Genomic DNA, 412,922 nt, shown 5'->3' on the forward strand with positions numbered 1-412,922 from the left:
TGGTTAGGAGGTGATCAGGCTGGCAGGCAGAAGTGGTTAGGGGCAATCAGGCAGGCAGGCAGGCGAGCAGTTGGGAGCCAGCAGTCCTGGATTGTGAGAGGGATACCAGATTGGAGAGGGTAAGGGCTAAGGGACACCCCCCCCCCCCCTGTACGAATTTTGTGCACCGGGCTTCTAGTTTATAATAATTTGGTCACTGGACCATCCTGGAGAAGAAAGGCCCTAGCACTTGGAGGTCCATAAACAGTCCTATATTGCACTGACAACATATCCTATGGAGGGGTATTTTCCAAGCTAAAATATAAGTAGCGCCACTAACAATAACAGTAGGCTCCAGGGCTCTGCTGCACAGGTGCTATTTCCATACTTGTAAGTCTGGGACTTTCTCTGGGGAAGAGGCTGGTCAGATTTATCGCTGTAACCCAAGCACGTGTTATGTGCTCAAGGCTGATGGAAAATGGTTGGAACAATTCAGGCGTTCGAGGGACTTCTGGAAAAGCGGCATGCCTGAAAAGTGAGTTTTCTGGATTCCAATTATTTTGAGGCAAAGGCAAATTTTGCCCTTCCACTGAGCTCCAGATTTCTTCCCTCCCAAGGCCCTTGAAAACACCTTAGAAGGGTGACAAATCGTACATGAGACCACAGAGTGGCTGCTATTCACTGGTGAGACCTCACTGTTATATACCCTTTGTCCCTCTGTGGACCCCTGTCAGTCCCAGGCTTCAGCTGCCAGGTGAAGCCCTGATCCTGAGCTGCAGGAAGGGGCGGAACTGAAAAGCCGCGGAACCCGAGGCCAAAGCGCGGCGCCGGCGGAGGGAGAAGTTGGGGGACCGGCAGGCCTAGTTCCCGGGCAGCGGTGGTGGCGGCGGCGGCGGCGGCGCGGGAATGGAACCCCTGCGGGTGCTGGAGCTGTACAGCGGCGTGGGGGGCATGCACCAGGCGCTAAGAGGTGAGAGCGCACACAGCGCCTCCATTCCCTCTGGGCGCTGCTCGGAGCTCTGGCTGCAGCGAGGGGCGGAGCGGCGAGTCGCCGGGGGCGGGGACGGCGGGGCGGGGGGACTCGGTTGTCCTGGAAACAGCGCCTGCGGGCTGCCGCCTCCCGCTGCTCTATGGAGACTCTCTTCTTCCTGTCCCGAACCTCAGAGAGCTCAGTTCCTGGGTCCTGATCCTCAAGGCTAGGCTATGAGTCACACTGAAGGGCGGGAGGGGCGAGCCCCGGCCAGTGCCGATCTCAGGCCCTAGGGTGGCAGCGCCGAGCGGAGTGGGAAGAGGGTCTCGCCCAGGAAGTCCCCGGGGGAGGGGAGGTCGCTGGTCTGGTCGGGTCTCCCTGGTGACCCCGGGCTCTAAGGGATCACTGCCGTCCACGGTAGAAATGGTGAACCCTGAGAGCTGGTCGCTTCCGATCACTGAGAAGAAACATCCTTCGTGGTGCATCACGTCCAGGTGCATTTAGGCGCGAGAGGGGTTGAGTTCAAACTCAGTTGCTGTGTGACTTTGGGCTAGTTCTTGACCATTTTTGAACCTGTTTCCTGGTTTTAAAATGTGAAAATTCTTTCAGAGAAGGATTAATGTGAGGAGTGAAGGCAGGAAGCATACAGTTTAATAATGCCTGGTAGATTGTAGCCACTCAAAATATTATCAATTACTATTAGCACTATAGCTTTTATGTACCTCTTCCAGTTTGACGTTTTAAAATTCTTCGGTGCTAAGTTGGAACTGAAAAGTTTACTTTTGGTTATTTTCACTCAAAAAAGATGGATTGAGCAAGCCCCTGTTCTGTGCCAGGAACTGTGCTAGGCACTGGAGACACAGAGTGACAAATAGACCTTTTGCATGTTTATACTTAAGTTACCAAGACAACCACAAAACTGAAACTTCCCTGCTTCCTTTTTTAGTACCAAGGGTAACAAGAGACCGAATTAAGATACAGACAATGTGTAATGAGTTGAGCATGTAAGTTTTCTGAAAATATGTATTGAGCTTTGATTTTAGACTAGATTATTGTTGTTTTTATTACCAATTATTTGCTAGCTCTCCCCTGTTCAGTTATCATATCAAAACTTACCAGCATGAAAACAAAACTCCAGTACTATTTGCTTCCTTAGTTAATTTCCCCTTAGATCTTGAAACGTGATTTTAAATGTTGTTTAAAACTTTACCACGCGCTATCGTTCAGCCACTCCTTAAGTGTTGGATATTGCAAGTATAAATGTGCTAGTTATATCCTGGGGCATAAATCCTGATTTTCTCTTTAAGCATGTTTTCTAAAAGTTGAATTAATTCATTCACCAATAAAAGACTGATTTTGTGCCAGTTACTAAGTCAAAAATTATGAGAATGTTTTTAAGGCTTTTGATAATAATAACTAATTGCTTTTCAGAGGTTTATGAACTACACAGTCTTAACTACATAGTCTTAAGGATTTGTATTATCCAGTTTTAACTTTCGCTAATTTGATAGGGGCAATTTCATAATTTTAATTTTTTGTTGTTAATGAAACAGTTACATATTTTCTCTCCTGTCAGCCAATGCAACCTGAATTTGTACACATATTTATTTCTATTATCACTGCCACCACTGTGAATCTAAGCTATACTTTCTCTTATTTAAAATATTAATTTCCCAACTGCCCCCCTGCTTCCACTCTGCTTTCTCACTCCATCCTTTCTCCACATAGTAACAGAATGATCTTTTTGCACAGTAAACTGGATCATGTCACTTCCTTGCTTAACTGGCTTCCATTTGAGGTTAGAATCACAGTCCCATATTCTTACTAGGCCTGTGACATCTGGCTTCTGTCTGCCTCTGGTTGGTTCTCTTTTTCAGGTACACTCGTCTTCTTTATCTATATTCCTCAAACCCTCATGTTCCTGCTACATTCTGGCCTTTGCTATAGTCTCTACCACAGTGCTTTAACCCCAGACTTTTCCAAAGCAGATGCATTTCATTTTTCATGTCTTGGTTCGTATGTGGCCTCTTCAGAGTAGCTTTCCTTGGCTGACCCTGTGATCCACAGAGCCTTCCTGCTGCCTCTTTGCTGAATTAATGTTATTTAATATGAGGTTACTTGACTATTTCAGCTGTATTCTTCCATCATTTATAATGAAAATGTTTATAAATCTAATTTTGGATTTTCTCATAGGGAAAATGATTGGGGGTTGACTTTTATTCTAGTTGTTTTATATTTGGACACATACATACTGTGTGTGTGTGTGTGTGTGTGTGTGTGTGTGTGTGTAGTTTGACTTAGAAAAAGGTTGGGAAGGTGCACATTATCCTATTGCCAATATTAACTCCTTGAGAGTGGATTAGGGATGATGGTCTCCTTGCTACCAGTAAACACACCAAGAACATCTGAGCCTCAGGGCCATTGTACTTGCTGTTTCCTCTGTCTGGAATGCTGTCCCTAGATAGCCACAGGACTAGTCCCTTGTCTTTGTTTTATTTTTTTACTTTATTTTTATTGTTGACATTATTACAGATGTCCCCATTTCCCTCCCCCTCCTTTACCCACCTCTACCCAGACCCTGCCCTCCTTCCTCTGTCCATCACCACACTGTTGTCTGTGTCCATGGGTTACACACATATGTTCTTTGGCTAATCCCTTCACCTTTCATCCAGTCCACCCTCCCTCTCTCCTCTGACAGCTCTCAGTCTGTTCCATGTATTCATGCCTCTGTTTCTATTTAGTTCATCCGTTTATTTTGTTCATTAGATCCCACATATAAGTCTTAATCTGACTGGCTTATTTCACTTAGCATAATTATCTCCATGTCCATCCATGCTGTCACAAAAGGTAAGATTTTCTTCTTTTTTATGGCCATGGAGTTTTCCATTGTTGTCTTCAGTATCATCTTCTCAGACCACTATAGAAAACTGCAGTCTCTTCCCATTCTGCCTATCCCCCTTATTCTTTTATTTTCCTCTTAGCACATATTGCTGCCTATTATACTATGTATTTTACTTGTTTATGTTTTTAATCAACTGCCTCCCCTTCTAAAATGTAAGCTCCTTGAGAGTGGAGATATTTTTGTTTGTATTTTTGTGGGATTTGTTTATTTCCCATGTTGTTCGCTGCTATATTCTTGGCACCTAGAGTAGTGATTGTTGCATAGTGGATGCTCAACAAACACTTGTTGAATGAGTACATTAGTTATAGAGCAGGGACATTTTAAAAGTTGATGATATTGTCAACTTATATTTTAAAGGGATATATCCAATAAACTGTTACCATAAATATGCTAAAATAACATTTAAACTGACATAATTTATTAGGTGAAATTATTTTAAATTTTTGATTACTAGTGAAGTTGAGTATTTAAAAATGCCATTTTACATTTATATTCTTTTTGTCTTATATGATACATTTAGAAAGGGAACCTTGGTACACCGCTGATGGGAATGCAGACCAGTGCAGCCACTGTGGAAAACAGTATGGAGTTTCCTCAAAAAATTAAAAATGGAACTCCCATTTGACCCAATGATCTCATTTCTAGAAATGTATCTTAAGAAACCTGAAACACCAATCAGAAAGAATATATGCACCTCTATGTTCATAGCAGCACAATTTGCAATAGCTAAGATCTGGAAACAGCCCAAGTGCCCATGGGTTAGTTGGATAAAAAAAGCTGTGGTACATTTACACAATAGGATTCTATACAGCAGTAAAAAAGAAGGAATTCTTACCATTTGCAACAGCATGGATGAACCTGGAGACTATTATGCTAAATGAAATAAGCCAGTCAGAGAAAGACATGTATCACACGATCTCACTCACATGTGGAATCTAATGACCAAAATAGATCTAGAGACATAGAAGCATGAAACAGACTGACGAATTTCAGAGGGAAGGCAGGGTCGAGGTGGGGTGGGAAGAGAATAACTGGGGAACTTATATGCATATGTGCATGAGCCCATGGACACAGACAATAGTGTGGTGAAGGCCTGGGAGGGACGGGTGTGGGGTAGAGGGAGTCAATGGGGAAAAAACAAACAAACGAGACATCTGTAATACTTTCAGCAATAAAGATAAATTAAAAAACAATAAATTGGGAAATATTGAAAACACATTTATTCACTCAGCATGTTATTATTGAGTGGTTTCTATGTTAGTTACTGTGCTAGGGATGCAGCATTAACAGGACAACCATGTTCTTTTCATCCAGAGATTATGGTTTACTGGGAAATACTGATGCTATACAGATAAAGAAGGAATTTAAAAATAAAAATCACATATGATGCTCATGTAGGAATAAACCTGTTGAGGACTTAGACTATATCTTTTCAATATTAATTCTACATATACACATGAATATTACAATAAATTATAGCTTTCTGTTTTCACTTGGAATATCTTGAATTTTTTTCAAAGCCAGAAGTGTAACATCTTCTAGTCTTTGTCTCTGACCTCTCCATCCCTCATTACGTCTACTTCTCTGACTTTAATCCTTGTCCATCCTTCTTGTGATTACATTGTGCCTATCTGTGTAACCCAGGATAATCTCTTTTTAGGATCCTTAATCATATCTGCAAAGCCCCTATTGTCGTGTAAGTTCTGCCTACCACACCTAAGGATATGTGCCCAAATATAGACTTGTAAGTCTAAAAAATGTGGTACTTGAATCCTCCCAGCACCGCATCACAATTATAACTAAAAAGCAGAGCAACTATTATTCAGACCCGTCTGAAATCTAGCTGAATGGAAGTTCTACAACTAAGATATAAAGAAGAAGCCATGCCCTAGCCAGTTTGGCTCAGTGAATAGAGCATCAGCCTTTGGACTGAAGGGTCCCAGGTTCATTTCCGGTCAAGGGCATATGTTTGGGTTGCAGGCTTGATCCCCATTAGGGGTTGTGCAGGAGGCAGCCCATCAATGATTCTTTCTTATCATTGATGTTTCTCTTTCTCCCTCTCTCTTCCTCTCTAAAATCAATAAAAATATTTTTTAAAAAAGAAGAAGAAGAAGAAGAAGAAGCCACATTGAGACTGGTAGGAGGGGCAGAGACTTGGAATGGCCTAGTCCCACATCCACATATATTGGATAAAAATTAGGAGGGATGTCGGCTGCAGAGGTCCTCCCTGAGAAGCAAGTGGTCCCAGCCCCACACCAGGCCCAGGATTCCAGTGCCAGGAAGATAGGTCCCCATAACTTCTGGCTGTAAAAACCAGCAGGAAGTGTGGCTGAATGAGTTGGAGGGCAGCAGGAAGCCCAGGCAGTTTCTCTTAAAGGGCCCGCACATGGACCTACTCGGGCTCCTTCTCATCTCCAGCAATAAAGCAGCAGTTCAAAAGGCATCAGGGACATACAAGTAGGAACTGAATTGTCTGACATCAGGGCGAGAGCTGGTGAAGAGGGGGACAGCTTTCTGCCAGACAGAGTGCTGGCAGAGCCCATGGTTCCATTTTGAGACCCCCTGAACCCAAAGAGCTGACAGATGGTCACCACATCTGAGTCTCCATCAACCTGGCTATCACTGTTCATCCTGCCCTGGGGATTCCTTCAGGCCTTGCCCCACCCACCTTGTGGGCCCAACCAAACTGTTTCTGTTATCTTTTTCATATGAATGGCCTGACTGGGCTCATGTTTCAGACTTTTCTAAAATCTCTCAAACAAGCAGCATCTGGCCTAATCGTGTCTGTACCTCTGCTACATGATCCCAGTTCTGGCACTAGCAGCAGCTGGCCTTGGTTCATGGCTTGGCCTCACCTGGGCACATCCAAGCTCCACACAAATAGCCATATGTAGATTACTTTGTAGCACATGCCAGGTGGCTCTGGGCAAAACACAGGCAGTGGCTGACCTTGGCTTGCACCTCCGGGGAGACCCCAGAGCCAGCACACCCAGTGGACAGCTTCAGACCATGTGGAAGCACAACGCAATCACCTCCATAAGCAACACACTCAAGGGGAAGGCTCAGTGGGCACCAGAGCCCCACTGAAGTAAGTCCTGTTCCATGGGGTAGGCTCCTGCACAGCTGATCCTCCACAGTGATAGGTGGTCCCAGCTAGTCCCTGCAGCCAATAGCCTGGAGGTAACTCCCTCTCAATGTTGTGCCAACAGCATTCAAGGCTCAACTACAACCGGAGGGTGTACACAGGCCACATGGTGGGGGGTAGCGTCACACCTAGAGTGCCCAGTTCTCCTGGAATGATTGGGGATTCTGTGCCACTGGACGCTATGGAACACTTACTATGTAAGGCCACTCTACCAAGCCTGGGAGACATAGCAGCTCTATCTAATACATAGAAACAAGCACAGGGAGGCTACCAAAATGGGAAGACAAAGAAACATGGCCTAAATGAAAGAACAAAAAAACTCAAGAAAAAAATAAACAAAATGGAAACAAGCAATCTGTTAGTGCAGAATTCAAAACACTGGTTATAAGGATGCTCATTGAACTTAGTGAGATCTTGAACAGCATAAAAAAAGACATGGAAATCATAAAAAAAAAGAAAGGCCAGTCAGAAATGAAAGCTACACAAACAAATGAATGATTTATAGGGAATTAAGAGTAGAATAGACAAAGCTGAGAATCAGATCAGCAATTTGGGATATAAGGAATCAAAACCCATGTAATCAGAACAGGAAAAAGAAGAAAAAAAAATTTTTTAAATGATACCCTGCCCACTTAGCTCAGCTGGTTAGAGCATCATTCTGATATGCTAAAGTTTTGGCCTCAATCAACCTATGAATGCACAAATAAGTGGAACAACAAATCAGTGCTTCTCTGCCCCTCTCCCTCTCCCTTCCTTTCTCCAAAATCAATCAAATTTTAAATAATGAGTATAGCATAAGGAACCTCTGGGAAAACTTCAATCATACCAAAATTTGCATCATGGGGGTACTGGAAAGAGAAGAAACACAGCAAGAAATTGAAAACCTATTTGAAAAAATGACAGAATACTTCCGTAACCTGGTGAAGAAAATGGACGTACAAGTTCAGGAAGTGCAGAGAGTTCAAAACAAATGAACCCAGAGGCCCACACCAGGACACATCATAAATAAAATGCAAAAGGTCAAAGACAGAGAATCTTAAAAGCTGCAAGAGAAAAGCAGTTAGTTACCTACAAGGGAGCTTCCATAAGACTCAGTTGATTTCTTAACAAAACTTTGCAGGCCTGAAGGGAGTGGCAAGAAATATTCAAAGTAATGAATAGTAAAGACTTACTGCTAAGAATACTCTACCCAGCAAACCTCTCATTTAGAATTGAGGGTCAGATAGAGATTCACAAAAAAAAAAGCTAAAGGAGTTCATCACTACCAAACCAGTATTATATGAAATGTTAAAGGGTCGTCTTTAAGAAAAAAAGACAAAAAATATGAATAATAAAATGACAATAAATACGTTTCTATCAAGCATTGACTCTAAAAAACAAAATAAACTAATAAGCAGAATAGAAACGGACTCATAGACTCAGAGAACATTTTGACAGTTGCCAATGGGAGGGGGTTTGGGGGATGGGTGAAAAAGGTGAAGGGATAAAGAAGTACATATTGGCCCTAACTGGTTTGGCTCAGTTGATAGAGCATCAGCCTGCAGACTCAAGGGTCCCAGGTTCGATTCCGGTCAAGGGCATGTACCTTGGTTGCGGGCACATCCCCGGTGGGGGGTGTGCAGGAGGCAGCTGATTGATGTTTCTCTCTCACCAATGTTTCTAACTCCCTCTCCCTTCAATAAAATAAATAAATAAATAAATAAATATATATATATATATATATATATATATATATATATATATATATATATATGAAGTACAAATTGGTATAGAATAGTCACAAGAATGTAAAGTACAGCATGGGGAATCCTATATAATAAAGAGGTGATATGCAAATTGACCATCCGTCATGCCATCATAAGATGGCTGCGCCCACAACAGAGGCAGGTTTCCCGTAACACAAGATGGCTGCGCCCACAGAGGATGCAGGGTTCTTGTAACGAGCCGTAACAAGCGATCAGCAGGGACCTGAGGCTGCATGGCAGGGGACCTGAGGCTGTGCCCCCTGCCCGGTGGGGCTTGATGGGGAACCTCAGGCCAGGCCTCTGCCCTGGCGTTGGGCCGGGGGACTTTAGGCCACGCCCCCCGCCCCAGACTGGGGAACCTGAAGCCGTGTTCCTCGCCCCAGCGCCGGGCTGGGGGACTTCAGACTGTGCCCCCTGCCCCAGTGCCGGGCCAGGGGACCTGAGGGTGCGCTGGGGGATCTGAGGCTGCGCCCCCCACCCAGCACCAGGCCAGGGTATCTGAGGCTGTGCCTCCTGCCCAGTGGGGCTTGATGGGGGACCTGAGGCTGTGCCCCCTCACCCGGCGGGGCTTGATGGGAGACCTGAGGCTGTGTCCCCTGCCTAGCGCCGGGCTTGACGAGGGTGGGGCTGGCCGGGTCTGGCTCTTGCGCAATTTCGAGGTGCACGTGGGTGGGTGGGGACTGGACTCTGGGTCCCGTGGCGTGCCCCAGACTCTGACAGGAGGAATATTTTCATATACATTTTACTAATTTTCTTTCATCTCTGACACTTCTATTATAAAGACAGAGCAAATAGCAATATTAAAATATTTCCTCTAATTAATTCCCATTTAATGTGCATGAATTTCATGCACCGGACCACTTGTCTATATGTATAAAAGCGTAAGCGACCCTTACAACTGAACGACCGGAATGACCAGTTGACCAGTCACTATGATGCTCACTGACCACCAGGGGGCAGATCCTCAATGCAGGAGCTGCCCCCTGGTGGTCAGTGCACTCCCATAGCCTGTGTCTAGCAAACCTTCCCACCCCCCATTCGACAGGCCCTGTCCGGCCAGGCCCCAATTGGGACTGGGTGAGATATCCCCGATAGGCCCTGATTGCAGGCCAGGCCTAGGGACCCCCCCTGTGCATGAATTTCGGGCACTGGACCTCTAGTATAGTCAATAATATTCTAATAATCATGGTGTCAGATGAGTACGAGATTTAGCATTTATTGGGGTAATCACATAGTACGTTATATAATGTCTAACTGCTGGGGTGTACACCTGAAACTAATCCTATATAATAAAACCCCAATATGAAAATCCACCAAACAGCGGAATGATCCATTGCTATGATGTGCACTGACCACCAGGGGGCAGAAGCTCAATGCAGGAGCTGCCCCTGGGTGGTCAGTGCTCTCTCATAGTGGGAGCACTGCTCAGCCAGAAGCCAGGCTTACGGCTGGTGAGTGCAGTGACGGTGGTGGGAGCCTCTCCCACCTCCGTGGCAGCACTAAGGAGCAGTGAGGCAAGCGCTAAGGAGCAGCGAGGCAAGCAGTAAGGAGCAGCAAGCAGGCGGGCGGTAAGGAGCGAGGGGTCCCCGACTGCAAGAGGGATTTTGGACTATGAGAGGGCGAAGTCCGGGCTGAGGGACCCTCCCTGCCCAATGCATGAATTTCATGCATCGGGCCTCTAGCATAGTATATCAAGAAATTGAAAAGTAAAAAATGATTAAAATTGGTAAGTGCAAAGCAACTTTTTAGGCTTTAGATACATACTGCCAAAGTACTCTTTAAAACACTGACTCCTCAATTGATGGCCCCATTTACCTGCAGTGAGACTTCCTTTCACACTCAGCCCTTTCTAGCATGTGATATTTTTAAAAGTCTTTGTACTTTATATGTTAATTATCATTTTAAATTTTTTATTTTTGAGTTTCCTGTAATTGAAGTATCTATTTTAATTGTTTTATATGTTATTTTTTTGAGTGATTGGCCAGCAGAAATGTAAGAGCTTTAAATACATTTATAATGTAATCCTCGGAAAACCATATGAATAGGTACTTTATTATCTCTATTTTACAGGTAAAGACACTGAGACATAATGATGTCAAGTAAATTGCATAAGCTACACAGTTGGAAATGGTGGTGCTAAATTCAAACACAGGCAGAGAAATAGCTAGATAACTAGATATTCATATCCTAAATCTTCCTCTTCAGGACATAGGAATATATTTTCTCTCTCTATCTCAATAAAAGATCTCTGTAGTGTGTGCCTCTGACAGCCTTGATTTAAAAAATCATAGGTAATATTTTTAAATTCTACATGGACAAGGTTTGCAGAGAAATATTTAGGCGTTTTACACATGCTTTCATAGAACTGAGGGTGGAGAGTTTGGGGCTATCTGAACCACTTTTACCAATAGTGAGTTAAGATCTCAAAAGAAAATCTGGGACTACTGGCAAAGCAGAAAACAATGTCCATTCGTCTTGTATTCTGAGTACCTAGAAGTATGCCCAGGACATGATAGGTACTATCATAAATACTAACTGCCTGACAATATCACTATTGCTGCTGGATTTAAGATATTTGTAAGATAAATAGAATTTATCTTAATTTTGTTCCCAAGGTAAAAATTTGACCTAAATGTCAATCTACTTAAAAATGAACTTTTCAGTAGTCATAGATAATCACATAAGTACAAGCTTATTAAAGTTTATTTAAGCTAGTCCTGTTCTCAGGATTAGGACAGTGAAGAGTGTAATTAACAGTAATTAGGAGTTGATTTTAGAAATCAAATTCACTCATACTCATGCATCAATTCAGTCAACAGAAGGTTACTGAGGACCTGTGGGTACCAGTTATGGCAGTTTCTGATTGCTGCAAGTGCCCAGATGCATGAGACACGGCCTGAGCTCTATCAGATAGCATAGTCTAGTGAGAGAGACAGTGTCCTGGTATAAATGCAAAACTTTCCTCCTGAGAGTTTCTTGGAGGAGTCATGCCTGAGCTGAATGAATCCTGAGGAACCAATAAGAATGATCCAGTATAAGAGAGCTGGTGTTAGTGGATGGGCAGCATAGGATAGGTCTTGTAATTATATGCAGCGATACTAGGTTTGAGAAATTATGGTCCATTTGGGGCATGATAAGTAGTTTGCTATTACCCAAGGGAAAAGTGTATGTGTATGAGTGTGGCAAGTGTGAATTAGAAGAGAATGTGGGGATGGTCAAGGGATAATGTTGAGAGAGAATGCTGTATGAGTACACAGGGTCCAGATTACGCTAAGAACTTCGGATTTTAACAGCAAGGTGTTTGGTGAAGTACTAGACTTGTAAGCAGTAAACGATTTGGCTAGATTCCAGAAAGAATCCTGGAGAACCCCATGAGTGTAAATTTACTGATGTGAGTTCAGAAAAAGAGCATTTGAAGCTTTCATATTTTTAAAAAAGTTGACCTATGTGTATTTAATAAATAAAATGTCCACATAGAACACTGATCATCTCACTTTGTAAGGTCTCTAAAATAAGAAACAAAAACAAATAAAGGTTTATTTTCCCTTTAAACAAAATGGAATTTTAAAATAAACAATCTCATATCACTTTCTAAGTGATTTTATCTTAAAAGTTATTAAAACTTGATGTAAGGAGTGATTTCTTAATTTTAGGACAATAAATTATTTTAAACAACAAACACCTTTTGTAAAAAGAGCTGTAGAGTAGTAATCATTCAAAGAGCTGTGAAATAAAAGTCTGAAAAATCAAAGAAATTAAGGTTTATTTTATTATTAGTAATCATTATCAACATTTAGAAAACTTAGCACAATCTTACATTAAATAAACAACTCAAAGATCTAATATGAATGACATTAATAGCAATACCAATATTAATAACTACACCATGTCATACTCAAAATCTCAGAAGCAAAAGTGTTGGAATTTTGGCACAATGATAATCAACCTCACATATTTTCTCTCCTCAGTAATCTCTTGCTAAATAATTTTGCATGGCCAGACTTATTTAGGTTATTTTTATCATAACATTGGCTATTAGAAAGAGATAGAACAGCTATCACTAAAGAAGCTCTGTTTTCCCTTTGGAATGCTGCTGCTTTGATTGTTACCAAACAATCCTATCTAATAAAAGAGTAATATGCAAATTGACCGTACCTCCGCTACACCCACCAGCCAATTAGGAGTGAGTATGCAAATTAACCCAACCAAGATGGCTATGGCCACGGAGAGAGCAGGAGGCTTGAATTGCCCCCAGCAATGGAGGAAGCCAAGCTTTCCGCCTGCTCTGGCCTGCCTTGGCCTCCGCTCAAGGCTACAAAGTTTCAATTATAGAAGATAAATAAATCCCAGATACCAGGGCCGCTGATTGGGTCGCCGGGGGGCGTGGCCGGCCTGCAAACCACCACAGGTCACTCTACCAGGCCGCGCCATGCCCCAAGGGACCCCCCCATCCTGATCTGGGACACCCTTCAGGGCAAACCAGCTGGCCCCACCCATGCACCAGGCCTCTATCCTATCTAATCCTATCTAATAAAAGAATACTACGCAGCCGAAACCGGTTTGGCTCAGTGGATAGAGCATCAGCCTGCAGACTGAAGGGTCCCAGGTTCGATTCCGGTCATGGGCATGTACCTTGGTTGCGGGCACATCCCCAGTGGGGGGTGTGCAGGAGGCAGCTGATCTATGTTTCTCTCTCATCGATGTTTCTAACTCTCTATCCCTCTCCCTTCCTCTCTGTAAGAAATCAATAAAATATATTAAAAAAAAAAAAGAATACTATGCAAATTGACCAGCACTCCAACACACAAGATGGCTGCCCCCATGTGGTCAAAGATGATTGCCCCCATGTGGACATAAGATGGCTACCACAAGATGGCCAGCAGGGGAGGGCAGTTGGGAGGGACCAGATCTGCAAGGGAGGGCGGTTGTGGGCTATCAGGCCTGCAGGGGAGGGCAGTTGGGAGGGGCCTGCAAGGGAGGGCAGTTGGGGGCGATCAAGCCTGCAGAGGAGGGCAGTTAGGGGTGACCAGACTGGCAGGGGAACAGTTAGGCATCAATCAGGCTGGCATGGAGTGGTTAGGGGGTGATCAGGCTGGCAGGCAGAAGCGGTTAGGGGCAATCAGGAAGGCAGGCAGGTGAGCAGTTGGGAGCCAGCAGTCTTGGATTGTAAGAGGGATACCAGATTGGAAAGGGTGCAGGCTGGGCTGAGGGACACCCCCTCCCCCCCCGCACAAGTTTCGTGCACCGAACCTCTAGTTAAAAGATAAAAAGAAAAGTTTTTCCTTTAGGTAATGCTGATCTCTTGGGATTCAAATTTAGTCTATTTTCTCTTAGTGTTTTATAGTAGAGATTGGAACCATCTAGTTACTGTGTTTTGTGAAGATCTCTTCTTATGTCACTCTAAAATATTTCAGAATATTTTTCCTGAAATTTGTCATCCAGATAAACAGTTCTAACTTAAGTTTTCTCACTGTATAATTTCTTAGCTTTAATAAAATAATAATTATTATTTTGCCTATCTATCTATATAAAACCCTAATATGCAAATAGACCAAATGGCAGAACAACCAAACAACTGAACAACTGGTTGCTATGACATGTACTGACCACCAGGGGGCACACGTGGAACGTGGCGGGCATTGGCTGTGGCAGGATGGTGGAGCAGGTGAGCGGGGGCACCAGACCAAGGTGGGGCGCCGGTCGCTGTCATCAGGGTGAGCTTCTGGTGGTTACTGAAAATTCTTTGCTCCTACATGCCACGGTCCTGCCCAGTGCTCGCACCTGCTGCCGTCGCCAGTCCTGCTCGCACCCGCTGCCAGTGCCGGAGCCACTGCTCATACCCGGTGCTGACCCCGATTGCTGGGTGCCATCAGTGGGTGCGAGTGGCAGCTGCCAGCCCTGATCGCCCTTCAGGGCTTCTCCACCTCTCCCTGCTGCTGAGGGGCATTTGGGGCTGGCAGCTGCCTCTCGCACCTGCTGCTGGCGCCGGCCCCAATTGCTCTGCGCCATCAGCGGGTGAGAATGGGGCCGGTGCCATCAGCGTGTGGGAGGAGCGGCAGCGGGAGTGGGGCTGCCGGCAGAAAGGGGACCGAGGGCCACGGCGATAGGGGCTGGGCGGGGGCGTGGAGGGTGGGCTGAGACCTGCCCCTGTGCCCACTGCAGCCTTGAGGCCCACAGTTCCTTTCAAGGTGCACAAACTTGTGCACTGGGCCCCTAGTTTAATCTATAATATTCCAGTTAGAAGTCAGGCAATGAGAAGTCAGGCAATGAATAGAAATTTTAATAATTATTGAAAATCTACTATATACTAGGTGTTTTACATATTTCATTTACTTTTTATAGCAGCTCTTTGTGGGAACTGCTATTACCGTATTTTTCCGTGTATAAGATGCCCCCATGTATAAGATGCCCCCCACTTTTCCAACCCAAAATTAAGAAATCAATATTTTAAACATAAAACAGAAAACATTTTTATTTAGTAACTAGAGGCCTGATGCACAAAATTCATGCATTGGTAGGCCTTCCTTCCCCCAGCTGCCGGCTTCATGGCCCCGCCCCCCGCCCACACCCCTCTTGGCCTGGCACTGCCCACGTCTGCTGCCACACCCTCCTGGTTCCGCAGAGCCCCCTGATTAATCGTCCCATAGAGGGTGGCCTGGGCCTCCCTCTGCGGGGCAATCATGGGGCAATGGCAGGGCCCCCTGACCAGTCGTATTGCACCAGCCTTGGCTGGCCTGGTGCCAGTGCGTGTCATAGTGTGGTCGTCCAGACGGTCATTCTGCTGTTCGGCCGTTCGGTTGATTTGCATATTACGCTTTTATTAGTATAGATTACTGCAGGTAATGTTTGCATACTAGTACTATGATATTATGCAGCATATCACTTTATTCAGCCTCTGTTGCATCACTGTTCTCTTCTTCATCACTATTAGTTCCAGACAAATCAATTTCTTCAACTTCTATTGTATCACTGCTGTCTTCTGAGTCACTGTCTATATATGTGAGATCATCCTCATAAACTGGTGGCATTTTCTGAGCTAACTTGGTTCATGTTCTCATGGCCAACTCTTCTCTCCTCATGAATTTGAAGCACTATTTTGCCTTTCATGTAATATCAACAATGTTCATTCACTTGCAAACATTCTTGACTGAGATTGAATAAGCTTGCTTGACACACACAAGCCACTCTGGTGCTGCTCCATAATCCAAGTCTGCTCCAAGTTTGCCAATTTTGTTGGTTTTCCTCTTAAGGCCTTCTTTTTTTGGCATCTTAAGGAGTTGTTCTTCCTGTTTTCTCCACTGTCTGATCATACACTCAGTGGGAGGAAGTCCAAATTGTCTCTCTGCAGCTCTATTTCCATGCTCTTTTGCATAGCTGATCACATTCAGTTTGAATTTTGCAGAGTAAGACAATCGCTTACCGGTATTCGTCTTTTTATTTTTTTGACATCTTTATGGGCTCACAAGGCTCCGGTCCCTGTTGCATCTGCACACACTTCATCTCCACCTCCAATTACGGCATCAGCTGACATCAGTAACAATGAGGCTTGTGATTGGAGGGAGCCTGTTTGACAAGGTATAGGCAGCTATGCACCCGTGCTGCTCCCTCTTCGGCTGACTTCCTTGTATAAGATGCCTCTTGATTTTTAGTCTAACGATTTTAGAAAAAAACAGCATCTTATACACGGAAAAATACTGTATGTCCACTTCATTGATAAGGAAATTGAGGCTTAGGGGCTACGTAACTAATAAGTGTCAGATCCAGAATTTGAACTTGAGTTCTCTGACTCCATAGGCTGTCATGGCATGATACCCACTCTATATAAGGCTTCCTATGCAGGACAACTGATGAAAGCAATACCAATGAGTATAGAGAGAGCTGTGCTGCCCAGTATGGTAGCCACAACCATATGTAGCTATTGAGATTTAAAGTAATTAAAATTAAATTAAATTAAAAATTCAGTTCCTTAGTTGCACTAGCCACATTTTAAGCACTTAGTAATCACATGTGGCTAGTGCAGGGGTGGGCAAACTTTTTGACTCGAGGGCCACAATGGGTTCTTAAACTGGACCGGAGGGCCGGAACAAAAGCATGGATGGAGTGTTTGTGTAAACTAATATAAATTCAAAGTAAAGGAGCAGAGGGGAGAGCAAGAGAACCGGATAGAACAGCCGGATCCAGCCCGCGGGCCGTAGTTTGCCCAAGGCTGGGCTAGTGACTACCATATTGGACAGCACAGATACAGAACATTTTCATCATTACAGTTCATCACTGATGAACAAAGCTGTTCTAGAGTTTCAAGTTAACTCTAATTTCAACTGCCTATTAAACTTTCCTTTAGGAACCAGATTATGTCCCTGGAAACTGAGGCTTCCTGCATGCCCAAGGCTAAAGGTGATGCAGGGTTGTGCAGGATTGTGTGGCTTCTACCAAACTGCTTTTTTTTCTTGCTTTTTTTCTGCACAGGGAAGCTTAAGGTATGGTAAGAAAGTGAAAGCAAGGGAGGGAAATAGAAAGAGAGAAATAGGGAAAGCAGTAGCTGTATTAACTACCTTAATATGCCAACATCATTTTAAAGTGGACTTTTCTAGAGACTTACTGGAAAAATTTCTTACAGCTTAATTTATTTTCTCAAGGTCCTCTTCAAGATTCATTTCCTCCTCTTCTCTTTATATTATCTGGCATAGCATCTTTATTTTCCTTTCCAAGTGAACTCCCTCAATGTGCCTTTTTTTAAACATTAATTTAGCACCTCACTTCCCCATGTCTGGTCTGTACACAAATCTCAAACAGTTCCATCCACTTTCTGATTGATGGACTGTTATATTTAGTCAGATCTATGTAGCAATGATCTAAAAGCAGGAGTGGGGACCTAGCTGGTGTGGCTCAGTGGGTAGAACTTTGGTCTGGGGACTGAAGGGTCCTGGCTTTGATTTCGGTCAAGGGCACATGCCCGGGTTGTAGGGCTTGATCCCCAGTAATGGGTGTGTTGGAGGCAGCAAATCAGTGCTTCTCTCTCATTGATGTTTCTATCTCTCCCTCTCCCTTCATCTCTGAAATCAATAAAAATATATTTAAAAATAATAAAACAATAAAAGCAGGGGTGGGGAAAGGCCATTTGAATATTTATAACATAATTTGTGGGCCATACAAAATTATCAACTTAAAAATTAGCCTGCTATATTTGGTCAAGCATTTAATTAACTCACCCCTAATACCTTGGCAGGGCCAGACCAAATGCTTTTGAGGGCCTTATATGGCCCACGGGCCGGATGTTCCCCACCCCTGAGTATGTCTTAACCCAAAGTAAATTGGTTTTGGTTGACTACTAGTTAAACTTCTAAGGATTAAAAAAACTATTTTTAAACTTATTTTTCATTTTATTTTACAGAAATAATTTGTGATTTTTGAAATGCAAAAATATTCAAAACAAAACAAGAAATGTACTTTGCTATTAGTGATAAAATGTTTGGCAATGATTTTAAATTTAGAATCCTTGCAGGTCTTGTTTTGCTTAGTACTTTTATTCTTAATGAAGCTATTACTTTAAATGAAAGGAATCAGACATTGGATGTATTCAACTGATCTTCCATTTCACTAGATGTCAGTGTTAACATACCTGATTAGATATCTCAGGTGTGCTTTTAAGGAGGTAATTCAAATAATTACTCACCTATATGAGATGTAGATCAGAAAATAAATTATAAAGAAAGAAAATAAATGTACTTTTTCACTACTACTAAGCAGTGGCTCTTCCCCACAACTTTTCCAGAAAGAGTGATCAGAAAAAGAAGGAACATTATTGCTATTTAAATGCTGTGTGTGTGTGTGTGTGTGTGTGTGTGTGTGTGTGTGTGTGTGTGTGTGATTCTTGCTTGCTTAAATAATTGTATTAACCAACTCCAGGCACTTTCAGTTTGTTGCATATATTGCAAATTACATCTTTTATTTAGCAAAACAATTAAATTGTTCAGTGAAGTTTACATAATTCTGAGCTCTTACAATGGTTAGTAGTAGCTTAGTCCCTGACCTGAATTATAATAGGTGATTTTGCAAAGTGATCCTTATATACTAATTTTTTTATTGTTTAAAAGCCTTTTTTATTTATGTTTTAAGATCTCTCTGATGCTTTTGACAAAGATACAGTTTATATCTTTATTTTATATTATGGCAAGTAATTAGTTATTTAATTTACACTCAATTGGGGGCAGCCACCTGTGATATTACTAACAGGAATTCAAAGTTTTCTGTGACCTATATACAAGGCAGCAGGGTACCTAGGAGATAATTGGACCTAATCAAGTGTCTTGAGCCCAGTAGATATTTAGTATATATTTACTTAAGAGACATACATGCCCTTTTTTCTCTCTGGCATCATTTCCTCTAGGCCTCAGTGTATGGTTGTGATTTCTAAATGTGTGAGCCTTCTCTATTGCCCCATCTTGTATTTTATGTCTAGACAAAATTCGTGCAAGAGTAGGCCTTCCTTCCCCTGGCTGCCGGCACCGGCTTCCCTCTGGCACCCGGGACCCAGGCTTTCTTCCCAGCCCCACTTCCTTTGGAAGGTCATCAGGTCTAATTAGCATATTACACTTTTATTATTATAGATTATTATTATAGATGCCTACTTCATGAACCCTAGCTCCTCACATCCTATTTTTTTTATACTTGGGCTATCTAAGCTATTAACAGCAAATGGGTATTAAAGAAATGGCTATTTGAAGCTATATGTACTTTTGTAATATTTTCTCTGATGGTTTTTCTAAGAGGTCTCAGATACTTTTATTTTTAAAACTCTTCAATTTTTCCCTTGACTTGGAACAGGGTAAACACGTAGTATGTTTTGGGGAAGAAGGGCATAGAGGATGGTAATTGAAAAATATAACAGCAGCTACTCTTACATAGTTCAAATTTTGATTGCCATTTAAAGACTATGACAGAATTTTCTGAATCTGAAAGCATTTTCAACATGCTTTTCTTTAGCAGCAAGACAGTTGAAGGTATGCCCTTGTAATTATTTTCCTTACTCTTCTTATATTCTCTCCCATTCTGTTCAGATTTTTAATATTTGGTCTGGGAACTTTTTACATTTGGATGCCAATTAATTGCTCATCTCATTTAAAAGCTTACCTAAATCTTAAATGGGTGAATTTTGTGTCATGTGAGTTATATCTCAATCAGCCTATTACTTAAAAATAAAAACAAAAACAAAACCAAACAAAAACTTACCTAAAAGCATTTTCAGTGGTATTGGGGAGCAGCTTTGTATTGATGATAGAAGGTGAGGAACAAATAATAGTTATTTATCTAAGGTTCCAAGTGATATGGCTTTTAAGAATATATTTCTGTTTCCTATTTTTGGTTTAACTTAGGAAAACCTTCTACTTAACTCATAAATATATATCTTAATGGAGGGTGGAAAGCAAATAGAAGAGATAATGACTAAAACATTTAAATCTTATTTTTAGCTTTGGAATGCTGTTAGAGAGATGAACCAGAGGTACTACATATTCCACTTCATATCTGGGCTGGTCGTCAGTTGATAATCTGAAATTCAACTAGATCAGTGATTTTCAACCCTTTTCATATCATGGCACACAGAAACTAATTACTAACATTCTGCAGCACACCAAAAAATATATTTTTTGCTGATCTGACAAAAAAAATAGGTATAATTTTGATTCATTCACACTGGGCAGCTATTGTGTTAATTGTTGTCAGTTTTTTACTTGACAATCTAAGGGAAAAGAATCAGTGCCCCTGACTAAATAGCCAGGTATTGCATGTTTTAAAAATTCTTGTGGCACAGTGGTTGAAAATCACTGAACTAGATAATTGTAGAAGTGAGGAAATGTACTACATTTCATTATTTTGACTTCTCTGTAATGAAAAAATCGATGTTTAGGACTTTACATTTTAAGATATTCCATTTCTCATTACAGAAAGCGGTATACCTGCACATGTGGTGGCTGCCATTGATGTAAACGATGTTGCTAATGAAGTATACAAGTATAATTTTCCTCAAACACAGTTACTAGCCAAGACAATTGAAGTGAGTAGCTATTATTATTGTTTTAATAAGCATATTGCAAGGAGAATGTGATTGAAAAACACTGCAAGATACTATTATCTTAATTCAATGATAAGTTATCCTAATAAAAGAGTAATATGCAGATTGAGCATCACTCCAATACACAAGATGGCTGCCCCCATGTGGTCAAAGATCCTGCCCCCATGTGGACACAAGATGGCCAGCAAGGGAGGGCAGTTGGGAGGGACCAGGCCTGCAAGGGAGGGCAGTTGGGGGTGATCAAGCCTGCAGGGGAGGGCAGTTAGGGGTGACCAAGCCAGCAGAGGAGGGAAGTTGGGGGCAACCAGGCCTGCAGGGAAAGGCAGTTGGGAGGGACCCAGGCCTACAGGGGAGGGCAGTTAGGGGTGACCAGGCCTGCAGGGGAGGGCAGTTAGGGGAAAACAGGCTGGCAGGGGAGCAGTTAGGCATCAATCAGGCTGGCAGGGGCGTGGTTAGGGGGTGATCAAGCTGGCAGGCAGAAGCAGTTAGGGGCAATCAGGAAGGCAGGCAGGCGAGCAGTTGGGAGCCATCAGTCCTGGATTGTGAGAGGGATGTCCGACTGCCCGTTTAGGCCCGATCCCTGTGGGATCGGGCCTAAACGGGCAGTCGGACATCTCTCGAGGAGTCCCAGATTGGAGAGGGTGCAGGCTGGGCTGAGGGACACCCTCCTCCCCTGTGCACGAATTTCGTGCACCGGGCCTCTAGTCCTATATAATAAAGCCCAGCAACGGAACGGTGGAACGACCAGAACGGACCATTCGACCAGACACTCAACGCAGGAGCTGCCCCCTGGTGGTCAGTGCACAGCGCTTCCACAGTGAGCTGATCCCCGCAGGCTGCCCCCTACCAGTGCACGAATTACAGCACTAAAAGCTGGCGGTTACTAAGCACTGTCCTTGTGCCAGGCGAAGGCCGTGTACTCTCCATGGAATCTCAGATAATCCCAGAATCCACCTCACAGGGTTGATCTAAGGGTTTCTATTCATAGCTTTAAGAATGGAATGAGATCATCAGCTTTTAAGTAATTGAGGGAAAACACACACTGCTCCTTTTTCATTCTCTTCGTCCCGCCTTCTTGCCAGAAAAGGAACAACTGGTTCCCTCGGACCTGCCCTGAGCGCTGTGCCGAGAGCTCACCGGCCCTTGACTCCAATTGAGTCTGCCTTCCAATGGTCTTTACACCTAACGCTGCTGCCTGAGAATCTTACTCAACCCGTATCACTGACTGGGCACCCGCCGTGTCCTAGGCATGCCTGGGTGCTCACAGAGCAGCAGGGAGCCAGCCACCCTGTCCTACTGAGTGTGCGTTCCGCCAGGACAAGACGGGGGTGTGGGGAGGAAACAGTCTCGGACAGACATGAGGTGCAGCCGTTAGAGGGCATGGGCACCATGAAAACTTGGGAATGAAGCCACATAGGGGCTCTGTGAGGGAGGGACAAAGGGAGGCTCACTGAGGGAAAGTGGACAGATGGAGGAGAGCCAGGCAGACGCCTGGAGAAGGGCATTGGACAGGGGAGACAGCCCATGGAGCGGCAATAGGACAAGCAAGAGGCCAAATGGAAGGGGGTCGAGGCTGGGTCGGGGGGCACATCCTGCAGAGATTGAGGGCCTGTGAGAATCTGGTGTACCTTGAGTGCAGGGGGAGGTGCTGGGGCTGTAGGTGCAGATCCACTGGCTTCTGTGTCAGGAGCAGACTGAAGGGGAAGAGGAAGCAGGGAGACAGCAGGAGGCGACAGCACCCTCCCCGAGGACGATGTGGAAACAATGAAAACTATGGCAGAGGAGGTGGTGGCTTTGGGGTGTGCTGGAGGGAAGCCAGAGCATGAAGAAGCCAGAGTGTGGGGGGGGAGGAGGGAGGAGACCCCATGATCAACTTGGCCTCTGGGAAGGCAGGGTCTCCGGCAGCTGCTGGCAGGGGGCCTGGGGTCAGATCCCATCTGTCTTGAGGGTCTTACTGTAAAACCCAGACCTTAGTTTGAGCTCCACATGAGGGACGTGGAATGTTCATGACCAGCCTCCCACCCTAACATCCAGGAGGCGGGTCATTCCTGTCTGGCCTCCCTAATCCCTCCACATTCCCCTCCCCCCCCCCCCCCCCCCCCGCCGCCCGCCGCAAGCTTTCTTCAGTGATGACATATATTTATTGGAAATAAACACATGGTTTTATTTTGGATACAACAAACAACAAAACAGAATGTACAGTATTATGGAAAGCACACATTGAAAACTAGAAAAATGAAGGCCTCTTGTGGACACACAGATCAGCTGTGCTCGGAACCCGGGTCACGTGTGACATAAAAGTGCTCAGGGTCCAATGCAAAGGGCTTGCCCAGGTGGTCTGACTCCAAATTCCAACTCCAGTTTCTAGGACAGAGTGGATCCGGCACCACAGAACAGAAAAACTGAGACCAGGGCCTAAGGCAATGCTTGCAGTGCTACTGGAGAAAGAAAGGCTCCTGAGACACTGGGACAGGGCGATCAGCATCCAGATCACTGCCTCTACTCCCACCAGGGTCTTTGGTGCTCCCAGCTCTGCCCCTCCCTCCCCCTCCCATGCCCCTCCCAGGTGAACCGCAGATGGCCCTTCCCATCCTCCGCCCTCCTCAGCTCCGATGGCAGGTAGGGAGGGTGGGAATCATGCAGGAAATCTGAGGGCCTCAAGGAAGTGCTGCTTGAAGAGCCAGAGACAGTGTCCACCCGCCCCCCTGGCTGAACCAATTAACACAGAGGCCTTATGAGTGTGTGTTTAGAGCCAGTCTTCCCCACCCCCCCACCCCGCCCCTCATCCCCCAGGCTCTGTCACTTGGCTGTTTTGGGCAAGTCGACCTCTGGAGTGTTGATTCTCTCTCCTTTAAAGTGAGAACAAGAGCCTGGAGGGCATGGCTCAGTGGTTGAACGTGGACCTATGACTCAGGAGGTCAAGGTTTGACTCCCTGTCAGGACACATGTCCAGGTTGTGGTCTTGATCCCCAGTGGGGTGTGCAGGAGGCAGCCAATTCATGATTCTCTCTCATCATTGATGTTTCCATCTCACCCTCTCCTTTCCTCTCTAAAATTAATGGAAGATATCTATACTAATAAAAGGGTAATATGCAAATTGGACAGGACGCCCTCATGCAACGACGGAACAGCAGGCTATGTAGGGCGACCAGGCCAGCAGCGGGGGACAGTGAGGGGCGACCAAACGACTGAACAGCAGGCTGCATGGGGCTGCCCAGGCTGGCGCAGGTGAGGGCAGTGAGGGGCAACCAGGCTGGCAGGGGGAGGCAGTTACGGGTGATCAGGCCAGCAGGCAGAGGAGGTTAGAGGTGATCAGGATGGCAGGGGGGCGGGTAGTTAGGGGCGAACAGGCAGGCAGGCAGAGGCCGTTAGGGGCGATCAGGCAGGCAGGCAGGTGAGCAGTTAGTTGCCTGTGGTCCCGGATTGTGAGAGAGATGTCCAACTGCTGGGTTAGGCCCGATCCCGAAGATTGGGCCTAAACTGGCAGTCGGACATCCCCTGAGGGGTCCCAGATTGGAGAGGGTGCAGGCTGGGCTGAGGGGACCCACCTACGTGCACAAATTTTGTGCACCGGGCCTCTAGTCCTCTATAATAAAAACCTAATATGCAAATTGTCCCCTTGACCAGGAGTTCGACCAGGGGGTGGCGTGGAACATGGCGGGCGTCGGTAACAAGGCACTGGCAGTGGGCTGCAATGGAGGTGCTGGCAGCCCCAATGGACTTCTGGGTGAGCAGGGCCATAGCTGCCGGGACCGCAGGGGCTGGTTGGGCTCACCGTGGGTTCGTGCAGGAGCCGTTCTGCCGAAGACAGCTGGGAGAGAGCGTTCTATCTGTGTGACTTCCATGTGGCTTCCATGCGGTGCTGCTGGGTGGCCCAGAGGCCCATGCTGTGCCCCGGCCCTCAGCGTCCGGCCACGCTTACTGCATCTCTGTGTGGGGACTCAGGCGCTGTGACTCAGGCAGAGGGGGTACGTGGGGTCCCGGGGGCCCAGGTGCTGTCCTGGGCCCAGAGGTCAGCTGGGACCTGCGCTTCCACGCCAGACACTCGTGCTTCGATCGCTAGCCAGGCCGAGGGACCACATCCTTGCACGAATTTTGTGCACTGAGCCTCTAGTGTATAAATGAAAAGGTTTAGGAGAACGGAATTAATGATTGATAGTTTATCAAAAGATAACATGCTGTTTTTGCCTTATTTTTTTTTTAATTTCTAGTTTGATAGAGATAGAGAGAGAGAGAGAGAGAGAGAGAGAGAGACCAGTATTTTAGTCTCTGAAAGAATTGAAATTTAAGAAGATGCTTGACTTCTAAATGCTTGATCTGCAATTATATTAAACTTTGCTTGATTCTATTGTGTTTGTATCATATTACATTCTCACAATGTTTAAGTCTTTCAGTTGTTTAACATTTTATTAACACTTGATATTATCAGTCTTTTAAATTTTAGCCACTCTATGAGCATAGTGATATTGTGATTTTTTTTGTGGTATTTTGAGTTTAATTTGCATTTTTCTGATGCTGAACAATATTGAGTATATTTTCATATGCTTATTGGCCATTTCTATGTTTTCTGTGATGAAATTTCTTGCCCAATTTTTATTTTTTGGTATGCTTGTGTTATCATTTCATTTTAAGAGTTATTTCAGTTTTCTGAATTCAAGTTGTTTATTAGAAATATGTATAACAAATATTTTCTCCAGTTTTGTAATTCATGTTTTAATTTCCTTAATTGAGTTCATCAAAGTGCAAAAGTTATTTATTACCTTATTCTTTTATGGGACACTTCTTATGTCCTAAGAAATCATTGTTTACCCCATTTCCCTCTGTTTTCTTTTGGTCTACTTTTCCTATATTAATATAGCCACTTCTGCTTTCTTATGATTAATATTTGTGTGTATATGTTTTAATTTTATCCTATTTATGTCCTTATATTGAAATTAGATTTATTGTAGACAACATACAGTTCACTTGATTTTTTACTTATTCTGAGAATCTCTGCCTTTTAATTAGATTGTTTATACCATTTGCTTTTAGTCTTGTTGTTAATATTGTTGGGCTTGATTCTATCTTGTCATTTGTTTTCTATTTTTCCAATCTTTTACTTTAATCACTAGAGGCCTGGTGTACCACATTTCTTGCACTCAGGTGGAGGGGATCCCTCAGCCTGGCCTGTGCCCTTTTGCAGTCCGGGAATGTCCGCCAGCCGGCTTAGGCCCCATCACCCTGGGAATCGGGTGTAAGCCAGTAGTCAGACATCCCTCTTGCAGTCTAGGGCTCTTGCAGTCCGGGACTCCTCCTTACTGCCTACCTGCAGCGGAGGTGGGAGAGGCTCCTGCCACTGCGGCTGCACTCACCAGCCATGAGACCAGCTTCTGGTTGAGCAGTGCTCCCCTTGTTGGAGCGCACTGACCACCAGAGCACAGCTCCTGTGTTGAGCGTCTGCCCCCTGGTGGTCAGTGCACATCATAGCTACCGGTCGTTCTGCCAGTCGTTCTGCCATTCGGTCGATTTGCATATTAGGGTTTTAATATAGGATTTTACCCTCTTTTTCTGCCTTCCTTTTGATTTTTTAATATTTCATTATTCTCCACTCTTGGCTTATTAAGTATATCTTATTATATCTGTTTTATTTTCTTAGTGGCTCTTCTAGGGTTTAAAATATGCATCTTTAATTTATGTGAGCCTACCTTTAAATATCAGTATAATAGTTCATGTAAAATTACAACAGTGTACTTTCATTTCCCCTTCCTGTCTATTTTGCTATTATTGTTGTGCATTTTACTGCTACATATGTTATGAATCCAGAAATACATTGTTATTGTTTTTTGGATTAAGTAGTCAAATATTTATTAAAAGGTTTAAAAAAGACAGGAAATATTTTATATTTACCTGTGTATTTACTATTTTCTGCACTTTTTATTTTATTTTTTAAATTAAAGTTTTCTTGTGATACAGGTTTTTGTGCTCCCCCCCCCCCCCCCTTAAAAAACCTCCATGAGAATCTCCTGTCATGTACATTTGGCTGATGACAAATGATCTCATCTCTTTTTGAGTAGTAAAGTATTTTATATGTCTCCATTGTGAAATATAATTTTCATTGGCTACTTGGTTGCATTCATTTTTCAGACATTTTCATAGCATTCTGTGAATTAAAAAATATCAGCACTTTTCATTGTTATCTGGTTTACATTAATTTCTGACTAAAAGTCAGAAATCTTTTCATTTCTCCTAATGCACTGTTTATTTATCTGGCTAAAATTAAGAATTTTGCTTTAATCACTTGTTTCATGAATATTATTTTGATACTAGAGGCCCGGTGCATGAAATTCATGCATGGGGGAGGGGTTCCCTCAGCCCAGCCTGCACCCTCTCCAATCGGGGACCCCTTGGGGGATGTCCGACTGCCGGGGGATGTCCCTGTGGGATCGGGCCTAAACCAGCAGTTGGACATCTTTCTCGCAATTGAGGACTGCTGGCTCCTAACTGCTCCCCTGCTGGCCTGATTGCCCCCAACTGCCCTCCCCTGCTGACCTGGTCACCCCCAACTGCCTTCCCCTGCCAGCCTGGTCACCCCCAACAGCCCTCCCCTTCCGGCCTGGTCACCCCCAATGGCCTTCCACTGCCGGCCTGATCTCACTCCCAACGGCCCTGCCCTGCGGGCCTGGTCACCTCCAACTGCCCTCCCCTGCTGGCCTGGTCGCCCCCAACTGCCCTCCCCTGCCGGCCTGATCTTGTCCCCAACTGCCCTCCCCTGCCAGCCTGGTCACCCCCAACTGCCCTCCCCTGCCGGCCTGTTCTTGCCCCAAACTGCCCTCTCCTGCTGGCCTCATGGCCCCTAACTGCCTCTGCCTCAGCACCCATCACTATGGCTTTGTCCAGAAGGAAGTCGGATGTCTGGAAGATGGCCGGTCAATCTGGTCTAATTAGCATATTACCCTTTTATTAGTTTAGATAGATTATATAGGATGGGATTGCTTAAATGGGGGTGAAAAGCCTTTTTCAGCAGGAGATGCTCTTGGCAAACAAAAATACATAATCCTTATTTCTGGACTGATAGCCAGCCATATACAATATACTGTCAAACTGGCTATTAAAAAATTGAACCACTTTCTTACTCCTTACACCAAACAGCTGTTGCCCTTAAAACCCCTCCTCAGCCCCCACATTAGGTTCTGCCTTCGCAGTTCACCCAAATTAGGTTCTGATTGGTCAGTTTCTATGCCAGTCAGCGTCAAAAGCTCTGTCCCCTAGGCAGCCATTGGTTCCTCACAGTTCACCCAGATTTGGTCCTGATTGGTCAGTTTCTATGCCAGTCAGCGTCTCCGGGCCTATCTCCGGGCCTGATCCGCAGCCTCAATGGCAGCTGCTGATCAGGCCTTACCTATCTCTCTCTCTCTACAGGCCTCTCCAGCAGCCGCAGCAGCTGGGGATCAGGCCCTGCCTCTCTCTTCAGGCCTCTCTCTTGGCCTGATCTGCAGCCACCATGGCAGCAGCAAGGTCATTAGGCCTCTGGCCCGGCCCCAGGCCAGAGGCTAATGAACTTGCCATGCCCGCCTCACCCCACCCAACCCCCGCTGCCCCACCAGCCCGCCTGTCACCAGCCTTGCTGTGATAGGAACCTGTGGGCCGTGGGGGAGGGACCTAGAGGTGCTACATGCACTTCCTGGTGACTGGTCGTCCATCTGGTCATTTAGGTTATGACAGCCCTGGCCTTTTATAATGTAGATGCTTTTGTATATTTTTCTTTACTCATACTGCTTGGACCTTATTGTGCTTTTCTTGTTTCTTTTTTCATCAAATTTGGGAAGGTTTTGGCCATTATAACTTCAAATATTTTCTCTGTCCCCTATCTTCACTTACCTCCGATTTTATGTGTGTGTGTGTGTGTGTGTGTGTGTGTATGTGTATACACACACACACACATATATACTAGATGCACATATCCTATATAATAAAAGGGTAATATGCAAGTTGACCCTAACAGTGGGACAACTGGGAACTACCGGTTGCTATGGCATGCACTTAACACCAGGGGACAGACGCTCCATGCAGGAGCTGTCCCCTGATGGTCAGTGCATTCCCACAGGGGGAGCTTTACTCAGCCACAAGCCGGGCTGACGGCTGCGAGCACGCAGCAGCGATGGTGGGAGCCTCTCCAGCCTCTGCAGCAGCGCTAAGGATGTCCGACTTCGGCTTAGGGCTCCAGGGCTGCCAGAGGGATGTCTGACTGCCAGGTTAGGCCCGCTTTCCCAGGGAGCAGGCCTAAGGCAGCAGGTGAACATCCCCTGAGGGGTCCTGGACTGCGAAAGGGTGCAGGCTGGGCTGAGGGACCCCCTCCCCCCCGCCCCGAGTGCATAAATTTAATGCACTGGGCCTCTAATATATGTGTGTGTGTGTGTGTGTGTGTGTGTGTGTGTGTGTGTGTGTGTGTGTGTGTATGTGTGTATATATATGTATGTATATATACACACATATATACTAGTATATATTTGTATCATTCTACTGAAAGACCGCTATATTGCTGTATATTCAGGGTTTTGTGTGTTTTATTTATTTATTTATTTTTAATATATTTTATTGATTTTTTACAGAGAGGAAGGGAGAGGGATAGAGAGTTAGAAACATCGATGAGTGAGAAACATCGATCAGCTGCCTCCTGCACACTCCCTACTGGGGATGTGCCCGCAACCAAGGTACATGCCCTTGACCGGAATCGAACCCGGGACCCTTCAGTCCGCAGGCTGACGCTCTATCCACTGAGCCAAACCGGTCAGGGCGGTGTGTTTTATTTTTCATTGTGTAATTTTTCATTTCAGTTATTTTCTTTTTCATTTTTAGAAGTTTCAATTCTTTTTCATATTTTCAATTTGTCTCCTCATGTTTTTGTTTTCCTTTATGTCTTTGAACAAATTGATAATATTTGTTAATGACTGTTGTAAAATCTTAGCTAATTTCATCATCTCTTTCATTTTTGGGTCTGTTTCTATTGATAGATTCCACCTCATATCTGAAAAGGGATAGAAAGTTAATGGAGAACTTAAGAGTAATGAGAGGCTTTAGGGATTTTAAGTTATAGAACAATATATACTCATCATTTGAACATTTGCTTTATGAAAGGCATTCAACTTCTCAAGGGAAGTCGAATATGACTAAGATATAGTCTTTGCCTTGAAGAACTTACTATTTAGAGCAGAATTTGGATTTGTAAGTCATTTTCTTTGGATGACTGATTGAATGTGGCATAGAAAATAGATTTCTACTCCAAAACTTTATTTATTTTCCTAATAAAAATAAGAAGAAAAAAGAGAGGATGGAAAATCATTACTAATTAAAATAGGATTTAGCCATAAGCTACAACAAAAAACTATGAAAAATAGTGTCAATGCAGTGGAGTTGGGACAAAATTGAATGACGATAGCAAAATTGCATGCAAACCTCTACATAGTTTGTGCAAAATTAAAAAGGAAAGAATGGCAAGGGAGAAGACAAAATATATTCAGTGATTGTTTGTTCAAAGTCAGAAGAGACATTTAAAAATATAGATAACTAGGCTGAAAGGGTCATTGCAGCCTCTGCATGTTTCCTGCCTGCCCTGAATGTGAGAACATGGATCAGGGCCAGAGGCATGCTCTTAGGTTAAAGGACACTGCAGGTTCTTCCTGGGGACAGTGTGGTTGTTCTGAATAGAGCTGCCACAGTTTCACCTATCTTTTAGCAAAGTCCTAGATTCACAAAACCTTCATTAAAAAATGAATAATAATTAGAAAGGAACCAGTTGGAGGCTATACTAAGATAGTATGTTTTAAATGAGGCAAGGAACATATAAAAAGCAGAATATACAACAGAAAAATTATGTTAAGAAACAATAAAATTTCAAACACGTCTCCAGGAGCTTGAAGCATTACAATAAAACATGATACCTTCAAAACAAGAACTCAAACATATATAACAGCTCCAAAAGCAATAAGACAATAAATAGTAGGAATTGAAAAGTATCAGTGGTATCTAAAAAACAAAATAGGAGAAAAATGAAATAATTATAGAAATAAAAGTCATATCAGAGTAGAGAAAAGAATGGAGCTTGAGAAAAATAAAGCAAAATAAATGGAAAAGAATACAGATCAGAATGTTGCAGAATAAATAATAACTACTAAAGACAAAAGCAATCCATAATAAATGTAATTAGTGCCTCTAAAGATGATAAAACAAATGGCACAAAAATATTAACAGAAATAGATGAAAAAATTCCTAAGACAAAAACCTACAGCAATTCAAAACCTACAGTACCCTTAGCACTTTGTTGAAAGAAAAAAAAAAAATGAGTCAGTCACTTAATCTAAGCAAGAGATGAATCAAAGTAGAAAACCCAGGAATGAAGCTGCCTTGTTAGGAAAGAAATTATGGTTAGAAATCAGGGTGAATATGTAAACTGTTGTAGTATAGAAATAATAATATAATTGGAGTAGAAAAGGAAAATGAGACTCAAAAACTATGTCTATTGTTTGAAAGGTAGATGAAGCTATAGATTCTTAGGACAATATTTAATGTTGTTGTAAAGACCTCAGCTGAGCTGGGAAAGACAACTCAGCTGTTAGAGGTTCGATAGCTAATAAACGCAACATGGCAAAATGAGTGAAGCCTTAATCCCACACTGTGTTGATAAAAGCAAGTCTGAAAAAGCAAAGAATATGCAAACACCCCCTGTTTTATTTCCCCATGTACTAGCACATTGGTAGAGTTGGTGGATCAGCACAGATTTGGGGGCCAGCCCACTGTTGAGGGAGCCCTTTAGTGTTGTGGAAGGTCGGGGGTGGGAGGGTTAGGCTAGGTGTGGAAAGTGCTGTTAGTCAAAGTGGGGAGAAGTATTTTCAAGATTTTTCCCTCCTGTAAGGTTTTGGCAGAAATGGATGGCACCTGAAGAGGACCTCTGCCCAAGGTCTCAGATAAAGACACCTAGGAATACAACTATGTGAAGAGCGTGACTAGCCAAGAGGTCCAAGACTTTGACTGCAATCTCCCTCTTAGACTAAGATGCATTGGCCATGCACCAGTTCTGGAGTATTAGGACAGCTTACCCAGTGAAGCCTTTTCCTGCTGGGCACAGCCTTTGTAATTGCCTATATCTGAGCCTGAAAAAATCACATATAGGTTTTTAACCAGGTGCAGATTCCTCAGTTATAAAGATAACTAGTAATAAAATTAGAATCTGTAATTTATTTAGTCACTACTATATAAACTATATGTGAGCAGAAACCGTGCTTGTATGTTCATTTTTGTATTCCCATGCCTATTACAATGCCTGGTAGATACTCTGAAATATTAGTGAATTAATTGATGAACATTGTTTAATGAACATCATATTGTACCTAAAAAGTGGGCAAACACCAGGCAATTGGCAACTAAGGACAACAGGAGTTTCAGAATTAATATTAGAAAATATGGACTTTAAGGCAAAAAGCATTTAAGAGTCTTTGAAAGTTACTTCATAATGATGACTATTGCAATCCTTAAGAAAGGTTTCATTCTCATGTGTATTCATGTACAAAATAACATCAGAGTTCATAGGGCAGGAAATGGTAAGAAATACCCACTCAGTGAATTTTATTGAATATCTACTATATGCCACAAAATAGGGAAACCATTATTTTATGAATATAAACTCAGTAATTCTGAGTAAAATATAAATAACTACATCTGAAGCACATTAAAAGAATAATATAGCATAACCAAAATGGATTTTGTTTTGGGACTACAAAAGTAGTTTAATATATAGAAATTCTATTAATATTAATCAACATGTTAATAATTAGAGCAAAGCTATATGTTATAAAACATTTGACAAATCCAGTATCTTTCTGAACATTTTTAATCTCTCAGTAAATTAGAACAAATGAATAATACCACAAAATATATAGGACACTTACTGGTTTTATGTGCGCACATGCACATGTCTATATTTGTGTTTAAACACATACACATACATCCTATCTAATAAAAGAGTAATATGCAAATTAACCATCACTCTGCTATACCCACCAGCCATGCCCACCAGCCAATCAGGAGGGAACATGCAAATAAACCCAACCAAGATGGCTGCAGCCACAGAGACCAGGAGTGAGGCTTGGGTTTCCCCAGCAATGGAGGAAGCCAAGCTTTCTGCCTGCCCTTGGTGGCCCAGGCCTCCACTCAATGCTACAAAGTTTCAATTATAGAAGATAAATAATTCCCAACAGAAATGGCAGCAGCCACGGAGCTGGAGAGAGCAGGAGGCTAGGGTTGCCCCTGGCGATGGAGGAAGCCAAGCTTCTTCAGCCCTGGCCTGCTTTGGCCTCCACTTAAGGCTACAAAGTTTCAATTATAGAAGATACATAAATCCCAACAGAAATGGCTGCCAACACGGAGCAAGCAGAAGGCTTGGCTCCACTCCGGGCTACAAAGCTTCAATTGTAGAAGATAAATCCCAGATTCCAGGGCCTCTGCTTGGGTCGCCGGGGGGCATGGCCAGCCTGCAAACCACCACAGGCCCCTCGCCCAGGCTGCCCCATGACCCAAGGGAACCCCCACCCTGATCCAGGACATGCTTCAGGGCAAATCAGCTGGCCCCCACCCGTGCACCAGGCCTCTATCCTATCTAATAAAAGAGTAATGCAGATTGACCATCACTCCAACACAAGATGGCTGCCCCCATGTAGACACAAGATGCCCACCACAAGATGGCCAGCAGGGGAGGGCAGTTGGGAAGGACCAGGCCTGCAAGGGAGGGCAGTTGGGGGCGATCAAGCCTGCTGGGGAGGGCAGTTAGGGGTGACCCAGCTGGCAGAGGAGGGAAGTTGGGGGTGACTGGGTCTGCAGGGAAGGGCAGTTGGCCCAGGCCTGCAGGGGAGAGCAGTTGGGGGGTACCAGGCCTGCAGGGGAGGACAGGTAGGGGTGACCAGGCCTGCAGGGAAGGACAGTTAGGGGTGACCAGGCCTGCAGGGGAGGGCAATTAGGGGTGACCAGGCCTTCAGGGGAAGGCAGTTAGGGGAAAACAGGCTGGCAGGGGAACAGTCAGGCATCAATCAGGCTGGCAGGGGATTGGTTAGGGGGTGATCAGGCTGGCAGGCAGAAGCGGTTAGGGGCAATCAGGAAGGCAGGCAGGCGAGCAGTTGGAAGCCAGCAGTCCTGGATTGTGAGAGGGGTCCCAGATTGGAGAGGGTGCAGGCTGGGCTGAGGGACAACCCCCCCCCAATGCATGAATTTTTTGCACCGGGCCTCTAGTATATACATATTTCTAAATCCAGTCACATGTTAAATGGTAAATCTTCAAAAAAGCATTCTCTTTAAAATAATAAAAAAGAGAAGGATTTGCACTATTATTTAATATTGTTTTAGATATTATCTAATGCACTCACACAAAAGAAATCCTATATAATAAAGAGCTAATATGCAAATGGTTGTCACACCCTCACGCTGTCACACTGTAATGGCTCAGATACTCAACACTGGAGAGAGAGGAATGGGGACCAGCCAGGCACAAATGAGCTTGTGAGAGAGGAATGGGACCAGCCAGGCTGCGGCCCTGGAGAGGGACAAGCCGCCCGCCCTGTGGTCCCGGGCGCCAGTGGCTGCGCCTGCACCTGTGGCCCGAGAGAGGGATAAGCTGCATGGCCCGTGGTCCCGGGTGCCAGTGCCTGTGGCTGCAGCCCAGGAGAAGCCACCCACCTATGGTCCCCTGAGGCTGCGGCCAGCCCAGGCAAAGCTGGCCCTGGTCCTGGGTGCCTGCGGCCGGACAGAGTGGGGGAACCCAGGTCCCGGATGTCTGCGACCTGCTGGAGGAGGGAATTCTGGGTCCCAGGTGCGGGACGAGGCAGAGGTGGTTAGGGGTGATCAAGCTAGCAGGGGAGCAGTTAGGGGCAATTAGGCAGGCAGGCAGACGTGGTTAGGGGTGATCAGGCCAGCTAGGGAGCAGTTAGGGGCGATTAGGCAGGCAGGCAGAGGTGGTTAGGGGTGATCAGGCAGGCAGAGTGGTTAGGGGCGATCAGGCAGGCAGGCAGGTGAGCAGTTAGGAGCCAGCAGTTCCGGATTGCGAGAGGCAGTCGGACATCCCCCGAGGGGTCCTGGATTGGAGAGGGTGCAGGCCAAGCTGAGAGAGAGACCCCCCCCCCCCCACCCAATACATGAATGTCGTGCACCGGCCCTCTAGTAGTATATAAATGCTAAGGAGGATTCCAAAGAATAATTGTATATGCTTGGAAAACACAAAATGTATTGTGCTAAAAATAGCACAGGAGCTATTAGTATATTTAATAGTAAGTAAAAATAGTATGAGGAACAATTGTTGCACTTAATGAGGAGGCTGAGTAGAGAAAGACAAGTGCCATATGATTTCACTTATGTGTGGAATCTAATGAACAAAATAAACTAACAGCGTGAAAACAGACTCATGGATATAGAGAAGAAACTGACATCTGTCAGAGGGGAGGGGTTTTGGGCCTAGATGAGGAGGATGAAGGGATTAAGCAATGGACAAAAAAAAGGAAGACTCATAACATAGACAACAGTATGGTGATTGCCAGAGGGGAGCAGGGGTGTGGGGGAGGTAGAAGAAGGTAAAGGGGGGATAACTCATGATGGAAGAAGACTTGAGGTGATAAACAAACTACAATATACAGATGATGAATTGTAGAGTTGAATACCTGAAACTTCTATCATTTTATTAACCAATGTCACCTTAATAAATGCAATAAATAAATAGGCTGTTTACAAAGATATGATAGCCAGCAACTTACTATATGTAAGCAAAGTACCTTAGAAAATATAATATAATAAAGTTTCTATTTATAGTAACAACATAAGAGTTATAAACACCAAAAAATAAACTTTACAGGAAGACTGCATGACCCACATGGGAATAAAAGAGATTTGAAAAACGGAAACACATTGTGGTATTGAATAGGATGACAATATCATACAAATTTTAGTTAGATTAACTATACATTCACTAAAATTGTCAAAAATTGTTTTCTAATCTACAAAGTTCTCCCTAATGTTTAAATTAAGTATAAGAATAGCCAGGAAATTCTGAGAAAAGGAGGAATAAAGAAAGTAGGGGGACAAATAAAACTGCTCATCCTCATGTGATAAACATTGTTACCACACTGAGTTCATCTACTAATGTTCTATGAAAGCAAATATGTTTTTATTTACTTGTATGGCCAGGTTATGAAAAAAGAATAGATTTCCATTAGCTCTAAAATGTCAAATTAGAGCCCTGGCTGGGTGGCTCCGCTGATTGGAGTGTTGTCCCATACACCAAAGGGTTACAGGTAGGATTCCTGGTCAGGGCACATACCTATGTTTCAGTTTCAATCCCTGGTCAGCATATGGGAGGCAAGAGATCGATGTTTCTCTTTCACCTCAGTGTTTCTTTTTTTTTTTTCAAATCAATAAAAACATCCTCGGGTGAGGATTTAAAAATAAAAAGTCAAATTACAGTTGGCCCTTGAACAACATGAGAAGCAGAGGCACCGACCCCTGTGCATCAAAAATCCATGTTCAACCTTTTTTTTTCCCTCCTATACTCCCCCATTCAATCTTGGCTGCCCCAATCAGACAGACAGAAAGTGCAATGACCCCTTTTTCTTGCATCTGCACTGGAACCTTAGCAGCAGAGAGTAATTGCTCCAGGTCTGTCAAATAGATGCATCACATACAACTTTTGACCCTCTGAAAAATTCAAGTGTCCCTCAGTAACTGTGGGGGATTAGTTCCAGGCCCTCATGGTTTACCAAAATTTGCAGATGCTTAAGTGCCCTATATAAAATGATGTAGATCAGCAATTTTCAACTGGTGTGATAGGTACACGGTGTGCTGCAAGAACTTTTAAATATGCAATACCTGACTATTTAGTCAGGAGCACTGACCTCTTTTTCCTTAGATTGTCAAATTTTAAAAATGACAACAGCCAACACAGTAGCTGCCTGGTATGAATGAGTTGAAATTTTATCTATTTTTTTTTGTCAGATCAGCAAAAACTATATTTTTGGGTGGTTGCAGAATTTTAGTAATTAGTTTACATGTACCATGAGAGATGAAAAAGGTTGAAAATCGCTGTCGTAGATCACTGCATATGGTCAGCCCTCCACATCTGTGGACTCCCATCTATAATTTGGAAATAGTACAGGTATTTCTTTTAAAAAATTCATGAATAAGTGGACCCATGCAGTTCATACCCATGTTGTTCAAGGGTTAACTGTATTAAAAATAATTTGTGTATTTCCATTACTTGAATCCCAACACATTGATTGACCTAGAATACCAGGTTAAATAAAGTTGTGAAAAGTGTGAGCGATTATTTTTTGTATAACTGCTCTATCATTTGGATTGCAATATAAAAAAATCACTGGTGGCTGGTGTGGGTCAGTGGTTAGAGCAGGGGGTGGGCAAACTTTTTGACTCGAGGGCCACAATGGGTTCTTAAACTGGACCGGAGGGCCGGAACAAAAGCATGGATGGAGTGTTTGTGTGAACTAATATAAATTCAAGTAAAGGAGCGGAGGGGAGAGCAAGAGAACCGGATAGAACAGCCGGATCCGGCCCACGGGCCGTAGTTTGCCCAAGGCTGGGTTAGAGTGTCAGCTGTGAGCACCGAAAGGTCACAGGTTCAATTCCCCATCAAGTGCATATACCTGGGTTGCAGGTTCGATCCCTGGCCCCAGTCAAGGCACATGCTAGAGGCAACCAATCACTGTGTCTCTCTCATATCGATGTTTCTCTCTCTCTCTCTCCCCATCCCTCCTTTTCACTCTCTCTAAAAAAATCAATGGAAAAAATACCCTCTGTTGTGGATTAATTAAAAAAAAATCACTACATATTTTCAAGATTCCTTTAAAATTGTAATTTTTCATGCCTAGCTGTATTGGAGATATTAACTCTGTTTATTTCCTCTAGATTCTAGACATGGGATATTCCTGATGTAAAAGATTATTGTTTTATTTTTACTTCAGTTTTAAGAATTTCATTTCAATCCATATTTCAGTTGTGAAATCTGTGAGTTGCTTGTCACATGGCCCTGTGCTGGCGCCATTATCTTGAGTGTGACGTGCCGTCTGCTTGTATTGCCTTGCCTTGCCTCATGTTTTCTGACAGACTGGTCATTGTATGATTTTCAGAGTTTCTTCAGCGTTCGTATTTAATTTCGATTTCATTTTACACATATATCCTGAACTACTTAAAAGCCTGAGATTAAATATGATGTACACGTACATTTAAACTTTTAATACAATAGAGACAACTAATGTGTTCCCCTGGTTAACTCAGTCTTTACAGAACTAAGATAAAGTTTTTCTTGCTTTATTTATATACTTAAACTTCTTAGAAATGTCTCATCATTAGGAATGTTGTGTTTCTAGGCTTGTCGCTTTAAATTTCTGGTTAAGAGTGCACACTAAGAGGGCTTCATGAGTGGCAAACCCATGGACTTATGCTTCTCTATATTTATCTTCTGCTATACAAAACAGGAGAAAAATAACACATTTCCCAACTATTTAGTCTAGTACGGATTATTTCGGTTAATCTTAGCACAAAATGTATTGTGCTAAAAATAGCACAGGATATCTACAACCTTTTGAAGTTCTTTGCTTACATACAACTATAAAGCAATATAATATGGTGCATAATTGAAAAATGGGATCTTTTTCCATTTGGTGGTTTATTAACAGAGTTATACATGAAAGGGATGGCTACTGGTCAGTACATCACATTTCCTAAAATAAAAAAATATTGTTAGAGAGGTGTTTAAAAATTTCTTAGACCCTAGGCTGAAAATCATTAGTTATATAATTCTCCATGTTTGACTCTGGAAAATACAACAATGTTACCTTGAGGTGCTGTGGATCTGGGAAAGGAGTGTGACAGCTCTGCTTTCGCTGGCTATGGGACTTGGGGACAGTCACTTAATTTTTCATAACTTTGGTTCCATCACAAGATTCCTTTGGAAAATTAGTCTAACTGAAGTTGATTTGAAAAGTATTGTGTTATATAAACTTTTAAGTATTGTAAATAAAACTATTAACTGGTATAATTTTTGATATATTTAGTTATAATTAGCATTTTTCTCCTTTCCTGTTCTACCCATTTTTTTTTTTTACATTCCTCCCCAATTGTTCTTTCTTTAGGGAATTACATTAGAAGAGTTTGACAGATTATCTTTCAATATGATTTTAATGAGCCCTCCCTGTCAGCCGTTCACAAGGTATGTATAATAAATATTTCTCTGTTGAGAAAGAGTACTTTTGAAGAACCTATTAAATCATACCATAGTTTTGAGCATGGACACTTTGAAGTCTATCAGCTGTATTTTCATAGTTTTGAATTTTTTATAAATAATTCCTTTTATCTACTCACCCTATATAAGGCTAATATGCAAATTGTCCCCTCGATTGGGAGTTTGGGAGTTCAACCGGAAGTTCAACCAGGGGGTGGGGTCAGCCTGCCAACTGCCCACGGCCCCTCCCACTGGCCAGCCTGCTCTAGTTTATTTATAATTTAGTATTAATTATGAAGGAAATAGCAATTACTGCCACATGAGAAAAGTAATTTGGTCAGTGGTAGATATACAGTGACTATGACAGGTCTCTTCTATACCTACTGAGAAGATATAATCATGCACCGCTTAACTATGGGGATACATTCTGAGAAAAGTGTAGTTAGTCAATTTCATCATTGTGCAAACATCATAGGGTGCACCTACACAAACTTAGACAGTATTGCTACTACACAACTAGACTACATGGCATAGCCTATTGCTCCCAGCCTACAAACCTGTACAGCATATTGCCATATAGAATTGAATACTGTAGGCAATTGTAACACAATGGTAAGTGTTTATATATCCAAACATAGAAAAGGTACAGTAAAAATATGGTATAAAAGATGAAAAATGGTACACCTGTGGGTATTTACCATGAATGGAACTTGCAGGACAGAAAGTTGCTCTGGGTAAGTCAGTAAGTAAATGTGAGTGAATGTGAAGACCTAGGACATTACTGTACACTACTGTAGGCTTTATACACACTGTACACTTAGGCTACACTGAACTTATGAAACAACATGAGCTTAAATCAAACAAGACAAAACGCTGCAATCAAAGACATGGCAAAAATTATATATATAAAACCCTAATATGCAAATTGACCGAACGGCAGAACAACCAAACAACTGAACAACTGGCCACTATGGCGTGCACTGACCACCAGGGGGTGCGCGCAGAACATGGCAGGCATCAGCAGCAGGTGGCAGAGCATGGAACATGGTGGGTGTCGGCCACAGTGGGATAGTGGAGCAGTGGGGCGCCAGACCAAGTCGGGGCGCCGGTCACAGTCATCAGGGCGAGCCTCTGGTGGTTACTGAAAATTCTTTGCACCCGTGTGCTGCGGTCCCAGTGCTCGCACCTGCTGCCAGCGCCAGAGCCACCACTCACACCCAGCACTGGCCCCGATCGCTCGGCACTGTCAGTGGGTGCAAGCGGCGGCTGCCAGTCTCAATCGCCCCTCAGGGCTTCTCCACCTCCCCTGCTCCTGAGGGGCGATCGGGGCTGGCATCTGCCTCTCACACCCACTGCCGGTGCCCGGCACAGGTCCTGATTGCTTGGCGCCATCAGCGGGTGTGAGTGGCGGCTGCCAGTCCCTATTGCCGCTGAGGGCTTCTCCACCTCCCCCTATTCCAGAGAGGTGATTGAGGCAGCAGCCACCGCTCACACCCGCTGCTGGCACCGGCCCCAATCGCTCTGCGCCATCAGCAGGTGCAAGTGGGGCTGGTGCCATCAGTATGTGGGAGTGGTGGTGGCGGGAGTGGGGCTGCCGGCAGAAAGGGGACTGGGACCTGTGGCAGGAGGGGCTGGGTTGGGGTGTGGAGGATGGGCCGAGACCCGCCCCTATGCCCACCACAGCCCCATGGCCCACAGTTCCTTTCAAGGTGCACAAATTTGTGCACTGGGCCCCTAGTATCTACACTAATAAAAGAGTAAGATGCAAATTGACCGTACCTTCGTGACACCCACCAGCCAATCAGAAGTGAGTTTGCAAATTAACCCAACAAAGATGGCGGGTTAATTTGCATACGCAGGTGCCAAGCTGCACCACCCCAGCCACTCCGGGCCTCTGGGCAGCGTGGAAAGGCAGAAAGGTGGCTCCGGGCCGGAGCGAAAAGGCGGCTCCGGCCAGAACAAAGGCGGTGCCGGCAGCCAGGGGAAGGAAGGCCCATTCTTGCATGAATCTTCGTGCATCGAGTCTCTAGTATACATGTAAGTCTGTTGCCAGTGTAACCTGGCATACTGTTTTATAGCAAACTTATTTTAGTAAGTAAAATGAGTACACCCTAAAATAATGATAAAAAATATAGTATAGTAAATACATAAACCATTATTTAACCAACATAGTCGATTATTATCATTATCAAGTATTGTGTACTATACATAATTATATGTGCTGTACTTTCATAGGACGGCAGCACAGTAGGTTTGTTTATGTCAGTATTACCACAAATATGTGTGTAATGCATTGCACTGCATATGGTGTTATGATGGCTCCAGTGTTTCTAGGTGAAGGTAATTTTTCAGCTCCATTATATAGTCTTATGCTGCTGGCAGCAGTAATTGACTCTGTAGTACTGTCATCAGTTAGAATGCTGAAAGGAAAGGGCAGAATGAGAGGAACCAAGGTTTCTGAGTAGTCTATTCAAGTGCACTCTAATTTACCATCGAGCCTCAAGTTTACTGATGGTTTGGGCCCTGCTGTCAGGTATGAAAGAGGAAACTGACACATGATATTCAGTTACTTATGTAAGACTATGAAGCTGGTAAGTAGTAAGGTCCTCTCTTTCTACACCTGAGGCCCAATCCAAGTCTTTCTTTCTGTTTGATAATTTAAATCTTTTTAAAAAAAGTTTTAAATTATGCCCTAACGGGTTTGGCTCAGTGGATGGAGCGTCGGCCTGCGGACTGAAGGTTCCCAGGTTCGATTCCGGTCAAGGGCATGTACCTTGCTTGTGGGCACATCCCCAGTGGGGGTGTGCAGGAGGCAGCTGATCGATGTTTCTCTTTCATCAATGTTTCTAACTCTCTATCCCTCTCCCTTCCTTTCTGTAAAAATCAATAAAATATATATTTAGAAAAAAAAGTTTTTAATTATAATTGACATTCAATATTATTTTGCACTTGAGGCCCGGTGCACGAAATTAGTGCACGGAGGGGGGGGTGTCCCTCAGCCCAGCCTGCACCCTCTCTAATCTGGGACCCCTCAAGGGATGTCTGACTGCCTGTTTAGGCCCAATCTTGTTGGGATCAGGCCTAAACAGGCAGTCGGACATCCCTCTCACAATCCAGAACTGCTGGCTCCCAACTGCTTGCCTGCCTGCCTGCCTGATTGTCCCTAACGGCTTCTGCCTGCCAGCCTGATCATCCCCTAACCCAGCCTTGGGCAAACTACGGCCCGCGGGCCGGATCCGGCTGTTCTATCCGGTTCTCTTGCTCTCCCCTCCGCTCCTTTACTTTGAATTTATATTAGTTCACACAAACACTCCATCCATGCTTTTGTTCCAGCCCTCTGGTCCAGTTTAAGAACCCATTGTGGCCCTCGAGTCAAAAAGTTTGCCCACCCCTGCCCTAATCACTCCCCTGCCAGCCTGATTGATGCCTAACAGCTCCCCTGCTGGCCCGATTGCCCCTAACTGCCCTCCTCTGCTGGCCTGGTCACCCCTAACTGTCCTTCCCTGCAGACCTGGTTGCCCCCAACTGCCCTCCCCTGCTGGCCCAGTCACCCCTAATTGCCCTCCCTTGCCAGCCTGGTTGCCCCTAACTGCCCTTCCCTGCCAGCCTGTTCACCCCCAATGGCCCCCCCCCCACCAGGCCTGTTCCTCCCCAACTGCCCTCCCCTGCAGGGCTGGTCCCCCCCAACTGTCCTCCCCTGCAGGCCTGGTCCCCCCCCAACTGCCCTCTCCTGCAGGCCTGGGTCCCCCTCAACTGCCCTCCCCTGTAGGCCTGGTCCCCCCAACTGCTCTCTGCTGGCCCAGTCACCCCTAACTGCTCTCCCCTGCACGCCTGATTGCTCCAGCTGCCCTCTCCTGCAGGCCTGGTCCCCCCGCAACAGCCCTCCCCTCCAAGCCTGGTCCCCCCGCAACAGCCCTCCCCTGCAGGCCTGGTTCCCCCCAACTGCCCTCCTCTGCCAGCCTGGTCACCCCTAACTGCCCTCCCCTGCAGGCCTGGTCCCCCCCAACTGCTCTCCTCTGCCAACCCGGTCACCCCTAACTGCTCTCCTCTGGAGGCCTGATTGCCCCCAACTGCCCTCTCCTGCAGGCCTAGGTCCCCTGCAACTGCCTTCCCCTGCTGCTCTCCCCTGCAGGCCTGGTTTCCCCCAACAGGCTTCCCCTGCAGGCCTGGTCTCCCCCAACTGCCCTCCCCTGTAGGCCTGGTTTCCCCCAACTGCCTTCCCCTGCAAGCCTGGTCCCCCCAACTGCCCTCCCCTGCTGGCCTGGTCTCCCCCAACTGCCCTCCCCTGTAGGCCTGGTTTCCCCCAACAGCCTTCCCCTGCAGGCCTGGTCTCCCCCAACTGCCCTCCCCTGTAGGCCTGGTTTCCCCCAACTGCCTTCCCCTGCAAGCCTGGTCCCCCCAACTGCCCTCCCCTGCTGGCCTGATCGCCCACAACTGCCCTCCCCTGGTGGCCATCTTGTGTCCACATGGCGAGTTATCTTTGACCACATGGGGTGGCCATCTTGTGTTAGAGTGATGGTCAATTTGCATATTACCTCTTTATTATATAGGACTAGAGGCCCTGTGCACGAAATTCATGCACTGGTCGAGAGGGTTCCCTCATCTTGGCCTGTGCCCTCTCGCAGTCCGTGACCTCTTGGGGGATGTCCGCCTGCTGGTTTTCTTCTGACTACCTTTAAGATGTTCTCTGCCTCTGTTATTTTTTTTTTTTTTGTAGTTTCCCTCTAATGCACCCAGGTATTAATTTTCTTTCTACTCCCTGGGGATCAGGCCTAAGCCGGCAGTCTGACATCCCTCTCGCAGTCCAGGACCCCTCACTCCTTACCTCTCGCCTGCTTGCTGCTTCTTACCACATGGCTCGCTGCTCCTTAGTGCTGCCACGGAGGCGGGAGAGGCTCCCACCACCACCATTGCGCTTGCCAGCCATGAGCTCGACTTCTGGCTGAGTGGCACTCCCGCTGTGGGAATGCACTGACCACCAGGGGGCAGCTCCTGTGTTGAACGTCTGCCCCCTGGTGGTCAGTGTGCATCATAGCGACCAGTTATTCTGGTCATTCCGCCGTAACGGTCACTTAGGCTTTTATTGTGTAGATTAGTTTCAGGTGTATAGCATAATGCTCAGATAATTATATTGAATCTTATTTGTAAGAAATAACTGCTAGTCCAACTACTGCCTGTGTATGTGATGTTTTGATCTTATTAGTGTAACCAAGTTACAACTCCTGCTAATAGAATCAAGCCTTTAGCTTAACTTCCTCCTTTTAACATTGGACGAGATTGTTTTAGATTGTACTACTCTGATCTGCTTAGATGGTGATAAGTCATCAATGCCATCAGCTCTTTGCTGCCTTCCTACCCAACCAGCTCATTCATTGGAACTTTTGTTGTCTCATCTGGACAGACCAAAAGGTGCCATCAGCAATTGTGTGTGTGTATCTTTCCCAATCCAAGCTATATTAGGAGAGTAATTGATTTTATTCTTCATTGACTTTTTTTTTCTTCTCTGTCTCATGTAAGTTGTTTGGCATTTTGTTCTGTAAACATAAATTTTAAGTTTGTTTATTAGATAGGCAAGGCTTTTTTAAAAAAATGAATAAGTGCATTTTGTCCTCTGTGCAACACAGATGATCATATTTATTGTGAAGACCAATTAATTTTAATGCACTTGGTTGTGACTTTTTAAAAGAGATTTGATATCTTTATATAACATTTTGATAAACTTACTTGTGCTTTCTCAATCCCTTTAGAATTGGTCTGCAAGGTGATGTGACTGATCCAAGGACGAATAGCTTCTTATATATTCTGGATATTCTCCCAAGGTAAAAACCTTAGATTCCTGTACAAGCTTACCTTGAATTTAAAACTGTGGATATGGCAGAATGTGATGTTGGACATTTTACAGATATTAGCAGTTTATACATGCTGCCTGCAGATACTGTGCATGTCATTTATCTTCTTCTGTCATGAATAATAAGATAACTGCAAATGTTTGCTGATTCCACAGTTGCCATTTTAGTGAGTGACAGGGAATTACAGCCTAATAGCTAAATTCTGTTGCCTCTGCTCATAGTATTAATGCAGATGAAGTGTATGTTAGCGAATGCTGTTGTCCATGCCCTGGAAGCCTGTGCTAGACCTGTGTAAATGGCAGCCTTTGAGTTGTATCAGAGACTCTGTGTGAACCCATGTTTTGAGATAAACTCAATGGAAATTAACATTTTAAATGTTAACTTTATCAGGTATGCCATGATTATGGGGAAAATGAATAAAATATGAGTTGTCTTCATCCCTTATGAAATCCTATCTAATAAAAGAGTAATATGCAAATTAACTGTACCTCCTCTACACTCACAAGCCACGTACACCAGCCAATCTGGAGCGAGTATGCAAATTAACCCTAACAAGATGGCTGCGGCCACGGAGCGAGCAGGAGGTTTGGGTTGCGATCAAGGAAGCCAAGCTTTCCACCTGCCCTGGCCTGCCCTGGCCTCCACTCAAGGCTACAAAGTTTCAATTATAGAAGATGAATAAATCCCAGATACCAGGGCCTCCAATTGGATCGCCGGAGGGCGTAGCCGGCCTGCAAACTACCACAGGCCCCTCTCCCAGGCTGCCCCACGCTCCAAGGGAACCCCCACCCTGATCTGGGACACCCTTCAGGGCAAACCAGCCGGCCCCCACCCGTGCATCAGGCCTCTATCCTATCTAATAAAAGAGTAATATGCAAATTGACCGTCACTCCAATACACAAGATGGCTGCCCCCATATGGACACAAGATGGCCACCACAAGATGGCCAGCAGGGGAGAGCAGTTGGGAGGGACCAGGCCTGCAAGGGAGGGCAGTTGTGGGCAATCAGGCCTGCAAGGGAGGGCAGTTGGCGGCAATCAAGCCTGCAGGGGAGGGCAGTTGGGAGGCACCAGGCCGGCAGAGAAGGGAAGTTGGGGGTGACAGGGCTTGCAGGGAAGGGCAGTTGGGGGGGACCCAGGCCTGCGGGGGAGAGCAGTTGGGGGGATCAGGCCTGCAGGGGAGGGCAGTTAGGGGTGACCAGGCTGGCAGGGGAGCAGTTAGGCATCAATCAGGCTGGCAGGGGATTGGTTAGGGGGTGATCAGGCTGGCAGGCAGAAGCGGTTAGGGGCAATCAGGAAGGCAGGCAGGCGAGCAGTTGGGAGCCAGCAGTCCTGGATTGTGAGAGGGATACCAGATTGGAGAGGGTACAGGCTGGGCTGAGAGACACAGACACCCCCGTGCACGAATTTCGTGCACCGGGCCTCTAGTTCTTTTATAAAAAACAAGAGTTCAGAAAATTGCTTACCTCATATTTCCCACAAATAAGGAATTTCTTTATTTTGTCCTTTTTAACAATGAGGTTTTTGGAATTCTATTGGTTTTGTTTTTATTTTATTTTTTTTAGGTTACAAACATTACCGAAGTATATTCTTTTAGAAAATGTTAAAGGTTTTGAAGTATCTTCTGCAAGGTAAAACATGTATTTGTCTTGTGTTCATCTTAGCTGTTGTGAAATAAAGATCTTAAAAATAAACATGTACATTCTGACATTTTATATGTTATATATTTTATTCATTAATATTGATTTTGAAAAGCATCACAGAGTTAAGTTAAACTGATTCTCTCCCATTCTGATGTTTGAAATTTTCCAGAATGAGCAATTATTTTAATAAGATTGGTATTTCTCAATTTTAGCTGCTTATATTGGTGCTTAGTTCTTTAGAAGTAGAAATGTTTTCAGTAAGAATTGGCCCTTAAGATCCATCCATGTTGTCATAAATGGCAGTATTTTATCTTTTCTTATGGTTGAGTAGTGTTACATTGTATATGTATACCATATCTTTTTTATCCAATCATTTGTTGAAGAATCTTTAGAATATCATGTTTAGTAAAGTAAGTCAGACATAAAAAGTTTAGAACCATATGATTTCACTCATATGTGGAATATAAAAAAAGTAATAATGAACAAATAAGAAAAACAAGCAAATAAGAACTCATAGTCACGGACAACAGTATGATTGGTGGTTACTGAAGGGAAGGGAGGTGTGGGGGAGTAATAAAGGGTAAAGGGGGTCAAATATATGGTGACAGAAGGATACTTGACTTTAGGTGATGGGTACACAATGCAACATACCGATCATGTATCATGGAATTGTATACTTGAAACCTGTATAATTTTATTAACTCATGTCACCGCAATAAATTTAATTTAAAAAGAAAAAAAAAAAAGAATTGGTCCTGTGGACAGGCTTTTTCTGTCATATAGTGAGACAGAGGAAGCAAGCCATGTATTGGGGCCCTTTCAGATGGTAGCCCAGCTGGAGAGAAAGCATGCACACTTTTTATTTAGCTGCTGTCTTTAGCAGTATTCTCCCATCTGACTTACTACAGATAGTTCCATTTCCCATAGCAAATTTAGCATCAGTAGATTAGCAGTTCTATCTCTCATCAGTTTGGATAAATTATCTGATAGCTGTATTTATTTAAAATAGAAATTATCATCTTTTTTTGAGAAATGTAATTTCTCAAGTACTGCACTTAATGAAGACCTAGGATCATTCTCCTTCTAAACAACTTGAGTGGAGGAACAGTTTTCAGTTAAAATGAAATTTTATGTATAATATTTTATATAAGATCCCAACTTTAAGGTGAAAGCATTTCATTTTTATTTTCCTTTATTTTTGTCTTTTCAGAGACCTGTTAATAAAAACAATAGAAAATTGCGGCTTTCAGTACCAAGAATTTCTATTATCGCCAACCTCTGTAGGTACCACAATTATAAACTCATATAAATTTTCTCAAAGGGAATTTGAATTAGTAAGAAGAATAGATCTATTTGGATAATATTATAGGTAAATCTTAAAATTACTTCAGACATGGGTTTTATTTTCTAAAGAATATTGTATGGCTTATATATTCATTTATACTTATTTTATGAAAAATATATAACTTGAGGCTCATAGAGAATATATTTTTCTTTCTACACAGAAAAAATAAAGTGTGTTTTGAAATTATGTGCCATATGGTATTTCCAAAATGGGTGTGCTGTAGTTTAATAATGCTTCAGAATAATCCAAAATAGAAAAAATGAACATATCATAATATTTTAATTACTTTTATTGGGACATTTCATTAATATGCAAACAGTGCTTCTATTTTATGGGTAAGAAATTTATTATAAGAATTTGGTACATCTTTGATATTATAATTATCATTGTCTACTTTTCTTTTGTCTTTCTGTTTGTTAGCCTATTATCATCTTTTTCTGTTTTACAGTTCTTTGCCCTGAAATTAAAAGAAAACCCATTTCAAAAATTAGATGTCCATGTTTTTGTTTTCATTTTTTGTTGTTCTTATTGAACTTAAGTGTATCCTAAGATTACAAAGCAAGTACATTAAAAAATTCTTATCATTCACAATGACGTCTCTTTGGACCAGTGTTTATAGTCAGCTACTTCATAGTCAACCCAAATAGCAAGGGGAAAAAAAATAGATGCTGTAGATAATAAGGGGATTATAAACTTTATCCATCTTACTCCTTTCAGTCTGCTCATTTATTCAATAAATCTTTATTGAATGAACACTTACTTTGCATGTGGAACTGTTCTTCAGGAACTGTATAAACTAATTTACACTTTAAACCTAAAAGGAAATTAACACTAATAAAAAAAATTAGATGTTCCACTGTGAAAATTGAAAATGTATCTGATCTCTAATTTTAATATTTATTGCCTTTTAACTTTAAAATTTAGTGAATTCTTTTTTTAATAAAATGAGGTAACAAATACCCAAGAATAACTATATTTTAGTTACTATATTATCAATAATGAATGTAAAAATGTATATATAACTTCTTACCTGGAAAATATAAAATTAAAGTGACTCATAGACATATGATTTATCAGATTCAATCTTTATTTAATTCAAAATAAAGGTACAAAGCAGCCGTTTAAAGGGTTTAAGGATTTGTGCAAAGTAGTCTTCCACAACTCAGTAACAGAATTTTTTATGGCAGAGGCTAAATGTATACCTGTATGAGTTTCTTTGCTAGGTGCTAACAGTTGATAGAGATCTCTTTCATTTCCAGCTTGGCATTCCAAATTCAAGGCTACGGTATTTCCTTATTGCAAAGCTTCAGTCAGAGCCATTACCTTTTCAAGCCCCTGGTCAGGTATTATTATGGTTGTTGTTATCATCATTATTATATCTATATCTATATCTATATCTATATCTATATCTATATCTATATCTATCTATATCTATCGATCTATCTATATATATATGTGTATATATATATATATATATATATATAGTAAATATATTCAGTCTGCTCATTTATTTCAAGAACTGCTTTGTAGAGGCTTCTATATATCTTATTGCGTCTATAATATAGACCATGCATAGGTCTATCCCCTAGGCCTTTTCTTCTCCTGGTGCCACATTTATTGCCTTAAACAAAACAAAAATTTTCTTTCATCATTAGAAAAAAAAAATGAGGTAAAAATTTAAAAAATTACCATTAGTGCAGTTACCCTCTTTTTCCCTCAACAAAATCCATTGGTTCTGTTTACGTTGAAGTCAATGCTATTTAGCTTTAATTGATTAAAATGTAGTAATGAGTAGTACAAACTAGAATAAAATGCTTAGTTGCTATAGATAGAACATCTAATTATGCAAGTAGTTATACATCCTTCTCTCAGCAATTGGTCTGAATAATAGAGTTTCAGTGGTTCAGTGAAGCTCTCCATAACTATCACAGATGAGAACTTAAAAGTCATGTCCTGCTAACAGGGGGTCAATAGTGTCATTTTAATCCCCTGCAATACAGTACCAATATATCTCCCTTCCCATAGTGGGCAATTCCAAAAAGAATGTACAAAGCATCTTAACAAAGACTTCATTAAAAATTCCTGGAACTTTTTTTGTTTTACAAAATAGGACATTATACATGGTTACCTGTTTTGCAGGAACAAGTTTTTCCTATGGGACTCAGGAGTAGAAATAACCTTTCAGGGTGAAAAGTGCTTTTCTTTTTTTAATTACTAGTTTTCCTTTAGATCATGGGTATGTTCCAGTTTTTCTTCTTTGATGAAGGAGATGGCAAACTTGAATCCAAAGTACATTTTCTAGAAATGTTAATGTTGCTTCTAAACTTTTTTCACAGATATGATGCTCTGCATTTATTCAACATACTTCCTGTTACTTTGTTGAATATTTTAATTAATAAATACACAAAGCAACAACTCCATGAAATGAATAATCTGCAGTCAGATGATACTATACCTATATGAAGAATAACTTGTGATAACTCGTATAAATACAAATAAACCACAGTTTTTGTCTTTCAAATGACAACTTTATAAAGGCTAAAATAATTTTTGCATAATGTTGACTGGACATTATTAATTTCTTTTATTTTTAATAAAGCTTTGGACAATATGTATATTTTTGTTTAATGCCAGGTACTGATGGAGTTTCCCAAAATGGAATCTGAACATCCTCAACAACATGCAATAGATGCAGTAAATAAAATTGAAGGGAAGAAAATTGAACCAAATGTTTGCTTTGATAGCAGCAGACATTGTTCAGGAAAAGAAGCCATTCTTTTTAAGCTTGAAACTGCAGAGGAAATTGACCGGAAGCATCAACAGGACAGTGATCTCTCTGTACAAATGCTAAAAGATTTTCTTGAAGATGATATTGACATGAATCAGTACTTTTTACCACCAAAGTCATTGCTGCGATATGCTCTTTTGTTAGACATTGTTAAGCCCACTTGCAGAAGGTCCATGTGCTTTACAAAAGGGTAGGTTTTAAAGAGAGACTATTCATGGAATATCCAAAATAACCAGGTTTTTATACTTGTTGTCTCTTTTAGTTCTTCTCAAAACAAGGAGCATTTTATAAAATGTTTCTGCTAGAATTTTTTTCCCACCCTTAATTGCCTGCTTTCATGTTCCAATAGAATACATGAGTGAAAATTCCTTCTGGCAGAACAGTATGTACACAACCCATAAAAGTGTTCATAAAAGACAATGCCATTTGTTTGGTGACTTCCATGGGAGCTTAAAACATGGTTTATATACGGGGTAAATTACTAATTTTTTTTAGCACCTTTCATTTTATGCCACATCAGACCTCAAAAGTTTGTTTTCTCTCATGATCAATATATAAGAAGAAATTAAATTTTAGTATCAAAATACAAAATTGAATCATCTGGCTCATGTTAGAGTACATTTTAAATTTTATTCCGTTTTTTAAATAATAATAAATTCTCCTAGTTCAAATTACAAAAGGCACTGAGATTTTAAGACTCCCTGCTACTCTGTGTCTTGGCCATTCAGTTTTCCTCACTACATGTAACCAGTGATTTCAATTTACTGTCTAATCTTCCAGAGGTATTATGTGTGAAGGTGCATTTAAATACACATGTATATTTTGCTCCATCCTTTAAGAAGTGGTAACATATTATATCTATTTTTATGTATGTGCCCTTTTTTTTGCACAATATAAATTGGATATTATTGCATATAAGTACATAAAGGACTTTTCTTTCTCATGGTATGGGTATATCATAATTTCTTTTACTGGTTACCTTTGGGTTATTTCTTGAATGTTAATATATTTTTCACCAATATTTTAAAACCTAAAAAGAAGGTAAAATTTAGGTCTTTCCAGAAAATGTGAAAGATCCCTGATTCAGCTTTGTTAATGCTATTCAACTTCCTTTGATACATAGTCTTCTCTTTTTACTTACTAGCTAGCTATCTTGCACAAGACACTATATTCATGATATAATCATACCAGATTCATTCTTATTTTATCATACTTTGCCCCTGTACTTCCAGGAGTACAGGTTTATTGCTTTTCATTACCTTAAAAGACTTCACTCAGCTGTTGTCTATTTCCAAGTCCAATAGGTTCTTTTTAGGATTCTAATAAAATAAGACATCAATTTTATAATAAAAAACAGCCTTGAATTTTTTTGTAGCTATAAAAATGATATAAAAGAAGCCTTACTGTAAAAGTCTATTTTAGTGTGGATAATACAAATATGCATATATAATATGTGAGAAAACAATTTGAGAACAATTTTTCCCTGCTGTGACTTTCTTTAATTTATACTTTAAATTGACCTATTAGGAAAAATAATAATGATAATATGTTGAACAACCAGCTTGGCAATGATCTTAGGGGAAAAAATATTACTAATACCTTGCAGTAGTCTCATTGTTGTATGAAAAGAGTAAAAACGTACTGTGTTACAGTAAGAGGCAGGTGCATATTGAGTGGGCCCATGTTCGTCATGATACTGGAGAGTAGGACCTTGTGTTTATGAGAAGAAATGATGGTCTGGCATTATAAAAAAAGAGCAGCAATTTATTTTTACCTGCCTAACATTTGGTTTAAAGTAGAAGGGATATAAATTTGAATAGTATTTAGATATAAAATTGGAACAAGTTCATATTTATAAGTGATGAACATTTTAAAAATGATAATACAAAGAAATAGCAATTGATAATACATAATTCAAAATAGTATTTACACAACTCAAAAAACTGCCCAATTTAGTGTCTGAGAAGCTTAAATAAAACGACCTTATACCCCTCATCCAGTTATTTTTAAATCATTAAGCCTATGTATATGGTGATATCAAAATATTACAGAAGGATAGAATTATGTAGATTGATTAATTTATTCAGGAAATATTTAAGAAATTTTGCATTAACAAATACATTAGATAATATTTGTGTTAATTTTTCAGTTATGGGAGGTACATAGAAGGGACAGGATCTGTGTTACAGACTGCAGAGGATGTGCAGGTACTATGTATGCTTTAGAACTTAATTATTTGAAAATTATTTTAAATAAAATTATTTTTAATACTTAAAATTTGAGAATGTCAAAATAATTTTACATGTTCTATTGGAAATGGACATATATTATTCATGTTTATATTCAGATATAGTAATTCTCTACTAAAGAAAATTTTCTTGCTGCATAAGTTTATGTAAAAAGAATATTTTGTTTTTATTTTCTTTTTCTTTTTACCTTCTGTATTTTTTATTCCACAAAGAGTAAATTGACATTCAGTTGCAACAATTAATTTCTCTAAAATTATGTACGAATATCTTAAAATTGGGACTTCTTTTGGAGCACATACTATGACTTTTAGGGAAAGAAGTCTATGTTTTAGCAAAGCATTTTACTAATATTTCAATTATAAACTCTTTATGGTATCACGGTTGAATATAAGCTTGATATTTTGCAAATTTTATACTTCTGATTACATTTGAAATGAAATCACATTATCTTCTTTTATAATGATTTAAACTCACTATTAATAAGATCCACCCATGTCAAAATCCTATCAGAGGCAACTGAATGTCTGTATTTGAGAAATCATATTTATTAAATATATTTTATTATTTTAAGAAAATGTTATGAAATTGATAATAAACAGTAAACATTTTAATGATGTATCTGTTAAACGTTATAAAATTGACCTCATTGATTGATCAAGTTTTTTTGATATTTCCCTCTATTTTTTGTTATATTGTCTTTTATTATTTATATTCTTATTTAATTTTGAGGAATCAAAAATGACAGATACATTGCAAGTATCCTGATCTGTTGAACATTGAGCTTTTGTTCATTTTCGAAGTTTATATTGCCATTGATGAGCCAATTATGTAGTTTATTGAAGAGACATTTTGCCCTGTGCTGTCATGTGTTACAGCAGACATTCCATCGTTTTTAAATTATCTCACAAAAGGTGATCTTATCTTTTTTTTTTTGTTAGCAGAAAGAACTTATTATTTATTTTATTGTTTAAGGTATTACAAATAGTAGTACATATGTCTTCTTTTTTTCTTCCCCATTGACCCCCCCCCCGGCCTCCCCTACCCCCCACCCCCAGCACTTGCCTTCACCCCTCCCAACCCCCTTGCCCCAGTGACTTGTGTCTATTGGTTGTGCTTATATGCATGCATACAAGTCCTTTGGTTGATCTCTCCCCCCCCAACCCCTACAACCCTCCCCTGCCTTCCTGCTGTAGTTTGACAGTCTGTCCTAACAAATCTAATTGCAGTCTCCTTTATCAGTTATCTTGGGGCTTTTCTTACAGGTTGAGAATATCTACAAATCTCTTAACAATTTGTCACAAGAAGAAAAGATAACAAAATTGTTAATGCTTAAACTTCGATATTTCACTCCTAAAGAAATTGCAAATCTCCTTGGATTTCCTCCAGAGTTTGGTATGTGGGATACACGCAAATCTCAGCTTTTGTTTATTAAAGATCCCCAAATTCATTAGGGACTCATATGTGTATTTTATGAAGAAATCTTTGCTTAGACAGATGGATGTAAGAAACCTTATTTCTTTCCTGATTGTGCAATTATTGACATTTTTCTTTCCTCGCCTTTCACGTTCATTTATAGCCTGCCTCAGACCAGTCCCTTTAAACTTGTGTCCCTCCCCCTTCACTCCAGTTATGGTCCTGAGTGATTTTCAGGGACAGGGAGCCAAATCAGCAATTTCCCGCCTCCTTCATGGATGGATGTTAATAGTATCTTTCTCCAGCTTATTTTCTTGCTCCCAGAGGTCCTGTTTTAATAATAACCCAACATTAGATTGTGTGAAAAAATGCCTAGAATTGTCTTTTTTATGAAGAAATTAAAAGGTTGACGAATTTATTATTTTTTCATTTGAAGATGCATTCTTATCACTCATGCGTTTATGTCCTTTCCTACAAAGTTTAAGTGGAGAAAAGAGAAGGTAGAGAAGCAGTCAGAAGGAGCTGTCCTGATGGAAAGAAAGGGTGACTCAGGACACAGGTGCCAGAACCTATGAAAATTAGGGGATCTGATGCAGGGAATCTCAGGAACAAAACCAAGATAGATACAGCTGTAGAGGAAGACAAAGTCCTAACTCTTTTCACAGTCTGGGAATTCTGGGGGCTGTTGCTATTAAGAGATGGGGACACATTGCCTTTGCTTCTTAGAGCAGCCCTGTCTCTTCCTGGTCCCTCTTCCTGTGCTCTGCCCTGTATGGATGGCATGTCTTAGGCTGTGGCACCTGTGCTCTGCCCTGTATGGATGGCATGTCTTAGGCTGTGGCACCTGTGCTCTGCCCTGTATGGATGGCATGTCTTAGGCTGGGGTGGCTGTGCTCCCAGTACCTGGCTCACAAGAAGGGGGAAGACAGACCTCCTTAATGTGCTTCCAGGGCTATACCAGGAGGGAATGTGTTTTTGATAACTCTGAAGTTTGCAGAAAAGCCAAATAGCTAAATCCAATATTATTATAATAGTAATACAGTACTATTCTTGAAGCACATAATGGGCTAAACAGATCATGTTTTAAATTCTAAATAATGGATTTACAGATGAAGTTTTAGAGCACATCCTTTTGTGCAGAGTAACAAACTGCTAATACAATTTGACTACCCTCTTGGTAATTGATTTTCTGAGCATAGTCACAGCAACCAGGTTTATTTTGTAGTCTGCTTTTTTCTTGGTGATCTCATTCAGTCACAATATCCTGGGGAGTGTTATTTAAGAAAAACATAGACTTTCCTTGTCTTAGTTTATGTCACAAAATGAATGAGAACATCATAAAACAAACAAAGAGCTGAGAGTTAAACTCAAGAATTTAATTCCCAGTCTGCTTTCCTTGTTATTATTTTTTCTTTTTCTTTTTTTACAATGAACAATCAAAGATATTTTCAACAGTACTAAAGGGAGAAAAGATATTTATTATGTAATAACAAATAATTTCTATTTTATTTGAGAGCTTTTTCAAATAATACTCATCAGTTTCATAATATTGAAACTAAGCATGTACCCCAGAGTCTGATTGAGTTTGAATCCTAGCTCTACCTTAACTACTCTCTGCCTTAGTTTACACATCTGTAAAATGGGGATAATTGTAGCACCAAATTCATAGGGTTGTTGTGACAAGTAAGTTAGTACATGTAAAATGTTTACACCCTGACACATAATATAAAATTTAAGTGTAAGTCTTTATTTTGTAAATCATAAACATTTATTTGGTTTTATAGCCTTTACTTTGTAAAGATTTTTTTCACTATTTAAAAATTTTAGATGGGTAAAATTAGATTTTTTCGTAGCTCTCTGAAAATATATGTATAGGACACATAAAAAAAAGCCTTTTTCATTGGTTAACCTTTTTTCAAATATGTGATCTGTTTGTATAGTCAGACTTGCCCTGATGTCACCACTGAGCAGCACTCTGACAGAACTATCCTTCCCATGCGCTTTTGACTTTATTGACTCTAGATCCAAAATGGGCACTGTGTGAGCTGCCGGTCCTCTGGCAATGATGGATGTGCATTGACTTTTCCATACATTTGTCCTGGTTCTCTTTGTGACTGGTGGCATGCATTTGTGAGAGAGCAGGCTTTGGAAGAGAGGAACACTCATCTACACTTACTGAAGGAAAGCTGCTAACTTGACCTCATTCTATTCTTTTTTTTTTTTTTTTTTTTTTGGTCTATGAGCATTATTATTATTTTTAATGTATCTAAGTTTAAAAGACACCTTTTAAAAATTATGTAACCTTTCCATAAGCTAGCTTAGATTTTAATATCCTATATTTAGAGATAAAATATACAGACATATATAATTTTTACAAATCTGACTTGTTCTCAAATTTATATTGCAAAAGATCGTCCTTACAATATTTTAAAAGTCTGTTTGTAAGTATATTTGTACCTCTGAATACTTTGAACTTATAATTTTTGAGATGACTAATATGCTTGCCTAAGACATATTATCTTTATAATAGCAAATATCTTTATTATCATGCTCAATTGCAAATATAGTTTTACTAAGGCAATCACTGTTATTTTATTGTAGTAAATATAATGTCAAGTGTTGATGAAGCAACTTTACCCTAATCAGCTCTACCTACCTTTTGGTCCTCACAAGTATATGAAATGCTGCTATTCTTTTTTTTTTTTTTTTTTAAGTATTTTCTATTGATTTTTTTGTATAATTTTAAAAAAATTTATTTTTATTGTTGAAAATTTTTTTTCTTTTTCTTTTTTTCTTTTTCCCATGGACCCACTCCACTCCACACTGGCACCTCCCAGGCCTTCACCATTGGCTATGCATATATGCATATAAGTTCTCTGGTTAATCTCTAACCTCTACTCCCCACCCTGCCTTCCTTCATTTTATTATCTACTTGCTTTTCTTTTATATAATTGCTATGCCAAAGGATACTGAATGTGAATTTCTAACATTGTAACTAACATGCTCTACACTCTGAGGCATATATAATCTTTTATGTTGATACTCACAAGGCTTTGTTCCAGCAAATGTAGTATCCGTGGGCCATTTTGTTTTGAAAAAGAATGTAGCAAATAGAAGTTCACTATGAGAAAGTAAATTTGTGGAAGCACAATATAAAAAAACAACTGTGAGGAACTTGTATCCTAAATATATATAAAGAACTCTTACAACTCAACTATAAAAAGAAAAATAATCAAATTTTAAAATGGGCAAAGGATTTGAATAGACATTTCTCTGAAGAAGATAGACAAATGAACAATAAGCGCATGAAAAGATGTTCAACATCATTAGTTATGAGGGAAATGTAAATCAAAACTATAATAAATACCATTTCACAAAAAGTCATTAACAGTGCTGAAAAAGATGTGGAGAAATCGGATCACTTGTATATTGCTGATGGGAATATCAAATGGCACAGCCACTTTAGAAAAACAGTCTGACACTTTCTCAGATGTTACACATAGAATTTTTGTTTGACCCAGCAATTTCTCCCCTACAGGTATCCAAGAGAAGGAAAAATAAATGTCCATGCAAAAACGTATACTTAATGTTCATAACAGCTTTATTCATAATAATTAAAAAGTAGAAAAAAACCAAACTGCTATCAATAAATGAATGGATAAATAAAATGTAGTATATCCATACAATAGAATGTTACTTGGCTATAGAAGGGGAATGAAGTATTGTTACATTCTGTAACATAAATGAACCTTGAAAACATTATGCTTAGTGAAAGAAGCCAGACACAAAAGCAGCATATTGTATGGTTCCATTTATATGAAACTAGAGGCCCATGTGGCCTGTGCGGCCTGTGCACTCTCGCAGTCTGGGACCCCTTGCTCCTTACCGCCTGCCTGCTCACTGGTCCTTATTCCTTGGCTTGCTGCTCCTTAGCGCTGACGCTGAGGCGAGAGAGGCTCCTGCCACCGCCACTGCGCTCGCCAGCCGTGAGCCTGGCTTCTGGTTGAGCAGCGCTCCCCCTGTGGGAGCGCAATGACCACCAGGGGCAGCTCCTGCATTGGGCATCTGCCCCCTGGTGGTCAGTGTGCATCATAGCAACTGGTCGTTCCGCTGTAATGGTCGCTCAAGCTTTTATCATATAGATGTTCAGAACTGGCAAATCCACAGAGACAGAACGTAGATTACTGGTTGAGGGGCAGGTAGGGGGAATGGTGAGTGACCACTAATGGGTACTAGCTTTTTATAAAATTGAGGTGTAATTGACATATAATATTATGTCAGTTTCAGGTGTACAGCAGTGATTGGCTATTTATATACATTGTGAAATGGTCAGCACAATAAGTCTAGTTAACATCTTTCACCATACATAGTTATAATTTTTTTGTGTGATGATGACTTTTAAGATCTACCCTCTTAGCAGCTTTCAAATATGGAATACAGTATTATTTACTACTAGAGGCCCGGTGCACGAAATTCATGCACAGGTAGGGTCCCTAGGCCTGGCCGGCGATCAGGACTGATTGGGGCCTTCTGGCTGCCAGCCAGGGCCTTCCTTCATTCCATGCCACCCCCTGGTGGTCAGTACACATCATAGCGAGAGATCGAACTCCCGGTTTCCCGATCAAACTCCCAAGGGGACACTTTGCATATTAGCCTTTTTTACCTTTTGTACCTTTTGATCCCCTTCACTCATTTTGCCCCCCTCCATCACCAATCTGTTCTCTGTATCTATGAGCTTTTTTGTTGGTTTTCTTGCTTGGTTTGTTTTTAGATTCCACATATGAGTAAGATCATATGGTCTTTCTCTGTCTGACCTCATTTAGCATAATGCCCTCTCTATCCATGTTGTTGCAGATGGTGAGATGTCATTCTTTGTTTATGGCTCATAGTATTCTGTCATATATACTGTATATACGGCATTTTCTTTTCTATTCATTTATTGATGGACACTTAGGTTATTTCCATACCTTGGTTACAGTAAATAATGCTGTAGTGGGTATGTAAGTGTGTATATCTTTTCTAATTAGTGTTTTTATTTTTATTGGGTAAATATCCAGAAGTGAAACTACTGAATCATATGGTAGTTCTATTTTTTAATTTTTTGAGAAGCCTCCATACATTTTCCATGGTGGCTTAACCAGTTCGTAGTCCCATCAACAGTGTATATCCTTGCCAACACTTTATAGTACTTGTCTTTTTGATGATCACCATTCTAACAGGTGCGAAGTAATATCTTACTGTAGTGTTGATTTTTCCTTGATGCTTAGTGATGTTGGGCTTGCTTTTATGAGACAGTTGGCTATCTGTATGTCTTCTTTAGAAAAATGTCTATTCAGCTGCCGATTTTTAATTGAATTGCTTGTTTTTTATTTTTATTTTTTGTTTTTTGCTATTGAGTTATTTTAGTTCTTTATATATTTTGGATATTAACCCTTTATCAGATATCTAGTTTACAAGTATTTAATATTTTCTCCCATTCAGTAGGTTGGTTTTTTGCTTTTTTTAAATCATCACCCAAGGGTATTTTTCCATTGATTTTTAGAGAGAATGAATGGAAGGGAGAGAAGAAGGAGGAAGGGAAAAAGGGAGGAAGGGAGTGGAAGAGAAAGAGAGAGAGAGAGATCCTTGTGAGAGAGACACATTGACTGATTGCCTCCCGCACATGCCCCAACTGGGGGCCAGGGATCAAGCCAGCAATTGGGGTCTATAGGCAAATGCTCTAACCACTGCACAACCATCCAGAGCTGGCTTTTTGTTTTGTTGATGATTTTTTTTTTCTGTGTAGAAGCTTTTTAGTTGTAGTCTTACTTGTTTATTTTTGCCTTTGCTTTTGGAGTTATATACAAAAATACCATATGCAAGACCTATGTCAAGGAGCTTACCACCTATGTTTTCTTCTAGGAGTTTGATGGTTTCAAGTCTATGTTCAAGATTAAAGGCTTAAATTTGAGTTAATTTTTGTGCACAATGTAAAATAGTCTATTTTCATTCTTTTGCATGTGACTATCCAAATTTTTCAACACTGGTAATTGAAAACACTATCCTTTCCCCATTTTATATTCTTGCCTCCTTTGTCGTAAATTAATAGGCCATATATGCATGGGTTTATTTCTGGGTGCTGTATTCTGTTCCACTGATCAGTAACTCTGTTTTTATACCAAGACCATACTGTTTTGATTACTATATGTTCCTAATATAGTTTGAAATAAGGGAGTGTGATGCTTCCAGCTTTGTTCTTTCTCAGAATTGTTTTTGCTATTTGGGTATTTTGTGATTCCAAATAAATTTTAGGATTGTATGTTCTATTTCTGTGAGAATAGTCATGGGGATTATATTAGGTATTGCATTGGATCTGTAGATTGCTTTAAGTAATATGGACATTTTAATAATATTGGTTCTTCTAATCCATGAGTACATGATATCTTTACATTTATTTCTGTCTTCTTCAATTTCTTTCATCAGTGTGTCATAGTTTGTAGCATACAGCTCTTTCACCTCCTTGGTGAATTTATTCCTAAGTATTGTGTTCTTTTTGATGCAGTTACTAGTATAAATTGGGTTGTTTTCTTAATTTCTCCTTCTGATCGTTCATTATTAGTGTATAAGCAACACAACAGATTTTTGTAAGTTAATTTTGTATCTGCAACTTTTCTGAATTTGTTTATTCTAACCATTTTTTAGTTGAGTAGTTAGGGTTTTCGTATACAATGTCACATCATCTACAAATAGTGATTGTGTTACTTCTTTTCCAATTTGGATGCCTTTTATTTCTTTTTCTTGCATAATTGTTCTGATGAGAACTTCCAATACTCTGTAGACTAAAAGTGGTGAGAATGGACATTCTTGTCTTGTTGTTGATCTTAGAGGAAAATTTTCAGCTTTTCACCATTTAGTATGATGTTAGCTATGGGTTGGCTTTCTTTTTCAGATGATTAAAATGTTCTGGAATTGCCCTGGCCAGTGTTCTCAGTGGTTAGAGCATCTGCCCATGCATGGAAAGGTCGAGGGTTCATTTCCAGTCAAGGGCATGCACCTAAGTTTCAGGATCAATCCCCAGCCCTGGCTGAGGCTCAGTTGGGAGGCAACTCATCTATGTGTCTCTCTCATATCAATGTTTTCTCTCCCCCTCCCCCCCCCCCGAATCTTTCTCTCTCTCCCCCTTCCTGCTTTCCACTCTCTCTAAAAATCAATAGAAAAAATATCCTCAGGTAAGATTAACAACAACAAAATGTTCTAGAATTATAATGGAGATGTATGCAAAAGTTGTGACTATACTAAAAACCATTGAATTGTACACTTTAAAAGGGTGACCTTTATAGAATGTGAATTGTATCTTCAAAAACATGTTATTAAATAAAACACTGTGAAATAATGGTAGCCACTGTTTTTCCTAAAGTACACTAATATACAAGTATCTAGGAGTACTGTGGATGTTATATGTATATGTGTGTGTGCACAACTCATAGTATGATATGGGATATGACAACATCACATTGTGTACACAAGGTACTCTTACATACTGTTTTTAGGTCTAAATCTCTAAATTCTCATTTGTTAATTGAACTTTGTGGAGACCTTAGGGACTTATTTATGTAAATGACCACTGTGCTCTTACTAAAGGATATATCCTTTTATCTCTGCAGTTATTATTACAAATGATTGTATTACAAATTGTTATCTCTCTTTTCTAGGATTTCCTGAGAATATAACAGTGAAACAGCGTTATCGACTACTTGGAAATAGTCTCAACGTACATGTAGTAGCTAAACTAATCAAACTACTATACGGATAATCTTAAATGACTTTGAAAGATGGTCACAGTATTCCTTCATATCCAGACGGTAATTCTGAAATTCTAGTTTAATTAATTTCGACAAAATTTAACTAAATTATCTTAATCTCTCATAACAAATTTGAATGTATCACAAAAATGCCAATTTGTTTCCTTACATTTATATTACTATCTTTTGTAAAGTGAAATTATTGTTATTCTTTAGGTGAATATATTTTCATATGAAGTCATTAAATATATATATAATATTTTTTATAATATGGTATTAAATAACTTTAGGAACATTAGAATTTTAATGTTTTCACCAATCCTATATAATAAAGAGGTAATTTGCAAATTGACCATCATACTCTCGCACAAGATGGCCAACCCCATGTGGTCACAAGATGACCACCACAAGATGGCCAGCAAGGGAGGGCACTTGTGGGCGATCAGGCCAGCAGGGGAGGGCAGTTAGGGGCGACCAGTCCAGCAGGGGAGAGCAGTTGGGGACGACCAGACTGGGCAGGGGAGGGCAGTTGGGGGCAACTGGGCTGCAGGGGAGGGCAGTTAGGGTGACCAGGCCTGCAGGGGAGGGCAGTTAGGGGTAATGGGCCAGCAGGGGAGGGCAGTTGGGGGTGACCAGGCAATCAGGCTGGCAGAGGAGCAGTTAGGCTGGCAGGGGAGTGGTTAGGGGGTGATCAGGCTGGCAGGCAGAAGTGGTTAGGGACAATCAGGCAGGCAGGCAGGCAAGCAGTTGGGAGCCAGCAGTCCCAGATTGTAAGAGGGATGTCCGACTGCCAGTTTAACCGGCAGTCGGACATCCCCTGAGGGGTCCCAGATTGGAGAGGGTGCAGGCTGGGCTGAGGGCCGCCCCCCTCCAGTGCACGAATTTCATGCACCGGACCTCTAGTATTTTATAAAGAGACATAATAAGCATATTGTAATAAATCTGAGAAGTTGTATTTTTTTTGTTAATTAAAGAAGTTGTTTTATGAATCTTGTCATTTTACTTTTTTGTTAGATGATTATTTTTAATTCTAAAATAATGATTCTAATTCTAGCCTGTTTCAAGTATTGAATGTTTTACTTAACTTAATCCCTTAAACATTCCTTTGTTTTACTTAAATGCTTATAATATTTTAAACCAAATTATCATCATTCATCTTATACAACAGTCTGAAGAAAGTGTCAGAAAAAATAATTTTAAATTCTTGATTGCCTTTTTATCAGGAAGCCACAGAATTTGGAGGTGCACATTACCTTTAATTCTACCTCCATCTGAAAGGTTAAACTCATTCCTTCGTCATTTGTGCATATTTCCCTTCAGTTTGCTGTTAGTAGAGCTTACCTGTGTCTTTGCTCTCCGCTTCTTGTTGTATGTTGATTTTGTCATCACATTCTAAGAAATGTAGCATGACATTAAGATTTTAGTTGAGTGTTGACCTATGAACCAGGGGGTCATGGTTCAATTCCCTTTCAGGGTACATGCCCAGTTTGTAGGCTCGATCCCAGTGTGGGGTGTGCAGGAGGCAGCCAATCAATGATTCCCTCTCATCATTGATGTTTCTCTCTCCTTCTCCCTTCCTCTCTGAAATCAATAAGAATATATTTAAAAAACAATTTTAGGGAGGAAACTCTGCCCTTTGACCCCATTCCTTATAACTATTCTGTGAATTAACTTTAATAACTTTTAATGTTCTCTGTTTCTACCTTTGCAGTAGACTTCTTGGAATTAGGGTTTCTAATCAGTTTAAGTCTTGCATCAGAAATCCTGTGGTTTTTATTTCAGTGGTAAAATCAAGTGAAAATGGATTAAAAAAATGAAAAGAAATATGAACAGAAATTTTATCATAAAATTTTAATTCATATTATTATCCTGAAAAAAATAAACACAATCGTTTGATGTGGAGAAATTGGAACCCTGTATGTTGCTGGTGAGAATGTGAAATGGTACAGCCACTGTAGAAAATAGATGATGATTTCTTTAAAAAATATAAACAGAATTATCATATGATCTAGCAATTCCACTTTTGAGTATTACCCACAAATATTCAAAGTGGGGACTTGGTCTGATATTTGTACACCAATTTTCATAGCAGCATTATTCACAATAGCTAAAAAGTGGAAACAACCAAAGTGCCCATCATCAAATGAATGGAGAAACAAAATATGGTGTATACCTATAATGGAATATTATTCAGACCTGAAAAGGAAATTCTGATACAACATGGATGAACCCTGAAGACATTATGCTTAGTGAAATAAACCAGACACAAAAGGGCAAATTTTGTATGATTCCACTTACATGAAGTATGTAAAAGAATCCAGTTCTTAGTGATAGAAAGTAGGCTAGAGGCTACCAGGGTTTGACACCTTCTGCAAGGGGAGTGGTGTTGCAAGGCTGCAGAGTTTTGTTTGCTGTGGTGAGAAAGCTCTGGAGATGGGTGATGGTGATAGTTACACAACAATGTGAATGTAATTAATACCACTGAACTGTATACTTAAAAATCATTAAAATGGAAAATTTTATGTCATGTACATTTTACCACAAAAAACCCAACAGTCATTCCTTCTCACCATTTTTTTTTAGAAGAACTCACATAAACATGGATATAGGGCAATTATAGGCCAATGCAAATACACATGTGGGCAAAAGTAGATTTACAATTGTTAGTACACAAAACACAGAGTTTATATTTATATTATAATAAAGCTATTGTAATAATCATAATATGCATGTCTTTTCCATATGAACAACTTTAAACCTACTTTGGCTCACCCCTGTATATACCAAGTATTGCTTTCTTCTACATTTTATATATGTGTTTAAAGACATACCTTGCTACAAATTTCATAAATTTTAGTATACAACAATTTGAAATTACTTTGGCACACTTTTACTAGTTCTCTTCACTTTTTTATTTTTTACCAATGAAAAAGTTCAGAGTGTTTCTATAATTATGCTATAATAGTAGGGTTCTATGCTCCACTGAGCAATGTTACACAAATTAAGTGTTGGGTTACAGTGCCCTAATTATAAACACATAAAAGCTCTATGGAAACATTCCTTTGCAAACTGGAAGGTAGACTACAGCTTGGTGAGATAATTTAAATTATTGAAGTATATTCATGGGTAGATGATGATTCTTGCCCTTAATTCATAATTGAAAATATATAGTAGCAAGCATAAGACTCACACCTTAATTTATGTATATTTACATGCATGATTAATTTAGAAATGTCATTTTATTGAATGCCCACTATATACTATTGGTAATATGCATAACTTGCCCAGGAAATTTCTGATATTTGGATTTATATATTTATTCAATATTTTAGAAAATATAACCTTCTTTTAAAAAGAATTATATGTAATTAAATCTGTGTCATTTCTAACATGATTTTTCATTCTCCTGTTTGCATCACTTGTATTCTTTTAAATGGGTTGCCAAATAACTTTAAGGTATTTATTAACCTGCTTCATGTTTTCAGTAGGTTTTTCAGACCCAAAAATGATAAATAAGAAATAATCAAATGACTTAATACAAACAAAATGAGTCATATTAGAAAATTATTTTGAAGAGGAGATTGGGTAGTCATCATAGGAGAAAGAGCCAGAGCTTGATAATCTTTAATGAGGGGGTCTCATATAGGTTTTTTAACTTTTAAAATTCATTTCAGAGAGAGGAAGGGAGAGGGAGAGGATAGAAATATCAGTGATGAGAGAGAATCATTGATTGGCTGCCTCCGGCACACTCCCTACTGGAGACTGAGCCTGCAACCCAAGCATGTACCCTGACTGATAATTGAACCATAACTTCCTGGTTCTTAAGTCAATGCTCAAGCACTGAGCCACACCAGCCGGGCACATATAGGTTTTTTATTTTATTTTTATTTTTTTTCTTTATTGATTAAGGTATTACATATCTTAAGTGTGGCCTTATCCCCCCCCCCCCCCCCGCCACACTCATGCCCTCACCCCCCTGGTGTCTGTGTCCATTGGTTAGGCTTATATGCATGCATACAAGTCCTTTGGTTGATCTCTTTCCCTTACCTCTGCCCTCCCCTACCTTCCCTCTGAGGTTTGATGGTCTGATCAATGCTTCTCTGTCTCTGTATCTGTTTTTGTTCATAAGTTTATGTTGTTCATTATATTCCACAAATGAGTGAGATCATGTGATATTTATCTTTCTCTGACGGACTTATTTTGCTTAACATAATGCTCTCCAGTTCCATCCATGCTGTTGCAAATGGTAAGAATTCCTTCTTTTTTACTGCAGCATAGTATTTCATTGTGTAGATGTACCATAGTTTTTTTAATCCACTCATCTGCTGATGGGCATTTAGGCTGTTTCCAAATCTTAGCTATGGTAAATTGTGCTGCTATGAACATATGGGTTCATATATCCTTTCTGATTGGTGTTTCTAGTTTCTTGGGATATATTCCTAGAAGTGGGATCACTGGGTCAAATGGGAGCTCCATTTTTAGTTTTTTGAGGAAACTCCATACTGTTCTCCATAATGGCTGTACCAGTCTGCATTCCCACCAGCAGTACAAGAGGGTTCCTTTTTTTCCCGCATCCTCCCCAGCACTTCGTTTGTTAATTTGTTGATGATAGCCATTCTGACAGGTGTGAGATGGTACTGCATTGTCGTTTTGATTTGCATCTCTCAGATGATTAGTGACTTAGCATGTTTTTATATGTCGCTTGGTCTTTCTTATGTCCTCTTTCCAAAAGTATCTATTTAGGTCCATTGCCCGTTTTTGATTGGGCTATTTATCTTTCTTTTGTTAAGTTGACATATAGGTTTTTATTAATTTGTTTGGTGTCAATATACTTTCACCTTATCAGGAAACTTCATTATTGTTTCTTCTCCCTCGTAAATATTCAAACTCACCATCTCAATCATTCCTAGCATTTCCTGTGTTCAAGTCTCTTCTATATTAAAAACAATGACAGCAGGTAGAAACCTCCCTAGATTCTTGTCTTCTTTCATCGCTTCCCTTTCATAGTCAAACCTCTTAGAAAGGTAATCTATAACTTATCTCCACTTCTTAATCTCTCCTCTAACTCTTCCACTGCTCCAATATACCTTTGGCCTTGGTCAAACTGCCAAAAGAGCATTTACTATCATGATCAAGGATCTATGTGTGCCTGAGTTTTTCAGTCCTTATCTTCCCTGACTTAACAACAGTCTAAACTCTCTTTCTTGATACAGGTTCTCCCTTTGTCTAACATGGCATTGCGTTCATTTTTTTAAATTAAAGTATAGTTGACATTCAATATTATATTGGTTTCAAGTGTACAACATAGTGATTCAACATTTATAAATCCTAATCCTTAGTGTTAGGCAGTAGAGCCAAAAGACAGATGGGAAGATGTGAGTCACCCTGAGGGATCACCCTGAGGGACCCCCTTCAGAGCACCCTGAACATTGTGTTCTGGCTAATAAGTCAGATCTGCACAGTGGGCACTGCCCTGTGCCTTAAAGAGTGAGAAAATATCTCTATCAACCAACTTGCTCTTTCTCATAGGATAGAGCCTTTTGAAAAGTCAAAAAACAGTGTTTGAAATTGTGAAAGTTGAGGGACTACCTAGCACTTTAAAAAATAATCAGAGTAGTGGGTAGGATTCCTTCACAAAAATCACAATCTGTCTTCTGCTCCAATTTCAACCTCGTTCAGGTCAGAAGTTATTAAATCGAAGGCTTCTGAGGATAGAGAAATGAAGCTTGAGAACAAATTAAAGTGGTTTAATTCTAGTCATCGCAGTACAGAATAAAGAAGAGAATAGACTGACAGCTGTCAGAGGGAGGGAACTTGGGGGGCTGGGTGAAAAAGGTGAAGGAATAGCAAAAAGAGAAAAACAAAAACAGAACAGTGTGGTGGTTGCCAGAAGGTAGGGGGAGAGGGGAAGGTAGTAGTAAAGGGTAAAACAGGGATAAATGGTGAAGGAAGGAGACTTTGACTTTGGGTGGTGAACACACCATGCAATACACAGATGATATAGAATTTTACACTTGAAACCTATATCATTTTATCAACCAATGTCACCCCAATAAGTTCAATAAAAATAAAAAAAAAATTAAAAACAGCTACTATGTCAGCCAACCGTAAGCACATACTAATGGGCGTGGTCTGCAGGCCAGCTGTTGTGTCTGCACCCAAAGTAAAATAGTTCTGGTTGTTCTTTTTGTTTTGATAACTTCATTATTAAAACCAAAATTTAGAATCAAGGGTTTCCCAAATAAGCCAAGATAACACAATAAGGATCGGATTTTAAACCCATAGAGACAAAGTAGTTAAAAATGTATTTTCCTGAGTTGATTATGTTATTGCAAAGGTTAACTTTTCATAATTTGGTCTTCAGCTTGGAACTATGACTATTTAAGGCTACCAGTTATAAACTCACTAATAACTTTGGACTTTGAAATTGAGTGAGGGTCAGATGGTCTCAGCAGTTTTTTCGTAGTCTGTGATTGAACTCATTATGTAATTTTTCAAGATAGCCTTTGAACCTTCCTGTACTTAGAACTGTCTTCCTCTCAACTTCTAATGTCAAAGTGTACTGCATACAACTACCAGGTCAACTTCTTAACATGCATTTTTTTATCCACCTCGAATCTAGCCTCTTCTTCCTTCATTCATCATACTCACCAAGATATCTAGTTATGCCCATAATATTTCACTTTATTAGAAGGCAGTAAGAATTCTAAACATGTTCTTCAAATTCATTCTGTACCAGTGAACCTGTCTGCACCCTTCTCTTTCTCCTGTCATTCCTTCACTTTGCTACTAAAAATTTAAAACGTCAGGTTTTAAAAAATTTATTTCCGTAGCCACCCTGTCTCTTTCTGTCTTTAGGACTTCTAAGAACATCTTGCAATAAGATACTTGTACTCTTGCCGAAACCAGTTTGGCTCAGTGGATAGAGCGTCGGCCTGCGGACTGAAGGGTCCCAGGTTCGATTCCGGTCAAGGGCACGTACCTTGGTTGCGGGCACATCCCCAGTAGGAGGTGTGCAGGAGGCAGCTGATCGATGTTTCTCTCTCATCGATGTTTCTAACTCTCTATCCCTCTCTCTCTTCCTCTCTGTAAAAAATCAATAAAATATATTTAAAAAAATAAAAATAAATAAAAAAAAGATACTTGTACTCTTCAAAAATTTTATGAAACCATGACCCAAAAATTACATTACTATTTTTGTCTTGATTTGTGAGATTATTCCTTTTTAAGTTTATTTTTTCAATAAATATGAGCATGTGCAAATAACTTTGACTTCTTACTCCCCAAGTTCTCAAATAAATTATTTTATACTTGCCATAGGTAAATATGGGTTCTGAGTCTTATTTTCAGTTATATCCAACACTTACAGTTCTCCCTCAAGTATACCATATTTGACTCCTAAAGCTTTCAAAATCTTATTTAAAAAAATATATATATAAATCTAGATAGAAATTTTCACAAAAACTAAAACATAGTAAGTTATTTTTTTCATAGAACTCTTCTTTATAGCCTTAGGTAGTCCTTATTTCTCTTCTTGAACATACTATGGTTTCATTGTTTACTTCAAGCATTTGCCCAGTATTTTGTTTGCATCTTTATATCTATTCATATCAGAGAAGATTTAAATTATAAGGCTGTAAATAGGGAACATGTTTATTTAGCCAAGTCAGCTCTATAATTAGATGAGATCACAATCTAAAGTCTAAAGACACAGAGAGAGAGATCGCAGAGGTTTGGAGCTGAACTCTTAACTATTGCTAAAGATTCAGTCCTCAGGATTCATGTCCAAGCTATTTTTCTCAGAGATCTCACTTTTTCCTACAACGTCTACCAGTTTGCCCAGGACACCCAGATGACTCCAGATCAGATATTTTGCCTACGCCCTATTCTAAAATTTCCATGTAAGAAGACTTTTAACTTGAATATCTTCCTGTCACATCAAATTTAGTATATTTGAAAACAGATCAGTTGTTCTCCATTATAACATCAGTTCTATTCATGACCAACTTTAATATTTCTCTTTATGGTACTGCTTCTCTCCCAGTCTCCTAAGTTCAAACCCCTCCAGCCAAGATCATCTTCACCTTCTTTCTCCTCTATTTCTTTCCATTTATAAGCTTCTGTTAATAAAATATCCTTTCCAAGAAGGTTTTTCCTGAACAATTGTTTATTTTAGGAAAACAGCAAAAGTCATTTTAAAAATCTGAAAATATACCTCTATGTTTGCAACCAGATTTGTATGCTTGGCTAAACATGTGGACATTTAACAGATTTCAGCCTTCTGAATTTAATCTATCATGGATATAATTTTTACTAAAATAGTTATTTTGCTCACTTAGCTAATTCCTTACACAAATACAGTTACATTTTTACACACACACAAATGATTGAAAATACCTAGTGGAATGTGGTATTTCTTGTGCAGTATATATATATGCTGAGTGGGCTATGTGAGAGCCCATCCTATGATGAATAGACAATAAGCTGGATAGTGGCTATGATTTGAATTGGCTTTAAATAAAAATATTCCATGTTTTAGAGAATGTAAACTTCCTGGAAAGCAGAGATTTAAGTTATTTTTCAGTGCTGCCTTTTCAGTGATTACAATACCTGGCTCATAGTCACAATAAATATTTGTTAAATAAGTGAATATATTTACCATATGGATTGACATAAAAGCTGCATAAAGTCATCACACCGTGAAGTTTAAACTGCTTTTAAGTCATTCCCCTGAAAACTATTTAATTTGTGTTATTGCCACTTTGTCCACACATAGAGGAAGAGCCAAATTTACTCAAGTTTGAAAGGTGATTTAAACAATAATTCTAGGATAGTACTTGCACCTTGGCTTTAGGGAAAGTTGTGGCAGATAGAAAAATTTTTAAATGTTGTATTCTGACTTCTTGTCTGGACAAGAGCACAGACTCATTTCTTCTTATTCCTGATAAAGATAATTGTAGTAGGTAGGTAGATAAGAGCAGAGTAGGGACCATAGACCACATGCAGAGGGTCACAGGGTGGAGAGCCCCTGGTGCTTAGCAATGGACAAAACTACAAGCTCTTGCACCACCACTCCCTTAAGCATTGATCCCTGAAGATGACATCTAGGCTTCAGTTGTGTTTCAGCTCCAGACCCAGAGAAGCAGCAAGATCAGATGGAGCAGTGCCATGGCTGACATCAGGACCAGCTGAAGTGACTAATGATCCCCTCCCCTGGCGTTGGCCAATTAGTGGAGACCACGATCCTGAGAGGCACACCTGGAAAGCTGATGAATATTGTATTGAGATCCTTCCCTGGGACCTCCAGATAAAAGCCTTTAAGACAGGGACCCCAGGCAAATGTACTCTCTCTTTTTCCCGAGCATGCCCACACCTTTCCTCCCTCTTTCATCTCTCAAGGCAAGCCTCCCCCTCCTTTTCTTCCCCCCGCTGTAACTAATTTCCTGAACACATTTCTTCTATTACTTTGTTCCACCTCTGTGACTTTCTAAATAAACTTATTCTTATAATTTAAGTCTTGACTCTAAATTCTTTCTTAGCCAGAATTCAAGTACCAAGGTTGTTGAACCGAGCTCTAACACCTGGTGCTATTTCGCTGCCAACATAATGATCATTTCTGAAAAGTACAATTATAAGTTAATGCAAGAGGCATCAGAAAGAGAACCCTGAAAGATGGGAAGAGGAAAACAAACTGGCTAAGTACTCCTAGGACTGGAGGGGGAACATTGTTGCAGCATGGGTATCTTAGGACCTCTAACCCAACAAAATAAGGTAACCCAGGCTTGGTGTTTGTTCCCCACCCCCAACCTAGCAACATAAAGGAGCCCAGAATGGCTCATTCCCACCCCAGATGGAACTGGAGTCCTGTCGATAAAACCAGGTAAGTCTGATACCACCAGCGAGGGCGGTATATAGAAATCCCCACTGACAAGTATCCAAGGGAAGCATTCTACTTCCCTGCCAGGACTGAGACTTCTCTCTTGCTGAGAGATTTGGGCAGCCAGAGGGCACCAACAAGGAGGATCCCACCACAAAAGTGCCTGATCCAGGAAGCCTTTTCATCCATGGGCAGGAGGCTCCCTTCCCCAACCTAGAGGCACAGGTGACCTGGCCTAGAGTAGCACCATCAAGGACCATTGGGAGCCCTAGCAGCGCCAGAAAAACTGAGCAGACCAAAATAACTTCGCAAAGGCACTGACAATGAACTGTTACTGGAATCACACGCCAAAAGGTAGGCCTGAAGCTGCATGCTAAACATAAACACACTGCCTGCTAAAATAAAAGATTAATATAGGATGCAGAGACTCCTAATGTAATAGACAAAATATCCAGGATACAATTTTAAAATCACTTGTTATACCGAGAACCAAAAAAATCACAACTTGAGCCCTAGCTGGGTTGCCTCAGTGGATAAAGCATTGGCCTGTGGACTAAAGGGTCCCAGCTTTGATTCAAGTGCTTAAAGAAAAGAACTGTTAACTGCAAATTCTGTATTAGTCCAACTATTCTTCAGAAATAAAGGGTAAATAATGATATTCTCAAATGAAGCAAAACTAAAAGCATTTGTTATTAGCAATCCTATCCACAAAGAATGGCTAATGGAAGTTCTTAAAAAATGAAATGATAAGACATCGTGGAGTATCAGGAAGGAAGACAATAATGGAAAGAGCAGAAATATGGATACATACAAAAAACTATGCTTCTTATTAATTTTATAAATCACATTTGATTATTGAAACAAGAATTATAGCATCTGATGCTCAAGACAATAATATTTAAAAGTGGGGAAGGTAAGGGGGCCTAAATAGAAGTGAGATTTCATTTCACTCAAAGTGTTAAAATGCTGAGACCAGTTAACTGAGAAATCATGTATGTATATTGTAATGCTCAGAGCAACCACTGCAAAAAATATACAAAGAAGTACAGGCAAAACCACTATAAATAAATCAAGATGGAATACTAAAAGTATTCACATAACCTGTAGGAAGGCTAGAAAAGGAATACAGAAGAGTAAGAAGCAGAAAACAAATGATTAAATGTCACACAAGCTCTACCATGTCAACAATTATCTTAAATATAATTGGTCAAAATACACTAATTAGAATACAGAGATTAGCAGAGTGAATTAAAAACATTTAATTATGTGTCATTTATAAGAAACTTCAAATAAAATGATGTAGGTAGGCTGAAAGTAAAAGGCTGGTAAAAATAAGACCCACAAAGGGAATCTGCTTAATGATATGTCAAAATGACAAGAAGTTATAGGAATGAAGATAAAAACTGGGAGCAGATTAAACATTCTGCAATTAGACTATGGTGAAGCCAATCAATAAAACATTATGCAATGATGCAGCCACTTTGAAAAATGGGCAGTTCTTCAAAAAGTTGAGTCACCATATGAACCAGCAATTCTACTGCTGGGTATATACTGAAGAGAACTGAAAACATATATATACACACAAACTTGTACACCCATGTTCATAGGAGCATTACCCATAATAGCCTAAAGTGGAAAAGGCTATTATGTTTATCAATTGATGAATGCATAAACAAAATGAGTACATCCATACAATGGATTCATCATAAAAAGGAATGAAATAGTGATACTTGCTATAATGGGTGAACCTTGAAAGCATTACGCTAAGTGAAAGAAGCCAGATACAAAAGAACACATACAATTTCATTTTATGTGAACTGTCCAGAATAGGCAAGGCAGATTAGTGATTTCCAGGGAAGAGGAAAGAGGGGAATTCAGAAAAGTACAGGATTTCTTTTTGGGATGATGAAAATGTTATGGAACTAGATTGTGGTGACGATGGTACAAATCTGAATATACTAAAAAAGCATTTAATTGTACACTTAAATAGGGTGAACTTTATAGTATACTAGAGGCCCGATGCACGAAGATTCGTGCAAGAATGGGCCTTCCTTCCCCTGGCTGCCAGCATTGCCTTCGCTCTGGCCAGAGCTGCCTTTCCACCTTTGCTCCGGCCCAGAGCTGCCTTTCTGCCTTCCCATGATGCCCAGAGGCCTGGAGCAGCTGGGGCGGTGCAGAACGCCTGCGTCATCGCCATGGCAATGATGCAAGCGTCCTGCCCCGCCCCTGGCCGCTCGGCACCTGTGTGTGAAAATTAACCCACCATCTTTGTTGGGTTAATTTGCATACTCACTCCTGGTTGGCTGGTGGGTGTCACAAAGGTATGGTCAATTTGCATCTTTCTCTTTTTTTAGTGTAGATGAATTGTATCTGTCTGTCTCTGTCTTTCTGCTTGTATCTCCATGTGTCTGCATGCATATAAGACCTTGTACAACTTTTTACAGTTATTGTTAAGGAGACCAGGTAGTGACATTGAATTAGGCTCAGGTGAAATAAAACAAAGAAGAGAGGAAGGGACACAGTTTTGTCCATGTGTATTCTGTGATTATAACTCTGAAATTATTCATCTAAAAATAGATTGGAATAAAATAATAGGAATTATGTTAGTGTAATTGAATTTTAAGTCTCCCTGTTTATGTTTTGCAAATTCAATGTAGTATAGTTACATTACTTTTATAATTAAAAACATTTTTTTATTCAAAGTCAATACTCTCTACCATAGAGTCTGATCATTGTAAACTAGCTTTCAAGTCACTAGTTCATTTGCATTCTGATGCCTTGTAATGCAGTCTCCTCCACAGACTTTTTTCCTCCAGGACAGTCTCTTCAGTGCCTGCCTCAGATGATGACAAATTGTGGGTATCTAATATATAATTGTCCAGTTAACCTGACTTAAATATATGTATGCTGAGTACTATAACAGAATCATTATGGTCTTCCATGACTTGTTGGAATAATTCTATCAGTCAACCTAAACAAGAATTGCACATTACTAGTAGATGTTAAAGGAAAAGTATTTAATACTAGAATTGTGTAGAACTCCTAGGGGATTGTTTATGTCTGCTCTAAACATAGTCTAGGAATTGTTGACAAAGCCTGATTTAGCAGTACTTCTGTAATAAATATAGCCCAAGCCACTGTAAAAGAAAACTTACAAAAGGAAAAAGGTTTTGGTTTTTATAGATCTTAGAATAATGGCACTGAAAAGCTGAGAGGTGAGGTCATCTCATCCTTCTTCCTGCCCTTGATGGCAACACCTTATATCTTCCCACGGATCTGTGTGGCACTTCAATGGACAAATCCCCTGGGAGTGGTGGCCCTTTGTAAAGCATCAGCCTTGTTAAATCACTCCTCCCATCATAAATCACATCAATGGAGCAAAGCCTCCCATCACCAGATAAAGATGCCTCTGTACTGCTTCCATTTGTATCCTTCCAATTAAAAACGCAGGAGGCAGAGTTCTATAGTGCCAAGTATCCCTAAACTCTTCTTTCTCCCTTCCCCTCAGTGGTGACACACCTACCTCACTGGCTCTCTTCCTCTCATCAAACCCAAAACACATTGTGATAAAAATTCATTTCCCTCTTTTCAAAAGATCCGATTCAATATAAGTTGCAATTGTTTACCACCACAATCCTACCATCAATCATATTGAAGTGTTAATGCAATTTTTCATTTCCTTTCATCCTAGTATGAATGGTGTCTAAATCTCTCACTTTATTGCCTTGTTCAGGGAATTGTAGGAGTCACCATGTAGAAAACTTATTTTGTTCTTTTTAGGTTACCTTGGAAAGGGATGCCAGGAACCAGGAACATTTACCCACATTAACTCACACTTGGATTAATGCAGTGGAAGTGCTGAAATTCTGGTGACCAGAGCTATTGGAGGTAGAACAAGCTGTGTTTGTTTCCACGCTGGCTTTTGGAGCCATTGATCCTCGCAATTTCTATTTCCTCTGCTCTGTGTCTTATCCCTAGCCAGTCTCTGTCTCACAAGACCTCCCAGTACATATTTTGTTTTCTACTATAAGTTTTGGGGCACAGGAAATGGAGTCGGAGACCAAGACAAGTTAAAAGAGGAAGTTTATTCTGCACTAATGAGCGAGATTCAATATGAAAGAGGGTAGAAAAATCAGGATTAGAGGAGAAGGAGGACCCAGCTGGGCTGTCTCGCAGGGGAGAACAGCAACACGTGCAGAGGTGAACATGCCTTTTGAGAGGAGGAACAGGAAGGGGTGGGGCCCAGGGAGGAATGGGAAGGGGTGGGGCCCAGGGCACTCAGCACGCACTGATTGGTGGTTCAATGTCTCAGGAATGTCCCGGTGGCAGACGCAGGTTACGTCATATTCCGCCTACCAGTTGGGGGAAGGGAGGAGCTATCATTCCAGGCTTTTGGTGATATTAAAAAAAAATTGAGAGTCCGGGCAAGGCCAGGGGGTGAAGGTTCGTTTTCCGTAGCTACTTCCTGCTGAGAGGGGGCATCGTCAGGGGCGTCTACCCAGGGTCTCAAGGATTCTGGTGACATAGGTGTCTCTAGGTTCTGAATTCAAGGCCAGATCTCTCCCACCTTCTGGTTGGTGAATGCCTGCATTCTGTTCTGCAAAAAACTAGTGAAACAGCGCATGAGACGGGGGCCAAAGAGCAAAATTAAAGGAATAGATACCAGTGGGCCTAATGATGGGAGGAGCCATGGGGTAAGTGAGCGAAAAACAGGGAGTGTTTTCCATGCAGGACGAGGGGTGCAGCAGCATGATCTCCCCAAGGGACTGGTTGGTGAAGTCTCGAGAGCGATCCTGTTGAGTCTCTTGGGAGGTAAAAGCTGGTCCTGAGGCTGCCACAGCATCGCTTGTCTGGTTTTGCTGCTTTTCTGGGCCTGGAGCTGAAATACAGCCTGTGGGTAAGGTTCTTGAGGAGGACTGAGTACCCTGGCTGGAGGGCTGGTCCCCGGGAGTCTTGGTCGACTGGTTCTGGCCTGTGCAGAAACCTGTCAGCGTGTTCCTGGAGCAGTTGCCTGAGTAAGGGCAGGTATGGAAGATAAGTAGCCAGGAGAGGAGGGTCAGTAGGGAGACAATGGTTGAGCAAGTAGGATCTCCCATATAGGAGTTCAAAAGGGCTTAAGAAGGTGGGGATTCCAGTCTGGGCCACGGGCAGGAGGTACGTCCAGGAGATGCGAATTTCTAGAGAGAGTTTAGTTAGATGGTTTTTAAGGAGGCCGTTGATCCTCTAGATCTTACCCAATGATTGTGGGCGGTAGGGTATGTGCAGTTTAGTTAAGTCAGGATTAGAGGGAGGAAAATCTGAGAGTCCCGCCCGAGGTTGAGTGAGGGCCTCGACAACCTCAGGACAGGAGTGCATTGCCACAGGTTAGGTGGAGGCAGCGGGAAGGATAGTGGCCGGGTTCAGGGCTGGGGACTGAGTTTGGGAGATGTCAGAACTCTTGAGGAACAGGAGATGGAGTTCCTGCATGCGAGAGGGGGCAAGGAGAGATAAGGATTGGTGGGACAGAAGATCCTGTAGCCTATGGGTGGAGAAGACCTGTAAGGGTTGCTGGAGGCAGATCTTCTGGGCCTCCTTGGTGAGAGCGGCGGCTGCAGCCAGACCCCGGAGGCAGGGCTGCCATCCCCGAACCATGGAATCAAGCTGTCTGGACAGGTAGGCTACGGGGGTGAAGGCTGGCCCTAGGGGCTGGGTGAGGACCCCCATAGCTAGCTATTCCCTGTTTCTCATCAGTAAATAGTTGGAAAGGCCTAGAGATGTCTGGGAGAGAGAGAGAGGGAGATGCCAGAAGGGTATCCCAGAGCTTAGAAAAAGCCTGGCGAATGAGGGAGGGTGAGGAGAGGGGGCCTACTGGTGTTTCTTTAGCGGCCTGGTATAGGGGCTTAGCTAGGAGAGCAAAGTTTGGGATCCAATGGTGGAAGAATCCTACCAGCCCTAGAAAGGACAAGATCTGTTCCGCAGAAGTTGGAGGCTGTAGGTCTTGTATTGCTTGCGTTTTGTCAACTGTCAGTCCTCGGGAATTGGGCGTCAGACAGATCCCCAAGTAAGTGACGGTGGGGGCCGACAGTTGTGCCTTGGCAGGGGACACATGGTATCCTTTGTTCCCTAGAAAGTTGAGGAGGCCAGCTGTATGCCTCTGAGACATGTCCAGGGAGGGGCTGCAGAGAAGGAGATCATGTACATACTGGAGAAGAGTGCTGGGTTCTAATGTCGGAGGTCTCTGGGTAAGGCCTGGCCAAACAGATGAGGACTGTCTCTGAACCCCTGGGCAGGACCGTCCAGGTGAGTTGGCGGGATACCTGCTCGTCTAGGTCCTCCCAAGTAAATGCAAACAGATGGTAAGAGTCTGGGTCCTTTTACAATTCTTGTCAACAGTTAACTTTAGAACTTCTTTCTTTCTTTCAACTTACCTTCCATTAAATATTTCTTTAGCTGCTTGAATTTTAAAACTGCCACTTTTTTCCTAGAGATAAAGATCTAAGTTTCTGATAAGCCTGTGCCAGCAAGAAAGTTGTTTTTTAGGAAGGGTGGAGTGGGGGAGGGGGCGGGGTGAGAAGGCACTGAGGCCAGAGCAGTTTTCAGAGCATTAAAGGGTGATTTGCTGTCAATACCCATGACCAAGATCATGGAAGGGAAAAGTGACCCTGAAAAAAAGGGCAGGACAGAGAAGGTATCGACCAGGAAGGAGACTGGCTTACCCGCCACCTTGAGCGTTACCTGGGCTCGGCGAGGGTGATGGGGGTCGTCAAGTCTGGGCATCTTCAGTCTTTGGCCAGTCCCAGCAGGGCCATCGGCGGGTCATGGCCTGGAAGGGCGGCCCCTCTATGCTGAGACGCAGAGGGCCCGTCACTTTTCCAGGGGCAGTCATTTTTCCAGTGGCCACTTTGACCGCATGCCGAGCAGGGCTTGGTTGGAGCCTGGGGCCGGGGACACTCCTTTGCCCAGTGGCCTTCATTTCCACACTTGAAGCATCCTCCAGGTGGCGTTCGTCCTCTCGTTGCCCCCCAACCACACACGGTCCTCTTGAGACCCTGCGTGGCTGCCATCAGCCTCAGAGCTGCAACCAAGGCTTGGGTTTGCAGGTTCACCTTCTGTCAAAGGTGGGCTTCCCGATCCAACTCTGCCTGCTCCTCAAAGGCATTAAAAACCTTAAAGGCCATATTCACTAGATCTCGGACCAGGATCTGAGAAGGCATTAGCGAGGGGGTGGCAGAGCAGGTGGCGGGCCGTGGGCTGGAAGAGGAGGAGGAGCACGGCCACACCAGGCCGGGCCCGCGGGGGCGGGCTGTGGGAGGTCTCAGTAACTTTATTCAAAGAGAGGGGTTGGACTCTGCTGTTTCAAGATGGCAGCCCCCATGGGAGCGGCAAGCCATGTGGCCAGAGAGGCATGGGCCTTGCTGTTTCAAGATGGCGGCCCCCATGGGAACAGCAAGCCATGTGGCCCACACGGCGGCTGCTCACAATACACAAGGGAAGAGCAAACCAAAATTTCTACAGACAAACAGAAATCTCACTTAGCTGTTTGGAGTGGCCGGCGGGGCAGTGGGCGGGCGGCTTTTGCGCTGCATGGCGGCCTCTGCTCTGCCTGCGGACTGAGGTGGCGATAGTGGCTCCTGCAGCGGCGGCTGCCGGCCAGGAAAGGGGCAGCTGCGGCGAAGGAGGAGGAGGAGGAAGAGAGGGAGCAGAAGGCGGGGCAGCGGGAGCGGGAGAGGTGGAGATGAAAGATCAGCTGGGTCGAAAGAGTCAGAAGACAGAAGGGGGCTGAGGACTGGTTTAAGAGGGTGAAGAAGACTTTGCGAGGAGGATCGGATGAGTGGAACATGCGGAGTAAAGCGAGGGGCGGGAGTGAAGGCCACTTCCCGGTTTGCTGGCAGAAATTACTAAAGTCAGTGAGGATGTTAAAATCAAAAATCCCATTTTCGGGCCATCTGCACCCATTCCAATTCATACTGAGGCCATGCCACGTTACAGAAGTAAATGAGGCATTTAGGATGCAGATCCTGGGACAGACCTAGCTTAGCCAGATTGGTGAGGAGACACCCTAGAGGTGTGCTAGGATCTGGTGTAGATTTTTTTTCTTTGTTACCCATGTCTAATACCTGGGGTCAGTAGCTGGGGCTAAAGGACCAGCATCGCAGTCGTTCAGCCAAGGCTACAGATGAAGGGACCCGAGGGACGGCAGGGACATCTCCACTACCTCCCGGGGTCCGGGAACCACTTCTTGGAAGGGGGTCCGGAAACGGAGGCCAAAAGGCTGGAGAACCAAGGGGCGACAGGAATGTCTCCGCTGCCTCCCACAGTTCAGAACCCCTCCTGGAGGGGCCCGGAGGGCTATGCCCAGAAGGCAATCTCTGACACGGGCCGCGGTTTATGGACAGAGATGCCGGAAAAACGACCGCCAGGAATCAGCACAGGCTGGGACTTACAGCTGACACTGCCGAGCCGGGGAGGTGGGGGAGAGGCAGGAAGATCCTGAGTCACGAGGAGAGGGGGGCATCCCGGACCGTGAACGGTCAGATGGAATGCTTGCCCCTCCTGGGTTTCAGCACCAAATGTAAGGTTCGAGGTGCAGGAAACGGAGTTGGAGACCAAGACAAGTTAAAAGAGGAAGTTTATTCCGCACTAACGAGAGAGGTTCAATACGAAAGAGGGTAGAAAAACCAGGATTAGAGGAGAAGGAGGACCCAGCTGGGCTGTATTGCAGGGGAGAACAGCAACACGTGCAGAGGTGAACACCCTTTTGAGGGGAGGAACGGGAAGGGGTGAGGCCCAGGGAGGAATGGGAAGGGGTGGGGCCCAGGGCACTCAGCACGCGCTGATTGGTGGTTCAGTGTCTCAGGACTATCCCGGCAGCAGACGCAGGTTACGTCATACTCTGCCGACCAGTTGGTGGAAAGGAAAGGAGGATCTATCATCTACAACTTGAGTAGATACACTGTGTGTGCGTGCGTGTGTGTGTGTGTGTGTGTGTGTGTGTGTGTGTGTATGTGTAACATGTGCCATTAGCACACCCATGGTCCTTATCTAAAGACCTATTTCCCTATTACAGTTCTTCCTCTGGATGTAAATTTTCTGATTATATTCTCTTGTTTATTTTTATATTTTAGAAAAATGTCTGAAAAAAAAAGGCAGAAAAGTCCTCCAAATCCTCAATAATGTGTAACAGTCTACCTTCTCAGGAAAATCTCTGCCAAACCTGAATTATTCAAATGATAATGACTAACTCATCATTCCTTTTCATTATACTCAAGGATAATTGCAATCAGTGCAATAATAAGCATGGAGAACAAATACCCGGATTATGTTCCCTGAGTCAAGACCACACTGCATTCAAAGAGATCAGTTCATCATAGTAGTGGATCTGGTAATTTCCTAGAAGGTAATGCATTTCCCATGAGTCAGAAAATGAGGAGTTTTACTAGTAAACTTACATGAACTTCCATAATTATTTGGTGCAATGCTTCATGGAAAATAAGTAGAAAACTGGAGCAATATTGTATTGCCCAGAAATTTTATAGAAAATCACAAAACTGGCATATGTAAATACACTATTTAAACAATGTTATGTCCCTGAAATAGAGAATGAATTATCATAAGGTTAAAAGAGAATATTATATTCACAAATGCTTTTATTAATACTAAAAACACAGATTAATTCTACAGTGTTTTGTTTTAAACTGATATGAAGATGAAAAGAGACTAAAGAAAGCACCAAAGCCAGAGTGAAACTGTGGAATGAGGCAGGAGCTGAAATATAGGGTATGGGAATCTTGCCATTCTTCCTCCCAAATATCTCTCTCCATTTCAACCCTCTCTCCTCATTCTCATAACTGCCACGCTGATCCAGCACTCCAGGTAAATTCCGCAGGCTTACCAGAAATATCACTAAGGATTATTTCACTTGAGATATATGAGCAGTACCCTATTTTCAACCTACCACTTAAGGCCCATAATCAATTTAAACAGGAATTTTTAGGGGTAAAAAAGACAGGCTTAGGAAATTTTAGAAATTAAGGGGACCATGGAAGAAGCACAGGGCTGCAGAGGGGAACGGAATATGGAACTGAAAAGCTGCAACAGGTACATTTCCATAGAACAAGGGAGCTAGAAACAGCAGAAGGTCTATATTTACAAAATAAAGGGAAGGAAGCCCTTCAGCCAGAAGAAGAAAAAACCCCAAAGGGAATAGGAAAACAATAAGGAAGGAGGGGAGGAAAACCTTATGTGTGACATGTGAGGTTTGACCTTTGAGCTCAGAAGTTACTATAGTAACCAGTCCAAGGGAATAGTGATATCAATAGTGATATCAGAGGGGATATCAAGGCCAGGATCTACAGCCTTTATAAGCCATAGGGAAAAGGAACTCAGTGGGACTCTCTCCCGCCTCCCCACATGGGAGTCTGTTTTGTGAGATTCTTTTCCCTTCCCCACGTGGGAGTCTGTACTTGTTCTTCAATAAAATTTCCACCTTTGCTATTCCATCTTCTGTTCGTGGTTTCATTCTTCAACTCCAATGACAAAGAATCCAGGGAACCATCCTGCCCAGGGGAACACTGCACGTTCCAGTCCAAAAAATCCCGCTTCACAATCACTTTTCTCCAAAATGACCTCCGGGACTTACAGAACCACTGTGTCAGTAGTCTGCCCAAACTGGGTTTAGGATCTCATTTTCAGTTTGATACATGCTGTTTTCCTAACAGTGTATTGGTATATATTTTGTGCAATGTTGTCACTCCCATCTTGATAATGTTGCTTTATTACAGCTTTCTAGATTTATACAGATGCCTTTATTGCAAACCAGAGAAGGTCATGACCTTTATTTCTTTTGAATTTCCCTCATTGTTGTGGGTGTCATGTCTGCAATAAATGCTTAGTAAGACTAAGAAACAATGGAATTTGGATGAATCTAGTAAAAATTAAAAACAAACTTTGCTATATATAATAGTTATAGAAATTATATTAATATAGTAATGGAATACTCTAAGAATTTGGAGAAAAGATTAAAAACAAAGGGCTAAATAAAGTCTTCACATTGAGCAATAAAATTTCCAGGAAACTTTCCTCATCCAGGTAGAAAACTGAAGGATTTTTTTTATCTGAACAAAATAAATATGCCCAGGGGGAGAAAATACCTTAAAAATTGACATTTGGAGTTCTCCAATGAAATTGCCTGATTGACAGTCAGTCACCCCATGATAAAGCCTACTAGTTATTAACATCAGCCATGCACAGAACATCATCCACTCTTTAGTGTCTTATTCTTAAATTTAAATGCACGCATAGGATCAATAGGAAGTGATGGAGTTGACTTTGAACCCAGATGAACTCCAGAGCCCATGTTCTTAATCCTTCAACTATATGGTCTTTCTTAGACATGACTTTAGCTGGAAAAATCTGCAATGTATTCCACTTTGTGTTCCTGTCATTTTGCAGCATGTGTAATACATAAAGGGCACATACAGAATATTTGTGGAATACATTCTGGGAATAGGAGCTTTTCTAGGTAATGAAGGACAGGATTTCAGGTCTTTAGAATGTTTACTTTGGGGGAAGGGAGAAGGGAGATTATTCACTTTCTAAAATTGAAGGTCATGGATTCTAAAACTATTTTAATCTGTTTGCTGAAGAAATTCCAAATAAGGCATGTAAACAGAATGGGTGAAAATGCTGCAGAAACAGCAATTGATTTTTATATTGCTTTCATGGAGTCATCATATGCAGGTGGTCTGACATGGAGAGCTGAATAGGTGAGTGGATGTAAAATTCCCTAATTCATCACCAATGATCAGTCAGACCTTGAAAGAGTATTTCTTTCTTTTCTTTCTTACATGAAGAACAATTAGGAATTGTATGCCTAGATTGGGAGCAGAGAAATTATCTTTTTTTGTTTGTTTAATAATAAACACAGCCCTAGGCGGTATGGCTAAATGGTTGGAGCCTTGTAGTTTCAGTTCCAGTCAATGGCATGTACCTTAGTTGTAGGCTTAATCCCCAGCCCCATTGGGGTGCATGCAGGATTGGGGTGCGTGCAGGAGGCAACCAATCGATGTGCCTCCCTCACACCGATGTTTCTCTCTGTCTCTTCTCTTCTCTCCCATTCTCTCTAAAAATCAATGAAAAAAAATAGATCTTCCAGTGAGGATGAACAACAAAGAATAATAAACACATCAGTAAAGAGGAAAATCCAGTAAAAGAGGAAGTTCTTCAGGAGATCATGCTGAAAACCTTTTCTATTTCACTAAAAGATTTGCTAGGTGCAGTGATCTTTAAAAAATATAATCCTGAACATAGCTATGTTCTGAGCTGAGAGAGTTAGAATTGTCCTGTGTTGGGAGATTCTAACGTATTCTGTTTTATCCTAAAGTTAACAAATAGTTTATAAGGTCAAGCTTTTCTCCCACCCCTAACCAAAGTTGTTCAGTTTTTAAAAAAACCTTGGACTGATATAACTTTAAAGAAATGTATTCAACTTGAAATGCCATTTTTTGTTATTACACTTACTTCTTAAAACAACAAAATAATAAAAAAAACTCATCACTTGACCCCAGTATCACCTCGCATAAACAACAACTTGCCAGCTATTTTTGTTGTTGAGGCTGAATAGAACAGGTGTAAAACAATCTTACATTTCTCTGTCATATTAAATTGCACCATGTTATTTAAGAGGGCAATTTTATATAGATGCTATCTAAAATTTACACAGACTATTTTCAAAAATTTTAAAACCTATGTGTCTTCATACAAAAGCACCCTTTATTTCTTAAGGAAGTTTCTATAGTAACCAACTCTTATCCCATCTTCTTAATTCCAGTTTCAAGTTTTAAAAAGTTATAAAGTATACATAACATAAAATTTCCATTTTATTAATTTTAAAAATTTAGTGGCATTACTTACATTCACACTGTTGTGCAACTGTTATAATTATTCATCTTTAGAACTTGTTTTCATTTTTCGAAAGTGAAATTCTATACCCATTAAACAATAACTCCCATTGTCCCCCCAGCCATAGAAAACACCATTTTACTTTCTGTCTCAATGATTTTGACTACTTTAGGTTCCTTTATAAGTGGAATCATAGAGTCTTTGTCTTTTTGTGTATGGCTCATTTTACTTAGCATAGTATCATCCATGTTGTAGCATGTTTAAGAATTTCCTCCCTTTCTAAAGCTGAATAATATTTCATTGTATGTATGTAACACATTTTGTTTTTCCATTTATATCTGTCAATGGTCACTTGGGTTGTTTCTACCTTGTAGCTACTGTGAATAATGCTGCTATGAACATGACTGTACAAATACAGTTTTGAGTCCCTGTTTTCAATTCTATTGGCTATATGCCCAGGCATTACTAGACTATATGGTAATTCTGTGTTTAATTTTTTGAGGAACCACCATACTGTTTTATAGTGGTTGCATCATTTTACCAACAGTGTTACAGAAGACCAAAGAAATACCAAGCACGCTTCCTAGAGAAAGGGAGGGACCCCGTTTATTAACACTAGTGGACTCTGGGAATAATTTCCAAATCAGAGTGAAGAAACGTGCAGAGAGCCTGTCTATATATATCCCGCTGGGGTCTTTGTCTTGAAGATATGGTCCCGCCCCCTTTCGTGGGATTACAGGAAGGCCCCCAGGTGTCAGGCCACATCCAATAGTCCGTCCTGGCACCAGCATAACAACCATCCCTGCCCAGGTAGTGCATTGTTCACAGTTCCCTGGCCTCTGCATTTAGATAACAAGTTCTGCAAGACGAGTTTCCTCCTCAACAGTGCACAAGGGTTTAATTTCTATACATCCTCACCAACAACTTGTTTTTTTTCTGTTTTTTTGACAGTGGCCATCCTAATGGGTGTAAAGTGGTATCTCATTGCGGTTTTGATTTGCATTTTTCTAATGATTAATGATGTCGAGCATCTTTTCATGTGCTTTTTGGCCATTTGTATATCTTCATTGGATTTACAAATTCCTTTGCCAATTTCTCAATAGGATTATTTGTTTTTTTTGTTGGCCAATTAGGAATTCTCCATATATTCTGAATATTAACCTCTTATCATATATACTAGAGGCCCGATACACAAAGATTTGTGCAAGAATGGGCCTTCCTTCCCCTGGCTGCCAGCACTGCCTTTGCTCCGGCCTGGAGCTGCCTTTCTGCCTTCGCTCTGGCCCGGAGCCACCTTTCGGCCTTCCCACGTTGCCCAGAGGCCCAGAGCAGCTGGGGCGGTGTGAATGCCTGTGCATGCAAATTAACCTTCCATCTTTGTTGTGTTAATTTACATACTCACTCCTGATTGGCTGGTGGGTGTCACGAAGGTATGGTCAATTTGCATATTTCTCTTTTATTAGTGTAGATGATTTGTAAATATCAGTTACCAGAGTGTGAGTTGCCTTTGCACTCTGTTGACGGTGTCCTTTGATACACAAGTTTTTCACTTTGAAGTAGTCCAATTTATTTATTTTTTGTTGCCTGTTCTTTCTTTCATATCCAAGAAATCATTGCCAAATCCAATGCCACGAATCTTTCCCCCTATGTGTTCTTCTAAGAATGTTGTAGTTTTAGCTCCTATATTTAGGTATTTGATTCATTTTGTGTTCATCCTTATGTGTGCTGAGGTGTAAGGGTCTTGCCTGTGGATATCATGCAAAAGTTTTCCCAGCACCATTCGTTAAAAGGTAGCTACTCCTTTTTTTAAAAAAATATATTTTTATTGTTTTCAGAGCGGAAGGGAGAGGGAGAGCGAGAGATAAAAATATCAATGATGAGAGAGAATCATTGATTGGCTGCCTCCTGCATGCCCCCCACCAGGGACGGACCCCACAACCTGGGCATGTGCCCTTGAGCAGAATCAAACCCAGGACCCTTCAGTCCACAGGCTGAAGCTCTATCCACTGAGCCAAACCGGCTGGGGCAAAAGGCAGTTACTTTTTAAGCAAGGATTGTTTTAGTGGGTGTTTCCAAAGCAGTGTGTTACCATTTCAAAGGTCAAATAGATAATGATTAAGTTGCACATCACTTAAAGGTTGAAGAGTACAGAAGAGCTAAGATCATTTACATCCCTCAGGAGGGGAAAAAAAAAGCAACAACAACCAACTTAGCCTTCTAGGGCAAAGAAGAAAGAATTAAAAAGTTGCAGGACATTCCAGAGGTCAAAGTACACCTGCCTGGTCTGCTTTCTCCAAACTTCCACACTCAGTTGGAGTGGCTTCCCTCTTACCCAACAACCTAAGAGGGTTGGCGAGGAACATGTCCTCATCTTTTCTTTGGAGTGTGGTCATTTTATTGACATTTGCAGAATCAGATGGTGAAACTGAACGACTTGAGTTGCAGAGGCAAAAAAGGATTGCTGACCTCCAACAGTAAGTAGATCCATGGATTATTTCTGCTGATAGACTAGGGTTGTTCCTCATCCATTTTCCCAAATAGCCAGATAAGCAAAGGAGTAATTTTTCTTGAGAAAAATAATGGTATTAAAAACAAATAGGAAAAAATATGTGGAATTATCTTCTACACAAATCATTTATTTATCATTTTGCAAATAAAGCAAGTAGGCAAAATGGAGATATTCTTGGAAATTTGCAGAGAAATAAATGGCATATGAACAGGAAGAATTTACTTGAGTTGACCAAAAGTGAAGTTATATGCAGTCTATAAATATTCAGTGAGAAACTTTATTTTTTGGATTTAAAAATTGTATGTTCTGCCCGGCCGGCATAGCTCAGTGGTTGAGCCTTGAGCTATGAATCAGGAGGTTACTGTTCAATTCTTGGTCAGGGCACATGTCTGGGTTGCAAGCTCAATCTCCAGTGTGGGGTGTGCAGGAGGCAACTGATCAATGATTCTGTCTCATCATTGATTTTTCTGTCTCTCTCTGAAATCAGTAAAGATGTATTTTAAAAAATTATATCCTAATTAATGATGCATTCTCTGGTTTGTATTATATAGGCCTCGAATGGCTACAGAGAGAGGAAATTTAGTGTTTCTTACTGGGTCTGCTCAAAACATTGAATTTAAAACTGGATCCCTGGGGAAAATTAAATTAAATGATGAAGACCTTGGTGAATGTTTACAACAGGTAATACATTGGAAATATATTGAAGTAATTTTGTATATCCATATATGGTATGGTCACTTAATTGAACAGTTATTTATTAATCTGTACCTTGAATCTTTAGCACAGGGGACATAATTGGAGGGGGCACAAGTCCGTGTAAAGAGCAATGCCCTCAGGTTAATGATGGGCAGAGGAGTACTGCTAGGGTTGTAGAGGCTTACGCACTCTAGTCCAGAGGCAATACTGGGGACTCCTCCATACGGGGAGCAAGGAAGGAGGGGCACCAGAGAAAGTAGAAGTGACAAGTTCACTTTTACCACAGAACAGAATTGGCCAATTTTTTTTCTTCTTCTTGAGTGTTTTCAGTGCTCCTTCTTAGCGGCATCATGCTGGAATGTCAGCCATGGTGTAGCAGCTGGCATTATTTAGAGCTCACTGTGGGCTAGCCACTGTGCTCTGCCCTTCATGTGCATTATCTCATCTAATCCGCACAGCTGCCCCATGAAGTTGGCTGATTATGACCCCATTCATAGGGGGGTAAAGGGACCCTGCAGCAGTTCCATCACTTGTCCGAGGGCACACACAGAATGGCTGAGTCAGGATTTGAAACCTGAACAGTCTGATTCCAAGCCAGGCCTTTTAACAAGCTCTCTAAACTGTAATTATGAGGGAAAACTGCAAATGGAAAATACTTTGTGAGATTGTTGCTGAAAACGGTAAATGGAATTATGCCATGGCTATTTTAGTCTGAAGTTTATTATACATGGCAGTGTTTTGGTTTTTATAATAATGGGCAAGATTTTAGTGCTTAAAATAAAATAATACTCAAATTTTAAAATTTTGTTCCTATAATGCATACAAACATTTTTCGCTCGCATTTTCTTCTTCCTCCTCTTTCCCTCCTTATCCTCCTCATTCTTTTTCTTCTTCATCTTCTTTTCAAAATTAGATCCAGAAAAACAAAGATGATATTACAGATTTAAAAAGGAGTGCAGTTGGTCTGCCTCAAAATATTTCTAGTCAAATCCATCAGCTTAATTCTAAGGTAAGTCTTGACATCTATACCATTAAAGCAAGTGGGGGTCTCCTCAATTCACCTTCATAAGCAACCATTTGGCAGGAGACATACCAACTTTGTGTCTTCTGTAGAAATTTGACATTGTAATTGTGGACATTTTGGTTAAATGACACAGCTCTAATAGAGGATGTGGATGTGATGTGGTGATGGGCAGAATGTTGGAAATACTATAGCAAGAATTTGTTGCATAAGTAGCCTTGCTCATGTTCTGATAACAACCTTCTTATTGGAGAAGTGGATGAATCCTTGTCATTTATTAAAATTCCCACAGTCATGTGTGCAAAGAAGCAATGAATCAATTCATCAGTGGGTTGTAGTTCTATTTAAAAAAAATCTATGTGATGAAAGAGAGTAGAAAGAAAAGGAAGCTTGGAGGGGAGAGGAATGATGAGGGTTATGGCACTAAAAGAAGAAACAGATAAAGTGAGTCCCCAAAAGAGGGCATTAGAAAGCATGTCAAGGGGATAACATTCTGTGTAAAATGCCTTTGAATCAGGTAACTTATGCTCTTTCCTCCCCACTTCTAGTTTGTGGATCTTGAGAGAAAAGTTCAAAGCTTACAGCAGGTAAGTCCCATAAGTACTACATATCTAACATCTTTTACTTAAACTAGAATCATTGATGAATCTAGTATTCTTATCTTAAGATGGATGGATGATTAATATCAAGGACTTTGATTTTTGCTATAGTTTAATTCTCATCATACTTCATGCGTCCCAGGATAGAGATGAGGAACTTGATTCTCAGAGAGATGAAGTGACTAGCGGCTAGCCCAAGGTCACTGGGCACGAGAGCATCGGAGCACTGAGGCCTCTGACTCACTCAGCAGTCCACGTGCTCTTCCTCTTCTGCCGTCACCCGTCAGTGGTGAGCTGGTGAGCTTAAGTGTGCTCTATCTGCTCAGCCACTGACCACCCAACTTGCTGATTCTGGCATCAAGGACTAAGTTTTGAAGGCAGTTTGTCCTCTCTAACATTAAATTAAGAAGTCTGAGGTGTATCACAAAATATTCCAAACTTCCTTAAAAGTAAGCTTGCTGGTAACTAAATTTGAACAATCCCTTAGGGCAAGCATGTCAAACTCACAGCCCACAGGCCATATGCCTCTTTTATTTAGCCCGTGTTAGCCTTTGAGTTTAACATGCTTGTCTTAGGGTATACCTTTCATTATTGTACAACAGGCTTATAAACTAGTCCTTGTCAGGTTTATTTTTAAATCCCTTTTGTAGTAGGCTGGTGTTTTTGAGAGTTTCATGGAAGTCATAACCTTCTACTCAAAGAAATGAACGGTGTCCCATATTTAAATTTCTAAATAAAAGGCAGCGGATTCCAGGTTAACAATCTTTGCCCTAATGTTCTTGATCTGTTTCGAGTATGCTTCAAATGATGTCTTCTGCTTTGGTGCTTCATATTTGGCAAACAAGTTTATTTATTCCTTTTCCTGACTTAGATAATAAGTTGTACGCTTAGCCTTGATCTTTTAAAGGAGTAACTAAATGAATGAAAATGAGCAATGAATCACACCTGTGGAGCAAGACCCAGCACTAGTTTTCAGTCTCATAGAGTGCTTCATTATTTCTACCAAACTTCTAGAACTGGATGCCATGATCAAATTAGCTCAGACTGTCCTTGTTACCCCTCAGGAAGAATTTTTAATGATGTTTGAATGTAAGTGCCTTTATGCCTTCAGATAGGGCAGGTGCTCTCCGGGCACGACAGTCTCCCCTGTTCCCTATTGTCTTCCTCCTGAGTGCTCAGTGATTCCATTTCCTGTTGGGTCCCCATAGGCTTATTTGTTTCTGTTCCCCAGACAAAGTTGCTTTTGTACATCAGGAAAACGTTTAAAGAGAATGTGGTTAACTTTCTCAATACTGTCCTTTGATGGACAGGGCAATTGTGGTACTGGCACAAAGATAGACAAATAGAATAATGGAAGAAAACACAGTCCAGAAAGAATATGACTTATGACAAAGGTGAAGCGAGAATGGGCTTTGCAATAAATGGTGCTGAGACATTTGGTTGGCTGTCCTCTGGCTCCCAGTTTCCTCTGTAGAATGAAAGCAACAGGCTTGATTTTCTTTGTGAGTTGCTGAATATTAAAAAGGAATATAGTGCATACTTTACTCCTATTGTCATTTTTTAAAACATAGAATTAGACTATGATTAGGTGAAATAAATAGCATACCTGTCCTTACCTAATCACTTGTCCTCTCTAAAGAAGTTTTCTCTGCCCCCACCTGCTCCCATCCATTACAAATCTTACAAGATTGGAACTGGTAACTGACGTATTCCCCAGGTTGTGTAGACAAAGGCAATCTGTTTGTGAATCGAGTTTGAAAGTAGTCATGTGAGCATGAGAGTGGAGGGTGTATCTAAGGGGGTCACATTGCAAACAAAGGGGCTTGGATGAAAAGAGTTCAGTCATCTTGACCTTTGGAGGAGGGGTGACAGCAAAAGATGATCCTATTTCAAATGCTTATCTGGAGGGACTAAAGATAACAGTAACAGCAAAAGAACCAGTATTTCCATTTCATTTTCTTAGCACAATAGGAATGCCCATTATTATTTCCACACCTGAAATCTTTATGCTTGTCTACCAACATATATTTCTCTGGTGAAAAATGCTTTCCCAAAGAATAGAGTGAGAATTATCTCACCTCATGCTTCATCCCATCCATGGTTAAATGCATGCAAATAGTGAAGGAACATGAAATAGGACCTATATGAAACATGTATTTTTTTCACAAGAGCATTGATTTGATGAAGAATTTAAGTAACTGATTTAACATCTGGAGGAAGACCTTCAGGGACTGGGATAAAATGTAGCTGTACATACACACCTGCACTGAGACAGGCCTTTTATTGATGCCAGCGGCAAGTACCACTCTCTCTCTGACCGTCCTGTCTTTGTTTCAGACAGTTGACAAAAAGGTTTGCAGCAGCAATCCCTGCCAAAACGGTGGAACCTGCCTCAGTCTTCATGATTCCTTTTTTTGTATCTGTCCTTCACAGTGGAAGGTGAGTCACTTGGTCTTTGGTTAAAAATGATGGTGAGTCAGCATCTGTGGTTTCCTTGGAGTCATTTAGACATATTTAATTTTCCATCCAAAGTTTCTAGGATTCTGTGGTCTTCTGAATCAGGATGAATTATACTATGTATGCCAAAATCCGAACAATGGCAAGCATGCATATATAACCCACTAAATGCTAAGCCATCTTAAAGAGGGGTTCGCTGGAGTGGATAACTACATGCAAGAGTATAATATTTCGGCTAACATTCATTTAAATGGTTTAGCATCAAATGTACTAAAGAAATCTGGCATAGCCATGTACATTTTCTTGTTCTTTCCTATTCATGGTGAAAATGTACCTGACATGCTTATTAAAATAAAATTGGTGAGTATTCCCAGGCACAGAGCCATAGTGAAATGAGAATTAGTTTGCATAGGATCCTTCTTGTGTGACTGGTGTTTTCCTATTAGGTGAAATCTGAGTTCTAGAGGAAGGATAACCAGAGATTAATATTAGTACTACTATTATTGTATTTGGCTTGACTGTCTTTACTGTCTCTGTGTAAATCCTTAAACATCTCATTGGAACATGGGCCCCAGATGCCTCTGTAACCTGTGGCACCTGACTTCCTTCTTTACACAAACACAGGGTCCTCTGTGCTCAGCAGATGTTAATGAATGTGAGATCTACGCAGGAACACCCTTCGGCTGCCAGAATGGAGCCACGTGTGTTAATACAGTAGGGAGCTACAGGTAACTGTTTCTTTTTCCTTTAAACAACAATCTTTTACTTTTCCTGCTCCTGGGTCCGTAGATTGGCCACGGTGCTTCAGTTTAGGTTTGGTCTGGGTGTCTTGTTATTGGCCTGGGGCCTGAGGAGCAGCAGCTCTGAGGAATGCCCTTCTCATGGCAGCGGTCAGGGGTCAAAAGTCCCCAGAGGGATGATCAGAAACATGTAAAGCCTCTTAAAGCTTTGGGTAAAACTATCACTTTTGCATATTTAAAAATACATATTGCCATGGCCGGTGTGCTCAGGAGGTTGGGCATCGTCCCATGCACCAGGAGCTTGTGAGATCAATTTCAGTCAAGGGCATTTGCCTGGGTTCCGGGCTCAATCCCCAGTGGGGGCTGTGCAGGAGGCAGCTGGTCAGTGTTTCTCTCTCTCTCTTCCTCTACCCTTCTTTCTCTAAAAAAGCCATTATATATATTACATCATATATATTAAGGTGTGTTTTTGAAGGATTAAAACATCCCATAGTTAAAAGCACCCAAGATTAACTATCTGTATTGGCAGCAAAATTAGGTGCTCCATGGGGGAATATGTGGCTCTATTTAAACTTTACACGCAACTATTTACTCAGAGCAAGAAAAGCTGTGCATCCTCAACTCTCACCCCACAGAAAATTCCTCTCACCCCTAGAAGCCCTGAGGAGCTGGAAGAGGGCCACTGTGGCTGGCATGGAGAGTACCGAGAACATGATGCAAGATGAGGCTGAGGGTTAGTAACACTCAGAGATCAAAGGAGCAGCCATCAAGAGCTTTACATAGAAGCAGGTGTAGATGAAAAAGGGATGCCCAGGAAAGTAACCTATCAGGGAGATCTGATCATAAATTCTTAAGTGGGCAGTTCATGGTGGGTAGTCAGGCACATAACTTCTTTAGTAAAAGGCTTATCTTTGCCTTAAGCAAGCCCTGTCCATTGTTTCTGTGCATCTAGGTTAACACACCTTTGAAATGTCCCCTTTAGAACCCTCCTTCTGAAACTTGACCACCTTCAGAACAGTGCATATCTTTAACTATTCTGTAATCCAAGTCGTGCCTTCCTTTCTCCCACCTTCATGCAATCTCCCTTAGGTTCTCTCCTTAATCTTAAATGCAAAAAAAAAGAAACTGAAAACTGTTATTGTTATGAGCTTTTTTTTCTCAGTCTGCTGAGATCTTGCTTCCAGGAATATCCTGATTTGAGTCAAATAAATTGTTATGAAAATTCTCCACAGGTTTGGTTATTCTTACATCATCAAGGGCTACCCCACCATAGCAATAGATTTAGTGAGGATGTCTTCATTCAAGTCCTATGCAACATGTTAACCATAATAAGAATCAGAGATTGAACTGAGGTTTTTTCAAATAGTTAACTCTTACTGACTTTCTTCAATTAGTTAGAAGGCCCCTCACGACAAATCATGAAGCCCCAATCTTCTGACTGACCCTGGCAAATGGCTTTTCTACAGCTCAGGCACCACCCTCGCCAGGAAAACTTCCCTTTCCTTGCTAAGCGTTAAGCATCACTCCACCTCCATGTTCCCATCAAACTCTAGGAAGACTGGCTGACACATTATCTTTATGAATAATTAAGTCCAAAAATTTATGGCAGATCAACCTCAAACTTATTTCTGTATGGTTTCTTAGAATCACTTTCTAAAATACATTATCTTTCTCCCTATATTGGTTGGTAGCTTGCACTCTGTGATTATTAAAAGATAAAGAAATTGGTTTTGTCGTGCATGAATACACTGGAGTGTAATCTCACCAGAGTGAAGAGCAATTATTTGCTCTCTTACTATCGTCTCTACTATCTTGTCCTTCAGTTCCCTCACAACGATATTCATTCTGTTCTTTACAGCAAAAATAAGTACAGTAATTTTGTTTTTTCTTTCCTGGTCATCTGTAAACACACTATATTATTTCAAAAAGCAGTCACGACCCTTCTCTTTTTCATTTAATTTATTCGTTTGTTCTTTTGATCTGATCTTAATTTTTTTTTTTCTCATTCTGAGTTATAAGCTTTAACTCATTGAAACTCCTGATAGATACATCAATGAGTTAACAATTGGTTCAAAACCAGAATTAACCACTGTTATGCCCAGATTTCGTGATTCCCAAAGACCACGAGGGAGCCGAGTCCGATGCAAAAGCAAAGAGCCTTTTAATCGAGCTAGCTCGAGCTCAGTCCCACACACACACACACACACACACACACACACACACACACACACACACACACACACCGGCGCAGCGGTGAGGTGGAGAGAGAGAGAGAGTCAGCCCCCAAAGGCGCTGATTTATAGGGGGCCTGGGAGAGGTAGGAGGGGTGAGGTAGTGTGGTCTCTGCTGATTGGTCGGGATCAGGTTGCACATGGGGCAGGGTGCGGCTTACCTTCCCCTTGCATTTCTATTGGCTAATCCAAAAGTGTGGGTTGGGCTCTTGAAGAGGTTCTAGGGCAGGAACCTGACTCCACGAGGTGGAGGACATAGAACAAAAGGAACATGGAGTCTCCCCGCCCTTTCATTCCCCCCTTGTCTTGAAACTTACAGGCCCAATCATGGGTCGGTTTGTATTTCTACTGGACAACATTCCTGGGTCACGAGGGTACACCACCCCAAATTCCCTGTACTGATAAAATCGGAGTCCCCAAGTCTTCCTTCCCCCTCCAGCATCAGGCAGGTCGAGCACGCTGTAGCTTGAGCTTGAGCGGGTTGCATTGATCTCAATCGATGCTCCATTTGGTGACGAAGTCTTCCTGGATCACAGATGGGTCCGCTGACCGGACGTGAGTGTGATGGACCCAGGTTGCGACGCCGTCTACCTTGAGAGCGGTGGGGGTCGTCAGCACCACGACATAGGGACCCTTCCATCGTGGCTCAAGGGTCTCCCGGCGGTGTCTCTTGACATAGACCCAGTCCCCGGGCTTATGCTGATGAGGAGTCGGGGCTGGGCCGGTCTCGTAGATAGCGCGGAGGCGTGGCCAAATGTCTTCGTGCGCCCTCTGGAGCCCTCTCAAGGAAAGAAACAGTTCTTGACTTTCAAATTCTGTAAGAAATTCGGCTTTAAGGTTAGGGATAATAGGGGGTGGCCGACCAAACATGATCTCATAAGGAGTAAAACCCAGGGTATAGGGAGAGTTCCTAACCCGGTAAAGGGCATATGGAAGGAGAGCCACCCAGTCCCCGCCAGTCTCCATGGTCAATTTGGTAAGGGTCTCTTTTAGAGTTCTATTCATCCTTTCTACTTGCCCTGAGCTTTGGGGCCTATAACCAATTTGCCCCAATGGCCTTGGCCACTGCCTGCGTTACCTGCGAGACAAAAGCTGGTCCATTGTCTGACCCTATCTCAGCGGGAAAACCATACCTGGGCAAGATGTCTTCTAGCAGCTTCTTAGCTACCGTCTGAGCTGTTTCATGCTTAGTTGGATATGCTTCTACCCATCCGGAGAAGGTATCTACAAATACTAAAAGATATTTATAGCCATACTTTCCTGGTTTAACCTCAGTGAAGTCGACCTCCCATTGTGCCCCAGGCTTGGTTCCTCGAACCCTGGTTCCTTTTTCACTCGGCCGGATTCTCGCATTTGTGAGTTAACAGGTCTTGCAAGCAGATACAACCTGCTCTATTTTAACGTCCTGCTGGTGGATCTTAATTCTGGCGTGTCGGATTAAGTCCTTTAATTTACGTGCCCCCAGGTGAGTGGACCGGTGCATGTGTTTTATCATGGAGACTCCAAGCTGGTCTGGCAGTATGAGCTCCCCTTGTGGTGTATACCACCACCCCTTCTCCTCCTTTGCTTGGGGAAGCTTCCTAATACGCTGTAACTCCTCCAGGGAATATCCTGGATGAACTGGCAGAACTGGGTCTCCTGGGTCTGGGAGCTGTAAGGCCATGGTGGGGATCGGAGAAATGGCTACTGCCTTGGCCTCCTGGTCAGCCCTGCGGTTTCCTCTTGCCACTGGGTTGTCAGCCTTCTGGTGTCCTTGGCAGTGTATGATGGCCAGTTTGGCAGGGAGCCATAAGGCTGAGAGTAAGTCGAGTATCTCCTGTTTATTCTTTATAGTCCGCCCCTCTGCTGTTAGTAGCCCTCTCTCTTGGTAGATTGCCCCATGAACATGAGCGGTGGCGAATGCATACCGGCTGTCTGTGTAGATGTTGAGCCGCTTTCCAGCTCCCAGTGTCAGGGCCTTGGTGAGGGCCACAAGCTCTGCTCTCTGGGCTGACGTCCCGGGGGGTAGAGCCTCTGCCCATACAGTGTCCGTTTCAGTGACTACAGCCGCACCCGCATACCTGCTCCCGTCCCGTACGAAGCTGCTTCCATCGGTGAACCAGGTGACGTCTGCATCTGGAAGGGGCTGGTCAGTCAGGTCCTTCCGGAGCCCATGCACTTGCTCTAGGATTCCTGCACAATCATGTAGGGGAGCATCTAGGTCTGGGTCGGGCAGCAAGGTGGCAGGGTTGAGGGCCGCACTGGGATGAAACCGTACTCTGGGAGGGTTGAGAAGGAGACTCTGATAGTGGGTTATACGTGCATTGCTCATCCATCTATCAGGAGGCTGCTTCAGGACTCCCTCAATGGCATGTGGGGTGGTGATCCAGACTTCCTGCCCCAGGGTCAGTTTGTCAGCGTCTTTGACTAAAAGCGCCGTTGCCGCAATAATCCTTAGGCACGGTGGCCAGCCGGCAGCTACAGGGTCTAACTTCTTGGACAAATAAGCCACCGGGCGGCTCCAGGGGCCTAGGGTCTGAGTTAGGACCCCTTTCGCTATTCCTTTGTGTTCATCTACAAAGAGATGGAAGGGCTTCGTGATGTCTGGCAGGCCCAGGGCCGGAGCACTTAGGAGGGCTTTCTTTAACTGCTTAAAGGCTGCCTTCTCTCTTTCAGTCCATTCAAAGGCCTTTCCCTCCTTGGTTGCCTCGTATAGGGGCCTGGCAATCTCTGCGAAACCCGGTATCCAGAGGCGGCAGTAGCCAGCCGATCCTAGGAATTCCCTTACTTCCCTTCGGGAGGTGGGGGATGGGATTTTCAAAACAGTCTCTTTTCTGGCATCTGACAGCCGCCGCTGTCCACCCTCCAGGATGTATCCCAGGTAACTCACCCTTTCTTTGCATATCTGAGCCTTCTTTGCAGAAGCCCGGTATCCAAGGGCCCCCAAGGAGGCCAGCAGGTCTCTTGTCCCCTCCTTGCAGTCCTCAGCTGTGTCTGCTGCAATCAGGATATCGTCCACATACTGAAGGAGAGTGAGGTTGGGGTGTGCTCTCCGGTACTCACCCAGGTCCTCATGCAGGGCCTCATCGAAGATGGTGGGCGAGTTCTTGAACCCCTGAGGCAACCGAGTCCACATCAGTTGTCCACTGTAACCCTCTTCCGGGTCATGCCATTCGAAAGCAAACAGGAATTGACTACGGGGAGCGAGCGGCAAACTGAAAAAGGCATCCTTCAAATCTAACACAGTATACCAGACACGGGAGGGTGCCAGAGAGCTTAAGAGAGTGTATGGGTTGGGGACCGTTGGATGTATGTCCATAACTCTTTTATTTACTTCTCGGAGGTCCTGTACCGGCCGGTAGTCATTCGTGTGGGGCTTCTTGACTGGCAGGAGGGGGGTGTTCCAGGCAGACTGGCAGGGGACCAGCACCCCTAGGCCCCTCAGTCTCCGAATGTGTGGCTGAATTCCCTTCCGGGCTTCCTGAGGCATGGGGTACTGTTTGATTCTCACAGGGCCTTCCCCTGGTTTTAACTCTACCAGGATTGGGGCCCTGTGGGCGGCGAGCCCCACTCCCCCTGTCTCCGCCCAAGCCGTGGGGAACTCCTGCAGCCATTCGTCTGTGCTGCCCTCTATTGGAGAGGCTTTTTGGTGAAACCGGTACTCATCCTCCAGCCTTATGGTCAGGACCTGAATGGGGTGGCCCTTGCCATCAGTAACCTGAGGCCCCCCTTGTCTGAAAGTTATCTGAGCTCCAATCTTAGTGAGCAAGTCTCGTCCTAACAGTGGGTAGGGGCATTCTGGAATTACCATAAAAGAGTGGGATACCCAGCCCGTCCCTAAATCCACCGTTCTTCGGGTAGTCCATGAATACTGGCTCATACCAGTTGCCCCTTGTACCCAAGACTTCTTATTTGTTAATTTTCCTTGAGGCGTACAGAGGACCGAGTGTTGCGCTCTGGTGTCAACAAGGAAGTCAATGGGGGTCCCCTCCACTTTAAGAGTTACCCTGGGCTCAGGGAGGGGATCCGAACCCCGACTCCCCTAGTCACTCAGTTCATCTAGCTCCAGGACCTTCACTCGATCTGCTTCGCCTCCCTTTTTGCTGGCCCTTCTCGGGCACTCTTGTTTCCAGTGCCCTATCTCCCTACAGTAAGCACACTGATCTTTCTGCAGCTTCCGCCTCCCGCCCCGGGCGGTCCCCTTACCGTCCTCCTGGTTGCCGGCCGAGTTGGCGGAGACGGCGGTTCCGTTCCTCGGAAGAGTCCGCGGTGGTGGCGAGCAGGATCTTAGCTAGGTCTCGGGTTTGTTTGCTGCTCGCAGCCGCCGCAGCGTGAGCCTGCCTTTCTTCCGGGGGCTCCCTGTTATTATACACCTTCTCGGCTACCTCCAGTAGGTCCTTTAAACTCTTCTCCCCCAGCCTATCTACTTTTTGCAGTTTCTTTTTAATATCCGCAGCCGATTGGTTTACAAAGCTTATGATCACAGCTGCCTTGTTTTCAGGAGCTTCTGGATTCATGGGGGTGTAGGTGCAGTATGCCTCCATGATCCGTTCTAAAAAGACAGCTGGAGACTCATCCCTTTCCTGCTGAACACTCCCTACCTTGGCCAAATTAGTTGGCTTTCTAGCAGCCATTCGGAGACCCCCCATTAGAGTCTGGCGGTAGACCCGGAGCCTCTCCTTACCTTCTGCCGTGTTGAAATCCCATTCAGGCCTAGTTAAGGGAAAAGAGACATCTATCTGGACCGGGTTGGTTGTTGGGTTCCCGTCCACGCCTGGAACCACTTTCCAGGCCTCATTGAGGATTCTTTCCCTCTCCTCAGTTGTGAACAGGACCTGTAAAAGCTGTTGGCAGTCATCCCACGTGGGCTGGTGGGTGAAAAGGACAGAATCTAACAGATCAATAAGCCCTGCTGGCTTCTCAGAGAACTTAGGATTCTGAGCCTTCCAGTTGTAAAGGTCACTAGTGGCAAAAGGCCAATAGTGATGGAGTTGATTGCCATCCGCATCTGGGGGCCCCGCGGCTCGTAAAGGTAGGGCTTTAATAGTGGAGTCAGGGGCTGTGACAGACAGTTCCCTCTGAGCCCTTTGTCTAGTAAGAGGCGGGCTTCCCACTGGAACCGCAGCTGCTTCCGGAACTCCGCCCCCAGACGCTCCCGGAACTCCGCCCCCAGACGCTCCCGGAACTCCGCCCCCAGACGCTCCCCTTTGCTTGGGAGCATCGCCCCCCTGTGAACTTCTAGGGGGCTGATATGAGGGAGGAAAGATTAGTTCCTCTTCAGTTCCCCCCTGAAAGACAGGGTAGAGGGGAGCTGAAGGCGGGATGAGGTCCTTCTTCTTCACCTTCTCCGTTTCCTGCAAAGCAAGTATGGGTTTCAGCTCCAGGGAGCGCGGGGACAGAAAGGGCTTAAGCCAGGAGGGTGGATCTTCCACGAGGTCCTGCCAAGTAATAATGTAAGGGAGTTGATCAGGATGTCCCTTCTTGGGCTGAGAGATGATGTCCCTCACCCGGTGGATGGTGGAGAGGTCGAAGGTCCCCTCCGGCGGCCACCCAACACTAAAAGTCGGCCATTCCCTAGAACAAAAAGTTTGCCACCGGCCCTTCCGGACCTCTACACTGAGGTTGCTAGCTCTTCCCTTAACCTCTTTGAAATGATCAACCATAATGCTTAAAGGAGTGGTTTGAGTCTGTCCCATGATGTCCGTCAACAGAGTCCACAAAACAAAACAGAAAAACACAGACACAGACAAACAAAGGGCCCTTTAGACAAGCTTTCCAATGCGAATCGTTGGAACAAAAACTGACAAAACCGAAAGTGCGGACAACGGCCTCACGCCGATCGGTGGGAGCGACCCACCACGTCCCAGAGGTTTGAGGGGAATACTCGTCCCTCCTGAAGGAGGATCAGGACGTCTCCCGATTCCTCCCGCCCGTGGTCCTCCGGTGCGTCCACCTAGACCGCTTCGGGCACTACCAGAGATTCAGAAATGAGCTCACACAAAGAAGAGACAAGGAACAGACAGACACCTACCGTGGCCAGTCAGACTCTCCGGATCGGGGGTCCCTTGAGGTTCTTGGGGATCCCGGACGAGCCCCCAAATGTTATGCCCAGATTTCGTGATTCCCAAAGACCACGAGGGAGCCGAGTCCGATGCAAAAGCAAAGAGCCTTTTAATCGAGCTAGCTCGAGCTCAGTCCCACACACACACACACACACACACCGGCGCAGCGGTGAGGTGGAGAGAGAGAGAGAGTCAGCCCCCAAAGGCGCTGATTTATAGGGGGCCTGGGAGAGGTAGGAGGGGTGAGGTAGTGTGGTCTCTGCTGATTGGTCGGGATCAGGTTGCACATGGGGCAGGGTGCGGCTTACCTTCCCCTTGCATTTCTATTGGCTAATCCAAAAGTGTGGGTTGGGCTCTTGAAGAGGTTCTAGGGCAGGAACCTGACTCCACGAGGTGGAGGACATAGAACAAAAGGAACATGGAGTCTCCCCGCCCTTTCACCACCTCTAACTTAAATTAAATATTGTGTTATTAAAGAGCTTTTGCTATCAGGATTTTGTTTCTCACTTATATGACCCTCCCCCATTGCTGCTTTTATAAACAATCAAGCTTGGGCTAGATCCAGAATGTGGGTCTAATCTTTCATTCTCTTGAAAGCATTATCTCCTGATATATGATTATGGGCATTTATCAAGGAGAATTGCCGCTTATAGACATTAGGTGGCAAATGTCCCAACTCTTAGCACTAATACTTTATTGCCTTCCTGATGTCTAGGAATGTCCTGGAAATTATATCTCACTCTGGTCTTCCTTTATCATCACTGTCTTCTAGGGTCTTGGCAAGGCAACAGAATATCAAGGTGTGCAAGTGGGATGAAATCCATAGACCAAGGCAAAATTGTTTTTTCCCCCAGCACAACTCTCCCCGCTTCGCCTGCAAATAGAAAAGAAAAACTTTGACACAACTATTTGCTGCATGCCAGGGGTGAAAATTCTTTGTCCAGATACAAACAAGGAGCAGGGGTAATGTTAGAGATTTCTTTCAGTTGAGAGCTACCTAAACAGCAGACTCAAACTTTTAAGAGCAATGCCGAATTCTTTCTTGCACCCATTATAAAAGAAAGCCCAAGACTTTTTGTGCTGACTCAGGAAATAATTCTGGTTTCTAATCTCTGCCCTTTAGGGATTTGCTGAAGGCTGAGAGCAGAACATTTAATTCTGGGTTCTTCTTTTTGATATGGGGATAGTTTATGAAGTCTTAGGAATTCCACTTCATTTTCTACAACATAAACACTCTAATTCAGGCATATAATAGAGACTTAAAAAAAAAAACATTTTTATTGATTTCAGAGAGGAAGAAAGTGGGGAGAGAGAGATAGAAACATCAATGATGAGAGAGAATCATTGATCAGCAGTTGCCTCCTGCACGCACCACACTGGGGATTGAGCCTGCAACCTTGGTATGTGCCCTGACAGGGAGTCAAACCATGACCTTCTGGTTCATAGTCGACACTCAACCACTGAGCCACAGTGGCTGGACATAAGAGAGATTTTTGAAGGAATGAAAGTTCATAGGAAAATGTGCAAGAGTGTAAGATTAAATTCTTGCTCTGTGGAGTCTATGTAAGGAAACAGCAATTACTTTGAGGCTTCCTTGAAGTCTATTAAGTGAGGTTAAATCCTTGTTAATCAGTAGCTTCTCTGAGGCTAGTAACCCCTTCGGGAAACTTCAGACATTTGCTAAAGTTAAATTTGAGAGGCTGTTGGATAATCTGGAGCTGCTGCTGCTGTTTGCTCTGGTTTGGGGGCCTCCTTCAGCCTCTAACTCTGGGAACCCAGTGACTTGGGGAGACAAAGGAGTCTTTATTTAAAGGGATTATAATTCCTATTTTGAAAGAGAAATCATTATGCAAATGCTAATTAATCAAAAGCCCTATTTCACAAGCAAGTTTCTGGTTAAAGTTATTTTTAGAGTTACTGAAAGCAGAGCAAGGAATACCATTCATTGTCTGTTTCTGCCTAGGAGGTCTTGTGACTCCAGGGCTTGCCCTCAACTGCTTCAGGCAGCTAACAGCTAATATTTTGACAGAATGCTGCTATTGCATCTTTGTTCTGAAGAATTGATTCTTATTATTCTCCTGTTTACTTGGATTAAGACAGCCCTAGGGGTCCAAATTTGCCATGCATGGGTGGTGTATATTATACACTTTAGGCTCAGATTGAGAAAGTTTCTAGGAAAAAAAAAAAGGTTGAGTTTGTTTTTTTTCCCCTTTATTTGTTTTCCTTTAGGAACACAAGGATGATTCACAGGTTTTATTTTATTTATCTCCATTCTTATCACTGGTGGATTTTAAAACGTGGCGAGCTTAAACCATGAAGATGGTCTAGTTTTAGCTCAGATAGTAGTTAGGTATTAAGCTCATTACCTCTTTCAGTTAGTCATTTACATTAACATTGAACCATGGACTCTAAAGCAAGTTAAACTATGACTATGAAAGTGCACTTGACCTCTTCCAATTGCCAATAGCACTTGCACTGTTTTTGAAGACTGAAAAACCTAGTCATTACAAAAGTGACTTCTGCAGGGAGGTTTATAATTCATTACTCTTTTTCTTTAAAGGCCATATCCAGATACTTAGAGAATACATTTTACATACAAACACTGTTACATTAAAAAGGCAAAAAGGGAAAGTCTTCAACTAACTTTAGCTTTCTGGATGTGGGAATGTGATCTAGAAAAAACAATGGGGCATCCTAGTTGATGTGGCTCAGTTAGTTGAGTGTCCTCTGTGCACTGAAAGGTTGCCTGTTTGATTCCCGGTGAGGGGTGTGCAGGATTCACGTTGATATTTCTCTCTCTCCCTCTATCTTCCTCTCTCTCTAAAAATCAATTTTAAAAATCTTAAAAAAAAGAGAGAGAGAGAGAGAAACAATCGTGCAGGCATAACACAGACGTAAGTTTCCGCGGGCAATGTGAACCTCACCCGTAAAATGGGATTAATAATACTTGTCTTTGAGGATCACAGCAAGGGAGTGGATAGTCTACTGGCTTTTTCCTCCCCACTTCTTTCTTATCATATCATGAAAGAAGTGCACTTTGTAGCTGTGTGGAGGAGAGTGTAGGATTAAAATGAATTCGTCTCCAAGTGATAAGAGCAAGGAGAGAGAGATAAAATAAGAGGATTCAACTGCAAGTCCATGAACCAAAATCTCTCAAATCTTAAGCCCTTGTCCAATAGTAGAGCTCTTAGTGATGAGATAAACACAATTTCCTGAGCACATCATGCAGGAAAATGCCTTTAGGTCCCAAGATGAAAATAGCGTTTATAGATTGGCACTATTATTTTATAAGAAACAGAAGCAGAGCAAGTTCTTACATTGTCTGAGATGAACAGTTAATAGGTATGGTCAGTCATGTCCCATGAGGTCCAGAACACTCAGATATTTCATTCATGATGGACTCAGAGAGCTAGTAATAGTTGATAAAAATTAAAAAAAAAACTTTTGGCAAGTGGTGGTGGTGATAAAATAAACTTTTTAACAAGGGAGCCACTTGGATCAAATCCTCAAATATGTATATGAGCTGGGCTGGCATGGCTCAGTGGTTGAGCATCAACCTATGAATCAAGAGGTCATGATTTGGTTCCTGGTCAGGGTACATGCCCGGATTGCAGACTCGGATCCCCAGTGTGGGGCATGCAGGAGGCAGCCAAGCAATGATTCTCTCTCATCATTGATGTTTCTATCTCTCTCTCTCCCTTGTCCTTCTTCTCTGAAACCAATAAAAATATATTTTAAAAAAGAAGAAATATGTACATGAACTTCAGACTATAGATTATAGAACTTCAGACTGTAATCTCTCTAAGAATCTAATTAAATTATCTTAAAGAATAGTCTTGTAAGGATGGGAGAAAGAAGAGGAAAGGGAAGAGACTATGAGTGGGAGAGTATGGACAGAGAAAAGGAAGTTAAATAACTTTTGGTAGGGAATGAATAATTGAATTTCTTTTTAAGTTTAATCATCTATTGCTACTAATCTATGACCTAATGTTAATGATAAAGGCAACCCTGGAGTGCTCAGAAATATGATTTCTTATTAGAACAACTTTTATACAATTATATATGTATATATACATTGGTATTGTAAATTGCACAGGATGTATGTGTACAAAAAAAAATTCACTTATTTGAAATTCTGATTTAACTGAGCATCCTGTAACTTTATGTGCTAGGTCTGTCAATGCTTCATGTGAGGGCCTAAATGGTACTCACCCTATTCTTACTCTCCATTTCTGGCCACGTTCATTGATATCTTCTTCCTAGGAATCCACTCAAAGGTGCCACCTCAGCAATTACTTCTGTGTTGTTCCATGGGGACACCAAGTTCTATGTCTGAGTGTGAGTCTTGTTGCTTCTCAAACAGCAAACTCTCCTTTCCCACAATCAGTCACAGGTTTGTCTTTATCCATAGACATTAGCTGAACTTGTACCTCAATGTGTGTTGTTAAAAGATCTTCTTTACCTGGTAGAGTGCCCCCTCGTCCAGGACCCTCAGAAACAAGTTCATGGTCCCTGGTTATGCAGCTCCTCTTGGTTCCTCACCTCTGACTCCTAGCCCCAGTGGTCAGTTTCCTCCATGAGGTCCAACGCTGTTCAAGTCAGGCAAACAGTGACCTCTGAGCCTGGCTCTCTGCTCCATCCACTATGCTCAGATATGTGTAAATAAGATTGGGCTTGGTGACTCCTCCACCCCTTCCACCTCCCCAGGGCCATTACCATACCTTCCACATTCCTTTTGAAGATGCACTGTAGATATTAAGCTAACTCAGCAATTTTATTTATTTATTTATTTTTAAATTTCTTTATTGATTAAAGTGTTACATATGTCCTTATTCCCCCATTACCCCCCACCCCCCTGCTCATGCCCTCACCCCCCTGTTGTCTGTGTCCATTGGTTAGGCCCATATGCATGCATACAAGTCCTTTGGTTGATCTCTCCCCCTTACCCTCACCATCCCCTACCTTCCCTCTGAGGTTTGATGGTCTGATTAATGTTTCTCTGTCTCTGGATCTGTTTTTGTTCATCAGTTTATGTTGTTCATTATATTCCATAAATGAGTGAGATCATGAGATATTTGTCTTTCTCTGACTGACTTATTTTGCTTAGCATAATGCTCTCCAGTTCCATCCATGCTGTTGCAAATGGTAGGAGTTGCTTCCTTTTTATAGCAGCATAGTATTCTATCGTGTAGATGTACCACAGTTTTTTAATCCACTCATCTGCTGATGGGCACTTAGGCTGTTTCCAAATCTTAGCTATGGTGAATTGTGCTGCTATGAACATAGGGGTGCATATATCCTTTCTGATTCGTGTTTCTAGTTTTTTGGGATACATTCCTAGAAGTGGGATCACTGGGTCAAATGGGAGTTCCATTTTTAGTTTTTTGAGGAAACGCCATACTGTTCTCCACTGTGGCTGCATCAGTCTGCATTCCCACCAGCATTGCACAAGGATTCCTTTTTCTCCGCATCCTTGCCAGCACTTGTCATTTGTTCATTTGTTGATGATAGCCATTCTGACAGGTGTGAGATGGTACCTCATTGTCGTTTTGATTTGCATCTCTCAGATAATTAGTGACTTTGAGCAGGTTTTCATATGCCTCTTGGCCTTCCTCTGTCTTCTTTCAAAAAGTATCAATTTAGGTCTATTGCCCATTTTTTGATTGGGTTGTTTATCTTCCTTTTGTTAAGTTGTATGAGTTCCCTGTAAATGTTGGAGATTAAACCCTTATCAGTGATAACATTGGCAAATATGTTCTCTCATGCAGTGGGCTTTCTTGTTGTTTTGTTGATGGTTTCTTTTGCTGTGAAAAAGCTTTTTATTTTGATGTAGTCCCATTTGTTTATTTTCTCTTTAGTTTCCATTGCCCTAGGAGCAGTATCAGTGAAGAAATTGCTTTGGCATATGTCTGAGATTTCTCTACCTGTGGATTCCTCTAGTATTTTTATGGTTTCTTGTCTTATATTTAAGTCCTTTATCCATTTTGAGTTAATTTTTGTGTATTTTGTAAGTTGGTGGTCTAGTTTCATTTTTTTGCATGTATCTGTCCAATTTTCCCAACACCATTTATTGAAGAGACTGTCTTGACTCCATTGTATGTTCTTGCCTCCTTTGTCAATTATTAATTGAGCATAGTGGTTTGGGTCAATTTCTGGATTCTCTATTCTATTCCATTGATCTATATGCCTGTTCTTGTGACAGTACCAGGCTGTTTTGAGAACAGTGGCTTTGTAATACAGCTTGAAATCTGGTATTGAGATCCCACCTACTTTGTTCTTCTTTCTCAGGATTGCTGCGGCTATTCGGGGTCTTTTTTTATTCCAGATGAATTTTTGGAAAGTTCTTTCTAGGTCTGCGAAATATGTCATTGGTATTTTAATGGGGAGTGCATTGAATCTATAGATTGCTTTGGGTAGTATGGACATTTTAATGATGTTGATTCTACCAATCCATGAACATGGTATATTCTTCCATCTGTTTATGTCTTCCTCTATCTCTTTTTTCAGTGTCTTGTAGTTTTCACATATAGGTCTTTTACCTCCTTAGTTAAGTTTATTCCTAGGTATCTTAATTTTTTGGTGTGATGGTAAATGGTATTGATTTTTTAGTCTCTCTTTCTGTAAGTTCATTATTGGTGTATAGAAATGCCATAGATTTCTTGGTGTTGATTTTGTATCCTGCTACATTGCCGAATTCATTTATTAAGTCTAATAATTTTTTGGTAAAATCTTTAGGGTTTTCTTATGTACAGTATCATGTCATCTGCAAATAAGGACAGTTTTACTTCTTTTCCAATTTGGATGCCTTTTAATATATTTTATTGATTTTTTACAGAGAGGAAGGGAGAGGGATAGAGAGTTAGAAACATCGATGAGAGAGAAACATCAATCAGCTGCCTCCTGCACACCCCCTACTGGGGACGTGCCCGCAACCAAGGTACATGCCCTTGACCGGAATCGAACCTGGGACCTTTCAGTCCGCAGGCTGATGCTCTATCCACTGAGCCAAACCGGTTTCGGCCAATTTGGATGCCTTTTAGTTCTTCTTCTTGTCTGATTGCAATGGCTAATACTTCCAGTACTATGTCGAACAGGAGTGGTGAGAGTGAGCATCCCTGTCTTGTTCCTGTTCTTAGGGGAAATGGTTTTAGTTTTTGCCCATTGAGTATGATGTTGGCTGTGTGTTTGTCATATATAGCTTTTATTATGTTGAGGTATGATCCTTCTATTTCCACCTGGCTGCTAACTCAGCAATTTTAAGAATTATACAAAGCTTAAAGAAAATTTAAAATAACTTTGCTTATTTGGTTATTGTTGAACTGAAATGTTCTTGTAACAAAGCATTGATCACCAGCTTAGGTGTTATGTAATAACTAGAGGCCTGGTGCATGAAATTCATGCACGGGTGGGGTCCCTAGGCCTGGCCAGCGATCAGGGCTGATCAGGTTCCCCGCCTCCTCCTTCCCTCACTGCCCATGCACCATCACTATGTTTTTCCCTGCCTCCCCTGCTCCTTCTTTCCTTGCTGCCCACATCCGCTGCCACCCACCCCTGATTCCCCATCCCAGCCTGGGGGCTTGGTCCCAATCAAGCAATTGGGGCCTACTGGTGGGGGGTGGGACCGGTAGGGTGGCTGACAGGCCCCACCAGCGATCAGGGCCTGCAGGCTGGGGGCTGCTCTTGCACTGAGCGTCTGCACCCTGGTGGTCAGTGCACATCATAGCGAACGGTTGTTCTGGTCATTCTGTCATAACGATTACTTAGGCCCAGTGCATGAAATTCATGCACAGGATGGGGTGTGGTTTGTCCCTCAGCCCAGCCTGCACCCTCTCCAATCTGGGACCCCTCAAGGGATGTCCAACTGCCCGTTTAAGCCTGATCCCACTGGGATCGGGCCTAAACGGGCAGTCGGACATCCCTCTTACAATCCAGGACTGCTGGCTCCCAACTGCTCGCCTGCCTGCCTTCCTGATTGCCCCTAACCGCTTCTACCTGCCAGCCTGATCACCCCCTAACCACTCCCCTGCCAGCCTGATTGATGCCTAACTGCTCCCCTGCCAGCCTGTTTGCCCCTAACTGCCCTCCCCTGCAGGCCTGGTCACCCCTAACTGCCCTCCCTGCAGGCTTGGTCCCGCCCCAACTGCTCTCCCCTGCAGGCCTGGGTCCCCCCCAACTGCCCTCCCCTGCAGGCCTGGTCACTCCTAACTGCCCTCCCCTGCAGGCCTAGTCCCTCCCAACTGCTCTCCCTGCAGGCCTGGGTCCCTCCCAACTGCCCTCCCCTGCAGGCCTGGCCGCCCCAACTTCCCTCCTCTGCCAGCTTGGTCACCCCTAACTGCCCTCCCCTGCTGGCCTGATCACCCCCAACTGCCCTCCCTTGCAGGCCTGGTCCCTCCCAACTGCCTTCCCCTGCTGGCCATCTTGTGGTGGCCATCTTGTGTCCACATGGGGGCAGGATCTTTGACCACATGGGGGCAGCCATCTTGTGTGTTGGAGTGATGGTCAATCTGCATCTGACTCATATATTAGATAGAATAGAGGCCTGGTGCACGGGTGGGGGCCTGCTGGTTTGCCCTGAAGGGTGTCCCGGATCAGGGTGGGGGTTCCTTTGGGGCATGGAGTGGCCTGGGCAAGGGGCCTGTGGTGGTTTGCAGGCCGGCCACGCCCCCTGGTGACCCAAGCGGAGGCCCTGGTATCTGGGGTTTATTTCTCTTCTACAATTGAAACTTTGTAGCCTGGAGCAGAGCCAAGCCTTCTGCTTGCTCTGTGGCGGTAGCCATTTCTGTTGGGATTTATGTATCTTCTATTATTAAAACTTTGTAGCCTTAAGCGAGGCCTGGGCTGGCCAGGGTGTGCGGAAAGCTTGGCTTCCTCCATTGCCGTGGGCAACCCTAGCCTCCTGCTCTTTCTAGCTCCGTGGCTGCCGCCATTTCTGTTGGGATTTATCTTCTATCATTGAAACTTTGTAGCCTTGAGTGGAGGCCTAAGCTGGCAAGGGCAGGCGGAAAGCTTGGCTTCCTCCATTGCTGGGGAAACCCAAGCTTCCCTCCTGCTCTCTGTGGCTGTAGCCATCTTGGTTGGGTTTATTTGCATATTTGCTTCTGATTGGCTGGTGGGTGTAGCAGAGTGATGGTTAATTTGCATATTACTCTTTTATTAGATAGGATATATATATATATATATATATATATATATATATATATATATATATGATTCCTTCTTGTGAATTAAAATGTGGCTATGAAAGAAATGTTACTATGTTAAGTGCATGTTATGGATAGAAGAAGTATTGCCCTTTGTAATAGAATAAGAATTATTATAGATGTGGATATCATGTTGCTTGTGGGGTTATGCAGTCCTAGAGAACATTCAGGAACTTTTCTGCTCAGTGGGTCACCTGGCTTATCAGTGGGTCCAGCTGGACAAACAAATGGACTTGAGATCTCTCCCTGGACCATCTTGAACAAACTCTTATAGATGTTCATCCTCTGAAAGGTTTGATGACGTGATAGCAGAAAAATGCACAGTGGCAGTCGTGCCCAGGTAGTAAGTCATGCCCTCTCCCACTAGTTGAGACGAAGACTCATTTGCTGATTGCACTACTTGAAGCAGAGCAGAGTGGTTTTCTCCCAAGACCTTACCCAGCAAATCTAGTTTGCAGGTCTATGCTTCCACATGAACATCATTGACCTGCAGTTGGAATTATTTTTTTATTGATGCTAAGAAAGAGGCACTCACCCTGACACAAGCCCTGACATTGTGCTCTGTATAACCAACAGTTGTCTCTGCTCACCTGAGACACATGGCCCCCAGTGTGCATCCAAATATGACGACTGTGTAGAAGGCTCCAAGGTGCTCTGTGTCCACGGCATCTGTGAGGATCAAGTCCGCATACAGGCTGGACAGGTGGGTCCTTTCGGACCGTGACTCCTTGGAGGGAGTCAGGGTCCTTAGTCTGTCATCCTGCATGACTGTGTACAGGCATGGCCCTGTGAGGCTGCAGAGGGGAAGCCACCTCCTGCCCTTAAGCAGGGCACAGGCGAGGAAGGGGATGAGAAGTGTCCATAAATAAGCAGAAAACTCAAACCAGAAGTTAAGATTTCATTATATAAATGACTAACATTTTTATTATTCCTTCATGACTCTCCCTGTGAGATATGACTTCCTTTTGGCCATGTGAGTTCCAACAGTGACAAGACATGGAAACACAAAAGGCCCCATCTTGACAGCAACATGCAGTTTTAAGGAGGCTGGATTCCTCTGGCCCCTATGACTGCTGCAGACTCTGAGCCCACTTCCCTGATGCCCTTGCTCTGGGTCCTGAAAACCTTTGCTCCTGACCCGCAGGGTTGCCCAGTGCCTGCCGCTTGGCCTTGCAGGAGACCTTCAGGTCTTTATTTTTACTTCTGTTTTTTCCTACTTACGTGATGGAAAATGGTTCCCTTCCAGTGATGGTGGATGGGAAGGAAGGAGAGACTTGCAAAAGGGAAACAAACAGAATTGATTTTCTGAGGTCTGTGCCCACATGGGTGTTTTTCCCTCTAAAAACATAGCAGGCTGAGTTGATTGACTTTAATTATATTGACTTACAGTTCTTGATTGTTGTTGCTCTTTCCCTGGCATCTTTGGGGGCAAATTATAGGTTTCCCTTACTCTGAAATAAAGATGTTTCTCTTTATGCGTGGTCTGGTCTAAATGCTTAATCATTGGGAGGAAAAAGAGAAGGCACTCAATTACCTAATGGAAATGAACATTAGGAGATAAACAGTTGGGGGCTTGGTGAGATTTTCAAAGGTTTTCCTGCTCATTTTGATTTTCTTTATTCACGCTCCTGTCCTTCTGTCAGCCCAAGTACAGCTGCATCTGCGATGCTGGTTGGACGTCCCCACAGAACAGCTCCGCCTGCACACTGGACAGAGATGAGTGCAACCTCTGGCCTAAGCCTTGTGCAGAACTTGTGCAGTGTTTCAACACTCCAGGCTCTTTCTATTGTGGGGCCTGTCCCACAGGTATGTGGGCATGTGTACGCCAGCCAGAGGCACTGTGCTGGGCTCTGCGTGCCAGCCAGGCATGGTACCCAAACCAATTTCCTTCTGCTGCCCAAGGATAAGAAGCCCGTTCTTAGGAGGTGTTCCAATCCCACTTCATGTCCTATTTCACTAACTCCTACTCCAGACCATCTTCCTGCTGTGATAGTTGAACAACAGAAATGGGAGGTTTGTCTCAAGCTGTGCTCGAGTCAAACATTGGGGGCAGGGTTAGCCATAGTTTGTGAGGTTAAACGTGTTATGTTGCCCTCAACTAACTAGACTTGAGACCAAAGGACGTGTGCTCTAGTTTTGATGTTTGTAAACTTGGGAAAATTACTGATGTCTTCTCTTGTCCAGTAGTTCTCATCTGAGTGTGGCATTAGAAGGTCCAGTGGCCTTGCTGTGAATAGGGATGTCCAGCTCCATCACAGACGTACAGGGACCAAATCTCCAGGGGAGGTCAAATGTGGAGTCATTAGAAACGTGGACTCTGGATCAGAGCGTGCCTGGGTTTGAGTCCAGCTTCATCCCTTATTGTATGGCATCATCATCATCCATATAATGATGATGTATGTCCACTTACTATGAACAAAGCACTGTGCTGGGTGCACTGGGAAGAATGCACCAGGTCTCAGAGAGTTTACAAGGCTGCACTCCATTGATGTTCTTAGAAAGTGGAGCACAAAGACAACATCATAATAGCAGCTATTCTTTTATAGAAATGTCATGAAGGCACTGTGCTAGGCAATTTTTAATTCTTGCAACTAACAAAAACGAGAATGCAAGCAATGAGTATTCTTCCCATTTTAAAATATAAGGACTTGAGGCTTAGCACAGGCGAGTAACTTACCCAAGATCACACAGCTTATAAGCACCAGTGTTCACACTGGGGCCCGCCTGACTCTGGATCTGAGCTGTGCTGCTGAAGACTGTTCTTCTGAGTCACCAAAGACCCCACCCCCCTATTGCCTTGTTTAGTGACTTTTGGTTTAGTGAATTCATTGCAAAAGGTTTGAGACATTCTTATAGTTTTGATCATTTGAATTCTGAGTAATAAAACTCATATTAATTGACTAAAACAGAAATGTTTAAAGTAAACTTAACATTCCTTTTCTGTCACCTCAGTCTCCTTCTGAGACCACTGTTACAATTTGTTCTTGCTCCTCTCCTACCTTTTCTTTCACTCTTACAAACACATAGACACATGTGCAGATTAAAAAATATATTTCCCCACATTGGGATCACATTCTACATATTATCCTAAAATTTTGTATTTTCACTCGTTCCTTTCTATATGTGTGTGCATGTTATTAAAAATAGTTTGTAGAGAGACCAACCAAAGGACTTGTATGCATGCATGTAAGCATAACCAATGGACACAGCCACCAGGGGGGTGAGGGTATGAGCGGGGGAGGAGGGTAATGGGGGGATAAGGACACATATGTAATACCAGTACCTTAATCAATAAAGAAAAAAATTAAAAAAATAGTTTGTAGAATTCAATGGAATAGATGAGTCATAATGTAATCAGCTATGCCCCTATTGACCACAGAGAGTTTTTTCCCCATTTAATGATGCTGCAATAGACATGTGCTTGCCTATTTCTTTATTTTATTCTTGCCTATTTCTCCATATACTGCCAGTTTTATCACTGTAGAATACATTTTAAGAAGTGGAATTGGTAGTCAAAAGGTATGTATTTTAAGAAATGCAACGAATACTGCTAGATCTCTTTCCAAACAGGTTTTCTTAATTTAACTTCTGACTAACAGCATATAAGTGTACTCCTATTTGCTGAATTTGATTCTAAAAATTTAAAACAATTTTTGCCAACCTGATAGGTAGAGTATATCTCATTTAAATCTATAGTTCCTTATAGCTAAGCAGGTTTTTATATGTTTTTGACTATTTGCTTTTCTTCTTTGTTGACTCATCTATAGAGCTAACTTTTCAAATCTCATTTTTCTAGGCTGGAAAGGAAATGGATATGTTTGCCAAGATATCAATGAATGTGAAATAAATAATGGCGGTTGTTCTGTGGCTCCACCTGTTGATTGTGTGAATACACCTGGGTCTTCCCACTGTCAGGCTTGTCCACCAGGTACTACACTAATTTTCTGATTCCATTACAGGCAAACTATACATTTAAAAACAGGATTTTTTCCTCCATTTTAAATATGACTTCTGTCCAAGGAGATAAACTGAACAGTCTGGAAACTTTTACTTAACTTTTGGATTCAGGGCACATTAGTACCAGCTGTATTATAAGAAAGAAGGGAAAAAATTTTGGATATCAAAGGACAACAAGCCTTTATTAAAAACTGAAATAGCTTACTGAGGTGATGCAGAATTTGAAAAAAATGTCTCCGTGAATCACAGACCTATAGCTCCATTGTTCCCACAAATAATTTATTTCTATAATGTATACATGAAGTATTTTAAATATTAAGTTTACTAAATAACAGGCCTGATGGTAGGCATGTAATACATGTTAGTTTTCTTTCTCTTCTGGAAAGGAGTCATTATTGCTATTCTCTAATCTAACTCGAGTTGCCATCCAGGAAGTTCAACGAGTTCTAAGGGATTAACTGCAACACTGTGTTTCATTAACAGAAAACAACAGTACTTTGGACTTCTAGAATAATTTAGCTCTAAGATCATCAAGTCATTGTAATTAAAAAGTGTCAACTTTTTTAGTGTCAGCACTAAGTGTACCTTTTTAATTTTTCATATACCTTTTTAATTTTTTTTCTTTTGTAATTAGGAAACAACCAAGAACATTGTTTATGAAACCAGGTTCCTAATTCTTGTTGTCCTTTTTCTTAATTATGGAATTTTGTTTATGACACTTTACATTTTCTGTTTGATGATAGAGGATCTCTGGTTGGTCTGTTCATGTTATTTGGTTTTCAGATTGGGAATCTTCTTCTTGAATAGTCTTAACGTTGTTTGTCGTGCCCCTGCTCTTGCTGTGATCAGGGTACCAGGGCGATGGAAGAGTGTGCACACTCATAGACGTCTGCTCAGTCAATAACGGAGGCTGCCACCCACAGGCGTCATGCTCCTCAGGCCCAGGTAATGACTTAGCTCTCCCTCTGCTTTTGGGTATTTTAATATAACCTTATAAAACAAATCAACTTTTTAAAATAAAAATTTTTTGATATTCAAACAAAAAATTAATCCATGTTACAAAACTGTACATTGGGATTTTAAAAAGTGCAGTAGACTGTGTTCTTTTATGATTGGTTCTAATTTAGCAATTATTTTTCAAGATAATTAAGTCAGCTACTTAAGTCATAATTGTATTCCAGCAAGCAGGAAGGAGAAAAGGAGGAAGGTGGACAGGTCTACTTCTTTTAAGGATAGTTTTATTTCTTTTTTTAAAAATATATTTTATTGATTTTTTTACAGAGAGGAAGGGATAGGGATACAGAGCTAGAAACATAGATCAGCTGCCTCCTGTACACCCCCTACTGGGGATGTGCCCGCAACCGAGGAATATGCCCTTGACTGAAATCGAACCCAGGACCCTCTATCCACTGAGCCAAACCGGTCAGGGCAGGATAGTTTTATTTCTGTGCTGTTGGCCAGGGCTGAATCTGGTGGCTAACTCTGGCTGCGAGGAAGGCTGAGATATGTAGTTTTTATTTCAGGTGCCCATACCCTCAATTAAAATAAAAAGTAAAGAATGGAAAAATGGAGCTAGGGAAAATACCAATAGCATCGGCAATGCTGTTTAAAAGAAGCTTAACTCTATAATTTTTTGAAATATATATTGCTAAACTTTCAGAAATGTTGAATCAATTTATATTCTCACCAACAGTGTATGAAAATATACATTTACCCCACCCTTAGCAACAATGAATACTATTGTTATTTTTCATTTTAGTCAATTTTATAGGCAAATTTTGCCTTCCTGTTATTTTAATTTTGACTAAATAAAAATTAAGATTTTGATTACTAATAATTAATAATTAATGCTTTTCACATAGTACTGGCCATTGTTTCTATTTGTCCATGTCCTTTGTTCATCACTTTCTTATTGATTTGTAAAATTTCATTATGGCCGAAACCGGTTTGGCTCAGTGGATAGAGCGTCGGCCTGTGGACTGAAGGGTCCCGGGTTCGATTCCGGTCAAGGGCATGTACCTTGGTTGCGGGCACATCCCCAGTGGGAGGTGTGCAGGAGGCAGCTGATCGATGTTTCTCTCTCATCGATATTTCTAGCTCTCTATCCCTCTACCTTCCTCTCTGTAAAATATCAATAAAATATATTTTTAAAAAAATTTCATTATATATTGACGATATTACCTCATTATCTGTCTTATATTTTACATGTATTTTTCTTGGCATGTTGTTTTTATTTTTTCATTTTGTGGTGGAATTTTCTATTTAGAAGTTTAAAAGTTTTATGTAGTCAAAATGGTAAAATATTTTCTTTTAAAATGTCCCCCCTTAGAATTTGTCCTTCCCTACCAAACAAACCTTTAAAAAATATTCAAGTACACGTTCTTTAATATTTTTATTTATTTTAAACATTAAGATCTTTGATCTTTTTAGGATTTATTCTTATCTATAGTATCAAATAGAGATCTACCTTGATATTTTTGTTCAAATGGGTGGCTGGCCCCAACTCCATTTATTGAATAATTTTGTCATATCTTTTGCTATTTCAACATATCACTTTTATTTTTACTAACATGTCATATATATGCACATATATAAAAGAATATGTATGTTATATATATACTTGTGATTATTAAAGAGGTTATTAATTAATTAATAGCATACTAAAGTGGTTAAGAGCATGAGTTCTAGAAAAAGACTACTGGGATTTTGATTTTCCCTTGACTCCACCATATTCTAGCTTTGTCTTCATCTATAAGTGGGGATAATAATAATACCCACTTGAGAGGATTAAGTGAGTCAATATCTGTACAATGCTTGCAATAGATACCATCATCATAAGAATATTTGTTTCTGCTGTCAACCCCCCCATGATGAGAAACTCCCCTTTTCCTTAGAATACTTCACCCTTGCGCACAACTCAGGACCATGACATACAGGTCAGTGTCATCGTATATAAAGTATTGATGACATGTATTACCTTCATTATTTTTAGGGTAAAAATAGGAAAATAAAGATTACAGTGTATTCTTCTTACACCTTGTCTTGCCTGCCCCTAGAGATCTGCACACTTGAGTTGGAGGATTTCTTGTCTAGACAACAGGGCCTGCGTTTTGTTACTGGGTCTGAGTTGAGCAGACCTGTACTTACACTTTCACTGTTATTTCTGAACAGGTTCCTTACCTTTCTGTACTTGTCTCCCGGGATATACTGGAAATGGTTTTGGCCCAAATGGATGTGTGCAACTCAGTAATATTTGCCTGAGTCGCCCGTGTTTAAATGGACAATGCATCGTGAGTTCTTTATTCTTCCTGAAGAGCTTGTACTTGAGAATAATTTTAGTTTCATATCTATGCAGTATGTTTTCTATGATTTATTACTTTTAAGATAATGATGAAACTTAAGATAAGGAACTGTCAATAACTCTGAGATGAAAGGTAAGTACTAATTTTAGTTCCCAGGAAAAACCAATGAGTTAATTTTTTTCAGTTAGTGATTTACAAAGAAGTAAAACAATGCCTGCAGTTTGATCCAGGTAGATGTAACTTATATTTAGCAATTACCATTTAAATGAATGAATGCAAGTTAGACCACTGGAAGCTGCTTATGACTCAGCATCTGCTGCATACATCATGTTGTTTCACTTTTCTTTATTATTTGGGTTCATTCGAGTTTATTGTCTATCCATTTGTTCTATGGCATTATGTTGTTTCTTTCCTTAGGACACAGTGTCTGGTTATCTTTGTAAGTGTGAATCGGGTTGGGCTGGTATCAACTGCACAGAAAACATCAATGAGTGTCTGAGCAACCCCTGTTTGAATGGGGGAACCTGTGTTGATGGCATTAATGCCTTCAGTTGTGAATGCACACGTTTCTGGACTGGATTTCTCTGCCACATTCCCCAGCAAGGTATGCTCAGCATTTCTTAAACCAAAGATGCTCACAGCTTAAATTTATCATCATTTAATGAGTCCTACTGCAGGTTCTTTCTTGTTTAATTGCTCCAATGCTTAGAACTAAGTGTTTCCTTGCAGAAATTGTACAGAATTGACAAGGTGAATCTATATCTTAATTTAAGCCAGAAGTGCCTTTTCCCCAAAGGAAAATTTTTCTGTTTGCATTATGTCCATTCTGAAAACAAAATATGCTCCGGTATTATAGTTTTCTAAGAATGGGTTTTCTCTAAGGCAGTCATTTAATTTCCCTAGAATATCCCACTTAATCATGTGACTCTCCTGCTCTAGAATACTATACTGGGTCCCCTATTGCCTGTTAAATAAATATTGGGACTGTTTTTCAATTCTCGTCTATAACTAGGGCTCATCCTATACCTACACTTTTCATTAGTTCTCTAAAAGGACTCCTTTCAAGACAGACATCTTTCCTTACCTGACCCCATGCACTGCCATACATATTTCTTTATTTTAGATAGTCCTCTCTCAAATCTTTCCAAATTCTTTCTTTGCTTCCCAACAAAATGCATGTCATATTCAACCTCCACCAGAAAACCTCTTATAACTTCTCCACCCCTCCCTTATTACTCCTTATTCTGGATCAGCATGTCTACCAAGGCTTCTCTGTGTGTTCAGGATGGTGGTAGACCCCATGAAGAAATAAAAAAGCATAAAATACTCTCAATACATGTAATCTGCTTATCTTCCAGTTGAGGAGACAAGACTAATACAAAATAGCAGAGAATAAACAAGAACTAAAGATAAGAACTAAATTGTGTGGGGCCAAGTCAAAGGTCACAAAGGTAGAATGAGAGGCAGTGAGCATACAAAGGACAGGGAAATTCATGGTGGAGATGAGGAGATGTAAACTAGACTTTGAACAAGAAGTGGGATTTGGGTGGATGCCCAAGGAAAAGGGGACAGGGACGAAGATGGGTAGGACTTTTACCTCTAATGTTAATTACTCAAACTTTTCTAAATGTTTCATCAGCAGGTTAGAGTTGCCTAGCCTCTTCCTCCACGGAGTCTCTGAAAAGCACAGTTCACTTTCTTTTCCTTTGTAGTCTGTGGAGGGTCCCTCTCAGGGGTGAACGGGAGCTTCAGCTATAAGAGCCCTGATGTTGGCTATGTTCATGACGTTAACTGCTTCTGGGTTGTCCGAACCGAAGAGAGAAAGGTAACTGTAGTGTCTCCTGTCTAATGTAGATTTTATTTATATATAGGCATATATATTACATAAAATGCATATAGTGATAATTTATTGATCATATATTGAGGATTTACTAAATGTTGGGTTTTGGGGTAGGCAATTTAAATGACTTTCTCTAACGTTACAGTAACTCTTTGAAATAAGGAATAATATCTTCATTTCATATTTGAGATAATGGAAACTAAGAGAAGCTAACTAATATTTTTAAAACACTCCATAGCTGGTAATTGGACTAGTCAGATTTCAGTCAAGTTTGTCTGTTTCCAAAGTCCATGTTTGCCCACTATGGATTATGCTCTACATGGGTTGGCCGACAACAAGTCATTGATTTGTAAAGGCATGTTCTTACTGAGACAGTCATGTTTGAAGATCATCACTCAATAATGTTGATTATTATATAAAAATGGGAACTTCTATTAAGATGATTTTCTTGCCAATATGGCCCAGTGGTTGAGCATTGACTTATGAGCCAGGAGTCACAGTTCCATTCCTGGTCAGGGCATATGCCTGGGTTGCAGACTTGATCCCCAGTAAGGGACATGCATGAGGGACATCAATGATTCTCTCTCATCATGGATGTTTCTATCTCTCTCTCCCTCTCCCTTCCTCTCTGAAATAAATAAAAATACATATATTGTTTAAAAAGATGATTTCCTTATTAGTGTTTTCTTTGGGCCACTGCATGTGCCAGTGTTTGATGCTAATTGTTCCACAGATTATATCATTAACTTTCATAACCCAAATGAATTACATATATATCCTCATTTTACACATAATGAAATGGAGCCTAGAACAGTTGAGAAATTTGTCCAGGGGCATGTGGTTTTAAATGGCATGCAGTCACTTGAACCCAGGCCATTCAACATCAATGACTCTGAACCTGAACCGCTGCAAGAACAATCTTCAAATTAAAATCTGAGCCTGAGGTGTTTAGTGCTTTTATCTCCAGTATTTATTATTCAACTTTTCCAAATACTTATTCTTCAACCAACTCATAAGCTCATTGAAATAAGGTTATACTTCTGAATAGAGAAGGTTTCCCTTAAAATCTCATTAACTTTCCAGCAATATTATTGAGGTCAGTGTATAAGGTCAGAAAACATTCCCTCCCCCCACTCTGGAAGAGGACCTGCTAACCCACAATAGAATAAACTCCAAAATCAATTTCCCAGTGAGTATTTGATATGGATTTCCTTCTTCCCATTTAGTTTTCATGAATTCTATTTCCTGACATTGAAAACATATTTTTTTCAAAAAAATTATTTTGTGAAAAATTTTGATATTTTTATTTTCAAACTGTAAGAAAATTTATGCTGCTTTCTTGATTATTGTGATTCTATATGTTTTTATCTCAGACACAATTTACATAAAGGAGTAGAAAATTATGTACGAATCATGGACAGTTATTTTATTTTTATTGAAATTGCTTCAAGGGAAAACATTATGTAATGTTAGGTAACAGATCTTAAAAATATCCTAGTATAGAATTTCAAAAATATCTTGATTTCCTTTTTCACTAGTTGAATACTGTTGTGGTTTTAGATTATAATAGAAATTAAATTCAACAGCCTTCTTTTGGTTGTTTGACTGTTTTAAGTGAGGTTGTCAATAAAAAAATATTTTATATATGATTAACTATATTACTATGTTTTTCTGTATATTCCAACATCTTAACTTGGAGACACTTTGTGTTTATTCTCTCCTACTTGTATGCTCAGAACTCTTCATATTCCCTTTGCCCATTCTCTGCTCTTATTACTCATCTCTTGTGATGTGCAACCATAAAGACTTGCCGACTTCATACATGCTGATACCATACCTACTCAGTCTATACCTGAGGTTTTCAGTGTGGGCTGGGCATCAGTATCTGGTTGAAAGTTTCAGAGATTCCTAAGAACATCTGTGAGTGAGCTATAGGCTATTTGGGTGATCAAGATATAAATTCTTGTGAATGGTGATATTAGTTAAACTTAATTTAAGGCAGATTTTTCAAATGTCTAATGTATTTTACTGATTTGGAAGCATTTGTTTAATGGACCTAACAGTTTTAATGAAATCTAGGCAAATATATTTCATTAATCCATGAATAACAACTCAAGGAATGTAAAGTTTCAGTTATGCTAGATAAATACATTTTAGAGATATGCTGTAGAGCATAGTGCCTATTGTTAACAATACAGTATTTTGCACTTCAAAATTTGTTAAGAGAATAGATTATGTACTTACCATAAAAAAATTTGAGAGAGAGAGAGGGAGGGAGAAGAAAGCTTTGGGAGGTGTTGGACATGTCTATTACATTGATTGTTGTAATGATATCACAGGTGTTTGCATATGTCCAAACTCATGAAATTTTACATTAAATATGTACAGTTCTTTGTGTATCAATTATACCTCAATAAAGTTGTGAAATTATGTAATTAACATTAAGATTTTGGCATAGTTGTTTATGTATGTGGGGGAAAAAAGATGGAATTTTACCTCACACCAAAAAAAAAAAAAAAAGAGAGATTTTTTGATGTATGTTGATATTAGTTGAAGTATCACAAGTCATTTAACAAATAGATTTTTCATATGTATTTCATTTAACAAATAGATTTTTCACAAATGGATAATTGTGAAATATTAGGTATATCTCTTAAAAGTGACTCACTGTAAATGCTTCCTAATTAGTGGGAGACAGACTCTAGAATTAACATGGAAATGAAGAATAATATCTTGTGACCTTTATATTTTTAGGTGCTGCGTATCACTTTCACCTTTTTCCAGTTAGAATCAGTGAGCAACTGTCCACATGAGTTTCTTCAGATTCACGATGGAGATTCCTCTGCAGCATTTCAGCTTGGAAGGTTCTGTGGCTCCAGCACCCCACATGAACTCCTCAGTAGTGACAATGCTCTCTACTTTCATTTCTATTCTGAACATTTAAGAAATGAGAGAGGCTTTACAATAAGATGGGAAACACAGCAACCAGGTAAGTGTAAATATGGAATACAATAAAGCAAAATCTTGAGGTTATTAATTTTTTAATCAATATTAATCTTTTTGATACATTAAATATTTGGAGACCCAGTGTTATATAATACTAGAGGCCTGATGCACGAATTCGTGCACCGGTAGGGTCCCTCGGCCTGGCCTGCGCCCTCTGGCAATCTAAGGGGGATGTTGGAGAACTGGTTTTGGCTCAATCCCCGCTGGCCAGGCCCAAGGACCCCACCGGTGCACAAATCCATGCACTGGGCCTCTAGTATGCATATAAGATCTTTGATTAATCTCTTCCTGCTCTCTCCCCTCCCCCCTTCCCTCTGAGATTCATCAATCTGTTCCATGTTTCCATGCCTGTGCGTTGAGTGTCTGCCTCCTGGTGGTCAGTGTGTGTCATAGCTACTGGTTGAATGGTCACTTAGGCTTTTATATATATATAGATTTTTATAATTACTTTTATATCAAATAAATCTACATGAATTTGTATTTGATTTTGTTTTCAGAGATCCATAAAATATGGATGAAATGGAAGAGTTTAAAAAACATTAGTCTAAATGAGTCCCTTCTGAAATTACTGAAATAATTTTTATAAGCTCAACTAGTAAATTATTGCAAAGATGTTAGTGAGGACACTGACCTCTCCTTCACTGAGTATTCCTTGTCTTATGACTATTTGATAATTTGTTATTGTTGTATTTTAGTTTTAATGGTATATTTAAAAAATTTACTGAGATTTTTTTCAACATACAAAAAAGTAGAAAAAACATTATACCAAAACTCCAATTCATTTAACAGTAAATCTGTAGAACTATTTCTGGAATTTCTCAGTTTTTCTACTGGTCTATTTATCTACCCTTGTGCTACATTGGCTGAGTTCCTGAAGCTTGAAGTCTGGTTGTGTAAATCCTTTAACTTTGTTCTTTTAAAATATGCTAGCTTCTTTACATTTCCATATAAATGTTAGCATCAATTTTCCCCAACAGTCTGTTGGGATTTTGTTGGCATTGCATTGGATCTATAATCATTTGGGAAAGTAATGACTTTTTAAAAATTCAGATACTATCAATTCATGAACTTGGATTATATATTTGTTTAGTTTTCTTTTAATTTGTCTTAGTAGTGATTTATGATTTCAGTGTTTACTTATTTCACATCTTTTGTTATTTCTTCCTAGATATTTGATATTTTATTATGTTAAATGACATTATTTTTCTAAGATTTCTTTTTCCATTTGTTGTTAGTATATTTGTATTTTCCTTATTATGAATGAGGTTGAATATCTTTTCATATATAATTTTAAAGGGTATTTGAATTTTTTCAGTGAACTCTATTTATATCACAATTTTTGTAGAATCTCTTCAGATATTAGGAATATTAATTTTTTATATTATATATTGCATTTTCCCAGTTTGTCACTAACATTTCACTCTGCTTATGACATTTTAATTTTTTTACCCATATGATAATGTTTTAAGTACTAAGTTTTGAAAAAGTCTTTTCCTCTGAGCAACTGTGACGTTTTCTCATTAGAAACAATGAGAATAATGTAACTTATTTGTTTCTCTTTTTGCCTCCGAGGCAAATGTTTTTGTCTGAATAACCTGCATAACTATGTAAATATATCTTGCATATCTGAAATGTCATCTTCATTTGTTATTTTCTAATTTTTATTTATGGCAGTAGAGATTTTTATTTAGTGGTTTTATTTTTTTATTTCGCAGTAGCACTTTTCATAAGCATTTTTCATAGGTTTTCTGTTAAATAAATGTGGATATTAATAAAGAAAAGATTCCTCCCGTCATTGATAAACAACTTTATAGGGCTGATGGGGTTTAGTGCAGATGATGAAGTGGGTGTCAGAAAGCCTGGCCCAGTCCTTCACTCACTCCATCCCTGGGCAAGTGGCTCAACCACTATAGATATTTGAATTTCTCTCTTTTAAAAAAAATATATTTTTATTGATTTCAAAGAGGAAGGGAGAGGGAGAGAGAGATAGAAATATCAATGATGAGAGAGAATCATTGATTGGCTGCCTCCTGCACGCCCCCTACGAGGTCGAGCCCGCAATCTGAGCATGTGGCCTTGACCAGAATTGAACTCGGGACCCTTCAGTCCACAGGCCAACACTCTATCCACTGAGCCAAACCAGCTAGGGTGGTATTTGATTTTCTTCACTTATAAAATTAATATTTAAATAAACTATATCATAATGCTAGGAAACCTCATGTGAAAATTATGTAGTGCTTACCTATTCTAATGTATAAAATGATCTGGTTTGTAGGAAGACATAGGAACTGACATAATTTCCAGAATTTGAAGAGTTAAAGTGAACCTATCAGCCTATTATTTGTCCCTCAGACAGTTAAGCACTGTGTTTTAAACCATATAGCACCATATGATGGTTGATAAGTGTAAAGCTCAATACATGGGTGATTTGTTTATTTATAAATTGGTACTTCTAGGTTTATAACTTTATCAAACTGGAAAACCAAAAGTCTTGTTTAATTTAAGGGGGTGTCTGAAACTACATATAGTTATTTAAATAAAACATGGCTTCTCACAGCAAGGACTATGGTAATTCTACATGAATTATAACTTGTACACAAATGTAAAGTTATTTTTTCTCCTTATTTTAGAATGTGGAGGTATACTGACTGGTACTTATGGTTCTATTAAGTCTCCGGGGTATCCTGGAAACTATCCCCCAGGAAGAGATTGTGTCTGGAGAGTTATAACCAGTCCTGGCCTTCTGATAACATTTGCTTTTGGGACCTTAAGTCTGGAGCACCATGATGATTGCAGCAAAGATTATCTTGAGGTAAACAATTGTATTTAGATAGAAGTTCTTATGATATAATTAGGACACAAGAAACTATAGTTTGGTGATGCCCGTGGATGACCACAATTTATTAGCAGTAGTTGGATGTGTTGTTCAAAAGGCAGCCAATGTCGAAGTCTTGCTAAGTCCTTATTATTAATTGTGCCAGATTGTTACTTCTTCTGAGTCCCAGTTGAATCTGGGAAAGAGACTGCCTTGCTTGCTCCTGTCATTTCCTAGAAGCCCAGTGCCCATGGGGATAGCAGAATTAACGAAATAATCACTAGGTGATGGCTGTCTTCTCCAATGCAGATTCCTATCTTCAGTTGTTTGTGGTAAACTGTTAAGGTATTTCACAATTTGACCATAGTGTTCCATGAAGAAATTTAATAGCCATTGTGTTGAAATGAAATGATAGAGGATGAGCCTTGCTGGAATAATATAGTCATTGGGAGGAACAGAGTCAGCCTGTGTCCCTCCTGTTTACCATTAGTAAAAGCTTAATATATGAAAAAAGAAAAGGCTATTATAGTCCAATGCAATATGCATGTAGGTACGTAAAAATATGTGCTCTCTACTGTAGACTGAAATATCATTGAGAAGATTCTGTTCTTATGTTGTTCCTGTCTTATCACCAAGTCTCAGTACCTCTTGCAGTAGTGATAAAATATAATATGCTTTTCCAAGTCCATTAGAGGAGAATGTAACACTATGGAATTATTCATAAAGGACTGAAGGGGGGGGGGGATGTCAAACAGGGATCTCCACAAGTTAAAGTCATTAGTAATTTAGCTGTTGTAATGGATTTTAAACCTTTGTAATGACTGGAAGATCTACCTACCTCTCCCTGGAAAATTTCATCAAGACAATCTTTTGAATATTGACATTAAAGCGAACTTTCTTGAAATTAGTTTTCAATAAATTCCATCAAATTAATATTGGAAGCATTTTTTTCACTTCTACATATTAATTCAGATATAAAGTTAATAGAAAGTATCAATCACTGACAATATTTAAATGTCTCTCATTTCTCAACAAGCAATAATATTTTTTGGAATGAATTAAATATAGAAATAAAGTCATGCTGCCCTATAACTTTGCTGACAATAGTAAAAGTAATTTAAATGGACAAAATTACATTGTGCCTAGATGAGAATTTCCTTTGATACCTTGGTGTTCTATGTAGTATAGAATTTGCAATTGGAATACATGATATTTAATAGGTTAAAAACCAACAATTAAAATGATTTAATTTCTAAGGCCACATAGTCCTTGTTATGCTACTTACTAGTAATCACTATTAAAGTTGCACTTTTTAAATTTCATTAATCCATCTTTCTGTTATGTCTAATCTGACTTTACTTCCTTTCCCCTTCTGATTCTCCCAGATACCTAAACCAAGCTGTAAGTTAACTGACACTGCTGGTATTCTTTCTCCTATTTTCTATGCATATATTTATTTCCTTTTTCTAGATTACTAGGGGCTCATAATTTCCAAACGAATAGGTAGGGAGAAAACCTAGGAAAGAAAACATTGAGATTAGTAACATCATGAGAAAAATTCAAAGTGTAAGTCCAGCTTCTGAATTGAAATTGAGACAGAAGAGAAGGCATCAGGGATAATGGGAGAAGGAGACTATCCTTTACTGATCCCCAAGCTTGTGTTAGCTATGTATGTGAATGGAGAGTGTTATGCTAAGGAAAATAAGCCAGTCAGAGAAAGACAAGTATCACATGATCTCACTCATATGTGGAATCTAATGAACAAAATAGATCCAGAGACATAGAAGCATGGAACAGACTGACAAATCTCTGAGGGAAGGCGGGGGTAACCGGGAGAGATTAACCAAAGAATTTGTATGTATATATGCATAACCCATGGACACAGAAAATAATGTGGGGAAGACCTGGGGTGAGGGCAGTGGTGGAGTCAATGGGGGAAAAAAAAGAGGGGGAAATCTGTAATACTTTCAACAATAAATGTAAATTAAAAATAAAATAAAATGCAAAAGGTTAAAACAAACAAAAATAAACAAAAACACCTCCCAGAGCCATTACTTTTAAATGATGGATTATCTGAAATTAATGTCTAAAATGATTTGGTTTGTTAGAATATGACCGTTAGAGCTTAGTGATTAGTTTTGTTGTGGTTTTAGATCCGAGATGGCCCTTTGAGTCAGGATCCTGTTCTTGGGAAATTCTGCACCACTCTGTCTGTCCCTCCACTCCAGACGACAGGTCCCTTTGCCAGAGTTCACTTTCATTCGGACGACCAGGTTAATGGCCAAGGCTTCTATATCACCTATGTAACATCACCTTGTAAGTAACCTGATAATTGGGAGCTTAATATGAGTGTGAAGGACATGTTATGCTTATAGCTGTTCGTTTGTTTTTTTTAGTGTGATACTGCAGATCACTTACTTTCTTAGACTAATAATATGTGTTTATAAACATTTCTGTCATAGTTCCAGAATTTTCTTTATCTTCCCAATGTTCTATTATTAATGCTACAATACCCCTCTGTTCCTAAATTATGGGGTCCATATCATGGTAACTATGTGTGAGGCACCTAAAATTAAATAATTTGCATTTGAGTTCCCTGGCTGTTATTCAGTTTTGTTATGAGATGTTATTCATGAAATGCAGTCTATCTTGAATTATGTCAGGTTTATAGCTAGTATGCCTTTAATTTGCATTGATACCTTAACACAAAGCAACAAGCCAACAAAAAAACGACTAAATGTTCTATGATTTTTATTTTAGGGCTGTAGAGGATTTTGTTCTTTTTAAATTATTATTGATTTCAGAGAGAGGAAGGGAAAGGGACAGAGGGATAGAAACATCAATGATGAGCTCACAACCTGGGCATGTGCCCTGACCGAGAATCGAACCATGACCTCCTGGTTCATGTGTCAATTATCAACCACTGAGCCACACTGGCTGGGCAAGGATTTTGTTCTTAACATACATCATTGTGCCTTGATGAGAATTCACAGGAAAAACATTGTTTAGGTCTCAATATCAGGAAACTAACAATGACCATCTTTTTACTGGTTCCCTTTCTCCATTTACTTTGGCTTCAGGCAGAGTGTGCAGCTGCCCTTCTGTAATTTCTGTGGGCCATCAATTTCTATGCCTATCAACCTTCCCTGTCCACATCTTGCTATTCTGTATTTATTATTCCTTTAATCTGAATCATTTTTCTAGTTACATATTTATGTTGTTACATGTATTTTATACACTGCCTCAGATCTTTTTGGAATGGAGGAGATTATAAATATATTTAAAAAGCAATTTGTAGAAGAGGATGTTAGGTTGGAATTTAGATCACACATCTATACATCTATTTCCTTAGGCACTACATGGTTGTCCCACAAACACACGTGAATTGGAAATCTCACAATCAGATGAGGTATATAAATATACTAGAAGCCCTGATGCACGAAATGCATGCAAGAGTAGGCCTTCCTTCCCCTGGCTGCTGGCACTGGCTTCCCTCTGGCACCCGGGACCCAGGCTTTCCTCGCAGCCCCGGCTTCATCCAGAAGGTTGTCCAGAAGGATGTCTGGTCTAATTAGCATATTATGCTTTTATTATTATAGATAAACCTGTGCAGGGTGAATAAAGTTGGTATGTGACTGCATGTATATGTGTAAGTTTTTGAAAATTGTATCTAATTCCTGGGAGCCAGAGGAATGGCCATCCACCTGACCTTTTCCTTCTTCTCCCTTTTCTTTAGCGGATCCACATTGTGGAGGGAACTACACAGACCCAGAGGGTCTTCTCTCCCTTGACTTGAATGGACCTTTCACTCAGAACAAACACTGCATCTATATCATACAGCAGCCCCTGGGAGAACAAATACAGGTCAACTTCACCCACGTGGAGCTGGAAGGCCAGAGTGGCTGTTCTCCCAGTTACATTGAGGTAATTTTTACCACTATGGCCTTAGATGATGTTTTTTTCAATGTTTTTCTGTTCCGTAGAGCTATTGTCTTCAAATGGTTGTTGTGTAACTGGACAATCAAGGGGTCCGGGCTGCCTGTCACTACTTCAGCCAAGAAGTAGTGACACGGTTGAATCATATATGAGGTTTATTTCAATAATGCCAGCAGTATGGGAGACCAGCAGGTCATCCACAAAAATCTGCTCTGCACCCCACCATAAACCAACAGCTTATATTGGGTAGAAGGACAAGATTATGTGGGGAAGTAGGAATTACAGGTCTGCACCCCACCATAAACCAACAGTTTATATTGGGTAGAAGGAAAAGATTATGTGGGGAAGTAGGAATTACAGGTCTGCACCCCACCATAAACCAATAGCTTATATTGGGTAGAAGGACAAGATTATGTGGGGAAGTAGGAATTACAGGTATGGGAAAGTGGGCATGGGATAATCATTACAGGTTACAGGTCATGCGGGCTGGGTGCCGGGGGAGTCACAGAGAGCGGGTGCCCCAGGACCAGATTACAGGTAATAGGGGATGGGGGTTGTAAAGAGCAGGAGCTTCTAGGACTAGGTGCCACGAGGTTGTAAATCTTTCCATAATGATAGGCAGTTCTCGGAAGGAGGACAGACTGCTTTCCGATGTTAGTTCCCATGTCCCAGTGCATACAACTCTCAGCGAGGTTAGTGTGCTTTCTCTAATCAGAAAAGAACAATCATGTTTATAGAGCATGATTAATCCTATATAATAAAGAGCTATTATGCTAATTAGACCAGACAGTGGAACGACCTTCCGGAACGACCAGTAGGTGGTGGGGGGGGGTGGTGCCAGGGCTGCAGCTGAGGCCTGAGGCAGCTGGGGCTGCGAGGCAGCTGGGGCTGCAAAGGCCTACTCTTGCACAAATTTTGTGCATTGGGCCTCTAGTATTTTTTATAATTATAGTTAATTTCTAATATTCTATTTCTGCCCCTAACAGTTGGGTCAGGAGCATCCAGATCACCCTGGAGAAAAGCAATTCAATACCCTATTTCAGGTGGCCTGAGTCAGAACCTCCAGGGGTAGGCCAGACACCTGCCTTTTAACAGACCCTCTAGGTCAGTGGTTGGCAAACTCATTAGTCAACAGAGCCAAATATCAACAGTACAACGATTGAAATTTCTTTTGAGAGCCAAATTTTTTAAACTTAAACTTCTTCTAATGCCACTTCTTCAAAATAGACTCGCCCAGGGCGTGGTATTTTGTGGAAGAGCCACACTCAAGGGGCCAAAGAGCCGCATGTGGCTCGTGAGCCACAGTTTGCTGACCACAGCTCTAGGTAATTCTGATGCAGGCTAGAGTCTGAGAACAGCTGCTTTAGAGCGTTTGGAAGAATTTGTCAAAAATAGATCTATGGATGGCGGAAACAGGAAATTGGTGATGAAATCGCAAAGGACAAAAATGAAAGCTGAAACTAAAAACTCATAAAAATGCTAAATTACAAGCTATTAAATTGAGCTCTAGTAACTAAGGTGACTGCAAATAAGTAGGAATGATAGGATTCACTATTGGGATACAGGTTTCAGAGATTCTCCAGGACAATTTCTATGTGAGGGGACTCCACCCAGAGAAGTAAAAGGATTTGCCCAGGTGAGCCAGGTAGTCAGTGGCAGAGAGTTAAGTTAAAGCATTGAAAACTCTTGTTATAAAGTTTATTTATTTTTTATTTTTTTATTTTTATTTTTTTAATATATTTTATTGATATTTTACAGAGAGGAAGTGAGAGGGATAGAGAGCTAGAAACATCGATGAGAGAGAAACATCGATCAGCTGCCTCCTGCACACCCCCAACTGGGGATGTGCCCGCAACCAAGGTACATGCCCTTGACCGGAATCGAACCCGGGACCCTTCAGTCCACAGCCCGACGCTCTATCCGCTGAGCCAAACCGGTTTCGGCTCTTGTTATAAAGTTTAGATTATTTTCTTCATTAGTTCTGCTTACTCTCCTTCAGAAAAACTTAATTCTGGTTAAGTGTGTGTAATAATTGTAAGAAGAATATCTGAAACAAAAAGGCAGTTTTCATTTTCCTGGCCTGGTATTTCTTTTGCTTAATTATTGGTCAAGCCACAAATTAAAGTGCTGAGCAAATGAACCAAAACATTTTTTGTTAAGCACAATCATTTTATGTAAACTCAGAGAGGCATTGACAATTCTGTTTGCATGTTAGACTAATTCAGTGTTCTAGGGAAAACCTGTATAACCTCTGCTCTCTTTCCTCCTTGACATGTAGAGAAAGAAAACGTAGGATTTTAGCAGCTAGATCTAGTACAGCTTTGTAGCTGGAGATGAAGAACTTAGCTTTGGTAAATTAAAAGAAAAACAATCAGAATGTGCTTGGTTCAATGCCTTGCACACCAGTGATTGGCTACTAAATGTTAACAGATGATGATTATGATGATGATGACAATGATGTGGAGGAGAAGGTGATATATTGAGTTTGCAATCATGTAAGAACACATTTCTATGTAAAACTAGACAAGTATTTCTGATTATAGAAAAGCAGTTTTTTAAAACAACATATAAAAGATAAGTTTATTGACAGATATATTAAAAGGGGCACTGTTTCATGAGGCATAAAAAGCTTTAAAATTTTAACTATGAAATCATGAAACATAATAATGAATAACAAAAGATAATAACCTAAGAAAATAATTTTTGGTCCCTGTGTAGCTTCTCTCATCTCTTATCCCTCACCATCTATTCATTCATTTCAAGTGGGACTGCATCCCCTTTCCTATGCACCCAGACTAACCCATAGCTGGTCTCCAGGATCATCTTTATTTTATACTAGAGGCCTGGTGCATGAACTTCATGCACAGTTAGGGCCCCTAGGCCTGGCCAGCGATCAGGGCCTATCAGGTTCCCCGCCTCCCTGCCTCCCCGCCTCCTCCTTCCCTCACTCCCACAGCACCCAACCACCACCGGTGGTCACCCCCACAGTGGTCAGCGCACATCATAGCGAGCAATCAAATTCCTGGTCTCCCGGTTGAACTCCTGAGGGAACACTTTGCATATTAGCCTTTTATATATATATAGATAAGGGGCATTTCAACCTGAAGCTCACTCTGCAAGAAGCCACATGTTAAACACTGCTGTGTGGTAGGATTCTATTTTCAGCTCTTGGTTGGGTCAAGCCCAATACCAGCATATTTGTCTTGTTTTGTATTAAAATTTAATACTAAATTAGATTTTTAAAATTATTACATAAAAACAAATATGGATATATAGCAGATAAAAAAAATGAACACATGCATTAAGATGGCTGTGGGACCTGATCCACTGCAGATGTTAAAGCTTAACATCTGGCGGGATGCTGGATTTCACTTTTAACATTTCAGAGAAACTGTGTTTTTTGGCCCGGTTAATTTTAGCTCTTACCATAGGCTAAAAATTATGGGTCACATGTTGTTATTGGGTTTCTGGGCATGCAACAATCAGTGTTTGCTGGATGAATAAGGCAATCAATGAGAAATCTGGGTCTGGTCCTCAGAGCACTAGAACATTGAATTGATCCTTGTCATTTCTTTGTATATGTGATGCGGTATAAAGACTGGATTTGGTGTGACACTGAAAGTGACTATGGCATGGCTTCACCTGACTTCTTAAGAAAAACTCTTCTTTAATACAAACCATGTTCAAACAGGAGTCATTTTTCTCCAGATGGTGCTATAATAACAAATAGTCAATAACAATAAGACAAATCAAAAACAGTAACAAACAAAAAATTCCTCTGGCTTAGAACAATGTTCATTTATTTATTCTTTGCTCATGTTAACATGTTGGTGTGGGGTCAATAGCAGGTCTTCTGATCTGTTCCCTGTCCCAGCAGCCCATGGGACCCAGGCTCTTGGTCTTGTGAGCGGGCAAGTAAGAGACTGTTGAATCATGTAGTAACTCCCAAAGCTTCTACTCAGAAATCGTACACCACTTCTGCTCACATTCTGCTAGCCCTATGGCCAAGCCCACAGCCAGCGGGAAGGATAAGTCTTTATTCGCCCTGGGGAAGCATTGCAAGTCACATGGCAGTGAGTGTAGGGAAATAATACAGTCTATTCCAGTGCACAAGCACAAAGGAGAGAGGGCTTTGAGGGGAATGGGGAGTTGCAAACTCATATGTCCTAGAATACTGAATGCAAGAAGTGCTACAAAAGCATTTGGGGTCACTTTAGAACGTTTAATGGATTTTATTTGAATGTCATTTTCAAAGAGGTTGTGGTTAAGATATTGCTATGTCTGGAATCCAGGGAGAATACAGGCTTTCAGAATTAATGAGGTTTCATTTTCACACAGAGAGAAACACAGCTAAAATCAATTGTGCCTCTAGGTTTAGGGCCCTCGAGCACGATAAGTTCCTCTGCAAACATTTGGACTGCAGCTGCCTTCTCCTTCCTAATGCCCTTGAATTTCATTAGTGGGGCCCAGGGGAAAGGCCCACTTTAGCTGGCTCTGATGCTATTTGGCTGTTTTTCTTCCTTCTTGTCATCTTCTTATGGGCAAAATAGAGAAAAGAGACTACAGTCTTAGCAGAAGCAAATGGAACCCTGGAGAATTAGAAAGCAGGAAGATATCTTACTCTGTGTTCATGCTTTCTGGTTTCTAAGAACTGCCCTATGTCTGCATCTCTAACAGATTTCTAGTTCAGTGTGTATTATAGCTGGGCAAAAATATTTTGTGTTTAGTTTGTCAGATAGAGTTCAATTTTACACTTTAATGAACTATCTTGCCCTGTCTTAAAATGAATGAATCAACAAGCATTTGTTAAATACCTGTTTACAAAGTTCTGTGTTTAGGTGCTAAAGGGGATACAGAAATTTTTCTTCTTTCAGAGAATTGCTATTTGATTAGAGAGGTATTTAGCATAACTTAATAACAGTATGCAAAAAATGTGTATTATAGCTCATAGAAAGGAACTGATTTGATGTAAATCAGTGGAGAGGTGTGTGATTTTTTAATGTCTCTGTAAGACTGTCATATGGCTGAGCCATAATTTACTTAATCACCCTCCTATTATGAGACATTTGGAATATTTTCAATTTTTGTTATCATAGAGTATACTTTGATGTGGATCCTTGTGTGTCTTTGCCTGTATCTTGAATGATTTCCTTATGATAGTGTGTTAGAGTGGAGTTACAGGGTCCCAAACTAGGACTATTTTGAAGACTCCTGATACATACTGTCAAATTATTTTCCAGAAGTTTATACTTTCACAGTTACAGAGGAGAGTAACTGTGTTACCATATCCCCTCCAGGTTTGAGTATCATACTTTCAAAATCTTCCCTGTACTGCCTGCTCCCCTCAGCCTGGGTAATCCTTTAAATCTCAGTCTAAAGGTTATCTCTGCTGAGTATTCCCTATTCCTCGTTAGGGGTTCAGAGTGTTTGGCTAAGTCCAACGTTCTCTACACTTTAAGACCTTTTCATATCACCTTTTCACTATTCTGAAATGAAGCCCATGGATGATAGAACTTCAATATACACATTTATATGAAACATTTTGGTTCATAGTATAATATTTAGGAGAAATAAACTTAAAAAAAGCCTGGCCAAGATGCACTTGAAGGCCAAGTGAAAGCAGTTAAGTTGCTAGCTCCCTGAGTCACTGTGAATGCTGGCATGGCTGGGGAGGTTAGTGACCAATTTTCTGAAATGGTGACTAACTCTTGGCAGATTTCCGGGGAAAAAAAGAAAGAACTTCTTTCGATTTACACTCTACTTGTCATCCTGGAAAATTCAGTGGGATTTTAACTGGGAAAAATATGTTGTGTTTAGTATGTCAGATAGAGCTCAATTTTACACTTAGCAGCGAACTGTCACTTACATGAATGTCACAGGGCATAGGAGAATTCTTGTTGTATGTGACTGTCTCTCACATTTCAGGATAGTTAGTATCTTTGGTCCCCAGCCATTACATGCCAATAGTGCCTCACCACCATTGTGTTAATAATGAAAACAAAAACGAAAAATGCCTTCACAGATGTCCAAGATTCTAACTGTGGGACCGACTGAGAACCATTGTGAAGTAATAATATAGTACCCTTCACTTTTCAGACATGACGTTCATGCTTTTTTTAAAAAAATGGGCTTGCTTGTGGTAAGTTCCTTGTGAACAGTGTCTCTCGTGTGGTGCTGTCCCCAGCATCAGGCGCTGGCATGTATTGATGCCTTGATAATGCTCATGGAGAGGATAAGCTAATATTTAGATGGCTAGGTCATCCAAAAGAATTCTATGTAAGGAGTAGCATGTATATCCATGGAAGAATTTCCGATTTTGGTGAGGAAGCTCTAGTGTCAAGAATAACAATAGTCTACATATTTTATTAGTAGGCATTTTGCTATGGAACTCACACTATTGTTTTATCTACTTACTTCAACAACTCTTTGAGCTAAGCTGAGACTTAGTGAGTTGTTCAAGCTTTTAAGTGAGGATATTTTTGACAGATTTGAACCCAGGTCTATATGACTCCATAGATGTTGCTCATGGCCATTACACCAAAGGATATTGACTATTGATTAAGCCAATTAACCTTTATTATATAATTTTTTTTTCTTTTGCTCCCAACTTTCTAAGAATTTTATTTCTAATAAATAGAAATGCTAACAAACTTTCTGACATCTATGGAAATATATGATTTATCTTATTGAACCTATTGATAAGCTTAATTTATAGTTTCTCATTTCAGATAATCATTTATTCTTTTTTTTTTAAAATATATTTTATTGATATTTCACAGAGAGGAAGGGAGAGGGATAGAGAGCTAGAAACATCGATGAGAGAGAAACATCGATCAGCTGCCTCCTGCACACCTCCCACTGAGGATGTGCCCGCAACCAAGGTACATGCCCTTGACCGGAATCGAACCCGGGACCTTTCAGTCCGCAGGCTGACGCTCTATCCACTGAGCCAAACCGGTTTCGGCAATCATTTATTCTTATATTTAATTTGGTATATAAGCCTAATGATGGAGTGAATTCATTTTTCTAGGACTGGATCTAGAATTTTTGTATTGATGTGAATAGGTGAGATCAATCCATAGTTTTCCTTTGTATTAATGTTGGGATTTGGTAAGATAGTTCTGAGAAAAGTTTGTTGGGAAATGTTCTATGTTTGAGGGTGTCTTAGAATAAATTATATATGGGAATTATCTGTTCCTTAAAAGTTTAAAATAACTTACCAAGCAGAGAATCTTCTGTGATAATGTTTTCAATTTTATCTGTGCCTTGTCTATTCAAATTTTATTTTTCTTTCTTGAGATAATTTTAGCAATTTATATTTTTTTCTGGAAATAACGATTTCAAAAATTCAACAATATTAACATAAAGTAATACATGGAATTATCATATTAAACAAATTCCTCAGTATATGTGCATTTATATCATGTTTGTCATTTTTTAAATCCTCACCTAAGAATATGTTTATTGATTTTAGAGAGACAGGATGGGAGAAAAAGAGAGAGAAAAAAACATTGATGTGAGGGAGAAACATTGATAAGTTGCCCCCCACACAGGCCCAGACTAGAAATTGAACCTGCAACCTTTTTCGTGTATGGGATGACGCTCCAACTGAGTCACCCGGCAGGGGCTCATCTTTGTCATGTTTAATTTTGTGTATTTGTACTTATTTTTTTATTTCATTTTTCTTTACTTTTATATTTATTGCCAAATATATGTCTTTTATCTTCCCACACCCTAACCTTCCTTGATAAACAGTTCATGAATATATTCATGAATTCCTTTTTTGTATTTTATTTATTAGACTAGAGGCCCAGTGCACGAAATTCGTGCATGGGGGTGTGTGTCCCTCAGCCCAGCCTGCACCCTCTCCAATCTGGGACCCCTTGAGGGATGTCCGACTGCCCGTTTAGGCCTGATCCAGTAGGACTGCTGGCTACCAACTGCTCACCTGCCTGCCTTCCTGATTGCCCCTAACTGCTTCTGCCTGCCAGCCTGATCATCCCCTAACCCAGCCGTGGGCAAACTACGGACCGCGGGCCAGATCCGGCTGTTCTATCCGGTTCTCTTGCTCTCCCCTCTGCTCCTTTACTTTGAATTTATATTAGTTCACACAAACACTCCATTCATGCTTTTATTCCGGCCCTCCGGTCCAGTTTAAGAACCCATTGTGGCCCTCGAGTCAAAAAGTTTGCCCACCCCTGCCCTAACCTCTCCCCTGCCAGCCTGATTGCCCCTAACTGCCCTCTCCTGCAGGGCTGGTCACCCCCAACTACCCTTCCCTGCAGAACCAGTCACCCCCAACTTCCCTCCTCTGCCAGCCTGGTCACCCCTAATTGCCCTCCCCTGCCAGCCTGGTCACCCCTAACTGCCCTCCTCTGCAGGCTTGATCACCCCCAACTGCCCTCCCTTGCAGGCCTGGTCCCTCCCAACTGCCCTCCCTTGCAGGCCTGGTCCCTCCCAACTGCCCTCCCTTGCTGGCCTGGTCTCCCCCAACTGCCCTCCTCTGCCGGCTTGATCACCCCCAACTGCCCTCCCTTGCAGGCCTGGTCCCTCCCAACTTCCCTCCCCTGCTGGCCATCTTGTGGTGGCCATCTTGTGTCCACATGGGGGCAGGATCTTTGACCACATGGGGGCACTCATCTTGTGTGTTGGAGTGATGGTCAATCTGCTTATTACTCTTTTATTAGATAGGATTTAAATAGTCCAAAACTGTACTTTCATTTTCTCTTTGACATTGTGGCAATTATTAGAAGAACATTTTTTTTTTTTTTTTTTTTTTGCTTATGAATCTGATGCTTTTGGATCCTTTTGGCTTAATATTTTATTAGTGTTATTTGATTGTGTGAATAATGGCCCACATACTACTTTCAAGTATAATATAAAAATGAAACCCAAATTCATTATTTTGAATCTGCCATCTTCTCATCTCCAAAGAATACCACCCTGCCAAGGTAATTTTGTCCATTAGAATTACAGATCTATTTTATTTTTCTGTTTAGGTTCGAGATGATGATACCTTACTTGGAAAAGTTTGTGGCAATGAAACCCTCTCTCACATTAAATCCATTACTAATAGTATCTGGATCAGGGTTATAATCGATGCTTCTGTTGTAAGAGCTGGTTTCAGAGCTGTTTATCAAGTGGGTAAGAAAACTTAAGCCTCAACTTTTAAATGTATAATTTCCTTGATTATAACATTTTAGTTTCTTGAAATAATTTTGTCATTTTATGTCCTTACACAGCAAGGAAAAAAAAAATCTAATAGTAATGTCACATTCAATTATATCCTTGCATATAATTAGAATTTACAATAAAATTGAGGGCAAAGGTCATTTCTCTCTGCACAAATACCACTATCATTTTCACACTTACAGCTTGTGGAGGTGAATTAACTGGAGAAGGGGTCATTCGTTCACCCTTTTATCCTAACGTGTATCCAGGAGAAAGGATCTGCAGGTGGACTATTCACCAACCCCAAAGCCAAGTAGTTCTTCTCAACTTCACTGGCTTTGAAATTGGAAGCTCTGCCCACTGTGATACAGATTATATTGAGGTAAGAGTAAAACACCTTTGAGTATTTATATTTGGTTGGATATTATTAAAATACTAGAGGCTCGGTGCATGAAAATTCATGCACTGGAGGGGGGTCCCTCAGCCCAGCCTGCCCCCTCTCACAGTCTGGGAGCCCTCAGGGGCGGGAGGCAACCTGGTGATTAGGGTAAGGTGATGCCCCTATCACACCTCTGCTGCTGCCACTGCCGACAGCACAAGCCTCGGCAGGCCCTGGTTACCTGAGCCTCGGGTGGCCCTGGGCAGCTGGGCAGCTGCCATCTGAGGCTTGCCTGCACCTCGGGCCAGCCCTGGGTGGCTGGGGGGGCAGAGGCGACTGGGGGACTCCAGAGGCAGGTGCGCGGAGAGGCTGGGGGTGGGCCCAGCTGTGCCATGCACCTGCCACCCCAGTGGGGCTGAGTGGACTGGGTGCCGCCATCTTGTGGATGTGGATGCCACCATCTTTGAGGGATGGTAGTCATTTAGCATATTCCCTCCTTATTGACTGTGGGCACCACCATCTTTGTGAGGGCGTGGTAGTCGATTAGCATATTCCCTCTTTATTAGATAGGATTGTGTTATATTATCTTCAAATCAGTTACATGAAACAAAACTAGTTTGTACAGACCAATATATCTTATGAATATAGATGTAAAAATCCTTAACAAAATACTAGCTAACTGAATGCCTCAGGATATAAAAATGATTACATATGATTAGAGGTCCGGTGCACGAAATTCATGCACTGGGAGGGGTGTCCCTCAGCCCAGCCTGTACCCTCTCCAATCTGGGACCCCTCGGGGGATGTCTGACTGCTGATTTAGGCCCGATCCCAAACCAACAGTCATACATAATCTGGGACTGCTGGCTCTAACTGCTCGCCAGCCTGCCAGCCTGATCACCCCCTAACCACTCTCCTGCCAGGCTGATTAACACCTAACTGCTCCCCTGCCAGCCTGATCACCCCCAGCTGCCCTCCCCTGCCAGCCTGATCTTGCCTCCAAATGCCCTCCCCTTCTGGCCTGATAGCCCCCAACTGCCCTCCTCTGCTGGCCAATTTGGCTCTGATTGGTCAGTTTCTATGCCAGTCAGCGTCTCTGGGCCTATCAATGTGGCCTGATCAGAAAGGCAGGGCTGATCAGCAGCCCCGGGTGGAGGCCTGGAGAGAAATGGAGGCACGGCTGCTGGCCAGACTGGGAGAGAAAGAGAGAGGCAAGTGCTGATCAAAAGCTGCCACAGAGGCAACAGATCAGTCCCTGCTTCTCTCTTCAGGCCTGATTCGCAGCCCCCTCCACAGTCAGTGCTGGGTCACTGTGCCTGCAGCCATAGCTGGGTCGCCATGGCAACCCAGAGCTGACTGCAGGACTGACTTACAGTCGGTCAAGCCTCTGGTCATGACAGACCCAGGGTTTTTATATATTAGCATAGCTAAGTGGGACTTATCTCAGGAATGCAAGCTTGGTATGCATCCCCAAATCACTTAATGTAAAATGAAATAAAGGAAAAAGCCACATGATTATCTCAAAAGATGCTGAAAAGGCACTTGACAAAGTCCAATACCTTTTCATGATAAAAACACTCAACTAATTAAGAATAGAAGGATACTTCCTTAATCTGATAAAGGGCATCTGTTATAAACATCCTCCCCTCCCCCCACAACTAACACCACATTTAATGATGAAACACTAAACGCTTTGCCTCTATGGTCAATAAAAACATAAAGATGTCTATTCTCACTTCAACATTGTACTGGAAATTATAGCTAGGGCAATTAAACAAGGAAAGGAAATAAAATGCACTCAGAATGTAAAGGAAGGATTTAAACTATCTCTATTCACAGGTAATGTGATCTTGTATATAGAAAAATCATGCACACACATGAACTATTAGAACTAAAAAATTCAGCAAGTTGCAGGATACAAGATCAAAATGTGAAAGTCATTTCTTTTTCTATACATTAGCAATGAAAATAAAATCAAGGAAACAATTCTATTTATAATATTATAAAAAGAATAAATATTGATGAATACATATTGAAAAAGATGTGTAATACTTGCACTCTAAAAACTACAAACCATTGTTGAAGGATATTAAAGTCCTAAATAAATGGAAAGACAGCTCATGGTCATGGATTATAAGACATAAAATTGTTAAGATGGCAATACCTCTCAAATTTATCTAAAGATTTAATTCAATCCCTATCAAAATCCCAGCTAGCACTTTTGCAAAAATTCACAAGCTAATTGTAAAATTCATATGGAAATGCAAGCGAATCAGAATAACCAAAACATTCTTGAGAAAGAACAAAGTTGGAGACTCACAATTATTGATTTTAAAACTTAGAACAAAGGTGTGGTAATCAAGTGTTTTATCTGAGTAAGAATAAAAATATGAAACAATGGAACAAAATTTGAATATCTAGAAAAAAAATCTATGCCTTTGTGGCTAATTGATTTTTAAAAACAGTGCCAAGCCATTTCAATGAGAAAAAAAATAGTTTTTCAACAAATAGTGTGGAATAGCTACATGCAAAATTATGAACTGGATCCCTTCCTATACCATTCACAAAAATTAACTCAAAATGATTCATAGAACTAAATGTGGGAGCTAAAACCCTGTACTTTTAGAAGAAAACAGGAGTAAGTATTTGTGACCTTGGGTTAAACAAAGCCTTTTTAGATAGGACACAAAAAGACAAATGACAAAAGAAAAACTAGGAAAATTAGACTTCATCAAAATTAAAAATAACCTAATTTTTAAAATATGCAAAAAATATGAATATATATTTCTTCAAAGAAGATATACAAATGGCCAATAAGTACATAAAAAGTTGCTCAACATCACTAATCATCAGGGAAATACAAGTCAAACCACAATGAGGTAGTGCTTCATACCCACTAGGATGGCTGTAAACAAGAGGTCAGATAATAACAAATATTGGCAAGCATTTGGAGAAATGGAAACCCTTTTACACTTGTACCTTGCTGGAAGCATTTAAAATGGTATGGCTGCTTTGGAAAAGAGTTGGAAGTTCCTCAAAAAGTTAAATCTAGAGTTATCATTTGATCCAGCAATTCTACTTCTAGGTATATACCCAAGGAAAATAAAATGTGTCTACACAAAAATGTGTACATGAGTGAATACAATTATTAGTCATAATAGCAAAGCAGTATAACAATCTATGTGTTCATCAACTAATGAATGAATTAATGTAATGTGCTTTATCCACACATGGAATATTATATGGCATTAAAAAGGAATGAAGTAATGACACATAACTTTGAAAACATTATTCTAGTCACAAAAGCCACATATTATATGATTCCATTTATTTGAAATGCAGACTAGACTATGGAGATAGAAAGTAAATTAGTGGCTGCCTGGAGCTAGGGGTTTGAGGAGAATGGGGAATGACAGCTAACAGGCATGGAGTTTCTTTTGGGATGACAAAAATATTCTAAAATTGAGTTTTACTATATTAATAAGAAAACATTTCAGAAATAATTATTCTTAAAGCAATTTTTAATAATAAGTATTTAATAATAAATTTGAATATATCTTTTTAACCTTAGATTGGTAGCAGTTCTATTTTGGGTTCTACTGAAAATAAAAAATATTGTGGCACAGACATACCTTCGCTTATAACATCTGTGTACAATTTTCTTTATGTAATATTTGTGAAAAGTTCTTCTACTGAAAATCATGGTTTCATGGCTAAGTTCAGTACTAAAGATTTGGGTAAGTGATTGACACTTTCTTCTGTTTTGTTTCCCAGGTTTATATCAAAATAAGTAAACAATGGAAATAAACTATTATAAAAATTATCTATACTGTAGATGTATACTTAACCTACACTGTAAATTTTTAAGGTACACTCTAAAGAAAAATATATATTTTGTAAGCAGCACAAAGCAAGAGTTAATTGATGTCTATTAATAAGATTAAAACCAAGTTATCTGAAGTAGCATATAAGGAAACTTTTTCTTTTTGAGCTTTTAAGAAGTTATGATCAGATTATTTTATCTTGATTTTCAGGTAGCTTGTTGGTTACTCATTTTAACAATTATTATTTTTACTTCAATAGCATGTGGAAAAATTCTTACAGAGCTAACAGGAACTATTCAAAGTCCTGGTCATCCAAATATCTACCCCCATGGTATCAACTGTACCTGGTATATATCAATCCAACCTGGCTTCCTGATAAATTTGATATTCAGGAGATTTCATCTGGAGTTTCATTACAATTGCACAAGTGACTATCTGGAAGTTTTTGACACTGTTTCTGGGACATCTCTTGGGAGGTGAGATTATTTTTTTTTAGATTTTTTTCTCACAGAAATTTTCTTGCGTCATTGAAGGATGTTAAAGTCTACCATGTTGTGTTATAAAAACCAGGTCAAATTAACATGCTTCTCAATGGCCATTCCTGCATTACTGCTCTGTAGCCTTGGCACTTTATATATTTACTAGAGGCCCGGTGCATGAAAATTCATGCGCTGGAGGCAGGGTCCCTCAGCCCATCCTGCCCCCTCTCACAGTCTGAGAGCCCTCAGTGGTGGGAGGCAACCTGGCGATCAGGGGAAGGCGATGCCCCCATCACGCCTCTGCTGCTGCCACTGCCGGCAGTGCAAGCCTCAGCTGGCCCTGGTTACCTGAGCCTCGGGCTGGCCCTGGGAGGCTGGGGGCTGAGGGGACTGGGTGCCGCCATCTTGTGACTTTGGATGCTGCCATCTTTGAGGGTGTGGCAGTCAATTAGCATATTCCCTCCTTATTGGCTGTGGATGCTGCCACCTTTGTGATGACGTGAGGGTCAATTAGCATATTCCCTCTTTATTAGATAGGAAGTTTTGACATACGTGTATACCCATGAAGGCATCAAGAAAATGAAACTAATTCACATGTCATTATCCCCAAATCCTTCTTTCTGCCCATGATAATTTCTCACTTTGCCCCCATCCCCATCCCTATCCCCATTCCTAGGAAACCACTACCCTGCTTTCTCTCACTGTAAATTGGTTTGCATATTCTGGAAGTGGAATCGTACTGTACATACTATTTTTTTTAACTGGCTTTCCTGGTCAGCATAATGTATTGGTTGAGCTTCTTGGATCTGAGAGCTCTATAATTTTATCAAGTTTGAAACATTTTTGGTCATTAGTTCTTGAAATAATTTTGAGGACTCGACTCTGATTACTTGTATCTTAGGCCATTTTTATATTGTCCCACAACTCACTGCTACTCCATTCATTTGATTTTGAGTCTTTGCTTTGTGTGTGTTTCATTTTGGAAAATTTGTATTTTTATGTATTCAAGTGCCCTAATCTGTTTTTCTGCAATGCCTGTTCTGCTGTTAACCCTACCACGTGTAGTTTTCATCTCAAACATTATAGTTTTCATTTCTAGAAGTTTGCTTTGGGCCATCTTTTATATCTTCCATGTTTCTACTTTGCACATTAATGTTTTCCTATAGCTTCCTAAATCTGTGAGATTATAATGTCTTTGACTGCGAATTCAGTCATCGGTGGCATTTATTGCTATGTTTTGGTGGGTCCGTCTTTCTTCTCATTATGGTTTATACTTTCCTCTCATGTCTGGTAATATGCCAGACATTTTTAATTTTGTGTTTTTGTGCACTGGACACTATTGTGTTCCTGTATGTATTTTTGAGGTTTGTTTTGGGATGCAATGAAGTTATTTGGAAACAGTTTGATCATGTCCAGTTTTGTTTTTCAAGTCACTTGTTTACCTTTGCTGCTTGATATTCAGTGTCTTGAAAGCCATTGTTTTATATATTTTAGTTTTTTTCAGGTGCAGGGTTACATCCAGCTCCTGTTAGTACCTTTTTGATAAAAATGGAAATCTCCTAACGTTTTTTAATTTTCTTTTTCTTGCATTTCATTTTTTCATCTATTTTTTAGATTTTTTTTCTTTACCAATTATTTTCTTAAACTTATTTCTCACCTGCTTTTATTCTCCCTTTTAATTTTTTGCTCTTATTTGTCTTAATCTTTCATTTTTGTAACTATTTATTTTTAATGGTACTTGACTCATAATCACTGAAAAATACATATTTTTTGCTGAATGGCATAAACTACAATAATGTTCTTGCCCAGTCTGGCAGACATGGGCGTATACAGAGACATTTAAAATATTAATGAATTTAAAAAAATATTAATGAATTAATCCAATTTTATTTTTATCAAGATATTAAACCTATTTTAACACTGAAATAGTATTACACACCATTTTTTTTCTCTTTCAGAAATTAATTAATCTGTTTTCCATATTTCGGTTTCTATTTTTTCCCTTTGTCATTGTATTTGGTTAATCTCACCAGTATGCATTGATTTGAGATTTCTTTTTCATAGTCACTCTTTTTTTTAATTCTTTATTGATTAAAGTATTATATAAAGTCTCCTTTTTCCCCCATTGATCTCTCCCTGGCCACTCACACCCCACAGCACATGCCCTCACCCCCCTAGTGTCTGTGTCCATTGGTTATGCTCATATGCATGCATACAAGTCCTTTGGCTGATCTCTTACCACACCCCTCCTCCCTGCCTTCCCTCTGAGGTTTGACAGTCTGTTTGATGTTTCTTTGTCTCTGGATCTATTTTTGTTCATCAGTTTATATTGTTCATTATATTCCACAAATGAGTGAGATATTTATCTTTCTCCAACTGGCTTATTTTGCTTAGTATAATGCTCTCCATGTCCTTACTATTGTGAATGGTAAGATTTCCTTCTTTTTTACAGAAGCATAGTATTCCATTGTGTAGCTGTACCACAGTTTTAATAGCACAATTTACCATAGCTAAGATTTGGAAACAGCCTAAGTGCCCATCATCAGATGAGTGGATTAGAAAATTGTGGTACATCTAGTCACTCCTTCTTACAAGTGTTTCTCTAGAAAACTACTCCTGCATGGTTTTTCTTTATATCACAACTCTACTTTTAGCATGACTAGAATAGTTTTTCTGACTAAAACTGCTTTTATTCAGCCAGAATTTGACATGGCTTAGTAATCAAACTCTTACCTCTGTATCGGCCAGCTGTCTAAGGAGAATAGATTTCACCTATATAGGGTTTGTTATTCTAGGCACTATTTTAAGTCTTTTATATTCAGTATATTAACTCATGAGATTCTCAAAACAACCCTATGAAGTAGTTACTATCATCATCCTCAGTTTAGAGGTGGAGAAACTGAGGCATAGCGGTTGAGTGACTTGCTCAAAGTCACAATGGCTGTAAATGATAGAACTGACTCAAATTTATGCTCTATGCATTTATGATATATGGTTTTCCTTTGTTGTGAAAGTTTATTACATTTCTGTTAATAAGTTCAATAATATGCTATATGGTGACCTAGCATAGCTTGTAATTTCTAATTTCATTAAACTTATATGACAAGTCATATAGCCAGGTACACACATAAAATTTTTAGGGAAGTAATCATGAATAGGGAGATATTTGCAATTTTGTAAATGTTTGTGCCTATAGGTAATAGGGTATATTATTATTATTTTTACATGTCCTAATTTTGGTGCATCATTTAAAGTGCACTAAAAGATCTTAAACCTGTGTTCTTTTTTTTTGTTTCAAATAGATATTGTGGAAAATCGGTCCCGCCCTCTCTTATCATCAGTACCAACTCATTAATGCTTGTGTTTGTGGCTGACTCTGACCTTGCTTATGAAGGCTTTTTAATAGACTATAAAGCAACTAATGCATCAGCAGGTAACAAAACAGCATTTGTATACTTGGATTCCTTTACTCCATTATAAAATGGTACTATGAAAATACTTCATCCCCAAATGAAAGCTATATTTAGAACAACATGTAGTGACTTCAGTATCTTCCCTATTAAAAATAGAGTAATGTTTAAATGAGGATTGTTTCAATGATAAAAAATTTTCTAATTTTGAAAATTAGAAGGCGGTTTTGTAAGAGGATGTTTTTGTTCTTAGGAACTATACACTTACGTTTTCAGGGCTACAGATATGTAGTGTTTTCAGATTACTCTTAAGTGGTTCAGAGAATAAAGGAGTGAGCAAGTCCGAGAGGAAGAAAGGGTGGGGGAGGAAAAGCAATGGGGGCAACATGCAAATATGTAACAAATCTGGCTAAAAGGAATTCAGGAGCTATTTCTTGCAATTTTTCTATGAGTTTAAAATTCTACCAAAATAAAGTTAAATTTCTTCTACCAAAGAAATCAAATATGCATTTTAAGAAATTAAAAAAAAACAACAGTAGATAAAAATAAGAGGCTACTTATATAGAATTTTATGGCAGGAAATAGAAGATTTCTTGACAAAATAGACATTTCTAAATTTGACTTAATAAAATTGAACCTTTTCAGCATTTATAACTTTTATTATATATTTCTTATTAATTAATTTTCATCATTATTTTGCTGTAAGTGCGGTGTAGGAAACAAATAACCATTTGCAAGGAGGGTCTTTGATGTAATACAAGCATGTCAAACTCATGGCCCACCAGCCATGAGTTTGACATGTTTGATGTAATATCTAAACCAGAGATGCCCCAACCCCAAAACCTGTGGGGTTTAGGAGTGTTTTTTATGTTTGTATTCCCATGTGGGATGTGTACCAGTTTAGAGAGTCTGGGTTTTCCTTTTTCATCACATTTAGAAAGAGATTTAATGGTCCAAAATACTAGCCAATGTAAGTCTATAGTGGACAGATGCTCAGCTTTCCAAGCACATCCCAGCCTTTGGCTTCCCCAGAAACATGGTGTGACTCACTGATGCCCCTTTGGAAAGCACTGGGAGCTTTTCCTGTGCCAGAACATGCTCCCTCTGACAGCGTCATGTGTCCAGAGATCCCTGGTGCTCATCTTTTAAAGCTCCCACTCCCATAAACAAACAAACAAACAAACAAACAAATCTATATATATATAAAAGCCTAATATGCAAATTGTCCCTGCGGGAGTTTAACTGGGAGACCGATCATTTGCTATGAGGTGCGCTGACCACAGGGGGCGGCTCAGAATGAAAGAAGGCCCCAGCCAGCAGCTGGAAGGCCCCGATTGGCCCTGATCACTGGCCAGGCCTAGAGACCCTATCCATACACGAACTTTATGCACCAGGCCTCTAGTAAGTAAATAAATAAAAATTTAAAAATCTCCCACTCTGAACCCCTACCCAATTTTTCATTTATTTCTCCTCAGAGTGGCCAGACACTACTTTTCATTTTAGGCAAAACTGCTGTTCTGTGTAGTAATTGAAGTTCTATGTCTTGGTAGCTTGGCTTTAGAGCTCTTCAGAATCCCGAGTGTGAGAAAATCATTTCTCTCCTGCGGGACCCTCTCTATGAAACAGTTTATTTTCCAGCCTAAGCTCATGGGAAATTGAATCCCCAATGATTTAAACAGGTTATGTTATACAATTGACTTAGTTACTGGACTTTTTTCAGTTGTTTAACATCCAATGACCAAAACTGATTTTTCAAGAAATTCCAGTGTGCACACAATTTTCCATCCTTCTATAGTTTCTCCTGCCTCATATATTTGGCCAGAACCACACTGAATATTAGATTAGGTTTTGCAAAAAGTCACTTGAACTCTCTGGGCCACAGTTTCCTTATCTGTAAAATGAAGGGATTAAATTTGATGGCCTTTGAGATGTCTTCTAGCTTTAATCAACTATATGAACACAGTTTAATTTGCTGCATGTATAAGCTAGCTGTATCTTAGATAACATATGATGCAGGCAGGGCCTCCTGGAAATGTTATGGGAATATTTGTAACAATATGCAAAGTAAGACATATCTCTGTAATGACTAAAACAGCTCTGCTAATACCACACTAGCTTGTAAGGCAATCAATATCTAGTGCAATAAGAACCCAGAGCAATCAAAATAATCTGGCAGGGAGGTGTTAAAGTTAAATTCTAATTACATAATTTTTTCAGAAAAATAAGACACGGGGGAAATAAAAGTAAGTTGAGAAAAAGGAAAGGAGCAAGCTGGACAGAAAGGGAAACTGATGAAGACAGGGTGTTACAGAAAACCGGAGAAGAACCAAGCAATACTTAGAGAGATGGAGTTACATTTATTACGCGTGGGTCCAGAGGAAAATGTCTCTCAAATTCTGGGCCCCAACATGAAGGAATTTTCCCTATTTATATGTTTTTATCTTCTTTATCTCCCAAATATGGGGTGTTTCCGGCCCCCTTTGCAAGTTCTTAAAGAGTCCCTATGTGCTGGGGCCTTGAGACCTCAACCAAAGGCTTGGCCTGGTGCCAGCACTGATAATTTTGTCTGGGGAAGGTTTAATGGCCTCTCTGAAGTGGGAGTAGTCTCATTTTCCTTATTATTTAAGCAAGTAAGCATTTACAGAAGCCAAATAGCAGGGTTAAAATTTCAAACAGCAGTTTTTATATAAGATGGATGCTTCAAGAGGACATAAGAAAAGACAAGTGATGAAAGAGAGGTGGAAAACTGGACAGGCTCACCCATCGCCTCCCCGGGTGCTTACCACTACTTTGGCCTCTGGTCCAGTCAGGGCTGAAATCACAGACCAGGGAGCGTTCCCTTTCTGCCCTTTGGCTAAGCCTGGCCGCTCCCTGGTTGCATGCTGTTTTTTTTGCTCAGGGACTAGACTAGCCCAGGAAGGAGGCTGCTGTGGGGGTTGGGCTGGTGACAACCAGGCAGCGGGGGAGCCTGTCAGGCAGCCGGAGTCCAAGTGCATTCCCACCTGGAAATAGGCAGGTGTTAGGACACTTACTTTTCAGTTGTTATCTTATTTTTTTATACTTCAGCATAATGAAACCTTATCACAGAAAAGCATTAATGGATGCTCAGTCATTGGCGCTCATTCTATTTTATGGCTTTAGCAGAAGTTACTTTCAGACCATTAATGAGATTTTTGGTTCTTAATTTCTAATTCCTCAGCACAACAGGTGTGAGTTTCTTTCCTGTCTTTATCTGATAAAGGCTAAATTTCCTGACGGGACTCCAGTTCCGTTTCCATCTGCAGTGCAGACTATGGGGCTATGATGTCAGCCTCTAAGTATGTGTGTGGGAGGAAGAGATTGGCTTCTGGTCATTGCTTTGACTCCCTCCCTCATCACTGTTTCTGCCTTTATCCAGATGTGCCTGGGAAATAGAAACAACAAACTAACAAATAAAATGTCCAAGGGTAGAAACTCTTATGATTTGCTTAGTAACTGATCATAAGATTAGTTTTTAAATGTTTGCTTATTTAAAGTATGAAATATTTGAATTCTGAGAGATACTTAACTTTACTCATTTAATTTGTAAATTAGGTCTAGTAATGCAGTGTTTCCAAACTCTATTGTTCATAAGAAATTTGGGGTGGAACTTTCTTGTTACAAATTTCCTTGATTAGTTAACTTTACTGATTTAAACTGCAATTTTATATTCTATTAACATTTACTTCCTAGACATTAATATAATATTATAGAGAGAATTTTAAAAGTATAAGAGTTGAGAAATGTACCTGATACATTTTCTACTTTAACATTAGATGAAAACCTACATAAAATCTAATTTAATGTTTTTCAAACATTAAAACATCCATGACTCATTAGTGGGCCATGAAATTAACTTAGGTTACTACCTACATTTGTTAAAAGTATGGAATAGAATAGAAAGTATCAGAGTTTATCATACTGAGTTAGGTATTATTTCACCAAACCTGTTTGCTATATCTATTGTGTGTGTGTGTGTGTGTGTGTGTGTGTGTGTGTGTGTGATTGATGTAAATGTATTTTTATGGTGTGTCAGAAAGTTCAAAACACCAATCTAGTTCAATTACCTAATTTTTTAAATGAGGGAAATTGAAATCAAGAATTGAATTTATCCTCCCAAGAATACACAGCTAGTTGGTTTAGAAGCCAAAACCTAACAATCAAGTCCCAACATCCAATCTGTTCGTTTTGCCATGTCTACTTTAGCTCTTGGAAATGCCCTAGATGAACTGCACATTGTGTGGCTGGTAACATTCAATTCACAGCTATGGTAAAACTGTGGTAGACTTTCCTATTTTCTTCAAAGAGAAGTGTTTTATAATCACCTAGGGAAATGACAGGAAGTATCAGAACCACATCAACATAGGGTTTAAAGTGTGCCCTGGTGGGATTTCTCAGTCTGCTTATTCCCAACTAAGAGTGCCCGCCTACCCCCACCCCTGCCCCAGTGTGTGTTTAGTGCTGTTTCTCATCAGTCATCTTGGAATGGGCGTAGAGGCACCTAAGAGTTAGAGGTCAGAAATGATATTCAGCCCTGGCCAGTGTGATTTAGTTGGTTGGGCATCCAACTGAAAGGTTGCTGGTTGGATTCCTGGTCCAAGCACATCTCTCAGTTGTGTGCTAGATCCCAGGTAGGGGGTGTGCTGGAGACAGCCAATGGTTCACTCTCACATCTGTGTTTCTCCCTCTCTCCCCCTCCCAGAAGGCCTGATTCTATTTTAAAAGTTAAATCCAATAGAGCAGTATTCCCAAACTCTCTTGTTCATAAAAAACTTAGGGCAGGATTTTCTTGTTACACATTCAGGTAGTGGGTTTTCACCAAGCAATTCAAGTTATTGTAATGAAATTTTGCAGTTCCCCAGAGACTCTGAAAGTCAAGTCTTAGTACATAAATTGCAGCGTATAATTAAAATTGAGATGTAATTGTGGACAGGATTGTAACTGCTCATGGTTGAAAACACTTTCCATGACAGGGTCAAAGAAGACTGAAGACAAGTCAGAAGTCTTGGTTCTTGTCTTGGCTTCGATATTAAGAATGCTTTGGGCAACTCAGAATCCTCTGCTTCTTTCAATCCACCTTGAATTCTGTGTTTTCTGCTGTGAGATATTCAGATATTTTTCCCTCTGGAAGGGTGTTAGTAAGTCTATTGATCTTTTAAAGATTTATTTTCTTATTGGTCAGTATTTTCTCGTACTTTTGTGTATATGGGTATCCTGGCACTTCCCAGCTCAGGCATATTTATTATTTGATTTCTTAGTCCTTAGAATGGAAATGCTAAAGAAAACATCTAATTGTGCCCTGCTGCTGCACCGTGGGTTTGCACTTGGGCCCAATGAAGGCGGTGGGGAGGTGGTGGGCAGTTTGGCCCCCTTCCAACACCCTGGGTGCAGGGCCAGGTCTTGGCCTTCCTTGGGGCTCCTTCTCCGCCCTCATGGCAGATTCAGGGAGACAGGGGCTGGAGAGGGTGGCTGTGTGCTCCCCATCTCCATCTCCACTGCTGAGCTGCAGCAATTCCTTCATGAACCTGTTGTCTCCCTTTCGCCATTAGAGCTTCCTGTTTGACAACGATGGTGATGGAGACGGGTGGGTGGGATGAAGAATAAGTGGATGAAAATGCCCAAGACTCAGTGGCCAAGGAGGAGCCTGGGAGGAATGGAGTGACAGGGGTGCACCAGTGTGGTTGAATCCAAAGATAACCAAGAAGAGCAGAAACTGGTGAGCTTACCAGAAAGTGTGGTTTGTTGGCAAAGAAAAAGAAGAAAGTGACTGTCTGTAACAGAAAGCTCTAGATGAATTAAATCAGAAAAAAAGAAAAGAAATTAAAAGGCAGAATGTGAATAAAGATAACTGCTGAAGAAAAGCACAAAGACTGGGTTGAGAAAAAGAATGAACAGAAAAGAAAGGGAACAAAAAATTAGTGAAATGGAGGAAAAAGCAGCAAAGGCATTCGAGAAAGATCATTTGCAAGAAAAAGCAAAAGAAAAATATAAAGAATGGTTAAAGGAAAAAAATGCTGAAGAATGTGAATAGAAGAAGAAAGAAAAGGAAAAAGAAAAACAACGTTAAGCCGAATTACAGAAAAAAAACAGAAATAGCAGAAAAAAGTTTAAGGAATGGTTGGAAAATGCAAAAAATAAACCTCCTCCAGCTACAAAGAGCTATGGTTATGCCAATGGAAAAACATTCAGGTATTTACAGTGGAAATTCTTATCCAGAACCAGCCCTTTATAATCCAATTCCTGCAAACCAACTCATATGCCTCCTCGCAAAGACACCAAGGATCTACCAGGAAAAAAAGACTAAAGGCTGGTGATAAGTCAGCCACACAGGTCTTCATCTCTGGTAATTCATAAAGCCAGAACCAACCTTTGCCTTGGAACTCTGTGCAGAATACAAAGACAGTAGATGTGGGAAGCTGCATGCTTTTGCCTGTAGATAATTAATTTTAAAATCAGAAATTGTGTTCTTTTTTTTTTAATATTTTATTGATTTTTTACAGAGAGGAAGGGAGAGGGATAGAGAGCCAGAAACATCGATGAGAGAGAAACATCGATCAGCTGCCTCCTGCACACCCCCTACTGGGGATGTGCCCGCAACCAAGGTACATGCCCTTGACCGGAATCGAACCCGGGACCCTTCAATCTGCAGGCCGACGCTCTATCCACTGAGCCAAACCGGTTTTGGCAGAAATTGTGTTCTTTACTGCTTGGTCAGTAGCTCAGCATTTGATATGATTATTGACAAGTTCAAATTTTTGCATTTATATATGGAGTCCTTAGAACTTTTTAAAGAAGATATTTTTAACATATTTTTATTGATTTCAGAGAGGAAGGGAGAGGGAGAGAGAGATAAAAACATCAATCATGAGAGAATTATTGATCAACTGCTTTCTGCACGCCCCCTACTGGGGACTGAGCCCGCAACCTGGGCATGTGCCCTGACTGGGAATCAAACCATGACCTCCTGGTTCATAGGTTGACTATCAACCACTGGGCCACGCCAGCTGGGCAAGGAAGATATTTTATACAATCCATCTTTGAAGGATAGGTGATTGACTATCTAACAATTGTGTTTGTATTTAGCTTGTACTAAAACCACTGTGATACTAATAAAATCAACAATTTTTCTTGTGGGGGAAAAAAAGAAAACATCTAATAGTAATATTTCTAATCTTCTACCCATCCTCATTTCTGAATTGGCATTTCCTGCACAGAGAATCCAGGGATTATTAAAGAGTACAGGATTTGGAAAGGGAGGACTTGGCTTTGAATTTGTATCTTTGACATGTTGAAACTAAGTGATTTTAAAACTTAACCTCTGGGAGTCTCAGAACCCCCCTCATCCATACCTCTCTAAAAAGTGGAGGGTATAATAACTGGCTCTCTCACATAGTTGGGGATAATAAAAGGAGACATTCTATGGGAAAATCACACAGTCGCTGTGAAACACGACAACTGTGCCAGGTGTAAAATAGAATGACTGATGTCCAAGTGCAGTTTTTTACACTAGCGGCTATAGTGAGTTAGCTTACATTCATATCCATTTGAATTGGTTACCTGTGAGGGAGAATCAAAAGCCAATTCTGTGACTGCCGAACAGCGAATTGTAGAGCAAAATGTTAGATTTTAATTAAGGAGGCTTCTTCTTTCCTAAAGGGAGCAATGGAACCTGTAATTTTATCTTCCCTCAAGGCTTCACTTGGAAGAATGTTAAGCCAAAGATGCCAATAGAAGCTGATGATGGTTCCTGGTTTGACTATTATTTAGCACATATCTAGAAAATCTGAGGTCAGATGGATTCATGCAGACACAAACGTCTCATAAGTGATTTCAGAAAGCACCACTTATAGATGATCCCTAATGTAATTCGATAATCATGTTATTGCATAAGGCTAGGAAGGGAGATGGTGGAGCAGTTCCCCATAATCTAGGGTCTCTCTAAGAGATTCATTCTCAGATCCCTTTATTCTATTCCTGTCGCCCAAATTGTATGGGGCTGACATCATCACTGCTTGTGGGTTGGAGGGATATTATTCATGTTTTGGATTTTCCCCTTTCATAATGAGTTGAATGCTGTTACTAAAACTTTTTGAAAATGCTTTGTGGAGGCAAAGAAACATCATGATTTTTAGAAAGATACAGCTTTGTGATTTTGTAATGGTCCACCGAGGAAATTTGTATATTTTCTCTTTTCTTTCTTGACATTTTTTTCTTTTTGAGGTTGGTCAGAAAGAAAGATCTGTGAGGCCTGTCAATAGTTGTCTTTGATCTTCAGAGATATCCTTTTCCATTGCAGCTCAGTTGAATATACTAGTAGTGAATGGGAGAAATATACTTACCTTTTTCATCTCTTTGTAAATGTTGTTAGACTATCACAAAAGGTGAAGAACCATTGGAAATGAGTCTTCCTTTGCCAACATGAGTTATAAACAAGAGGCACTTTTATGTTTGCATTTTGTATTGATGTAATAAGAATTATGCCAACAGATGATTGTGGGAATACATTCAATTTTACTTATTTGTGCTTATTACAAAGCATAAGATGAAACAAAAGCATAGCATTAATATTTCTCTGTATTAATATTATTCTAAAAAGAGTCTTTTATTCTGACAAGGGAAGAAAACATGAACATTGTATACAGACTTCAGTGTTAGATAAGAGGAGTTACTAGCCTTTCAAGAAGTAGACATAGTAAGTTCAGAGAACCATTGTTCTTTTCCCTATAAAGTTGCGAACCTCATAAAACTGCAATCAAATTTTAACATTAAATATTATTGTTAATATTTATAGCAGGTGTACCTTCAAATATTTTGTATTGATCTATTTTAATTTTATTTATTATTTATTTGATATCTGAATTATTGGATTTTCTTTAGAGAGCCAACTTGTTTTTGCACAGCACTTTTAAACTTTTAACATAACATAGATTTAAAAATAATCCTCACCCCAGGATATATTTTTATTAATTTTAGAGAGAGAGGAAGAGAGAGAGAGAAAAATAATACACTGGTTGCCTCTTGTATACGCCCCCTATTGGGGATCAAACCCGCAACCCGCAACCCTGACCAGCCTTTTGGTGTAAGAGACAAACCTCCAACCAACTGAGCCACCTGGCCAGGGCCTTAACATAGATTTTTATTTTGCAATTATTGTAAGTAATTTAGTAAGTAAAATTCACCTGGAGTTTTAAAAATGTGTATATCCATGTAATCACTACTCCATTCAAAATATATAGCACTTTTATCATCCAAGAAAATATCCTAGTGTTTCCTTGATCAATCCCTCCACATGTTCCATCTCAACAACTGAAGACCTGATTATTATCACTATTGATTAGTTCTGCCTATTCAAAAGGCAGGTATGAGTAGGAACACACAGTATGCACCCTTTTATCTTTGGCTTCTTCATTTAGCATAATTCTCCTATAATTTATGTTGTATTTATAACTAGTTTTTTTTCTTTTTCTTTTTCTTTATTTTTTAAAAATATATTTTATTGATTTCAGAGAGGAAAGGAAAGGGAAAAAGAGATAGAAACATCAATGATGAGAGAGAATCATTGATTGGCTGCCTCCTGCACACCCCCTATTGGGGATCGAGCCTGCAACCCAGGTATGTGCCCTTGAGCAGAATTGAATCTGGGACCCTTCAGTCCGCAGGCCAATGCTTTATTCACTGAGCCAAACCAGCTAGGGCTTTTTAAAAAATGTAATACTTCAAACGATTAAAAAAAATAAAATTAAAAAAAAAAGAAAAAGAAAATTAGGTGGAAAGAAAAAAAACTAATGAATAAGCCTTTGTATGGATATATCATAACTTGATTATTTGGACAGTGGGGTTATTTCTAGTTTTTAGCTACTATGAAATAGGCTACTGTGAACATTGATATATAAGTTTGTTTTTTTTTGTGGACTTGTATTATCCTTTCTCTTGGGGCAATACCTAAGAGTAGAATTTCTGCATGATATGGTAATATTATGCTTAACTAGAGGCCTGATGCACGAAATTTGTGCAAGGGGCTCGGCCCTTGCAGCCCTGTCTGCCTCGCGGCCACACACCCCATCCACTGATAGTTCCGGAAGGTTGTTCCGGAAGGTCATCCCGCCATCTGGACTAACTGGCATATTAGCTCTTTATTATATAGGATTTTATGAGAAACTGCTAGACATTTTTAGTAAAGTGGTTATATCATTTTATATTCCCACTTACAATGAATGAGAATTCTACTTTCTCCTCATCTTTGCCAACGCTTGGTATAGTCAGTCTTTTCATTTTTAGCCTCTAGTATTTGTGTAGTGGTGCCTCACTATTGTTTTAATTTGCATGTCTCTGGTGATTAATAGTGCTGAGTACTTTTTAATATACTTATTGACAATTTATATATCTTGTTTTGTGAGGTGTACAATTAAAATCATTTTGTTCACTTATGTTTGTACTAGAGGCCTGGTGCATGAAAATTTGTGCACTGGGGGTGGGGAGGGGTTCGTCAGCCCAGCCTGCCCCCTCTCACAGTCCAGGAGTCCTACGGGAATGGGCCTAAGTCACAGTCTGGCCTCCCTCTGTGGGAGGCGACTGGGCTGATCAGGGAAAGGCGCCTCCCCCATCACCCTGCTGTTGCTGCCACTGCCAGCCATGGCTGCTGTGAGCCCCGGACCTTGCTGCCACTGTGGCTTTGTCCAGATGGATGTCTGGATGGATGTCCGCCCTAATTAGCATATTACCCTTTTATTAGTATAGATTATTTGTCTTATTATTATTGTATGCTATATATTCTGGATACAATTATGTCCTTTGTCAGATAAATGTATTGCAAATATTTTCTCCTAGTATGTACAGCTAGCATTTTATTTTTCTTAATGGTATTGTTTGAAGAGCAAAAGTCTAATATGTCCTTTTCTTCTGTTATGGTTAGTGTTTTCATATTTTGGCTAAGAAATGTGTAGCTATTAAAGTTGTGAAGATTTTCCTCTGTGCATTCTTCCACAAATTTTGCAGTTTTATTTTTTTACATTTATGTTTATAATCCACTTTGAGTTAATTTTTTTATATCATGTGAGTTTTGTATCCAGGTTTGTTTCTTTGCTTGGCAAATGGCGTTTAGTTGTTCAAACACTATTTTTTTTTTAAGATTCTTATTTTGTATTCTGTTTCTTGTTAAACTCATTTATTAGATCTAGTAAATTTTTAGTAGATTCCTTAGTATATTCTACAGTCGATCATATCTGTGAATAAGGACAGTTTTATTTTTTTCCTTTTCTTCCTTCCTTTTTTTAAAATTTTATTTTATTGTTTAAAGTATTACAAATAGTAGTACATATATCTCCTTTATTCCCCCATTGACCTTCCCCCAGCCTCCCCTACCCCCTGGCACATGCCCTCATCCCACCCCACCCAGTATCTTGTGTCCATTTGTTGTGCTTATATGCATGCATACAAGTCCTTCGGTTGAACTCTTTTCCACCCTCCCCAACACTCCTCAGCCTTCCTGCTGTAATTTGACAGTCTGTTTGCTGCTTCACTGCCTCTGTATCTATCTTTTTATTCATCAGGTTATAATGTTCTTTATTATCCATAAATGAGTGAGATCATGTGGTATTTTTCTTTCATTGCCTGGTTTATTTCACTTAGCATAATGCCCTCCAGTTCCATCCATAGCATCATAGTATTCCATTGTGTAGATGTACCATAATTTTCTAATCCACTCATCTGCTGTTGGGCACTTAGGCTGTTTCCAAATCTTAGCTATTGTAAATTGTGCTGCTATGAACATAGGGGTGCATATATCCTTTCTGACTGCTGTTTCTGTTTTCTTGGGATATATTCCTAGAAGTGGGAATACTGGGTCAAATGGGAGTTCCATTTTTAGTTTTTTGAGGAAACTCCATGATGTTATAGGTGATAACATTGGCAAATATGTTCTCTCATGCAGTGGGCTTTCTTGTTTTGTTGATGGTTTCTTTTGCTGTGCAGAAGCTTTTTATATTGATGTAGTCCCATCTATTTTCTCTTTAGTTTCTATTGCCCTAGGTGTGGTATCGGTGAAGAAATTGCTTCGGCAAATATCTGAGATTTCACTGCTTGTGGATTCCTCTAGTATTTTTTATGATTTCCTGTCTTATGTTTAAGTCGTTTATCAATTTTGAGTTTATTTTTGTGTATGGTATAAGTTGGTGGTCTATTTTCATTTTTTTGCATGTATCTGTCCAATTTTCCCAACACCATTTATTGAAGAGACGGTCTTGACCCCACTATATGTTCATGCCTCCTTTGTTGAATATTAATTGAGCATAGTGGTTTGGGTCAATTTCTGGGTTCTCTATTCTATTCCATTGGTCAATATGTCTGTTCTTGTGCCAGTACCAGGCTGTTTTGAGAACAGTGGCTTTGTAATACAGCTTGAAATCTGGTATTGAGATCCCACCTACTTTGTTCTTCTTTCTCAGGATTGCTGTGGCTATTCGGGGTCTTTTTTTTATTCTAGATGAATTTTGGGGGAGTTCTTTCTAGGTCTGTGAAATATGCCATTGGTATTTTAAAGGGAAGTGCATTGACTCTATAGATTGCTTTAGGTAGTATGGACATATTAATGATGTTGGTTCTACCAATCCATGAACGCGGTATGTTCTTCCATCTGTTTATATCTTCCTCTATCTCTTTTTTCAGTGTCCTTTAGTTTTCCATGCATAGGTCTTTTACCTCCTTAGTTAAGTTTATTCCTAGGTATCTTAATTTTTTTTGGTGCGATGGTAAATGGAATTGCTTTTTTAGTTTCTCTTTCTGTAAGTTCACTATTGGTGTATAAAAATGCCATAGATTTCTTGGCGTTAATTTTGTATCCTGCTACATTGCCAAATTCATTTAGTAAGTCTAATAATTTTTTGATGGAGTCTTTAGGGTTTTTTTATATACAATATCATGTCATCTGCGAATAAGGACAGTTTTACTTCATCTTTTCCAATTTGGATGCCTTTTATTTCTTCTTCTTGTCTAATCGCAATGGCTAATACTTCCAGTACTATGTTGAACAGGAGTGGTGAGAGTGGGTATCCCTGTCTCATTCCTGTTCTTAGGGGAAATGATTTTAGTTTTTGCCCATTGAGTATGATGTTGGCTGTAGGTTTGTCATATATGGCTTTTATTATGTTGATGTATGATCTTTCTATTCTGAGAGTTTTTATCAAAAAGGGTGTTGAATTTTGTCAAATGCTTTTTCTGCATCAATTGATATGACTATGTGGTTTTTATCTCTCAATTTGTTCTTCCTTGAATGTTTGGTAAAACATTTTGTTTGCTGGGAGGTTTTTGATGACTGTTTCAATTTCTTCCATAGTTATCAGCCTATTGAGATTTTCAGATTCTTCCTGATTGAGTTTTGGAAGGTTGTATTTTTCTTGGAATATGTCCATTTCCTCCAAGTTGTCCAGTTTGTTGGAATATAGTTGTTCATAGTATTTTTTAACAATCCTTTGTATTTTTGTGGGGTTTGTTGTTATTTCTCCTCTTTCATTTCTGATTTTGTTTATTTGGGTCCTCTCTCTTTGCTTCTTGGTGAGCCTGGCTAGAGGTTCATCAATCTTGTTTATCCTTTCAAAGAACCAGCTCTTGGTTTTGTTGATCTTTTGTATTGTTTTTTTGGTCTCTATGTCGTTTATCTCCACTCTGATTTTTATTATTTCCTTCCTTCTGCTTACACTGGGCTTTTCTTGTTGCTCTCTTTCTAACTCTTTGATTTGTAGGGTTAGGTAATTTATTACCATTGTTTCTTGTTTTTTGCAGTAGACTTGTAGAGCTATGAACTTCCCTCTCAAGACTGCTTTCACTATGTCCCATAGATTTTGGATTATTGTGTTTTCATTGTCGTTTGTTGCCATGATGCTTTTTATTTCTTCTTTGATCTCTCTGGTAAACCAGTCATTGTTTAATAGCATGCTACTTAGCCTCCAGCTGTTTGATTTTTTTGGATTGTTTTTATTGTTGTTGATTTTCAGTTTTATGCCATTGTGATCTGAGAAGATGCTTGATATAATTTCTATCTTCTTGAATTTGAAGAGACTGCCTGTGACCCAACATATGGTCTATCTTTGAAAGTGACCCATGTGCACTTGAGAAGAATGTATATTCTGTGACTTTTGGGTGAAATGTTCTGAAGATGTCAATTAATTCCATCTGATCTAGTGAGTCATTTAGGATTGATGTTTCTTTGCTGATTTTTTGTTTAGAGGATTTGTCCAATGGTGATAGTGGTGTATTAAAGTCCCCTAATATGATTGTATTGCTGTCAGTCTCTCCCTTGATCTCCTGCCCAGTGGGGCTTGACAGGGGACCTCAGGCCATGTCCTCCACTCCAGTGCTGGGCCGGGGACCTCAGGCTGCTTCCCCCACCCCGGGCTGGGGGACCTCAGGCCGTGGTCCCCACCCCAGCACTGGGGGACCTGAGGCTGCACCCCCCATTCCCAGCAGAGCTTGATGGGGTACCTGAGGCTGCGCCTCCCCACCCAGCAGGGCTTGATAGGGGATCTCAGACAATGCCCCTCAATTGGCGATGCTACAGGGGGCCTCAAGGCGTGCCCCCTGCCCTGTGGGGTTTGATGGGGGACCTCAGGCCAATCCTCAGTCCGGTGGGGTTTGACAGGGGACCTTAAGGTGTGCCCCACCCCCACCCCAGAGCCAGGCCGGGGGACCTCAGGCTGCACTACCTGCCCTGGCACCGGGCCAGGGGACCTGAGGCTGTGCCCCCCACCCGGCAGGGCTTGACAGGAGACCTGAGGCTGTGCCCCCCACCTGGCGGGGCCTGAAGCTGTGTCTTCCACCCTGCAGGGCTTTGTGGGGGCCCTGAGGCTGTGTCCCCCACCTGGCGGGGCTTGACGGGGGACCTGAGGCTGTGCCCCCCGACCGGTGCCAGGCCAGCAGACCTGAGGCTGGAACCCCTGCACAGCGGGGCTTGACGGGGTGGGGCCGGCCGGGTCTGGATCTCACCCAATGGGGGTGGGGCTGGCTGGTTCTGGGTCTCACGCAATTTTTAGGTGCCATGGGTGGGTGGGGACTTGACTCTTGGTCCCGTGGCACGCCCCAGACTCTGACAGGAGGAAGATTTTCATATAAATTTTACTAATTTTCTTTCATCTCTGATACTTCTATTATAGAGAAAGGGCAAATAGCATTATTAAAATATTTCCTCTAATTAAACTCCTTTGAATGTGCATTAATTTTGTGCACTGGGCCACTAGTATAAATATAATTAAATGATAGAACTAAAATTGCATAAAGAAGAGGGCAGGTAGACAGAATTGCAATATTATTATTATCGCTATGGACAGGGACTAGTTTAGTACCAGTTACTCATCAGGGCTGGAAGCAAACAGTTTCTATAATTTAGAATTAATAGACATTATAAAATATTAATGAATATCATCTTACTTGGGAGAGAGTAGAGGGGGTAATATGATGGGAGATTATATAGTTATCCTACCCCTCTTAGTTTTCAATATATTATGTAATACTAGAGGCCTGGTGCACAGATTTATGCACCAGTGTGGTCCCTTGGCCTGGCCTGTGGACATCCCCCGAGGGGTCCCTGATTGCAAGAGAGTGCAGGCCAGGCCAAGGGATTCCACTAGTGCATGATCGGGGCTGGGAGGGATCGAGGGAGGGGTCCAGGGCATGTCCTGCCCATCTCACCCAGTCCCAATCAGCTGGACCCTAGCAGCAAGCTAACCTACTGGTTGGAGCACTGCCCCCTGGTGGTCAGTGCGCATCATAGCGACTGATGGAATGGTCGGACACTTCGCAAATAAGGCTTTTATTATATAGGATAATTTTAATGTATATTTACTAGATGTGATCTTGGCCAATAGTATGATAAGTGAAAATTAATAATGGTTGATAAATTCCTATTTGTATTTGAAGGCCTAATAGAGGAAATATGTTCATATAAAAACAATCACAATAAAATAGATTTAAGACTCAAATTACCATTTGCTTAAAATTTTATTGAGCAAAAGGAAATTAATTCTACTTGATTAGGAAAGGCTTCACAGAGGAAGTGATATTTGAATTTGACCTTAAATGATAAGTTAGAATTTATTTGTTAAAGGGTGTGTTTGGGGAAAGGGGGAAGTTGTTAGATAAAACATTTCAGACAAAGTGAAGTGTGAAGATCATTTGAATACATTAGGGACTGTGTTTACCTTTGTGCCAGTAACAGAAAATAAGATTAATATGTACATCAAAATTTCAGCAGGGATTAACAAGCAACCACCATTATGTAGCAATAATGACTTGCATCTGGACAAAGTACAGGAAAATTACTCATCATTACTTCTCAAAAATTTCATTAAATTAGGTTTCTTTACACATGAACCTGATTACACATACCTTTCTCCTTCAGAATAATTGCAAGTTGCATTAGAAATAGTCAATGGGATTGCATTTCCCTTCTGGGAGCAGAGTGGGTAAGCAAAGAAAAATTATCTCTTTAAGTACAAATGACATGAACCGATAATTTGCTCTAGATATTTGATATACTGGCTGAAGCTGCCTGAATGTCAGGGTGGTCAGTGAGTCTCAGTTCTGCCAGCTCGGGATCATAGCCTTTACTTAATGTCCGTCCATGCGATCCATGAATTTTTTATCTTAGTAATACTTATTACTGGGTCTGAAATACTTAATCTACCACCTCTCTCCCACTTCTCTGTCTCTCTGATCCCTCTCCCTCCCTCTCCTGCCTTCTCCCTGTCTTTTTCCTTCCTCCCTTCCTTCCTTCCTTCCTCCCTTCCTTCCTTCCTCCCTTCCTTCCTTCCTTCCTTCCTCCCTTCCTTCCTTCCTTCCTTCCTTCCTCCCTTCCTTCCTCCCTTTTTTCCTCCTTTAAGTAATATCCTAGCTGATAATACAAATATATGGAAAAGTATATGACATTCATCTTTGAAGCTAAATATCACTGTCGATTCCTTCAAGACAGTAAATCCTTGATTGTTTGCTGCTTCAAGCTGAGTAAACCAAATAGTTGGTGAATGCCTGGTACTCTGAGGGTTATATGGAGGTAGTAGAGCCTATAATATTTGCTATATGTCTCTGTGCTCTCAATGTCAGCAATTCCTCTGTTACTCTAGTATGATTACACAACAGTGACCAGGGAAATAGCATAAGCATCCTCATTTTGTTTTTTTACTCATAATTAAGTAGAATAGTGCATTATCCCCCAAAACATTTCAGTAGATCTGTGTCTACTCCTGGACCCTGGATTTATATTATTACTGGGTTTAATTGAATATACCTTAAAATGCATTGACACCAGATTTTCTTTGGGAACTATCTCAGATTTGGAGAGCATAATAGGTTGAGTGGATTGGTTAGTAAATATGGAATCTGAAGGACTGAAAAGGTAAAGTTAAAACTCTTAAAGTGGAACAGTTAATATTTATTTAGGACATAAAATTGTCCAAATACTATCAAAATGTTTTGTGTGATCTAATTTATTCCCCATAATTTGTGCTCTGTTTTTCTTATACCTTTCTGGTCTATTTTGAAACCTAATGATGATTACTACCATTTATTGAGCACATACCATGTGCCAAGGCCTTTAACTGCATTGTCTCTAAGCCTTAAATGTGTACTTAAAGATAGTTACCATCTCCATTTTAGAGATGAGGCTCAGAGAGGTGAAGTAACTTGCCCAAGGTTGCATAGCTTGTCAACATTTGAGCTGGGCATTGATTCATGGTCACTCTGATCTGAGTCTCATCTCCTATTCTTCACCCTTATGACTGAGATACCTGCTTTGTCATTTCTCAAAAATGCATGCTTTGGTTAAAACCATTTGAAATGAAGCTTGTGAAAAAGAAAACAGAACTAAATTATTTCTAAGCCCCCTTTATGATTTCTGTAGTTGAGTCTCATTTTTAATGTTCATGGTAATTTGCCTGAATTAGAAACATTATAACACTTCCAAGAACATAAAACATTTGTTTACTTTCATATATATAACAAATTTATACTACTTAGCTTAGGTTTACTATTAAAAATTGTTTTGCCTTTGAGATTTCAAAACTTCATTTTGAAATGAAATTACTCTTTGAACTTTCCAAAACAGCCTATTAAAAATCAAGTAAATTGGCACAAATTAATCAAGTGTGTATTACTGAATGTCTTATGAATTAAATGTAGCATAATATTTTTTACATTTTTTATTTTCTCTCTTGTGGTCTATTTCTTTTCACAGTATGCTTGGAAGACTATACAAAAGAATCTGGTACATTTACTTCTCCAAACTTCCCCAATAATTATCCCAACAACTGGCAGTGCACTTACAGGATCACAGTGGGAACCACCCAACAGATTGCATTGCATTTCACCAACTTCTCCTTGGAGGAGGACATTGGTGGAAAATGTCTAGCAGATTTTGTGGAAATTAAGTAAGCACCTTTGTTTCATCATAATGCTTTTCATTATTTCCATTCACAATCTCTCCTGGAAAGGTTAAGGAAAATATGTAGAATTTCTGTATAAAACTCCTTGCAGTTCTCTTTCTTATAAGACATAATGTTTTTCATTTGGAGCCTGACTTACCAGAAGAAAAACAGAGAATTGCATAAGATTCCAATTATTTTGAAGTGAGTCTTTTATTGCAAATATTTGAAAATAAACTCCAGATTTTATTTGGGCAGAGTAAACAAATGTACTACCACTTTGAAATTAGATACTAGTTATTGTTGCATATCTACTTTATATAAAATTAGTTTATATTTTAGGCTGTTCTGTGTCCATTTAGTCTAATTAGATCATAAAATGATGCTAAGATAGCAACCTTATCTTAAGGTTTTCACAAAGTTTTTTGTGTTAAGTAGTAAGTCTAGGCTTGTCAATTTCAGTGCATGGCATTTTTTCTTTAATTCTTTGAAAGAATGTGTTTAAAAAGTTATATTTATAGTAAAGGTAAGTTAGCTTATCTATTGATATCTCTCCAGATCATTAAATTGAGTTAAATTTGGCTAATCAATTTGGCATACATCAGTTTTAAATATTTTATTGGCATTTCAAAAGCCTAGAATCTTATACTATTTGATGGTAAATTTTATTCTATGATATAAAGTAAGGTACTAAAAAAGTCATACTTCTACTATATCATGCTAAAATAACATAATTGTCTTTATTTATAACAGTTAAACATTGAACTTTTATATTGAGTGAATCATGTGTTTATTTTTTTAAATTTCTTTATTGATTAGGGTATTACATATGTGTCCTCATCCCCCTATTATCCCCCCAATGCCCCCACTCATGCCCTCACCCCCCTGTTGTCTGTGTCCATTGGTTAGGCTTATATGCATGCAAGTCCTTTGGTTGATCTCTCCCCCTTAACCCCACCCTCCCCTACCTTCCCTCTGAGGTTTGATGGTCTGATCGATGTTTCTCTGTCTCTGGATCTGTTTTTGTTCATCGTTTTATGTTGTTCACTAGAGGCCCAGTGCATGAAATTCATGCATGGGGGGTGTGTGTCCTGCAGCCCAGCCTGTACCCTCTCCAATCTGGGGCCCCTTGAGGGATGTCTGCTGCCCTACCGGGATCGGGCCTAAACGGGCAGTCGGACATCCCTCTCACAATACAGGACTGCTGGCTCCCAACTGCTTGCCTGCCTGCCTTCCTGATTGCCCCTAACCACTCCCCTGCCAGCCTGATTGATGCCTAACTGCTCCCCTGCCAGTCTGATTGCCCCTAACTGTCCTCCCCTGCCAGCCTGGTCCCCCCCAACTTCCCTCCCCTGCAGGCTTGATCGCCCCCAACTGCCCTCCCTTGCAGGCCTAGTCCCTCCCAACTGCCCTTCCCTGCTGGCCATCTTGTGGCAGCCATCTTGTGTCCACATGGGGCAGCCATCTTTGACCACACAGGGGCAGCCATCTTGTGTGTTGGAGTGACAGTCAATTTGCATATTACTCTTTTATTAGATAGGATTATATTCCATAAATGAGTGAGATCATGTGATATTTATCTTTTTCTGACTGGCTTATTTCACTTAGTATAATGCTCTCCAGTTCCATCCATGCTGTTGCAAATGGTAAGAATTCTTTTTTACCGCAGCGTAGTATTCTATTGTGTAGATGTACCACTGTCTTTTAATCCACTCATCTGCTGATGGGCACTTAGGTTGTTTCCACATCTTAGCTATGGTGAATTGAGCTGCTATGAACATAGGGGTGCATATATCCTTTCTGATTGGTGTTTCTAGCTTCTTGGGATATATTCCTGGAAGTGGGATAACTGGGTCAAATGGGAGTTCCATTTTTAGTTTTTTGAGGAAACTCCATACTGTTCTCCACAGTGGCTGTACCAGTCTGCATTCCCACCAGCAGTGCACGAGCGCTGCTTTTTCTCCTTATCCTTGCCAACACTTGTCATTTGTTGATTTGTTGATGATAGCCATTCTGACAGGGGTGAGATGATACCACATTTTTAATTTGCATCTTTTGGATAATTAGTGACTTTGAGCATGTTTTCATATGTCTCTTGGCCTTCCTTCTGTCTTCTTTCGAAAAGTTTCTATTTAGGTCCATGCCCATTTCTTGATTGGATTGTTTATCTTCCTTTTGTTAAGTTGTATGAGTTCCCTGTAAATGTTGGAGATTAAACCCTTATCATTGATAACATTGGCAAATATGTTCTCCCATGCAGTGGGCTTTCTGGTTGTTTTGTTGATTGTTTCTTTCACTGTGAAAAAGTTTTTATTTTGATGTAGTCCCATTTATTTATTTTCTCTTTAGTTTCCATTGGCTGAGGAGCAGTATCAGTGAAGAAATTGCTTTGGCATATGTCTGAGATTTCGCTGCCTGTGGATTCCTCTAGTACTTTTATGGTTTCCCATCTTATATTTAAGTCCTTTATCCATTTTAAGTTTATTTTTGTGTATGGTGTAAGTTGGTGGTCTAGTTTCATTTTTTTGCATGTATCTGTCCAATTTTCCCAACACCATTTATTGAAGAGACTGTCTTGACTCCATTGTATGTTCATGCCTCCTTTGTCGAATATTAATTGGGTATAGTGGTTTGGGTCGATTTCTGGGTTCTCTGTTCTATTCTATTGATCTATATGTCTGTTCTTGTACCAGTACCAGGCTGTTTTAAGAACAGTGGCTTTGTAATACAGCTTGAAATCTGGTTTGAGATCCCACCTACTTTGTTCTTCTTTCTCAGGATTGCTGCAGCTATTCGGGGTCATTTTTTATTCTAGATGAATTTTTGGAAAGGTCATTCTAGATCTGTGAAATATGCCGTTGGTATTTAAATGGGGATTGCATTGAATCTATAGATTGCTTTGGGTAGTATGGACATTTTAATGATGTTGATTCTACCAATCCATGAACACAGTATGTTCTTCCATCTGTTTATGTCTTCCTCTATCTCTTTTTTCAGTGTCCTATAGTTTGCACATATAGGTCTTTTACCTCCTTAGTTAAGTTTATTCCTAGGTATCTTAATTTTTTTGGTGCAATGGTAAATGGGATTGCTTTTTTAGTCTCTCTTTCTGTAAGTTCACTATTGGTGTATAGAAATGCCATAGATTTCTTGGTGTTAATTTTCTATCCTGCTAACATTGCTGAATTCATTTATTAAGTCTAATAATTTTTTGATGGAATCTTTAGGGTTTTCTATGTACAGTATCATGTCATCTGTGAATAAGAACAGTTTTACTTCATCTTTTCCAATTTGGATGCCTTTTATTTCTTCTTCTTGTCTAATCGCAATGGCTAATACTTCCAGTACTATGTCAAACAGGAGTGGTGAGAATGGGCATCCCTGTCTCATTCCTATTCTTAGGGGAAATGATTTTAGTTTTTGCCCATTGAGTATGATGTTGGCTGTGGGTTTGTCATATATGGTTTTTATTATGTTGAGGTATGATCCTTCTATTCCCACCTTGCTGAGAGTTGTTTTCAAGGAAGGCTGTGTATTTTGTCAAGTGCTTTTTCTGTGTCAATTGATATGACTATGTGATTTTTATCTCTCAATTTGTTTTTGGGATGTATCACGTTTATTGATTTGCAGATATTGTATCATCCTTGCATCCCTGAGATAAATGCTACTTGGTCATGGTGTATGATCTTTCTGATGTACTGCTGGATCCGATTTGCTAGAATTTTGTTGAGGATTTTGGCGTCTATGTTCATGAGGGATATTGATCTTTAATTCTCTTTTATTGTCTTGTCTTTATCTGGTTTTGGTATTAGGATAATGCTGGCTTCATACAATGAGCTTGGAAGTGTTCCTTCCTCTTGAATTTTTGTAATAGTCTGAGGAGGATAGGTTTCAGTTCTTCCTTGAATGTTTGGTAAAACTCCCCTGTGAAGCCATTTGGCCCTGGGCTTTTGTTTGCTAGGAGCTTTTTGATGACTGCTTCAATTTCTTCCAGAGTTATTGGCCTATTGAGATTTTTAGATTCTTCCTGATTGAGTTTTGGAACGTTGTATTTTTCTAGGAATATGTCCATTTCTTCCAGGTTGCCCAGTTTGTTGGAATAGAGTTGTTTATAGTAGTTTTTTAACAATCCTTTGTATTTTTGTGGGGTTTGTTGTTATTTCTCCTCTTTCATATCTGATTTTGTTTCTTTGGGTCCTCTCTCTTTGCTTCTTGGTGAGCCGGGCTAGAGGTTAAACAATCTTGTTTATTCTTTTAAAGAACCAGCTCTTGGTTTCATTGATTTTTTGTATTTTTTTGTTGTTGTTGTTTGTTTGTGTGTGTGTGTGTTTTGTTTTTTTTTTTGTCTCTAGGTCATTTATTTCTGCTCTGATCTTTATTATCTCCTTCTTTCTGCTCACTCTGGGCTTTTCTTGTTGCACTCTTTCTAATTCTTTGAGTTGTAGAGTTAGATGATTTACTACCATTTTTTCTTGTATTTTTTTTATTTTATTTTTTTTTTTTTTAGGTAGACCTGTAGAGCTATAAACTTCCCTCTCAGGACTGCTTTCATTGTGTCCCATAGATTTTGGATTGTTGTATTTTTATTGTCATTGGTTTCCAGGATGTTTTTCATTTCTTCTTTGATCTAATTGATAACTGTATCATTATTTAATAGCATGCTATTCAGCTTCCAAGTGTTTGAGTTTTTTGGATTGTTTTTATTGTAGTTATTTCTAATATTATGCCATTGTGGTCTGAGAAGATGCTTGGTATGATTTCAATCTTCTTGAATTTGGGAAGACTTTGCTTTTGACCCAATATGTGGTCTATTTTTAAAAATGTCTTATGTGCACTTGAGAAGAATGTGTATTCTGTGGCTTTGGGGTGAAATGTTCTGAAGATGTCAATTAAGTCTATCTGATCTAGTGAGTCATTTAGGATTGCTGTTTCTTTGCTGATTTTTTTGCTTAGAGGATTTCTCCCGTGATGTCAGTGGTGTATTGAAGACCCCTACTATGATTATATTGTTGTCAATCTCTCCCTTGATATCTTCCAGGAGTTTTATTATGTATTTGGGTGCTCCTGCATTGGGTGCATATATGTTTATCAGGGTTGTATCCTCTTGTTGTATCGATCCCTTTAGTATTATGAAGTTGCCTTCCTTATCTCTTGTTATGGCCTTCACTTTGAGGTCTATTTTAGCAGATGTAAGTATTGCTACCCCAGCTTTTTTTTTCATTTCCATTTGCCTGAAAGATATTTTTCCATCCCTTCACTTTCAGTCTGTGTGAGTCCCTTGTTCTGAGGTGGGTCTCTTGTAGACAGCATATATATGGTTTGTGTTTTTTTATCCATTCAGCCACTTGATGTCTTTTGATTGGAACATATAGCCTATTTACGTTTAAAGTTATTATTGAAAGGTACTTGTTTATAGTCATTTCTATTTTTGTGCCTATGTTCCTTCTTACCTTTTTATTTCTTCTTTTTACAGAATTCCCTTTAGCATTTCTTGCATTGCTGGCTTGGTAGTGATAAACTCCCTTAGCCTTTTTTTTTTGTCTGCAAAGCTCCTGATTTCCCCTTCAATTTTGGTTGATAGTCTTGCTGGATAGAGTATTCTTGGATTCAGTCCTTTGCTTTGCAACACTTTGTATACCTCCTTCCATTCCTTTCTAGCTTGATGTGTTTCTGTTGAGAAATCATTTGATAATCTGATGGGGGATCCTTTGTAGGTAACTCTCTGTCTCTTTCTTGAAGCTTTTAAGATTCTCTCTGTGTCATTAACATTAGCTATAGTAATTATGACATGTCTTGGTGTGGGTCTTTTGGGATTCATCTTGCTTGGGACTCTCTGTACTTGTGTAACTTTTTTCTTCCCCATATCCAGAAAGTTTTCTGTCATTATTTATTCAAATAGATTTTCTAAACCTTGCTGCTCTTCTTGTCCTTCTGGCAGCCCTATTATACATATGTTACTTCATTTCTTGTTGTCCCAAAGCTCCCTTAGGCTCTCCTCCTGCTTTTTAATTTTTTTCTCCAGTTGCTGTTCAGATTGAGCTTGTTTCTCTACCTTATCTTCTAACTCACTAATTCGGTCCTCTGCTTCTTCTAGTCTACTGTTGAAATCTTCCATGGTGTTTCTGATTATAGCTATATCACTTTTGATTTCTTCCTGATTTTTGCATAGGTTGTTGATTTTCTCATCCATTCGGTGTATGAATTGTATGACCATTATTCTTGTGAATTCTTTTTCTGTCATGTTCATGCTTCAATTTCACTAATTTCCTTTCTTGGCGACTCCTCAGTTTTTTTCCTCTGGGGATTGTGTCATCTCCCCATTCTGACTCTCACCAGAAGGTTCCAATGTTGAGTTGCGTGGGCCTGGGTCATGTGCAGTTGGAGCTTTGCACCGGCCGAGTGTCACTGAAGAGCTCTGACATAAGATGTGTGGCTGCCGTGGGTTGGTGTGAACCAGAGTTGCCCAGAGTCAGCGTTACCAGTGCTCAGTGTGGCCTCATGTGTGCACCTAGAATCAGGGACCCCGCCTGCACCACACTGAAACAGAGACCTCGCTGGCATGTGCCGAAAATCAGAGTCCACTAGCACGTGTCAGGAGTCAGAGTTCCCATGTGCCTGCACCAAGATTCCAGTATCAGAGTCTCTATTGCTTTGTGTGGCCTTGCGCTGAGAATCAGGGTCCCTGTGTGCACATGCACCAAGAATTGGAGTCACTGGCTCTTAGTGTGAATGCACTGGGAGTCAGGGATCCCAGGCATACACGATAAGAAACAGTCAAGTTACTGGTGCTCAGTGCTGCCTCCTGCCGAGAATCAGGGTCCCCGTCAGCTTGGGGGACTGGGTTGCACAGTAGCACTATGTCGGCAGAAGGTCCACTCCTGCGCTGCGGAAAACAGACTTCCGTGTGAGCTTGCCCAGAATCAAAGTCAGGTGGCACTGCCGCCCTGCGTGGGCTTCGGGTTTGGTCGCCCGATTGTGTTGTGGGGAGCAGATTCCCAGTGTCCTTGAGCTCCCAGGCTCAAATTCCTGTAGCGGTACTGGGGCCTGTGCGAGGAGTGGGTCTATCAGTTACTATGGCATTGCCTGCAAGCCTGCGAGGAGGGGGATAGGCTCCTTGACTCACAGAAACCTGCAGCTGGGATGTCTGGATTCTTGGTGTCTGTGCATCTGCAGCTGTGGTTGCAGGTCTCTGTCCCCAGTGGCTGCAGGGTCCTGGTTTGCATCTGAGACCAGACTGGGTGGTGCTGAGGCCTGGATCCTAGTCTCAAGCAGCTCTGTTTCTCAAGATGGCGTGGTCCCTGTGCCCGTGCTGGCCGCCCCTAAGTGTCCACGGTGAGAGCGGGGCTCCACCGTCTAAGACTGCCTGGCAGCCCCTTGGAGGACCTGCAGAATCTAACTGTCCCTATCTCATACACACACACACCACACACATCCACACACTCCTTTATTGCTCCCTCACACTCTCTCCCTCCCTACCTTCCTGCCATTCGCCATCTTCCTTCCCTGAATCATGTTTTTAAAAAATTCATCTTTATTGTGGAAAGTATTACAGATGTTCCCTTTGTTGTTTTTTTCCATTGACCCCCTCCACCGCGCACCCACACCTCCCAGGCCTTTACCACACTATTATCTGTGTCCAAGGACTATGCATAAGTTCTCTGGTTAATCTTTCCCCACCCCACTCACTCTCACAACCTGCCTTCCCTCTGAAATGCATCAGTCTGTTCCATGCTTCTATGTTTTTGGATCTATTTTGTTAATCAGTTTATTTTGTTCATTAGATTTCACATATGAATGAGATCATATGATACTTCTCTTTCCCTAACTGGCTTATTTCACTTAGCATTATACTCTCCAGGTCCAAAAGAGCTACAGCCCTAGCTGGTTTGACTCAGTGAATAGAGCATTGGCCAAGGACTGAAGGGCCCTGGGTTTGATTCTGGTCAAGGGCATGTACTTAAGTTGCAAACTCAATCCCTGGCCCTGGTCAGAGTGCCTGAGGGAGGCAACCAATCAATGTCTCTCTCTCTCTGTCTCTCCCCCTCCCTTCCACTTTCTCTAAATATCAATGGGAAAATATCCTTTGGTGAGGATTAACAAGGGGAAAAAATAAACCACTACAGATTATAAACTAGAGTTAAGAACCCAAAAGTTATTGAGAAAAGAATTATTTTAAAAATTTGGTAGTTAGTTCAGTTGTTCATTAAATTCCACATGTGAGTGAAATCATATGGTACCAAAAGAAAAAAGGGGAAATAACTCATTGACATGGACAACAGTGTGATGATTGTGGGGGGAGTATTGAGGGGTGGGTGGAGGTGGAAGAGGGTACAGGAGAGTAAATGGTGATGGGAAAAATAAAATTTAATTAAAACATGTTGCTATATAAGTCAAATATGATATAGTACATTTTGAAAATTTTCATAGAAGAAACATTTTTTAGAAGAAAAACATTTAAGGCTTCTCTGTAAAATTAAGCAACATTTGTTTAAACTTTAATAATTATGAGTTCTGCCTAACTGGTTTGGCTCAGTGGATAGAACATCGGCCTGCAGACTCAAGGGTCCCAGGTTCGATTCTGGTCAAGGGCATGTACCTTGGTTGCGGGCACATACCCAGTAGGGAGTGTGCAGGAGGCAGCTGATCGATGTTTCTCTCTCATCAATGTTTCTAACTCTCTATCCCTCTCCCTTCCTCTCTGTAAAAAATTAATAAAATATATATTTTTAAAAATAATTATGAGTTCTCTGCCTGGTGCTCTCTGACATTTGCCAGACACTTTATTTGAGAAGAAGACTGTACACTTTGTTGCAGTTGGCCGTTGATTATATAAAATGTTATGCCAACCATAACTGATGGTTATTCTTTATCAAATTATTCAAGTACTATTTGATAAATTGAAAACTTAAAATGATGTTTTTTGAGAAACATTGATTGACATAAATTAATGTATTTCCAATCTGAAAGTTCAAATAATGTTAAATGTTTATACAGTAATATTATCAATAACCTGATGAATGTTTACATCTGTATTTTGTCACAGAGATGGAGGCTATGAAACGTCACCACTCCTGGGAAAATACTGTGGCTCAAATCCACCTCCAAGAATCATCTCTCACAGTAATAAATTATGGTTGCAATTTAAGAGTGATATCATTAACTCAAGGTCTGGATTCTCAGCTTACTGGGATGGATCATTAACAGGTAAAGAGCAAAGAGCTATCTTTTATTGGTGAGTCCAAATGGGTTGGTTTCTTAGTTCTTGTATTGCCATACTCTTATCCATATTTTTCCATCTGTGTCTTGTGATTACTATCTATAATAATAAAATGGTAATATGCTAATTAGACTGGACAGCCAGACAGCCTTATGGATGTCATTCTGGACGTCCTTCTGGACGAAGCCGCAGCAGCAGGGGCTGAAGCAGAGGCAGAGGCAGTTATGGGTGATCAGGCAGGTAGGCGAGCGGTTAGGGGAGATCAGGCAGGCAGGCAGGCAGAGGGGTTAGGGGCGATGAAGCAGGCAGGCAGAGTGGTTAGGGATGATCAGGCAGGCAGGCAGGCAAGCAGTTAGGAGCCAGTGGTCCCAGATTGCGAGAGGGTGCACCCATGCATGAATATCGTGCACAAGGTCTCTAGTCTGTAATAAACTTCAACATTGTAAATACTTCTGAATTCACAGCAGCCTTTTGTTTTTGAATACAAAGTAAGGGAAAATGGTTTGATTCCCTGGTATATTTAATCAAACTGGTCATCTTGGTTAGGAAAAGGAAAGTACATTGATATGAATTAAGATTCTAGGCTAGCTACTCTTTGGTGATGTAGTTGTTTTGTCTTGGTTTAAAGAGGTGTAATCGTAGCACCAGTTTGATATAGAGAAGAAGATTCAATGTGACCAGAAAGAAAGTTATGAATCATTCCATCTCTTTCTCCTGTAGGTTGTGGGGGCAATCTCACCACTCCCACTGGCACCTTCACATCTCCCAACTACCCGATGCCCTATTACCACAGCTCCGAATGCTACTGGTGGCTGAAAGCCAGCCAGGGCAGCCCATTTGAACTGGAATTTGAAGAGTTTCACTTGGAACATCATCCAGACTGCACTTTAGATTATCTGGCCGTATGTATACAGTTTCAGTTGTATCATTCACTGCTTCCTCTTTGCCCAACACACATAAATGCATTTATTTTATTTTATTTTTTTTTGAGATTTGAGAAAGGGGAACATTTAAACATAAACAAAACATCCACATAAACATTTTAAGCAAAATAAAAAATTAAAAGAAAATTTTATAAAAATGACTTGCCTTCTAAGTATAGCATGTATTACTCAATGTCTTGATATTTATATACTTAAGTATTAAAATACATTGAATATGAACTATATATACTAAGATATTAAAATATATGCAATATGGACTATTAAGATATAAGACTACTGAAAGGGGGGTTATGAGATTTATCGTAATTATTATCAATGTGCTTTCTATATATGCAGTGCAAAATAACAATGTAGAGGACTTTATTGGTGAATTAGGATAATTGAAGTCCTCCAGGTACAACTTTTTATAGAACCAGCTATTCAGCCTTTTCCATTAAAAAACAATCTACATTTTAAAATTTATTAAAGTGTCATAAATGATAAACTATAAAATTAAAAACAGCAAGGAAGACTACTGATAACAGCTATAATCTCAAAATATGTATTAATCTTTTATTTTCAATCTTCAGATTTCAACCTGGGTTCACACACAACTATATTCTGCCATGGCTAAATGACCAGAGTTCATGGCCCAAGTTTATTGACAATTAGCTATAATTTTAAATATATTTTGATTCAGGATTATTCTTTTATTATGTCATATATATATATATATATATATATATATATATATTCCTTTTCCAATTTTTTAGATTTACAGAGGCCTTTACATAATGTTTATAGCCATAATCATTTGACATTTAAAATATTTTATTAAAGGTATATGATGGTCCAAGTACCAGCTCTCACCTGCTAACTCAGCTTTGTGGGGATACGAAACCACCTCTAATTCGTTCTAGTGCAGACAGCATGTTTTTAAAACTGAGGACAGATGAAAGGCAACAAGGAGGTGGCTTCCTGGCCAAATACCACCAGAGTAAGTATGTATATTGGCTGCTTGATGCCCGTAGGGTCTTCAATATATATATATATATATATATATATATATATATATATATATATATATATGTATATATGTATATATGTATATATGTATATATGTATATGTATATGTGTGTATATATGTATATATGTATATATGTATATATGTATATGTATATGTGTATATATATATATATATATATACATATATATATATATATATATATATATATATATATATATACACACTATATTTTAAATCCTCATCCAAGGATATGTTCAGAGAGAGGAAGGGGGAGAGACAGAGAGAGAGAGGGAGAGAGAGAGAGAGAGAGACATCCATATGAGAGAAAAACCAATCAACTGCTTCCTGTACTCACTCCAGCCAGGGAACCAAGTGAAGTGGCAACCTTTTGGTGTATGGGAGGACACTCCAACCAACTAAACAACCTGGCCAGGGGGAGGGGGGGGTCTCAATCTTTTGATGAATGAAATCAATGGAAATAAGTATAAGCCATTGGTTTGAGCCATTAAAATAAATCTTATCTCCTTATTGAGAAAAATTTAACTCTATTAGGAAAGAAATGCTTATGCATTAAATTTATCATCTGACTAAAGCATGTGATAAGCTGTAGAAACTTAGAGGAATATTTAATACTAGAGGCCCGGTGCATGAAATTCCTGCATGGAAGGGGGGTATCCCTCAGCCCAGCCTGCACCCTCTCCAATCTGGGACCCCTTGAGGGATCTCCGACTGCCCGTTTAGGCCCGATCCTGGTGGGATTGGGCCTAAACGGGCAGTCGGACATCCCTCTCACAATCCAGGACTGCTGGCTCCCAACTGGTCACCTGCCTGTCTTCCTGATTGCCCCTAACTGCTTCTGCCTGCCAGCCTGATCACCCCATAACCACTCCCCTGCCAGCCTGATTGATGCCTAACTGCTCCCCTGCCAGCCTGTTTGCCCCTAACTGCCCTCCCCTGCAGGTCTGGTCACCCCTAACTGCCTTCTCCTGCAGGCCTGGTCACCCCCAACTGCTCTCCCCTGCAGGCCTGGTCCCCCCCAACTTTCCTCCTCTGCTGGGTTGGTCACCCCTAACTGCCCTCCCCTACAGGCTTGATCGCCCCCAACTGCCCTCCTTTGCAGGCCTGGTCCCTCCTAACTGCCCTCCCCTGCTGGCCTGATTGCCCCCAACTGCCCTCCCTTGCAGGCCTGGTCCCTCCCAACTGCCCTCCCCTGCTGGTCATCTTGTGGTGGCCATCTTGTGTCCATATGGGGGCAGCCATCTTTAACCACATGGGGGCAGCAATCTTGTGTGTTGGAGTGATGGTCAATCTGCATATTCCTCTTTTATTAGATAGGATAGAGGCCTGGTACATGGGTGGGGGCCAGCTGGTTTGCCCTGAAGGGTGTCCCGATCAGGGTGGGGGTTCCCTTGGGGTATGGGGTGGCCTGGGCAAGGGGCCTGTGGTGGTTTGCAGGCTGGCCATGCCCCCCGGCGACCCATGCAGAGGCCCTGGTATCTGGGATTTATTTATCTTCTATAATTGAAATTTTGTAGCCTTAAGTGGAGGCCATGGCAGGCCAGGGCTTCAGAAGCTTGGCTTCCTCCATTGCTGTGGGCAACCCTAGCCTCCTGCTCTCTCCAGCTTCGTGGCTGCCGCCATTTTTGTTGAGATTTATTTATCTTCTATAATTGAAACTTTGTAGCCTGGAGTGCAGTCCTGGGCCAGCCAGGGTGTGCGGAAAGCTTGGCTTCCTCCATCGCCAGGGAAACCCAAGCCTCCCTTCTGCTCTCTCTGTGGCTGCAGCCATCTTGGTTGGGTTAATTTGCATATTCGCTCCTGATTGGCTTGTGGGTGTGGCTTGTGGGTGTACTGGAGTGATGGTTAATGTGCATATTACTCTTTTATTAGATTATAGATTATTAGATGCTGAAAGAATTGCAATTCAGCTAACAGGTTAACAGCTAATCAGTTTTTATTTGTATCAAACATTAAGATCCTCTAATTAGACATTATTCCATTGTACATAGTGTTTCTAACACATTTTTTTGGTCATGTATTTCAAAAGGTATTAATTTTATTAAGGGAACTATTGTCCTTGTGAGTCACACGTGAAGTAGGCACATTCTTTACTGGAGAAAAATCTGGTCTTTGTAGAGATGCCATTTTAAAATCTGCTTTCCGATGAGGCAACCTGGTGGGATTAAAGGAGTATTGAACAGAAGTCCAGGGGCTCAGAGGTTTGTCCTGCCTGGGAAGGTCACTTTTCTTCTCTGGGGTTCCATGATTTTTTTCTCTTAAAGAAAGGAGATTAAATTCGGTGATTGTGAAGGCTGCCTTCTAGCTCTAGAATTAAATACTTTCTAAAGTTAGCTTTAAAATGGACATTCAACAAACAAAATTTTCTTGAATTTATGTTATTTAATAAACACTTTACTTGTATGGTTTTATATTTTGTTAATCCTCACCCAAGGATATTTTTTTTCCATTGATTTTTAGAGAGAGTAGAAGGGATGGAAAGAGGGAGGGAGGGAGGGATGGAGGGAAGAAGGAGGCGGGGGAAAGAGAGAGAGAGAGAGAGAGAGAGAGAGAGAGAGAGAGAGAGAGAGAGAGAGAACATCAATATGAGAGAGGCACATCAATTGTGCCTCTCTCGCACTCACCCCAACTGGGCTGGGGATCAAACCTGCAACCCAGGTACATATACATCCCCTTGACCGGAATCGCACCTGAGACCCTTTGTGTGTGAGCCAACACTAACCATCGTGCACACTGGCCAGGGCTACTTGTGTTTTGAAAATACAGTTCCTTGCCCCCATTAAATCTATGTTTACCCATAATTTTGACACAATTACCTAAAAATAGAACCAAAAGTCACAAAATCATAATCAATATACAATATCCCTTTGGATTAGTTGAGAGGATTAATGTTTAACTTTGATTCTGTGTGAATTTGAGGATTCACACTCACTTATATATGGGGTTAGAGTGAACGCTAGTTTTGAATACTAAGTTTTAATATTATATAGCTTTGTTCCTCAGAAATTCATCATTAGTGCATAAAAAGCCCTCCCAAATTCCAGCAGGGATATATCTGCTTGGTTGAGCATATAATCGTATCTCCCATTTTATGATTGTTATCTGAATTTGTTTCTCAGTTACCTTTTATTCCTATGATATTTTATTCTCTCCCATACTTTCAGAACACTAAAGACGTAATTTAGTGCACTTAGGTCCTTAAAGGTAAAAACCAGAGGAGCCAGTGCGATTTTCCATATAATTTGATATTTGAAATTAGAGGCTGGCAGATAGTATAATTCTTAAGCACTGAGAACAGCCCACGTGGTTTAACGGAATACATTTTCCTCTGCCCTGTTTTGTCATCATTGGGGCACATGATACTTGTCTGCCTAGTAGGTTTCATTTCTTGCAAGCATCTGAAATCACAAAATCATTCTTTGGAAATCCTGTGTGGACAAAAGTGTTACCTAAAAATATTCAAAGAGAAATAGTTTGAGTACCCCCTGCTCTAGCAAAGGAAGATATTTGAAGAGTCACAAGTATATACTTTACAAACCAAAGTTTATAAATGGTGTTCCAGCCACCTGCCAGGAAGCTGTATTGTGGTAGGAATGCATATATGAACCACAGTCTTTGGAGACAACTTTTTCAATATAACATTTACTTTGCCATTCTCTTGTATTCCATTTCATACAGATAATATAAGAAAGGCTTGAGAAAACATTAGGGCTGGCTGAATTTGGCTCTGATTCCCAGGACAAGCCATACCTAGTCTAGAGGTACCTAGTGTAGTCTTGTTGAAAATTAAGCTGAAGAAAATGCCACCATTGGATTGAAGACTGTTATAAAAATTTAAGATTTTCATTTTTCTTCAAATCCTGTGCGTTCCCTCTAGGCCTTTGGTACTTCCTGATGACTAACTAGAGGCATAACGGAGTCTTTGTTATGAATTACATGCTGAGTTTTTAATTCAACAAAGCCATGTTGTTATTTATGTTTAGCATTCACATAGAACTTTGTGTTTTTAAACTATTAGATTTAAAGGTCAAGATTTCTGTCCCTTCCAAATGTTAAAGTTAGAAAAACAGAAGCATGGGATGTTTAACACACTTCTCTAAACAAACAGATCTCTGAGTAGTGTTAAGCTATTCGGCTTTCCATGGGTTCACAGGAATTGGATGTCTATTCTAACATGGGCAGTTTTCATGACAGTTTCAAGTTGCTGAATTCACTTAAGCAATATTTTACCTTGTTCTAAATGGAGACCTTTTCACTATAAAAATGCCTCACCAAATATACTAGGTGTACAAAAAAATGTATACACGCTTTAACAGCTGATAGTTCTATTGATATTTCTTTCTTTTCAGATTTAAGCCATCTGAATTGATAATTATTTAATACTAGAGGCCCGGTACATAGAATTTGTGCATGGGGGGTGTCCCTCAGCCCAGCCTGCATCCTCTCCAATCTGGGACCCCTCAAGGGATGCCTGACTGCCCATTTAGGCCCGATCCCGGTAGGATTGGGCCTAAATGGGCAGTCGGACATCCCTCTCACAATCCAGGACTGCTGGCTTCCAACTGCTTGCCTGTCTGCCTTCCTGATTGTCCCTAACTGCTTCTTCCTGCTAGCTTAATCACCCCCTAACCACTCCCTGCCAGCCTGATTGATGCCTAACTGCTCCCCTGCCAGCCTGTTTGCCCCTAACTGCCCTCCCCTGCAGACCTGGTCACCCCTAATTGCCCTCCCCTGCAGGCCTGGTCCCCCCCAACTGCTCTCCCCTGCAGGCCTGGTCCCCCCCAACTTTCCTCCTCTGCTGGGTTGGTCACCCCTAACTGCCCTTCCCTTCAGGCCTGGTTGCCCCCAACTTCCCTCTTCTGCTGGCCTGGTCACCCCTAACTGCCTTCCCCTGCAGGCTTGATCGCCCCCAACTGCCCTCCCTTGCAGGCCTGGTCACTCCCAACTGCCCTCCCCTGCTGGCCATCTTGTGGTGGCCATCTTGTGTCCACATGGGGGCAGCCATCTTGTGTGTTGGAGTGACGGTCAATTTGTATATTATTCTTTTATTAGATAGGATAGAGGCCTGGTGCATGGGTGGGGGCCAGCTGGTCTGCCCTGAAGGGTGTCCCAGATCAGGGTGGTGGTTCCCTTGGGGCGTGGGTGGCCTGGGCAAGTGCCCTGTGGTAGTTTGCAGGCTGGCCACGCCCCCTGGCAACCCAAGTGGAGGCCCTGGTATCTAGGATTTATCTATCTTCTAAAATTGAAACTTTGTAATCTTGAGCAGAGCCAAGCCTCCTGCTTGCTCTGTGGCCACAGCCATTTTTGTTGGGATTTATTTAGCTTCTATAATTGAAACTTTATAGCCTTGAGTGGAGGCCTAGGCAGGCCAGGTGTGCGGAAAGCTTGGCTTCCTCCATTGCCCGGGAAACCCAAGCCTCCTGCTCTCTCTGTGGCTGCAGCCATCTTGGTTGGGTTAATTTGCATACTCGCTCCTGATTGGATGGTGGGCATGGCTTGTGGGTGTAGCAGAGTGATGGTTAATTTGCATATATTTTATTAGATAGGATATATATATATATATATATATATATATATATATGAAGTATATGCATAAAAGTGTGTGTGTGTGTGTGTGTGTGTGTGTGTGTATTAGAGGCCTGGTGAACGAAATTTGGGTTAATTTGCATACTCGCTCCTGATTGGATGGTGGGCATGGCTTGTGGGTGTGGCAGAGTGATGGTTAATTTGCATATCTTTTATTAGATAGGATATATATATATATATATATATATATATGAAGTATATGCATAAAAGTGTGTGTGTGTGTGTGTGTGTGTGTGTGTGTGTGTATTAGAGGCCTGGTGAACGAAATTTGTGCAGGGGGGGTCCCTTCAGCCCAGCCTGCACCCTCTCCAATCCAGGACCCCTTGGGGGATGTCTGACTGCAGGTTTAGGTTCGATCCCAGGGATCGGGCCTAAACTGGCAGCTGGACATCGCTCTCACAATCCTGGACCACTGGCTCCTAATTGCTCACCTGCCTGCCTTCCTGGTCGCCCCTAACTGTCCCCCCACTGCTGGCCTGATCACCCCTCACTGCCTCTGCATGCTGGCCAGATCGCCCCTAACTGCCCCTCACTGCCGAGCTGGTCACTCCTATCTGGCCCCCCCACTGGCCTGGTCACCCCTTACTGTCCCCCCTGCTGGCCTGGTTGCCCCCAACTGCACCCCCTGCCAGCCTAATCACTCCCAACTGCCCCCCTGCCGGCCTGATCACCCCTCACTGCCTCTGCATGCTGGCCAGATCGCCCCTAACTTACCCCCGCTACTGTCCAGCTTGCCTCCAACTGCCCCCTCCCTGCCGACCTGGTTGCTCCTATCTGCCCCCCCCCCGCCAGCCTGGTCACCCCTTACTGCCCCACCCCCCCGCTGGCCTGGTCGCCCCCAACTGTCACCCTCTGCTGGCCTGGTCACCCCTAATTGCCCCACCTGCTGTCCTGGTCGCCTCCAACTGCCCCCCCCCCCACACACTGGCCTGGTTTCCCCTAACTGCCCCCCCGCCCGCCTGGTCACCCCTAACTGCTACCCCCTACCAACCTGGTCATCCCCAACTGCTCCCCCTGCTAGCCTAATTGCCCCCAACTGCCCCCCCCACCCCCGTCATCCTGGTTGCCTCCAACTGCCCCCCCCCGCCATTCTGGTTTCCCCTAACTTCCCCCCCCTTGCCTGCCTGTTCACCCCCAACTGCCCCCCCCTCCCAGCCTGGTTTCTCCTCACGCCCCCCCCCCCAACTGGCCTGGTCACCCTATGCAGCCTGCTATTCAGTCGTTTGGTCGTCCCTCACTAACACCCCTACCGGCCTGGTCGCCCCACACAGCCTGCTTGTTCAGTCGTTTGGTCGTCCCTCACTAACCCCCCTGCTGGCCTGGTCATTGGCAGGTATCTTGTGAGGGAGTAAGGGTTAATTTGCATATTACCTATTTATAATATAGGATATACATACATTTTAAAACTAGAGTTTTAAAAGGCAATATCACACACATCTTGGAGTAATTTTGATATGTTTGATGGTTGTTCTTAACAATCATGATTATTTTTTCCAGCCTGTGAGAACGTGATGATTGTGAATCGAACCTATGGCATCCTAGAGAGCATACATTATCCAAATCCCTATTCTGACAATCAGCGTTGCAACTGGACCATCCAAGCAACAACTGGCAACACCGTGAATTACACATTTTTAGAATTTGAATTGGAAAAACACCCAAACTGCTCCACAGACTATTTAGAGGTATGTATCCTGAAGTTAAGTACATTACTGTATTTTCAAATAAAGTTAGGCAAGCCAAACTAGAAGGCATTACACTTTGAAGAAACAAATCCCTAACCCTGCCTTACACATCTTTAATATGTTACTAGCCATGGTGTTTGAGCAGGAATATTTCATGCCTCTTTCTCAGCATCATTGATATATTAAAGATATTTAAGCTCTTAAATTATATACATGAAGAACTATCTATGTTTTTAGTTTCATTATAACTTTTGGACTGACCAACTTCATGTTAATTAAATAATGCAGAAAAGGAAGAATCACTTCTATTTTTGGTTGGTTGTTTTTATGTTTGTTCTGTATAAATAAGAAATCAGAAACATGTTTGGGTATCACAGCTTTATTTAATGTTTAATTTGCCTTACATTAAGAATCATGATTTAGATTTTTGTTTTTATTTAAATTTATGCTCATTTAGTTAACTTTTCTTTTTGTAAAACAGAAGTTTCTATTTGTTGTAATAATGACCACCAGTGACACTAATTCCACTCTCCATATACAGTACAATGCTATACAATAAAAATTGCTTGAAAATTAGGGAACCCAAAATATGAGGTAATCTGCTATTTTTATATTTTATTTACAACATTTTTATATACTTTATATGCAACATTTTAGGGCTACAGATTGTAAAGTTAGGCACCTACTTATTTTATTAATGTAATTATTCATTCACACATAAAATTGTGAGCTAATATGTTAATTTAAAAATATTGATTTCTACTCTCATTAGGGATTGCTTCATAAAGCATTTTTACTCAATTTACATATATTTTGACAACTAGTTTTCATCATTAATGAAATCACTTTTCAGTCATCTAACACATTAACTTTATCTCTATTTACATTGGTAATATATAATGCTTTTGAATCCACACTATGATGTTTTCACTAGAAATCTTTTCTGAAGTGAAGTACTAACTCTGATAACATTAGGGCATTCCTCCATCCCACCTGTCCACAAGGCAATGAGTTGGTGTTTATTTTTTAAGGTGATCAATGATTTTTAGAAGCCTTGCTTGTAAAGACTTCCAACATCCAGCATTTGTAATGTTGAGGACATATTCTCAGTAAAAAATACTTTATCCTTGTAAAAAAAGTTTCACTCTCTTTTTACCAATTCTTTAAAAAAGTATCACTGATTGAGGTTGTTTGAGGTTAACATATCTTTTCCAAATAGCACATTTCTTCCTCAAAACACGTAAGAGAAACTTCCTGTACTTTGAGAGGCTTTCTGAGGTTCTGAAATAAGGATTACCTTGTTTTTGAGGGATAATTTTATAGGTTAAAGAAAACGTTGCTTTATATTTAGAAAACAATATTAAAGAAATACTAACCATAGTGTTTACCCATTAGAAAGTTACATTTACTAGTATTCAAAATGTGATACAACATAAAACAAAATTATAAGCATGAACTTGACAATGGTTTTAAAGACCCTTTTCCTTGATTTAGTGATTAGGTAGTCTTTACACACTTAATAATGGTGTGCTTGTCTCATTCCATTTATCTGGAGTAGCCTCTTTTTTGTTTCTTCATGTAGCAAATCTTGATCATTCTTTAGAAAAATAAATGGAAAAGTTGATATTAAAGCCTTTATCATACCAAAAGCACAGCAGTTTATCATATTATATTTTTACTGGTTGTGACTGTGTCCACATGCCCTCCGGGACTCCGAGCTTTGTGAAGGTAGGAGCCGTCTCACTTTATGACCCAGGCACATTATAGAGTTGGGAATCTTATAGGAGCTCAGTAAGTTAAGGTTAAATAGAATAAATATCACACAAAAAGAAGATAAACAACCCAATCAAAAAATGGGCAACTGATCTAAATAGACACTTTTCGAAAGAAGACAAGGAAGGCCAAGAGACATATGAAAACCTTTTCAAAGTCACTAATCATCACAGAGATGCAAATCAAAACAACAATGCGGTACCATTTTACACCTGTCAGAATGGCTATCATCATCAAATCAACAAACGACAAGTGTTGGCGAGGATGCAGAGAAAAAGTAACTCTTTTGCACTGCTGGTGGGAATGCAGATTGGTGCAGCCACTGTGGAGAACAGTATGGAGTTTCCTCAAAAAACTAAAAATGGAACCCCCATTTGACCCAGTGATCCCACTTCTATGAATATATCCCAAGAAACTAATAACACGAATCAGAAAGGATATATGCACCCCTATGTTCATAGCAGCACAATTCACCACAGCTAAGATTTGGAAACAGCCTAAGTGCCCATCAGCAGACGAGTGGATTAAAAAACTGTGGTACATCTACACAATGGAATACTACGCTGCAGTAAAAAAGAAGGAGTTCCTACTATTTGCAACAACATGGATGGAGATGGAGAGCATTATGCTAAGTGAAATAAGCCAGGCAGAGAAAGATAAATATCACATGATCTCACTCATTTGTGGAATATAATGAACGGCATAGACTGATGAACAAGAACAGATCCAGAGACTGAGAAACATTGATCAGAACCTCAAACCTCAGGGAAGGAGGGGGTCGGTGGGAGTAAGGGGGAGAGATAAACCAAGGGACTTGTGTGCATGCATATGAGCCTAATCAATGGATGCAGACAACAGGGGGGTGGGACATGAGTGGGGGAATAAGAACACATATGTAAAAAAATAATAATAAAAATAACAAAAAATGGAATATCACAGACACATTTTAGGATCAGCCTAATGACAGCTATTAATTAGTGAGAAATAACTGAATTCCAAACTGGCCTTTTGGTATAAGCCCTACATAGTCAATGCAATCCTATCACCTTGGGCACAAACCAGAATAGAAGTGATGGCCTTGCAGAACATTGTGTGTGCTGCAATATTCTAGGCGCCACGTTGTGGTGTGATAAAGCACAATGGGGAAAGCTGCAGAGAGGAGGAAGCTCTGAACTGGACTTTAAAGGAGTCTTAGGCAGAAAGAGTGGGGAGGAAATGAGAGGAAACCTATCCAGGGACTGGATTCCATCTCGTTGGACTTACTTGAGGATGGCATGGTAACAAGGCCCATCAGATAATTTTTGGAGGCATTTGAAAACCATCAAATAAAAATTATTTGTTCCAGTAACTGCAGAGCAGCTCATGAGAGGCCCTTCATAGAAGGTGTTACAGGCATGCCATCTATCTTGTGCAACATGGATGGTGAAAGCAGCAAAAATACAGAATGAGAACCAGAAGTTCAGCAAAGGCTTCCAAAGAATGATGCTGTTGCCAGAGGGAGGTGACTTTTTTCCATTTCTTTAAGCCAAGGGGCAAGACCAGAGTGATCTCTGCAGCGGCTGATCCAGGAGGGAAATGTAAAAGCACAAATAACCATTTAAGGAGAGCAGGACCACAAACACAAAATCCATTTTCATTATTTTAATAACTTGTTATTATTTCAAGTGATTTAGCCAACTCTAAATTGAGCGACCATTACTACAGCCAGCATTGCGTTATTTTGAATTAATAAAACTGAAACTCTGAAAGGACTTGATTAGGTGCTGGTAGGACATTGTGCCCAACTTTGCTGAGAGGTATGGGCCTCTAAGGAGCCTACTGGGAATCTAATCCATCCTTCATTATTTTGTCTTCTGGGCAAAACAAAATGATTGAGATTTGGAAATAAAATACTCAGTGGGAGGAAGGCTCATTTGCTTAAAGGAGTAACACCATATTGCTCATACAGTTATGGGAAGCCAACTTTAAGAATTATTCTTATACTAGAGGCCTGGTGCACAAAATTTGTGTACGGGGGGGGGGAGGGGGGGGCTCAGCCCAGCCTGCACCCTCTCCAATCTGGGACCCCTCAGGGGATGTCCGATTGCCATTTAGGCCCTGTGGGATCGGGCCTAAACCGGCAGTTGGACATCCCTTTTACAATCCTGGACTGCTGGTTCTTAATCGCTCACCTGTCTGCCTGCCTGGTCGCCCCTAACTGCCACTCCCCCGCCAGCCTGATCACCCTTCACTGCCACCCCCCTGCCAGCCTGATCACCCCTCACTGCCTCTGCATTCCGGCCTGGTCACCCCTAACTGCCCCCCCTGCCAACGTGGTCACCCCTAACTGGCCCCTGCTACTGGCCAGGTCACCCCCAACTTCCCCCTCCCTGCCATCCTGGTCGCTCCCAACTGCCCACCCCCAGCCAGCCTGGTCATCCTTTACTGGGCCCCTGCCAGCCTGGCCGTCCCCAACTGCCCCTCCTGCTGGCCTAGTTGCCTCTCACTGTCCCCCAATAGCCTAATTGCCCCCAAATGCCCCCCCTGCTGGCCTGGTCACCCCTAACTGCCCCCCCCCCCGCTGGCCTGGTTGCCTCTTACTGCCCCCCCTGCCGACCTGGTCACCCCCAACAGCCCCCCTCTGCTGGTCTGGTCACCCCTAACTGCCCCCCCCAACACCGTCCTGGTCACCCCATGCAGCCTGATGTTCAGTTGTTTGGTTGTCCCTCACTAAACCCCCTGCTGACCTGGTCGCCCTATGCAGCGTGCTTGTTCAGTCATTTGGTCATCCCTCACTAACCCTTCTGCCGGCCTGGTCACCCCAAGCAGTGTGCTTGTTCAGTCGTTTGGTCGTCCCTCACTAACCCTTCTGCCGGCCTGGTCACCCCATGCAGCGTGCTTGTTTAGTCGTTTGGTCGTCCCTCACTAACCCTTCTGCCGGCTGGTCACCCCATGCTGCGTGCTTGTTCAGTCGTTTGGTCGTCCCTCACTAACCCTTCTGCCGGCCTGGTCACCCCATGCAGCGTGCTTGTTCAGTCGTTTGGTCGTCCCTCACTAACCCCTCTGCCAGCCTGGTCACCCCAAGCAGTGTGCTTGTTCAGTTGTTTGGTCGCCCTAATTAACCCCCCTGCTGGCCTGGTCATAGGCTGCCATCTTGTGAGGGTGTGAGGGTTAATTTGCATATTACCTCTTTATTATATAGGATTTTACAACTTGATTTAACTTTGTCATTTTTACTTTGGGTCTGAGACTCCATGTGGAAGAGGAGATTTGTTATAGGTGATTGACTACACAAACATAAGTGATGGATTTGGGAGAAATCATCACAGAGATATACAGGGAGGCCAGAGCACATGTTATAGATCAACAGGGAGGAAAGGAAAGAAGAAAACTAGGAGGTTATTATGTTATGGAAGCTGAGGGAAGGGAGTATAATAGAAGGTGACAGAGATCAATAAGGTGAGATTCTCCCAAGGGGTCAAGAAAGGTCTGTTGAGCAGTGTCCCTTGGAGACCAGCGTGACTATGGGCAGAGCCCAGTTTGAGGGATAGTGGGAGCAGGAACAAGGCTGTAGTGTTAAGGGGCATGAAGGGGAGAGAGTAAATGTACAAGTCTAAGTCCATGAATTCAATGTTAGTTCTGTCTAGAAAATCATTAAGTCTTGGCCTCTTTTCTCCAATCCTTATCCTTTATTTCCCTAACTGGTCCTCAAACGACAAATTCTCATGGGATACCCTCCTTTGCCTGTTCTCTTGTATGTCAGTGTCTCTTAAAATGTGGCCCAGGATTGGATGCAGCACTCCAACTAACCTATCCAGGACCAGGTATGCTGGGACTATGTCATCTGCTTCACATACGTCTGGTATTGTAGGCTGAGGTTAAATGAGTTTATCGTCAGTCAGGTCGTAATGTTGGACTATATTAAGACCTATAATCTCCAGGTCATTTTTACATGAATTGTAATGGCTTTACTAGTATAGCCATCCCCAGGATATTACTCCTAGTAAGTTATATTAATTTGACTGTTCTGCCTGAGAATTCCATCACTTCATGACTCCTCCAAATTCTGATTGTCTGGTCTGTAGAGCATTATTCATTTGTACATAGACTTTTTGGCCATTGGATGATGCTTGTTTCAAATACTCCAAAATGATAGGTTTCTTTCATTAAAATTATCTATTATTGACAGCAGCCTTCTAATGTTGGAAATATACCCATCTGACAGGTGAGACAATTGAGGTAAATACAGGTTATCCACCATCACAAAGATTATATGGGGCTAAGCCAGGCTTTCTAGCAGGTTCTGTGGCTCCAGGCTGATGCTTTTAGCTGTAATACTACACACCTCTATCTTTACACTCTTTCATAATTTTCTGTCCCCCTCAAAGGTGATCTGAAGGAGTGGCCATGAAACCCTTGGTCTACCACTCCAGTGACACTGTCACAAAAAGAAATTTGTTATTTTAGCAGGGCTTCTCCATAGATAAGCAGTGGCCATTTATTATAATCACCCCTTTCTCTGCTAATTGCTGACAAATTATTTTTAGTGTCTAATTTAGAATTTTTTAAAAAAAATTTACTGTCAATCTTACTCATCTGTGAAGTTCCAGAATAAATCTTTCCGAAATTTTGGAAATTGACTACTTTTTCCTTCAGACCTCTGGCAGTCCTGTGTTTCGTTGTTCTGTTTTATATTATTTGTTGCAGGTACACACTCAGACTAAACCATGTAGAAAAGATTAGTGTTTGTGAAAGGACTGTTACTCTGAGAAAAGTAAGAAACCTCCTACACACAGAATAAATGAAAAAGCTGAGAGAAAGCAGGAACAGAGGCAGCTTAGTGGATTCTCTTCTCTGTCTTACTGCTTTGTGGCTTCTACCAGCATTGCATACACCATTCCCATCTCTCTCCCTCCAAACTTCCTCTGAGTTTTTGCAACTTCATAATTTTAGTTTCAACATCGCCACCCCAGCCATGACTTTACATATTTTTTTAAATCCTCACCTGAGGATATGCTTTTTTATTTGAGAGAGAGAGAAGGGAGGGGGGGGGGACAGAAAGAGAGAGAGAGAGAGAGGAGAGAGAGGAGAGAGGAGAGAGGAGAAAGAAACATCACTGGTTGCCTCCCATACTTGCCTGACCAGGGATCGAACCTGCAGCTTTTTGGTGCACAGGACTACAACCAACTAAGCCACATCTGCACATGACCATTTACCTCAAGCACTTACAAGCAGCTAGACTTTCCGTTGTCAACAAATTACTGCACAGGTGGCTCATCTTGTTAAGCTTGACAGCAAAGGCATGGATGTAACCTGTTTAGGGATGGGTGCCCCTCCAGGCAGTACGATAGGATCACAGATCTCTCTGGTCACCGATCGCATGTGTGGGCAGAAGCAGACTCTGTGAGGAGGGGCATGGATTCTGCTGTTGCCTAAAACATTTGTTATACACATTCAGCAAGATTACAAAATTAGTTCTGTAGTGACTGTACCTTTCAGTACTAGAGGATATAATTTCTTTAGACTTCATTGTCTTTCTTCCAGTTTCAAAGTCATACCAGGCAAGTTTCCACTTGCCCTTTATCATGGTATGCTATCTTCTGCAGGTGTCAGCTCAATCCACATTTTTATCTTTCTTTTGCCCTAATGATACCTTTAAAAAATAGACTTCTTTTTCCTAACTGTGCTGTTTCCCACAGTTTGTATTTGTGCTCAGAAAATGGTCAGGAAGCTCCTGTGAGCCCCATGGGTTTCTTCTTAATTGATTTTTTTCAGAGATTTCCCCTTTTATTGTTGTAAAAGTTATCCCTGACTTTGTGGACAGAATTTAATTTTTTTTTAGAATTTGTCATTAAAAAATTCTTTCCTTTTTTCATTGATTCTCTTTTCTTTCATTGCTAATGTCTGGGGTCTATGGACTCCTATCTTCTTTTGAAGTCTGGCTCCTTAAAACCTGAGGCTTGTGATGATGTGTGCATCATTCAGGCTCTGAGGAAATCGATCCACTCTTCCCTTTTGGTCTCTTCTTCATTAACCACCATTTCGTTGCTGGTCAGAATTAGTCCAGGGTAGCACTTTTCTTCACTATTTACTTTCTGAGAGAGGAGAGCATAAAAAGAACTCATCAGGTGCCATGCTTTTTTCCAGAAAATGACATCTCAGAGATGTCTAGATGGTTGAAATGTTCTCCCCATGGTCACCCCTGTTTCTCTCTTTTTGTTTTACTTTTTTTCTCCATAAAAATCTGTAGTCTCTACTGAGGAAGAAGCTGATACTAGAAGATCAAGTCCCTACAACTAACTGCTAAATCTGGCTGCATTCCAGAATCACCTAGGGATCTTGTTAGAAAAACATATCCCTAAACCTCACCCCAGACCTACTTAATCAAAATCTCTGGGGACCCCCACAAGGTCCTGGTCCAGCACTTGATGACACTTTCTATGGGCCACTTCTTCCAGGACAGCTCTCTCCTCACTTCAAAGCTCTCTCCTGGGAAGTTATAAATATTTTACCATAATAGTATCCTCTTAACATATTACCTTTGAATACCACTAAAGTTTCTTTTTCAACAGGTCTTATTTTTCCATTGGTAGAGCTGAATTATATGCTTTGTTTCATCAAGGCCTGGTGATACTGTTATATTTATCTCATTATGTAAATATGTCAGATTACTTTAATTTTTTTGGATTCTGATTCTAAACGCCCTCCTACCTTTCCTTGTTTGGCACCTTTGCCACTATTGTCTTCCATTACACCCTTCTTTTTTCTGTGCCTTTTCCCTTTCCACTTATGTCATTTTCTAGTCCTCTTGATTATGTCAGTGACTTCTGTCAAATGCATTTCCCTCTAGTCTTTATAAGATTCATTTCGTCTCTTGCCAAATCCTCTTGCTGATGTCATCATGTTCACCAGATGTTTATATCATTGTTTGTTACACTCCCATGTCCTCCTTTCAATGACAAAATAATGCATTTTAAATGAAAGGATGGATGAAAATATCAATATCCTTGAACCTTTCAGCTCTACATCCATGTTTTCTAAGTCTGAGCAACAGTTTCCAACTGCGACTTTAAAACATCAGGGCCACTGTGATATGTAGTTAGTGAAGGTAATGATAGCTGTTGTGGAGAGCTCCTAAATTCTCAGATGCTTGATAAAAGTTTATTTCTCAATGACATCAGAGTTCAGTGTGGGTGTTCCTTGCTTTCCACATGGTGATTCAGGAACCTAGAGAAAGAGGAAGTCCGAAAGAACTACGCGGAAACCCCGTAGCTCGCTCTTTGACAAATGTTGATAGATGTTTCACAAATAAAGAGACTTAAATTCTAATAAATCTGGGAAAGCTGGAAAAACACAAATAAGGTTTGTTTTTCTGTTCAGTTTTTGCTGTGGTACTGCCTCCAGCTGTTACTGTCATAACTATGCATTGCTCATTCATTTATCCATTCATTCAGTTATTCAAATATGTGTCAAATTTTAGACACATAGGCCACAAAAATATGACTGTTTTAGCATCAGTTTTTCTTGTCTTCATGGAGGAGACAGGTATTAATCAATTTATCACACCATACAAATTTAATTACAAGCTGTGTTAACTGCTATTAGGGAATATTATTGGGTGCTCTGAAGACATGAAACGGGAGAACCCAGCTCATCTGTGGGTCAGGGAAGTTGCCCTGAAGAAGAATAACTGAACAAGATGAGAAAGAAAATTAGGGAAGGTGTGTTTAAAGAACTGTTGAGGATAAAGCCAGACACTAGTTTCAGTGGTAAGGACAGATTTTAATAGAAATATACTGCTGCAATAGGGAAGGGAGCCAGCCCAGTATGAACTGAACTCATAAAGGGAGAATGAGGGAGACTGGAGGGCACCAGCAGGGGTTGCAGCAGAATCAGGGAAGTGAAAAATTCCAAAGGCTTGTGCTGTGTAAGTGTGATTAGGCTGAGTCTGTTGCAAGTTAGGCAATGATGGAAGATAAGAGTTTTCCTCCCACAGAGACTGGGAGACAGGGTCTTATTCTTTCTGATGATGACATTTCAAAGGAATGGTTTTCAGATCCTTTAGAAAGATACTCCTGAATGTAGGAGATGCATGTACCTCCCAGAGGGAGAGAAGAAGGACGCACAGTTCTAAGCCCTTTCCAGCAGATGCTCTAAGAAAGGTGGTCAAGGCCTGTGCTCAGGGGTTGGCTGGTGGTGGCAGTCTTGAGCGTCCGCGGGCAGGCACTTTAAAGGGGATGGGGGCGTCCTAGGGATGCTGCCTAGAGCTGTTAGCAACTCTGTTAGGGTTTAAGTCGTCAATGTGGGGGAATGAGGAGATGAAATAGTTTGTGCTGAGAGTTTGTAGTTTTTATAGGCCAGGTTTGAGGCCTAGTAGAGATGGCTGCCTGACTAGAGTTGGGTCAAGGAGTGAATCGTTGTCAGACCTTAAAGAAGACCAGTGGGCTGATGCCCAGTGAGCTTCCAGGTGGGCTGGACCTGCAAGCGTAGAGTGTGGGCATGTGTAGAGTTTCAGTGACTCCCTGAAGAGCAGCAAGAGATCTTTCAAGGGTGACCAGGGAAATTGATTGCTCAGAGTGACACTTTTAAAAATTCCGGTTTCCAGAATAAATTGAAGGGAGTTAAGGGTAACTGTGGAGATCCAGGGAGGGGTTGCTGCAGTCTAGGGGAGAGAGAGAATAGCAGTTCTTCTCCTTGTATGGGGAAGACTGTAATAGACAGACTCAAGAGCACCTAGGAACTAAAATCCACAGAATTGGATTAATGGTTGGATAGGAGGTAGGTAATACAGTGAAGGAAATAATGATGTCAGGATACAGCCTCCTAGAACTGCGTACAAGCGTAACAAGCAAGGGAGAGAGTGGGGCTGCCCCTGAAGGAGGGCATACTGGGGCGGGGTGGGGGGGGGGCAGCGGGGAGATACCAAAGGCAGAATTCTGACTCCCTAACATCTATTGGACATTTGTATTCCACAGAACATTCTTAGGAAAACATTATTCTAGGGATAGTTTCTAAATTTTTCCCGTTTTAATTCTCAAACAAATAAGTGAAACTTTTAAGTTCATGAGATACTAGAAAGTTCTCCTTCACATCTCAGATGTTTATTTTGAGAATGACAATAATAAATGTCTACTATGTACTAGGTACTATTATAGACTCTTTCATAAATATTATTGCTTATCCTCATGTTATGTGGATAGTTCAGCAATTGGTTTTTTTACACTCATTTAATAGCCAAGAGAACTGGGACTCGGATAAGTAATAATACTTAAGACTACATTGTCCAGAGGTTATGAAGCTCTGTTCATGCTCAGGTCCTTCTTACTGGAGTGAGGGTTCTGAAGCCACCTGGGCCCAAAGCTTGGATTCTCTACATTAGCTGTGACCTTGGGCATGGAGTTTAGCCTCTTGCTGCCTCAGTTTACTCATGTGTAAAATAAAGGGAACAAGTACACTACTTATAAAATTGCTATAAGAGAATCTATACACCTGGAAAATATTCAGTACTCAAGAAATGTTTCTTATTATTCTCCCACACTTTTCTGGAGGTAGCACAATTCCCTCGTGGCCATTCATATTCTGCCTTCAAACGTTCACTTGGGCAGTGTAAGTGTGATTAGGCTGAGTCTGTTGTAAGTTAGGCAACATCCATTGTTTCTTATCCTTATAATAGCCTCTCTCTTGCAAACACCATCTCCATCACTTGTGACCTGTCACTTATGAACGGCCACTCCTCCCTTGTGAGATCTGACCTCCTCTCTCAGGCAGAGCCTTGGTCTGGTCTGTTTCAAAGCTTTGATAATTCAGAATTTGTTCTCTTTCTCTTCCAAGTTCCCTCCCTCCATGTATTCAGCACTTTATAGGACTTTGATTTCTTTTATCTTTTAAAGACTTTGCATCCTGTCTAATAAGTGAAATGTAAATAGTTTGTGTTTGCAGCACACATCACTGTTGGTCACACGATTCTGTAGAGGTATCAGAAACAATGACCTCAGTTTCTAAATATGTTGGTTTAAAGTTAAACCAAAATTGGAAACAACTCCAGATGCTACTCTTTCTGTTGTGACGCTTCCTGTCTTTTTCTGGGGGATTCTCTGGAATTAGAACTGCTTAAACCAGCTCTCTTATATCTGCTCACTACTATGGGAGGCTACTAATAAGCAAAGATTTAGTAACTCATCTATTGCTCACTCATAAGAGAATGCCTTATAGGTGCCCAGGCTACACAATAGAATGTACAACCTTGTTCAGTAGTCTTGATACTTGTTCAGTCTAGCCTAGTGCTTAAGATTGAAAATTGGAAACAGATAGACTGGGTTTAAACCAGACCTCATCACTTAATAGCCAGGTAACCTTGAGCAAGTCACTTAGTTTCCAGGTGCCTCACTTTTTCCATCTATAAAATGGGATAATCATTGTAAATGAGAATATATCTAACTATATCTATATTTACTTATATATAGATATAGATAGATAAATGAGGGTGGGCAAAAGTAGATTTACAGTTGTTTGTATGGAAAGAAACATGCAGATTATGATTATCACAATAAGTTTAACTCTGTTTTGCATACTCACAACTATAAACATACTTTGCCAACCCCTGTATAGATCTATCTATCTATATCTATCTATCTATATTTAGTCAGAATAAAGCTTGGCACATAGTAAACACTTACATAAATATTCACTGCTATTATTTGGAATAATCCTAATATAAGAGAAGAACCTCAGGTATAGAGAAATTTGCAAATAAAGAGCATTTACTTTTTTAGGTTGAGATATGATTAATGGTTTATTTTTTAAGACACTTAATTTCCCTCTTGCTTTCTGTCTTCAGATTACTTCATTAATGCATTTTGACACTTCTCACATTTTAGTCCACTCATTGTACTAAAAGCTCTGTTAAGAAATATAATGAAAAATATGTTGATTCCATTGACTTACAGGAGTTTTTGCTATTATCACTGTAACTTAAAATAGTTTTCATTATTCTCTATTATTACAGAGAATAAGGACTTCAATATATATTTGACTTTAAAAATTCTTATTTAAAAACAAATAATTCCTAATGAAGGAAACAAGAAACTATTCTTGAAGAGTTGATGCCTTTTAAAATGTTGAATTACTAAACTTTTACATACCTCAGTTTCCAGAACTCTATAATGGGGATAATAATACCACCGCATTATAGAACTGCTAGGAATTTTAAGTTAGGTAATACATATAAAGGGATTATGGAGTTCCAAAATGGTGGCACAATAAGTGGAAGCTACAATAACACTCTTCAAGGACAAAACTGGGATTACAACTAAAATACGGATAAACAATCCTAAATCACAAATGAAGACTATCTGGAGAGAACCCTGATAACCAAGGATGGAAAATGGAGACTGCATAGAGACTGGCAGCCAAAATGAGGAGACAAAAAGAAAAAAAAAAAAGCCAAATGAAAGAACAAGAGAATTCTCTAGAAGAACAGCTAAATGAGATAGAAATAAGAAATTTATCAGATATAGAGTTTAGAATAATGATTACAAGAGTACTCAACAGCATAAGAGAAGATATAGAAACTATGAAAAAGACCAGTCAGAAGTGAAGAATGACATAGCACTAATAAATAACAGATTGGAAGGAATACACAGCAGATTAGGGGGAATTCAGGATTGGATCAGTAAATTAGAAGACGGGGTAGAAAAAAATCACTTGATTAGAGAACCAAAAAGAAAAAGCAATTAAAAACCCGAAGAACAGCTTAAGGGAGCTCTGAGTAAACATGAAATGTAACAATATTTGCATTATAGGAGTGCCATAAGGTGAACAAAGTGAGCAAGGGATAGAGAACATGTTTGAAGAAATGATAGCAGAAAACTTCCCTAACACAAGTTCAGGAGACACAGAGAGTCCCAAGCAAGAAGGGCCCAAACATGCTCACACCCAGACACAACATAATTAAAATGCCAAAAATTAAAGATGAAGAGATAATCTTAAAGGCAGTAAGAGAAAAGCAATCTGTTACTTACAAAGGAGTGCCCATAAGGCTGTCAACTGATCTTTCATCAGAAACTCTACAAGCCAGAGGGAATGGCATGAAGTATTCAAGGTAATAAAAGCAAGGATCTGAAACCAAGAGTACTATATCCAGCAATATTTTAAAAAGATCATACACCATGACCAAGTGGGATTTACTCCAGGGATGCAAGATTGGTCCAATATTCACAAATTAATAAATGTCATACATCACATAAACAAATTGAAAGATAAAAGTCACATGAATCAATAGATGCAGAAAAGGCATTCAACAAAATCCAGCACCCTTTTTAAAAATATATATATTTTATTGCTTTTTTACAGAGAGGAAGGGAGAGGGATAGAGATTTAGAAACATTGATGAGAGAGAAACATTGATCAACTGCCTCCTGCATACCTCCTACTGGGGATGTGCCCACAACCAAGGTACATACCCTTGACCAGAATCGAACCTGGGACCTTTCAGTCTGCAGGATGATGCTCTATCCACTGAGCCAAACCAGTTAGGGCCAGTACCCTTTTTTTGATAAAAACTCTCAGCAAAGTAGTAAAAGAGGAATCAGACCTCAACATAATAAAGGCCATATATGACAAACCTACAGCCAACATCATACTCAATGGGCATAAACTAAAACTATTTCCCTTAAGAATAAGAACAAGAGAGGGATGTCCCCTTTCTCCACTCTTATTCAACACTAGAGGCCTGGTCCACGAATTTGTGCACCAGTGGGGTCCCTCGGCCTGGCTTGCGAGATCGGGCTGAAACTGGCTCTCTGACATCCCCTGAGGGGTCTCAGATTGTGAGATGGTTCAGGCCAGGCCAAGGGACCCCACTGGTGCACGACTACGGCTGGGGATGGACGCGGGAGGTTGGCCAGCCAGGGAAGGCTCTAGGGCACATCTGGTCAATCTTGCTCAGTCCCAATTGGCCGGACTCCAGCAGCAAGCTAACCTACCAGTTGGAGCCTCTACCCCTGGTGGTCAGTGCACGTCATAGTGACTGGTTGACCGGTCGACAGTCTGCTCCCTGGTGGTCAGTGTGCATCATAGTGAGCAGTTGAGCAGCCTTAGCATATCATTAGCATATTACACTTTGATTGGTTGAACAGCTGACCAGACGATTGGACACTTAGCATATTAGTCCTTTATTATATAGGATGGTATTAGAACTCTTAGACTCAGCAAGAAGACAAGAAGAAAAGATAAAAGGAATCAAATTGTAAAGGAGGAAGTAAAACTGTCATTATTTGCAGATGACATGATATTTTACATGCAAAACCCTAAAGACTCCACCAATAAACTACTAGATTTAATAAATGAATTGGCAATGTAGCAGTATACAAAGTTTACACCTAGAAATCAATGGCATTTTTATATACCAATAATGAATTCCCAGAAAGAGGAACTAGAAAAATAATACAATTTACCATTGCAACAAAAATAAATTAAGATACTTAGGAATAAACTTAACCAAGGAGGTATAGGATTGGTACTTGGAAAACTATAGGATGTTGAAAAAGGAAATAGAAGAAGTATAAATAAGTGGAAGAATATATTGTGTTCATGGATTAGTAGAATTAACATAATTAAAATGTCCATACTACCCAAAGCAATCTATAGATTCAATGCAATCCCTATTAAAATACCATCGGCATATTTCATAGACCTAGAACACATGCTTTGAACATTTATATGGAACCATAAAAGACTCCGATTAGGAATAGCTGCAGCAATCTTGAAAAAGAAGAACAAAGTTGGAGGGATCATAATACCAGATATCAAGCTATATTACAAAGCCACTGGGCTCAAAACAGCCTGTCACTGGCACAAGAACAAGCATATGGATCAATGAAACAGAACAGATAACCCAGAAATTGACCCAAGCCATTGTACTCAATTAATATTTGACAAAGGAGGCAAGAGCATACAATGGAGTCAAGAGAATCTCTTCAATAAATGGTGATGGGAAAATTGGAGAGATACATGTGAAAAAATGAAACTAGACCATCAACTTACACCATATAAAAAATAAACTCAAAATGGGTAAAAGACTTAAATGTTAAATCATCAAACCATAAAAAATCTAGAAGAAACCATAGGCAGAAAATCTCAGATATATTGTTCATAGCAATATGTTTGAGTATACAGCTCCTTGGGCAAGGGAAACTAAGGAGAAAATAAATGGGACCGCATAAAAAAATTTCACAGCAAAAGAAACCATCAACAAATTGTAAAGGGAGCCCACTGGATGGAAGCACATATTTGCCAATGATGCACTTGATAAAGGGTTAGTATCCAAAATATATAAGGAACTCATACAACTTAACAAAAGGAAGACAAACAATCCAATTAAAAAATGGGCAAAAGCCCTATACACTTCTCCAAAGTGGACATATAGATTACCAAGAGACATATGAAAAAATGCTCTAAGTCACTGATCATCAGAGTGATGCAAATTAAAATGACAGTGAGCTATTGCCTCATACCTGTCAGAATGGCTACCATCAACAGATCAACAGGTGACAAGTGGTGGCGAGGTTGTGGAGAAAAGGGAACTGCTGGTGGGAATGCAGCCACTGTGGGAAACAGTATGGAGTTTCCTCAAAAAATTAAATATGGAACTGGCGTTTGACTCAGTGATCCCACTTCTACGAATATATTCTAAGAAACCGGAAACACCAATCAGAAAGAATTTATGCACCCTTATGTTCATAATAGCACAATTAATAATAGCTAAGATCTGGAAACAGTCCAAGTCCCCATCAGTAGATGAGTTGATAAAAAAGCTGTGGTACATTTATACCATGGAATACTATGCAGCAGTAACAAAGAAAGATCTCTTACCCTTTGAGGCAGCATGGAGGGACCTGGAGAGCATTATGCTAAGCGAAACAAGGCAGTCAAAGAAAGATAAGTATCACATGATCTCACTCATATGTGGAATCTAATGAACAAAATAAACTGATGAACAAAACCGATCCAGAGACATAGAAGCGTGAAACAGATAGTTGAATCTCAGAGGGACAGCAGGGGTGGGTATGTGGGTGGGAAGACATAGACCAAAGAACTTTTATGCATATATATACATAACCCATGGACAGGGACAACAGGGTGGTCAAGGCCTCAGATGGGAGCTGGGGCGGGCTAGAAGGGATTAATGGGGGCAAAAAGGGACATGTGTAATACTTTTAACAATTAAGATTAAAAAAACGAATGGCTTATAACAATACTCAGCTAATAAATATTTATTAAATAAATATTGTTTATTACTACTTCAACATATACAATTTCATGGGTTAATTTTGTTCATCTAAAACATTTTGTATAAATGAAGAGCTATTTCCCAAGCAGCTTCCCAATTGTGATGAGCACAGATTGGCCTCATGTGCTGAAAGCAGGGCTTCTGTCCTCCTTCCAGTTTACTACAGAAGCCGCAGGATTCTCTGTCTGAACCTAAGAAGTGTGGTCTAGTCCTCTTTGCCAGCTGGAGAAAGGCAGAGAAGCAGCTGAGATTTATAGGTCTGCACGGACTTTCATCATCATGGCACCTCCATAGCCACTTCCTGGGCAGATGAGTCATGCTTCTTGGAAATGTCTTTCACAGAAAGTTCTCTTCTAGGAGGCCTGGCATTTGGCTTAGAATTCAGAGATAAGTTATTTCAACTCTGTGTACAACTGCTATTCAAACACATGCATAAAAGTGACAACAGTATTCCAAACAACTCAGTTTATGTCTCTATACCAGATGAGTCTAGCATTGCACAAAGCATGATCTGGATTCAAAAGGAGTTTAGGATGAAGTTTATCTATTGGTTAATTAAGCCAAATACGTTGTAGTGTCAATAAGTGTAACCAGAAGCATTTTTTTTTAAAATATATTTTATTGATTTTTTACAGAGAGGAAGAGAGAGAGAGGGATAGAGAGTTAGAAACATCGATGAGAGAGAAACATCGATCAGCTGCCTCCTGCACACCTCCTACTGGGGATGTGCCCGCAACCAAGATACGTGCCCTTGACCGGAATCGAACCTGGGACCCTTCAGTCCGCAGGCCGACGCCCTATCCACTGAGCCAAACCGGTTTCGGCAAACCAGAAGCATTTTATAAGAAATTAAAAATGCTAAAGGTGCCCAGATAAAATGTTATTTAATTATAAAAAGTTAAAATGAGTGATATATCAGTGTGATTACAATCCCTTTTCTCAAAAGGGAATGCTGATCTTTCCTGACCATCCCTCACAATAAAAGATCTTCATGCCATTGCTTTAATTTGCTGCAGTTAATGAGGCAAACCCACCAGCCTTCCAAAGAGAGCCTTTGCTCTCAGATTCCAAAGAAAGTCTGTGTGTTTTCCCCTCACTATTCTCTCAAACATGAATACAGAATCCGGATGAGTAATAATGAGATCTATCGATACTTTCCACACAACCTGGAAGCCAATAACATGCATTAGATGCTCAGAGCTCAAATTGCTCTCTCTGCATTCCTTTCCTAGCCTAGGTCTGCTCAGCAAGGCCAGGGAGGCAAGTAATGGAGGCCTCTTCCACCATCTAACGGGCACACAACGATCAGAATTCTAAATTTTAAAGTTAGGAATCCTTGTGTTTTAGTTAATTATATTGATAATATAAAATAGTAAAGATTTCCTATTGTAATATCTCAGAAGTTTTTTTTATTTTTATTTATTTATTTTTTAATGTCTACTCTACTCTTCAGTTCTTACATTTACTGTTTAACAGGCTTTCTTTTCCACTGTCCCCCGTGGGGACGAGTCTGCATGGCAGGGCGCTAGGGTCTCTGGCTCCGGGATCTGTGATTTCACCTTCCCTGTTTCTGAGTCCATCTGTAGCAGATGGTGAGGCTTTTAGGAGGCAGAATAATTCTTTTAAATGTTTAGTACTTCACTGTAGAGATACAGTTGGCAGAGGGAAGACTGCGGTTCATGGAATTAAATGTTTATGTACACACGGGAGCGTGTGCCTGGCTTTCAAAGCACTTCCCTCACCACGAGGGAGGGAATTAGGCATCTAGTGCTCCATCAGTGACTATCACAATTTATGTTTGTAAGAAGTCTTTAGTCCGTGAACATCTCAAGCTGTGTTTTTAAATAAAGAATTAGTCTAATTAATAATAAAAACTTAGTTACTATAATAAAGGAAGCACTAGGGACAAAATATGGTTTTAAATTAATGTTGGGGGAGACTACCTTATATAATAACATTTTAATGGACTCATTTTCATGCATAATCTTGAGATACATCTAAAAGACTATGGAGATAGACAGAATAATATTTTTACTAGACCAGCTGGGTACGGAGAACCTAAAAGGGTATGAAATTTTGAGGTTGGAAAAACATTACCAGTGCATATCTACATTGCTATGTTAATTGGTCCCCAAAGATAATGCTTCAAAAGTAGGCTTATCTGATCACACCAGAATCCACATATTGTCATTGCAGGAAATTTGGAAAATATAGAAAAGCCTAGATAAAATAAAAATAACCTAAATTACATCACTGTTGATAATATTTGGCTGTATTCTTTCCTGTAGCCTCTCCCTATGTATTTACTTTATGTTAATATTCTAAGGGGATCATCCTGTACATACTCATCCCCCCCATAACTTTTTTCCCATGAAACAAGAGCTTGTGAATGTTTCTCCATGTCACTTATTATACCACATCATTTACAACACTGCATCTTCCAGCATCATAATGCAGCCACCAATTCTTGTCATAGAGAATTTAGAGTCTTCAAATACCTATTGTTATAAACAATGCTGCCATAAACATCTTTGTACTTAAATCTATGCACACAATCATGATTAGACAATGATTAAAAAAAAAAAAAAAAGAACCAAATCAGCCTCGGTGGCTTCCAAAATGAGTAATAGAAAGAAAGCAGAAATAAAAATGCAAATGCACTACTAAGAGCAGACAACAACCAACCACTGCCTGCAAAGGAGACTATATGGTCTATTTGTGACAGACCTCTAATGCTGAGTGACACAAAGTAATGTGGTCTCTCGATGGGTTTCATGTTGTCATGCAATGCCCAGCACTGTGAGTAATTCTTTAATTTTAGAATGGTATTTCACATTTCCTGCCCCACCCTGTCAGCACATGGCTGCATGGCTTTTCCTGTGCCTTGGGGAAGATGTGTGCCTGTGTATCAGAGTGCTCTGTGTGGGACCACAAGTCTAATTGTTGGCGGTGAAATGGCACCGGGTGTTACCAGCGATTAGGCCTTGGTTCAGCAACCTTGATTCCTGAGTTCAGCTACCAGTAAGAGAATTCAGAGCCAAGCAACTCAAATCATAGTAAAAGTTTATTTAGAACGTCCAGTGGGAGGAAAAGTGAACCAGCTGGGTGGGGGCTCAGGAAACAAGTTACAGAGGCAAAGAAGAGCCCTTGGAACTTAGGAGAAAGAAAGAAAAGCACACTGGGGAAAATTCGAGGGGCGTGCTCTAGAGAGCAAGAGTGTGCCCTGGGTTCTTTGACCTCACGGTGGGGATTTAGGGGAGGTCACAGGGGGAGGATCTCAGTAGAATATTCTTCAGCTTTCCAGGTGTGTCCCCTCAAGGTACGGGTCTCCACTGATTGGTTGGTGCCAAGGAAGGGGTCATTAGTCATCACAGCTGGTCCTGATGTCAGCCATGGCATTGCCCAGCCTGTCCCTGCTGCTTTTCTGGGCCTGGAGCTGAAACACAACTGAGGCCTCAATATTATCTCTAGTTTGACCAAAACTCTATCTCTGTGGGCAACAGACTGAAGGCTCTGCTTCCAAGATCATTTGATGCTGGTCAGAACCTCATTGTCCGAGGGTTTAGTGCTTAAGGGACTGGTTGTACAAGGGATTGCATGGGAGTTGTATGAAGCTATTCTCTGGGCCCCCTGTTCCTCCTCTAAACGGGCTTACTGTGTGACCAGCAACATGCCAGGGGAGGAAACGTTAGGGGAGGGTCTGAACCGCATGACCAGTGATATGAAAGGTCAGGAGGTCTAAAGTGCATGACCAGCCTTATGCTAGGGGAAGAAAGGTCACCTTGGGGGTGAGGTCCTTGTTTTCTCAGTTTTTTGTTGCTAGGCACCCGGGGCTTTCTGCCGCAGGCTTGTCATCCCTTCTCTGCTCATGCCTGTCCAAGTGCCCACCACATAACGGAGGAGACTTCGCCTCCCGGGGCCATACCAGAGCCACCTAGAGTCCACCATGCTCTGTGTATTGCTCTCCTCTCAATGTTCGTGTAATTTATGCTCCACAGTTTGATTAGTTTTCATCCCTGAGCTTTTCTCACCCACGTGGGAGCCTTTTACCCCACTCTGTGATGCTTGTTGGACAATTCCTACTGTTGTTACAGGGCCAGTTCAAAGCCCTTCACATTTAATGTTAACTCCAAAAGTTCCAAGTTTATCCAGGAGATTTGTGAATAAACTTCGGCAGCAACATTCTTAACAACTACTCTAAGAAGGCAGTTCCCATGGATCCCGTTACAGTTGTTTTTCAGGGTGGGAAGTCCGCAGAGATGCTCCAAAAATTCACACATCTCCACCCCTTTGGAGCTCCAGTGGCTAAGCAGGGAGAACCGTAGGCTGGCCCGACAGAAAGGGCAGAGGAGGCTGCAACAGGCAAAAACACATGTAGAGCCATTTTCCTTACAGTTGTCTCTCCCCTCTCCACCTGCTGACAGACTTCCTAACGTTCCCTTTACCACCATCTCCTGCCAGGATCCACCATCTGCTTCCTCCCTGACACAAATACCACGTTTTCATTTTCCTCCACAGTATGATTTGTGTAGGGCTGTGCACCACACACATCAGGAAAGGGCTCAGTCTCCGCACACCAATAGGTTGTCTTAGCAACACATGGTAAGTCATGGCTGTCCACCTCCTCAAAAGTGATTCATCGATTTGTTGCCTCCCTGTTTGGTCGATCAGGGATGATTTCTGTGAAATGTTGTACATAAGTCAGCTCAAGTTCTCTCTAGCCACCATATTTTTTTTTCCTCTCTCAAAGCTATTTCTGGAATAGTTTCTTTGGGAAAAAATGTTGGTTCCCTTTGCCTCTGACCAAGAGTTAGAATAACATTTTGAGCATATTCCACATGCCAGGCCTCACACTTAAACTCGTACATGATTTGTCTCACTTGCTAATTAAAACAACCTTATGTGATAAGAACCATCATGAGGCCAAATGTGTAAAAATACTTTTAATTAAAGAGATTAAGTAATTTTTGCAATATGATATTCTCAGCATATTTTAGAGCTGGGCTGGACTGTGAACCTAGACAGACCCTGACACTGACCATATTGAATATACCCTACTGTGTTCCTACAGTGCAATTTCTTTCCTGCTTCCAAATGAATTCTAATCTTCTATTAGTGACATTGACTTAAAAAACACACCATTGTATGAACTCATTAAGTATTCCTCAGAAATTTAACTATTTTTCTTACATTGACTAGAATTTTTGTTCTCTACAATTATTAAGGGATTCTCTATTACACTTAGAACTCTCCTAGATAAGTTATTTCAATTACATATTAAACTCTGAAGGATAAACTTTTTGGAATTTTTAAAGATTTATCATAGAAAATGGACCAAAATTTTTTTTCCCGGAAGTGTCTCCATATTTCAAATCCCAAAGAAACTTTTGTTTTAATTTAACTACATTTACTATATTTATTTAATTCTTAAAATTAGTACTCTACTGTAAAAAAGGTATGACCTTCCAGAAAATTTTCAAGTAAATAAGAAAAACAATAGTTTTTAAAAGTATGAATTAGATGCCAATCTAAAATAGAAAAGACTGAGTTTTAGTTGTTACTGTGTTTCTAAAATGTGTTTTGAAGTCAGCCTATATACATCCCAATCTCATACATATGAGATAATGTTATAATTTTATTCTTTCCAGTTACACACATACCAATAATTTAGCAGCAAGAGACACTTTGAAAGCACACCCTGTTCTGAGAGTTCTTACAGTTCATGAACTTGATTCCACTGAGGGAGCAGGCTGAGGTGCACATTAGCTTGACTGGGTTCCTCCAGACTTGAGTTCCAATGACTCCTAAAGTTCCTATAAAACCCTTCATCTTATAAAAATTGTTAGATATGTTTTCTGTCAGCGATGCATTTTTGCTTTCATATTTTCCAACTTAATATTTAGTAGGAATCCACAAATCATTTTATATTGCAACTGAAGTCTGAAGTCACTAATGTTCTGATAGCCTATGCATGTGTCAAATTATCAAAGGAAGTAGATAGAAATTGGTAAATGTGGCTAGGCAAGAGATTTCCTTCCTCTTTGAATGTCCTAAGAGTGCTTGAGATATCTCATTGTGGGGGAAGGATCCAAACCACAAAAATCCTAAATGAATAGTCTCCTTAAGGGAATAACTAAAAACATTCTACAAAAGAGGTTTTGTGTAGACACATATCCATATTTGAAGACACATTTAATGGCTAACTTGAAAATATAAGTATTATTCCAGGTATTTAAAAAAAACACCTCTAAACACAGTTACACAAATTAGAAGTGCATATTCAAAGTGAGAATCTCACTCTTTCTCTTCTTAATTTCTATTGGTTGCCTTTATATGGATTTAAGTCCAACCTCAAATATTTGTTCAGACCTAATTGATCTTTAGGCTTTCCAAAAGAGGGGAAATCATACTCTTAGCAGGACCAAAGCTTGCCAGTAGTTGCAATGAGTCACTGCTGGAATGTCCTGTGGTTAACATTTTGCTCTGAAAACAGAATCAGAGGGCTCCAAGGGGTTACCATGGTAACCAGTATTTGTATACTTTGAAAAATGACTGTTCCTGTTTTGTGTGGTAAATTTACCCGGGAATGAATTGCAGAGGTGACGTTAGCCATCTGTGTGAATACAAACAAAAAACCTGATTTAATTAAGTGTAAACTTTAGAAGGACATAAAATTGGGAATATGAGATTACTTTTTGAATAGAGGTATTATTTAGTACTAATTAATTTACTAATTTATTTGACATTACATTTAAGCATTTTCATCAATGTCTATTTGATATTTATTTTAATGTACCATTCTCTCCCTTCCAAAGGCAAAATTAAACTAATCATCCTTCATCAGTGCTCCCCCCAAACCCACTCCCTTTACCCCTGCTCCCATCCCATTCACAAAGTGTTATTTAAAAATGACTGGGATTCAGGTATTCTCCTTCAATGAAGTAATCCTATCTGCAAAGAAAAAAAAAATCCGGTCAAAATCATGTGAAAATGTCAGGTTTCTTAACCTTGCTGAGCTGGGAGACAAAATTACTATACTGCTTAGGACCTTGAATAGAATCTAAAACATGGTTCCTCTGAATGTCACTGGCTATTATTTCAGAAGATCCACCAAGCTTAGAGCAATATGGTTACAGAGAAATCTTACCTATGTTTTATTGGATGAAAATGAATAATTAAAGGTTTGGTCATTGGACTACAAAGTTAAGAATGAGCCTTTTGGAGTGGAAAACAGTAGAGTGTTTTCTTGCTTATTATGCCTCTGCTTGGGAACAGTATGTTTATTTCTGAATTAATTCATTTTGATTGGGATTCATATGCTGAACTTAAAAAGAGTGAAGCTGAGATAAATACCCTACAGTGAAGCAGTACTTTAGCAGTAAACAGATTGCAACATGGACCTCCTGCCCCACCTCCACCTCCACCTCCTGCATTGGAGTGGGACCTGAGGGCTGTGGCCAGAGCTTTGGTTGTGGTTACCTGTTCTTTTTACTAGTTTGTTGCTTTATTCTTTTTCTTAGTTTTGCTTCTTCATTATGGCTTCCATCAAATATCTAGAATATTAGACACAATAATAAATATACACATTTGAAGCAGCAATATTAAAAAGATAAAAAGGAAACTGAATTGATAAGCCTGAAAAATAAATTTTATCTTTATTCCTTTGCTTCAAATGCTTAGGTTTACAGTGATTGATATAATAGATTTCTGAGCTTCTTTTTAAATCTCTGCTGACCTCCCTCCAAATCTCGCAAGCATGTATGTCTATTGAACAGCCAATTTTGAGAACTCAGAATGAGACAAGCCAAGATTTATGAACCTGAGATTCACATGACCTTGAACAGATCCAGACCCTTTGCTGCCTAAATGGAGCTGGAATTTAGGACTGTAAGACCCTAATCTGTAACTAACTTTGCAGTTAGTTTTATATCATAACATTTTAGTAAATAAAAATAATTTGGTCAATTTGGAATTTGTTGAATCCAGATTATACATTTTCCTTCCAGACACATGCAAACATATACACTCTCACATACTCTTACATACGTGTAATCTTCAAGATAATAATCAAGTCAGTCCATGATCAGTACCTTTCGCTTTGTTCCCATTCGAAGGATAACTGGAACAACGTGTTTAAGTGAACAGTAGGGGGGTCAAAAGAAAATATAATGGCCTTTACTTTTTCCATCTGACAAACCATGAGGAAGACAGTACTTTTGGAGTATCTTTCCTGATTGGAGAAATATGGCAGAGAGGTTTATTTTTTTAGTTTAAAGGTATACCTGATGAAATTATTAAATGAGGCAGGTAAAGGGTGCACAATAGGATATATAAATACCTCAGTGGTAAAATGGGCCTTAGCAAAAAAGTTCCAAGAGAAGAATACAAATGGGCAATAAACATGAAAAAAAAATTCAACCTCAAAATAACACAAATTAAGACAATTATTAAAAACACACACAAATTTTCACTGTCAGCACGAGCTTTAAAAATAATAGCCACAGTTGTCAAAGTTCCACCACACAAAGCATTTCTGTAAACTGCTAGTGGGAGGGTACATTGCTTTAAACTTTCTGGTAAGTAATTAAATAATATACATGAAGAACCAAGAAAGATTATACTCTTTGATTCATTTCCCTTATAGGAATCTTTCCTGGGGAGAACTTTAAATATTAGACAAATATTTATTTTGGCAAAAATATTGGAAATATCCTAACTGAACAACAATAGAATTGTAATGTAAATAATATCTTATTCTACCATTAAAAACATTTACATGGATTATATAATGACATGCTTAGTATAAAACAGGGAACACAATGACATGGTAGCCCAAATTATACATACATATACACTTACACACATATGTATATACACACATTCAAATGAAAAAAATATTGGCAAGCTAAACTTCTGGTATTAACAAAATATCAACAGTGATTATCTTCAATGTGATTAATTTTTTATTTTCCATTTTCATAGCTTTCTAAAATGTCTGATTTTTTATAGTTAGTACTTATTTAAAAATTTACATCTTACAATTACATTTATTGAGCTTCTCTTATGTATCAATATGTGAACACATCTCATTCAGCCTACTATTTCCTTATTCTGTGTATGAATTATACTTTGGAGGGAATTTGCTAGGCTGACATGACACTAAACAATATTTGGATTTCCAAATTATTTGGCTTAGAAATCATCCCCATGACTCTCTCTAATTTTCTATTTTGCATTCTTATGTTAAACATCTGGTACTCGACCCACCTAAGCAGATTTAACCTTAACTTTTGAACCAAGGAACAGATTTTGCTATATGAGTAGACTTTACTTTTTTCATCTGACAAACAGTATGAAGCTTTTTTACATCGGGAGGTTTCCTTTAATTTCAGCTCTATGACGGCTCACGGAGGATAGGACGCTATTGTGGAGCAGATATGCCACCTTCAGGGAGTACGACAGGCTCCGTTCTTCAAGTGCTGTTCCACACCGATGGGGTTGGTAACAAGGAGAAAGGATTCCAGATGCAGTGGTTCGTTCACGGTAAGCCCAAGGCCGATCTCAGTCATAGTTCACAGTTGCTATTTGACAAGAACTGGCCCTGTTCCAAATCTATTTGGAAACTATACCATCAACACTAATTAAACTGAGTAGTAATCTTGTGCTGGGACTTAGAAAATTTTACTCAGTCATTGTTGGCTCTTGGAGAGTTAAAGCCTGTTAGGGCTAAGAGAGGAAGTGATGTCAAAGTGGACAGGATTTGGATAACTGCTTAGGTAGGTGCAGTGATACATTGCTTAAGAGGAAGAAAGAAGCAGAATGAAGTTTCTAAGAGTGAAGAACTGTATGTGGGTGTGGCAAGGAAATTGCAAGGTAGGATGGGGGCCTCTTAGACTGAGATTTAAGGCTTACTCTGATATAACGAGAGAAGGAATGATGGGATAGAAGGAAAAGAGAGTCAATCAGAGAAAGAACGGGAGGAGCAAGGATTGCACTGCCAGGGAAGCAGGAGGAGAACTAGTGATGCCCCAAGCCAGGAATGTGTGTTGTACCTGCCACATAGGTAGGGCCACGTCAGAGCCCATCAATGAACTGGTGGTTCAGGAAGCAGGTAGGGTCGCTCAGATGATTAGAGCATTGTCACAATATACCAAGGTTGTGGGTTCGATCCAGTCAGGGCCACATACAAGAATCACCCAAAGAATGCATAAATAATTGGAACAACAAATCGATGTTTCCCTCCCCATTTCTCTCTAAAAAAATCAATAATTAAAAAAAACTTCATTTTTCAGAAGATGAAAATTCATTTTAAAAATATTTATTTATTAAATTGATTGGGGTGACATTGGTAACATGAACCAGGTTTCAGGTGTGAGTTTCTATGTTACAAGACCTGTATATTGCACCGTGTGTCCATCACCTGAGAATTCATTTTTAACAGCAGTTCTGAAACTTCTAGACTGACCTCATGTGGCCCAGTCTAAAGGGAGTGATTCTCTAAACCTACTCCCAAAAGCAGCAGCAAAGTCACCTGGAACTTGTTAGAAATGCAAATTCTCAGGGCCCATCCCAAGACTTTCAAAATCACAAACAGGAGGCCCAATAATCTCTCTTAACTGGTCGGTCCCCCTGGTGATTAATGTTTGAGATCCACTCTCCTAGAGTGATCCAGACTTGAAAATTACAGTCCTTGTGAAAATTATAGTAGCAGTTCTCAACCACCGTTCAGGACTCACTGCTCTGTTTCAACCAATCTGAAAGAGAAAAGGAGTTGCAGTGTTATACCAGGAACCACACACAGACATCCAAGCTATGGCCTTACTGTCAAAACCCAGGGTGAGCCCATGGTGAGGGCCTGAATGTGTGTCATGGTTGACCCTTGAGGGTTGTTAACATCATAGTGCATTTATTATATGAATCTCATGCTATATATAACTGAATAGCCCTGTTATATATTTAAGAGTGTTAGACATTCTGAGACTATGAACTGGAGACTGAGTATATTTGTGTTAAAAAATAAGAATGGGACTTCAGTGTTTAAAACTCTTCAGTGGTTATCCACAGAGCCACTTATAGCTTGAAATACAGATTATGAATTCCCAAAGTAAATGAACTATAATGATTAAGCTTGTAGAAGTTCTTGACCATCCTCTTCACCAAGTAGATAAATTTAACCTTGGAATGCCATTTTGTGGATCTATTAAATGAAGGGACTGGATTGATTCATCTCTATAATACAATTTGTCTCTAGTAGTCTGTGACTTAGAAATGGTGTGATTCTAAGGAAACGGGAGACAGTGTGAAAAGACCTAGAAGACATGAAAATCTTGGGAAATGACCCAGATCTTTAAGGACAAGTGTTATTTTCCAGACAGCGATTCTCAGGCTTTTATATACAGTACACATGAATCACTTGTTCTAATGCAGGGCTGGGGCAGGGGTGGCGCTGAGGTAAGGCCCATAAACCCTCATTTATAAAAAGGTCCCAGGTAATGTCTGTGGCACTACTCTGTAGACCACACTTTGAGGAGCAGGGAAGAGCAGATATTAAAGCTGGAGAAATAAAATGATAGAAAGACAGCATTCATTGAGTCTAGAGGAAACTTTGGGGTGCTCCCTGGACTCACTGTAATAGCAGCAGAATAATATCTTAAATTTTTCTATGTTAATAGGGTAAGAGTGGGGACCCCTGTAAGAAAAAGAACCTTACTGCTTAAGAGATCCAAAGAGGTGAAGGCTTTCACCTGTGACAGAAGATGGAAATGAAGAAATGTTAACAAAATGGTTCTTAGCCCTAGATACACCCTGGATTTGCTTGGTAGTTTCTAAAGCGTTCTGTGCCTGGGTTCCAGTTTCCAGAGGGAGGATTCAATTGTTATGCAGTGGGATCTTGACTATTGCTGACTTAAAAAAACAACAACTCCCTAAGTAATTCTGGAAGGAGAGTTTTAGGAACAGTTACTTTGCTGGTCATATCTTTCTCCTCAATGGGCTGCTTCCCCTCCCGTCCAGGCTGTTCTATCTATGCTAGCCCAAGGCCACCTGAGGAGTATGATTTAATGGTCATTATTTTTTAAATAATATATTTTATTGATATTTTACAGAGAGGAAGGGAGAGGAGGGATAGAGAGGTAGAAACATCGATGAGAGAGAAACATCGATCAGCTGCCTCCTGCACACCTCCCACTGGGGATGTGCCCGCAACCAAGGTACATGCCCTTGACCAGAATCGAACCCGGGACCCTTCAGTCTGCAGGCCGACGCTCTATCCACTGAGCCAAACCGGTTTCAGCTAATGGTCATTATTAACTGTACCAGTTACTGTGTCACTGGGTTCTTCCCACCAACATGCTAGAGGTGGCTGTCTCCTCTGCTGACAGCGTTTCTGTTGGGGAATTTTTTTCTATCAGCTCTGTTTGAAATCTGTCTTCATAGGAGGAGTCAGAGACACCCTCTGTCTATTGTCTTTTCCTGTTTACTATTTCAAAACTTTCTCCCAATTGCTGAAAACTTGCTAAGCTTGGATCTAGAATTATGCAACAAAATTTTTGCCAGCTGGGACCAGAACTGAAAAAATATTTAACTCTGTGTTACCCACTGTATGTAAATTATGCATGGGAAAAACCTTCTGGAAGGGGATAGTTAGTGGTCTGGATCAGTGAAAAATTAATGAAATTATTGTGTATGATAGTTATGCGACGGCACAAGGACCCCCGAACCCATACTCTGCATCTGACCAGGCCTGTAGCTTGAGATGGTAGCCTGAGAATAGGGGCCAACAGAATAGCTTGGGGTCAGGAAAGAGGTTTCAATGGGACACATCCCCCCCACTTCCTACCCACTGGAGGTAAACTGAAGACATAAATCTGAGTTCTCAGTTATCCATGTCTTCATTCCAGAGATGTTTAAGGAAGTATGGGGGCCATGTGCTGTGTAAGAGCTGGGGACAGAGTGTGGCTGCAACCAGCAGGCCTGTTCCCACTCTCCTAGAGCAGTGGTCGGCAAACTGCGGCTCGCGAGCCACATGAGGCTCCCAAGCCTCGGTTTGCCGCTCTGTTGACTAATGAGTTTGCCGACCACTGGGATAGGGGCATAATCACAAGGAACAACAACAGCCTGTAATTATTGGAATCGAGAGTCTAGGTCAGTGGTCAGCAAACTCATTAGTCAACAGAGCAGCAAACCGCGGCTCGTGAGCCACATGTGGCTCGCGAGCCGCAGTTTGCCGACCACTGTCCAAAAGCTTATAGTAATTGGGAGAAGTAGCCATCAAGCAAGAAGCACACAAATACATATCAATGCTAAGTGCCAGGAAGCCCAGAAAAGAGGATTTGACATTGACAGGAGGTCAGAGAAGACTTGCATGAAAATGGGCCCTTTGAACTAAAATCTAAGAGTAAGCAGGCGTCAACTAGATAAATAGGAGGAAAAGATTCCAAGTAGAAGGAAGACCCTGTGAATGGAGCGAGAGGAGTGAGTGTGAGGGACCCCAAAGTCCAGAGTGGCTGGAGTCCAGAGTCAAGGGGAGCTGTGCTGAGCTAAGCGGCGGCCAGAGCATTAGGGTCACACATGACAGGCAGAGGGGCCCCATGGTCTCTTTTATGTAAATCTGTGAGATTTCAAATAATCAAGTTTTGAGTGGGATCTTGAAGGACTGAAGTAACATAGCATGTTGTGGGACTCGGAATATGAAATAAAATACAAAAACAAAACAAAACAAATGCAAAATAACTAAAAATTAGTCTCGATTTTCAAGTGTAGTAGTAACACTTTAAAACTGGAGAATGAAATTACTGCTACAGATTTGAAGTAACTGAACTTTTATAATAAGTCTATGTTACTTTTATAATCAGAAAATGAGATTTCAATTTAAGAACGGTGACAGTAGTAGTGCTCTTGAATGTGTGTGTGTGTAATGAAAGCGATTGTTTCTGCATCACCTTTCTAAGTCTCACTCTCAGAATCAGGTTCCCATGCTGGGGCCCAGGACACCCAGCCTGACACGTCATTTCTGAGCATCGCTGCTGAGGAAGAAACCCCACATGCTTCATGGTGCCAATTAATAAATAACCCCGTTTGCAAAATGTGCTTCTTTGTTGACTGCACAAACCTATTCACTTTGAGAAAATGGATCCACAATCGGGCTTTATTTGTGGGCTCATTTCTAAAGTGGCGCTGTAGACCCGAGATGAAAGCACACTGCCTTGCTTTTATTCCAGCCCTCAAAGGGAGTCCCACCCTGCAAAGAAAGAAATGGCCACAGTGCCCTGCCTGGCTCAACTGTTGACAGCATTGTCCAAAGGCTGAATTCAGCCCGGGGCCTCCGCCCGGGTGGCTGAAGGCAATCTAGAGCTTTCTGCGAGCTGTGTGAATAGGGGCCTCCCGCCAGCTGTGCACACCCTCTCTCCTCTGCTCCTTTCTCCCAGAGGCCTGCTGCTTTCACTTGGCAATGGAATCCCACATACAAACAAGGTCAAGGAGCTTTGTGAGAGAAAGAGTGACATTTGCAAAGGAAGAGAGCCCCTCAGCTGGGAATAGCAGGGGGAGGGCTAAGTGGTATGTGATCAGGAGGTGATGTCACCCTGGACTCTCACAAAGGAAAGTGTAGCCTTTTCTTTGGGGAGGATGGATGACATCAGCCTCTCGAATGGGGGCTGCTTTCGTTTTATCTTCTTTTCAGCTATTAATGAGACTTCTCAAGCCTTGAGGGTTTTCAAAAATTGGCCCAGGGAAAACATTTTAAAAACTTTGTCAAGATCCTCCGTGGCTGGCTTGGTTTGAACCTGAGCCAGCCCTTTCCTGACTACCTGGGGACATGCAGCACTGTATCAAAGGGCTTTACAAAAATATATCTAGAGAGAGCCCTGGCAAAGAACCTCCATGAGGTCAGCAATGTTTCTCTTAAACCTTCCCTCCAGTTCTCTTTCGCTCGCTCAGACTTTTCAACAGTCTTTGTTTATTGCTGGTCTTTCAGGGGAAGTCCTTCTGACTTGTAATGTTTATTACTTTTGGGACTTAGAGTATGTGTGTGGGATGGGAGGCGTGGTGGGCGGGGAAAGGGGGAGGCATTCCGGGAGTTTGACCCTTTGAGGACAAAAGTTTTGTCATTTCATTATCCATTTGCCTTTAATGTGAATGCTGGGTAGTCACCTGGAGGGTGTGAAGGTGAATAAATTGGGCTCCATAAGGAGAACTGCAAAGGACAGACATTTCACCATTGTTAATAATGTTATAGTGATTACACATACCCTCTGTAAGCAGATATTTATTGAGAATGTTTTTCATTCAGTCATTCATTCAGCCAACCAGCCAGCACATATTGATTCACTACCAGGTTCTGGGCATGGTATTTATAACAGAGAGAGTGTATTAGCTCAGGAGGCCATAACAAAAGACATAAGGTTGGGTAGATAAACAGCAGAAATTTACTAGTATTTCTCACACCTCTGGAGGCTAGAAGTCCGGTCAATTTGCAGGTTTCTCCTGAGATCTCTCTAGTTGGCTTGCAGATGGCCTTCTCGCTGTACCCTTCCATGACTGTTCTGTGAGTGTGTATCCTGTGTCTCTTCCTGTGTCCAGATTTTCTCTTCATATTAGGGCACCGTTCAGATTAGATTAGGATTCACCCTAGGGGCCTTATTTAAACTTAATCACCTCTATAACTATCCCTATGTCCAAACACAATGACATTCTGAGGTACCTGAATTTAGGTGGGGGGATGCAATTTAGTCCATCAGAGAAGAAGGAGCTAGCACCTTTGACTTCAGGAGTTAGTCATGTAGTAAGGGAAACAAACAAATAAACAAATGTAGAAATAAGTCCATAATTCATGACGCTGTAGGACAACAGAGGAAATCCAGGAGAGCCTGAGAGAGTTCAGGAGGCCCTCCAGGCAGTTTTTGTACAAGGATCATTCGCCAGACAAAGGACCTAGAGGAAGACATTTTAAATGTCTTAGGATGACACCAAAGCTTTGCCACCGGCAAGTGTTTCAGTTAGCACACATATTCTCAGCATCAATCCCAAGGTGGTGAAAACTGGTCCTTGGAAGTATGAAAAAAATCATACGCTTTATGTATAGAGTACAGATATCTGTAATACATAACAGATATATAGTATATCTGTGATATTAAATTTTTATGAGGGTGAATTTGGGAAAAAAATATCTCAGAAAGCTCCTTAGAAGGGCAGTAGTGAACCAACAACGGTTGAGAAATAACTGAGCTAGAGGGAGTAATAGAAGTTGAGGCAGGGCAGGTGTCAGAGACCAATTGATAAGACCCATGCAAAACTTGGATTTATGTCTCATCTGCCCTGAGCCTTGCTTCTGCACAGTGCAAGCATTCACAATCTGGAGGTATGATGTTTGCAGTGAAAGTGAATTTATGAATTATGCTTTGTAAAGATTCCAAGGGGGGTTGTGAATCACTGTCTGGTCCTTTCTCTCTGCTGGTGACGAATCGCTTTCATAGTGTCACTTCCTGCTAGGTGGTTAATACGTAATACCACAGAGAGAGAAGTGGTAAAACACCTGTCCTGATCTGCCTCTAAAGTAACCTTATTTATGATTTTAAAAAAAAAGCATCCTTTGTTCAGTAGTCTGTAAGCAATCTCTTGGTTTAGACAGACTCCTGGGGTTCTTTTATTATATGGTGTGATAGAAGAAAAACAAATCCTGTTCAGTTTGAGTAGAAATTTAAGCCCATTTCTGTTTAAATTAAAACTTAACTTCCCCAAATGCCGACTAGACTTTCTTTCACATTCATAGATGCTATGTCCTTCCTGCTTATTCTAGCCACTTCAGCCTATTGGATACCTTGAACTTTTGTCTTCGTGATATTCCTAGGAAAATTTTAAGCATGGAGACTGCAAATGAATACAGTCCTAGTGTAGAACCAAAGCAAAGATTTCTGCATTATGGCACTGTGTCTGATTTTTATTTTTGGAAAATTCTCACTTATATCTTTTTTTGCAAAAAAGTTCTTAATGAATGATGCCAACTTTAAAAAAAAAATCTGTTTATAAAGTAATTTACATTTGTAAAATTGAGATAATAATTTACAAAACAACTCTTGTAGCTCTTTGCCTTGGCTCTGGGACTTTTCCAGCAAGGTCAGAGATGGCAATAAGCAAATGCAGACATTTCAGAATGAGTGGAAAAGCTAAATCCTGATGTTATTTGCCTCCTTGACAACAGCAGGAGATACACATACACACAGTTGACCTTCATTTAATGTTGGCTCTGGGTCTTGTAACCAGTGGGGGCCTTGTAGGAGTCTTGCATCTCAATTCCCATGACACTACTTTTGAAAAAGTTGGAGGTCAATTTCCATTGCTACTTTTTGAAACAGTTATAAAAAGAAAAAAAATCTCCCTCAAACAACCATGACCTTCCCAAATCACGTACTGCACAATTTGTAATCATCCTTGAGATTTGGGCCAAAGGAAGGGTTTTTGGAATCTTCTGTTTGTGTTCGGGTTCCCTAGCAACAACATCTCTGAGAGAGATTGCACTACTTTCTAGGGGATTCCACAGTTTTTCGTACATTGAAAAAGAAACTACATTTTTTTTTCAGTTTCAAATTTTGTAGCAACCAAAAATGACTAAACATAGACAGAACAAACATGAGGTTCAATATAGAACATTCATTTTTTTTTTTTGTCGTCAGAGGTTTCTTTTCTTGAACATTTACTTAAATATTGCTATATTTGTCTCTAACATTATGTTACCAAGGCCTTGTTTTATGTGTATGTTGCTGTGTGCTCAGAGGAACTGGTGCCAGCCTTCAGTGGCAGTGACTCCCAAAACAAAGTATAGGAGAGTAATTCCATTCCAGAAGATTTAGTGGAATTTTATACTCTCTATATAAGTAATGACATTACTGTACTTTGTCTCTGATTTTTTCTCCTTCTAGTTATACTTACAGACTACTTACAGGCTAAATAATATTGATTTGACTACCTAAATATAACTTAAAATTTATTTAAAGATATTAGTTATAATAAAAACAAACCATGTTGCCCTATATAGAGTGAATGAAAATATTACTACTAGACCAAGCAATTATTTTTAAAATGTTGATATTATCATTTAAAACTGATGTTATCACTTTAAACTGTTGAGAATCATTTTAAAAATAACACTTGATATTCTCATTTAAAAAGATAATACCATGTGCTGGGCCCTTTGGTTAGCACTTTAAAAATCTTACATGTCTCCTCCCAAGAATTCTCTAAAATAAGCATTATTATCCCCATATTATGGATAAGAGAACTGAGGAAAGAGTGGAAAAGAAGTTAATTAACTTCCCCAAACACACAAATCCAGTAAGTGACAAAATCAGGACCCAGAACCACCTGTCTGTGTGTCCCACCCCACGGCTTGGCCTTTAACAGCTGCACTTTGCCTGGAAGCAAGTAGTTTTTCCCCACAACTTTTCACTGCAAAGGTTAAATGGTACCATAATGCAGAGAAGGTTAGCACTTAGAGTCAGTTATTTTGTAACTAAATTCCCACGGAGAAAAATGAGTGTTTTTAAATGAACCGATGCTGTCTTTTCCAAGTGAAAAATGTCCTGGTTCAAGCTCTCCCCACTAAAATGCACAATTCATTCTTTCTTCAGGTTTAAGTAGCAATAATGCCAGGAAGCACATTACTTAGCAAATGACAAGTTCAAAATAACAGATGTTTGTCTGTTCTTCACCACAATATCTGCTTTATTAGGTATTTGAAAGTACTCTTCTTTTTGAGCTGCTATGTACGGCTGATGGAATCAGACACTTCTGAGCTGATATAGACCCCAGAGATTGTTCATTATCACGATTTAGTTACACAAACTAGTGTACCAGAGGAGTTATAAGGAGAGCTGCCCCCAAAGCAGATTGGTTTGACTAGAGGTAAACAGTGCGGATGGAGTGGCACACTTGAGGATTTGGTTCATTTAGGAGCCCAGCCAGAGCTACACCTTGTAAGCTAAGGACCTTGGCTGCCTGGCTGCCTGCAGCATGTGCCCTGCGAGGGACCCTCATCCCTGGCATTACTATCACAGAAAACACTCTCCTGGCTCAGGCTTGGGCAGGGGCAGAGCATGGGTCGGAGAACATCACAACCACTGGCATGGTGCTGCCCACATCTATCTGTTCATTTGTCATGTGGAGTAACTTCCTGTGGAAAACCGGTTGGGAGTTGGGGAAAGATGAAAAGAGGAATTGGGGGGCGGGCGGGGGGTGACAGTCAGTGATGCAGAGCCCTTGGTGGGGGGTGCTGGTGAGCTTTTTCCTATAAGAGCACTCTGTATCAAAATAATTACATTGAGAGAAAGCAGGATTAGAATGAATAGTTTTAAGTAGAAGCATGAAGGTTGAACATGGAAATCACAGAAAGAGAACATATGTACTCTGTCTTTGCCAGTTTGGGGATTTCATAAAGTAGCCTTAGGCGTGACTACTTATACTAGGGGAAATTAGTCCAGTTGCCTTGGTCTCATTTCATTTCTTGGAAGATATTCTTATACTTTTAAATATATATATATACTAGTGGCCCAGTGCATGAAATTCGTGCATGGGGGGGAGTTCCTCAGCCTGGCCTGCACCCTCTCCAATCTGGGACCCCTCGAAGGATGTCCTACTGCTGGTTTACAGGGATCAGGCCTAAACTGGCAGTCGGACATCCTTCTCGCAATCCGGGACTGCTGGCTCCAGCCACTCACCTGCCTGCCTGATTGCTCCTAACCACTCTGCCTGCCAGCCTGCTTGCCCCCAATTTCCCCTTGCTGCTGACCTGCTCACCCCCAAATGCCACTCTCCCCCCAGCCTGATCACCCACAACTGCCATCCCATCCTGGCCTGATCAGCCCCTGGTGACCCAAGCTCCCAGCCCCTCCTTTTTTTCTTTTTTCTTTTTTTTTTTTTCAGTACCTCCTTGAGAAAGGACAGAGCAGGCTGGAAGCAAGTATCTGGGATTTATTTATCTTCTATAATTGAAACTTTGTAGCCTTGAGCAGAGGCCAGGGCCAGCCAGGGCAGGCAGGAAGCTTGGCTTCCTCCATCACCGGGGCAACCCAAGCCTCCTGCTCTCTCCAGCTCCGTGGCTGCCTCCATCTTGGTTGGGTTAATTTTCATACTCGCTCCTGATTGGCTGGTGGGTGTGGCTTGTGGGTATAGTGGAGGTACGGTCAATTTGCATGTTTCTCTTTTATTAGTGTAGATTGTTCAGAAATCTTCAATAATTAAAAAAATGTTTTAAGAAAGACTGGTTGATTTGATTTTTCCTGAATTGTAAGCAATGAATTTCTGCTGGGAAAGCATTTTTTAATTTGGTTGGAATGAGCAAGTTAGAAGAAAATATATATAGCTAATCAAAATGAAAAGATGATGAGATTGACTATAATTTTCTGAGTGAAAATGAAAGGTGTTTATCCTTTCATATATAGGAAATTAAAATTTATATTTTATGAAAAGTCCTAAAATATGGTTCATTGTGTTCACTTCTCTTTAATGGTGTACTAAGGTGGAACACTTCAATATTAAGACTTAGGACATTGCCGAAACCGGTTTGGCTCAGTGGATAGAGCGTCGGCCTGCGGACTGAAAGGTTCCGGGTTCGATTCCGGTCAAGGGCATGTACCTTAGTTGCGGGCACATCCCCAGTGGGAGGTGTGCAGGAGGCAGCTGATCGATGTTTCTCTCTCATCGATGTTTCTAGCTCTCTATCCCTCTCCCTTCCTCTCTGTGAAATATCAATAAAATATATTTAAAAAAATAAATAAATAAAAAAAAAAAGACTTAGGACATTTTAGAATGTCAGAAAGCTATGATAATCTTAACTTGGAATATTCATATGACATCTTATGTAGTAATTTAAAAGTCACTTTATAACTATGAACAGCACTGATATTTGAGCTTCTTGTGTCTATTTTACAAGTCATTAACTATGGCCTAATCTTTCAATCTTCTTTAAAAAATATATTTGTCCCTGCCATTGAAAACAGATAACTCTACTTCAAGCATGTCAAACTCAAAGGCTAACATGGGCCAAATAAACAAGGTTTAAGTTTATGTGGGCCACAAAAAAACAAAAACTGCACTTTTCATAGAAACGTAGGTTTATTTAGATAGAGACATGCAGAATACAAAGGGCTGAAATAAATGAGTAATTGTTAACATAAAATAATAGAACATTTTAATAAAGACTAATATTTTTTCTTGAACATTATCTTACCAGACACTGAGAAACTGCACAAATTAATAAGCGTAATGCAAATAAACCTATTTTTCTTGTTCTCCGAAAGCAAAATATTTCCTGTTGTGCACACCAAACAAGTCAGTCCAATACTCATGTTGTGGCAATCGGCTACTAAAATATTTGCTGCTAGTATTAGTGGAGAGAAATGGTATGCCTGTGTGTAAGGTGCGTAAGGGAAATAAATGCAACACAATTATAGTAATCAGTCGTTAGCAAATGTAGTTCATTATTAATAACTAGTGACCCAGTGCATGGATTCATGCACATTGGAAGGAAATTAATTAGAAGGTGGCTGGTGGAACTGGGCAAGACAGGCTAGACATGCCCTGGAGCCAACCTCCTGAGGTCCCTCAGAAAATTAATTTGCAAATCCCTAAGATCATATGAATTCTGGGGCTCCACCCTTGGCTCTCTCTTCAGAGAGGACCAGTGATCTGATTTCAGCCTTCTCTCTTTAGAGAATAGATACCTATCATTTGCTTTTCTCAGGAGAGGGGCATACACTTTTATTCTATTGGGGAATTAACTGGAATTGCTGACTTTTTATGGCTCTTATACATGCTACAGTTACCTTCAGACAACTTTGGTCATTTTAAGGAGCTCACATTCTTCACCTCCACAGCCCACTTCCAACCTGAAAGTTTCTGTTCAAAATCACCTTAATCACATTATTTGCATACTAGAGGCCTGGTGCACGAAATTCTTGCATTGTTGGAGGGGGTCCCTCAGCCCAGTCTGTGCCCTCTCATAGCCTGGGAGCCCTTGGGGAGGTCCAACTGATGGCTTAGGCCCGCTCCCCATGGGCAGTTGGACATCCTTAGCGCTGTCGCGGAGGTGGGAGAGGCTCCTGCCACTACCACTGTGCTAGCCAGCTGTGAGCCTGGCTTCTGGCTAAGCAGCGCTCTCCCTGTGGGAGCACACTGACCACCAGGGGACAGCTCCTGTGTTGAGCATCTGCCCCCTGGTGGTCAGTGCGCATCATAGCAACCGGTTGTTCCGCTATTCGGTCTATTTGCATATAAGCCTTTTATTATATAGGATATCATTGTATCAGAAGTAAGGCCTGTTTATTCTAGAAAATAATTCAATTTTGTCTTGATTTAGATCTTCCCTAAATTCTGAGCTTTTAGTTACCATTTTACATCATACCTGTCCCACCAGAAGAGTCCTTATTGGCAACTTCTCCCTGTGACTCAACACCTTCCCCATGCTTCCTTTGTACCTTTCAGAGGGAAAGTTGACTAACCAGTGAGGACTCTCTTAAGGTATTGAAAAAGAGAAAGATTTTGTTTTTAAATTATAGAAAGGCTACTAAAATATAAATCAGTCATGTGAGAATCATAACGTAGTGTTTAAATTTTATGCTTGTGCTATACATAGGCTTTTCAACATTGACCACTAATATCTCAGGCATTTTCCTCAAAAATTAGACAATGAGGATGTGAAAATGTCTTTTGGGGGGCCATTCTCTATTCCTTTTCTTCTAGCCTAGGTGGGCCATGTCAGTTCCAAGCTGGAAGTCCTCTGGGTGCTATTGGTTTATGGAACATACTTTGAGGAAAATGCCAAGTGTAAAGAGGTGACTGCATTTGAGCAATCAGAGGGAAATAGGGAATGTACCTTTGAAACTCTGTGCCCCTGACTCAACTTAGCTGTTTCATTGCCAGTTTGCATTTTCTTGTTAAATTTATCTTTATTGTTGAAAGTATTACATATGTCCCCTTTGTTTGTTTATATTTGTTTTTTTCCCATTGACCCCCTCCACCCCACATCCACCCCTCCCAGGCCTTCACTACTCTATTGTCTGTGTCCATGGGTGGTTTGCATTTACTAAAGCTTTTTCATTTAAAAACAACAACCCCAAACTTTGAAGATAGAACATAAGTAGACTATACTTAATTTTTTAAAAAAAATTATCACTCATTGCTTGCTTTAGACCAAAAAGAAAAAAGAAAGTGTTAGCAAAGTCCTTTTAAGAAAAAGATTTAAATTATCTTCACTAGTAAACAGGTTTAGTAACAGCTTTTAACTCTTCTTTGGTATGAGTGCAGTACATCAGCATGCTTCCTGCTGATAAAGTAAGTGCTTCCTCTGATCTCCTGACTGGGAGTTTGGCAGAAACTAGGATCAAATAGATTATCAGGCAGCAGTACTACAAGTTTTATAAAGATTAACTAATTAAAACTGAAAAACATATTATACTCTTTAGGACATTATTTTATTCCAGTTCAGGTGATATCTAATGATGCCTCAAATTAAATGAACAATATCTTTGCTGTATTTATTTTTTCAGGTTGCTATGTTGATGATTTCCTCGGGAGATGCACCGAACAGTAATGAGGGCAGTCAGTGTTCAGTGCTGCCATTCCAGTGCCCAATAAGGCATAGTGAGAGAACACAGAACTGGGAGTGGGGTGTTGAGGGTGGAGTGAGAAAGGATGGGGGCACTGGCCCTAAATCTATCCTTCACTATAGGAGCTTCAAATCCAGTGGCATTCCTGAATCTCACTTTGCTCATCTCTAAAATGGGCCCACATCATAGAGTGGTTATGAATTTTCAATAAAATAATAAGCTTGTTAAAAGCCCTTTGAAAAACTGAATTACCATGCAAATATGAGCTTCCTTTATTGTAGCTTAATGGATAATTGATTTTTTACATCTCAGCTATTTATGATGGCTCTTTAACTGGTATGGTAATTTCTCTTCTAGCTCCAAGTATTTTTCTAATATCATTCCATATCTGGATAAACTCCTGTTAAATTACAACACATATAGAGATCATCATATGCAAGACACTTAGCTAAAAACCTTACTGTTGTTATTTCATTTAATCCATATAACAACCCAATGTGCTTAAATACTAATTCTGTTACAAATGAAGAAACTGAGAAATTTCTTTTATATTTTACTAGAGGCCCGGTGCATGAATACGTGCACCAGTGGAGTCCCTTGGCCTGGCCTGTGGAATTGGGCTGAAACTGGCTCTCTGACATCCCCCAAGGGGTCCTGGATTGTGAGAGGGTGCAGGCCATGCTGAGGGACCCCAATGGTGCATGATTGGGGCCAGGGAGGGACGCAGGAGGTTGGCCAGTCGGAGAGGGACTCCGGGAGGGCTCCAGGGTGTGTCCGGCCTGTCTTGCTCAGTCCCAATTGGCCGGACCCCAACAGCAAGCTAACCCACCAGTCAGAGCGTCTGCCCCCTGGTGATCATTGCACGTCAGAGAGACTGGTCGACTGGTTGACTGTCTGCCCCCTGGTGGTCAGTGCACATCATAGGGAGCAGTTGAGTGGCCTTAGCTTATCATTAGCATATTACGCTTTGATTGGTTGAATGGAAGACCATACACTTAGCATATTAGGCTTTTATTATATAGCATGATGAGGAAGAGGATATTGGGAGTCTAAACATCTCTTTCTATTTTATTTCCTGATACCTATTGGTTGATATAACTTCTTTCATCGACAGCTTTGTCTCTCCTCCATCTCTCTTTCCTACCTTTCTGACCCCCCAGTCACCCACCCGAAATCACAGACGTGACTGACAGTGTCATGATTTTTAAAAATTACTGCATACTTGCTAACATGTGTTTTCTCAGGAGTTTCACTTGTTTTAATATTTGCAGATATGTTTGTACCATGTATTTTTCCTCTAAATGAAACGCAGATACCTGAGATTTTCCAGAAGCCTTGTTATTTCCATCCCCCAAATGGGCAGATGGACTTAGAAATAGATTTTCTTCTGTGACTCATTCAGGAGAGAGTGCATTTAACAAGAGGTTTTCCTTTGAGGGGTACACTGAGGGAAATAGTGCAGTGAACAAAACACTTTCCCCCTTTCTAGGCCCCGAATAAAATCAAATTTAATAGGAAAGTAAATTAGGATACTTGTTTATGCAGAAAGTTTTTAGTATTAGACATTAGCAACCCTGATAACAACTACATAGGTAAAACAGCTTACCAAATAAGTTTTTTTTTTAATTCCACAATCTTTATTAAAAATAAAACAAAAACAAATCTTGTTTCTACCACAGGAATTAGAGAAATAGTAAATCAAATGAAATGAAAAGCTTTGCTACCCATTCTGAATAAGAAATTGTTGATGAGGCAGAATTATTTAGCTTTGGGAGTCTTGATTCACTTCTGCATTTAGAACACATTTCTCTTCTTCAGAATTACACACAATAGGATTTTTTTTTTAATTATCAATATTTCTTTTGCTGACAATGGGATAGTACGTGTTGATACAGGTTCTAAATCACATTTTCTATATTGTAACTGGCTCCCTTTTCTGCAGCTAATGAAATGGAAAAAATGCATTAATACAATTCAAAAGACTCACATTATACATTAAAAACTCTACTATCTATTGTGAATTGTAATTGTTAATTGCTTTCATTTATAATTAAAAAGTTCAACTCTTGTGAATTTGATTTTTTAATTTTTATCTGTAATTATACAATTCCAAATTCATGTTCTAATGTTTTACTGTTAGCCTAATGATAGCTTGAACTTATGAAACAAAGTATCAAATAATTTATTACATATTTAATTTTTTTATTAACAGACATTTTCTTAATTTTGTTGTGAATATGTATTCCCTTGTCACTAAAAAAGAGCATAGGAAAAACAGACGTTCATTTTTTTTTCCAGTTTTTAAAATATATACTTTCGTTGTATTTACTTTTGCCTGAGACCAAGTACACAATGTCAAAGTGTCCCAAAATCTAGAAAAAACTGATGATACTCAAGAGAGTGAGCCATAACTGGTTGAGTGCTGATAAAAAAATCTTTCACACCCTAACTGGTTTTGCTCAGTGGATAGAGCATTGGCCTGCGGACTGAAGGGTCCCAGGTTCGATTCCGGTCAAGGGCATGTACCTTGGTTGTGGGCACATCCCCAGTAGGAGGTGTGCAAGAGGCAACTGATTGACGTTTCTCTCCCATCAATGTTTCTAACTCTCTATCCCTCTCCCTTCCTCTCTATAAAAAATCAATAAAATATATTTTTAAAAAAATCTTTCACCTATGGACTAGAAATTAGTATCAAAGAGAATCCTGCTAACTTTGTACTATCAAAACTAACAAATGTAAAAATATCTTTTAAAACCTCAACATGATGATTTTTAATTCTTATTTGTAGCTTATCACCAATTAACATGTGAAGAATAAAGTATAATTCACTGATTGCTTTTTTAAAATAAATACTTATTGAAATTACTCTTTGAAAATTGAAGAAAAAGCAAAAAGAGTTTAATGAGTTACAGGAGGGCATGTGGCAATAGCAGTTTTTATGTCTATAACTGGTTTTTTAAAAATAGACATTAAATACACCTGGCTTCTACAGCAGAACTGTTCTGTGGCATATGCTCAATAAATATTTATTGAATTGATACATGAGTGGGAATTAGAAACTTATTGTTATCTCTTTCAAGATTTAAAAATTCAAAGACAGAGTTTCTACCATAATTACCAGAATTAACTCTATTTTCCAGTACTTTATAGTTTTTACAAAATAGTATCACTAAATTAATTTATACTATTTTGCATTCAATGTGAACTTTTAAATCCAAAAGTTGTTACCTTCTGATGTGTTAAACCTCAGAGGTAGTGAGAGCAGGAAGTAGAAGTAGAAAGCTTCAAAGAGTTTTCAAACTCCAACTGTTTTTCTCTTCTTCTCACAACCACATAATATTTTTCACCAATAAGGTATCACTTTTAATAGTATTGGAAGTTCTCTTTAGAAGACACACATACGCACTATTAATGAGAAAAGAACATGAGAAACCTAAAAGTAATATTTTGTTATGTTTTTATAAACCTTGTTTATATTTGTTTAAATCTTAGGAAAAGTACACGGTGGTTCTTAAGAGCTGTCAGAGAGGGTAATAAGTAATTTTCAAAGCATTAATGAATGCCAAGAATCTGATATTATCATTCCAGTGACTAATAAAAGGGTATTGGCATCCTGTTATTTGCAAAGGAATTTACAAGGAAACCTAAAACAATTGGAAAAGACAATGGAAAAATGTTTTACAGATTTTTAGACAAATCAACTATGATAAAAAAAAATTGAATTAGATTGTCTGTTGAACTGAAGCTAATAAAAATGCAGAGATGAGATATCCAAGCTTTCATTTCCCTGTTCTCTTTTATAGTATTTAGCTACAGAGTTATTTTTCTCCCAAGATTTTTCCGTTGAATTATCTAATATGATACAACTGATATCAAGAACTATAGGAGCTGAAATGTACATTAAAAATATTGGGGTAACAGAATGGCATTGCTTACCTATAATATAATTTAGTAAAAGGTATTTCATGTTAAGATGATTTATATGGGCCCACAGCATTGGAAAACTTTAGAAAGTATCCTTTGATGAAATATTCTGTGACTGGTGCCCCCAGGACTTATTCAGTGGTACTGACCATATATACAATCTGCTGATTTTGGCTTCAGGAACACTTTCCATCTGTTGTCATAGGAGGAAAAATATTTTCTAATCTTTCATGGCATTTATTTTTTTTTTTTTTAACATTCATGGCACTATATAAATAATGCCCACACATCTAATTTTAAACAGCTTTTTTACAGGGTTTTAACCTGAAATAAAGTAGGATGTTTATAGGCTATAGAAAAGATACTGCTCTGAGCAAAAAAATTAAAGTCTGAAAAAAGCAGGTTTTCAAATGGAAGCAGGAGAGTAGCAACTCAGGATGGTAACATGTTGAGCTGGAATCAGATTTCTTTACCACATCAAGATTATTCTTAGAATTCTCAGTTCTTTTTTAGTTTAGTGGAGATTCTATGTAGAGAATATATATTTTTGAACTTTTTAAAAACTTTTTTTTTTAACTCACCATACAGGATGAACTGGCATAGGGTGATAGCAGACTTGACCTTAGCTTTAGTGTCTAACATTTTCAGTCACAACAGTTAAATTTCATTCATGTGAAAATGCACACATATTCATAATGGAATGAGGAAGCACTATCATTATTATTTTTTAAAAATCTTTATTATTAAAAGTAGTACATAATGCCCTCTTTTCCCCCCATTTACCTCTGCTAGCCCACCAGAGGAGGCATTATTATTTTAAAACATGAAAAAGCCTTGATGAAGAGTAAGAGAAGGTATTTGGAAGAATTTACCAATCAATGAAGAATATTTGAAAAAACCGAAAAGGAGGCCCAGATATGTTAGCAAAGCAAACAATATTTTTAAATCACTAAAACTTGCTATTAGAAAATAAGATAATCTCTCCTTTTTTCTAACTTTCTCCTTAAAATTTGAGCCTTCCTTAAATTTTATTTCTTCCATAAGTTTACTCTCCCTCTCCATTCTGAAAGTTCTGTCTGAATCCTACAAACTGAGTCTGTAGAGTGTAGAAATTAAGCACTCTGACAGCCAAATCACCTGCATAGTGTCCTGGCCCCACCACTTACAAGCCTGATGACCTTGGGCAAGCCATGTGACCTCTGTTGATTTGCTCATTTGAGAAAAGCAGATACTAATAGTACCTGCTTCATATGGTTATTATCCTATCTAATAAAAGAGTAATATGCAAATTGACCATCACTCCAAGATACAAGATGGCTGCCCCCATGTGGTCAAAGGTGGTTGCCCCCATGTGGACACAGATGTCTGCCACAAGAAGGCTGGCAGGGGAGGGCAGTTATGGGCAGTTGGGGGTGACCAGGCCGGCAGAGGAGGGCAGCTGGGGGAGACCAGGCCAGAAAGGGAGGGCAGTTGGGGGGAAACCAGGCCTGCAGGGGAGGGCAGTTGGGGGGACCAGGCCTGCAGGTGAGGGCAGTTTGGGGGGTACCAGGCCTGTAGGGGAGGGCAGTTGTGGGTGATCAGGCAAGCAGGGAGGGCAGTTAGGGGTGACCAGGTCAGGAGGGGAGGGCAGTTGGGGGGGGGCAGGACTGCAGTTGAGGGCAGTTGTGGGGGACCAGGCCTGCAGGTGAGGGAAGTTGGGGGGACCAGGCCTGCAGGGGAGGGAAGTTTGGGGTGACCAGGCCAGCAGGGGAAGGTAGTTGGGGTGGACCAGGCCAACAGGGAGGGCAGTTAGGGGTGACTGGGCCAGCAGAGGAGGGCAGTTGGAGGAGACCAGGTCTGCAGAGGAGGGCAGTTGTGGGCAATCAGGCCAGCAGGGAGAGCAGATAGGGGTGACCGGCCCAGCAGAGGAGGGCAGTTGGGGGCAATCAGGCCTGCAGGGGAAGACAGTTAGGGGTGACCAGATTGGCAGGACAGGGCAGTTAGGGGCAATCGGGCAGGCCGGGGAGCAGTTAGGCATCGATCAGGCTGGCAGTGGAGTGGTTAGGGGGTGATCAGGCTGGCAGGCAGAAGCGGTTAGGGGCAATCAGGAAGGCAGGCAGGCGAGCGGTTGGGAGCCAGCAGTCCTGGATTGTGAGAGGGATGTCTGACCGCCCATTTAGACCTGATCCCAGTGGGGTCCCAGATTGGAGAGGGTGCAGGCTGGACTGAGGGACACCCCCCCAATGCACGAATTTCATGCACCAGCCTCTAGTGAGAATTATAATGGAAAACACTTGTAAATAACATCTAAGCGCTCAGTAAGTGGTGACAATTTTTACTGTGTACCAAATTAATTATTTGTTGTAATGATTTGCCTTAATCACTTTTTACTCTATGATATATAAACATTCATAACACATAGGCTGCAGTCTTCTTCCATACTTGTGTTTTATATATTGGTTTTTGTTTGTTCTTTGGTTTTTAGATATAAATTGCCTGGGTCAGGGCCTGTATAATTTTTTAATAGAATGAATTTTTTAGAAGAGTTATAGGTTCATTGCAAAATTGAGTGGAAGGTAAAGCTCCCATATGCCCCCGTTCCCATAAATGAACAGCCTCCCCCATAATCAACATTCCCCACCAGGGTGGGCCATTTGTTACAGTTGATGACCTCACATTAATACATCTTCATCCCCAGAGTCCATAGGGTTCACTCATAGTGTTCTTCATTCTATGGGTTTTGTAATATATTTGGAATCATACCCTTTTAGATTGGTTTACTTCTCTTATTAATATGCACTTACAATTCTAGATCTTAAGCCTGAAAAGCACTTAGAAATAATGTATTAAATACAGGAAACTAAAGACTGAGAGACATAGTGTTCACTGTCCATTATACTTTAAACAAATTTTTTTTATTTTTTAAAGTATTACATATAGTATTACATATGTCTCCTTTTTCTCCCATTGACCGCTCCCTGCCCCCCCGACACAAACACATGCCCTCACCCCCTAGCATCTGTGTCCATTGGTTATGCTTATATGCATGCATACAAGTCCTCTGGTTGATCTTTTACCCCCGTCTCCCTCCCCTGCCTTCCCTCTGAAGTTTGACAGTCTGTTCAATGCTTCTATGTTTCTGGATCTGTTTTTGTTCATCAGTTTATGTTGTTCATTATATTCTACAAATGAGTGAGATCATATGATATTTATCTTTCTTCAACTGGCTTATTTCACTTAGCATAATGCTCTCTATATTCATCCATGATGTTGCAAATGGTAAGCGTTCTTTCTTTTTTTACAGCAGCATAGTGTTCCATTGTGTAGATGTACCCTGGTTTTCTAATCCACTCATCTGCTGATGGGCACTTAGGCTGTTTCCAAATCTTAGCTATTGTAAACTGTGCTGCTATGAACATAGGGGTGCATATGTCCTTTTTGATTGGTGTTTCTGATTTTTTGGGATATAGTCCTAGAAGTGGGATTACTGGGTCAAATGGGAGTTCCATTTTTAGTTTTTTGAGGAAACTCCATACTGTCTTCCACAGTGGCTGCACCAGTCTACATTCCCACCAACAGTGCACGAGGGTTCCTTTTTCTCCGCATCATCTCCAGCACTTGTCATTTGTTGATTTGTTGATGATAGCCATTCTGACAGGTGTGAGATGGTACTGCATTGTCGTTTCGATTTGCATCTCTCAGATGATTAGTGACTTTGAGCATGTTTTCATATGTCTCTTGGCCTTCTGTATGTCCACTTTAGAAAAGTGTCTATTTAGGTCCTTTGCCCATTTTTTGATTGGATTGTTTATCTTCCTTTGGTTAAGATGTATGAGTTCCCTATAAATTTTGGCGAGTAGGCCCTTATTGGATATAACATTGGCAAATATGTTCTCCTATGCAGTAGTCTTTCTTGTTTTATTGATGGTTTCTTTTGCTTCTATTATACTTCCTACTATGAAATTCTTACCTACATATAATGAAAAAAAATCTAAAAATTAGAATGACATTTTGAAAATATTACCAAAGGTTTAATGTGGTGAGAATAAGAACTGAAAATTGTTGCACAAATAATATAATCATGATTTTTATAAATGTAATAACCTGTAGCCATGATTTTTTCCTCATTGTTTTATAGCTGCTTAATTATAGATTTATTGTAACTTTATTGTTTTTCTCTTAAAATAGTCATCTGCATTTTCAATTACCTTTTGATTAGTTGGATTGTTAAATTCTTCCCAATGGCCAGAGCTCGCTTGGAACTGACTGAGCCTTGCTGTTTTAACAGGTTGTGGTGCGGAGTTGTCTGGAGCCATGGGCTACTTTAGCAGCCCCGGATACCCAAACACGTACCCCCCCAGCAAGGAGTGTATATGGTACATTCACACTGCTCCTGGGAGTAGCATTCAGCTCACCATCCACGACTTTGATGTGGAGTATCATGAAAGCTGCGTGTTTGATGTCCTGGAGGTAGGAATTTACATTGTTTTCAGCACATTCCAAAATCTGGGGTAGAATTGGAAATCACTGCAAAAATCCCTACGTTCTTTCCAGTATTCAGATCTGTGTTCTATTAGAAATTTTAATGACATTTGCAGACACATGGGATTAACATCTCAGTTTGGGTTTCTCTGAAAGTAATGCCTGAAGGATGAGGTGGCCAGCAGCTTCCAGGAGGTGATGCTAGAAAGCAGGCGTGAAGGGAGCACGTGAGGGAGGGTGCAGGACGAAGAGCCAGTGAAGGGCGGCTCTGTGAGCAACCCAGGCTTCATCCTGCTGGGACCCTCTGAGCTCCAGTGAGGACTACTCTTCAGAATCATCCCTCTCAGGACACCAAGCTGAAGCACTGGTCCCTGCACTCCTACCCCCAATGATGGAGGAAGTACTGGGGAGGCAGAGTGCAGGGAAGGCCGTGGGCTGCGGGCACTGGGGTGGGGCAGGGCAGAAAGCAGAGTTGTCCACGGTACCTGCAGCTGCAACCTGAGGGGTTCACATGGGGCTAGGTGCGCAACACACCTGCTGCAGAGGCTTTTAACAAAATGGCCACTTAGACAGTTTGAGGCATTTCCCAACATTACTGCAAAGGGTTTATCTCAGATAATTACAATGGCCTTTGATAATCTGTTACAATCAGCTTTTTTTAAAAAAAATATATTTTGTTAATATTTTTTACAGAGAGGAAGTGAGAGGGATAGAGAGTTAGAAACATTGATCAGCTGCCTCCTGCACACCCTGTACTGGGCATGTGACTGCAACCAAGGTACATGGCCTTGACCGGAATCGAACCTGGGACCATTCAGTCCGCAGGCTGACGCTTTATCCACTGAGCCAAACCAGTTTGGGCACAATCAGCTTTTTATTGCAGGAATCTAGTTATTAGGGGTTTATACATATAGTAGACATCCTGAACTTTGACCTACCTGCAAAATTTAAGGCTTCTAAGTATGCACAAAACTGTCACCATGGGCAAAGGGATGCTACCGCACGTGACAGTCACAATAAGTGTTTCTCTCTATATATCTGGTAGAACTTAAACTCCATGAGGATTGGGTATTGGGTCTGCTTTTGTTTTGTTTCACTGCTATTTCCCTAGGGCCACAGAGTACTTGGCAAATAGTAAACACTCTATATGTATTTAATGAATGAAAACACAAATGTGTCTATGATTGACGCACCATAATAGCACACATTTATGGTGATTTACAAAGGGATTTTGACATCCATTTCCCCCATTTAAATATTCAGTAATTCTGTGAGGTAAGGTGGGAATTTTGTCCCCATTTTACCATTGTCAAACAAGGCTCAGAAAGGTTGATGGGTTTTCCCATGACTAAAAGGATGGTGAGTGGAAGAGCTATTGTTATCGGAGGATTGCACAGGTCAAATTCCTCCATTGCTACTGAGAGTGGGGTATCCCTTTCCCCACTGGGAGCTTGGGGTCTGCTTCTTTCGATACCTTAAGAAAAAGAATTTTCTAAGACTCCCACAGGAGAATGAGATGGGGTAGAAAGGTTTATTCACGTGAAATTATATCCTTTGGGTAGCAAACTCTCATATCCCTTAAATCAGTCCTGGAAAATGTGTAGCCAGGGCTTTGGCAGAGCTAGAAGCAGAGTCAGTGTCCAGAATTTCTGTTTCATGGTGGAATTTAGTCTGGTACAGCATCAGGCTAGTCCCAGTCCATCAGTCCACTGTGTGGTTCCACATGGCCCTGAGCCATGTGGGCAAATGCAGCGGAGTGTACCCCATGCAACACGAGAGCCAGGAGCTCAAGAGGACCAAGATCACCAAGAAGGAGTACTTCCTTTGTTCAGGAGTTTAAATATCAAATTTTCCTGTGCTTGCAGTGACCATGCCTAACTGCCTATTCTGGGCAATGCCCTATTCCTAGGTATGAGTGACAGGCAAGCACCTTCCCACATCACCCAAACCCTATTGGGCATGTGTCTATTGTCCAGTCCCTTTCCTCAGCAATGTGCAGGAAACAGACCTGGAGAGTGTTAAACTGCAGCTTCCTGGCAAAGCTGTACAAATGTCATGCCTCTATTATCTGGCCTTTCCTTTACTCCTTTCCTGTTATTAATCAATAGCCAGGTTATTACAGCAGTATTACTATGAACTGAATGCACCCACCACTCAGCACTTCATGTAAGCCGGTATAAAAAGATAGAGGTGGGCAGTATGCATGATATTGAAATGAGTAGCAGGTACTTTATAGAATCTTTAACACTTAAAAATTTAATTACAGCCCTGACCGGTTTGGCTCAGTGGATAGAGCATCGGCCTGCAGACCGAAGGGTCCCAGGTTCGATTCCGGTCAAGGGCATGTACCTTGGTTGCGGGCACATCCCCAGTAGGAGGTGTGCAGGAGGCAGCTGATCGATGTTTCTCTCTCATCGATGTTTCTAACTCTCTATCCCTCTCCCTTCCTTTCTGTAAAAAGTCAATAAAATATATTTTAAAAAAATTTAATTACAAAACAGTTTCTTTACTTGAAAAAAAAAAATGGGGTTTTCAAGTCATGCCCTCACTGAGTGGTTGCAGTCTCTAAGAACTGCATTTAACAGCTCAAGTATCTCTAAAGGAGGATAAGCTGCAGGGAGTGAAATCAGAGACAGAGCTGGTAAGTCCTTGGGCAAACCCATCCCCTCTTCATCATGTAAGTTCTGTTGCCAAGTCATGACTCCATCTTGGAAGAACTGTCTTTTAGGAGGGGAGAACAACGTGGCAACTGAAATTCACACTCACAGTATGCAGTGCAACTAACACTCAAATGTGGAATCTTCAGGTGGTCCCTCTTGCTAGCAAGGGTATTTCTTAGTTGCATAAAACCCTTGACACTTACAAAGGGCTGGCAGCAGACTTTTCCACAATGTGAAATGTTCCAAAACCTTCATGTTCATACTCCACAGTGTAGTTGGCAAATGTAAATAGGTTCATTGTGCCTTGGGCTTTGTCACACCCATTACGTGAGAAAGCAAAGACTGGGACTGCTCCCTGCAAGCAGCCTGGGGACAGAAGGACAAAGCACTCAAGCTGGGCACTTACTGTGCCTGAACAGGAAGGGCTGTGAGAAGTGGCTGCAGTCTGCTTAGCGCTTATGTTTTTAGGACAAGGTAGTGTCCCAATGTTCCATCAAAATCAGCGTTTGGAGGGATACTTTGAGGCCCTTAAATATTTTGTGAGTTTTTTCTTAAGGCTAAAATAAGTATCTTCCTTACTTAAAATATATATATATATATATATATATATATATATATATATATATATATATATATAATTGATTTCAGAGAGGAAGGGAGAGGGAGAGAGAGATAGAAACATCAGTGATGAGAGAGAATCATTGATTGGCTGCTTCCTGCACACTCCCAACAGGGGATGGAGCCCACAACCTGGGCATGTGCCCTTGACTGGAATTGAACCTAGAACCCTTCAGTAAGCAGGCTGATGCTCTATCCACTGAGCCAAACTAGCTAGGGCGTTTCCTTACTTTTTGTTAAAAAAATCTTATTTGACCTCTCTTCAAATATTCAATTCAGGTGGAAAATGCTATAATAAATTGCACTAATAATGATCCTATATAAAGAAGGCTAATATGCAAATCAACCGAATGGCAGAATGACTGGTCGCTATGATGTGCACTGACCACTGGGGGGCAGACACTCAATGCAGGATCTGCCCTCTGGTGGTCAGTGTGCTCCCATGGGGGGAAGGGGAGGGCTGGGGGAGAGTGCCGCTTAGCCAGGAGCCTCTCCTGACCCTGTGGCAGTGCTAAGGATGTCCAACTGCCGGCTTAGGCCTGCTTCCTGTGGAGAGCAGACCTAAGCTATCAGTCGAACATTGCGAGAGGGCACAGGCTGGGCTGAGGGCCCCCCCAAGTGCACGAATTTCATGCATCGGGCCTCTAGTTGTTGATATAAAAAACATCCAAACCTGTAGAGAATTTTTATAAGCTTCTTTGAGCCAAACTGACAATTGCTGAGAAGCAAAAATCTCAACAAATACTCTGGAGAATGGCAGTTTTTCAGCTTATTTTATACATTAGAGTCAAAGGAGGGGGCGTAAGGAGGGTGACATGAAATCCATTGGTGGTAGATTAGGGAGGTGGGAGAAAGCAAAGCAGGGAAATCTCTGGAATTGGATAAAGAGTAAGACAAGAGAGATGCATACTTCTTTTACTTTGGTGGGCTAAGGATAGTCAATAATTAACATTTAGAGCACCATAGAAATGGTTTTGGGGGAACAAGATAACCATGAGCAGTTCTGTGGTCTCTTGCTCTGAGGGGTCTATAAAAGGAGATTACTCTGACATTATCAAAGTTTGTTATCTTAGATGCAAAACGACAATAGACAGGCTCGGTAAGGTAAAGACTGACCTTTGTCAAAGAAGCTACAGGCCTAGGGTGACTACCCATCATGACCGGCTTTTTAGTTAGGAAGTTTTATGTTCAAACCATCCTATTTGGTATCTGAGTTTTACGGCCTTCCGTGCTGGCCTCCCTGGAGCTTGTCAGATTTAGTATGTGGCCTCTTTTTTGTCTACATGATAAAATTATTTTTTCCATCCCTCAGACCACAGATACTGATAACGTGTTAGCAAGTGGTTTCAAAATTTGTTACCCTTGGTAGGTGTGTGGCCTAGAAGCACTGCTGACTATGTTGACCCATCCGTTCTCAGCTTACACCTTTTCCTTTCCTGTCGTGCTGAGAGAGCCAAGTAGGAACTTGCTGTATTGGGCTTACTTAGTTTTCACCAAATTTAAGCAGGAGTCAATGTTTTTCTCCCTCAAAAATCCGTGTCCAGATAGTGGCCAATTGCATTAATCAAAAGCCATTCGGTTACTCATAACCCTGGAATGCTGACTTGATTATAACAATAAATGGAACTAACAGAACAGAAAGAAATGTTCAAAACATATTAAAACCATAGGCTTTGAAATGTTCCATATCCCAAGAATTTGCTAAAAGCACATTTTTAAATCTCTGATCACCAGACCAGTATTCTTTCCCCTAAAGTTTAGTCATATGCTGTAATTGAATGAACCACACCCTGAAATTCTTTCCAACTTTCCCTCTTTTGAAGAGTCATATGTTAACCGTTGGTGTTATTTGTGGAAGCCAAAAGTGCCTTTCTGTTGTTTGGGTCGTGGAAACACTGGCTGATTTTTCTTCAGTCTCTGAGAAAGGAGCCCAAACCGGCATAAAGCAGAAAAGGAAATCCACTCCTTGATGCAATAAACCTAGATAATTGCGTGATGTGGGCAGTTAGCTCCCTCTGGTCTCTGTGATGGTCTTTTGTGAGTCAGCCCAGTAAGAAGGGAAGCAAAAGTGGTAGTGTTTATTCTTATGGAGGCTTCTAGGCCTAGCCAACTCACATCCGTTATGTTTGTATTCTCAAGGGGACCCATGAGCAGGGAAAACAAAGAATATTTTGCCAATGTGCAAGTTTTCTTTGTTAGAACTAAACCCTGGTACCCGATGTTCCCTCCAAATATGTGCTGCCTATTGGGCTTGGATGATTAGGAGCACATGCTGTCAGTTTCATGCTCTGAGAACTGTGCCCAGGGCGAGGGGGCAGGGAAATCTTCAGAATGGGAAAGGACACTCTCAACAAGAAGCAGTCTTGCTTCTTGCATTTGCATATGTGTACGTGGAAAGGGCCACACAGGGCTCTTCCTGAAGTCCTGCTTTGGATGGGACGGAGCGGGCCACACAAACACAGCTCCTCCTAATGAAAATAAACATGAAGCTGTCAGTGCTTCATTCCTTTGCGATTACAGTCCTTGCGCTCAGGCCTCTGTGCAACAGCAGTTTCATTCATTTTGGCTTTCCCGCATGACTGGGGGAATTAATTGGACAAAGAAATCATTATAGATTCAAATCACATCCTCCCCCAAAGGAGGCTTGTTGTTCTTACTCTCTCTCCCCAGAGAACACTTGAGAGTTTTCTCTATCAGTCAACAGCTTCCTTGAGGGTGGGCAAGGGCAGGGGGCCCCAGGGTTGGGGGGAGAGTAACTGGAGGTGGAAAGCAGCACCGATCACAGAGGTGGGAGGGCACAGCACACAAATCTTACTGAGCAATGCTTTTCTGGTTCCCATCCTGAGCATAGAATTATGAGCATACATGTGGGGCAGAGCGAAGGACCCAAATACTAATATGCTTGAAAACTGTTATCCAAAATTGTCTTTCTTCCACAAATTTAAGTTTCTCCAGACCTGACAGTAGCCCAATATATCAATGCACAAATATGGTAAATATAAAAAAGAGAATCATATGATAAACTCAGAAACAGCCTCTGATTCTAAACCCTGTCAGTTTTCTTATAAGATGTCATCTATCTCTCTGAAATGAAGGGAAACTGCCTTATTTTCCTTTTTGTTACTCAAAATCCAGAGCATCCTGTTCAGTGATGTTTTATCCAGTTTCATAAATTTTCAATATTTTATTTTCTACAATCATTTTCTTTTTTTATAGATATGTATTTATTGCCATTTTATTATTCATATTTTTGACATCCCCTCACCCCCTTCTTCTTAAAGAAGACGCTTTAACATTTCATGTAATATTGTCTTGGTGGTGATGAGCTCCTTTAGCTTTTTCTTATCTGAGAAGCTCTTTATCTGTTCTTCGATTCTAAATGATAACTCTGCAGGGTAGAGTAATCTTGGGTGTAGGACTTTGCTTTTAATCACTTTGAATATTTCTTACCACTCCCTCTGGCCTGTAAAGTTTCAGCTGACAGACAGTCTTATGGGTAAGACTGCAAAGGTAACTAACTCCTTTTCACTTGCTGCTTTTAAGATTCCCTTTGCATTTAACCTTTTGCATTTTAATTATGATATGTCTTGCTGCGGGCCCCTTTGGGTTCACATTGTTTTGAGAGTTTCTGCACTTCCCAGACTTGTACATCTATTTCCTTCACCAAGTTAGGGAAGTTTTCTATTATTGTATTTTCAAATAGTTTTTCAATTTCTTGCTCTTTCTCTTCTCCTATTGGCACCCCCAGATGTGAATGTGGGTATGCTTGAAGTTATCCAAGAAGCTCCTCACACTATCCTCATTTTTTTTTTTTTTCTATTCTGAGTGGGTGTTTTTTGCTTCCTTATATTCCAAATTGCTGATTTGATTCTCGGCTTTACTTCTCTACTGCTGATTCCCTGTAAATTTTCTTCCTTTCAGTTAGTGTATTCTTCATGTCTGACTATTTTTTATGGTTCCCATGTCCTTTTTTTGCTCTCACTAAGTCCTCCAGCATCCTTATAACCATTGTTTTGAACTCTGTATCAATTAGTTTGCTTGTCTCCATTTCATTTAGCTCCTTATCTTATTCTTTCACTTGGGAGCTATTTCTTTGTCTCCTCATTTGGGTTGCTTCCCTGTGTTTGTTTCTATGTATGTGGTAGAGCTACTACATCTCCCAGGCTTGGCAGAGCCTTATGAAGTAGGTGTCTGATAGGGTCCAATGGCATAGCCTCTCATTCACTGAGCTGGGCACTCCAGGTGCATGTCCCTCCTCCCCTGTCCCTCTTCTCCCTCCCCCCCGCCCCACCCCCCGCGTGGGCTGTGTGGTTGTAGTTGAGCCTTGGTTGCTGTTGGCAACTAAATGGGAGGGATTTATCCTCAGGTTGAGTGGTTGTAAGGACTGGCTGGGACCACTGTGAAGGATCAGCTGTACAGGCCCCCCAGCCCTGCACAGAGCAGGACTTACTTCAGCAGAGCCCTAGTGCCCACTGAGCCTGACCTTTGTTTGAGTGTGTCACTGGTGGAGGTGATTAGGTGTTGCTTCAATGTGGTCTGAAGCTGTCTACCAGGTGCATTGGCTCTTGGGCCTCCTGGGAGGTGCAGGTCAAGGTCAGCCATCACCTGTGTTCTGCCCAGGGCCTTCTGGCATGAGCTACAAAGTGACCTGCAGATGATTGCTATTGTGTTGGACTTGTGGGTGCCTAGGAGAGGCCAAGCTACAAACCAAGGCCAGCTGCTGCTAATGCTGGGCCTGGGGCTACTTAGCAAGTGTTAAGGGGCATACCGAAGACAGATACTGCTTTTTGAGAGATTTTAGCAAAGTGTAAAGCATAAGCCATGACAGGCCATTTGTATGGAAAAGCCAGTGAAAACAGCTTGGGGAGACCTGAAAGTTGGTGGGCTGGGGGTTTCAGGGAGTTACCAGGGTGGAGCTAACAGTATGAGCAGGTTGATGGAGTCTCAGATGCAGAACAAACTGGTCCCACACCCATGTGTGTCAGATAAAAATAGGGAGAGAGCCTGGTTGGTGTGGCTCAGTGGATTGAGTATTGACCAGCTCTGTCAGGGGAAGGTTAATATAGGAACAATGGCCTTTGCCTGCACCTCTGCTGGGAGGAAGCTGCCCCTCCAGTCCTCTCTCTGATGCCAGACAATTCAGTTCCTCCTCATATGTCCCTGGTGCCTTTTGAGCTGCTGCCCCAGTGCTGGAGCTCAGAGCAAATGAATCCAAGTGCAAACCCTTTAATAGGAACACTTGGGACTCTAGAAGCCCTCCATCTCACTCAGCCCAATCCCTGTTGGTTTTTACAGCCAGATGTTATGGTCTTCTCTTCCTGGCACTAGAATCCTGGGCTGGGGGCCTGGTGTGGGCCTGGAACCCCTTGCTTCTTAGTAGCTGAGATATCCCTCCCTATTTTTAAATGTTTTTTTTAATTGATTTTTTAGAGATAGGAAGGGAGAGGGAGAGAGAGATAGAAACATTGATGTGAGAGGAACATCCATCAGCTTCCTCCTGCATGCCCCTACTGGGGATCAAGCCCCCAACCCAGGCATGAGCCCTGACTTGGAACTGAACTGGTGACCCCTTGGTGCATGGGTTGATGCTCAATCCATTGAGCCACATTGGCCAGGTTCGCTCTCCCTTTTTTATCTGACACATGTCGGTGTGGGACCAGTTAGTTCCACATCTCCACTCCTCCTACCAGTCTTGATGTCACTTCTTCTTTATATGCTTAGTTGCAGGATTCTGTTCAGTTAGATTTCAGATGATTCTGATAGATGGTCGTTCTGTAGTTTAGTTGTAGTTTTGATGTGGTTATGAAAGAATATGAATACTGCATTTACTTATGCCGTCATCTTGACTAGAAGCCTAATTTTATTTTACTTAAAAACTCTTTTTTAAATCATCACCCAAGCATATATTATTGATTTTACAGAGAGGAAGTGGGGAGAAAGAGAGAGAGAGAGAGAGAGAGAGAGAGAGAGAGATCAATGTGAGAGAGAAACATCGATTGGTTTCCTCCTGTACGTGCCCAGATTTGGTATGGAATCGCAACCTAAGTATGTGCCCTGACCAAAAATCAAACCTGCAACATTTTGGAGTACAGGATGATGCTCCAACTGACTGAGCCATCTGGCTAGGGCCTTAATTTTATTTTTTAATATCTTCTGTTTGATTATCATCCCCACCCCCCTCCATGCAATACATACATTGGATAAGCAGGATTCACTGGTACGTGAGGTGTCCTGAAGGCCTGGCCTGGGCTGGACTAGACTTGCTTGCAAGATGCTGGATGTGAGGCCAAAGGGTTACTTGCTGGGAGGAATGCATCACTGGGATGTAAGATCCCAGTAAAATAGACAGTTGCAAATTGGAGGAGCCTAGGTCTGAGGACAACTGAGATAAATCTAGGGGAAACCAGCCAGAGACTGAGGCACAGTGCACAGGGCAACTCCTGAGCAAAGTTGGATGCTCTTGGTCATATTCCTGAGAGTGGGCATGCGGGAAAGGAGAAGGATTCCTTTCCTGAGGATACCATAGAACACACTATGCAGGTTATGTTTCCACTCCTTCTTATGAGATTGGCATGGTCAGGGTGGTATGGCCGTAGACTCACTCCTTCTGAAGAAGCAGAAATATTAATTAAATACCTAATTTTATAAAATATTCAGATTACAAAGTGGAAAATCCTAAAAATATAACTAGGAGATCAATAGCCTTCAATGAACTTGATTTTCACCAACAGATGGCTTTAAAGTACCTAGAAGAGTTAGGAAATCAGACTTGATTCTGCATAATCGGCAATGCCTCTGCCAAAGAAAGCAGGAAATCCTTTGAAGACATGAAAAAGAGGAAGAAGGGAGGTAGGGGACACCCTGGAATCATCTATGCAGTTCAGCTCTGCGATTCTGGCTGATAAAATAAGCAAGCATTTTGTGGGTGGTGGAACTTGTGAGTTCCCAGGGCAGAGGGAGTGCCTTTGAAAATCCAGCTCAAGTTTACAGTTCATCCCCACCCAGGGAGGCTAAGATTGCAATTTCTAGTGATAATAAAGTCCAAGAGCTGGTGGCAAAGTGAGTCATGGAGGACTTATAATTTAAGTCCTTTTTCCCCTGCATCCTATCCTAGATCTATGGAGGCCCCGATTTCCACTCTCCCAGAATAGCCCAGCTGTGTACCCGGATGTCGCCTGAGAATCCCATGCAGATCTCCAGCACAGGACATGAGCTGGCCATTCGATTTAAGACTGACAGCTTCATCAGTGGGAGAGGCTTCAATGTCTCATGGCAAGCTGTCCCTGGAGGTGAGTGAACCAAAGAGAAATCTCAAAGTACTGAAGCTTCGCCCTTGAGAACTTTGATGAAATGATTGGAGAGAGGTATGAAGGCTCCATCCTGACAACTCTGTGACTTCCCAAGTGGTGAATACTGCTTTGGCATACACTCTTCCCTAAAATATGGGATAGAGTTTAACTTCCAAAGAGTCACGGTGCATGTGAAAACAAGGAACATAGTATGTGCATCAATGGTCAGAGCAGGAGTCAGTGACTAGTTAGATTGACTTCCTCTCTAAGGACTTGTGCCTGTTCACCAGGGCATCAGCAAAGTGGTAAATTTCTTCATGCCACAGTTTAGACCTTTGCATTCTTGGCAAATGTCAAAGCTGTAAATGTAAAATTTGTGAATTCCAAGGAATTACCAGGGGTTAGATAGTGACATTCTGCCCAGGCACTTAGACAGTCTGAATAAATTACCTGTTGCAGATTGTTTAACTAAAAAATTAATGCCAAAATAGTTTAGCAGATGTTAGTTAACCTGTACAACTACTCATATTATCTGCATTTATTGAATGCTCACTATGTGCCAGGAACTTTACTAACTATTCTATCAGACTCATCTCATTTCCACCCCGGGAGCGTAGTTCATTTCTTACACTCATCATAGTAAAGAGGAAATCAAAGCTTAGAGAAGTTAGTGACTTCTAGAAAGTGCCAAAGCAAAAATGTAACCTCAAGTTACCTTATGGCCCCACTTTTGTAACTCTTAAGGTAATATAACAAGTATATCTCATGTTTCCTAAAGTCAATAATGTATAAATTTAATTATAATTATATATTATTTAGATTACCTCAAAATGATTTGCAGTTAATAGAAAACTAGAGGCCCAGTGCACGGATTCGTGCACCGGTGGGGTCCCTCCGCCTGGCCTGTGGGGATCGGGGAAAAACCAGCTCTCTGACATCCCCCAAGGGGTCCCAGATTGCAAGAGGGTGGTTCTCTGGTGATGCACCCCAGAAACAAGCTCCCTCCTCTCTGGTTCCGGGTGAGTCACCTGAGAACCACAGCTGCCAAGTCACCACAGCTCAGAAGCTCCTGCATTGAGTGTCTTCCCCCTGGTGGTCATTGCACGTCATAGCTACCTGTCAGACAGTCGGACGGTTGCTTAGGCTTTTATATATATAGATAATACTGAATTTTTCTGTTATTGGTTTGTATCATTATCAATCCAAGAAATAATGGATCACAGAGGTGGACATTAATGGGTATTTGATAACATAAGAATAAAAAATTGAATAAATGTACCAGGTCCAGAATACTAATTTTGTTTATTGTTAACACTATTACAGATGCCCCCCATTTTCAGCCCCTTTGCCCACCTCCACCCAACCCCAGCCCCTCTCCCCTGGCTTTCACCACACGTGGAAATAGTGTTTACTGTGTTCACGGGCTATGCATATGTAATTTAAAAGGCATATATTAAATTATTTATAAAAGCATACATTGCTGAAGTAATCAAAATTCTTGGAAGGAGATGTGTTAGTCTTACAGTTTGCTATATTTTTAGAGAAACATGACAAGGCATTTTATAGCTTTATGAAAACACTAGAGGCCCAGTGCATGAAATTCATGCACTGGGGCAGGGCGGTGTGCCTCTCAGGCCAGCCTGCACCCTCTCCAATCTCGGACCACTCAAGTGATGTCTGACTGCCCATTTAGGCCAGATCCCACTGGGCAGTCAGACATCCCTCTCACAATCCAGGACTACTGGCTCCCAACCACTCACCTGCCTGCCTGATTGCCCCTAACCACTTCTGCCTGCCAACCTGATCACCCCCTAACCACTCCCCTGCCAGTCTGATTGACACCTAATTGCTCCCCTGCCGGCCCGATTACCCCTAACTGCCCTCCTCTGCAGGCCCGGTAACCCCTAACTGCCCTCCCCTGCCAGCCTGGTCCCCCGCAACTGCCCTCCCCTGCAGGCCTGGTCCTCCCAACTGCCCTCCCCTGCAGGCCTGGTCCCCCCTAACTGCCCTCCCCTGCAGGGCTGGTCCCTCCCAACTGCCCTCCCCTGCAGGCCTGGTCCCCCCCCCCAACTGCCCTCCCCTGCAGGCATGATAGCCCACAACTGCCTTCCCCTGCCAGCCATCTGTGGCAGCCATCTGTGTCCACATGGGGGCAGCATCTTTGACCACATGGGGACGGCCATCTTTGACCACATGGGGGTGGCCATCTTGTGTGTTGGAGTGATGGTCAATTTGCATATTACTTTTATTAGATAGGACTAGAGGCCTGGTGCATGAATTCGTGCATAGGTGGGGCTCAGCTGGCCTGTCCTGATGGGGGCTGATTGGGCCGGACCAGCAGGGGCGAGGAGCTTCAGGCAGTTGGCTGGCCGGCCCCGCCCCTGATTAAGGTGGTGTGGGGGGCGATCAGGGACGGGGCCGGCCAGCCAACTGTGAGTCATAGCGGTCAGTCGTGCCGATCATTCTGGTTGTTCTGGTTGTTCTGGTTGCTTGGCTTTTATATATATATAGATGATTTCATTTGCACGTACTTTTCAGTATTTTTTAAAAATATATGTTTTTTATTGATTTTTAGAGTGAGACAAAGAAAGAGGGCTAGAAAGATAGAAACATTGATGAGAGAGAAACATCTTGGATTGGCTGCCTCCTACACAGCATCCCCTGAGGATAGAGCCACAACTTGGGCATGTGCCCTGACCAGAAATGGAACTGGCAATCTATTGGTACTTGGGTTGATGCTCAACCGCTTAGCCACACTGGCCAGGCAACTTTTCAGTATGTTTAAAATAACTTTTGGCATTAGTATTTAAAATATTTGAAGTATTTTCTTAGTTGTTCTTATTTGTTTTGTTTGAATGAATGAATTAATGGTGAATATTCATGTCTTCAAAATGTTTAGCATAGACTACATAAAAGTGGTAGTCAAAGTATCACCTTATTCTAAGCTACCAGGTTATGGGGTAAAGTTTTATGTATCAGGGATTCTTCTCATTAATTAATTGGGCTTTCTACCTGCAGGTTGTGGTGGGATTTTCCAGGCTCCCAGTGGAGAGATTCATTCTCCAAATTACCCCAGTCCTTATAGAAGTAACACTGACTGTTCCTGGGTCATTAGAGCGGAAAGAAATCACCGTGTTCTCTTGAACTTCACTGACTTTGACCTTGAACCTCAGGACTCCTGTATTATAGTAAGTGACACAAATTTCAAGCCTTGTCTCGAGTCAAACCTGGGTCAAAACATTGCCATATGAGCATATTTTGTGAATATATTAGTTATGCGTGTTTTGAACATCAAATCATAGGAAACCTACCAATTAGCAACCTAAAATACGAAGACATTTATTTTTTACATACATACAAATCAGGAGGTAGATAATCTCAGGATTGTTTAGAATTTCCATTTCTGCTCTACCATTCTTAGTCTGTTGGCTTTTTGTTTTGTTACCTCATGGAGCAGACAGTCCAACCTTGGGAGAAGGCAGGGGGGAGGGGGTGTTAGAGATCAACCAAAGGACTTGTATGCATGCATATTAGCATGACCAATGGACACAGACACTGGGGCGGTGGGAGCTTGCCCTCAGGGATGGGAGTGGCAAGGGGAAGGGTTAATTGGGGAAAAAAGGAGATATGTAATACTTTAAACCAGTGGTCAGCAAACCGTGGTTCTCGAGCCACATGCAGCTCTTTGGCCCCTTGAATGTGGCTCTTCCACAAAATACCATGGCCTGGGCAAGTCTATTTTGAAGAAGGGGCATTAGAAGAAGTTTAAGTTGAAAAAATTTGGCTCTCAAAAGAAATTTCAATCGTTGTACTGTTGATATTTGGCTCTGTTGACTAATGAGTTTGCCTATCACTGCTTTAAACAATTTAAAAAAAAATGACTGCAGCAATTCCAAACATTTTTTAATGAGTTCAAATCTGAGAAAAGGGAGAAGAAATATTGTTAGTTGTTTCTATTTTGTATTTTTTTCATCAAAAAGGAAAATTTTTCCTAGAAGCCCTTTTACATATCATTGTCCAAAATTGGCTGCAATAAAGGTTAGGAAAGTATAGTGGAATAGAAGGATGAATTTATCATAACTACTTTAACTCAATTATTTTTAAGCCTCTGGGGGGTTCTCTCAGGGTTCTACTTTTCTTGAGATCAGGATATTTGAAAAACTCTGGCTGATAGGAAAGAATATATTGGGAGAAGGGGGTGAGAGAGAAGGGATATGGCTATTAGTTGTTTAGATGACAGAAAGGTTCTGTTACTGCCAACACCTGTACCTAATGCTATATGCTTAATGTATGAGTAAATGAGATTGAATTTTGAGATTTTCTTTTTGGTTTTAATTTAGTTATTTTTAACAAAAGGTTTTAACAAGAGGTTCCACCTCTTATTTGTATTTTGTAACACTTTATTCAAATACCAACCAGATTCTCCTAGCTAATGGATAGTCCTATTTTTAGTTTCATGGAAGCTTCTTATACAAACTCCAACTGGCTACCTTTCAAATTTAACTTAAGAAAAATCAAAATTGTTTTACATGTTTCAAAGTAGTCCAGTCTAATGGTATAATTGTAAGTGTTATTTTATAAGATTAAATCATTAAGTACTTAAAAGTTCAGTTGAATTATGATTACGTATTAACCTTTTAAATGAGTCTTCAGAATCTAAATTAGCAAAGCATTATACAAACTTAAGGTTTAGGATATCCACTTTCTGTAATGGTAACTTACACCAACTGTCCTGAAAAAGATAATTTAAAAATTTTGGATGATATTTAAAAACATCTTCTTAAGTGCAAAAAAGACCTCCCAGGTAGTGTGAAATTTCTGAGTTGATGTCAGAGAGAGATCAGAGCCTAGTACTGGAACTGCTTTTGCCTATAGGGCATTTGCTGATCCAGAAGGAGGTAGCAACACTACTGAGAGCCTCTCAGGACAAACAGGAGCAAAGTTCCAGTCCAGACCCTGAATAGGTTGGAGGCCCTGGTAAACCATGCTAAATCCTAAGTAAAATGAGAGTAAAACAGCCTTCATAGAGGCTGCTTTTTAGCTTCAAGTCACCTGAGTGGCCCCCCAAATCTCAAGCCATAGAATAATGATGGGAACCCTGTACTGCTCATGCATTTAAGCATTGGACATCCATTAATTTAAGGGAGATAAATATCATCCTACACCTCATTTCTTCCCATAATTTTTTTATATACAATAGCTAGTGTACCATCATATATATGAGAAGATAATATAACATAAATGAGATACAACATTAATAACAGACAGTGGAAACAATACACTGATATGCCAGATACTAAAATTACCAGACACAAGTTGGTAAACAACTATAGTTACAAAGCTTAAGGAAGTAAAGGTAAAACTTAAAACTTTTAGCAAGGGCTGCAAACAATAAAAAGTAGCATTGAAAGAAAGGAAAAGAATTAACTGAACATTTACAAGTGGATAAATTCAGTAGCTGAAATTAAATTCTCAGTGGAAGTTTTTTTTTGCATATTAGATACATTTTTTGCATATTAGAGATGAAGATAGAAATAGTGAACTGAAAGGTAAATCAGAAAAACCTATCTGGCAAAAAATATGGATAAAAAATGCAGAGGAGAGGTAAAGACACACAGAGGGTAGAGTTAAAAATATATAACATACATTTAATTGTAATTCCAGAAGGAAAAGAGAGAAAAATGGAACAGAATCAATATTTGAAGAGCTAATGACTAAGACTTTTCTAAAACTGATGAAAGACATCAACAAGACAAAAACGAGAATTCCAAGGAATCCAAACAGCCAAGCAGAATAAATAGAAATACATAGTTATTTAAAAAAACAACAACAAATAAACAAAATCACCTAAAGATAAAAAAAATGTTACATTCGGCCAGGGGAGTGAGTTGGGGGGAGAACAGATTACCTTTTAGGAAGGGGCAGACTCACTGTTGACTTTGCAGTTCGGATAATTAGAAGCAAAAATGACAATGGATGGTATTTTCAGTTTGAGGAAAGAAAATAATTACAAACCAGGAACTCTGCACTCTCTGAAATAGCCTTTAAAGATGAAGGCAAAATAAAGCATGAAAGCAGAAGAGGGGCCTTCAAAAGAAGTGTGAATGGGCCAGAGACACACTGTCTACCTCAGAGTTTTGCCTGCTGTGGGCATTTCTCCATCACTCGTTCCCTCCCTTTGTATGGTGCCACGTACAGTTTCTTGTCCTTGATAAAGTCCATAAACCATAGAATTCAACATACAATGGTGTGTGACTAAAACAAGACCTAGGTTAAAGGCACACCCAGCATGGATGCATCATTTCCCTCCTGTGGTCGTGAGTAGGCTTCCCCCTCTACCTGAAATATAAACACACAGCCTGGCTTTTCTGTGAACCACTGCCTTATCTCAGAATGCAGCTGGGCTTGGCTTAAACTGAAGTAAGAGGGAACCGATTGGAGGAAGTGAAACCTCAAGTATGATCTGGTCATAGGCGTGGAGATTGGAAAACAAACCCAAAGACAGGTGCTGGGAAGAGTCCAGTCTGGCATATAAGGTAAAAACCAAAAAGTATTAGTCCAAACAAGTTGTTGGAATCAGAACGTTCTGTATGAAGTAGTTGGAGTGTCCCTGCCAGTGGGCAAATTGGGCATTCAGAAGCTAATGCCACTAAGCACTTGGGTAACACACTGATATACAAAGTGCATTACCCCAGCAGTCCCATGGTTAGGAAATCTAGCTCTGAACTGGGGACCTGAACTGAGTCTGGGTTTTGCCACTTTCTAGCTGGGAGAAAGCTAATCATTCCACTTCAGTTTCCTTAACTAGGAAATGGGGATAGTAATAACATCTGTGTCAGATTTGTTATCGGGGTATTTGCAATTATGAACATGACCTGCCTGTCACATAAAAAGTTCTCAGTTCCTGCTACCATAATCGTAATGACACTGATGATGTGTGCCCTCAGAGGCATGTTCAATCAGCACCGAGAAGAGGAAGATGTCCTGAGCTATCAGAAGGGGAGTGGCCTTAGGACCCGGGACCTCCCACCTGTGATCCTGGGCCTCAAGGTCTGCAGTAAAAAAAGAACCTAAATATGAATCTTTGTCATAGCATAGTGCCTAGAATTCAGTGTACCTAGGACTCAAAAAATTATAATAATAATCAGGAGAAAACAAGAGTGACTCATTTAGGCCTGGAAGCCAGAGAAAGTTTCACACTAAAGATTCATTCCCTGGGAGAAAAGTGGTAGTGAGGCCAGGAGAGGAAGCTGTAGGGAAAGAATGAGGGCAGTTGTGCACAGAGGTGTGAGATTGCACAGACATTTGGGAATAGGAAAAGAGAGTGCTGTACTTGGAGTGAGCTATGTGTTGGAGAACATGTAGAGACCACGGGTCTATAGAAGACTCCAAATTGGACAAACTCTTATATGCTCTGTGAAGAATGTGAAATGAAAGTTTTCTGTAAAACAAAGGAGTAATACACGCAAAACCATATTTTACAGTGATAACAGATAGTTGTTACAACACTGTTGGCAGAGAAAGATGGTATAAAGGCTGTTTCGGAAGCTATGAAACCTTGGGCAGTGGCCTTGGGGATGGAGAAAAAAGCCATATTGAAAAACTCTTAGAATGAAATTAGAGGCTAATTACATGGTGGAGGGTGGGTGGGGAGATAAGAGATAGAAGAGTTTAGGCTAATCTCTTGAAGAACAGGTAATGGTGATGCCATTAACTAACTGAGTAAAAAAGGCAGACTACTGAGTTTGGAACCCTTATAGAGTTCAACACATGAATTCAGTGCTCCGGATGGGGTGTGGGCTGGACATATCTATTTGAGGATAATTTCTATATATTTGGCTGGTTATTAACACCACAGAGGTAGGTGTGTCCACTTATAGGAGAATTTTGTAAAGACAAAAGGGCCAAGTAAACTCTGGAAAACAGTTAGGGGCAGATGAAGGAACAGATGAGGAGACCGAGGAAGGGCACTGAGAGAGAGTGGGTAGCATAGGTTGAAACAAAACCACTGGATTTGGTCTTTGATGACCTTGTAAGGGCCAAGATGGTGTGTGTGGTAGTGGAAGACTCCAGACCTTCGCTCTTTCCCAGAATGATGGAAGTGAATGATTTAGAGGGAAGACAAGATCAATGAAAAGTTATGTTTTTAAATATGGAGAAGCATACGCATATCAAAAGAGCAAGCTGCTGGTGGAAAAAGAGCAAATGAACGTAAGAGGTAAATGGAATAACTGATGAAGGCATGTTATCAGAGCAGAGACCTAGAGAAGAGCCAGATTGGTCCTAATAATGTCATACTTTTAGAATGAGAAATTGGAACACACACCAACCATAAGCTATTTTTTTACTTGCATATGTATTTATTGAAAATTATATAAATCATATACAAACTGAAAATCATTTTTGTTTTTACAATTTATACACCACCCTTATAAAAATATAAAGAAACGTGAAAGAGGACTGTTCAGGTAAATTGGGGCAGAGATCTGCTGTGTATGGTTGCCAAGTGGACTCAATTATGGAGATGGGAGGTCGGCAGAGGTTTGGAACCAGGCAGGCAATGTCCTGGCGAGGCTGGAGGCTTGGCTCCAACTTATAGTTAGTTGTCCAGGGATTCATGAAGGCAGGCATTGAGGCACCAGCCATCTATCCTTTACAGCTCGATGGACACTGGATGTGAAACTTAACTTAATGTCCAATATCTTACACAATATCTCTGCAGTTTCAGTTCATACAAAGCCAATCATTCATTCTGGAGACATGCAAGTTAATTTCATGGTCCTGTCGCTTATACAGAGTCATTGGCAAAGAAAAAAAATATTCAGCTGCCAATGATGTTACCAGATAATGTTTGTGTTCATGGAATTTTTAATAGACCTCAAGTGTACTGTTAAATACTGAGGTAAATCGTGTTTGGATGAGACCAGCCATCATGTGTGTGGTTTTTTTTCACATTCCCATAACAATTTGGATTGTCAGAAGCAGAAATATTAATTTTAACAGTCATTATTGTTAATAATCATAAACACATATATACATAGAATGTTAAAGTTGGAACATGAGAGATTAGAAATAATTTGTCATCTCATTTTAAAAAGAAGAAAACTGATGTTCAGATGGGTCAGCATCAATACAAGGTAGAAATTAATAGTAGAATCAGCACTAAAATGCAAGCAAATCTAAAGTAAGAATAAGTATTTTGGTAAAACATAAAAATTATAGCCTATGTACAGGGAACTGAATGGCAAAAAAAAAAAAAAAAAAAGACAAGTAGGAAAATAGGGAGAGAAAATAAAATTAGGGTTACTTTAAGATATTGTGAATTCTCTTACAGATAAGCCCAACATAAAGGAACGTGTTAGGATTTAACTATGAAGTGGACAGTGTCTGCTCTGAAGTGGGGTGGTCTGTGTCCCATCTGTCCATTCTGTCTTTGTTGTCAACTAGGTGCTGGGCACCAGGCACTAGTGTCTGGGGTTGGCCCCACCATTCACTCTCTCATGGCCTGGGGACCTCAGAGTGCTCGCTCACTTATAAAATAGAGTGCCTGGGGAACCCAAGCAGAAAAAGGGAAACTAGGGAAGAGGATCCTGTTTAGAGTTGTATTTATGTGTAGAAAGAGGAGAACACGGTGGGAGTTTGACGGGATGGACACTAAAGGTCAGGTGATGTCAGCAGTGGGTTCATTCCGGAAGTCACAGTCAGACCCGCCCACACTAAACTTCTGGCCACCCTCTGGGGCGCACATCCACCAGGCATTGGTTAGAAGAGCAATTCCACTTGCTATACGGAGGAGAGCTCTTCCTGTAGTTGGCCTAGTCCCCAGTGGTGCCAAGTGGAGGGAGGGAAACCCCACAGGCAGCCCCAAGCTATCACTCCTGGTTTCGTGGAACTAAAGGCAAGGCTCAGCAAGAGGAAGACATGAATGAGAAATTTTAAATGGAGCCGTAAAATACACAGCCTCCATCCCCTCTATTTAACCCATAGCAGCAAGCAGACTTGTATTCCAAAGGCGCCGATCTTTTGATGCATGGCTGGATAAGGGAATAAAGGCATTTTTGCTGTCTCCACTCCTGTGATGATCAGTGGGAAATTGCAGGTGACACATTTGGGAATGTGCTGTGTAGAGTTCACTTCCTGGCACAATTATTGATAGACATTCTCACTATTTTGAGCCACATGAGAACTTAGATAACATCGCAGACGTGTGTTTTCTAGAATTACAGGTTGCCATAGTGAAAAAAGAGAGACACTGAATTTTCTGACTTCTGTTGAAATGGCAATGGCATCATGGGGTCCTAATGACAAAGCTTGACTTGGACTCAAGTTTCAACTAATTTGGTGATACGTTTGCTCCCTTCCTTTACAGTGGCCAGTTTAATTAACCTGGGGCTCCTGAATGACACACATTGTGAGCAGTTCTTGGTGAGGCAGCAGTGGGAGCACTGGTGAGGCAGAACTCTGTATGGTCAACGTGAAATGGCTTCATTATGTTCCCTTTCGGGAAGGCTGTTTTAAAGTGACCTCCCACTGACAGTTTAATTGCTTAATTAGAGTCTCTCTTCTGAGCCTCAAATTCACATAGCCCTGCAAGCGCTTATTGATCGCTGGGACAGGCTGCCTGTAGTTCCCTGTGAGAGCAGGGAGAGAAGTCAGTTCAGCAGCCCCAATGGCCCCGGAGTCTCCAACCTCTGATTTCTGCATCCTCTTTGCTCAGCACAATGGAATGTCTGCCTTGTGAGAACCAGTAAGAAAGAGATAAAAGCAAGCAGACCACAGTCCAGAGCCAGGCTCTCATTTGGAGAAAACACACACTCACTAGGGCTGACCGAGCCTAGAACAAAGAAAGGGCCCAGGATGAGTAGCCGGTTTCTGTTCCGCAGCTTTTTGTACTGATCGAGGAGGAAGAAAGCAAAGGGTCTGGTTAGAACTGAAGAAAACCAGATGCCCCTCACCCCCACCCCAGAGCTGCAGTGTCTGTTTTTATGAACATTATTTGACGATAAGGTGCAGGGTGGAACAGGGCAAACACAGACTGCAATTTCCACATTTTGTTTTATTTTTTTAAGACACTACCCAAGATGTGTTTCCTTTTAAAACATTGATCATATTCAAAACAGATCAAATAGACACAGGAATAATAGAACTCTGGGCTTCAAAGAGACAGTGGAAACAACTCTTCCTTAAATATTTATTGTTTTACAAATAATCCAAGACAGAAATCAATCTCTTCCGCCTCCCGCTCCCCTTCTTATTTCTTCCCTCTCTCCTTCACTCCTCACCACAGAAAATTTACTTTCCCTTTGAAACTTGAGGATGGTTTCTGATGATCTCTTTAAGATGTTTGTGACTTATTTTTGATAAACTGCTTAGCCCTTTTGCACTCCAGCTCCAGAGCAGGCACCGGAAGCTGTGCCAGTACTTCACATCCCAAAGCAAAGAACAATGGAAGGGAAGCCGCTGTTCTCAGTCTGTGGACCCAGGCTCTGTTTTGCTCTGCTTACAAGTCAGCTCAGAATCTCCCTACAGGCTTGTTTCTTTGAGAATAAAATGAATTTTGTGGATTTCTTTTTATATTAACATTGGAGTCACTGCTTAGAACAGTTACAAATTATTAGACTTGGTAGACTGAGTGTGATAATGTAGAACAAAAGACTACGAGAGACACTGTCTATGAGGCGAGTGACTACACATTGCACTTGGTACTAATTTCAGGGCAGGGTAGCTGGAAAGTACCACTGACAGGAAACTGATGCTTCCTACTCCCCACCCAAAAGAAAAGCTGCTAGAATGAGCAATGTTTTCCTCTCTGTCCTCGCATTTATGACTCTAACAGCTTGGATAATTTCCTGAGGGATTCCCTTCCCTATCACTTGATATTTCCTCTATCATAGAGCAGTTCTTATTCCAAAATGGAAATTCCATCAGCAGCTATGCTACCATATGTAATGTGTGAAAATATTTCATGGATTCTCGCCCTCAAAAAGGACTTTGCACCCTCATGGACATGATCTATTCTGTACCCTAAATATTTTATTCTTCAGCACATTTTTTACCCTGTTAAGTTGTAAGGCAATCTAAAGCAGTAGACATGTGTCTCAAGGAGTTAAACTTGAAGTAAAGATGAAAAGCCAAGTTACAGCAGGGCAAGGTGAGGAAAGAGGTCATGCTGGACCAGAAAGAGAGGCTGTGGTTAGAAAAGGACAGGTGTGGATGTATATCTGAATTCAAGAACAGCACTGAGTTTAGGAATCAGGGATATAAGTTTCGGTTTATTATTGGTCCCAGGCACTGCACGCTTTGTTACATGGTCTGCTAAATTAGCCATGCTGGGAATCCCATGCATGTTCAGTGGGAGGGAATGCATGACAGGTGCCAACTACTCTGAAATCCACAGGGGCCCCAAGGAAGCATTTCTCAAATGTCACTAAGGATGCTTTAGTGTAGGCCTGGATAAGTGAGCGGAGACTTCAATTGTACTTCTAGAGCTCCCATAATTATCTTTCTAGGAGGCCAAGGACATCTCACTTAGCTTTGTAGACTCATACTCTCTCAATATTCTATCCTCAATGGATGATACTTGACTTTGTCTTTTCAATTGGTTTAATGATAACTGATCAAATCTCAAAAGGATGGGATCAGATGGATACTGTTTCTACATTACTCAGAGTGTGACTGTGAGCAAGTTAATTACCTGTTTTCTGAGCCTCAGTCTTATGAACTGAAAAATAAAATTGTAAGAAGGATTGAATTTTTAAAATGTATTTAAAGCATTTAACACAGTGTCTGGTACAGATAAGTGCTGGCTGCTACTCCTAATATTTCTGTTACTGCTACTACTACTTCTATTACTACTCATACTATTTTAAAGGTCTTAATTTATCTTCTAAAATTTGTGAACCTTAGGCACACAGAACTACAGAACTGAGTTATAATCCTCAGTTAATTGCTAATTATCATCATTAGTTTTTAAATAGATTAATTTTGTTTTATCTTAAAATATTTTTATATCTTAAAATATACACTGAGTGGCCAGATTACTATGATCTCTGAATGCATAATAATCCGGCCACTCAGTATATACATATACATATACATATACATATACATATACATATACATATACATATACATATACATATACATATACATTAGAGGCCCGGTGCATGAATTCATGCATGGGTGGGGTCTGGCCAGCCTGGCCAGGGGGAGGGGACATGGGTGGTTGGCCGGCCTGCCTGCTGGTCGAACTCCTGGTGGAAGGGACAATTTGCATATTAGCATTTTATTATATAGGATACTAGGGGCCCAGTGCACGAAATTCGTGCACTGGGGAGGGGTCCCTTAGCCCAGCCTGCCCCTTCTCACATACTGGGAGCCCTCAGGGGATGTCCTACTGACGGCTCAGGCCATTGGGAGCGGGCCTAAGCCGCAGTCTGGCCTCCCTTTGTGGGAGGCGACCAGACTGATCAGGAAAAGGCACCAGCCCCATTATCCCACTGCTGCAGCCACTGCCAGCCACTGCAGCTGCCAAGGTATTTTCATCAACATGAACTCCAGTCCCTTCACCATGAAAAAATGACAACTTTCTTTAGGCATTTTCAAGATGTGTCTTTCATAGGCTATGACATTTCTTTCTTTCTTTCTTCCTTTCTTTTTTATCCTCACCTGAGGATATGTTTCCATTGATTTTTTCCCCTTCCCTCCAATCGCCGGCTCGGCCCCTGCCCCTCCAATCCCTGGCTGGGCCCGAGGCTTTAGGCTTGAGCAAGAGGCCCCTGCCCCTCTGATCCCTGGCTGGGCCCGAGGCTTTAGGCTTGGGCAGAGGGCCCCCCACCCCTCCGATGGCCAGCTCAGAGTGACCTGGGTGCCAAGGATGTTCCCGGGGCCCAGGTACATATGCAAATTAACCACCATCTTTGTTGGATTAATTTGCATACTCACTGATTGGCTGTGGGTATAGTGGAGATCATAATAATCTTGCCATTCAGTGTATATCGTTATACACACACACACACACACACACACACACACACACACACACTAGAGGCCCAGCACGTGATTGAAATCACATGAGGAGGTGCCCCCCCCCAACAGTGCAAGGAGGCACCCCTTGGGGGGCTGGGACTGGCACCTGACCAGCATAGTGCTGGCCCCATGTTGTGTCTGCTGGGGTGGGGGCATGCTCTGAGTTGTGCAGCGGCTGCTTGGAACACGCCCCCAGCCGCTGCGTTGTGTCCGCTGGAGTGGGGGCAGGTGCTCCTGTGTGTTGTGTCTCCACTCTGGCCTGCCCCCAGCCCCAGCCTCCCCGTGGCTGCTGGAGCTGGGGGCAGCATGCAGTCCCCTCCTGCCCATCTGTGCACACAGCTCCTCCTGAGCGGTCATGATGCAGCCTCCTCCTGAGTGGTCGTGATGCCTAGCTAATTACCATATTCCCTGTTTATATATATATATATATATATATATATATATATATATATATATATATATAGACTAGAGGCCCAGTGCACAAAATTTGTGCAGGGGGGTGTCCCTCAGCCCGGCCTGTACCCTCTACAATCTGGGACCCCTTGGGGGATGTCTGACTGCCGGATGTCTAAACTGGCAGTCGGACATCCCTCTCACAATCTGCTACTGCTGGCTCCTAACCACTCACCTGCCTGCCTGATCACCCCTAACTGCCTCTGCCTTGGCCCCGCCTGATCAACCCTAACCACTCTGCATGCCTGCCTGATTTCCCCTAACTGCCTCTGCCTTGGCCCTGCTGTTTTGGCTTTGACCAGAAGGACATCCCAGAATGACATCCGGAAGGTCGTTTGGCTGTCCAGTCTAACTAGCATATTACACTTTTATTATTATAGATAATTTTATTCACATATACTTCAAAATCATTTCAGTGAATTTCATCACTTCATAAGTGTGTTATTTTGATACCTTCCAGAATATCCACAAATGAGTTAAAAAGAAAAAAAGTAATAGTGCAGAAAATGAAAATAGAAGCATATTCATATATATTTATAGTTTATTTGCATGAAAAGCTCAATGTTGAAGCCTTGTCATACCTTGGGAATTGTAAAATATGCTGTGTGTTTTCCTTGTGAATTAAAATAGTTTTTGTTTACTCCAGATTTTAATAATTTTAGCCCACACATTTAGTTGGTTTATTTTTTGCATGAGCAAGATGAAAGTTAGTAAAACAAGAAGATAGGAGATTCAGTAGAAATATACCCCCTACCCCCATTTCTCTCCAATAAGCTGAGTAAATATATTCCAGTTCCTAGAAGTGAAAATACAAACATTACTGAGGGAGCTATGTTCATTTTCCCTCCTCAGTCATGTGCTTTGGACAGCAAGTAATGACTGTTTCAGTAAGGTGATCAAGAGTCACTCTGAGAGCCTGGGTTTTGATCCTAGAGGAGAGTGTGGGCTGAAGTGCTATATGCACTGCATCCCTATCAGTCCTTGTTCTTTAGTTCTCAAGCAGAGCACCAGTGATTGCTTGTTTTTATGTAGTGCAATTTTTAAAGTATTAGGATACTCCGCTTTCCTTTTGTATTATATTTTACATTTTTCAAAAGAACACACGCACAGTGGCTGTTGTTTGAATTGAAAGGGGCACATGAGGCAGGGAGAATTTCTGGCTGCTGTGGTGATGAGATCAGATGTGATGAGGTCCCACACCAGGACACCAAGAGGAGGCCCTGCAGGGGTGGTGGTGGGAAGGCATCCAAGAGATATACCAGAGAGAGAATGCACAGAACACAGGATCCACTGGGCTGGGGTGGGGGAGGGGGAGGGGGAGAGAAGGGAGAGATCTGAAATGGCATTTACTGAGGCAAGAAATAAATAGAAAAGAGGAAATAGGGGGAGAGGGAGAAGATCTCAGTTTGAGATGTTCACTTTCAAAGCTTGTGGGATCATACAAGCCAAGAGGTCTGGAATGCCATTGGATATATGAGCCTGGAGCTTGGAGAGGGGTCTATTTCCATTCTAGATATTGGTCAGCTAACAAATACCTTGGAGATCTTAAAACAGAAGCATATCCATTTGACTTGATACATTCCTGACAGGCAACAAAAGGCAAATTAAGTGGCATTAATACCCATCTGGCTCAGATACTGCAGTACTGTTATGTGAATAGCATTTTGTTATGTCTCTGTATGTGATAATTTACATGTATGACTGGCTAAACACTAAACACTTAAGCATTTCAAATATATATGTTATATTAAAAGTTTACATGCTCCTCATATTACATTTTTAGGATACAGAAAAGAAGAAATAAGAAATTGGTGCCATCCATATATTTCAACAGAGAGACAAACTATTAAAAGTTTGGCTTATTTCCTACACAAATATATACATATAAACACACACATGCAGACTTATACACAAATAAACATAGATAGTTGAGGAAATACTGCACATCATTTTGTATCCTGCCTTTTTCACTTAGCATTATTTAATACATTTATTCTTTAAAATATTATCTTTGACTATATAATCAATCATATGGACATACCAGATTCAGTTAGCCATTAGCTTACTATTTTCCACTTAGATAACATTGGGCTTTTTCTTATTATTATAAAAATGCTATGAAGAGTACATTTATATGTGAATCTTAGTCTACATTCCCTATTATTTCTTTTATATAAATTCTCTTTTCTTTTTTAAAATTTATCTTTATTGTTGAAAATATTACAGATGCTCCCTTCCTCCCCCATTGGCCCCCTCCATCCTACTCTCACTGCCTCCCCCAGACCTTTACTGCACTATTGTCCATGTACATGAGTGATGCATATATGCCTATAAGTTCTTTGGTTAATCTCATTCTACCCCCATCCCCCAATTCTCTTTTCTTTAGAATTAATAATATGAAATTATGAAATATTTCAGGTATATGGTAAAGTACAGCCTACATAATGCATGTAAAGTATATAATGAACAAAAACATCCCACTGTTTAGACTTGCCAAATATTAATATTTTACCATATTTGTTTCAAATCCTTTATTTCTCCAAAAGAAATAAATTGCTAAAAAGACAGTGAAGTCCCATGTGTAGCCCACACCGATACCATTCCCTGCCCCCAGTCCCAGAGGAAACCACTTAGCAGAATTTGGGTTTATGATTCTCATGGTTATTTTTTTATTAAACTGTAGTTTACATACAACATTATATGAGTTTCAGGTATAAAACATAGTTATTCTTACATTTTATACCTTATGATATAATTACCACAATAAGTCTGGTAACCATCTATCACTGTACAAAGTTGTTATGATATTATTGACCATGTTCCCTGTGCTATGCATTACATCCTCAAGACTTATTTATTTTATAACTCAAGGTTGTACCTCTTATTTCTCCTTCCAATTTTTCACCCACTCCTCCACTCTCCTTTCTTCCTCTGGAAACCATCAGTTTTCTGTATTTATGACTCTGTTTCTGTTTTGTTTTCATTTGTTTATGTGTTTTTTAGATTCCATATTTAAGTGAAATAATACAGTATTTGTCTTTCTTTGTCTGACTTATTTCACTTAGCACAATATCTGCTAGGGCCATCCAGGTTGTTACAAATGGTAAGATTTTATTCTTTTTTATTGTTCAATGCTAGAGGCCCGGTGCATGAAAATTCATACACTGGAGGGGGTTCCCTCAGCCTGGCTTGCCCCCTCTCACAGTCCAGGACCCCTCAAGGGCAGGAGGCAACCTGGCAATCAGGGGAAGGTGATGCCCCCATCACACATCTGCTGCTGCTACTGCTGGCAGTACAAGCCTCAATGGGCCCTGGTTGCCTGAGACTCGGGCAGCCCTGGGTGGCTGGGAAGTCACCATCTGAGGCTTGCCTGTGCCTCGGGCTGGCCCTGGGTGGCCGTGCAGCCGCCATCTGAAGCCTGCCTGCACCTTGGGCCAGCCCTGGGTGGCTGGGGGGCTGAGGGACTCTGGAGGCAGGCGTGCGGAGTGGCCAGACCCACCTGCAGGCGGGCCTGACTGTGCTGTGCGCCGGCTGCCCTGGCGGGGCTGAGGGGACTGGGCACTTCCGTCTTGTGGCTGTGGGTGCTGCCATCTTTGAGGGCGTGGCAGTCAATTAGTATATTCCCTCCTTATTGGCTGTGGGCACTGCCATCTTTGTGATGGCATGAAGGTCAATTAACATATTCCCTCTTTATTAGGTAGGATATATACTGAGTGGCCAGATTATTATGATCTCTGAACGCATAATAATCTGGCCACTCAGTGTGTGTGTGTATATATATATATTAGAGGCCCGGTGCATGAATTTGTGCATGGGTAGGGTCCAGCCAGCCTGGCCAGGGGGAGGGGACATGGGCAGTAGGCTGGCCTGCCTGCTGGTTGAACTCCTGGTCGAGGGGGTAATTTGCATATTAGCCTTTTATTATATAGGATCATATAGGATATACACAGAGTGGCCAGAATATTATGCATTCAGAGAGCATAATAATCTGGCCACTCAGTGTATATACACTAGGGGGCCTAGTGTATGAAATTTGTGCACAGGGTGATCCCCTCACCCCAGCCTGCACCCTCTGTAATCTGGGACCCCTTGGGGATGTCCGACTGCTGGTTTAGGCCTGATCCCGGGGATGGAGCCTAAACCGGCAGTTGGACATCCCTCTCACAATCCTGGACCACTGGCTCCTAATCTCTCACCTGCCTACCTGCCTGGTTGCCCCTAACTCCCCCCACCCCGCCAGCCTGATCACCCCTCACTGCCTCTAAGTGCCAGCCTGATTGCCCCTAACTGCCCCCCCACCGGCCTGTGTAACCCCCAGTTGCCCCCCAGTCAGCCTGATCACCCCTCATGCCCCTCCCCCCCCAGCCAGCCTCGTTGCCCCACACAGCCTGCTAGTCAGTCATTTGGTCATCCCTCACTAAACCCCTGCTGGCCTGGTCGCCCCACGCAGCCTGCTTGTTCAGTCGTTTGGTCATCCCTCACTAACCCCCCTGCTGGCCTGGGCATAGGCAGCCATCTTGTGAGGGTGTGAGGGTTAATTTGCATATTACCTCTTTATTATATAGTATCTATACTAATAAAAGGGTAATATACTAATTAGACCAGGAGAACTTCTGGGAGACCTTCCGGATGTCCTTCTGGACAAAACCATGGTGGTGGGGCCGAGGCAGAGGTGGTTAGGTGTGATCAGGCCAGGAGGGGAGGGCAGTTGGGGGTGATCAGGCTGGTGGGGGGGCAGTTGGGGCGAGCAGGCAAGCAGGGGGGGCCAGTTGGGGGTGAGCAGGCTGGCAGGGGGAGCAGTTGGGGGTGAGCAGGCCAGCAGGCAGAGTGGTTAGGGGTGATCAGGCAGGCAGGGTGCTGAGCGGTTGCAGTCAGCGGTCCCAGATTGGGAAAGGGATGCTCAACTGCTGGTTTAGGCCCAATCACATAGGGGGGCCAGCCAGCCGGACCCCACCCATGCATGAATTCATGCACCGGGCCTCCAGTAGCTAATAAAAGGCTAATATGCAAATCGACCAAATGGCAGAACGAGCAGTCACTATGACACACATTGACCACCAGGGGGAAGACACTCAACCAGAAGCCAGGCTCACGGTTGGCGAGCACAGTGGCGGTGGTGGGAGCCTCTCCTGCCTCTGTTGCAGCGCTAAGCCATCAGTCGGACATCCCCTGAAGGCTCCCAGACTGCGAGAGGGCACAGGCTGGGCTAAGGGACCCTCCCTTGAGTGCATGAATTTTGTGCACCAGGCCTCTAGTTGTAAATAATTCTGCAATGAGCTTTGGGTTCATAAATATTTTTGAATTCATGATTTTGTTTTCTTTGAATAAATGGCCAGAAGTGGAATTGCTGGGTAATTCTATATTTATTTTTTTGAGGAAACTCCATACTGTATTCCATAGTGGCTGCACTGTTTTACACTCTTACTAATAGTGCATGAGGGTTCCTTTTTCTCTATATCCTTGCCAATGCTTATTATATGTTGACTCTTTGGTAATAGACATTCTGACAAATTTGAGATAACTCGTTGTAGTTTTGATTTGCATTTCTCTGATGATTAATGATGTTGAGCTTCTTTATAGATGTCTATTGGCCATCTGCATGTCCTCTTTGGAGAAGTGGCTATTCAGGTTCCCTGCTCACTTTTTAAATCAGGATGTTTTTGTTTTATGTTGAGTGGTCTGAGTTCTTTATATTGAATATTAATCTCCTATTAGATATATATCATTTGCAAATATCTTCTCTCATTCTGTAGGCTTTTTGCTCATGGCTATTTTTATGCGTTTTATTATATGTGTGCATCCATATTTAATATACACTATTATTTTGCATGTTAACTTTATGTAAATAATACCACATAATACATATACTTCCATTTGCTCTTTTCATTCAACAATCTGTTTTTAATATCTTGAGATTAAATGCCCATTCAGATCTAATGCATTCTTTTTGCCATCATTCAGTATTACATTTTATGAATTTACCATGAGTCATGTACCCATTCACTCAGGTACCCAGTGCACATTAACAGTAGTTATGCAATTCCACTTTTTTGGAAATTGTTCCCAATAATTTTCAATTGCAATGCTTATGACAATGAATACTTTTGTACATATTTCTGAATGCAATCATGCAAGAGTTTCCCTAGTGTGGGCACCTAGAAGTGAAAGGGCTAGCTTTTATATTTACTATATGTTGCCAAATTCCAGTAGAAAATGTATGTATGCAAATTCCTGTCATCAGGTAGGAGAAACTTACCATCATATTCATGATATATATTTTCCACAAAACTTTCACTATGTTGTCTTATTTGATATTTAAAATGATGAGGTAGTGAGGGGGAATTATCCATCCCTGGTTTTAGATGATGTAACTGATAACCAGAAGCTTCTGAAGTGCCTTGGCAAAAACCAATACCCCAGGACTCAGTGGTCGGCAAACTCATTAGTCAACAGAGCCAAATAACAGCAGTACAACGATTGAAATTTCTTTTGAGAGCCAAATTTTTTAAACTTAAACTTCTTCTAATGCCACTTCTTCAAAATAGACTCGCCCAGGCCATGGTATTTTAAGGAAGAGCCACACTCAAGGGGCCAAAGAGCCGCATGAGGCTCGCGAGTTGCTGTTTGCCGACCACGGCCCCAGGTGAATTCAGGACTTCACGCAGGTGTCCTGACTCTAAGAACAGGGTGCTCCTAAGTGTTCTGACCTATGCTGTCTAGGTATTTTGAATCTAAGATCAGTGTGCTCTCCCCTGCGCCTTGCTGGTCAGATGATAAATAGCGGACGGGCTGGACCCTGTACGTAGCTTGTCAGTGAAGGCTGAACAACTGAAAGAACGTGAACAATGTGGTTGGAGCTGAGCGTGGATGTCCACATCCATTTAGGTTCCACGTTTTGAGTATTTATGAAGCTGTGTTGTGGAATGAGCAAGTGTTGTAAGGAAGGTGTTTGGGAAAGAATACAATTTTTAAAAAAAAAATAACTGCCCTTTCTGTACTAGACTGGATGGATACCTTGTCATCCCTGACTTAGCCTAGCACATTAATGGATCTAATAAATTATTGAATAATTCATGACAGCCTTACTTTCCAAAGGACTAAGGAAGAAACAAAGAAAGAAAACCACAGAATTCCCCATAAAGGTAACCGGCATTCATGGAGAAATTATCACAAGCCAGGCCCCACATATTACCCCAGTGACTCCTCACTCTGACCCTATGAGAGCCAACTATTGAAAGGAAAGTGAAGGTGTCACACTTTCCTCCCTTTGCACACACGACTTAGCCCATCAGTTGTTACACAAACAGCACCTGAGACCGCCAGTGACCTATCATCCCACATAATATTTCCAGGAATTCTTGTGTGAAGAAGGAAGGAGAGAGGGGAAGTATCCATTTATTGCCACTGTTAAAATTTCAAGCCATCTGTCTTTTCTTATATGGTTGTTTCCTTCCTCTCTACCCCTTATTAAGATAAAACTGGAATTTAGACCCCTTTTATTTATTTCTCCAAAATGCCACAGACTTGAGACTCTTTCTGTGTAGGAGACTTTGATTAAATATTTTAGGTACTGGCAGGTGATTACAGCAGAAAGTGGAAGAGCAGTTGAATTAAAATGTGATATTAGACTTCCTTGTCCTTAAAATGTCATGGTCATTCATTCTCTAATACTTCATTTCACTCCCCCTGTATTAATTTTCTATTGCTACATAACAAATTATCCCAAAACTTACTGGCTTAAACAACAGCATGTATAGTTCTGAGTTAGGAATCCCTGTGTAGCTTACTGGAGTCTTTCCTAGCTCAGTCACAGTTCTCTGCAAACTATTGGCTGGTGTCCTCCCTCAGCTCCCTGCCATGCAGGTCTCTCTACAGGGTGTATCATAACACAGAGCTAGCTTCATCAGAGCGACCAATATACTGGTAGAATGGAAAAGAGAGTGACAACAGGAGGGAGAGTGCTGGCAAGATGGAAGTGTCCACCTTCCATCACCTAATCATGGAAGTGGCATCCTATTACTTTTGCTTGTAATCTGCTTATTAGAAGCAAGTTAGGACCACTCCACATGCCAGGGGAGGAGAGTGCACAAGAGCACAGATTTTTGGAGCCAGGTCATCAGAAGTTGCAGCCCCCATAGTCCCAACTGAGTAATTTTTGTGGATTATGTCTCCTGCTCAGACTCCTGCTGCATCAACATGGCTGACAAACCTCTGTCCTTGCGACTCTTTGTTTTTGCCTCCATAGGTCTCCAGTTTCCTCCCACTAAGCTTTATTCATTTCTTAAATAGGAATGTAGCTCTCCCCCATCTCACTTTAGTAGTAGAGGCTGATATCTATTAAGTACTTAAAGTGTGCTGGGAACTATCCTAAGTACTGTATATCTTTTAACCCATTTCATTCTGATGAACAATATGAGCTGTGTTCTCATGTCCATTTCATTTTACAGATTGGGAAGCTGGAGGGTAGAGAGGTGAGAAACTTGTCTAAAATAACATTAAAAAAAACACACCAAAAACCACAACATATCTCACAGCCATTCTCTGAGATCCTGAGAAGGTGTTTTGCTATCCAAAGAGTTTTTCTCTCTGAAAGAAATCCTGGCACCAGCTTCTAAGTAATGCATCCTGTAAAATAATGCATGTTTCTCTCAGCATTAAGTGTATGGCAACGGAAAGGGTTCCTTTTGCTTAGCTCCTTTATTTTCTCAAATTACCAGTCTTAGGACTCTGACCATAGGCCTCTATAAATATCATCAGAGAGGGATGCTAGTCTCTGCCTCAGTTTTGCTCCCCATATCACGTTATGCTGGAGATGACATGTGTGAACTTGGAAAAAGGGCTAACGTTTGCCCAGATCTCCTTAAGATTTTAAAGCATCAGTGTTAAAATTCATAAATGATTGGCTTGGTTTTAACTCTGGCTAGAATTTAGGGCAGAGATTTTCAACCTTTTTCATCTCACTGGACACGTAAACTTAATTACTAAAATTCTGTGGCACATCAAAAAATATATTTTTTGCTGATCTGACAAAAAAACACACAACACGTGTAATTTTTATTCATTCACACCAGATGACTATTGCTGTGTTGCCTATTGTCATTTCTTATTTGACAATCTAAGGGAAAAGGTCAGTGCCTGTGACTAAATAGTCAAGTATTGCATGTTTTAAAATTTCTTGTGGCACAGCAGTTGGAAATCTCTGGCTTAGGGTATGGATGGTTCCTGACAGTACTGCATAGGTCATGTGTTCTGCATACTCGTCCTTGGGGATTGGTCTGATGTCCTCCGCCCACCTTCCACTTTCCATGTCCTCTCACAGCTGGTGAAAGGCTGGTACAGTCAGTGAGAAGGCATCTGAGAGCAGTGTGTGTGGCCTGTGCCCTGGGATTGGACCCTCATCCATTGCCCTTTGGGACCAGAATGCAGAAAGCCTGCCCAGAAAGCAGCCCCAATTGACCTCTAACCCACTGTAAATAGCCTCTTTTACCCACAGCCGTGTCTGCTATGCATTTACACACTCTAATCCAAGAGAGGGGACAGTTTTTTCTTAACTCTCAGTTTTTCTCAATCTTATCCTATTTTGGGGGGGCCATAGACTCCTACATGCATTTATTTATTTGAACACCAAACATTTGTAGTCTGTGACATGCACGTTCTTTTCTTTTTAAAAGTCTCCTATTTATACAATAAAATTAAGGTTTGGTATTATGAATATGTATTCTGGTATCTGAAAATTTTACAGAACTCTAGATATTTTCTAAAGAGACCAACTTTTCTGTTAAAATTAGATTACCACTTAACTAGATCTGCCTGTTTTCAGAGCCCCTGTAGTGTTAACTCTCAGGAATGGTGGCTACTTTTCCTTTGGTGTATTCAATTTCAAAATTTTATTTTACTAACATCAGGTCAGAAAAATCAATTCCCAGGCCTAGAAAACTCTCAGCAGTAGACTTCAATAAGAATTCTATATCTATAAGTTATATGACTACACGTGTAGCCAATAGTAGTATAATTTGCTAGCTTTATCTGGGGCACTAAATGGAAGTAAGGAAAAATGCATATTGATAATTTTCATGACCTTAGAATTTTAAATAAATAGGAACAAGTTTCCTATATTTTCTTCCTTGCATTTTTCCTTATAATTTTAAAATTAAAACTTAAATTTATTTGATATTACAAGTGTAATAACACTCTTAAAAGAATTGCTATTCTAAACTATTAAAAAAAATCAACTGTCTCCTTGATAACTTGAGGTATTATACTTTTATATAATAACAATTAGGTACATATAACTTAATAATTCTAAAAAGCATTTTATTATTATTTTTTAAATCCTCACCTGAGGATATTTTTCCATTGAATTTTAGAGAGCAGAAGAGAAAGAGAAAGACAGAGAGAAATATTGATGTGAGAGAAATGCAATGATTGGTTGCCTCCTGCACACGCCCAACCAGGGCCCAGGCTGGGGAGGAGCCTGCAACAGAGGTATGGACCTTTGACTGGAATCGAACTTGGGACCCTTCAGTCAACAGGCCAACGCTCTATCCACTGAACCAAACTGGCTAGGGCCTAAAAAGCATTTTAAAGAGGAGTAACATAATATAATGTAGAAATTGGAGAAAGAATTAAGTTCCTGACTCTTGGATCACTAGCTCCCATTATCACTAGTTCCCATGGTCACTAGTTCCCATTGTCACAAGCTCCCATTGTAACTAGCTCCCATTGTCACTAGCTCTCATTGTCACTAGCTCCTATTGTCATGAGCAGCTCCCATTGTCACTAGCTCCCATTGTCACTAGCTCCCATTGTCACTAGCTCCCATTGTCACTAGCTCCCATTGGATGAGACAATACTTAATAGTTAGCACACTTGTTAAGTCTCACTTTAATCATTTTTTAAAAATCACATGGTGTTGAGGACTAAGTTAGAATGTGACAGTTCTACAGTGTGAATCATGTTTAGGGTGCCATTGCTATATACTTTTGATTTGGGGACATTTGGGATCCTTCTACCTGGGATCCATTCCTTGTGAAACAATGCTTCAGCCATATGAATTTCAGCAGAGGTCCTGCAAATCCAAGGTCTCTGAGGTTGGGGTGGGGGGCTAGAAAACATGGAGACCCCCTGGAAGATGTGCCCTCTCAAAGGATCGCAGGCACTGCCTCCTTCATGTGACTTTCTGAAGTTTCCAGCTTAACTTTCTATGTTACTCTTTCCTTTTTTTTTTTTTTTGCTTAAGAGGATTGCAATCATTCAGAGGAAAAAAAGAGAGTTTAGAAAGGCAAGGAACAATATCCATTCACTCACTAGAGCTCTGAATTTAGGGAGAAATAAAGAAGACTAGAAGAATCTTGCTTTTGTAAGTTCATGGATTTGTAAAAATACTCTTAATGATGTGTTGTTGTTACTTGGGGGTGTCTATAAACTTCATAGAGCCCGAGTGTTCCACTAGAATTTAAGAAATGTTGTTCTATATGAACAAACAAACAAATCACCAAGAGAAGCAGGTAGTCTTGCCCAAGAATCAATTAGTACACTTTCCCAGACCCTGTAACCCTGGACATTCTAGAAGGTAGTCACTAGAGCAAGTATTAATATAACATTACTAAAGCCCTAGGTTGTTATAGTTATCACCTTAAGAAAGTAGAAAACCAAGTATAGAAATAATAAAGTCTTTAATTAAACCAATGATGATAATATTGGAAAGTAGGGTTAAGTGTAAATGTCCTAAGACAGTGGTCGGCAAACTGCGGCTCGCGAGCCACATGCAGCTCTTTGGCCACTTGAGTGTGGCTCTTCCACAAAATACCATGGCCTGGGCGAGTCTATTTTGAAGAAGTGGCGTTAGAAGAAGTTTAAGTTTAAAAAATTTGGCTCTCAAAAGAAATTTCAATCGTTGTACTGTTGATATTTGGCTCTGTTGACTAATGAGTTTGCCGACCACTGTGCTAAGAGGTTCTGTAATATGGTTTATACGTTATTTTGACTACTTTTTTAAGGTGTCCAAATTATTTTTAAAAAAGCAGTCAGACTAGATTAGAAAGTATATTATGAATTGGTTAAGAAAATGTAAGCCCAGATGGTGTGGCTCAGTGGTTGAGTGTCAACCTATAAACCAGGTGGTCATGGTTTGATTTCAGGTCAGGGCACATGCCGGGGTTGAGAGCTCAATCCCCAGTAGGGGGTATACAGGAGGCAGCGATCAATGATTCACTCTCATCATTGATATATCTATCTCTCTCTCCCTCTCCCTTCTCTCTGATATCAATAAAAATATATTTTAAAAAAGAAAAGAATATGTCATCTAGAGTTTAATCCATCTTTAAATGTTGAATAAAAATCAGTTTTAATGTTTATTTAAGAGCTATATAGATTTAAAATTTGACCATTAATCTTGAAAAAGAAAATAATTGCTGTGTCAGAATCACATTTATTTAAAATTCATTATTGTAAAATCTTTAGGTCCCCCTCTCCCACGTGAGCGAGTTACAAACTCTCTAAATGTTTGATTCACATAACTTGTATAAATTCTACTGAGAATAGCCTCCCAATTATATTCATGCTCTAAAAAGAACATTGATTTTAATCATCACTAGATATTTAGTCATTGGTGTATCCCTTCCTTGTATTAAATCCATGAACTTTAAATTTTTTCCTAAGAATTTCTTATTATAGATAAATGACATTTTTTGAGTGAAACAACAGTACTTTAATTTCATATTTTAATCCCACTCTGGTAGTTGGCCATTTGATGCATCTATTCTACTCAATTGGTATCTTGCATTTGATAAAATGAGAGTTTCAATTCTGTGCTCCAGAATCTAGCTGTCTGTTTCCACATGACCTGCTCCCTCGCAGGAATATGTGACTTGGCCACATTATTTGGGCTCTTTGTGCATCAGATGAGGGATTCTTGGGAGGAGAAAATGGGATAAATGTACATGAAGAGCTGAGTCCAGTTCCTGGCACATAGTAAGCACTTAATGAATAGTTGCTATTATTATTATCACTCAAAGAAAAAGAACTCATTTACTACTGGTTTGCACAAAAGAGCATTAAAAATTTCACACAGAGTTCCAAGGAAATGAGCCAACTTCAATTTCACAAACCAATACAGCAATTTTGAGCTCATGTAATGAAAACTCTATTCCATTGGTAAGTATGGGAGGCCACCTAGTTCCAGCATAGTACTGGGTGAACACAGAGCCCAATATATTTTCTTAATTTTTGAGGTAATTTTCTAAATTAAACTCACATCACTGTATCACTTGGATGAACTCTGTCATTTCTCTTCCTTCTTAACCATGACTGTCTGAAGAACAAAAAGTGCTAGCAAATGATGGGTTTCTGAAAAGAAATGGTGACTCATCATTGTTTTTCATCTATTGCTCCTGTATTCGTTCTTGCATCAAAGGTTTTCAGTACATGTTGTGGGTATGGCCTATGATGTGACTGCCTTGGAGTTAGAGGAGGAAGGAGGGCTATGAGAGCAAAGGTGTTTATGAAGACATCCGGGGATCTAATAGTGCTCTGGCAGAGACTATCCTACTGAAATCACCATCATGTCCCTAGAAATGGCCAAAGACTCAGACATTCCCATGAAACTGTGTGACACAACAGAATAAAGCATTCGATCTGGCAAATGTTTTGTTTTCCACTATCTCACCAATGTGCAAATAGTCCATGGAACATAGGCCTTTTAGGTGAAAGTATGAAGTTCTGAACCATTATTTTCCAATTGTCTTTCTTTGTAGGCATATGATGGTTTAAGCTCCACATCTACCCGCCTTGCCCGTGCTTGTGGAAGACAGCAGCTGACTAACCCCATCACCTCTTCAGGAAATAGCCTCTTTGTGAGATTTCTCTCTGGCCCTTCTAGACAGAGCAGGGGCTTCCAAGCTCATTTCAGGCAAGGTAGGTACAGGGTGGGTCTCTCTGGGCACCGGCCATCCCTCCTTAAGTGCCTCTCTTGGTGCTACAATAAAATAAGACCAATCTTTAGAAATTGGTCCCAGCTTTCTACTTCATATGCAACAACTTAAATAAAATCAAGAAACTATGATTTGCAATTATTCCATTTATTGATTTTTTCAATTAACCATTGTCTAGCTTGGTGCCAACTTCCTTTGGATCTCTGGAACTCTCCGACAAGTTTTCAGAACAATACTTACAAGCGGCTTTAATACTAGAGATATGATTTCTAAGTGTCTATCCAAATTCATTTGTCCATAGATAAATTACCTAACATTTATCCAAGGTTGTACATGAAAAGGAGATAAACCACTATAAATTACAACTTGCTTGTAATGTAGAGTCAGATTTTAACCCTTGAATCTTGCCACTGTCCACCTGCCAATGTTGTTTTCCATTGCTTTTTTTCTTAAATCACCACTTTCCAGTTCTTCTGACTGGACCTTTTTATTCATTGCCTTTGATCTGGTAATTCTTAGAAATCAATCCTTTACCCTACTGTCAGAGAGGGAACCCAGAACAAGAAGGTTGTGAGTTGGCTTCTGTAGGCCTCTGATTTTATTCAGATGACCTTTGTCATTTCAAATAAGTTTAGTCTGCTTGGCCACTTGTGTGTTTCAGTGTGCTTGCTTGCATTCCATAGTAGAGAGCCCTGGCTAGGGAGAGTTTCTGGACTGCGGTCTCCCAAAGACATACTGTACACTTTGGAGCAAGACAGACTGCATAAATCAACCACTCTCTGTACTTCCAAAGAAAGAACAGTTTTTTAATACATTTTCCCCATTTAATTAATCACTTATGCTTTGCTTCAGAGTAAAAAAACAGTCCCCAATAGATCTTCTCTTGGACTATTATAACAGCCTCCTCAATCTCACCATCCTTTCTCCATCTTCCTTCAAAGTGAACTCGCAAAAGCCTCGTTCTGATCATGCCCTTGAAAGTGGCAATATCTGTCTGGCACTGCACTGCCTAGGGAATGGCGCCCGAGCTCCTTCAGACGTTACCCAAGGCCCAGGAACCTGCTCTGATCTTTTATTCAGTGTCACTTCCAACTCCCCCAGGGCCCCACACTTCAGCCAAGTCTGTGTAGATGTAGTCCTTACTGTCCTCTGTATTTCTGCTCAGGCTGCCCTCCCCCAGAACTACCCTTCCTCACCCCCAATTCCTCCTCCAGCCACTATCTCCTCCCTGACTCTCCTCTTACACTCTCACTGGCAACAGACTCTCCCTCCTCTCATTCCCATAGAGTTTTGCACTTCTCTGATAACCCACAGCCATTCTTGTGTTCAATTGCATATTGATTTTCCTAGGAAAAAAAAAGGTGTCCATAAAAAGATTATTTCTATACCTATAATTATGAGTAGGCAGAGCAAGTGAATCAATGCCAGAGTTTTGTTTGAGTGATTCAGTCAACTCATAGCCATTTAATCTGCTGTTCTATGTGGCTCCCCACTTCCTGTAATTGAAGGATATGGTTATAAATGTACAGTGAAAAGCCATTTCTCATAGTTTATGTGCAGCTTCCTCAGCAGATTACTTCCTTGGCCTAAATTTTGGAAATAAGGAAAAATCAATTATGTTTTCATTCATCAAATAATTGTTGTGCATAGTCAGTGGACATCCAGAGTACATGACATGTGTGTGTGTTTGTGTGTCCTCAGTCTGTGGAGGCTACATCCTTACGAACTCCTTTGATACAATATCCTCTCCATTGTTCCCTGCCAAGTATCCAGACAATCAGAACTGCAGCTGGATAATTCAAGCTCAACCCCCATGTAAGTAACAAAAACAAAGAAGGAAAGGAATGCAGGATGGATGGTGTCTGTGGGAAAGTCCTACCATGACTAATGTTCTTATCTCTTCCGAGCTAACAATTGATGACCTTCCTCTTTTTTTTGAAGTCCCAATTCCTGCTCTGCACAAGAACAAACATTACCTAATTTGATAAAAAAGTTATTTTACATTTTATTCTTAATTTAAAATTTGTTTTAAGTTCCAAGGCCTCACAAAGGATAAGAAACACCCTATAACCTTATTGTATTGACAGGCATGTGAGATTGGGGGTAAGCAAAACTAATTGATAAATAAGTAAACAATTTTTGACACCTATGCCTTGGGTGTAGCAGATGCACAAAAACAGCTGCCATATGGATAAATAAATAAGAACCATAGACTGGAAAATTAATAACTCATAGTTTGGAAATGCAATGCCTTGAGCATATTGCTCTTTAATCAAAGTGGAAGTTAATTATAAAACCTGATCTCTCCTGCAGTGCTTGTATTTAAAAAAAAAATCCCAGCACAGGCCTGGAAGAAACACTTAATGAGTACTTACATTGTTTTGTTTTTGGAATCCTGGAGTCTTATTTTCGAACCTGGTAAAACCTTACCACATGTTACAGACAAAGAGAATGAGGAGACCCTTCAGGACTCAAGCTGTGACCTGAGAGCCGGTGACCCTGGGGCCATTATGAATCTTGTTTTCCTTGAGGTTTTCAGGAAAAATTTATGATTTCAGACATAATGTGAGAAAGGCATTAAGCTCTTGACTCCACTCTACAATTAATGACCTGGGTGATAACAGGGAAGTCACTTAAGCTAATGAGGCCCCATTAGCTAATCTAAAAAAATGATGAGTTTGGCTTAACTATTCTCTAACACATTTCCTGGGATGTCAAGAGTTAACAAATGGATATCTTTACTGATATGCATAGACTTTGGTGGATGGTGATGTGATCCTTAGTCAATTGCTGCCTGGAGCGTGGAGCCCCAAAGCAAGTTGCCAGCCCTCCAAAAACTGAGCCTTAGGTAAAGAGGTCCCCTGCCTTGAGCCAGCAGCTCTGCGCCTCGGGATAATTTATGATGAATTGTAATGCATTTAGATGAGATCTCACTGGTTCAAAGCCAGCATCAGGGAAGATCCTATTCCGAGGACAGGGACCCTGGAAGAATGACAAAAAGAAAACATACACAGGTACTTGCTGTTCTGCAAGTAATTCAAAGCTTTCTTTTTAAATGACTGAACCACACACAGGGCCCTGGCCTTACAGTGAAACTGACAGTGCTAGGTAGGATATGCGTGCCAGGAAGAAGAATGTGTCTTATTTACAATCGCACATAAAGAACCAAGATGTAAGGAACGATTCTACTGAGAAAAATACTTAGGAGAAGAACATAGCTATGGCTGAAATAAAAATATGTAAAGTCTGCATTTTCTAACAAGATGTTCCCCATAGTGCATGGAGGACCCAGGAGTCCTCTTCTTTACCGGCATTTCAGCATTTCAGATTCTCTAGGTGTTTTCCGCAGAAACCTTGTCACTTTCCCTCTTCATCCCCTCAACCCCTGGGCAGATCTGCCCATTTCAGTGCTTCCTGCTGGAGAAGCCATGCATGAATCATCAGAGGTAAAATTTCCCTCCCTGTATGTTCTATTTGCCAATACGCTATTAAATAGACTTCTCTTTTTCTTACAGTCAATCATATTACCCTCTCCTTTACTCACTTTGGACTTGAAAGCAGCACAACATGCACACAAGACTTTTTAGAAATTTTGGATGGCAACTATGGCGACGCGCCCCTCCGAGGTACCGTGCCTGGAGTCCTCTCGTTTCTGTCTGTGGCCTTGGCTCGGTTTTATTTATATTCTGGCATATCTGTGTGCTGTCATTCAAGGTCAGAATGTTTCTAATAAACATGAAGAGCAGCATAAGCCAAGTAAAGATAATTAGGGGATAAGAAACTGGAATTCAATGTGGGGTTCAAGAAACTCAGCTTGTTCATATTCAAGGACATGAATAGTTTATGCACGTTTTTAAATTTAAAAGTTGCAAACACTTAGATAGCAGTGAAATGCAATCTACCCCAGCATTAAGTAGCATTCTATGAGAAATTTCTCAATATTTGACCACAGTTCTTATATTCAAATTAAGCATGTTTTTATTTTCTGGTTTTGTCCTCAGTGGAAGCAAAAAAATAATTATAAGTAAATAAGTAATCTGGATTGGGTTTGTAAAACACCCCAGTAAAACTAAATATTGCAGCTATCTAGGTTCTAGTATGTCCTAAAAATAATTTCAAGTTATTTGAACGTTCTCCATGAGTTACTAAATATTGCAGCTATCTAGGTTCTAGTATGTCCTAAAAATAATTTCAAGTTATTTGAACGTTCTCCATGAGTTACTTATATTTGAGCATCTCCTGGTAAAGTAGAAGACGAGCACCCTCAGAGAAGGGATTTTGTTGGGCTCAATTCCCAGTACCCAGAACAGTGCCTGAGACAATAGCGGGCAATCAATGAATACGCTCTGCTCTGTGCCCACTTCTGATTGTATTGCTTTTTATCTCTAAGCATTTGACCAAGAATGAGGGTATATTATTTAACAAACACATCTAGAACTCACCTTGTGCTGAGCACTATTGTGAGAACTTAGAAACAGTATCTCAATTAATCCTCATACCCTTATGATAGAGGTTTCATTACTTATTGATATTCTCTTTGCTCAAGTGGGGTAACCGAGGCACAGAGAACTTAAGTAACTTGCCCAGGTCATGTGACTAGTAAATGGTAGAGCTCAGAGTTAAATGCAGGTATTCTGGTTCTAGCATTCACACTTTTCTCGGCTATAATATTTTGCTTTTAAGCACTGGTGCATTTATTTGTACATTTATTACTGTGCTAGAGATTTTAGCATTAGTTATATTTGGAGCCAGGCCATCTACATTGTTCTCAGCTTCCCCTAATATCCTTTATCATGTTTATAAATCATCTCTCCTATGTTTCTATTTGTAGTTTATTTTTAATTCTCAGGCATTGTTTCAAACACTGACCCAATTTAAATGGTTCTCCTAATAGTGATTGCCTCTGTTTGCTTTGGTTTCTTATGATTCTAGTAAATTCGTTTACTAGAAATATTGGCCTATGCCCTGTTATCATTCACTAGAGGCCCGGTGCATGAAATTTGTGCACTGGGGGGGTTGGTGTCCCTCAGCTCAGCCTGCACCCTCTCCAATTTGGGACCCCTCAGGGGATGACCACAGGGATCAGGCCTAAACCAGCAGTCAGACATCCCTCTCACAATCCAGGACTGCTGGCTCCCAACTGCTCGCCTGCCTGCCTGCCTGATTGCCCCCTAACCACTCCCCTGCCAGCCTGATTGATACCTAACTGCTCCCCTGCTGGGCCGATCGCCCCCAACTGTCCTCCACTGCCAGCCTGTTCACCCTCAACTGTCCTCCCCTGCTGGCCTGATCGCCCACAACTGCCCTCCCCTGCCAGCCATCTGGTGATGCCATGGGGGCAGCCATCTTGTGACCATATGGGGGCGGCCATCTTCTGACCACCTGGGGGAGGCCATCTTGTGTGTGAGGGTGTGATGGTCAATTTGCATATTACCTATTTATTATATGGGATTCTCCCTGTCATTATTTAGGCCGATATTGTGGCACCTCCATGCCCCATCCCATTACTTCCTTCAGCAATGCTCTGACACTGAAGTTCATCTCTGATGCTAGTTTCAGTTCTGATGGTTTCCATGCTACATATGCCGCATCATCATCAGGTAAGACACATCAACAAATGGCACTACTAGGTTAACAGGAATGTGGTTGAATTCCTAGGTTTGTTATGTGGGACTGTTTTACCTTTACAGTTGGAGGCTAGTTTCCTGTGTCTAACCTTGCATTCTTCCAAATTAGGTTAACACACTTGTAAATTCTGGCAGCAGTGAACTCTGTACCACACCTTTATCCATTCACCCACCTATCGACATGTAGGGTGTTTGCACACCTTGGCTATTGTGACTAATGGTTTTAGAGAGTGAACTCTAGAAGTGAGCAGAATTGGCTGGAATGATCTTGGATGGCTTGTTTGGCAGTGTATTGGTGTTCTCCTCTGTGACAAGTTGGTTAAGGCAGCCCGTAATTAACAGTGTCTGATGGCATCTCTTAAGAACGGACAACCGCTGTTCTCCTGTCTCCCTGGCCTCGAGGTTGGTCTCAGGCAGGGTCTGTGTGCTGTCACTGATGGCTTGATGGATGGTGGCACATGGGAATGAGAGGAAGGAGGAGCCGCTAGTCCTGGGTCGCTTAGTCAGTGCTGTTTGTCAGCTGCCAGCTCCTTGTTATCAGCATTTAAAAGCCTTCCAACCGCAAGGAGATTTGTGTGTGGCTCAGTCTTCTCTGGAGGGGAAAAGCCGGAACACTGCCCCTGCTGTAGGCCAGGGTTGAAAATCATCCTGGTCAGAAATACTGAGTGGTTATAGGATTAAAACAAGTAATAGTACACAGGGAGAGAAGGCTTTGAGAAAAGGAACTGCAAAGGTTTCTTCTGATCCAGCATACCCTGTGGCTTTTCGTTTTCAGAATTTTTTTCTTATTTTATATGTCATGGTTTTTTGTGTGTGAAATAAATACTGTGAACAGCTCCTCTGGTGCTCCTCCTCCTTTATCTTGTGTGCCTTATATTTTATCTTTGCTCTGGCACTCACTGCTTCTCTTTTCTTCCAGCTTGTGGTGGAGACTTCCACATGGCTGAAGGCACCTTCGACAGCCCTGGCTACCCTGAAGTTTATCCCTCTAATGTGGAATGTGTCTGGAACATTGTCAGTTCCCCTGGCAACCGGCTCCAGCTGTCTTTCATGTAAATCTTTTTTTATGGAGTATTGTTTCAGTGGATCTGCAGGAAGGAAGCGCTGTTACTAATAGGGAGGACAACTAATAGCACATGTGGCCAAGCAACTGTTAGAGAACACGGTGGGAACTTTAGGAACTCTGTTTCCAAAGTTCCTCTGGTTTAGTCACAGTTTGGGTTATAAATAGTATTACAATTCTCTTGAGAATGGTCCTAGAGTCCTGCCTAATATTACCAGAAATACATGCCTGAGCTTTAATTTGTGGAGTCTTCATTTTTAGAGAACAGTAATTTCATCTTTTTTTTTTTTTAAGTTAGGAACATTTATATTCTGCCAGAGAATCACTAACATTCTTTCATCTAGCACAGTGGTTCTCAACCTTTTTAATGCCGCGACCCTTTAATACAGTTCCTCATGTTGTGGTGGCCCCCAACCATAAAATTATTTTCGTTGCTACTTCATAACTGTAATTTTGCTACTGTTAATGAATTGTAATGTAAATATCTGTGTTTTCTGATGGTCTTAGGCTCTACAGCAGCAGTTCTCAACTGCTAGCAGGGTCGCCTAAGACCATCGGAAAACACAGATATTTACATTACGATTCAAAACAGTAAAAAATTACAGTTATGAAGTAGCAACGAAAATAATTTTATGGTTGGGGGTCACCACAACATGAGGAACTATATTAAAGGGTCGCGGCATTAAAAAGGTTGAGAACCACTGTTCTAGCAGAAACTCTATCTCAGTTAAGCCTTCTTACCCACACACCTTATGACCCCCCCTACCCCACCCTAATCCACCTTTCCTTCTGCTCCTGCAAAGAATATTTGGGACATTTTTTGGAGCTAGTGGTTTATTTGTAAAATCACTCTCCTGTTCCTCAGTGAACTGCAAGACTTATGAACATAGGATCCCACAACGATCTGAGTGGTCTTGAAACAACAATGATGTATTTTCTAGAAGTAGATAGTGAAAAGCACGTGCTAAGTGAAGCAGGACTTTTTAATCATCCATAGAAATGAGCCTGTGACATGCCACACTCATAATGAAAGCTTAACAAATATTGAATGATAAGACTAGTATTTAAATTCACATTTTAAATTAAAAGTTATTTATAATACTATATTGTATATTGTTAAGCTTTGGTTGGATGGCTAATTCTGTTTTTGAAGAGAATATAATAAGTTAGTGCTGAGGAAAGAGGATTGTTTTGCTTGGCCTGTTTATTAAAAAAAAAAAAATCTTGCTGCTTCTCCTAGACATGCCATTCTGTGCATTAAGAATGGATAAAAAATGAGAGAACAGTCTTATTTGTGGACCATGTTCAAACATCTCAAGTTGCTTTATTTCAGCCCATCTATCGGACAGGCCTCCTTGGGGACAAGTGGCATTGTGTTAAAACAAAGACACCCTCCACGCCTGAGAGGCAAAGAAAATTTAAGTTGCCACACGGGGAAAGAGGTTTTTGCTTGCTTTTGTCTTTACTAAAAGCAAAGTTCTTTTTGTAATTTTTATCTGATATACATGTATTCCTTTATTCAATATCTATTAAGCCCCTACTATATGCTAGGCACATATTGGGCAAATGTTACTCCCATGCTAGATGCTTAATAAGTAATAGCGAATAAAACATGATCATTATCCTTATGATGAAGTCCGAAGTCCTTCACATGGCTTATTAGGCCTCATAATTGCCAAATAAAAGGGATTTTTTTCCATTTTTTTCCTCTCTGTCTTTACCACATTTACATTGTTGACCAATCTGACATTTGATAGTGCCAGGAATGGGGCCAGGCACTGGGACTGTTTAAAACCAATAAGATTCCCTTTCTTGGTAAGTTACTAATAAGTTAATGTCAAGAAGCTATTTATTTAAAGCCTAAAGAGATGCATTTCATCTATAGCAGATAATCATATAGGGTCACTGTTGAGATTAAAGGTCTGGAGTTTAAAATGTATAGTGCAAGGCTGATGCATCCCAGATGTTCAATGAATGTTAAATTCTCTTATTTGTCATTTCTAAAGTGTCTTGGGTGGTAGTTCACAGTTAAATTCAATTGGATAACACTTGACTCTCCTAGAAGATGGGAGACACAAAAAGCAAGTTTTATCTATTTTACTGTTTAAGGGACACTAAAGTTCTAATTTTTTATAGACAAATTTTAATGGCCCAGCTTTTTCCTTTCTCATGCATAAGAAGTAAATTTTTATTGTTTCCTGTTACTTGCTTGAGTTTTATTTGTAAAATATTCTGTAGAATGCAAGATGGTCCCCTTTATGTGGATGATAATGAGAAAGGCCTGCAAGTTATTTCTGCCATGGTCTAAACTACATCCAGATGGGTGGTTGGAAGTGTTCCTCTGGGGCGTGAGAGGAGCATATGAGAAGCATATGCCATACGTCAAGTTCTAAACCATGGGGTTTGGACTGTGGACACTGTGGTGAAACGGAATAGGGAGAAAAACTGAAGAAATTATGGTTGATCTGCAACAAAAAGGAAGAGGGCGACATAAAAACTAAAAAGGAGTATTTTTGTAAAGGGATTAACAAAAAATATATTTTATGCTTGCAGAGTGCTTTTAGAAAGTGATTGATCTTGGTTCAAGAATCAAAATGAGATAATGAGAAACAGTGATTGTACTATTTTTGTTTCACATCATAGTTTTACTCACAGACCTTAGCCAAAGTGTTTGGAAAGAAGGGAGATTTGTTTCTAAAATGTACTGACCTAAGCTTAATTTGATTCTTGTAAGTATTATCTTACCATCACTTCTAATAAAAATGTGTGGCACTAAAACAGAAAAGGCCTGCACTTAATAATCTTCTGGACCTATGGACCAAGCTTTAATATGCATCCTGACCTTGCTGAAATCCACAGTCCGGTGCACTTGGTTGGTGGACTCTGACTCCTCATTTCACACAGGCTCTCCGTGAGGCTGGGGCTGCTGGAGCACGTACCGCACTTTGAGGAGAAAGGTTTCACGTAAATCACCTGCTGAAGAAAATGATCTCCCTTTATCCTTTTTTTCTGAGAAGCAAAAGAAAACAGTTTTAGCATATTTTACAGTTTTGATATTATTAAGGAATATAAAACCAAGCACCAAACTTGGCCATCATCCTAAAGATGGATTTGGAACAGCTCCTTGCCAAAAATGACTGTAAGCATAAATTTTGTATTGTAAAAAATCAAGTTGTCAAGGAAGACAGTGAGGGTCAAGACTAAAGTACAGTTTGCCTCGCCTGACATGGGTATTTCTGATTTCTTTTGCTCCTCAGCTGTCAGTCATAGCTGGCTGCTAGAACTATGTCCAAAACACAGGTCCAGAAGATTTATACCATATAACCCACCTTGATGGGATTGTGAGAGCCACAGACTCCCTGTTCCTCTGGCTAGAGACCTACGGATGTTGGTATCTGGCTTGAGAAACTGGCGGTAGAACAGAGCTGACCAGTCAGTCTGCCTTAGTGCTCTGGTTGGCAGTGAATGCTCAGAGGTGTCCCGGATACATTGATCCATCCCATGGTGGGGCTTGAGGTGACCAGAGCCTCCAGGCCATTGTATCTACCGTAAGAGCATCCTAATCCATGAGCTGTGATAGAGCCCCAGGAGAGCACTATGCTTACGATCCTGTGAAATATTGCAATGTTGGGTAGTGACTGAAAGATACACACACTAGAGAAGTACTTTTCTATGATTGAGATGATTTTTTTTCCTTCTCAACAGTTTCTTTTCTATAGTCTTACTAGTCGTTCTTTCTTCTCTTTATCTTGTGTTTTCCCTTCTCAGCAAAAACTCCCTCCAATTACTCCTGAAAAAAGGATAGTTCCCACTCACTTACTTTACTTTTTCTTTAACCATTTAATTACATTTTTATTTAAAAATTAATTTTAAATAAATAAAATGTAATAGGGCAGCAAAGTCCCCATCTACATCCCTTTACTTTCTCATCACATAAGTAACCCATATTTTGAATTTTATGTGTCACTTCCAAGTTTATTTTATACTTTTATTATCTACATACATATATATGTATATGTTATTCAGACACACTGCGTAGTAGATTTTTCTGTTTTATATTTTGCATAAATAAAATCATATTTATTTTACTGGAATTTTAATTTTTAGATTCGTTTGGGGAGAATCTTTATTGACTTCATATTCTTTTAAAAAATTTATCTGTATTATTGAAAGTATTACAGATACTTGTACCCCTTTTTCCCCCATTGACTCCCCTCCACCCCACACCTGCACCCCCAAGGCCTACTACACTATTTTTTGTGTCTATGGGTTATGCATATATGCATATAAGTTCTTTGATTAATCTCTCTCTACCCATCCCCACACCCTTCTCTCTGAGATTCCTCTGTCTGCTCCATGCTCCCATGTCTCTAGATCTATTTTGTGCATTAGTTTATTTTGTTCATTAGATTCCACATATGAGTGAGATTATGTGATACCTGTCTTTCTCTGACTGGCTTATTTCACTTAGCATAATAATCTCCAGGTCCCTCCATGCTGTCTCAAAGGATAAGAGATTCTTCTTCTTTATAGCTGCATAGTACTCCATGGTGTAAATGTACCACAACTTTTTTATCCACTTGTCTACTGATGGGCACTTGGGCTGTTTCAAAATCTTAACTATTGTAAACAATGCTGCTATGAACATAGGGGTACATATGTGTTTTTTTCTGATTGGTGTTTTGGTATTCTTAGGATATATTCCTCAAAGTGGAATCACTGGGTCAAATGGCAGTTCCATATTTAATTTTTTGAGGAAACTCCATACTGTTTTCCACAGTGGGTGCACCAATCTGCATTCCCACCAGCAGTGTAATAGGTTTCCCTTTTCTCCACATTCTTGCCAGCACTTGTCATTTGTTGATTTGTTGATGGTAGCCATTCTGGCGGGTATGAGGTGATTGACTCTTCATATTCTTAGACTTGAAATATGTCTACATTTATATCAATCTTCCGTTATGTCCACTAAAAATTCATATTTTTTCCACAAAAGTCTTACTGGTATTTTGTTATGCTTATTCCTAGACACCTTATATTTTTGTTGCTATTGAAAATAACACCCAACAACCCCTCCTTAATTACTTTATTTTTTTCACCTAGAAGTTATCACTGTCTCACTAAATATCTATTTATTTGCTTATTATCTATCTCTCCCTTTAGAGTATAATCTCCCATAAGGGAGGAACATTGTCTATTTTCTTCATTGTTCTATTCTTAATCCCCATGACAGTGTCTAGCAATATAGGAGAGTCAAATATTTGTTGAGTGAATATTGCCTATGTTACAGTTTCTAAATTTTTGTTTGCTAATATAAAGAAACCCAGTTAATTTTTATATACTATGTTATCCAGCAATCATTCTATTCTTTTTTTAAAATATTTTTTATTGATTTCAGAGAATAAGGGAGAGGAAGAGAGAGACAGAAACATCAGTGATGAGAGAGGATCATTGATCAGCTGCCTCTGTTGGGGATTGAGCCCATCACCTGGGCATGTGCTCTAGACCGGAATCCAACCTGGGACCCTTCAGTCCACAGGCCAAGGCTCTATTCACTGAGCCAAACCAGCTAGGGCAATCATTCTATTCTTTATAATGACAAAAATTTTTGTCTGTCTTGTGTACTGCTGTATCTTAAGTGCCTGGAAAATGATCTGACACACTAAGTACTCAATACATATTTAGGAATGAATGAGCTCTCTTGAATATCTATTTATAGCTTTTTTTTTTTCCCAGTTCTTACAACCTTTACCCCCTTTTCCTTGTCTTATTGCCCTGGAAAATCCTTCAGTAGAATGTGGAACAAAATAATGAGAAGAGGCTTCCTTATGTTGTTTCTGATTTAAAGGAAATGTCTTAAAATTTTTACCTCTAAGTATATTTGCTGTAGGTTTTGGTAGGCATTTCTCATCCAATTAAGAAAATTTCTAATTTTTTAAGAGTTTTTATGATGAATAGATGTTTAGTTTTATCACATGTCTTTTTGCTGTTTACACTGACTCTGCTTAATATATTTTTGCATCTATTTTTCTCTTTTAATCTTTGTGTGTGTGTGTGTGTGTGTGTGTGTGTGTGGTGAATTGTTCTTCTAGAGTTTCTAACTTTAAACCATTGTGAATTCAACTTGGTTAAGATTGACATGTTTTACAAATTGAAGGGTTCATTTCGCTAATATTTATGTAAGATTTTTAAATTTATATTGTTGAGTGAGATTGACCTGAACTTTTTCTTTTTTTGATCCCTTGATTGGTTTTGCTATCAAGGTTATACTAACCTCATTTAAAAAGTTAGAGACTGTCCCCTTTTCAATTTTTTTTTATTACAGTTTGCATAAGATTGAGGTTGAGGTATTATTGAAGCTTTGGTAGAGTTTCCTATAAAATAATCTGGATTCAGATATTTGTTTTGTTTTGTCTGTGGGCAATCCTATATAATAAAACTAATATGCAAATAGACCGAATGGTGGAACAACCGGTTGCTATGACGTGTGCTGACCACCAGGGGGCATGTGCAGAACATGGCGGGCATTGGCCATGGTGAGATGGTGGAGCAGGTGAGCGGGAGCACCAGACCAAGGTGGGGGGCCAGTTGCTGTCATCAGGGCGAGCTTCTGGTAGTTACTGAAAATTCTTTGCTCCCGCATGCCGTCGTCCCACCCAGCGCTCACACCTGCTGCCGGCGCCAGCCCTGCTCACACCCACTGCCAGTTCTGGCCCCACTTGCACCGACAGCTGGTGCTGGAGCCACAGCTCGCACCTGCTGCCCATGCCCAACGTCAGTCCTGACCACTCAGTGCCATCAGTGAGTGCAAGAGGCAGGTGCTGGCCCTGATTGCCCTTGAGGGCTTCTCCACTTCCCACTGCTCCTGAGGAACAATCGGGGCAGCAGCCACTGCTCACACCCACTGATGGCGCTGGCCCCACTATCACTGCTGCTGGAGCCAGCTCCAATTGCTCTGCACTGTCAGCAGGTGCGAGTGGAGCCAGCGCCGTCAGTGCGTGGGAGCAGCGGTGGTGGGATCAGGGCTGCTGGCAGACAGGGGTCAGGGGGCCAGGGCGTGAGGGGCTGGGCTGAGACCCACCCCTGTACCTAGCGCAGCCTCGTGGCCCACAGTTCCTTTCAAGGTGCACGAATTCATGCACTGGACCACTAGTTTTTAATATTGATTTTTATTGATTAACTCATCTTTTTAAGTTTTTCTTTTTTTCCTTCAACTAATTACATTGTATTTTTAAAAATCTAATAATTAAAATGTTTGGCATAAGGTTGTTAACAGATTGCATTATAACCTTAACAATTTTTAGTGTCTGCAATTATGTACTTTTGTTATTAGTAATATTTCTCATTTAAGCTTTCTTTTATTCTTTTTTAAAATATATTTTTATTGATTTCAGAGGAAGGGAGAGATAGATAGGAACATCAATGATGAGAGAAAATCATTGATTGGCTGCCTTATGCACATCCACTACTGGGGATCAAGCCTGTAACCTGGGCATGTACGCTGACTGGAATTGAACCTGGGACCCTTCAATCCACAGGCTGACACTCTATCCACTGAGCCAAATCGGCTAGGGCTAAGCTTTCCTTTATTCTTCATCAGTCTTACTAAAAGTTCATACTGTATGAGCCTTGTCAAAATAGCTTTTTATTTTTTGTCTTTTCCAATATTTTCTACATTTCTATTTCATTAATGCCAGATGTTGTCTTATTTCTTCTACTTCGTGTGCGTGCGTGTGTGTGTGTGTGTGTGTGTGTGTGTGTGTGTGTGTGTGTGTATGTTTCTTCCTTGCTTTTAATAACTTCTGGGATTAGACACCTAGTTCATTTTGCTTGGTATTTGTTCTTTTTTACTATAAGCACTTAAGGCAACAATTTTCTCTAAATATTGCTTTGACTACACCCCATAAATTTTAATACCTAATTTTTTCACTCTCATTCAGTTCTAAATATATTATAATTTTCATTATGGTTTCTTGCTTAACACATGGTTTATACAGAAAGATATTTTATGTTATCAAATTATTGGATATTATTGTTATATCTTTGTTAATGTGTTCTAATTTTATTCTGTAGTGGTCAGAGAACATGGTTTTAATAGCTTTAATATTTTCTGAGACTTGATTTATGGTCAATTATATTGGTACACTTTTATACATGTTAATGGGCATATGAAAAGTATAACTATAGAGAATGTGTGAATTCTATTGTTAGATGTTATAGAAATCTTATTATTCTGTTGCTGCTTTTATTGTAATTTACCATCTTGTGGAAATCACCAATTTACTCCTTATTATGTTTGAAAAATAATTCTATAGTTGACTCTCTGAAACTGCTTCTTTAAAATTTACTAATTTATTTTGAGGAACCAAATCTATGGCCTATTCCTAAGTCCTGGATCTTTGCATCATTTGACATTCTTCATAACTCTTCATTGGATTTTCTCTTGGCTTCTGTGATAGATGTTGGATTTGTTTTTATCCTACTTCTCAGACCACTCCTGTGTCTATTGTTTTCTCCTCCTTTCACTGTACTCAAAATATGGGTATTTTCTAAGCTGCTGCTCTCATCCCTTATCTCTCTCTACCTTTATTCCCAACCTTTCATTTCTAAACCCCCAATCTGGCCATACTTTCAAGTATTACCGTATACATATAGGTAATTTCCAAGTACAGCCCCAAAGTCTCTTCTAAAGTCCAAACCTGCATATTGGCTCCTATAGATAGCTTCACTTGAGTGTTATACCATTCTATTAGATTCAATAAAGCAAAAATAAAAAATATACTTTTCTGCTGCTCACAGTCATTATTATTATGTTGCTGCAAGATAATATTCTCAAGCAGAACTCTGATTATCTTGTTACCACTCAGAATTCAATATTTTTTAATGTTGTAAAATATACATAACATAAAGATCAGCATTTTACCCATTTCTATGTGCATATTTCAGTGGCATTACATGTGTTCACAATTTTCTGTAGCCATCTACTATCCATTTCTAGTACTTTTTCTTTTTTTGTAAGAGAACATTTATTGGGTAAATTAGAGAGGTAGATAAAGTCATTCCTTGGGCTTAGGAAATAAGTTATGGAGGTAAAGGAAGGGCCCTTGGAGCTTGGGAGTGAGGAAGCTAATGGTAAAGTGCCTGGGGTGGGAGAGAGGGGAAGGGGAAGGGGAGAGAGAAAAGGGAAAGGGAAAGACAAGGGCTTGCTCCCAGGAAGGAAGGGCACTGGGTCCTCCATTCTAAGGTTTTAAGGGTGGAGATTTTAGAGGAGGTCCCAGGAGAAGATCTCAATAGAATACTCAGTAGCTTTCCAGTGTGTCCTTTCAGGGTTGTGGTCTCCACTGATTGATTGGCTGGCACCAGGACAGGAGCTCATTATTCAATGCAGCTGATCCTGAGGGCAGGTGACTGGTTTTGCTGCTTATCTAGGCCTGGAGCTGAAACACAACTGAGGCCTAGATGTTATCTCTAGGGAGAAAAGGTCTGGGGGTCCAAACTTCATGACCAGAGATATGCTAGGAGAGGAAAAATCACCCTGGAGGCAAGGCCCCACCCTATAATTGATTGTCCATGGCCAGGCACCTGGTCCTTGTTCTTCTCATGTCTGTCTAACTGCCTACAACAAGCATGTCAAACTCAAAGGCTAACATGGGCCAAATAAACAAGGTTTGAGTTTATGTGGGCCACAAAAAAACAAAAGCTTCAATTTTCATAGAAATGTAGGTATATTTTGATAGAGACATGCTGAATACAAAGGGCTGAAATAAATGAGTAATCATTAACATAAAATAATAGAACATTTTAATAAAAATTAATATTTTTTCTTGAATGTTAACTTATCAGACACTGAGAAACTGCACAAATTAATAAGTGTCACACAAATAAACCTATTTTTCTTGTTCTTCAAAAGCAAAATATTTCCTGTTGCGCACACCAAACAAGTCAGTCCAAGACTAATGACGTGGCAATCGGCTGCTAAAATGTTCACTGCTAGTATTAGTGGAGAGAAATGGTGCACCTGTGTATAAGGTGCGTAAGGGAAATGAATGCAACATGATTATAGTAATCATTCATTAGCAAATGTTGTAGTTTGTTATTAATAATTATGTATAACAGGATATTGTAAAATTCAGTTATGAAATTTTTATTAAAATGTTCCTTACATACCGTTATATTGGCTGGGCTGCAAAATTATTTGTTGTCAGCCACATGTGGCCCGTGGGCTGCGAGTTTAACATGCTTTGCCTACAATATTCCCCCTCAAGGATCTTGGCTCTGAAATCTTTCCAAGAAAAGGGGGGCAGGGTCTCTTCTGTAGCTGCTTCCTGCTGAAGAGGGTGATATTTTTCTTCAGAGCCAAGAGATACTTGCTCTACTTTTTCATCATACTAAACAGAAACTCTGTACCCATTAAATAATAACTCCCCATTTCCTCTGCCCCAAGCCCCTCATATAAGTAGAATCAAACAATATGTGTTCTTTTGTGTCTGGCTTATTTCACTTACATAATGTTTTCAAGGCTCATATATCTATGTTGTAGCATATATCAGAATTTCACTCTTTTTTAAGGCTGAATAATATTCTAGAGCAGTGGTCGGCAAACTCATTAGTCAACAGAGCCAAATATCAACAGTACAACGATTGAAATTTCTTTTGAGAGCCAAATTTTTTAAACTTCAACTCCTTCTAATGCCACTTCTTCAAAATAGACTCGCCCAGGCCGTGGTATTTTGTGGAAGAGCCACACTCAAGGGGCCAAAGAGCCGCATGTGGCTCACAAGCTGCAGTTTGCCGACCACGGTTCTAGAGTATTTGTGTATATATAAAATGTGGTATTACATATATAGTTGTATATGCGTTTATATATTGTTTTGTTTTTTTATCATAAAAGTTATACACATATAATTGCCTATATAGTTTTGTTTATCTATATTGTATACAGGTATATAGAGTTTTACTTGCTTATATGTTATATATATATACTAGAGGCCCAGTGCACGAATTCATGCACCAGTGGGGTCTCTTGGCCTGGCCTGCGGGATGGGGCCGAAACCACGTCTCTGACATCCCCCGAGCGGTCCTGGATTGTGAGAGGGTGCAGGCCAGGCTGAGGGACCCCCACCGGTGCACAACTGGGGCCGGGGATGGATGCGGGAGGTTGGCCAGCCGGGGAGGGACTGTGGAAGGACTCCAGGGCATGTCTGGCCCATCTCACTCAGTCCCAATCGGCCGGACCCCAGCAGCAAGCTAACCTACCAGTTGGAGCATCTGCCCCCTGGTGGTCAGTGCACGTTATATTGACTGGTCGACTGGTCAGCTGTCTGCCCCCTGGTGATTCAGTGCATGTCATAGTGAGCGGTTGAGTGGCCTTAGCATATTGTTAGCATATTACGCTTTGATTGGTTGAACAGATGACTGGATGACCGGACACATAGCTTTATATATTTTAAAATATATCCTTTGGGTATATTTAATTATATATCCTTTGGGTATATGCCTAGAAATTGAATTACTGGACCTTATGATAATTCTATGTTTAAGTTTTTGAGGAACCACCTAATTGACTTCCACAGTGGCAACACCATTTTATATTTTCACCAGCAATGCAGAAGAGTTCCAATTTCTGCACATCTTCATCAATACTTGTTAATATCCATTTTTTCAATAAAAGCCATCCTAATGGATATAAAGTACTATCTCACTGTGGTTTTGATTTCCATTTTTATAATAACTAAGGATGATGAGTATTTTTTTCATGTTCTATTGGTCAGTCACATATCTTGTTTGGAGAAATGTTTAATCCCTTGCCATTTTAAAATAGAGTTGTCTTTTTACTTTGTAAAATATTTTTAAAAAATATGTTCTTATTGATATCAGAGAGAGGACAGGAGAAAGACAGAGGGGTAGAAATATCAAGGATGAGAATCATTGATTGGTTGCCTCCCACATGCCTCCTACTGGGGATCGAGCCCACAACCCAGGCATGTGCCCTGACCAGGAATTGAATCAGGGCCTCCTGAATCATGGGTTGACACTCAACCACTGAGCCACACCGGCCAGGCTGTCTTGTTACTTTTGAGCTGCAAGAGTTCTATTATACTCATGATATTAGCATGGTCATCTGTTTTTATTTCTTTTGGATAAAAACCTAGGAGTGCCGAAACCGGTTTGGCTCAGTGGATAGAGCGTCGGCCTGCGGACCGAAAGGTCCCAGGTTCGATTCCGGTCAAGGGCATGTACCTTGGTTGCGGGCACATCCCCAGTGGGGGGTGTGCAGGAGGCAGCTGATCGATGTTTCTAGCTTTCTATCCCTCTCCCTTCCTCTCTGCGAAATATCAATAAAATATATTTAAAAAAAAAAAAACAAAAAAAAACCTAGGAGTAAACTTTCTGGGAATTAATTTTATAAGAAACTGCCAAATAATTATTCAAAGTGCTTATATTAATATACTTTCCTACAAGAAATTTATGAGACTTCCAGTTGCTCTGCATGCTTAGAAACCTTTGATCTTGTCAATCTTTATAATTTTAGCCATTTGATGAGTGTGAAATGGTATCTTATTGTTATATTTAATTTATGTTGCTCTGATGACTAATGATGTAATGTACTTTTCACAGTTTCATTGACCATTCACTCATCATCTTTTATGAAGTGTATGTTCAAATCTTTTGTTCATTTCTAATTTGACTATTAGTTTTGTTTTGTTTTCGTGTTTGTTTTTTTTGTAGGAATTCCTTTTATATTCCAGATCTGCGTCTTTTGTTAGATATATGTTTTGCAATGATCTCTCCTTTCTTCTTCCCCAAACTCTGTGACTTGCCTATTTATTTTTTAATTCATGCATTCTATAAGGATACATTTTTATTTTTATGAAGTCAAATTTACTAAATTTTTAATTTTATATTTAGTGCCTTTTCATTCTAAGAAATATGTGCCTATCCTGAAGTTATAAAGATAGTCTATATTTTATTCTAGGAGTTTTATGGTTTTAGGTTTATATATATGGGAAATATTAAATTAATTTGTGTATGGGGCAAGGCAGGGGTTGATGTTCTTTTTCTTCTCCTCCATAAGAATATCCAGATATTGCAGTACCACTTGTTAAAACAACCCCCCTGCCCCCACCCATTGACTTATCTTGACACTGTGGATTGAGTTATATTGGCCCTATATTTGTGGATTTTTCTTTGGACTTTCTCTTCTATGTCATTTGTCTACCTTACACCAATTCCATACTATCTTGATTATATCCAGGTTTTTAAAGCATTAAAGTTTTGAAAGCATTCATTTAGTACCTATTTCAGACTCTATATATGTTGCTAATGACCATCATATAAAGTAGACATTATTTCCTACCCTCTATTTCCTCATATCATCATAATTAGAATATAATACAAATTGAATAGGACATGCTTGAACTAGTCTATGTTATTACGAATGCTATATTTCTTTCTACCTTTCTAAAAATTAAGTGCATGTGCCTTTGATCGACATTTAAGCTCTGTCAAAATTAGCCCCTCATACTGCTCTAGCTATGTCTCGTAACTTTTCTTAAAAGTACTGAAAGTTCTAAGCAAACTAGACCTCTCACAGATTTCTAAATATACCTCACCTTTTTTGCATGTGCTATTGCTGGCATACAATCTCTGTCCACTATTTCTGCACATAAATTCAGCTAATATTTACATTTCCATCTCCAAAAATCTCTCCATCAAGCTGTTACTGAGCCTAACAAACAAATGTGATACCTTCACCTCAAAGTTCTTACTCCATGTTGTAGCTCTGATGGCACTTAGGATATCCTGCCTTATATTTTTTTTCTGTATTCTTGACCAATTTTACCCCTAGAGAAAAAACCTCTTCTAGAAGGCAGTGTATTAATTACCTTTGTATCTCTTGACTAGACATTTCAACAAATTTTAGTGAAGAAATTTTTTGTTAGAAAAAGATATTGTGATTAAAGATATTGTGATTAACATTTTAAAAAGTGACCAGGTTAACCCAGCATGGGTTCAGGATAATCCCAAAATTTATTTTGTTAAATTAATCCCCCTATTCTTTTTTTCTTTTCAAATCAGAACTTTCCAATTGGAGGATTCTCAGGACTGTAGCAGAGATTTTGTAGAGATCCGGGAAGAAAACGCCACCGGTCACCTGTTGGGACGATACTGTGGAAACACCCTCCCCCTCAATTACTCAACCATTGTTGCACATAGCCTGTGGATCAGATTTGTATCCGATGGCTCAGGCATTGGCCCAGGCTTCCAGGCCACGTTTGCTAACAGTAAGTTGGTTCTGTTTTAGTGATGGCATCCAGAATGAATCCTACAAACTGGAAAGGCTAACACTACTTTTAGGAATGCCCTGGGAACAGTCCTGAACTCTACACAATTCTCCTATATTTATTGTCCTGTGGGATTACTTCATTATGTAATATATTAGAAAAACTAAGTTACATATGAATGGCTCATTAAGAGCCAGTGAGAATGCTCAAGGGTTCTAATATTTTTCTTAAGCTTAGTTCTACCTAATTGTTAAATTGAATTTTTCTTGATAGTATGGTATTCTTTGAAGGTATTATAGTTCAGGGTTAGTATATTTATAATCAAATGTGTTTGATCCCATAAAATTTATATTCTTCAAATTAAAAAACATTTAATAATACTTTGGAATTGACTAAGCTGCTCAATTATAACAACAGGGTATTCTTCTAATAGCATAAATGTTAAATATTTTTATTTCTAACTCAACTTTTCCATAATTAGCTAATGTGTGTGTGTGTGTATGTTTCCCAAATGTCAGATCCTCTTATCTTATATAATTTTTATAAACATGTTTTAGTCTCTTATAAGACAAAGTAAAGTAGATAAACCAAAATTAGAAAATGGGGCTGGTAACCCCTTTCCCATGCCCACAAGTCCCCTTAGGTTTGGGAATCCCTTTCAAATCAGAAGTTATCCTTTGTTTTCACACCAGCAACCTTCTAAGGAGATGGAATTCCATTCACAAAATTACCCTTCTCTAGCATTTAATAGATAGCACAGAAACCAAAAGGGAAGCAGTATTTCTTTCAGTAGTCAGAAAAGAAATCGCAGCAGATTAAAAGTGCATCCTTTTCAACACCCCTTGCCTTTTTCTTTCATTTGACTAAAGAGCTGTTCTAAGTAGGTCTGACTTATTACTTCGTTTTTCCTCCTAGTATTTGGCAATGATAATATTGTGGGAACTCATGGGAAAGTTGCCTCTCCCTTATGGCCTGGAAATTACCCCCACAACTCTGATTACCAATGGATAGTAAATGTGAATGCCTCTCAAGTTGTTCATGGTAGAATCTTGGAGATGGACATTGAATCAACACACAACTGCTATTATGATAAATTAAGGGTGAGTTTCCAAGTGCAACTGATGCTTATAACAGGTGAATTGCTATTGGCAAAAACAAATCCAAGTTAGTGTTTATTCAGCATTTGCAAATTGTATGGAATGGTCTATCTCCCTTAAATCATGATTACCCCCTCTATATTTCCTGTACCAAAGGTAATTCTGGTATTATATTTATTTGTATTTTTATCATTATTGTAAAAATACCTCTTGAGCTTTGTCTAAGTATATATGTATTTCTTAATTATTCTATCTTATGTCCCATTTCCTGTTTATTCTTATGTTAGAGTATTAAAATTTAAAGAATCTTTTAAAAATATATATATATATATATATATATATATATATATATTAAAATTGTGATGATCATTGCCATCTGGACACTGATTATTGTATCAATTTCAGAAACACCATCAGATTTTATCCCCAGCTGTATTGAAGTATATTTTAGAAACAAATATTGTACATATTGAAGATGTACAACTTGATGTTTTGATATATGTGAAATATATGAGTTTCTTGAAGGCCATGATTCTTGGGTTCACAATGGCTAAAAGATAGAATTCAGTACCTGATAAATGCTCAGTACATGAGAATATAACTATTACATATAGTAGCTTACATTTCAGTAGAGAAATTTATGATAATAATTATAATGAATTTGTTCCAAATTATTTAGGAGAAGGTGGAGGGAAAGATAGGAAATGTGGCTGGACAGCATCCATCACATGTGCAATAAAGAGAAAGCATGCTCCATGCTGCGTGTTTGGCAACTAGCATAAAATGTGTCTCTAAATAGGTACTCAATATTTTTAAACCAAATGAAAAAGATTTATTGAGTGCTTTGAAGGTGTGCTGAGCAGTTGCAAGCTACAATTCTTTTGTTGTTATTAATTCTGCATCTTTGCTTCTGTGGCGATAGGAATTCCTTTAGGATACCTCTTTACTTTCTCTCATTAAACCTTTCTTCTTGTTTTTTTTTTTATTTCCTTTCTTCCTAATTTCCTTTAAGGCCCCAAAGCACATTCAATAACTGCTAGTTTTGCATACCTCTCTTGGTTTCTACTTTCCACCACCAAATTTTACTGTGTCATACAATGAGCTATATCACATAGAATATATTTATTAATATAATTCAGCAGTAAAGATATAAATAATTTTAAAACTTTAAAATATTGCAAGTATGCTACATATTTAATGGCATTTATTAATTTTAAAACAGATATGTTTACTCACTTATTGTTTCCATTATGATAAATTATAATAACAATACTTTCTTTTAATTTTTTTAGTGAAGAAAAATAGAGGTAATTGCCTTAATTCATTGTCCTATTATCTGTGTTTTACCTGCAGATTTATGATGGCGCTGGCATCCATTCTCGCCCCATTGGAACATACTGTGGTGCTCAGACTGAATCTTTTAGCTCCACAGGAAGTTCTTTGACATTTCAGTTTTCCTCTGACTCTTCAGTCTCAGGGAAAGGATTCCTTCTAGAGTGGTTTGCCATGAATACTGCTGTTGGACCCTTACCTACCATTGCTACAGGTATGTTTGGTAACAAATGAAATTCTTTTTAGGGGATGATATGTCTAGACCAGCATTTCAAAGGGTTCCAACATAATAGGGCCAAATATGCAAATGAGTAAGAATAATAAATACAGTCCCCAAACCTCCCTCCATATAGACAGGTGTTCTTTTAATTTCATAGATATGTAAAAAATGTATGTTTGCCCTGGCTGGTGTGGCTCAGTTGGTTAGGTGTCATCTTATGCCCAAAAGGTTGCTGATTCAATTCCCAGTCAGGGCACATGCCTGGGTTGTAGGCTAGATCCCCGTTGGGGGCGTGCAAGAGGCAGTTGATCAATATTCTGCTCTCACGTTATGTTTCCATTTCTCTCTCCCTCTCCCTTCCCCTCTCTCTAAAAATCAATAAAAATATTTAAAAATAATAATAATAAGCCCTTCTGGTGTGGCTCAGTGGTTGAGCATCAAATTAAAAACCAGCAGGTCATGGTTCAATTCCAGGTCAGGGCACATGCCAGGGTTGAGGGTTTGGTCCCCAGTAGGGGACATGCAGGAAGCAGATGATCAGTAATTCTCATCATTGATGTTTCTATCTCTCTCTCTTTTTCCCTTCCTCTCTGAAATCAATAAAAATATATTTAAAAAATTGTATGTTTATTTCTAAAAATGCTAGTTTCCCATATATTTTTCATATTAATTAATGGTTTAATATCCATAACATATTCTACTTACAATATCTAGAGACCACCTTAGAGATTTCTGAAAATTTGATTTTCAAATACAATGCACACACACACGTGCACATACACATATATACACACACACTAGTTAAGGATCCACTAATAAAAAGAACTGCTTTCCCTCTGTATTTCATTTTAAATTTGCCTTCAGAAATGCTTCACTTTACCCTTTGCTGGTTGTAAACCTTCATGTTTTAAGGTAAAATTGGCCTATTTTTTTTTTTTTTTAAGAGAGAATGGAAAGGAGGGGAAGAAAACATCGATGTGAGAGAGACACGTCGACTGGTTGCCTCTTGTATGTGTCCCGACTAGGGCCAGGTATCAAGCCTGCAACCAAAGTACAAGCCCTTGACTAGAATCAAACCCAAAAACCTTCAGTCTTAGGGCCAACACTCTTTACCACTGAGTCAAACCGGCTAAGGCTAAGAATGGAATTTCTTTTTTCCTTTTTTTAATTTATTTCAGAAAGGAAGGGAGAGGGAGAGAGAGGGAAACATAAATGAAGAGAGAAAATCATTGATTGGCTGCCTCCTGCATGCTGCCTACTAGGAAATGAGCCGCCAACCCAAGCATGTGCCCTGACCCGGAATTGAACCATGGCCTGCCGGTTCACACGTCAACACTCAGCCACTGAGCCACACCGGCTGGGCTGGCATAAATTTTAAGCTTTTATTTTACTACTAGAGGCCCGGTGCATGAAATTCTGGGTTCCTCAGCCCGACCTGCACCCTCTCCAATCTGGGAGCCCTCAGGGGAGCCCTCTCCAATCTGGGAGCCCTGACAACTTAGGCACCCACTCCCCATGGTTCTCTGCACTCTGCAAGGCCTGGGCACTCCATGCCCACTGCCCAGAGGCTCTCCGCTGCCCAGAGGCCCTCTGCGGCTGGTGCACAATGCTTGCCTCATTGCTGCAGTGACAACGCAAGAATCCCACCCTGGCTGCTCTGCATGCGTGCCTCCTGCCCAGAGTCCCTCCACGGCCGGGGCGGAATGCTTGCCTTGTCGCCACAGCCACGAGGCAAACATTCCACCAGGATGCTCATGCTGCCCGCTCTCAGCGGCCGCCACCCCAAAACTGGGGGACTCCAGTGTGGCTGAGGGGACTGGGTACTGCCATCTTGTGGCTATGGGAGCCGCCATCTTTGTGACAGAGTGATGGTCAATTTGCATATTACCCTTTTATTAGATAGGATTTTTAAGACATCCTTAGTTCCTTCAATGGACAGTGTTTTGGGAGACTGTGCTTTTTCCTTAAAAATTTGTTTAAACAACTTTGAATGGCTTTTATAGATGTGAGGATTGACATAGAAGAAATTCAACAGATATTTCTTGGAGGATAGTCTTAGTTCTTGAAATATTTGATTGGGACACATTATCACAGGATTTCATTGAAGAATATTCAAACTGTGAACTTATTGTAGGAATAAAGGGACCTTAAACAATTAGAAACTACTTGTTTCTAACTCCTTGAGAGTTTGTATTAACAAAAATTACTGAAGGTATAACTCATAGTTATTTTTATTTAGTGACTCTTAGTATTTTCTTCTGAGATATTATTTTCACCTCCTTTATAAAGTACTTTTATAACATTGAATATGAATCTCTTCCTTAACATATTAATCTATTCTAGAGCAAAGAACCATTGGCAAGATTGCTAAATGTAATTTAGAGCTATTCATTTAAGTCTGGATAGCTCTTGTAAGTACAATTGAGTTAAGCTTTTTTATATCCACAAATATCAAGTTAGAGAAGGAATCACTAACTCATGCAAAGCATTGTATCAGCAAATACAATTTAGTACTCACAAAAAATGTTTTCCTCTTACACATGTATTTTATAATCATATAGTGTTAGTGGATGAGTAAATACAATATAATAAATCTCATTTTTCTTAATCAAGAACAAGGAAGGAGAAAGTAAGAGGGTGAGAGAATTTTATAACTTACTTGTTATCTAAATAGTATAAATGATTATCCCATAATGAGATCACACTCTGAGATTTTTATTAAAATGAAAAAAGAGCTTAACATTTTAAAATGTATTAATATATTGAACATTGACTCATCAGAATTTCTTATGTATACATACAATACATATTCAATATATATTTATTGAGGATTTATTATAGATACACTGACTAAGAAATGAAACCAAGATATATTATCTACCTTCTAGAAGCTTAACAGTATTTGGAAAAGATAAAGCATTAATTATTTTAGTTAAGTAACAATATAGTAGTTAAATAACAAATCAGGTGGTATAAACAGCAAAAAAAAAAAAAAAAAAAATTCAATAGAAGGTAAAGAAGCCTAATGTGGCTAATGTGGACTAAGGTCACCTGAAGGATATAAACATGTCAGGTTTGGGTCCCTGTGCATTGCTGGTGGGAATGTGAAATGGTAGAGCCACTTTGGAAAACAGTTTAGCAGTTCCTCAAAAATTGAAATACAGTGTTATCACCAATTAATCTAGCAATTTCATTCCTAGTTATGTACTTAAGAGAACTGAAAATGTACATCCACCCGAAAATGTATAGATGGATATTTAGAGAAACATTATTCATAATCATGTATAAAGGGAAACAACCCCAATGTCCAACAAGTGATGAATGGGAAAGCTAAATGTGGTATATTCTTACAGTGTAATACTACTATCTGGCCTTAAAATGAAGGCAGTACTGATACAGGCTAGAATATTGGTGAAGTTTAATTGTTATGTTAAGTAAATGAAGCCAGTTGCAAAAGGCCACATATTGTATGGTTATATTTATTTTTTGTTTGTTTTTGTTAATCCTCACCCGAGGATATTTTCCCATTGATTTTTAGAGAGAGCGGAAGAGAGAGGGAAAGACAGAGAGAAACATCAATGTGAGAAAAACACACCGATTGGTTGCCTCCTGCAGGAGCCCTGACCAGGGCTCAGGCTGGGGAGGAGCCTGCAACCAAGGTATGTGCCCTTGACGGGAATTGAACCTGGGGGCCTTTGGTCTGCAGGCTGATGCTCTATCCACTGAGTCAAACCAGCTAGGGCTGTATGGTTATATTTATATGAAATGTCCTGAATAGGCAAACCCATGGAGATAGAAAATAGATTGGTGATTTCCATGAGCTGGTGGAGTGGAGAATAGAGAATGGTAATGGGTATGGAGTTTCTTTTCAGAGTGGTAAAAATGTCCTAAAATTAAATACCAGTGATGGTTGCAGAACTTTGTGAGTGTACTAAAAACCACTGAACTGTACATTTTAAAAGGCTAAATTTTATGTGTGAATAAAAGCTCAATAAAGCCATTATTTTAAAAAAAACTGAATTAAAATAATGAAGCCTGTTCTTGTTATGAGCTCATTTACTTTTTAAAAACATATTTCAGTTTACTAAATTGAAAATTGTTTCAAAATTGCCTAGATAAAAATGCATGATGAATAGTTATACTAAAAAGGTAAAGATTAAAGTACATAGGAATCAGAGTTCTATTTAAATAATAAGAATAAGAATAAGAATAATAGGGTCTTCTATGTCAACTTGCTTCATGCTTAATAAACAATTAATGAAAGGGTTGTATGGCAAAATTACAGTGAAAAAGTAGAATACAATGTGGTTTTATTGACAAAAAAATAAATATTTTAGCCACAGCTGTCTGAATCAGTGAGTTTAATAAATATTTATGGATAATTGTTTTAATTGGCCCTTTCATTTCAGCACAGGACAGACACCTTACAGTGAAAGTACTAGTGTCTGTCCTCAGAGCCATTTCAGAGATGTTGCCTTTCACTCTGCAGGTGCCTGCGGTGGATTCCTGAGGACCGGAGAGGTGCCAGTCTTCCTTTTCTCCCCAGGCTGGCCCCAAAACTACGGGAACAGTGCTGACTGTGTGTGGCTTATCCAGGCTCCTGACTCCACTGTGGAACTCAACATCCTCTCCCTGGACATCGAATCTCATGGAACATGCAACTATGATAAACTTGTGATACGAGATGGTGAGAAACCTTTAAAACACAAAATACAACAAAAAGCTACTAAGTTTCTACCTTACCACATATTAAACTACATTCCATTATAATAATACTTGTTTACTACCTTCATCTGTTTGTATGGAATTTCACAGATATTATTATGGCCAATGAAGGCATCAAATACTGGAATCAGCTACTGTTTCTGAAGAACATAAGGAAACTATGAAATTGTTGCTAGTAAAATCATCCACATACTATGTCAGGGACAGCACTACATTCTGAAGAAGAAACACTACCTTTGGTTTAAGTAGGAACTAACAGTCTGAGTTTCCAGGGAGCACTGCTGTCTTGTTGAAAGGCTTTGGGGATAAATCTTGATATTTTATACCTATGACTTTAAGATCCAAGTGTGAAAAGTATTTGTAATTACAATATATTTAATTCTCTTTGTCTACTGAATCTCTGGGTGGAATGGGTAGAATTAAGGGCTAATAATTTTCACCTTTTCCTCCATACACAGGCATGGTATTGCTATGCACTGGTTGAGGGATATTAATGATGCTGACATACATCTGTACAAACCATGCTTCACCATTTGCATGGGACCAAGAAGATTAAGGAGGCCATAACCTCCAGCCAGTGTTTCCCACAGTGTGGTCCCTAGCCCAGCAACATCACCATCACCTGGGAATCTGTTAGAAATGCAAATTCTAAGCCCCATCCCAGACCTACTAAACTAGGGAGTCTCTGGATGGGTCCCAGATCTGTGATTTCAAAAGCTCTGCAGGCAGGGCCAAGATTAGGGTCAGGAGAGTAAGGCAGGAAGGACCAGGCAGACATAGTCAGGTCCTGCCTTTATTTAAAATTTTATTATTTTGTTCATTATGCATTAAAGTCAATTTTTAAATATTGCACTAAAATATTATTTATCTTGATTTCTAAGCTCTTTAGCACCTCCTCACATTTTGCCCTTGATTTGAAGTGTTCACTTGCCTGCCCCCCATCCCTGCCCCCAGGTGATTCTGATGGCCTCTAAAGTTTGCAAACCACTTCTCTACATGGTAGATGTTGCAACTCCAAATGCCTACCTAGACAACAGGTAGCATAACCAGTGAAGTGTTAAACTGGAGAACAGAACTGAAGGGGCAGCTATTAGGAATGCAGGCTTAATGTTTTGGGTCTTATTTTTGAGGAGATGTGAGAAATATAGAATTTTCTATGAATTTTCCAAATGTTAAATTAATGAAAAATGCTTCAGAGTATTTTGGCGGGTCAAACAAACATGTGCTTGCTTTTGGCTCACAGGTTGCTAGTGTGCAAGCTCTTGGTTTAAACAGTGGAGGTTGGATCCTAAGTGAAGACTCAAATTAACCATACAAACAGGATGACATAATAAATCATAACTTTCTCCTCTTTTCCTATCAATAATCAACTATCAGGACATTGCCCAGAGGAACTACCATCTTTCCTCATATCAAGGCATTCCCATGGATGTTATTTTTTCATGCAATAACATTTGTGCATCCTCACACACATATTCCAAATATTCAGAACCCAGTGGAAATTTTAAAAATATCTTCAGTAGGTAACTATGTCAATGGGTGAATTATGGTTATTTTAAAAAATCACTTTTATTGATTTTGTTCCACCAATAACTTTTCTTCTGGGTGACCTTGCACACATTACTAAATGGCTCCAAGATTCTTCTATCGTCTGTGAAAGAGACTAACATCTAACTCAGGAGGTTGTTGTGAGGATCAGGGAAAGTAATGATTGCAAAACCCTCTAGCAAAAACCCTGGCCTTTGGTATATGGAGAATTTGAATAGTTTGATTTAGATTTCAATTTATTTTGAGATATTTCTAAAAGAGTTTTCATCATATTCTCTTTATAGAATGAAGGTGTTCTTAATGAGACATAGAGCTGCTTTAAAGAACTCCGTTAATTGGAGTATATGCCAAAACAATATGTTTAATTGGTTGTGTGAGGTATCCATATAGATTCCTTTTTGTTCACCAACAGTGTGAGTAGATGCCCAATAAGTTAATTCTTTCTGTATCTGTTTATTTATTCATTCAAGAAATAGTTATTGGCCAAAACCGGTTTGGCTCAGTGGATAGAGCGTCGGCCTGCGGACTGGGGGGTCCCAGGTTCGATTCCGGTCAAGGGCATGTAACTTGGTTGCGGGCACATCCCCAGTGGGGGGTGTGCAGGAGGCAGCTGATCGATGTTTCTCTCTCATCGATGTTTCTGACTATCTATCCCTCTTCCCTCCTCTCTGTAAAAAAATCAATAAAATATATTTAAAAAAAATAGTTATTGAATACCTACTATGTGTTAATTGCTGGGTGTTGTTTTTTTTTCATATGCACAGTGGTAATATATTTTAGAATTAAATTTTAAGTCCCACTTCAATTATTTGTTCTTTGTCCAACCATATTTTTACTTCTGAGTAGCAAGGTCATAGAACATTTTGAAGCAAATATTCAGAGCCCATTGGCCAGTCATCATAGCCTCAGGGCCCTCTGGTGGCTGTGGGCATTCCTGGGCCCCCACAGAGGCCCCTGGGGCTTTCCTGGGAGAGCTGAGTCACTCTCCCACCTGCTTACTCATTTTGCAGTGTTGTCGTGCTTCAACATTGAATCAGTCTTTTGCAGACCATGCCCCAACAAATTCTGCATACCAAAGGTTTCCATAAACTGAAAGGGCTCCATGACAGTACATTAGACCTAAAAAAAAAAAATTAAGAAAAGAAGGAAGGAAGAGAGGAAGGAGAAAGAAAAAGGGAAAAGAAAAAAATGTACCAAAAATCAGTAATCCCTTTATTCCTAGATCTTTCTTTATGATCTTAAATAAATCATTTAATAGCATAGTTTGGGCATCTAGAGTTAATTGGCTAAGGTTTCAAACTCTTGTTGACTTTTATGCTCAATGCCCTTTGACAAATTATGTATCTCCTCTACGACTTTTTCCTGTCTACAAAATGAGGATAATAGTGACACCTCCCGGATAGTGTTAATGTGGGGATATAATCAAGCATTACATGTGAAGCACTCAAAGTGGTAATAGTAATTGCTCAATAAAGGTCAGCTACTAATATTCTTGGGACCTTAGCTTCCACGTCTCAAAAATGATGATGCTGGGCTAGAAAGTGAATCCCCAAATGACCTTCTAATCCTATTCCTTTACTGTTCTTTGACTTGGCCCTCTCTTCATTCCTGCTGCAATCCATAGACTGAGTATGTGGGAAGCCTAGAAATACTGCAGTGTTCATTAGGGAGACGGGGGGAGGACAAACCATCTTGTGGTTATTGGGTTATCTACTAAGTCTTTAGTTAATCAATAAGTAGTTATTTAGTGACAAGCATTGCTTCAGCAGTCTTGGAGAAATTTAGAAAAAAAATCCCCAGTCTCCCTGAGAGGTAAAATATACACATATTAAATAAATACTAATGTAAAATAACTTCAAAATTTGGCAATACACATGATTACAGAATAAGCTAACAAAAATAATTTTGTGTGAAATGTGTAGCAAAATAGCATAGTGAAGATAAATGCAAAAATAGTTAGAGATAAAATTTTAAACTATAAAAAATACAAAAGTTCTAGAAGTCAGAAACCCTCCAAAGAATGCCTTTTCAAGCATCTTGTGTTTATAGCTATGCCATTACATTTGTAATTACAGAAAATAACTTGTTTACTGAAGTAGTTAATAATGAGTTTTAGGTAGTGGTCAGTGTCCAAAAGGACTCATTTTGCTGGTTATGTGAAAGGGCAAATCTCCTCATGTCTCATATCCTATTTTTTTTAATAAGCTTGAAATTTATTAATTCTCTGCTTTGGGAAAAAATATAATGTGTTTTCCCAGTCAAGGACTCCAAGTCTGTTATAATTTCCTCTGCTCCATTCCAGCTTGGACTGGCAAGTTGTTTTGACTAATACTTATCTAAGAGAAGCCGAAGGAAAAGGGCCATGAGGTGACCCAGCCTCCTCCGTGTCTCTGGAGGAGCACACTTGCTGAACCTATTTTTTTCTCATCCTCCACACATGGACACTCATGTCCTTTTAACAGCAAGACAACAACTAACAAATGAAGAGTAAAACAAGAAAAACTAAAAACACCTCTAGAGCTGAAGGCACACATCTTAGTAAATGACCCTATAACATTAGCATAGGATCTGAGGCTGAAGAACCAACTTTTTTCCTGTTTTTATTTATTTATTTATTTATTTATTTATTTATTTATTTATTTATTTATTTAATATATTTTATTGATTTTTTACAGAGAGGATGGGAGAGGTATAGAGAGTTAGAAACATCGATGAGAGAGAAACATTGATCAGCCGCCTCCTGGACACCCCCTACTGGGGATGTGCCCGCAACCAACGTACATGCCCTTGACCGGAATCGAACCTGGGACCCTTCAGTCCCAGTCCGATGCTCTATCCACTGAGCCAAACCGGTTAGGGCCCTTTTTTCCTGTTTTAGATACTTGACCTTCAGCAATAGGAATCATTTAGATCGGTGTCTAATGCACACATCAGCACTGGTCCACAGTCACTCCCAATCCATGTACTCTGATTTTGAGTTTCAACATCAGCAAGCTGTCAGTCAGTTTTTAGAAAGACAGTGGGGACTTTCAGAGAAGTGTTTATCAAACAACAACAACAAAAAGACAACAACAACAAGAGTAAAGAAGAAGGCAGGTGATACCATTATGAACTGGAGCCAGAAAAATGTAGTCCCTGGACTGCCCTTCTATTTGAGAATTGCATTTTGTGTTAGGGATGCAGATGTTCTGAGAAAAATTGTGATCCTCTTTGGCTGGGTTGCAAATGATGGTGGAGGAGATTCTGAAGGCATATTTTTATGCTGGTGTTTCCTTTCCTTGATTCCAGGAGACAATAACATGGCACAGCAGCTGGCGGTTCTCTGTGGCAGAGAGATCCCGGGACCCATCCGGTCCACTGGAGAGTACATGTGGCTCCGGTTCACCTCGGACTTCAGTGTGACAAGGGCGGGTTTCAATGCCTCCTTTCACAAGAGTAATGTGACCTAATTCACTTAGTCTGATCTCCTTCATTTCACCTATCTTTTGCTCTCTCCCTAATCTACTCTGCTCATTTTTCCACGCTATGACACAGGTTTGTTATAAGTCAGAGCACACGGTCTCTGCCCAGCCTCTGGATGGCTATCCTTATGTCAGGTACTGAGTCCTGATCCAAGAAACTGGACAAGTTATACAAAAGGATGGGCTGTCTGGGTGGGGTATCTTCCCTCCACAGTAGGCACAAGAGTAAGATCTTTAAAACAAAATTTTAGCCTAGCTGTGGCTGGAACTAGGAGACAGCACAAAGTCGTAACACATCAAAGGAGCAGTAAGTAAGAGTTATCATCAGTTCCGGAAATAACCCGTCAAAGCAATACAGAAAGTATCTTCATAAATCCCTTGGTCGAAATAATTCATTTGGAGGGTGACAGGAAGAGTTTGCTGGTCTTGAAAGAGGAATTTGATGAGTTAGAGAATGTGCACAGTATATGGCAGGCTATCAAGTGTAGTGTGATTGAGACTTTCAAATCTTGACAAAATGTGAAGTCCAATAATAACTTTCAATTCAAGCTAGATTAAAGTTCAAGAAGTATTTAATGGAATATGAAATATCAAAAGGCTCTCGTGCTTTTAACTGAAAAAAACATAATTTTAAAGTAGATTATCAATATTGACCTTAAAAATTAACATTCTCTCACTATTTATGTCTTTTCTAGAGTAGAGAGCGATTGAAGATATATTGTCTTTCTCAAGAGAGGCAGGCTGCATAGTGGTTTAACAGAATGGGCTTTGGAATCAGACAGACCTAAGATAAATTCCCACCTCTGAGATTTAGCTGGTTGTGTGAACTCTCAGCTCTCACTCACTGATGAGCTGTTCAGTGCCTGACAACTGGCAAATTACTGCCTGCTCCGACCATTCTCTTTCCTGAACTCCCAGCCTCTCACTCTCTCTTGTGTATCTCGTATGCATGACAGCTCATGATAAATAAAGTTTCCATGTGGAAAAATGAACTCTTGACCCCCACCATTTTCCACCACCCCTCCCAAACTTTTTCATGCTACACTCTTCTCAATTTTATTTTAGGTATATTTTTTCTAGCTATTGAAACCAAAAAGCTTAGCATCACTCTTGATTCATCTTTTCTCACTCTATAAATCCTAATCATCAGCAAATCAAAATGGTTCTACTCTCACAATATGTCTGGATTCTAACCACTTCCCACCATTTCTACCTCCAGTCTAGGCATCTATCATCTCTCCTTAGACTCAAGAAATCACCCCTTTAGGCACCCTGCTGCTGCTTTTCTCTACCCTCTCTCACAGCTTAAATATTACAGAAATAATGATTCTTCTAAAAGTTAAGTCGGAGCATGCCCTAAGGATGCTCAAAACCCTTCAATGTATTCCTTTTCTGATTTAAAAATCAGTTTTTTTAGTTTCCTGCATGACCTACCCTGCTCCCTTTTGGATCTCTCATTCAGCTGCATCCATTCTGACTTTAATGACATATCTATCACTAACACGCCAAGCCTTTCCACCAAATGTTTTCTGGACTGGAATGCTTTTCTCTCACAAAGCCTGTGGCCCAGGCTCTCATTTCATTCAGGTCCTGCTCAGATGTTACCCCAGCAACATGGCCTTCTCTAACTTCCACAGGCAATACAGTACCACCAGCCCTCTCCTTGTTCATTTTTCTTTGTAGAACTTAACACCATCTCACATATTACATGTGTTTATTGTGTGTCTTACTCATCTGTAAAGTAAACTTCATGAAAATAATCAGTCTCTATTGCTTACTTCCCTTTCTTAATATTAGCAACAACAACAAAACAAGTACCCAATAGTGTGCACCCCAAAATACTTGTGCTAGTCATTTTCCACACTTTGGCCTCAGTTATTTTCAAACCACATTTCTATTGCCTAAGTTTGAAAATCCTCAAGAAAAATAGAAAAGCCTAATGTTATTTAAAGGGTTTCTTTAATTTTTCAATTTAAAAATTAATGTTCTTTGTTTCTTCTTGGGAAGGTTGTGGTGGATATTTGCATGCAAACAGAGGAATTATCACATCACCCAACTATCCGGAGACCTACCCTCCCAACCTCAACTGCTCTTGGCACGTCCTGGTTCAGAGTGGCCTGACCATCGCTGTCCACTTTGAACAGCCCTTCCAGATTCCAAATAGGGACTCTTCTTGTAACGAGGGGGATTACCTGGTGGTAGGTCTTATTTGCTACTCTTTCTAATTATTTCTCTACAGATTTCACTCAGAAAACAAAATGATGATTTTTCTCTCCTGGAATGAACATAAGTCAATAGAACTTTTGTACTTCATCCTTATTAATATGAAGGAATGTATAGAATTTTAATTTGTATTTCCAGCTAAAAAATGGACCTGACATCTCTTCTCCACCCATGGGACCTCATGGAGGAAATGGTCATTTTTGTGGCAGTCGCCCTTCATCCACTCTGTTCACCTCAGATAATCAAATGTTCGTTCAGTTTATTTCTGATAATAGTAATGGAGAGCAAGGATTTAAGATCAAATATGAGGCAAAGAGTTTAGGTAAGTCTTTTCACTGAGAATAATGTCTGTACTTTTACTGCAATTGTTTGGTCTTCCTTGTTTAAATAGACTTGAGAAGAAAATATGTAAAGCTTTCTTTTCTGAAATAAGAGTAATGAGTATAGCTACCTATTACCAAGCACTTACTTTATGCTTGATACATTCAATATGTCATCATGACTAGTTTTAAAGGAAGGTATCATTGTTCCCATTCTACAGATAAGTAAAAGAAGGCTTAGATTTCTGCCCCACCCGCACCCCCGCCAAGGCCACATAACAAGAGAATAAAAAAGTAAAATTCTCCATGAGCATAAATTGAATTGATCTTAACGATCCCTGAAATTTCTTAGACTTCTCCATTATAAAATACCTAATTATAAGTTACATTCACTTACAAAAACATTGTAAAGAATAATTACATTGTTTTGTAATCATTTTTATATTTCTTTTTAAATGAATACATAATCCTTTGATTCTATTACCCATTTAATTATATATTACAGTAGTATCTTTACTTAATTATACTTGATTTTAATTAAATTTAATTCTACTGTAGCAATTTAATTTTGTGACATTTATTTTTACAAAATGTTTAATTGAATAAATATGTAAAAAAGCATAACTTCAAACAAGGTAGTAGTATCAGTAGAGAGTATTAGGTAATAGGATTTTAGAATAATTCTATGATCTCAGTCTCAGATTCTTGAATATATTTCAAATACATATTAATCTATGATGTTATAGGCTTTATTACACATTCTCCAAAATATTAGAATTAATGTCAGCATAATTTCTTCATTTTGGGAAAGAAAAATAAGTCTCCACCAACTGATACAGAAAATCATCTAATAGCTCAAGTAGGTTCTGTGATGACAGAGAATATCTTCCGTCACTGCCCCAGCACACATGCCTCTGGCACTTGAAAGGATCCTTTAAAGACACAGCTCTGTGACACTAGCACCATCACACTATAGGTCAGGAGTTCTCCTCCCTCCTGTCTCCATGATGAGCTTTGCTGCCGAGTCATGACTAGGCAGGATTTCACCAAGTCCTGAGACTCGGTAGAGTAATGGTGCCTGTGTCTACAGAGGAGACTTCAGCCCACTCCACAGAATTCTGCTTCTCCATCTATACCCATGCTAGACTCAGTCTTGAATTATATTTCTTAATCAACATTTAGTGGGAATTTGGATAAACTAAAGGTCTATTTGCAAACACTGTGACTCTTTTATTATTCCTTTGTGTACCCTCTATTCATGTAAGAATGGTATGGCTATTACTTTCTCCCCATCTTTCTGACCTTAATATTAGACTTAGCTGTCTTTTTATTTCTATTGCTGGGCAACCCCAACATTTTGATCACTCTCATTTCTCCCAACATTCTCATTCAACCATTTCCCCTAATTACTCAGTCAGCCTTTTACTTCCCTCATCTATCTTTCCACCACACTTAATTTCTACGCTACTACCATTTCTCAGCCTTCCACACCAAATTCTCCTATTTCTAAACCATCTTTCCCCAGAGACAACTGATTGAGATTTCCATGTTCCTGTCCTCAATGCTCTTTATTTTCACCAATTAATAAGTAATTAAGCAAACATTTACCAAGTGCTTTACACCTTGCAAATTACCAAGGAGTTCAATAGTGCAGTGGAAGAGACAGACAAGCAAAGGTACAATTAGAACATGGCATGATGAGTGCTAGATAGAGGTATGCATCAGGAGCTATGCAAACATGTAAGAGAAACACCTAGCCCAGCCTGAAGGATTAGAGAAGGCTCCAGAAGAAGGAGATGAATAGAGATGTGCCAATCGGTGAGAAAAAGATGTGACAACATATAAATTCTCAATGGTCATGCAATAAAGCATATCCATGGATTTGAAAGAATTCAAAACAGAGTCAAAATGAGTTAAAAATAATGGTGAAGCAGGCAGGAAGCATAATGCTAAGGGCCATAGCTGCCACCATAAAGAGTTGTGATCTTAACTGAAAGGCAATGGGAAGCCCTTGGAAGATCTTCATCCAAAGCATGAGTGGCATGATCAGTTTAGAAACATCAGTGTGGCTGCAGCACTGAAAACACATTGAAAGGAGGAAGACTAAGGTAGAGAGACCAGATGAAAGAGTAATTCAGCAAAAAAGGATTAAGCCCTAAACTAAAGCAATGTCAGCAAGAATGTAGAAGGGAAGGCATATTGAGAGATATTATAAATATGGGTTTGAGTGGATTTCGAGGTCAGCTGGATGTGGGAGAGGAGGGAAGGGATGGGAAGCACCACAGATGGCCCATAGGTTTCTGGCTGGGTGGATACTTTTATTTCACAAATTTATTTATTAAGAACTTGCTATGTGACAGACACTATACTAGGTCCTGGAGATATAGCAGTAAACAAATAAATTTATGTCTTCAGGAGCTTAATTTTAGTGTTAAAACACAAATAACAAATAAAATATACTGTTCTTTTCCCAGCCTTACAAAGGGTTCAGCATTCTGGAAAAAGGGGCTGCGAGTAGATTCAAGAAGGAGTCCAAGGACGAAAGATAACTTTGATAGGCATTGGGGATCAGAGGAGCTTCAGCTGAAGGAACTAAAGACTCTCTTGTCTAAGGACCCCGTGGTATTTATTTAACACAATTTGTCCTAAGGCAAGGTGGAAATATATACTTCAAAGGGCAATGTATCAAAGGGTACAGAAGCATTGTCAGTTTGGGGAATAGCCTACAGCTGTTCAGGTGTTTGGCCAACAGGAGGCAATAAAATGCCCTGAGCTGTCTGGCAGCTAACAATTATCAGATTCGAGTTTGGGGGAAGTGCCGTTTAGCCATTTCCAACAGGCAATTACATATGTGGCTCACCCTTGTTGAGCCGCCCAAGTTTCACCAACCTTTTGGTGAAACTCTAGTAATTATTACATGCTGGAATTAGTTCCCGGCAATACAGTATGTCATATGGTAAAAAGTATTAAGGAAAAAATAAGGTAGTGAAGATGGACTCAATTAGAAAAGAAGATGATGCTGTCATTAACTCACATGGACCTCTAGATGGTGAGTAGATAATAAGGTCCATTTAGGACATGGTCAGTGTGAAATCTCTGAAATACATCCATTGGAGATGTCCAATAGGCTGTTGGAACAGAGGTCTAAAGGTGGGAACAGGGATCTGGATTGAATTTAGAAATATCTGAATCATTAGCAGGCTGGTTGTAGTTTAAGTCATGAGGATGAATGACAATCAGAAAGGTATTTAGATTGAGAAGATGAAAGGCCTACAGAGGGATTCCTGGGGATCTCCAGCAATGCCAGGGAAGACCTAGAAAAAGGCACTCAAGGACCAAAGGAGGAATGGCGAGAGGGATAAAACAAGGAGAGGAGAACTTCGTGTCCAGGAAGCTAAGAGACAAAATATAAAAAGGGAAGATGTGGCCAAACATGTTAAATACTGTGGATACAGAATGAAGATTTAAAAAGACCTTTGGGTACACAACTGTGAGGCGAGTGTGGACCCGGACAAAAGTGCTTTCATAGGGTTGAAAAGTGAAGGGAGGCTGAAGAAGATAAAAAAGAGGGTGGTGAGGAAGTAAAGTGACTGTAAATTACTTGAGCTTGTGATATATGGAAAGATCAAAGGAGCAAGGAGGAGAGAGACAGATTAAAAGCATAAGTGAAGGGATTGAATAGGGCAAGGTCCCTGAGGAATGGGAGCCCAACCCAGATATACAGGAAGGCAGTGTGCAAGGGGAAGTGAAGAGGGGTGGAGAAACAGATGAATTTATTAAGGATGGTAAAAAACGAAAGGATTGCAAATGGAGAGCCATCTCATCTGACTTCCACTTTCTTGCTGAAGGAGAACTCCAAGTCAGGGGCTGAGACTAGAAAGGAAATGGCGAGAATGAAGGGATTAAGGGCATAAATCAAGTTTTAAATAACTGTTGCAATTTACATAAAACATGGGAGGATTGCTTCTCAGTGTTGAGATTGGAGAACATGCAGTTGGAGTGGCAGAAATTTCGATGAGTGGTTTGAATAGAATACAACTATAAAATTGAGATTTTGTAAGAATTCTGAAAGGAACACCAGAAGCAAGGGAGTTAAAAGCAAAGAAATTTATATTTTAAGGTTTCAGAGACGAAGGAGTTCTGGGTAATGACAAAATTCAGGAAATGACCAGATGTGGCTTAATGACAGTGGAAATAAATATCAATAAAATTTAGTAGATCTGGTATCTGTAAGGCTAAGGTATTGGACAGGTTAATTTCATTGGTATGGTTAGTACCCAATTTAGCCAGTTTATTGCTTGGTTTGTTTGCTAAGAGTGCCAAAGATATCTGTTGATAAAATGAAAGTATTTTTTACATAATACTTTGGTCTTTTAAAAAAGTTTAAAAACTAATTTTTCCTCTTGCAAAAATGCATCTAAAACCTGAAGCAACATAATGAATGATTGCCCACAGAGTTGTGTAAATATATACCTGCTAAGTCTTTTAAACACATTAAGATCACGGCGCTGCATCATTCTACTGAACTGAACAGCCAGTGGGCAGTTATTAGTACTAGTGCATTCACATGCTTATTTAAGTGGTGGTCTATGGTAGTGCTCCCATTATGTCCTGCTGCTTGTCCTGTGCACCATATCGTTGTGTTGGCTTTAAGGAAAAATGCAACTTCCAGAGAGAATAAATGGTTTGGCAAATTAAAAAGTGACACACTTGTTAGCTTCCTTGATAGCAAATTCAGAATTTATTTGCTTAAAAAGTAAATAAGAATAATTTCAGACGAAAGAAAATTGAGATTGGAAATACAGATAAAGATCATTTTTTTTAAATGTTCATGGCAGTTGATTCCGTGCTCTTTCTCCAGACTGTAGATTGATTTAACTGTGTTTCCTGACAGCCTGTGGGGGTAACATCTACATCCATGATGTGGATTCTGTTGGCTATGTGACCTCGCCCAACTACCCGGACAGTTATCCCCAGCACGCTGATTGCATTTGGCTCATAGCTGCTCCTCCTGGAAAGCTCATAAGGCTACAGTTTGAAGATCAATTCAATATTGAAGTAACTCCCAAGTAGGTCACCTCCATTTAATTTTTCTCCTTACCAGAGTTGGTATTTTTTATTTAGCTGTCATGTCTCAGTACAATTTCCTTCTTCATTTCTTAGCCACAAACACTGCTCAGGAAATCTAGGGATGCAGAAGGCAGGTGCTTAATGCCTCCAGGCTGAAAATGTTGCCTGCCAGACACTCTCCTGTCTGCTGAGCAGATCGTTTACAGATATTGTCCCTCATGACCCCATGCATATCCTCCAAGAGACACTGAGGATGGCTGTTTGAGATTTATGTGATCTGCTTTTCCTCTCACCGGAAACGTGTAGTGTCTCTGCTAGATGAGGATTTATTTGCCCAGCCTCACACTGAGTGTCATAAATGATAAAATATCTGTTTAACAAATGGAAATTTGTGTTATGTGACATCAGAGGTCACCAGTTTCAGAAACAGGACTAAAGCAAGTACAATACAATTTCTAATTTCTATTTAATAAGAATTCTGAAAGATAACACACCAGAAAGTAAGTCTTACTATGTTGAACACAAAGGGAATAGGCAAAAAAAAAAATTGTATTTTTTCTCATTTAACAAAAGTGTGCATACATGAATATGTGTCTGGTACAAAACTTAGTTACAAGAACTTTTGTTTACCATTTTTGGGCACCTTATGCAAGGCCACTCTCCCACTCAGTGAGCATTAATTGGCTGATTGACTCAGAAACACTGGGTAAATACTTGACCCCTTTTATGGACATAGAAAATTCCAGCTCAGACTGTCCATTAGCCTGGGTCACAGAGCTGTCAAGAGAGAGTTCATCTTTGTCATATGAAATGCATTGAATCATCATGTGAAATAAAATACTTGTATGTTTTTTAAATTCCTAGGGGGTAATTTGAGAATGACTTTTAAACTTATAAAACTAATGCAGAATATGGAAGGAAAATGAATATTCTTCAGTGTGGTACATGTAAAACCCCCTCCTTTTTTTATTTTATTTTTTTTCACCTTCTAACTAAATTGTATGTCATGGTTAGGAAGAATATTATAGAGTATTCTGAAGTGACATGACACTTAAATTGACTGTTGCAGTGTCTTCTGTTCCAGAAAAGCTAACTTAATAATGCCCTTGGAAAAAGTGGGTGAAATCTTTTTCTAGCAAAATATGTCAAAGCAATTGTCTTCATATATTAAACAGAATTTCCTTTCACTTTAGCTGTACGTCCAATTATCTTGAGTTGCGAGATGGAGCTGATTCAAATGCACCAATAATTTCCAAGTTTTGTGGTACCTCTTTGCCCAGAAGTCAGTTGTCCTCAGGAGAGGTGATATATTTGAGATTCCGGTCTGACAACAGCTCCACTCATGTGGGATTCAAGGCCAAGTATTCTATAGGTAACATTTTTTATATTCAATAAGAAAGTAGTTCTAGAATAAATACATTAAAACAAAAAAACATATACAATTATAAAAGAAGTTTTTCCATCTGCCTAATTTTAATAATTATTTTAATGATAGAAATAAGTAAGGAATATAAATGTTTAACACTGCAAGTCATTAATTTTAGTTTTTACTTTGATTTCCATTTTAAAACACTTTTATAAATTTGATATTTTGTATTGTGTCCTAACTTGTTTATGAGAAACACATTAGTTAAATCAAATTCTTCTTTCTTCCTATTATCATGGAATATTTATTATTTTAAGTAGCAAAACTCTTTAGTAAACATTAACTATATTTAAAATAGTGATTTTGAACTCCTCATCATTAATAGATAATTGAGTTGATTTCCCCCCTAAGCCTCTAGTGCCAAATCAGTCAGTAGACAAAAAGCAAAGAGCTCTTCAGTGTTTTGATTTCCTTACTTAAAAAATTCACTATAATATGTCCTGGACACTAACCAGACATATTTGATGCATACAACACTTGGAAAGCCCAGTTGTAACAACATTTAACCTATACCGTAGGTTGTTTCATAGCTGATGCAAATTGTATATAACTCAATCTATCATTCCTGGCTAATGAAAAATAATTGAATAGTAATTTTCAAGGCCTTGAGGTACCAGTTACTGCAGTAAAATGTGTATTTGATAGTTAAACTAGAAATGGTCAGCATCAAAAGGAACCACAGCACCCTTCCCAGCTGAAATTGGACTCAGTCTTCAGAATCCAACACAGGGTACTGGGCAGGCCCTATCAATCCATCAGTTGGTTCTTGAAATGAAATGTTATTGCATCTGATACCTTTTACATGGCACCCCCAAGAGAATTAAAGAGATATTACAGAATATACCCTTCAAGTCTTTCAGTCTTTCATTTCCCATTATTGGATTGAACATCTGCTCTCATTTCTCTGTACATCAATAGTAGATTTCCAATAATAAGGGAGCACTAACCAAGATTTTCAGAATTTTTATTTTATTTTATTTTAGTTTATTTTTTAAAATATATTTTATTGACTTTTTACAGAGAGGAAGGGAGAGGGATAGAGAGTTAGAAATATTGATGAGAGAGAAATATTGATCAGTTGCTTCCTGCACACCTCCTACTGGGGATGTGCCTGCAACCAAGGTACATGCGCTTGACTGGAATCGAACTTGGGACCCTCCAGTCTGCAGGCCGCTGCTCTATCCACTGAGCCAAACTGGCCAGGGCTTTCAGAATTTTTAAAACTTCAATTCATGTTCACTTGGTATATAAAAGTTTTCAAATGTTCTGGTGAAATTGTAAAAAAAACTATAATAGAATATTGCTCTTTTTTTTTTTCAGCCCAGTGTGGGGGAACATTGACAGGGCAAAGTGGTATCATCCAAAGCATCGGATATCCAACACTTGCATATTCAGATAATTTATTGTGTGAGTGGCATCTCAGGGGTCCCTCGGGACACTATCTCACCATCCATTTTGAAGACTTTAACCTTCAGAATTCCTCTGGCTGTGAAAAAGACTTTGTTGAGATCTGGGAAAACCATACCTCTGGTCAGTAAAATACTCCTGCTATCTTTTATTGGGGGGGGGGTGGGGAGAGAGGTGTTTATTTTCACATGTACTCATTTAGCCTCTGAAGTTTCCTCACTTCCAAGGAAGGCAAAACTTGGCAAAGAAGTGCAGCTCAATCAGATGTGGGAAGTGCCAGCCTCTCTCTCCCTCCACGCACCCATAAACAATGGGTGTCCTGAACCGCAGGTGTCATCCTATAGCTTACCCTGGAGACCACGGAGAGAGCATATTCTTCCGGGGCCATATGTAGATATTTGAGGGACATTGTATGGAGTAAGGAGAAGAAAGGGTGATGTAGCCTGAAAATAATATGAGCTGAACACATGTCACCCTATTTATTCCGACCATTTCTTTAACCAAATGAGCTAGCCTTCCTCACTGTGCTGAGATGCCATTGCCCTGACTGGTTGCTATTTATCTTACACGTCATATATTTGAATGTATTGATTTTTATTCATATTTGTCCTGCTTTTCTTGACAGAAGTTATCATTTCTTCATGGATAGGGCCTTATATTTTATTGTTTTCTTCATATGTGCAGAACACCTCCAGTAGAGGTTAAATAAAATCACTTACCTGGACATATACATACTTACTTATTTGACTCTCACAGGAAATTTACTGGGCAGATACTGTGGAAACATCCTTCCTGACAGCGTGGACACTTCTAGCAATGTTGCTTTGGTCCGGTTTGTCACAGATGACTCTCTTACTGCCTCAGGATTCAGACTACGGTTTGAATCCAGTCAGGAAGGTAAGTTCATGGGTTTATGTAAATGTGTATATATATATATATTATTGAGCACCTACACTGGATAGACATTATGCTAGGCACAGATGTTATAGCAGTTGCACAACCCCCCCCCAAAAAAAAAAAAAAAAAAACAACTAAAAACCTGACTCCTGTCTTCTTGGACCTTACAGAGTAGTGGAGAGGCAGATGTCAATCCAACAGTCACACTGACAGTTGAAAACCACACCTGTGAACAATGCTACAAAAGAAGGGAACTAGCTCTAGGAGATACATAAGGGGATGTACTACATTACTCATTTTAAGGAAGCCAGCCTATTAGTCCTACTCAGAATTTGCATTCCAAATTCCCTGACAAACTCAAGTAAAATAAAGATCTTGTCTGGAAAAAAAAAGAGGATAAGTACTTTAGCTCACTGATTTTCCTGACTCTAAAATTACTACATTTATTGTGCTGAGATGCCATTGCCCTGACTGGTTGCCATTTATCTTACACATCATATATTTGAATGTATTGATTTTTCATTCAGTTACCATATTTCTTGGGCCATGATGGTAAAATGCTGTGAACTATCATCCATGGAAACAAAGGTTAAATATTAATAGGAAGTGAATACAAATGTTTTGTGTAAGTCCTTGCATACATATAGTTATGTCATTAGTGGTCATTGGTGCCAATTTAATGCCAGCAGGAATCCTCAATTTGGGGTGCAGTGAAGAGGAAACTTTATTGAGTACAAAACAGCTCAATTGTGATACAGCACAGTGTGAAAACAGCATGGCTATGAGGCAACTCTGGGATTAGGCAGCCCTGGGGCCAACCCCCTCTCTAGGGAGACATCTCTGCTCTGCTCCTGGCTGGATTTCTCCACCCTGTGCTGGTCTGCTCCATTGTACACTGTTGTGACATCTTTGGTGTTTCAGCTCCAGTCAGGGAAACTCACTCTTAGATAAAAAGGGTAACTGTGGTCCTAGAGAGGAGAGAAGCTGATTTAAATAGACAGAAGTCCCCAATCCTGGTCCCTGATTGGCCCATCCTCATGCAAATGAGGACTCCTAATCTTCACAGTTTGATTGGTCAGAATGGAGCTGCTCTGATTGGTTGGTAAAGAAGCTGATGGAGATAGAACTGGGCAGCTATGATTGGATGGGGAAAGCCTGAGTCCTATAGGTTGAAATAGGATTCCAGGAACTCCTTTATAAGGGCTGGCTCAGATGGCAGAAACACAGTGCAGGCCAGCAGTTCAGTGTGAGCTTCTCCCTGAAGTGCAGTTTTCATGAGAGTTCCCTGTGTAGAAGTGGCTGCTGGGCTTTGTTTTTTTATATTTAAGCCCAGTTAGCCACAACGACCTCTTCTTAGTAGGTAACTTCTTTCTCAGGATCCACATAAATAAGGCAATAATTTTGTCTAATATGAGAATGGGAAAAAAACACTTTAATTTTGAGGATATTCTTTATAGAAAGGGTCATTTTGGTTTCATTGGAAATCCTTTTTTCTTCCCCCTTCAGCATGCGGTGGAGATCTACAGGGCCCTACTGGAACATTTACTTCTCCCAACTACCCTAACCCAAATCCTCATGGCCGGATCTGTGAGTGGAGAATCACTGTGCAGGAAGGAAAGCAGGTCACACTAATTTTTAACAACCTGAGGCTGGAAGCTCATCCATCCTGCAATAGTGAGCGTGTGACAGTAAGTGTCCCGCACAGTCAGGGATATTATATTCCATTGGTTAAGGAGTTCATTGTCTCATAAATCATAGTCAGGAAACTAGGTCAGAAATATTCCCATTGTACAACTGTATCTCAGACAAACTCTAAATATTTTAGATAGGACAAAATCTCAATAAACTGCCACAATATTTGTAAAAGCTGTTTTTTAAAAAATATATATTTTATTGATTTTTTACAGAGAGGAAAGGAGAGGCATAGAGAGTTAAAAACATCAATGAGAGAGAAACATCAATTCAGCTGCCTCTTGCACACTCCCTACTGGGGATGTGCCCGCAACCAAGGTACATGCCCTTGACCGGAATCGAACCTGGGACCCTTCAGTCTGCAGGCCAATGCTCTATCCACTGAGCCAAACCGGTTAGGGCATGTAAAAGCTGTTTTAAGAGGCTATTAGTTATCACAAAATACATCAGGGTCATTGGTAGGATAAATTTTAAGAGCAAATGGTCATTATATATGGCAAAATGGAGTAAACAGAGAAATTAAGCCTATTGGTAACACATGGCTGAATGGGACTAGTCACAGAACAACCCACCACCACAAGTTTTAAGCAGATGAGTATTCCTGCATAACACAGTTCTGTGCCAGAGGTACTGAGTGACTCCTTTGAGGGGCCATGGCTGCTTGTCCTCCATGTAGCTCAAATGCTTTGAAATATAGCCTCAGATTTTTAGCAAAAAACAAAAGTAAGATTCATGAGTGTGAAAGGAGATTATTAATTGTGAAATGACAGATCTATATGCATGTACTGTATGGATTATAGATTAATATAAGTATATTTTCCTACCCAACTTGTCCTTTCTTCAGGCTTTGTTATCTCAGTAATTAATAATTCCAAACTCCTGATTGCTCAGGTCAAAAACCTTGATGTCTGTTTTGGATTCCTTTCTCTCACACCTTAGGTTACGTCCATAAGCAAGTACCATTGGCTGTATGTTTTTAAAAGATCCAGCGTCTAACGACTTTTCATCGTATCTATTATTACCACTATCACCACTTGCTTAGATTTATCTTAATAACTTCCACCCTGTCTCCCTGCATTCTCAATACAGCAGCCAGTGTGATAGGTTTAAATGTAAATCATTTCATGTTGCTCTCATTAAAAATCTTCTAATGGAAAATCCCAAATCCTTATAATAGCCCACTGGCCTTACATTACTTTTGCCCCTTCCTTTCCTACCTCTGCACCTTATCTCACGCTCCCTTTCCCTTTTGCTCATTGGCCTCTTTTCAGTTCATTGAATATGCTAAGAACCACCCCTCCACACACACACACACTCTCTCTCTCCCAACCCACTCCGCATGCACTATTGCCTTTGTCTAGATGGCTGTCCAGTTCATTTTTTCACTTCATTGAGGTCTCTGCTCAAATGACTTGATCCATGAGGCCTACCCCAAACACCCCATATTCAATAGTCCTCATCATGGCCTCTTCCTTTCCCTCTATTATTGCTTGCACAGCACTTCAGACCAGCTGATATTCCACATTTATTTGCTTTCTGCTTATTGTCTGCTCCCCCAACTAGGATGTGAGCTCCATTAGCCATGCACTTGGCCTCCTTCAATGCCCAGTGCCCAGTGCCTGGCACATAAGAAGGACAAAAGTTGTTGAATGAATAAATAGAAGTACTATCATTATTCATTTTAAAAACAAGCCACTTTTGTTTTCCATTTAATTGTCTCCTGTTGGATAGTGAGTTTCAAAAATATGAAACATCTTTGTATGTTTCTACCACTTTTTATTACCCCAAAATGATCACATTCAAGCTTAAAATTTTGCCAAATTCTGCTATCTGAAGAAAAAAAAGTACCATATTTCAATGCAATTTCTTGGCAATGGATAATATTATGTAACTAGTAGCCCTGCGCATGAATCCATGCACCAGTAGCTCTCTGTGGGCCTGGCCGCTCTGCGCCTGCTGCCCAGAGGCTCTCCGCGGCCCAGAGGCCCATCCATGGCTGGGCGAGGAACACTTGCCTCATCGCTGTGGTGACGAAGCAAGCATTCCGCCAGGCCGCTCATGCTGCTTGCTCTCAGCGGCCGCGCCCCCCCCCCATCCCCCCGAGAGTAGAGGACTCCAGTGGCACTGAGAGGACTGGGTGCCACCATCTTGTGGCTATGGGTGCCGCCACCTTTGTGACAGTGACAGTTAATTTGCATATTACCCTTTTATTAGATAGGATTATAACCATGTGACATAAATTTATTTGTATACTAATTTTAATTAATTTTTTTCTGATTACAAATACAATGGATGCTTATTGACCAAAATTAGGAGAGTTCAGAAAAATAAAAAAATACAAAATACTTGGAATTCTACACATTCATTAAAATTTTGATGTGTGCATGCTGTTTTTTTTTTTTCTTTGAAATGGTTTTCATAGTTGAGGTCAAATTGAATATAATGATTATTAAGAATCTTACCAACAGAATATCCACATGCCCTGCAGGAAAGATAATATGAATGATTCTAATTTTAGAACTCAAATAATTAAAATAAAATTCACAGTGATAGCCACAAATTCTGAATTATGTTTTGTCATTTCCCCATCTCTGAATAATATATGCCAAAGGCATCCACTCTCAACTCTGTCATTATTTAAAATCTAGAGGCCTGGTGCATGAAATTCGTGCATGGCTGGGGGGAGTCCCCTCAGCCCAGCCTGCACCCTCTCCAATCTAGGACCCCATGGGGATGTCCGACTGCTGGTTTAGGCCCGATCAGTCAGACATCCCTCTCTCAATCCACCCCCCCCCTCCTGCTGGCCTGATCGCCCCTCACTGCCTCTACATGCCAGCTTGATTGCCCCTAACTGTCCCCCCTGCTGGCCTGGTCACCCCTAACTGCCCCCTGCTTCTGGCCAGGTCACCCCCAACTGCCCCCTCCCTGTCAGCCTGGTCGCTCCTGACTGCCCCCCTCTGTCGGCCTGGTCGCCCCCAACTATCCCCCCCTGCTGGCCTGGTCACCCCCAACTGCGCCCCCTGCTGGCCTGGTCACCCCTCAGGCCCTCCCCCCCGCCATCAGCCTGGTCACCCCATGCAGCCTGCTGTTCAGTTGTTTGGTCATCCCTTACTAACCCACCTGCCAGCCTGGTCGCCCCACACAGCCTGCTTGTTCAGTCGTTTGGTCATCCCTCACTAACCACCCCTCCCCCGCCCTGCCGTCCTGGTCATAGGCAGCCATCCCGTGAGGGTATGACAGTCAATTTGTATATTACCTCTTTATTATATAGGATAATATTCCTATTCTGCTACTTCTTTATTTTGGGGTATTATACATTATCTACTTACTATGGATGATGAGGATTTAGCTTTCTTCACAAACCAGCCCCTACCACCACCACAAATGCACACAGTGGTGTGCACATTTCACATACTCCCCCAACTTCCTCCAAAAATACTTAGATCTCAGATTTTGTTAAAATTGTTATTTAATGTGTACATTATTATGATTGTGTAAACACCATTAGCAATGAAGCCAGGTAGTGTACTATGATAGCGTTTGCTTTTGTTTTTTGTAATAATACAGTAGTGCCCTTTGTACATTTTCTTGGTTTTCTATGCATCTATCACTAATTCTTCCACACACTTTCCACTCCAGACATAGATCCCCACCTTGTATAATAAAGTACATCTATTATTTTTTTTCATTTTCTCTAGCAATATCCCTCCTTGAGCCTTATTCTGCAAGCCTGATGCCAGCTGTCATGTTGGGATTTCCCTTCACCAAACGTCCAAGTCCCTTCCTTTTTCTCCCAGGCTGGAGGCCTGGCTGTATGACATGTGAATTTCCATTTTTTGGTTAAGTTTCTCTGTTTAGTCAGACATATGCTCTTGCAGCTTCTTAAGGAAGTGGAGATGAGTGGTAAAGTTTTAAGAATGTGTATACCTAGAATTGTACTTACTTTATCCTTAGTTTTTGAATATATTACATATTTAAAAATATCAAATGTGTTCAATATATTAATATTAATATATGAATATATTAATCATAATTTTGAAGTATTTTTCTCTTTTTGTGGTCAATTTCCTTTAAGTTCCTGTTTCCTATTTATATATATTTGTCTCTGCCTTTGCCATCAGATGTTTCCCTAAATGTCTGGTAACCCTTGGCTGTTCATTTCTATTTAATAATAAACGCCTAATGGGAAGCTCTGTGTGCATGACTGGGGCTGTCCATTTGTGTGCTTCATGGGAGGTGACAAGTGGGGAGATGACTATTTAATTAGAGGAAACTACAGATGTCATATCTATAGGTCATATCTCCCGGGGAGGTTAAAATTCCAACAAAGAAACACCTTCAGAATTAATTTCTGAATTTTTAATATGATGTCCACATTCCTTTCCTTTGCAATATATTTTTATAGATTTAGGTTTGTTTTGTTTGCTCTTCACTCTACTCCAAACAAGGGGATGTGGGCTGCCCTTTGCTCACTCTTTATTTATTTGAGAATGTCTCAGAGAGAAAGAGAAAAAAAAAGGAGGAAAGAAGAAAGGGGGAGGGAGAAAGGGGGTAGGGAGAGAGGAAAGAAAGAAAGAAGGAGCTAAATTTAATAATCAATTATAATAAATAAAAAAGCTTATAGTTTTGTGATGGAATACATTCTCTTTCTCCAGAGCTCTTAGTGTCATACTCTGACACATTATTTCTAATTGTGAGCCATTCAAATCCTTTTGAAAAAAAAAAAAAAAAAGGGAATGTCAAACCATCACTCATTCAATTATTGTGTAGTTACTTCTGGATCGTCCTTGAACTGTAAAAACCAGGAATGTTAAATCATACTTTGCCAATTATTATAACTATGAACATAACTAGAGTTATTGTTTAATATTTTGGAGTTACTGAAACTCTAATCAACTTTTAAAAATTCAAATTAGTTAGAGAATGGAAGCTTGAATCCATTAGTAATTAGGAAAGAACAATTGATAATGAGATTGACTTTTTAAATTACTTATATACTTTACATCATCAGAGACAAAAACTTCAGCCTTCATTCTAATTATCAAAGGTCCTGATGCATTGTTAAGAAAAACTGCCCAGCAGTGAACTCTGTGAACTGAGATGTAAGCATGTTGGCATATCTACTTTACATTTAGAGCACAGTTTCCTGTTGCAAAGAGTACAGCAGTTTTTCACTTGTCACCACATGGCAGGAGGGCATTGCTGCTGTATTTTCATTTAATGAAATGACCCTGAGGCCACAAAATGTGCTCTGGGTAACATAGTGGTTTGTGGCACTGGGCTAGGAGACTGAATTGTTAAGTAATTCATTTTAGCACAGGGTTTCCTTAGAAGGAAGTGTGTCTGGGCTGGGAATATAACCTCCTAAAAAGTACTCAGTAAGATGGACTGTGTGTCTAAAGGTTAAATTGTTTTTCTAACAGGTGTTCAATGGCATTAGAAGTAACTCACCCGTGCTTGGGAAGCTATGTAGCAGTGTGAATATAAGTGATGAGATCAAATCTTCAGGAAATACAATGAAAGTCACTTATTTCACGGATGGGTCCAGGCCATATGGAGGCTTCAGTGCTTCCTACACATCCAGTGAAGATGCAGGTAATACAGGGTGTTATAAATATATATGCTTACAGATGTCCCCGCAGCTACTGCCCACAGCAGCAGAGCCATCTACTTTAACTTTAGTGATTAAAGTGACAGCTAGGATCTTCTACATAAGACAGACATGCATAACCAGATAGAAAGCCCATGATGGATAAAAATTTAAAAAATAGAAATTCCTTTGGTTTTGGAAAGAAGTCTGCCATTACGAATTAAAACTTTAAAAAATGCTGTTAGAAGAGGTACTAGCTCAATTCCATGATTATAGCTGGTTTTCATTCCTGCAGTCCTGTGTTATTCTTTTGTGCTACGAGACCATCTTCCTCTTAGAAGGTAATTCCCTTCCAGAAAGTATCTACATTAATTGAAGACAGAGATAGTTTACCGTTTCTTAGCAATCCATCCTTATACACATTTCCAGTATAAATGAATGGGGGGGGGGGGGTTCACCTTTGACGTAGAGTGTTTGAAAATTAAGCAAGGTCTGGCCTTTCTATTCTAAATATCCTCCTACTCTCTTTATTGGTGTTATTATCTAAGAGGTTTTAAATTTAGAAAAATTTGAACTACATATTAAAAGACTTTAAGTTATTGATATATGAAGTCTGTATTTTCTATTTAAAGGGGCAATTTATTGGCACTGTAATGTTATATTATCTGTTTGATCCAATTAAATTATTGGATCAAGTGGAGAATTGCTAATTAGAAGCCATTGGGACCACCGTTATATTTCAATATTCCTCTAAATTAAATATTAATGACCAGTAGGCCCAAAATTAGGAGATATTGATGCAGAGCCAATCCCTACCTACTTATTCTTCTCCTACAGGAAAATAAAGAAACTGCTCATTTTTGCACATATTTTGTTCTAAACCCCACAGAAACTTCTTCCACAGTCTGCATGCATAAGCCAGCCGTTTTACCCACAGCCTTGACTTCACCTAGGGGGAAAAAAAAGTAAAAATGTTGCTGCTGTTATGTTACTCATTGTTCCTATATTGTTTGTGTCTTCTGTTATGGCATGAGTTTTACTACCTTCTCTGTTGCCTTTTGTGTCTTTAGTGTGTGGTGGGGCCCTTACCAATTTCCCGGAAGGAAACTTTACTTCTCCTGGATATAATGGAGTCAGCAATTACTCAAGAAACCTAAACTGTGAATGGACTCTCAGCAATCCAAATCAGGGAAATTCATCCATTTACATTCATTTTGAGAATTTTTACCTAGAAAGTCACCAAGACTGTCAGTTTGATGTCCTAGAGTTCCGAGTGGGTGAGTTCAATAGGATCCTGTTCTTCTATTTATCTACAGTATTCTTCTTATGCCTGGAGACCACCAAGGATGAAAGGAACCAGATGGCTGTAATATACGTACATAGGGTCCAAAAGAATGTTGGTCAGCAGAGCCATAATTCTGTGTGTGCCCAACTGAGGAACACATGCCCTATGAGCAGTGAGAGAGATGAATCCATGTTCATAACCAGACTGTATGGTTCAACTGATGAGAGATTCTGGTTTGTCTTTGCTCTCTTACTAGTAATGCGTTCAGGTGGCCCCTTCACTGTAACCCAGTACTCCAGACTCCTTTCCTTAGAGACTGGAACATAAAATTGTCAGTGTCAGTGGTTTACTGAACTTACAGGATTCATAAAAGCAGCTGTGGAAGTCTACTTAGGCCTTAGAAGTCAAAAGAAGTTTTGAAATACACCAGATGGAAAAGCACCTGGAAGTCATTTGAGGAATCATCCCCAGAGCAATCAAATTTGTCTTTGATTTCATGACAGAAAAGGATTGAGGTATACTTGGTAAACCATAATTCTCTTAAGGATGTTTAAATATCTTCATTCATGAAAGATGAATACATTTTAGTTCTTTCCCATAGTCAAGGCATACATTATCTACTGATATTCTTTTCTCGGTTAAAAAACAAACAAACAACAAATAGAGAAGGAAAGTAACATTGTAGACCATCTATTTTGTCCAAGGTTCACCAAGTTCCATGTTATTGCAAAATGTAAAGAAAAATAGGCTGAAAGCAGCAAGAACTAATGTAGTTTGCTGTTGGCAATGTTCTGGGCAACTTTAGGAATCAATGATGGGTTTTAAAACATGGAAGATAGCATTTTCTAGAAGGAGAATTAGATAAAGTCTATGGTCATAGACCAACTACTTCAGCAGAAGAACCATCTGGGCTCTCTAAGATAGACAAATCTAGAGAAGGCTTATGAGAGAAATGGATGTTGTAATTTGAGAATGTTCTCCATATAATTCTGGTAAACCCTCACCACTGCCACCTGGCTCAAAACCACTGGCTCATAGAATCAAATAAAGCAGTTAAATGCAATCTCTCTACTCACTCAGTTTACAGACAGTGAAAAATACTATCTTTTGTTGACTTATAAGATCAGTGATGTTGTTTGACTCAAAAAACAGAGCAGATCAGTATGAGTGCTGCAGGTGCACTATAAATGTTAATTACATTACTGTGGAAAGTAATCTTCATAAAATACTCAGCTCCAAATATGATAGTTCTTGGTCTGAGTACTAATACCTTTTATATTAGTTTATTAAATTCAGTGAAGAAATCATTGAAATGTTAGGCACTTACCTTATTGATTGATTGAATGATTTTAAGGATATAGAAGACTTTAGTAACACTATCAAGCAACATGACCTGACTGACATTTTACAGAATGCTTCACCAAATCACAATCAAATACACATTTTTCTCAAGGGCACATGAAACATTTACCACATTGATTTCTAGATTTAGTATAATCCCAATAAAAATCTCAGGCAATTTGGGATATTTACAAACTAATTAAAAAATTTATATGGAAAGACAACTAAAACAGCCAAAACAACTTTTAAAAAGCACAAAATTAGAGAACATATACTAATTTATTTCAAAACTTACTATAAATCTACAGGAATAAAAGCAGTAAAGCTACGTTGTAAAAACAATATAGTATTGGCAAAAGTCTAGATATAGAGTTCACTGTAACAGAATAGCACAGATTCACCTACAAAAATAAGGACATTTGAATTTGGACAAAAGCACAAAGGCAATTCAATGGGGAAAAATTGCTGTTTCAAATAGACCTCTATATGCAGAAAGAGAAAGAGAACTTCAACCCATACCTCACATTATATACAACACTTAAGATGTATCATAAATTGAAATGTAAATCTAAAACTACAAAACTTCCAGAAGAAAAATTCTTTGTAATCTTGGTTAGGCAATGTGTTCTTAATTACAACACTAATGTCATTTTTTAAAAATGGTAAATTGGACTTCATCAAAAGCAAAGCTTTTGCTCTGTGAATTACACTAAAAGAATGAAAGGATAAGGAGGAGATATTTGCTAATCATATCAAACTCAATAAGAAAACAAATAAAACACTGGGTGAAATAATTGAATTGATATTTTTATCAAAGAAGAAATACAAACAGCAAAGGGAAAAAAGCTCAACCACATTAGTCATTAGATAAATTCAAATTAAAATCACAAGACATTAGAAAGTTAAAATTTAAAAACACACACATAACAACAATACCAGATGCTAGTGAGAACACAGAACAACCTGAATAGTCATACATCGCCGATAATAATGAAATGGTGCGTCCACTTTAGAAAACATTTTCTATAAAATTAAAAATACATTACTATATAACACAGTGATCACACTTGTAGGTATTCAGCCAAGAGAAATTTAAACTGTGTTCACATCAGAACTTTATACAAAATCTTATTGCAAATTTAAAAACTTCGTATTTTCCTGATGCCTCAACATCTCCACAAACAGGCTGTGAACAACCTGCCTAGGTGACTAGGTGAACCAGAGTGATAAGGCCAGTCCCTGCCACAAGCTCCCCTTCTTGCCCTCCCCTGACTGTGGCCTGGTGATATTCAAACGCACCAGGGAATTCCTTCACCCTTTTGTTGCATTCTCCACCATGACCCCCAATAAAGGCACTTGCTCACAGGTCTTCACTCTCTCTGGGCTCCCCACCTGCTTGGTGGAGCCAGCTCCCTGGGCACTTCTCTCAAAAGATCCCCTGCCTGCCTCTTCTAGGACCAGTCTCTATGTGATCTCCACTTTCTGTCCTTGGTTGTCAGGGTTCTCTCCAGCCAGTCTTCAGTTAACTATTCAGAATAGTTTTTCTGTATTTTTGTTGTAATTCCAGTTTGGTCCTGGAAGAGTGTCAGTGTAGCTTCCACTTCACCGGCTGCCATTTTGGAACCCTATCACTTTTATCTTGATAATGTATTTTGTCATTGTTGTTTTATATTTCTTACTCCCTGAAAAAAGAAGGATCCTTGACTTCAACTAGAAAAAAGAATGAAAGCAGTAAAATGTTCCATCTCTGTTTAGATATGCTAAAATAATTATGAAAATATAAATTAGAATAAAATGGCACCTATATTAGAGAAAGAAGTCTATACAAAAATACACATTTTATTTTTTACTTTTACCCTGCTGGAGGGACTCTTTCTTTTGCAGTTGATAAAGATGGAAAGAAATTTTTGAAATGTCTGCTATTAAATAATTTAAACATGTGTCATGAATACCTTGAAATTTTGTTATGATTGATTCTTACTGAATTCACTTAAAATCTATATAAATAATGGCACTTGGTGTGATATTTTGTTCAGGTAATGCTGATGGGCCTCTGATATGGAGACTTTGTGGATCTGTAGCATCTACAGTGCCATTGGTTATACCTTATTCTCAGGTATGGATACACTTTGTCACTAATGACCGTGTAGAACATATTGGATTCCATGCAGAGTATTTCTTTACAGGTAAGACTTCTGATTAAGCTCTCAAACTCTGGCAATAAAATAATAGACAAAATTTGTATAATAGTTTCTATAAAGATCACATATATATTTTGTTAGATTTATTTCTAGGTTGCTATTGGTTTTGTTGCCAATGTCAATAAGACATTCTAAATTACATTTTCTGTTTGGTTGTTGCTGATATCTAGGAATTTTGAATTTTTTTTATATTGATCTTTAGCCCAAAGATTTTGCTATACTTTCATTAGTTTTAGTATTTTGTCTATAATTATCTTTGATTTTTCTGTGTAAATCATCATATTTTCTGCAAATAATAGTGCTTTATTTTCAGCCCCAATACCTTATTTCTTCTTCTTATATTATTTCATTAGCTAAGCCATTATCATAATTATGAATGGAAGAGATGATAGCATCTTTTATTTTACCTTAATGTCAGTGCCTATGATATTTCATTGTTAAATATATTGGTTGTTCTTGGGTTTTCAATAAGTACTCCTCATCAGAATAAATTAAGTCCCTTAAATTCTTAGTATATGAAAAGTTGTTTGCTCTTTTTTTTTTTTCTGTGAATGGATACAAGATTTTATCAAATAATTCTTCTGCATCTATTGAGATGGTCCTATTTTTCCCCTTTTAATATGTTAATGTAATAAATTATATTGAAAGATTTTTCTCTTGTTAAACCATTCTTTGATTTCCAGGATAAACCCAATCCAGAAAAATCTAACATGGCCATGGTGTATGTTTTGAACATATTACTGGACATTATTTGCTAATGTTTTGTGTTGGATTGTATCTGTGACATTCATTTTAGTGCCTGAAAATTTCACCCAATACAGGCAGGACTCCTGTTGCTTCTTTGGACCATTAAAGTTTTCTAGCTCCTTTTCACTAACATGGAAGTTCTTTTAGATTCCCAACTTGACGTAAAACTCTCAATTCCATTCCTTGGTTTTATGGAGGTGCAAGGCCATGTGTTCCCTTGCTGTCTGAATCTCAGACCCCACTCCCTGTGGCCCATAGCTTGGTTCTGTATTCTCTCAGACTAATACAATTTCAGTTTGTGATTACCCCTCAGAATTTGAATACACTTATTGTTTGCTGATTTTGGAGATCTCCTTTCTTTCCATATGTTTGGATATGAATCAAAATGTTTTGGTTATGATTTTATCTAACATCTTTTTTGTTACAATCAAATGGTTGATTGAGATGAGTGAGATTGATTACTCAATCAACCATCTTGTCAGTTTATCTTTTTATTAAATTAAAATAAAGAAGTCAGACTTCAGGAAGCAGTATTATTTGTATAAAACATCATACCATACTATGCTTTGTAAGTATATCTGTTCTTCAAATTGCTATGCTAATGTGTACTGTGAAAGCTTACTATAGACATATATGTTTATTATCAGGTGACAAAGTCTTCAATTATGGTACTAATCATATTCTTCTAACTTAATTTTTTTCCACTGGCCTAGTTTTTTCCAGAAAGGCAATGTTATTTACTTTGTCTCTAGTACATTTACTCTCGGTTATACACACATATAATTATTCTCCATTTATGATACAGATTATCTTCTTTTTGCTTCATACTAAACTTGAGCCTGTTTTCACTATGTGATTCTGTATATGGCATTTTGTGTATTTCTAATCTTTAACCCAGTTTTACTTTGTTTTTATCCAATTTCACGTATGTATTCATTTATTGTATTTTTAAATCATAAAATATGACAGTTTTAAGTATTACTTTACCTTGGATTTGCAAGTATTTTTTTTCCTATCTTATTTAGAATGTCACAAATCTACTTTCAGATTGCGGTGGAATACAAATAGGTGAGAGTGGAGTGATCGCAAGCCCCAACTACCCAGCTTCATATGACAGCTTGACCCACTGTGCTTGGTTGTTGGAAGTCCCACAAGGTGACACCATCACTGTGAGTTCAGATGCCTGAGTAAATTACTCCCGAGACCATTAGAACTACAACATCATGTCCTGTGTGGGGAACAGAGTTCTTTTAATAAGCAAATATTATGCTTTGATCTTGCAATCAGATCATTTTCTCCCTAAAATTCCCTCATTAGAGTATATACATTGACATCTATAAGTTTACAATTAATGAAAGATGAACTCTCATTTTCAAGCATTGCAGAGTATACATACCGTAGAAGATAATTCTGCATCTGGAGAGCAGTGTATTCATGTTCTTGATATGCTTGCCATCCCTGCCCAGGGCACTGAGGAGGTCCCCTAGTGCTCCAGTTTGGAGAGAAATATTCCTTCTCACAATTTTCAAGATAAACTTCAATAAGGAAGAAGAGAGGAGGGCAGGGGAGAATTAAATAAGAGACATAAATATTAAAATGTATAAATTAAGACAAAATAAAATGATTTGGAGGACCTTATCCCACTCTAGGTAGATAAACTCACAATTTGCTTATAAAATAACTAGAGGCCCGGTGCATGAAATGCATGCACTTGGGGAGGGGAGGGTCCCTCAGCCCAACCTGCACCCTCTTGCAGTCTGGGAGCCCTTGGGGGATGTCCGACTGATGGCTTAGGCCTGCTCCTCATGGGCCTAAGCCATCAGTCGGACATTCTTAGCACTGTCATGGAGGTGGGAGAGACTCCCACCACCACCACTGTGCTCACCAGCTGTGAGCCCGGCTTGTGGCTGAGCTGCACTCCCCCTGTGGGAGCACACTGACCACCAGGGGGCAGCTCCTGCATTGAGCATCTGCACCCTGTTCAGTGCGCATCATAGCAACTGGCAGTTCTGTCATTTGGTCGATTTGCATATTACCCTTTTATTATATAGGATAAGAGTGCCTCATTATTGCTTTTCTCTTCTGCAGCTTACATTTAGTGACTTTGATATTGAAAGCCATATCACCTGTGCTTGGGACTCTGTCACTGTCAGGAATGGTGGTTCTCCAGGATCGCCCATAATAGGACAATACTGTGGAACTTCAAGCCCCAGTCCAATCCAGTCTGGCTCTAACCAACTGGTGGTGATTTTCAATTCAGACCATTCGGTGCAAAACGGTGGATTTTATGCTACATGGAACATGCATACTTTAGGTAAAAGAAAGATTCTCTGTACTTATTGTCTTTTTTCATTGAGTTATTTTAAAAAATTAATAATGCATTCAACAAGTATATATTTTGTACCTACTCTCTGTAAGACTAAATTCTAAATGTGTCATCTCACATAGCAGCCCTGCAAGGAAGACACAATAGATATTTTTTTTTCTCTTTTGCACAGGCAGAAATCTAGGATTCATGGGTTAATCATTTGCCTCAGTCATGTAGCTAATAATCACTGGAGTCAGGATTTGAATAAAGACAGTGGAGCCCAGAAACTTTGATCTTAACACTTCACCATTCTACCTCCATAGTCACAGAATCACAAGTAATAGAAAAGATGTGTCGGAATTACATGTAATTTAATATGTTTGGAGCCTGGAGGAGGACTCATGAGTGGTGAGCTGATGGCAGGAAGATAAGAGTCTACATCAAGAAGAGCCTGGGCTTCCATATTATCCCTTAAGCAGTGGGGAGCCATTGAACAGTGCTGAGCAACAAAATTTCAAGATAAGATTTGTGATTCAGAATGAATGCTCTGCCTGTAGTACATGGCAAATAATCATACATTTGATTTCAAAAGATGTAACTTTTGTGTATGTAAGATATGAAGTTCCCAGAAAATATAAGAACTTGCACTGGAGACTTTAATCAGGATTTCTTTAGAGTCTGCAATGTCACACACACAGGGCAATTCTTTCCAGGAGAGTCAGTTATCATGAAGATCTTTATGCAATGAGTCACATTTTCCCTCATTAAACCACTTGTTACTGTGTAAGTCAGAGGGGAGTTTTAGATGAACCACTGATTTTCCAAGGGTTTAAAAGCAGAAGATTCAGGGAATACTCTTTAATTTGACTTCATTTTGTCTTGAGTCTCTATTTTTTTTCTTTCATCATGTCTTAAGTATGTATTTCAATCATATAAAATAATTCTAGATTTTTCTTTATGTCAATTGATGTAATTTATTTTCATCCATCAGTGTTTTAATATGAATGAATCATGGTGCTTTAATGGCATAATTTTCCCCTCCTCAAAATCATTTGCTCTAGTCCTGTGTGTTAGAGTTAAATTACAAATGACTATAGACTTGTATTCTCATGTGTTAGTGGTAATAAAATACAGAATTTGGGATTGCTGGGCCACAAAGATTATATAGCCTCACGTGAGTAAAGCATATTGATATCATTTGAAGACAGGATAGAAGTCCATCCTCTTTATGACAAGAATTAGAGTTCTCAGTTGAGTTCATAGGGGTATAACAAAACAGTAACAGCTGACGCTTCCTGTGGATTCAATGTACCTTACATTCATTGAGCGTTCTTGTTGTATACCTGCCCCAAAGGCCAGTGACTTGTAAAAAAGGAAAGATGAACTGAATCTCATATTTAGAAATGTGTTTTGTGAGTGTACCCCCCACGTCCCACGTGGTTCAGGGTTCAGGTTCAGGGTTCGGGTTCTGGAGGAGGCTGCACACAAATGAAAGAGACTAGACAAGAAAATATAAATTTTGGAATTGGGGGCCAGGCGGTAGCCCAGCTCAAAAGGAAGGACTCCCCTTTGCTCTGGCCTTGCTATCCCTTTTATTCAGGTTTTGTGATACACCCATAGCCCTTAGGCAGGCAATTCCAATAATAGCCAATCAGCAAGGATTTACATAAAACTAAAAAGTGGAAGTTGCTTCAGGTACCATTGTCTCAACTAAACAGTGGGTGCAGAGCTCTGACCTTTCAGAGCTCAAGGTCTCCAGCCTTCCCGGTTCCTGTCAACACCTCTCTGCTAGTGAAGACAATGGGCGGCTTCCAACAGTGTTTTCTCTGAAAGTCTTGGTTTATCAAAATGGTTATTTTCCTCACAAATTAATGACTTTTTTCCATGACACTTTTTAAGGCTGTGGTGGAATACTTCACTCAGATAATGGTACAATCAGATCCCCTCACTGGCCTCAGAATTTTCCCGAGAACAGCAGATGTTCCTGGACAGTCATTACTCACGAAAGTAATCACTTGGAGATCAGCTTTGACAACAACTTCCTAATCCCCAGTGGTGATGGACAGTGTCATTACAGCTTTGTGAAGGTTAGTGGGCTTGTTTATTTAATTGAAGCAGAACTGGTTTTGTGAACATAAACATTTAGAATAGAAATGACTCACTGCCTTCTTAAAGTAAGGAAAGGACAATCTTGCTCCTTGGATTTCTTGAATTAAAAAGTAAGAAATCTCACCCTGGCTGGATGGCTCAGTTGGTTGGAGTGTTGTCCTGTACACCAAAAGATTGGGGGTTTGATCCCAGGTCAGGGCACATATGTGAGGCAGTTGATTGATGTTTCTCTCACACATCAATGTTTTTCTCTATCTCCCTTCTTCTCTGTCTAAAAATCAATGAAAACAGGGGAGATTTTTTTAAAAGTGAGAAATCTCAACTATTAGGATTTAAACTTTGAACCATGACTCATGTTGCCATGTGACTTTTCATTGGCTAATACATAAGCAAAGTAACTTAAAGAGATTCTTTTCTGGACTTCTTAAATTCTCATGAACATTAATGGTTCTTCCTTTCTGTAGAATCTAAAGAGAGAGGCCAGATTTTGTTTGTTTCTTTCATTCTTTAAAAAAAAAAAATTTTATTTCAGCGAGGAAGGGAGTGATAGGAACATCAGTGATGAGAGAGAATCATTGATCAGCTGCCTCCTGCACGCCCCCTACTCGGGATGGAGCCCACAACCTGGGTATGTGCCCTTGATCAGAACTGAATCTGGAACCCTTCAGTCCGGTCCGCAGGCCGACACTCAGTCCACTGAGCACATTGGCTGGGGCTGTTTCTCTCTCTCTTCTCTCTCTCTCTCTCTCTCTCTCTCTCTCTCTCTCTCTCTCTCACTCTCTCTCTCTCTCTCTCTCTCCCTCTGGGACAAAGTGAATGTAAGGCTCCATTGTAGACAGCATTTACAGTATGCCATAAAAATTAAAGAAGGCTAGAGAGGTGGCTAGTGCAACCTTCACTTTGACCTTAAGAGACTAGAAGCTGAAAAGACCATGAGACAGGCCCATGTAAAATCGTGACAATGAGGCAGTCAATAAGGCTATCTTACAAATACTGCTCATGTGGCACTGACCTCACTTTTCATTGACTTATGACTATGATGACTGTATTATAAATTCATTCCATCTGTGTTCTTTGGCATCTTATATGTTTTATCTCTAAGAGGCAGGCTAGGCCTTTTAGTGGAAAGAACAACAGCCTTAAGTTCACATTAGCCTGGACTCTATTCATATCTTTTGCATTTACCACCTGCATGTTGCTCTGTGAGCTAATTAAACGTTTGAACTTTAAATTACTCAACCATAAAATAAAGAGAACAAGTCCTACTTTAGTAGGATTGTTTTAAGCATTAGAGGCAATATGATATAATAACCTAGAGTTCAGTACTTGGAATGTAACACCACCTAATAAATAAAAGTAACTTTTACTTTTAATGTTATTATTACATTGTCTCTCAAATTATGTTGTATATCTAATTGATCTATGCTTACTGTCTAAATAAGAATCCCATACTTATATAAAATATATACATAATTAAATGCATTTAATATACACTTTTCCTAATTGCTTTTTTCATGAAACAAATGAACTCTCTCCCTCATGGACTGAGTCACCATTTAATGTATAGATGTAAGAATGGAAAGTTCTTTAATTATAAAAATGGATCTCAAAAATTACCGAGGCCCATTTTTCCTATGGATGGACTGGGAGTCCCTGTGACAGCAGGCCAAGCCAGCACCACCAGGGGCAGGGTCAAGTCAGAGCCCTGCCCAAACCGAGTGGCCTGGGCAAGCACTCTTACTCCTGCTGACCTGAGACTCTTGCTTCTGACAGGGATACAGAGACTGGTAGGCAGAACCAGCAAGAAGAACCCACCTACAGCAAGCAAATTTAAACCTCACACCTCACACAAAAATTTACTCAAAATAGACCATAGACTATGAAATATAGCTATAAACTTTCAGGGGAAAAATAGCAGATCTTTAGGATCTAGAGATAGGTGAAAAGCTCTTAGACTAAATATTAGCAGAATGATCCATAAAAAGATAACTAATGAATTTTATCTCATCAAAATAAAAAATGTTTTGTTTGTGAATGCCTCTGTGCAGAGGATGAAAAGACAGGCTACAGAGTAGGAGAAAAGATTCGCAAACCATGTATCTGGCAACAGACTACTATTTAGAAATACACACAACTCTCACACCCAACAATAAAAATGCAAAATTTCAACTAGCATATGGGCAAAAGTTATGAACAGATATTTCACCAAAGATGATATATACATGGTAAATAAACATATGGAAAGATGGTCAACATCACTAGCTGCTAAGGAAAATGCAAATTAAAGCCACAATCAAATATTGCTATTCACCTCTCAAAATGGCTAAAATTAAAAACAGTGACAAACACTGAATCCTGGCAAGGAGTGGAAAGCTGTGTCACTTATCCATTGCTGGTGGGACAGCCACTTTGAAAAATAGTTTGGCAGTTTCTTATGCAACTAAACCTACATGTACCATAAGATCCAGCAATTGCACTTCGGGCAATTATCCCAGAGTAATGCAAACTATGTTTACACAAAAACCTGTATATCAATGTCCATAGAAGCTTTATTTGTAATAGCCTCAAACTAGAATCAGTGCAAATGTCCTTCAACAGTTGAATGGTTAAATGAACTCTAGTACATACACACCATGGAATACAACTCCTCCATAAAAACGGACTATTGACAGACTGGCAGTTAGACAAATCACCAGGGGGGTTTCCAAGTAAAACAAAGCCAAGCTCAAAAGGTTACATAACCTATTGTTCCACTTATATAATGTTTTGGAAATGGCAATATTTCGAGAATGGAGGACAGGGAGCCAGAGGTCAGAGAGGAGGGGTGTAGAAGTCAATCGTGTGTTTATAAAAGGGCAACTCTAGGGATCCTCATGGTGTTGGAGTTGTTGAAAGTGGTGGCATAGACCTTATCTAAATATATAAAAGGCTAATATGCTAAATGTCCCTCTGTCCATCTGACCAGTCGCTATGACATGCACTGACCACCAGGGGGCAGATGCTCCATGCAGAAGCTGTGGAGCTGCAATGACTTGGCAGCGGAGGTTCTCGGGTGACACACCCTGAAACCAGAGAGGAGGGAGCCCGATTCCTCACGGGGCTGCACGATTCCACCTTCGGCCATGGGTTATGTTGTTGCTGGAGCACTATCAGCCCCAAATCTGGTTTACTGCACACTTGCATTTGCGTTCCACACCCTGTACGACAGCAACTTTGCACTCCGGGACCCCTTGGGGGACGTTGGAGAGCCGGTTTCTGCCAATCCCCGCAGGCCAGGCTGAGGGACCCCACCTGCCGGAGGGACCACGCTCACTCTGGAGATGTCTTTCGAGCCACGGAGCCACCCCAAGTGTGGCCGGCTGGGGAGGGACTGAGGGAGGTTGGCTCCAGGACATGTCAGGCCCATCTCACCCAGTCCCATCCTGGCAGCCACCTTCTAATTAATTTCTTTTCAATGTGCACAAATCTGTGGACTGGGCCACTAGTATATAACTAGATATATACACACAAGTGTAAGTAAAAGGAAAACTTGGAAATTGAGCAAGATTGCTGGATTGTATTGATGTAAATATTGTTATACTGTAGTTTTTCAGGATATCAACATTAGGGGAAACTGGAAACTATGTACAGGGACTTCTGCATTTTATATCTTACAACCACATATGAATCTGGAGTAATCTCAATAAACATTAATTTTTAAAATGTTTTTTAAAAGATATCATTTACAACCAGGATGAGTTATGGAAAACCTTAAGTCAAAAAGTTTTTGACCTGATGACAAAATCATAGCATTTTGTAGATCCAATATAGTTTGATGAGTCTTGGGTCATTTAGCTAATGACATGAATTCTTCACTGACAAGACAGAAATGAATACTTAATAACTCTTTACCATTATTATTGTTACAACATTTGTGGTCTTGGACAAAAAGGTGGAGCTGTCAGATTCATAATTAATGACTTCAGAAAGGGATAAGCACATGAGTATTCTTGAAGTTCTTTATTAAAGAACTTGAGATTCATTATTAAAAGTTAGTTTCTATCACTTTGCCTTTTAATAATGTTTGTAAAAGTAGTATATGTGTTAGTAAATCATATTTATAATTTTACAAAATATATAGAGAAAACTTCTGTATACTGTTTCCCTGGATAATTAAAGGGGAAAATTAAAAAATATTAAATGGGATGTTAGGGAAAATGTTAGTGTGCATTTCTTTCTTGACACATTTTTAAAATTATAATTTACATTTAATATTATTTGTATTATTTGTGTACAGTATAGTAGTTAGACAATCATATACTTTACAAAATGTTCTCCTGGTATTTCCAGTACCCACCTGGCACCATACATAGTTATTATAATACTAGAGGCCCGGTGCACAAAATTCGTGCATGGGGGGGGTGTCCCTCAGCCCAGCCTGCACCCTCTTTAATTTGGGACCCCTCAAGGGATGTCCAACTGCCCTCTCACAATCCAGGACTGCTGGCTCCCAACTGCTCACCTGCCTGCCTTCCTGATTGCCCCTAACTGCTTCTGCCTGCCAGCCTGATAACCCCGTAACCACTCCCCTGCCAGCCTGATTGATGCCTAACTGCTCCCCTGCCAGCCTGTTTGCCCCTAACTGCCCTCCCCTGCTGGCCTGGTCACCCCTAACTCCCCTCCCCTGCAGGCTTGATCGTTCCCAACTGCCCTCCCTTGCAGGCCTGGTCCCCCACAACTGCTCTCCCCTACAGGCCTGGGTCCCCCCCCCCCCAACTGCCCTTCCCTGCAGGCCTGATCACCCACAACTGCCCTCCCTTGCATGCCTGGTCCCTCCCAACTGCCCTCCCCTGGTGGCCATCTTGTGGCAGCCATCTTGTGTGCTGGAGTGATGGTCAATTTGCATATTACTCTTTTATTAGATAGGATAGAGGCCTGGTGCATGGGTGGGGGCCAGCTGGTTTGCCCTGAAGGGTGTCCCGGATCAGGGTGGGGGTTCCCTTGGGGCATGGGGCGGCCTGGGAGAGGGGCCTGTAGTGGTTTGCAGGCTGGCCATGCCCCCCGGCAACCCAAGCAAAGGCCATGGCCAGCTGGAAGCAGGTATCTGAGATTTATTTATCTTCTATAATTGAAACTTGTAGCCTTGAGTGGAGACCAGGGCAGGCCAGGGCGGGCGGGAAGCTTGGCTTCCTCCATTGCCGGGGGCAACCCAAGCCTCCTGCTCGCTCCAGCTCCGTGGTGGCCACCATCTTAGTTGGGTTAATTTGCATAATTGCTCTGATTGGCTGGTGGGTGTAGCGGAGTGATGGTCAATTTGCATGTTTTTCTTTTATTAGTGTAGATTATTGAGTATATTCCCTATGTTGTATTTTTCATCCCCATGACTATTTTGTAACTACCAGTTTGTACTTCTAAATCCCTTCACTTTTTTTACCCAGTGCCCAATCCCTCTGACAACCATCAGGCTTTTCTCTATTTTATGAGTCTGTTTCAATTTTTTTTCTTCATTTTAAAAAAATGATTTTTAGAGAGAGAGAGACGAAGGAAGAGGTAGAGAAACAGAAACATCAATGTGAGAGCAGAACATTGATCTGCTGCCTCCTGCACACCCCTACTTGGGATTAAGCCCACAACACGGGCATATACCCAAGTAATACTCTATTATATATATACTAGAGGCCTGGTGCATGAAATTTGGGCACAGGTAGGGTCCCTAGGCATGGCTGATGACAAAGGCCAATCTGTGGGGCGACTGGCAGGGCAATCGGGGCCCCCACTCACACCTGCCTTGGCCTGGCGCCGCCCGCTCACCAGCCCTGTCCCCTGCCACTGCCCATCGCCATCTGTGGGGTGACCAGCAGGGCGATCGGGGCCTCTGCTTGCACCCTCCTTGGCGTGGCACCGCCCACTCACCTGCTCCACCATCCCATTGTGGTCCCACTCTTGTCGGGGCCCATTGGGGCTGGCAGTACCTTCATTGCCACCTGCTGCCAGTGCTGTGCCACTGACGCCCACCATGTTCTGTGCCACCCCCTGGTGGTCAGCACAGGTCTAACTCCTGGTTGGTCAACTTCTGCCCATGGGGACAATCTGCATATTAGCCTTTTATTATATAGAGAAGATATATATATATATATATATATATATATATATATATATATATATATGTATATATACTAGAGGCGCAATGCACAAAATTCATGCAAGAGTAGGCTTTCCTTCTCCTGGCTGCCGGCACCAGCTTCCCTGTGGCACCCAGGACCTGGGCTTCACTCTGGCCCTGGCTTCGTCTGGAATGACATCTGGTCTAATTAGCATATTACCCTTTTATTATTATAGATATCCACTCATCTATTGACATAATAGCGCACATTACTGTTTTCCCTCTCTCTCCCTCTCTCTCTCTCTCTTTCTCTCTCCACTTAGTTCAGCTACCCAGATCAGGTCAACTAGGAGAAGGTAAGAAGAAACTGAGTAGTGATTGAGTTTTAAAAAATTACTATCTAGCTACTCTTGAAAGAGTAAAAAATCAGATATGCTATTAAAATGCAGCTTAAAATCAGATATGCTATTAAAATGCAGCTTAAAATATTGCTCTCAAAATCAAATATTTCAAATTTACATGCAGTTTATTTGCTATTGTATTATGTTTAGGTTGATATATACCTTAGAGCCATTATTTTCCAGCATAGGCACATTAAGATATTGATGGGAAAACCTTGAGCATGAAGTTGTGTTTGTGGCTCTGCTAGGTGTGGGCAGGAACTGAGGAGATGGACAAAGCCCTGTTAGCCACGAGCTGTGGGAATGTGGCTCCTGGTGCCATCATCACTCCAAGAAATGCATTCACAGCCGTGTTCCAGTCACAGGAGGCCCCAGCCCCGGGCTTCTCTGCCTCCTTTGTAAGCCGTAAGTAACACCAAACACCAAACTGAGAGGTCCTTGAAAGGGTGTGGCTGCCACAGGCAGGCCTAGGGAAGAGTGGGAGACTGTGCCGGGGTTGGCCGGAACTGGGGGTCCATGGGGAGCAGTGGCTTGGTCACCTAATCCTGAGAGTTCCCCCATCATTCAAAAATCAGTGAGAATGGAACTGAACTCAATGGTAGGTCAATCAAGAAATGCTGTAAAAGGCCTGAGAGCCATTAACACATCCAAAAAGAAGCCTAAAATCTGGAGTGCACGAGAATTTGGCAGGACCTCAGGAGGTTGATAATTAGTAGACAACCAGGTCCCTGGCCTATGGCACATTGACTGCCTGCACTGAAGTCACTTGGGCCTTTAAAAATGAACTGAGTCTCAGGTCTCACCCGACCCGCTGAATTCAGAATTTCCATGGGTGGGGACTGGTATGTTTTAACTCTCACCCAGGTCGTTCTCATGGTCGTTAACCTTGAGAGCCGCATTCTTCAGAATATTTTTCTTCCTTCTCTTATTACTACTTACAAATTAGGTTAGGGGAAATGGAGCAGTTTTTAAGCCTGGGAACCAATGGTGTGTACCTGTTGGTTGTGTCAAATCGAGTACCTACTAGCTGCAAACCACTGTTTAGGGAAAAGTCTGGTGAAAGGAATTAGAGGAAATAATGCAGAGAAAGGACACAAAAGAATGAGGGTGGTGTAAAGGAAGTAATGAAAGACAACCACAGACCTAACCTTAGGCCTTCACCTGGTTCCTCGTCTGTGTATATGTGTGTAACTGTGTGCTTTAATATCAGTTTAAGGGATACTGATTTTTTTTATGTGATAGATTAGCAAGTGATGTGGAGTAACTAGCTAGTGGCTATATGGAAACATGTCATTTTACTGATAAAAAGGTAGTTCTATTTCTGATACCAGGGATGCATGTGAGAATTTTATGAGTTGGGATTAGTACATTCAACTTAAAAAAAAAAAAAGCAGAAAAGCAGGTATTTTTGTGGAAAGATTACAATGATAATGAAATAATATAGTTTTCTAGTAATATAATAAGATCTTTCTGTACCAATCATATACAAATCACTTTTCATCAGTCTTATTTCTTTATCTACATGAACCATATTAAATCTTTTCTAAGTTATTCTTTATTATCTTAAAATTAAATGATTTTTAATAGATTTGTGGTAAAATTTCTAGTACTTAGCTCAAAACCCTGCAGTATTTTCTAAAAATATGTAATGTTCTCATTTATTTATTTTTAAATGAGAATTCCATTTTCTTAGTTATTGTTTCTTGCACTTGGAGTACCTCAGGGAATATGTCTCTATACAATTTAGGAAATCTGAGGGGTTTTTTTCACTGTTAAAAAGATACTGTGTATTCTGATAATGCCTTTTTCTTCCTAAATAGGATGTGGGAGTAATTTCACTAAACCTTCAGGCTACATTATTTCTCCAAACTACCCGAAGCAATATGACAACAACATGAATTGCACTTATTTCATAGGGGCTAATCCTCTGTCTGTGGTCTCCTTGACTTTCGTGTCTTTCCATTTGGAAGGTAAGTTTATTCTTATGTTAATGAAAATTGATTTTTTTAAATATTTATTGTTGAGAGTATTACAGATGTCCCTCATTTTCCCAGCTTTGCCCCCTTCCCCTCCCCATCCCAGGCCTTCACTGCACTATTTTCTGTATCCAAGTGTTATGCATATATCCATGTAAGTTCTTTGGTTAATTTCTTCCCTTTCTCCCTCCCCCCTTCCCTCTGAGATTCATTAGTCTGTCATGCTTACAGTGGAATATACAATTGATTCTTAATAAAAGAATGATGGATAATAGAAGTAGAGCTCTAGCTGGTTTGGCTCAGTGGATAGAGTGTCGGCCTGCGGACTGAAGGGCCCCAGGTTCGATTCCAGTCAAGGGCATGTACCTTGCTTGCAGGCACATCCCCAGTAGGAGGTGTGCAGGAGGCAGCTGATCGATGTTTCTCTCTCATCAATGTTTCTAACTTTCTATCCCTCTCCCTTCCTGTCTGTAAAAATCAATAAAATATATTAAAAAAAAATAGAAGTAGAGATAGTCTAAAATCACCACTTGAAGAAAATATTTAAAATGCTACAGAGTATATTTGATGTAAACTTGATTAAAATTCCACCCAGTGTTTTAAGAACACATGTACCATGCTGTATATTCCATCCAGAAGTGAAAAAATAACACAAAAGCTTTAAGAACACAAGCATCACATAAATAGCATAAGGAAAATAAGTCTTAAATGTATTGCATTTTAATATAGTTTTTAATTTATTCCTTTGCATTTATACTCTACATATACATGTATATATGTATATATATAAAATCATGCACTACATATACATGTGTGTATATATATATATATATGTTTATACAATCATACACATACTATAAATGTACTAGCAAGAGAAACAATCTATCAAAGCAAAATGAATAAATACCTGAACTTTACTTTTATTAAGTATTATTGTGGGACACCTTTTCATCTCCTCTCTCTTTTTTATCTTCATCAGTCACATAGTTTTGAGAAATCTCTAACCACAACTGCCTCTGGGTTCACTACAGCTTAGGGAATGGGCTGTTAGCTAGGGGAACGGTGGAGCTTCTGGTTTGGGCTGGCCTGTGGCTACAGTAGACACTACAAAAGAAAGATCCCTTCTATAAATGGGTGTTTTCAACCCCTTAGTCACACTAATATTTTTTAGAAATTAATTTCCATTTCTAAATTATAACTAATCAGTAAATATAACAAGCTACTTCTGCATAATCAAAACTTCTTTCTCTTTAGGTAGTCCACCACGACAGTGAAAAGTTACATTTAACAAAATGTTTTGCAGTGTTCAGTATCCCAGAAATTTATGCTGCATGAAAATAAAAATGACATGTCAGTCCTCATACATTGATAAATTACACAAAGCCTCTCCCTCACTTGATCCTTTTTCTCTGACCTCTTTTTCCTATATCTCTACAAGCTGTGGCTTTGGGCAAATGTATTTGCTAGAAAATGCTGAGTATGAATAGATGTATGTCACTGTAAAAATGGAATATGAAGTTACATATAATCTTTTCAGCATTTGCTAGCACCAAATTCCAATAATATAAAAAGATGTTCATGATATATATAGTATTAGGGAAAATAAAACAGTTGTGTAAGATGATTCAGTTTTCTCTTTAAAATAACATACATGTGAATAAAATCTATAAGTCGTTTAAGCCGTACTTGAAGAGTTGTTACCACTGCGCCATAGATTGTGATCTTTATTTTCTTCTTTATACCTTTCCTATTATTTTCATATCAGAGGAAAGTTGTTTTAGCAACAGGGGAAAACATGTGGCATTGGTATGGGCATCTGTTCTCATTAAATTACACAAATGGATGAATATCATATGCCAATATCACTTAGAGTAAAATAGGAGACACCAGTATTTATGCTATGAAATGTTGTCACAAAAAGCACTGCTGAAATCAATGGGCTATGTATTATTTACAAGGGAACCTATACTTACCCCAAGAGTCACGCGCTGAGTTTTGCTGAGTAGGTGGGGAAAAGGGACAGTACTCTGACACCTGATGTGGGGTGTGGTTGGGGAGAGCACAGCATTTCAGGATGGGTCCCAATGCCAGGTTGACCACTTAACTAGTCACCTATTGTGTGCAAATTACTTAATCTTTTTGATAATCACATTCATTTTTTACAAATATAAAATAGTAGTTATAAAAGTCAGATAATGCCTGTAGAAACATATTTTGTGAACTATAATTCATCTGAGTGGCCATTGTTTCATTATTATTTCTGCTGCCAGTCAAATCTCCAGATGTGGCCCTACACAGTGGCCTCAGAGCAGATATTTGGTTTTATAGATTAAGTGACTTTGACTTCTATTAATGAAATTGATAGTCATCACCCAGTTGAAAAGACTGATTTTTAAAAATAGATAAAATCCTTATTATAATGCCTTGTGACATTTCCAGTGTTACAAGTACACAGTATTTTCAAACTGCTAAGTGAGTGATTTCTGGCTACGGATTAATTAAATTATAATGATTTCCCAGAAAGGACAACATTAATCAAATTTATAATTAGATTCTTATCACTAACCATATCCATGCTGACGTTCATTGAACAACACTAAAAAGCCAGAGATTCATTAGCTACAGTAAATATAACCTCTTACCCCTTCTAAAGTGAGCCCAAGGAATTCAAGAGTAGTATCCTATATAATAAAGAGGTAATATGCAAATTGACCATCACACCCTCCCACAAGATGGCCATCCCCATGTGGTCACAAGATGGCCGCCACAAGATGGCCGGCAGGGGAGGGCAGTTGGGGGTGACTGGGTTGGCAGGGGAGGGCAAATTGGGGGCAATCAGGCTGGCAGGGGAGTGGTTAGGGGGTGATCAGGCTGGCAGGCAGAAGTGGTTAGGGGCAATCAGGCAGGCAGGCAGGTGAGCAGTTGGGAGCCAGCAGTCCCGGATGTGAGAGGGATGTCCGACTGCCGGTTTAGGCCCAATCCCTGTCAGACATCCACCAATGGGTCCAAGATTGGAGAGGGTGCAGGCTGGGCTGAGGGACACCCTCCCCCAACCCCCAGTGCACGAATTTCGTATACCAGGCCGCTAGTGTTGTGATGAAACAGGATTGCTCTCAAGAAAAATCACAACTTGTTTTTCAGGTGCTTTCAAGATGTTATAGACCATAGGAACTGTTTCTGAGGCACTATATCCAAATGACTAAGCATTTCTGAGCCTACCATCCCATCAGAGCCGTCATCGACCTCGGTTGAGGGTTCTAGATTTCGCATTTTGGTAGCCTTTCCCAGGCTATGAAATACTGCAAACACATTTGTCCCTGCATTGTGTTTACTAAACACTGAGGTTTGCTCTTTAGGCATGTATACTGATTATTTAACTGTATGCTGGTTCTTTCCGTACAGGGAGGTTACAAAGATTTAGTGACCTACTTTCTTTCCTTTTTTAAATTACTTTCCATTAAAATTGCTCTAAAAGCATGTTATCATATTTTATGTTGGCCTAAATTTCTCTTCCTCATTATTATTACATCTTCAATACTAGTCATTCTAGAAACTACAGACTTCTCATCTTTTCTATATAATCACTGCTTTAGTATAAAAATTCCACTGAAATCAGTTAACAGTCATGGGAGAAATTTTTGTTTGAGCATTTATTTATATATTTTAAGACAACTTTTTTTTTTTTCTGAATGTAAACTCAAGACTAAAATGATTCTTGGTATTCTGAATAGTATCTTCAAAAGGTGTAAAATAAAATTGGGAATTAACAAGTTAAAAATTTTCTTTTGGTCAAAAATACAACCAGAAACAGACAAATACTAACAGTGAATGATAAGAGAGAAAACTCTAATGTTTGTTCTTATTTTGTAATCAGATGTCGTTAAGTACTTATTTCACTTTCCTAAATATGGAAGTCTAAAAATATATTTTTATGTTTTTACTGTTCATGTGGCCAAGTAGATGCCTCCAAGTTTATAGGCTTTTTTTTTTAACTTCATAGATAAAGCAGCTTGTGGATGTAATAACCTAAGGCAAATGAATGCCTTCTATGCCTTGATTTTTCTATGATTAAAATTAAATAGTAACATTGATTCACCTTGATGATAATGAGGGGTTTAGAAATTCTTAACTAAAAATTCATGTATCTAGGCAAATTTTAAACTCAGTTTTCCTCAGATCTAGAGTATTTCTTGATAAGATTTGGATAGAAGAGGACACCGGAGCACAGAAAATGAAGAGAACCAGAAAGGCTGATGCTTTTGCTCACTGTCCTCTAGGATGGACTCAAAAGCCCCAAGAGAAATGGAGCTAAATTTCTAGAACAGCCAGATAGGAAGTCCTATAAAATATTTGCTTGAATTCTTTTTATTAATTTAGAAATCGTGGTTTACAGGCTACACCCCAATATACAGCTAAAAGGAAATAAAATTAGATTTTTCCTTTTGCCCCCCTTTTTTTTTACTAAGAAGCACAAAAATTGAGTTTTGTCAGTTGTCTTAGTTCACATCCCCCACTCCCCCATTTAGTCTAAGTTTTTTTTTTTTTTTTAAGTGGCATGATCCATTTACCATTTGCCATTCATTTACCATTTCTTCTCTTTGCTTTCTCAATCGTTTCTGAAGAAATCAGAATGTAGGCACATTTCACAATTCATTACCTTAGAAAGCATTGGGCAATGGTTCTTTTGAAATAGTTCCTATTGATATTTTATTCAAATTGGTTGAGCACTAGAGAAGACACTTTAGATATGTGAGATTCTTCACTTGCCTGTGTTTAAAACTTTGGCCTTCACACTCTATGGAGCATAGTTTTATACTAGTAATCAATTCTTCTTGCTGAATCATGCTCTCCATTGAGATTTCCAGCTACTTAAAAGCAAAGTTACTTAGACTGACAATAGATCTTATTCATTGTTGTCCCCTAATTCACCTGCCTCTCCCTAGAACTCTTTTTTAACCTTACTGAAAAAACTTATTTACAACATTAAAATATTTCAACCAAAAGGATTTTCCCATATCTCTACTCCTCTTAGACCTCTCTGTCTCCCTATGACTCTTAGGAAAAAAATTGCAGTCAGTCTGAATCTAAATTCCACAAATTTATGCAATTTGCTGAGTTACTCATTCTTGACTTTCTTTCAATTCTCTCCGAATTCTTGGAATCACAATGGAATTCAGAATTGAACATTGCTCTGTAATAAAGTCCAATATGTTAAAAATTACATTTTAATATGTTGAGAAGAGCCCTACTCATTTTAAATAATAAATGTGTTTTGAAGGTTTTTAGAAAAATGGAGACTAGATCAAAGCAAATTATGAAGGGTCATCTTACATTTTAGAGATTTCAGTAGTAAATATACATAAAATTATTTACTGAAGATAGAATTAAGAATAAATGTAGCTCCTTGTCCCATGACAGAGGCTCTAGTCCAAGGAAAAAGTAGTGTTCAATTTCTCTTCTCTTCCTGACATGTGCTCAGATGCTTGATTGAATGCTATCTCTTGGTTATAAACTCAACTTTAATATTCATCTTGCTCCCTGGAGAACTTGACTAAGTTCCTTTCTCTCCCTAAAAGACAATCATCCTGGTTGCATTTAACTATACCTATTCTACTTGAGAGTTTTGTGTATGCTTTGGTTATATATTCAATTGGTTCTCTCTATGATTATGGAAAAGTATTTAATATCACTATTTTCTGATGCCTGTCACCAAGCGTCTCCTCATGAAAGAATAAGGTTGATATCTCTGATCTAATGCAATGATGTAGAGGTTGAGAATAATATGTGTATTGGTGAATTACTTTATCCCTAATGGCATCTTTATATCTTATTTTCTTGTATATTATCTTCTTTATAATAATCCTTGATATGTTTTTAGATTTTAGGTAATTTTATAAGATCTTATATTATGTAATATTTGATTTCTCATGGAAAAAAATTTGGAAGGACACCCTACCTTAAAGAAATAACTGCTGAAAAAGATACAAGAATGTTTAATCCATCAAGCAACTTGCCAAATATCATAACTTTTGCAATTTATTGAGTCAGGCTTTGAGAGAGTATATTATCTTTAATGGTTTGTTTAGTTATTTGTTATTCTGTTGCTATCTACAAAATATTAAAATCCCCTCTCAACTTGCTCTGCTTCCCAACTTCCTTATTGTTGAATACAGACTTTTTATTAGTATAAACAGTTAATAAGTTTTGATTATGTCTTAACAAAGATAAACCACTTCTATTTCATGGTGACCTTTTTATAATTGAACTAGTTATTTTAATTAATATTTGAAAGAATAATCAAGCATATGCTAAACTTTACCTTATTTTTCAGAGTCCTTTCATAATTTTTTAAGACAACTGTCACTGTGATAATCTATATCAGTAGGCCAACAACTTAAAAACTAATACTCAGAGGACACTTGCATAGCAGGCTATTTGATCAATGTGAGGCCAAGATTTTAATCTAGCATCAGCAATATTTCTTTTCATTCCATGGTTTTGGTTTTATAACTCTCTGGAGGTTTTTTTTTGTTTTGTTTTGTTTTGTTTGTTTGTTTTTTTGGCAGGCTAAATATATTTTTATAAATAATGCATAACTTTTTTTCCCCTCAAACTCACCTACTTTAAATTTTAAAAATTCCAGTGGAGCTATTGGTGTCTTCAAGGCAAATTCTGAGGTTATAATTAAGGTACATAATCTGGTAGTATTAAAATCTCAGTTTAATCTATTTCTTTATTTGTTCTATTTTTCTAACATCATGTTGCTTCTAACTACATGATAAGGTCATTGAAATTAAGTATTTTACATTTTTTAACTTGTAGGTTTATGCCTAATTAGAAGCATTTCTGTTCCAGGATTTTCAAAATGAAGGAATTCTTTGAGGTTAATTTAATAAATATATCTGGAATTGATACCTCAAGATTTCTTCAAGCTAGATAGAAATCTAGCTGAGGAGCCAAATACATTCTGAAATGACTTAAGATTTATATTGCATAGATATATTCTGGGGAAAAAATCAATTTTATCTAAGATAACACTCAGATCTAAAAAGGGGAGGGAATGTTTTAATGTACAGATAATGTAAAAAATGCATTCACCAAGAGTCTTTCAGTTTAAGGTGGTAGATTACCTTTAAATTAATTTAGATATCAATGAGAGTTTATAAGTTATCTCATCGCCTCAAAGGAAGGTTTAAAAATAAGAAGGGCAGGAATGGCTTCCAGAACATGTGGAAGCCAGAACAACAACCTCAGCATGCTCTCTCTTTCCCCCTCGCGTGTTGTTGCTTTCTGCATGACAACTCCGTTTTCCCTGACTACAGCCTGGCTTCCTCCATGTGTCAGGAGATGGATGCTGATATTTTCCAAGTTGAACAACTTTGGCTTTTATTGTTGACTAGAGGCCCACTACACAAAATTCGTGCGGGGGAGTGGGGGTTGTCCCTCTGCCCGCCCTGCACCCTCTCGCAATCTGGGATCCCTAGGCCTGGCTAGTGATCAGGGCCTATTGGTGCTTTCCTTCCCTTGGTTGCTGGCAGCTGGCCCTGGCCCCGCCCCCACCGCTGCCACTGCTTACCATCTGTGCAGCGCTGCGCCCCCTCCTCTGCCATTAGTCATCTCCCTCTGCAGGTGACAGGTGTGGGGTGCAATCACTTGGCTGGTCTGGGCCTCCCTCTGTGGAGCGATCACTGGCCAGCCTGCACACCCGCCACAGCATCCCTGGCCAGTGGCCTAGGCCTTCCCCTGTGGGACCCCCAGATCAATCATCCCACAGAGGGAGGCCCCACCCACCTGCTGCAGGGCAACCGGCCTGGTAGCCTGGGCCTCTCTCTTTGAGACAATTGATCATGGGGCTCTGCTATCGATCACCTGCAGAGGGAGGCCTTGCCCACCTGCCACAGCTTGGGCCTCCCTCTTTGGGGCGATCAATTGCAAGGCTCTGTGATCAATCGCCCAGCAGAGAGAGGCCCTGCCCACCCGGTTGGGGCTCCACAATAGATTACTGCGCAGAGGGTGGCCTGGCCTCCCTTTTTGGGGCAATCGTGAAGCCTCCCCCAATATCGATCGCCGGCCAGTGGCCTGGGCCTCCCTCTGCAGGGCGATTGTGGGGCTATGGCGGGGCCCCCTGACCAATCGCATCGCACTGCCTTGGCTGGCCAGGTGCCAGTGCATGTCATAGCATGGTCATCTGCTGTTCAGTAGTTTGGTTGATTTGCATATTATGCTTTTATTATTATAGATTGTCTCTTACTAAGTTACAATTTGAACATATCTGATTGGCCTAGATTGGGTCTGATCGTGTACCTTGGAGTAATTAATCAACCTGTCAACAGTGATCAGGATGGCGGGGTTCTATAAAAAAATAATAACAATAATGATTATGATAATCCATACTATATTGATTATGGTATAATTAACAGGAAACTTAGTTCAAGCTGGTTTCCACATAAAAGGGTAATTTATTGGCTTTGCTTCTGGAAGAGCTCAAAGTTGGGTATGCCTCAAATCTGCTTAGTCTGGCATTTTAATGGTGTCATCCAATAGTCTACATTTTCATTCTCACTCAGTGCTTCTGCGTGTGAGCTTTCCCTAAGGTAGGCTCCTCCTCTGGCTGCAGGGTCGCTGCCCTCACAGTGAGGTTGTGTACTCCTCAGGCACGTCTAGGAGGGCCGCCAGCCAGTGGCATGTAAAGTTGGCTTACACCATCTTGCAGTAGTCAGGCATGCTCCTCTATTCCAAATTCTGCATTTAGTGATCTCATGTTGGTAACTTGAAATTGGCTATGGGGGAACATTTATACCAGGGAAATTGGCAAAGGCTAGAAATCTGGGCAATTTTTTTTTTTCTTTCAGAGAACTGGTTGTTATACTTACCAGTACACTACTGTCTACTTCAAATTTCAAACAAGGGACTTGAAACTTATTCTAATTGAATTGGCTTAGGTCACATGCCCCTCTCCCCACCCCTCCACCCCCACAACCTGCCTTGAAGCAAAATCTATGGCCAGGGGACTTGAAATTATAACATAAACGTATATAATAATTTCTTTAATTTATAAGAGTGTTCCAATAGCAAACAGGCAGTCTTGTTTCAGAGTCCACCATGGCATAGCACGCAATCATATAAAATATTGAAATGTAGTTTCTCAAAGCCTGACTCAATAAATTGAGAAAATTATAATATTTGGTCAAGTAGGACATGAAAGACTTTAAGCATAATTAGTCACAAGGAAATGCAAATCAAAACCACAGTGAACTACCACTTCAAACACACAAGGATGGCTATAGTAAAAAAGACAGACAATCATAGTGTTGGTAATTATGTGGAAAATTGGAACCCTCATGCATTTCTAGTAGTGTGGTAAAATGGTACAGCCTCTTTGGAAAACAGCCTGATCGTTCCTCAAAAAACTAAACACAGAGTTGCCATACAAGTCAGCAATTCTACTCCTATCATATACTCAAAATAATTGAAAACATATATCCACACAAAACCTTGTACATGAACGTTCATAACCATATTATTCATAATAGCCAAAAGCAGAATCAAATCAAATGTCCATCAACTGCTGAATGGGTAAACAAAATGTGGTCTGTATATGCCATGGAATACCATCCAGCCTTGGAGAGAATGCAGTATTGACCCTATGCTACAACATGAATGAACTTCAAAAACATTATGTTAAGTAAAAGCAGCCAGTTTCAAAAGGCCAGATATTACATGATTCTGTTTATGCAAAATGTCCAGAACAGACAAATGCATACAGACTGAAAGTAAGTTAGTACGGAGTTGGCTGCCTAGGGGTGGGGAGCAGTAAATAGGGAGGGGTAAGTGGGGAGCTATTTTGAACAGGTACAAGGTTTCTCTATGGGGGATGAAACTGTAGTTTGGGGGAGATATCAGCTATCTAAAGTGCTGTGGGACTGTCAGCTGGTAACACCTTTCCCAAGGGCCATTTGAGAAACCTGAAAAAGACTTACTTTAGTACCAGTGACTCGACTTCTAAAAATGTATTCTAATGAAATAAGGAGAAACTTACACAAATATTTATGTACAGAATGTTTGTTTCAACAACATTTTTTATCACAAACCATGGGGAAAATAGAATTATCAATCCTAGGGATTAATTGAACACAGAATGGTGCATCTATGTGTCAGAATTTGCTATATCTATTAAATTTAATGTTTTAGAAAAATATTTAATCACATAAAACTGCATGTGTTATGTTATTTTAGGTTAATAAAAATTGAGTTATGCAAGAGCATGGCCAATATGACCCCAATTAATGCTTTAGGAGTATAATTCACATATAAAGATGACTGACTGCATACGTTGTGGTAATAAAAGGCTTTATAATTTTTGTTTGTTCTGTTTTTTTATTTCTCTTTAGGATGTGTTGGAACTTATTTATTTATAATTAGAAAACAAAATGATGATATATATGTTACAACCACTGAACTCAAGTTAATGTTGACTGTATGAACATTTATAACCATTGTTCGAAAAATATTAAGGAATTTCTAATTATCTCTCCATGGTGGGAGTTCTTTATCTGTAGCTCAAGTTAAAGCTGGGTTTTTCAGGAGCAGCCTGTGGGCATTTGGGGCCAGGCCACCTTTGCTGTGGCTTTAAAGCAGGGACGTGGGGCTGCCTGGAGCATTGCAGCATCCTCAGCAGCATCCCTGGCTCTACCCACTCGGTGCCAGTGTGTACCCCCGCATACAGCAAAAAGTGTCTTCATGTACTATTGAAGGTCCCTGGGAAGCAAAATTGTCCCCAGTTTATAATCACTGAATTAAGGAACCATTTGATAAAGGAAGAAAATTCTGGGTTATTTCAAAGTGGATTTGTCTGCTGTGACATTCTACCTGTGTCCTCACACCTGAGCTGGGTTTGTCACTAGGGTAAACCTCAGGAAACCAATTAAATAGGGACTTACCATTTCTATGTAAATTGCATGAATCTTCATTACATTTTTGTTTGGTGTTTACAGCATTGATTGTTTATGTTGCTTCTGATTAAAGCGCTGGTTGTTCCCCGCTTCCTACAGCTCGCTCAGCGGTGACGGGAAGCTGTGACAGTGATGGCCTGCACATTATCAGGGGCTACAGCGGAGCCTCCACACCTTTTGCTACCGTGTGTGGTGATGAGGTCCTGTCTCCTGTTACCATCTCTGGTCCAGTGCTGCTTAACTTCTACTCTAATTCACACACCACCGACTTCGGATTTAAGCTTTCCTACCAGATAACCTGTGAGTAGCCATAATGATGTGTGAAATATTTTTCTTGACTAATGTCCTTAGGAGTTTTAATTGTCCTTCATAAATCACCAATTTGAAATTCAAAGACTTAAAGGGTAAAAATGGTCAATTAGGTTCGTGGTCCAAAAATACTTAGACATTTTTTTTTTTTTAAGAAATGGGGAGGCTCTTTTTCATGAATTTTGGCTAGAGCTACTCTTTGAAAATCAAACGGAAGGTTGAGATTTATTTTGATAATTTAAGTTAAAATGAACATTCCTGCTATCATTAGCTGTTTGGACATTACTTTGAAGTGACTTTTTGGCCTGGACTATCCAGATGCCTATTTCATTTTGTCAGTTTGCTAATGGAAAAGCAATATTGGTCCTGTCCAGCTGGCTCAGTTGGAGCATCAGCCCGTACAGACACACACACACACACACACACACACACGATTGAGTGTTACATTCCTGGGCACATATATACCTCAGTTGCAGTTCGAACCCTGGTCGGGGCTCATTTGGGAGGCAACCTATTGATGTTTCTCTCTCTCTCTCTCTCTCTCTCTCTCTCTCTCTCTCTCCCCCCCCATTCCTCTCTCTCTAAAAATCAATAAAGATGTATCCTCAGGTGAGGATTATTAACAAAAAGAAAAGCAATTTGTATAAATTTAGAAAAAACTAAGAGAATATCTTTATGATCTTCTGGTAGGATTTTTTTCAACAACATACAAAAAGCACAGGCCTCAAAGGGAAAGGAAACATTGATAATTTGCAGCTTCTCATGTCACAGTCAAAGTGAGACGATAAGTCATAGACTGGGAAAGGCCTCTGTAGCTACCAGGCTCTTTTAATTCTTTAAAGACAATTCAACCTGTTTATTTGAAAGTCATGCAAATATATTTCCCTATTTTGAGTAGTCCTTTCTTCTCCTGCAATAAACTTGGTTGGTTAGTTTCCTAACAGTGTTTTTTTCCCCACTTCATTCATATGAGACTCTACTAGTGGCTATGTGGAAGTCTGCACACAGTGTTTTAGGAAAATGAGGGATTAAAGGCTAAAAGAATATAAAGCAATGATGTAACTCTCCAAAACACCAGTTGTACCAAAAGAATAAAACAAATAATCCATTTCTTTATTCAATAAGACAACTGGGGGAATTCCCATTGCTCAGTTCTATTCTGGTTGTGCCAACAGACCTACAAAGCACAGACAATAATACTTTACAAATGGGGTCAGGACTCAGGTAGCAGCTCACATGAATGAACGGTGAAAGCCTTTTATCATGAGTAAGTAAATATTTCAGTCTTCTCTGTGGATGGGAACAGTAATTTATTTGAAAGATAACTATTTAACTTTCTGCTTTTAGCAATGGGTTGGCCAAGTAAAGACAAAAAAACAAACAAACAATACTTTTGCAAGATCTCTGTGTCCCTTTCACTAATGTTGGAGGAATAAAGAGTTTTGTTGATAAGATTTCAGATCCTGACATGTACAAATTTGGGAGTTATTTAGCCTTTGATAAGCTTTCAGAGGCCACATAATTGTGTACAAGATGAAATGGAGTTATGGCCACACAAATCTGACACTGAATTCACTCCATACGTCCACAGGGGTCTGAGCACATGCATACATATGGAGAGTAGCTTTCCCTGCAAAGTGGGCTCAGCTGAGGTGAAGTACATCAATAAGTAAACAGCCTCACATGGCAGCCACCACTTGCTTCTAATTTCTAAGACATACAAGTGGAAAATGTCCATTGATAGTTTATAAACCATAGAAATAGCATCAAAATATACTAACCCCATTCTAATTTTAGAATTAGATAATAAAATAAACATAAACCTTTCTCACTGTAATGATGGGAGGGCACTTTGCATCATTAAGTGGCACAACCGGATCCTCCTTATATGTAAGTCCAAGCAAAAATAATAATAATGTTATATTAAAAACAATAGGTTTATTATAATGTTATGGCTGTTGTTTTATTGATTAATTGGAGTAACTAAGGGCTCTGGAGAGTTGAGTGCTGGAGTCCGGCTGGGGAGTGGGCCTGGCCTCCTCATGCTGCTGAGTGCCAGTAACACCCATGTGGGCAAGTAGAGTCCTTACCAGTCTCACACTAAATAGAAATACATAGGACCCAGGAGCTATGAATTGGGGCCCACAGAGGGAACTAAGCTCAAATGTTCCAAAAATGATTTCCAATACTTCACTTTCTAATAGTCTGTCTTTGACAGAGGAAACCCGAATTGATATTATTGAAGATTTGTAGTGGGCAGACCTTCCTGGGTTCATATGCCCACAGTGTGCCTTGAATTCTGTTGGCCTTTTCTACATTTCCAGTTATCACTGTCATCCCTCTGAGCCTATGAATTTAATGTAGAGAAAGGACAGTTACACCTAACACTTGAAATGTTTCTCCTCATTGTTTTCACTCTGGCCATTAATTTGACTCAGACTTATTCCATCCAAGATGTGCCTTAAGTATTCTTCCCTGCTTCTCCCCATACTGTCTCCTCCTTCTAGCTCGGTAGAAAAATCAGGATTAATTGTAAGCACACTGAAGGAAGCTTTAAGTTGCTTTAAGAAAAAGATAATAGTTATCTCTCAGGAGAAAAAGGTACAGTAGTAAAGGTTATCTCAAAACTATGTTTCCATGGTGTGGGTACTAATTGTTCTCTGCATATCCCCGTCTTCCATTGCAGCCTGTGGTGGTGTGTTCAACTTCTCCACTGGAATCATCAAAAGCCCTTCCTATTCGTACTCAGACTACCCTAACAATGTGTACTGCTTGTATAACATCACTGTGAGAGACGACAAAGTGATTCTGCTCAAGTATGTAAGACAAATTCACCTTCTTAAGAAAATCATTTTAGCTTGGTTTACAGCAAGGCTTTCCTTAATAATGGAGAGCATCGATTCTCATCAGAACATAGAAGGGAGGAAGGGAGGGAGAGTAAGGTCCTTGTGGAAACCTGGGAAACAGGCCTCCTACCCTCCACACAAGCCAATAGCGCATGGTTACCAGGTAAGGAAGAAAAACAGGCACTCCACCTGTTAAAATGACTGCTATACTTTTCTAACAGGTTCAAAGGAGCTTATAATGGATGTAGTTATAAGCCTATCTTGAAATCCAAGAGTAAGAGAAAGAGTTTCCAGTTGTTGGGCACTTATACACACAAAAAAACCTTTAACACTTTCCATAATTCTGTTATTCATTTCTTAAAACAGTCATATAAGGTATATATTATTAATCTTATTTTATTGATAAGAAACTGAGGCTCCAGAAAGGTTAAATAACTTTCCCAAAGCGATGCACTATTAAATGAAGGATCAATATCTGAATCCATGTCAGGTTTCCTCCCAATACCATGTCTCTAATATATTCCTATGCTATCTCTGAAAGGGTAAAATTTCTTCTAACCACTTAAGAAATTTATTTTTGTGTATCAGAGCACCTCTAAATTGGTGCTATTCAAGATATCTCACATCAGTAGAATTTTCCCTAATCCTACTTACTCCCAAGTCTGATGAAGGGAATGCAGCCTCCAGTTTTCCAGTGATAAAGTCCCACATTGCTTTTGTCTAAATGAGTGTTCTAGCTCTTGTGTTTCAGGGTTATACAGCTTGTGGTGGGAAACTCTGAGGGTTGGCAGAGTTCACAGCAATATAGAACTTTTATAGAAGCTTGATGGGCTAGGACCACTCCTACCCACCTCCCCCTAAAAATCATAAAGTCTCTGCAATTAACTCCAGAGGCCTCGTGTACCAAACGGGTCCTTGGACTGTAAGACAGGTCTCATAAAGCTTGTTTGGTTCCTCTATCTGACAGTAAGTGGTCTATAGGCAGGGCCTTGAAGGAAACTGCAGATCTCACCTGGGACGATTGGTAAAGAAGCTGTGCCACAGAGCCAAAAAATCCTGTAAATCACAGGAATAAAAAACAACAACAAAAAAACATTGCCAAATGACTAGGTGCAGGAGGCCTGAGAAGGGATAGCCTGCCCAGAATGGAAGCATAAGGGATGGTTCTTGTCATTTGCCATTATAGCCCAATATTTGTTTCTTTTAAAAAAAATATATTTTATTGATTTTTTACAGAAAGGAAGGGAGAGAGATAGAGAGTTAGAAACATCGATGAGAGAGAAACATTGATCAGCTGCCTCCTGCACACCCCCTACTGGGGATGTGCCCACAACCAAGGTACATGCCCTTGACCGGAATCGAACCTGGGACCCTTGAGTCTGCAGGCCAACGCTCTATCCACTGAGCCAAACCGGTTAGGGCCCAATATTTGTTTCTTACACGTATAGGATTATGGTTAGTGTGTGTGTGTGTATGCATGGGTGTGTTTTTCTTTTTGTTTCCTGCCTGGGCTCTGGGCCTCACACTACATCAAAGTTTACAACCCCATGTATGAAAAATTATTTATTGTAATATTTCTAAGAGACTACTTTCTAGCTGTGTATCTGTGAAACAGATATTATTCTAGCATTCTAGGTGCTGTAGAAATTGTAGACATTAGTAAAACATACATCCTTATAGGAAGGCTCTCAAAATATGCCTTGGGATATTCCATGGGGTTTCTGTCCATGGGATTTTCCAGGAAGCTTCTGTGCTCTTTTGGGAAAATGGTGTAAAATAAAAAGCCAAAATAGCTTTGAATCCTCCTGGACACTCAAATTTTTCTTTTCCTTTGTAAATTTATGTTGTAGACAATAAATATGTTGTCTATAAAGAATAAAAGTGGAAATTAATCTAGCTATTGTTCTGCCTTCATCTTCCTTTACAAGAACATTTAGTGTTACGTGTGGTTAAATAAACTGGATCTTCATCATCAGTTTAAAAAAATTCAGCCAATCAAACCTTTTTGAAAAAAAAAATAGTTGATTCTTTTTTTCTTAAAGTTTTTCCAAGTATTTTATTGTTAAATATTTTCAAATTACTCTGTGCTATGTGTTATTTATTACAGCTGCTAGCAAAAGAAAAGAAAACTAAGTAAGCAGAAGAGTGTAAAAATGAGGTCAGGAGAGCAAATAACTTTTATTTTATTTTTTTTCCAAATAATAAATACTTTAAACAAAATTTTTAAAAGTAACCCATTAGTAAATAAGTCATAAAATCCTAAAAACAAACAAACAAACAAACAAACAAAAAACAACAACAACAACAACAATAACAAAAAAAAAAACAGGTCAGAAGGCCTTGCTTATTTGGGAGCTCTGTGAATAGTTACTTGAAATGACAAAGCATAAGGCCTAGACTAAAATACCATATTAGGCCATAAAAGAAAAGTTAGGGATGTATCTGTCAGGATAGGTTATAAGTGATAACAAACAACCCGAAGGCACAGTAGCTTAACTCAGTGAGTTTATTTCTCACTCGTATGAGTATGTCCAATGTGGCCTGCCCAGAGGCCTGTCTCCCTGTGGTCACTCAGGGGCTCAGGCTGATGGAAACTTCATTTCTGCATTTGCTTCCAGGACCATCACTGCAATGGGCAGGCAATGTGGCAAACTGAGTGGTGGTTTCATAAGATTCTTCCAAAAGGTAGACCCTACCACAATTAAACTTGCTTTGGCCATGGAGATGTGAGTCTTAGGGTCATGTCAAAGCTCAGAGTGTATACAGAAAGGCAGTCCTAGCAAATATCAGAAGGCAGAGAGCCAAGATGTGGTGAAGTTCCTGGGACCACCACAATAACCTTAAGTGTGAATTTCTGGTTATGGCAATCAAATAAGATTCAAGACAATTTAGTTCATTCTTTTCTACCATCGATTTTTAAATTTATTTTATGAGAAATAACTTATTTCATATTCCTCATTTTCAAAACAATAATGATCACTGGTTTTGTTGTTTTTAAAAACATCTGTTATATGCCTGACACCACGGTTTGGTTTTTGCATATTGTTTCAGTTAACTTTACTCTAAACTCCATTTTCAATGAAGGAAACAATGACTGTGGGAATAAGAATGGAGCTCTGAGTCTAAAACCAGTGTTTCCCCCACTCTGTTAGCATCTTCCCATAAGTAAAGAATAGGATGATAGTACCACTTGATGGCCCCAAAATAACAAGAGAATAGAGTAAGTGTCATACTTTAAAAGAGACTGAAATACTAAAGTGTTGCTGAAATGATAAAGAGATATCAGTTAAACTTGTCAAAACTTAATCTCATGTAGAATTAATATGTCTTTGACTATAAACTCCTAGAAGTCCAGAGCCATATCTAACTTATTTTTATATCCCAAGTGCTTATCACGATTTTTGACATACTGAATTACTAAAAAAAAAAAAAGGTTAAACTTTTGAACTGATTAGTATACTGTTTCTAATATTTCCTATTAAATAAAGCTTGGACATTCGCTTTTAGCCTTTGTCTTTTTTTAAAGACACCAACTCAAGGTACTATTTAATGGAAATCCAAATGGAGAACATCAGTATTAATAAGACTCATTTTACAGGTTCATTGATTTTGATGTGGTTCTCTCCACCTCCTGCTCCCAAGACTACCTGGCAATTTATGATGGTTACAACATCAGTGATCCTCTTCTTGGCAAATTCTGTGGTCCCAAGCTTCCACCAAATGTTAAGAGCAGTAATAACAGTATGCTCCTGGTGTTCAAGACAGGTTCATTTCAAACAGCAAGAGGTTGGAAGATATCTTTCCGGCAGACACTGGGTAAGAATTTTGGACATGTAAATCTATTTTTCATGACTGTTACTTTTTGCTTTATTTTATTTCACCTTGTTAAAGTTGCTTTTCATTTAAGTTTAGAGGAATGTCACACAAAGTTTTGGTTTTTGAAATTACTAATAATGTATTCTTATTTTTAAAAAAATAACTCAACAAGTGTACTTCTCTAGTATACTAAGGTAAAGTCTATCTACACAACCATCTGAAATAAGACACGAACCTTATTAATCACCCATGAAAATGGTGAAAGGTGAGCCTAAATGCAGTCTAGGCACAGATCAAAACAGGAGACCCATAGCCTATGTCAACTTTATCCTTAAAATGGTTGAGATCCTCGGAGAATGTTAAGTAAAGACTGAATGGTCAGATGAGTTCTGAAAAGGTCATAGTGGTACTAGTGTGGAGAAAAGCACAGAGGACCCTCTGGCCTGAGAAGGAAGAAGCTTATCACAGAATTCCAGATGGGAAATGTTGGAGGTTCAAATGAACACAACAGGAATAGAAATAGAAGAAAGGGAAGAGATCCCAGAGGTATTCAGAAGTTAGAATACATTGGAAAAACAGCATTTGGAACTTGATATATTACATGAGGACATAAGTTGTTGATGACTTCTTATGAGTAACTTGTTGGATAGGGTGCCTTAGGAGACTATGATTTAGGGAAGAAATATTATATTTGGTTTGGAGCATTTGGAGTTGGAGAGCCTATGAGATATCTAAATGAAGAATACAGGAGGAAGTTGAAGCTTAAGAAAAAATTTAGGGTAAAAATAATGATCTAGAGGTAAAGGGAAAAGCTAAATGTGAGGATAAATAAAAAAAAAAATAGCACCCTGGTTTATTCCCACTCCATGTGAGAAATAATTATCTACATAAAATCAACAAAAAACTTTAAATCATATAAGGTAGTTAATCAATCATCAGTTTATCTATATTCACAGCATCAGTGGCACAATCTAGGTCATTTATATTTGACTCTGGAAAATGTGTTGATCCTTCCATTTGAATAGGGATGATTAGTGTTCTGAAAATGAACCGCTCACCAAACAAATCACATCTTCTGTGAAGTCTCATCTCAGAGAAACCTGGGAAACTTTCTACAATGAGAATCCTGACTTATTGTTCAAACTCTTTCTTTCTCTTTGCCCCATCCTGTGGATAACCTTCATGCTTCCGATTCAAAGCAGAGCTTACCTTAAATTTCTTTGCATTTGGCATGAGTTCTGTATGTGTGTACATTTCTTGAGGGAAGCAATTAGATAGTGTCTTAAAGTCTTCACAGTAAGCCACAGACATCATGACAAATTGTATCACAAAATCACTTTGCCACCTACCCTACTTAGCGGTATTACCAATAACATGAAAGCAAGTCTCAGGGGCAGAACACAGGAGTCTGAAAGAAAAATTAATTTTCCCTTGGAGATTGTTTTTGTGCAAAAGAACTCACAAACTCTTGCCTTCAGCACAGACTTTAGAGTCAAATGGCATATATTTGCATAGATCTTGTTACCTGCTTTCAGGTTGTTTTTCTTTTTCCTAATGCTTTCTCACATGGCCATTGAAATGGTCTCAAAGCACTCCACATGCCTTCATCTGCATGAGGCCTGCCAGCTAGCTAGTGTTCTCCAGCTTCATTAAATTACTATGTTTTCCTGAGCTACAAAGAAGACACTTTTGGATTTATTGTGATTTTTACTGCACTGAAATGACACAGAAGGAAAAATCTTACACTGTCAGAGGCACTGTTCATCTCTGAGCATCGGACACTTTCAGTTTATTAGTATTTCCCTGGGCATAGCTAGAGAAAAGGTCCATGTGTAGAGAGCAGAAATGGAGCTCACGGCTGCATGTCAGGATGGTGACTTTTACCTCTTCCTCATCTTCACACATCATCAATCACTTGGAAATATTTAGGCAATTTTCAATGGTAATTTTTTATTAAAAACCCAAGTGTCATAATTTTGAATTGTATGGTGTCACAAAGCTTTCAAGACCTTACATAGGAATTAACCTTTCATCTGCAGAATTTTAATCTTGTTTTTTTGTTGTTGTTTGTGGTAAGGAAAAAGGGAGGAAGAGTAAGAATATATTGAATTCTGGAGTTTATGAAATCTTTTATTTTTAAAATTTTTTTGTATGTCCATTTATATGAAATGTCCAGGATAGGCAAATCCATAGGGACAAGGTAAAATACAAAAGTAGGTTTATAGCTGTGATTATGTGAAACACTGAGTTTATTCTTTTTTGAGGGGAGGGAAAGATGTACATATTTTTTCCCCTTTTCAATTAAATTTATTGGGGTGACATTGGTTAATACGATCATACAGGTTTCAGGTGAGGGCTTCTATGTTACAAGATCTGTGTATTGCACTGTGTGCCCACCACCCAAAGTCAAATCTTCTCCTGTCACCATGCATTTGGACCCTCTTCTCCCCTCACCTCTTCCCTCTGGCAACCACCACACTGCTGTTTGTGTTCACAAGTTTCAGTTTTATCTCCCACATATGAGTGAGATCATATGGGTCTTAGCTTTTTCTAACTGACTTATTTCATTTAGCATAATATTATGAGGTATTTTAGTTACAGATCTAGATGCACCCTTCACATCCATCCCATCCATGTGAAACTACCCTGTGTTTCCTATAAAGAGGAGAAAGCAACTTTGTGGGCCACACAGCAGCTTCTTGTTTCCAACGCGGTCATTTCAGCCTGGAGAACAGTCTCTTCTCAGAGTAAATAGTTGATGTGAAGAGGAAACTGTTTTAGTCTGCAACATCTCAGTTCAGTTTATCTTAAAACACTAGAGCTTTGCAGTTTTACTATTTAGATTACACACTTGGCGATACTTTATAAACATGTTTTAATTTCTCAGAAATTAGTAGAGCCAGCTCACATAATTATGTGATTATCAGGTAAACTCTCCTCATGCATGTGTTATATTTGCATTGCTAATAGGCCTGAAATATCCCCTGGTTTGTTGTTAATTACTAAATATGGAGTGAAACTGGGTCTGTTCTTTCATGGAGCTGCGCTGTGAAGGGCCGCGTGGTGGGACACAGGGCGGGAAGGCAGAGCAGGCACGTCCAGGAGCTGACCTCCAGCTGCAGTGGAGTCTGCCTTCCCCTTGCTCCCTGTACTGCAACACGACATGAATAATTGATCCTGAATGACTGATAACCAGCAAAATGATCATACTGGGCCTTGGGGATCTGTGAAACCCTGGAAATATCTGCAAATCAGAGCATTTTTCTACAGAGAATGTATAGCTTTCATCTCATTGTCAATGGTGTCGCTGACCTCATAAAGTTCAAAAGCCGTGGGTCCTGTGGATTTGGCTGAAGTGGGCACACTCCACAGTGCAGAATCCACACTTACAAGTATCCTTTTATTCTATTAACTTCTGCTGGTTGGGTTTCTGCCCCTCCTTTACCACAGGATCTGCTTTGGTCATGACCTTGCTCACCTGTGTCACTCATGAAGCACTTCAGACTTGCACACATGTTTTTAAACCAGCAAAGCCCCACATCCATTTACTGTCTGTACTGGTGTCATAACACAGTGCTGCTCAGTCAGCCTATTCACAATGTGCTCATCCCATTAGACACCATACTGGTGGATATAGGTTAGATCAAGGATTTACAGAATATGTATTTACTGTGGAGTACCACAGTCATTTAGTTTGTTTCTAAAGCAATGTATTGTGTAACACTTAGGCAAAATGTCAGACTTAGAAACTGAGCTTGGCCCAATAAGGTATGAAGTTCACAGGCATTTGGATCAGCGAGTTGCCAAGGAGAGTGTGAGGCATGACCCCTTCAGGATAATATCCTAGAACAGTGGTTCTCAACCTTTCTAATGCCGCGACCCTTTAATACAGTTCCTCATGTTGTGGTGACCCCCAACCATAAAATTACTTTCGTTGCTACTTCATAACTGTAATTTTGCTGTTATGAATCATAATGTAAATATCTGTGTTTTCTGATGATATTAGGTGACCCTCCTAGCGGTTCTCAACCTGTGGGTCGCGACATTATGCCCACTCTATAATTACATTATGTTATACATAATATATACAGCATATTATACATTATTTTATACCTAGATATGCTTCACTCTCAAAATGTAATTGTGGTTCATGTAGTTCAGCTACTACTTGGGATAGTAAATTGGATCACTTTTACTCTTACAGATTTAGGAATATAGGATCAGACTCAACATTTGGGTCATATGTGTCTGGCCTCTGGGTTTTTACCTGCTACCTTAACATCTGGAAATTCCTCTCAAAGGTGCTAAGGAAAAATGGGGCCGAGGTGGGATGATGTTGAGGGAATCGAACAAGAGTTCACTTGTGAGAGGGAATAGGGAAGATGGAGAGCGAGACTGAGAAAGCTGATGAGACTGGACCCCAATGATGGAAAATACGATCGCAAGAAATAGAGAAAAATATAAAGACATGTCAAATTTCTTTTGACTTCTGGTTATTTTTAAGTTTCACAGTTTTGATGTTAAGCTTGGACCTTGAGAGGCATTTTAAAATTCTGTAGCAAAACAATACAAGAATAAACAAAAATATTCAATGACAGTAAACATCAATATGTATATGATGCTATTTGCTTCTTAGCAGCCTGGTATAAGCTGCAAAACCACATTACTTTTAGAAGTACAAGTGCAATAAGATAGTTGAATTATAGCTTTAATGATTTTATAAGTCACTGTCAAATAGCTCGGAGTTTAGCAATAATGCGGGTATTACTCGAAAGCAATGTTGTTTGTTTATTCTCTTAATGTCATTTGTTCCCTCTGATAAAGTATGAGAATGAGATGAGCTGGAATTGGAAACCTGTTTGCAGAAAACTAGACTAAACTTATTTCCGCCCTTTGTAAGTCTCTCACTAGTGATTGGACTTCTCTTGGGAGCTGATGCCAAAGACAAGGTTATCAGCAGTTTGTCCTTTGTGCGTTTTACTGAAAAGGGTTTTTTGCTGGTCTGAGAATGTGGAAATAGAATAAAGAAACTAACAAATGCTTAGTTCACCCAAACCTTACAAAAGCAAATAGACAGAAGTAAGATTCCAGATCAGCAAAAATAAAGGAAAGGTTTTTATTAAAATATATTCCAGTATCAGAGTCCATGCCTGCCCCCTCCCCACATGACCAGATGCTACTGTGGAGGCCAAGCTAAGTGATAAAAGTGAGTTAATGGTAAATTATAAGGTAACATTTTGAAAAATATTCAGGTAAACAAGAGCTTGGAAACAGTTATTATTTATAACTTAAGCCATACCAGACCTCCCCAAAATGTAACCCAGTTTTCTCAGATAATTGGACCTTTTGGGTTAAATTTTTTGTAACCATAAATTCCCTATAATCGTTATCCTTACTCAGATCAGCCTGGCTTTGGTGTAGTGTCCCCAGGAGCATGCAAGCTATATCTGGTTAGCAGTAAACATTTTAAAAAAATTCTTTGGCTATAAATCAGTTTTTTAGAAACAAAACATTATTAGGTTTCCAGGACTGTATTTTTCTCTTCATTCTGATATATTAAAAAATCTATTAACTTTATGTTTTAGGTTTATATTCTGCTCACTGCCAAGTGAAGACTTGTCACAAAAATCCCTGGGCACAATGATAATGGGCCCCTATCACTGAGCATCTACACACATTATTTTATCTAATCCTCACAACTACCCCCAAAACAGGGACTATCCCAGTTTGCAAAGGAGGGAGTAAGAAGTAAAGAGATTAGGTAATTTGTCTGCAGCCCCAGGGTTCCTAAAAGGTAAAGTGAAGCTTTGAACCAGGTAGCACTGTCTCCAAATTCAGAGGTTTCTTAATCAGCCCAAATCACTTCTGGCCATTGATGACCCGGGACCAAGGGAGGTTCTGGGGGAATGTTCTGAGAGGCAAGTCATGTCTTTTCGTACTCTTTTAGGTAGAAAGAGTCACTTTTCTCCACTTCTATCTCCTCATTTGACACTGCCTGCTTTTTAGTAGCAGCATTCTAATTTGTACCTAGTCCCAAATAGTGCATTTGGTAATATCCTATTGTAGCTAAATATTGCACATAACTGTCCCCTCCTTTCCACAAAGAAAGATATAATATATATTTCAATAAAATACACTGTTTATAAATAGTATAATACAGTGTGATTATATTCATATTTATATTACATAACTTTGTATTATAAATACTTATATGTTATATAATGTTTATATTATTAGATATAATAATTTATATATTATATATTTTAAACCTTACATAATATATATTTTCATTATAAAAGACATTTAAATATTTATTGTATTTATATTATAAATATTTATATTTATTACAAATAGTATATTTATATATAAAATATCTATGCATATATTTTATACACATATATGTATAACATATGTATTTTATAAAACAATCTATATATATAAAAGCCTAAGCGACTGAATGAACAAACAACCAAATGACCAGTCGACCAGTTGCTATGACGTGCACTGACCACCAGGGGGCAGACACTCAACACAGGAGCGCCGCTCAGCTAGAAGCCAGGCTCTTGGCTGGCTAGTACAGCGGCAGTGGCGGGAGTCTCTCCCACCTCTGCTGCAGGCAGGTGGTAAGGAGTGAGGGGTCCTGGACTGCGAGAGCCCCAGATTGCGAGAGGGATGTCTGACTGCTGGCAGGCGGACATCCCCCGAGGGGTCCTGGACTTGCAAGAGGGTGCAGGCTGGGCTGAGGGACCCCCCCCCCACAAGTGCAGAACTTCATGCACCAGGCTTCTAGTATATTATATAAGCAGTAAAAGCCAGTTAGCTGTCTGCTGTTGACAGACAAATGTCATATGTTTGATTGGCTGTTCATGACATAATGGTAAAGAATTAACACAGTAAAGTAAAGTACTAGAGGCCTGATGCATGAAATTCGTGCAAGGGGCTCAGTCCTCACAGCCCCGGCTGCCGCGGGCCTCACAGCCCTGGCTTCGTCCGGAAGGTCGTCCGGACAGTCGTTCTGCTGTTTGATCTAATTAGTATATTAGCTCTTTATTATATAGGATAATTCAATTGGAATATAAGAATAATAAATCTCTGTATAACCAAAGAACTCTAGTCCCATATTATGGCCTCCAATTTAGAAAACTTCCTTACCACAACAGTCTAACAAAATGAAGGAATTCATGCCGAAACCGGTTTGGCTCAGTGGATAGAGCGTCGGCCTGCGGACTGAAGGGTCCCAGGTTCGATTCCGGTCGGGGCACGTACCTTGGTTGCGGGCACATCCCCAGTGGGGGGTGTGCAGGAGGCAGCTGATCGATGTTTCTCTCTCATTGATGTTTCTAACTCTCTATCCCTCTCCCTTCCTCTCTGTAAAAAATCAATAAAATATATTTTAAAAAAAAATGAAGGAATTCATACATTTGTTTTTAATATGTAACCCTGAGTGATATTCTTAGCATATAGTTTAATTTACAAATTGGAGAACTAAGCCAACGTCCCTTAGCAAGTTTAGAGCAGAATTGGGAAAATAATCCCTGTGTCAACGAAATAATACTTCCACCAGAGTAGTAAAAGTTGAAATGCACATAGCACCATGCACAACCTAACATATCAACAAGAACAATAAAACAATTCCTTGTTTTAATTATTATTAAAAAGCTATTCAATGCTTGGCTTGATTTTATAAATCCCACCTTTTTTTATTGTAACCTATATATGAGTATAAGTAGCACATTGCTATTTATCCTGACCTCTCTAAACAGAACAGTTTCAACTTTTGATTAAGTTTTGATTTTGTAATTGCCAATGTTGAATAAATAGTTTTATTTTTTTTAATAATATTGCTGTACACTAATGTGTCCTGAATTTTACAAATTTATGAATTTTTCTCTGTCTGCTAAAATCTAATACTAAGATTAAATTTTCTTAAGTAATAGACTTAAGGTCATTTGTCATTGCAAGTTTTTAGCTAGAGAAGCATTTTTCTACTAAAAACCTACCCCTTAGGCAGCATTTAAAATCTTTTAGTTATCTATAATAATAAAAGGGTAATATGCTAATTAGACCAGACATCCTTCTGGGGCCAGAGGGAAGCTGCCCAGGAACCGGGTGCCTGCCGGCAGGGCCAGAGGGAAGCTGCCTGGGTCCTGGGGCGGGAGGGAAGCCAGTGCCAGCAGCCGGAGGAAGGAAGGCCTACTCTTTCATGAATTTTCATGCATCTGGCCTCTAGTATATATGTTAATCCTTACCCAAGGATATTTTTCCATTGATTTTTAGAGAGAATGGAAGGGAGGGGGCGAGACACAGAGAGAGAAACATCACTATGAGAAAGGCACATTGATTGCTTGCCTCCCTCACGTGGCTCAACCAAAGCTGGGGGTGAACCTGCAACTGAGGTACATGCCCTTGACTGAAATTTAACCTGGGACTCTTTAGTCAGCAGACCAATGCTGTATCCACTGAGCCAAACTGGCTAGGGCCTTATAGTGACATTTTTATTGTTGTCCTACTAATTGTGATTTCACAATCAAATATGTCACAAAAGTCAACTAAATTCGCTTTTAAAATGGGTTAATAAAAAGAACCAAAAAGTCATTTGTTTAAAAATATTATATACTAGTGACCTCATGCACTAATTTGTGCACATTGAAAGGAAATTAATTAGAAGAAATATTTTAATATCGCTATTCGCCCTTTCTCTATAATAGAAGTGTCAACCAAATTCACGATCAACAATGACAAATGGAAACACACACATGCGATTGGCGCCAAGGAGAGCTTTAGATGTATCGTGCATGCACGAGTCAACTTAGCCTTTTATAGATATAGAATAGACTTGCTTAATTAGACCTGCTTTCTGACTTAGCTAAACTTTTTCCAACCCAGTGAAGCACCCCAACTTCTCTTTCAGGTAATTGCCAGCAACACAGCAGTAAATATCAACACAAAGCAGATTATTATTGTAGATCATGCAGGGAGAACAAAGGGTAAAATATTTAACTGCAGCAGTGTTTGACTATATTCTGTGCAGTAAGAAAACCTGAAGTCATTTTTAAGGTCCACCATTTCTTACTTTTTTTCAGTTGGGTCAGGTTTCTAAGCTTTCTAAAACTCTGTTTTCTGGCTAATGAAAAGAAAATAGGATTCCTCTGAGTCTCCTATCTACCTACTCCAGGACTTCTCTGAGGATCAAATGAGATGAGGCACGGGAAAATGCTTCACAGACATTTGGTTACAGTGTAAAGTGTTTCTACCTGGTTATAAAGCAAGTCGTGTTCCTAGGTTGAAGAAACTGCAAGGAGGCTAGTCATTGCTAGGGAGAGGAATCTGGGTGTTGCTACATGATGTCATTACCTGGCGGCCACAGCAACCGTTTCCGGGTGGACTGGGCTGTGGGCTGCATTTTGTGCCATGGAGTCTTGGCAGCATTGGCTGTGATTTGGTGGTCTGTCACTCTGGGGTGGTGGCGGGGCCTAAGTCCTACTTGGGGAAAGCCAAGTGTTGCTTTGTAGGTGCCACGTTGGCAGTGCCATTTCTCTGTGCATCATGGCAGCTCCTGCATTGAGCATCTACCCCCTGGTGGTCAGTGTGTGTCATAGCAACCCATCGGACAGAGAGAAGGACACTTAGCATATTAGCCTTTTATATATATAGATGGCCCAGCCGGTGTAGCTTAGCGGTTGAGCATTAACCCAGGAAGCAGGAGGTCACTGGTTCAATTCCCTGTCAGAGCACATGGGCATGCAGGAGGCAGCCAATCAATTATGTTTCTCTCTCATCGATGTTTCTATCTCTCTATCCTCTTTCTTCCTCTATCTCTAAAAGTCAATAAAAACATGAGAATTATATATGTACACATACATTCATACATATTCACACATACATAATGTTTATAATATAGTAACAACTTTATAAATCAATAAATTTATTTAATTTAAAGAATCCCCCTTATAAATTCAGGCTAGAAAGCAAAAATTCATCTAATAACTATATTTTCTATTCACTCCTTCATTGCTTGTTTAATAATGTTCACCAGCTACTTATTATGCAGGCAATGAGCTTTTCCCTATTCTTGAGAAGTTTACAGGTAGAAGAATCAGTAAATAATTGTAAATTTGGTATGGTAAATGCTTTTTGACATAAATATGTGCAAAGGACAGAGGAGGAAGAAAAGAAAGGATCTGTGATACCTTGGTATATAGTAAAGAGGAAACAAGACTGTTAGAGAGAGCAGCTCAGAGAATATGAACCCTGAATTTTAGTGTAATTGTTATAAATGTAATCTCTGGTGCTAGACTTCCTAAATTCAAACCCAGTTCTTATACATCCCAAGTTCAACCTTGAACAAATGACCTGTTCTTTGTCTTGATTTTCTCCTCTATATAATGGGCACACGAATAGTAACTACCTCATAGGGCTGGCTCTTATTTGGCATGCGATAAATGTTAACTATTGTATAGTATTAACTTGGAAGGGTGAGAAGACATTCACTGGGAAAAAGACATTCTATGGGGAAAATAAAGCATGTACAAAGTTAGAGACACATAGCATTTCAGAGGCTATGGACTGACCTGCACATTGAATGGTAATGCTTTGGGGCAGAAGCTAAGGCAGGAGAGATAAGTTAGGGCTAGATGCCCAAGGCTTTGTCTCATGTGCAAAGGGAAACCATTGATTGTTTTGTTATAAGATAGATGCCAGATATAAGAATTAGAAGCTCGGTAGAAAGGTCTGGACTAGAGTTTTGTCCTCTTTCACATGGCACATATACATTTAAAATCATTATATCGTCCCAGTGAATTGACTCATATCATTTTGCAATATACTTTTTAAATGTTTCTTGCTTTACTGTCTACTAGTATTTTCTCTGATGTAGTATAGCTTCCTTAGCTTTCTTTCAATTCATGTTTGCATGACATATTGTACCACCTCTTCACTTTCAAACTTTTGCTATCTCAAGGAATATATTAGGATTCTGTTTTGCTTTATCTTTCAGTTGGAGGATTTACTAATAATGTCTTTACATAGGATTAAATTGCAAACATTATTGGATTTAAACAGACAATTGTATTACTTGGATCCTGTTGGTCCCACCTGTTCTTATGTTTTTAAATTATTCTTTCTTGCCTTTTTTAATTGATCAGTTTTATTACTCTTTTAAACATATATTACTTTACAGTTTTTTATTCTTCTTTTGATAGTTACGTTAGAGATTACAGTATTCTTGACTCATTAGAATCTAACTTAAAACTAGTCCTTTTACTACTTCATGACAAGTCAAGGACCTTAAAACTTTTTAAATTCATTTAGCCACTTACAGTCTTTTTTTGCTATTAATGTTAATTATATTAATTCTATGTCTATTTTAAGCAATAAAATATTTTCATTGTTTTATGCAATGAGTAATACTTACCATTGTTTTTTTTCTTCCTGAATTTCTGTGCTTCCATATGGAATCAATTTCTTTATTTTAGAAGAACTCCATTTAGTGGTTTTTTTATTTATTGCAAAACTTCTGGTAAAAACTTGTCTTGGTTTTTCTGAAAAGGGCTTTATTTTGTCTTAAATTTTGTTGGATATTTTTTTCTGAATATAGAATTTTATAATTTTCCATTTATTTTATTCAGCACTTTAAGATGCCATCTGGATTCTATTATTTTGGTTAGGAAACACTGAAGAGTACTTCCTGTGCTATCCATACTTTGGGACCCCCAACCCCCATCACCATCCCATTGTAGAGTGCTGTGTTCTACAAATGATCTATCCCTCTGTGTGTGTGTGTGTGTGTGTGTGTGTGTGTGTGTGTGTGTGTGAGAGAGAGAGAGAGAGAGAGAGAGAGAGAGAGACAGAGAGAGACAGAGAGACAGAGAGACAGAGAGACAGAGTGACTAGAGACTATTTTGGCCAGGATTACCAGATGATAATGTGGTTTTAATTTGTATTTCCCTAATGGTGAACAATTTTCATCTGCTTTTTTTGTCACATGTAAATCATATTTGCTGAAATATCTATTCATAGATTTTGCCTATTTTCTAATTGGGTTATTGGTTTTTTTCACTATTGGGTTTTGAAATTTTTTATATATTCTGAAAAAGTAGTCTTATGTGGTTTACAAAGATTTTTCTCCTAATTCATAGCTTATCTTTTCATCCTCTTAAAGGCCCTTCTTAGCACAGAAGTTTTTAATTTTACTAAAGCCCGGTTTATCCATTTTTTTTCTTTTATGTATCATGCTTTTGGTGTCAATGCTAAGGACTCTGCCTATCCTGAGGTATGAAAGAGTTTCTGTTCTGAATTTATATAAAAGTTTCATGGTTTATATTTCTCATTCTATGTCTATGATCTTTTTTGAAGTAATTTTTGTTTAATGTCTGAGGTTCAGGTTGAAGTTAATTTTTGCCTCTGGATGTCCAATTTCTCTAGCACTATTTGTTGAAAAGACTGTCTCTCCTCCATTAAATTGCTTCTGTACCTTTGTAAAAAATCAGTCGGGTGTATTTGTGGGGGGGTCTATTTCTGGGTTTTCTATTCTGTTCCATTGATCTAGGTGTCTAAACCTCCACCAATATTGCACTGTCTTGATTACTATTGCTTTATAGTAAGACTTAATTTGAGATAGACCGATTCTTTCTACTTTATTCTTCTTTCTCAAGATTGTTTTAGCTATTCGAAGGCCTGTGCCTCTCCATGTAAACTTTATGTAAACTTTTTTTATGTTGATGGAAAACTCTTGCTGGAGTTTTGATAGGAGTTGCGTTATACCTATGCATCAGTTGGGGAATAATTGCTATCTTGACTATGTTGAGATCTTCTTTGATTTCTTTTATCATTTTGCAATTTTTAGCACATAGATCCTATATATGTCTCATTGTGTATACCTAAGTACAGCATTTTCTTTGGAGCAATTAGGTTTTAATTTTTGGTTTCCACATGTTTATTGTTAGTATATATAAATGTGATTGATTTTTTTGTGTATTGTTTTTATATCCAGAGTTTTTGCTGAACTCACAATAAGTGTTCTAGGAATTTTTGTGCAGATTCCTTGGGATTCTTAGATACACAAATAATATCAATTTCATTTTTCCAGTGTGTATATTGTTTTCCTTGCCTCTTCCACTGGCACAAATTTTCAATGCTATGCTAAATAAGATGAGAAAAAAATATTTTTGCCTTGTTTCTAATCTTGGAAGAAGAGCATTTAGTTTTTCACCATTAAGTGTCATGTTAACTGTGGAATTTTTATAGATACTCTTTATCAAGCTGAGAAAATCGCCTTTAATTCCTCGTTTGCTGAAGTGTTCTTATCATGAATGTGTGTTGGATCTTGTCAAATTCATTTTCTGCATCAATTGGTATAATCATATCATTTTGCTTAGTAAATCATTTTTGAAATTTCAAAGTTGGCAAGAATGATTTGCATGAAATGCCCTGGGACTAGTGATACATACTTATGGTATTTTAAGTAATACTGAAATAATTCAACATAAATTAAAAAGATAATAAAATTATCATTATCCTAAATTCTTTATACATTGCATTGATCTTTTCCTAGTGACTTTAGCTACTGATTAGGTGCTAAATAACTTTCCTTTTAGTAAATTAACTTCCTTTTAGTATTTTATTTTTATCCTTTTCCAATATTACCATACTAAGTTAAAGTAGGCTGAATTTCAAATTAGAATATCTAAAATGAGTCAAATCGGGTGATGTTAGTAAAAACAAACGAATAGAACTTTAAAAGGAAAACAGACAACTCATGTTATAAAAACCATTAAGATTTTATTTTGCATAACATAAATATAACACCTAAAAGGTTGTACATAATTGAGATTAATGGGTAGAATAATAAATACAATTTACTTTTAGATAAAAAGACAAATGGGTTCATGTGGAATCTAGTTGAATTTAAAAAATGAATTCACTGCTTTAGGGCAGTTGTGTACCAGGCTTTGAAAATCACAAGCTCTCTGTGGTTCACCCCCATTTCCCTAAGGCAACAGCTTACAATGCTTTTATGTCCTGCTTCCTGTGTATCACTGGGCTTCCTCCAGCTACAACCTACGGCTGCAGCTGGCTCATGGGAACAGGAAAATGCCTGAACTCAGGCCAATCTTTGTCCTAAGTGTGCCAGCCATCTACCATTTTTCCAGGTGGTGGCTGCTAGGCGATGGATAGAGATGCTATCCAAAAGGCCTCAATAAAATATCAGCCACAAATATGTCAATTCTCAAAATAACTATTCAGAAATGGATATGACTCCACAAGGCCTTTGAGATGATTTACTTAGATAATATAGCCCTTTCTTACATTATCAGATTTCTCCTGGCTTGAGCTTCACTCTGAAGTTTAATAATTGGAGAGGAGTAATTTAGGATTCAGTTACTGATTTTTAATTAAGTAGATCTTGACCCAGATCTTACTGCATACTCTGGGTTCATATTTCCAATATTTTTGTAGCCAACCATTTTCTTTCTCTGAAGAAGTATTTCTTTTGCGGAAGTATTTCCGACTTGGGGAGGAAGGTTAGCGTGACATTACAGAGTGTTTCTGACACAACTTGACTGGTGGAGGAGCCACTGATGGATGGGAGTTCACTAGTTGGTAGAAAATGTGTAGTAACAAGGAAGATGATGGATTTATGGTGCTAAACCACATATCGAGGTTAGGATCTTATACTAGTTTTTTAAAAAATCAATACAGCAAATAAATATTATTTTCTTATGTATGAAACTATTTCATAGTCAGAGTTCTATTATACTCAGCTATTGTTGAAATATAGAAATAGTAATGTGACAATAATACTTTTTGGTGAATAACCCTTCTTTTGTTAATATTCATCTTTATATTTCCCAAAGACACATGCTTATAGTATTTACATTTTGCATAGAAGGAGCAAGAACACAGAGCATTTGTACTATGTTTAAATATAAAAATGGGGAAACATCCTATATAATAAAAAGCTAATATGCAAATTGTCCCCTCGACTGGGAGTTCCACCAGGAGTTCAACCAGAGGGTGGGGTTGGCCAGCCAACCACCCACAGCCCCTCCCCCCGGCTGGCCCCGCCCCTGATCAGCGCCCCCCCCCCACATCGGGGTGGGCCAGCCAGACCCCATCTGTGCATGAATTCATGCACCAGGCCTCTAGTACAGAATAATATTGAATGTAATTAAAAAAACATTTTTTAAAGAGTGGGGTAATCAGAGCAATTATAACAGTTTCCTGTATCATACAAACACCAAAAGGTATTTACTCATATGTGACTTTACTTGTTACTCATACATTTACTTCAATAATTTGACTATTCACCCATATAGTACTATATGTACTCATTTTTCTATATAATATGAATTATATAATTCTCTCATATAATGTTTTATTTACTTAACTAGAGGCCCAGTGCATGAAATTCGTGCACTTGTGGGGGGGTGGGGGGTCCTCAGCCCAGCCTGTGTCCTCTCACATTCCGGGAGCCGTCAGTGGAACATCCTTAGTGCTGCCACAGAGGCAGGAGAGCCTCCCGCTACTGCCGCTGTGCTCACCAGCCGTGAGCCTGACTTCTGGCTGAGCGGCGCTCCCCATGGGGGAGCGCACTGACCATCAGGGGGCAGCTCCTGTGTTGAACATCTGCCCCCTGGTGGACAGTGCACATCATAGCAACCAGTCATTCCGCTGTTCAGTTGATTTGCATATAAGCCTTTTGTTATATAAGATTATTTGACTACTTTGGAAAGGATTATCTGTGATAATGTTAGCTTTTCACTTTCATTATTTTCTGGGGTTTTTTTTAAGAATTAAGCAATGTGCTTTATTACAGTTCAATTACTCAAACAAGCTACTTATTAGTCAGTTATTGCCACAATAAGGGTACATAACAAACCATCTAAATTTCAGTGGTTTATGCCTAGAGCATTTATTTTGATCACTCATGGGTCTGCAGACTGGTTTGACTGCCTCTGTTCCTGGCTATAGGTTAACTGTGTTTGGTTCCAGACTCCAGGCTGGGCTTAGGTCTGCTCTCCATCCACTTTCTCTTTCACAAGCAGTCACCCAGGGCAGTCGTTGGAAAACTCATTAGTCAACAGAGCCAAATATCAACAGTACAACGATTGAAATTTCTTTTGAGAGCTGAAAACCGACTTCTGTGCATGGACCACGAAGTTTCAATTGCACTGTACGTGCGCGCCCACACATGGTATTTTGTGGAAGAGCCACACTCAAGGGGCTAAAGAGCCACATGTGGCTCGCGAGCCGCAGTTTGCCGACCACTGACTCACGGTATGAGCTCTGGGTGAATCACAGGAGCACAAAAGGCCAAGCAAAAATCGCAAGCCCATTTAAGGCCTCTTTCCACAAAGATTCCAATGTCTAAAGCAAGTCATAAGACCAAGCCTAACATCAAGTGGATGGAAAAATATCCTCCATTCTAGTGCACTTCAAAGAGAGAAACCAATGACAGAGGGACTGAAGAATTAAGAATCATTTAATCTACCACTCAATCTATGCCAATACATGCCAATGATTTATGGATTCTTGCTGGGGGGGTTCCTTGGAGGAAGAAGGGTGTTTCTGTCTTATGACAGCAGTAGTTGTGGTGGTAGTAGTAATAGTATTGTATGATAAGTGTGTTTAATGGCACTTACTGTGCCCGAATACAGTTATCATTCTGCTCTTAGTAACTTATTAGTAACAATAAACAGTAGTGATAAAATATATAACTTGAATTTTAAAAATAGTATTTAGTTTTCTGGAGCTGATGTAGTAATAGAATTAAGCCAAACAACATTATTTTCCTGTATGAAAACCTCCAAGTCTTTATTGCCTCTTGCTACCTCCAGCCCTACTGGGGCAATGTCCTCTTACCTGGTATCACCTCCTCCAGTCCTGTTCCCCTACATGTAAATGCTACTACCAGATACAATTTTAGATCAGACTTGACTAGAAAGTGCATTCTGAACCTACCACTCCTCTGACAAAAAACTTTCAAGTGGACCCCATTGTCCACAGAAAAAAGTCTAAATGTCAAATTCTGTACTCTGACATTTGAGGACCTCTATAGAACAGCCCATCCTGTTTCCTAACCTTCTCATTATTCTCTTTCATGTACTTTGTTGTTTCACAAACAGAATTTTGCTCTTTTAAGCATATAATGTAAATTCTTGTCCACTTAACCTTTGGTTATGAAATGCTGTCAGCCTGGAATTGCCAGCACCACACCCACCTCTATCTGGTCTTGTCCTATTTATCCTTCAAGATCCAGATCAGATGCCACCTCCTCCTTGAACATTCTAGATCCTCATAGCCTGAGGTAATTTCCCCTTCTTGCTAAACTCACAGGAATTTCCTGCCTCCTTTATGGCACCTATCAATTTCTAAATTGGATTATTATTATTTATCTATTCATAGCATTGCTCCTGGACTACTATTCATCTTTTTCCCACTTCAATACTAAATATATTTCCTTCACTATTAAAACAATATTTATTGAATTAATAAATAAATGTATCAATTCATTAATACCTTAAGTAATTGTTCTCCCCTGTTATGCATGTCAATAAGCTTACGTGGTTTCCTTAAGTAACAATACCAAAATAAAAGCTATGCAAACTCTAATTCTTTTTTAGTTTGCAGGCCTGTTTAATATGAAAAGAATTATTAGAATTATACCATGAAGCACTGCACATTGCTTTGGTTTCAGAATAATTTTGTCCTAGATACCACCATATGTGGAAATATCAGAAACTGGGCCTTTAGAAGAATTTCAGCTCCAGAAAAAATCTGACTGTGCCCATAATCTATAGTTTGACCTGAGTTAGGAGCGATGGACAAGGCAGTCTGACCTACTAAATAATGCCTCTGTCCTCACAACACTGCAGGCTGATAGCCTTTGCCTCTGAGGAGGGCTGCCATTGTGCGCATTTCCTGCCAAGCGCCAAGTCCAAAATCTTAGCGCCCCCTAATGTTGAAAGCAACCCTTTCACTATTAAAAGCTAAATAAATGGAATAAGTGAAGGCCAAAGTCAATGAAATTTAACTTTTAAAGTAGTAATGATCTATGTTTGTGTAGAATGCAAGATTTACATTAGTTCTAGTAATTAATCCCTAGTCCTCTTACGACTATTTTGAGCTTAATTCATCCTCACTATTTCTGTTGAAATTGTCCATAGCTTTTCTTCCTTTTATGTCATTCTTAAATAATTTCTGAGGCATTGGCTTAGGCTGTGGAGTGGATGAAACAAAATCCAATGTTCTGAAGATTTTTCGTATTTTTTCATAGTAGATCATTTAGTCATCTCATGGGTACTTTTTTATTCCTCTCTTTTTATTCTAAATTTTAAAATTTTTATTTCAAAGTAGACTTTTTTCTTCACTAATGGTCTTCTTCTTTAGCTCTTCTTTTTTTCTGGAAAAGGGAAAATTAAATTTAGAATGTGATTTAATATGAACTAGAAGTGCTAAATGCCTCGCAGCCTCTTTCTGACAGATTATTTAAATAAAAGGTTCTTTGGGAGCCAATTTTCTTGGCATGTTGGGTAAATTCTTCATAAATTCAGTTTTCAATTGGCTAGTGTTCATAAAAGCAAAACACAAAAATAAAACATGTTCACAGTTTCCACCGGTTTTATTATGCAAAACACTATTTTCTATAAAATTGGATTCTTCAAGGCTAGAAAAGCTTTAATAAATTACATCAGCAGGTCTAAAAATGCACATAGAACGGACTATGATTCCCCACTTTTCTAAGCAACTCTGTGTGAGTGAGAAGAAAGGGACTGAGGGGTGGTGAGAGGAGTGGAGAGGAACTAGGTAATGAAGAAGTTAAGGCCAGTAACAACAGCACCTGCACAAACCCACTGAAGCAAGGGAATAGTCTGACATAGTTATAAACATGTGATAGAAAGTAGAAACAATATGAATTTTAAAAGCCTCCATGTGGGAACTAAGATGTGTTCTCCTCGGTCTGCTTAGTGATGTCTTTGTTTTGACACAGGGCCTCAACATGGATGTGGTGGCTATCTGACCAGCTCCAATAACACCTTTGCCTCTCCTGATTCTGATGCAAATGGAAGATATGACAAGAATTTAAACTGCATATGGTTTATAATTGCCCCTGTAAACAAACTCATTAAACTCACCTTCAATACATTTGCTCTGGAGTCAGTATCTACTTTGCAAAGATGCATTTATGACTATGTAAAGGTAAGGCTATTATATTTCTTAACAGAGTATTCTAATCCAGACTTTCATATGGTATATTCTACTTTTTGCCATACAGGAGGTTTTGAAAATTGTGAGTACTGCTAATTTTTAAAATGACCTATACTTCAATGATATAATGTACTAGAGGCCTGGTACATGAAATTCGTGCACTTGGGGGGGGGGTCCCTCAGCCCGGCCTGCACCCTCTTGCAGTCCGGGAGCCCTTGGGGGATGTCCGACTAACATCTTAGTCCCACTTCCCATGGGGAGCGGGCCTAAGCCAGCAGTTGGATATCCTTAGAGCTGCCTTGGAGGCGGGAGAGGCTCCTGCCACCATGGCTGTGCTCGCTAGCCATGAGCCTAGCTTCTAGCTGAGCGGCACTCCACCTGTGGGAGTGCACTGACCACCAGGGGGCAGCTCCTACATTGAGCATCTGCCCCCTGGTGGTCAGTGCGTATCATAGTGACCAGTCGTTGCGCTGTTCAGTCGATTTGCATATTAGCCTTTTATTATATAAGACTAGAGGCCTGGTGCATGAAAATTCATGCACTGGAGGGGTGTCCCAGAGCCCGGCCTGCCCCCTCTCACAGTCCGGGAGCCCTCAGGGGTGGGAGGCAACCTGGCCATCAGGGGAAGGTGTCGCCCCATCACACTTCTGGCAGTGCAAGCCTCAGCCAGCCCTGGTTACCTGAGCCTCGGGTGGCCCTGGGCAGCTGGGCAGCTGCCATCTGAGGCTTGCCTGTGCCTTGGGCCAGCCCTGGGTGGCTGGGCAGCCGCCATCCAAGGCTTGCCTGCACCTCAGGCCAGCCCTGGGCGGTTGGGGGGCTGAGGGGACGGGGGGACTCAGGAGGCAGGTGCCCTGGCAGGGCTGAGGGGACTGGGCACTGCCATTTTGTGGCTGTGGTGCTGCCATCTTTGAGGACGGGGCAACAATTAGCATATTCTCTTTTTATTGGCTGTGGATGCCACCATCTTTGAGGGCGGGGCAGTCAATTAACATATTCCCTCCTTATAGGCTGTGGACGCCACCATCTTTGTGATGGCATGAGGGTCAATTAGCATATTCCCTCTTTATTAGATAGGATAATATTACAGATGCTCTATCTCTATATCAAATTAATCTTTAATATGGATGACTCAAAAACTTTGGGTGGCTTCTAACATTAACTTTAAGATTTACTGTTTACCCATTTCTCATAAGGAGATGATCTATGGAATAAGCTTGTATAGAAAGTGATACTCAAAGGACCTTTGGTAAACCCTGCATATAAAAATATAACCCCTTAATTTATCTATTTTTAAAGTTTATAGATTTACTTTTCATATTACCTTTAGATGTGGAAAATATCTTAGTTCCAAAATCTCATTAAAATCCAAATTGAACAGAATTTAAAAAGTCTAATCTGGAATCAGGATTCTGGGTGAATTGTCACAGGGCGTGTCTGGAATTAGGGCCCGAGGTAAGATTACCCTTATGTCAGGAGGGTACAGAGATGGTAGAGATGACAAGTCTGGTGCAAGAGAAACGTTTAAGTTCAAAATCATGTTAAACTTTAAAGAAATGGTGTGTGTGTGGTTTTAAACAGGGAAGGAAAAGTCATAGGTGGAATACACACTTGTGCCCTTAATTATATACTGTCTCATATTTCACTGAGATAAGCCCCAAGCCTCAGAGAGCAGAAGAATGTCAGTGCTATTAGGAAGAGAACATGCTTTTTGTAAGGGATTGGGGCAGGTTGGATCATAGCAGGGCAGACAAATGGCATTGCCTGTGGGCAGAGGATGGAGCAGAGCTCCAGCAAGAGAACAGAGCAGAGAGGAGAGAGCAGAAGAGCCCTTCTGAGATCAGGGGAAACGGTGCTTTTATTTAGGGGGACAGCCTAGAGCTAGACAGCCAGGGTCCCACTCATCTTCATGAAAGGTTCACAGTGAGGCAACTGGAGAGCAAAAGACAAGAAACACAAGTCATGGAAGACAACAACAACCAGGAATATACACTGAGTGGCCAGATTATTATGATCTCTGAACGCATAATAATCTGGCACTTAGTGTATATCCTCTATAATAAAAGGCTAATATGCAAATTGTCCCCTCAACCAGGAGTTCGCAAATTGTCCCCTCAACCAGGAGTTCGACCAGCAGGCAGGCCAGCCAACGGCCCATGTCTCCCCTCCCCCTGGCCAGGCTGGCTGGACCCCACCCATGCACAAATTCATGCACCAGGCCTCTAATTATATATATATATATATATATATATATATATATATATATATATATATATATACATACACACACACACACACACACACACACACACACACACACACAACACACACACACACACTGAGTGGCCAGAGTATTATGCGTTCAGAGATCATAATAATCTGGCCACTCAGTGTATAGTATCAGTGAAGTCAAGGAGAGAGCCTTTTACCAAGGATGGGTGGTCAATGCGTTTAAATGGTAAATTAGAGGCCAGGAAAGGTTAAGATGAAGGAAAAATTCATTAGATTGGATGACAACTTTAAATAAAGTATTGACACAAGAGCAAGATCAGAGAGAGTTCTTGAAAACCTAGAGCTAACAAGAAATGTCAGTTCAGATTGAATTGTTCCTTTCTGAAATGAGACCAAAATGGCCAGGAACAGCAGAACAGCTGATGTTCAAGAAAGTTCAAGAGTTACCTTGATTTTACAGAAAGGTAGTAAGTGATAGAGACAAATAATATGCACTCAAACCTAATTTTGCCACTGTACAAATTTTGTCTCCTTGATTCTTATCACTGCATCTACTAAAAAACAAACAAAAAATCTCATAATCATACCTATCTTGCAAAACTATTTTGAGGATAAAGATAATGTATGCTAGACTGTTAAGCACTATGCCTGACATATAATTTGCAAACAAATTTATTTCTTTATTTTCCCCTTTGTGAAATTACAGAAGGCATGAGGCTGTACAATCTCCTTTTCTTAAAATATTAAAAATAATTGATTTGCATTTACATTATTTTAAGTATAAATTCATAAAAGGTGTTTGGACTTGGTCCTGCTGGGAAGGTTGATAGGATTTATTTTCAAGATCCATTTCCATATAGGAGATTGTGATTTGATAATGTTATTAAAACAATAGTAACTTTAAGACAGAAATAACAATATTGAAAACAAGGAGTTACTTTCTAGCTTTAAGATATAATAAAAAGCCCTAACCAGTTTGGCTCAGTGGATAGAGCATCGGCCTGTGGACTGAAGGGTCCCAGGTTCGATTCCAGTCAAGGTCATGTACTTTAGTTGCAGGCACATCCCCAGTAGGAGGTGTGCAGGAGGCAGCTGATCGATGTTTCTAACTTTCTATCCCTCTCCCTTCCTGTCTATAAAAAATCAATAAAATATATCAAAAAAAGATATAATAAAAAAACAATCTGTTCATATCTACCCTTATTTTACTTATTGGGAAAGCAATTTTCCTCACTTGGTAATTTTTTAGCTTATACGAAATGGGCAGATAAAAGATCACCCCTTGGAATGGGAAGCCTGGAGGGGTCTTTATGAAAGAGATTCTCTGTGATAAATGGGACTTTTGATTCCTTTTATATTATTTCTTGGATATTATAATCAAATAACTTTTGAGAAAAGCTAACAATTCAATTCTGTAGGTAGATATACAAGTGAAAACTTGCCAATTCTATTATTCATTTGTAATTATATAACTATTTTTAAAGGGTTGATTTGGAAGGTTATTCAAATATGCAGTGAATTGTGTGTGTCACTGAGTGGATGCTGTTGAAGTTAACATCACATCCCTGCACTCAAGATGTGGAAAAGTAAAAATACAGTTCCTCAAGGAGCTGAAGAGTGAGGAGACAGACATAAATCAAAAATCATAACAAATATGGGCCACATAGGAAAGCAGAACAGAAGTGAGAGTGGTTGATGTCACTTTGGGGTCAGGAAAGGCTTCCTAAATGGGATGGCTAAGCTGGGCTTTGGAGGAACATCACAAAAGCAAGCTTCCTGTGGGAGGCTGGCTGCAAGGAGAAGGCAAATCATAGGGGCTGTGAGTTATGCAGAGCAGGCCCAGCTTCTGGACACTAGCTTGCCGATTGGCTAAGACTCCTCTGTGGTGAGCAGTGAGTGAAATGGCAGAGAAGGCTCAGAACTGGGACCCTGGCTCACATGTCTCTCTCAGGAAATAAGGAACTAGCGGAAAGGAGATGGTTTCTTCCTAACATTCCCACCAATACTTTGTAATACTTCCTTGACCATCTAAAGACAAAGTCATCTATGCTATAGCCTCCCCATATACATAGTTTCATAAATCAATATAATGTATTAACTGCAATGAAAAGGAGGAATAAAAGGAAAGTATATAAAATAGTGCTTATCAATAAAATGTTATCAGTTCTCTGACACAACTACACTAAGTCAGGTGATAACCTAGTCAGATTCTTTTATAGTATGTGGAATCATGGCAGATGTAAAAGTTTAAGCTTAAACTAATATGGGTGGGCTGCATCTGTAACGTTAATGCAGTAGCAGTATCACCATCTGCAATATGAATTTCTAAATAATGGTAAAACTAAAATAATACAGTTCTAAAGAAAATAAAAACTACCCTTCAACTTACACAGCAACTGAGCTTTGGGGAATTTGGTGAATATTAAAGCTGTGCAAAAATATTTTTATGTTTGAATATTGAATGGATTTAGGTTCTGGGACCAGCTAATTAGAAACAGTTTTTTATACACAAATGTCTGTCAATAATGTGGGACCTTCACTTTGCAGAACTCTCCTGTGAATTACAGGATGGGATCCTGCCTGTGGCTGCTGAGTGGTAAATGCCAGGTTATTGTGATGACCACAAAACACCACACATTCTTCGCAAAGAACTCACAAGGGAACAGTTCTGCCCCATTGAGAACATCTATCTTAACCCACTGGGCTTCCCTGTCCAGTCTGTGGTCAGCCACTGGAGAGGGGGGTGTCCACCTCTGGGAAAAAGATCAACAATCTGTCCAGGCATCAGGTTCCTATCCTTATGAGGCAGCACCTACTACTGTTCATTCATTCACTCACCCATTCATGGGGTAAAATATTTATTTGAGCACCCATTATGTTCCAGACACTATTCTGAGTACTGGAAAAGAACATCAAGATAAAATACTATGCTACTGCTAATAATCATGCTAAAAATTGCATGGTAAAAATCCCTGCATTTATAGAGCTGACTCTAATTGCTTCTTGTGGCTCTTCCTGAGACCACTGGGACCAGGATGACGTTTTCCCCAGAAGGTTCTGAAATGATCAGAGTTCAGCCTTAAACTTGAAAAACCACTGTGCTCTGTTTCCCATCCCAAATTATGCCCTGCCATGTTGGCCCTCAGACTCTAACAGAGGCTTCTCAATGCAGTTAAGGAATTTATGGAGATACTCTAAGAGGCAATGTAGAGATGCTCCAAATAAGAATATAAAACTCTTCCTGTTATCAAATTCCCAGGAAAATATTAAAAGATAAAGTCTTAAGAAAATTAGTGTCTGAAATGAAGTTAAATGGGAAAGTCCTTTATCAAAGTCTCTTGCCCTTTAGCATTCAAGTTCACAGAAATTAACATTCAAACACTTCTTCCCCACTTTCTTCTTTGGATCAAATTAATGGTTGGGTTTATAAAGTGCAGGGTCTTGCGGTCCTTGTAGGCAGAGGCTGTCTTCCCCTAAATTATTTGTACAATTCCTTCAGGATCTTACATAGATTCTCATGTGCTCCACTATCAAAGAGTTTTAAAAGCTGAGAAAACACAAAGTTCTTCTCAGAACTCATCTACATCCATGATACTTAGAACATGACTTAAGCTCCGATTCTGAAGCCCTGGTGCCAGGTCACATATGCGCCCAGTATGCAATCAGCAGCAGCAGTGATTGTGCAGGTCCCGAGGGCACCACCCATGTCCTGGTCCGAATGTCCCCGTCTCCAGCACTGTGCAGTGTGCCCCCTGCAGAAGTCCACAGTGGAGATTTAGCATTATCAGCAAATGGGTTGGAAGATGAAAAAATTTTGGCTTCAGCTACAAGGAGTCCAGGAGCCCACGTCAGTTGTCCAGAGGCCACAACCTGTCTATTTCAACTCAATTAAGAGAAATCTTATTGTGGCAGTGAATGAACAAATGCAAACATCAGCTCAAGGCCGGGCATTATGCAATTCCCTTCCTTCACTTTTACCAGCTATTTATTCAAAACCCAAATCAGATCTTATAACTTCCACAGGAGAAGATGCAAACGCCTTAGCATGAAGCATATAGAACTTCAGTCTTGTCCCAATGTACTTCCCAATCCCGATTCTCTCACCCTAATCTCCAGGCACATCAAAAGGTGACGAGCTGTTGAGCCACGCCGTGCCTTCCGGTACTCCTTTGGCCTTCTGCATCGCCTTCTATCTGCTTTCTCTTCCATAGGGCTGGAAGGGCTCCACTTACTGTGTGTGTGTGTGTGTGTGTGTGTGTGTGTGTGTGTGTGTGTGTGTGTTTATTGTTGACAGTATTACAAATGCACCTCCTGCCCAGTTTTTCCCCGCCTTGTCCCTCCTCCCAGCCCCTGCCCACCCCAGGCCTTTACCACACTATAGTCTGTGTCCGTGGGCTATGCATATATGTATACAAGTTCTTAATTTTAAATAACAGTTCAAACAAATGTCTGTGTGAGGTCTTTCCTGACTCCATTATCTGGGTTCCCCTATTACATTAAATTATTTCATTGTAGCACTTATTTTCTTTGTTTTATATATAATTCATACATATATATGTATATTTATATGCATATATTTAATTTATGTATATGTATATGTATGTATATATATGTATATTTAATTTATGGATCTCTTTCTCCCTCTAATTTGTGAGTGTAAAATTAGTGTCTTGAATGTATGGAAAGTGCTTTATAATCGTATACATAGGACCTAGCACAGAGGCCAGGCACATAGTACATAGAATAAAAGCGCTGTTAATCTGAATGTGCTGATAAAGGTAGCAGTGTTTCTAGTAGAAGTTTAACTTGCTCACCTGAAAAAGTACGTTAGCTAAAATGTGACCAAACTACTCTTTTATGGAAGAGGGGTTACATGACTGAACTCTCGAATCTCTTTTGGCTCTGTATTTACTGAAATCGTGTTCAAGCAGGTGAGACAGTGCCATCTAGTGGTCTGTCCTTTCTTCTGTTCACTGTTAAATTACCCATTTCTATTTTACATATTCCTAACATTTTTAACTAATGTCAGTGGCCATGTCTATTCTCAGGTTTACATAGCACACCACAGTTCTTTTATAAATTCAATATTTACATCTACACACATACTGATTTTAGAAATGCCATGATTGTTGAGCTGGAGAAAACACTGTTTTCTAGTAATTAACAGAAATCCAAGTACCCGCTATTTCAACAGTTTGTCGATGTATTCTGGATACTGGTAATACCACGTGAATAACCAGCCTTCCCACCCATGGCATTTACAATCTTGTTGGGAGAAAGGCCAGAAAAAATCAATAAGCAACAAATAAGATAGATTTTTATTGTAATAAGAAAACAGAAGAGAGGGAGGGCCACAGTAGATAGGCTTGGCCTCTCTCAGAAAGAGACATTTGAGCTGAGATCCCCTGAGTGTGGTTCATCCAAGAGCTGAGGAGAGAAATGCTTCTGGCAGAAGAATAGTGAGTGCAGGGCCTGGGGCCTGGGTAGGAACTGTCCTGGGATGGAGGAATGACAGGGAGCAGGGAAGTGGGAGGGAGGCTGAGGCAGGCCCAGGCCAGCCCAGGTAGGGGCTTGCAAGCCCCAGAGAGTTTGGTTTTACATTGAATGCAGTGGGAATCCCCTGGAGCATTTTAGGCCGAGCAGGAGCACACTCTGATTTAAGTTTGAAAACACTCAGGCAGCTCAGTGGAGAATACTCTGGCTGCTCTGGCTAAACACATCTGTCAGGGAGATGGTACAAGAACAAAGGTTTAACAGAGGTCCTCAAACTTTTTACTTTTTTTTTTTAAATATATTTTATTGATATTTCACAGAGAGGAAGGGAGAGAGATAGAGAGCTAGAAACATCGATGAGAGAGAAACATCGATCAGCTGCCTCCTGCACACCTCCCACTGGGGATGTGCCCGCAACCAAGGTACATGCCCTTGACCGGAATCGAACCCAGGACCTTTCAGTCCTCAGGCCGACGCTCTATCCACTGAGCCAAACCGGTTTCAGCTATCCTCAAACTTTTTAAACAGGCGGCCAGTTCACTGTCCCTCAGACCGTTGGAGGGCCGGACTATAGTTTAAAAAAAAAAACTATGAACAAATTCCTATGCGCACTGCAGGCCCGGGACGAGTCGGCTGCTAAGCAGGACAGGCAGCGGCACCCGGCGGGCTGGGTAAATGTCCCCACGGGCCGTAGTTTGAGGACCCCTGGTTAGGAGCTACTGGTGACAGTGGAGACAGAGCCTCTGGGATCGCAGGCGAGTGGAACAGATGCGGGGTAGAGGAGAGAGACAGGACCTAAGGATGACTCAAGTTGTAGCCTAGAGCCGTTCATGGATATAAAGAAGTCGGGGTGAGAACAGGGTTGCAGGGGTGGGTATTGGGAGAGAGGAGTCATAGCATTTATTTAGTAGCTCTTTACTGAGTTCCCCTCCTGTGCCAGACACTTTTAAAAGCGGGACTTGCAGTGCACAGAACATACAGCAACCTGTGCTTTCATGGAATTTTAACTTCCTTCAGAAGGGAAGATAGTAACATAGGTAACACGTACCATGTATAGAGGAAATGCATACACTAAAGAAAACAGAATGCAAGAAAGAAGGAAGAGAATGATGGGAAGGATACCATTTTAAAAGAGTGGTCAGGCAGAGAGAACAACGCATGCGGCAGCCAGGAAGCAGCTGTGTGCCTCTTTGCTCAGGGAGCAGCTGCGTGCCTCTTTGCTCAGGGAGCAGGGGACACAAAGTAGAGACAGTAGGATATAGAGTGAAAAGGTCAGGGTGGGAGTGGAGAGCAGATTCTATTAGGCTTTTGAGGCCACTTTCATGATGTGGCCTTTGTGTTGAGTGGATGGGAAGCAGTGAGGAGGGTTCTTTGCAGAATGGTGATCTGGCCTGACTTACACTTTCACTGTTTCCTCTGGCTGACATGTTGAGGACCCAGGCAAGGGTGGGACCCGCACACGGTAGTGAGTGGATGTGAGGGTAGTGATGGGTTTGCTGACTGTAAAGACACAATATTTTAAAAATCATACATTACTTTCACAATCAGAAAACAACTTTTTAGACATTGTACCAGGTTTTTACTGAAACTCCTTATATATTATATTCAATTTAATAACTATTCTGTTCTTAAATTAAAACTAGCTCTAAGAACATCAATGTAAGATTCTTAATCATGACTTATTGGGACTTCACATCCATTTTAGTGTAAAATTTGCAACTTCTTGGTGAATAACGGAGAACTAATGAACTATTTTCTTTTCAGTTATATGACGGAGAGAGTGAAAATGCCAAGTTGGCTGGGACATTCTGTGGTTCCATTGTACCCGCTCCCTTTGTCTCTTCTGGGAACTTCCTGACAGTTCAATTTGTCAGTGACATCAGTTTAGAAAGGGAAGGATTTAATGCCACATATACCTTCATCAACAGTGAGTAAATGGAGACATTTTTATATATTATACACACGTGTACTTATGCACTAAAAATAATGTCACCCTTATATCTAAACTCAGTGTTAATTCCCATCTAAGTTCAATGTCAATTACTAAATACAATGTTACTCTATGTTTAATTCAGGGTATAAATCTGGTACAATTCTTAGCCAAGAATATATATTCTAAATTCTTCATGGAGTGATTGATGTAAATATAATTCCTTTGGGCTGGAGGGGTAGAGAAGGCAGAATTTAAAATATTGCATGTGTGATGAGACATGAGTAAAATTTGTCTGGAAAGTTGTTCTTTTTTCCCATCTCAGTGACTTGTGGTGGAACATATAATGCAACTTGGACCCCACAAAATATTTCGTCACCCACTGCATCAAACCCAGATGTCCCACTTTCCACCTGCACGTGGGTCTTCGAAGCTCCTCCGCATCAGCAGGTCGAGATAACCGTGTGGGCATTACAGCTGCAGTCTCGGGACTGCCACCAGAATTACTTGGAGTTTCAGGACACACCAGAGGTAATCATTACAGTGTGAATGGCATTCACATCTAGTGACCTTTTTACCAGTACTTGCAAAACACTTGAAGTATGAATAATGAAATAAATTGTCAACATTTCTCCTAGCTTAATGTGTTTTTCAGCTATACATAAACCCTCTATTTAGGTGTTCAGAAATTTGAACTTGGTTCTTAGGTCAGGAGCTCTCAAACTTTCATGAGCATAAAAAACATCTGGGTGCCGAAACCGGTTTGGCTCAGTGGATAGAGCGTCGGCCTGCGGACTGAAGGGTCCCGGGTTCGATTCCGGTCAAGGGCATGTACCTTGGCTGCGGGCACATCCCCAGTGGGGGGTATGCAGGAGGCAGCTGATCAATGTTTCTCTCTCATCGATGTTTCTAGCTTTCTATCCCTCTCCCTTCCTCTCTGTAAAAATATCAATAAAATATATATTTTTAAAAAAAACAAAAAACATCTGGGTATCTTGATACAGGTGCATACCCCTGGGCCTCTCAGAGAATGATCCCCCTACATAGCACCCATTACTATGAAATCTTTTTATGTTTATGTGGTTTTTTTTTTTTTTTACTTATTGTCTAAAGTTTTACATATGTCTCCTTCTTTTTCCCCAATTGACCCCCCCCCCCGCCCCCAGCCATTGCCACCCCGGGCAAGCCCCCACTGCCCCAGTATCTGTGGGATTGGTTATGCTAATATGCATGCTTACAAGTCTTTTGGTTGCTCTCTAACCGCCCCCGCCCTGTCCCCTGCCATTTGTCTCTGGATCTATTCTTGTTCATCAAATTATATTGATCATTATATCCCACATATGAGTGAGATCATGTGATATTTACCTTTCTCCAACTGGCTTATTTTGCTTAGCATAATGCTCTCCAGTTCCATCCATGCTGTTGCAAATGGTAAAAGTTCCTTCTTTTTTATAGCTGCGTAGTATTCCATTGTGTAGATGTACCATGGTTTTTTAATCCACTCATCTGCTGATGGGCACTTAGGCTGTTTCCAAATCTTAGCTATTGTAAATTGTGCTGCTATGAACATAGGGGTGCATATATCCTTTCTGATTGGTGTTTCTGATTTCTTGGGATATAGTCCTAGAAGTGGGATTACTGGGTCAAATGGGAGTTCCATTTTTAGTTTTTTGAGGAAACTCCATACTGTTCTCCACAGTGGCTGCACCAGTCTGCATTCCCACCAACAGTTCAGGAGGGTTCCTTTTTTCCACATCCTTGCCAGCACTTGTTATTTGTTGATTTGTTGATGATTGCCATTCTGACAGGTGTGAGATGGTACCTCATTGTTGTTTTGATTTGCATCTCTCGGATGATTAGTGACTTTGAGCATGTTTTCATATGTCTTTTGGCCTTCTGTATGTCCTCTTTTGAAAAGTGTCTATTTAGGTCCTTTGCCCATTTTTTGATTGGATCGTTTATCTTCCTTTTGTTAAGTTGTATGAGTTCTCTGTAAATTTTGGAGATTAAACCCTTATCGGAAATATCATTGGCAAATATGTTCTCCCATATAGTGGGCTTTCTTGTTGTTTTGTTGATGGTTTCTTTTGCTGTGCAGAAGCTTTTTATTTTGATGTAGTCCCATTTGTTTATTTTCTCCTTAAGTCTCCATTGCCCTAGGAGCTATGTTGGTAAAGATATTGCTACGACATATGTCTGCTATTTTGCTGCCTATAGAGTCTTGTAGGATTTTTATGGTTTCCTGTCTTACATTTAAGTCCTTTAGCCATTTTGAGTTTGTTTTTGTGTATGGTGTAAGTTGGTGATCTAGTTTCATTTTTTTTATATGTATCTCACCAAATTTCCCAGCACCATTTATTGAAGAGACTGTCTTGACTCCATTGTATGCTCTTGCCTCCTTTGTCAAATATTAATTGAGCATAATGGCTTGTGTCGATTTCTGGGTTCTCTGTTCTGTTCCATTGGTCTATATGTCTGTTCATGTGCCAGGCAGTTTTGAGAACTGTGGCTTGGTAATATAGCTTGATATCTGTTATTGTGATCCCTCCAACTGTGTGTGTGTTTTTTTTTCCTCAGGATTGCTGTGGCTATTTGGGTCTTTTTTTTTTTTTATTCCATATGAATTTTTGGTGAGTTTGTTCTAGATCTTTGAAGTATGCCATTGGTATTTTAAAGGGGATTTCATGGAATCTGTAGATTGCTTTGGGTAGTATGGACATTTTAATGATGTTGAATGTACCAATCCATGAACATGGTATGTTCTTCCATTTGTTTATGTCTTCCTCTATCTTTTTTCAATGTCCTATAGTTTTCTGAGTACAAGTCTTTTACCTCCTTAGTTAAGTTTATTCCTAGGTATCTTAATTTTTCCATTACTGTGAATTTTTGATGAGCATCTTTGGTGTTCTGATTCTGGTGTTCCAGGGGTCATGCTTGGAGAATTCCACTTCTGTAATTAGTGGAATCTAAGTATAGGGTGAGATGAAGGGGTCAATGCAGAACACAAGGAAATCAATTAAGAGGCCATTTAGCCTGGCCAGCATGGCTCAGTGGTTGAGTGTTGACCTATGAACTGGGAGGTCATGGTTTGATTCCTGGTCAGGGCACATACTCAGGTTTTGGGCTTGACCCCCAGGGGTGGCCGATCAGTGATTCTCTCTATATCTCTTCCTTCCTCTCTCTGAAATCACTAAAAAAAATATTTTTAAAAAGAGGCATTTAGCCCCAGTCCAGTGGGACTATATTTATGGTAATATAAGAGAGAAAAGGCAGGGAGGAATTGTTTTGGTTTAAAAAAAAAAAAGAGTCCAAATTGCCGATGGGATAAGATATTGAGGAGACAGTTGGACATAAAAGTGTGATAGTGAGAGAAGGCTTGAAGATTTGGTTGTCATCATCATATGAGTCAGTAGTTAAAACAATGAGAGTAATGAGATTATCCAGGGAACATGTGTAAAGTGAGGAGTTAGGAACTGAGGACAGATGCCTGGGGGAACACTTGAGAATGCCTGCAGTTTGAGGAGATTAGATAATCTACCCAAGTTAATTTTAGGAGGGTCATGTTCAAACCCTCATGTGCTGGCTGGCAATAGAAGAGGATCCAGTCTATCACTTCTGAGTTTTCAAGTCCTCCTCATTCTAAATCCGTGTCCCCTGTATTGCACATGTATCTTGGTAGAGGCTGAATCCAATTGGAGAGAGGTTTGAGAAGCAGACACCAGATTTGCTGAATTATTACAAAGCATAGACACTGAGGTATATCCTATTATCCCATGGTGGTCAAGATGCTAGGTAATCATCATTCCATTGGTCATCAGAACACTATTTGTATATCCCAGTGTACCCTTCCTGGAAGGACTTAGAGCCAAACAAAACCCTTTAGTTAAAGCTCTTTCTATTTCTCATTGCTTCATGAATCCAAATTTCCCACTGGGTACAGACATGCTACTCATAGGGCACCAGACAGCTCTGTATTATAATGGCAGTTAGATTGGCCTCAAATAAGATCCAATATTTGTCATGAATAAATAATGTCCTTCAGCTGAATGAATAAAAGAAATAACAAACGATTTCAGCATAAGTAGGGAGGGAGAAAAGTTAAGAAATCAACTGATAACTGAGAGAAACTGAAACTCTCAGGGTGTCCAAAAGTAGAAAGAGAAGATATAGTTGGAAGATGATGAAAGAATCATGTGGTGGAGGCATTGCAGATAATAAAAAGATCTTACTGGATAGCTGGCTTTGGGGTTGGCAACCACAGAGAGTAGAGATGAAAGTCAGTGGTATTAAGGAATGCAAATTAGGATGTTTTATGGGTTCTCTGTAAGAACACTGAAACCTCCAAGGGTTAATAAAATGACTCTGAGCTAAAATACCACAAGTCTTTAATTAAGGAAGGGAAGTAACCAGGAAGAAAGTGAGAATGATGAGAAGTTCAGAGAGTATCTTTGGCCAGATGTGGAGACTCTCAAAGGAGAACTAGCTTTGATGCAAGGACACAGGCTGCTGTGAGCAGCCTGGGGATCCCTGCCCATCCGCCCACCCCTCATTCTTACTCAATAAACTGTGGACTCTGGGAAAGAATGGCCTCTACCAGAAGACTGATGGAGACCCAGGTATCACTCAAGGCTAAGGATGTGTACAGGAATGGTTAACAATGCAGTTAAAGTTCAAGTATACAACAGGGAAGGCTAGGAAAGGACCAACAGCAGGAGACATTGTGGAGTAGAAGCACAGATCAGTAATAGGAGTTTGCAGCAGGAGTGGGGAGTGAGCCTTTCAGTAGATGCCCAAGAACTACAGGTATTAGAGGCATATCTGTGTGAGAGGCAGCAGATGTCCTGACTTTGATACACGTAGACGAACGAACTGTAGTTAGCTTGGACAGCACTGTGCTCAGAGCAAGGGCACAGGCCTTGGCTATGAAGAGAGGAGAATGGTCTCATTTTCAGGAGGCAAGTTATCTGTCTGGTAATTTCAACATAAACTTGACCTCCCCTACTTCCTCTCCCTTAGAGAATGTGAGACACTTGTGGATTCCAAGGCTAATGCCAGTCTTATTGCCAAGTGCTCAAACAATATAACTAGTTTCCATGGCTGAATTTTGAAGCACACTCTCATATGCATTTCATTTCTGCTATGGCCTATTTTCTTTTGAAGCAAAATATAATGTGGTTTGGCTTCCATTTCTTTTCAGAGTAGTGAAAATGCAAGAATTCACTTCTGTGGTAGAAATGCTTCAGCTGTGCCGACGTTTTATTCTTCTATGAGCACTGCCATTGTCATTTTCAAGTCCGAAGTTTTTAATGACAACTCTAGAGTGAGTTTTACCTATCAGATTGCAGGTGAGCCCTGGAACTTTATCTTTTGTACCGAACACCTTCCATCAGTACAGTTATTGCTGGAATGGACTCTTGTGGGTAAATTAGGGCTTGTTAACTTGAGCCACACGCATTTGAGGTGAGACTCTTCACTAGAAACCAGGCCCAATTTAGCAAGTTACTAAAGCTGGTCTCTCAAGAGGTCAAGCTAATATAATATTAATTCAAATGTTTAGAATACTCTTCAAAGTTCACATAGTTAACCATTTAAAATTATTCGTTATTTTATTAGTTATCCACTTGAACATTTATAGAAATCACTGTAGCTTAGAACATTTTTTGTCAAAACCAGGAAGCTTTGAAAGGCTATTGGATTACTAAAACTGAGTTTATTTTCAGAGAACATTTTCTTCAATGTTCATTCCAAGCTTGATTAAAACTAACACTGCCTTTGATTAAAACAAACAAATAAAAACACTATGGTGTTTTCACCAAAAATGGTAAAGAACAACAATTTGCCACTTCAATCAGAACAAACAATCCATTAAAGGGAAATCCTCATACAAGACTCTGTCTTGGAGGTAGAGACTTTATTCGTGAAAGAGTCTAAATGTCAGCCAACCACCTCAGTGTGATCAGAAAAAGCACAGAGAATTCTAGAATATTCATCTTTAAAGATGAGTGCTCATATTTCACATTTCACCTGGGGGTGTTTCCTGTCGCCAAGACACTGCGTAGTGTTTGCTCCCTGTGCCCTTCACCTCCCCTCGGGGATCCCAGTGACCTCAAAGGTAGATGCAGAGGCTGGGTTAGCGTTTTTCTGAAGTGTTTAAATTTAATCATTTCTTGAATTATTCCTATCAGGTTGAAAGAACACTAACTATTGGGATACATACATTAATTGTGAATATTATTTTTTATCTAAGGTTGTAACAGAAACTATAAAAAGGCGTTTGGCAATCTGAAGAGCCCTGGATGGCCCGATAATTATGACAATGACATGGATTGCACTGTTACTCTCACAGCCCCACAGAATCACACTATGTCCCTCTTCTTCCACTCCTTTGGCATCGAGGACTCAAGTGAATGCAGACATGACTTCTTGGAGGTAACATACATTTGGATCTCATACAAATGAATTATTTAAAAGATGATGGGTCACTTCAAGTTTTTCACCTTTTTCTCTGCTACTGCTAAAAATATATCCCTTACTCATTTCATTAATTTATTCATTATTATTTCAGTCCATAAATCTTCTATGGCCAGGCACCAGAAATCCAATAGGGCTCCCAGGAGGCGCAAGTTCCAGTGGGAAGGACAGGCATAAAATAGTCAACTCCCACACAATATGGGAAGCACTAACAGAGTCACGTCGGGGACAGAGAAAGCTTCTTGAAGCTTCCCACCCTCCTCCCACCCTCCACTCCTCCCCAAACACAAGAGAGCAGCCTCCTGGGCCTGGAGCCAGCAGAGGCATGCTCCTCCAGCTCTTGCCTCTCTGTGATTCCCGTGATTTCCAGAGCTCCAACAGAGTGCCCTCTGCATCCCTTCTGCCCCACATCACCCACGTTGTGGAAGTGAGAAGGACTGTGGCGTTGTTATTCGTGGGAAGATGTTCTGAATGAGACCATAACTGATGCAGGCTGTGTATGGAGCCCAGTGCCTCTCTTCTGCCATGAAAGTCCCAGAGCTCCCCTGGGTGTCCTTTGCAAGCTCCGTGGAAAATGAATTCATTCTGAGGAAATAAAGTGGTCTACACAGAGGATGCTGAATTCTCTGCTCTCTTTGAGTCTGCAGTAAGGTTTCCATAAGGCTTGTTCACTCCTTTACACCTGTTATGGGAAGCTCTCCCCTACATAATTCATCTGAGTCCTTTGCTGATGAATATTCTTGACCTATAATGTGACAAGTAGTGGCAGGAAGCTCCTGCCTTTTCCTTGGGGAATACTTGCCCTGGAAGGAAACTGGAGGAGAGGGATGTAGCAGGGAGGAGTCGAGGAGAGAAATACAGTACTGTTTGTGTCAATCAGGGTGTTAAACTCAGACCTATGTACCTCACCCACCATGGAATCTAAACATTTGTATGAAGAGCAAAGCAGAAAGGAGGGGACGAGTGGGATACCGGGAAGGGACAAAATTATCCGGTCATCTTGGAATCCCACTGAAGCTATGTCCTGCTCACCTCAAGCCTGAGTTGACCATCACTGACTGGAGTTAATGTTTGTCCTTTGCCTTTGTCCACTGGGAGTGAAGGCCAGCTCTAGAGTACTGACGGATGAGGACTTCTCTTCCCAGCTGTCCTTCCTTATTTCATAGAAATGGGTCTGAAACTTCTTGTCCAATGAGCAAAAACAGGAAACTGCTCCTTAGGCCTGTGAAGTGCAGCTGCATCTGGTTGTTGGTGGAAAGATTGTGGCATGGTTCATACGGCAGCCATCCCAGCAAACCTCAGCATTCCATCTGTTAGCTATGGCAGGAACAGAAATTTCTGAGGATCCCAACTGTATTAATCGACTCAAAGGCCAAGCCCTAGATCAGTGGTCAGCAAACTCAATAGTCAATAGAGCGACAAACCGCGGCTCGTGAGCCGCAGTTTGCTGACCACTGCCCTAGATCACATTTGGCATTTGCATTTGTCTTCAGAACTTTCAGATCCTCTCTTCTCAGGGTCCTCTAATGTCCCAGAGATGTCTACCACTCCCATGGTTCCTAGGAAGAGAAAAATGTATAGAATAAGTCATTAGCAGGTTCCACGGGAATAAATACCTCGCCCATCTCTCAGAGCATCAGCTTTCTTAAAGATAATCAACAGGAAAAAGGCCCAAAGCCAAGAGTATTGTGGTGGCACATCTGGTTCTCCAGCATCCTTGGATTGGCACCTGTCTCTGACTCCTGGTAGATAACTGGCTACTCTGTCCATGGCAAGACACTCCAAAAAGCACCAGAGAGGCATTATTCCCTCAAATGGCTACTACATAGACCTAAAAGGAACCTCTGCAGGTCAACACAACCCAGCAAGATGAGCCACTGGGCCTCTGAGGACACTCTATGACTTAGGACAATCAGCAGTGGACCAAATGTTAAATTACAAAATTATAAAGGAGGAACTTCCAAGATTCTGAGTATCTATATTAATAAAACCATCACCTCTGCTTTTCCTGGGGTCCTCCTCGAATGCGCAGGAGGAGTCAGGCCTGAGGACAGAATGAGGCTAAGTTCACAGTGTGTATGTGGTTATACACATGTTGACTTGCTTCCTGGTTTTCTATGTGTCTACTCCATGCAGTGAATTTAAAAAAAAAAAAAATCTAGTCAGTTGCAAAATGTGACTTTAAAATATATCTTAACAGTAAGAAATGTTGTCAATTGAGTTGTCTCCTTTTTGTATATAGAAATTCCTTTTGTTTGAACATTATATACATTACTAGAGGCACAGTGCATGAAATTCATGCACGGAGTGGGGGTCCCTCAGCCGGCATGCACCATCTTGCAATCTGGTACCCCTCAGGGGATGTATGATCCCGCTGCAGGATCGGGCCTAAACCAGCAGTCAGACATCCCTCTCACAATCTGGGACTGCTGTCTCCTAAACGCTCACCTGCTGCCTGCCTGATCGCCCCTAACTACTCTGCCTGCCTGCCTGATCACCCCTAACTGCCTCTGTCTATCTGCCTGATCACCCCTAAACACTCTGCCTGACTGCCTGATTGTCCCTAACCCCTCTGCCTGCCTGTCTGATCACCCCTAACCACTTGCCTGCCTGATCACCCCTAACTGCTCACCTGCCTGCCTGATTGCCCCTAACCACCTCTACCTGCTTGCCTGATCGCCGCTAACCACTCTGCCTGCCTGCCTGATGCCCCTAACTGCTTGCCTGCCTGCCTGATGGCCCCTAACCACTCTGTCTGCCTGCTTGATCACCTCTAACCACTCGGCCTGCCTGCATCATCGCCCCTAACTGCTCGCCTGCCTGCCTTATCATCCCTAACTGCCTCTGTCTGCCTGCCTGATCACCCCTAACCACTTGGCCTGCCTGCATCATTGCTCCTAATTGCTCACCTGCCTGTCTCATCGCCCCTAACCACCTCTGCCTCGACCCCCACCGCCGGCGGCTTTATCCAGAAGGATGTCCGGGTGACGTCCGGCTGTCCGGTCTAATTAGCATATTATGCTTTTATTATTATAGATTATATGCTAATGTGTAGCAATGATAAATAAAAGAAGTATAACATACTCAAGGATAATAATTCATGACTCATTTTTAAAGGTAAGAAATGGAAGTGATAGCAGTTCGCCATTACTCGGCACATATTGTGGAACTCTGTTGCCAAATCCTATCTTCTCTCAAAATAATGAACTGTACCTGCGATTTAAGAGTGATAGTGCAACTTCCAGTCGTGGATATGAAATTATCTGGACCTCATCTCCCTCTGGTAAGACATTTGCACTTTGTGTGGTAAAGCAGTGTAGGTGAGAAAAACATAATGTGCCTAATAGAAAAAGGCCTTTAAAAGTGACCTTATCTTTTTAGCCATCTGTATACTTGATTATTTTCTGATAAAAGTAGAGATTTTTAACAATGAACATACAGAGATTCTTTTTAATTAGACTTTTACTCAGTTCTGTAGATTATTATATGTTAAAAAATATACGTGCATTTACATATAAAGCCCAGAAAGTATAAAGATTTTAAAAATTCCTTTATAAATTCTGATTTTGTCATATTTTTTACTTTTGAGTTAATCATCAAGGTAGTTCTCTGAGAATTAAAAATAGAAGTTTAAAAAGAGGCACATTACGGCCCCATCCTTGTGCGTACATAAGCAGCCGTGCTCCGGGCAGCTCCTGTCATTTCTGGGCAGTCCTGGAGGTTTAATTGCTTTTTCAGGGCAATAAGTATCTTTCTGCATCTTTGATTGTTTGTTTATCAAATAATGAAGGAAATTTAAGTCATGTATCTTTAAACTCAAGAGAGAAAGAATACTTTGTGAAGTATCCTCAAAATACCTAAAAACTTTCAAAATAAGAATGATAAAAATGACATTTTAAATACACTGAGGAACAAGAAAAGGGTTCTATCAAGACAATCATAGGTAATGGAATCTTGGCTCCTAAAGATACTTAAAGATGAGTTTCAGTGCCCTAATTTCACAGATGAGGACATACAACACCAAACCAATGAGTTGCCCAAAATGCACAGCTAGGATGTGGTGGAGGTAGGACCAGACACCAGTGGTCAGAACCCAGCCCAGTTTGTTGGTTTTGTCATACCATGTATCTTCTTCCTGTGCAGCACCATATCTGGATACCCAAGGCTAGCTGGTCTACATAATAATAGTATACAAATAAAAAAATTAATACCAACACTTACTTTTTTGGCTTTAAGTATGTCAACCTCGGAACTGTCAGTGATAAGCCCAGTAAGTCACTTTTATAATTACTGCCCAAACATCCAGTAACGTTTTCTGTTCAGCCCTGAAATTTCACTTTTATTTTACCCACATCATTGTAAGAACTCACTGCTTATGGAGAACTCTACCATAAAAAGCACACAACACCCTCAATTACTCTCTCCTACAGTTCCTAATCTAGTTCTCAGTTTTCCCATTGTGTTTGCAGCCCACCGTGTTCAAAGAACTGACCTGGAGGAAGCTGCCCCTAAGTCATGATAGAGGGAAAGGAATATGTGGTGCAGAAAGGGGTGGAGGAGGCGTGGGGGGAGGCCTGGTGGTGAGGGAGGGGGAGGGACTTGGCTCAAAGGAGAAACAGGAAAAGGGTTTCTGCCTCCACTGTTCTTGCAGAGGGTCTCAGCACCTTAAGGAAACAAGAGCCCCATCTCATTGCCTTACAAGTGCACTGAAGGACTCCAGCTGTTTTCTTCTATGTTGAATCAAATTTCCTGCAATTATTTCTTGCAGGCTGCGGTGGAACTCTTTATGGAGACCATGGCTCCTTCACCAGCCCTGGCTATCCGGGCACTTACCCAAACAACACTCACTGCGAATGGGCCATCATTGCTCCTGCTGGAAGACTTGTCACCGTCAGCTTTTACTTCATCAACATTGACGATCCTGGAGACTGTGTCCAGAACTATCTTATACTCTATGATGGACCAGATGTTAATTCTCCATCCTCTGGACCATATTGCGGCACAGTGAGTAAAGCAAGATTTTCAAATTCCCATTTATTATGTTTAAATAATGAAAGTAACTTAGCATACACTTTTAAAGGCAGACAAATGCAAAGTACAAAGCACAATGTACTGATACATATTCGGTAAGGTTTTCAGATTTTTCTTTCTATTTTGGGGAGAACGATTGCCACCTAGTGGTCATTGCATTAAATTAATAGTAATATAGTTTCCAAACCCAACTGTGCATCAGAACTACATGCAGTTATACAGTTTTTACATAGGAATCACCTGTGCCGTTACAGTTACAGTTATTACATTGCAGACTTCCAGTACACACACCTACAGAACCAGAATTTCTGGGGGAGGAGGTGTGGCACATTGTTTTTTAAAAGTTCCATTTCAATGCACCACTAAAGGTTGAATACCCGTGTTTGTTTCTGTATGATTAGGACTTCAGAAAATTTAGACTCCTGGCTCCATTTCATATACTTCTTGTTGAAAATTGTGGGGATTCTTTGAAGAAAGACACAGCTATTAAAGATTGGTCTGGTGACTAGGAGTTTGACAGTTTTTGCTAAATTCTGATGGACTGGTAGATTTCCGACATTGACTCAACACTGCTTGCATGTGCCCTCAGGGCCCTCTGGTTTTACTGAAAGTAGATACAGAGCTTTCAAGTAAGCAAATGTGATTGCTGATGGGAGGGTAACTACCCCTCACTGTTCTACTTTTCAGCCACTTAGGCTTTCTAATCAAACCTGACAGAAAATTATGTCATCTGGAAATCTACATAGTTTTTTTCAAAGTATATTTTTATTGATTTCAGAGAGGAAGAAAGAGGGAGAAAGAGATAGAAAGATCAATGATGAGAGAGAACCATGGATCAGCTGCCCTTTGCATGCCCCACACTGGGAATTGAGCCCACAACCCAGGCATTGGGAATTGAACCATGACCTCCTGTTTTATGGGTCCATGCTCAACCACTGAGCTACGCCAGCCAGGAACTCTAGATAGTTTTTTTAAAAAAATATAACATGATTTGTAAAATTAAAAAATGTTTATTTTCAGAATTATCAGAAAATAAGTGTGTTTTTCCAAAGCCCTGGGAATTCTCCCATGTATTCTTCAAAAACACCTTTTGAGTATATTTGCAGATGCACAATATATTTTTATACTGTTTTGTCGTATGGATTTTTCACTTACCAAAATATCATTACCATCTTATCATACCAATAAAAACACTTGGGTATCATACTTAATCACTGGATGGGTATTCTATTGCATAGGTACAACCTAATTTATTTGATGAATCCTCTCTGATTTATAGACAATACCATGAAAAACTCTCTGGTAGCTGTATCCTTATATACAGAGTTAATCACCTGGGAGCAGTCTTGGTCACCTGGCCGGTAGATACTGAATCCCTGTTATTCTCAAGGGATTCACAGGAAAGAGAAGCCAGTCAATGTGTCACATTTCAAATTTAGAGACTGACTAGGTCAGTGGTCGGCAAACTCATTGGTCAACAGAGCAGCTTGAGAGCCGCGGTTTGCCGACCACTGGGCTAGGTTTTAGAATTTATTTGAAATTCGTAAACATTTCAAAAGGAAGAAAAAGAAGTCACTTTCAACAACACCATTATTTTGTATCTGCTTGGCTTTTTTTGTTTTGTTTTCAGTGACTTTCAAACATACAACCCCATTTGCTCCCCACAGAAATAATTCAGTGATGTGGGGAGAACAAGGATAACCAGGACTTTGCAGATAAAAGAAAACTGAGGGTAGACCTTAACTGTCATTTAAATTAATGGCACACTAAATCAAAGTCTATAATTAGATATGTCAGTTTTTTTAAAACTGTGGGTATTTATAATATTTCATCAGTTTTACATTTTCTTTGATAAATGAGGACATCATTTTAAGTATAATTGTTTTCTTTTTAAAATTACAGATACAACTGATTTCTTTAGCATTTCAAGTTCAATAAAATCAGTTTACTTCCAGATGATAAAAGCCACTCTTTAGATTGTTAACCTAAGTAACAAAATCTAAACATGAAAGAATAACAGGAAAAATTCGGAGAATCAAAGTAGAGTTTAAAACTTTGGTTAACTGTTCACACTATTTTGTTAATGTAAAATAATAATTGAAAAATTTGGGAGTAGATTAAAATGGAAAGAAAAAATTGCATGCATGTGGAAATATGCAATATTGAATATACCTTAATATATCTCTTTGGAAAAATATTATCTGTGCTGTACTCACTTGAATAATTCACTGTCTTGGAAATGTCTGCCTTTGATGAGTTTTTGGGAGAACTGATGCAGTGAGGCCCAGCAGAATGGAGGCCAGATCCCAAATTGCAAACAATCTCAACCTACTGTATAGTTTACTGACATATTTGGCTCACAGTTCACCTACTCCCATTAGAATGTAGCTCATGAGAACAAGACCTTTTGTCTATTTGGCTCATTTTTATAACTCCAGTGCTAAAAAAAAAAAAATGCCTGCAACATGGAAGTCTCTTGATAAATATTTGTTAAATGAATGATTAGGAAATGAGAGAAAGCTGAGTCCCATTTATTAGCCCCCACCCCCAAATACACATTGTTCCACAGAGAGGGAAATGAAATAAATCCCCAAAGAAAACTATAGATATTAAGGTGAGAGAGTTGCATACTGTACTTAAATGACTGTTTTGGTTGCAAATATAAGTATGTGTTTTCATTAGAAAAATTAAAATTTTAGTAAAAACTTGAATTGGAAATTCAATTTTTGTGTTGTTAATCTTCACCCAAGGATATTTTTCCACCATTGATTTTTAGACAGAATAGAAGGGAGAAGGAGAGACAGAGAGAGACAAACATTGATGTGAGATGCATCAATTGGTTGCCTCTTGCACTTGGGGATCGAGCCTGCAACCAAGATATGTGCCCTTGACCGGAATTGAACCCGAGACCTTTCAGTCCATGGGCTGACGCTCTAACTGCTGAGCCAAACCAGCTAGGATGGAAATTCAATTTTTAATGACAATTATACTGAGATATAATTCACGTACCATACAATTCATCTACTTAAAGTGTATAATTCAATAGTTTTATTAGACTGAAAGATGTGTAGCTATCATCACTACAATCAATTTTAAACATTTTCATTACCCCAACAACCCCAGTAATGGAAACTATATTCATAACACCACATTTCCCTTCAACCCCTAGCACCAGTAATATTCTTTTATAAAGTATGTATATTAATTCCTAGCAAGATTACTTCTAGACATATACTGTATAACAATTTACTGTAATTTTGTTACTGCTTTTTGTAGTATCTTTTACTATGCTAACATTTTTTGAAAAATGTTCAGATTTGTGAAAAATATAACTTGTTATTTTTTCAATTTTAGGACACTAACATAGCTCCTTTTGTGGCCTCCTCACATCGGGTCTTCGTAAAATTACATGCAGAGTATGCAGTGCGCCCGTCAGCAATACAGTTAACCTGGGACAGCTGAGGGTGCCATGCTGATTCAGCACTTTGGCTCATCTGCAGGAGCCTCCGACATCGTCCTGGATAGAGTTCTGCCATCCTGATCCGTGACCCTGCCTATGCCACTGAGAGTAACTTTAACACTTGTTTTTCACCAAGGAATGTGTGGAATCAATATGTATACATTTTTAAAAATGTAGAACATAGCTCCTTTAATTTTGGCTGTGCTCATCACCTTAATTCTAATATTTGAGCTGAAATTTTCTAAAATTCCCTAAAGAGTTGGAAATGATTATGACATACGTGCTGTAAATTTTCAAAAGTAAATGATAAAACAGAGGTGTGATTTTTTACTGTGAATGTCAAATTATGTGTAATAAACTTGAATTGTACACAAATATACTGCATTCAATTTTAACTTTTTAAAATTTAGTCTTTCACTATAAGATAGAGGTGTATATAAATTTTCAGGTTGAATTTTTACATTTTTGTATGAATCCTTCAGGGAAAGAATACTGGAGCCAAGCTGCAGCATTCGGATTTAGTTCTACCAGTTAAGTGTTTACTTAATTCTCTCTGTTTCAGTTTCCATAAGTACCACCAGTTTAAAAATATAATATGTGGAGTTATAAGTAGTTGAACAACACTTTTATAAACTTTTCTGCTGCCTTTAACAAAACAAGAGACTTTATGTTAAATATGCAAAGTTAGGTCCTATTAAGAACATGGGACCAAGAGAATGAAAGAAGCTGTGGGGATGTTTTACTTTATTTTACTCTTATATTCAAATGCCACAGAAATTTTTTTCTGCACAGAGTAGAGAGCCCCATAAATAATATATTTTTACCTTAAAAATTCCTGCTTCCTTTCACTCTGTATTATGGATAGATGCACCAACTTTATGGATAACATGCTATTGGAAAGAACCGTGAATGCAACGAAGAGTACCATCAAATCAAAAGGAACAATGCACTAAAACTATCAAGATGAAATTTGATAGGGAGTGATATGAGATCTAGCACTAGTATCTAAAAATGAATCACCAAGCTACAGAATGTGGAAAAAGTTTAACAATAACCTATGAAATGATGTAGGAGTTTTATCTTAAAGCAAGATTAACATTGGCAGCTGTCAAACAATAAAAAATGATTTGAGCTTAGATTATATCATTAGAGTAATGAGATCTACAAGAATCATTTTCCATCAGAGAAACATGCTTCCCTAGAAGGCATATTACAATATTTAGGAGATGAAGAAAGCATTGTCAAATACAAAATTGAAAACTTAAAACAGGAAAAAAGAATATTTTGTCTCCTTCTATAGGTTGTCTTTTCAATTCATTGGTGGTTTCCTCTGCAGTTTGGAGGCTCTTAAGTTTAATGTAGTCCCACTTGTTTTAATTTTTGTTGCCTGTGCTTTTGGTTACTTATCTGAGAATTCATTGCCAAGATTGATATCAAGGATTTTTTTTCTGCTTTCTTCTAGGAGTTTCATGTCTTTGATCCATTTTGAGCTAATTTTTGCAAGTGGGATAAGGGGGTCAGTTTCTTTTGTATGTGGTTGTCCATATTCCCCACCACCATTTATTGAAGAAAGTGTCCTTTCTCCATTTTATGCTCTTGGCTCCCTTGCAAAAAAATTACTTGACCATACATGTGGGGGACTATGTCTGGGCTCCCTATTCTGTTTCACTGATCTATGGCCCTGTTTTTAGTACCAGTATCATACTGTTTAATTACTATAGTGTTGTAATGTAGCTTGAAATGAGTAATTGTTATGCCTCTAGCTTTATTGTTCTTTTACTTTTCAATTACAATTTACATTCAATATTATTTTGTATTAGTTTCAGGTGTACAGCATATACTTTACATAGTTATTACAATACTAGTGGCCCGGTGCATGAAATTCATGCACATTAAAAGGGAATTAATTAGAGGAAATATTTTAATATTGCTATTTGCCTTTTTTCTATAATAGAAGTGTCAGAAATGAAAGAAAATTAGTAAAATGTATATGAAAATCTTCCTCCTGTCAGAGTCTGGGGCATGCCGTGGGACCCAGAGTCAAGTCTCTGCCCACCTGCGTGGAAATCATGCAAGCCCAGACCTGGCTGGCCCCACCCCAATTGGGCGAGATCCAGACCTGGCCAGCCCCACCCCCGCCAGGTGGGGGGTGCAGCCTCAGGGCCCCTGTCAAGCCCTGCTGGGCAGGGGGCGCAGCCTCAGTTCCCCTGTCACACCCTCAGGTCGGAGCGGTGGGCATAGCCTGAGGTCCCCCGGCCCGGCGCCGGGGCTGGGGGTGCAGGCTCAGGTTCCCCGGCCCGGCCTGGTGCCACGCAGCCTCAGGTCCCTGCTGATGACTCATTATGGCTCGTTACAGGAACCCCGCCTCCGCTGTGGGCGCAACCATCTTGTGACGGTGTGATGGAGTGAGGGTCAATTTGCATATTACCTCTTTATTATATAGGATTATTGACTATATTCCCTATGCTGTACTTTACATCCCTGCAATTATGTTGTAACTACCAATTTGTACTCAATCCCTTCACTTTTTTCACCCAGTCCTCTAACCCACCTCCCCTCTGACTACCATTGGTTTGTTCTCAGTATCAATAAGTCTGTTTCAATTTTGTTTGTTTGTTTATTCTATCCTTTAGATTCCACATATAAGTGAAATCATAAGGTATTTGCCTTTCTCTGACTGACTTCACTTAGCATAATACCCTCTAGGTCCATCCATGCTGTCGCAATGGTAAGATTTCATCCTTTTTTCATGGCTAACTGGGTCATGCTCTGATGTGATCTGAAGCCTGCATCTGGGCATGTTAGTTCTGGAGCCTCATGGGAGGGACTCTAGTATAGATCAATGTCAGCCACTGCCTGTGACCCATCCTGGGCTACCCATTTGGAGCTACAAAGTGACCCACAGTTTGTGGCTTCCTCTGCTGGGGCTGGGTACATGTGGAAGGGGCCAAGCTGTAGACCAAGCACAGCTTCTACCATCACTGAACCTAAAGACAGATCAGCAAAAGGTCCAAGGCCCTCCAAGATTTGCCTCCGCCTGCCAGCTGTTCCACCACCCCTTGAATCTACCTGGACTCCCTTGAGGGCTTTCTAAGAAAGTCTGCACAGTGGGCCCAAGCTGGCTTCAACTCTGCATGGTAGAGTTTGCAGGAAGGGACCACGGAGAGTCGGGAGGATGTGGCTAGTGGATTTCTTATGTGGAGGGTGACTCTGGTCAGGCACACAGCTCAGTCTCTCCACATGCCCATTTCCAATATGCCGAGTCTGTCTAAACCTTCTTAAGAGCTCTCCCAGGAAGTCTTCATTGCAGGCCCAGACTGGCTGCAGCCCGTAGACTCCTTCGCAGACTCCTTCGCAGAGTGTAAACTCAGCAGGGTGCGGCCACCTTGAGTGGGGAGAGTGGGGGTACTGGATCTCCTATGTGGGGTGATCTAGTCAGGCCCACAAGTGTGTGTGTGTGTGTGTGTGTGTGTGTGTGTGGCGGGGGATGGCTCTCACCCCAGAGTCACACAATTTAGTCTCTCCCTGTGCCTGTCTCTGACACCTCCTAAGACTGCCCAGTCCTCCTCAAGAGCTCTCGGAGGAAGTCTGCATCATGGGCTCAGCCTGGCCATAGCCAACAGACTCCTCCACAGAGCGCATGCTCAGCTGGGCAGAGCCTCAGGGAGTCAGGAAGATGGGGTTAGTGCATTCCCCCAGGCTGGTGCCCTATGGAGGGGAGTACTTGACCCAGAAAAGATGGTGTAAAGATGGTGTCTATGGGCAGTGGAGGTGAGACTCAGCACAGGGACCTAGGTGGCTATCCCTTTAACCCTCTCCTTGGGAACACACAACCCAGTCCTACTCTGTGTGACTCCCGTCCTCTCAGAGCTGCCTTTTCTCCGCCAGAGCCCTGGGCGAAGAGCTGAGAATGAGATTATGTGTATGGGCCCTTTAAGTGGGCACCTGGGTTTCTAGCAGACTCCCATCTCATCCTGGTGGGCAGAATCCGCACTGATTTTCACAGCCAGGTGTTATGTGGGCTCCTCTTCTTGGCTCTGATGCTCTGGGCTGTGTAACCTGGCATGAGGTTGAAATCCCACACTCCTCAGGGGGGACCTTTGCAGCTGAGACATCCTTCCAGATTCTCAACCTCCCCATATAGGTGCAGGGCCATCCCTTTCCACGTCTCTGCCCTTCCTACTAGCCTCTATGTGGCTTTTGTAAATCCTTGATTATAAGACTTCTGTTCAGCTAGTTTGCAAGGCTCAACTACCTATTAGTTGGTTATTCAGGTTGGTTGTTCTGTAATTTAGCTGTAATTCTGATTTGGTCCTGGGAAGAGATGAGTGTAACATCCACCTACTCTGCTGCTATCTTTGGAAGAACTTAGCTTTGTTCTTAATCAATCTTTGGCTCTGTAGGGTCTTTTGTGGTTCTATGCAAATTTGGGGATTGCTTTTTCTATTTCTGTGAAAAAAATGCCACTAGAATTTTGATTGGGATTGCATTGACTCTGTAGATTGCTTTGGGTAGTATGGACAATTTTCACAATATGAATTATTCCAATCTAAGAACAGATTGGAATATCTTTCTGTTTGTATCTTCTTTAATCTCTGGCATCAGTGTCTTACAGTTTTCAGTGAACAGGTCTTTCACCTCCTAGGTTAAATTTATTCCTAAGCATTTTATTGTTTTTGATGCAATTGTAAATGGAATGGCTTTCTTGACTTTTCTTTCAGATAGTTTGTTGTTAGTATATAGAAATGTAACTAATCCTATATAATAGAGGTAATATGCAAATTGACCATCACTCCAAGACATAAGATGGCGACCCCCATGTGGTCACAAGATGGCGACCCCATGTGGTCACAAGATGGCTGCCACAAGATGGCCAGCAGGGAAGGGCAGTTGGGGGCGACCAGGCCTATAGGGGAGGGCAGTTGGGGGTGACCAGGCCTGCAGGGGAGGACAGTTAGGGGCAACCAGGCTGGCAAGGGAGGGCAGTTAGGGGCAACCAGGCCTGCAGGGGAGGGAAGTTGGGGTGACCAGGTCGGCAGGGGAGGACAGTTGGGGGGGACCAGGCTGGCAGGGGAGGGCAGTTGGGGGAGACCAGGCCAGCAGGGGAGGGCAGTTGGGGGAGACCAGGCCTGCAGGGGAGGGCAGTTGGGGGTGACCAGGCCTGCAGGGGAGTACAGTTAGGGGTGACAGGCCAGCAGGGGAGGGCAGTTAGGTGCAATTGGCTGGCAGGGAGTGGTTAGGCGTCGATCAGGCTGGCAGGGAGTGGTTAGAGGGTGATCAGGCTGGCAGGCAGAAGCAATCAGGCAGGCAGGCAGGCAAGCGGTTGGGAGCCAGTAGTCCTGGATTGTGAGAGGGACATCCCTCGAGGGGTCCCAGATTGGAGAGGGTGCAGGCTGGGCTGAGGGACAAACCTCCCCACCCCCCTGTGCATGAATTTCGTGCACTGGGCCTCTAGTTTTTATATAATGACTTTGCATCCTGCTACTTTACTGAGCTCATTTATTAATTTTAACAGTTTTTAAGTAGAGTCTTTAAGGTATTTTTATATATAAACTTATGCCATCTCTCATTAGTAAGACCCATCTCATTTCTTCCTGTTCTGCTTGACATTTAACTCACTCATTTATAAATGTTTATTGAGCATTTACTATGCGACATGTATTAGGCACCGTGAGGATAAAGTGGTGAACAAAATTGCCATGTAATTCCATACACTCTCCCTACTTCAAAAAGCCTACTTCTCAGCTCCATCTTGCCTGGTTTCCTGAGCCAGTCCTGAGGCAAATCCTCCCTTTCCTTATCTGGTGAAATTTTACAGTATGTCAGCTTCCCAGATCCAGTGGCTAAGAGATAACTTTCCTGCTCCCAAAATGCATCAGCATGAAACTCCATTGTTAGGTATGGGAGCCCTGGAGAGAGCTAACAAGTAGTTCACATTTGTATGAGCATTTTGGTTGTTAAAATACTAGGATACACCAAAATGCTGCTTTCAGGCTATACTAGAATCCCCAAAAGTGAGGTCATGACTTAGACTTTAATGGAAAATGATATTCTGCCTGAATCTGAAGGAAACAAAGCAAGCACAAATTTAAAGAAAAAGAAATCTCTACTGTCTGCAACTGATCATACACTAAACTAAGAAAGTCATACGGTCACCTTCTAACCACATCCCGCTCCAGGTGAGAATAGGAACTTTAGACACCCTGTTTGAGAAGGCACAGGGCAGGTGACAAGAGCCAAACCCTGACAACACCTCCTCCTCCAGCCTCCCCATGATCCAGCAACTAAAGGACTAACGCCAACATAGAAGGGGGCTTTAGAACCCTGTCACAGCATTACCTGGGGCCATTCTGATTCAGTTTTCCTGGTAATACCCAACCCTACATACTCATAGTCTGAGAGCACAGAAATGGGCATGTATGTGTGGTGTGGGTAAGCCAGCCTACCATCTGATCTCTCCTGGCTCTGATTTCCGGTCTCCTGAAACAACTGGACCTAAGCATGAAGATCAGAGAGAATGCCTTTTGGTCATCAAGGAAATGAAACAGAAAGACATTGCAGCCCAAAATAATTTCTAGAGAAATGCAGGGGAATTGGGAATCAATTTTCCAGGTGCTACCTGGATGTGGGGTTGGTAGCTGCAGTTTGAGAAGGTGAGACCAGAAGTAATACACTGAGTGGCCAGATTATTATGATCTCTGAATGCATAATAATCTGCTCACTCAGTGTATATCCTATATAATAAAAGGCTAATATGCAAATTGTCCCCTCGACCAGGAGTTTGACCAGGAGGCAGGCCGGCTAACCGCCCATGTGTCCTCCCCCTGGCCAGGCTGGCCGGACCCCACCCACGCACGAATTCATGCACTGGGCCTCTCTCTCTCTCTCTCTCTCTCTCTCTCTCTCTCTCTATATATATATATATACACACACACACATATATAATGCGTTCAGAGATCATAATAATCTGGCCACTCAGTGTAAGTCTAGCCATCACTGGTCCAAGCTGTCCTTGTCTGGCCTTCAGGTAACTGGCTGGGATAGCTCAGCAAGAGGCCACCACAAGCTCTCTGTGGACACAGTGGCATCTCCTGGCACTTCAGGTAGTCTTGTGAAGAATGGCCCAGGGGATGGATGGAACTGATGACAGTTTGGGGCTTAGAGATACTTACGATATGGGTTCTACTTGTCACAATTTCCTATTAATATTCCACTCCACTTAATGGAAGGACTTGATACACAGCTCCTAATCATTCACCAAAGGAACACTATCACCATTAATTTTATTAAGAAAGATGAGAACTAATATCTATATATTTACTCTATGCCAGGCATCATTCTCATATATCACTCGCTGAAATAGAATACTAAGAAACATTACCCCCATTTGACAGATGAGAAAAATAAGGTATGAAAAAGTTATATAAAACTTGAGCAACAGAACTATAATTCTAATCTTAGCAACTGCCCAAGAGAGAGAGCCTCCCATTAGACCTGAAGCTTTACATGTGAATTAATTAAACGTGACAGTCAAAATGTTTTCATAGACCTACCTATTAAAATTATTAAAAAGGGTGACACTGTTAATGACCTACAGCTCACCTGAGGATATGTTTTTATTGATTTTTTTAGAGAGTGGGAGAGAGTGAGTGCCCAGGGGATGGCGGGGGAAATGGTAGTACATTTCTCCTGATTGGAAGTACTGAAGCATAGACTGTATGTAAGTAGAGAACTTGACAGTGATACTGTGGAAGCAATTTAAATTCTGGTGTGTATTGACTTATCCATGCAGAACTGGCTACATAATTTGCAAGGCTCAGTGCAAAAGAAAATGTTTTTTAAATTATTAAACATTAAAAATTATTTAAAAATTATTAAATATTTCAAGATGGTGACAGCAGAGCCTTAAACCAAGTGTGGGGTCCATGTAGGCATGGGGCTTTGGGTAACTGCATAGGTGGCATACCCAGTAAGCTGGTTCTGTTTCCATATTATAAAAATCTGGAACTTAGGGACATATTTTATAAAGAACTAGAGGGCTGATGCACGAAATTCGTGCAAGGGCCTTGGCCCCAGCCCCCCATCCTCCGCCACCTCTGCCTCAGCCCCGGCCCGCTGTGGGTTTGTTTGGAAGAAAGGACGTCTGTAAGGACGTCCGGTCTAATTAGTATATTACCCTTTTATTATTATAATATATATAATATTACATGTTATATATATTCACTGGTAAAGTGAAGAGAATGAGAGGAGAGTTACAAGGGAGTGAAAAGAATTTCTGGAAAAAATGATGTGAATGGAAGCATGCTGACAAATGAAACAGAAAGACATTGCAGCCCAAAATAATTTCTAGAGAAATGCAACGGAATTGGGAATCGATTTTTCAGGTGCTACCCAGATGTGGGGTTGGTAGGTGCAGTTTGAGAAGGTGAAACCAGAAGTAATAGAACAGCCATAGCTGGTGCTCATAATTCATTTCCCTCCATCAGCAAAGGCAGTCTTGTGATTACATAGAGCAGGCGTCCTCAAACTTCGGCCCGCGGGCCACATGCGGCCCGCCAAGGACTTTTATCCCGCCCGCCTGGGTGCCGCTGCCTGTCCTGCTTAGCAGCCGACTGGTCCCCGGCCCACAGTGCGCATAGGAATTTGTTCATAGTTTTTTTTTTTAAACTATAGTCCGGCCCTCCAACGGTCTGAGGGACAGTGAACTGGCCCCCTGTTTAAAAAGTTTGAGGACCCCTGATAGAGGCATAACACTGGGTTCTCACTTCTAAAGACAAGCAGCCCAGGGAAAATTAATGCTAATCTAGGAGGGAAACAAACACTCATCAACAACAGAAGAGCTACCACATCAGCTATCTAGAAAAACCCGCTCAGACCTTCACGCTTGAATATGAAATGATATCTAAGAATCATCAGACAGAGAATTACAGCAGCAAGAATGGGAAAGCACTAGATTAAACACGCATAAAAAGGGATACTTGAGGGATCATAATTTAGTAAACAGAGGTACCCCAGCAAGATGTATACAAAGAAATGTCGGTGGGAACCCAGAAATCAAGTGAAATCAGATAACCACTCAGCTGGAAAGACAGAATCAGTCTAAGTTAGAGCAGTAAGTTAGTGGGTTCCTAATCTTCTAGAATAATTCATTGGATTTCAAGCAATAAAGACGAATGTAAAGCTGCAAGATCGTCGAGATACCGTAAAGGTTACAAGAAAAAGAACATCAGTTAGAAACGCTAGTAAAAAAATGAAAACTGTATAATGAAATCACCATTCAATACAAAGCAAAATAAAATACGAAACAGTTTTGAGAGTAGTATTAGAAAAGAGAGGTCATTTATTTATCTCGGTATTTCCCTCTTCATGTGACACAGA

The 412,922-nt window shown here is 40.3% G+C and overlaps 2 protein-coding genes and 1 pseudogene across 5 annotated transcripts; all 3 read left to right on the top strand.

Moving 5' to 3' along the window:
- The first annotated feature begins 824 nt into the window (after positions 1-824).
- On the top strand, positions 825-71,631 carry TRDMT1 (tRNA aspartic acid methyltransferase 1). 3 transcript variants are annotated; one of them, XM_080649474.1, is made up of 13 exons: positions 843-949; positions 1,896-1,953; positions 20,684-20,793; positions 38,964-39,040; positions 44,800-44,871; positions 46,466-46,531; positions 47,754-47,823; positions 49,148-49,231; positions 50,523-50,866; positions 52,826-52,883; positions 54,188-54,317; positions 62,030-62,179; positions 71,235-71,625. In XM_080649474.1, the coding sequence occupies exons 4-12, from the start codon at positions 39,003-39,005 to the stop codon at positions 62,128-62,130; spliced, it is 963 nt and encodes a 320-aa protein (XP_080505600.1). In that variant the 5' UTR covers positions 843-949; positions 1,896-1,953; positions 20,684-20,793; positions 38,964-39,002; the 3' UTR covers positions 62,131-62,179; positions 71,235-71,625. The 3 variants fall into 3 exon arrangements, with proteins under 3 accessions (XP_080505598.1, XP_080505600.1, XP_080505599.1); XM_080649472.1 differs by lacking the exon at positions 1,896-1,953 and having other exon boundaries at positions 825-949; positions 71,235-71,631; XM_080649473.1 differs by lacking the exons at positions 1,896-1,953; positions 46,466-46,531 and having other exon boundaries at positions 862-949; positions 71,235-71,354.
- A 15,605-nt stretch (positions 71,632-87,236) lies between these two features.
- On the top strand, positions 87,237-403,917 carry CUBN (cubilin; the record flags this gene model as incomplete). The annotated part of the gene is made up of 67 exons (XM_080671851.1): positions 87,237-87,349; positions 87,936-88,065; positions 88,994-89,089; positions 89,650-89,688; positions 92,038-92,139; positions 92,782-92,885; positions 110,946-111,072; positions 112,013-112,175; positions 114,166-114,297; positions 115,176-115,271; positions 117,498-117,616; positions 118,046-118,232; positions 119,341-119,453; positions 122,223-122,457; positions 125,105-125,286; positions 127,443-127,605; positions 129,026-129,213; positions 138,225-138,369; positions 138,600-138,778; positions 142,347-142,512; positions 142,859-143,075; positions 146,381-146,511; positions 164,724-164,916; positions 173,954-174,114; positions 174,848-175,029; positions 175,891-176,047; positions 183,179-183,366; positions 209,800-209,950; positions 232,196-232,377; positions 242,782-242,956; positions 245,975-246,144; positions 271,192-271,351; positions 273,070-273,183; positions 274,884-274,994; positions 276,840-276,968; positions 277,915-278,047; positions 292,135-292,340; positions 293,256-293,440; positions 294,791-294,983; positions 299,479-299,676; positions 304,551-304,697; positions 306,731-306,921; positions 307,085-307,268; positions 312,161-312,335; positions 313,530-313,708; positions 315,083-315,292; positions 315,926-316,066; positions 317,573-317,754; positions 323,182-323,353; positions 324,419-324,625; positions 328,011-328,160; positions 329,970-330,091; positions 331,011-331,236; positions 333,130-333,317; positions 340,071-340,227; positions 341,643-341,792; positions 352,850-353,050; positions 355,746-355,875; positions 359,504-359,721; positions 378,713-378,921; positions 388,417-388,579; positions 388,908-389,113; positions 393,780-393,927; positions 394,830-395,011; positions 398,171-398,336; positions 399,822-400,057; positions 403,439-403,917. The coding sequence occupies 67 exons, from the start codon at positions 87,237-87,239 to the stop codon at positions 403,544-403,546; spliced, it is 10,863 nt and encodes a 3,620-aa protein (XP_080527977.1). The 3' UTR covers positions 403,547-403,917.
- On the top strand, positions 151,773-152,912 carry LOC308255543 (coiled-coil domain-containing protein 34-like; annotated as a pseudogene). The gene has a single exon. The product of its transcript is annotated as a coiled-coil domain-containing protein 34-like (transcript).
- Positions 403,918-412,922: the final 9,005 nt, after the last annotated feature.

Source organism: Plecotus auritus (genome assembly GCF_963455305.1).
Source record: "Plecotus auritus genome assembly, chromosome: 1".
Lineage (NCBI taxonomy): Eukaryota > Metazoa > Chordata > Mammalia > Chiroptera > Vespertilionidae > Plecotus > Plecotus auritus.

Excerpts from the sequence above, each read along its gene's own strand:
- TRDMT1 (XM_080649472.1), top strand. The coding sequence starts at position 886 with ATGGAACCCCTGCGGGTGCTGGAGCTGTACAGCGGCGTGGGGGGCATG. Across the intron at positions 950-20,683 it reads CATGCACCAGGCGCTAAGAG|AAAGCGGTATACCTGCACAT; the intron begins GTGAGAGCGCAC and ends TTCTCATTACAG. Across the intron at positions 44,872-46,465 it reads ATTCTGGATATTCTCCCAAG|GTTACAAACATTACCGAAGT; the intron begins GTAAAAACCTTA and ends TATTTTTTTTAG.